We start from the raw sequence: 424834 nt of genomic DNA on the forward strand, positions 1-424834 counted from the left end.
TACTTTAGCAGACCATTATTCAATTTGCAGCGTGGAGTTTAACCCCATCAGCAAAGAGACCTACCCTTGGAAAATCTGGCCTGCCAAATAACAGCTAGGCATTATGCACAGCAGCAAAAAATTGGTTCCTTCTCCCAATTTGGAGTTATGACCAATTCAGCAGCAAATTGAGACACTCTTATGTTAGCTAGATCTCAATTTGGGAGCTCCTGTTATTGCAGGAAGATCGGAGTTGATATACCTGGTACTTTTTCTAATTAGAATATTAGGATTGTTATTGGTTGTGTTTTTCCTAGTGGAATTTTTGTTACTGCTGAGGGATGTAGGAGAGGGACATATGTAGGGAGGTGAAGAAGGGTGGAATGACTCCCCATTAAATTTATGGGTGACACCAAATGGGGAGAAATTGCAAACACCCCAGAAGATAGTTCAACAAGATCTGAACATGGGAAGCATGCATACTGGATGGGAGATATACTTCTGGGCAGCAGTGTGTATGGACAAGATCTTGGGGAACTTGTGGACTGTTGATGCAGTAGGGGGGAAAGGCTAATACTGTCTTGGACTTTATCAATAAAGGCATCACACCAAAATCACAAGATGTTATAGTCCCACTGTATACCACATTGGCCAGACCCCACTGGATACTGTGTGGAGTTCTGGAAGCCTTGTAGACAAAATTGATAGGGTTCAGAGGAGAGCAACGAGAATGATCTGGGACCTGGGGACCAAGCCTTTTGAGGACAGATTAAGGGACTTGGGGATGTTCAGCCTGGAGAAGAGGAGGGACACGATTGCTGCCTAAGTATTTGAAAAGCTGTCACTTGGAGGAGGGCAGGGAAAGGTTCCTGTTGGCAGCAGAAGACAGGATCTGCAATAATGGGTTTAAACTTCATGTAGAACAATACCAGCTAGCTAGCAGGAAACAAAACATCACAAAATAGTTCAGCAGTGGAATCAACTGCCTAAGATGGCAGTGAGCTCCCTCTCACTGGCAGTTTTCAAGCAGCTGCTGGACAGATGGCCTGTATGGCCCCTTCTAGAGCCTCTTGTGGCGCAGAGTGGTAAGGCAGCTGTCTGAAAGCTTTGCCCATGAGGCAGGGAGTTCAATCCCAGCAGGCAGCTCAAGGTTGACTCAGCCTTCCATCCTTCCGAGGTCGGTAAAATGAGTACCCAGCTTGCTGGGGGGTAAACGGTAATGACTGGGGAAGGCACTGGCAAACCACCCTGTATTGAGTCTGCCAAGAAAACGCTAGAGGGCGTCACCCCAAGGGTCAGACATGACTCGGTGCTTGCACAGGGGATACCTTTACCTTTTACCTTTTATGGCCCCTTCTAACTCTATAATTCTAACTTGAGATTAATAATAGGGAGGCCAGGCAGGGGGTGGGAATCCCAGTGACTGCGGGACAGAAGTGTGGTGGGAAGAGGTGGGTCAAACAAAGGAGTGAGAGATATAGAAATACTTGCACCTCTTCTAACCTCTGTCCCATCCTGAGGCATAATGGTAGAAGGGTTAGGAAAAACAACCTTTCTCCAACACTGGTGCTGTGTAATTCCAGATCCATAAGTAATAAAATCGCCAATCAACATGACTTCCTTGTAGGACAGGCCAAAGACCTGACATGTGTGATTGAAATCGGGTACAGGAGGACAAAATGGTTGCCCTGAGAACAACTGGCCCTGCCCAGATTCTTAGTCCACCAGTCCTGGACAAAAGGGGAGGGTAGCAATATTGGTCTACATTTTTTTTTTACCTTTCATGCATTCCCTGCCCCCAACGCCCTCAGATATGGTGTGGGACACAGTGGAGAGTTTGGTCATCTGCTTGGAATACCAGCCTTCTGTTGCACTGATAGATGCACTGACAAAATTCCTGGAGTTGGTGGCCCAGTGGATGCTGCAGTTCCATGAGTTTTTGATTTTGGGGAACTTCAGTGTCCATGTGGAAAAATCTAACTCCTAGCAAAATTTGGACCTAGTGTCAGCCTAGTGGTAAATGCTGGGACTCTCTCAATTTCTACTGGCCCCACACACCAGACCACACCCAATATTTGACCTTTGGGATGGGAATAAATATTGGTCTGGTCCTATCAATAAAGGTGCTATGGTTGGACCATTTTGCCCTAAATGATCAGATCAGTGCACTCCCTGCCCCCTGTATTGTTGGGGAGTGGGTTTTTGTTTGCCAAAGGATATTCATGGATTCATTGGATTCCTCTGGTGACTCAGTTGATCAGCTGGTTGAAGATTGGCACTGTTGACGTTATGAAGTCACTGGTGAAATTGCCCCCCAATGCCCTCTTCTGACCCAAAACAGCTCCTGGTACACACTGGAACTGCATAAGTGGAAATAGGAGTTGAGATGGCTAGAGTGAGTTTGGTGGAAAACTTGTGATTCAAGAACATAAGACAAACAAATTTAAAGTCCAATGGCTCCTTTAAGACCAACTAAGTTTTATTCAAGGTATGAGTTTTCTTGTGCACACATACTTCCTCACATGCAATGTCATGGAATGAAAGTAATCAGTTCATACTTATAGGCAAAGTGTGAGGGTAAATTAACATACAACATAATGAAAATGGTTAATAGATTCCAGAGATAAATAGGAAAAAAACAGCAATTTGGATTTGTGAGATTGAATTGCATGGGAAACAGCTTGGATTCAATAAATATATCTACATTAAGAGAATAATTGGTGACTAGATAATCAATTGCTGACAGTAGTTAGCTGAGACCATGCCCTTCGGCTTCCTGCATGGAGGCATCTTGGGGCATCATCTTCTTTGAAGTAGAGCATTTGGCTGTCTCTGTTTACAGACCAGATAAAAGCATATATACTATTCTAAAATGCACTGCATTATACTGGTCATAGTTACAATCTACTTGTTCAAATCAGTTATTCCAATAAACAGATAAATTAAAATACAGAGGACATTGGGCCTTTTTGAGGGATTGTTAAGAATGTATGTTAGCATATGTAGCCAGTTAAGAAACCAATATATCTTAGTTCACAGTACAATCTTCTTGCCTGAATCAATTATTCTAAATAAGAAATACATTAAAATACAGAGGGCATTGGGCCTTTCTGAGGGACTGTTAAGAATGCAGGTTAGCATATATAGTGAGTTAAGAAAATCAATGTCTCTGTTAAGTCCTGGGGATTCCATTGTTCTGAGTGTTGTAATAACTTGAATTTCAGCAATTTCCATTGTTAGCCAGCTGTTTTATTACAAAGAAACTTCAAGAATAAATCCTTATGAGATGGCAGTGGAGTCCACAAAGATTATGCAATCTTATTTTGGGCCACTTCACTCCTTACCAATGTGGACAAGGCACTAGCAGCTGTCCAGCTGACCATGTGTTCTCTAGACCAGTCATCCCCAACCTTTTTATCACCGGGGACCGGTCAATGCTTGACAATTTTACGGGAGGGGGTAGTCTTTTACTGAGGGACATCGCCGTCGCCTGAGCCCCTGCTCCACTTGATTTTCTGCTGGCACCCCTGACTTCCCCTCGCCCGCTGGGGGGTGCTGCCAGCAGCAGCTGTGCAGTGCCATGCCAAGGGGGAGCTCCAGCCATGGTGGCCTCTGGAAAGCACCAAAGGTGAGCCGACGGCAGAGTGGCAGGGCAGACTCCGAGGCAGCAGCCAGAGAGGAGGGCGATGAGGAGCTGTGGCCCAAGATCTACGGACCAGTACCGGTCCCCAGCCCGGGGGTTGGGGACCACTGTTCTAGACCAGGGGTAGTCAACCTGTGGTCCTCCAGATGTCCATGGACATCTGCTGGCAGAGGCTCATGGGAATTGTTGTCCATGGACATCTGGAGGACCACAGGTTGACTACCCCTCCTCTAGACCCAGGTTTCTCATGGCTGGTGAAAGCCAGCAGTGAGGAGATCCAGGACTCTCTGGGGAAATTATCAACTTGTCCCTAGTCTCAGGGACATTCCCAGATAAAAAAAGAGGCCATGGTCAGGCCAATTTTTTAAAAACTAGGGCTGGATCCTTCCGTCCCAGCTAATTACCACCTAAATATTGCATCTGGCATTCCTGGGTAAATTGGCTGAAGCTGAATCCAGCCAAGACAAAGGTCCTCTTTTTGGGCCAACATTTCAAGGCAGATGGTGAAGATCCCAGTTCTTGATGGGGCCCAACTAATACCTGTGACCTCTGCCAGGAGCCTGGCTGTGATTTTGGATTCCTCCTTGTCAATCAAGGCCCAAATAATGCATACTGCTAGCCTAGCATTTTCCCACCCACACCAGGCATGACAATTAGCACCTTACCTCTCAGCTCGTGACCTAGCCATGGTGATCTATGCAACGGTTACCTCTAGGTTAGACCTCTGCAACTCATTCTACACAAGGCTTCCCTTGAGACTGACCAGGAGATCTCAACTGGTTAAAAATTATTATTATTAGGATTTATAGTCCACCACTCCCCTAAGGCTTGTGGCGGGTAACAGCATATAAACCCCACAAAACATAAAAACACCCTAACACAATCATATCCAACCCAAAAATGCAGTGGCATGGATCCTCAGAGGGACTAAGTGGAGAGGGCACATGACACTGGTACTTGCCCAGCTACATTGGCTCCAGATTGGAGACTGGATCATATACAAGGTATTGGTGCTGATCTTGAAAGGTCTGAGACCATCATACCAGTGGAACCACCTCTCTCACTATGCTCCCCAAAGATCATTATACCCGCATATATTATGCAGTAAAATACTCAATTTAGGAAATTGCATAGGAGACAAACTCATTCCCTACAAATGATAGAGGCAACTCAAAGGCAATAACTGTGCAATCAGAAACATCTGACCCCATACAATTGCTTTTTATGAACAAGCAATGTTGGCATATAACAACAGCAATGATTCACATCTTATACTACATTTTCTGTGCATCTGCATCCAAATCTCAGCCAATTTAGCCCACCTTTCTCAAGAGTCAGGGTGGATTACACATAATTAGGGAAGTCTATATGGAGAAATAGGGGACAGTCATGCACTCCTGTGCATAGTAAGTGCATACTATATGCATACTTTTGCTGTAAAGCTCATATTTAAAACCTAAGAGAACACATTATACACTAAGATTTAACATGTTTATGTTTCACAAGATAGATTAAGACTCGTATTTGATTGTCCTCAGAACAGAAGCCTGGAATTAATTCTTCTTCCCCCTTTTTTCATGATGCTTGTGTGATTGTTAAATCTAAGATTACCTGGCTCCTTTTAGACTTTGATTCTGATATTGCTATTTAAGTGGTGAAGGTTTTTTTACAACTTTTCCCAGATAATGTAAGTTGATTGTAATTGTAATGTTCCAGTCCCTGTAGCTTTTTAGCAAAAGGAACATACTAATATGCTTAGGAGGATGTTATAGCAAAGGTTTATTTTGCTATTATTCCTACTGCAGTTGCTAAACTCCTCCCTCCCACATTTGGCCTAAGAAAATTATATGGAAATCACTTACGAAATAATTACATTTTAATGTGTACATATTTAAGTCAGATTCAAATGGGTAGCTGTGTTGGTCTGAAGTAGCACAATAAAATCAGAGTCCAGTAGCACCTTTAAGACCAACAAAGATTTATTCAGGGCATGAGCTTTCGAGTGCAAGAACTCTTCCTCAGAGTGCTTCTGAGGAAGAGTGCATGCACTCGAAAGCTCACGCCTGGAATAAATCTTTGTTGGTCTTAAAGGTGCTACTGGACTGTGATTATATTTAAGTCAGACTTTCTGATGTATACACAGCTGTGTAAAACTAAATTGCATGGGCCTTATTTGTTGCTTAACAGGTGAATCAGTAGTAACTTTTGCTAGTTCCTGAACTTGCTTTTAATAAGAATCTCCTGTTTCTGTAGGACAGAATTTGAGGGAATGTTTAGGGCTATGGTATGGAGAGAAGAATCACATTGTTCTTTAATATTCAAATGCGCATGAAAAGCAAAGTTTGCAAATAGGACTGTCTGAAATAGGACTGTGAGGGACTGAGCAAAAAAAGTCGATGAAGTTACTATACATTATAACATATTGGAAAGCTACTGGCCATAGCAGGGCAAGGCAGAGAGAAGACAGCATTGTAATCTTCCTAAAATTAGCTCACATAAGCAGGTCACTGAAGCATAAAAAATTTTAAATAATAGTTTTCTTTTTAGAAGTAGAACAGTGTAGGGATGGGAGACAATGAAAAAGGCAGCCACAGACGTATGAACTACCACCCAATGGAGTCCCCAGGAATAGGTGCAATTTAGAATCTACATTGAGCCTCGTGGCGCAGAGTGGTAAGGCAGCCGTCTGAAAGCTCTGCCCATGAGGTTGGGAGTTCGATCCCAGCAGCCGGCTCAAGGTCGACTCAGCCTTCCATCCTTCCGAGGTCGGTAAAATGAGTACCCAGCTTGCTGGGGGGTAAACGGTAATGACTGGGGAAGGCACTGGCAAACCACCCCGTATTGAGTCTGCCAAGAAAACGCTAGAGTGCGTCACCCCAGGGGTCAGACATGACTTGGTGCTTGCACAGGGGATACCTTTACCTTTACCTTAGAATCTACATTATTTTGAATTTTCCACTCAAAAATTAGCCATTTTAAAATGAAATTGTCCACCAGGACCCCGAACAGAATAGGAAAGGAAGCTGTGACCACATAGAGAACTCCTTATTACCATAAAATGAATACAGCAAATTAGTCAATTTTAATTAAAAGATTACAAAAGGTGTGCAAAACAACTTCCATGATTAAATACACATTTAAAAGCAACATGCAAACGGGCAAATATGAGTATAGGGTTAAGTTAAATGACATTCAAATACCTTGTAACTCTTTAATCTAAGGCTTCAATTAATTTTGAAGCATATGTGAATGTAAGGAAATGAAAGAAGTTTTCCAGTTGAGGGGGAGGGGTGATTCCAGCTTGAGTGTGCATATACCTGTTTCCAAAACACCTGAACTACAGTTGTATGTCTGAAGGATTTATCACTTATGATTCAAATAGCCACCAACTTTGTCCTGAACACACTAAGTTTGCAAAATGATAGTGATACCTTACAGGCTACAGCAAAAAAGAACAGTGTATTTACTGTGAGCCATTACAGACTACTTTGCTGTAGGCCTGCCACTGTACAGCATAAGTGCAAACACATTAAGGAACAAAAACAAAACATCTGGAATGGTTATATTATCTAAACATACTTACCTTACAGATCCACAGCCCCCACCATTGTCCACAGAGCTTACTTTCTACCCTGCAGAATGATTTAGGCCAACAGTGCTTAATGCCATTTGTAGGAAGTGTATTTTGGCACCTCTCACAAGATGTAGTAACATTAATACAAATAAGGGCTTGCACATTCTTTCTATTCCTGAGCAAGGGTAACCCAAAGGAAACTTGCTATGATTTCATTCTCTGTATTAGATGAGGGAGAAATAGACATTTGTAAAAGCAGAAACTGTTGATATAATTATTCCCAGCTGCCTGGCATGTCCTTCCTATTGCCCTTCCCTTTGGAGGGAATCGTGACACCAAAATCAGATTTTTAAAAATATCTTTCTGAGGAGGAAAAAATTATTAAAACCTCCCCTGCAGGCTGATGGCATAACATACAATACGCTTCACAAGTTAGTTACAGAGAGTGATGGAAACTTTAAGAAAACTGAAGAACAGCAGCAGCCAGAACATTTAAAGACAGTTGTTGACAGTATATGCTGTATTAGTCCTCTGCCTTGCAGCTGGCTCTGATTGTGTTGGTCTGGACTTCTTCAGATCATCTGTTTCATCTTGAGCAGCACTGCTGACTGCTGGGTAGTTAGAGGCTGTCTCTTCAGAGAGGAAAAGATTCAGGAGAAGAATACATTCATCTCTCTTCCTCTCCCCCCTCCTCACAGTATTTCTTTCTGTGCAGTCAGAGTTTATCATCAGTCATTTCTAGGAACTGAGCATAAACATCCCTGGAGCATTCTCCTTTTTGGTTGAATAAAAATTTGTAGTAGCTGCCATCTGCACAGATTGCTAGAAAAAAGAAAGATTCTTTTCAGGCTTGCAACATTATGCTTATGAGAGGTGTGCAAAACAATCAACACCAGTATTTTTCAGGTTCAGGTATAATGAATCCCAAAAATATCAGTATTTTCCAGTATTGGTATCGAATTCAGTAAATGTTCAACAATCCTGATTTTTTCCCCCCAGCTCCATGAAACCCCTTGGCAACCATTATAGCCAACAGTCCCCATAGCAGGGGTGTGCATTTGGATAATCTGAACTGAAAAAATTCATTCAGATTTTTCTTTCCACTATCTGAAATGGTCGAACCCAAAAATCTTGAAAATATCCCACTGAACAGCTTAAAGCCCTTTAAATGCCATCTCCAAGTTTAGAGTTCACACAGAAGGTATTTAAAGAAACTGCAATCCCTGTAAAGCCTTTTAACTTAGATTATCAGGTTTGGCCATTTTGGGTAAATAAAATTCATCCATCTGAAATAATGTCTTTTTTTGCCTCAGATTAACCAAATTCACACTCCTAATGTTTACATTTTTTTCTCCCAGAGCAGCTTTAATTATACAATTAAAGCAGCAAGGGAAGCTGCCATTACAAGGTACAAAATACTATTTTCTAGGAGACAATTATGTATAATATACATTAACAACAAAGAACAAGTAAAATTATTAGTACATTTAGATTAAATGCAGCTCAATTACCTTCACCCTCCCAAGTTTCAGACAGATCATAGGGGCTGATAATGATAATAGAATCTCAAGACAGGCTTGAGCATGACCACTGCCACTCTAAAGGTACAAATTGTGTGTATTTACCTGAAATTAAACTCCAATGACAAATTGAACTAGATCAAGTAAATAGGTTTGGAATTCTTTTAAAAGCTTACTTCTGCAGCCATAATTGCTTAATATCAGATTATGTTTTAGGAAGGGTTTTCTCTCAGAGTGCATACACAAAAATCTAGAATCTTACCTAGGACAGAATTTGGCTCGGTTCCAAAGGCACAGATACAAGGGGAACCAGAGGGAACCTGAAATTTGGAAAAACTCCATTTGGAGCTGAAGTATTTGGGCAGGAAACTGGCTGATGCTAGACTGGAAGAGAAAAAGAGAAGCAAAAAAATCATAACTATTGATTGTCTTCTAGCAGCAGCTAAGGCCACTTACAAAACTAATCTCATGGATAGACGCTAGATTTTCAGTCTCATGGACAGAAACTATTTTTAGAAATACTTATCTTAAAATCTGTGAAGACATAGCCATTAGGGATGGGCCTGAACAGACTTACAAGTTTAAAAGGGCCACAAATTTGGCTAGTTTGTGCCCCTTCAAATCCAGATTCAAAGAAGATGCCTCCCCTGTACATATCCCAGACCTTTTGGCCAGCTGAGTTTGGGCCACTTAAACCTAGCAGCTGAACAAGGCAGTCCACCCCTCTGCTGTTAGTTTTAAATGGCCCTGGGCCATTTAAACTGCCCATTTCACTCCCCCCCCTTTGGAAGGAAATTGAAACAATCCAGTACATTGAAAAGGCTTGCAGCTGACTCAGCCTGACAGATGAGAAGCCTGCTGCAAAAACCAAAAGAGAAAATGAAGGCAAGTTGGTGCATGAAATCCAAAACAAGAAGAAATGGACCCAATCGCCATTCCAAAAGTAATAAAGAATCTCTCAGTGATAAAGTCTAATATTGTTTAATGTTCCAAAATTCCAATTCGTCAAGCCAGAACGGGATCTAAATAATCTTCCCCCTTTTCAAAGCCATCTTCATGATTAACTTTCTTTACAATTTTACCAGTTCTAAGATCAATTCCTATAAGCAACTCTGTCTTGCTTAGATTAAGTTCCAATTTATTTACTCTTATCCAGTCATTTCCCTAACGTCAGGTAGTCATCTGGAGGTGAAACCATCTCAGTTGAGATTTCATTTCATTACAAAAAACACCTGAAGCTTTATCCAAAGTCCAACTGAATCTTAAAAACACCATTTTAAATTCTTCTTGTGTTTGTTGACTTTCATCCCACCCGACATCTTACCTTGACTGCTTGTTTCTTTTGGGATCCTCTGCAGCAAAGATGTGCACTGTGGCATGGTCACTTGACACACAGATGAGAGAAGCATCTTGGTTGAAGTTAATACTGATGGAGAAGTCAGAAATAAACTTGTTTATACAACCACTGTCATGGAGCAAGCAGCGTTACAGAGAACTTCCCATGTGTATATGGAACATTGCATCATACTTATCAAAAAAGGAAGCAGTTAAAGCATCAGCCATTTCCTAATGAAGCAGTAAAAAGAGAAAAGATGGACACCTTAAAAAAGAAACACACAGAAAAGGTATTCACATCTTTAAAAGAAATGTTTACTGCTTCTCAATGTATATAGAAGGAGAGAGAACATGTGGACTTAATTTCACATTAAAATGTCTCCCCAGCTTGACTGTAGGAATATAAACATTACAACATTTATCTAAATGGCAGTCAACTCCTTTCATTGTAAGAAAAACTGAACATACATTTCATGTATCGCTGACTAGTTTTAATGTAAACCGCCCTGAGCCTTCGGGGAGGGCGGTATATAAATCTAAATAAATAAATAAATAAATAAATATTTAGGAATCAAAGAATCTAACAACTGAAAAGAAAAGATCTGGGTTTTCAGTCTTGGCTCCCAAATCTGGAACATGTATCTGTTCAACGGGTCTATTTTATATCCCATACATTTCTTCACAAGACTATTTTCAAAAATTAGTCTTTAAGCTCTGCATTGCATTGGCCCATGCTCAACTTACTGAAAGTTTTTGCAAATGCAACATATTTGCTGAAATCCCAGAAAGGGCAAGCCTTATACTATTTAAGATTAACTGATGCGTTACAACTTAATTGGCTAGAAATGTGATCCCTATGTTATGTGATAGATGAGCAAAAAATATATTCAAATGCAAGAATCCACAACACTTATCTACAGAAATCCTGGTAATAGCAGCAAGAGTGTGTGCACTGGCCATCTTATTCCGTGTTAGGTCAAAGGCAAAATGTGGTGCCATGTATCCCTTAATTCCATTGACAAAACAATGCTTACCAGTAGATATTGGCAGCTTGAGACCCTCTGCGCAGCTCTTGGATTAAATGCCCTGATGATGTATCAAATATTCTTATAAGGGTTCCCTTGAAAAGCAATGTAAGATGCATGAAGAGTTTTTTTTCAAAATCACAATTAAATCTCCCAATAACAGTCAAAGCATAAGGATATATCTACTTGCTTAACCAGATACAGCTGTTCCAGATTATTTTATTATCACCTTATTTATTCATTTATTATATTTACATACCACCCTCCCCTCACAGCTCAGAGCAGTTTACAGAAAAATTGGAAACCATGGTACAACATGGTACCCTTGCTGCACGTGTTGTTCCTCCCATAGGTAATATTCTCTTGATTCCTGTCACGGCTTTAGAATGAAGCATTAGAATCCTAGAAATCCATATGGGTTGGGTCACTCATTATGATCTCCTCATGGCTATTTGAATGCAGCATGGCTCTGCTGGCCTTTCCAGCATCCTTGGGGGCCAGCTACAGAATGGCCCGAAGCCTTAGCCTCTCATAGTGTTCTGTTCATCATCCAAGGAGTTAGCAGTGTATACAAGTCCCTTTCTCCAATTTTATCCTAACAAACCTGTACCGTGGGTCTGAGAGAAAGTGAGCTGCTCAAGGTTACCGAGTAAGAGTTTCACAGCAGAGTAGGGATCTGAAGCTAAGACATTCTGACAGAAATCCAGCATTCCAGCCATTATATCACACTGTCTCTCTAAAGCAATGAAGGAGGAACAATAGAAATACAAGCACAACGTGCATATTTTCAGATACTTCTCTACTATCACAATTAGAAATCTGCTTAAAAAAAAATTAAAGCCAGGATTCTTAAGAATCTGCAAGAGAATGAGGTCTCCTAGTAGGAACAAAGATAAACAGATCCCACAGAAGCAGAATTAATCTTGAATGTATTGAGCCATTAAGAATGGCCACATACCTTTCTGGCCAAATGTGCAACATGATTATTTGCTTACTTTTTCTGATGCTGTGGCAATCCTTGTCCCTTGCAGGTTGAGAGCTATGCAGCTTAAGACTCCTTCATGAGCAGGTATATCTACAGGAGGTTTTTCTGTGTTTGCCAAATCCACAATCTGTACATGCCCAGTATGTGTTCCAGGGAATGCAAGCAGGGAATTATTACTGTTTGGACACAGTACACAGAGACCTAAAATACAATGGAAAGTAATGGACCAGCTCCTTTTACAATCACATCTCTACCCCATCCCTGTCAATAAGGTTATAACAAACAAGAGGCAAACAAGAATTCAGGCTTAAGACTAGCAGAAGCTGACCTATATCCTACAAGATCTACAGATGGTCCTGCCCTTTCATTTCCATTCAAGATTTCTAAGCATCACTACCTCCAGCTGGAATTTTACTCCTTATGGTCAGTGGCCATTCATGAAGAATACAGAGGACAAAGTGGTGGTCTTTAATATAGAAGAGAGAAATAGCTGAAATCACCCCTTCTCTGACATCAGCAGTGCCTTTGTTAAACTGTTAGCTCCCAGACTAACATATTAGTGGATTGAATGCCTGCAACCTCCAGCAATCTGTTAACCTGTTCGCCTTCCACCATCGGAAGCTGATATCAGGATATGATCCTCTATGTTAAGTACAAGTAAACTAGACAGACTCATCTACATGTGATGGAATTCATAATTAGCATTGCCATTATCCAACAGTAGACTTTTCAGAATCTAGGAATATCAGGAAGTCACAAGGCAATTGACCCCCTCAGCTCTGCTATTGCACCTAAGCAGAAAGCAGCATAACAGCCAGCTGGCAAAGTTACAAAGGATTACAAAGGATTCTCAAAATGTCAAGTAGCAATTATAGAAGTGGACAACATCAGCTCCTGTTATTTTTTTGTAATGAGACAATTTACCTTTTGGGTTGTAGCAGGTTTCAAAGACATGCAACTGGTGAGGATTGTGCGTGAATGTGAAAACTTTAATCATGGAGTCCAAAACTACTACAATTCTGAAAGAGAAAAAGGCAACAGTCCTACATGTTGATGTTACTGATTATCAATATACTCAGCTAAGTTTGATCCAGTATCAAGTACACATTTGTTTGCAATTTTGCCCCAAGGGTACAGCAACAAGACCACCTTCAGAACTAATTTATTTTAATCTGACAACAGCAGTCTGAATTTTCTCAACTGCACTCACCAATTTATCTAGAGACAAGTACAGCAGTAAATCAAGAATAGAAAAAAAACCCAAGTTTATTTTAGCCCACCACTTTCTAATCTCAAAAAGGGTCTAAAAATGTCTAAAACATAAGAGGGGTTTAAACCTTTACAATATGTAAGGGGAAGTTTAGTTGACTTGTGGTTCTTGTTTACCTAGAGCTTCCCAGGACTTGTTCAAGATTTGTGTATCCCTTACACTATGGAGAAGCTTAAGTTATTCTCATCATTGGATCTTGTAAGACTCCTAACAAAATAAATGTGCAAGACTTAGGTGAGGGGGAAGTATGAGAGGGAACATAAGAGTGTCCCCATTCCCTTTCAGGACAGCTTCCACAAAAAAGTAGAGGACGTGAAACAGCCCCACATAAATAAAATGGGCTCTCTGAAAATTAAACTGCACCAACTCACCTGTCTCTTCTAAGCTTAACTGCTTTGACTTCTGTGGAAAACTCTATTTCAATAACTGTCTTCTTTTTCAGATCATCCCAGATCATCACTGCAGTAGTGGAAATGACTTGATTAATTTTACACCAGCAACTGTCATTGCTTAAAGCACTTCTGGTGCTTGGACGACTAACTCCACAAGGAGCAACTGTAGCCCATAGTGTCCATTTTGCACAGGCTTGCTTAGAAAAATACAAGGGAGCAGCATATACAACCCAAGCCTGCATCCTCATTTTTTTATTCTCTTACAGCTAGTATTAAGCTTTTAATGCATTTAAATTTTCCCTGTCCAAATCTGAATTAATCCGTATCTAAATTCCTTCTTGTAAGGTGGTGTTCCCCAACCAACGGACAACGGCCCGGTACCGGGCCATGGAAGCCTCAGTACTGGGCTGCGGCGGGCGAGAGGGAGGCTCCAGTGCCAGCGCACCAACAGGCATGCCTCCCGCCCCGCGGTGCGTGCTCATTGCGCCCAGAGCAATCGCCGCCTCCCGGTGTAGTGAGCACTGCACTGCGGAGAGGCACCGGTGCCCACGCCTCCCCCCCAACGCGCCCGCTCTGCCGGGAGGCGGCCAATCACTCCCGGAGCAGTGAGCGAGCGCTGCACCACAGGGGGAGAGGGAGGCATGCCTGCTGGTTTGTGAGTGCCGGCACACTGACACCCGTGCCTCCCTCTCCCCCCCGGGTCCCCAGCCCGAAAAAGGGTGGGGACCACTGTTGTAAGGCACAGATGCTCTGATCTGGCTAGCCTGATCTTGTCAAATTTCAGAAGCTAATCATAGTATTTGGATTGGAGACTGCTAAGGAATACCAGGATCATCACATGTAGGCAGACACAACAAACCACCTCTGAATATGTCTTGCTTTGAAAAGCCTACAGGGTTGCCATAAGTCACCTGTGACTTGACAGCAAAAAAATGCATAGATGAGTCCATTCATTGTCCCAGAACCAGTAATTGCTACCTAGCAATGTATTGCTTCTGGAGAAGGCACAATATAATTCCTGCTTATCCGAGCATTCTGTTCATCCTTTGACAACCTGGAAAGATACCAGATGTCCTGAATACAAAGAAACTAGTTGGGAGATCCCAATCCAGCTAGGACTGATCAAGAAGAATTCCTCACTATCCTCCTCTAGAATTAAGGACACTTGGACTACATCTACAATCACCCTAGATATCACCTCTGCAGATAGGTTTATCCTCATAGTAGGGCTACCCACAGCTGACTTTTACATACATATGTACATATGCAATACAGGGAAAAGCAAATTTGATCTGTATCGGACAGTATTTTTTTTGGGGGGGGGGATACATTTTCTATGACGTGACAAGGGAAAGGCAACCAGTGCATCTAGGCTATACGGTATCTATGACTAAGGCAGCAGCTAAGTTTATTTTTGTTCAAATTAAGAGCAACATAAAGGTAAAGGTATCCCCTGTGCAAGCACTGGGTCACGTCTGACCCTTGGAGTGACGCCCTCTAGCATTTTCATGGCAGACTCAATACGGGGTGGTTTGCCAGTGCCTTCCCCAGTCATTACCGTTTACCCCCCAGCAAGCTGGGTACTCGTTTTACCGACCTCGGAAGGATGGAAGGCTGAGTCAACCTTGAGCCGGCTGCTGGGATCGAACTCCCAGCCTCATGGGCAGAGCTTTCAGACTGCATGTCTGCTGCCTTACCACTCTGTACCACAAGGGGCTCTGAAGAGCAACATAGTCTTGTGCAAAATATGCTTCTATAATCCTTACTACTCAATACTATACCTTTATTAGGTGGATATTTTGGCTTTTTTCCTCCACCAACTAAAGCTAAATAGTTGCACCGAAACAACATTTCAACATGGCCAACACCTCCCTCAAGAAATTCTAAGGAGAAAGAAAGGACATTTTTAGTTAAACAATCAATGGCAAGTTTTCCAAAGTGGATTCATGTTACAAATGCAAATGATATCAAGTCTATTTTTTTAACTTTTTATCTCCTCACCCAGCCTTGTTTCAAGATATAAGTTCACTTTCTAACAAGCAAAGACGTTTGCTCTAAGATCTTTAAGATACATGTTATGATCACAGTAATATGGGGCAGAAAAATAGGCGATTAATGGAAATAGCCAACAACCTCACCCCCCCACAATAGTTCATAAAGTTGCCATTCTGCACACACTAAGAGTGAGATCCAGTTAACTCAGCAGGATAGACTTACCTCCGAATAAATCTGCATTGAACGCCCCTCATATATGGATTGTAAAATATGAATATTAATTAGAGCAATCATGACTATAGAGGGATCACCTCACCTTGCTTCTCCTTCTCCTTGAGTGGATCTGCATTAAACACTCTAAATCCATTTTCCATCCCACATGCAAAGCATCCTAAATAAATTAAACAAAAAACAGATTACTATATCAGGTACATCTACTCTGTATTGATTTGTGCAGGTGTCTAGAAAATGTAACAATTAGTTAATTTAGTGAACTGGAATAGAAACAGAGATATTTTTTCACTTTTATATCACATTATTTTTCCTGGTTCACAGCACTACACCAAGGCTTATTCATTTGATTTTTACAACCTGGTACTGCTGACTAGGTCAAGGATGACGCATTCACTCACAAAAGTCATCATGTGAACTTCATAGAAGAAGATCTGAACACAACTCCCAAGTCTCTTTTTCAAAAGTGAAGGCTAAAAATTAAGGAGGCAGTCTAGCACCAGTGACATATACTTAGACTGCTTCCATACGAAATATCTTCAAGTGAAATATTAGTGCAGGACAATTTATGCTGAAGTAGAGGCTACTGTGAAGGAGAGGCTACATCCTATTTTACAATATTTTGTTAATCCCAAAACAGTAGATAAGAAAGCTGTTCTTGTTAACGCAATAAGTTTGGGCCATTTCGCTCATTATCCTTTAAGAGCACACCATCTAGATGGGTACTCTTCAGGGAGCCAAGACAGCATGTGCTTAACAAGAAGCAACAACCAATGCAGCAAATCTAGGTTTCCTTCTATAAAGATATTCATCATTTTGCAAGCCCATCTACATAACCAGTAAGGTACCACAATACATAGTATTGTGTTGAGCTACTTTTCCTAACAGATCAAATGGCAAACTGCTGCCCACTTTTACTAATTTAGAACCAATGGAGGTAAATTTCAAACTCAGTCCTATTACAACCACAATGCTGTAGAATGTCTAACACTAACTTCCTGTTGCTCTGCCCCCCTGCCCAAATGCAGTAACCCTGTTCAGGCATCTGTATGAAGGATCATACATAGAGGGCATTTTGTGTTACATCACCTGTGGAATGCTTTTTCTCCTGAGGCTCACATGGTGCCTCCCCTCTGATCTTTCCAGCATCATCAGATTTAAACACCTCTTGTTACCCAGACTTTTAATTAGGGGCTGTTATTTATAACTTACTTTTACAGTTTGCTTCTGCTGAGAAGCATTTGATGAGACTTGCTTTACAGCATTATGTTTTAGGTTGTTTTTATGCTCTTCTTGTTGTTCATTAATTGTTAAAGCTTTCATGGTGCTTGTGTTTTATTTTGCAAGCTGATTAACTTGCTCAAAAGTGGCATGGATGTCATCTAAGGAGCATAAATAATATATTTAAGAAAACTGGAGAATTTTAAAGCCACCTCTACTGGACACAGTAGAAGAATCTGCAGAATAGAATCATTCCACAGAAACAAAGCAAAAATGTGCAACCTTTAGGAAGTCTTAAAGTAGCAAGTGTGAAGACAAGGCAAGGGTCCCTTCAAGGCTGTGTTTTGGAAGCTGAGCCCTAGGTCCAGTTCTGATATCTCCTTTTTAAAATGAATGTTGGATAAAGGAAATGAGGGCAAGGTCTAGTAAGACAAACACATCCAACACCAAGAATCTCAATATGCACAGTTTGTTAAAGGCAAAGGAGGTAAAATGATAAGCACAAGGAAATATTTCATAGGCCAAGGAAAGATGCAGCCCACTTAGGAAAGAGCAATGCTTTGCCCAGAAATAGAGGTACATCAAGAGTGAAGGAGTACAACACACAGCAACGAATGGAACTAGAAACAGGACCAAACCATCACCGGTAGCAGGCAGAAAAGAGAACCAAGTCGCATCTTCACCCTTTAATACACTCTCCATCTCACCACATACTAAGGGGCCGAGGCAGCAAAGGGGAGGAAAGGCCGAGCTGGAGACCACAGTAGATAGCTTCCCGCAGCCTTTCCACTTGTAAAGCTGGGATGGGGCTTCCTCTCGCAACCTACAAGGCGGACTACGTGCCCCTAACCTTCGCCTCTTCCTACAAAGAAGTGGATCAACCTTGACGACAGAGTCAGGTTCCACGTCCCCCTCTTCCCGAGACAAGCGGGTGTGCGGGTGTTTGTGGCCCGGCAGGGGGGCGTGGAGAAAGCCAAGCCCTCTCAGAAGCCTCCTAGGAGGCGGAATTGCGGAGGTCGAGACTGACGCGTCGGGAGGAAAGGGAGACAGGGAAAGGGCCATGGCCAAGTCCGCAGGGCTCCTCCGCCTCCGTCCGCGGGCGGGCGGGCGGGCGGGCGGGCGACTAAATGGCCTCCAGAGCACCCCTCCCTCCTCTCACCGTGGTCCTGGTTGAAGCCGGCGAAGAGGAGCCCATTCCCGTGCGGGTTGGCCGGCAGCAGGTTCATGGCGCCGGACTAGGGAGCGGGCCGTGGCCGGAGGGGGGGGGGCTCCTTCACAACATCGGGGGAGGGTCAGCGGCCGGAGGGGGGCGGCAGCGCCACGATTGCTTCCGGACTAGACAGGCGCCAGCGCGAGCGCGGAGTACATCGAGCGGCTTTTTCAGGCTGCCCGACGAGCGCCGAACTCTCGATCGCCAGACAGACGTCCTCTCCCGGCCTCTTGACTCCCCACCTTCGATTACCGAACGCATCGGCCGGGCGAATGAGCGATGCCACCCTCGCCTGTGGCGAAGGAAGGCGCATTACGGCTCAAGGGCGCAACTACAGGCTTCGTGTTCATCCCGCTTTGGCAATCAGCAGCGGTCGAGAGCGAAGCATAGACGCTCTCAGTGGGTCACTGACTCTTTTGAGTGGATCTTGTTTTCAGCTGCACTCTGCGGATAATGCGATGCGCCTTTTCCAGGCAAAATGCGTCTTGTGGCTCCTCTTTGCACGTCATTGCCCCCACCCGCTTCTTGTTTGTACTATTAGCTATAACCCTGTATTAGGCCTGCTGGATGTAACGCTTGATACTTCTGGTAATGAGGGCTCTGAGCATTTATTATGCTTTAAATATCTCGGAAATTTTAGCTGTGCAAAATCCCGCACTTCGATTCCCATCGGAAGCTCGGTGTGGTATGCAGACTACATTTATGCAGTCCATTGGTTACTCATTAAGTTACTGGCTTTGAGGTACTGCTTATTCGCTGGCAGGGGCTCATGGGAATTGTAGTCCATGGACATATGGAGGGCCGCAGCTTGACTTCCCCTGCCCTACTGGACTCACTTATGTGCAGAATTACTTGTACAATATGCTTCACTGCAACTGTGTCGCTCAGCTGAGCAAAACCTTCATAAGGTGTTACTTAGGAAATCGGTAAGATCCACAGCTTCATGTACCTGAGCTTTCTGTGTTACACCTCCTAGCTGGTGGCATGGATGGCTGGACAATATCAGGAAAGCTCCCACACTCCTATTGCAGACTGGTGTGTAAAATTGAATTGTTCAGGAGAGCAGTGTATAAACTGAATAAGGCTATAGCTGATGTCTGTGGAATTTAAGGTAGTATTCCTTGTACATCTTGTGTTGTGTTTATTGCATTTTCTCCAGTTTTATTACATATTTCTCAGCATTATTCTTTAGTCTTGCTGTACAGTCTGTTTTTAGTGCAGTGTTCTAATTTTGTGGCTTGTATGTATGTTCTTACTATTATTGCCTTTTGCAAACTCAATCTGCTGCTTTGATGTTTTTTTAAAGTTTAGATTTATTTTAAACTAGGCTTCAAAGCCCGCTTGTAAGAGCGGGCTTTGAAAGGGGGGGCCGTGGTGGCACCCCCCTTCTCCCTCCCCGCCGACTCCTCAGCTTCCCTGCGGGCCTCAGAGCACGGCCACCACGTCGGCAATGTGCGGCCCCCACCTTGTTCACTCCTATTTCCTCCTCCTCCCACCATCTCTGTCACCCTGTCTCTGTCCCAGTACTTCTTTTTATCCTCCCTGTTAATCCCAGATCCACCTTTCCTCCTCCCCCCATTGGTTCCAGTCACTGGTTGTTTTGCCTTCCCTGCTCCCAGCTAGAAAAAAGTAAGGCGAAATATTTCAACAGATGGTTTATAAGGTTTTTAAGTGATTTATTTTTTAAATAATAGTGTCCTTTCCTGCTAAAACAAACGTTTAAATCACATTCTCACTGCTGCAGCAAATGCATTTGATGTCTTTGGCTTTTTCTCACTGTATCACTAGAATATCAGATACAAAAATTTAGATTTACCAGAAAAATAAGCATATAAACCACAGATTAATCCCTAGAAGTATTAAACAACATTGCGAAAACTTTATCAAATTTTTTTTACATTGATGGGACAAAATATTGTGCATGTTGCATATACACACACTGGTAGCTCAAAGTAGTGCTTCAAGATCACAGAGTAAACTACAAAAGCAGAATTAGATGTTCTACTGCAACAACACTAGAATTGTTTCACTGGTTGTATCTTACAATGTATACAATACATTGTAGATAAAACTCTGTCTGAATCTACAGACTCACACACATTCTTATCTAACTGCAAATAATATTTTGTGAGTTGATTTTAATTTAGCAATTAAAAATGAGTTACTTTTGCAATTCAATGTCATTGAAATCTCATTACCATCATAAATTACTCCCTTAAAAAACACAGTCTTCATGCACATCAAAAACTTATATATATATATATATATATATATATATATATATATATATATATATATATATATATAAATTTTATATATATATATAATATATATGTATATGTATAAAATCCAACAGAAAGTTTCACATCCCTTTGCTTACACTGATTGTGTCATACATCTGGAAGCAGCATCATTGAAAACAAACAGCTCCAAAATGATGTCTGTCTTTTGTTTTGATAGTGATCCAACTATTCAAGAAGAGTCCTTGTGTTAAAGGCTCCAGCCAAAACCATCCAGTGGCAGGTTTAGGAGATTTTACAGTTGTTTCTGGTGCAGTGTTTCAGAGGGCTCTGGGGTGGACGGATGATTTTGGCTTTTTTCAGGCTGTTCCTTTTGTTGTTGCTGGTTGTTAGGGAGTAGGAGCGACCATGCATCATCCTAGCATTCAGACCGTTGGCCATAGAGAATGATTTGAGATGGCTTCTTAAGGCAACAGGAAGTGGAAGTTTGTCAACAAGGTGCACAGGGGTGCATGAAACTATGGCACGGCAACAAAGATCTTGCAGACTCAGAACTTAAAAACAAGAAACAAAAAAAAAGAAGCATTAGATTAGACAAAACATGGTTTTGGACAGCCACAACGTGGTAGAGTATGCTACTATGAGCCTGCTATACTTCGGAAAATAACTCTTCACTCAGTCACTTTCACTGCTTCTGAAATTTCTATCTAACTGTACCACTAAGCCATCCCATAACTATAACCTGGCTTAAAAGACTAAAGATGCTATCTTTGAGTTTTGGGAAATTCAATCAGAAAATATGGTAGTATCAAATTGAAACTCTGGGAGGCTGAAGGTGCTTTTTTTGGACTCAGAACCCATTAAAGTATGCATCATTTTCCATATTACGTATCATAGTTGAGCAGCATATAACCTTTTCAACTCCTGTTCTCTGCTACCTCATATATTTCTGAATGCCCTGCAAGCCTTTGGGAAAAAAAAATTCTCATCCCTTCCATCTCCGAGAAAGAGAGATAGATACACATGCCCTGAGTTATGTCATTTGGATCCAACATTGGTATATTTAGTATATTTTCATCTGCCTTCCTCCAAGGAATTGACAGTGACACACATGCCCCTCACAGCCTCCATTTTATCCTCTCAGCAATACTGTGGATTATGTTAAGAAAAGACACACAGAGAGAGACTGATCTAAGGTAACCACTGAATTTCATGGCAAGTGGAAATCTGAATCTGGGTCTTCCTGGTCCCAGTTTAGTACTTTAAATCATTACACCACATACTCACTTGCTCACAAAAAACTCCTGAAAATTTTAATACTGACTCCCTGAAAACCAGAGTTCGTTTTAGGAACCTCTTAAACAAGGAACCTCATTTCAAGCAGAATTTAAAGCAAGCATCTGAAGTAAGTTTGCAAATCTTAATTAAGAGTCCTGGCATCATATTGATGTAAGGTTACACTATGGATAAAGTGGATAAAGGAAGGAAGGGAGAGTTTTATCAGTGCGCCAAAAAGTACCATATCAGTGCTGATTTGGGGACTTTGAAACCATACCTGAGCTGAATTACCCATCCTTGCACTTTAAATGATCCAAATCAGACTTATCTGCATTACAATTCAGTGGCAGTTTGGCCACTCCATTATAGCCTATGACAGCTGTCCCCAACCCCTGGTGCAGGGACTGGTACCGGTCCGTGGATCAGTTGGTACCGGGCCGCGGGTCCTCCTCATCCTCCTGCTGCCTTGGCGGCTGCCCTGCTACTCTGCTGATGGCTCACCTTTGGTGCTCTCCGGCGGCCACCATGGCTGGGGCTCCCCCTCGGCATGACATTGCGCAGCTGCTGCTGGCACTGCCCCCCAGTTGGTGGCAGGAAGTCAGGGTCGCCGGCAAGAAAGCAAGTGCAGCAGGGGCTCAGGCGGTGACGTCCCTCAGCAAAAGACTACCCCCCCCCCGACCTCAGTAAAATTGTCAAATGTTGACCAGTCCCCGGTGATAAAAAGGTTGGCACCACTGGCCTGTGACACCATTAAAGTCAATGGCAAATTTTGCCTTTTTGTTTATTCCATGGTTGGGGGGGGGTTGAAGTAGAGGCACCAAATTTGGAACATAGCTGCAGGAGCCTCTTCTCTGGTTTGGTCTTTTCCCCCATGATAGGAAACAATGTAGGTCAGATGGGGACACCCTATTTGTGTGTCCATAGAATTGGACCCCCTAGTCTAATCTTTGTGAAACTTGGGGGTTCTTTTGAGGAGAATTTCCTGCAGCTGTGCTGCAAATTTGGTGCCTCTATCTCAAACCACAGAATTCAAGAAAAAGCAAAATTCCCCATTGACTTTAATGGTGTCATAGGTTTCAATGGTACAGAATTCATTTGGCTAAATCTGAATAGTCTGAATCTGAATTGCTATACCAATACACTGATTCGGGTGACTTAGATTCTGCCAATTAAATTCGGCCTGAATCCAAAAAGTACTGACATTTTATTTGATGTACTTCCCTACTTGACAAATCATGGATTCCGGAGGCTAGCACATTATTTCCAAATGGTGGGGCAGAGGAATCCAACATAATCAGTATTCTATCTTAGTAAAAGACCTGTTCAGGTTAAAGGAAAAGAATTCCTGAGTAGAATTTTTTTCTTGAGGTGAAACTAAAAGCTTTAATTCTGACAAAATCCAGGATAAACGCATAGAGATAAATTAAAAAATGTGTATTGCTTACCTTTGTTTGGCCTCCACAGCCGGTCCATTCCATGTCTCATTAACACTATCCTTGCAAGTTCTGTAAAGGACTCAGTGATGTTGAAGTTACAGAGTGGGCTTACTTCAAAGAAAGTCATGCCTAGTCTTTCCGCATAGGCTTGTGCTTGCTCAGTAGATACCTGCCGTTTGAAGGCTAGGTGAAGGCGATTGCCAACTAGGATTTTAGGTACACCAGGAGCATGCTGAACAAAAGGGAGCAACAAATTAGGTTCCAAGTCCCTAGTTTAGTCCTTCATTTAGAAGTATTCGCTCTCGATTTGCCTCTATGTCTGTAGGCATTTAATTTGTTTATACACAGGAAACCATAGTACGATAACAAAAGGGGGGAATAATCAGTCTATCCACCCATTTATACTAAGGCAAGATTAGCATGGAGCAAAACCAGGGTGTTCATTGGGCTTGTGTCCCTCCTTTGTACACAACTTGGAAATCAATTCAACATTCAATTATACTTGAACCACAAACTGTTATATTCTCTTCACTCCAGCCCAAGATATACTAAATGATAAATGAGCAATGAAGCAGAACCAAGTAGAGATGTCAGTGGCATCTGCACTTTTAACTTCAAAGTGTCTCACAAACATGCCAGAATGGGCCAATGACCCCCTTCCCTAGGTAATAACCACCCATTTGTAAGCACAACTCCATTAAAAGGCTGTACAGGTACAACAAGGCTCAGAAACAAAGCACTTAACTGTGGCAAAATGTTTTAAGTAGACTGTATGCATTTCCAATTGGATCTTGCAGAGTTTTCATTTACTAATATTCTAGCCATTCTATCCCTACTTCAATGGCATCTGTTGCTGGTGAAGTAGAAGCAACAGATGCCCAGCAGCAAGAACCTAGTCAGTCATAATTAGCCTCCAAAAATCATACACACAAATACCACTTGGATTATTAGTTCAACATCCACAGAAATTTCTGGATGCCAATCAAATTCATCCTGCTTTTTAGGACCAAAACATCCTGCCAGGAAATATTATTGTGAATAGTTTGACTTAAAGTTTAGTCATTTTATATGGTATCATCATATGCATAATTCTAAGATGAACCTTACCTCATCTATCTCCTTTATCCATCGATCTATACCATCAAATGACCATCGATTAGTTATGTCATATACCAGTATAACACCCTGTGTAAATAAATAGATTAGCCTGGTGCACTCATATAAGGATACATTATATTATATTTGTTGTCCTGTAATATTTATTCTTCTTACTGGTTCAGTTAAGGATTTTTAGCATTCTAAGTTGACCCAAATATGGGGCAGAGACCTACAGACCAGGATTCCGCCCCCCAATAAATTATAGAGAACCAGAACACCCATACTGCACTGCTTTAATGCAGAAAGAATTGAATTTGTAGTTTTGCCAAAGATGTAGTCAGCACTCAACAAACTGTAGGCAGAATTTACAGAGTTCAATATTTTGTTGTTTTTTGTATTTCTTTGCATCACTTCAGACCGTAACAATGACATATTTCAGAGGAGGGAACATTATTCTTACCTGGGCCCCTCTTGAATAAGAACGAAATATGGTGCAGAATCTGCCTTGCCCAGATGTATCCCTGAAGAAGATCACAAAGAGTTAAAAGATACACAGTAAATTCTTCTCTGAATAAAGTGTATATATCAGGTAGCTTAATCAATACATGTCAGTGTCTTTCCCTTAATAGAGCTGACAACAGCAATCACAGTTAAATAGGGCAGAATTCTATTTCAGTTCTGCCCAGCTCGTTTTATATTGTTTTACACTGAGTATTGGCATTCCTCCACTTTCCTGAATAAGAAAAACAAAAACAAGTGTCCCTGAAGTTAGGCAGGTACTATGTTATTAAAGTTCCATATATTTTCCTATGAGGTTTCCTTAAAGCAACACCGATTGTTTACGTAGTTATCTCAATACTGCCTACTCTGAAATGCAGAGCTGTTTCAGAGCCTTATAAAACAACCCCCCCCCCAATCAGGAATATGTATATTGGAAATAATCATGCCAGTCATTATAACAGTATGAGGGCAAATTAATATTCTTAGAAAAATCAGAAATTCTCCATCGACCTGCTTGAAGTGTCTGTATAATTAAACCTGTTCAATGTGTTGAAAGTTTGAAATAACTGAAATAATAGGAGCACGTTACTCATTGAATGGCTTCATTATCCTGTATTAGGATTCTAAAACTGAATGAAAACCAATGCACAAGTTGTAATAGTAACCTCCTAGGATGCATCTTTTTTAGGAAGCATGTGGATTACAAACAGAAAGTGTTTGTATTTTCCATAGCAATTTAAATTAGTAATTCAATTTTAAAATCAATCTCCCCTTTTTTAAGTAAACATCACAAAGCAGCATAGTAACAATAACCTAAAACATGATTGAGAACAGAGCACAACTTTGAGAATGTCCTGAGGTTATATGAAAAAGAAACAACTGAACGTTGTTAAGAATTTTTAGAGTCCTTGGCTGATTCTGCACTTAGTATTTTTTCCATTATGGATACTGATGAATTCAGATTAATTTGAACTCGAGTCTTCCTCTATACTCCCCCCACCTCCCCAATTGAAACAGAAAGTGCTTTCCACCTGATTGGGGAACCTCAGAGCAGGCAGGGGAGCCAAACACAGCAGGAGTCTCTTTTTTTTTCTTGAACAAGGGGGAGGGGAGAGGATTGGAGACAGCAGAGGAGGGGGACATAAGAGGGAAATTCCTACTGAGAGAAATTAGGGCTTCTGGAGCGCAGTACCTTTAAGACAGGGAGGGAAGCCTTGCAAGGGGAACAAGTAAGTCTCTGAATTGATGCCCTGGCCAATCAGGGAAGACTAATTTGCTACGAGGCACGGAGAAGAAAGTTAATTAGCAAAAAACAGATATCTGCACACTTACTGATGGCGATTTTTCAAATATTGAGGCTTATATCCACTTCTGGATATCGCAGAGGAAAGGTAGGGTCACTCCAGATCAATCATGCATGTTGCAGAGGGAAAATTTAAAGCACCAAAAATCAAAATGGAAATAGAATTCAGTGCAGACAGCAGGGATTTATTCGAGATGGGAGTGGGTAAAAAGCCCTGTGCAGACTACATCCAGGTCAGCTTTTAAAAACCTAATAGCTTAACTAAGCCACACAGCTATAACCTTGAACCATTTTCAAAGCATAGGAGCGTAATCCAGAGAGACGCTTACCAGAGCTGCAGCTTTATTCTGCGGCCATCCAGGAGTATGGTTGTCGTCTTGTAATCTATACCTGCGGGGAGAAGGGGAGGAAGAATTCTAAAACAACATCATGTCTATTCTTCAATATGGGCTAATCCATATTAGTGGCTGCTGTTTAATTTCCCCATAAAAGCAAGTTTTCCATGAGAAAATCACACCACAGCAAAAAAAAAAAAAAATACTATGCTGGATTTTAATTAAGAAGTTTTAATTATGCTTTAGATGTAAGCTACCTCAGGCAGGTTCCATGACAGTATAAAAATTATCTAAATAAATATTATGCTATGCACTCCATTAACACCCAACAATTCTTGCAGACATAAATGCAGCATCACCCCTTCTTCTCTTTTGATGCATGCATATCAAGGAAATGTCTCCTGATTTCTCAGATAGCATCTTTTCTTTACCCCCATAAATGTTCACAGTAGTCCCTTCCGTCATCTTCCCCCTTTCTCTCTCTTATATGTGTGCTTTCATGTATATTCGCTCGCTCACTCACTGGTTAGGACAGAAGCTTTTGAAGTGGAAGAGAGTAAGAATGAGAGACTGCTTCCAATCGGCCCCCCCAAGCCTCCTTCCACAACCATCACTGCAGACTCACCCCACTGGGCCATCAGTAAGTGTTTACTTATTGTTCTCCCCAATGTTATATTGTTCATAATGTTGTTATTGTTATTATTCTATTATTATAAACTGAGTTATTTGTAATGTTCCTGTTTGATGTAAACCACCCTGAGCCTTCGGGGAGGGCGGTATATAAATATATATATAATAAATAAGATAGGATTAGGAGGCTGCAGATACTGCTCAAAGTCCACAGAAGGATGGGAGAAGTAACTGGCTACGGTCATTCAGGACCTCAAAAACCCCTCCTCCTGGCTAAAGGAGAAAACACACAATTGTCTCATTATATCATTTTGTAGATACTTCTAGGATTATGGTAACAATATTGCTGGAGCTAAATGACATGTTATCAATCTGCCTCATCAGACGTTATGGAGTAAACAAGTTGTTCTGGGCCTTCACCCTCAGTCCTGCATACAGTCACTCATGATCTGCAGGTTCTCCTTTATTTCTATCTGTGTGATGCACATGAAGAGGTTTTAGCTTTCCCTCTCCACTTCATTTTCATTATTTATCTTGGGAAATCCAAATGGACCAAATATTACATCCCTGTAAACACTGGTTGGGAAACCAGCTGAGAGGAGGGGACGCTCAAGCTTGTTTCCTACATGTGTCACAGTTATGATTCAGACATATGCACTCTGCCATCCCTAGAACACTTTTAAGTGACTGATGCAAACATTATAAACTTAATTATCTATGTGGTTCTTTTTAAAAAGATCACAAAATAGTACACAGCTTAGAGGCCGCTACTTCTTCAAAATTACCTTCTAAAACCATACAATACCTGCATGTTTTTATATATCTATCCTGTAGCTCCCTGACTAATACTAATACTGACTAAAAATAACTAATACTGAATTGAATACCATCAAGTCTTCCCCGGCCATTTGTTTATTAACATATATAGTGTATGTAAATGTTTCTGGCATTTTGCATCACATTCCAGTATCTTTCTGCAATAACTACCAGTTCGCATTCTTTCGTCTTTTAAAAAACACAACCATCCGTGAACAAGCACAGTCCTTAAGAAGAGGTGTCAGCTCCTCCGCCAGGCACTTGGTTGAGGTCGATCAGTAACACCGCTTCCAACTGCCCCCCCCTGAGTCTCCCATCACTGCAAACTCGCCCACGGACTGGGCCATAAGTAAGCATTGATTTATTGTTCTTCCTAACGTTCTATTGTTCATAATGTTATTGTTATTATTGCATTACTATAAACTGAGTTATTTGTATTGTTCTTGTTTGATGTAAGCCGTCGGAGAGGGTGGTATATAAATATATAATAAATAAATGCTCTTCAAAAACAGATGTTTTGTAGGTTTATATTTAACCTTGATCCATTTAACCTTGAGCAGGCTGCATTTAATTCAGTCTTTTAATATGGATTTCCTCAGCCTATGATAATTCTGCACAGTGTTAATTTGAGGTAGATTAGCTTATAACAAACACTGTGTGCAAAATTATCACATTTTCCTATTTCTGATGGATTCCAAAAGATGCTAAGCTTGTGTGGGAAGGAAATAACGGGGCTAAAAATAGCTCCAGATGCACAGTTTTTCTTTGACATATGTTGTCTTGAAAAAACAAACAAACATGCTACAATTTTTTCTCTTATACTACACATAGCTCTCTTCTAGTTTAAATTTTGGCAGTGTTTCAATGGTATCTGGGGTTTATTTCAATATTCATGGGAAGAGGTCTACATATGCTTTTTCAGTCTAAATCATGTAAACATAAGAAGCTAACTATTTGGCAGCTAGCAGGCAAGCATACACGTTGTTAACCCAAATGATTTAGCATAAAGCAACCCCCCCACTAAATATGGATATTTAAATAAGTATGTCACTAAAAGTTACCAAATGGTATTGTGTTCATAAAGTTTTTTGTCCTGGCAACTATCTAGCCACCATTAATTTCCAAGAAGAAGGTAGAAAGGCCTTAGTTCTGATCAGAAGGTGCCACGCAAGTTATGTCTGACAAATTGAGGCTTTCATAACTGCTGAGTACTTCAGTCATGAAGCTTGCGGCCTGCAAAAGAAACTAGGAAAATAATTTATTTGGTATCATAACCTAGCATTAGCCTGATGCTCTGGGTTAGCTAGCACAGTTCTGCTAGCTTGATTCTTCAGGTTAGCAAGTGCTGGTATCCAAGCACACAAACTTGGTATCCAAGTTTGGAGGAATGGAAAGGAACAGAACTTGGTGGACGGGAATGGGACATCACTTGGCCATTCTGCAGAATCAACAAGAGTGTGAAAAGCCTTCTTAAGGAAGAGTTCTAACAGCCTATTATTGCAATACTTGTCATAAAGCACGCTACTAGCTGTAAAGCCCTGAAATGCAGCAGGTGCTAGCATAGCTCTCGGGCGGGGTGGGGGAGAGGTCACAAGGAGGGCGAGCATTTAAAATGACGCAGCAGGCTGGGGGGAGGAGGAAAACCTTCTTCCTCCTGTCCCCCCCTGCCTGCCCTGTCACTTTGCAATAGTACCATTCTCGGGAATGGGCACCCAAGCACAGCTCCATTTTAAAATGACAGGGCAGGATGGAGGGGAGGAAGGAAGCCTCCTTCCTCCCTGCCAGCCTGCTCAGTCACTTTGTAATGGCCCCGGGAACGGGCTCCCGAACATGGTGCCATTTTAAAATGACAGGACAGGCTGGAGGGGAGGAAGGAGGCTTCCCAGCCCCCTGTTCCCACGCACGGTGCCATTTCAAAATGACAGGAAAGCCAGGGGGGAAGACCACCCCCCACTGGTTCCTGTTGGGCCAGGAAGCCCAAGGGGAAAGGAAAAGACCTCTTCCTCCCACGTCTTCCTGTTGGGCTGGGAAGCCCCCCCCCCCCGCCCCGTGGCTTCCCGTCGGGCTGTGAAGTCCAACAGGAATGGAGGCCCCTACCCCCAGGGCAATTACATGTGTCCTGGGGAGCATCCCAGGTAAACCGCCGGCAATGCCCACAGAGAGCCCCTGGCCAGCTGTGTGGGCAGAAAGTGGGCATGGCCTGTCCAAGGCAGGGCCCAATTGGGATGCTTAGCCCTTAGCGAGTTATTTTAACAGCAATCATACACTCAGCTTCCCCAAGCCACCACAAATATAGATATTTGCACAATTCCAAAGAGCACAACCAAACTGTACTGGCACAACAGAACCACGTTCTATGAACAGAGCTATCCTGTGGAAGTTAGAGGAAGACACTGAAAGCAACACAGCTACCCACAACGTTTTATGTAAACTGCCCTGAGCTTTATGGGAGGGTGGTATAGAAATTCAAGAAATAAATAAATAAGAGCAGTCTGAACCAGTGTGGTGAAGTGGTTAAAGAATAGCAAACTCTAATCTCCAGAGATGGGGTTTGATTTCTGACTCCTCTGCCATATGCACCCAGCTGAGTTGCCAACTTCCAGGTGGGAGTCCAGAGACCTTGAGGAATAACAGGGCCAGCTGGTTCTGGGAGTGGTGGCATATAAATCAAATAAATAAACGAACTGATATCCATGGAAGGAGGAGAACTGACCTGGAATAAAGGAAGACAGGCAGACAGTGATGAGGAAATGGATAGAGAGGAAGGAAAGACGGAGGGAGGGAAAGAAAGAGAAAGGGGGGGGAGAAAGATGAAGGAAGAGAAAGATAGAAAGGGGAGGGAGAGAGGGAGGGAGGGAGAAAGAAAGCGAGCGTACAAACACAGAAGAAAGGGAAGAGGGAGAAAAGTGCGAGAGAGAAAGAAAACAGTAAAAGACAGATAGAGAAAAGGGGAAGGAGAGATGGAGAGAGAAAGCAAGAGAAGAAGGAAGGAAAGAAGGAATGAAAGGGAGAAGGAGGGAGAGAAAGAAAAGTGTATCTGCAAATTGGCCGTTGTTGGGAGAGTACTCTCTCCCTATTGGTGGCACACCCCCCAGGCAGAGCCAATGAGTTTTCTGCACATGACTTGAACTTTATTATGGTTATGGTCATATAAAGAAAATATTTAGTTATCTAAATGCCCTCTTCATACTGTGAATTCACCCTTTCATGAAGCAGTAGCAAACCATTTTAAACTCAAGTTTTAAAAAAGGGCTAATGTCAAAATGACTTCAATAAAATTACTACCAAATAAGCTTGTTTAAAATCATAGTTTAAGTAACCATGGAATCAGAAATGGAATTTTTAAAAACACACCTCGCTCTTTAATTTTGAGTGGGAAGCACAGATATGGCCTGTATGGCCCCTTCCAACTCTATGATTCTGTGATTCTGTAATATGTTGGAAGAAATTACTACAAAACAATCATAGTATGTTTCCAATGTGGTTACTGACATATATTCATTTGGACATACCCAATTTTTGAACGAAGCTTTTAAATATCATGCAGAGATTTCATAATCTAAAGTCTTTTTCCTAGGAAAAATATTTTAGTCACTACCCCATTTTAAGCATGATTCACACCACATTATGAAATTCTTCCATGTTTGAGAATTATGCAAAGCAGGCATCAATAACAGATTGCAACACCCAACACAGCACAACAAATGAAATGCCAAGTAGGTGTTTAATTCATGCTGTAACTAGCAAAATAATTTTCTCATCAGAATTAACCTGCCCAAGCCTATGTGTTATGTTGCCATAAGCCCAGCCATTTTTACAACAGAAATTCATCAGTTCTTGGGTTCCCTATGTAAAAATAAAAGGAATTTATTTCCAGATATTCTCCTGTGCAGATGTCTGGAACTCTCTCCTTAAACCCTACACTGAATCATTTACAGGATTCATAATGGAAATAATCAGAGAATTAGACTTTGATTGAGGATCACCGAATTTAGATAACTGGGGAATTACTGTATACATTGTTTACACCCTCGTATGATAGTCATGCTAGATAGTTACCTACCTTCTGTACATGCTCTTGTCAGTGGTAGAATATTGGTTTGCAGCCATCATTGGTCTAGAGCAAGGTCATCTTAGAATAGAAGTGCAATCCTAAACACTTGCAGCCTTCTAAATGTAAGCCAGCAAGCTTAGAAGGATGATGGTGAATGTCAGTTGCAGGAGAAGGTGTGCATTATGAACTCACTGAGAATGAGGAGGAAATTTAAATTGTATATTTTCCAATTGTTTAGTTAAGGTTACCTGATAATGTGGCCAACTGTCCAAAAAGCTACTTTGCAAGGAAAACAGTAAGATAATTTTATGTGGATTATTGACATGAAAATATCTTTAGCAGCACCCTCCCAGGGGGAAATGCAATGGAAGTAGTGATGGAAGTGACAAGGCACAGCATGGTGACGAGGGACACAGCAAGCCTCCACTGCCGCCTACTTGCTGCAACAATCAGGTCTCTGCTGGTTCTCCTGACATTCTCATGGTAGAAGGAAAAGGGAGAGGAGCTCCACCGGCAACTTAACTCAAGGCAGGGGAGGAGGGACACCCGGACCTTTGCGTTCACCCCAGACACACACACACACACAGTTTTCACATAGATGTCACGTGAGAATTGGATCCTCATAACCTTTTTGTATATCCAGAGAAGCCAAACCTAATTTAAATTTAAATAACCTTGCATACAGCCTGCCATGAAAAACAAAAACACTAGGCTAAAATCTGTCTTTTCAGAACATGAATGAATTTCTTTGATTAACAAGTGTTCTAGAGTCCGTTGTGTTTTTTCGCACAACAGGCATTATTGCTAACTTTATATATATTCAATATAATTTGTTTCAAAGATGGTACAGTCACAAAAGTTGTTATTCTTTCTTATTTATATTTCAGTGCCAGTCTGTTTAGGTCACAGAAACAGCTTTGAAAGACTGAAAACTTTCTAATGTGTGTTCAGTAGTTAAGAGCAGCAGCCTCTAATATGGAGAACCAGGTTTGATTCCCCACTCCTCCTCCACATGGAGCCAATCTGTTGACCTTGGGCCAACCACAGTTCTCTCAGAGCTCTCTCAGCTTCAACTACCTCACAGGGTATCTACTGTAGGGAAAGGAAGGGTAGGAGACTGTAAGTCACTTTGAAACTCTTTCGTGTAGTAAAAAGTGGGGTACAGAAAACCAGTTCTCTTATCCTCTCTAGTAGTAATTTCCTGAATCTAAATGCTTCTAACATTATAATGTCTATTCACAAAGAGCCTCTCTTGTACATGAATATACATTCATTGCATAATGTAAGAATGAATATCCAAGTGTTTTTCTTTGGTTCCATACAGATATCTGGAAGCAGAAGATGTGATAATTTTCTGTTTGGACAAGATAGAGATACTTGCACACATCCATTTTCAAGTTACAAAACATATCCTTTGTATACAAGTTCATGAAAGCGTATTATGAGAAAGCCTTCAGGATCAAACACAATAAGAGATTTTCAATCCATTAAGACCTATTAACGCCATTTGATCTTTTGATTATCTTTGTGTTAAATTAACAAAAACAAACTATGTACCAGGAGAGAACTAAACTGCCTTTGAAGGGGTTGCACTGTTACAACATCCAGAGAATCATGCATAAGACATACTATAGATACAAATACAGAACCAGCCAAAAGAAATTAAGTAAATACTAAAACAAGCACAATACACTCAGGCCCACATTTTATCTTTGAAATGCAATGCAGCAAATAGCAACTTGAAGTCCCCCGTTTTGCTTTAAAAAATGTCACAAATCTCCATACCCTTCTCAGCCCCCACATGGAAGCCACCATTCTCTCATATTTCTCAAACAATATAGTTGTTTGGATCCAGTGATCTATCAAAAGAACTTTCCAGTATTCCCCTCTCAGAAAACCTTCTGCTTCTTCTGTCAGTGGAGCTTAACTGATGGAATAAGAGTAAGGGAATAATTTTGTCTCCTTCCCACTGTAGCCTTCTGACTTTCATGGCTATAAAGCTCATGAAAGTCCTACTACCTGTGGAATAAACTTTCCTTTGGTCAGGAGGAATGTAACTGTGGGGAAGGAAACATGGGAAAGATCTATCCTTGTTTCTATGGGCTACTGGATCCAACCAAGTGAAGCTTTTATCCGCTAAGAAGATTTATATCAGAAGTAGCTATGAAAACTACATTAGGACTGTACCTCCTTGATTCCATTCAGTTTATATGAGTTCCTAGGGCTGACCTATTATATCCCAGTAACCAATCAACATTTTCTGGTATTGCTCTGTGGTAATCTGCAAGCAGCAGCAACTATGAGATCTTGCCTTTGAAAGGGGGGGTAGCTGATTCCATCCCCATTTGCTGATGTGGGGAGCCCCTGCCACTAAAAAATGGAGAAGGCTCCATGTTTATGCTAGCCAGATGAGACAAAAAGGTCTCACCATCTGTCCTTGCAAAAGACTTGCAGACCTTCTGGAGTATGCTTGTGTATCCTTCAGGGACTCTGGACCCCAGTTTAAGAAACAGGGTCTGTCTTCTGTTGTCAAAATTCATATTCTAATTTGTGGTTGGCTTCTTTGACATTAAGGTTTCCAAATCTGCCTTGGGAAATTCCTGGAGATCAAAGTTTGGGAGAGGAAATCCAGCTCAGCCAGGATATGATGTCACGAAGACCTCCTTTTAAATCTTTCAAGTTCTCCACAGGAACTTAGTGGGTTCCCCATCTTATTTTGGACTTAGTTGTTTTAATGGGCTTTCCCTTTTAGAGGCTAGGTGCCAGGGGAGCAGAAACCTGGAGAATCTCATACAGACAACTGGGTGCAGCCATGAAAACCCAAAAGGGAAAGGGTGTGCTGGCATCACAAAGTGATTAAGTGTAATCTCCCCCCAGTTCAGAGTTCTCAATAACAAAAGACTTTTCAACACTGAAATATCCTGGCATAAGCCAGGGTGTCTGCCCAGCCATTACATTACCATGCCCAGTTCCTCTTTTTCCTTTTTTTTTTTTACTCAATTAATAAAGGTATTCAATAGGGATGCCAGTCCCCAGGTGAGACCTGGTGATCCCCTGGACTTACATCTTATCTTCAGGCAACAGAGATCAGTTTCCCTGGAGAAAATGGCTGTTTTTGGAGGGTGGACTCTATAGCCTTATATTCCACTGATTGTGGAATATAAGTGTGCCAAAAGACAGAAAGTGGTGGGGAGATGGAGGGAGAGCAGCAGAAGCATGGCAGGGGAGGGAAAGGACTGGAGGAGAGTTTCTAACTTTCAAGCCTCCTCTGCTGAAAGCAAGAGACATTTCCCAGCTGAACATGGCGTCTCCTCCTGAGGGCACATTTCTTTAAGTTTGAACAGCACTCCCACACACATTTAAAACCTTCTGTATCACTAATTATTTAACCAGTGTTCCAAGTTCAGCAAAAAATAGTAGGGCCACTAGACATATTACTCTCCACACCTCTCCACACCTATTACTACACACACCTCTGAAATTGACAAGATGAAACAACTAAGCAACTGTGGATTTTGTGCACAGGCGAAGGGGGAGAACCAGAGAGTAAGTGCTGCATGAAGAATCCCTACTTCCTATTTCAAAAAACACGCCCAGTGGATGTGGAAGCAGCATGAAACTGACCAATAAGGAAAGGCCAATTACATGGTACACACACAAAACATCACTTCCGTTTTTTCTTGATGGTTTGCAAAACATATACTGGGCTTACTTCTGCTTCTTTTCTTTTAAAAAAATGCTATTCTTTCTCTTGCTCCCAGGAGCTATCTTGGGGTGTCATGTAAAAACTGAGCCACTGTTATGGCAGGCAGACTCTCAGTCTGTCACAGGATGCAACCAGTGAAGTGACCTCAGTAAGCTCAGCATGTGCCAGGCAGGGAAGGCATCGCTGAGCACACATTGAAAGCAACCGCCTTTCCAATGGATGTGAAAGCAGAAGATAGAAAACATAGTGGGAGAGGGGGTATGAGCAGCAGAAGGGTGGTAGAAGAGGGAAAGGGATGGAAGAGTTCCTAACTTCAAAGCCTCCCCGCTGGAAGTAACAAGCACTTCCCACTCCTCTTGAATTTAAACAGCACTCACACATAAACTTAATTTTTTGACCAGCAATCCAAGGTCAGTAAAACAACAGTAGGATGACTAAACTAGGCCCATTCATTAAAAAAATTAAATGTATATGCAACAGTGCTTTATTACCGATGAAGGGAGGAGGAATCGTGGGAGGTGCAGAATGAGAAGAAAAACCTCAATGTGAGTACTGGAGGAGTGGTTGCCAAGGGATGGAAAAAACAGCAGAGGAGGTAAGTCAGTGGGATATTTAAGTTTTGGAACTATTGTTGCCTTGGGAGCAAAGCAAGGGGGGAAATCCACCAGGAAACAGTGATTAGAAAGTGAACTGAGTGCTGAAAGGAGGAAAAGCCATGTAGGATGGCAAATGAAACCTAACGGAAGTGCGTGGGGAAGTGCATGGTGAAAACAAGGGGAAATGGAGAATGAAAAATAACGATGGGAGAGGAAATCCAGCTCAGCCAGGAGAAAATGCAGGGAAACACCAGTGCTTAAAAGACATAGGAGAGAGGAGCAAGAGAATAAAGCCATTATTGTGGCAGCTGCTACTGAAATTATTTTAATTGGCACAGCCAACCACATCTCCAGTTGCCAATAAGAAGCCCTGCTGAACAACAGCCTCACCCGCTTTCTAAAAATTCTTTGTGGGCACCAGCAAACGTATTGTTAAATGGACAGAGTCTCACCTTGAACCAAACAGATCCAAGTTTAAAGGGCACTGAGCCATAAAGTTCTCTGGGGAATCTTAGGCCAGTCACAGTATCTCATGAGATTCAGTGTGGTGATGTGTTCAGAGTGTCAGGCTAGGACCTGAAAGACCCAGATTTGCATTACCACTCTGCTTGCTGGGTAACCTTGGGTTGGTCACAAATTCCCAGCCTAACCTACCTCATAGTATTGTTGTGAGGATAAAATGGAGCAAACAACAATCTAAGCTGCTTTGGGTCCCCACTGTGGAGAAAAGTAAGTACAAATGAGATAAACAAATTGTATCTTAGCCTAAACTATTTAAAATGTGGCTGTGAGGATAAAACAAGACAATTCCTATGTATACTGTATTGAACACCTCAAAAGAACAGTGTCATAGAAGTGTGATAAATAGCTTGTTTGGGATATACAAATTTAAAATTCCATCAAATTGAAAATGGGAAAGTGATAGCAGGAACTCTGTATTTGTATTAATGGTTAAATGTAAGGAAGGCAATATAGCATACACTCAGGTGAAAAAAATGCAGTTTAATTATGAAAGATATATATGACCTCAGTGAACTGAAAAGGAGGAGTACACTTTCTGTGAGAAGTGAATTTCTTCTTAACTCTCTCATGTATTACTTCAGAGCTAAACCTGAAAAACCTGTCAATGTAGCCTTAGCATTTCAGGATAATGTGCTGTTTTTACTCATCCCAGTAACGATCAAAAATTACCACATACTTTACACAGGTTCAGCAACAATTTATCCTTACAAAAAGAACTATAATATTTAGTTTAGATGACAGGGGAATGTGTTGTATAACTTGTGAATTTGTAGACCCCCAAGTCATATAACACTTCCATTTTGTCTCTAATCCACAGACATACCCAAACCATACTTCACATAACACTTCAAATTATTTCCCAGAGTCAAAAGCTCAATAGATTGGATCGTAGAACCCACTCATGAAATGTCATTTCCTGCTTCCCCTTCTAGCCAACCACACTACCTAAACTCTGCTTCTGTGGTTAATGGGACTATCAATAACAACCCTGGTATGATAATGGGAGCCTATAGTGAGAAGCAGCTAAAGTCACACCTCCTTGCACCAGTTGAAGTGCTTTTGTGCCAGTGGATATAGACAGTAGATTCCAACACACCATTCTCTCTGAAGGTAACAGACGGGAGCTCCTGCTTCTCTTTTTCCATTTTAGAAGTATTTGGCTAGTTATATACAACAATGGATAAGGGAGATAGGCACAGCTTTCAGAGGTTTTTTTAATTAATAAAATAGCAGGACATTGTTTATTAAGATAATGACATTTCTGTTTATAGTATTTGACCTGGGAGTTTGTTCACTCCTATATGAAAGTCATCAGTTCATGTTGCAATCATCAGGTGATGAACATTCCAAAATGGAACTTACAAGTTCAGTAATACACAGTAAGCTATTTGAAAGCATAGTTATATGTAATGCAAACAAGCACTGCTGCATGCAAACTCAAATCTGCATATAATAAAATCAGGACTTTACACCCTGACAAAATGCCAGCCCTCTGATTGGCCCTTGGCGGGAGCATGGGGCAGGGGCTCTGATCAGCCCTCACTGGGTGGGCTCTCCCTCCCCCAATTAGACCCAATAAGAGAGCTCCTCTGCCATCCAAAAGCACTGCCTCACTTTTTGTGCCTAAGGTGAACAAGTCACCACCAGGTGAGGCCAGGAGCTGGGGACGTCTGTTCAGGCACCCTCCACTATGCCCTACTACATGCTGGCCCAATTCTCTCTCCTTATTGCAGAGAGCCTTGCGATGGCCATCCAGCCTCATGCCATGCCGGCTGTCCACCACATGCTTCCAGCATGCCTTGCTGTGAGAAGTGCAGGACAGGCGACCAGCCCCGCTCAGTGCCAGCAGCTCCACTCTTCTCCAAGCCAAGAGAAACGGTGGGAAGTTAGGCACGTGCTCCATGCTGCCCCACTGATTTCATCCCGCCCCCATGCTGGGAAATATCAAGGGAGACAGAGCACGGCTCCAACACTCTTCCCCTTCCTCCCAGCCCAAAAATATAGTGGGAGTCCAAGCGCTGCTCCACTGCTCTTTCCCCCTATGCCAAGAAAACAAGTATGTGCTCCGCTGCCCTTCCCCCAGAAAGGTGCAAGACTCCAAGTACCCACTCCATACTAGCACTGCCACTGCCACTATTTCCCAATGCCAGGAAACTGAGTGTGTTCTGCTACTCTTCCCCTCCCCTTCCTCCCATCTCAGAAAGGCAGCAGGAGTCCAAGCACCCACTCCATGCTGCCCCTGCTGCTCTTCTCACCCCTGCATGCCGGAAAATGCATGTCATGAACTGTAGCAGCAGATTAAGCATGTGCTCATCATCAGCCTGGTGATTTTCTCCCCCTCCCCCACTCTCTCTGGCTTCCTAGATGTCACAACAGCTGGGGGATGCTGCAGCTGAAGAGCAAGATCGCTGTGGAGAAAGGGGGGCAAAATCACCAGCATCCAACTGTGGCCAGCTTGCTCTTCTTCTGGGAAACTCCTCTGGTCGTAGTTCTACTCTTCCATCTTGCTCTTTTCCTTGCAGCAACCTGAGTGCTGGGATGAGTGTACAAAGAATGCAGAGAAGTGATTGTGGGGAAGGATAGACTCTTCACCCTTGGCATGAGGCCCACAACAAAGGATACTTGTCCTTAAGTCACTCAGCTGTTTCAAGGTAAGAACCAACAACTGACCATAAGACCAACTGGGCAATAGCTTTGCTCACTTTCCTGAAACATGGGCTAGGAGCCATATAGAAGAGCAGTGCTCAGAAGAGTCACAGATAGCATGTCAAAGCGCCACATGTAGCTCCCAAAGCACCAAGTATTGCTTTGCTGACTTAAAGGAATAAAAAGTTCTTTCCTGCCATAGCTGTGCAAGAGGAAAATATACTACCTCCAAAACTAAGTGCAAAAAAAGTAAAATGAAACCATATATGTATGCAATACTTATTACAAATGATGCCATGAGCAATAAACAGGGCATTTGTGTAATCACATAAGTGAAATAATTTGAGACCCTGAGGGAAGATGGGAGCCTTCGGGGAGGGCGGTATATAAATATAATAAATAAAATAAATAAATTTCAGTAGTGGAGATGTGTGAGGGGGAGTCATAGACAGAATTTTTATTGGTTATCAAATAAAGTTGTGTATTTTAAGAGCATTTATTGTGGTTGCCCTTTTATTAAACAAAAAACACAAGATTGGAACTAAGGTATACCTAATAAATAATCTGTGATCTGAAGCATGTGGAGGGTGCTGCTCTTTTGAGTCTCAAAGTGACATCCCCTGTAACTATGTCCTACCCATCATGCTTTCCTATTTTAAGACATTTCACTATGCAAGAAATCAGGAAAAAGCAAATGCACATGGATTTTTTTGCCATTAAATTGTTTAGAAAGCCCTTGTGATGAAACAAAATGCCTTGTTTATTTATTATCAAGATTTTCTAAACTTGGTAACTGGAGGTTTCAGGCCCAACTATATCAGCCTGAAGAGCACCATCTGTTTTTCCCACCATTACTGGCAACTGAAAACAAGAAGCCTGGATGAGTGATGACATCCTTTCTTCAATAAGGTCCCTGCTTACCAAGAAGAAACTGACGTGACTTGACAGGCAGGACAGCCTCATGCCAATGTTTTTAATACCACCTCTTTTTCTGTCTTGCTTATATAATAATACATCCATAGATTAAACAGCAAATTAGTGGCTTAGAGCAGACATTATACTAGCCACCATCCATCAAACTGTTATTTGAAGAATCAGGAACGTGTCAGAGGAATGTGCTCCTTATGCCCATTCTTTCCTCCCCTCTTCCCAACTGATTGCTTGCCCCACATTTCTTCATTGGCTTTACTACAACTCTCCTGTGGTAGCCAAAATGACCAGTCTATGAAGAAGATAGTCAGAGAGGCCAGCATGTTCCCAGTCCTATACTAGAACATAGCCATGCAAACTATTTTCTCTTGAAACCTGTCTTTTAAAATATGCTGTTCTTAAATGACCAGGATAAATGTTTTCACTAGGCAACATATGTGATATGTATTTATTGTCATACTACAGGGAGCAAGTCGATTTCTGGAAATGCTGTATTTCACAAAAATCTCCACCCTGACTTTATCCTAGCCTAACACTCTTAAGGTGCCTATCATACAACAAGGAATGGGTACATTACAGATAATAATTACCACCTTCGCTTGGAATAAATAGCTATGATTACTTCAACACTTAATAACTTAGACATCACTCCGCACCGTCAAATACACTGGCAAATTAATTTTACTTCTGAAAGAAGCCTGGAATTAACAGCAAAACTAAAGGTGTGTTTACATTAAGACTTTATTCCAGGGATATTCCTAGAACTACATGCAGAGTTTGCACAAATACCAAAAGAAACTTTCAAGTGATGCTCTGCTTCTGGCTGTTGCAGAAAAATCACAGAGAGACCCAGTTCCCAGTACAGTCCAACATGATGTCTCAGCAAACATTCTTAGGAGTACTGGAGCCACTCCCAACAAATGTCAAGAGCAGGTGGGGTGACTGAAGGGCAGCCCTTTATCAGCCAGAAGCAGATGTGCAGTGCAATAATTTCCTAGGAGTTAGCCACACTGACTAGGTGTCAGTAAGATTCTGAGTAGAACTGCTTAGGATTTCTCTCAGTGCAGCCTTTTTCTGGGGCTGATGTTGGATGGAAAGTGCTCAATTTCATGCAGTTCCATGCAGCATCTCTTTACAGGCAACTTTGCAAGCTATATACCTGTAAGAGCCACATAAGAGTGTGAATAAAAGGAAGGGATAACTTTTGCCTTTCTCCCGGGAAGGGCAGAAGGTGTTTAAAAAATTAATGGGGTAATTTTAAGCATACTTAATGGGAAATTTTTCTTATTCAGTGGGAGTTAATTTCATACTCATATCTGGGTAGCAAAGGAGCAGTCTTGTTCTTACTGAAATAAAACGTCCAGTCTCTGTTACTTGTGATGGTGAAGCTATACCCTATAATAAATTAATTGAAAATTCAGAGGAAAGAAGTTTTTATTTTATTTTGAATTAAGTTAAAGATTTGCAAATGTTCAGATTTTCAGATCCATCAGACATGGTTTGGGCTTCTCATTCATTAACAGATTAAATGAAAGAAGAAACTAAAAATAAATGTTCCAGAGTTAATGCCAAAAATACCCATCCTATTCATATCAGTTCTTCAGAAACATTTGGTATTACAGTCCAGTGCTATACTTATTCTTGCCTGTTCTTTATTTATACAATGTATCAGGCAAATATCTTTTCACCTTTGCTTGGGGGGTGTTACAAATATCTCACTGTTCTAAACATTTTAGTAACTTGTAGGCTAAAAGGAAACACTACTAACAATAGTGTAGACTAAGGGCCATTCTGCACCTCTAAAAACATAGCATTAAGCAACCTCAATGGCTTAACGTTATTAAAAATCGTGTTCCCTGCCATTTCTCACCTCCTCACTCTCTCAGATTTTTCTCCCGCTTTCTGATGCTTCCTGGCACTCTGCACAGCTAATTAAAATGGCGCAGGAGAAGGACTCACTATACCCGTGAGTCTCCCCCTCCTGTCAAACATGGCAGGCAGCCAGCCAATCACCTTTCTCCCAGATTTAAAGGGCAAGCAATATTTTGTTAAGTAAAACTTCTCCATTGCTATGACTATGCATATAATCACAGATGCACAGTGCATAGTTTAATGCCACTCCATTTTGGAATTATGATACTTGAAGATCAAAGGAAGCAATTTTCACCCCCGATTTTTTTTGTTGGGGGGGAGGTTGAGAGGCATGCTTTGGATCAAGCAATGTGTGTTCACTCGTTGCTCCAGGCAGCTTGCTACAAAACAAACAAACAGAAAAGCCCAATTCCAGGGAGAAGGGAAAGGGAGGCGGGCACAAGGGTGAGTACTGCAGATGGAGATTACACTACTTCTGGCCATTTTGTTATGCTATTTCACTACTGGTTGCTGGTTGCTCTCCTCCCACATACACAACATAGTTGGGGGAATCCAGTTTTGTGGATTCCCCAACTAGCGTGTTAAAATGGAGAATGTAGCTGCCGGATTGCTGCTGGGATGCTGGATGCAGACATAATCGTTCATAATGCCAAAAATATGGCGTCTACGGAGGGTATTTATTTTCTGGGTGCGGAATGGCCCTAGGACTTTTTTTTCTTTATTTCTGGCAAGCTCTGAACAGTTCTACCATTATGTCTTATCCTCAGTCATGTTTGTAGCCTCAAATAAGAAACATCTACAAGATGTGTTTATTTGTGGTCATACAGTTCACATTTTAAAAATAGCATGGCACACAGCCTCTTGAAAGAATATTTAAGAACTCTTTACAATTTCCCCCCAAAACTCTGTTGTGTGAAAATGGCACTGAATGCAAAATCAAAATAATTATTTTGCTTTTCTCTTACAAGAATGTAAGTGCAGCAAGATGTCACATCTCCTCTTAAAAGATACATTTTCTCCTCTGATATGGATACCATTGATACAATCTAAAATAGAGTCCGCAACTCATTTTAATATTATTAGATTTAATCCAATTAACCAGCAAAGAGTAACTCCTTGGCTGCATTATATTGTTTATTTATTTATTTGTTGCATTTATATACCCTCCCTCCCCTGAGGCTCAGGGTGGTTTCTAATCTGCTATTCAATTAGGATGTCTAATGTGACTTTAAGAGGTCCAGTTAAAAATTTCAAGTACCTTAAACTGTGGTCTTCGTCTGTAGTTCTGCTGGGTATACAGACCAACATCTCACTGAATTCTAGATGAGTCCCCTTACAAGTATTCACTGTATCCCTCTAAGCATCGCTTTCCTAATCAATTTGAAAAGCTCATAAATGAAGAAATACACATTGTAATTGATAAAATGTATTCAAGGTGTGTATTGGAACATCACTAAAGGCAACACTGGAACAGAAAGATGTAAGTGTGAAAGATGAAAGTGAGATAAAGTTGGAGGTATCTATCTGGTTTATGTGAGAGAACTGATGTACCCATTACAACCCGTGTTATCTTCTGCTCCAGCTGGATACACAGGGTCTATATATATTGAACTTCCTGTCTCCCTTGATCTTATACACCACAATCATACATGTTTTCTTCAAATTAAAGGATCTCCTTTGGAGACTACAAGATTACCTTTTCCCAAAAACTCATGTGCAGTTCTTGCCAACCCCAGCATGCGTGGATGCACGTCCTTCTGTTCTTCTCATATGACATTTTTTATTCCATAAAAGGGTAATGAAATAAACTAAAGATTATGTGGACCTCTCACTCACTTCTTATATACTAGATCCCTGAATTTATGACGAGTCAATCTAACACAAACATGCACTTCTATGAATGCTGAAATAAAGGAAGGATACAAATCCAGGTTCTTATCACCAGTGTAAAAGGATCAACAAACAGGACCAGTGACATGCTTTATTTCCAAGCAAACATGTCAGCATTGGGAAGGTAAATTTTCTACTGTGGAAGGCCTGCCTTTTAACTGCCAATACATGGGAGGCGGTTGTGGTGACTCACTGAAGGCCATCCCACACATGCACAGAAGCACTGCTCCAAGCAATCTACAGGTACAATAAAGAGTGCAATCTATAGGAGCAATGAACAGTGAGTTTCAGGTTCTAGACACCGATGAGCCCTGCACCATCTGCTTAACTTACCCATATTGTAGCCATAGGGCGATTCTGTGGCTCCATTCTCCAGACTTGCTAGGATCTCCCCCTTGCCTACGTCGCTGTCCCCCACCAGCAAGAATTTCAGCAAGAAGTCATAAGCTTTCACAGGGCTGCCCACGTGGTTCATCCTCTTGCACCCTTTCGCCGCTTGCTTCTCGAAGGGCAATCAGCTCCCAGCGCCCATGGCGGACGCGGAATGACTAGACGGTACGCCAAGGGCTGGGGTCGAGGCAGAGCAGCGGGGAAACCCACGCAGCAGAGGCATGTTCAGCTGTGTCCGCTCCCGCGCAGCACGCCCCGGGGGGCAGTCGCTCTCACGACACTGGGGCTCGGCCGCGGAGAAGCCACCAAGGGGCGGGGGACTATGGCAAGGGGGCCCATCCTCGGCAGCAGCGTCGTGAGGCCGCCATGGGACGCGCGGCCCCGGTCTGCCTTGCCGTCGGCGCAGCGGCGCTCTCGAGACACGCCACGTGCAGCCCAGCAGCGGTGGTGAGGTGCCTGACACAAGGGGGGGGGGGCGGCTGCGCCAAGTGCCTCTGCTCAAGGGCGACGGAGGGTGAAGAGGGGCTGTCCTCGTCACGCGGTAGACGGCCTCCCCACCTCAGGTCGCCGCGCTCCTCGACTCCCCCGCGGGACAGCGGCGGCGGCGGCGGCACCTGCTAGCGCAGCCAAAGCACAACACCCCAGTGACAGCGTCGCTGACCAGCACCCACTCCTCTGCCCCTCGGAGCGCGGCTTCTGGAGCTCGGCCTACTCCGCCCTCTGCCATTGGACAGCCAGGATTCCGCCCTCTGCTGGCCCCCCTTTGCATTGGTCCAGCCGGACGCTCAAGCTCCGCCCCTCGTGATTGCTATTGGATAGGCGAACCTTCTCGCTGAGGGCTCCCACGGCTCGGTTGCTGGGGCAAGCTTGGTCTCGTTAGTGGTTGGCACGCTCGTCTATCACGTTGGCGCTGGGCGTGAGGGGCGGGGCGGCTGTGTTTACAGATCGGCGGCGGTGGAGGAGGAGGAGGAGTACGGTGTGCGTATTTGATGCGAGCGTGGTTTGTCCCTGTAGTGCGACACGAAGCCTCCGTCCCAGTCACCAGGCGATTACTTTGATTGCAACAGAATAACAAGGAGTCTAAAGATTATTAACTAATTTATAATGACATAACATTTTACGAATGGGAGCCCTCTTTGTCGTTGCAGATTAACACAGCTGCTTCATTGGACATCACAGTTTTTTGGTATGTCCACACAAGCATTAATTCCTAATTCTTAAAATTGTTTTGGTTGGTAGGCCATGAGCTGGACTGGGACAGTGGGATTGTAAACACAAGTATTTCCTTCTAAGTCAACGAACTGACGTTCTATACTGGGAGGGGTGCTACATAGGTAGACAATAAAGCACTATGCTGTTGTATCTCCAAAATTGGACAACATATCTCCAAAATGGACTGATACTGTGCCCTAGCCAGGAACCAGCATGGCAAGTGCACCAAGCAACTCCAATACAAACCAATTTGTCAGCAAGGAAGGCAGTGGATCCTGGAAGTATGAGAGAAGCCAGTTGGTGCTCTCAGCCACTGTAGCACTGGAATGCTTCCCCCCACCTCAGGACAGGTAGAAAGTTAAAACTATAGTACAGGCCATAGCTGCTCATAGAAAATAAAAGGCATTATGCCCCTTCTAAGGCTATCCTTGCCAACAAGCCCTGAGTAGTACAGGATGCAGACTACAGCCACAGCCAAATCATCCCACTCTCCAGTGGCAGCCAACACTCTCCCCTGCACCCATTTAGATTGTAACCCTGCACCCCACAGATGCACCATGAATGTAGGCCGGGACAACCTATCATTCAATAAGCAGTGCACACAGATGGAACTCTTGTCTCAGAGGTCTGTGACAGGCTTACTTAGAGTGCATGACATGACACTTTAGTGATGGGAGAGGCACAAAGAGGTCAGTTTGCACTGACACCCATGGGGAGAACAAAGATCATGCCATGTGGCTAACATCTTGTTTCAGAATGCTTGTGGCCAGGATTGGTGCCCATGACCCATACTCACCTCCAGCAGTGGAGCAGTCACCAGGATGTCTATGACTGGTGGGCCACAAGAGACAGCAATGGCAGGAACTGGAAACCAGAGCTCTCCCCTGACAAGCGGTTGGAACAACTGGTCAGATCAGTGCTCCACAGGAATAACTTTAGAAGTTATTGTATCTATGTAATTTGCTATCACTGCTCAAGTTTCTTTTTGGCATCTCTGCAGGTCACCACCCTATTAAATGGAAAGGTCATGAAGCATGACTAATACAGTTCCTAGCACTCTGCTTAGTCCCTATTTCCAGCCTAGCTCCTGGAGCATCCTGCCTCATGGAGTCTTCTGTCTGGCAAGTCCTCTGCACTTACATGGATGCTGTGTTAGGGGCAGCTCAGCCTGTCTCCCCATGGCCCCTTGCTGCAGCTCACAAAAGCACAGGAGCCATTCTAGACAAAGGGAGTTGACCACCTCAATTCTTGCGCCTCAGCACAACCTGCTGTTCAATAATGTTTGGGGTGTTCTACAGTTCTGTCCCCCTCTGTTTGTTTTTGAGCTGATAAGACTTGCTCTCCTTCCCTCCTTTTTGGATAAGACATGCTGTCCTCCCATCCCCTTCACTTGTCTGACAGGATAGCCTGTGACTCTTTTAATTTCACTGTTGGGTCATATTCTAAGCAATTATATATGTTTCAGGTGTCCTAAACTATTTTTTACAGTAAAAGATAACCATCGTCATCATCACTATTTGATATTATGAAACAATTCTCAATTGTAAGAACAATTGGTTAATGGAAATTTGTACTGAAAACTTTTCTTGGTAGTTTTAAATGTTGGCAGAGTGTGAATATGCAGAGATGTGCAGTACCAGGCTGCTTAAAGAATAACATTTTTATTTAGAAGAGAAACGGCTATGTATAGAAAGAGAGACATAGAAATCTAATTATCTAGCTAGCTGTTGTCTATAGTCATTCTGCTCAACAGCTGTTCTTAAGGCAAACAGGGAGGAAGAAGTGTACTAAAAAAAGCAGGAAGCCTTCGAAGAGCCAATAAGGACACTGGAGGAGGCCATTTAAAAATAATCAGTTGCTAATCTTACTATGCTAAAGCAACATAATTCAATCAGACTAAATAAAATATTTCAAGAACGAAAACTGTTCACACAGGATTTTATATTAGCTTTATTTTAACTTGTTTTAAAATAGAATGGATCAAATGCTATTTCTGTTGGGCAATATGAATGATTAAAGAATTACTAAAGGCACATGTACTATAGCATTTGCAGAGTACACTCATAATAGTTTTTTTATTATACATCCTCCAATATCGCAACCATTTTTTTTCTAATTTTATTTCATTTTAGTTCAAGGTGGTTCCTTACCTGTCAGTTTTATGGCTTCCTATCAGGAGGATAATAGTTTTTAGCTTTTAATTAATACTGCATCACATATATATGTATATACATGTACTATATACAGTTCACAAAACTTAGCTATACAATCTACCAATATATTCTTAATAAACAAATAAATAGGTAAGCATAGATTTTAATACGTACTTTCCTGAGATGGTAAATGCTGGTTTATAGAGTGGATTACATATATGTTAAGGACCTTAGAAATGAATTTTAATTTATATACTTATATTTTGTAGTCTCACAATCACTGAAGAAGACAGGGAAAACCCGGAACCCATTCTGATTGTGTTCAAATGAGAATTGACTACTAGAAGAATAAATGAATGTTTGATATGATTTTATATGCCCGTGGAATTCCATTTTGAATCATATCTGATATACAAGGAATTGACGGCTCTATTGGGACATATTAAGTTTGTAACCTGTTCTTTTGGAGCATTGGTCAGTTAAATCTTTTAAAATACAAGAACATTACACATCAGTAAAAATAACAACATCAGCATATAAACTGGTAATAGGTTGCTTCTTTAATAAACTATTGTTTAATGATTTTCAGAATTGTTTAGACAAAAGTCCCTTCATTGACAAATTTAAGTTTTGTTCAGCTATGATTCTAGTTTGAGAGGAAATTCCACACAAAGTAGCACACACAAGGCATGTGTGCTTTATTGCCCATTGTCTCAATTTTTTGTGGGGAGGCAACAAAAGGCTGAAAGAGACACTTCTGATACAGTGCAGGCACTCTTCAGACAGACAATCTATAACAATAATCAGACCTTGAGAACAATGTCATTAGATATCTTTTTTTTTACTTAACAGATATTTTTATTTTTTAGATATATACACAGAAAAGAAAAACAGCATTTAAATACAGTATATTCCCATCCCTCATCCACCCATAGTCACAGGTATCTCCTTCACTTCTCATCTCCTTCACTTCTCACTGTTACAAGATAACCGATGTAACAGTGCCATTGTTCTTGAAATTCTTCAATTGTTGAGTATAGAAGTATGTTTCACCATTTTTTATGTCAGTCACTTTATCAAGCCATAACAGATTAGTAGGTATATCCACAGACTTTGAAGTCTTGAAGCTCAGGAGAAGTAATTTTTTCACCTTTTTTGGCGAGGTGGGGGGATCTGAGAGGCATGCTTGTGCATCAACTATTGGGGGAAATTATGCATGGCTGCAGGCAGTTTGTTAAAGAAAAGCCCTGTTACTGGAAAAAGGGAGAGGGAGGTAGGCGGGCACTTAACACGGAGATCTCGCTACTTTGTTTGCTTTGGTTATGCACAGCTGTTTTGTGAGTGCTCGCTGGTTGCCTACACGCCTCAAAGAACCTTATGCTCTGCTACTACCAACTGCCTGGTGATCCCTGGCCTGAAGGAATCTCATTTGACTTCAACCAGGGCCAGAGCTTTTTCCATCCTGGCCCCCACCTGGTGGAATGAGCTCCTGGAGGAGCCCTGTTAGAGCTTAAACAGTTCCACAGGGCCTGCAAAAGGGAGCTCTTCCGCCAGGCATTTGGTTGAGGTCGACCTGAATTCAATTACCTTCCATTGGCACCTGAGCCTCCTCAAGCATTGATAGTTCTGGATCAAGTTCAAGGTCATTTGCAGTCTGGGACTGGTGTATCTGAGGAACTGCTTAAGTCCCTATGCCCCTCACAAAGCTCTCTGCTCTGCAAGTTTAAACCGGTTGATGTTCCCTGGCCCATGAGAGATATACCTGGCCTGAACCAGGGCCCAGGGCCTTTTCAGTCCTGGCCCTTATCTGGTAGAATGAGCTTCCAGAAGACCTGAGGACCCTGTTGGAGCTATCACAGTTCCTCAAGGCCTACAAAATGGAGTTCCACCAGCCTTTCAGTTGAGGCCAGGGCATAGAAAATATAGATGGCACCTCCTCCAAATGGTCGAATTGTTTTATGGGATTAACATCTGACACCCACAGAACTTGATCAGGCTATTGAGCCTCATAGTTGGGGGGGGGGGGCTTGAGGGTTTTTACCTTTTTTTTACTGTTTTATTTTGATTTTAATTTTGATGTGGTGGGTAACAAATCTTAACACCGCCACGGACTACATAAAACGGTAAGGCGTTCTGAGGCGGGATGTGTCCGGGATGAGGAAGGGTCCGGATTGGACCCTTCCTCAGGACAGACAATCGGAAGCGCCTGCCGATTGGTCCCTCCGATTCCCAGCCCCGAGCAACTGCGAGCCGCGCGAAGTGCCCCCAATGTGTCAGGCCGCCAGCCTGGCTGCCGGGGGCTCCATGACCTCATGGCCGCAGAAAAACACAAACCTCTGAGGAGCCACCGAAAGGGGGAAAAAAACAGCCGACAAGCGCCGACGAGCCGCGTCAGGAGCTGCCGAGGAGCACCCGTCCTCCGACGCATGCTCACAGCGCGGCTGCCGGGCCCTCCCTGCCCTCATCGCCGCGAAAAAACATACCTCCGAGGAGCCACCGAAAAGAAAAAAAACACCACCGACAAGTACGCGTGAGCACAGCGCGGCTGCCGGCCCCTCCCTGCCCTCATCGTCGCAGAAAGACACACCTCCCAGGAGCCACCAACAGAAAAAAAAAAAAAAAACACCGCCAACAAGCGCGCGTGTGCACAGCGCCCCTGCCCTCATTGCCGCAAAAAAACACACCTCCCAGGAGCCACCGACAGAAAGAAGAAAAACCACCACCGACAAGCGCGCATGGGCACAGCGCGGCTGACGGGCCCTCCCTGCCCTTATCGCCGCAGAAATACACACCCCTCCGAGGAGCCACCGAAAGAAAAAAAAAAACCCGCCAAGCGCTGCCGAGCCACCAAAGAGCACCCGTCAGGAGCCGCGGAACCGCCGGCAGCCTCCTCTAACAGGTAGCCTTCCGCCCCTCGCCTGCCCCCGTCTGCTAGCGCCCATTGTCTTTTTTATACAATGGGCTTTTTTACTAGTCAAATAATAAATACATAATGTAAATTAAGTAATGGATCTGTATGTTTAAATTACTGAGGGCAACATAAAGAAAGTGAATGCTGATTAAGGGATGCTGAGTGTTATTCTTGTGAAAAAAGGAGTCACATAGAAGGATTTGTCAGTCAAGGGCTAACTCCAGGAGACAAGGATAGGGGAGACAAGGTACCTGGCTTCAAATTGTCCATAACCTGGAGCTTTCCCTTTGGAAGAAGTACAAGCATTGTACTCTATTCAACATATTCATGCTGTCAAGGAACAACATCAAGCATTGATTGCCACTGTAGAGATAATTGGTGATATGGATTATATAGATTTGTGGAGCACAATTGAGTCATACATACTGCAATCTGGATTTTCAGATAGTTAGGTGGATAGGGAATTGGTTAGAGAACCGAACTCAAAAGAGTTGTTGTCAATGGTGTTTCATCAGACTGGGGAGAGGTGAGTAGCGGGGTACCTCAGGGCTCGGTGCTCGGCCCGGTACTTTTTAACATATTTATTAATGATCTAGATGAGGGGGTGGAGGGACTACTCATCAAGTTTGCAGATGACACCAAATTGGGAGGACTGGCAAATACTCCGGAAGATAGAGACAGAGTTCAACGAGATCTGAACACAATGGAAAAATGGGCAAATGAGAACAAGATGCAATTTAATAAAGATAAGTGTAAAGTTCTGCATCTGGGTCAGAAAAATGAAAAGCATGCCTACTGGATGGGGAATACGCTTCTAGGTAGCACTGTGTGTGAACGAGACCTTGGGGTACTTGTGGATTGTAAACTAAACATGAGCAGGCAGTGTGATGCAGCAGTAAAAAAAGGCAAATGCCATTTTGGGCTGTATCAACAGAGGCATCACATCAAAATCACAAGATGTCATAGTCCCATTGTATACGGCACTGGTCAGACCACACCTGGAGTACTGTGTGCAGGTCTGGAGGCCTCACTTTAAGAAGGACGTCGATAAAATTGAAAGGGTACAGAGGAGAGCGACGAAGATGATCTGGGGCCAAGGGACCAAGCCCTATGAAGATAGGTTGAGGGACTTGGGAATGTTCAGCCTGGAGAAAAGGAGGTTGAGAGGGGACATGATAGCCCTCTTTGAAAGGTTGTCACTTGGAGGAGGGCAGGATGCTGTTTCTGTTGGCTGCAGAGGAGAGGACACGCAGTAATGGGTTTAAACTTCAAGTACAACGATATAGGCTAGATATCAGGAAAAGATTTTTCACAGTCAGAGTAGTTCAGCAGTGGAATAGGCTGCCTAAGGAGGTGTTGAGCTCCCCCTCACTGGCAGTCTTCAAGCAAAGGTTGGATACACACTTTTCTTGGATGCTTTAGGGTGCTTAGGGCTAATCCTGCGTTGAGCAGGGGGTCGGACTAGATGGCCTTTATGGCCCCTTCCAACTCTATGATTCTGTGATTCTATACACTTTAGCTATAGTCTGTCCATGGTTCATTCTTAGGTCAGTCAGAGTGCATTTTAAGTTCATTAATGGCTGCTTCTTTATCTCTGAAGGTAACCTTGAATTTGTCAAAAGTGGAACATAGCAAGAGATTTATAGCACCTGAATGTAGTATCTCTCTCTATATAAAAAAGTATATGAAATAAGATATATTCATCGGTGATAGGTTAAACTGGGAGCCCTCTGCGTAACCTGACTGGTTAGAGGGACAGAAAGGGAGTGAGCTTCAGGATACCTCATGATGATGTATCAAGGTCTTAAAAATGAGCTGCACTGATGCAGACTTCAGAGAATGCACCAATTGGCTTTCTCTCCATGCTTGCAAACATGTATTTTAAATAAAACCTCTTGCTGCTTAGTTATCTTTGTTGTGGTCTTGTAAATTTTACACTGCATGGTCCATAACAATGGTCAGAAGTATGAAACAGAAATTGACTCTGGGGCCAGATCCACCAGCATAGAAAGCAACACATTTTGCCATCTTTTCCAGAACCATTCATCCAAATTACACAGATCAAAATGTCACCTTCATGGCTTTAATGGACAGGTTGTTCAAATCCTTGGGAGGTTGTAATGTAGATGTCTGTTATGGACCTGTCAGACATTACCCTTGCTAGTTAAAAAAAAGAGGGCTTGTAAAAGCCTGCTGGGTAGAAACTGGTGCACACTGGAAAAACTGCCATCTCAGTTCCCGTAAGTATTTACTGAGGCATTAGGAGCATACGAAGGTCTACCAGTGACTTTTCAAATGGACCCTACGATCACACCTATTTGTTTGAAGGCCCTGAATGTTTTCTCCTCTCTATGAAGGATTTGATTGGCATATTACACAAGGAGTTATAAAGCTAGCAACTCCAGCAACCTGGCCCACCCCTATTGTTCCTATCTTGAAACCGAAGAGCAGCACAGGTATTTGTGGGGATTATAAACGTACTGTAAATAAAGCACTTAAGGCCCATATTCAGTGTCTGCCATAAACCAGTTGTTATCTGTCCCAGCAGGACAAACTGTTTTTGCTAAACTGAACCCTGCTCAAGTCCATCAGCAACTGGGGAAAAAAAGAACAAATATTACAAAACGTCTGCAAAATAGGAATGTATGATTGGATGATCCACATAACCACGAACAGATTAAAAGTTGAAGAATACGATTTCTTCTCTCTTCCACTGAAGGATCCTGCAGCATTTAGCACAAGGCCGGAGGAAGGGGAGGAGAAATGGAACAGCTCCCTACGCCTGCAAAACCCAAATAACAGTCGCGTTGTCTCCTTTCAGGCGCTAGGCGACGTGCATTGCTTTTCATTGGCTGAGAATTCTCCGAATCGCGCCGAGGAGGCGGGATTGTGACTCTAACCGGCCAATCACATGGCGGTGCAGTGAGGAGGGCGGGCCGTTGTTCTGGTGGCCCGGTAGACCCCACTGAGTGACTGCTCCGCGTTCCCCGAGAGGATGGAGGCTGTTCTGCGGCGCGAGCTCGGCACCTCGGTGCTGAAGTCCACCGGCCACTCGGGGGGCGGTTGCATCAGTCGCGGCGAGAGCTTCCACACGGACCAGGGCCTCGTCTACGTGAAAATTAACTCCCGCGCTGAGGTGGGGGTGCGAGGGGAGAAGAGGGGGGAGGGACGGCTGGCTGGCTGGCTGGCAGGCAGGCAGGGTTTCCCCCCAGCAGAGATGGAGCACGGTGGGGCAAAGTCTGGCGGTTCCTTTAGGGTTGGGGAAAGGAGAGGAGCTTGGAGCGTGGGCATGCGCGCGACGTTACCGTGAGGCTGCGGTACGTTTATCTGGGATGAGGAGAACGGGCGGGGTGCGCGCATGTGGAACGGGAGAGTTTAGTGCCAGGCTTGCAGTCGTTTTCTTTATCAAATTGAAGTTTGAGTGCCCTGGTTAGAATTGGGAGTAGACTATCTTCCAGGGCTTACTTAAAATCAGGGCTCATCCATGCTGCACTTTGACCATGGTGAAAATGGTACTTTAGGTACCTTACAGTTGCCCCCCCCCCCCCGGGGTTGGGAAATACCTGGAGACTTTGGAGCTGGAGCTGGGAGGAGGCGGGATTTGGGCTGGGGAGGGACCTCAGTGGGGTATAATGCTACCCTCCAAAGCAGCCATTTTCTCCAGGTGAACTGATCTCTGGAGATGAGCTGTAAAACCGGGGCCTCCCTAGAGCCCACCCGGGGACTGGCATCCCTACCTGTGAGGTGGGTTAGGCTGAGAACATGACTGGCTCAAGGTTACCCAACAACCGTCCGTCTTCCAGATCCTAGGAGACTCATTCTTACCGTTATACTACGCTGGCTTGTACTTTCCCAGAGCAGAAATGACTACAAAGATTGTGTACTTTTACCAGGGCCTTCTGAATTCCTGAACTAATGATTTTTGCAATAATCATTCAGCTGATGTACAGAGAAAAAGTGATAAGTAGAGGGCTGGAATTTAATGTGATAAATGAGTGAGCTGACAGGACTTGACAGTTTGCCACATAAAGTCTGCTGTTTTCTGCCCTGTTCTGTATTGTCTGGATTTATGCTGAGAAGGCAGACTTGGCCAGAAAGTGGTTAGATACACAATGCTTGCAAGAATAGAAACTTCTGCAGCAACATTTATACATGTAGAGTACCAGCACCACATTGGGCTAGGATCTGAGAGACCCAGGTTGGAATCCTGATTCTGCTGTGGTAGCTTGCTGTTGATCTCGGGCCAGTCACACTTTCAGCCTAACCTACCTCACACCATTGTTGTGAGAATAAAACAGAGGAGAGGAGAACAATGAATTTGCTTCGCATCCTCATTGGGGGAAAAAGGTGTTATATGAATGAAGTAAATACAAATAAATGTATGTTCTGCTTGATTTATCTACTTCTCTGCTGCTAACATTGTTTTTCTTAATAAAATCAGAGTCCAGTAGCCCCTTTAAGACCAACAAAATTTATTCAGGGCGTGAGCTTTCGAGTGCAAGCACTCTTCGTCACACTATGAACTCCTTACATGACAGGGAATATATAGCAAAAATCAATTATGTTACATTCTTGTATACATCTGGCATATTCTGAGGCTGGGATAGCCTAGTCAATCAGCAAGTGGTAGTACCTTAGTTTGCCCTTTGCCTTTCTGCCCTTTGTTCATTTCAGAGCAGATTTAGTATGACAGGACCAATTACCATTTAACCTTTTTAACTTGTACGTGGTAAATACTATGTGAAGGAAAAAACATGTGATTTGAAAAATTGTAAGCAGCTTTTTGATTGCCAATGGTTCTCTTTGGCCTGATGTGCATAGCCTATGCTTGCTTGAGCATGTCAGATAGTGGGAGCTATACAGGGTTGGCCTTCGTTAATACTTTGATGGTAGACCACCCAGGGAGTTGCTTGTGTAGCTGCAGGCAATGACAGACCACCTCTGAATGTCTCTTGCTTTGAAAAACGGTTTGTTTGCTGTCAACTGATATCAAAAAAGGCTTCTCTTTTGAGGAAAATATCCATCTGTCTGCACACCCTAATTCTTATGTGAACAGAACAAACATATGGTCAACAAATGGCTGACATCATCATCTTTGATAACTAATACAGGCACTTTGGTTTCTTCTTGTGTTTTTGTAAATGACACTGAATTACAGGGGATTGATTGGCTGTTTTGAAAAAGAATTATCATTTGCTGTATTTGGTTGTGTGACACAGCCTACTGATGTAACAGAATTGAATTTTGCTATATATTCCCTGCCATGTAAGGAGTTCATAGTTGGACAAAGAGTGTTTGCACTCAAAAGCTCACACCCTGAATAAACCTTTGTTGGTCTTAAAGGTGCTTAAAGGTAAAGGTATCCCCTATGCAAACACCGAGTCATGTCTGACCCTTGGGATGACGGCCAAGTGTTTTCATGGCAGACTCAATACGGGGTGGTTTGCCAGTGCCTTCCCCAGTCATTACCGTTTACCCCCCAGCAAGCTGGGTACTTATTTTACCGACCTCAGAAGGATGGAAGGCTGAGTCAACCTTGAGCCAGCTGCTGGGATTGAACTCCCAGCCTCATGGGCAGAGCTTTCAGACTTACCACTCTGCGCCACAAAGAGGCTCTATCTTAAAGGTGCTACTGGACTTTAATTTTATTGACCTCATCACACTTATTGTTGCCTTTGATTTCTAACAGGATGCTAGCCCAACGGTCAACTAAGATGCCCAAGCTTTTTTCTCCAGAATTCTTAATTAGACTGGAGAATGAACAACAAAATTACAATGATGTTAATGGCTTGTTACACTACTTGATATTAAAGTGAGCTATAGATTTCAGTAATCTTTTAATTGGAGTATCAAGTCCATTTGACATAGTAATCATACTGAGAGCATTAACTAAGTCGGTCATTTTTTCCAATATAGGTTCTACTGAATGTCATGTTAATAAGTGTTCATTTTCATTTGTTTGGATTGTACAGTGTCATTCAGGTACCAGAGAAATGTTATGCCTCTGGAATTTTAGTCATGGGGGGCATGTCATGAATGCCAGGAGAAATTTTGTGTTTTGAAGTGTTTATAAGGTAATTTCCTTTTTAAATCTAATAGGCCAAAAGAATGTTTGATGGAGAAATGGCAAGTTTAACAGCTATCTTGCAAACACAAACAGTGAAAGTTCCTAAACCTATAAAAGTTATTGATGTGCCAGAGGGTGGGGCTATGTTTGTTATGGAGCATTTGGACATGCATAGTTTGAATAGGTAAGTTGATCATTTTTTGCTGTAAATTAATTGCTTGTTTAAAGAAGGAAATCAGTATAGACAACCATTTAAGTATTTTTGTGTAATACTGAATAGAATATAGAAAATCAGTTTTGACTATTACATTTCTGGTCATCTTTTGAAGTTTACATACTGTTGAACATTAATACAATTTTTCTTTTTTCCTTTCCTTGGAGATTTGTACAATTCATGGTATGCAGATACTTTGAAGGGAAAAGGTATATATGTAATTTTTGTCATGTAGCTGTTAGAATCCTTTGATAGGGAGAAAAATAGCACGTATGGTAGGAGTCCAGAAGTCTTATATTTTGAAGCGTTTATAAGAGTGTTTCTTTGTATATAAGTAATGCATATTACCACATTCTAAAAATAACTCAATTTTAGCGGTAATATTGATCTGCGATTTTATTGTGAATTACTCTGGTTTTAGTGAATTACTCTGGTGAATTACTCTGAACTTTCTTTGTAAATATGAACACAAATTTACTAAGTAAAGAGATCATTAATCTTGAAAAATAAGTTTAGCAAGTCTTTCTTGTATGACATTTTTGTAGCTACATTTTATACAAACAAGTACATTTAATCTTGCTGTTATATGTACTTCAGATGCATGGGTTAAGTTATTTTTGGCTAGTTTGTCATAAGTTGCCAATATACAAGGAAATGATAGTTGAGTTCTTTGCAGTTCCAGCTTCTAAGCATACTGACCTAGAATTTTAGAATAGAGTTGGAAGGGGCCCTACAGACCATCTACTCGAACCCCATGCTCAATGCAGGATCAGCCTAAAGGATACAGGATAAGTATTTGTGCAGCTGCTGTTTAAAGATCGCCAGGTGTGGCCTGACCAATGTGCTATACAGAGGGATTATGACATCTTGCGATTTTGATATGATGCTCCTGTTTATATAGCCTAAGACTTCATTTTTCTTTTTTACTGCTGCATCACATTGTCTGGTCATATTTAGTTTACAGTCCACAAGTACCCCAAGATCTCGTTCATATACACTGCTACCAAGAAGGGTATCTCCCATCCAGTAGGCATGCTTCTCATTTTTGTCACCCAGTGGTAGGACTCTGCATTTCTTGGTGAATTGCATTTTGTTCTCATTTGCTGACTTTTCCAGCATGTTCAGATCTCGTTGAACTCTAGTTCTGTCTTCTGGGGTACTTCTCCTTATTTGGTGTCATCTGCAAATTTTTTCAGTAGCCCCTCCACTCCCTCATCAAAATCATTGATAAAAATGTTGAAAAGTACCAGATCCAGTACTGAGCCCTGTGGCACCCCACTGCTCACCTCCCCCAATCTGCTGAAACACCATTGACAACTACTCTTTAGGTGCAGTTTTCTAACCAGCTTGCTATCTATCTAATCATCTGAAAATCTGGTCGACTTATCAGAACATTATTGGGAACCTTGTTATGGAGCCGGGGCCGGAGAGGGCGTCGGGGGGCTATCTCATCGATGGCAGCCAGCAGTCTGTCATGCCAGACCTTGTTCCCTGGACCAGGGAAGGCAAAACAGTCGCCCTGAAAGACCTAGCCCATGCTGGGTTCTCTGTCCTCCACCAGTCTCGGACAGCGGGGCGGGGAGGAGGGGTGGCAATCCTGACCCGAGAGGCTTTCTCTTCAGGGCCCTTCCTGCGCCGTCAATACCAGGCATTGAATGTGTCGGCCTCGGATGGGGATCAACCGAGAACGTGGCCATTTGGTTAGTGTACCGCGCGCCCAATGAACCACCAGATGCCCTGCCTGCCCTGCTAGAGGTGGTGGTGGCCTGGACGCTACAGTTTCCCAGTCTATTAGTCCTGGGGGACTTTAACGTCCATGCTGAGCTGCCGTCCTCTAGAACTGGGCAGGACCTAGTGTCAACCATGGCGACACTAGGGCTCTCGCAGTTTGTTGTTGGCCCCACCCACCAAGCAGGTCACATCCTGGATCTTATTTTCGGCATAGGTCTGAATGTGGATCTGGTCACGGCAACTGCCGCACCATGGTCAGACCACTATGCCCTGAAGGCTCGGCTATGGCCACCACTCCCACCTCAGTTGGGCGCCGAGGAAATTTTAGCTCGTCCGCGGAGACTTATGGATCCGATTGGATTCCTGAACGCTCTGCGGGAGCCAATGCCTCCTGGCACTTCTCTCAATGGCCTGGTCAGCGACTGGCATGACAGACTGCTGGCTGCCATTGATGAGATAGCCCCCCGACGCCCTCTCTGGCCACGTCTCAAGCGGGCCCCTTGGTACACCGAGGAGCTTCACAACAAGAAACAGGAACTGAGACGGCTAGAGCGAGTTTGGAGGAAGACTCGTGACGAAGCCTCGAGAACATCTTATAGAATGCAGATGAAGGCCTATGAGATGGCGGTGAAGTCAGTGAAACGCAATTTTTAATCGGCTACCATCGCATCCGCAGACTCATGCCCAGCTCAATTGTTTAAGGTAGTTCGGTCTCTTACTGCCCTGGCTGAAGGGCAACAAAACAGTAGCAAATTGGATATCAGCTGTGAGGCATTCGCAAGTCATTTTGCGGATAAAATCTCGACACTCTGCCATGACCTCCCTCCGACCTTAGATACAGAAAGTGAACTAGAGGCCCCTTGGCCGTCTTTGGAGAATACCTTGAGTAACTTCAGACGACTCACGCTGACCGAAGTGGACAGGATACTAGCAACAGCGAGGCCGACCACATGCCCACTAGACCTTTGCCCATCCTGGCTCCTAAGAACAGTGGACATGATAAAGGGCCCCCTCCGGGAGATAATCAATCTATCTCTCACAACGGGAGAATTCCCGGAGGGACTGAAAGAGGCTGTGGTACGCCCACTGCTGAAAAAAACATCCTTAGACCCGTGAGAGCCCAACAACTATCAACCCGTTTCGCATTTAGCGTTTCTGGGGAAGATGATTGAAAGGGCTGTCGCAAACCAACTAACAGACTACCTGGAAGAAGCTTCGGTCCTAGACCCATCCCAGTCAGGCTTCCAGCCTGGCCATGGGGTAGAGACAGCGCTAGTCGCCCTGACGGACGACCTCCGTCGCCAGTTGGACCGAAGCGGGTCGGCACTGCTGATATTACTAGACCTCTCAGCAGCGTTCGACACAGTCGATCATGAGCTTCTAGCTCGTCGCCTCACCGATGCCGGAATACGAGAGACAGCCCTCCAATGGCTGATCTCCTTCCTCCGGGATCGTGGACAGAGGGTTGCAATTGGAGACAAAACATCAGACCGTCGTCAACTTACTTGTGGAGTCCCACAAGGAGCAGTCCTCTCTCCTATCCTATTCAATATCTTTATGCGCCCTCTCGCACAACTGGTATGGAGGTTTGGGCTGGGTTGTCATCAATATGCCGATGACACCCAGCTCTTCCTCCTGATGGATGGCCGTCCTGACTCCCCCCCAGAAGCATTAGCCAGCTGCCTGGAAACAGTGACGAGATGGCTGAAGCAGAGTCATCTGAAGCTCAATCCTTCAAAGACGGAGGTCCTGTGGCTGGGTAGGAAGGGCCCATGTGAGGAAGCGCGCCTGCCTGCCCTGGATGGAGTACAGCTCTCTACGGCTGACTCCGCCAGGAACCTAGGCATGATTCTGGATACTTCCCTTACAATGGAAGCCCAGGTCACAAAGGTAGCGCGGCTGGCATTTTACCATCTCCGCCAAGCCAAACTACTAGCGCCCTACCTGGCCCCGAAACACCTAGCCACAGTGATCCATGCGACGGTCACCTCTAGACTGGACTTCTGTAACTCGCTCTACGCAGGCCTGCCCTTAGCCTTGACCCGGAAACTACAGCTGGTCCAAAACGCAGCGGCCAGGATCCACACAGCAACACCGTGGAGGTCCCACATCCGGCCCATTCTCCACCAACTGCATTGGCTGCAAGTTGAATTCCGGATCAGACTATAGGTTCTGGATCAGACTAAACCTTCAAGGCCATTTGTGGTCAGGGCCCAGTGTATCTGAGGGACCGCCTCCCTGCCTATGCCCCTAAAAGAGCTCTGCGCTCCACCGCCACCAACTGGCTAATGGTCCCTGGCCCTAAAGAAGTCCGCCTGGTCTCGACCAGGGCCAGAGCATTCTCTGTCCTGGCCCCCACCTGGTGGAACGAGCTCCCGGAGGAGATCAGGGCCCTGACGGCGCTTAAACAGTTCCGCATGGCCTGCAAAAAGGAGCTCCTCCGCCAGGCATTTGGTTGAGACCAGGCACAACCAACAGCAAATGAAGGGCCCCCGCTCCTCCCCCCCTCCCCCCTTCCTCCCAGAACTCCACCAGAGCGCTCTGGACGTGTTGTGGTATTGCACTGTTCCATCGTTATATTATTTTATTATATTGTTATAGTGTTACATTATTCTGTTATATGGTTACAACCACTGTTATTAATTACTGTATGTTTTAACGAAGACTGTTTCATGTATTGTTGACTAGTTTTAATGTAAACCGCCCTGAGCCTTCGGGGAGGGCGGTATATAAATCTAAATAAATAAATAATAAAAATAAAATAAAACCTTGTCAAAAACTTTACTGAAATCCAAGTAAACAACATCAACTGAGTTTCCATGACCTAGTAATTCTTCAATGGGTTTGTCTTGCAGGCCCTGCGGAAAGCCTTTGTGCACAGTTTATATTCCATGCTATAGAATTACAACTTAATGTAATATTTTGATTTGTTAGACATTCAGAAAAACTTGGAACGCAACTGGCAGATCTTCATCTTCACAACCAAAAAATTGGGGAGAAATTGAAGAAAAATGCAAGTACCATTGGTAATATGTGCAGTTATTGTTATTTCCTAAATCCAGCTAATTTAAGACTATAACTCATAAATTACTTGTTAATAGTTCTCTTTTGTTGAAACATCAAAACAAACCCCCAAAGAATGACTACCATGTGAGGTGAAAAACAATCCAGATAACAATCGTATTCTTACACTATATCATTAAAAAGGATCCACTTTACACATTGGTGTAAACATATGGTGACATATTCACACCAGTCTGGGTACTGAGTTACTCAGGATGAACTAAATTAAATAATTTCCATCATTTAAAAAGTTAATACTTTCTTTGCAGGATTAATTTAATACTGAACTACTATATAGAATATTATAATGATATAGAATCTTATAATTATAAGAAAATCATTAGTCTTTTATCGCTAAGTTTGTAAAGAAAGCAGGGAATATCACTTCAAACTGTTCCTTTTCTACTATGTATACAGACACAAATAACTTCAGAATCCACTGTGGAATTGTGTTTACCAGATATATAACATTCTTCCAAGGAACATATATTTCTTGTTTAAAGCAGAAACCAAATTTTCACAATACTGATTTGCTAGCACTTTTGTCAGTAATGAAATAATGTCTCCCTCTTGTCTGTGCTGTGCTGACTGGCTGGTGCTCTCTTTAATGATTTGTCCTTCCATGCCAGACCTGATTGCAACAGGAATGGGAGAGATCCTGGCTGATTAATAGAACATCTGTTTGGCAGGCATATGGTCCCAGGTTCAATCCTAACATTCCCTGATAAAAAGGTCAGTTAGGAAGTGATATAAAAGATCTCACCTTGAGATCTTGGATAGTTGCTGCCAGTTTTGAGTGGATACTCCTGAGTGTGATGCACCAGTGATCCAATTCAATATAAGTCAGTTTCATGACTTCTGTATTTAAATAAGCAGTGAAATAAAATTTAGAAAGTATAGCCCCAATCACATAAACTTGTAAGATGTTTGAAAACCCTAACATAGGTTGGTTATTTTTGATCCAAATATGTGTGTTGAGGAGCACAGATGGGAGAAAGGTGAACTTGTAATCCTATCATTTGCTCCTGCCTCTCCTTTCATTAATTATATTTAAAATAATCATTACGTTGCCTTTCTTCCTTACGGAGCTCAGAGCAGCTTATACAATATATATAATTAATAAAATACATAAATAAAATATTACATAAAATTGTTGTTGCTATGTGCGAAGTCATGTCCGACCCATTGCGACCCCATGGACAATGATCCTCCAGGCCTTCCTGTCTTCTACCATTCCCCAGAGTCCATTTAAGTTTGCACCAGTTGCTTCAGTGACTCCATCCAGCCACCTCATTCTCTGTCTTCCCCTTCTTCTCTTGCCCTCAATCGCTCCCAGCATTAGGCTCTTCTCCAGGGAGTCCTTTCTTCTCATGATGTGGCCAAAGTATTTCTACTTCTAAGGAGCAGTCAGGGCTGATCTCTTCTAGGACTGACCGGTTTGTTCGCCTTGCAGTCCAAGGGACTCGCAAGAGTCTTCTCCAGCACCAGAGTTCAAAAGCCTCAATTCTTTGACGCTCGGCCTTCCTTATGGTCCAACTTTCACAGCCATACATTGCAACTGGGAAGACCATAGCCTTGATTAGACGCACTTTTGTTGGCAGGATGATGTCTCTGCTTTTTAGGATGCTGTCTAGATTTGCCATAGCTTTCCTTCCTAGGAGCAAGGAGCAATTTCTTTGCTGCAGTTCCCATCTGCAGTGATCTTGGAGCCCAGAAAGATAAAATCTGTCACTATCTCCATTTCTTCCCCATCTATTTGCCAGGAATTGAGAGGGCCGGATGCCATGATCTTTGTTTTCTTGATGTTGAGTTTCAAGCCAACTTTTGCACTCTCCTCCTTCACCCGCATCAAGAGGCTCTTTAGTTCCGCTTCGCTTTCTGCCATTCGAGTGGTATCATCTGCATAGCTGAGGTTGTTTATATTTCTCCCTGCAATCTTGATCCCAATTTGTGATTCATCTAACCCCGCCTTTCTCATGATGTGCTCCGCATACAAGTTAAATAGGCAAGGCGACAGTATACAGCCTTTCCGAACTCCTTTCTCAATTTTGAACCAATCAGTGATTCCATGCCCAGTTCTCACTGTTGCTTCTTGTCCTGCATATAGGTTTCTCAAGAGACAGATAAGATGCTCTGGTATTCCCATCTCTTTAAGAACTTGCCATAATTTGTTGTGTTCCACGCAATCAAAGGCTTTAGCATAGTCAATGAAGCAGAAGTAAATGTTTTTCTGGAGCTCCCTAGTTTTCTCCATGATCCAGCGTATGTTGGCAATTTGATCTCTAGTTCCTCTGCCTATTCGAAATCCTGCCTATACTTCTGGAAGTTCTCGGTCTGCATATTGCTGGATCCTAGCTTGTAGGATTTTGAGCATAACTTTGCTAGCATGAGAAATGAGTGCAATGGTGTGGTAGTTTGAACATTCTTTGGCATTGCCCTTCTTTGGGATTGGAATGTAAACTGACCTTTTCCAATACTGTGGCCACTGTTGAGTTTTCTAAATTTGCTGGCATATTGAGTGTAGCACTTTTACTGCATCATCTTTTAAGATTTTGAATAGTTCAACTGGAATGTTGTCAGCTCCATTAGCTTTATGGTTGCTCAGACTTCCTAAGGCCCATTTGACTTCACATTCCAGGATGTCTGGCTCCAGGTCAGTGACTAACCCATCGTGGTTATCAGGGATGTTAAGCTCGCTCTTGTATAGTTATTCTGTATAATTTTGCCACCTTTTAAAAATCTCTTCTGCTTCTGTGAAGTCCCTACCATTTTGGTACTTTATCATACCCATCTTTGCATGAAACCTTCTCTTCATATCTCAAATTTTCTTGAAGAGATATCTGATCCTCCCTATACTATTGTTTTCTTCTATTTGTTTGCACTGTTCATTTAAGAAGGCATTCTTATCTCTTCTAGCTATTCTCTGGAATTCTGCATTCAATTGGGTGTATCTCTTTCTCCCTTGCCGTTCACTTCCCTTCTCTCCTCAGCTATTTGTAAAGCTTCCTCAGATAGCCATTTTGCTTTCTCGCATTTCTTTTTCTTTGGGATGGTTGCTATCTCTTGTACAATGTTGCGAACCTCCGTCCATAGTTCTTCAGGCACTCTGTCTATCAGATCTAATTCCTTAAATCTATTTGTCACCTCTACTGTATATTCATCAGGGATATAATTTAGTTCATACCTGAGTGGTCTAGTGCTTTTCCCTATTTTCTTCAATTTAAGCCTAAATTTTGCAACAAGAAGCTGATGGTCGGAACCACAATCAGCTCCTGGTCTTGGTTTTACTGACTGTATAGAACTTCTCCATCATTGGCTGCAGAGCACATAGTCAATCTGATTTCTGTGTTGACTGTCTGGTGTTATCCATGTGTAGAGTCGTCTCTTGGGTTGTTGGAAAAGAATGTCTGCTATGACCATTGTATTCTCTTGACAAAATTCTACCAGCCTGTGCCCTGCTTCATTTTGTACTCCAAGGCCAAACTTGCCTGTTATCCTGGTTATCTTTTGGCTTCCTACTTTAGCATTCCAATCCCCCGTGATGATAAGCACATCATTTTTTGGCGTTGCTTCTAGAAGGTGTTGTAGGGCTTCATAGAACTGGTCAATTTCATCCTCTTCAGCAGCCTTGGTTGGGGCATAGACCTGTATTACGGTGATGTTGAATGGTTTGCTTGGTATTCGAACTGAGATCATTCTGTCTTTTGGGAGATTTTATCCCAATACTGCTTTTCCTACTCTTTTATTGATTATGAAGTCTACTCAATTTCTTCTGCGAGATTCTTGCACACAGTAGTATACCTGATGGTCATCTGAATTAAAATCACCCATTCCTGTCCATTTGAGTTCACTGATTCCTAAAATGTCGATGTTCAGTGTTGTCATCTCTTGTTTGACCACGTCCAGCTTGCCTTGATTCATGGATCTGATGTTTCAGGTTCCTATGGAAGAAAAGTATTTATAGCATCGGACTGTCTTTTCGCCACCAGTTACCTCCACAACTGAGCGTCCTTTCGGCTTTGGCTGAATCGCTTCATTCATTCTGGTGCTACTCGTACTAGCCGTCTGCTCATCCCCAGTAGCATATTGGACACCTTCCAACCTGAGCGGCTCATCTTCCGGCATCATACTGTTTTGCCTTTTGATACTGTCCATTGGGTTTTCATGGCAAAGATACTGGAATGGTTTGCCATTTCATTATCCAGTGGATCACCTTTTGTCAGAGCTCTCAGCTATGACCTATCCGTCTTGGGTGGCCCTGCACGGCATAGCTCATAGCTTCACTAAGCTACGCAAGCCCCTTCGCCATGACAAGGCGGCGATCCTTGAAGGGGTTACATATGATAAAGTACAATAAAATATTACAGTTTTTTTACATCCTTCAAGGGTGGCTCTTTGTGTTTACTTGTGTATCTTTATCAAGTTGTTTTCACGTATCACAAGCAAATAGAAGTCCAGTGCAAATAGAAGCACCTTAAAGATTAATAACATTTATTCCAACTTAAGTTCTCTCATTAGACTGCCTGTTTGGACTTGATTACTAAGTGCAAGTCAGAGATTTCAAGGCAAAGACTTGATCGTGGTAATGACAGAATCTCAAACAGTCCTTATGTTGGATTTTTGAGTAAGCTGATTGCACTGTTTCCATTCTTTCTTCATTAGAGCTGCATTAGTTTGTTTTCAAGAGGGGTATTTATGTTTGAAATATAGTATGCAAAGTGACGAGGGCTTGAACCACCTCTGTGGGCCAGGTAATTTCTTTTTGCTCTTAAGCAAAGAAAAATTGAATATTTCTTTGCTCCTGATAACTCATACAATGTTCAGAATCATAGAGTTGGAAGGGGCCATACAGGCCATCTAGTCCAACCCCTTGCTCAACGCAGGATCAGCCCAAAGCATCCTAAAGCATCCAAGAAAAGTGTGTATCCAACCTTTGCTTGAAGACTGCCAGTGAGGGGGAGCTCAACACCTTCTTAGGCAGCCTATTCCACTGCTGAACTATTCTGACTGTGAAACATTTTTTTCCTGATATCTAGCCTATATCGTTGTACTTGTAGTTTAAACCCATTACTGCACATCCTTTCCCCTGCAGCCAACAGAAACAGCATCCTACCCTCCTCCAAGTGACAACCTTTCAGATACTTAAAGAGGGCTATCATGTCAATTCAAGGTTACCTTCAGAGATAAAGAAGCAGCCATTAATGAACTTAAAATGCACTCTGACTGACCTAAGAATGAACCATGGACAGACTATAGCTAAAGTGTATAGAATCATAGAAACATAGAGTTGGAAGGGGCCATAAAGGCCATCTAGTCCAAACACCTGCTCAACGCAGGATTAGCCCTAAGCATCCTAAAGCATCCAAGAAAAGTGTGTATCCAACCTTTGCTTGAAGACTTCCAGTGATATCTTTTCCTGATATCTAGCCTATATCGTTGTACTTGAAGTTTAAACCCATTACTGCGTGTCCTCTCCTCTGCAGCCAACAGAAACAGCATCCTGCCCTCCTCCAAGTGACAACCTTTCAAAGAGGGCTATCATGTCCCCTCTCAACCTCCTTTTCTCCAGGCTGAACATTCCCAAGTCCCTCAACCTATCTTCATAGGGCTTGGTCCCTTGGCCCCAGATCATCCTTGTCGCTCTCCTCTGTATCCTTTCAATTTTATCTACGTCCTCCTTGAAGTGAGGTCTCCAGACCTGCACACAATACTCCAGGTGTGGTCTGACCAGTGCCGTATACAATGGGACTATGACATCTTGTGATTTTGATGTGATGCCCCTGTTGATACAGCCCAAAATCGCATTTGCCTTTTTTACCACTGCATCGCACCGCCTGCTCATGTTTAGTTTACAATCCACAAGTACCCCAAGGTCTCGTTCACACACAGTATTACCTAGAAGCATATTCCCCATGCAGTAGGCATGCTTTTCATTTTTCTGACACAGATGCAGAACTTTACACTTACTTTATTAAGTTGCATCTTGTTCTCATTTGCCCATTTTTCCATTGTCTTCAGATCTTGTTTAACTCTGTCTCTATCTTCTGGAGTATTTGCCAGTCCTCCCAATTTGGTGTCATCTGCAAACTTGATGAGTAGTCCCTCTACCCCCTCATCTAGATCATTAATAAATATGTTAAAAAGTACCAGACCAAGCACTGATCCCCGAGGTACCCCGCTACTCACCTCCCTCCAGTCTGATGAAACACCATTGACAACAACTCTTTGAGCGCGGGTCTCTAACCAATTCCCTATCCACCTTACTAGCTGATAATCCAGATTGCAGTCCTTCAATTTATCCATCAGAACATCATGGGGAACCTTATCAAAAGCTTTACTAAAATCCAAGTAAACGACATCAACCGATTTCCCACCATCCAGCAAACCTGTTACTTGGTCAAAAAAGGAAACCAGGTTGGTCTGACAGGATCTGTTGAAGACAAATCCATGCTGACTTCCTTGGATCACCAATTGTCCTCCAGATGTTTGCAGGTCGCTCCTTTTAATATCTGCTCCATTATCTTCCCCACAACAGAGGTCAGACTCAGTGGTCTATAGTTTCCTGGGTCATCTTTCCACCCTTTTTTGAAGATCGGAATAATGTTTGCTCTCTTCCAGTCCTCCGGGATATTTCCAGTCCCTAAAGAGGCCCCGAAGATGATGGACAAGGGTTCTGCAAGCTCTCCGGAAAGTTCTTTGAGCACACTCAGGTGTATTTCATCCAGGCCAGGGGATTTGATCTCATCCAGTGCAGCTAAATGCCACTCGACAACCTCTCTGTCCATGTCAACCTGCAACCCAGACACTCTTCCTTGGATACTGCCATTTCTGCCTATTGCCTCCTTTTGCTCCTCACATAACTGAAAAATCTTTTATTGTTACAATGGGCTTCCCTGGCCAATCTTAGCTCACTCTCAGCTTTGGCCTTTCTGATGATTGATCTACAGTGACTAGTAACCTGTAGGTACTCTTCTTTAGAGCTCTGTCCTTCCCTCCATTTCCTGAACATTTCCCTTTTCTTTCTTAGTTCCTCTTGAAGTTCTCTGTTCATCCAATTAGGCTTCTTAGAGCTTCAGTATTTTCGTCTTTCTGGGATAGTCATGGATTGAGCATGCAATAGCCCCAATATGTTTCTACCTTAAATCTTTTTTCAGTTTTACCAACCACCTTGGAGGTTTGGAAAGCCAGTTTGGTGTAGTGGTTAGGAGTACCGATTTCTAATCTTGCAAGCCAAGTTTGATTCTGTGCTCTCCCACATGCAACCAACTAGGTGACCTTGGGTTCGCTGCAGCACTGATAAAGCTGTTCTGACTGAGCAGTAATATTGGGCTCTCTCAGCTTCACCTACCTCACAGGGTGTCTGTTGTGGGGAGAGAAAAGGGAAGGTGAATGTAAGCCACTTGGAGACTCCTTCGGGTAGAGAAATGTGGCATATAAAAACCAACTCTTCTTCTAGAGCGTATCTACTTGTAGATCAGTATGGAGACTCAGACCTGGCTTTGGAACCAAGACTATAATGGTCGCTTGGGTTGATGATCTCCATTTATATTGGATAAAGGCATGCCAGCCCTGTTAATCCGTCTGGATATGTCAGTAGCCTATGATACAGTAGACCACTTGGTTCTGATCAGCTGCCTTGCCTGCTTGTGGCTCATTGCCCTTAGCTGGTTCTCCTCATTTCTGCAGGAATGCTCCCAGAGGGTTGCTATTATGGAGGAGAGATCTCATCATAGACCTCTCGCCAATGTTATTTAACAGATACTTGTACCCTCTTGTTGAGACTCTCAGATTTGGAGTTATTTAAAGACTAGAGGCAAAGCCCATTGTATGTCTAAATACAGTGGGTGCTAGCCTTTCCCTGCAGGGAGCCCCGGCAGCTGTGCAGAGCGCGGCTGGTGGAGGTTCCCTCGGGCGTCAGGCCGCTGGCAAGAGAGCAACTGCGAGCCGCGCTCTGCGCGGCTCACAGTTGCTCCCTTGTCGGCAGGGCGGGGATCGGCCGGGCCAATTGGCAGGCGCTTCGTGCCTGCCAATTGGCCCGGCCGATGGTCTTTCCGGAGGAAGGGGCCAATCGGCACCCTTCCTCATCCCGGACAGAGCCCGCCCTAACTCTTCCCATAAAGCCCTTACGGCTTTATTTAGTCCGCGGTGCCCGTGGCACCGCAGGCTGTGTTAAGATATGGTGCAACCTGCTGATTTCTTGGTGGTTGCAGATAAAAGCAGTTATTATCGATTGAGTTTTAAAATAATAGCAATATAATGCTTTTTATTTTTAGTGTATTGTAGTCAAAGTCATCAATCACTCTTTCTAATTTTGCCAGGTAAAGTTGAACAGACAGATGTTCAGTTTGTAGAAAGGTTTGGATTCCATACGGTCACTTGTTGTGGATATCTTCCACAGGTAGGTTCTGTAGGTTTTTTCTATGCATTAATTACTATTCTGTGTTGGGAAGCTTGAAAAGTAAATAAGAACCTGAAAATTAAAAAAAACAAATTATAATAATGGCATTCAAAAGAGAATGTAACATTTATGCAGGAATAGATTTTAACAAGGGAGGCACTTCTGGGGCGGGGGAACAGGACAGCTATCCCATTCACCTGACCATTGCTTCCCCCACCCTGCGCTGGTCATTCCTTCTCTCTGTTTCTTTTTCTTTCAATTTCAGCTATGGCTACTGTCATGAGTCCTTCACCCCCACAGCTACTGACATTCCATTTCTCCATTTCTGTCTCCTTTTTTTCTCCTCAGTAGAGAGTCAAGAGGGCTTCAGAGGACTTAGAGTGGTATAACTCTGCTAAACATTAATTTACCACCTATTGTGTCTCCCCCCCCCCCCCCCATAGGTTCTGTCTTCAAGGTGCTGCTGTCCTGTAGACCAAAATAACAGCTTCTTAAAATTATTTTTTGCAGGTGAATGATTGGCAACAGGACTGGGTGACTTTCTTTGCCAGACAAAGAATTCAGACTCAGATGGACATGATTGAAAAGAATTCAGGAGACAGGGAGGCAAGAGAGCTTTGGGCACAGCTGCAGGTACTGATGATCCAAAGAAATTTTAGGATATGCTCACATTTCAAAAAATACAGTTTATTTCCATACCAGTATAGATTTGCTATTGGGTGGGAAGGTGGCATGATATAGCCTGATGTCATCGGATCTTGGAAGCTAAGCAGGGTCGGTCAGTCCAACAAGTAAAAGTAAGATAAGCTAACAAGCTGTTTAGTTTTTAAGCTCCTAATGAGCCTGATGGATATTTAGAAGTTGGAAATTAATAGGGCTTTTACAGCTGACCTGTTGGCATATTTGCCCTAGACCTTTAAACTGCTTTTGTTATTCCCTTTCTTTAGGAAATCCATGCAACTCTTGGCATGTGGGTAAGGGCTAGAGATCTATAATGGAGAATTCTTTGTTCTCTTCTGGAACTAAATAAACGTTCTGTAGCATAGATTCAAAAGGGTAGCTGTGTTGGTCTGAAGCTGCAGAACAAAATTTGAGTGCAGTGGCACCATTAAGACCAACAAAGTATAAACTTTAATGTGCAAGCAATTGTTCCACTGGACACAAACCTTCTCCTTATTGTATAGTATAGTTCATTTTGATAGTCCTCCCCAATAAATGTTGGTCTGGTGCCAGGAGTATTCTGAGATCATGCCATTGATATTCTAAGATGGGGATGACCGCCTTCTGAATTTTTATTGGCTACTGTGTTCCCTGAATCCCCTAAGTGTATTTTGCTGTGTAGCCCAATATTCTTCTGGATGATCAAGGAGGATAGCTGCTTTAGTTCAATCCTAAGCAGAATTTTGCACTCCAAAATTCATATGTGACTTTAGGAGTGCTCTGCTAGTGACTGAAAGGTGGGATTAAAATGTTTTAAAATAGTTCAATACATTTCTTGGGTGGCTGTGAATTAAGTCTTAACAACGAAGTGAACATTAAAAGATGGAATACAGATATAAGGAAAATTTTCTACTAATTTACTTTTTCCTTATATCTGTACTCTTATGATCCTTGTTCCATTGTCTGAGGAAGAGTGCATGCACTCAAAAGCTCACACTTTGAATAAATCTTTGTTGGTCTTAAAGTTGCTCTTGGACTCAAATTTTATTGTGCTACTTCAGACCAACATGGCTACCCACTTGAATCCAGCTTAATTTTTGAGATCAATAAGAGTTTTGCTTGCATCCCGTATGTAGGTTGGCCTGCCTATGCCCATCACATATGCTATCTTTACCTTGGATTTATATTGTTAGATATCTACTGTCTAAAATCCTTACAATTGTTGTTGTATGTACATCAAACTTTATGCCAATACAGGTTTTCTGAATCTACAGTCTAAAATCAGTTCTAATTCCTTCCTCCCCCTTCCAATAACTTTAATAACTCTTGCTTTTTTTCCCAGCTGAAGATACCCAGTTTGTTCGGTGATATGGAGATAGTCCCTGCTCTTCTGCATGGGGACCTGTGGGGAGGAAATGTGGCTGAGGATGATTCTGGCCCTGTTATCTTCGATCCGGCATCTTTCTACGGTCACTCTGAGTACGAGTTAGCAATCGCAGGGATGTTTGGTGGCTTTGGTGGTTCTTTTTATTCTGCCTACCACAATAAAATCCCCAAAGCGCCAGGTTTTGAGAAGCGGCTCAAGTTGTATCAACTGTTTCACTACATGAATCACTGGAATCACTTTGGAGGAGGGTACCGAGGCTCTTCTATAAATATAATGAGAAACTTGGTGAAATGACTTTCTGCTGTACTGTTACATCTCTCTGTTCAGAAAAAGATACAGTTCCTGCTATTTCAGCTGCACTGATATGCATCTGTTACAGTAGAGGCTGACCCTGCACCCTCTTCCCCCAGCTAAATTTCCTTTCTGTGTCTCAGGTCTGGTGATGCCTTATTGCAGTTTCTCAAAGCACTAACCAAGGAGGTAACCAGACTTTTGGGGAAGATGCTATTGGGGTATTGCTGAAGAAGTGCTAGTATGCTAGACTGGTAAAAATGATTTCTTGTATGACTAGTTTAAAATAATCTTTGCTGCTCACAACTCTTAAAATGAAGCAGCAAAAACCCTGGGCATATTACTAGCTGTGTCCAGGTGGGTTCCTTCAAAGGGAATTGATTGTTTCACTGAATGAAAAGATACCTATTCCTGATAGACATTTTTGGGATTGATCTTGTCATTATTCTTGACTGGATTACTCTCAGTCCTGCACCTATGACAGATACTAAAGGAAAGTAGTAGATCTGTTGTGTTTCATTAGAAAAATGTCCCAGTGGGATTTAATCCAGTGTAAGCGAGTACAGGATTACAGCCTAAATTCTCCGCAAAAATTCCTAAGTAAAGCTGTAGTAGAATTTCCCTCCAGCAGTTGGACTAGGTCTGGATCTTTTGCGTGTATCTTAATTTGGCCACTAGGCCAATGTATTTATATTTAAAGCTGCAAGCAACTGAACGGTATGAGAAAATGTTATTAAGAAAGGCCAGTTTCAAGCAAAGTCTAATAAAGAAGGTAATTTATCCACTTGAGTGGATGAGGACCATTTTCAACACTTGATGGACAGGCAGAGTGAGATTAAACACAATCTAGTCTACAAAAGTGCAGGATGAAACATTATAAACAGATCTAATTAGAAAGTTACAGAGGTATAGTTGAATTAACAGCTATTTAGGGTGAGACATGCCAAGATATTAGCACCTCTAGTGAGTAAAAAATCTGGTTTTGAATTTCTGATATTTGCAATAATCTATTTTTTGGGGATATGTGTTCTAAACGGCTATGTAATAAATATTTTTAGAATGTATTTTATGCTTAAACCAACTAGAAAAGCAATTTTGTTCTTTCAGGTATTAGTTTCTTCATCCTTTAACACAAGGTACGTTCAAAAGGCATGATACTTAGAATGCATGCTTATGCAGAATTCATTAAGCCTTCCACTGGTTTTCAGTTAACATTTCTGTAAAGTTTTGAATGTTGGGAAAACAGTATGAGTTAACTTCTAAACTTCAACAATGTGTTTGCTTTTTCCTGTCCTAAATTCAATACTAGTAGCACTGGCTGTTAACTGTGGATTTCACAGAAAGGTCAAGACTAGTTTAATCTTTTTGTGCTGCTTAAATAAACCCTTTGCCTGATAGCCTTTTCTGCTTGCTTTACTGGATTAGATTTTTGTATAGCCTGCCTTTCTCACTGAGACTCAAAGTGGGTTACAAACATAGAACAGCGCAATGAAGCAGCATAAAACATCCAATAAACTATACAGAATGAGAACAATTAAAACAAAAGTATGACACACAGTGCAACAATGCAGAGAGTAAATTTCACCAATACAAGGGCTGCTTTTTTTGTACCCAGATTTTAACTACCTGAAAGATCTCAAAGTGACTTCCAACTGTCTATCCTTCCTCTTCCCACAACTTGTGAGACTGAGAAAGCTCTGGGGGATCTGTGACTGGCCTAAGGTTACCCAGCTGGCTGCATCTGGCTGCAGGCTAATGTTATATCTTTAAATAGGACAGGGTCCTATTAAATAAAAGAGTAAGGCCACCTGGGGAGGAGTTAGGGCGGGCCCTGTCCAGGATAAAAACTCAGAGGGCCCAATCAGGAGCCGCGAAGCGGCTCCTGAATGGGCCCTCCGAGTGTCCATCCAGAGCCAAGCAGCCAATGGGGAGGCGCGCAAAGTGCCTTCCTATTGGCCCCTCACCAGGACAGACCAAAATTCCATTCACCCAGCCAAGTATGGCTGCCAGTCTGCTCCTGACCACCAAAGGGAGAGGAGGTCAGCAGGGCTGCCAAGGGGGATGAGAACAGAGGCTTGGACAGGCTGTGCCAGCCCTTTTCGCCCCAAGGCTGTCCTAACTGCCATGTCAAACTGTAACTTGCCTCAGAACCCTGACAGAGCTGGCAGGAGGCTGCAGAGTGCTCCCCCTCCCCCCTTTCAGGCCTGCTGTGAAGGAACCTCTGACAGGCCCTGACTGAGGGGAGGGAGGCCTTTCCAAGAGCAACGCAGGGGAGCCTGAGGGCCTTCCTTTTGAGGGGGGGGGCTTTCCCCTTCTGCCAAACAGTTACCTGACAGGGAGACCACAGAAAAGCCCCTTCTCACTTAAAATACTGCTCTGGCCGGGGGTTAGACACAGCCAAGCCATGTGTCTTTCTTCTTTGCAACTCTCTGCAGATTTGAGGTCACTGCACAGTGTTATTCTGCAGAGGAAGCTGGCTCTTTTGTCTCCTGTTTCATCTGCACAACAACCCTGTGCAGTAGGCCTCAAGTCTTTCAATTCAACAACAACCTGTGTGGGAAGCCTTAAATGTTTCTTCTCTACCACAACCCTGTCCAAAGTAGCCCTTTCTGGGGAGCTGATCTTTATACTCTGCAGGTGAGCTGTAATTCCAGGAGCTCTCCACACCTGTAGGTTGGCTACCCCTGTGTTGGAAATATTCCTGGAGGTTTGGAGGTGGGACTTCAGAATCGTACAATGCCTCAGAGTCCAGCCTTCAAATGAGCCATTTTTGCCTGCAGTTGGTAGGGAGTGGTGCAGGTGTGTCCCTCCTGGCCTATGGGTTATAGCCAGCCCTTATCAGCAACTGTTTGTATTCTGGGGCGCAGACAGGCAGACCAGCATCAGTCCTGTGAGTCTGGAAAGTGCAGGAAGATCTAAATAAATGTTTACAGCCTAAAACTAAATAGAGAACAAGTAAATGTCTAGAGACACATCGTAACTGAAATAGTAACTGGCATATAACCTTGGCCTGGCAAATTAAAAAACAGTATTAAAAACCTTACTAAGGTCAAGACTGCTGTGCACAGACAGTCTTCCTCTTAGGGTTGCCACCTTCCCTGTGAGGCTTGCTACCCCACCTCCCTCATGGGTAGTCTGCTATGGGGAGAGAAGGGGAAGACGATTGGAAAATGCTTTGAGACACCTGAGGCCTGCTGGGTTACTGCGGCCCATTCCCAGTTCTCTCACAACCCTACATACCTCACAGGTTGACTATTGTGGAGAGACAAATGGAAAAGGTGTTTGTAAACCGCTTTGAGACTCCTTTGGGTAGTAAGCAATAGGGTACAAAAATCCGTTCTTCTAAGGAGCAACCATGAAAGAAGCATGTGGGCACATAACATTTTACTAACAGTGAAAATATGGGAGACAGAAGGAACAGGGTGGACACCTGTGTACTGTGACTACCCTATGTGTATTAGGGCAGAGGGGCATTTCGCTGAATGTGGCCTAATTCACACAAGAAGGGAAATGACGCAGAACTGGGGGGAAATGGTTGCCATGTAATCTTCCCCTAAGAAGAGTCTCCAGTCTGATTTTCCCTTCACATATCTGAGGACATGGCTCTGGAAAGCTCATCTGTAACCACTAGGTCACAATTCCCAAAGGTCAGTCCTCTCCCACAATCAACGAACATTCCACACCACAGGTTCTTGACACCCATATCTCCACACCCATGGCCTCATTTGCCACCATGCCACCACAATCTCCCACACAACACACATGACAACCCCATTCCCTTACAGACTGGACAACTCCTCCCCTTCCTCTTCCCACTGCTAAGCTCTAGCGCCCGTTGTATTCTTGGAGACAACGGGCTTTGTCCCTAGTACATACAATAAACAGAGCAAATCTATTGAATCTAAAATAGTTCTCCTGAACCACTCTATTTTACTATAATCCTGTTTCCTTTAAAAATGCCCTCCTGAACATTTGTCTTTCACAAAAAAGTGTGGTGATGGGGAATTGGCCACTTGGCTTAAATGGGGCTCCTCAGCCAGGAAATCAACAACAGAACACAAAAACATGTCATTTTAACTACAGTAGTTTATTTGTGATCAGTCACAGGAGTTTCTCATCTAGAGATGAGCACCAGCTGGGAAAATGCAGTTTGTTTTAGTTCATGAGATGCATAATTAAAAAACCGTGAGCCATCACAAACTTACTACCTATCTTCCAAGTTTTGTGACCATTGGATTTTGGGAATCTGAGTTATGGCCACCCAAAGAAGGTGCCCTGGGAAAGTGCTTTCTGAGGCAAAAACAGGTGTGTAGTCAGGAGGTTTGTGAGTATATAGAATGTAAAAGTAAAGGTATCCCCTGTGCAAGCACCGGGTCATGTCTGACCCTTGGGGTGACGCCCTCTAGCGTTTTCATGGCAGACTCAATATGGGGTGGTTTGCCAGTGCCTTCCCCAGTCATTACCGTTTACCCCCCAGCAAGCTGGGTACTCATTTTACCGACCTCAGAAGGATGGAAGGCTGAGTCAACCTTGAGCCGGCTGCTGGGATCAAACTCCCAGCCTCATGGGCAGAGCTTTCAGACTGCATGTCTGCTGCCTTACCACTCTGTGCCACAAGAGGCTATTATATAGAATGTATTGTATGTAAACTAGGGACATCAGTCTCATAGATCTCCATCTGACTCTACCTATCCTCTGAAGTTTGGTAAGGATTCGTTTACAGAATCTGAATTACGCCCCCCCCTCCCCAAATCACATGCCTGACAGTCCTGCTGCTATTGACTCCAGCAAACCACGGACAACCACAGTGATGCTTCTCCACGGTTGGACTCTTTGAGGCAACTTGTAGTTAATGAAATTAGTATCATTTGGATACTTAATGGCAGTACACAGATTTTCTTGTGTTGAAAACACCATATGGAAAACACCACCACGATCCATGCAATGGTCACTTCTAGGCTAGACTTTATTATTAATTAACTAGTAAATAAGCCCGCTGCCCCCAAAATGCAGCGGGCGCTAGCGGGCCTGGGGAGTTCGGCGGCATGGCTCTCTGGGGCCAGGGGCGGACCGAAGGGTGGGTGTGGGACGATCAGTGAGGCGGGGAGAGTGGTGGCCGGGGGCCCATGAGGTGCAGCCTACCTGGATCTCTGGAGCGGGGCCTGCAGCATGGAGGCTGTGAGTGGAGGCGGGCGGCATGGAGGGCAGGAGGCAGGTGCTGGCGGGAGGCTTGATTGTGCGGCGAGGCCAGCGGCGCTGCGGGCGGCGATGTAAAGAGGCGCTCCGGGGTTGCTTCGAGCTGGGAGGTGGCTGGGGCGGGGCTGCGGCCGCGGCTTCCGGGAGAAGTGCGACTGGGTGCTTTGGGCAGCGTGCGCAGCCTACCTGGATCTCTGGAGCGGGGCCTGCAGCGTGGAGGCTGTGAGTGGAGGCGGGCGGCATGGAGGGCAGGAGCCGGGTGCTGGCGGGAGGCTTGATTGTGCGGCGGGGCCAGCGGCGCGGCGGGCGACGATGTAAAGAGGCGCTCCGGGGTTGCTTCGGGCTGGGAGGTGGCTGGGGCGGGACTGTAGCCGCGGCTCCTGGGAGAAGAGCGACTGGGTGCTTTTGGCGCTGGTCTTGGAGATCGAGCCGCTGGTCTTCACCGCTGGTCTTGGAGATCGAGCCGAGGCATCCTCCATTGGGCGGTGGTGGCTGGGCGGGCTCGACTCAGGCGCCTCCGGGCTCGACTAAAGCGGCGGGTAGGGAGTCCCCGGCAGCCGCGCTCCGCGCGACTGCCGGGGGCTCCCTCAGGGGGTGGCCTTACGCGGCGAGAGGCGCTTCGCGCCTCTCACCGCGTCAGGCCGGGAGCAACTGCGAGCCGCGCGGGAATCGGAGGGACCAATCGGCAGGCGCTTTGCGCCTGCCGATTGGTCCCTCCGATTGTCTGTCATGAGGACGGGTCCAATCTGGACCCTTCCTCATCCCGGACTCATCCCGCCCCAGGACCCCTTACTGTTTTATTTAGTCCGTGGCGCCCGCGGCGCCACGGGCGGTGTTAAGATGTGGAATATCTTCTGGCGCGCCTCCTCAAATGCTCAGGAGCACTCCAGAAGAGTCCAAGGCAGCTGAGGAGGCCGAGGCAGCAACCCACCCCTCTACTGCCGGAGGACCAGCTAGCAGCTATGCTGCACCTGGGGGTCCTGCCAGGAGTTGCGTCACAGCCTGCGGTAGAAGCTGTGCTGCCTCCTAGGCCAAGGGAGAGGCCGCCCCGCTCTAGGGGCCCAGCTAGCACTTGAGCCAGGAGTGGGAGCTGAGGCAGTGGTGAGGCAGCCCAAGGGGGAGGGGGGAGGGAAGGGTGTGTGTGTTAGGGAGGTAGGTAGGTAGGTTGGGAAACTAACAGGTAAGGGGAGAAACGGGAGGGGGGAAAGGGAATTTCTGTGTGTCTCTGTGTATCTTTGCTTGGGAGGGGTGACCCAGACTGCAGATAGCTTTTAAAGATCAAAAACACAACCTTAAACCTGATCCAGAACACCACTGGCAACCAGTGCAGCTGCCTCAGTACAGGCTGTAGGTGGGCCCTCCAAGATGTTCTTGTGAGGACCCGATCTGCTGCATTCTGGACCAGCTACAATTTCTGGGTCAAGGATAAGGGAAGGCCTGTGTAGAGCAAGTTACAGAAATCAAGCCTGCGATTGATGCATGGATCACTGTGCTCTGGGGACAGATAGGGTGCTAGTAGCCTTGCCTGGCATAGGTGAAAAACTCCACCTTGAGTGACCTGCACTTCCATTGATGGGGTTTCAAAGGTCACATCCAAATTTCTGGCCTCAGGCAAGATCTTGAGTTGCACCCCAGCCAGACTGGGAAGGCGTGCTTCCTGATTTGTCCTTTTCCTTCCTAACCACAGGACCTCCGTCTTGGAGGGGTTGAGTTTCAGGAGACTGCTCCAGCTACCCAGCTATGGTTTCCAAACATCTGGCAAATGTTTTGGGGGTGGTGGAGACTGGGTGGTTGTCCTTCAGGACATAGAGGTGGGTGCCCTCTGCATATTGGTGACATCCCAGCCCAAATCTCCGAGCCAGCTGGGCTGGAAGGCACACATAGACGTTAAAAAGTGTGGGGGAGAGAATTGCCCTCTGCAGGACCCTACAAGGGAGTCAAAAGGACATCTCTTTCCCCACTGCAACCCTCTGTGTCCAGTTCTGGAGAAAGGAGATCAGTCATTGAAGGGCTGTCCCATGTATCCCCACACCATTGAGGTGGTGGGCTAACAACTTGTGGTCAACCACGTCAAATGCAGCCGACAGATCTAACAACATGAGAATAGCCGACCCCCCCCCGCTGGTATTGAACATCATCTGTCAGGGCGACTAACATTGTCTCCACCCTGTGGCCATGACTAGTATGATTGAGCGCCAAAGTTTTCTCCAGGAATGCCCGGAGCTGATCCACAGCAGCCCTTTCAATAATCTTACCCAGAAATGCAAGATGCAAGATGGGGCAGTAACTGGATGGGTCCTCTGGATCAAGCAATGATTTCTTCAGTAAGGGACAAACCAATGCCTCCTTCAGCACCTCTGGGAACTCCAGACAACAAGGAGAGGTTGACAATGTTCCCAAGAGGGCCTTCTATCCGCTGGTCACCCGGTTTGAGTAACCAAGATGCACAAGGATCAAGGGGGCATGTGGTTGCTCTTACTGAGCCTAGCAACTTGTCCACTTTGGAACTGCAAGAAGGGCTACTCTTGAATGTGCTCTGGAAACGCTAACTGTTCCAGAATGCAACAGTTCACCCTTACTGAAACCCAGTGGAGATCACATATTACGTCTGTGCTTTCCACATTGGAGACCAGAACAGGTTTAGTTTTGATTCTTACTTTCAAATCCCTAAACAGTCTGGGACCCTTGTATCTATGGGGTGACCTCTTCTGCTATGTTCCACAAAGAGTGTCGAGATCAAGTGAGCAAAAACTTGCTTGGTATTCCTGGCCCCAAAATGGTAAAATGGACCTTGGGCCAGGAGTATGTTTGTTCAGATGTCTTTTGGAAGTGTCTGTACTAGCAGTGCAACTTCTCCACAACAGGCCTTTCAGCTACTACCAACATTAGCCTCGTGCACATTTGCCCTTACTCTGAGACATTTGTATATGAATTGTGTTCATGATGGAAAACTGAGGGATACAATCAAAAACTTACAATGTTAAATTGAAAGGAGGCCTTGTTGATAATCTGTGGGTTATGGATTCTCCCCAACTCAATGTGTGGGCGACCAGTGCAAAACAAACAGAACCGTGTATCATAAAGATCGCCATGCAACGTTTTTTCCCTGTTTCTACGTTGTACTTTGCCCCGCATATAATAGTGATGAAACAGGAAGCAAGTGCTGCCAGTAATTATTGGTATGTGAAGGCTAGCCTGATCCCGTCAGATTCAGGACACAGCAAGGGTTAACCCTTCGACGAGAAGTATTTCGACGAGAAACCACCAAGCAAGAGGCAGGCAATGAGGAAACACCTTGAAAACCCTGTGGAGATGCAATAAGACGGCTGCGACTTGAGTGCAAACAGCAACAAAAAGTACTATCGAGATAATTGAATACCGGAAGCGTTCCTCCAGAAGGTTTGGGGATCTGGGCGGTAGAGGGCCACAACTTCCGGGTTAGTTTTTTTTTTCAAAATATGGGCAGGGCTCCGCCACATGATGATGGCCAAGAAGGCTGGTTCCACTATTGGCCACCGCGTGTCACGTGACATCACACTCTCTTTGTGCTCATTGGCTCCTGGGAGCTCGACCGTCGCATGCGGCCAGGGCAAAGCGAGGATTGGTCCGGCAGAAGCCCTGCGCGTTCCAGCGTGCCGATCTAGTGTCTCCTGGCTGGGGCCGCTCGTCACTTCGGAGTGCGGCGCCTGGATGTGGAGGTGGTGGCAGACGCTGCGGGCGCCGGTTAGAGCCATGTCTGGCGGGGAAGCCGGGCCCGGGCTCGTGCCCCGCCGCCAGCGCCCTCCTAAAGACGCGCTGCGCCACCTGCGCTCGCGAGAGAAACGCCTGGGTGCCGCGGGGGGCTCCGGGCCCAACGGGCCTCGCACCGTCTTCGTGCAAGTGGTGGCGGCTGGCACGCGGGACGCGGGGGCCGCACTCCATGTCTTTTCTGAGTACAACCGGTCAGTGGGGTCCTTTCGCATTGGCGTGTTCGTGGGCGGGGTAGAGCGGGGTGAACAAACGGTGGCTCACCAGAAGTCCATGGACTACAGTTAGTTACTTAAGCCCCTGCCAATAGGCTTTCATGGTAACTGTAGGCCATGGACGTCTGGAGAGCCACAGTTAGGCCCCCGCCACAGCGGGTTATGAAAGAAAGGTCTTGGGTTTGTTAGGGCTTGGATGGAAGGCCTCTTGGGAAACCCTGTCTTATTTGCCCTGGTTTCCATGTTGAAAGAGAAATCGGATAAAAAGGAGTAGGAAAAACACTTTAATGTTTTTTATTTTAGATTTCTGGGCTTGTAACACATAATATTAATATCATCTTAAAATATAAAACAATTTAAAATCCATTTCTATACTGATTCTGTTTCTTCAGCCCCTAGTTCTGGTGAACCACATGCTTTTCTTCCCTCCATTGTTCAAGTGGTGCTGTATGCTTATGACTGTTTCTGCTGTGATGCTTCATTCTCTGCACTTGGCCTCTGCTGACATGGGGTTTCTTGTTATGATATCACTTTTGATAAGGTTGTCATGCCTTGAAAGAGCAGGGATTCCCAACAATGGGTCCACTGGAGCTTTGAAAGGGGTCTGAGGAAATTCTGAAGTGCTGTGATATGGAGGGGTGTGTGTGCTGGGCTGTCTCCTTCTCTTCTTTCCAGCCTATATGAAGTAGAGCCTACATAATAGGAGTAAAGGAGGGGGCAGGAACAAAAGGAGGTCTAAGGGTATCCCCAAGCTCAATGGCAAGCAAACGTTTCTAGCTTTACTGCTAAGTTCCTGCAGTTCTATGTCTAACTGCGTTTAATTAAATTAAATGCAGTCTTTTCAGATATTAGATACAAGGAGTCTAAAGATATCCCTATAGATTTAATTTTTCCCTCAATGTGTCCTAACCAACTAGATGACTCATGTTCAGATAGCATGAGGGAAATTAGACTATTGGGGTCAGATCTAAAATGAATGTGAAGCTAGAACTTGATTGTTAACAACCATGCTCTGGTTTCCAATAGTCTTTGGCTGGTTTCTAGACATAGGACTGCGTAAGAGACATAGTTCGGGGTCCCAAGGATTTTACGAAGGAAGACAGATTGGAGACTTTCGCCTGCTTGGTTAAAAGCGTTGATCCAAATAGGGATGCCATAGAACAGTTGGGCACTTAGTTTCCCATTGAATACTTTGAGGGCTGCTGGCACCTACTGGTTACCACTGGTGTAGAAGAAAAGTGTAATTGCCAGGGCACTAGTTTTTGCAGATGTGATTGTATATTTCCTCTGTGTAGCCCAATTTGCATTATGGTGAAAAAATATTGATCATAAAATATTTCATTTCAGGTATCTTTTTAATTGTGGAGAAGGAGTACAACGCCTTATGCAAGAGCACAAGTAAGCTGGATTTTTCTTTTTTTGGGGGGGGAGGGGTGCTTCAAGAAAACCAGCTTCTGATACAATCTGATTCCATAGTACTGTTTTGTTTCCTCAGGTTGAAGGTGGCTCGACTAGACAATATCTTCCTTACCAGAATGAACTGGGCCAATGTTGGTGGTCTATCTGGTGAGTTCATTCAGCAACTCTAGTAAAGGTAAAGTTATCCCCTGTGCAAGCACTGGGTCATGTCTGACCCTTGGGGTGACGCCCTCCAGCGTTTTCATGGCATACTCAATCCGGGGTGGTTTGCCAGTGCCTTCCCCAGTCATTACCGTTTACCCCCCAGCAAGCTGGGTACTCAGCAACTCTACTCTTGTCTTAATTTGAAAGGTTTAAATTTTCCCAGTAAAATGGGGATCTAGCAATCTATAGCATATACAGGGGTAGTTTCATGCAAACATACTTAATACTAATTGTTTGAACTACATTTGGGGTTCTGTTTCTATCGTGAAATGTACAAGTTGATATTTAAATTTCTTATTGAAACGTACTTCTTGTTGAAAGATTCAATGTAATGCTGTCTGTCCAAAGTCATTTATTGTTAAAGGGAAGAAAATTAAGGACGTTTTCAAAAAACAGGGAGTTCTAGGGCACACTAAACATTGAAGCCCTTTTTATAGGCAAACATTTATAGAGTAGAGGCCATTTTTTCTCCTGACACCCACACATCCTAACCAAAAGCTGCTGCTTGGCTGCTGTCACCCCCCCCCCTTTTGATCTGATCAACTGCAAGTACCCAGAGTACAATGTTCTCAAACTTTGGTTGATGTTGACTGTTTCATGACCATTATGCTTTTTGTTCATACTCTTGCAAATGTTTCAATGTATTGGTTCTATTGTTCCATGTACACCGCTCCAAGATGCCACAGTGAAGGGTGGCATATAAATCAAAGGAATAAATGAATATAAATAAATAAGAGCCCATTGCTTGAACATTGCTTTCTGGGTACTGCTCACCATTTGTATTCACAGTTGCAGCTGCCTCCTAGTGGCCTAAGTGGAGAAAATAATTTCCCTTAGATCTAGCTTCCCATTATTATTTACCTGTGTTTATTTTTTTAAGCAAACTCTTACGATGGCTGCAAGCTTTATCAGAGTGAGGTTGAGAAAAGCCCTTGTCAGCCACAAAATGATGCTAAATTCATGAACCAAGTAGTTTATGACCCCTCCCCCCAGCACAGGGAGCCATCAAGCTCAGCTGAAGGCCTGTGATAGAGCTGAGGTAAATCAGTGGGCTTCAAGGGGGAACAGGGAATTGAACTCCATTCAGATTCCAGTGCTCTATCTATTATACCGCAACTTCTCCTTTTAATTTGTTTATATAGTCTGTTTTACTTATCTCTCTTTGTGAAGAATTCAAAAGACAAGCCAAAGAGCCAGTGGTCCAAAAGAAGAGGAATACTTTCTTGTTCAGGTCAAAAAATTTCCAACACGTTTCGCAGTAAAACTTCTCCAGGGGAATCTGCAATTGTATAGTTATAGGACTTGAGTTCCCATAGGCTATTTGCTTATTTTCCCCTGCAGTTGGTACAGCCCTTCCATTTGGAGACTTAAAAATGTCAGCGGCTTTTATCCTTAAGGTGGACACGTATTCATTAAATTTGTCCTTTCCCCTCTCTTCTGCAGTAGCAAGTGAGTAGGTATTGTTTTTCATGACTGTTCAGGCTGTTCTAAAAATTGAAGGTGAAAGCTGTTTTCAAAGTGGAAATTTTGGTTGTTTTTTCTTCTTCCAGGAATGATTCTTACCTTGAAAGAAACAGGGGTTCCAAAGTGTGTGCTTTCTGGGCCACCACAACTGGTGAGTGGCTGTCTTTCTTCTGTACTCATTGATGTAACTGTTCTGCTAGGCAGAATGAAATGTCATTAATTGGTAGTGAACAATACTAATTAGTGCTGTCCCTGCAATCCTTTGATTCTGTTTTCAGGGCTAGATTCTCATAGTGGATGTTCTACTTGTGAGCAAATCTACAAAGCTTAATCCAGCCGTTACCCTTTGGACATCTCTTATGTCTCACAATAGTAGTATTCGGCAGGGATGTTTATTTATTTATTTTATTTATATCCCGCCACCCAGGACAAGTGGATTACATGATACATGTTTGGGAGTTGGGGACAGGAATGTTTGAGTTTCTTTGGCATTGTGCCTTCTGATAAGGAAGGGCAGATCCAAGGAGGTAAGGGTTATTTCTGTGTTCATGAAGGACTGTTTCCTCTCTAATATCTACATCTTGATCTGTGAAGACGGCTTTTTGATGTGGTCTAGTCTCCTTTCAGTCCTGCCCTGTCCTTTGAAGTGGCTTTATAGGCAACGTGTTTGGCTGTCATGTGATAAGAAGCAGATGAAGTGTGTCTTAGTGAGCTCAAAGAGTGGATGAGAATAACCTGTGCTATGTAGTATTGTGACATGATGACTAATGGCAGTGTATCTCCTATACCTCTCTTTCAGGAAAAGTACCTGGAGGCAATCAAAGTATTTTCTGGACCACTAAAAGGAATAGAATTAGGTAGGAGCTGCACTTCTGTATTTATTATCAGCAGTAGCTAAGGATTGTGCTGAAGTTTTATTCATGAGGTCTGCACTTCATATTTGCTGCTGTTCATCACGCATTTATCTGTGGCAACTTATTTCATGGTTGCTGGCCATGTTCACACTTCTTGTAGCGGCATCTGCCAAAAAACCAGCAGAGAAGCCTTGAAGTGTGTGGAGTTTTTTATTGATGGGTTTACTGGAAGTTTTAACCAAGCCTACCATGTTCTTGTTCAGTTCCAATGTTAATTGTTTAGAAAGATGTACTTGATGGGCCATTCTAAATATTTTTTGTTTGATCTGTTTTCTTTCCAGCTGTGCGACCCCATTCTGATCCAGCATATGAGGATGAAACGATGATTGTCTATCAAGTTCCCTTGGTAGGTGAGTAAAGGGGTACTGATTGTAACAATTTATTTTATCTATTCAATTTATATATTGTCCTTCACTGTGATGTCTCAGGGCATTGTACATAGAGCCAGTAAAACAGAATGTACATTAAATTACAATTGAGAACAGGACATACGGTAATCATCATTTCAGTTAATAGGCAACATCAACATAACTTAGAACCATGAGCAACTGCAACAATTAAGAAGGTGGAGACTGTGAGCTTGGGACAACAATAGCATTATTTTGTTGGGAGCCAGAAATGAAGTTTGTCTTCAAGCAACATACTAACTGCTGTCAAATGTTTTACATCTGCATACAGATGTTCACAAACTGACAAAGAAACATGAGCAAAGTTAAGCAAAGAAGTTATTGGTGGTTTAAGCAGCCTTCCTTGGAAAGGAATATGATTAGTATGTGTTTCTTCTACATATTTTTTTCTTGTCTATATTCCCTGAAATAGGAAGGAAGCCCATAAACGACCCAGTGGAACTTAAATGCTCTGAATCAACATCCCCAGCAGATGGGACTGACCAGATGCATAACTCAGGACCAGCATCTCCCTCTAGGGAGCAGCAGTACCAAAGGGATGACAGGAGTAAAACATCCTCCGATACAGTGGGTGAGGGAGCTTTGCTTTTCGGTGAAGTCCCAAATAAAGGTTCGGGAGTCCAGCATGGAAGTACACATGGTTTGGTAGAGCATTGGCAATGTATGGGTTAGGAGTTAGCGCAAAGTGTATAAATGGAGTTTGGCTCCATTTATCAGTCTTTTTAAACCAAGCTTCAGTGGTGAGTTGCCTTATGAAGAATTTGGGAGGTTTGTCATAGCTAATATCAAATGAGACTAGGGTCCTTCTTTTCATTATCATTTTCAGAGGGGAGCAAAGTAAGTGGATTGTTTGAATTTTGGTAAGATGATATCAACAGAATATTATGGCATCCTGATTAGCATGTTGATGTGTTTTTTCTGGTGCTTCTGATTTTAGAGTTGCACAAACAACCTCAGTCTGAAATCATTTATGCCTTGTTTTTATGTTCATTTGTTTTAAGTTGGTCGCAGTCAAGTTGGCCAGAGGGATCCATCTCTAGTTGTTGCATTTATTTGTAAGGTAAGAGTTTCCCTTAAGAATAAGGCTTTGCAATTGTTGTAATGCTTCGGTTTTACAAACAAAATCAGTGGTTTCTTCCTTGAGAGTTATAATTTGCTAATAAAGTCAGGCTTCCCGGCTAATGCTTTTGTTTCCTGGCTAACGCTACTGTTTCAATAGACCTAAAGAATTGAGGATGCATGTTTATTGTACGCTGTGCAGCTGCTATCCCTGTCTTCCTATACTTTCTTGTTCAAAGAAATACAAGGCTGCAGTATTTAGTCTGTTTTTAAGAACACCATGTTTGAATCGCACCAAAACTAAACATGTTGAAAAATACCTGAGAGATGAGCTTGTGCGTATGCCTGGCTTTCCTGGAAACTTCTTGTGAAGATCACTTAAATTATTCCCTGAACTTTAACTGAGGTAACAAGATCATTAGTAGTTCCCCAAAAGGTGTTATTTCTTTGAAATATTATACACTTAGTTGCTTATGAGTGTGTCTGAAACATGACTTTCTGTTGGGAGGATCTTTAGATGCATTTTCAGTATTTTTGTCTTCATCCAGTAGTTCAAGTTCAGTTGGTTGAAACACATTTTGGAGACATGTGGCATTGGGGGAATTTGTTGGATGCAATGTCACCTTCATACCCTTTCAAGTAATTTAAAACATTGCTAGGAAGAAGTGATGAAATGAACCCTTGTATACCCACAGCTCCATCGAAAGACAGGGAACTTTCTGGTGCTTAAAGCAAGGGACCTTGGCTTGCCTGTGTAAGTACAGAATATTTTCCTGCATTCTTTTGCATACAAGAGCATCCCATGCATTTACAGCTGGTTGTTTTTTAAATAATCTCTTCCAGGGGCACAGCAGCAATTGCTCCGATCATTGCAGCAGTAAAGGAGGGAAAGAGTGTCATGTTTGAAGGCAAAGAGGTATTTTAAAAATAAAAACACATGAGCCCAGAGTGACTCAACCTTTGTTCTACTAAAACCATATACATTCTGTTCCATCCCAATTAAGTTTCACAGGGAATTGTTTAATCAGAGGTATCTGATTGTATTTCTAGCTTTTAGACACGACATTGTGAATACAACCAAGCAGGACTTATAATTGACTAGAGGCAAAGCCCGTTGTATCCAGGAATACAAGGGCATGGGGTTGAATGTGTGTCTTGTGTGGGGGGGTTGTGGTGGCGTGGTGACAAATGAGGGTATGGGTGTGGAGATATGGGTGTCAAGAACCTGTGGTTTGGAATGTTCATTGAGTATGGGAGAGGACTGACCTTTGGGAATTGCAGCTTGTGGTTACAGATGAGCTTTCCAGAGCCATGTCTTTAGATATGTGAAGGAGAAATCAGACTGGAGACTCTTCTTAGGGGGAAATTACATGGCAACCAATTCCTCCCAGTTCTGCATTCAATATCATTTCCCTTCTTGTCCCCCTGCCCTAATCCACATGGGATAGTCGCAGTAAACAGGTGTCTACCCTGCTTCTTCTGTCTCCATTTTTTACTGTTGATAAAATGTTATGTGGCCAAATGCTTCTTTCACGGCTGCTCCTAAGAAGAAGAGCTGGATTTTTGTACCCTGCTGTTTACTACCCAAAGGAATCTCAAAATGATTTACAAAAACCTGTTCCCTTTGTCTCCCCACAATAGACAACCTGTGAGGGATGTGGGGCTGTGAGAGGTCTGAGAGAACTGGGAATGGGCTGCAGTTACCCAGCAGGCTTCAGGTGTCTCAAAGCAGTTTCCAATAGCCTTCCCTTCCTCTCCCCATAGCAGACTCTCCGTGAGGGTGGTGGGGTAGAGAGCCTCACTTGGAAGATGGCAACCCTAAGAGGAGGTCCCTCTGAGCAGTCTTGACCTTAGTCAGGTTTATGCACAACTAGGTAGTGTGGAATTCCAGAAGATGAATCTACACCAATCTGGCAACCTTACCTCCTCTTTGCAATGCTTTCTTGACCTATGTAAATATGTCAGGGAGGTGCTTGGTAGCTGTGGGGGCATTATACACTTTGAGGCCCCACTTTCAGACTTCAAAGAATATGTTCAGACCAGGGACAGCCAATCTTCAGGTGGGGCCTGGAATTACTGCTCATCTCCAGACTATACAGACCAGCTCTGCAGGCAAAAATGGCTACTTTGGAGGGGTGACTGTGTAGCATTGTATCCCCCTGAGGTTTAGGGAAGCCAGCCTCCAGGTGGGGCCCGAGAAGCCCCTGGAAATATAGCTCATCTCTAGACAGTTAGGCTGAAGGGAAAGCTCTCCTCCCTCTCATGCACCCCTTCAAAAGGAATGCACATGGCCCCAGAATCCACTTGGTTGTGTGGCTGGTGATTTTGCCCTTCTGAAGCCTGAGGCAACTGCAGTCCCTGTTGCTGTCTGCAAGGGCAAGTCGTTGCCTAATAAAGGTGGATCACCTAGTTTTCCCCAAAGTCTCACTGTCTACTTTCCTGTAAAGCTAAATACACTTGAAATTTTGGGCCACTTTTGTCTTGAGTTCATAGGAGTGTTTATTTACCAGGCCAAGCTTGAAAACAGTCACTTTAGAGAAGGGGCTTTTCTGTGGCCTCCCTGTCAGCCAACTGTTTGGCAGAAGGGGAAAGCTCCCCCCTTTAAAAGGAAGGCCCTCAGGCTCCCCTGCATTGCTCTCTGAAGGAAAATGCCTCTCTCCCCTCAGTCAGGGCCTGTCAGAGGCTCCTTCCCAGCAGGCCTGAAGTTTGTGTGTGGGGGGAGGGGAGCACAATCTCCAGCCTCCTGCCAGCTCTGTTAGGGTTCTGAGGCAATTTGCAGTTGGACATGACAGGGCAGCCTTGGGGGCAGCCTGTCCAAGCCTCTGTTCTTATTCCCCTTGGCAGCCCTACTGACCTCCTCTCCCTGTGGTGGTCAGGGGCAGACTGGCAGCCATGTCTCCAGATTTTCCCTGGCTGGGCTGGGTGGGTGGGTTGGGAGGTGCTTTGCGCATCCTGACTGGACGGAACTCTTGTCTGTCCTGGTGAGGGCCCAATCGGATTGGCTCCTTGACCCCTGGCTGCACATGCCTCCGGATTGGCCCCTTGGCCCCAGACGGACAAGCGGAGGGACCAATTGGAAGGTGCTTTCCGATTGGCCTCTCCGCTTGTCAGTCTGGGGCCAAGGAGCCAATTGTTGCCCCCCCCCCATCACGGACTGAGCCCACCCCAACATCCCTTAGCCTTTTATTTATACTACGGAACTTACAGATAAGTATGAAGAAGCAACACTTGAAGTGTTTTTGTTTGTTTTCATTCCACTCTGTCAGTGGGAATCTCTGAATTACTGAAGTTGTGATGGGTATTGATCTAGAAAATGGAAAAATGTGTTTCAGAAAAAGGAGAAAGCCAGTATTCCCCTTAAGTATACAAGCTTGACTGATAACTGTTCTGAAAGAACTGACAACCAAAGCACGATAAATTAATGAGTTTAGCAAAAGCTGTATGTTACCTGTAATAGTTTTAAGTCTTACTGAGTATCCTTATTTCCCCTCTCCCAGATAACAAATATACATTATTTTTTTCCCTGACATCTCAAATGAAATAACGTAGAAGGCCACTTGGTTTCAGTGTGTCACCTAAGGCTGGAGTAGAAACTACTGTACATGCTATTGTGGATGGACAAGCTATTTATATACTGCGGGGACATATTATAAACATGTCCCAACAATAGTATACAAGTTCCTAAGCAAAACATTTGAATTTGAATCTCATAGAATATCCATTAAATAGACATTCTGTGAGATTCAGACTGTCACAGTATCAATGGAAGCTGTTCCCAGAAACCACAGATCTTCAACCAGTTTCTCACATAAATGGGCCGTGAGACACTATAGTCTCTTCCTAAAGTGTTCACTGTGATACTCAGGTTTTTCCATAAAAGACAGGCTTTGAGACTTCCAAATTCTCTGAAGAAAGATTTTGTACATGCAGTGGGGTAGGCTAAAAATCCAGTCTCCCAATTATTCACTGATTTACCCTGTTTACACTCAAGTGAAAGACCTGGACAGTTTGTTGGGACAAGTTCTCTCTCACCTCATACTCTGGAGGCAAAACCCTGTGTCGTCTGAACTCACAGTGTAAGAGATTTTTTTCCTGCTACTTCCCCTGCCCATCTGGCTTCTTCAGCCATCCGTGGGCCTTGATTGTCTGTTAGCTGTTCTGCATGTGTGAGATTGGTGCTGGACTTCGCCCATCCATCACAACTTTCTGTGCCGTTGCAGATCTTGGCGGAAGAACTGTGCACCCCTGCAGACCCAGGTGCAGTCTTCATTGTTCTGGAGTGTCCTCATGAAGGCTTTGTCGATGCAGTCTGTGAAAATGCTGCCTTGCGTAGGTATGGCTGAGATGGGGGCATCTGTCTTCATAGTCAAGATTTGGATGGGGTTAACTATAGCATTTACTGCCACCCTTGTGCTGGGAGCATGTGTCTTCCATGATGTGGACTGGACCTGGGACAGTGACCATTCGTATTGAAGTTTTCATATTGGCCCAATGTTAGTAAGTATGGAACATACAGAAATAGCAAGGCTGAAGGAGTGGAGAAACCTTGAGGGGGGGGATATATTATGTAGCTGTAGACAGCCATTTTCACTTTTGCTTAAAAGCAGGTGACAATAATACTTCATTGTTGCGTGGCTTTGAATTGTGATATTGTGAAAATTAGGAACAGAGGTTGTCAGACACCATTATTTTTAAGGTTAGCCTTGCATTCTAGGGACCATATAGAGCTATGAAATGTTTGGATATCCAGGCATTAGATTTACTTATTTATTTGATTGTTATATTGTCCTCTCAGCTAATCAGCTCAGGGCAGTGTAGATCACTTCATAAATACATCAGATAAAAGTATTAAAACAACATTAAAACTAAATTTGAAATTAACTTAATCAACAGTTTAAAAATAATACTACATCAATAGTACTGGGTTTTAAGCGCCTGTAGTTCACCTGGAACTAGACTACAATCTATGACGGGTAGTCAAACTGCGGCCCTCCAGATGTCCATGGACGACAGTTCCCATGAGCCCCTGCCAGCGTTCACTGGGAATTGTAGCCCATGGATATCTGGAGGGCCACAGTTTGACTACCCCTGAAAGGGGTCTTTTAGAGGAAGGGAGGGTCCAGTAGGGGGCCAGGACAGAAAATATCTTACTCATGTTGAGGCCAGACATACTTCCTTATGGCCAGGGATAACCATTGGTTGGTGTTTGCACAGTGGAGGGCTCTTGGGGCGGGGGGGGGTATAGATAGAATGGCGGTGCCCAGACTGCGAATGGCCTTGTGGTGAGTACCAGTACCTTAAACGTGGAGAGAGCATGAATGGATGTATTAGAACAGATGCTTTATAGCTGCTTGAGTTAAGTAGGGGAAGGGCTTAGGAATGTTACTTTCTTAGAACTCTCAACTCGGTACTGGCCATCTGGAAAGAACAAAAGAAACCTCTCCTCTGTATTTCTGTCCTGTTAAATAACACTGACATAATGGTGCAAGAAGGGAGCCTAATCTAGATTTTTAGTGGCATGCAGTTATAAGTGTTTGACATAACTAGGCATGGGGTAGTGAGATAGGAAGCCACCAGCACATCCAGGATCCTATCGTTCCCATTAGTTGTGTGCCTGCTCTCCTTTCCAGTTGCCTCATTCCTCTCAAGGGCATGAATGGCTGCTACACAATCTCAGGATGATGTACTTATACGTTCAATACTTTGTTGCAGGTATCAAGAAGGGAAACAGGAGAATCCTGTGGCTTTGGTCATCCACATAACCCCAGAGCCTGTGTTACAGGACAGTCGGTACAAACAGTGGCTAGAAAGGTTTGTGCCTTGGTGGAATTTGCATTGAATGTAACATTCTGTTGACAAGTCATCTTCCCTGTTACCTAGCTCTAATTGCCAAGTTGGTTCAGAGTAAGGTGACCAGATTGTCCCACTTTTGGAGGGACATCTGGGGACCACCTGGCAAATTGTACTTATGTTGAAATTAAAAATATATATATTACAATATTATTTTTGCGTTCTATGCATTCTATGAAAATTTCTGTTGCTCCATATAGGCCAAATTTTTAATCAGGAACCCCCCTGGTCAAGGGTGTCCCACTTTACCAATGTTAAAATCTGGTCACCTTAAGGCATGTGCAGGATTTCCTCATCATGTATTAACTTGGTATCAGTGCTGAAGTGACTGATTGAAGAATAATGGCCACATTTAGCATCCATCTAACACTTTTTGAATGTTGAATGTGCTTCTCATACATTATCTCAGTGATCACAACTCCCATATACATTAAGTCAGCGCTTTTGCAGATGGGGGGAGGGCAAACTGGGAAAAGTGAGTCACTGGTCATGTAGTAAGTGCAGGAATGCAGTAAGTGAGGGCCTTGCCAGCCACTGCATTGCAATTTCCCTGCTTTGCATACTGAAAGTCCTACAAATTAGATACTGTTACCTGCATGATTGGAACCTTTCATATCTGTATATGACACTCATCAATGTCTGTTCTTTTTTCTTCCTAGCATAGTTGTTAGGGTTACCAGTTGTGTGTTAGGAAATTTCTGGAAATTTGACGGTAGAGCCCCAAAAGGGGAGGGACCTCAGTGGAGTATAATGCCACAAAATCTGCCCTCTAAACCAGTCATTTCCTCCAGAAGAACTGATTGTTGTAATCTCTGAAGATCAGTTATAATTCTGGGAGATCTTTAGGTCTCATCTGGAAAATATGCAACTCTAATAATTGTGTCGTTCACTGTGCAAATGTTCATTAACCCAGCTCAAAGGAGAGATTAAAAAACAGCAATAGTTTGTTGGGGAACAAGCCACCTCTGCCCTAAAAAATAAACCTTATCAAAAGCTTTACTAAAATCCAAGTAAACGATATCAACCGAATTTCCACGATCCAGCAAACCTATTACTTGGTCAAAAAAGGAAACTAGGTTGGTCTGACAGGACCTGTTGGAGACAAATCCATGCTGACTTCCTTGGATCACCAAATTGTCCTCCAGATGTTTGCAGATCGCTCCCTTTAATATCTGCTCCATTATCTTACCCACAACAGAGGTCAGACTCACTGGTCTGTAGTTTCCCGGGTCATCCTTCCTCCCTTTTTTGAAGATCAGAATAACGTTTGCTTAAGATCTTTTTATTTGATCTTTTAATCTTTTTATCTGATTAAGATCTTTTTATTTAATCTGGCATACACTAGTTCTCAGCATTTGTGTTTGTAATGGAATTTTTATAATTTTAATTCCTTCAATGTTTTATGTTCAGCATATTTTGGACCCTCATTGGGTGGAAAGACAGTATTAAAATGTTTTCAATAAATAGGGAGTGGATCATGCAACCAAAATATGTTGAAAGCAGTAGGAACAATGGCTGCTCTTTTAAAATAGCGTGTCTCACAAAGCTCTGGCTTAATCCTTATATAAATTGTCTGACACTAACATCAGGTTTTGAATTAAATCAGATACTCATCGTTGCTTCTTGTTCCACCAGGTTTGGGCCTGATACTCAGCATTTAATTCTCAATGAGAACTCACACTCAGTACACAATCTCCGCAGCCACAAAATCCAAACCCAGCTCAACCTCATCCATCCAGAGATCTTCCCGTTACTCTCCAACTACCAGAGCAAGGTAAAAGTCTTGGGCTGTGTGGAAGGCATACCTTTCTCACTAGGTATGACAGCATTTCTAATGTTCTTCTTCCATCTTGTCCTTCCATCAGCAAGAAGCAGCCACGTTCAGTGTGCCTGTTACACGAGGGGAATGCCTCCTCAAGTTCCAGCTGAGGCCCAAGCTAGAGTGGCAGAGGTTAGTGGTTTCCTAAATTATATATTAATTTTTTTAGTAAAGGTGGAGTGTGGTATGATCCTTTTAAAAAATGTAATAGCATCTGGTGTGAAGAAGCAGATGTTACCTCAGGGAATAGAATCCTACCATTTCATTCAGTCTTTGCCTGTGTGCTACGAGGCACTTTAAATGAGCACCCTCTGCCTCTGAAGAGCATCTCACTGTAGAGCAGGGGTAGCTAAACCGTGGCTCTCCAGATGGCCATGGACATCTGGAAAGCCACAGATTGGCTAACCACTCTCAAGAAACAGGTGGTCATTGAGAGAATACAACAGTAGGATCCAACCCAAGGATAACTTCTTTTTTCTCCTTTGTCTTCCTCGTGATTTCTAGTTTGACACAATGTAGTATGTGATATGCACAGTTATGTGCATGGCTGATGGATCGGGGATGAATATACATGTCCTGTGTTAAACTAGATGTTACAAAATACAGGGGGAGGGAGAATGCAGATACGAAGGCCTGGTGGTTCTGTGTCTTGAGGCCTCCTCCGTCCCTCATCATTGCTTGTAATCTCAAATGATGGGCTCCTTTCAAGACTCTTCTCAACAGAGCTGCAAATTGATGGTTTGGCATCAGATGGTTCTGTGAGGAAATGATTGGGTGAGGGGTCTGTGTGGCACATGAAAATGTGGGCCAGAGTGTGTATATGTGAATAGTTAGACGAGAACCGTGTTTTGAGCTGTACTGTTTGCTGATGTGTTGACTTCTACAGGATTGTCTGTGGAGTAGCTGGTGTACTTGGGTGAAAGGAATGAATACTTTTGGGTTGGTGTTTTTCCTCAAGAGAAGGAGCAATATGGGGGTTGCAAAAAATGCTTTCTCCTGATAAATAAAAATGATTGTATATTGCCTCCATCCTGACTTTTCATTCTTCCAGAGAGGCTGTTACGGCTTGCAATTCTGCTGAGTTTATAGCTGAAGCCATGACGCTTCCTGACTTCCAGGAGAGTGTGCAGAAGTGCAGAGAGAGCTTACAAGGCCAGCTGGCATCATCAGGTGAATAAACTGCCTGTCTTATACTTGAAGAAGAAAAAAGTCTCAAGCTGGCGATGGTGAAATGATTTATTCCAATGAAAAGAATGTTCAAAACAATTACAAAATGGATTTCTAGGTTTCTTCCTAGGTTTTTGATATTTTCAAGTTATATTCTAAATATAAATATATAACATATAAATATATCTCCATGCTATGTCTTAATTCACTATAAGGATCAAAATTGCAAAAATGAAAATAGAAATACCTCAATATTGTTAATATACTTGAAGAAGGCAGTGAAAACAAGTATGGAGGGAGATTGTGTCTTTCATTCACAACTAGAAATTAAGCCCACTGTAGATAAAGTCCAGGGTCCCACCTGGCAGTAATTGTCCCTGTGGTGGTCAGGTGCTGAGCAGTCAGAGGCACAGAGGCAAGGCCTCAGAATTGTAAAGGAAAGCTGGAAGCTCTGACCCCCTTAGGCCCATTATGCACAGGCCATAATGCCCGCGCTGGCGGTGGCAATGCTTCAGGGAAAATCCCTGATAATGCTTGCCGCCAGCGCGGGCGCGTCCCAGCCCATGGCTACGGAAGGCCCACGTTAAGCAAACGCGGGAACTTCCGCAGCTTCCTGGGTACGCCGGGAGCCGGCAGGGGCTGAGGCGGGCCGGTGCTCTGCATAATCGCCAGTGCTGGGTCTTTCGGCCCGCCCAGCCCCAACCTGCAGGGTCCTTTCAGGGACTTCGCACGCCTCCTCGGGGCTCCGTGGAGCCGCAGAGCTGGCAGGGGTGACCTCCTGCCCCCACCAGTGCGTGTGGAGGGGGCCTGGCCCCCCACACCTCCAGGCCCCCCCACCTCCCCCCCGCCGTTTTGCTTGTCTCGGCCGGCAGCAATCCGGCCCTCCTGGCCCCGCTGGGACAGCCCAGAATGCTCCGCCCCCGTGCATACATGGGGAATAGTGGGGCATCGTGCCCCACCGCAACAGCACAGCGGCAGCGGGGGGTAGCTGCCGCCGTGCATAAAAAGTCAAAGTGGGCAATTTCATATAAAGGTTAGTGGTGGCAGTGGTTAACCTAGAGAGAGAAACACAAGCCTTTCCAGGAATTGGGAGCCCTTTGAAGTGGGCCCATTCTGCCACACAAACCAAATTAATTATCTTATTTCAGTTTGAATCTCTAGTCTGTTTTTATGTCCCCCACCCTTGTTTAGTAAGGCTTTGTTTAATCTCAATAAATGGTGATAGTGCAGAACTCTTTGCAAGTATTCAAGAGCCTTTTCTGTTTGTTCTAGGAAGTACGGATCAGTATCCACAAGTTATATTTTTAGGAACTGGATCTGCAATCCCGATGAAAATACGGAATGTGAGCTCAACGTTGATAAATGTCAGGTATATACTAGCCAGTGGTGTGGTGTCTGTGGGTGGGTCAAGGAAATAGTATTTGGGGGAGAGAAAGGATCTTGGGTTTCTAACAAGCATTTTTGTCACATTCCTTAATGTAGAGTGTCTTACTGGGTTTATATGTTGTTTGCCAGGGCAGAAAGGTGCTGCATAGAAGTGCTCATCAAACATTTTGCAGTCTCTTGTTTTGCAGTCTCTTTTGTAACATTGGCCTTTCGTCAAGAAATGGATGTGTCTGTTGTAGGTGCCTAGCAGAGTATTATATGCGCGGCCCAATCTTGTCTTGGAAACTGACCTCCTTTGTCTTCTCACATAAGTAGTGGCAAAGCTCTTTGGCCTATAACAAATAATTCACAATCAGTTAATCTAGAATGGCATTCTAATTCTCTTCCATATTCACAAAGAGATCAAATGAGTTGTGTAGATCTTTTAGCTTTTTCTTTTGACATAACATAATGAGAGTCAAGATGCATTTTATCACTGCTATAAACTCTGCAAAATGTAGTTGTTTCCTGCTTGGGTAAAATAAGCCTGCATACTGCCGCTGGTACTTATAATATGAACTTGCATCTGCTTCTCTTGCTAGTGCCACTCAGTCTCTGATTTTGGATTGTGGGGAAGGAACATTTGGTCAGCTTTGCCGCCATTATGGAGATGACGTTGACCGAATCCTGTGTAACATTGCGGCTGTGTTTGTATCGCATATACATGCAGATCACCATACAGTGAGTATTGTATTGGGGTGCGCATTCTCCACCATTTTACATTATGTCCATATCCTCATAAAAGTGTCTTTTATATCATGATTCTTCATTTCTTTTCAACAAAGGAATTGTATATAGACATAATGCAAAAAAAAAGTTTAAATATTTGTATGCTGCTCTTCTTTTTAATGGTCACCTAAGTAACATTCAATCTCCCCCCATTTTATCTTCACAACAAGAAGCTTGTGATAAAGGTCAGGCTTAAGAATGTTTGACTCGCTATAGTTATCCAAAGAGCTTCTGTGGCAGAGTGGGGGTTTGACACTGGGCCTCCCAGATCCTAGTCAGACACTCTAAACAGGATTAGCCAAACTGTGGCCCTTCAGATGTTCATGAACTACAGTTACTGTGAGTCTTTGCCAGAATGGCCCATTAGCAGGGAAAGGCTCATGGTAATTGTAGTTCATGGGCATCTGGAGGGCCACAGTTTTGCCACCCCTGCTCTAAGCACTCCAGTGCAGTGGCTGCAATGGTTATGGGAATGAGTCAGGAGGATCTTTGAACTCATGTGTTTTCCCTCATCACTTTGTGGGTAGCGATCTAGTGAGCTGCTTCTGCCATGTGCTAGGGTTTATCACTCCAGATATCTTGGCAAACAACAGTTCACAGAAGTGTTTCCTTTTACCTATTGTCTGGAAGGGGAGGGAGGAGCATGTGAGCCGTACAGTTGTCTCATTGCATCTAAAGCATACTCATGTCGCACTATATAGCCAGTTCTTCATTGTGAGAAATCTATCATGAAAAACCCATAAGACTGTTGCTTAAAAGTGCTGATCTATCTGAAATGGTACCTGATAGCAAGAAACAACACTATTGTTACTTTTGTTTTTTAAGTAAAGGCATCCACGGGCTCCTGTCATTTTTCTCCTTTTCTTTGTACAGTCCTTGTCATTCTGGAAGTATACTGTATGGCAGCGGTCCCCAACCTTTTCCAGGTTGGGGACTGCTTCCGGGGGTGGGGGAGAACTGGCACCCCGGGCACAGCACCACTGCGCAAATGCGCATGCACAGAGCTGCGTTTGCACCCACTGGCATGCCAGCGGCTGCACCTGCCTCCCCCCCCCTGCAGCGAGAAGCTTGCCGGGCCGCAAGCGAAGCGGCTGAGTGAGCTTCTCGCTGCAGGGCGTGGTGTGGGGAGAGGCATGTGTGGCTGGCGGCGGCCCGGTACTGAGACCTTTGCGGACCGGGGGTTGGGGACCACTGCTGTATGTCAGCCTTTTTTAACTTCTTCCATAGAAGAACCGAGTGATTGGGAGCCAATGTGGCAGAAATGCCAGATGAGCCCTGGGGAAACTTGGGTTCAAATCTCATTCTGTTGCAAAGGTCACAGGCAGAGAAGTCACATAATCTCGTAGAGCTGTTTTTGGTTTTTTGGGTGGGGTACCCTGCTTTTTAGTACCCGAAGGTAGCCTAGCTTACCTCCCAGTGATGTTGTGTGGATCAACGCATGAGGTGAGACCCAGGTTCCTGAATATATAACAAAGAGTAGTAAAAAAAATTAATGGAAAACATGTCTAATAACACTATGTGAAAAAGCTGCTATGCTCATGTCATTCTTAGAGTTGTTTAAGGAGAGGAATAAAGAATTGGCTGCTGTCTTTCTCATTAGCTGTCCTTTTGTTCATAGGGCTTATTGAGTATCTTGTTGCAGAGACATCGTGCATTTGTAAGTACTGCTTTACAGGAAAGAATTGTTGGGTTGTGGCGATTTCAGCAGATCAGCAGTATTGTGTACTAGGGTTGCTTAACTCTGTTGCTTAATTTCTGTTGCTTAACTCTGCTGTTGTGTCCTGTTGTCTTTTCTGCTCTCAGATGTCCCAGGGTCGGCCCTACAGGCCACTGTTTCTGGTTGCTCCTACACTTCTCATGACGTGGTTACATCAGTACGATGACCATTGCCAAGAAATCCTAGGGCACATGAAGTGAGTTGGTACGGCCATATATTTCAGTTAAGTGTGAAGAACTGAAGTATCCTTTTCTGTTACCTATAGCTGCCCCCTTTTTATTGCAGTAGCAGAAACACAGTTACTGTTCTTGTCACAAATTGCTCAAGCATCTCTTCTGGCCTCTGAGGAATCTTTCCCATCTCTCTTATGGGGGTCCTTAAACACATTGACTTGTTCATTCAAGACTGGGCCCAACAGTTTAAGTTTGCCTTCTCCTCAAGATCCAAGAGTAGCTGCAACACTTTGGAGCAGCCTAAGGAAGAACGGCAGCCTCTAATCCGGAGTGCTGGGTTTGATTCCCTACTCCTCCACATGCAGCCAGCTGAGTCACCTTGGGCCACACAGTTCATTTACTCAGCCTCACCTTCCTCACAGAGTGTCAGTGGTGGGGAGACAAAGGGTAGGCGATTGTGAAAAGCAGGGTATGAAAACCAACTCTTCTTATAATCATTATAAAACTGTCACTCCATCCAGAAATATAGGCCTGCTTGTGTGGCACCCTTACAGGTCTTCAAAGCACATTTTTCCTTGGAGAAAGTGACATTATTATTACAAATTTGCTGTGAGGGACAAGTAATCTAGAGGGAAGTGTTGAAACAATTTTTGTAGCTTATTCAGTTGTTGGGCCTTGTCTTCCCCTAGCTTAAATAGTCTGAGGACTGTACCTTGAAATTGTCAGCTGTTCATTATGGAATTCAGAAAGTGCTTAAGACCATCTCTGCATACAGGATTGTCTTCATTCTACATAAGTATCTAACAACCTGGATCATCAGCATTGCATTATGTCTATGCCATTGCTGGATGTTCCAGATAATAAAATGTAGTAGCATGGCAATGCTCTGTATTCCATATCATGACTTGTTCTAGTCTCTACAGGGATGGGCAAAGATTCACAGACAAGGTCTCCTGTGAGCTGCTGCAATGGTTAGTCCCTGAGAAAGAATCACTTGCCATGTGGAGGTTCTAACAACCTCTGCTATTTGTGTACTGTGTTCAAATGATTTTGAGCTTCAAAAAATTGATAAATTTGGTCAAAATAATTCATGGCTGACAACTCTTGTGCATTAACTTGGTTGCTGCAATTTGCTTGAAGGTTTGCTGCATAGAGACTAAGGGCGCCATTCTGCTTTGGCCTGTAATTGAATAAAAGATTGTGTAGAAGAAAGCCCTGAAAAGTTTAATTCAATTTAGGAATGTATTTTGGACAATAGGTTAAATGGCAGTTGTGCTAGATGGTAGGGTGTGTGCGTTATTTGACCAAATTTTACTCTGTGGAATTGTTCAAAGTTAATAAACATTAAAGAAATCCTGCACAGTGTAAATGTTTGTATAGAATTCTGGCAAAACCAGAACTCTTTTTATAATTATGGCTTAATTGTAGCATCTCTTCATTTTTTTGTAGTATGATTCCTGCTCGGTTTTTAAAGGAAGGCTGCAATATCCTTAAACCTAAAGCAGAGACATTCATTTGTTCACTTGTGGAGAAATACGACTTTGCAAAGGTAGGTGGATATGGGCTAAGAGCAGAAGAAACACTTGAAGGGGGAATGCCAATAATTTAACATGTTATGGTCTTCAGTTTCAGACATGTGAAGTCAGGCATTGTAAAAATGCCTTTGCATGTTCAATGGTCCACAAATCTGGATGGAAAATTGTCTATTCTGGTGACACAATGCCATGTGAAGCTTTAGTTGAAATGGGTAAGTTTTGTGTTGTATTGTTGCTGGGGGGGGGATGTGTGGAGAGGAATCAGAAAGGGAAGAGAACCTGGAGTAGTTTGGTAAGAAGCAAGGATAATGTTCATGTGAGAGAGGCAGTTATTACCTTTGTCTTTCAGGAGACCATTTTTTAATGCTACCGTGCACATAGCTAGGCTGCTCTTTTACCTACCTTTCTGTAGTGTATCCATTGTAAGGAATTTGTATCTGTAGCTCTAATAATGCCCGGTTTGTGCAGATGAAGCACTGGGTAAAGCTTGCCCTGATTGGCCCTCAATGGGAGACTTGCATCCAATGGGAGAGGGCATTCCCTCATTGAGGGCCAATCATGGGCCATCCCCGTCCTCCACCTCTTCCATGCTTCCAGGCACCTGGCAGAGAGGAAGAAGAGCAGGCAGAAAGTTAAGCCAGGGAGGGGTGGAGGGAAGGCTGTTCAGCTGGGCCGCCATGTTCCTAGGCTTCCCAGGTCATCAGAGAGCAGGGAAGGCCAGCTGGCTGTGCTTTGTGATGCTGCATGTGCAGCACTGGCCTTGGTAGCCCAGCTTTTGTGGCTGGGGCACCATATTACCAAGCCTGCCTGCTGGGGAGCAGAAAAGTCTGGCTGCCCGCCCCCTGATAGCCCAGCTCCCATGTCTGGACTGCTGTACTCCCAGGCCTCCTGTCCACCGGGAAGCGAGGAAGGTCGGTTGGCCATGCTGTGTGGTGCTGCACAAGCCTGGGCAGCCTGGCTCACTGGCTGGACCAACCTCTGCTGGAGCCCTCTGCCCACCAGCTCTTTCTAGAGCCCGTTTTAAACATTGGCTGTGATGCTAGTGTTTGACGAAAACCAAGAAATGTCCCTTTGAATAATGATATGCATTTGCTTGGAAAATTCCTAACTTGCCTATTCCTCCAGTATGTTGACTGTGTTGCCTTGCGCAGGGAAAGATGCTTCTCTGTTGATTCATGAAGCTACGCTGGAGGATGGCTTGGAAGAGGAAGCTATAGAGAAGACACACAGGTAAAAGCTTCTAGCAGTTGTCAAGTATGGGCACTTTCTCTTAGCATACAAATAGAAGGAAGCCAAAATCTCTGTTTCTCTCAAGTCTTTCATTTAATGAGCAACATTATAGTATGATTAGCACTGAAGGGACTCAAAGATTTAGTTCACAGGAACAATAATGTTCAGGTTACTAAAGAAGAGGATCTGGAGATCCTGGTGCATGATCTTTGGGGTAGCGCACTTTGAAATATACCTGCTTCTTTCATGACCTCAAACTCCTTTGCAGCATCATAGTTCTTAGGCATTCTGTGTATGTTTTCTTCATGAGTTCAGATACACCAAACTTGAATCCAGCTATAATTCTGAAAAGATAGATATTGCTATGAGGTGTTTTCTTGGTTGGCCTGCCAGGCGTCTTGTCTGTGGTTGATAACTTCCCCTCACACAGCAAAGGCTGTTTGCAGAAATAACCCTGAGACCTTCCTCAAAAGTTGACTCTTGAATTCTGCTGGCATTAAAGAACATCTAGAAACAAAGTCTTTCTTGCTTAAAATTCTGGCATATGACTCCATCTTTTTTGGCTGCCCTCACCCAGATGGCCATGAGTAGCCTGGCATCGCACCGCAGAGGCTAAGCAAGGTTGGCCCTGGTTAGTGTTTGAATGGGACCAAGGCATTCCAGAATTGCTATGCTGAGGCAGGCAATGGCAAACCACTTGTCTCCAGCCTTGAAAACCCTGTGGGGTTGCCATCAGTCAGCTACAACTTTACAGGGCTTTACACACACATATCTCTTTGACCAAGCCAAGGTTCCAAGTCCATCTAGCTGAAGAAATGCTTTCATTCACTAGAGTATTTTATTTTAAGAACAAAATACATCTTTTGATTTTAAAATGGTGAGTACATGGGATTAAAAGGTACATGGGATTAAAAAAGAAAACATATAAACTAGCAGAACCTATTTGTAAAAATAATAAAATAGATACTTTTTGTACTATTTTGGTTTGTGAGTGGAAAACTCCAGGCTTTATTAATCTAATTTAAAAGTTCGGTCAGTCTCACCTGTGAATGGCTCAGCCATATGGGTTGTGTTTGATTCAATACCATCTCTGTATGCCTCAGATTGGTTACATACCATCTTCCAGGATTTCATTTTCTTTTAAAAGGAGACTTTTAAAATTGCCATATCTGAGGGGAAGAGCCTGAGGGATTCAAAAGAATTCTGTTTTCAGTTTGAAATCGAATATTTATGTTGATTTCTTATAAACTGGCTTTGTTTTCCTAGTGGGTTAGGGGCAGGAATTCTGGCTTCTAGAGGACCCAAATGCGTTTTCTTGTCTACTTGACACAGGATATTTCAGTTCATGTTACAATAGCAGTTGTTATGCATACATTTTGGAGGAAGATATTGGGCTCACAAACAGCATCTTGATTTTTACTAGGGAGACCTGCAAGGACTTGCCGGGGGGGGGACTGATTTCTCCCTCTTTCACTATTTCTTTTTCCCTTCTGTGAAAAGCCCCCATAACCTCTCCAGTTTTCCTGCTTCCTTCTCTTCTTCCCACACACCATCCTACCTATATCTACTTCCTAGTTTTCGGTTTTCCCTCCTTCCCTACCCCTGTCAGCCTTTGTATGGAAGACTATGACTCAGCTGCATGATGGGGAATCCATAAATACTTGCAGAAAGGCACCTCGCTTTCCTCTGTATCCTCTTCCAACACTATTTCTTGTATGGTAGCCAGTCACTTGGTGGTTGCTGCTGGACTTTGCTCTGATTAGTCCTTCCTCAAAGATCAAAACAGGCCTTGAAAAAGGGTCTTATCATTTTAGTCTGTTTTTTACTGATAGAGACCAGGTTTGAAGACTATGTGGTTGCCCAGCAACAGCTCTGGAGGGCATTCATTTCTTTAAAATACAGGCATGCATCAATTATTAACCTCCATTTAAAGTTTTTAGATATTTCTGCAAACCTGGGGCATTTCTTAGGTTTGCAGAAAGACCTCCCTTTTCTGTTCATTGCTCTAGTCTCCAGTTTAGGTATCCACAGATTTGGCCATGTTGAGGATTATTGGTGATGTCCTTTTGTACCTATTTAGCGGTTTATTTTGTCCAGTGCCATAACTATTGTTGCACCTATTTTATAGCACTACCTCCCAGGCAATTGAAGTTGGAATGAAGATGAATGCCGAATTCATCATGCTTAATCACTTCAGCCAGCGCTATGCTAAAATTCCTCTCTTCAGCGAGGATTTCAGTGAAAAAGTTGGGATTGCATTTGATCACATGCAGGTGAGTTGAGATTTGAACTTTCAGATAGAAGCTCCAGATTTTCAAGAGGTCAGTCATCTGGGGCAGAATTTCCACCAGAGCTTTCTAAGATAGGCTTTGGGCCAACTGCAAGGCATTAGTGGCAGAGGATTGGATGGCAAGGGTGACATAGTTTTTTTTCCTCCTGATAATGTAGAATTCATAAGATGCTAGTAACTGGGACTGAATACACTTGTTTCATTTATACATTGCATAGCTATCTCTGCAAACTCCTTAGCATGCTTTGCATGTGCTTTAGCAGGAAAGTGCTTGATGCTGATCACATCGCTTAAAAGAAACAAAGTCATGGTACTACACTGCAGCAGTCCAGGAATAAATGGCGCTTTGGATTGGACTGACTTCTCACTTCATGTGAAAAAAGGGAGTGAAATATTTGTCCAGTACTCAAAAGACTGACAATACCTGTGAGCTGTCAGGTTTTTTAAAATCCTGCTCTTCCTCTTAGAGCAATACCAAAAGTTTCCTCTTCTCCAGTTTATTCTTAAAATAACCCTGTTGAATGAGAGTAACTGTTCCAAAGTCACCCTGTAATTGTCCTGGCAGACTGGAAATATGAAGTGTGTTTCCACATACCTAATTGGGCATGCTAGCCACTGCAGCACTGGGTTTCAGACATGCAGTATACACTTGTGCTCTATTCCAAGAATGTGTGTGGACTAATATGCTGTGGAGGGAAGATGCTGCACCATCACTCCTAATGGTAATATGGGTATTTCTTTCTTCAGGTGAATTTTGGTGATTTTGCAGCTATTCCAAAGCTGATCCTGCCACTGAAAGCCTTGTTTGCAGATGAGATTGAGGAGATGGAAGAGCGAAGGGAGAAACGAGAGCTGCGGCTTCTTAAAGAGGCAGTAAACGCCTCTGTAACCCAGACTGCCAAAACAAAACTAGAACATAGAGCGGACCTTCATGGAGCACCAAACAAAAAACTTAAAACTGTCAACTGAGCAAAGCAGCAAATGGCTGCCTTTGTGCCTTTCTTGCTGGGTTGTGAGTGATTTACACATGGCACAGGGATGTGTACTGAAGATTTCAGGAGGTGGCATCAGCATATTTCAGCTCTGTCTGCTTGCGGGGCCCCCTGGAAAATTACCCAAGCTGCTTCTACAGGTGGAATGTCTGTTGACCTTAATTCCACAGCTCTCAAGATGTGCTTCCCGGTTATGGTGCCTAGAAACAAGGTCCATCCTTGCTGCTCATCTGCCTGTTTGCTGAAATTAAAAAAAAAAAAATCTGACACAAATGATGAGTAATAAGGTTTAAACCAGGGGAAATGCAGACGCTTTAACGAGAGGAATGAATCTTCTCCATAAAAGAATACCAATCTCCCAGATTATTTCTGAAATGCATTTTAGGAGACAAGTCCTTCAAAGTAAAAGAGAATGTATTGTGTTTTCACTATGCATGCCTCTAGAAAAAATGTGGAAATATCTTGGATTAATCTTGCAGTACTCCTCGGTATTTTGATATTTGCAGTGTAATGCTGTAGGTCAGAGGTGGCCAAACTGGCTCTTGTCCATGGACTACATGGATGTCCATGGACTACAATTGCCATGAACCTGTGCCAACTGGTGGGAGCTCATGGTAATTGTAGTCTGGAAAGCCCTGTTATACGTGTTCCTTGCTGGTATTTTTATTTGTTTTTTAAATTCAGGGAACCAGAACATAGAAATTAAGTGTAGCTTTGTCAAACTGCACATCAGTTCATTTACTACAAGATTTTGCATTCGGTGATTAGCAGCATAATTAACCTCTTGGTTATCATCTTGAAGGCACAAGATATAGCAGTTTTGCTATAGCTAAGTAGGTTTTGGTCTGCTTAGTGTTTGGAGGCGAGACTTATGGAGACCTCCATGTACACCTGCTTGAGCTCCATGGTGGAAGAAAAATGGGATATAAGTGTAATAACCTGCATTTCCTGCTGTGTTAATTAAAAAGAGTTAATTTAGTTTTCTGTTGCACTCTTTCAATCTCAATTGATAGTCAAGGTTTAGAGACATTTTAGTAGCTCTATTTACTATTACTGTGTTTTCCAAAAGCATAACAGGTTCCTTGAATCAGTTAAAAACAAACACCCTGACCAGGCTTCTATCTTAAAACAACAACAAAAAACATACTTAATGGCTGACTTGGGATGAACAGTTTTTTTTCTCCTTGTTTTTTTGGGTTGGGGCTATTGCACTCAAAGGTTTTAGGATTCCTGAAAATATCTGAATCCCAGTACCAGTAAGGTATTTGGATCTGGGATTTGTTTAGGGAAATTCTGAGTATTTTGGGGTCTAATAGATCTGAATTGAAAAACAGAAGAAAAAAATTTGCAAAGCTACAAAAATAAATGCTGAGAGGTAGCTGAGCTTGGGGCTCTCTTGGGCGGTCTCTTCAAACCGGACTACCCAAAAGAGCTTGCAAAGGAGCCAGTCCTCTGAGTAAGTTCTTACAGGCTCTGCTGGGCAGCCTGCTTTAAATGAGTCTGTCCAATGGGCAAGGAGCCAATCCTGTGGGGAGAACTCTCCCCTCGGCTTTTCTGGGGCTTGCTTTGGCAGTTTGGTTGAATATTACAAACAGCCCCCTGGGTATTTTGCAGGCTGTCTTTTGTACCTTGTTTAAAGGGACTGCAGAAGAAAACCTCTTAACAGCTGAATGGTGCCAAGAATGCTCTAGTCCCTCAGCTGTTATACAGGTTTGCTGATAATATATCTGGGATTATTTTTCTCCAAAAAAAATCTCATACATTTGGAAGGCCAAAAAATAACAGTGAAGTGTTTGGGGGGTATATTTTCTGTTTGCGTATACCCAAATACACACTTCGAAAAGAGACAGAGGTCAAAGGCATATCCTCAAGCACTGTTCAAGGTGTTCCATGGAAGGAGTTGTGCAGATGGTAAGGGGCAGTTAGTTGTAGGGGAGAGCATGGATGCATGAAACAGCAGTATCACCAGAATAACTAGGAAAGGGTAAAAGAAAGATGAGGAAGGATGTAGAGAAGAAAGAGTGGAAAGATTTTTTTAAACTTGAAACTAGGTCGAATAAAACCGATGAGGGCATCAAACCACAGAAACAGTTGCATTTTTTAAAAAGTTTGTGCTGAAATGTGGGATATGATCCTTGTTCTCTTTGAAATAATGGAAAGGTTACAATAGTGTAAATTCTTTGATCAAATTCTAAATTTAGTAGACAGATACATGTTATAACTAGCAGTTGGGGACTGGTAGAGGGTTGCCTTACCTTATTAAGTCTAGTTAGGAAAGTTCAATTTCCTATAGCAAAAGATCTGAGTGTCTTTTCTTTTACTCTCTCCCTAGTCACTCTGTTGCTACTTCTGTTTCATCCATGTCCTCCCACGCAATTCCCCCGTTCACCCAGGCTACTTCATGCTATTGTTAAGGTATAGAAGCGACCTAAGAGTGCAGTAAAGTGAAGTGGAACCAGGGCTAGACTAGATAAGCCATTGAGTATCTGTCATTGAAATGGAAATTTAACAGTGAAGTTCAAAATTGGCTGGATGAAAGGGGGGTAGTGCCCTGTGCACCATAGGTCTGTAGAAGAGCAAAATCAGCTATTGCATAGTGGTGGGGAAGAGATGATGCTCAGTTTCATTCCTGCAGGCCTGGGCTCACAAGGCCAGTTCCTTCATAATGCACAGCTGCTGTTTAGTAGAAGTCAAGGATTTGGCTTCTTTTGGCTCCTTTTCAGAAATGTGTTTGTTTTTATACTATGAGGTATTAGTTTCAGATTAAGCATATTGAAAGAGAAGTCCAAAAAGAAATATTACAAAAATTGATTCAATCTTCAGTTACATTTCTAACCTAATACAAATTTCAGACTATTTATTCATGTAATCTACACAGAAGTGCCAGTGATCTTGATATTCTTCAGGTCTCCTGTTTAATAAGCTCATCAGCTTAGCCATTTTACAGTTCTCAAAGACTGTTGAGCCAATATGTTACTTTAGGTAATTCCTTTTCAGAAATGTGTTGAGTTGAGCCACAAGATAGAGGCTGCTCTTCCTGGGGAAGCTAGTGGTGGTAGTAGTTCTGTTGCTCATTTATATAATTAAAATTAAATGGCCCAAATGTGTAAACACTTTAAAATAAACTTGTGAACGCTTACACTTTGTAGTGTAAAGGAAGAATAAGAATTGGTTCTCATATGCCGCTTTTCTCTACCCGAAGGAGTCTCAAAGCGGCTTACAGTTGCCTTCCCTTTCCTCTCTCCACATCAGAAACCCTGTGAGGTAGGTGAGGGTGAGAGAGTCCTGATATTACTGCTTGGTCAGAACAGCTTTATCAGTGTTGTGGCAAGCCCAAGGTCATCGAGCTGGCTGCATGTGGGGGAGCAGGAAATCAAACCCAGCTCACCAGATTAGAAGTCCGCACTCCTAACCACTATAAGCTGGCTCAAGCCTAAAGGATGACTGGTTTTCAAGCACACCTGGAATAGCTTCCCCCCAACTGCCATTTCCACATGCAACAATATAAAGTAGTGGAATAATGAAGCCAAGGATCCCTTGATGTTCATATTTTGAAATGCTCCCTACATGGGGTGGACAATACCTGGTGGTTTGGGAGTGGTGGAACCTCAGTGGGATGTAAGGCCAGAGGCCATCCTCCAAAGCAATGATTTTCTCCAGGGGAAGTGAGCTCTGAAGGTCACTTGTAATTCCGGGCCCCACTGAGAAGATAGCAACCCTATCCCCTATGCTTCAAAACTCCCTTCCCATTGGTAACTAGAACAGCCAAGGACTTGAGGTGTCACTCTGGTCTCATGCAACCCAACATTCAAAGGGGGATTCCACCACCTCTCGCCATGTGCAAACTGTGCTCCTAGTAGGGAGTCTGCTACTCATCATAATGCAGGTGACTACACAACTATAACGTCTTGTTTTGTGTTAACCTCAAATGAAATTTTAGCACTTTTAACGTTTGGGGGTAAGCGTGTCTAAAAGAACCTCACCCCCCCCCACCCCCATGTATGAAGGTAAAATATTGTACGCCTGTTTCCAAAACGCGAGAGTAAGTTGGGCGCCAACCTTGTACGTGCTGGATTGCTTCGCTGAAAGGCGGAGGAAGCCGCGGGGCTGCATGTCACCGAGGGAAACACAGAGGCCGCGCCCCAGCCAATCGCTCCGTCGGCAGCCGAGCGGCCGCGTCCCGCCCTCGCGGGCTCAGGCAGTCGACACGGCGTCCTCCGTCCCCAAAGCAACGGCGCCTCCGCCCCAAACACTGGCCCGAGGACGCGTGAGCGGGCAGCATGGCCGGCGAGGAGCAGGATCCGGACCAAGAGAGCCCCCCGGAGTCGGACCCCCGCGCGCGGCTGCTGGGGGAGCGCGTGGCGCGCAGCCTGAAGGTGGAAGCCGACCGCTGGGAGCGGGGCGCGGCGAGCCCTGAAGCGCGGCAGCTGTTGCGCGCCTTCCTGGAGGGCGACCCCGCCGAGCGGCTGCTCTTCGTCACTCTGGGCTCCACGGGCCAGTTGGCGCTGGTCGAGCAGCTCCCTCTGGCGGCCGCCGCCCGCCGCTCTAAGGGGGTGTTCCTCTTGCGCACTGCTCCGGGGCCCTTGGGTTGCCCGCCGGACCCGGGGCACCTGCTGTGCGGGGACCTGGCCCCTGCGCCCCTGGACCACCTCGCCACCCTCGTGGAGGAGGTAGGGCCGTCCGCAGATCTGGGCCAGGGGCAGTCTGGGTTGCAACTGTGGTAGAGGCCGGGGGAGGGGGTGGTCGCCTTTTTCTCCTGGCAAGGATATTGCGCTTGCAGCAGGCAAACAGCCCCCAACTCCACCCTGGTTCTGGATGAAGTCCAGTTTCCATTGTATTTAGATTTAATATGCATATATTTTATCCCCCCTTTCCTCCAGGAGCTCAGGGCCGCAAATACAGTTCTCTGCATCTTCATGCTGTCCTTGCAGTGACAATCCTGTGCGGTAGATTAATTTGAGAGACCTTGAATTACCCACCGCCATCTAGGGAGCTTCCCTTGCAGAATGGAGATTTGAACCTGAGTTTCCCAGATAGTCGCCTGATGTTGTAACCCCTACACCAAGTTGATAATGCCTATCCTTGATTAGCTCCCACACAACTAGTGGGGGGTGGTGTGGTGGTGGTGTCTGCAAACATCTTCAGAAGTATATAAAACAAGGCTAAGGGGCGGATTATACGTTAGGCTGGATTTCCTGAGGCGTAATTTGACTTTAACAAACTAGGGAGGCTGTTTTACTGTTCTGCTCCCCACTGCACTGCACCCAGTCAAAACCTCCCTTCTTCTCAGCCACTTTATGCTATTGATGACAATGGTGTGTGAGTGAGTGTGAAGGTAAATGTTCTTGTTGCTCCTGTAATCTTTATTTTTTGCTGGGGAAACAGCATAGGCGAATGATTAAACACCCCTTTCACCATCCCCAAACAAATAATCCCCAACTGGCCTTCCTTGCAGGGCCAGATACACAGCTCCAACTATGGAGCTCTAATGACATGGACAATTTGACCTTGAGGAGGAAGGAACAATGCCAGGTGGGCAGACAGCCAGAAAGCACCTGGAACCTCTTTCATTCTATCCCAACCTTGCCAGCCAGAACAGAATAATCTGCTCTGTTTTATAGCCCAACTATCATCTGTTCTCCAAGCATATCAGCTCCTTGTGTCGGCTGAGCCAGTTTCAGAGTGGAGCATTGCTCATGTCTTCTTTCATCCCCAGCTGATTTACACTTTCTGTATAGATAAAGACACAGCAGCTGGTGAGCAGGGACCGATGCCCTGAAGAGAATAACATCTGCATTCTTGCAATGCTTATAAAATAATTTTCTGCACATGGTAAGGGGAAATTTGGTTGTAGCTATCTACCTTTTGGAGTAGTGGTTAGGAGTGCGGATTTATAATCTGGTGAGCCGGGTTTGATTCCCTGCTCCCGCACATGCAGCCAGCTGGGTTGGGCTCGCCACAGCACTGATAAAGTTGTTCTGACCGAGCAGTGATATCAGGGCTCTCTCAGCCTCACCCACCTCACAGGGTGTCTGTTGTGGGGAGAGGAAAGGGAAGGCGACTGTAAGCCACTTTGAGACTCCTTTGGGTAGAGGAAAGTGGCATATAAGAACTAACTCTTCTTCTTCTTATATAACTTGTTTGCTGGCAGTATAGTAAAACAAAATAACTTTAAGAAGTGGTAATTCGTTTTCCTTCTTCAGAAAGTTGCTGAGGAACAGGAATGCAAAACCTAAAACCACAAACAAGGAAATGCAGGGTAATCCCAGTCACTTTGCATGATCATCAGTAGATGGGGAGGATCCATGTCTCTATGACAGGGCACATTCTTTGCTTGTGTAAGAATGTATGTTGAATTTCTCCACCTGTCAGGATTGTAGACACCACCCCCTCTAGTAAAACTCCCTCAGATAGCTGGGAACATTTCCATGCCTCAGACCGTGGAAAGCTACTGCCAACCAGAACAGAGGCTGCAGAGGAGAGGACACCCAGTAATGGGTTTAAACTACAAGTACAACGATATAGGCTAGATATCAGGAAAAAGATTTTCACAGTCAGAGTAGTTCAGCAGTGGAATAGGCTGCCTGAGGTGGTGGGCTCCCCCTCACTGGCAGTCTTCAAGCAAAGGTTGGATACACACTTTTCTTGGATGCTTTAGGATGCTTTGGGCTGATCCTGCGTTGAGCAGGGGGTTGGACTAGATGGCCTGTATGGCCCCTTCTAACTCTATGGTTCTATGATTCTACGATTCTATGAGAACAGACAGCAGCGCTGGTTTTAAATGGGTGAATCGTCTGACTTTTTATGACCGCTTTAAAGGTAAAGGTAAAGGTATCCCCTGTGCAAGCACCGGGTCATGTCTGACCCTTGGGGTGACGCCCTCTAGCGTTTTCATGGCAGACTCAATACAGGGTGGTTTGCCAGTGCCTTCCCCAGTCATTACCGTTTACCCCCCAGCAAGCTGGGTACTCATTTTACCGACCTCGGAAGGATGGAAGGCTGAGTCAACCTTGAGCCGGCTGCTGGGATCAAACTCCCAACCTCATGGGCAGACAGCTTCAGATAGCATGTCGCTGCCTTACCACTCTGCGCCACAAGAGGCTCTTGACCGCTTTACATATTCCTATTTCTATTATTTGCCTCTCCAAATCAATTTTTATTTGGCACTTTCCTTGCTATCCTGTCTCTACATAGGAAGGGAGGCAAGGAGGCTAATTACAAGTAGTGACAATACCAGAGGAGGAGGAGGAGGGGTTGGCACTGTCTCCTTGTCTGGAGAAGCTGATGGGTAGGAAGTGAAGGGCTTGCCCTACTGATGCAAGTGATATCAGGCTTGGGGGATGAAAAGACGAAGTCATAGCACCACTTGGCATTGACTCAAGGAGCAGAGACCAAGCAACTCCCCCATCCCATCTCTGCTTGTTAGTTTCCCACTCCAACTGGGAAATGAAATAAGATGCCTTATTTGCTTCTTCTGCCTCTTTCCTGTCTCACCTGGATCAAGCTTCTGGTAAGCAGAGGGAGGGGAAGTGGAGAAAAAGGGCTCCTTGGGGAGAACACTGACATTCCCTAGAGCAGCCTTACCATTGAGAAACCCCAGAAGTAGGGATTGTGTGCAGAATATGGTTGGGAAGCATAGCTGTGTATACATGTACCTGGGGTCCCTCCCCTTCCAGGTCCATCACTGGCCATTTTGGAAGGGAGGGGTGGATCAACATGACTGTATATGGTCATATCACCTAATAAGTTTTTAACAAATAAAAAAATTAATTGGGGAAACTGTTCCAGGGCTGTCAAGAAACCACAGGGTGTCACATAAACTCAAGAATTTCCCCCATCCACACATCCTCTGTAGGATAGTTTCATATTTATGCAGTTGCTTTGCACAGTTTCCCTTGAGGGGCCACTGATGCTTACAATCAATGGGGCCCTCCCCTTCCCAACCCCCAACTCCGTCGTTGGCCATCTTGGGAAGGGTGGATGGGTCGACATGACCATATATGATCATATCACCTGATAAATGTTTAACAAATTTTAAATATATATAATATATATTAACTCCCACCCATTTTGGAAATCCTTCTCAACCACAAACCCTGGTTGAGAAAGCCTGGTGTAAAGAACTATCATGTTACAGCAGATTCATGGCAACCCTGTAGGAATTATAAAGTGAGTGAGTAAGCAGAGGTGATTTGACCCATGAGGTTTTCAAGGCAAAAGATGTTCAGAGGTGATTTGCCATTGGCTGCCTCTGCATCATGATCCTGGTATTCTGTAGTGGTCTCCCATCCCAATACTGACCAGAGCTGACTGTGCTTAGCTTCTGAGAACTGATTAGATCAGGCTAGCTTGGGCTACCTGGGTCATAGCTACCTTTCCCAAAAGCATGCTATGCTACATGGTGGTAATAGGGCTTGGGGATTCCATTGCAAGAATTATAAGTTCTTCTCACTGTAACCTAAAATGCATTATTAAGTTGTTGGTAAAAACAGTAACAGAATTTGTAACTTTAAAAAAGAACCAGATCTTGAACAGAAGAAAAGTGGTGATGTGTATGTGGGAACTGAGATAGAACGCTTAGTCTTCTGTTCTTAGTGGGTCAAGGTCTTGCTTCCTGATCAACCTACCTACCCAATTGAACTTGCATTTTGTCACAAAGATGACTTGAAGTACTTCTGCAGCTTGGTATTAAGAGCAGTGGCCTTTAATCTGAAGAGCTAGGTTTGATTCCCCATTCCTCCACATGTAGCCAGCTGGGAGACCTTGTGCCAGTCACAGTTCCTCTCAGAGCCCTCAGCCTCACCTATCTGTTGTGCGGAGAGGAAGGGATGACAGAATCACAGAATCATAGAGTTGGAAGGGACTTCCAGGGTCATCTAATCTAACCCCTGCACAATGCATGAAATTCACCACTACCTGCCCACCCTCAGTGATCCCAATTCCTTGTGCCGATGATGCTCCCCCCTAAAAAATCCTAGAATCCCTGGTCAGTCTGGTCTGGAGGAAATTTGCCTTCTGACCTCAATGTGGTGATCAGTGATTGTCATCCACTTTGAGTCTCGTTCAGGTAGTAAAATGGGGTACACAACCCAGCTCTTCTAAATTCTCAAATATCCTATTTGAGGTAGCAATTCATGGAATGATGGATTAATGTTCTCCCTTAACATTGAATCAGAAATTAATAGAGGACTCTCTATAAAGTGCTTCTTCCAGCCAAGTCCTGCTGTGATTGAATACGACCTGCTTAAATTGAGAGTCAGGCAAGCCAGAGATTGTGAAACTTTCTCTTCTGCTTCTTTTTTTTTAAGTTAATTAATATAACTCCAGTGGTTACTTTTCTAGGTCGTGGCGCCACTCTTGGCAAATCAGCAGAACCATCATGGCTGGCCGCATGTTGTGTCTCAGGACGTCATCCGACATATCTGCAGCCTGGAAAATAGCATTTTCGTGGTTGTTGGTCAAGTAAAAGGCAAAACTTTACTGCCTCTCCCTGCTGGCACTGAAAGGAATAAATATATAGATTTTGACAATGAGAAAAGGTGAGGGTTTTTTTAATGGTATTGAATTAAATCTGTGTATTCCTTTGAATTATTGGCTTTATCCTATAAAACAGTTAATTAATCAACTAATCATTTATTCAGGGGTGGCCAAACTGTGGCTCTCCAGATTCCATGGACTACAGTTCCCATGAGCCCCTGCCAGCAGCATGGGAATTGTATTCTATGGACATCTGGATAGCTACAGTTTGGCCATCTCTGATTTATTGCATTGTAATGTTTTTAAACGTATTAAATATCTTTTTATATGATGTGGTATATTTTAATTATACAGCAGCCCATATAAAACTATACCATGTCTTTAATAAGTAAAAACACATTTTTATTCAGTGCTCCAAATGCCATTTTGTTCTCTTTTCAGTTATTTGATACACAGTAGAAACTATTTTTGAACTTTTTCTTCCTGGCCAAGGTTTTCTTCACACATAAGCCTGGGGTCTCTCATGGACCCACCAATGCCTTTCTAGAAATCTACTCAATGTTTTTAGAATGTGGCTTGAGCCCAACAGGGCTTCTTAGTTGTTGTGCAGATTAAAAGCTATTCTGTAACAGAGCTTCTGCTTTAAATATTGAAGAGTTACTGTGAGCTAAGGTTAGCTCTTCCAGGGAGCTAAGGTCAGCATAGCCTTGCTCCCTGACATTTTGTGTTTGGCTTTGTTTCCTGTGGCAGTCAATCTGTAGCTGTCTCCATCTTCTGCAGAAACCATTTTATTAATGGGTCTGTCACTTTTTGTCACAATTCCAAAGGTGCTTGCAGGTTGAAAAGAGTTGGGGACCCTGGCATAAACAGTTTTGATGGCCAGTGTAGCTGATGGTGTGATACTAAATCCATTTTTCTTGGGTGACTTATTTAACGTATCTTCACAAGTATCAAGGATGGTTTAGGTTGATTCTGTGTTGAGCAGGGGTTTGGACTACATGGCCTGTATGACCCCTTCTAGAGCCAGTTTGGTGTAGTGGTTAGGAGTGCGGACTTCTAATCTGGCATGCCGGGTTCGATTCTGCACTCCCCCACATGCAACCAGCTGGGTGACCTTGGGCTCGCCACGGCACTGATAAAACTGTTCTGACCGGGCAGTGATATCAGGGCTCTCTCAGCCCCACCCACCTCACAGGGTGTCTGTTTTGGGGAGAGGAATGGGAAGGCGACTGTAAGCCGCTTTGAGCCTCCTTCGGGTAGGGAAAAGCGGCATATAAGAACCAACTCTTCTTCTTCTTCTTCTTCTAGCTTTCCGGTTCTGTTCTGTTCTATCTTTTTATCCCTCTGTCCTCTTCCATGCTATCATCCTAACAATCTGTCTTTAAATTGGTATAACAGCCCCTCCCGGATACTGGCTTGGGGCGGTTTTCAACATATAAAGGTAAAGTTAAAGGTATCCCCTGTGCAAGCACTGAGTTATGTCTGACCCTTGGGGTGACGCCCTCCAGCGTTTTCTTGGCAGACTCAATACAGGGTGGTACAACATATAGGTTTACAATAAAACATTAACAATTAAAACAAGCAGTTAAAACAATTAACAGTTAAAATGAAGTGCTGATAAAATGCTTAGGAATCTGGTCTATTCTATTGCAAAGAAAAATGTTAACATGGGTGATATTGCATATGAAAAAAAAGTGCTCTAGGTCAATAATAGTGGAATCTAAAACGAAGAAATGTCTCTGGCAAGTCCAGCTTTAATGGAGATAGAACTTCAGATTATAATTTTACAGATCTGCCTACTTATCCAGTACCCTCAAATGGGAGACAAAATTAAACTGATGACATTTTTTGCTTTCTGCAGCCTTGAGCTGGTGGATAAATCTATTGTGCATGCTATTGAGTCAGCCGTTATTGAATGGAGCTACCAGATACAGAAAGTTCTGAAGAGAGAGTCATCAGAGCCACTTTTGGAAGGGCAAGATCCCAATCCAAAGGTGGAGCTAGAGTTTTGGAAAAGCAGGTAAGTGGCACTGTACTGCAATATTGATCTTGCTCCAAGTAGAACGGAAGGGTCATTTCTGTTGACTGGACTGGACCAAAGGTGTCTGCTTGCTTATGGGGAAAAATTAGCCAGGGAAATAGAATCTAAACTGTTGAATTATAGAGTACCATATATTCTGGTTGGCACAAAAATTATCTTTTGTTCTTGGGTAGGATCCCATAGAAGGTTTCTGCTAATGAAAAGAGTGGTGATTTATACTGATTTTCCCCTCATGCTGCTTCTGGAGGGTGGAAGTCCCCTGTTCCCCAGAAACTGCATTTCAGGGGGGGTGCTTTGGGGATGGGGAGATGAGAGATCAGACAACAATCTTTCCATCATCAGAGATGTTTGATGAGATCCCAGCCTGTGGCTTTGCTGCAAGAATGTTGCCCGTTGCATTGGAATGGAATCCTTTTTTCCCTCATAATTTCGTCTTGGTTTTGCTATAGATATGAGGACCTGCAGTGCATTTACAACCAGCTGAAAGCGAGGCAGGTTTTGACGATGGTGGAGTTGCTAGACAGAGTGCAGAGCACCTACTTCCCTGCCTTCAGGTCAATGTTCAGGGATGTAGAAGCAGGTGAGATTTTTAAAGTTCATGTCAGAGTGTCTGAGAATGGATCCCCATCCCTCAGGGGACTGCCCTTCAGAGTGACTTGGTAGCTCCAGCTTGTGCAAGTTGTGGCTGCTTCTCTCTTGGGTGGCATGGGAGGCTGCAGCTCCTTATGCCCATCTTAAAATAACCACATTGACTTTAGATGTGTTTCCAGTCTAATTACAGTGTGTTGGTGGCCTGCATTATTATGGAAGTATGTCTTCTTCCAGGGAGCTAAGGTCAGCATATAACAGTCTCCCTTCCTCTGTTTTATTCTCACAGCAGTTCAGTGTGGTAGGTTAGGGAGAAAATGAATGACTGACCCGATGTCACCCAGTGAGAGTGAACCTGAGGCTCACAGATCCTAGTGCAACACACGAACTGCCACACCACGATGGCTCTCAGTGACTTAGTAGCTAGAAAGTTAAAGGACCACGTTTTCCTAGATGGGCTCATGCACTGTCTCAATATGGTGTAGTGGTAAAGAGCAGTGGACTTTAATCTGGAGAGCCTGGTTTGATACCCCACTCCTCTACATCTTGGTCTAGTCACAGTTCTCTGAAAGCTGTTCTCACAGAGCACTTCTCTTAGAGCTCTCTCAAACCCACCTACCCCACAGTGTGTCTGTTGCGGGGAGAGGAAAGGAAAAGTTTTCGTAAGCCACTTTGGGACCCCTTCAGATAGTGAAAAGTGGGGTATAAAAAACAGTTCTTCCTCTTTTTCTTCTTTCCTCAGGTCAGTTCATTTGTTGATGGATCCCTCTGACCACAGGTGGGGAATTCCTCAGGGAGACTGAGAATCTTTTCAGCTGCGGCTCTCTAGAGGGCTCCCTGCTGGAGTCCCTAAGGCCTCTTCCGCGTTTATTTTCATAAGACAATGGAAAACTGTGTTTTCTCAGGACGCTTCAGGAAGAACATGCTGCTACTGCTGCATGGAGACTTGGAACAGCTGTGGAGTGATTGTGGCTACAGCAATCTGTTGTCTATTTTACAGTATATTTTCTGTTGATGACATTTTAAGTAATGCTGCCATTAGCCTGATTAAAGGTCCAGATGTTTTAAACAAATAAATAGTAAACATTGCCTGGTTGGTTGCCTGAATGGCAGCTATATCCGTTCCTGAAGAATTAGTGGGAATTTGTGGCAGAAAGACTACAGGATGAAGGAAGAATAGCTGCAGTGGATTGCAAACCAAATCCAGGTAGATTCCATTCATGAAATCCGTGTATAATAGCCAGACATTTTCCACCTTGCAAGGGATTTAATCTCCAATAAATAGCACATGTTCAAAGCATGCACGTAGCTTTTCCAAAGGCAATGAAGAACAACAGAAATCACACATTTGCACTTACACTTACAAATAGAAAGCTATACCATTTTTTAATTAAAAAGATTAATTGTATCCTTTGGTTTCCTGAAGAAAATATCAAAGTTCCATTAATTTTTCATTTTCAGCCTTTTTCCCTGTCACATGTCATTTAAGCCAAAGGAAGCTTCTGTGTATCCAGCATTTTAATTTCAAATGCATTCTTTTGGAAGAAAGCCCCATTGAATTAAGTAGCATTTATTTGTAAGTGAGTATACGTGAAACTATACCTTAAGGCCCCAGGATTTCTTAACTGAAGTTTTTTTCTTTGCTTTCAAAAATCACAGCATTGGTTGAAGCCCAGGACATCAACCTGCATCTAAAGCCCCTCGAGCGCCCTCTAGAAGAAATCGAGAATGTGGAATTTAACGAGGTGAAGCCGCTGCTGGACCAAATGCTTCATGTGGTGTGCTTTATCTGGGCAACATCAAAATATTACAGCACACCTGCAAGGATAATTGTGCTGCTTCAAGAAATCTGCAGCCTCCTTATCCGGCAGGTAAGCCATGCTGTGGTTCTGCCCCTTGCCCCACAGTCATTCTTTGAAAATTGAGAAAATTTTCTGCTCATGATCCACCAGCGGCCTTCCAATATGAGGCTGCAAAATAGCAAATTGGATTCTGCAATTTAGAGTGTGCTCTCTGTCAGTGAAAACTTCTCTGAGGCTTCATCCCAAGGCATTCCTCAGCCCTGGCAGGTGTCTGTACCTGCCATTGCTGTTGCTCCAATGCAGCAGACATGGGTGAATCTTCTGCTGACATCACTTGACAGATTAAGGTGAACTTGAAGTAGAAATGCTGTACCTAAGGAATAATCAGAGAGAAGCCCTGTTTCCCTGCAGCTCCCGCCTGCCAAGTTTGGAAAGTTTTTTTGTGGAATGAAGGTCCATTTGTTTTTCAAACATATTTATGGAGTTATTTAGTGAAATAGGCTTGGGCATAATTTGTGCAGGGGCTACAGAACTGCTCAAACATTGTTACTTACTTATTATAACATTTTAAATTGCCTCTCTTCTAAGGAGTACAGTGTGGCACACATGACAACCTATATTCACAACCCCTTTGTAAGGCAAGCTAAGCTGAGGGATACTGATACTCCTGTGATCACTCATCAGTGTGCTTCAAGGCTGAGGGGCTTTACGCACCGGGATCTTTGTAGCAAATTGGTCACTGAATGAAAAATCACCATTTAAAATAGTGGAATTCGTCGTTATGCATATCTGCCTTTGTAGTGGAATCCAGTTGCGTTTTGTAGCGTTTCCCACAGGCTTCCGGTCTCGGCAGAAATCGCTAGAAAGGAAGCGCTATTGCCGAGCTCGTCCCGCCCCTGGCCGTCAAGCAGCCAATGGGCAGCCGTTAGCATGCTCCCAAACAGCCCCTTTCCCTTTAAGAAAGGTTTTTTAAAAAAAAAAACAGACCCATTGCAACGAATCTGTGTTAATTCGTTGCAACGGAGAGACCCATCCAGCTGCCTGGTGTGTTTGAGCTGTCGTTTGATCGTTGCCACGCTCCCTCCGAGTGAAAAAAAAAATCCCCCCCCCTCTCACGGGCCCGATTTTCGGCTGAATGAATGTGTAAAAAATAAAGGGAAAATACATCAGCAAACGGGCTTCTATGTTCTTTGTGCTTAGTGACTGAAGGGGAGGGACTGAAGCCGGGGAAGCCTCTAAATTGAAAGAGGCTCGCTGGTGCGTTTATCCCTGCTCGCTCGGAGAAAAAAAAATGGCGATCGCTTCGCCGGAAGATCAGAGAAGAGAGCCAGGGGGAGGGACTTTGTAGAAACCGCAACAATGTTAACGCACAGGTCTTTTTCGCTAGTGTTGCAGATTGGTTGCAGGAGTGTATCGCTTTCCGGAGGGTGAATCCACTTTTGGGGATTTCCCTGAAAGCGCTACAAGGAAGCGCTTTTTGCAGATTGGTTTCAGGTGTGTGGCAGATTGTTGACGACGTTGTGCATAACAGCAAATCAGTAGCGTTTTCAATTGGCAACCATTGTGCTATTTTGAAGGCGTGCAAAAAGCCCCTGAGTAACGGATTGGAAGCCAGTTTTCCTTCATTAGTATCCAGCAGTTTCTTCTCTACGTCAATGGCTCATGGAAATTATAGTGGCGATGGAAGTACAGATTGTACTTGCATTAGAAAATTGCTTTTTCATAAACCCAATATTGATGTGTTTTTTTAGTTTACTGGGAAAGTTTATTTGGTAGGAAGTTAAAAAGCCACAACCCACCCTCCTAAAGAGGCAGAGGTTACTTTTCCTTATCTTATATGTTGAATGGCTGAGTATTTGTCTCTCTGTGTACATAAGTGGTCTATGTTTCCTATCCCCCTGTTATGTTGAATACCAAATCTGATGAATCAGTGATGTTTTACAAATAAATAGACAATTTAAGAAACCCAAGGTCAAGTGGTGAGTGGTAAAATGATGTCTTTGTATCATTTTCTTTCTTTCATTAAGTGCTGTTTTGCTACTTTGCCCATCTAGGCCAGAAGTTATCTCAATCCAGAAGACCTGCTGAAAGGGGAAACAGAAGAAAGTTTGGGTAAAGTGCAGAATACTTCTGATATTTTCAACTGTTTCAAGCAGACCTTTGAAGAACGAAGAGAAAATCTTAGCACTTATTTTCAGCCAGGCCAAGAAGTGAAGCAGTGGGATTTCCCCTCCTTAATGGTTTTTGCAGGATTGGATAACTTTCTAGAAAGACTAAATGTGGTAAACGTAAGTATCAGGTCATGAAATATGATGAAGGATAACTTGTGCAGAAAAAGGTGTCCAATGGACGTTTCTGAAAGTCATTCCAGTTGCAGGCGTGTTCACTTTGCCATTTGGTTTTAGGGCTTAGACATCAGATTTGTGAGTGCTCCAAGGAGCCATTACATTGTGGCATCTAGAGTATCATATAAACAGCACATTCCTAGACAGGGTTACATCCTTCTATTGAAGTCGGTGGGTTTAGAAGAGTTTAACTCTGTTTAGGACTGGTTGGACTGAGAAGACCCTGCTTACCCATGAATTCCATGGGTGTGCTTGAACATATTGTTCAACCTTTTCTACCTCTCAAAATTGGTGTGATGGTAAAATGGGTGCAAACCTCATGTTCTAAGCTACAAGGAAAGGCAAAGACAGACGTAGTAGATAAATAACCTTAATGTTTAAAGCCCTTGCTAATTTTATAGCCACACTGCTCTTGAATTCCCAAGCCATTTCTTCACTATGGCAGTTTTCTGCTGCAGAGCTGCTGGGATTTCTGAGCAAGTATTAGCAGTGACTCCTTTGATGGGGTAGGCTTTCTCATCCTTCATGTTATCTTCTAGTGATACTGAAGGTGTCTTGATATAATGGAACTGGGTGCAGATTAAAAGATCCCGCTGGCTGTGTGGTGCAGTGCGTATTTATAGGGCATGCCTCCCACAGTTAATCAGGATCTGCTTTGTTCTTACAACAGCGTTCCTTCTGTGTTTTTCACTTTGACTGCTTAAGCACAAAACAATTCCCCAGACACAGCTTCTTTTCTTGGAAATAGCATTGCTCTCTCCCAGCTCAGGTATTAATCCTTAAAAATGGAAGAACTTTCATAGAATTGTAGAATTATATTGTTGGGAGGGGCCGTACAGACCATCTAGTCCAACCTTCTGCTCAATGCGGGATCAGCCTGAAGCATCCAGGATAAGTATATGTCCGGTGACTCTTCTCATGATATAACCAAAGTACAATAGTCTCAATTTAGACATTGTAGCTTCTAGGGAAGAGTTCTAGATTGATCTGATCTAAAACTGCCTTATTTGTCTCTTTGGCAGTCCATAGTACCCTTACGGTTCTCCCTCAACACTACATTTCAAAACTTTCTTTTATGTCCAGCTTTTCACACCCGTACATAGTAGTGGGGAATATTATAGTATGTATTATCTTGATCTTGGTTGCCAGTGTCACATCCTGACACTTAAGGATCTTTTCTGGCTTGTTCATGGTTGTCTCCCCTGTTTCAATCTTGCTCTGTTTTAAACAACAGAATATGGCCATAAATCTCATTAGAGTTTGCTATTAATAGTAAAATAAATGTTGGACTGTATAAATCTTTAAAAAAATAAAAAACCTCCATATATTAAGCAGTAAACAATAAGGTTTTTTTGAAGGAGTAAAAAATCCAGCATGTTCACTATATATTTGTGTCCCAAAAATGCACTGGCTGGATTGGAGTGTGAAGTCAGGTATGTTTTACCTGCACCAAAACAAAGGTGGGGTGGTGGTGAGGAAATACTGTGTTGGTGCCATACTCGGTGTAACATGTGCCTTGTTTTGGTTGCCAGCGTGGCGTGTTGGTTAAATAGCGGCAGACTCTAATCTGGAGAGCTGGGTTTGCTTCCCCACTCCTCCACATGCAACCAGCTGGGTGAACTTGGGTTAGTCATAGTTTTCTGAGAGCTATTCTTGCACAGCAGTTTTCTTAGAGCTCTCTCAGCCCCTCCTACCTCACAGGATGACTGTTGTGGGGGGAGGAAGGGGAAGGTCTTTGTAAGCCAGTTTGGGACTTCTTTGGGTAGTGAGAAGCAGGTATTAAAAAAAAAATCATCTCCTGCTTCTTCTCTGAAGTATGTAAAGATAACTATGCTGAACCAATTATTCCCTTGATCTGCCACATAGAGTTGATGGCACTCAGTAAAGTTGTATGGAGCACAACTGCAGAGACATGGGTATGATACACTGAATTGGTACATTTGGATTGTTACAAAAACTCACTCTTGATTTGAGACAGGCATGCCACATTGTGGGGTATTCCGAGTCTGCCTTTCAAAAGAACATGAATCTCACTGTAGTTAAGAATTCCTGCTCAGTGGATAAAGATGTCCTTAGGATAAGCATCTTGTATGGCATCTGCTGCTTATTACCATTTTGTTTAGAAGAGTCTTTTTTTCCCTTTTGCAAAATTTTCCTTTCCTTAGGTTAAGCAGTTGCAATTCTTCTGGAATATGTCTCCCCCTCTGGATTATTCCTAGATAACAGTAACAGTCCCTCCACACCTGTCCTTGATGAAGGGAATAGTCTTTAGTGTGATGTGCCCAGCATGGAGTCTGTATTCTTTAAGTCTTTTATTGGGATTGCTTGTCAGCAGGGAGTGTCCCACTGTGCAATGTGCATATGTATATGAATATGCAAATGCTTACAGAGAGATTTCTGAAATTGTTTCACATATTTCCACATTGTTTTTGGTTCTCAGAAGTTCACATCTGTTCCTGACTCAAGGCAGTAGAGGCCTAATACTGACTACCGGGATGTGCTCCAGTCCAGCTGAAAAATAGCTTCAATTAAAATATTTTGGTCTCTGTCTCAGCGGACAGAATTCTAGTAGAATACAAAGTAGTATTGATTGGAAGTTCCTGCGTTTTTATACACCCCTTTAATTAACCTTGTGGAAAACACAGCAATCATCAATGCCTTTTAAAACCAGTATTGATATTTGCTTCCTAAGAAGCCTTATTGGAAAACTAAATTATTGCTGCCAATACAGCTTCTGACATAATAAGAGAAATGTCAACAGAGGTGTTAACCATTATGCCTCATAATAAGAAGAACTATGTGGCTGATAAAAGAAAGTGGTAGCTGCTCTTGCATAACAGAGCAATTTCTCCTTTACCTTACACATGTACTTAGTCCTGATCCAGAACAGGCCAAGAATGACAGCTGTACAAACTGTGTGTTTAATTTCTTTTGTTTCCAGGTAGTACTAAATAAATATTGATTTAATCTGTATCTATATACATTTAAATCAGATCCTTGTATATTCACATGCACACACATATATGTACAACTGAATTAAGTGCAGATATAATGACAGAGGCATACATATATGTGTGAGTACATAGATTCACATGGCTGCTCATTAATATGTAAAATGTAGGGGGGGGGTTCTGTAAAACGAGTTAATGAAGAATTGTAAACCCTATTTCCCCCCTCCTTACTCCCATGTAGCTTTTTTGTTGAAGCCTAAATCTGGTATCAGAGCTGGATCTGAGCTAGAGAACAGTGAAGTAAGGGGAGGGAGCAACTTTTAGCTCCTGTCTGTCTGGTGCTCCATTTACAGAAAAAATGTGACATGTACATGGACACACATATGAATAAATATATGCGTATGGGCCTTCATATCCACTTTGGCTTTAAGCATAGCTTAACAATAACTTGTTTGAAATGGATATCTACATTTAAGTGTACCTCTAGTAAAAACAAACTAAATCTATAGTTGTCTGCATGATCAGGTTTATTCTAACAGTCGACGATGTGCCTTAGGACTCAGGTTCTTTATAGTTTAAAAACTGCATATTTCTTGAGAAGCTCATGAACATGATCTCCTTGCGCTGGGAAATCACTGTACAGTCTAGTTGTAGTATGTTCTAGCTGTTGGAAAATGATGCCCTGATCTATCTGGATATTATGTGTGAATTGACCTTGTCAATAGGACCTTCTGATGACTGCTTTGGACATAGAGAAACTGGAGAAACTGGAATTCAGTGGCATAAAAGGGAAATTTCTGAGTCAGCAAGTCCTAAGCATGTATGAAGAATTCCAAGAGGTCTATAAAATATTTTCAGATCGTACATATGACTGTCTGGATATGGCCAATATGGTAGGTGTCATGGGTGTAATTAGAATTAATAGAATTTAATTCAGTATGTTTCTATCACTAGAAGGTTTCAGAAGAAAGTAGGTTGGATCCCATGATCCATCTGCGGAAGATGCTGATGGATGTGCATGTTCCCCAGCTGTACATTTTAATCCCAGGGAAGCTGATTCGTAAGGTCCCAGGACCTATGTGAATTAATAGCCAGTGCCCACAGGTTTCAGAGAGAAAAGGAAAGGGGGCTAGATTGCCCTCCTGCCTGTTGTGTCAGCAGAGCTGATGTTTGTGGGAGAAAGAAGAGGGGGCAGTTTTGTTCCCTTTCCCCTTCTCCATATAGTTCTGCTGCTGTTCATCTGGGTCCTGTTTCTCCAGAAATTGTGTCACTGGGGGAGGGGTGGGGGTCTCTGGAAAGATACCTGGACCTTGCCTCCACGGTTCAAGGGATCTGATTCAGTTGTGGTAAAATCTGTTCTCTCAATGGCAATACTGATTCATATGACCATTTCCTGGTTCCTTTAGGAGTTTGAAGATGATGTGTATAACTTTAAAGAAAAAGTGGAAGATATGGACCGGAGGCTGGGGGCCATTTTTGGACAGGCTTTTGATGATGCAGCTAGTTTGGAGCATGCATTCAAGGTTTGCATTGTACTGCTGTAATATGCAGGAATTATGAGTTGTTTTTCTATTTGTAAACTCTTAATTCTATTACAAAAGTAGTATCTGTGTATGGTTTTTTATACTGAATACAAGAAGCTGTCTTTTTCTGGGTCATGGCATTGGTCTGTCACTCAGTGTTATCTGTTCTGAGATGTGAAGTTTCTCCAAGGTCACAGGCAGAGTCTTCCACAACACCTATAGTCTGATCTTTTTTTGAACAGGAGATGTTGGGGACTGTTCCTGAGACCTTCTGCATGGAAGGAAGGTTCTCTGCCACTGAGCCATGGCCCCATCCCATTTACTGTTAATTCAGTTAAGCTCTTATACCTTTACACATCCTTCATCATTTGAATTGCACTTTGAATTAATTACTATAGGCAGGGATGTGCCTGTTACCTGGGTAAGTGTTCTGTGAAGGAACAGATTGAAAAGCTATTCCCTGTTCCTTCTGAATGAGGTCAGATGGCCATTTTGGGAGGGGTGGCCAACATCATATATGGTCATATCACTTGATAAATGTTTAACAGAGTTTATATTATATAATTAATTAACTCCCACCCATTCAGGAAACTCTTCCAGGCCTTCACAAAACCCTGCCTGCCGTAGACCCTTTAGTTGGGGCTACTCTCCATTGTCCTCGGGAGCCCTTTGGTGAAAGCTTTGTTCATCATGGCTTTTGTGCTTTCAGAGAGCTGCCCAAAATGGAAGAGACCCTTCTTCTTCATGTCCAGAGTCATTATAACCCCCACCCCCCTTTGAGATGGCCTTCCTGTCCTGAAGGAATTTTCCTTCTTTCCTTTTAGTGTTCTCAGCTCTACAGTTGCATATTAACTGGGGATTGGGTAATAGGGAATTAGCATGATTAAGAGCTTAAGTGCTCTGTGGTGACAGCTTCTATCTCCCCCCCTTCTGCCAATGTTAATTCTGCAGCAGAGCTCCTATCTATGCACGGAGAGCAGACCCAACAATTCAATCATTCAGGCGAATTCTTGGGTAGAGAGTGTTTTCCCACATGTACTGTGGACCCTAGTAGGCTCAAAGGTGGGATATAAATGTAGTGTAGTCTCCAAAAAAAAATCTTATCCTTAAGCAAATTTATAGTTCATGGTCTGTTGCCAACTCTTCTCTGTGGTGTTTCTTATAAAAAGAGACAGACGTTGGATTTTCTGTTTAGGGGCTGAACTTGAGGCAGAACACTAAAATATTGGGGAATGAAGATCAAACTTAAACTTAAATGTGCTACTGGCAGACAAGAAGAGTCTGAGTTTGTTACACTGTAGATGTCCAGGGTTTTATTTAATTTGTGCATGCAACAGCTGCACTACTGCTCCAAGTGTGACTTTAGCAAGCCAGTACAACCTCAGTGTGGGTGGCACATCTCTGGCATGCTCACATTGGATCCATAGCAGTGGAAACTCCTCTTTTAAGCAAGATGAGTGCCTGTATTGTTAAATGGATAGCTTCTTCTTGCTTGCCAATGAGAGATGTTGCACAGCAAGTTGGAAAGAAAAGAATTTAAAAAAAGAATCAAGTTTTTCTAAAAGCTCAGTGATTGCTTATGTGTATTTGGGGAGGGGAAAGAATACCAGCATACTCCCTTTTGAGGAACGTCCTGAAATAAATGTACATTTAGGTCATTCTATTAATGTGTCCATGATGAATAGGTTGCTGGCTCTTATTGACTAAGGCACAATATGAAATAATGGATGTTTCCTATTTCCCCTCTCCTATGTGGTAGCTGATAGACATATTTGGAAGCCTTTTGGAGCGGCCATTGATAGCAGCAGATGCCTCTGCCAAATACCATCTTCTGATAAAAATATTTGATAGAAACTTGGATGATGCTAAATGGATCTACCGGGAACATATTCAGGAGGAAGAAGAACTAGGTAAATATCATCAGCTTAAAGGAGTTTAGCATTTGGTCAGCAGAATGTTCCAGGAACAGCTTTGAAGCCAATGAGATTTGTCAGAGATTTGACTCTCCAAAGCTCACAACCTCAAAATCTTCATCTTCTGGATTCTATTCTGGCTGTTCTTCTGCAGAATAATGCTGCTATTCCTTGAAACTTTAAAAGGCCAGGAAATGCAAAATGATTCTAAGAAGCATTTAGAACTGTCTGAATTTTAGAATTCCCCTCTTTGGTATTTTCGTTCTGCCTTGTAGATTGAAAAAGGTAAAAGTAAATTCAGTTATAAAATAATATTATTGCAATATCAGGTGATTCATTTAAGTTTCAGTCAGCAGCTAATGGAAATATAATTTTGGGAGGCAGCCACCCCCTGGACTTTTGCTCTGTGTCCCCATGGAGGTAGGGCAGGACATTTGAGGACTAGGGTACTTGAACACTAGAGTAATCAGTTTTTTAGACTCTTTTGGTAATAATGATAACAGTGGCTCACTGTTCTCTGCTCTTCTACGTAACTGCTCAAGAGTCTGACTATGGAAGGGAGAGGGGAAACCACAGATTAATTTCCTCTTCAAGTTTGAGCCTTGGTGTAATTTGAAGCAGTTGAACCACTGGAGAGTGATTGAACGAACTTCTCTTTTTGGCTCACACAATGCTTTCCATTCTTTAATCAATTTCCCTGTCCATAACACAGTAGAATATCAAGCAGAAGTCTAGGCCAGAGCTCTTCTCTGTCAGGCTTTCCATATGCAATGGAATTGTTTTGGTTTTCATGGAGGAGCATTTAGACATGTGGTCTTCCACTCGTGGGATGAATTGGAACAATGTTGAAAGTCTGCAGTTGCACATTTAGATTGGTGATTATATACCATGTAATCTTACTAGATCAATCTCTTATTTTATTGGTCAACAAACTGACTTGTAGTCCCCACCTCAGATTGAATTTGTTCTTCAGGCTACCCACCTGTACACAGGAATATGCCGTTAGTTGCTGGAGGAATTCGCTGGGCAAGGGAACTGAGAGATCGGATCCAGATTCCATTTAGTAACTTCACAAATCTCACCCTTCTGTGAGTATCTTTACTGCATGTGTCATTCTATATAATGACGGTTTCCTCCTATGTATTGGCTTGTTGTGTTGTTTGCAGCGTTAACAGAAATTTAGAATCTAAAAATTAAGTGAAGAAAGTCTCTTCAGCGGTATCTTCCTTCAGAAACAACTTCTTTGCTTGGTCTAATCACACATTCTGATATGTGTCATTGTAATGGAGCTATCCAAGATGCAAGAAGACTGCCCATGTGCAATGGATTGCCTACAGAACTAGAAGCAGGCGCTGCAAGATGTTTTCAGGGGATAAAACTGGGATATTTTCAGTGTTCCTATGACTTCTGGACAGTCCAGAGAAAGACCTGCCTTGGCAGTTGCTGAGATTTAACTCGGTATTTCACAGTATCTAAATGATTATGCCTAAATAAATAATTTAATAATGGTTGGCAGCATCAGGTCTACATGTTTTTACTGTACTCGGATGTCCATTATGCAATTATAGGCAATTACATGAAAACCAGAATTTTGACTTCTTGCAATATCTTGCTGGTTGCTTGGACTACATCTTAACCTGGCTTTAGTAATATACACTTGGGTCAATGCTTACTGATTTACTTTAACTTGCAGTACATGTGGTCTGCCTTTAAAAATTGTTCAGGAATTTCAGTTAGTCCAGATTGTAACAAATGTTCCGATTATATAGCCATGAAGTCATATAGCACTGGCCTGTACCTTTTCATTATACCAACATGGAGACTCATGGAGACTTCCTCTTAAGGCAGAAATTCTTCCAGTGCTAGATGCTATGACCCAACCCCCCCCCCCAAAAAAAGCAAGGCTCATCATGCCCCTCCCTCTTAACCTTTCAGATATTTGGTGCACAAGTGTTTGTGTGGGGGTCCCAAATCTTGTTGAGCCCATGGGCATTCTTCTGTTTTGAGAACAGTTAGCGGGTCCTACTACAAAAGTGTTTTCAAAGTGTGTGTGCACATGCACAAGCATGCCCAGTTAAACACGAAATGGCTGCCTTTTGGTCACAAAATATTCGAATATTTTAAACCAAGCATCTTCCCATGATTCAAGCAGCTGTTTCAACAATGCTGATGCCTTCCTTGTTCTTCTGAAGCATGTCTTCTTATTCCAGCGAAGCAACAGATGTTGACTTTATTGTTTTATTATTTATTATTATTCACTGCTGATTTTGTCACTTTTGTATTATGCTGCTTTTCTGCTGGTTCTGTGAATTCCTGCAGTTTTTTTTAAACTGATGGTTATTACTGTTTTAATACTGTTTTAGGCTCCTGCTGGCTGCTTGGTCTTAACTGTACTTGGTTTTTTTAAAGTTTATTTCATTTTCTATTATTTGTTATTTTCTATTGTCAAAAGTTGCCTTGAGTATTCCTTGTGAGAGGAAACGGAACTGTACATTTTCTAAGTAAAAAAAACATTGCTTACTCTGTTCTTCTTTGTTGACAGTAGCTTGGATTCTGCTGAGGGCAAAAAAATGATACAAAAATATGAAGAATTGATGCAGCTGCTTGAAAAGTAAGCCTGTTTTCTCAAGATTTTTGGGAGAACTAGAGCTGGGGATATGAACCCAGATCTTAGCCATTGCCTCTCTGCAGTTTTAGCAGAATCTCTGGGTCAGCATGTTGGACTAGGATCAGAGACACTCAAGTTCAAATCCTCCATTAACTGTAAAACACAGCTTAACCTACCTCAGAGGGCTGTTATGAGGATAAAATGGAAATGGGGGGAATGATGTGTGCAGCCTGAACTCCTTGGAGGAGGCAGGGACTAAAGTAGTTAGATGATCATAAAATATTATGCCCGCATACTGAAAAAAATCACTAAATGTGGCTATGTGACCGTCTCCATAATATTGCTTACCTGATCACACCAATTTGTTGTTGTTATGTGCGAAGTCGTGTCCGACCCATCGCGACCCCATGGACAATGATCCTCCAGGCCTTCCTGTCCTCTACCATTCCCCGAAGTCCATTCACCAATAGTTGAAACAATAAAATAGTTTCAGTCATTGAAACTTTCTTCTTTGTGTGCTGCTTCTAGCCTAGTTATTTTCAGCTCATTAAGTTTCCAGGAGAAGCTGCAGTAGAGCTGCTGGACTCAGCTACAGTAGCACCTTACCGGCCAAGAAGGTTTGTAGGGTATAAACTTTTAAGAGTCGATGCTCCCTTCATTGGTCATATATATTTACCTTTATGTTCCATTACAGCACATTGCAGATGTTCAAATTTGGGCTATTTGTATCCTACAAGTAACACATTCCTGCTGATTAGGGTCTCCAAACAATTTGTGTCTGAACACTTCAGCTTTTGTTTTGGGTATGCAGCTTGTTCATAGGAAAAATGTTATTTATCGTTTAAAGGGAGAAGAAGAAGAAGAATTGGTTCTTATATGGGAGTTTATCTATATGAATATTTCATGTTGGTGCCTGACATTCAGTTTTCATTGTCACAATGGCCTTCACTGGCAGCAAGCATAGGAACCTGAAAGCATATTCTCATGTTACAAGTTTTCCTTCTATACACAATTCCCATGACAAAAATATTCCTCATGTTACCAATTTTACTTCTATACACCATTCCCCTGAAAAAAATACTACAGTTTTTGCAATTTGTGAAGCATGTATACCTGCTTCTAGCCACAAGGCATATGCAGATATGCTAAACTTTCCTGGATTTTTCACATGCCCATGTGGACAGGTTTATCCACACAAATGCAAAGCTTTGTTTTTGTAAGCTTTTCTTGTGTGGTTGAACTTGTGGTCTAACCTTAATGGTTTCTGCTTCATATAAGCAGCTGGCTGACGAGAGTAGTACCCACATGGCTCAGATTTTCAGCTACATTTGTACCAATGAATAAGATAGCCAGTCTTCAGTTGGGCCCTGGTAGCTGCACTCCATCCAGGTTGCTTAGGCACGCTTGCTTCATATTTTCACAAAACTGGACAGTAGTGTAGTGCAGTGGTCCCCAACCTTTTTATCACCGGGGACCAGTCAACGCTTGACAATTTTACTGAGGCCCGGGGGGGGGGGTAGTCTTTTGCTGAGGGACACCGCCGCTGACAGAGCCCCTGCTCCGCTTTCCCACTGATGCTCCTGACTTCCCACCGTCCACTAGGGGGCACTGCCAGCAGCAGCTGTGCAGTGTCATGCCAAGGGGGAGCCCCAGCCATGGCAGCCACCGGAGAGCACCAAAGGTGAGCTGGCGGCAGAGTGGCAGGGCAGCCCCTGAGGCAGCAGCTGGGGAGGAGGACAAGGAGGAGCCACGGCCCGGTACCGACTGATCCACGGACTGGTACTGGGCCCCGGACCGGGGGTTGGGGACCACTGGTGTAGTGTAATGATTATTCAGCATAGCTTCCTCTAATTGCAGGTTTTTCTAGGCAGATATAAAAAATCCCAGATATTTTAAAAATAACCTATTCTGGTATTTAACTGATCTTACATAAAGGAGGGGATTTCTTAACATGTAGAATACAGTCCCTTATGGAACAGGTTTGTTTTCTCCCAGTGGGAACAGTAGTCCATTTACTTCCATTACCCCCCAAAGATTTAGGATTCTCTTGTATTGCATTTCAGCAGCCATTAGCTTATCTATTGCTGCTGTAACTTTCCCTGAAGCTCCTCCTGGCCTGTGGTTCCATAGTTTCTCTTGAAACTTGCCATTCTCTAATGCTTTCATGGAAATATTAAAGTCTAAGAAAAAACACTAAATGTGTCTTAAATGGCTCCTAGCTATTTACTGGAGCTTGCTGAATACCTAAGCTTCTAATTCATTGTAGTAGAATGGTTACATCAGCTTGGTGCAGTGGTTAAGAGCATTGGCCTCTAATCTGGAGAACTGGGTTTGATTCTCCACTCCTCTGCAGGCATCCAGCTGGGCGACCTGGGGCCAGTCACAGTTCTTTCAGAGCTCTCTCAGCCCCACCTGCCTCATAGTGTGTCTTTTGTGGGAAGAGGCAGGGAAGGCAAGCGTAAGCCGCGTTGAGTTTCCTTCAGGTAATGAAAAATGGGGTACAAAAAAACAGATCTTCTTTCTTATTCTTCTCCTCCTCCATCATTGTTATCTTTGTCATCTTCTATGCATTTCAGTGAGGCATTAAATTCTAATGACCTCTGATGGGAGTCTTTGGTCAGTCATGTCTCAACAAAGAACACTCTTGGAGAGGGGCAGGATCCAGATGGACCTGCTGCCACATCTGGGGTGGTATTGCAGGAGGAGGACCTTAACTTCTCTTGGAATGGAGAAGATATGACAGCCTTGTCAGAGTATTGCAAGGCATGAATAATACAATGCTTTTAAGATCTGCAGTTTATCTTTCTTTAGCTTTGCCTGCAGCATACCTTGAAAATCTGTTCCAGTTAGATATTTAGGCATACATCTAGTCTGTCATGATTGTTGTGGTCTTCTGATAGATACCAAGAGAAGCTTTATAAGGAATGGCTCCAGACCGTGTATGAAAAATCACAATATAATCTCACACAACCACTTATCCAGCGAAATCCAGAGAGTAAACTGATTGCAGTCAATTTTAACCCTCAGGTAAGATATTTTCTGTCTTTCAGTTTTTCTTTTCTTTTTTGCAAACTTTGGAAATGCTAAGTTTGAAAACACTGCTCCAAGAAAGGAAATTGCTAATAAGTTTGAGTGTGTTGTTTTCCAGCTGGTGTCTGTTCTAAGGGAAGTGAGTTACCTTGGGGTAGATCAGAATGGAAGAATTCCAGAGATAGCAGCAGACATCTATTCTTCCAAGGAATCCTTCCGGCAGCTGGTAGCCAACCTGGAGTTGATGGTGACTTGGTACAACAAGATTCTGTGTACAGTTCTGGAAGTGGAGTACCCCCTAATACAGGATCAGCTGGAAAATATTGATGTCCAGTTGAGAGAAGCAGAACAGACCCTGAACTGGAAAACAGAAGGTGAGGTTTGCCTCAGGAAGAGGTTCCATGATACGGAGAAAGATTAACAGGTACAGAAAAACCAACAAAGAAAATCTGTTCTGTGTCCTGAAGCATACATAGCAGATTAATATTTCATAAGTACATTCTTCTTCCCCGTATTCTTCAGAAAGTTCAATGGTCCTAGGTATCCCTGAGTATTTCATGTAGATTGACTCCTTCCTTTATTTGTTGTACATGAAAGTTTTCAAAATGGGAAATATTGCTCTTCCCCTTTTTGATATATATAAAATTAAATTTAGGCACAAGTAATAGCCTCAGTTCAGAATGTAATAATAATATAATCTTAAACCGCTCCGCGGGAGTGGTATAAATAAAACAGTAAGGTGGAGGGCCCTGTCCGGGATGAGGAAGGGTAGCCATTGGCCCCTTCCCCCGGCATGGCAAGCGGAGGGCCCAATCGGCAGGTGCAAAGCGCCTGCCAATTGGGCCCTCTGCTTGCCGTTCCACCCCCAAGGGGCCAATCAACCCCTTGGCACCGAGCTGACGAGTCAGGAGGCGCACAGCGCCTCCCAACCCCTTCCCATACCGCTGCCTTCCACGCACTCCGCCATTGCTGACCGCCGCTCCAGCTGCCATCGGCCGCCTCCACATGCCTTCCCGCCTCCCCCTTCAAAGCCCGCTCTTCAGAGCGGCCTTACCACTGGGTTTTGAAACCAACCTACCAAGATTCTTCCTGTTGTTATTACTTGAGCGGTGACAAGCAAGCGGGTTAGGTACCCGCGGGTGCCGCACATCCATGGTGCATCGGCTCCATTTGAGAAACAACTCTGCTCGGCCCCCGCGTGCCTTCCAGGTCCGCTTTGAAGTCTCTCCCCGTTTCCGAGAGCCAGCCAGGTTGCTTCAAAATCTGCTCTGGCAAATGCTGCCCCCCCTCCCCCCCGCTTAAAAGCCATCTCTCTTGCCTCATGTAGGACTCAAGAACTCCACTTGCAAGACCGGGAAGCTGCCGGTTGTTGCTTTTTTCCCCCTTCACCTCTCCTGGCGCGCGCTGGGAGCTGTACTTTTCAGGCTCCCAGAAGAGGCAAACGGGCTGCTAATGAGGAGGTGGGGACTTCACGGCTTCACGTGAGGAGGCAGAGATTTAACCCCCCCCCCCAAACAAACATACAATGACTTAAAGAAATCATTAACAGGGAAGCTGCGGGTTGTTGTTTCTTTTTTTCTCTGTCTGGGAACTGTCACTTGCAGGCTCCCAGGAGAAGCACACGGGCTGCTAATTAGTAAGCAGGGGCTTCCAGCCTGCGCCTGAGAAGGCAGAGAAGGCTCTCCTGTGCCAAGTCTTCATCTCCTGGGACATTCCCTAGAAAAGCCTGGAGGATTTTTGCCTGTAGCTTTCCGGGCCTCTTGTGGCGCAGAGTGGTAAGGCAGCCGTCTGAAAGCTTTGCCCATGAGGCTGGGAGTTCAATCCCAGCAGCCGGCTCAAGGTTGACTCAGCCTTCCATCCTTCCGAGGTCGGTAAAATGAGTACCCAGCTTGCCGGGGGGTAAACGGTAATGACTGGGAAAGGCACTGGCAAACCACCCCGTATTGAGTCTGCCATGAAAACGCTGGAGGGCGTCACCCCAAGGGTCAGACATGACTCGGTGCTTGCACAGGGGATACCTTTACCTTTCCGGGCTGCACTTCTCCAGATGCATACAAGACAGTAGGTTCTGTTCCAGCCTAACACCCCCCCCCAAGTCTCCAGAGAAGCCACCCACATCCACTCCTCAGAGCCTTTGCCAGCCTGCCACCTTCTGTATTGCTGCGGCCAGGAGGGGGAGGGAGGCAGCCCTGGCTGTGCTTCTGGCCCAGGAGGTAAGGATTCTTTTCCCCCTTCCTTTCTTCCTCCCTTCCTTCTATCCATCCAGACCTCCCTTTGTCTCCGTTCTCCCTCCCTTCCACCCATTTCTCTTCTGCCTTTCTTTCTCCCATTGCTTCATCTCCTTTCTCCCCTTCTCTCTCTCTTTCTCCCCTTCTCTCTCTCTCTCTCTCTTTCTCCCCTTCTCTCTCTCTCTCTCCCTTTCTCTATGCCTGCCTGCCTGCCTGCCTCCCGTGTTCTCGCCACTGCATCTTTCTCCTCCCTTCCTCCCTTCCTTCACACCCAGGACTTCTAAGCCAAACACTCACCCATCACACCATGCTAGCGCCCGTTGTATTTCAGCGTACAACGGGTTTCAGTTCCTAGTATATTATATTATGATATGATATGATATACTTACATTATTGCCAAAGATAGACTATTATTGACCATGCCCAAATGTGTTTTGGCCAATTAGCCTTCCTCAGTGGTCAAACAATGTTGTTACAATACATTACAATAATGCATTCATTTTTTAAAGCTTAGTGAAAGCAAAGTGAAATAGTTTTATAGTCAATATCCATGACCTAAGGCAGAGATATAAATCAGAGGCCTCAGTTTAGATAACTTGCTGCCTTAGTCAGATATACTTCCTTTTAATAATGGTTCAATTGTGTACCTCTCTCTTTTGGTAAACAAACAAATGAACATACTATTACACTACTATTGCCTCCAGGCTGCATATTCAAGCTCATCCTTTTGGGGAGTAAGATCTTAGAATCTTAAGAATTTTTTAAAAACAAGGAAATTAGTAAAAATTAAATGTTACCACATGCCAAGAGAGGTAGAATCTTCTCTCACCTGATTTTGTGATGTTAAAGGCACCATCCAGTCAGTTTGTGATCATCAGATCTTAGAAGCTAAGCAGAATCAGTACTTGGATGGGAGACCACCAAGAATGGCTTTGCAGATATAGGCAATTGCAAATGACATCTGCTTCTCACTTACCTTGAAAGCCCCTTGTTGGAGTTATCAGATTTTCCATATTTGCAACTTGCTGGCACATGGCTCATGTTTCCCAGTAGCTCAGAATTATGGCTTGAGTGCTGGAAACATGCCATTTCCCTACAATGAATGCATTTGCTGGGCAAATGCTATCTGTAACAACAAACAATGCATTTTTTAGCCTATGGGGTGGATAAATCTCTTCTGACTCATTCTCAATTATTATTGAAAGGCCTTTGGGATCGCATTTCACCAGTGGTTAACAGTGTTCGGGATCTTGAACAAAGAATCCAGAAAACCAAAGACAACATTGAGGAAATTCAAAATATCATGAGATCTTGGGTCTTTCCAGTTTTTGAAAGAAAAGATGGGAAAAGAGAATCTCTGCTGTACTTAGATGATCGACATGAACGATTGGACAAGCACTACCAGGTCATCACAGACTCAGGGCGTAAGATTCATTTGCTGATCAAGGTAATGTGAGTTGTAGTGGAAGGATTGCTAGGAGATGCCCTTTGTAATCCTTTTCCCTTCATAGTAGAACTGATCCAAAGTGGCTAATATGAAACAGATTAAATAACACCATTCAACTAGAGTATTTATGTATGCTGTCATTTTGGCATACGTCTGTGTTCAATAGCATAACTGAAACACTGAACTAGAAGTTTAGACGCTGTCTTTGTTTTGCAGCATGTGTGCACATGCATATACGTTGTGAAAAATCACATATATAAATTAACACTTCTGTCACTACACAGAAAAGGATACTAATGATGCTTTGATGCAGTTCTTTTTATGTTTTCTTGATGGCCTGGAAAAAATTTGCCATTTTCTAAGATCAGTTAAAGAACAAGAAGCCTGTTCAGTTCACAGTCACAAATGTAATGCATCATGGGGTGTGAGAGAGAAGCAGCTGGGAAGGTGTTTGAGTGTCACATGGCTTACTTGCAGCAGGCTGTGTGATTCTGGACACTGCAGTGCTGTTCTAGTCCGCAGGGGTCTATATAGGTATAGCCATTCTTCAAAGCTGTGAAATCTTCCTGGACTAGGCGGCTTGCAAGCTTACTGAGATTTTAAAGCTAGATAGGAACAAACTCCCCAAATATATTTCTGTGTTGAATCAAGCAAAGAAGAGCAGCCAGCTCTAGCATTCAATGTTTAATTAGGGTATCTACCTGTTGACTGACCTGGAGGGATTCCATGTTTCTTCTCCGGAAAGGGCAGCAACCTCGTGAGGAGAGCCTGACCCCCAAGACCTAAATCATGAATGTTCACAAGAGTCCAGTCTTGTCGTACAATTTAAACTGCCTATCAGCTGTATGTCACTTTAAAGCTTTGACCTGAAAAATGTGAAGTGTTTCTGTTGGGACTGCATTTGGATATAATGGCAAGCCATGAGATGTAATGAAAAACTGTGGTTTGTCATAAAAAGACTGAGTCATGGAAGTCCATGTATTGGATCCTGCTGGGGCCTTTCCAACAATTTCTAAGTGCAGAGTTTGAAAGTCTCAACTTTCCCTCTTGCTGCCCCAAACTGTCCCTTCAGAAGCAGCATTTCTGGGGGAAGACAGAACTGTAGAGAGAGGTGGGAGGTGAGAAGGTCATGTTTCATAGAAGCAATGGATCCAAGCTGTATGTTCCTTAAAACATGGTTTAATTATGGTTTGTAGGCAAAGAAACAAACCAAAGTTCTTGAGCTGTGCACAGAAGAAACCTGAGGACTTCCAAAGCTCATTCTGATAAACACAATGGTTTGTTGCTACCTCTGAATGTGGCCTCTCACTCATTGCCAAAGCCAGCACTAAAGTTGTCTTCAGTTTGGGTCCAGTCTCTGAAATAAAGCATACAAGATGATCAAAGAATTATTGGTCCAAGTGTATCAGGAATACTCACAGAGCCAAGTTTGAGTGCATATTTAAGATCCAAGTTTCGATCCCTCTGTTAGAAAAGACTAACAGAAAAGCATTTCCCTCTGGTAGCAAGGCTGGGACAGACATCTGCCTAACAACTTGCAGAACTGCTGCCTGTCAGAGCAAGCACTATAGGGCTAGATGGATCAATGATCTGACACAATATAAGGATACTACAAGTTTTTATCCTCAGCCTGCAATTACTCCTTTATAATGAATGACTTTGACAGAGTAATTAGAGAGAGGACCTCTGCGTTTGTTTAAGTCTTACAACGAAATCCTAGGCAAGTCTATTCAAAAGAAAGTCCCATTGTGATTAATGGTATTTACTCTCAGGAAAGTGTGCAAGAGGATTACAGCCTTAGTCTCCCTGATACAACATGCCTCCATTTTGTTTCTACCCTTTCTTGGAGAGACCCTATTCTGCAAGTTTGCATATAGAATTCCCTGAGAATTCTTATTTAGTCTTTCTGGGTAACATTAGGTAATCAAAGTTTGATGATATATTGGCTTACTTCTGAAGCCCACTTCCTCAAATCCACGCAGAGCTATCCCCTGGTTACAGCTACACGGAGGAAATGTTACACCAACTAATAAGGCCATCGGATCTTTTGTTAGTGCTTGAGCATGTTCCCGTCACCTGCTTTTGTTTCTGGCTTTTTGTGTTTAGGAAAACCTGAGACTCTTTGGAGCAGATCCAGTTTCGGATGTTTGGAAAGCTTATTTGGAACATGTGGATGAAACTGTCCTAGATGGGTTCTTTCATGCCATTGAATGTTCACTGAAGTATCTTTTGGAAAACACGGGTAACTAGTTGTCGGTGACCTTGTTCACCATTAACTGAGATATTCTTTAAATCTATTTGTAGTAATTTTCCATTGTTACTGTGTTTATGGTAAGCAGGATGGAAGTGAGGGCGTGTACAGTAAAAACTTTATCTCTAACTTGGACCCATTTTTGGGGTGTCACTGAATGGTGGTGGCAAGCAGATGTGGCTGATAAAAATGGCTCACATTCTTCTGCCAACTGTTTTCCTTTTATTTTATTTATTTATTTCTTCTCAAGCTAGTCATCTTGGGGCAGTGGACAATCTTAAGATATACATAAACAAAATTATGTGACAATAACACCATTCATCAATAAATAAGCATTAAAATAATTTAAAACTTCATTCAAATCACAACCAAATTGAATATAACCACGTTTGGAAGGGGCGAAGGAGAGAGGGAAGGCGTCACATAAAGGGGGGTCCTGCCAGATCATATTGGTGGGTTTCTGCTGGCCTCAATCCTAGGTTTAGCAAACATGAGATATTTAAGTTATAAAGGTACATTTCTCTCTTGGAGTTAAGGACTGTACTTTAAATTATATGGTACTCATTAGCTGATTTTCACTGGATTGGTAGTCTATGATGGAATATGCACATAGGCAAATTCCATAATCAGCAAAGTGCTCAAAAGACTTAAGCAAACAACAGAAGTTATTGGTTGCATTAAGTCAGTGGTTCTAAACCTGGGGGATGGGACCCCTTTGGGGGTCGAATGACCCTTTCACAGGGGTCGAGTCAGGGCAAGCAGCTGGGCCGGGGGGCGCCATCCACACAACAGCCTTCTGAGGTAGAACGAGAGAGAGTGTTCGTCTGTCTGGAGCACTGAAAAAGAGCGAGATCGGCATGGTGGGACAAGAGGCAGAACTGAACTGAGAAACTTCGGAAGAAAACCAATTTATATACAATCATGAACAATGGATCTTTACGCCATTGGTCAGTTTCGTTTTAATTTCTGTGAAAGAACACTTACATAATTTTATGGTTGGGGGTTGCCACAACATGAGGAACTGTATTAAAGGGTCGCGGCATTAGGAAGGTTGAGAACTACCGCATTAAGTGTATTAAGTCAACAAAACAACAATCAGGCACAGATAGTGCTTCTTCAATGTAATATAACTACTTTATTCAAGGAAATACATTTCTAGACATATTAAAGACAGAGTCCGACCTAATTTAGGTAGCCTGAGTGGGAAGAGATGCAAAATGTCTGCAAATATGGAGTGTGAGATATGTAAGAGGAGGAGGAGGAAGCCCATAAGCCCCTGGGAGCATAAGGCTAACTTCAAAGGGATAGCGATAAAAGATCAAAAACAGGAAGTTTAGAGACCGGACTTGACTAGCCTAAACTAATCATAGACCCCTTTGAAGGTCTAGAAACTCAGAAAGAGCATAATTTCCTCCTCTTCTAACAGTCTAAACCCTAATTGTATCCTCTCTGTTTTACAGATTCTAAGGCGGGCCTTGCTCCCTTTTTCAAAGTGCAACTGGATTTATTAATTCCTGATATGGTGTTTCATCCCTCTTTGGATGCTGCTGCCAGTGACGGTTTCTATGATATTTTTGAGGGTCTTGTCAATGATGTTTTCCGGATTTCCTCTCTGGTGCCCAGATTGGCTGACAACAGCCCATTCCTCCATTATCAGGTTTTTCTCTTGATCAACCTTTACTCTCTTGCACATTTACATTCCTGCTAACCAGCGCTACCTATATTTCTGTCTTCTCCAGGATGACATGGAGGAAATGTCAGATCTTGCTGATATGCGACACACCCTAATGGAACGTATCCAGAAGATGATATCTGTCTGTTGTGACTACCGCAACTCCTTTGACCACTACACTTACCTCTATGTGGATGACAGAAAGGAATTCATGCGGCATTTTCTGTTGTATAGTCATGTCCTCACCACAGAGGAAATAGAGGCACATGCCGAGGATGGGGTACCGGAGACCCCTCCTACTTTGCAGCAGTTCAAAGAGCAAATAGACTCCTATGAGAAGATCTATGATGAAGTAAGCCACTTGGAGCCTATCAGAATATTTGATGGCTGGATGAAAGTTGATTCTCGACCATTCAAAGCATCTCTTCTGGGTATAATAAAAAAGTGGAGCTTTATGTTCAAGCAGCATCTCATTGATCATGTGACTCACAGGTATCACTGTTTTCTGTTGAAGTGCTTCTATGGTCTTGAGGATATATGTGAGACAGTTTTATGATCTGAAGCTTGGGTATGGACCAGCTCATCTGGCTTCAATTCTACCTTCCCTTCCTTGTGTTGCTTGCTGCATATCATTTCTGCCATCCTCCCTTGGAGGTGTCCTGTTTGCATTTTGACCTTTGAACAGGCCTTTGGTTAAAGCATTTGTGGTTCAAGACCAAATTTCATGTGTATTTAAATGTAAGCTGTACACAGGAAATAGTAATATTGGTGTGCCCCAGGCATCTTCTCTGGAGTAGCATCTTCAGTTCTGGGCAGCATCCATCAATACTGTTAGTGACAAGGTGGAAGATTTCAGGTGAGGGCTACAAAGATGACACTGGGTCAGGAACACATGTGTTTAGCAAAAAGAAAAGATTAAAAGCAAGGTGGATATGTTGACAGTTTTCAGATATTTATGATCTCTGTAGGGGAGGAAAACAGTCTGCAGAGGATAGAAGAAGCAGTAGTTTCATCTGCAGGGCAGGTGAGGTTTAGGTTAAATGTCAGAAAGAATTTCTAAATAGCATAAATAGTTCAGCCTCAGAGCAAGTAAACTCTGTAGCTTGTAACTTTCATAAGAACTTCAAGAGCTTTGGCAAAAAGAGTCGGACAAGCATATGTTGCTGAATAGAATATAGAAAAATCCTGCTTTGGGCAGGAAGTCTGACATACATACATCATTCTCTTCCAACTTTAAAAACATTTTTAAATGTTATGTATTTGTTGCTTTGAAAAAAAACTGAAAACAGGATAACATAAAGAGATCAAGTCTACCATTCTGTGAAAATGTAACGGGACAATCAAAGTGGATGCATCTCTAAGAAAAGATCTTTGATATCCAGAGTTACACTTGTAATTTTTTTTAAAATAGTGATCTCTTAGTAGTTTGTATTTTAAGTGCCATCAGGTAGCTTCCAATTTATGGCAACCCTGTGAATTAATGTCCTCCAAAAAATCCTATAATTAACAGCCTTGCTCATATCTTGCATCCTGAGGATTCTTTTCCTGCTGCCTTCAACTTTTCCTAGCATTATTGTCTTTGCCAGTGGCTCTTTCAATTTTTTCAAAATGTGACCAAAGTATGATAGCCTCAGTTTAATTATTTTAACTTCTTAGGAGAGTTCAGAATTGATTTGATCTAGAACCCACTTATTCATCTTTTTAGCAGTTCACAGCATGTGTAAAAGTCTTCTCCAACACCACATTTAAATGATCTCTTAGCAGTAGATGAATGCATTTTTATTTTTTAGTTTTGCAGACATTGACTTTGCATCCATAAATACAGCATTTCCCTCATTTTGCTCATGCTGAAACTAGGGAAATGCTGCAGAATATTTCCAGTAGCTGTCCAGAAGAGTTAAGGGCTGCACACATACTGACAGTTACGAGGGATGAAATCTTCTCATTAAACATTTATTTATTTATTTGATTTATAACCTGCAAATTCTTCTCAACAAAGGACTCAAGGCAGTTCACAAGATATACAACATAGCATTAACACACAAAATATAAAATAAGGCTGATAAATATAAATAAATGTAATAAAACAGATTCTAATTAAAATTCAGCTAGCCATCAGGTCTGGAACAAATCTGGACAGCCAACCTGGTCACCCATTCTCTTAGTTAATTCAGTGCTGCACAAAACAAAAGCAGATTTGCGTGCCCTATAGAACTTAAGATAGGGAAGTAAGTTAGAAGTGACTTTTAGTTTCAATTGATTGTGGGCTTTAAAATAAAGAAGGAAGAGTACTTCCCAAACTGGAAGTATTTAAAAGAATTCTTGCTTATCCATTTAAGATATGCAATCAGTCCTTTGTAAGATGCATATGAACAGTCCTGAGAACAATGCAGGTAAATTAACTGGTAATTCCCCTCCCCTTCCTCCTTTCCTGATGTTGCCTAATCCTTTGAAATTTGGTAGTCCTGCTGGCTCAGACTCATGCTTCGTTTAGTCCAGCATCCTAGTTTCACATAATAGTCAACCAAGGCCAAGAAGGGCCTTCCCTAGTGTTGCCTCATAGCATTGGTATTTAAAGGTTTCTGCTTCTGAATGTAATTTTAGTCATCCTGGTTCCATGAAATCAGGTCCTATTCTCCTTAGAATTGTTGGTAGGTTGGGTTGCTAGGCAGTGCCTGGCAACTGGCAGGAGGTTTATGGTGGGGGGAACAGCATAATGAGAGAACAATTAAGAAGAAAAATAAGGTTTTATCTACTTACAGGAAGTTCTTACCATACTGTTCTTGGTCATTACTAGAGCTTAATATGACTTTGTTCTGGGCACAGAGAGTCAAAATTTTAATTTAAATCACTTAAATTGTTCTTTGGTATGAGAAACGGACGTAGAGTGATATGGTTCCCCACTAAGTTTGGAAGGAAATTAAAATATATTATTAATTTATTATTATTTTCTGAAGAACATACGAGGAGCACTGCTGAACCACCAGAGTCCCATTTTGGCTTCCACAGTGGTCAGCTGGATGCTTTCAGGAAGCCCACAAGCAAAGAATGAATGACATCACCCCTGCTGTCCCCCCCCCCCCGTTCCATTATTAAATGTTTCTTCCATTAATTCATCTAACCTTCTTTTAGACCAAAAGAGAGGTCACACGGAATTGTCAAGCAGTGTTAAATTACTGCTTGGAGATATACAGTAGGTTATGATTTAAAATTGCATACAGAAGTGATTTTACATTCCTCACTTGTTCCACATGGCTGGGTGATCTGAAATTTCTGTGATTTGTTGTACACAGTTTTTATGAAGGAATCAGAAGATATCATGGTCAACCCATTGCATCCCAGTGTTTTCTATGTGGTGTTCCCATCTTTTTAATTTTAATTTTAGAGTATTTTTTCCTTCACAAAGATGTAGATGTAGATAGTATCAGTCATCCACATCAGAACTGATCAAATGTGGCTATTGTTCATTGATTTAAAGGAACCAGAATTAGGGCCTCCCCCTCTTTTTAAATCCTCGTTGCCTGTTTTAATGTAGCTTCCAGTTCTCTATAACACTAAATTTAGTTTGTAATTAAAAAAAAATCCTGGGAGTAAGCCATGTTAAACAAAATGGAACTTACTTCTAAGTAGATTTGCTTAGGATTGCGCCCATAATTTCTTCTGGTTCACTCATGATGCCTGAATGGATTCTGAATCAGATTTGTTTCTTCAGAAGGGGGAAAATTTTAATTACTGTAACTGCAAAGTATGTTAATTCTTTAAAAGAAAACATTATTTTATGATTATCCTTTCAAAACCTGAGTGATTATGATAATACAAATAAAAAATACTAAATGCTTGTTATTGCTGCCTTTTAAAAAGGCATATTTAAAATCTCCTCCCTACCACATGAACACCAAGAGTGAGCAGGAAGTAATTCAGCATGGATCAGCAGAAGCAGCTGTGAAGTAAGGGCATGGTTAGACAATACATTTAACATGAGTTATGAAATCCCAACATAATTTGTGTTTAATATGTAACCTAGGACTCTCCTTAAAAATGCTGGTGGAGTGGGGAAATTGTCTCATGAACATGGTACGGCAGTAGGAGGGGCTTCATCATTCCCTCCCTTCTACCTCAAGTGCTTTTGTTAACAGAAAAGTGATGTGGAGGCCAACTGTCTCATGGCCAGGTACATGGAACAGCCCACCCCTACAACCCTTTTCTGCTAGCAGAAGTGTCTGAGGTAGAAGGGCGGGAACGATGAAGCCCCTCCTACTGCCATGCCATGTTTGGTTGATTATTTGCTACCACCTCCACTTTTAAAAATATGAATCCTGGATCACATGGTAAATGCAACCCAAGTCATGTTTAACATATTGTCTAATCAGACTTTATATTTAAAGTGATAATGGTGAGGAGAAGATGGATTCTTGCAGAGTGCTTATTACTTTCAAGTGAACGTTTTTTGCAAGGTCTTGGTTTTAGGAATGGGCATTACCAGATTTTTAATGATCCTGTAATGTTATATTAAATGTATGGGATCTCATTCTGCTTGCAGCTTAATGAGAAGAAAAAAACAAAGAGACCCCTCTCCAGTTCCAAAATGTCAAACTGACCCAAGAGGACACCAAAGGAGCTTTGTTTTGCATCCATGTAGCCATTTCTACCAATTCAGTTCACTTTCCACCCAGGGTCAATTCACACATTTTCCACACATTGTAGTCAAGAAGAGTACCCTTGCATTGTTTGGCATATGCTAGAAAAGTGTTGAATGCAATGTAGGTTGATCTGTGCAGGGCCTCCAGCATATACCCAGCTCATAATTCACCTTCCATTTATCATGTCATTGCTTAACCCACTTTTGGGCATCTTTACATTGGCATGATAAATGTGGTTTAAGTATTGTGTTCAGCATTCATATGACTGATTCAGCACATGCTGAGGATTAACCTATTTTTAAAATATGCCCCTTTGGTCATATGAATTGGGCCATAACTTCGGCTTCATTAACAACAATAATATCTCAGTAATCCTCAATACTAATCCATGTGCATTATCTCAGTAATCCTCAATAATAATCCAGCAATACATTATTGTCATCCCTAATTTACAGATGGGGTCAGAGGTTGATACATAGTGACTTGCCTAAAACTAGCTGCTGAATTTATGATTGAGGATCTTAATATATTGACAGCATTTTCTGAGTCGCTATAGTCTAGCAACAAGTGCCCACTATTGACATACCATAAACCTGCTTACTAGATTTAGTGAGTCACTGGTGGATCTTGATAAATTTGGGGAGGTTTGAGCTAGAATTGCAATTCTTTCATTTTTCAATGAAAATACAGGAATCTTGTATAATTTCACCTTAATTATGTATCTGTTGTGTATTTATGCTTTGGGATACATAGTGACCCTAATCCAGAGTGTATGTGAAGGTCTCTGGTTTATTGCCCATGAAATCTGAAGTAGAAAAAAGAATGTCAGGCTAATTACAATACTGACATTGTGCTAAAGAAATCAGGAAAAAACAGGAAATCTCTAAAGTCCCATAATAGGATTTTAAATATCAACCTTTGGTTAAAGTTTTAGCGTGTGAAACTTCGGGACTCACATTACTAGTAAAAATTATCTTGTTTATGCCAATTAAAGGTGACTGAGACTGAAAAATTATCTTGTAAAAGTAGAAAGATAAATACATTATGAAATACACATATGTTCATCAGAGGAATGTTTCAGCTTACTATTTAGCATAAATGTGCATTTTAAAACATAAATTCACAGAAGTTAAAATTAAACTAAAATTAACATGGTGAATCATGAATATTGGCAACATAAAGACACATTCCAAAATTATTTTTTTAACAAGAGGAGAATGTTGTTAATTGTATTGGGAAAATTGCTTTTCCAATTCTATTTTAACACATAGGCATAAGATTGGGATGCATGGTTAGACTTTTAATAGTTCTCTCTGCCTTTTTGCATTTGGATGCTTTTCTTGATAGAATCCCTGGTGTGGCCAAGTTGGAGCCCCTGTGGCCATGACAGGTGGTCATGACCAGAAATTATTTTCACACATTGCTTCTTCCATGTGCTGCCTTTCAGGTTGATAGAGACAGCCAATAATGATAATTCTCAAAAAATGTTGTTCCTGTTCTTTTTTCAGTTTGGCTGACCTTGAAAAGTTTGTAGAAATTGCTGAGAGAGGTTTGAGCAAAGATGTGGAGAAAGGAGATTATGAAAGCTTGGTGGCAGTTATGGGTCATCTGATGGCTGTGAAAGAGAGACAGACCAGCACCAACGAGATGTTTGAGCCCTTGAAACAAACAATTGAACTGCTGAAGATCTATGAGCAAGAATTGCCAGGGGAAGTCTACAAGCAGCTGGAGGTGGGTGGATACATGTGACTGGTAGGCACATTTTAGGACAGATTGCAAACTTAAAAAAACAGTCCTCTGAGAATATTGTCAGCCTCAAAACACATGCTTATTAGGATGCAGTGCTTTTAGGAAGGTTGCTTTGATACTTGGAGGATACAAAAGATTATCAGAAGTGCAAGATAAATTCCACAGTTTAAAGTTTCAGGGATTTTGTTCCTCTGTATTTAGATGAAATGAATGATAAGGTAACACATAATCCTGTAACATTGGCAAAGCTATGGGATGTATGGGCATATTAAATGTTTGCATAGGATACTACTGAGAGCTTCATTTAAGACACTGACAATTTTCTAAAGGAAGAACAGGATGTAGATGTAAAATACAGTATGTTTACCTTTTCTAGCCTGGGATCACAATACTTGAAAGATAGAATCATAGAATCAAAGAGTTGGAAGGGGCCATACAGGCCATCTAGTCCAACCCCCTGCTCAACGCAGGATTAGCCCTAAGCATCCTAAAGCATCCAAGAAAAGTGTGTATCCAACCTTTGCTTGAAGACTGCCAGTGAGGGGGTGCTCACCACCTCCTTAGGCAGCCTGCTGAAATACTCTGACTGTGAAAATTTTTTTCCTATATCGTTGTACTTGAAGTTTAAACCCATTACTGCGTGTCCTCTCCTCTGCAGCTAACGGAAACAGCATCCTGCCCTCCTCCAAGTGACAACCTTTCAAATACTTAAAGAGGGCTATCATGTCCCCTCTCAACCTCCTTTTCTCCAGGCTGAACATTCCCAAGTCCCTCAACCTATCTTCATAGGGCTTGGTCCCTTGGCCCCAGATCATCTTAGTCGCTCTCCTCTGTACCCTTTCAATTTTATCTACGTCCTTCTTGAAGTGAGGCCTCCAGAACTGCACACAGTACTCCAGGTGTGGTCTGACCAGTGCCATATACAATGGGACTATGATATCTTGTGATTTTGATGTGATGCCCCTGTTGATACAGCCCAAAATGGCATTTGCCTTTTTTACCACTGCATCACACTGCCTGCTCATGTTTAGTTTACAATCCACAAGTACCCCCAAGGTCTCGTTCACACACAGGGGCTTTTCGCACGCCTTCAAAATCGCACAATGGTTGCCAATTGAAAACGCTACTGATTTGCCGTTATGCACAACGTCGTTGACAATCTGCCACACACCTGAAAACGATCTGCAAAAAGCGCTTCCTTGTAGCGCTTTCAGGGAAATCCCCAAAAGTGGATTCACCCTCCGGAAAGCGATACACTCCTGCAACCAATCTGCAACACTAGCGAAAAAGACCTGTGCGTTAACATTGTTGCGGTTTCTACAAAGTCCCTCCCCCTGGTTCTCTCCTCTGATCTTCCGGCGAAGCGATCGCCATTTTTTTTTCTCCGAGCGAGCGGGGATAAACGCACCAGCGAGCCTCTGTTTAGAGGCTTCCCGGGCTTCAGTCCCTCCCCTTCAGTCACTAAGCACAAACAAGAGAAGCCCGTTTGCTGATGTATTTTCCCTTTATTTTTTACACATTCATTCAGCCGAAAATCGGGCCCGTGAGAGGGGGGGGGGTTTCACTCGGAGGGAGCGTGGCAACGAATAAATGACAACTCAAACACACCAGGCAGCTGGATGGGGCTCTCCGTTGCAACGAATCAACACAGATTCGTTGCAATGGGTCTGTTTTTTTTTTTTTTAAACTTTCTTAAAGGGAAAGGGGCTGTTTGGAAGCATGCTAACGGCTGCCCATTGGATTTTCAGCCGAAAATCGCGCCCGTGAGAGGGGGGGGATTTTTTTTTTTCACTCGGAGGGAGCGTGGCAACGAATAAATGACAGCTCAAACACACCAGGCAGCTGGATGGGTCTCTCCGTTGCAACGAATCAACACAGATTCGTTGCAATGGGTCTGGTTTTTTTTAAAAAAAACTTTCTAAAAGGGAAAGGGGCTGTTTGGGAGCATGCTAACGGCTGCCCATTGGCTGCTTGACGGCCAGGGGCGGGATGAGCTTGGCAAGAGCGCTTCCTTTCGAGACCGGAAGCCTGTGGGAAACGCTACAAAACGCAACTGGATTCCACTACAAAGGCAGGTATGCATAACGACGAATTCCACCATTTTAAATGGCGATTTTTCATTCAGCAACCAATTTGCTACAAAGATCCCGGTGCGAAAAGCCCCACAGTGTTACCTAGAAGCGTATCCCCCATCCAGTAGGCATGCTTTTCATTTTTCTGACCCAGATGCAGAACTTTACACTTATCTTTATTAAATTGCATCTTGTTCTCATTTGCTCATTTTTCCATTGTGTTCAGATCTCGTTGAACTCTGTCTCTATCTTACGGAGTATTTGCCTGTCCTCCCAATTTGGTGTCATCTGCAAACTTGATGAGTAGTCCCTCCACCTCCTCATCTAGATCATTAATAAATATGTTAAAAAGTACCAGGCTGAGCACCGAGCCCTGAGGTACCCCGCTACTCACCTCTCTCCAGTCTGATGAAACACCATTGACAACAACTCTTTGAGTGCGGTTCTCTAACCAATTCCCTATCCACCTAACTATCTGAAAATCCAGATTGCAGTCCTTTAAGTGGTGTTGCCCTTCTGAGCAACAGAATGCTCACTCTGCACACTCATTGGAGGGCAAGAGAGGAGCCTCTGAGCCATGAAAGAGAAGTCAATCTCTTTCCTGACCCAGGAGTTCAGCAGATTGGTAGAATACAACTTGTAGGGCACAAATGCATCTGCCAAAGCCAGGCTCATGCTCCTTAAATTCCCCAGAGTGGGCCAAGTGCCTTCCTGATGGCCTCCATTTCCATGGAAATCTGAGGAATGGTCATGTTGGAATCTTGCCCAGAAGGGGAAGTGGGCAGAGGAGCGGTGGAGCTGTTTTCCACCTTCTCTTCTACTAGAGACAGAATGTTCCATCTTGTCTGCAAACCTGCCAAGACAGCTCATCTCTCCCGTTAGACAAAACTGCCTTTTATGTGTGGCTGCACATGTTGTCAGTATGTAGATCACCTGCTGATTTTCTACATGGGATGTGATGACCCCTTGCAGCCCCTGCACCAGTGCATATGCTGCTGGAAGAATATCTGCATGTCCTATGTGTGTCCAGAAAGGCAGCCAACTTGTCCTGAAGCAATAGGATCAAGGAAAGGATAAGACCTGGATTTGCCATTTTAGACAAGAGCACCTTGGTGAACTCCCTAAACAGCCTAAGGATGTCTGGGAGTCAAACATCTTCTGTTGTTGAGTGGTCTCCCACTCCTGTTTATTTTAACTTAATTTTTAGGTTCTGAAGAAAATTTTTGGTTAAGGTTTAATAATTTAGTTTATCTCCTCTACCCTATGATTTATGTCAGTGGTGGTGGTAGATGGAGGGATAATATCTAATGAGAAAATGCTGGTTGACAAGAGTTGGTACTGTCAGTAACATGTCCTAGTAACATAGCCTGTTATCGTACTCTGGTATGGATGTGCACTGAACACATGGGAGGATAGGCTTGTGGCTGAATGTGGAAATTACTTTCTGCTAGAATCTTATTTTTGCTTTGCTTTGTCTTGTTTTGCTTCCAGGAACTGCCTGAAAAATGGAACAATGTGAAGAAGCTGGCAATAACTGTGAAGCAGCATGTGGCTCCATTGCAAGCAAATGAAGTGACAGTTCTTCGCAAGAAGTGTGCTGTGTTTGATGTGGAGCAGCACAAATTCAGAGAGCGATTTCATAAAGAGGCACCATTCAGGTTGGGGCAGATCACTGTCCTGAAGCTGTGAAAGTGTGGAGGGCTTGTATACTTATCTTTGGAGGCGTTTACTTTTCTGCTTGGCTACCAAGGGGTGAATTACATGAATGTAATTCTGGTTCTTTTAAAGAGTATTTTTGTAAAAAAAATACTGATGTTGAGGCTGTGATTTAGAGATGGATAGGACTGTGGACCCCTTAATGCTTCCCTCCTGCTGAAGATAGCTCTCCTTTCACCCATCTGGGTATTTTTGTTATACTTCATTTAGTTCTACTTTTTTCTTGGTGAAATCTACGGTGTACCTTCTCCACGAAGGGGAGAGGGATGCAGTAAACAATTATCAGTGCCAAACAGTGAAAAATCACTGGGTCAAGCCTTCTGAATTTAGTTCAATTAATTTTGGATTCTTTACTAAATTTTAGCCCCTTTTGTATGCCTGTTTTGTTCCTGGCTAGCTGTCATTCTAAGGTCCAGTGTTCAGAAATGTGGTCAAAGATTTATTTCTTTAAAATTAGTTTGAACTTCTGCATGTGGAGAACAGAAATCAGTGATTAAGGAATAACATGGAGGAGAGGAAATATTTTGTCTCTAATTTCCTTTCACTCTAGTTTTGTATATGGGCTTGTCTCTTCTTCGGTTTTTTCATACCTTCGCACTTTGTTAGGAGATCCAATGCATACATGGGCAGTTTTGCATCTCTAGTAGATGATTTTGCACTTATATCCACATGATTAAAATTTATGTCATAGGTTTGATGCTGCAAATCCCTACCAAATGTTGGATGTGTCCCATACTGAACTCAAGCAGATGGAAATTACCATGGCTTCAATTTATGAATCAGCTGACTTGTTCGAAGTCAGTGTTCCAGAATACAAACAACTTAAGCAATGCCGAAAGGAAGTGTGCATTCTTAAAGAACTTTGGGATATGATCTCCATAGTAAACTCCAGCATGAATGACTGGGAGACTACAACATGGAAAGATATTAATGTAGAAAATATGGAGCTGGAGTGCAAAAAATTTGCCAAAGACATTCGGAACCTGGATAAAGAAATGAGGGCTTGGGATGCTTTCTCAGGGTTGGACAACAGAGTAAAAAACATCCTGACATCTCTCAGGGCAGTGTCAGAACTGCAGAATTCTGCCATCCGAGAGAGACATTGGAACCAGTTGATGCAGGCAACAGGTGTGCAGTTCACAATGGATGCAGACACAACTTTGGCAGACCTGCTCAAACTCAACCTGCACAATTTTGAGGACGAGGTCCGGAGCATTGTGGACAAAGCTGTTAAAGAGATGAGCATGGAGAAGGTTGTGAAAGAGCTGAAGACCATTTGGGCCAGCATGGAATTCCAGTATGAGCCTCATCCACGCACAAATATCCCTCTACTGAAATCTGATGAGGAGCTTATTGAAACTTTGGAAGACAATCAAGTTCAGCTTCAAAATCTGATGACATCAAAGTATATTGCTTTCTTCTTAGAGGAAGTGTCTTTTTGGCAGAGGAAGCTGTCAACAGCGGATTCTGTCATTTCCATCTGGTTTGAGGTTCAACGGACTTGGTCTCATTTGGAAAGTATATTCATTGGCTCAGAAGATATCCGGTCACAGCTTCCTGAGGTAAATATTCATATAGCAATACGTTTTATAACTTATTCAAGATAATTCAAATACTTTGGCCACCTCATGAAAAGGAAGGACTCCCTGGAGAAGAGCCTAATGCTGGGAGCGATCGAGGGCAAAAGAAGAAGCGGACGACAGAGAATGAGGTGGCTGGATGGAGTAACTGAAGCAGTAGGTGCAAACTTAAATGGACTCCGGGGAATGGTAGAGGACAGGAAGGCCTGGAGGATCATTGTCCATGGGGGCGCAATGGGTCGGACACGACTTTGCACCTAACAACAACAACAACAAGATAATTCAAGGCAATTCATGACAAAGGCAACAATCTTTTAATTCTAGAAATGTATACTAGGCTGTTGCTGTTAATTTAGTTAGGGAACACTGTGTGGTTAAACTGGGTTAATATGTATCTTGGCTTGCAGGTTATTCCAGGTATTATAGTTTTGTGATGATGATAGAAAGACTAGAGATGTCTTAGCAGAAAGGTTTTAACACTTCTACAAAAGACACTTCCCTGGACTCTTTCAACAAAGCTGGATCAGTATAGATAAAAATGTCATGGATCCATTGGGTCAGGAAATGTAGCATATTTGCCTGTTTAGCAAAATAAGTTTGGGGCCCATCTGATTTTCATATACATATGAATACTAGCCTGAAAGCCCATTGCATCCAGGAATGCAGTGGGATCTAGTGAAGGGCCTCAATGGAGGGGGCTGCTGCCAGCCTAAATGGTCCTGGAGCTTTATTGGGCGCGTCTGGATTGACCCGTGCGGGCTGAAGCACAGTCTGGACACCGGGCATGTCCCTGCACAGCGCTCCGCCGACAAGGGCTTTTTGTAAATATTAATCTATTTCTCAGAAGTACAGGCTTGAGATTGAAATTTTCAGAACCTTTGAGCAACCTTTTGAAGGAATTCATTACCACAGTGAGAACTAACATAATATGTACCTGCAGAAAGAGGCTACAAATTAGGATTGAAACTCAAGTCAGTGATCAGGGGCATGTAAGATGCTCTTCTTTTGGAACAGACCTGCATTATTTCGTTAGTCCCCTTATCCTGCAACTGTTTTAGCATTAATAATTGTTTTGAGAAGTGCTCATCTGTTTCTTTAGGTGCCTAGTTAATGTATGCCATGGTGTACTTGTAGGGCTTTCTGAGCAATTAGTAGGACTCTTGCCATTTCGTTTGTAGGATTCAAAGCGTTTTGAAGGAATTGATGTTGACTTTAAAGAGCTGGCATATGATGCTGAAAAGACCCCAAATGTAGTGGAAGCAACCAACAAGCCGGATCTTTATGAGCAACTGGAAAATATCCTGAACAGGTTAGTACTATATCTATTTAGTTACTAGCAGTAAAGCCCAGTGCATCCAGGAATGCACCAGGCATTAGAACTGGGGAGGCTGCCCTGACCACACCGGGCTGGGAGGTGGCAGTGAACTTGGTGCAGCACCAGCACTGTTCCGTGGGCCAGGCAGAGGTGGGTGGGGAGGTGGCACACAGGGCTCCAGCTGTCTTGGCCTCGTACCTCTTTTGGGACTGGACTGGGCTGGGAGGCATCAGTGCCTCCGGTATGGAGCCAGCCCTGCTCCCGAGGCAATGGGGAGGTGGCATGGCCCTGCGCAGGACCAGGTGGGAGGCGGTAGCGGCCCCGCTCTTGAGGCTCTCCTCATGGCCCTCCCTCCCTCCCAGTTCCTCCTCCCTGCTGCACTCAGGCCCCCACATCACAGCCATGAAGCAGGTTCACTCCCCCAACTCCTGCCCGCCAGCTGTCTCCCCTCCTGGCCCGTGCAGCCACCTGAGTGTGCAGCTTGCAGGTGGGCGCAGGCCATGTGCGGACGAGCAGGTGATAGCGAGGACTGGCATTGTGGGGTCATCCTCCTAAGACCTCCCTGCTGCATCCCGGTGTTGCCTGGCCCAGCCTGCAGCGCTCCCCCACCCCTGTGGTCCAGGCCACCGGCTGGCTGCCCTCTTGGCCGGTGCAGCCACCCAAGTCGACGGCTTGCTGGCAGATGCAGGCCACATGCGGGTGGGTGGGTGGGTGGGCAGGCGGCAGTGAGACCTGTCATAGTGAGGACACCTTTCCCCCCAGGCACTCCTCCTCACATTGGCACTGATGTCAGGGCCTGTTCCCCCTTCCCCACTTGATCCGGACTACCAGCTGGCTGCCCCAGGTCTTTCTCCCTGCATCACCTACCCCTCTTGTCACCTGTCCCCCCACAGCACAGATGCTCGGGCTCACTCCCCTGCCTCCCGGCTTCCAGCCTACACAGCTGATCAAGTCAGTGGCTTGCAGGCAGATGCAGGCCACGTGCGAGCTGGCAGACAATGGCGAGGGCTGGCGTCTCAGTGTTGCCTGGCGCTCCCATGTGGAGCCGATGCCCAGGTTCATTCCCCTGCCCCCCTGCTCCTGGCCAGCTGTCCGCATCCCCTGCTCCCAGCCAGCTGGATGCAGCCCCCCACTCCTGGCCAGCTGGCTGATCTCCTGGCCCATGCAGCCGCCCTGGTTTGTGGCTTGCAGGCAAGCACAGGCAGGCTGGCAGCAGCAAGGTCTGGCACTGTGGGGTCCCCCTCTCCCTTGCTCTCCTCCCTGAGTCACTTGCCTTCCAATGGCACCAATGCCCGGGCTTGCTCCCCCACCCCTGGCTAGCTGGCCACTCCCCTGGCGGTTCCCAGGTGGGCGCCGGCCAGGTGTGGGTGGGCAAATGGTGGTGAGGCCTGGCATTGCGGGGTCCTTCTCCCCTGGTCCTCCTTCCCGTGCCCCCTGCCCCTCTGTGGCACTGGGGAATCCAGTTCTACATTGCTGGCATACATTTCAAATATTTAAAAAGTATTAGTAAAAATATGACATGTGCATGAAACCAAATAATGGTTAGGGAATGTACATGCTGGAGAGCAGAGTTTAGTTGTGACTTTGTTCCTGAATGGTGGAAAATGCCCATATCCAAAGTGAATGCCCTATTACATCAATTGCTTCAACAGAGCTGAGATCCTACAGCTCATGCCATTTCAGGATTAGACTAAATGATGTCTTTTGTACAAGCAGATTTAGGTGAGCTTTTTGTTGTGGGGGCAGCATAGTGGTAATGCCTATTTAAAATTTCCCACAGCTTCGAAAGCTATCTTATCAGATTTTCCTTTGTAGCCATTTAGGAGAGCTTTTATGTTACTCTGATTCCATCAAATGACTTATTTTGTATGGTAGAAACAACACTTTTCTTTAATCATGTGCTTGTGGAGAAGGTTTAATGGGAATTTACAGCATTATTTGTTAATGTGTCCCAAAAGCCCTGAGATCAAAATACCTAGTTCAGCTATTGTATGGAAAATACCAGTGGTCATTTCGGTCAAAGACTGAAATCTGTTATTGAGAAAATAATTCTTTCTTTACTTATTGTGCTATAAAAGAATGTCAAAAGTTTATATCTGAGCATGCAGCTGACTTATTAATAATCTGATTTCTCTGCTTTTATAAATGCATTATTCTAATAGTCCTATGCAGAGTTTTCCCGTCTGATTCATTTTAATGAGCTTAGACTGAGATAACTCTCCACAGTATTGCACTATAAGGCTCTAAATTAGGGGTGGCCAAACTGCGGCTCTCCAGATGTCCATGGACTACAATTACCATGAGCCCCTGCCAACAAAGTTGGCCAAACTGTGGCTCTCTAGGTATCCATGGCCTACTGCTCTAGCTCTTAACATACATATTAAGTTTGGCCAGCTCTGCTCTGCTCTAGCTTATAACATACAAGTTCATAATTATAATGCATTCTCTGTATTGTATTGTGAATTCATTGTAAAATAAATAAAAAAATAGATTTTGTTTACTTGTTGGTTTTATCATTCAGACATTTCCATTTTGTCATAAGTCATAACCTTTTGTTTAGATTATTATCATAATACCTAGATTTCATGTTGTGTTTTTAGTATCCAAAGTGCTTCAGTGCAATAATCCTGAAAAGCAGGCCAGTGCTATCATCTCTAGATTGTAAATGGACGATGAAACTGAGAGAGGACAGATTGATTGCCCAAGGCCACCTAGTGAGTTCGTGACAGAGGCAAATTTTGAACTGGTGACCTGGATCTTTGTCCTGTCTCTTATCCACTATGAACCTTCCTCTCCCAGTTGTAAACTGATTTTGATAGCTACTGTAGCAGCTATCAAAAAGCTGCCATGGCTGTCAAAAAGTTCCAAAGGAGTGGTTCAGTAAGGGAAAGCTGAGTCATGCTTGGAAAGTATATTATGTTTGTTTTTCTCAGATTTTCTGGTTCTGTCTGTGGTCTGTATATATGCTGTTCTGTGTTTGATTTTGTCAGATTGTCTATGTGTGAAAAAGCCTTGGCAGAGTACTTGGACACCAAGCGGCTGGCGTTCCCTCGATTTTACTTTATTTCCTCTGCTGACTTACTGGATATTCTTTCAAATGGCACCAACCCACAGTTGGTAAGTCACCTCAGTTTCTTTCCCACTGTTTTGTCACAGCTGCAGCATGCACCATAAATCTCCACTAGATGGCAGCCTGTACATCCCATGCTTCTGTCTTCATGGTGCTCTATTAAGCTTTGTCAGCATATAATTTTCACCGAAGGGATAGGTGAATGCTTGCAGGTTAAGTTTTTCCTTTAAGTGCTGGGCACCAAGATACAGCAGTTTGGATATCTCCTGGCTATCTGTAGGCTCTCCTAATCCTCACACTGATTGGGGTTAGTCCAGGTTGGGTTAGCAGGATCCATAGCTCTCATTGCAGCCTCTCCCCCACCCCACTGCTTCTGATGTGCCTTCCTAAGCTTCATTCAGTTTAGTGTTGCTGGAGTACTGCTGGGAAGCTTTTGGCTTGAAAAACCCTAAGGATTTACAGAGATTGGATTGGAATTGGAATTGATTACTAATTTTGGTGTGCCTCAGAAATCAAGGGACCTTTTAAAAGGAACCCAGTTCTTCCAATTTCCCCCCTTCCATTTCCAGCTTCTGTTGGCAGAGATCCTGATTCTAAAATAGGCTATTTAGGAGTCAAAAATAGTAGGCAAGTTCCATTTACGTATGCATGAGGGGCACATGTAACTTTTTCAAGGGCATCCTTGGACATTTTGCATGCCAGACAAACCCGAGTGATGCTTTTTTCCTGGGTCTTTAATTTATTCCACTGTTGTGAACAGCTGGTGACAGCTGCCTCTGCCACTGCTGTCTGTCCTTTCTTCCTCTATCCACATATTTTTTAAACCAAGCCCATACATGCATTGCTAAAAATATCAAACATGTGCTGATGGGTTTTAGGATTTCCAGTGATACAGTCCATTGTTTCTACTACAATTGGGGGCTGCCAAAGCAAACAAGTTAGATTAGGTCTGATTGCTTTCCAGTGTGAACATGCTTACATCTTCACAGTCTGCCACTTGAGATGGGGGAGTCTAGAGTCAAATTTCTTGAAATCGGATGAAAGTTTTCCTAATTTCATTGAGGAATCGGAGATGTTCATGTAGGTTGGAGTCCCCAAAGTGTTCCTGGTCTTCCACGAGGTGATTCTCTCCCTGTATATGCTGTATGGAGGGCCACCCTGGTGTTGTGTTCAGGATGGCAGCTTTTAATCTGGAGAACTGGGTTTGATTCTCCATGTCTTCTCCATATGCAGCTAGGTGGGTGACCTTGGCCTAGTAACAGTTCTTTCAGAGCTCTCTCAGCTTCACATGTCTGACAGGGTGTCTGTTGTGGGGAGAGGAGGGGTAGGTGATTGTAAGCCGTTATGAGAGTAGGGTACAAAAACCCAGCTCATCATCTTCTTTCTCCTCAGTTTCCTCTTCTTCCTCCTCTAACCCTCCTCTCTCACCTACCCCCTCTGCAAACTCTATAAAGAGAGAGTTGGAATTTGATTTTGTAAGTATCAACAAGTATTGCCTATTGGGATGTATCTTTTCAGCAAAACCACTTGATGTCTGTCAAAAGTGCCCTGTGCTTGCTGAAAAAGATGGAGCAGAGTGAAATATAACTAGACTTTTGTGCCTATCCATAGGAGGCTGTGTACTTCTATTGATAAACCACTCCTGTTCTGATTCTAGGGGATCCTCATGATTTGTGGCTGGTAGATTAATGTGAGTGTTATGTAATAATTCATGTTTACACCGGGAAAGTGTGGTTTCCTTCAGCACAGAAGTTTGTTAGTTACCCATTGGGCTCAGAGACCTTCACATTTGATCAATGCCAGACACACAGGGGAAGACACAAGGAACACAGAGAAAAATATTGCTTTGAAAGGTTTCCTGGTATGATGGAATTCTTTGAGCTGTATCTGTTAGTCCTATTTAAAGTGATCTGCAATAAAATCAAAATAAATGTCAAGTGGAATCAAATGTAGATAAACTTGTGGCCTTTCCATTGTTGTCTCTGAGCTCAGTTTGCTGATTCCAGGAGGAGGATTAAATGCATAACAATTTTATCAGTGGGGCCAGTATTGAACTTGCAATGATTTAAGTGCTATTGAAGGCTTTAGGGGATCTGTTGGTGGGGAATGAGAATGTTTTATATACAGTTTGTCAAATGGAAGGAAGGATGTTTTGTATATAAAAGGAGCTTTTCTCAGGACTGCAGTGCACTGCTTCTGTAAGCTGCTGAATTCCAATTATGGCTCCCAGCCATTTCAGAGAATTTAGTTCTCTAAACTGAAAATAATGGACATGAAATATAAGCTGTCTTTGGCTTTCACTCTGGTCCTATGGTACAGCTCTGCTGGTGCTGGCATTCTCCTATGGCATCGCTGGGAACCCTTCCTTCAAAAACCAGCCTGGGAAAGTTGTATTTACTTCCTGTTGCTCAGACCTAATTATTTTTTGCAGGTCCAGCGCCATCTTGCAAAACTCTTTGACAATATGGCCAAAATGAAATTCCAGTTGGATCCTGATCAACATCCAACCAAGCTGACCTTAGGGATGTATAGCAAAGAGGACGAGTATGTTAGTTTCAGCGAACCATGTGACTGCAGTGGTCAGGTAAGATAATGTCAGCAAATGAGAACTACAGCGATGTTTTTTAAAAAAAACCTTTACTTCATGGGAGTGTTTCATATGGACGAGGATAAAAAGGTGATAGAAGCAAGTGATGGATGCTAGTAACAGAACATCTGGCTCTGATATGCCATACTGCATGACCACAAGTTTAAAGCAAATAAATTAAAAGTTCCATCTTTCTTAGGTTTCTTCCATGTGTTAATGATTCCCCTTTTGCTGTCACTATATTTGAATCAGTAAAGTGGCCTCTGCACAGAGATTGTCTCCACGCTTTCCCATCGTGCCTGCTGTCCCCACCCCTAAGAAGGTTTTCTGCTATAGCAATATAGATACTGCCAACAGTAACAACTGGCTTTATTTTATCCATTTATTGTATGGCATGTGTGTAGAGTAGTCAGGAGATCCTGCGATTGTAGGATTGTCTGGCAGCCAGGCCACAGAAGTTCAGAAGTGGTTTGCCCTTTCCTGGCTCTGCATCACAACCCTAATTTCCTTGGAGGTCTCCCATCCAAATACTAACCCAGGGTGACTCTGCTTAGCTTCTGAGATCTGATGGGACTGGGTGTGCCTGGACTAGCCAGGTCAGGGCATAAGAACAGAAAAAAGTCTGATGGTGGGAGGAGATTGGAATGGGAGTGTACAGGGGGGAAAGAGGGAGATCATGGGGATGGATAAAGGCAAGGAAGTACCCAGATCTGTGCCTTCCCATCCCCATGAATCCCAAACCTGCTTTGAGCACAGTCTTCCTTGGAAGATCGTACCAATGTAGGATTTGGAAATTACACATCAAAGCTGGGAAAGACCTAGAAGTGACTGCACAATGATGTCACGTGAAAGCCAACAAAAGCGTGCTATTCCCCATACGTATGTAGTCTTGTGCAATAGTTGGGGTTAGAAGAAGATGAAAAGGCTTTTCCACGACAGGAATTAAGATAGCTCAATGGCATACTTATGTGTTTGCCTCATCTCTTTACCTCTTCCTATCACATGCATAGTTCAGTCAAAAGGTTGGAAGTTTGGTAGGTCTCTAAGGGCTCTAGTTTTCTGTTGCATCTGAGTTCAGGCACTCAAGCTACTGGAGCCCTTATCCCAGCCACAGACTGGGATTCTAGACCTCTGCTTAATCCTGGTTCAGAATTCTGAGGGGTGGGAACATGCTCCTGTTTGCCCAGGTGCTCTCATTTGAATATCAAGGCATATTGGATTCAAGTGGGTAGTTGTGTTGGTTTGAAGCAGCAGAACAAAGTTTGAGTCCAGGGTCACCTTTAAGACCAATGAAGTATTGTCCAAGGGTTTGCTTCACTTTGTGTCAGACCAGAAGGGATCAGGAAGGTCTGAGGAGAAAGAGCATGACATTAAGCCATGTTTGTGTCCTTCATAGTCAAACATCTGTTGGCTTCTGAGTGACTGATGCATTTTTATTGGATTGTACCTTTTTGCACTGAAGATAGTCTAAAGATACCCTTAAATATTTGAATACACCCTTCAGTCCATAGAACAAAGTGAAAACAGAGATAAGGATATAGTCCTATGTATACCTCTGAATACACATGTATGGGATTGCAGTCTAAACCCCACAATCACTTCTTAACAGCCATCTTTCCCCAAGGTTATGTTAGACAGTTACTTCTCTGGCAGCAAGTAAGGGTCATCCCCAATTGGACAAATCTCATTAGCTACTGTCTAGATAATCAAGATTTTCACCTTCCAGTTCTAAACTGGATGTTATTTGTTGTTCGCCCAATTTCGAGTAAAGTGATACAGGGACAGAGATTTCATGCCGTGAATTTTATGTTAATGAGCCATCTCAAAAGCGCTGTGGTAATTTCAAACAGTGCTGCTCCCCCCCCCCCCAAATTTGCCTTGTGGTCTTTTTCGGACTTTTTTCAAAACTTTCCAAGTTGAACGCTATAGCACTGAGCCCAGTGGAGTCAAGGCATCTCAGTGGTGCTGCTATAGCATTAAAGTGCTCTTGGTTAAGTGCTATAGTGTTTGACTTAAAATGTAAAAAATAAATCACAGGAAAATTGCATGACAAAAAAGAATGGGGAAAAAAGTGGCACTGTAGGAAACACTATGGACATTTTAAACAGCACACCACAGTGAACTCAGAAGCACAATGTAAAGGTATAAAATGGAGATAAGAAATTTCCCTCAAAAGCAGCTCAGCCAAGCTTTGCCAAACCAATGCAAGCAAGCTTGTATGAACAAGTAAATAAATCCCGCTAGCAGCCAGTTACTAAAATGGGTCTGTCTAAAATGACAGAAAAAATCCATTAGCAACCATTTCCTCAAGCAGAATACAAAGGCGGTTTGTAAATGGCCATAGTCTTAGTAGCTATAGGCAGCAAAATTCTATTGTATTTTTATAGAGGCAGCAGGACACAGGTCCAGGGAGAACACTGGAAATAGTAACGAGCCAGCGTGGGATAGTAGTTAAAGAGTGGCAGAATCTAATCTGGAGAACTGGGTTTAATTCCCCATTCCTCTACATGCAGCCAGCTGGGTGATCTTGGCTTAGTCTCGGTTTTCTTAGAGTTGTTCTTGCAGAGCAGTTCTCTTAGAGTTGTCTCAGCACCACCTACCTCACAGGGTGTCTGTTGTGGGGAGGGAAGGGGAAACGTGTTTGTAAACCATTTTGGGACTTCTTTGGGTAGTGAAAAGCGGGGTATAAAAAACAGCTCTTCTTCTAAATGTCTGGATTCTTTTTCTCCTGCAGGTGGAGAGCTGGTTGAATTCTGTGCTGGACCATATGAGGGCTACTGTGAGGCATGAAATGACAGAGGCAGTGCAGGCTTATGAGGAAAAGGCAAGGGAACAGTGGCTTTTCGACTACCCTGCACAGGTATCTCTTGAAATAGCATCCTATTTCTTCTTCGATGATCTACTGTGTATGGGGGTGGGATGGTGGTCATACTGGGAGGAAATCCTGATTATCCTCTTGTCCTGAGCAGCTGCCATCTCTTACACTTGGCTAGTCTTCAAGTGAACAATGAGCAGCTGTCATTCTCTGTTTGTATGAGTCTTCTTTCTAAGAGGTGGTGATTGTGTGTCATAGCTTCTTGTGGCTGTTACTGTCAGTGATTTTACATTGTATCCCACTGAAGTCCCTGTCCTCCCCAGACTCCATCCCCAAATTTCCCAGACTTTTCAGACCTGGATAGAATTGTGTAATCATAGACTCATAAGAGTCTAAAGGGACCATACAGGCCATCTAGTTCCTGCTCAGTGCAAGATAGAATCATAGAATCATAGAGTAATAGAGTTGGAAGGGACCTCATGGATCATCTAGTCCAATCTCCTGCAATATGCAGGACACTCACATCCCAATCTACTGTAACCTGCCACCCCTTTGCCTTTACAGAATCAGCCTCTCCATCAGATGGCTATCTAGCTTCTGTTAAAAAATTTCCAAAGATGGAGAACCCACCACCTCCCGAGGAAGGCTGTTCCACTGAGAAACCACTCTATCAGGAACTTCTTCTGGATGTTTAGATGGAATTTATTTTGAATTAATTTCATCCCATTCATTCTGGTCTGTCCCTCTGGGGCAAGAGAGAACAATTCTGCTCCATCCTCCACATGGCACCCTTTTAAATACTTGAAGATGGTTATTAGATCCCCTCTCAGTTGTCTCCTCTCTAGGCTAAACAGACCAAGCTTCCCCAACCTTTCTTCATATGTTTTGATCTCCAAACCCCTCACCATCTGTGTTGCCCTCCTCTGGACACGTTCCAATTTGTCAGCATCCCTCTTCAATTGCGGTGCCCAAAACTGAACACAGTACTCCAAGTGAGGCTGAACCAGAGCAGAGTAAAGCGGTACCATCACCTCCCGTGATCTGGACACGATACTCCGTTTGATACAGCCCAAAATCCCATTCGCCTTTTTAGCCACTGAGTCACACTGCTGACTCATGTTCAATGTATGGTCTACTAAGACTCCTAGATCCTTTTCGCACATGCTACTGCCAAGACTACTCTTCACCATCTTATATTGGTGTATTTGGTTTTTCCTACCTAAATGCAGAACTTTACATTTGTCCCTATTGAACTTCATTTTATTCAGTTTAGCCCACTTCTCGAGCCTATCAAGATTATCCTGTATTCTGTTGCTGTCTTCAGTTGAGTTTGCTACCCTTCCCAGTTTAGTATCATCTGCAAATATAATAAGTATTCCCTCTAATCCCACATCCAAATCATTTAGAAATATGTTGAACAACACAGGCCCCAGGACAGATCCTTGGGGTACTCCACTTGTCATTCTTTTCCAAGAAGATGCTGAACCATTAACCTGTACCCTCTGGGTACGATTGTCAACCAGTTATTGATCCACCTGACAGAATTAGGATCCATACCACATTTTACCAACTTGTGAACAAGAATATCATGTGGAACCTTATCAAAAGCATTACTAAAATCCAGATAAACTATGCCCACAGCATTCCCCTGATCCAGCAAGGTAGTCACTTTCTCAAAAAAAGAGATAAGGTTGGTCTGACATGACTTGTTCTTGCAAAACCTGTGCTGAGTCTTAGAAATCACAGCTTTCAGTTCCAGCTGCTCAAGGACCGAGCGTTTGATTATTTCTTCCAAAATTTTGCCAAAATTTTGCCAGTCAAGCTGACAGGTCGATAATTACTCGGATCCTCCTTTTTCCCTTTCTTGAAGATGGGGACAACATTTGCCCGCCTCCAATCGTCTGGCACCTCACCTGTTCTCCAAGAAGTGCCAAAAATAATGGACAGAGGTTCAGAGGTTACATCTGCAAGTTCTTTTAGTACCCTTGGATGCAGTTCATCTGGCCCAGAAGACTTTGTTTCATTTAAAGAAACTAGGTGTTTCTGGACTGCTCCAACAGTGATCCTAGGCCACTATTCCCATCCCCCGTGTTGTGTTACGTTTTTGCCACTTTGATCATGATTTCCCTCACAAGAGAAGACCGAGGAGAAATAGGAGTTAAGCAGTTCAGCCCTCTCCACATCATCTGTTATAATTTCACTTTTTCGTCCTCGTAGTGGTCCTATGGTGTCCCTATTCTTTTTCCTGCTTGAAATATAACTAAAGAAGCCTTTTTTGTTATGTTTAGCATTTCTTGCTAGCTAAAGCTCATATAAAGCTCATATTGAGCTTTAGCTTTTCTAACTCTCCCCCTACAATTGTTGGTTATTTGTTTATACTCATCCTTGGTAATAAGGCCTTCCTTCCATTTCCTAAGTGACTTTTTTTTTATTCCTCAAATCTTTTGACAGCTGCTTATGGAGCCAACTTGGCTTCCTTAGGCTCCTTCCATCTTTTCTTCTCAAGGGAATTGCTTGTGATTGATCCTTCAGTATTTCACTTTTAAGAAACTCCCAGCCCTATTGGACTCCCATCTCTTTAAGTCTTTCTGACCACGGGAGTCTACGCAACATACCTTTAAGTCTGTGAAAATCAGCTTTCCTGAAGTCCTATATGTAAAGGTTTTCTGTTTCCCACAATTGAAAATTCCAAAAGCACATGGTCACTGCTACCAAGTGTGCCCACTACTTCCACCTCATCTACCAGTTCTTCCCTGTTGATGAGAATCAAGTCTAAAATAGCAGAGCCCCTGGTTCCCCTCTCTACTTTCTGGGAAATGAAGCTGTTGGCAAGACAAGTTAAGAATTTAACGGAGTTTGCATTTTTAGCAGAGTTGGTCTTACAACAGATATCTGGGTAATTAAAGTCACCCATGACCACTGTTTCCCCTTTTTTTTGAAAAGTGTGTAATTTTGTCTAGGAGTATCTAATTCAAGTCCTCTGACTGGCTTGGTGGTCTATAGCAGACACCCACAATAATGCCACTCTCATTTCCTACTCCTTTTATATTTACCCAAATACACTCAACTGAACTTTCATGCTCTGGTACCTGTATTTCTTCACAAGTATAAAGATTCCTAACATATATTGTTACACCTCCTCCCTTCTTTTCTTGTCTGTCCCTTCTGAATAGATTGTACCCCTCAATTTTAGTATTCAGTCTAAAGTGTCCATGATAAGTATCAGCCCAGCTGTTGTTTGAAGACCACCAGTGAGGGGGAGTCCACTAGTACCTTACATAGCCTATTCCACTGCTCTTCCCACTGCTATCTAGTTGGTATTGTTTTACGTGTAGTTTAAATACATTACTGCAGGTCCCATCCTCTGCTGCCAACAGGAACTGTTCCCTGCTTTCCTCCAAGTGACCTTTTAAATACCTAAGAAAGCAGTCATGTCCCTGCTGCAAGGGGGAATTGCTAACCCTAATTCTGCTTGTAGGTTCACACAGCAGAGATGGGTGTGTTCTAAACAACATCCATTTATTAGGAAGGTGATACAAATGTGAAAGCAACTGGTTTCAGGACCGCTCAACCTTATGAATGAATGATCAAAATGAATGATCAAGGCCGCCTCCCCATGAGACTTACCCAAAACACACAAATATCAGAGGGGGAAAGCCAAGATTGTTCCATTGTAATATATACAATAAATGCAGCACCCTTAAGAAGCTTCTGGAAAATGTAACTTCTGTTATCTGAACAGAATTTTAGTACTTTGGATTCATGGTAGACATTCTTTAGCCTTGCTGTGGGGGTAACTCCTCAGTTGTATATCTTAGAGCAGGGGTAGTCAACCTGTGGTCTTCCAAATGTTCATGGACTACAATTCCCATGAGCTCTTGCCAGCGTTTGCTGGCAGGGGCTCATGGGAATTGTAGTCCATGAACATCTGAAGGACCGCAGGTTGACTACCCCTGTCTTAGAGCATCGGCACGTTGGGTGAAGAAACCTAGAAGTAAAGTTTTAGCAAAGCTTCACAGTTCTTTTCCTAATAAATATTGGCTGCATTTTAATAGATCTTGAAACAGATCAGTGCTGTGAGCATTCGGTTGCCGGTGCGTAAAGATTATCAGATGGTTTCACAGCTTGGAGGGTTTTTGTTTTGTTTTATTTTATTAGAAGCTTTGAAGAATGACTTTTCATTTTCTTCTTTTTGAAATATATGGTGAGCCTAGGTTGTTTTTTTCCAATCTGGAAAGCCAACTTTGATTTAGATTATGGAAACAGGGAAAATTGGGGCAGGGGCAGTACCCCCCCCAAGTTTTTACTGAAATATGGGAAATATGGGAAATATTTCAGTTTTTACTGAAATATGGGAAATATTTCAGCTTTGGACACATTTGCATAGCTCTATAGCTCTGGCCTTCTTAGGTATCTTCATTTATAAATAACTAAACTCTCCTGATGATTTATTTCACACGGCAGTATTTGTTAACCTCCCTTTTCTATTCCTTGACATTTAAGCAGCAATAACTCTGCATTGTGTGCTACTTACTCACATTTTTTATGGCTTCTCATAGATTACCTGACACAGGTGGCAAGGGGGGTGGGGAGTTGTTGGCATTAGCAATGTTTAAATCTCAGCTTCTTATTTTATGCCTGGACTGCTTGATCTTTTGAGACCATAATCCAGTGGCAGGAGTGTTCTTTGAGGCTTCTTTTTTCATTGGGGTAATTCCAATTTATATTTCTACTTTCCTCATGGTTAATTTCAGTAGGATGTTTGTCATGTCTTACGAACATTTGCCCATTGTACTGGCATGAACTGATTATCTCAATCACATTGGACAGGGATTGATTACAGGGACTGGAATCAGGAAAAACTTCTGAAAAATCTTTGAGTATATTTGGTGGTGTCAGGGTCCCCAAGCCCTGACTTCCCCAGAGTCCATCAACCACATGGTCTCATCTGGGTATACTCACCTGCCAGCCACCACAACAGAACCAGAAGATGCCACAGATACACAAACTTTGTTTTAGGAGGAAGCACTTTGTACATGACCTCTCGTGGCTCAGAAAATGGTTTGTTCTTGCTGACCGTGCAAAAGATGCTGAGGTTTTCTTCTTTAAACTTTCCAAGGTTGCACTGACCAGCACCCAGATTTGGTGGACCACAGAGGTTGGCATTGCCTTTTCCCGTTTAGAGGAAGGCTATGAGAATGCCATGAAAGAGTATTACAAGAAGCAGGTGACCCAGCTGAATACCCTCATCACCATGCTCATTGGACATCTCTCAAAGGGTGACAGGCAGAAAATCATGACCATCTGTACCATTGATGTACATGCTCGAGATGTGGTAGCCAAGATGATTGCCCAAAAGGTTTGTTGTATTATTAATTTATAAATTCGCTTTATAGGCTGCCCATTCCACAATGGGCTCAGGGCGGCTAATAGTAACAAGTAGAATCTTTAGATTTAAAAGATGAACTCAGCAGTCTATAGGTGACTTGCTTAAAGAGGGTGAGTGGGGTAGGCTAGGAGGCTAATGATGGAAGGCACCTCCTGTTAACCATAAGCTTGGTGAAATAATTCACTTTTACAGGCCCTGCAGAACTGTAATAAGTCTCTCAGGGCCTGGATCTCTGCTGGCCGACTGTTCCATCAGGTTGGGGCAACATGCATTAAATAAGTAAATAAGTAACAGTGCCTGTTTAGCTACATATTTTATATTATATGCTTCCTGTATGTAACGCTCCAATATGATAACTGTGTGTAACTCTATCATATATGATAAATAAATAAATAGTAACAGCACCCCCCCCCCCCAACTGCTATTCTCACAATAATTGTGAAAAGAGAGTTGGGAGAAATTCTTAGAGGAGAATGTTGGGAGAAATTGCAGTCTTTGACTTTGGGATTGTTTTCATGGGAAACTTTTTTTGTGATTTTGTTTTTGGGCTCTGCTTTTGAAGGTGGACAATGCACAAGTATTCCTTTGGCTGTCACAACTCCGGCACAGGTGGGCAGATGAGGAGAAACACTGTTATGCAAACATTTGTGATGCTCAGTTCCTCTATTCCTACGAATATCTTGGGAACACACCACGCCTGGTCATCACCCCTCTGACAGACAGGTAGATGCCTGGAAACCTTTCCATGGATGTATTTATTTTATTTATAGATCGATTTATATACCATCCCTCTTGGACTTGCCCTTGTGGGGGCAGTAAACAATAGGTCAGACATTTGACAATAAAAGCAATAATAAAAACAATAATCAGCAAAATATAAAATCATAAGAGCCTCGTGTGGCACAGAGTGGTAAGGCAGCAGACATGCTGTCTGCAGCTCTGACAATGAGGCTGGGAGTTCAATCCCAGCAGCTGGCTCAAGGTTGACTCTGCCTTCCATCCTTCCGAGGTCGGTAAAATGAGTACCCAGCTTGCTGGGGGGTAAACGGTAATGACTGGGGAAGGCACTGGCAAACCACCCCGTGTTGAGTCTGCCATGAAAACGCTAGAGGGCGTCACGCCAAGGGTCAGACATGACCCGGTGCTTGCACAGGGGATACCTTTACCTTTACCTTTAACTTTACCTTTTAATAAAATCATAATTAAAGCTGCTGTCAGCATCAACATAAATAATTATTAGCATTGATCTTAAAATAAGAAGCGCTGAGTGACACTTAAGCCACTTACCAAAGATTACCTCATTATTGGGTGTGAAGCAGAGTTTCTGGCCAATATTTACTTTTCTTCCTTCTCCCTCTTGGAACATGGAAGATGCTACATCACTCTCACTCAGTCTCTGCACCTGACTATGAGCGGGGCTCCTGCAGGGCCAGCTGGGACTGGAAAGACCGAGACCACCAAGGATCTGGGCCGAGCTCTAGGCATCATGGTGTATGTGTTCAACTGTTCAGAGCAAATGGACTACAAGGTAATTGTCCAGATCCTCTTTAGAATGAATATCTGTTTGGACAGATCTAGGCAGGAAGAAATGGAGCTAACTTCTCCAAGGTCTTCTAACTTCTCCTATGGCAATTTTCCCGTTCTGCCTCATGTTGGAAAAGGTAACTGTTTCTTTTAAGACATAACAAATTACTATGGGACTGGCTGCAAATCTAAACATACACATTTATGCACAAACTCCTAACTTGTTGGTTCAGAAAATGTTTTATGGTTCATTTTGATTTTGATAAATTGTTTACTGATATCTTTCTCATTTATTTTCGTTTCCATCCCCTTTTGAGGCAGTTTTTCAGCACCAATGAGATCTGCCCACTAGTATGGAAGTGTTCCCGGACAGCGTGGACTGCTGTTCATGATAATTAATCATTCTCTTCAGGCTAGATTGATTGTCCATACACCCTTTTCTTTGCTCGTTCAAGTAATAGTTAATTACTATGGTGAGAGAAAAGTGGCTATTGACTTATCAAGTTCACTTCTTCGATTTTAAGGTTGCCCCCAAACCTCTAAAATGTTTTCAGGATCCAAAAATGGAATTATGACTTTGTGAGGGAGTTATTTTAAGCACATTGGCCAAGAGAGTAAACTGCCTTAGCTTCTTTCAGAACACTGGAGTCAGCACCTGCTGCGGGAAACCAAGTTATCCTCCTGCAGTGCTCCTCTGATTCACTTGTGATCCTATCCCATTGCTTGGGAATCACTGCTATCTACTGTACAGCTAGATGGTTCTTTGTCTTCTCATTTGATATAAGAGAACAACTACAGCATTTTTCATTCATCTGATGTGGCTGAGAGCTGACCCAGGAAGCCAGGCAGCCAGTAGACCGGCACCAATAATCTCTAAACAAGAATGTTCTGCATATATAATGAAAGTGAACAAAGTAAATCTGTTTGTCGTTGCTGTCATTTTCATTCTGCTGCTGGTCCCTTTGCTCTTTAACTAGTGCCTGCAGTGCTCCTCAAATTGCTTATGAGACTGGAAATGAGTGGTACACGTTTTACTGAAACACATTCAGGGGGTAATTGCACTATCATGTCTTTCTGTTGCAGTCTTGTGGGAACATTTACAAAGGTCTTTCTCAGACTGGCGCTTGGGGCTGTTTTGATGAGTTTAACAGAATATCTGTTGAGGTTCTGTCAGTGGTGGCTGTACAGGTAAGTAACAAGCCCTGTTATATATATATATATTTAATAATAAGGATCGAGGGAGCTACACCTCAGTGATGTGGTTCTCTCCACAAAGTACTGTGATATACTAGTGGAAGAGGCTTGCATGAGGCTGTTGGTTTTAGTGCTGATTACGGTTATGTAATTTGGAAATGTAAATGAGCCTCGTTATGAACACAGTTATCTTTTAACTCCAGTGTGTTCAAGTGATTGACAGATGGGTCAGGGGCAAAGGATTCCTTATAACAATTTTGTTTAGTTCTGTATGTACCACATTTGTACAATTAACACCTAGGGTGCCAAAAACTGTTGTATAGGTGAGAACTGACATTCATAGCCTAGTTGCATTGAAAGGTCAGACAATGAAGGTTTAAAAAAATACACCCATGTTTGCATTTTTGGTAACATTCATTGTATTTAAAGTGCTCAACCGTTTCCTAGCTCTGTCATGCTTTCTGTTGGGGTTAGCGGTACAAAGATAGCTTTTGTTCAGTTGTTTTTTTGGCAAGTTATTAAGTTGAATCTGCAGGCTGTAGAATCTAGGGGCCAATTTAGCCAGCAAGCTTGGTACTGTGCTGTGGGAATATACACCAGAAACAGAGACCATACAGCACGCATTCTCCTTTCGAGAAGTCTTCAGATATGGCATATGTTAAAGTAGTGTTTGGACCAAATTCACAGGGTAATTTCTGACATGGCAGAGCCTTCACAGATTTACTTTTTGAATGTGGTTGTAATTTGTACAAATGTTCTGTCATTCTGACATTTCCCAGGTCACCTCACATGTCAGAGATTTTTTAAGACAGATGCAGCTGTACCAAACAGTTTTTGCCTAATTTTGCCAGACTGATTCGCCATCCAAGCCCTTGAGGTTCTGGTACCATCATTGGGACTCAGTCTGCTTCAGATGTGTCCAGCCACATACAATCTTTGTCTTTCTCTGCCTGTCCTCTCTTTGTTTCTTCCCACACTCATGTCATGTTCCCACTGACCAATAAACCAGACTTGGCATAGCAGCAAAAGGTGGCTTATTGAAAGAGTGAGATAGAATACATGAGTCTTCTTGTTGAAATTGATTTGCTAGCTACATACAGATCAAAATGTTTCCCAATCTCCCCACTCCCCTGTGACCCTTGATTTAGAAAAGGTGGGTTTACAACTGCCCCAGCCACACTCAGGAGTTACTTTCAGCACCCAAGACTGAGCTGCAGATAACCGCCAGTCCCCCCCCCCGCTCCGTCTTCTGGACTATTTTGTTAACATAACTCTACCAATCAGTCTACACAGCTGTTCAAAGACATGGAATACAGGAGATAACACTGATGAGCAAGAGAATGTATTTAGTCACAGGTCAGAGCAGTGAAACCCTGTCCCTATGGAAAGTATGGCTGGATACTACAAAAGCAGATCCTGGCAACTAACATCTTCATAGGTAGATGTTACAGTTTTTGGGCACTCTTGCCCAAAAGAGTTGCCTGCCCATTTTAAGAGCTAACAGACCCAGCACAAGAAAGTTTACTGCTGCAGTCAGGTCCATCATCTTCCCACCACTGTGTGTGGCTAAGAGCTGTCAGCACCACTGAAGAATTCTACAGGGGATAGAGGTGTGGGTCAACGAAGGGATGGATGGCCTTCAGCCCATCTTGCACTGCCAGAGGGAAGGTGAACCTGCTTAGTGGCGGAAGGTATGGAATCAATGGGTGCCTGTCACCTTCCCCAGCTTGTGTATTGCCTGCATCTGAGAAACTCACCATCCCAGGAGGTGGAGAAGAGAGTTGGGGAGGTGATGGAATGTTGCCTCCCATCCAGCCTGTACAGCTGTAGTCTAGGACTCAGGAGGAAGGAGAATTTGGCAACACAGTAGTTAAACATCTTCCTTGGTGGCAAACAGCAGCATGGCAAGGCAGGGGCACGGAGACAGGCATGAACATTGCCTCCTCCTGGACTACCACCAACCTCAAGATCAGGTTTCCTAAACATCTTCTTGGCTTGGATATGCAGTGGATGGGCCTTGGAGAACTTGTAACTAAGGCTACAAACTAAGGTAAGATCTGTCAGAGCATTTGCAGAATTTGTCTCTGCTTATGATTTAATCATAATTTAAGCTGTTGTGTCAGTTAGCTTCTCCTAGTGCTGGCTGGCACAGTGGACAGGGGATGTGTGCCAAAAGCCAGTGGCACTGATGTAATTCTTATACAGAAAGTCTGTTGCATGGGCCAAGATGACTGTGGAGAAAATGTTTATGTGAATCTGTGCAGTGATAGTTGGTGAATGATGAGCTTGGTATTATGCATTAACCAGTACAGAGCACAAAAGGGAATGGGGAATAGGAAAGCTTGGACTAGGAGTCTCTGGTCGATTCAATCTTTCATGATTCTTTCTCCATAAGTGTCTCTCTTTCTTGAGTCTCTCTCCATTAATTAGGCCTCTGAAATAGAATAAGCAATGTCACTATAAAATCATCACCATGCTTCTGGTTACCATTTAGAATGTAAATATGGAAATTACTATCTGGATTTCTCTCTTTTGAAGTGTGACTGTCTTGGAAATGTCTTGCAATCACACTTAATTGATTGTATTTGGAGATGGCCCATTAATACTGTGCTTAAGCCAATGAAATGGTGGTGATGGTCCTCTTCTGCTCTTCAAAAACATTAATGACAGCCAGCACTCCAGATATAATAGTCAGGCAATAAATCCGTGGTCCAGAGGTATGAGACGCACAGCGGGATGAAGCAGGCAAGCATAATGTTAGTTAGTAAAGGGAAACGTGTTAGTGGATGCATTGCAGTTGCCATTAAACATTCAAGACAGCCGCTCATAAAACCTCACTTAACTTTCAGGTCAATTAAAATGATATCTTAGATAACTAGTGTATGTGGATATAACATTGTAGGCCCAAAGCAGTGGGTGTTTTGTTTAATAGGCTTTATAGCGAGACTATGTGCCTCTGATGTCGAATATGCAAAGCTATCGCACAGTGGGGTAGGCGCGTGCTAGCAGGAAACATTTGCATTTCTTTTCTGTGGCTGCCCAAAGGTTGTCTTGGTTTGGGATGTGACCTGATGAGCTTCTGCATTGCTTCTCTCATGAACGCGTGCTGAGTTGCTGAGTTTCATCGTTGGGTTTTCTAGTGATGTGTTAGAACAGCAATCAAGTTCTGGCAATCATGGTGCAGGGTTCTTCGGTCTGGATTTTACACTGAAGCAGCCACATGAGCAGTTGCTGAAATCACAGTTAGGCAGAGGCATTGAAGCATATTAAGCTGTTTGTGTGAAGTGGCTCCCCGCATGGTTAATGTGGGAAGCGACTCTACAACATGACTGTAACTATACCAGTACATCCTCACCCCACACACCCTTTTGCAGTTGGTGCTGAATTCAATACATCCTCTCACACTCAGGGGTTGTCAGTGCTGAACTGATAACAATTTTAACTAGCTTCAGATGAACAGAATCCATGCCATATATTTTCCGTATGGAAGAGGAAACTAGATTGCTTGTACAGTTGTGAATTTTGTTAAATTTTTGGTAGGTTGCTAATTTAAAAAAATTAAAATGGACACTGTATATGGATGGAACCATGACCTGATTGGGTCTAGTGCTGTTTAACTTATTTGTAATTAGCCTGGAGTCAGTGATGAGTAGAGTGGTAGCTAAATGTGCAGATGACACCAGGCTATTCAGAATGACACCAGGTTATTTTGTCCTCGTTAAGGACAAAAATGTGAGCATTCACACCTTTAGCAGCTTTCTGTAAATTCATGATATTTTCCTGTAGTGCTGCATTACCTGGCTTGAACACATCTTTCACTAGAAACACTAAAAAATGAGACCTCGTGCACATGTGCCATGTAGACCTTTTACCTCCACTTGCAGTTCTGTGGAAGCTACAGTTTCCCTTCAGGATCTGCACATCTTTAAAGTTATTACTTTTGGCTCTTGATGTGGTCAAATGTCCAGGACACCTACGATCAAGGACACTTTTGAGCTGAAAACCCTGATAAAATTGGTTCACCTGATGTTTTCTAGTAAAGTTGTATTAACTATTACATGTGTCAAAAAACTACTTCACTGGTACTATTTTGGGCAGGTGTTTACAATCACAAGATGCAATTGGTGATTGTAGCAGTTTATGGAATAGTTTTGTCCAGTTTCTCTTGAATTTTTTAGACTCCATCTGACCTGCCAGCCATAACACTAGTTTCATCATAGCACTGTACTAGGAGCTGCTCAGGATTAAACTCACAGTCAGTCAGAACTTGAAGCAGAAGATCAGATATATAGCCCCTTTCTGCATGCACAGCTTGCTTCTGATTATCACTTAATTGAAGCTACTATCTCTTTAATTTGTATCCTGTTTGCATTCTGTTCCTGTATTCTGCATATTTCTTCTTTCACCCATGTTTCTCCTCCAATTGCAGAGTATTACTCTGTATAAAGGTAAAGGTATCCCCTGTGCAAGCACCGAGTCATGTCTGACCCTTGGGGTGACGCCCTCTAGCGTTTTCATGGCAGACTCAATACAGGATGGTTTGCCAGTGCCTTCCCCAGTCATTACCGTTTATGGGTACTCATTTTACCAACCTCAGAAGGATTGAACTCCCAGCCTCATGGGCAGACAGCTTCAGACAGCATTTCTGCTACCTTACCACCCTGCGCCACAAGAGGCTCATCATTACTCTGTATACTAATGACAAAAATAGGTTTCTGAGTATTTTCCTTTTTTCCCTTTTGTTCCACTGGTTGTTCTCTGCTCATTGGTCAGTTTCAAGTAGGGGGTACATTCTGAAATTGCAAGAAGAGATTCTTAAACCTTGTTTCACTTCTGGATATCCATCTTTCTAGAAGTTTTCCCTGCCTTCATCTTGTGCAAGCTTAAGCATTTTAATAATATAAATAAGCCCCCTCCCAAGTTTTGTAAGAATCATTAGGGTCAGAACTATAGACAATCCTTTCTTGTGGATCCCCAATTCCTCCAGTTTTGTTTGATGATACAGCCCTTTTAAAAACATGAGCTTTTCAAAGGCAAAAAATCAACATTGGCACAGCCAATTCTGGGGGGGGGGGGATATTTAACCACCAGAGCTAGGTAAGAACTCATAATGTTCTGATCCTCAAACTAATGTCTTACTGATTGAACTATACTGACTAGGTTTGTTGGCTCAGTTTATGCCAAATGCACACCCCTACTAGTGGTGCATAGGTATAGAAGTTTACCTATGGCATTTTTGTCTCTGGTTTAGGAGAATAAAAGTACAATTGTCCCCCTTTGTGTTTAGTGTTAGTTTTTAGTGTACAGACATGCATCTGCTCATCTCCAGTAAAGATCTTAGTTTATTTTCAGCAGTGCCATTCTGTTCAGGCGTAAAGCCCACTGAATTCCTATGCAGGATACCTTCCTCTGCCACGGTGGTTTGTGTATGATGTGATATAAACTCACCATCATTATCCATCTATAGCATCTGAGGTTTTCTTCCAAACTTGTTAGAAAGCATAGCGACATATCTCTTGAGGAATTTGTGAACGTCACTCTCTTGCCTCAACAGAAATAATCCAGAAAGGTTAAAAGATACTGTTTCTGTCATTTGATCACTATGAATTCATTCTAATGGCTTGCTAGTATGTTTCTTGGTTCTGGGTTGAAATTGAAGGCCTGACTGATTCTGTTCTTATGTCACTGATGGCACCTTTTGGTGAGGGTTTTGTTCTGATGGTCTGTTTTTGGATTATAATGTTCTAGGCATCTGTGCCATGGTTCCAGGCTCACTTCATCTTTCCTTTCATGTGCCAGGTGTACCTATTCACCTGCAAGATTCATTTTATTTCCTTTTTTGGTTACATTGTGCATATACAACATTATCTGTTTATAGCTTGGATGCTGTTCCTGTGCATCTTACAAAAACTTCCATTAGCTGATGGCTCTCTATAGTCCTTTGCAAAGTGGCCCCTTTTGTGGGTTTTCTTCCTTTCTCTGGGTGAGACTTGCTCTTTGAAGAAATGTAACTTGGTCTATTTGATTATTCAAATTCAATAAGCCATTTTGAGCAAATCCCCCCCCCCCTGTTTTTTTTTTGTCTGATTGCAGGTTTGGCTCTTTCTTTTGGCTTTGACTCTATACACTCACAAATACAGGGGAAAATCCCTAAAGTCCCAAGCATAAAATTTGCCTTTTGTTAATCACTTGGATTAAAGCTATGGATTGCTAGTTTTTCAAACACCAGCATCAGCTGTCTGTATATCACAATTCTCTCTGTTATGTAACCTTGTTGACTGTCAGTCAGTCAGCTCCCTTCAAAGAGGAGGATGGTGTAGAGATGCCTCCTTGCTTAAGAGGAGATAGACGGAGCATAAGAGAAGGGTCTCAGCTAATAGCTCTCAGCATTCCACAATTAAAGATACATACGCCTCCTATTTTGGCATAGTTATTTCCTTGACTATGTTTTTGCTTAGAATTGAACCTAAACAAGTGGAAATTTTATAAGCTAAGTTTGTTATCCCTGTTTGATGCTTGAATCTCTTTAACATTTTCTTTATGCTGTATGTTAATTTAAAGCTCACACTTTACCTAAACGTATGGACCAATAATTCCCATTTTATTGTAACTGAAGAAGTATGCATGCACACGAAAGCTTATGCCCTGAATAAAACTTGGTTGGTCTTAAAAGTGCCACTGGGCTCAAGCTTTGTTCTGTTGCTTCAGACCAACACAGTGCCCACTTTATATTTATGAAATATACTGAGCTAGTTTGTTGCAAGGTGATTGGGATTCCTATGAATGAATGAGTGCAACTCATTTTTCTCCTATTTTCAGGTAAAGAGCATCCAGGATGGCATACGAGACAAAAAGCAGAATTTTAATTTTCTTGGCGAAGACATTAAATTAGTTCCATCTGTTGGTATTTTTATAACAATGAATCCAGGTTATGCCGGTCGTACAGAACTGCCTGAGAATTTGAAAGCTCTTTTCAGGTAAATCAGGGATTCTGTTTCTGACTGCAGAATATGATGCTTCTGACCACAGAGGATCTTTGCATGTTAAAATGTCTGCCTCATTTATCCTGATAGCAGCCCTTGTCCATAGTGGTCGTTGTTGCTATCATTTTAGACAAGGGAAACTGAGACTGAAATATTGTAACTTGCCTGTTGTCCTTCATTAAGTGGGCCTGGGAAAATGGACCTGGCCCAGTGGTGCAGACTGCCAGAAGGTACCATAGCTATATGTTTTACCTCCGTTTTACCTTGACAAGGGCAAGAGTTTAGCCCTATGCTTAATCTTTTGATTTATGGTTAAAGGTGTTTAGTTTTTGGCTGACCTGGAATCTTCAGGCTCTGTGAAATATATAATATTGTGTAGTTTCTGTATTTTAAATAAATGCCAAAACTGTACAGGCATGCAGGACTTTTCTCTGTGGATTTTGGATAATGTCTGTTTCTTTGACCGCAGTGATCTTCCTGAAGCCAGGAGAGAGAAGCTTTAATACAGCTAGGAGAATGATTCAGAAAATCCCATTGAAGTCATATTATTCATGTTTGAATGTTTAATCTCAGTGAGACTGCAGAGCTAGTATAATTCACAGTATTGGAGATTAGTCGGCTTTTTGCCCTTCCGGAAGCCTTAAGACACTGTTGGAAATCATCTGCTGTCATAGCAGTGCTGCAATATTCTTATACCTTTGTTTTAAGGAGCAGAAATGTCATTTTTCTTCTCTGAACTTTTCTTCTAGGCCATGTGCAATGGTTGTGCCAGACTTTGAATTGATCTGCGAAATTATGTTGGTGGCAGAAGGATTCATAGAAGCCAGGTTGTTAGCAAGGAAATTCATCACCCTTTACCAGTTATGCAAAGAGCTGCTGTCCAAGCAGGTAAGTCATTTTGGTCAGTTGCATAATATCAAATAACAGCAAACACTGTGGACAGTCCTGTGAATACTTCAAATGGCATATCTTCCATACAGCTATATCATATACACAAAGGCATCTTAGCATGTGAAGTCCAGACAGTTGTCCTTTTTTGACAACTTTATTTCCCAATAGATTACTTTCTTTGAGCAGAGGTGTAAGGGAAAGGGAAGGGAGACTGTATGAGAACTGGTGTTCTGGGAACTGTTTTTTTCACTGCCTCCCTTGCTCTGAACTAAGTACTTCCTGCTTATGGAGACTGAGTGAGGTATAAAAAAACATCTCTTCTTCCTTGGGGCCCAGGCAGCATTTCGTACTTCAGTAGTTGGTTTGCAATCTAAATACAAATGGGCTATTTTTATTCTTCTCCCCTAGGACCACTATGACTGGGGGTTACGTGCAATTAAGTCAGTGCTGGTTGTTGCTGGTTCTCTCAAGCGAGGTGACCCGGACCGTCCTGAAGACCAGGTGTTAATGCGCTCTCTCCGAGATTTCAACATCCCAAAGATTGTGACAGATGACATGCCAGTGTTCATGGGTCTAATTGGGGACCTCTTTCCTGCTCTGGATGTCCCAAGAAAACGAGACCTCAGTTTTGAATCTTTTGTGAAACAAGCCGTGCTGGAGCTTAAGCTGCAACCAGAGGACAACTTTGTGCTCAAAGTAAGGGTACAACTTGCCATTCAATCCAGCCTTCAAAGTCTAGGCAGGGTTCTGATGTTTACTTATCTTGAAATAGTCTGGGATTTAATGGGATTTGTGTACATTCTCCAGTACATTCTCTTTTTGTTTTGTTTATCCTTCTCCCCTATTTTCTACTGAATGTTGCGTCTTTTGGTTTTCCTGTACAAAATATATGCCATTTTGGGACCTTCTGTTTTGCAACAGTGTCTAGTCACTTACTGCCAACTTTATTCAGGACATTTTTTACCATTCCACAGAGCAGAAGGAACCAGAATTTCCCACTGCAGCTAGTATTTTCTATGTGATAATCCCAGTGCATACTTGGGTTTACTGCTACATCTGAAGAAGAGGATCAGCACTTTAGCCCTTGGCTTGTACTCAACCCCGTTTCATACTCTTAAATTATTTTGTTCAAATCCAATAGTTATTTATTAATTATTATATTTATTTATCCCTAATTTATGGATTAACCGTTGCAAATTCTGTTACAAGTACCCATCAGTCATTTTGTAGGAACCACAATAATTGGGGTTACGAGTGCAGAAAAGTATTTCCATTGCTATAACATGAAAAGTGCAATGCTGGGAGAAATCAAAACCCTGAGCCAGATAAAGGGCGCAATCCTCAGCAGTTCTGATAAAAAATAAGGTCATTATGTTTAATTGATCGTACTCCCAGGAAAGTGTTCTTGGGATTGCAGACATGGATGTATTTGTTGACAAAGTAAATGATTAAAATGTGGAAATGTAGTATTATTTTAAGGTAATAAGGTCCAGGAGCAATGGGAAACTTGCCAGGTTTAAGGGACATTGCAAAATGTTAACCCACATCCATAGAATATCCTGTGAGGACTGGTACCTGTAATAGAAACATACAGCTGAAAGGGATCCCAGCAGTCATCTAGTCCAATCCCCTGCAGGAAATTCACAGCTCTCCGAATCCCTCATTGACCCCTGCTGAATACCACAAGGAAGGCAAAAACTTGTAGGATCCCTGGGCCAATCTGCCATGGAAGAAAATGACTTCTTGACTCCAAAGTGGTTACTGGTATTATCCTGACTCATCTTTTCATCCCCTCTCTCTTTTAATCTGCCTAAATTCCTAATGAGTGATACAGTTAGCATTGCTGTCAAATGACCATCTAGGTCTTGCTTAAAGAGCTCCAATGAAGGAGAACTCACCACCTCCCATGGAGGCTTGTTTCATTGAGAAACTGCTCTAACTGTCAGGAAGTTTTTCCTATTGTTTAGCCAAAAGCTCTTTGATTTAATTTCAACCCATTGGTTCTGATCTAACCTTCTAGGGCAACACAAAACAACTATGCTCCATCCTCTGTATGACAGCCCTTCAAATACTTGAAGACAGTTATCATATCACCTCTCCCTTGTCTCCTCTCTAGGGTAAACATACCCAGCTCCTCAGCCTATCCTCATAGGACTTGGACTTTAGACCCCTCACCATCATTGTTGCTCTCCTCTGTACATGTTCCAGTTTATCATCATCCTTCTTAAACTGTAGTGCCCAAAACGGAATACAGTCCTCCCAAGTGAGATCCAACCAGAATCAAGTGATATGTATCAAGTGTATGACCTACTAACATCTCTAGATCCTTATTGTGTGTGCTGCTGCCAAGCCAAGTCTACACCATTGTTAAAATTTATACCAAAATGTATACATTTATCTCTGTTGAAATTCTTTTTGTTAGTTTTAGCCCAGTTTTCCAGCCTGTCAAGATCATCCTGAATCTTGATTCTGTCTTCAGCTATATGTGCTATCCCTCCAAATTTAGATTGTATGCATATTTAATAAGCATCCTCTCTGTTCCTTCATCCAAATCATTTATAAAGGTGTTGAACAACACAGGGGCCAGAACAGATCCCAGAGGCACTACACTTGACCCTCCTTCCCATGAGGATATGGAACCATTAACTAGCACTTTTGGTGTCATCTATTAACTAGTTCCAAATCCATCTAACAGTAGTAGGATCCAAATTATATTACCAACTTGTCAACAAGAAGATCACATGGAATCTTATCAAAAGCCTTGCTGAAATCAAGATAAACTCCGTCCACAGCATTCCCCTGATCCAACAAAGTAGTAACTCTCTCAAAAAAGCTTAGGCTGACATTACTTGTGTCATGTCAGACAGGCAAGCCCTATTTGTTGTAATTTCCACACTAAAAATATAGACATGAACACTGATTAGGCAGGATATAGGATAGATTACGCAAGCTATTTGTGGTTCAATCAGGTACAAATCACATGGGACAATCAGATCTCAAGGGAATAATCAGTCTAACCTTTGTATCTCAGTTTACATGAATTAGAGCTTATGTGAATTTAAATGCATTTTTACCTTCAGTAAGGTTGATGCTAGTTCAATAAAGGCATCTCTCTATTCAGCTCAACTATTTGCCCTGAGGTATGGCTATTTGTATTTCATGTTAAAACGAATGATTTTTTAAAATCAGGCATTGACAGGAGATCATGCTGATTCATTGTGGAAATTAAGACTTTAGCCTTACACATTCCTTCTGTTATGGGAGTAGTATATATGCTTACTAAAAGAGGACATTAGGTGCTTGGTCTTGTCCATAATGTGACAACCAGTTTTTTGGGGGATGTTCCTGCAGGTGGTACAACTTGAGGAACTGCTGGCCGTTCGCCACTCTGTTTTTGTGGTGGGCAATGCTGGCACGGGCAAGTCCCAGGTGCTGAGATCCTTGAACAAGACCTACCACATCATGAAGCGGCGGCCTGTTTGGACTGACCTCAACCCAAAAGCAGTCACCAATGATGAACTCTTTGGCATCATCAACCCTGCCACAAGAGAGTGGAAGGATGGTAAGAACACTTTTACATCTTTGAAAACCCAATAAAGAGAGGATTTTTAAAATTAAACTTTCCGACTGCCCAAAATGTTTGCTTTGAGAGTTCATCATAAGCATGAGGGCTTTTTTCCTCATCACTTTGGGAGCTTTTCTAGTGTTTTCTTTTGTACTTCTCTGACGTTTTCTGCTTTTTTTAATTAGATGAGGCTTTCATGGAAACTAATAACTCCGTGGGCCTCTGGTGTGCTGTGCAGTAGGGCTGCTATTGTTTCTGCACACTTTCCTCATCTGCACTTCCATGCAGGCTTCTCCAGAGTCTCTTTTATCTTTTTAATTTCCTTGCATGTGTTAACTGCCTCTTCCCATCCCACACTCCCAATCATTCAGCTTCTTCAAAAGACAAACGTCTTTACTTGGGAGTTGCGTAGTACCCTTCCAGGGCTAAAATGGGGTTTCTGAAATGTGACTGTGAGCAGATGTAGCCTTTGTGATTGGGGAGAAGGGTGGAATGGCCACAGAATATTCCGTCAGCTCATGAGGTGAGAAGAAGGGAGTCTGCTTCAGCCTGCCACTGGAAGCTGTATTTGCTGTCAGAGTATGTTGCCTGGTCACCTCTGTGGTTCAGTAGGGTGATGAGGTTAGCTGTGGGATGTGAACTCTTTGGTCACCTCATAATACAACCTTGTTCTGGCACCCTCCTTGCATTGTGAGATTTCTAAACATTGGTATTTCAGCACCTAGCAAGCTATGGTGGTGGAAACATACTGTGAGCCGCTCACATATTAACTATAGAAATGGCTTTGCATTGTAGAGTTGAAACTTATGTACATAACATTTAATATGTGCCTGCTTGTACTGGAACATATACACTAATCTCTATGTACGTGTATATGTACTCTAAAAATGTATATGTTGCCTCTCTGAAGACTTCCTCAAGGCAGCTCACATAGTAAAACCAATTGCAATAAAAATAATAAGCAAATAAAATTATCAATATTAAAATATGCTGCAAGGCCATTCCAGCTGATTTTAGTTATCAAACAAGTTCTTGTGGAAATGCATGGCCTGCTAAACACTCTGGTCTCAGACCGTCTTGGCCTTCATACAGAATAACCAGCCTCTTGAATTATGCTTAGAACCAAATCAGGAATCAAAAGCAAGTCAAGTGAGATATGTTCCCTATAAGTTATACTGAAAAGTAGCTTCCTGATGCATTAGGCACAAAGTGTTTTCAAAGACAGGCCTACACAAAGCACATTATAGCAGTCACACCTGGATTTGATCAGAACATGAGAAACTGGAAGATTATACCTCTTAAGGAAGGGATGCAGCTAATACACCAATTGAAGCTCCTTGAAAGTCCTATGTACCACAAAGAAACTTATGCTGACCCCTCCCCCATCTATAGACAAGGGTCTTATAGCACTGTAAACTCCAAACCTATTCATCACTCTATCCAGAACAAACTAGCTGTGTGTGCCTTGGTTGGACTGAACAGCAAATGCCTCAGTTTCATCTGGACTGAGCTTCAGTTTATTGATCCTCATCAATTTCAATACTGTCCTTATTTCCCCATTATTTGAAGTGGCACACCAGAGAGTTGGCTTTTTTATCCTGAATAGTTCCCAGCAGCATTAAGCGGTTTGGGATTAAATTTCAATGAGATCACATTTATTCATTACTTTCTGAAAAAAGATTCCAATCATATCCTGTTGTTTTTGTAATTATCAGATGTAAGTAGTTGCATTTAATCTTTGCCTTGCTTGTTTGTGTGCAACCTGAACAAATTCCTTGGAAGTTATTAAAGAGAGCCTTGGGGGCCCTTGGAGAATCCCATTGACTACCTGTGATCTGTTCAGGATTGTTCTCATCGATCATGCGAGACTTGGCCAATATTATACACGATGGCCCCAAATGGATTGTGCTGGATGGTGATATTGATCCGATGTGGATTGAGTCTCTCAATACTGTCATGGATGATAATAAGGTAAAATGCAGACACAAAGACAGTGTATGTTTCTTCAGTATGTAGAGCTCTGCTCTTCACTAAAGTGTACAAATTAAGCCTTGTAAACTGAAAGAATCCAGTGGAAGGCTTCATAACAGGCATTTATTGAAGAAACAGAATTCCTCCACCATCACGAGTTCAGGGACAAAAGAGGGCCAGAAAATTATACCAAGAAAACATGAGCTTTTCTGAGTTCTGGGAGCTCATGTTGACACATGGAATACTTTTGCAGCCAGTTTTATTATTATAATTATTATATTTTTAAAAAGCAGTTTCCTGAATAGGAAATACTTCTTATACGTAATTGCATTTGTTGGATAATATCATTTGCCATGATGGCTCAAGCTAGCCTGATCTTGGAAGTTATGCAGGGTTGGTCTTAGTTGGATGGGAGACCAGCAAGGAGGTGCAGGGCAGCTATGCAGAGGCAAGCAATGGCACATCTCTGAGATTTTGGTGGTGCGTAGAAGGATCACAGATAAAGGAAGTTAATGTCATTGTCATTTCCAGTGTTCTTCTTTCTGTTTCTGGCCTGACCCCATTCTCCCTCTTGCAGGTGCTGACACTAGCAAGCAATGAAAGGATCCCTCTCAACCCTACCATGAGGCTGCTGTTTGAGATCAGTCACCTGCGGACTGCCACCCCAGCCACTGTCTCCAGAGCAGGTAGGTGGTAGAAAGAAAGAGAAAGAACACTGCATTTCCTTTGCCTTGGAAGAAAGTGAGCAAAGTTATCTTCCAAGGAGCCTTTTGCAACTTGTCATTTGTGAATTTCTGATTTTAGATATACCTCTCAAGACCCTTCTCAGCTTCCATGCTTGTCTATAGTAGGCTATAGTGAATGCAGGGGTAATGTCATTACATCCTTGTGATGTTGACTTTTGCAAAACGCTTTTGCATAGCATGTTTTGCCCAGAGAAGCATGATTATTCACACAGTGGCATCTAAAGGATATGAGCACATTTTCATCCACACATTCCTATCTATTTTCACATTACATTAAGATTTCTTGCTTCTGGTATAGGGATTCAGGTTTTTCAACAACCTGAGAGTCCAAAGACAATGGAGGGAGCTGCTGCCTTTATTGCACATAGCATAAAAAAGTAAGAGGGACAGCATTGTGTAAGGCATCTATTGTCTCAAATACAGAACTTGAGGAACTGAGCCCCAATGCCTTATTGGGACTGCACATGCGCAGGCCTGCCAACCAGAACATTCCTAGCTAAAAAGCTCCACAAGAGGGTGCCTGCATCTCCGACTGAGTATGGGCAAATTTTTCTGCCAGTTAGGTCACCTGCTGTGATTAGTGAACATCCCTACTTGTTGCTGACCCCTCTTTGGATTTTCTTGATAGCGCATCTGTGGTGTGATCAGACAGAACTTCTTACATAGAGGCTGAACCCTCTGTTCTGTTACCTCAGAATAGTATGGAGATGGCCTCTGAACCATCCCTGGACAATGCAGTCTCTGATCCAGCCTTCACATCTCTGGGCGAAGACTATAAGATGTACAGAGAACAACTATTGTACATGGATTTAGAGCTAGATGTCTCAACTTCAGATTCCAGATCAAAGAATAAGATTCTCTGTCTATTCCAGCAAGCCTATGGTCATAACTCTTCCCATTATTCAGAGCTTTGAGGACTTCAGATTTCCTATCTGAAATAAGCCAGCTTCGGCCCATCCAACTCCTTAAAAGATTGACAGTTTATACCGGATTAAGCCTGATTCTGGCAAGTAACTTTCTGTACATCTGTCTGCGGATTCTTCAGTCATAGAGGACATGCAGCTAAAGAGAAAATTTGGTCAACACTCATCCCCTGTTGATAGGGAGAGCAGGAGATTAGACACAATTGACACAGTTTCAAAATATTCAACTACCAAGCTGTTATTAGAGCTCATCAGTTGTGTCTCTGGGAAAGCCTGTCAAAGTATATTGAATTATTATAGGAGGACCAATGCGGTCTAGTCTGAATTAACCAGAATGAGACCATAAGAACATCTAAACAAGGAATTAATGCAGGCAGACATGGCGTTGAAGTGGTTGCTTGGTCCATGGCATCTGTGATAGTTCTCCGCTGCCATTCCTGGCTTGGAAAAATGTCCCTTCCATTTGAGTAAGATATGCCTATTTGAGAAGACCTCTTTGTTTGTACACTCTACTGACAATCCGTGGGATTAACCAAATGCATGATGGTCATGGGCGCCCAGCTTAGACTCCAGGGCTTGACTATATACCCATATTTAGATGATTGGCTCTTTGTGGCTAAGTCACTTAAGGAGTTGACAGGCCATATCCATTTTTCCCTCTTTACCTGTGATTGCCTGGGATTGGCTGCTAACTGGGAGAAATCATATCTGGTCCCAACCAAGAGGGTGGAGTTCATTGGAGCCCTGCTCAGCTCTCAGTTCGGCAGAGCATTTCTACCATCTAATAGGCTATGCCCTTTGAAGCTCTTGGTCTGTTACATAGGGTGGAACTGATGGCAACCTGTACAAACTATACGTGTACTGGGATTTTGACTGTGGCTGTTATTTCCCATGCTAGATGGCACATGAGAGACCTACAGCCCTGGTTTGTGAAGAGGTTTAATCCATTCACTCATGGACTCCATCACCATTTTTACATTCCATGAGTGGTTATCGGTTCCTTAGACTGGTGGTTTCTTAGACTGGTGGTTAGTCCAGGATAATCTAATGAAAGGGGTTCCCTTCAGTTCATGGAGCCCAGATATAGTCCATACTACTGATGCTTCCCTTGAGATTTGGGGGGTGCATTGCGGGGATGCCTCTGCCCAGGGATTACCGTCTCCTGCAGAAGCAACCATGCATAGCAACCTCCTGGAAATTTATGCACTTTGTTTAGCCTTAACTGCATTTGCAGATCTTCTACGGAATCGGAACATCCTTCTTCAGACCAACAACACCTCAGCCATGTTTTATAGTAACAAACAGGAGGGGCACCACCTCCCTCAGGCTGTGTCATGCAGCATTGAGTGTTTGACAGGTGTTGCTTCAGCTCCCAGCAGATTTAAAGGCAATTCATATAGCTGGTTCTATGACAAACTGAACTATATCTTTACTCAGACTTATGAATAGTCACTGAGCAACCTGTTCTTATATGACCTTCTCTCCCCTCAAGTATATCTATACACCAGACGGGTTTACGAGGGCCCCAGAATTCTGCTTCCCAGGTGAGATGGATCCAAGCTCCTGATGAGACACATTCCAGTTAACCTGGATGGGGTACCCTTTTCTTTGTGTTCCCTCCATTCCCACTAATCCGGTTTTAGCAAAGGTAGTGGCAGATGGGACAGATGTGATCTTAAATACCCATTATTCGCTATGTAAACCTTGGTTTTTGAGACTGTTGTCTTTAGTGAACTTCATCCAAATCCCACAGGATCCAACTCTTCTTACAGTCAGATCTATGAGGTACCCAGAACTTGGATGCCTCCACCTTACGGCATGGAGGATTCATTCAATGGTGCCATCTCCCGGGACATAAGAGAGGTCCTTCTCCAGTCTCGCAAACCATCAAGTAGATGTAGCTATCATTTTAAATGGGATCATTTTGGGTAGTGGTGTGCAGAGCATGCCTTATGCCCCTTTACCTCCCCCTTACCTCATGTGTTATAATACCTTTGGGAGTTGGCTAGTTCAGGCCTATCCATCAGTTTTGTTAGGACTCATTTAGCTGCAATAGCAGCCACCGTGTGGAGGTGCAAGGAGTATCAGTCTTTGCACATAAGCTTTCAAAACATTTTTGAAGGATTCAACTAATATATTTCCTCCTCCTCACCCTCTCCCCCAGTCGCCCAATGTTCCCTGGAGATAGTCTTTCAGGCCTTAATCAAATCTCCCATTGAAGCCTTAGTGTCCATTTCTTTGGCTCTCTTGTCCATGAAGACAGTCTTTCTGGTGAGCTTTCAGCAAGGAGAGTGGGGGAACTAGCCTCCTTTTGGGTGGACCCTATGTTTCTGAAGGTCTTTCCATCTCAACTATAGTACTCTATTCTGATTTGGAGTTCCTACCCAAGATGGTCTCTAAATTTCCTCTCTTCTTTTTTCCTGAACCCCCAATCCCAGGGAGAAAGAGCACTTACACACCTTTGATATAAGAAGAACCATTCTTTATTATCCAAACAGAACTAGGTCTTTGAGAAAATCTTTCTCCTTTTTCATCTCTTACTGGGGTCCCTGCAAGGGACAATGGGCCTCATCCCAATCCATATCCAGATGGATGTTGATAACCATGTGGAATGCTTATAGGGCTTCATCATTGTTCTGCCCTTTAGGACTGAGGGCTCACTCCTTGAGGGCGCAGGCATCTTCAGCCACTTTCCTGAGAGACATCCTGCTGGGACCTGGTCAAGAGAAAGCATTATGCTGTGAATTTGAAGGCCAGAGCTGATGCACGTTTGGGGATGGCTGTTTGGCGCTCCTTGTTTTTTTGAGGACTCACTGTTTTTCTAAGGTATTTCAGCTCACTAAGGTCCCAATGTGGGGATGCACAACAAGATGTGGGGATGCACAACAAGACGGATGATGAAAACAAAGTTGCTTACCTGTAACTGTTGTTCATTGATGCCTTGTGTGCAGACACACATTCCCTCCTGCCTGCCTTGCTGAGCCTTTTAGAATGTTACTGAAATTTCAACTCAGTGGCGACAAGAACTGAAGAGGGTGTGTGCTCGGCCCTGTAGCCAGGTGACCCGACCGGTGGGAAAATTCGCATGCATGTTTGGAGGGGCAGGCGTTCTCTCTTGTGGAGGGTCTACAGGCGGGGCATAGAGGACAAAGCCTCCTTCTGTTGCCCCCGAGCAACTGGTATCTAAAGAGATGCTGCCCCTGATGAATGACGTTCTATTTAGTGATCATGGCCAACAGACAGAACAATCTTCCATGGATTTATCTACATTCAAAGATAGCTAAGTTAGTGGTCTTCACTGCATCCAGTAAATTCCATACTTATTGTCTGAGTAAAGAAGTCCCTCTAAGAGCTGTTTGTTGTGCTGGTCTTCACCCCTTTCCTGACAGTGACTGTGCCTCTTCTTACTTTGCTGATCTGCTTCTATTCCCCATAAGGTTGGTTTAGCTTGACCGTGTCCTAGTGGACTCCAATTAGGGTTGCCAGTCTCCAGCCTGGAGGTCTCCTGGAATTGTCACTGTCCCTAGAGGAAGTGGAAGCTTTGGAGGGTGGACTTTATGAGCATTATATCTTTCGGAAGTCCTTTCCCTCCTCAAATCCCACCTTACTTAGGCTGTATCCTCAAATACAGATGAATTTCCCAACCCAGAATTGACAACATTGATACTTTGCCAGGAGAATGGCAGATGACAATTTTGCTTGTTTTTTTTTTTTTAACTGGATAATAAAAAATGCTTTAGGGCCAAGAGAAATCATGCATGAAAGGGAAAGGCCCAGGTGCTGTTTTAAATGAAACGTGCCTGAAAGGGAAAGACACATGAACTAATTCCCCACCCATAATTCAGCTATGGAGAAAGGAACAACTTAATTAATTAATTAATTAATTTTATTTATTATATTTATTATATTTATATACCGCCCTCCCCGGAGGCTCAGGTCAGTTTACATTGAACTTATGAACCATACATGAAACAATCTGCACTAATAATCATACAATAATATTAACAACAGTGGTTGTAACAGCACAACAATACAATATAAAGCACAACAATGCAACAGTGCAATGGCACAACAGGTCCAGAACGCTCCGGTGGAATTCTGGGGTGGGGGGAGCAGGGGCCCTTAATTCGCTGTTGGTTATGTCTGGTCTCAACGAAGTGCCTGGTGGAAGAGCTCCTTTTTGCAGGCCCTGCAGAACTGTTTAAGCTCCGTCAGGGCCCTGATCTCCTCTGGGAGCTCATTCCACCAGGTGGGGGTCAGGACAGAAAATGCTCTGGCCCTGGTTGAGGCCAGGCGAACTTCATTAGGACCAGGGACCATTAGCCGGTTGGTGGCGGTGGAGCGCAGAGCTCTTTTGGGGGCATAGGCAGGGAGGCGGTCCCTTAGGTTCACTGGGCCCTGACCGCGAATGCCTTGAAGGTTTAGTCTGATCCAGAACCTATAGTCTGATCCGGAATTCAACTGGCAGCCATTGCAGTTGGTGGAGAATGGGCCGGATGTGGGACCTCCACGGTGTTGCTGTGAGGATCCTGGCCGCTGCGTTTTGGATCAGCGGTAGTTTCCGGGTCAAGGCTAAGGGCAGGCCTGCATAGAGCGAGTTACTGAAGTCCAGTCTAGAGGTGACCGTCGCATGGATCACTGTGGCTAGGTATTCTGGGGCCAGGTAGGGCGCTAGTAGTTTGGCTTGGTGGAGATGGTAAAATGCCAGCTGCGCTACCTTTGTGATCTGGGCTTCCATTGTAAGAGAAGCACCCAGAATCACACCTAGGTTCCTGGCGGAGTCAGCCATAGAGAGCTGTACACCATCCAGGACAGGGAGGTGTGCTTCCTCACAGGGGCCCGTCCTACCCAGCCACAGGACCTCCGTCTTTGAAGGATTGAGCTTCATGCAACTCTGCTTCAGCCATCTCTTCACTGCTTCCAGGCAGCTGGCTAATGCTTCTGGGGGGAGTCAGGGCGGCCATCCATCAGGAGGAAGAGCTGGGTGTTATCTGCATATTGATGGCAACCCAGCCCAAACTTCCGTACCAGCTGTGCGAGAGGGCGCATGAAGATGTTGAATAGGATAGGAGAGAGGACCGCTCCTTGTGGGACTCCACAAGTAAGTTGCCGGCGGTCTGACGTTTTCTCTCCTATTACAACCCTCTATCCACGATCCCGGAGGAAGGAGATCATCCATTGGAGGGCTGTCTCTTTGTAGCTAACTCTGATATTCTTAATTGCCAGGGATCCTTTACATCAACCCAGCTGATCTGGGCTGGAATCCTCCTGCAAGCAGTTGGATTGACAAGCGAGAAATCCAGTCCGAGAGAGCTAACTTGACCATTTTGTTTGACAAGTATTTGCCGGTTTGTCTGGACACTCTTAGAACCAGGTATTGTGAGATACAGCTCAGAGGAAATGTGCACAATCAAAAACTGACATTATTTGTTTAGTCTGGATGTATTCCACATAGGTCTTTGATAATTTGTGTTAAACCCCAGTTGTTTGCAAGCATTTCCTCCTCCTATGTTGTGTTCTCCAACTTCCCTATGTGGCTGCTTATCTGAGTTAAAAGATGTTCAGAATTGTCCAGTGGAACTGGAGAACTTTCCCCTCTTCCTATCTCACAGAGTGAGTTAAGATTGTCTGCCTTCAAGGGACCTTTCATTATAGGTATCTAAACTGCTCTGAGGTCTTTGGAAAATGTTTAAGCTATATGTGTAACAAGTAAGCTGTGTTTTGTCACTAGGCTTTTCTAGTGCTGTTAGATGTTTACATGTGTTATACTGACACAATGACAGAAGAAGCCTTACAACACAAGTTTCCTATACAGAATGCAGGGGCTGTTTCTGTAATAAAGTTGTGGAGCTATTGTGTCATCTGTGGCCAGCTGATTATTTGTACATATCACCCTGCACAGGAGTCTGTTTGGCACAGTCTAACAAAACAATGTTTAAAAAATAACCTTTGTGGTTTCATGCCAAAAGTTTCCTCCTTCACGGGAGGAACATATGTATAATAACAGGCCATAGAATGAGGCCAACACATGCAGGTTTTCAGGTACTTTTCTTGTGTCTACTACACACCCAGTGGGCAAGAGAATAGATGCTCATGGCAGCAGTTAGCAAATAGTAGAAGAATTCCGGAAGTCCAGCATTCTTGCAAAGTTGAATGATCCTTGACTGGCTTTTCTAAATCATGATTATTATTTTTTTAAATGTGTTTTGGCCCGCAGGTTCATGACAGAGTATGGGGTTGTAAGTGAGCTAAATTTGGAAAGGAAGAAGTTTTTTGCAGCTTTGCAACAAGTGTCAGACAGTATCTAGCAAAGGGGAAAGGACATCCTGATACCTTGTGTATTCTTTATGTGGAGCTTTCAGTATGAGCAGTAGATGATTCCAAGACGAGTATGCTTTGCAAAGCCAGCCTTTGCAATAACTATAATTATTTTGTAGCAAACCGCTGGGCTTTTCCGGCTTCACATGTCTGTAAATGTAGCCAAAGCCCATGTAAAATATGAGATGAAAGGGCTTATTTTATTACTCTGTTATTTGACCACTTCTGAACTCATTGCGTTTGTGGCAAATCAGTGCCCTTAGCAAGGCTTCTATTTCACTTCTTTCAAGAGGATCAAAGTTTTAAAAAGGCTCAAACTTATGATTACAGTTATTACTTGGCAGTGTGCTGGTGGTATTTTATTCGTCTCTGCAGTAGTGGATAAGAAAGATATACACAATGAAAGTTAAAAAAAAAGTTAAATGTTCAGAAAGAGGATTTATATGCCTATCTTCTCATATTGTTAAACAGTAGTCATGCTAAATCCAATTAAACTTCATACATTTTCAATTCTCCCATTATAGATTTAAGAAGATTATTCCAGTTCCCGAGCAGAGCATGGTTCAGATGTTGTGTTACCTACTTGAATGCCTCCTGACCAAGGAAAATACCCCTCCCGACTGCCCCAGAGAACTCTATGAACTTTATTTTGTTTTTGCTGCTGTCTGGGCCTTTGGTGGTGCTTTGTTCCAAGACCAAGTAAGAAGATATCTGCTGGCAGCAATGCTAATTAATTTAGTCCTGTTTTTAACGTACCAACTGTGATGAGAAACCTGTGCCCCCCCCTGAAGAACTCCTGAGCAGACCTTCCCCCAATACAAGCACTCAAAATGGTCCCATGCTATAACAGGGACATATTTTACAACTGATCTGTGCCATGTGGTAGGAATAAAGAAGTGAGATTTGGCCCCTAATTGGATGGGGTGAATTGGGGCCAGGAAGAATCCACCCTGTGGGAGAAATCCCTTTGTGAAAGAAGAGTCCTGAAGTCATTTGGAGGCTAGTCTTATTGAAACTCTCTTAGTTCTCTGAGGTTTCCTCAGAATTTTTGTTGTTGTTGCAGCAGGAACTTTCAAATACCCTCCCAAATTTTTTTTAGTCTGCTCTAGATCTGGAGTCCTAATATGTGTCCCTAAGAAATAACTGCATTGTAATCTGCTTCTAAACTTACTAGTGGGAACAGCAAGATTTCCTTGTGTGATTTTCATAGTTTCTATAAAAGGAAGGCCCTGAAAAATTATGATGAGTTTGTTTGGCACATATCCTCTGTCTTTCTCAAATGACAAGAGCGGGGTAGGCAAGTGCCATGCTTTTGAGGTCTTGTGTGCTGATTACCACTTTACGATTAGAGAAATCCAGGGGTTTTCATTAGCTATCATTGCAATGAATCTAGTGTGAAAAAAATCTGTCTCACTTGTAAATACATAGTTTATGTGAGATCTGAAAAGCTACCAACTTCTGTCTGCAACCAACAACCAGGAGCCAGGAAACCAGAGCCATTCTCAAAGTGAATGGATAGATTCCAGTAAATTTCAGTAACCAGATGGCATGAGTTTTACTACCCAGGCACAATCTCTTCTCTTAGCAGAGACACAGGACATAGCAGGTATCAGTGCTGCCACTATACAACTTGGCAGGTGCTGGCTCAGGTTGTAGAGCTGCTTTAGGGCTTCTCAGTTGATACTGGATTAGTCAACCACTGCGTACGAACTGCATTACACATCATAGGTGTTCCTTTTTTTCTCATCTCTCCAGCTATAGAATAGTTACCAAACTCTCTTGGCTTATTGATATATATATATATATATATATATGGAAGTTGATTGGGTGAAAGTCTTGAATACTTCCAAAATGTCAACCTTAGCTAAAATCTCAAATATCTCTAAAAAACAATCTGGGGAAAAATTGGAGGTGCTTAACTAGATTTTTAATGTGTTGTCTGCTTTTGAGCCACAGTCGCTATCATATTTGAAGTAGCAGCTCGAGAGAGCTGTTTCAAGAATGAAGGAGGAGAAGAAGGGTTGTTGGCTTTCCATTTATATAAATCTATGGCCTCCAAAACTCTCTTTCCTTCACTGATATTCTTGTCTTCAAAACAGGTCTTTATGAACACAGGGGAACCGAGTTTTATTTCTTATAACTTTTGATTGGTGCCATAGCAGGAGGGAGGACAAGGAGGCTTCCTTTTCCATTTTTAATTCTGCATCTTAATTAGTTTTATTATTCAATTACTTATTTAATCCTGTTTTTCACCTCTGTTGTTTTGTCATTAATATAGCATTTCATATAATTAATGCAGGCCTGGAGGCTCTTTCCTCATTCATTTCCTTTGTTTGTGATGACAGGCCTTGGTAATGATCAGTGTTTCTGTTGCTACATGGTTTGCTTGTGAGAGGAATATGTTGTAAAGAGAAGGGTTTCAGGATTTTATGTTTTTCACAGCTAATTCCTAAGACTCAGGTTGCCCTGTTAGATGAAACGAGGTGGCATGTCCTCTTTGCTTCTGTTGGTTAACTTTTTTGTTAGTGATGATGTTCTGATGAATAAATTGAAGGACTGCAATCTGGATTTTCAGATAGGTGGGTAGGGAATTGGTTAGAGAACCGCACTCAAAGAGTTGTTTTCAATGGTGTTTCATCAGACTGGAGGGGTGAGTAGCGGGGTACCTCAGGGCTCGGTGCTCGGCCCGGTACTTTTTAACATATTTATTAATGATCTAGATGAGGGGGTGGAGGGAATACTCATCAAGTTTGCAGATGACACCACATTGGGAGGACTGGCAAATACTCCAGAAGATAGAGACAGAGTTCAATAAGATCAGAACACAATGGAAAAATGGGCAAATGAGAACAAGATGCAATTTAATAAAGATAAGTATAAAGTTCTGCATCTGGGTCAGAAAAATGAAAAACATACCTACTGGATGGGGGAGACGCTTCTAGGTAACACTGTGTGTGAACGAGACCTTGGGGTACTTGTGGATTGTAAACTAAACATGAGTGGGCAGTGTGATGCAGCGGTAAAAAAGGCAAATGCCATTTTGGGCTGTATCAACAGGGGCATCACATCAAAATCACAAGATATCATAGTCCCATTGCATACGGCACTGGTCAGGCCACACCTGGAGTATTGTGTGCAGTTCTGGAGGCCTCACTTCAAGAAGGACGCAGATAAAATTGAAAGGGTACAGAGGAGAGTGATGAGGATGATCTGGGGCCAAGGGACCAAGCCCTATGAAGATAGGTTGAGGGACTTGGGAATGTTCAGCCTGGAGAAAAGGAGGTTGAGAAGGGGACATGATAGCCCTCTTTAAGTATTTGAAAGGTTGTCACTTGGAGGAGGGCAGGATGCTGTTCCCATTGGCTGCAGAGGAAAGGACATGCAGTAACAGGTTTAAACTACAACGATATAGGCTAGATATCAGGAAAAAGTTTTTCACAGTCCGAGTAGTTCAGCAGTGGAATAGGCTGCCTAAGGAGGTGGTGAGCTCCCCCTCACTGGCAGTCTTCAAGCAAAGGCTGGATACACACTTTTCTTGGATGCTTTAGGATGCTTTGGGCTGATCCTGCGTTGAGCGGGGGGTTTGACTAGATGGCCTGTATGGCCCCTTCCAACTCTATGATTCTATGATTCCCCTAAGCAAAACTAATTGCAGACATGCAAAGAACACTCAGTTTGTTATTTTTATTAATGTCCATGTGTCCTGTTGTGTGTATGTGTGTGTGTTTAGAAGATTTTGAGAATCCTTTGCATTTGCAGTTTACTTTTTGGAGATTGACTGGTGTAGATTCAACCATCCTTCAAGTAGTCTTCCCCTACTATTTGAACTACTGTCAAATAGATATAAATTGGAGGAAGACTCCTTACACTGGGTAAAGATTTCACACTTGAGTCAAAAGGAAAAGTAGGAGGAAGCATGTTAATAAATAAAAATCTTTCACAAAGGCGTGGAAGGATTAGGGATAGAATCCACCCTACTGTGTCTTGGCTCTGTTTATTTTTTCCTGTTCTTCATAATTTAACATTTTAATTAAAACACATGAAATTTATCATACTGACTTATTTCACTTTTTCTGATTTTTGTACTCATCCACAGTTTTGTTAGGTATAAGGTAAAGGTAAAGGTATCCCCTGTGCAAGCACCAGGTCATGTCTGACCCTTGGGGTGACGCCCTCCAGCGTTTTCATGGCAGACTCAATACGGGGTGGTTTGCCAGTGCCTTCCCCAGTCATCACCGTTTTACCCCCCAGCAAGCTGGGTACTCATTTTACCGACCTCGGAAGGATGGAAGGCTGAGTCAACCTTGAGCCGGCTGCTGGGACTGAACTCCCAACCTCATGGGCAAAGCTTTCAGACGGCTGCCTTACCACTCTGTGCCACAAGAGGCTCTTTTGTCAGGTATAGTTTTCAGTAAAAGTTTCAGTAAATGAAGTAACCATTTGACTTAGTCATGCCCACCATAAAAGACTTTGTACCTCACACTGCCTTTGAGAAGTCAAAAAGATTATTTTCCTTCCAGTTCATGTGGAAGGTTCTTTAGTTATTCTTTTCATCATTTTGTTAAAGCTGTTTCTGCATCTTCTTTCTGTGAATTTGTTCAAGACTTTTAAGTCTTGACTGTCACTGTGTCTTGTGGTAGTGTAAAGAAAAAGGTGACGCCTGTCTCAAACTAAGAGCAAAGTCATCGGCTACATAGTCCATATGGTCACAATGTGCACCTAGGTAAGAGGCACACCTGGTTACCATGCTGGTAACTCCGTACTATGGTCCATGAGGGCCCCATTTAGATTGGCTACTGCAGTTGAACCAAGTGCGCTGGGTTCTGGTCCAATAAGAAGTTGCTACCTTGTAAACTGAGCGTTAACAGAGCTGGTAGCCACCTGCTCTTACTTCCTTCCTACTTCTATCTTTTGTGATAGCCAGGTTGGGAAAGTGCCAGTGTTAGAATCATAGAACCATAGAATCATAGAGTTGGAAGGGGCCATACAGGCCATCTAGTCCAACCCCCTGCTCAACGCAGAATCAGCCCAAAGCATCCAAGAAAAGTGTGTATCCAACCTTTGCTTGAAGACTGCCAGTGAGGGGGAGCTCACCACCTCCTTAGGCAGCCTATTCCACTGCTGAACTACTCTGACTGTGAAATTTTTTTTCCTGATATCTAGCCTATATCGTTGTACTTGAAGTTTAAACCCATTACTGCGTGTCCTCTCCTCTGCAGCCAACAGAAACAGCATCCTGCCCTCCTCCAAGTGACAACCTTTCAAATACTTGAAGAGTTCTATCATGTTCCCTCTCAACCTCCTTTCCTCCGGACTGAACATTCCCAAGTCCCTCAACCTATCTTCATAGGGCTTGGTCCCTTGGCCCCAGATCATCCTCGTCACTCTACTCTGTTGGGACTAGGGGTGGTATCTGGTGTGGCCACGGCCACCTCTGGTGACTCTTGCCCCTTTGGTCAGTTACCTAGGTCTGTCTAATGGGCTGTCTGGGCCTGCATCTAAATTCCCCAGTGGATCAGGAAAATTATTGGGGGGGGGGAATTAAGCACTCCCTTCCCAGTTACTGTAGTTCTGATTCAACTTGGGTCGACATAGGTCTGGAAATGTTCAGATATCCATCTATTGACAGTAAAAATGTCCAGCAAATGGACTGTATAATGTATGGACTGGTTACGGTTGCCAGCTCTTGGAAGCTCCTGTGGGGTGGCATCATATGGAGATGATCACATGTTACCAGGACACTCTAACATTCTATCATTTATTTGTTTGCCCCAGTTTTTCCCACTGATGCACTAGGCAGCAGGGAGGGGGAGTCCATGTATGTGTGTGGGAGGTCTGTAACTTAGTCTCCTTTGAACTGGCCGTAGAATTTAATATCATCTGATATACATGCAAGAGTCTGGAAAGCATGCAAACTGGTTTTGATGGAGATAGTTTACTCTGGCCTTTGTCTCCATTGTGCCATAATCATAGATGTACAACATCTGAATATGAAGGCTGAGTGTTTTGATCCTAACTTTATTTGATTGTGGCATGATAGACCTAATATTTAACAATATACCTATCCCAGTGCTACATTATCTCCTTGAAAATGTGATGGTTAATATTAATCAAAGATCATGGAATCAACTGGGTTATGGAGTCATCTGGGCTTGCTTTATTCAATAATAGACTAACTTTTAAGGCACTGGCCTCTAGGTTCCCAGGGAAGAGTGTGCAAATAGACCACACTTTAATTGAGTTATAAAAATGCTATTATGTGGAATAGAAAAAGAGGTAAAATGTAACCTTATTCAATACAGTACAAACTCATAAGGTAAGCAACAGAAAAATAACAAAAGTTGCCTTACAGCAGTGGTTTTCAACTTTCCTAATGCTGCGAACTTTTAATACAGTTCCTCAGGTTGTGGTGACCCCAACCGTACAATTATGCAAATGTTCTTTCACAGAAACTAAACTGAAACTGACCGATAGTGTGAAGATCCATTGTTCACAATTGTATATAAATCCCCCCCCCCCAGGGTTTCTCAGTTCAGTTCTGTCTCTTGTCCCACCATGCCGATCTCACTCTTTTCCACTGCTCCAACAGACGAACTCTCTATCTTGATCTACCCAGCAAGGCTGTTGTGTAGACAATGCCCCCCCGGCCAAGCTGCTTGCCCTGCCACAACCCCTGTGAAAGGGTCGTTAGACCCCCAAAGGGGTCCCGACACCCAGGCCTTACAGCCTGGTAACTACTTACTCTTGAGTCAGGAAGTACAATCTTCAGCCTCCTAGATACAAATCAGCTTCTCTGCTGTCATTGTCTCCTGCTCAATTCTTAGCATTGAGTGTGTGAATTCCAAGGTAGCATCTAATTCTCTCTAGCCTAACCCCACGCTTTTAACCCTTTGGGCCTACATGATCAGGCGATAATTCAGAACCAGTCAGGGGCCTTTTCCTGAGGGAAATTTCCAGAGTATGACTTCACCTTTTCACTCATTCCCCCCTTCTAATCCAAATTCACAGGTTTCACCCAAGAACAATCTTCCAGGATGCAAATTGGCTTTAGAGCGATAATAAAGTCACTCTAGACCCAAGTGTTAATTGCAGACAGCTGGGCACTTCACACAGCAGTCAGTAATTCTTAAAGAAAAAGGGAATCTTTCAAGATGCCTTGCCTGACACCAACATTTTAACATTGAACTATCTTTAATGAGGCCCAATTATTTTCTTGGAAATCACAGTGTGTTTAAAGTCCAATAAGTTGTGTGAGTTTCTCTGGCCTTCTTGCCTTACAATATAGGTGGATAATGTGAGGACTGGACTGGCTATTATGTCTATCAGGATATTTCATTTGGAGGAGGGCAGGATGCTGTTCCCTTTGGCTGCAGAGGGCTGCTTTCTACCCAGGGACTGGGTAGGAAGATTACTTCTTCCTTTCCTCCCTTGGGGGTGGGGCCTAGAGGGTGTGTCCCCCCAGGGCCATTTTTCCTTCACAGGCTGCCCTTGGATAAAGCCATACTTATTAGTAAATCAGTTTTGGTCATAGAGAGTGCATAAGCTTTTGAGCTTTGTAGAGCTTATTTGTTAAGCAGAAAAAGAAACAAAGGGGAATTCTCACCTTATGCACATTGTAAGATTAGTATACAGTATTTAGAATTGTGATTAATTGAAGAGGGTAACATCTTAATCACAGTCTCTTTACAAACCAAATGACTGATGATAGATGTTTAGCTGAAAGGTTTGTATGTGTATATGTGTAGTGCCAATGGGGGAACTCAGTTCAGAAGTCATGTGAAATTATGGTTTAATTAAAGTAACGATGGTTATTGTGATCATCTGAACATGGGCCATTCTGCCACCTATGGTTACTTAGGGAGCATCAAACCAGGATCTGAAACCAAAATTTGAAGCTGATTAACCACAGCTAATCAACTACAAGGTGGAGTGGGACTCATGGGAAAGGAAAAAAATTCTTTAATTTGCTGCCAGCTTTGATTCACTCCCACACACTAGTTCTGGGTTCCTCCCTCTGCCTCCCAGTTTTCCTTTGCCCTACCACCATTCTCCTAACTTCTTTCAGTTCATTTTCACCAGTGTTCATGTGCCATTTTGGGTTGCAGTCCCAAATCCCATTTTAAAAAATATCTCTTTTGATATTGATGTTACTTATTATTATAAGCTTTCTTGAACCATCAGAAATGCAGGGGTATAAATATTTTAATAAATACATATCTCTTTTTGATTTTTAACTCCCAAGATCAGTTTTTAGACTGTTCTTTAAACTTGTGGTTTCTCCCACAAACCCTAAATCATAACTGTATAGAGGGAAGCATGGTATAGCCTGATCTTGTCAGGTTTTGGAAACTAAGTACTTGGAAGGGAGACAGCCAAGGAAGACTACAGAGGAATGCAATGGCAAACCACCTCTGCTTTTCACTTTCAATGAAAGTCCCCTGCTGGGATCACCATAACTCTTCCGTGACTTGATGGAACTTCATACACAAATCATAGCTGTGGATGGTTCAGCTGGGCAAATTTCCTTGCCCTTAAGGCTTTCCTTACCCTTGGCTTTTAGTTATAGGGATTGTTTTATGTGATGTGTGAATTTATACATCCTGGCTTGTCCCTCAGTGCTATCTGTGTCACAATGCAGGCTACAATTAAGAATGGAAGTCTCTAATCTTGAGAACTGGGTTTGATTTCCCACTTCTCCATATTCGCTATTCGTGGCCTAGGCCCCGCTCCGCTTGTCTCCTTATGCTCTGCAGGTTTGCCTTGTGCTCTGCAGGTTTAAATCTATTTGTTGTCCCTGGTCCCCGGGAGGCACACTTTTTTGGTCCTGGCCCCGACCTGGTGGAATGACAGAACTATCAAAGTTATGCAGGGCCTGCAAGACGGAACTCTTCCACCAGGCTAGGAAGATCAGGTCCCTCCCTGTATAGGCCTTGTGTTGGTCATCTGGGCAGGAGTTGCCCCAGAGATCGTGTGTGTGTGGGGGTGGGCTCTGTGTGGCTGTGGCCAGGTGTGTGTGTGTGGGGGGGGAGAGGGGAGGCTTTTAGAGGGGATTTTGCTACCAGTTTGTAGAGGGTTGTAACTTTGTAATTGTATTTTATGTGGTTTTAATCTTCTGTAAACCACCACGAGCTGGCAGGGTCTAGGAATGGCGATAAGTAAGCAAACAAGCAAGCAAATAAATAAGAAAGACCTTGGGGTTGTCACTATTCTCTCAGAGCTCTCTCAGCCCCACCTACCTCACAGGGTGTCTGTTGTATGGAGAGGAACGGACGGCAATTGTAAGCTGTTTTGAGATGCCTTTGGACAGTAAAAAGAGGGATACAGAAAATCAGTTATGTGGGAGAGGTAGTGGAAGGAGCAAAGACAGTGAAACCAGAGTTTGTTTGTTTATTTTTCATTTTTTCAATTTTGAGGAAAATAATAACTTTGAATGATTGTCTTTAAGTCCTGGTTCACAAAGTCATCAGAATCAAACTATGGCTTTACATTATATCAGAACTGCGCCAGAGGGAGCTTGATACCAAATCCTGCAAAGATGTACAAGTGAAACTCCTGTACATCATCATCATTTTGTACATCATCATCATGGTATGTTTATGTGACTATCATGTGTAGACACCCTTTGCAGGTTGTTACAAGAAACAGAAGTACTGGCGCTTCTGTTCAGTACATTGCATTTGGGATTCAGCACTGTATTGCATTATACTCGACATTTGCATTTTTCAGAGGACAGAGATATAGAAGGGAAGCGTTCCCTCTTAGTTGATAGCAGGTTTCTTGTTTTATTTTTCTTCAGAATAATTACTCTGTGTAAGCACACTCACAGTTTAAAGCACTACTTGTTTTCATCTCAGAATCACTGTCTGGATGCCTGATTAATTGCAGGTGTGACATCATCTGATAGTCTTACATATTCTAGTATGAAATAATAGAATGATAGAACTTTTGTTAAATCTTTCTGGAGCAAATCTGTTTTCTCTGAACTTATTATTAGAGATAGATTCTCACTGAGAGGCAGGGATCAGGTGTCTTGAATTAAATAGACTAACAGAGCAAGTTTCTGTCATTAGTGTTGCAGCTATGGAGTTTATTAGAAAGTTATGTTCAGTTGCCTCATCACTTGATAAATTGGGTTCTTTTACTGTATCAAACACTTTTCTATACATACATCTGATAAATGACTGTTGCTTACTGGGAGAACCATTGTTCTTTAGGGATGTACACTGAGGTATATTCTCTTATGATTTCCTAGGAGTTTTCCAGGTCCCCTTGTGTGTTTCTGCTCCCTCAGGGCCAATAGTGTGTGGTAGAATCACTGAGTGCACCCATGTTTGCTTCAGGAGTGTTTTGGCCTCCTGATAAGACAAACTTTCCTTCTGTGATGTTGCTTTTGACACTGAACTCCATGTTTTTTCCTTGGCTTCTCTGTAAATGTCAGAGCTAAGGATATGAGATGCTGTAGTCTGAATAAGAACAAGCAAAGATCTGGTGAAAAATGATCCAATATAAAATCTGTTTATTGCTCACCATAGAAATTGCCCTTAGTCCTGACCTTTTGCTGCTGAAATGTCAGAATAAACAATATGAATGCCTTCCCTCTAAGGCAGGCTGGTAGGTGGACAGCAAGGTCCCTCTCTAAAAAGCAGAAATAGTGGCGGAAGCATTAAAATCAGCAAGCTTCCATTACACAAGGAGCAGAAATTTATCATCACTTTGGCTGTGTCGGTTGCTTGACTTTCTCCAGTTTGCCATTATTCTAGTGTGAGAGCAAAGCCATCTTCTTCTGCCTTGTCTTCTCTCTTACTGTCTTGCTGCTCATTCTGGGCTCCCGTTTTTTTTTTTTTTCGTTTCTGGTCCTCTGATGTGTGGGTGATAGTGAGGCAGACTATGTGAACCTTCAGTGTGGTTTCAGTGTCTTTTTAAAGTTTAATATTCATTTTTCAGTGCATTAAGATTTACAGATTACAATTCTCAGTGATTTAAGAGGATTATAAACAAATTAATCTACATATTGTATATACAGTTCAGTGAGATGTTAATGAAATTATACGTTACGTTTAAAAGAGTCAGTGAGATAAGGTGACTATAAATACAAGCCTCAGATATGCAGATGATACCACTCTAATGGCAGAAAGTGAAGAGGAACTAAAGAGCCTGTTGATGCGGGTGAAGGAGGAGAGTGCAAAAGTTGGCTTGAAACTCAACATCAAGAAAACAAAGATCATGGCATCCGGCCCTCTCAATTCCTGGCAAATAGATGGGGAAGAAATGGAGATAGTGACAGATTTTATTTTCCTGGGCTCCAAGATCACTGCAGATGGGGACTGCAGCAAAGAAATTAAAAGACGCTTGCTCCTGGGGAGGAAAGCTATGGCAAATCTAGACAGCATCCTAAAAAGCAGAGACATCACCCTGCCAACAAAAGTGCGTTTAGTCAAGGCTATGGTATTCCCAGTTGCAATGTATGGCTGCGAAAGTTGGACCATAAGGAAGGCCGAGCGTCAAAGAATTGAGGCTTTTGAACTCTGGTGCTGGAGAAGACTCTTGCGAGTCCCTTGGACTGCAAGGCGAACAAACCGGTCAGTCCTAGAGGAGATCAACCCTGACTGCTCCTTAGAAGGCCAGATCCTGAAGATGAAACTCAAATACTTTGGCCACCTCATGAGAAGGAAAGACTCCCTGGAGAAGAGCCTAATGCTGGGAGCGATCGAGGGCAAAAGAAGAAGGGGACGACAGAGAATGAGGTGGCTGGATGGAGTCACTGAAGCAGTAGGTGCAAACTTAAATGGACTCCGGGGAATGGTAGAGGACAGGAAGGCCTGGAGGATCATTGTCCATGGGGTCGCGATGGGTCGGACACGACTTCGCACATAACAACAACAACAACAAATACAAGCCGAATAATAGTTTGAGCAATATAAACTCCTAAGATTCATTAACTCTCTGAATCATGCTAAAAGTAGTGCAATTATTATTCGGAGAGAGGAAATAATCACTGTACTATCTTTAGAATGATTCAGAGAGTTAATTAATCCAAGAATTTACACACATTGCTCAAATTCTTATTTAGCTTGTATTTATAATCTTTTTAATAAGACCAAAACTAATCTTGATGATGAAAAAGTAGTTGATGAAGAAAGAGGGGACTTACACTAGCAATAATTTCCCATGGATGAACTTCCAACCATATTAGTTAGTCATTGTTAATTTAAAAATAAAGGCTTTGTAGCACCTTAAAAAAGCATTACATTAATGTTATTGTATCAATGGTGCATTTGAAGAATACCTGTTGAATTCACTACTTTTGGAACCAATGCAAAAATATTACTGGCATCTAGATTCTGATGTGACAGTTCTATTAGCTCCTGGGCAGGCACAAGCTTTCAGAACTCTTTGATAGACTCAGGGTGTGCCAAGAGAATCCCAGGAGCATTTACAAAGCAAGTCTGAAGCTGGTGCAGGTCAGTTGTCATTTTCTCTCTATAAAAAAAATCACTGCTCCCCAGTGGAAATTGGATAACCTCAGAGAAATGAACTTGTGGCCTCATCTGACTTGCTGTATTGGAAAAATGTCTACAGCCAATAAATCTGGTGAAAGAATCCATACAGAATTCAGAGAGAGTTGGAGGCTGGGTAAGCAGCTGTGCTGAGTTCAGTGTGTTTCATTCATTGACCTACAATATGAGTTGAGACCACAGGTGTAAGTGGATCTCTTGTGGCAGCATTTCTGGGAAGTTGGGGGTGGGGAATAGGAGAAATACTGTTACCTACACAGCCTGAGGACTATTCCACACATTAATATTGACGGTTTGATGACTGCTGCATCAGGTGACTCCTGTGTGCATGAGCGAGATGTCATAGATTGGTAATTAAAGTATGAAATTTCCTAAGTCGCCTTAGACACCAGGCTTTTCTGTGTGATCAATTAATCAAGAGCTGACTAATCAAGTCCTGAGAGGAGTGATACACATGCATGTGTAAATCAAAGATAGATCTGCCAGTCCTAATTTATTTTCCTTGAACTATTTCTATTCCATCTTCTCCGTCCAAAGAGTACTCAAGATGGCTTACCATTTGAGAAGGCTGAGCACCTTTGATTAAACACAAAAACATCAATAAAGTAATGTATGCAATAAGTATCCTCTACCAAACAAGCACACATGTGTGCACATACACACAGAGTTAAGCTAAACAAAAAAACAAGACCCAGGGCCATTCCGCACAAAGGGCAATGTGGCTAAATCTGTACGCTATTGAAAAGTGCTGCAGGCAAAAGCGGCAGATCGCCATTCCTAGCAAGAAAAGGCTCTCTCACTAGCGCTGTTCTCGTAACACACAAGTTTCTGGTCTCGCCGAAATCGCAATAGAGGAGGCAATATTTTTCCACGCTTCCTCCTGCCCCTTAACAGCCAATTAACTGTTGTGTTCGTGTTTCCCTTTAAGAACTCATTTTTAAAAACCCGTAAACACCCGTAGCAACGCATATTTGTTCCTTCAATGTATCAGAAAGACCTTTTCCACAGGCGTAGGAGCTGGTGCTTCATTGTTTACAAGGCTCCTCAAGTTAAAAAAAAAAATCCCCCCCCCCATGGGTGAGATTTGTGGCCGAAATTATGGGCAGTGTCAAACAAGGGGCTGTATTGTGCTTGGGAACTTTAAAGACACTTGCAGTAGGGAGCTTTGTTTAACTTTTAATCACTTCTCTGGAGGAACATTAGCCGGAGAAGCCTCTGAGAAGCCTCACTCGTTCATTGCTTTCCCCGTCTAAGGAAAAAAAAATGGCGATCACTTCGCCAGAAGTTCGGCGGCGAGAGCAGGGGAGGGACTTTCTTTCTACCGCTACATTGAGAACGCACATGTCTTTAGCTGGCTTGTTGCAGCTTGTGCGCAGAAGTGTAGCAGTTTTCTCAGGGGGAATCCACTTTTCTGGATTTCCCGGAAAGCGCTACAACGAAGCGCTTTTTGCGGGAGTGTTGCAGGAGTGTTGCAGATTGGGTGTGACGTCAAGCAGAACCTTGAATTAGTAGCGTTTACCAAAGGTAAGACTTCTGCTACATTAAAGTCGTCTCCAGACAACAAATAGATTTTACTTTCTCTTGGTTGCTACTGGGTATGGAGCCCGGGGGTTGATTCCACTGAATAAAACAGAAAATGGGTGATCATAGTCAAGGGAACCCACTAGATTAGGGGTTGCAAACTTTGGCTCTCCAGATGTCCATGGACTACAATTATCATGAGCTCTGTCAATTAGCCATGTTGGCAGGGGCTCATAGTAATTGTTGTCCATGGACATCTAGAGAGCCACAGTTTAGCTACCCCTGCACTAGATGTTAGAAACAGCTGCCTCCCAGGTGACTCTCATGCTCTCATCCCACTAGATATCCTGGCAGTAGTTCTCCTTTAAGGCTCAACACACATTATGATGTCCCTCCCTCTCTCCATGCACTGTGGTCCTGATCTAACAGTCCCTGAATTCCTGGGACTTGAGTTGCCAGCATCAAACTCCCAGTGCTGTTGGAAAATCTTTGTGATGGCTACGAGGGACTTGGAAATGTACGGATTAGTCCTCAGGTCTGAGCAGGCAGGGGAGAAGGCTGAACAGCAAACTCAGCATCTAATAGAAAAGTTCTTCCCTGGTAGAAGCCTAACCCTTTATGCTGGTGAGCCTGCCTAAAATATATCATTGCTTCCTCTTCAGTGCCAGCAATACATTTTAACTACGCACTCTCTATGAATGTGCTATTTGATGACACATTAAATTCTAGGATAATGCATTGGCCAATGAGAACGGGACAAGCAATGGCACTTCCACAACTCCTTGAATAGCCAGTTGGTGCATTAATCCCACAAAGAAGTCAGTTGGTACCCCTCTTGAAAGAGCTCTACACACTGTGAAGGGTATATAGAAAACTGTATCCTTTTCTTGCATCCAGGCCATTTATTGGTGAACTCAAATTATGGTTTTAAAAGCTGCTTTAATAAATAATGGTAACTGTGAGAAATAATCTGGAGGAAAAGTAGTTTGATTTGCAGTGCTGAAGTATCTAACAGAAATGTTGCATCCAACCTCCTGCTGTGCATGTCAGGGTCAAAGATACATGACAGCAACTTGGAAGCCTGCAGGGATTGATGGAGACAGACTTTGCCTAGTGTGATGGGAGCCTCCTGCTTTCTTTAGCCAATCAATTTGTTTGTCTAATTGAATCTACAAGTATAATTATATCTGATAGATCTAACCGTAGCCTGCTCCCATGATGGATAATTATTTGTTTAGAAACATAAGGGTTCTAAGATAACACTGGGGAAAATGGAAACAAAAAATCTTTATGAAAGAAAAATATTTTTCTTACAGAATCTGATGTTATGGAAGGGTTTCCTCTGGAACAGTCAACATGGGAACTTAGAGTGTTGGTGGTAAAATCCTGAGCAAATAATTTCTTGCTGTTTAGGCAGGTGACTTCAGTGAGAAACACTTAGCCAGTTTACACCGTTGTCTGCGTATTAACCCATTTCCTCAACATTTCACTTGGCAGCTTGTAGACTACAGAGTCGAGTTCAGTAAATGGTGGGTGACGGAGTTCAAAACAATCAAGTTTCCTTCCCAAGGAACTGTCTTTGACTTTTACATTGACCCAGAAACAAAGAAGTTTGAGCCTTGGTCCAGGCTGATCCCAAGATTTGAATTTGATCCAGAAATGCCATTACAGGTAAGCGGCTGCCTTATATCTGTACATAAAATAAACAAGGGTGTCGAGTAGACATTTGTGAACATATTATCTATGTTAATTTGTATTTTTGCACTGAAGTGAGACAGCAAATGTATTATATGAGTAATGCTTTCCCTCGCAGCCTTGCAAGTAATTGTTTAGCAGGGACACGCAGCCTTCCTGTGCTCCAGTTGTCTGCACTTCTGCTGTTCCCCACTTCTCTGTTGCCCCATTATTTTTGTGCCACATGCCACTCCGCTTCTCTTTTCTTGCCTGGGCTACGATGACTGAAAAGCGAGGAGTTATTGTTCGCATAAAGAAATGTGCTGGATCTTCCCCTTCTGCATGAAAACTTGATGGATGGCTCTGTCCAACAGTCTTAAATTGCAGGACATTGAATCTTCATCTCACACAGTGTACATTACTAACTTCCACAGCCACAGAGAAAGGGGGGAACTGAGGCCACAGAACACTCTAAACAGCTTTCTGACAGCATCAGCTTCATTGCAAGGAAGTCATGTATGTGTGTGATGGAGGGAGAGAGAATTTGGAGCATTCTGACAATCTGGGTTTTGGAGTGGAAGTAATAAGCACCCCAATTAAAACAGAGATTTGGGTTTTAATGCTAATCTTTGCATTAAGTGAGGCATCTTTTCTAGGATTGACAGGTCTAAATAACTCCTTGTCATGTCTGTTTGTTTATTTCCTTTTGATTGAAACTTAGAAGTCTGAACAACATTTTAGGCAATAGAAGGCAAAGTTTGCTTGGCAACCCCCCCCCCCCCTAGATTCCATCCTTTGGCATCTGGGGGTCTTAGCTGAACTTATTGTTTCTGTGAGTGGGATGATTGTCTTTCCCTAGTGATGTGTAGAAGCATATAATGGTGCAATCTATAAAGAGTAACCTATAAAGATCTGGCGCCATCTATAAAGAGTAGCCTAACATTATTATGGCAGAAAACAGCACTGCATAATTCTTTACTTCTGAAGGGATTAATAATATGTAATACACATATTTACTGAAAACATGTACCTAATGTAATGCAGGTAATCTTAGGAAAGCCCAGTATATAATGCAGGGTGGCTGCCTTTAGAATCCTGTTCCCATTAAGTATACTCCTCCAACTTTTGTGCTCTGCTTAGCTCATTTACTGCCAGCCACATTGTTTGCATCCTGTGACAAAACTTTGCTCTCATTTTTTTTTCTGGGTCAGGACGCTCCCAGTTCACAAGGGATAGTAGCAAAACAAGCATTTGTTTATTTCGATGTTATTGGATATACTTTGTATGGCTTTATTGCTGTCTAGGGTAATGGGATTATTAAAGTCTCAAAACGAGGTCACATGAACAAAATGTTTGGGAATTACTGCTTCCCACAAATTCCTGGGCAAAGATAATATGTACATGACCCAGATTAGAGAGAGCTTCTTGTGCCAGGACAGGGCATGCATAACTCCTAGGGCCCTGCCCTGGTCTGAGTTTGGGCTATGGCTCAACCCATTAACTGAAGACAAATGCTACTGGTGCAGTTCAGTGAAGCATAGTGGAGGTGTTTCAAAGCATTTCTTGTCCCGGAACACTTTGAAAGGGGATTTGCTTTGCTTAGGAAAGTTAGCTTTGCTTAGGAAAGTATTTGCTGCTTTGTAGTCCTATCCATGAATTGATGCTTGGGCTACCAAATCACCTTGTCTTTTCATGAGACTATTGGTGAACTTTAGCTGTTTGTGTATTACCAAGGTCTGTGACTTCATATATTGCATGTAGTTTGAAACATACACACACACACACGGAAGTGTATTCGTGCCTTTTAAGCATCAGCTGCATTCAGCATCCTCATTATAGTTAGCCAAGAGAGAGGTAGGGCTTGGCCTAATGTCACTCAGTGCCTTCTATCAACTATTGTTTTGTTTTCCTATGTGTAATTGCCTAGGAGTTTTACAGAGGTCATTATTTCTTTTTATTCTCTGCTCAGGCATGCTTGGTACACACCAGCGAAACCATCCGGGTGCGCTACTTCATGGAGCATCTCTTGGAAAAGTGCAGGCCAGTCATGCTGGTGGGAAATGCAGGCACAGGGAAGTCTGTGATTGTAGGAGAGAAGCTATCCCTGCTGGATTCTGAGCAATACATGGTGAAGAATGTCCCTTTTAATTACTACACCACATCTGCCATGCTGCAAGGTAAATCAGGCAAAATGACAGGGATGAAACTAAACTTAAAAGGCAATTGGTAAAGTATAGCTCCATGTATTTAGGAACTAAATTGTACTCAAAATATTAATATACCCCAATCAAAAGGGATCAGTAGAGATTCATGAATGTCCAGAGTGGCTTAATGGAACGGTCATTTTTTTTAAAGCATTTACCTTGAATTAAGACCCGGTATATGGAAACATAACAATTACAATTCATAAAGAAGATTGCATCATATCAAGTGGAAGCAGAATTCAGATGTAAAGGAGAGAATAAATTCTGGCAAATTAAAAGGTCATAGTATAAGTAAAATGAGAAAATCTTGTAGCAGCTAGCTAAGAAGGTTAAATAAAAATCATTTAAAACAATGCTTGAAACAGGAAAAATCAGTTTTGCTATTGAACCATTATGTTTGAAGCCTTAAGAAATATTCATGGCTAGTAGTACATTTTGGTCTTTTATATACTGACTAGTAAAATAAGCCCATTGTATAAAGGATACAATGGGCGCTAGGAGGTGGGGGCCAGAGCGAGGGACGGAAGGCGACCTTAAAAAGGAGGCGGGCGGCGGCTCCTCGGCGGCTCCTCAGTGGGTTGGGCTCCTCGGCGCGCTCGGCTGCGGCGGCTCGTCAGCGGCAGCTCCACGGTTCTTGAAAGCTGCTCGTCGTCGTGGCTCCTTCTCGGCGGGGCGTGGCGCTGGGAGGCGAGTTAATGCGGCGGCAGAGCGAGTCCTCGGCGTCGCGGCAAAGGTCCCTCCGCCAATCGCGGGCCGGCCACGGCCGTTCGCTGGGCGGGCGGCGCCGGCGATCGCGGCGCCGCTTCCTCGAGTAATGGAGGCTCTTCCGGTGCCCCGAATCACGGCACCGGCGTCGATGCCGTTGGCGCTGTTTCCGGTGCAGGTCAGCTGGGTTGGTCAGCTGGGTTGTTTATTTCTGGCAGGGGCTTTCTTTATTTTATTTTATATTTATTTTATTTCCTTTGTTAACTGGCAGGGGCTTCCTTTATTTCTGTGGCAACGGCCTGACGCGGCGAGAGGCGCTTTGCGCCTCTCACCGCGTCAGGCCGCCGGGCAGGGAACCCCCAGCAGCCGCGCTCCGCGCGACTGCTGGGGGTTCCCTCGGGCGACAGCCTGACGTGTCAGGGCGGGAGCCACTGGCAGGGGCTTCCTTTATTTTATTTTATTTCCTTTGTAAACTGGCAGGGGCTTCCTTTATTTCTGTGGCAGCGGCCTGATGCGGCGAGAGGCGCTTTGCGCTTCGCGCTGCGTCAGGCCGCCGGGCAGGGAATCCCGAGCAGCCGCGCTCCGCGCGACTGCTGGGGGTTCCCTCGGGCGACAGCCTGACGCGGCGAGAGGCGCTTCGCGCCTCTCGCGGCGTCAGGGCGGGAGCCACTGGCAGGGGCTTCCTGTATTTTATTTTATTTTTATTATTTTATTTCCTTTGTAAACTGGCAGGGGCTTCCTTTATTTCTGTGGCAGCGGCCTGATGCGGCGAGAGGCGCTTTGCGCTTCGCGCCGCGTCAGGCCGCCGGGCAGGGAATCCCGAGCAGCCGCGCTCCGCGCGACTGCTGGGGGTTCCCTCGGGCGACAGCCTGATGCGGCGAGAGGCGCTTTGCGCCTCTCGCGGCGTCAGGGCGGGAGCCACTGGCAGGGGCTTCCTGTATTTTATTTTATTTTTATTATTTTATTTCCTTTGTTAACTGGCAGGGGTTTCCTTTATTTCTGTGGCAGCGGCCTGACGCGGCGAGAGGCGCTTCGCGCCTCTCGCCGTGTCAGGCCGGGAGCAACTGGCAGGGGCTTCCTCATGCGGCGGGCTGGCGCAGCGAGAGGCGCTTCGCGCCTCTCGCCGCATCAGGCTGGGAGCAACTGCGAGCCGCGCTGCGCGCGGCTCGCAGTTGCTGGGAATCAGAGGGACCAATTGGTCCCTCTGATTGTCTGTCATGAGGAAGGGTCCAATCCGGACCCTTCCTCATCCCGGACACATCCCGCCCCAGGAGGGCTTACTGCTTTATTTAGTCTGTGGCGCCCGCGGCGCCACGGGCGGTGTACAGATGTTTTCCTTCACTTTCACCATATATTCCTGTTGGATTTTTTCCATTCTGCATGTCACCTCAGTTTAATTTTCTGTTTCTTTCTTCTTCAGCAGGAGAAGCCCTCCAAACTGGTCAGGTCACACCTCCAATCACTCCAGGCAGGGCTTATGCAAATTTGTATGCCTTCCAGGACTGAAGCAGGCTGTCCCCTCCCGTTTCATTAGCCCTGTGCTCCAGCAGGAACTTCATAGCCAGGCATACTAGCCTCAGAGGCTAGCATGGCGATTTTCCACCTGAAAAAAAGACAACTCTGGTTGTGAATCCAGAGACAAAAACTAAAGAAAATAATGTTGAGTCAGCTGAGGTGTGGGAGGTGCCAAAGGAATAGCCAGAAACGCACATATTGGGTTGTCCTAAGCAGCCCTCCTCTTCGATGCTATAGAAGAAAAAAAGTCTCAAGCTGGCAATGGTGAAGTGATTTAATCTTCAAAATATCAAAATGTTCAAAAAAATTTCAAAACGGATCACCAGGTATATTCTGTTTTCGCTTCTTTTATCAGTGAATTCTCAATATTGTAATCCCAATCTTCTCTAATAATGTTTGTTGGAAATAATATTTTAGGAAATAACTTAATCTCTTATAGTTACTTGGGTATATAATTCAATCCCAAACTGGTCGCATAAATTCAAATTTGTAGGGGTCTACTCATATTAACATCACTGTATGTATTTCCTCTATAGCGGGGTTGGGTTAATTAAAAAAAAAGAACCTGCCCTGTTTAGTTGGGTTATGTAACCAGTTTAGAGGACTTACCTCACTGAAGGAGAACGAGCCGCTGGCTTATCTGAAAGGTTCTTTTCTTCAGTGGGGCGAAGTACTCTAACATTTTGCCCACTGCAGAAGGATATTGTTGCATATCAGAGTTGTGTTGGAAGGTTGAAGTTACTACGTTAAAATGTTTGTTGAAGAAATTATTACAGAGGTTGAATTGTTCAATTGGTGAGCGCCTTTTTTTTGAGCTTGGCTGTACTATGCCTGGAGGGGTCAGCCCGCTTTGGTCCTGGAAGGCATACAAATTTGCATAAGCCCTGCCTGGAGCAATTGGCGGTTTGATCTGATCGATTTGGAGAACTGTGCCCCACTGAGCAAGCCTTCAGGTAATCCAACAACTCGTTCTGTATGCATTTGCTCCCTTCATTACTCAGTTTATTTTCCATTTGCTGTTGCTCTTTGTTTTTTTGAGAGTGCTGTTGCAACAGTTTTTCCTCTTTCTTTGCTCACATGTTGAAGATAATTCAGAAGCATAATGATTTCTCCTCCTCTCTATGTCCTTTTTACTGTCCCTCAGAGGTCATTCCTTCATTACCCACATTGTGCAGTATGGTAGGTTTTGCCTTATTGGTCAGCTTTGGGCAAGGTGTTATTTTGAAATTGTAAGGGGAGATGTTGGGTAGCCATCTTGCTGAATGTTTGATGCTTTCCCCCTCTTTAGTATTGCTAGGCATTTAAAGTTTTATTTATTTTTTAAATACAAGCTGAGCTGAAGTCTGTTGACCTATATTGCATCATTAACGTACCCCTTGTCCCACAATAGTGCTGGAGGGAGCCCCCCACCCAATGGTGCAATGATGGGACTTCACTCAAGCTCGGTTATGAGTGTGCCTAGCAGCAATGAAAGGGGAAGAAGCAAGATGGCTACCTGACCATAAATACATCTGGAAGAATCATAATTTCAAAAAACATGCCCTGGTTAAAACTGACCAATAAGGAAAGACCAAACAAAAAAGAAAGGAAGAAAAAAAAGTGCTGTGACAGAATCCCCTTTTTCTCATTGGAGTGCAGAACACATATTTCATGAATCCCAAGAGGAACTTGGATTGAAAATAATGTGCAGAGTACAGGCACAGGATTCGGATTAATGGAATACTGATTTGAATTCTCTGATAATTGAAATCAAGCTGTGAGTGCAGAAAGGGCCTTTGTTTTAGAAAGAAGCAGACAACAGTCTTTAACAACCCTCCCTAAAATATAATAAATAAATAAATAAATAAAAACTGTATGAAGTTATTTGCAAAGAATGGATAATGTTTTTTGGTTGCTTTAAGTAGTTCACTAATGTTGGAGACTTTTCAGCATTGTCAAAAAGATCTCTGTGTGCAAAGGGAGTGATTTTTGCCAGTTACCTGTCCCATAACACCCCCCCCCCCCGCCATGATACCTTTGGAAGTTTCTCATTCCAGTGAAGCTGTATTTTGGGAGACATGAACTACAGCAACAGGAAAGAGCAGGAGGAGTCTTGGTAATTGAGACAGTTACTCTGGGTAGGATGGTCCCCGATGTCCTTCCCTAACCAAGGGAGAAGGAAGAAGAACCAGTGGAGGCTGGAACTGCCTACTCTGGACTTGGTTAGGTGGGTGGTAGCTGGGTGCCTTGGCTGCGACATGCAAATCCACCAATTTCCTCTCTAAGGCTTAGGCTGGTGGGCAGGAGCAGACTGCTCAGTGGTTGCTTGCTCAGAGGTTAGTGACCATAACTCTGGGGCCGCATTGTAGACCTCAGAGTCACTAAGACCACCTCATGGAAGAGATGAAGTGAGTTCTTCTGTGCATGGACATTTTAGACAGGATCCAGTCCAATAGAGTGAAATCAATGGATCACTCAAGTCAGTAGGCAGCTTTTCAACTGCCCTTTCAATGCATTTGGAGATTCATTTGAGTAGTGTTGCCATTGCTTTAGCTTCTGGCTGCTGGAGATGCCATTTTCATCTATGTCACTGGAAGATGTGTATAAAGGTAAAGGTAAAGGTATCCCCTGTGCAAGCACCGAGTCATGTCTGACCCTTGGGGTGACGCCCTCCAGCGTTTTCATGGCAGACTCAATACGGGGTGGTTTGCCAGTGCCTTCCCCAGTCATTACCGTTTACCCCCCAGCAAGCTGGGTACTCATTTTACCGACCTCGGAAGGATGGAAGGCTGAGTCAACCTTGAGCTGGCTGCTGGGATTGAACTCCCAGCCTTATGGGCAAAGCTTTCAGACGGCTGCCTTACCACTCTGCGCCACAAGAGGCTCTGGAAGATGTGTATATCTGTGCTAAATCAGAAACAGTTTCTCTTGACCTCTTCACATGCATCATTACTGTTGTCACTACAATGCCTCCAAACCATGCAGGTGCTGCTTCACTCAGTGAGTTATGCAAGCCTGTGTTAAAGGGATCCAAGTCATTAATTCCTTTCCTCTTTCTCCATCCCTGCAGACCAGCAGCTTGGCTGGTAGGCAGGAGGGGGAGGAATGGAACCATCATCCCAACCAATAGCTGCCTGGAATACTTCCTAGTACAATTTAAGTTTTAAGCAGAGAACTGTCAGCTACCCCCCCCCCCCATTCTACTAATGGGGGTCCAAAGTCCACTAAAAATGAGAGTATCTTGTTTGCCGAAGGACAGCACTATTCAGCAAGTTAATCCAATAATTCCTTGTTTGGGGGTTTTGAGATGTGACGTGGTAATGCTACATTGTGTTCCATTGACAAGTACAGATGGTTTTTGAATATGCATATCTGGTTTTTTCTAATTGAAGAAAAGGGAAGGTCCAACATAGTCAGACTCAAAATTTTTAACATGGCTTGGATTTCTCAAATGAAAAGATGGTTTGCTTTTCTGGTGGTAATCACACTGACAGCATAATGGTTGAACGGAGCCTCAACTGGTGAGGGCTTTTTTGGGGCTTTTTGTTTACAGCAGATTTGTTTGGCTGTAACTGAAAATGCTAGTTAAATATTTACGAGTACGAAAAGCAGCGTATGTGAACATGGGAACACCAGTAATTCATAACTTTTGCAACAACGGATTAAATAGTTCTAGCTAGAAATATGATGTTTTTGGCAGATTGTTCTTGTCACTTTTGTACTCCTAAATGATGGCAGGAAAAAATCTGGATATAGTTCAATAGATTTCATAGATGTTGGAAGTAAACAAAGAGCCTTGATAATAGGATATCCTTGTGTGAAATGACCTTAGGGGTCTTGTTAGGATCACTATGAGTATTACTCATAGTATTACTACTGTCTGTTGTGGTATATTGAAATGTTACTTATGTGCTTGTTTACATATTTTATTTACATCCAACCTTGCCAACTGGGGACACAGTGCCTTTATTAATGACATGTTTATTTATTATTTCAGACACTTAAATCCTGCTGCCCTTCCCACCCTTCAAAGCTTTCTGGGGTGGCATAAAAACAATTAATAGTAAGCATCGACATCTAAAGCATCTAAAAAACCATTATAACAATAGCAACAAAAATCATCACCCAAAAGCCATGCAGGAAAATATTTTATTATCCAACATCTCATCGTTTAATAAAATTCATCATCAAATGAATATCCAATTCGAAGGCCTTCTGAAATAGAGCTATTATGCAGGCCGTCATAACATCCAGACAGCAGGCTCCCTTTCTGGGAAGGGTTAACACAATTTTTGAAGTCCTCAATTAGGGAAGAAGGAGACTGAATAGTCCTTTTGGGAGGTACAGCAAGGAAGAGTAATGCATCTGGAACAAGGCTGACATATTATGGTAATAACTAGAATTTAAACCCGCTATGGCTGTCAGACAGCGGGCGCTAGAGGTTTTATGTGAGTTGGAAGCAAATTAACTCCCCTGAGGTTGTATTGCTGGGCGGGGGATTGTTGGGGAGGGGGATGGGCGCGGGAGGGTTCCCCTGGCCTGGGAAGCACGGGCGCTGCGTCAGTGATGGGCCTGCCGTGCTCCCTGAGGCCGCAGGAGGGCGGGGGATCGTCGGGGAGGGGGGGTTCCTCCGCCCGGGAAGCATGGCCACCATGTCAGCAACACGTCTGGTGTGCTCCCCGGGGCCGCAGGAGGGTGGGGAATTGTTGAGGAGGGGGATGGGGCGGGAGGGTTCCCGCGGCCTGTGAAGCACAGGCAACACGTCCGTGATGCGTCGTGCATGGTCCCAGGGCTATGGGAAGGGTCCCGGGGCCGGCCACCTTGCAGGCGCGTCCGCGCGGGCCTTGGAGGGCCGAGTCCCAATTGGAAGGCTCCCCCGGCCAGCCTGTGACCAACCTTGTAGTTGGGCAGCTGCGTAATGGCGGCAGGTGCCCCAAGGGAGCCGAGGTGGGGGGGCGGGGCGGGAGGCACTGTGCGCCTCCCAACTCCTCAGTCCGTGGGCAAAGGGCCAATGGGCCCCCTTTCCCATCATGGACACGGCCCACTCCTACCCCCTTACCCTTTTTTTTATACGGATGTTCCTATTCTGTATAGGGGAGGGGAAAACACTCAAGCCTGAGGCTTCCTCCTGATCTCACCATACATAAAGTTTCTAAGGGACATGTGAGAAAATATATCTGAAATGGTCCACAGTTTCCTGCAACATTTGAATGTTCCTGCCATGATTACTTATTTATTTATTTACTAATATCAAAGCCCATTTTAAAAGCTCTTTTCCGTTGGAACATTTTAAAAATGGGCTTTGAAAGGGGCGGCAAACTGGAGGGTGTGAGAGGGTGGCTGCGGCTTCCTTTGGGCTGCAAAGCGGGCTAAAGGGAGTGGAAAGCTCCCTCCCTGCCGGCAGTGACAGGGCTTTGCGGCCCACAGAGAAGCTGCAAACTCCCCCCCCCCAGCTCCCTCCCAGCAGGAGCGTACCTGCAGGCCTCAAAGCCCTGTCGCTGCCTCTCTCCTCGTGGGCGACAATGGAGGCTGCAGCCACAAGACTGCTAGCAGGCAAGAAGGGAGGGTGGGAGCTGGAGGGGGAGGCCAATCAGGGTGGACCTGGATGGAAAGGGCCCTGGACAGTCTCCTCCCAGGAGGCTGTTTCTCAAATATATAAGGGAGCGAAATAGTGTTAAGGATGCTTTGCTTTATATGACTACATTTATATATTACATAATCGTTTAAAACCATTAAAAACACAATTAAAACAGTTAAGTAATCATTCCAGTTACATTGCCAGTTTTTATGAATCTTGCCTTCTGCTTCACTTCTCCTATTCCTCTGTGTGTGTGTGTGTGTGTGTGTGTGTATGGGGGGGGGGAGAGTTAGTAAGGGGCCATTCTTGATGCTGTATCCAGTTCATTTCATTGTCCCCAACCAAATGCCTGATGGAAGAGCTCTGTCTTTCAGGCCCTTCAGAACTGAGCACGCTCCTGCAGGTCCCGAGAAGGCCCAGACCTTGATTGAGACCAAACATATGTCTCGAGGGCCAGTTGGGTAGAGTACCAATGACGTGATGTGGATGGCTGAGGTTAGCTGGATTTCATCAGATCTCAAAAGCTAAGCTGGGCCAGCTCCGGTTAGTAAATGTATAACAAATCTCCAAGGAAGTTCAGAGTTGCTACACAGAGGCAGGCAATGGCGAATTATCTCTGTTTGTTTCTTGCCTTGGAAACCCTATGGGGTTTGCCATAGGTCAGCTGTGTCTTGATGGCACTTTCCACCACAGTATTAATAGCGCAGACCATCCTGATGTTCACAGCTCAGAAGCTAAGGAGCTGGTACTTGGATGGGAGACCACCAAGGAAGACTGTGCAGAGAAAGGCAATGGGAAATCACCTCTGCTCATCTCTTGCCTTGAGTTGGATCTTTCATTTGGTTGTCACATTTTCCTTTAGAGTACTGTCTGGTGAATATGACTGGAGGAGGGACAAGCAAATGTCATTCATGCTCATTAATCCCAGAAACCTATGTTTGTTTGTCTTTTGGGTAAAGCTGGTCATCATTAGAGACAGAGAAAAGGGGTCTTCTTAAAATAAGAGCACATATTTATTTTAGGCAGCTCTCTTCCATTGAAACTGCTGTTGGCAGAGCTGCATGAAAACTGGTGGCTTATAGGAGAGTTCAGAGCGAGGACAGTCCCTTTTGGTGTTTCTGACTAGGAGGATAAAAAAACCCAACAACATTGCACATATTTATTTTGGTACCAGAGGGGAAAGCCACTTCTTGCTGTCGAGATTTATAGAGACAGATGGAGGCAAACTTTTCATATTTACTTGGACTGTGAACAATGACTTTAGACTGGGGCAGGGAATTGGAATAAGCTCTCCGTTGTGTGCCTAAGTGTGAGCATGTGCTTGAGATGCTACTATTATTGGTAGTGTGCTCTGGACATGATTTATATTCTCTGCGCCTTGGTTTACGCTGCTAATTTTCTAGATTTACTTGGTTCTGTTTCACAGTTTATCATTTGGCAGCTCATTCTAACAGTTTGTCAGTTTCACTCTTTGAAATGTAACAGGAAGCAGAGTTCTGAGGGACTTGGCAGAGAACTGCAGAGACAAGATGCAGTTGTTCGGCTTCAGTTGGTGCTTTAGGGAAGGAAAAGATTCCTCTGACTTGCCAACTGCACTGCTCACTTATTGTGCTACAGTGCTGATTTACAGGAAGCAGGATGTGGCACCGGCAGATCAGAATTGGTCTGCATTCTAATGGTAATCAGCGGGACCCCAGTGGATCTGGTTGCTGGTGGTCACTTCCCTTTTGTGTGGGTCAGAACTGCAATGGTGGAAAACAAGTAAAATAGACAAGTGTAGTCATATTGAGGTGTGAGCACACTGAGATAATTGTTCTGTGTGCCAGATATAGCCCTCAAGTCAAAATGCCCTAAAGAAATAGTGGCTGAACAAATATCTAGTACTCTCTTGCCCACAGGAACAGATTTTTGTGAGGAATATACGTTGGGATAGTAAGTGCCACATGGAGCCCCTGGTTCAGTTCTGGATGGCATGAATGAGAAGACCCTGTGTGACCAGCAGGTGCTTTATGTTCCTACAAAATGTTTTGTGCCCTGTATGGTCAGGTTGTTTAACAGGTTTTCAGATGCAATTAGTTGTAGAACATAATGCGCTTAATCCAGGAAAGATCCCGCAAAAGGCCATTGAGACATCTAAATCCCATTTCAAACTGTTCAGTGAGGCTTCTTCATGTGGCAAATTCACCTACATAGAATTCCACAGAAACTCGTGTCTCAGCCCCAGGGAAGTGCAGCAGGTGCCTAATAACTGTCAGACTCGGTGACTGTTTATTCCAGTGTAATTGGGATCTAACTATTCCTCTGCCAGAGACATGTGGCCTTTGATATGATTGTGAGAAGCATTCTCAAATTAAAATGCTGCTTTTACGAATGTGTCATTTGATCTCTCAGTAATTGCATTTCATTTTGATATATCTTTTGCATACTTGTTAAATCCCTAAAAGGGGTATTTTCTGTCTTAATTAAACTATAATTAAATGCTTATTTGAGAGACAGTATCACACTTCCTGATTTTTCAGATTCCAGGAGGGAGTTTGTTGAAAGAATGAGATTCTGCATTGACAGAAGTGTTATCTTTCATGCAGCACTTCAGGTTTTTTTGTGCCACAAATTGTCAGAAGACGAGAACTCAGATGGACCCTTTGCAATGGATGCTAAATACAAAACAAGAAGCGTTTTTGATAACCTTAAATTTGTAATCCATGTAGTGAAAAAAAAAAGATACATCTAGTTTTAATTGCTGGGCTTTGTGAATATTAATATGGCAATTATAAATTGCAATATGTAGATGTTTAAAAACATTTTATTCTTACAGGTTTTCTGCCACAATGACAAAATTATATTAAGAGTTGGTATTTTGCAATGCAAATTTTGAAGTTTCTATCTTTTGATTTATGTAAGATGCCGCCAGTGGTCTGGATTGTGTGATTTCTACAAATGCAAAGAGAGGTGACAATCTTAGGCAATTCCCCTCCGGTATGGCAGCCCACATAAAATAACTATAGGGGAACGGGAAGTATTCCACATAAAAGGCGGATTGCCAAAAATTGCCCTTCTCCTTGCTCCATGGGAATTTATGCAGGATCCATGCAAGCTTATTATTTTATTTTTAAAGATTTATTTATATTTATAGCCCACCCCTCTTGATCCAGTCATCTAGGGCAGTAGTCCCCAACCCCCGGTCTGGGGACCGGTCCTGGTCTGTGAATCAGTTGGTACCGGGCCACGGCTCCTCCTCGTCCTCCTCCCCAGCTGCTGCCTCAGGGGCTGCCCTGCCACTCTGCTGCCAGCTCACCTTTGGTGCTCTCCAGTGGCTGCCATGGCTGGGGCTCCCCCTCAGAGTGGCACTGTGCAGCTGCTGCTGGCAGTGCCACCCAGTGGGCAGTGGGAAGTCAGGGGTGCCGGCGGGAAAGCAAGTGGAGCAGGGGCTCAGACAGCAGCGGCAACGTCCCTCGGCAAAAGACTACCCCCCCTCCGGCCTCAGTAAAATTGTCAAGTGTTGACCGGTCCCTGGTGATAAATAGTTGGGGACCACTGATCTAGGGGCAGGCTACATCATATAACAATAACAATATCTGATAAAATCATACAATAAATATCCATTTAAAATTCTATGAAATACAATCTATAAATATATTCAATTTTAGTTAAACTAGCAGCTCACAATTCTTCAGAGCTGTCTGTCTGATGAATCCTTCCTATGGAGAAAAGATGCCATGCCAGCAGGGGAGGTCCACTTGATGTTTAGATTTTCCATATGTGCTGGCTCAACCATAAGACTGATGGAAAAGTTCCATCTTGCAGGCCCTGTGAAACGGTGCTAGTTCTCTCAGGGCCCTGATGTGAAAAAATGCCAGCTTTGCTACTGTCGTGACTTGAGCCTCCAATGAAAAGAAGGTATCAAAAATCATGCCCATATTCCTGGCAATATGTGCAGTTGTCAGTCACACCCTGTTCAGGAGAGGGAGACGTGCTTCCTTTTCTGGACCTTTCCTCCCTAGCCACAGGACTTCCATCTTTGAAGGGTTCAGCTTCAGTTGACTACCCTTGAGCCACCTCAGCATGGCATCAAAACATCCATTCAGTGAGTCTGGAGGGGTATCAGGTCAGTTGTACATTGGGAGATAGAGCTGGGTGTCGTTCACATATTGGTGGCACCTTAGCCCATAACTCCAGATCTGCTGGGCAAGAAGGAGCATAAAAGATGTTAAATAATGTTTGGGTAAGAACCCCTCTTTTGCCCCCCCCATTGGAGTTGGCAGATATACAATTGATTCTCCCTGATTGCAACCCTTCTTTCGTGACCATGGAGAAAGGAGGTAACTCACTGGTGAGCTGTCCCCCACATCTCTGCGTTGACAAGGCAGCGAGCAGGTAGTTTGTGGTCTACAATGTGAAATGCTGCTGTAAGATATAATAATACAAGTAGCACTGGCCTGCCCTGTTACAGCTTTCTCTGGATGTCATCTGTCAGGGTGACCCGAGCTATCTCCACACCATGGCCGAGATGGAAACCAGTTTGTAAATGTTGGAGACTTAGGTTTGTGAATCAGCAAACCGATACATACATCCACTTCCTGTTCTGTGCACCCAGAACAAGTGATAACTGCACCATCATTCATACATTTCAAAGAACATGCTTTCTTTGACGTATATACTAATATGTTGGAAGAAATTTCTAAATAGTGACATGCCTTTTAGAGTTGACAACTTGTGTAAGTGAAGTTGTTCAACTGGGTGATTTTTCTCTTCTTAAAACTCTGAATTGCCTGTGACACCTTTTCTTTAACTTCAAGCAGCTTTCTTTTTGATTTGTTTGTGTGTGTGATTTGGCACTCCAAGTCATTAATTGCGAGAAGCTGGTGTTGTACAACTTCCATCTCAACATCAAGCAAACTGTGCCTTTTGGTAACACTATTTCAGTTTGATGAATGCTGTACAACTTAGGTGAATTTTTCATCTAGCTCAGCTTTCTTAGTAACTGGCTGTGTACAGTATTTGTTCAGTCTCCCATGCTTTCAGTTGACTTGTTTTAAATTTGAATAGTCTGGCTACAGCCTCAGATAGATTGTCCCTGATCATCTGGGTAATTAATGAGAACAGATGTTCGGATATCGCATAATCTAACTCAGTCTTCTTTTTACTAAAGAAATAGCATTGAATTCCAAGCCTTTAAAAGAGAGAGCTTGACAATCCTGATCTACATCTTCCAGGATTCAATAAAATGACTTGTCAATCCACTGAATGGCTTCTTTTTTCTGACAGGCCAAAATTTTGTTTGAAAGCCAAGGAAAATAAGATCAATATCTTGGATGAGTAATAGTCTTCAGTATAGAATCATTACATCCCTGAAAAGTACAGCAGTCGTGCCTGAAAATGTTTTATTGCCTAATTGTACATAAGCTATTCATCCCAAGATTATAAAAAAGTTGTTTATCCACAGATGACTTATACTGACTCCTTAGGATTTTCAAGGCAAGAGGTATTTGCCAGTGCCTGTCTCTGTATAGCAACCTTAGAGGGTGGTCTCCCATCCAGTACTAACAAGGTCTGACCCTATGTAGCTTCCGAGATCTGACAAGATTGGCCTGGGCTCTCAAGGTCAGGTCATCCTACTATATGGCCTGCCTCTTTATTTGCAGCTCCATTTTCTAGCTGCAATCTGAGAGACATGCATGAATTTATTCACATATTTATTTTAGGTATGCATGCCAGGGAGTTCAGATTAGCTGACATTCCTGTTGAGTGTCAAATTTTGCTGCCATCAAAAGGTGGAAATAGATGTGATCCTGCAAACAAGAATGGAACTGAATGCTGGAAGAGAATGGAGCAAATGACTGGTGGGCTCTCTTTAAACAAGAGCTGTTGCAGGCTCAAACCATGACTATTCCAGCAAGATGGAAACATGGGATCCAAGAAGCCTATTTGGATGAACAGAGAACTTCGGAAGGAGCTAAGGGGAATAAAGAAATGTTCAGGAAATGAAGGACAGATCACTAAAGAAGAGTATCTGAAGGTTACTAGGCACTGCAGGTCAGCTATTAGAGAAGCCAAAGCTGAAAGTGAGTTCAGACTAGCCAGGGAAGTCCACTGTAACAAGAAAAGCTTTTTCAGATATGTGAGGAGCAAACATAAGGTAAACAAGGCAATAGACCGCTGTTGGGTGAAGATGGAGAAACTCTGACAGAGGACTGAGATAAAGCAGGAAGTCTCAATACCTATTTTGCCTCTGTGTTTTCCCAGAAAAATATGGAAACATCTAGGGATGGTAGTAGGCAAGGTATAGTGTCTGGGTCTTTTTCGACCATGAAGAAAGGAGGTAACTAACTCCATGGTTGGAGACATCACCCTGCCAACTAAAGTGCGTCTAGTCAAGGCTATGGTCTTCCCAGTTGCAATGTATGGCAGTGAAAGTTGGACCATAAGGAAGGCTGAGCATCAAAGAATTGAGGCTTTTGAACTTTGGTGTTGGAGAAGACTCTTGTGAGTCCCTTGGACTGCAAGGCGAACAAACCGGTTAGTCCTAGAGGAGATCAGCCCTGACTGCTCCTTAGAAGGCCAGATCCTGAAGATGAAACTCAAATACTTTGGCCACCTCAAGAGAAGGAAGGACTCCCTGGAGAAGAGCCTAATGCTGGGAGCGACTGAGGGCAAAAGAAGAAGGGGACGACAGAGAATGAGGTGGCTGGATGGAGTCACTGAAGCAGTCGGTGTGAGCTTAAATGGACTCCGGGGCATGGTAGAGGACAGGAAAGCCTGGAGGATCATTGTCCATGGGGTCGTGATGGGTCGGACACGACTTCTCACCTAACAACAACAACAACAACAAAAACAGACTGGGTGGCAGGTTAACATGGACAGAGAGGTGGTCGAGAGGCACCTGGCTGCACTAGATGAGTTCAAATCCCCTGGGATGGATGATGTGCACCTAAGAGTGCTCAAAGAACTTTCTGGAGAGCTTGTAGAACCCTTGTCCATCATCTTTAGGACCTCTTGGAGGACTGGAGAGGTGCCAGAAGTCTGGAGGGGAGCAAATGTTATCCCAATCTTTAAAAATGGGAGGAGAGATGACCCAGGAAACTACAGGCCAGTAAGTCTGACCTCAGTTGCAGAAAAAATAATGGAGAAGATTTTAAAGGGGACAATTTGCAATAATCAACATGGATTTCTCTCCAATAGGTCCTGCCAGACAAACCTGGTTTCCTTCTTTAACTGAGTGACGGGCTTATTAGATCGTGGAAACAGTGGATGTTATTTACTTAGATTTCAGTAAGGCCAATGGTACGCTCTCCCCGCCGCTTTCACAGCACAAGGCTGGAGGGAGCAGCAAGAGGCATCCGGTGGTTCCTCCCACTGGTGGTGAGGAGGTGGTGAATGAACCCTTTGTGGGCTCCCAGTCCCTAGGCCAAACCCTTCATGGCCCCTGTCCATCTGCCTCCCTGTGGTGCGAGGAGTGCCACTGGCGGGGTAGGGAGGAACACTTCCAGTTCCCAGCCCTGCACAGTCAGAGCTGCTGCGTGGGGGTGGGGATGCAGGCAGCTCCCAGCCTCCTGTGCCAAGACCTGGCAACGGGGGGGGGGCACTGCCACCTCCTCCCAACCTCTTGCATCAAAAGCAGGCAGCGGGGGGGGGGGGGTTGCTGCTGTCTCCCAATCTCCCATCCTCAGCACAGGGAGAGCAGAGGATGGCGTGGTGGTGCCCACTTTAAAAGCGGGCCTCCCTGCCACCAGTGCTTGCCATGGGAATGTGGGGAGAGGGGGGGGGAGGACACCATGGCTTCTGAGGGGACCCTACCGGCATCTAGCCTGCTTTTAAAGCGTGCTTTACCCCTAGTAATTACTAAATGTTTCCACTTCCTCTCTACATTGTTGCTTGCTGCAGCGGGATGAGGAAATATGCATGTGATGATCAATGTGAAGGGCAAAGGGATGCAGAGTTTGTTTTTAGTAACATGCTCAAGATTATGATCCATCAAAGTCTGCCATTGGATGTGATATGGACCTTGGCATTCATATACTGGGATTTACTTGATGCATGAAAAATTTGGTGGAAGTCTCAAATTCTTGCCAGCCCCTTTGTGGTGATGGGTGGTGGTTTCTGTGAAAGAACAATAGAAGAATATTTTTTTGTATGTAATTGTTGTTTGATAGCTCTAATGACAGCTTGCCTTTTGTAAGTATATTGTCCTGGCTGCCAGTGGAAATACCTCCAAGTATAATGAAGATGCATTAAGGCTGAAATTTTCCCTGCCCCTCTGGCTACAACCAAACATCCTGTCCTCCAATCCAGCGATCCAAAGTATCAGAAGGGGGAAGTCCTAGTCCTCTGTATTATGTATATAACATAAAGTCATTGTCACCAGAATGGTTATACGCATTCCCTTTTAATCTTTTCCTTTCCTAGTCATATTCTTATCTTTACTGCCTCCTCTTCTAAACTTCCAGGTTGGGCAACACAGTCTTGTTTCCAAGTGTCGTCCAGCTTTCAGCCACATCACATTCTACATTTAAATCTTACAAACATTAGTTTTCCTCGGTGGTAACTGCTAAAACTCTTCAGCTATTGTAACCTTTTGATTGGTCTTTCTTTTTCTTAATGTTTCTTTTCTGTAGTGATGGGTAATGACTGACTGCTCACCCAACTTATTATGGATGTACTTTGCTGCAGGTGTCAGCTTGTTTCTAGCTCTCTTGCAGTATGAAGTTCCCTAAGTGATCAGTCTTGTAACAATGGAATGAAGATTATGACTTCTAATGTTCTGTGCCTTTGTTCCTCTCAGCTGTTCTTGAGAAGCCACTAGATAAGAAGGCTGGAAGGAACTATGGTCCACCTGGCACCAAGAAACTCATCTATTTCATTGACGATATGAATATGCCTGAAGTAGACAGTTATGGGACAGTTCAGCCTCACACATTGATCCGTCAGCATCTGGACTATGGTCACTGGTAAGCCTCTCATTTCCGAAGCCCATGAGAAACCTTTGTCCACTTAATCCACCACTGTAGGATCACACGCCATCCAGCTCTCCTTGCCCCATTGGTAGTATGATAGAATGTGAGACTCTTAATCCAGTGGTACTTTGACATCTCTCCAGCTAAAAATTCTTTCTTTGTTAGATTTCCTCTTGACTGCACCCAGCCTTGTTAAAGGGAACTTGCACTTCATTGCTGTAGGGTTGATTACAGGAGTCCCTGCCGCATAGCTACAGAAGCAGACCTGCTGTTAATCTTTTTTAAAGTGATTTGCTTTATTGTCCAGAGGTTGACCCTTTGATAAAGTTCTCCTTCCATTCCCTCCAACAGCATAATGATAATATTGGTCACCAATGGCCTGGTGTTGAGTGTGACACAGATGTCATATGGGTCAGCACTGTGTGTTGTTTTTCTTTATAAAGAACTGCACGGGCATGAAAACTTTCAATCACTGTGAAAAAAGGTCTGGTTGTTACCTATTTATCAAGATTAGACACACAAACTTGACATGTGACCACTTTATCATTGGGCTAGTTAAACTTTTCCTGCCAGGTGCCACTGATTTTACCTCATTTTTCAGAAGGAACATGGTAGGGAGCAGAACAAGGTCTCCATCCCTACACCGTTGCCATCATGGAGCAGTGTACAGTTAATAGCATCTTAAGTGCCTCTGCACAACTTATGATGAGCATGAATATCAGTGCACCATGGTGGCTTGAGCAGTGCTGTACCAAGATCCCAATGCATTCAGTGTAAATCCTTGTAATGGAAATAGGAAGCTCTACCTTAAAGCAAGTCCGTGGTGCGCAAGATATTACACAAACATATGTGAATTCTAAACTTATCCCTCAAACTGCACAGTCTGTGCTAGAATGTTAATTGAAAACAGCTGGGATGCAGCAGGTGTCTGAAACCTATCAGCCCTACTCCTTGAGACTTGGCATTGTCCAGCAGGCACGCTGCTGTTTGTTTGTCACTAATAGGCTATGATTAGGATGATGTATTCTTTTTATTCTCCTTCTGGCAAAGGTATGACAGGAACAAGCTGTCCCTGAAGGAAATCATGAATGTACAGTACGTGTCGTGCATGAATCCCACGGCAGGCAGCTTCACTATCAACCCACGCTTGCAGGTATTGCTTGTTCACCTGGCTAGGAGAAGAATTTTACATCAAGTCCTTGGAAGCATTAATAATGTGAGGCAAACCGATGTGGAGTGTACATGAAGCAAACTTTGCAAATCTGAAAATTCTGGTAGAAAACCAATCCAGGATTTGCTGCAAAAAAGGAAGCTGAAGATGGAGTGTGAACAGAAAGGGTGCGTGCATGTGCGTGTGCATGCAAGCGTGTGTGTGTTTAGAAATAACTGAAAGCAGACAACTGTGTCATTTGTTATGTTTCCAGTTTAGAGGAAAAGAGGCACCAGTGGAAGAAATGACAACCAAGCTTATCTTGTCTTTGTCACATGCAATTGGGATCCAGTTGGGTTTGTTTTTTCTCTTGCAGCGCCACTTCAGTGTGTTTGCCCTTTCATTTCCCGGGTCGGATGCTCTATCCACCATCTATAGCACCATCCTAACACAGCACCTAAAGCGGGGGAACTTCTCTGGGGCTTTACAGAAATCATCACAGCAGTTAATAAATCTGGCGCTTGCCCTTCACTTGAAAGTGACTGCAACTTTCCTGCCAACAGCTATCAAATTTCATTACAATTTCAACCTAAGGGACTTCTCCAATGTCTTCCAAGTGAGTAGCTTTTCCATTTGGGTGCTCATTGTTCCTTCCTGTCAGTGGGTGTTTCCCCTAAGTAAATCAAGCTTTGAAATTAAAGGGAATGATACTGAAGTGTCATGGCATGGCATGGCGTGGCATGAAAGGAAAATGGCAGAATCCACTGGAAAATAGCTGAGATTTTCTACCCTGATATCTGTACAGTTGCGATGTCATTGAGGAGCACGTTTAGAAATAATCAACAATAAATGGGTTTGTCTCCCCAGAAGCCCTGATTTCTGATTGTCTTTCCGCTTAGTTACATTAAGTGCCTCTTGTTTTCATGCTGGCTGGAAGATAATGCTAAAATTGGTTTGCGTCTATAACTTTCCATTTTGTAATTGGTTCAGTGTTAGACACCAGAAGCACCTTTTAACCTCTAATGTTGATGCAAATGGAGACATGTTTGGAGTATTGGCCCTTTGACACCCCTTTTAATCCAGCTCAGGAAGTCAAGTGGTTCACTGTTGAACAGCTTTGAATATCAAGGCTGTTGGAAGACTGATTTTAGAGCTGCTATTTTCTAGTTGCTTGTTCACAGTTTAAGGATGTTTTACACAAAATGCATACCAATTCAAGCCCCTGATAGTTAACCTGCAGCACTCGTTGCATCTCAGTAATTTGATTTGCCATGCTAAGATGAGTAACCTGAATTTTCATTGTGCTCTATCCCAGGGATTCACTCACTCCTGATGTCTTCACATTTATTTCTCCATCTGCATCTGTATATAATTAATGGTAGCCCCAACTCATTTCCTGTATCAAAAGACATTTCCAGTTTTATTTTTTAAAGGTCTGTGCAGATTGTTTAGCATTTTTGCTGAGCAATGGAGTTCTGAATGATGGCTTGTGTTGGTGGAGTCTGCTGCTTCAGTTTCTTCCACCACTTGAAATAATTTTCTTTGAGAAAACACACACAGGCTAGGTTTGTTTAGTAGACAGGTTACAAATGACTAGGCAAAAGTAACCACTGACAGTACAGAGAAAATGTGCATGATGGAGTTTCCTTTTGTACACTCGATATGTGAGTGTTTCTTTGCAAAGAGACCGAATTTGATATCTTGCTTACCTCCCATTGAACTCTGCACCAGTCCTATGGACTACTATGGGATTTATCCAGGTACAACCCAGGACAAATCTGCAATATCCATGCTTGCTTCTAGCAGTAATAATAATAAAGAAATGACCAAGTTTTAAATGATGGTTTATGTGGTTGCTTTTGTATCCTGTGACTTATTGTTCAGCCCTAACCTGGATTGGCCATGGTTAGTATTTGGATGGCAGAGCACCAAGGAAGCTCAGGGCGGCTGCACAGAGGCAGGCCATGGCGACCCCCTCTGTTCATCTCTTGCCTTGAAAACCCCACAGGCTTGCCATAGGTCAGCTGCAGCTTGATGGCTGATCCACCACCAACACCACTTATTGTAGTTGTTTTGATTTCTGATGGAAAGGACATAAATATTTTGAATAAATGAGAAACCAGTTGTGCTGCCGCATTAGAGAAGGCCTTATTCTGAGTGCACATGCAATGAAACTCACATGGATGTGGAATTCTCAAAAGAGCCTTCTGCCCAGTTTGATGTGGGTGGAGTGCGGACTTCTAATCTGGCGAGCCAGGTTCGATTCTTCACTCTCCCACATGCAGCCAGCTGGGTTACCTTGGGCTTGCCACAGCATTGATAAAGCTTTTCTGACCAAGCAGTGATATCAGGGCTCTCTCAGCCTCACCCACCCCACAGGGTGTCTGTTGTGGGGAGAGGAAAGGGAAGGCGAATGTAAGCCACTTTGAGCCTCCTTTGGGTAGAGAAAAGCGGCATATAAGAACCAACTCTCTTCTTCTTCTTCTTCTTCTTCTTCTTCTTCTTCTTCTTCTTCTTCTTCTTCTTCTTCTTCTTCTTCTTCTTCTGTCTTGACAAAGATGACAACTGAAGTGGGTGAAGGCTGTGCCTGAAGCAGTGAGCCTGTGCTGCATAAGACTTTAAGGATCAAAGCCCGTGTAATATGGGCTGTATACTTAATAACTGGGTGATTATTTAAGTCACAGGAGCTTTGCCCAGCCAAGACTGGCCCTGTGTCATGACAAGCTGTGATTTAAAACAAATAAATGGGCTGAAATGGGGTGAAAATGGAAATAAGAATGGAGGCTTCCAGCCCCACTAAAGCAAAAAACCTCAGTGTTATTTGGGCTCTTGCCATGCTTCAAAGCAGCATGGGGAACTGTAGAAGACATTTCTTGCTGTGCTTAATTAGCATATTAGCCCACTCTTTGCCAACACTGTGTTGTTCCCCAGACTGATTATTATCCCACATAGTAAATTGTTGTTCAGGTTTACCCTCTAATGAAACCTTCTCCTAGCGGCAAGTATATTTCAATCAGCTTCTACCAGAGGGTTGGGCATTGAGCTCCTGTTACTTGAGAAGAAGTACTGCTGAATTTTAAAATCTGTAGAAGCTTCAGTAGGTGTAAGTGATGTTGCACTCCTGGAAACCCACCTTTTATCTGACTGACAAGCCAGTTTGTGGAGGGTGAATAGGTGTTTAATGGACAAATAGTGGCTTGGCTGTATTGTGTCAAAAATATGGTGACACCGTGAAGTACGCTGACACTGAAAAACTGGTTAAGTAGAACAAGAAGTAAAATATCACTCATGAAAGAGTAGGAAAAATGAAAATGGTGAAAACAATAGAAGGCTGCCACTGCTCAGGCTTTTTTCTGGCAGAATTCCTTCAGGATGCATGACAAGTACATGATTTTGGCCTGAACCAAAACAGAATTATGCCACATCTCAACAGGAGCCCCCCAGTCAGTGTCAGCATTAATGATGGATGTTTACTAGCTATCTCAGATATGATGGCACTTGGGCCGAGGAAGCAATTATCATGCACTGATATCATTAGAGGATGCATCGCTGGGTGACTGTGGGTTGTTTCTGAATGGGGACACCTCACAGGCTGCTGTGGGTTGCTCCTTACTTGAAAGGAAAACAATAGGAAGGCTACAAAGACCATTTTGCTCTCCCAAAGTATTTTCATAGCTGTGCAATGCAAATTGCTATCCAAGCTTCAAGTCTGAGGTTTAGATGTACATTTCAGATGATGTACTTTGTCCTCAAAATCAGTCTTTGAATTTTGAAGGAGAAATATTGCTCAAAACACTGAAATCTGAACAGGCAGTCTTACAGTTTGCATCTGACTTGGTTGTGGGTTTTGAGAGTTAAATCTATTTTAACTCTAGCTTCTGTTTTTTTAACCACAGTAACGGAGGCTGTTCTCTTCTATTGCCGTTCTGTGCCAGCTCCTCTATAATTTATGATTGTCTGAACCTTAACAGGAATAATGGGATTTTGACCATTTTGTTGAGGGCATGAAAGGTTACATATTGGATGATAAGATTTGTTTGTAATAAAAAATCTTATCTGTGGGAAGAAACAAAGGTGCTGCAGTTAGAAAAGCTTCCTGGTTTCCTTGAGTACTTATGCTAGCCAGGATGTAACAAGCCAAAGCCTTAGCCTTATGCCATGTGATATTATAGGAAAGAACAGAATGCCTCTGAAATGTATAGAATCAGAGTTGGAAGGGGCCATACAGGCCATCTAGTCCAACCCCCTGCTCAACGTAGGATCAGCCCTAAGCATCCTAAAGTATATTAAGTTCTTTTTCTTATCTGCTGAGCAGCCATAACTAGGATTACCAGGCATAGCCTGGTAGCTGGCTGGAGATTGGGAGAGGTGAGTACTTATTGTAGGTGGGGGGTGGGCTACACCTTGGAGGGATGACCTCCGTCGCCAGCTGGATAGAGGCGGGTCAGCCATGCTGGTTCTTTTGGACCTGACAGTGGCTTTTGACATTGCGGACCATGAACTGCTGGTCCACTGCCTCGCCGGCACGGGAATAGGAAACACAGCTCGGCGCTGGATACACTCCTTTCTCCAGAACCGGACCCAGAGGGTGGCAGTGGGGGATGAGTTCTCATGTCCCTATAGACTTCCTTGTGGGGTCCCTCAGGGGGCGGTTCTCTCCCCCACACTGTTCTTTATGCGCCCTCTGGCACAGCTGGTGCGGTGCTTTGGACTGGGTTGCCATCAGTACGCTGATGACACCCAGCTCTATCTCCTTATGGACGGCTGCCCTGACTCTCCCCCGGAACCATTTGCCAGATGTTTGGAAGCGGTAACTGAATGGTTCGAGCAGAGTCGCCTGAAACTCTTTGCCTGCAAGACGGAGGTCCTGTGGCTGGGAAGTAGGGGCGGGATCAGGAAGCGCATTTACCCACCCTGGCAGTAGCGCAACTTACCATCGTGCCCCAGGCCAGGAATTTGGGTGTGACCATTGATGTCTCCTTGACTATGGAGGCACAGGTCAAAAGAGTAGCAGGTCAGGCATTTTTCCATCTTTGCCAGGCTCAGCTACTAGTGCCCTACCTGTCCCCTGATCACCTGGCCACAGTGATCCATGCGATGGTCACCTCCAGAATAGATTACTGTAACTCACTCTACACGGGCCTACCCTTGTCCCTGGTCCGAAAACTTCAGCTAGTGCAAAATGCAGATGCTTGCGTCCTCACTGGCTCTCCTTGGAGGGCCCATATCAAGCCATAGCCAGTGCTGAGGCAGCTGCATTGGCTGCCGATTGCTGCCCGGATCCAGTTCAAGGTTTGGGTTTTAACCTTCAAGGCTTTACGTGGGTTTGGACCCATATACTTGCGGGGCTGCCTATTGCCCTCTTTCCCCCGCAGGACTTTACGCTCTGCGGGGCAAAACCTACTGGTCATGCCCGGCCCCATGGAAGTGCACCTAGCTTCAATCAGGGCTAGGGCTTTCTCTATCCTGGCCCCTACCTGGTGGAATGAGCTCCTGGGTGAGCTGCAGGATTTGACAACATTCCGCAGAGCTGGCAAAACGGAGCTCTTCCACCGGGTCAATGGTGGGGGCTGGGGTCAGTGGAGGAGATCTATTGCCCCCCTGGGGCCTATAGGGGCCCATAGGGGCCCATAGTGGACATCAATTGTGCTCCATTCTCATCGCCTTTGAGTGTAGGGGTGGGAGTGGGTTGGTTTTGCCTGCCATGTTGTGTGATTTTAGAGTCTTTTAATGGGAATTTTTAATGGGTTTTAAGACTGCTGTTACCCGCCATGAGCCTGCTGGGGAGTGGCGGGATATAAATTGAATAACAATAACAATAACAATTTATATTTTGTAAAAGTATTAAAAGCCAAACTTTTAAACCTGGGTAAGCTGGGAGAAGCAAGGCACTTTCATTTGCCTTTGAGTGTATCTTATAATTCCTGAATCAGCTATCGCAGTGGTCCCCAACCTTTTTATCACTGGGGACCACTCAACACCGGGGACCACTCAACGCCTTTTACTGAGGCCCAGTGTGTGTGGGGGGGTAGTTTACTCCTCTACTCTCAACCACTGCCCTAACGCTCTCTGATTGCTATGGTAATGTTTAAACATCCCTTCAAAATAAGATACAGACATGCCACAACAATGAAGTGTGTTGTAAAGGGCTGGGGGGGATGAAGTAAAGGGCCGGGGGGGGGGAGAAGGCATCCTTTGGGGCCCACCTCCAATTAGTTGAAGGACCACATGTGGTCCGCAGCCCTCAGGTTGGGGATCGCTAAGCTATCAGATGTATTTAAATGTGTATTTAAATGGGTGTCCTTAAACTCAGGTGGGTTCCTTAAACATTTATTAGGCTGCGGACTGGTGGGGGGGAGGGCGATTTGGCTGCCACGTATGCGCGGCAGCCCACGCGCAAATGCGCATGAGTGGCAGGTCCATGCATGCGTGTTTGCGCTATATGTGGCCGCAAACGCGCATATGCGGCTCTTCCACGCACGCACGCATGCACAACAGGTCAGTGCACGTGCGTTTGTGCCATGCGTGGCCGCAGACGCGCATGCGCGGACCTGCCATGCATGCGTGAAAGTGCAACATGTGCGCATTTGCGGCTGTGCATGGTGCACATGCCCATGCACGGACCTGCCACGCATGCGCATTTGCACTGGCGGCTGTGTTTCTCGCTTCCCCCCCTCCCGCAAAAAGAAGCCTCCCGGGCCGCAAGCTTGCGGCCTGGGAAGTTTCTCACAGCGGGGGGGGGGGGCGGGGACAGTGAGCCGCGGCCCGGTGCCGGGGCCTTCGTGGCCCGGCACCGGGCTGAGACCCAATGGTTGGGGACCACCACTTAAACCCATAGTTATTGTTGGAACTTTGAAAGAGAGATCTTCCTGAGTATTTTAAAAAATTGTTGTAAACACACCACAATTATCTGACAGTAATTAATATTTTCTCAAGACAGCATCTGCCTTATTAAAGTACTTTTTGTTTTTAGTTAGTATAACCAAGGTGTTTTTTTTCTCCTGCAATTGGGTGGGAAACTGCAAGGATACGAATGAGTAGATTTCAGGAAAGACTGAATTCCAGGCTGTGGGGTGACCCACATTTCTTTCTGCTTGATCATGACTTTAATCTCGAAAATCTAGAATGAACATTCTTCCTGGTTGATCTCTCTGAAAAGCAAATTTTACATCATAGTTGTAATCCTGTGCCTAAATCTTTCTTGAGATTTACTGATAACAAAGGCTATATCTGTGGAAACACAAAGTAGAAACTCCACTCAGTGTTTTTATTCCTTTTATTTGGTGGAAGGCATAGGGCTTTGCAGTAGGACATTCTCTTTGTGCCAGCATATCCTAGCTCCTCCTTATGAGAACACTATTTTGCCTTCTCATTGTGTTCCCATTTGCATCTTGTCCCTGAACAGGCAACTAGATTTGCTGCTGAACTGAAATACAAACTCAGCTATTTAAGAGACAGTTGATGCTTTAGTCTGAGCTAAACAGCAAACACAAATATTTCATCAGGATTTATTATTTCTTAACATGATCAGGTCACCATTTGTACTTGCAATAAGAGTGATCTAAGGATAGACCCCTCACGTACATATTGTGCATATTTTGGAGTTTAGAGGTCACCTATTATTCATTAGTTGGTTTGTGCGATTATTCATGGGTGCACTTGTACCCACAACACAGAGCCAGAAGTGAGAAGAGGAATTCCAAGATAGTTTGTTCCATGCAAATGGTGTGACACAGCATGAACTCAGAGAAACCCAGAGAAAACTGACTGGCCTCGCCCATTTGGTAGCTCTTTTGGAATGGCACTCTTCCACCAAATCCATGTTTGAGGCCAGGATAAATGGAGGAAAAATGCCCCCCCCTCCTGTTTCCATCTCATGTCTCTCCCCGGTTATGCTGGCTACTCTCTGCACCATAGTTTCTGGACAGTTTTGAATAGAATGGCCAAGGGAGCTATGGTGGAAATGGAACAGTTATGTATTAGTTTTAAAATGTTTTATTTTAAAGGATATTTTAATTGTAAATTTCTGCTGTAAGTTGCCCTGAGCCTGCTTGTGATGAGGCACGGCCAATAAAGCAGAATAATAATGACAAAGTTTAGCAGCAGCCTATTCTTTGGATCCTGTATCTTGGCCCCACAGCTCAATCTGTAGATTTGCTCTGGAAGCCAAATAAAGTGTGCGTCGATTTCACCTCTGTTCCTTTTCAGGGTATTCTGTTTTCAACCCCTGAATGTCTGAAGAGTCCCCAGGACTTAGTTAAGCTGTACCTGCATGAATCCAGTCGTGTTTATCGGGATAAGATGGTTGATGAGAAGGACTTAAATCTCTTTGATAAAATGCAAGCGGAGACTGTGAAGAAGTGTTGTGAGGTAAGTGACATAGGTACCATTCAGTTACTTTCTGAGGCCAGAGTTCTAGTTCTCATAGTTGGGGATCAGCACCACCATTCCACATGCTACTAATAACAGGGATGCTCCTGCTATTATGTGCTGCCTGCTTCCTGGAATGATGAAAAGTCCCAGGGCTGTGCTCCCAGATTCCCTTTTCTCTATATGAAAAGAGTATTGGAGATTTTATGGTATCATTGTAGTACTTGCTTTATTTACAAATATATGGGTGGAGTGTATGGAAAGAAGCACTCCTACAGGGCACCGATATCAATCAAATCCCCATAGAGAGGATCCAAAGACATCCATCATTCAGTCAACTGTCTGGTGATTGTTTCTGTCCTAGACCTGTTAATTTTTTTCACAGTACAGTCTTCCCAAAAAAAGAAAATGAGGGAGAGCTGTGCAAACTCGCTCTCTCTGTGTATGAGGATCCATGTTGAGTGTCCATGTATATCATTATAACTCAGGGACATGAGAGGTTAAAGCTACAAGCTACTCTTCTTCCAGAGGACAAAGTTTTTGGACTGAGTAGGTACTTACACCGAACAATGGAGTTGGTATGCAGATGTGTCAGACTAACAAAGTTCATTACACAGAAATACAGAAAGAAAAAGATGAACTACACTGAGAGATTGGATTAAATGCTTCCCCGTCTGGAAATGGATTTGAGGGAAGACTTAATGGAAAGAATCTGCTGATCAACATCATAAGAACGTATGAAGAGCCCTCCTGAATCACACCAGTGGGCCATCTAGTTCAGCAGCTTGTTTTACACACCCTTGAGCCAGGAGACTGCAGTGACTTGAAGCTGCTGTTTTTGTTTGTTTTTGTTTTTATTTGCTGGGTTTGGATGGGGCTACAGCTCTGTGTGTTTCATGTCTGTGCTTCCTCATTAGGAAATTGAGGACACTCTGGAACAGACAAAGAAGATGAATGTGTTTTGCCACTTTGCAAAAGGAGTAGGGGAGCCCAAGTACATGCCTGTCCAGAGCTGGGAATCCTTGAACCAACTCTTAGGCGAAGCCTTGGAGAATCACAATGAGGTCAATGCTGCCATGAACCTGGTGCTGTTTGAAGATGCCATGTGCCATGTGTAAGGGGAATTCTGTACTTCTGGAACACTTGAGAGCTTGTGTATTGGTATTGTATAATGTCATGTCTGCAAATATACTTTAAAATGATAGAGGAATGGATGGCCAGGGCCTCTGAAAAACAGTCCCTGCCTTTTCTGTTTGCACAACGTGTTTTGAAATTATTATTTTGACTCCATTTTCTAATTGTAAAAAGCAAGATTCCCTATCTAATGAAGGCAACAGTGGTCATTATAATAAATCCTCATAAAGTAGGTTAGGAAACCATTAAAGAAAAGCCGTTGTAGGAGGATGTTTTAACACTTTGCTGCATCTCAATAGATATGTCATTATCTCTACAGGCCGAACTGTGGAAATGACAGGTTGAGAAATCCACCTGCTTAGATCTTGCATTGTACCTTTGCATCCTGACTCCCTTCTCTGAAATGCTCTTCCACCTCCTGACTGGGATATAAAGGCTGGGGATCTCCATTCCTACTTGTATCTGAGGAAGGGGTCTTTGTCTTTGAAGGCTTATACCCTGAAAATCTTGTTGGCCTCTTAGGTGCCACTGGCATATTATATATATGTTTGTGTGTGTGGGGAGGAAGGGATCCAATCTTTCTCCAGGGAGCCCTCTTTCAGCCTAAGAAGCCTTCCTCCACCTTAAAAGGGTTTTCTATTTCACGAAGGTCCTTTGGGCAGGAGGACTCCTTTACACTTTGCTCAGAGGAGCGGTAGGACAGGGGCAGGAATCCACCCTGCTAGTCATATGGGGGTGTAAATGTATATTCTCACATATGTCTGTTTCTAAAATGTGGCAACAGGTTTCCAGCTTTGTTTTAGTTTTGCTTAGAAGCAATGGCTGTCTCAAAAGAGTGTGTGCTTCAGAGCACTAGATCCCCCCCCCCCAGCCCCTGCCTCATGTTCCCAGCTGTCACAAAATGATACTTGTTTCATTAGAAAATGGCGGGAGGAGCAGCCTGACTGTTTCTGCAACTCCAGGCAACAAATGCAATCACTGTCACAAAAGGGAACAATGCCTACAACCCTTAGTTCTCGCCGCTGTTCCTTTGTGTTACGGGGAGTGCGGCATCCTTTCAATTCCCACACCAGAGGGCCTTGGTATTTAATACAGTCATAGTGCTGCTGCACGCCACGGTGCTTTTATTCCATTCAGTTAGTAACAAGCATTTTATCTTCAGTGGTTTTGTGCAGACCAGGCTACGCTGCAGTCTGGGTTTTTCAGTGCTTTTAAAAACCGGGCACCTGCAGTGACTTTGTGTGCTGTAAGGCAGGCACCGCAGCTGGCAGCTTCTTTTACACATGTTCTTTGCATTAGTGCCCACAACTACCAGAAGTACTGGGTTTTTTTTTTCCTGATTGCAATCTGATTCCAGCATCAAGGTAAGGATCCATCTTTCCTTCTGAACGGTCAAGAGCTGCATTTAACATTTGATTCCTACAAAACCTTTGCAGCTCATCTTTCAACCCAGGCCAATGAGGATGCCTGCCCATACTGAATGTGTTCTCAATTAATAGGTTTTGTCCTAATCATTTTGCTACAAGCGGAAGTTGCAGTCTGTCCATATAGCCCTACAGAAAATGAATTTGCTCCAGGCTTGTAGCCAGTTTCTGCTTGTAGCCAACAATGGAACACATTTGCATGAACGGCTCCTTGTAGATACATTTGATTCATATAGAAAAAAGTTCTCCCCAGACTGAAAAACAAGAGTAGCAAAGGGGATAATTTGATTTGACCTCTGCTATTTATTTGGGCCCCTATGATGCCTAGGAAGCCCTCCACATGAGTTTGCAAGTCTGTTAAGTTCATCAGGTTATGTAAGGTTACTTATTGTTTAGTTTAGTGCAGAGACCTCAGCATTGCCAACCTCAAGATAATTTCAGATTGGTAGCCATATTAGTTGGTAGCAGTAGAACAAAATTTGAGTCTGGTTGCTCCTTAAAGACCAACATTTTCAAGCGTATAAGCTTTTGTGAGACAAAACTCACTTATCACTTTTATATCCTGGAAAATGCTCTTGGTTTGTAAATTGCTATTGGACTCAGATTTTGTTCAACCTCATGGTGGGTATTAGAGTTATCCTGAAATTACACCTAATCTCCAGATTGCAGAGATCATTCCACTTGGAGGAAATGGCTGCTTCAAAGGAGAGAGTCTCTGTCACACTAAACTTCTTCCCCTCCCCAAACTCCACCCTGCCCAAGCACTGCCCCCAAATCTCAGGAATTTTACAGGTCACAGTTGTCATCCTTAGACTCAGGAGATGATTTATCTTTGCCTAAGGAGACCCATCCCTGCACATTGTTCAGAATCAGGAACAATTTTCGTTTACTCTGGATTTTGTTTCTGCTTCTGTCTGGGCTTTGTTTCTGTGTAATTTCTCTGAATTACTTTGTATGCAGGAAATCAGATTTCAAGGGTGTCATGCGCATAAGAACTGCAGGGCTATTGAATGCAAGGGATGATTTTCTTGGAGATCTTTTCTGAAATCTTAGTCACAGTGAAGTATAAAAATGGAGGCAAGAAAACAAAAGTCCCTCAAGGCTAGAATGACTGCATAAGTCACATCACACTAACAATGTACCACCCCAGTGAGCTCACTGTCTTCAGGCCTATGGTATTTTAATAGAGGCTTAATTGGATATTATTTACCAGATGTTATTTACTTCCATGCCATAACAAGCTTCTGCTGTCCGTTTCATTTCTGCCCAGAAATGTACTATGAAAAAGAACATTTTTCTCCAGGCTTGTTGGCAACTCTGTGTCCGACCCATCGCGACCCCATGGACAATGATCCTCCAAGGCCTTCCTGTCCTCTACCATTCCCCGGAGTCCATTTAAGCTCACACCGACTGCTTCAGTGATTCTATCCAGCCACCTCATTCTCTGTCGTCCCCTTCTTCTTTTGCCCTCAGTCGCTCCCAGCATTAGGCTCTTCTCCAGGGAGTCCTTCCTTCTCATGAGGTGGCCAAAGTATTTGAGTTTCATCTTCAGGATCTGGCCTGTTAAGGAGCAGTCAGGGCTGATCTCCTCTAGGACTGACTGGTTTGTTTGCCTTGCAAGAGTCTCGCAAGAGTCTTCTCCAGCACCAGAGTTCAAAAGCCTCAATTCTTTGGCGCTTGGCCTTCCTTACAGTCCAAATTTCACAGCCATACATTGCAACTGAAAAGACCATTGCCTTGACTAGACACACTTTTGTTGGCAGGATGATGTCTCTGCTTTTTAGGATGCTGTCTAGATTTGCCATAGCTTTCCTCCCCAGGTGCAAGCGTCTTTTAATTTCTTTGCTGCAGTCCCCATCTGCAGTGATCTTGGAGCCCAGGAAGATAAAATCTGTAACTACCTCCATTTCTTCCCCATCTATTTGCCAGGAACTGAGAATTTGAGTCCAAAGGCACCTTTAAGACCAACAAAGATTTATTCAAGGTGTGAGCTTTCATGTGCATGTACACTTCCTCAGACAATGAAATAGGGATCATAAGGATACAGATATAAGGAGAAAGTAAATTAGTTGAAAATTAGTAAATGGCATCATAGTGTCCAAAATATGCGGTATAATTCCTTGCTAGAAAAGCATACCAGTACTCTGGGTTGAATTGTCATTCACAAAAACTTTGGGGTAATAAAAATGTCAAGGTTAGTTATTAATGGTAGATACTTTCCCAATTGTGAAAAGAAGTAATTAAAAGCCCCATCTGTTTCCATCCAAGGATCGGGGCATCCCCTCAAATGACAAGCTGTGCTGAGTTTGTTATCCTGTCCTGAGAACAGAGCTAGATTCTAAATAGCATTGTATACTTACTTACATCACATAACAGTCTCATTGTCCCAAATAAAATAAAAGAAGAAGGGAATGTAAGGAATGTGGATATAAGTGTTGAATGAAGTGGTTATGGGTGAGAACAAAATGGCACAGTTTGGTGGCTGAGTCGGCTGTGGTATTTATTTTATTTATTTGGATTTTTATACCGCCCTTCCCTATTACTCTGGGCAGTTGTTAGAAATTGTATTCCTTATGGTTTATAATCCATCTTTGTTTGGGTTGTTGGTATACCGGGATTCCACATCCACGGTGGCTAAAGTGGTGTTCTCTGGCAGGTTGTTCAAAGATTGTATTTTCCTCAGAAAGTCTGTGGTGTTGTAAACATAACTAGGAGCGCTAATGGCATAGGGTCTTAGAACAGAGTCCATTTAACCAGATGCCCCATGGTGGTAGTGTTTATGTCTGAGACAGTGGGGCGCTCTGGGTTGCCAGGTGGGTAGAAGATAAAAAGTACCTTGTTGAGGTTCCTTTGGTTTGTCTGAAATGATTTCTTCCTGAATGTGCAGGGGTATTTCCTTGATAATTTTGTGTAATTCTTTTTTGTATTCTTGTGTGGGGACTGAATGTAGTTTTTTGTAAAAGGTGGCATTTGAGAATTGTCTTTGAGCCTCCTGGATATAGTCTGATCTATTCATAATGACAACATCTCCTCTTTTGTCTGCCTCTTTAATTATTATATCTGGATTGTCTGCTGTGTGTGATGTTGTTTGTGGCAGAAGCATTCTGTGTAAAGGTCCAGTGTGGCATTGCAACCAAGTGGGTAGAAATGTCCAGTTTAGAATCTCCTTGAGCAACTTATGTTTGTAGTACAGAACATTGATCAGATGCTTGAGGAGTTTCTTGGAGAATATGATTCAGTTATTTTCTGCATAGTGCTTAGAATAAGTAGATTGCAGCAGATTCTTAATCCTCAGTCCTTTAAGTATAATGTTCAGATATTTGCATTTAATAAGAAAGGAAATATCATTCTGTACCTGTGCAAGGTTCTTTGTGGTGCCTTACATAAAGATAGATTCAAGTGGGTAGCCGTGTTGGTCTAAAATAGCACAACAAAATTTGTGTCCAGTAGTGCCTTTAAGACGAATAAAGATTTAATCAAGGTGTGAACCCAGTACTCTGGGTTCAGTTGTCACTCACCGTTGGGGCAATAAAAATGTCAACTTTAATTATTAATGGCAGACACTATCCCAGTTATGAAAATAAGTAATTAAAAGCCCTATCCATCTCCACCCAATGTTTTTGTGAACAGAAATTGAACCCAGGGTACTGATTTGCTTTTCTTGCAAATAATTATCATACTGCATATTTTGGATGTTATGATGCCATTGATTAATTTGCTACTAATTTGAGCTTCAGGTGACTGTGCTTGAGCCATCTCCTGCTTCCAGGCAGCTGGCTAATGCTTCTGGCAGAGAGTCAGAGTCCATCAGGAAAAGCTAGGTGACCTCAGCATATTGGTGACAACCCAGCCCGAACCTCCACGCCAGTTGACCAAGAGGGTGCATAAAGATATTGAATAAGATTGGAGAGAGAATAGGTCCCTGAGGGGACTCCACATGCAAGCTGGTGACAGCTTGAGGAGCTCTCTCCTATTGCTACCCTCTGTCAATGATCCCAGAGAAAGGAGATCAGCCACTGAAGGGCAGTCCCTTTGATCCAGGCATCGGTGAGGCAGTGAGCTAAAAGCTCATGATTAACTGTGTTGAATGTTGCTGAAAGGTCTACCAGTATCAGCAGCGGCGACCCACCCCGGTCTAACTAGTGATGGACGTCATCTGGCTCGTGGCAGCTTCCAGCTTTATTTATAAAACATACATAATAAATAGAATTTTACATATATTAAAACCATATCAAAAATAGTCATACCATTACTACCAGCTATATAGCCCAACTGTTTCATTCAAGAGTGTTTAGTTTTCAGGGGGGATATCTATATAGAGGGAGCCCAAAGGTTGTTTAACTAGAGTAGTCTTGCTGTTCATTGGCCCCAAACAAATGCCAGTTAGAAGAGCTCCATCTTACAGGCCCTGTGAAACTAACCCAGTTCCGTCAGGGCCCTTAGTTCTTCCGGGAGCTTATTCTACCAGATTGGGACCTAGCTCCTTATATAGGAGTTAAATATACCCACTTCAGAGTCTTAACAGGTGTACTGCAGAGGAAAAACAATTCCTAAGAAGCAACTGTGTACCTTTCCATTTAGTTGCCGCATCAGCCGTATCCTGGAATCTCCCAGAGGAAATGCATTGCTGGTTGGTGTGGGAGGAAGCGGTAAGCAGAGCCTGACAAGATTAGCAGCTTTCATCAGCTCACTGGAGGTTTTCCAGATCACCTTGAGAAAAGGCTATGGGATTCCTGACCTGAAGGTGAGAAAATCATAAAGCCGAGATTAAACGGGTTGTAGCCTCTTAGCCTATACTTTGAGTGAGACTTGTAATTCCTTGATTCTTTAATGTATTTCCATTATTACTTCCAGAAACACACCAAGTGTTTACAGTGAATTTTCTTCCATTTTTCTTAGTTTACACGAGATTAAAGGCCATTTATGCACTCAACTTTCCTTTCACTTTTGCATTCCCCTCAGGTGTATTTTCCTCTTCTGCATGCCAACTGGGTTTACTTCTCAGGTGGGTGGGGCTTTTGTTTTGCTTCTGTATGGCTTTACCTCCATTCAGGATTCAGTTCATTTCCATTTGCTGAATGTCCATTTCTTTTAAAAGTTCCCCCCATTTTGGGCTTCCTAGGTGAAGGGAATTCACAAGCAGAACAACTCCATCAGATTCCCACCCCCACCCCCTGCCATGCTTCCACCACTGACATTGTGCCACAGTCTATGCTTATTGGTCAGTTTCAGGCATGGGGTGTCTTCTGAAATTCTAAGGAGAGATTCTTAAAGCTTCTTTCACTTCTGGGCTTCCAGTTTAGTAGACAGTTTTCTCTGCCTTCATCTTGTCTAAGCTCCAGTAATAATTAAGTATTTTATTTTTTCATAAGCCTCCCTTAAGTCTTGTGAGAATTGGAGTCAAGTGTTAGTGTCAGAACTACAGACAAGACTTTCTTGTACATCCCCTCCAGCCACTCCCCTTTTCTTCCTCCCAACATATGCATCACACAGTGTGTGTGTGTATGTGTGTGTGTGGGGGGGGAGTTAGAAAAACACTCTGAAGGGCTGCTGTCTGCTCTACCCCCCTCCCATCCTGTCAATTTATTTCTTTTACAAGTTAGTTTTTTAAAAACAATACTGCATTGCATTTGTGTTTTTTTTAAATCAGAAAAAACCTTTGTGTCTTGTTTATATGCTTTATAAGCTGTATAGCATAAATATTTGCCTGAAGAGCCAAATGTTATTGGTTCAAACTTGCCTGTGGGTGTTTATTTTCCCCCTCATGCAGAATTCACCATGACAATTAAGTTTATTTGAATTCTTGCTTTTAAAAACGTGGTACAGCCATTTGAAAAACATGAGCTTTTCAGAAGCAAAAAAAGAGAGAACAATTGTTATGGCAAATGCTATGTGGGGGGGGGGGGGGAAATAGCCACCAACACGTAGGCTTGCCCTGACAACATTCTAATCTTCAGCCTTTCTTTACAAATGTAGCTGGCTTGACCGTCTTAATTATGCATCATATGGAGACAGGCACTCGTGCACCTATAAAATCCAGCCCTCTTCCATCAAATGGGCCCATGGAAGAAATAGTGGCTACTGAAATTCAACACATGCTGAAGGGGGGGGGGTAATTAAGGAGTCTGGTTATTGTGCCAAAGGAGAAGCAATCAGAGAATACTCCCACTGAATACTGGTTTTGTGGGGATTTCAGGAAACAGCAAACTAACTGATGTAGCCCCCTTTCCCATTCCTGGAGTAGAGAGTCTGATGGAGGACTTGGCGGGGACTGCATGCATCAGCACTATTAATTTAGCACCTGGTTATTGGCACACTCCTCTTAGCCCTGAGGCCTTGGATAAAACAGCTTTTATGTTGCCCGTGGGACACTGCTAGTTTGTCAAGGTGCCACTCAATTTGAATGGGGCCAGCAAGACTTTTCAAAGGGTAATGGATCAAATACTTTTAAGTTTTGCAGCTTCTTATCAGTTTGATATTGCTATTTATAGCTCAACTTGGGAAGAGCATCTAGAGCATGTGCAGAAGGTTTTGCAAAGAATCCAACTGTTATGAGAAGAAGAAGAAGAAGAAGAGTTGGTTCTTATATGCCGCTTTTCCCTACCCGAAGGAGGCTCAAAGCGGCTTACAGTCGCCTTCCCATTCCTCCCCCCACAACAGACACCCTGTGGGGTGGGTGAGGCTGAGAGAGCACTGATATCACTGCCCGGTCAGAACAGTTTTATCAGTGCCGTGGCGAGCCCAAGGTCACCCAGCTGGTTGCATGTGGGGGAGCGCAGAATCGAACCTGGCATGCCAGATTACAAGTCCGCACTCCTAACCACTACACCAAACTGGCTCAGACCAGTGGGGACTCTTCAGGACACAGGCAGGGCTCCAACAGGAGGGGTTGGCTGCTCAGAGAGAAACATGTCAGCCTGACAGCCTGCCCTGACCAAGCCCACTGGTGGAGCAGGCTCCTCAGGATCTTGAGCTGGAAGTGCCAGGAGAAGCTATCCAGAGCAGCTACCAGCCCTGTTCGAGACCAGCTGGAATTCAACAGACTGACAGCTCCCCCAAGACAGCTGTGGGTCATCGCAGAAGGTGTCTTTGTGTCAAATTAAAGGTTAAAAGTTGCTGTGTATGTTTATTACCCTGGCAGTGATGACTCGTTGGGAATGAGTCTTTCCAGGATGAGGTCCCAAGGCAACTGGGATGATGATTTAGGCACAGCTGAGAACAGAGGCTTGTGTGCTTAGCTATGACTGCTGACACCCACCTCACCTGACTCCTGCCAGGTTACCTACTTGCAGGACTCCTCAGACGTCTGACCCAGTTCAGACCTGGACCACACTTTCTGTCCTCTGTTTGCCTGCTTGCATAGAACATCCCAGTGTTGCTAACTGTTAAATTCATATTCTAAAATCTGTTCTAATAAACTTTACACATATTTTTACAAAATCTGTTTCTTGTTGTGCACACCAGACCTGGGAACCCATAGAGTTCACGTCTGGACTCCTTGACACTATTGCTCGGGTCTTGCAAACTGAGCGCCATGGCATCCTTTATTCAGTCCATCTCATGTTGGGTTTTCTGGTGCCCTCAACTTTTCCTACCATTATTGTCTTTCCCAGGGACTTCTGTTTTCTCATAATTTTCTCACGTTTCATGTAAACCGCCCAGAGCTGTAAAGAATGGGTGGTATAAAAATCCAAATAAATAAATAAACAAATAAACAAATAAATAAATAAAGCTCCAGCTTTCATCCCCATGCATATTAATAGGCATGAATTATATTAATCTTGGTAATTAGAACTATACTGTTTCAGAATGCTGCATATTAGCAGTGGGGGCAAGGTTGCTTGTTTAAAAGCCAGAGATTTTCTGCATGTTGCAAGTTAGCCCATCACAGATATGGGACTACCTCAGAATACATAGGCTGGACAACATTTTTTTTTTGAAAACCTGATATACTAAGCTTTTTACACACAGGGAGTCTTTCGTGTCTGGTCCCCCCCCCCCCCCCCCAAGTAAGCCATCCTGCACATACATTTTAAGACGGTCTGAATTCAGGTCAAGTCTGCCATGTGCAGAAGGGAAGGGTGTTTAATTGTTCTATTTTTGTAATGTGAACCCTCATCCCTGCTAGTTGCTCCATGAATGGAACAGACATCACTCATATAGTGCCTATATCTATCCTCACCCTAGGTCAAACAGTAGCTCTGGTTGTGTTTTGATTATTGTTTGTATGTCTTTGTATAAACAACTTTTTGCTGTTTTAATGTGTGTTTTTGTGGCAGAGTATGTTTAAAATGGGTTCAAAATAAAATTTTATTATTTATGTTTTAATTTGTTGGCTGCCTTGGTGGCCCTTGTGAAGGCAGAAAGATGGGATATAGATTTTGGATATAAAATAAATAGTGTGTGATTTATATCAGGAAAATGACTTGAGGTTGTGGGGATGGGAAGATTGCTATAAACCACTTTTTAAAACAATGCAGGAAATCTATTCACATGTCTCCAGCAATCATGATTATTTTAGCCCAATGAAGTTCATGAACGTTCAAAAAGAGAACTGGCCTCCATTAGTAATATGCTGTTCCATCAGAAATGGTTTGCAAAGAGATTGAAGTGATTCAGATGATAATGATGAGCTTTGGCATTCTACTTCTTGGAGGAGAATCTGTGGCTGTTCTTAATATAGCCCCGAGTGCTGCTCTGCACTCAATAATAAACAATTGTATCAGCAATTTGCTTAGGAATGTACATACTTTGACTCTGGAGAGATACCAGCATGTTTGGCTGGATGTTGGATTGTCAAAATGGCTGCTTAAATATAACTTCATTTCCCTTCTTGCACCTATAGGCAGACCTGGCAGCACAGTACATTGCAGCAGGAATGAAGAATGTGGGTACTGTCTTTCTCATGACAGATGCTCAAGTGGCTGATGAGAGATTTTTAGTGCTGGTAAATGATTTGCTAGCTTCAGGTATGGTTCATGGCCTAATATGCAATGTTCCTTGGCCCCTGGTTTTATATAGATGATAGATATTTGACATTTTTATTTGCTGTTTTTATTTTAAATGTGTGCATTTCTTAAGTATGGTTGGAAATGGATAGCTATCTTGAGGACCTGCAGTCAGAAGTAGGAAGGGATCCTATACATGGAGTCAAGGAATAAATAAGCACAGGCACAGAAGCCAATGTGGTGAGCAGAAAAGAGCAATGTAATAGGTAACAGAAGATCTTCAGGCTCCACTCCTTTAAAGGTGGCACAAGAGGGTCCTGACAGCAAAAGTAATTTTAAATAGAAACCCATTGAGAGTAGAACAAAAGTCTCTCTCAACAGAAGGCAGATCTAGCCACTCAACCACTATAAACAGAGAAGAGTAAGCAAAAGAATGACTTGAACAGAGGCATTCAGAATCTCCTAGGGTCTATGGGCAGGTATGGCAGCCTCATTGTTGGCTTGGCTATAAACATTATTACTGAAGGGACTTTCTGTATAATCATCGATTTTTGGACCATTTTAGCATAAAAGTGTTCTAAGGGAATTGGCTGAGAAAAAATATGTACATATCTGAAACAACATAGCCTGGCACATTTATGTCCCATGGTGCTTTTTGTGTTCCTTTAGTAATGATGAGAAAGTTCTCTAAGAGTGAGATATTCTGGAATCTTTCCTATTACCACTGCATAGCCTTGTTTCTTTTGCAACGTATGGCTGTGAAATCTGGACCATAAGGAAGGCCGTGCATCAAAGAATTGAGGCTTTTGAACTCTGGTGCTGGAGAAGACTCTTGCGAGTCCCTTGGACTGCAAGGCGAACAAACCGGTCAGTCCTAGAGGAGATCAGCCCTGACTGCTCTTTAGAAGGCCAGGTCCTGAAGATGAAATTGAAATACTTTGGACACCTCATGAGAAGTAAGGACTCCCTGGAGAAGAGCCTAATGCTGGGACTGATTGAGGGCAAAAGAAGAAGGGGACGACAGAGAATGAGGTGGCTGGATGGAGTCACTGAAGCAGTCGGTGCAAGCTTAAATGGACTCCGGGGAATGGTAGAGGACAGGAAGGCCTGGAGGATCATTGTCCATGGGGTCGCGATGGGTCGGACACGACTTCGCACCTAACAACAACAACAAACCTTGTTTCTTATGATGAAACTATCCTAGTGATGATTTTTTTAGGAAATTTATATGCCACTTATCCAGAGACCTGCTTATGACAGCATATGAGAGAAAAACAATACCACAAAACCATCAATATCATAAAACCATCAAGTTTCAGTATTAAAAATCAATTAAAAGCAAGGCAAGAACATACCCCCCCCCCCCAATCACCACTGAGCTTCCTCAAAATATCCATAAAATACTATATAATGCCATGCTCATAATGGCTGGAAATATTATTTTTGTTTCTAGGAGAAATTCCTGATCTTTTCCCAGATGATGAAGTTGAAAATATCATCAGTAATGTGAGGAATGAAGTCAAAGCCCAAGGACTGATGGACACCAGGGAGGCCTGCTGGAAATTCTTCATTGATCGAGTTAGACGACAGCTCAAGGTAGGATCTTAGTCCCCAAGAATCAGATCTCCCAATGCTAATAGCTGTATTTGGGAAAGTAAAATGCCTTATTTTTCTGATAGCTGTTTCTGATGCCAGACTTTCTGCAGTATTTTTCTTAGTATACAGTTTCTCTCAGGCAGGTGAAATATTGCAATTTGAGTGCTGAGAGGATGTGATATCCTTGCAAGAGAAATTCTACCTTGAGGGACATGTCCAGATTCTGTGCAACATAGGAATAACAACTGAACATTTATAAGTTATGATATGGCAAGGCTGCTAGATTACATGTCTATGGATGTACACTGTTGGAGAGTATTATCAGCCAGCTTCCAGTCTGGCAAAACCATACTTCTCCCTGACTTTGTCTGGTGATGTGTTCTCCTTTCCTTCAGGTTGCTCTTTGCTTTTCCCCTGTGGGAAATAAGTTGAGAGTTCGCAGTCGGAAGTTCCCAGCCATTGTGAACTGCACAGCGATAGACTGGTTCCATGAATGGCCTCGAGAGGCTCTGGAGTCTGTCAGCTTGCGCTTCTTGCAAGGAACAGAAAATATTGAGGTGAGCATCTAAATAAGGGCTCATTCACATTACTTTTCCTGATAAATGGTTCAGTTCCACGTTGGAATGCTATGGACTTTGTATGTATGAATGGCACCCTGGAAGGAAGGAAGGAAGGAAGGAAGGAAGGAAGGAAGGAAGGAAGGAAGGAAGGAAGGAAGGAAGGAAGGAAGGAAGGAGATATAATATAGCTTAACCTCATCAGACCTCAGAAGATTAGCATGGTCAGTACTTGGAAGAGAGTCCATCAAGAAAGACTCTGCAGAGGGAGGCAATGACAAACAAACTCTGCTTCTCACTTGTCTTGAAAGCCCCTTGCCAGGGCTGCATTGTGGTGGCACTTCTCACACTCATGGACACAGATATGTGCACACGGACATGCGCGCACACACACACACACGGGTATGCACAGATGTGGTACCTAGGGTATTTTTTAGGCTGAATTGAGGAACTGCTACATTTTGAGGAGCTCTCTAGTTCATGTATACAGATTCTTGACAGTCCTGCTGGCATGTCACCTTGGTCTGCCAGGCTGGATTTTGACCTCATCTATGAGACTGTCAGCATGTCAAATCATCTCCTGGTATTATTCCAGGCTTGCAAGGCTAGGAATTGGTATCAGCTCAAGATCTTTCAAGTTAAGGCAATAGTTTCAGTGTTAAGTTCCTTGAGCTCACTCAACCACATGGGGAATGTTGGACTTAATGTTCAGGCAGATGTGTAACAGCTGCCAGATTCCTTTACAGTTTCTGATGCTTAAAAATGTTCTGAAAAGAGAGTTACCTGTTACAAACCTCCGGAAGCTGATACTAGAGTTGTGATATTGACTTTTGAAATATGTGATTCATTCATGCACTGAAAACATTTCTATAAGCACCCATTTCTCCCAAGCAACTGGAATCTAAGGCAGCAGAAGTGGAAAGGAAATCCATAAGCATCCTCAAATAAGCCATGGATTATGTTGCAATGTCAGAATTGATCCTCTGCTTTAACTGTCCCATTTGCTATGTGCAGTAATTCAAGAATCTTTTCAAGAATGTGTCTTGATAGAATGTCTGTTGTAACATGTACACCTCAAGTCACTTGAACATACCCCCTCCCCCCCACTTCTAGGATTTGCATAATTAGTTTTAGACAGAAATTAGTAGCTGGGGCCGAACTGCATTTTATGATTCATGTGGATCAAAACAAGGGGAAAGAAAACTCACTGGAGACACTGTCTGCTGACTGTTGATAGTGGCACAAGGTTGGATGGGAACTGAACACACATCCGTTCAATTTAATGCTGTGGTTAAAAAAAATTAACGGATATGCATTTATGTACATGAGAAGTTAGACATCTGTAGATCATTCACAATCCGGCACACAGTTAAGTCCATTAAAAATTATGTGCTTGCTTAACTGTGTGCAGCCTCACTCTTTTATTGGCATTGACTATTTTTGCAAGCAGAAATTAGTTTACTGTGGGGCTGCTTTTTTTCTACAAAAGAACATTTTGTTCTGGATGACTAGTCAGGCCTGATTCAGATACAGGCATGCACTTAAGAACCTCTAGGCATCTAGTTGGCTTTCCTATATCAGGTAATCTAATTCCTGGGAAGAAGTACACCTCAGCAACATTTTAGGTTTGTTGCAAGCATAGTACAATTTAATCCATGTTTCCATTTTAATCCTTTATTAAACCATAACTATTCAATTTTTAACATTGTCTAACTCAACAGAAAATTATTGTCTTTTGCTACCGTACAGATAATTAAAAGAGAGCAATTACATGAGTCCATATAAGTATGTTATCCAAAGATAAGCTGGTCACAAGCAAAGATTCTCTTTTAAAAAGAAGCTCCCAATCATTTCAGCTTCCCATATTTATAAGCTTTTAAAATCTCCTAACAATAGTTGGCTGTCCCACTTGATAAGCGTGTACATTCTTGGCTAATTATCTCATAACTTCAAATACCACACCAAGTTATCTGTTCTTGAAATATATTAAAATTATTAGTCCATGCTTGCTGCTTTTTATCATGACAAAATCTATTTTAAAATAGTGATTACATATTTGTCATACATATGAATGAATATCTGTTGACTCTCAGTCAGTACACCTCATCTTTGAACTAAATCTTCTGTAAAGATGGACATTCTTGCTATTCTGAAATATTTCTGCACCTGGGCCTCAACATATAATATCTATTGATCTGGGTAAGATGGCTTATAAACTACACAAGTCCATATAATTGTGCTACGTCTTTGTTCCCTTTGTTCTGTTCTCAGTCTTTAAATACCCTTTTGGTGTGTCAGTGGAGAAGCTATAGCAGCTCTGTCTCTGGTTTGCAGAAACGTTTTCCAGGACCTTTTTAGTCAAGTCCAGCTTGGTGTAGTACCTAAGAGTGGCGGACTCTAATCTGGAGAACCAGGCTTGATTCCTCAGTGCACCATATGTAGCCAGTTGGGTGACCTTAGATCTGTCACAGGGCTGTTCTTACAGAGCAGTGCTCTCAGAGTTCTCTCAGCCCCACTACCTCACAAGGTGGCTTTTGGGGGGAGAGGAGGGGTAGTCAATTCTAAACTGCTTTGAGACTCCTTGAGTAGTTAAAAATAGGATACAAAAACCAGCTTCTTCAATTGTTCACCTATAAAGGTAAAGGTATCCCCTGTGCAAGCACCGAGTCATATGTGACCCTTGGGGTGACGCCCTCTAGCATTTTCTTGGCAGACTCAGGGTGGTTTGCCATTCCCTTCCCCAGTCATTACTGTTTACCCCCCAACAAGCTGGGTACTCATTTTACTGACCTCGGAAGGATGGAAGGCTGAGTCAACCTTGAGCCAGCTGATGGGATCGAACTCCCAGCCTCATGGGCAGAGCTTCAGACAGCATGTCAGCTGCTTTACCACTCTGTGCCACAGGAGGATCTTTGTTCCCCTATATCCTTGCCCATATCCATGACAATGTAGTTTCTGTACATCACATTTTTGCTCATTTACATAACATTTTAACAAACACGGAATCCTTATTTATGTAATGTTGAAAGTGCCTGTTTGATTAGAAGAATACTTTTAAAACATGGGGAAAAAACAACTGTGTCACCATCAAAGCGAAAGCAAGATAGCTGTTTTAAGGAGATACTTAGGCTCAGAGGCTGAACGCCAAAGGATGTGTACTGCCACTCAGTCTATTACCTTTCCTCCCAGTATCCTTTCTTCACATCAGAGGGGAAAGCAGGCCTCAACCTCTCCTTCTCCTCAAAGCAATCATTGTGTGGAAGGATTTGTTGCCTTCTGGGTTTGCAGAAGGAAGTAAACTGCACTTGTCCCTCAGCCTTTCACTCACCTTTCAGAAGGGCTAGAACCTGTATGCTCCCCTCTGTGGTTGCATATGCCACGTCTAGCCAGAGTTGGTTTTGGGGTGTTGAGTGGAATCAGGGAATAATTTTTCTTGGGAGTCTACTATTGGTGGAAACCATCTCATAATCCGTCCCCCTGTTCCAGTTTTGGATCACTGTGCCCCCAGATCTGCTTTGCTAATATATATATATATTTTAAAAAGATTTTCATTTTTATTTTCCAGGATTAAAGATAATGAAATACAGGCAATCTACATTGTTAGTACAGAAGAAAAAAGGTTATGCTCTTCATTTGATACATTTAGTTCCCCATTTCAATCCCCTTTTAAAATATTTAAAGATAATACAATGCAAGTAATCTACATTATTGATACAGAAAGAAAGGATTATGCTCTTCGTTTGATACACTTGATACCCCGTTTCAATCCCCTTTTAGGTAAATCAGATAAGGGCCCCATTGTTCTTGAAAACCCTCTTCTCTTCATTTAAGATTATAAGACTCCACATGGCTACAATATTATGGACTTTTACCCAAAGCTTATAAACTTTTTCACATTTCCACCACATTTAAAAAGAGAAGTCTACTTTGTTACCATCGTTTCAACATTTGTTTGCATAGTTTTTAACAATTTTAGCAATCATAAACAATTTATACTTAGCGTAGTCTTAGAGCCATCCACATTTCCACTAGGGAAAAGAAAAAAGGAAAAAATAAAAGCCTACTTAGTTGTACGGAAAGAAAAAGGAAAAAAATATATATATAGGTTGTTAAGTTATAAAGGTGTACATTATTGATACCAAAAATGATAAAATAGAGTCTTCATTAGTTAGTAAAATAAAGTCTTCGTTAGTTACATTTACACCTCCTCAGTTAGGTGCCTCCTTTTAGTTATGCTTTAAGTTTGAGCTAAGAGTCACTACAGAGATATGTTAAATAATTCAAATTCAGCTAACATAGGAAATCTAAGACCCCACACTTACATGGTAGTATAAACCCATTCCATTAAGTGTCTCCTTTTAATTAAGCTTTAATTTTGGGCTGGTAGACACTACGAAGTTAGATTTGATAATACAGATTCAGCTTACTTAGAAGATCTTAGACCCCAGATTAACTTCTTAACTAGTTATATTGCCTATATGGCTACGGAAAAAAAGAAAAAGGAGGAAAAGAATTTCAACCACTGTGTCTTATTTCCGTTCCCCAAGCTTCTTAAGGGGGTCTCATATCGAGGCTTGTTGCATCTTGTTGTTCCCATTGACTTATGTTCTGTCCAGTTGGCCTTTGGCTTAGAAAGTGCAGTTGTAATCTTTCCCTCGGAGTATACATCGGTGAATCTTGAAGCAGTTGTACCTCCTGGGCTCCAATATCAGTACAGTTTTTTTTTCCAAGAAGCTCCTTTCAATCGATTACTTTCACTGCAGATCCATATATCTTTTTATTGGTTCTTGTGTACTGTTGCTTTGGAGTGGCTGTATGTCTTCTTAGGTAGGGTGTCCTTATCTAGGCTGCAAAGCTCCGACATCCCCTTTTCCATCTCCATAGTTTCAAGTTTCTCTTCTGCTGGTAGTTTTCCACCTTGTTTAGAGCTATCATCAGCCACTGTTGTTGATTCGTCATTCTTGTTAGAGACTTCTTCCTTGCCGCCTTTGAACTCCTTGAGCATATTTTTAAGCAAGCCATCTGTAAATACTTTCAGGTCTTGAGTTTGTATCTCTAATAAGTAAGCAAAGTTTTTTAGCATAGACATGTAGGCTTGAAATTTTCTTAGTCTTAGGCAATTTTGCAAATAACCAGTAGAGGTCCTACGGAGTCCTAACGAAAAGCAACAGTCTGTTATGGTATTGAACTCAGTAAAGCAGCATAGTAGAGCAATGTCTTGTACTGGAACAGAATTCTCACGAGATCTTCCCACCCACGGCTCTTATCTCTTATCTCCGAAAACCAAAACAAATGCAGTAAGAGCTATTACTAATTAGTTTGAGTTGATTTAAGTCCTTCTTCTTCTTAGAAAAGAGAATTAGCCTGCCTCATATCAAGGTGGCTTCAAGCAGAGCCAGAAACGGGAGAAACGGGAGAAACGGAGGAACGGAAAAATACTTGCGTCTTGGAATTTAGCAGATGTCCTCCCCTCAGTTCACAGCATTCGTTTGCAGTAAATCGTAGTAGAGGAACGAAGTAGCTTCACTTACACTCTATCTTGCTTAGATTAAAGAAAGCAGCTTTCCGCGCCGAGAGTTTGTTCCAGGGGAGAAGGTGCCGGGGGAAACCCCCACTCACTGTTTATAGGCTCGATCTGATGTCTGCCAGTTGTTTTCACTCCGGAGTTATAATGAGTCGAAAGTCTTGCAGGGAAGTATCCAATTAGCTTTGTAGATTAAAATAAGAGCTTTGTAGATTGCAGAGTTGAAAGAAAAGAAAAAAGTTTTATAATGGCGGACGGCACTTACTGGACCCTGTGCACACTGAGCTTGCGTTCCATGGAAAATTAATTTCCCTGCGGAACAGAGAGGCCCCAGAGATTCACAAGGAATTCCTGAGTAGATGGTGGGTGAGTTAGCGTACCCAAAACCCGGTTCTGTCAATCACAGCAGCAATTGACCCTCAGTGGAACAGGAGCTCGAAGTATTCGAGCTATCCAAGTGCCATGTCTCCGCCCACTCGCTAATATATATGTAGACAGTCAGCTGAAGCCAAACTTATTTTGGTACAACCTCGTCTCATTTCAAGCTAGAATGAAAAAAAGCCAAATACATTCTTGAGGAGGGTAAATCTTGAATGGCAGGATGTCATGTACTTTATTTTGTTGTAATGCGGGTATAATGCCTTGAGTTGACTGAATTCAAGGGCACTTGGCTAAGCTGCTTAATTGCTTTCCTCGAGAGAGATTTCCCCTCTTCTCTTTTATTTTAAGGCTCCAGTGAAAGAATCTATAAGTAAGTTCATGGCTTACGTGCACACCAGTGTGAATGGGATGTCCCGTTCTTACCTGAGTAATGAACGTCGCTATAACTACACTACTCCTAAGTCATTCTTGGAGCAAATCAAACTGTATCAGAATTTGCTGCTTAAAAAGAGGAAAGAGCTGACAGCAAAGATGGAGCGGCTGGAAAACGGTCTGCAGAAACTCAGCAGCACCTCTGCCCAGGTAAGCGAGGCCAGGAATTGTAGAAAACAAGACAAACATAATCTGGAAGCAGAAAACAAACATGCTTCTTCTCTCACACAGTATTGTACAGGCATGAGAGTGTGTATGAATTAAACAACCACCAGTGCAGGGCGAGTTGTGTGGCACTCTTCTGACTAACATTAAGCCAGTCTCATGGAAAAGACTATGTCATTGGTTTTTTTATATTCTCTCTCTCTCTGGCTAAGATCAATACAACATCCAAGGGATGTAATGGTCCAAAAAAGTATGTAACCTAAGGGGCTGTGAGAGAGTGATCTTTCTTCAGGCAGTTTTCCCTGTCTCTATTCTCATTCATTCAGTCATTCAAAACATTTGTATGCTGCCTTTCCATCCAGTACCGTAGAGCATGGGTCCTCAACCCCCAGACTGCAGCGAGGGGAGGGAAAGAGGCAGGCGCGGCCGCCGGCACGCCAGTGACGCAAACGCGCACAGGCGGAGCTGCCGCACATGTCCGTTTGCGCCCCCTGCTGGCAAAAATGCGCATGCGCAGCAACTCTGTGCATGTGCGTTAGCGCCACCTGGTGGTGAAAACGTGCATGCGCGGCAACTGCGTATGTGCATTTACGCGCAGCTGCGGCAGTCAGGCCGCCGGCTCTCCCCCACCCCCAGAAGCGGTCCCCAACCACAAGAAGGTTGGAGACCGCTACCGTCGAGATTGGTCTCCTGGCCTCCCCTGTTGTTTATACAGAAGTGAATTGGGCTGACTCAGACACTAGAGATGTGCTTGAATATAGGTTGGAGTCAGGTCCTGCTCTACTTCAAATTGTTCCTTTCACTCTAGCGATGGATATATTCCAGAAAGAAGATACTACAAGCTTTTCCATGACTACTTCATGTTCTTCCAAGGAAATAGACTGCAGAGTTTTGAGTATAACAGCACCTCCTTCTAAACAGCTGGTGTGTGTGGGTGTGAGAGAGACTTAGAGCGCCACATGCTGAGGGCAAACTGCCAAAGAACAGTTCTCCAGTAAATGTGTGCCTTGTACCAGTGGAGGGCAGATTTGATGTTTTTAGGAGCTACTTATTTTTTCCAAGTGTCTTGGGAGTTCCCAGTCACAAAATGGCAGCTTGGTGGGTAGAGTTAGTCGCAAAATGCCAGGTTGTATAAAATTATTGCATTTCAGAGTAGGTCACTTGTGAGGAATCCTTTCCGCTGCTGTTTTCTAAAAGCAAATACTGTTCCAAGCTTTAACTTGCTCTGAAGGGGTGCCTCTATATTTCTGTCTGTGTACATGTGTCTGTATATCCTTCTTGAAAAAGAAAATAGCAGCTTTGATGTAAGGGGGAAGGGAACACCACGTCTGAGAAAGCCTTTCTCAAGTTGCCAATTATCTAGAATCATAGAGTCATAGAGTTGGAAGGGGCCATACAGGCCATGTAGTCCAACCCCCTGCTCAACGCAGGATCAGCCCAAAGCATCCTAAAGCATCCAAGAAAAGTGTGTATCCAGCCTTTGCTTGAAGACTGCCAGTGAGGGGGAGCTCACCACCTCCTTAGGCAGCCTAGATCAATGGTAAATGTGCATGAGACAGGAGGAAGGGGGAAGGAGGATGGAAAAGGGTACTTTTCTTTGCCCGCTTATGGCAAAGGTGCATGTACAGCTAAACCTCCTTCTCCTTTGCACAAAGTGGGAACAGAAACTGCTGCACTAGCTTTAAAGGGAAAGATAAGAAAGTCATTACAGCAGCATGCTAATGGCTCTTTACCTCAGCTCCCTCTGATAAATGAGTCTTTGGAAATAGGGCATATAAACTTAATTATACATTTTAAAAATGAAATCCATCCAGTTTTTGGAGTTTGTCATTGCTTTGTTTTCCCACAGGGAGCATGTTATTTGTATTGGTGAATGCTGGGAAATGTAGTCCTGCCTCTCCAAGTGCCTTTTATCTAGCTAGGTTTTATGCGTCTCACCCTCCCTTTTTTCATTGGGTCATGTCACACTTTTTTCATGCTTCTTGCCCGTTTTTTTTTTTGAGGGGGGGAAGTTTCTAAAACCTCTGAAGCAGGGGGAAAGATCCCAAACTGGAGGATTCTCCAGATCCCCATGGAGACTGTCAACCCTATATGGAGCAGGCATTCATCAGCAGGTATTAATCACAAGGTTATAGATTCAGCACTGTGTCTGGGGCAATAATGCTCTGTATTCTTGATCCTTGGGGGGCAACAGTGGGAGGGCTTCAGGAGTTCTGGCATCCCTGATGGATCTCCTGATGGCGTCCAGGTTTTGGCCACTGTGTGACACTGTGTTGTACTGGATGGGCCATCTTAATTTCACTAATGCATACATTAGCATCATCATCATCATCATCACCATCACCATCATCATCATTATTTTAAAACTAGTAATCAAGCCCGCTGTATGACCAATACAGCGGGCGCTAGGTACTTACAGTCTTGTGGGTCGGCGTCATGACGGTGGGGGCTCCCTCGGGCAGCTGGGCCTCCCCCAGGCGGCGGTCTGTCGTCGTCGTCTCTCTCTGGCAGCGGCCTGACGCGGCGAGAGGCACTTCACGCCTCTCACCGCGTCAGGCTGCCGGGCAGGGAGCCCCCGGCAGCCGCGCTCCGCGCGACTGCCGGGGGCTCCCTTGGGCGGCGGCCTGACACGGCGAGAGGCGCTTTGCGCCTCCGACGCATCAGGCCAGCAGCAAAGGAGCAACTGCAAGCCGCGCGGTGCGCGGCTCGCAATTGCTGGGCTGGGAATCGGAGGGACCAATCGGCAGGCGCTGTGCGCCTGCCGATTGGTCCCTTCGATTGTCCGGAGGAAGGGTCCAATCCGGACCCTTCCTCATCCCGGACACATCCCACCCCAGAACCCCTTATCCTTTTATTTAGTCCGCGGCGCCCACGGCGCTGCGGGCAGTGTTAAGATGGCAACCAGCAAACGAGTGGGAGGGAGGGTGAAAAAGGAGAGGAGAGAGTGTGGGGCAGAAGGGGAAAATGTGGATGGGGCATTTTGCACATGGACTGAAAAATGACTCTGAGACAGCTTGAAAATAACATCCCTGTAAAAATGCCCCTAAAACCATGGAGAAAAACAGAAATCAAATTGAGCACTAACCAGAGGAAAACAATTGCAAAAACAAAAATAAAAATTGAGGGGTTTTATGATATGCACCGACAAAAGCCATTGTTGTAGAATAGCCCTCTGTTTAAAATAGCTGTTTCCCCTCCTCCCCAGCAGATCTTTAAGAACTATAGTGTTTCTACTGTAAACAGTTGTTTATTTCATGATGAAAACTTGAATTTTTCATGACACGTTGTCCTTCCAGTGAATGTAGGGAAATAGCCTTCTGACCTTGAGGAAATGTTTATAAATCTGCAACAGCTTAAGCTAGGTTAATTACATTTATTTCTTTCCTATTGAGTTGGAAATGGAGCAAAATGGTGTTTTTACACAAAGTGGAGAAATGAGCTGCATCTTTCCTGTCTGAGTGCCTGAAATGTAGTAAAATGTAGTAAAAGCATCAGAGCTTTTGAAAGAGCACAGTAGATGACGGGTATTGTAGTAGAGATTGGCAGCCAGAGGCTTGTAGGCCAAGTTTCTTTTAGTTTCCGGGATTTATTTATTTATTTATATTAATTATTTGATTTTTATCCTACTACTCCTGCAAGTGGTTCATGGTGGGTAACAAAGATCGCCCATAAACCAACCCATAAAACTCCAGCATGCCTGGTGTCTAAAACCCTCCCTCCTCTCTCCCATACATCTTGTGGGTAGTAAAGAATGGCCCAGTGTCCTCGCCTGCCTGGGAACGGACCCCTGATTTTACCCACCCTGGCGTCAACCAAAGACCTGGTGGAAGAACGCAGTTTTGCAGGCCCTGCAGAACTGTGGCAGCTCGGTCAGGGCCCTCAGCTCTCCAGGAAACTCATTCTGCCAAGTCAGGGCCAAGACTGAAAAGGCCCTGGCTCTGGTTGAGGTCATTCGAACTTCACTTGGGCCAGGGATCTCTACCAGATTAACTCTCGCAAAGTGAAGAGCAGTGCAGGGAGCATAAGGAGGCAGATGGTCCATCAAATAGGTAGGGCCCACATGGTTGATTGCCTTAAAGGTCAAGACAAAGTAAGAAAGGGGAGGAGTTCATAGTCCAGAGCTCTGCAACTTGGAATAAAGACAATACAACCAGTCCTGAAGAGGATAAGGAGATTGACCACAATAGGGAGCCTCTGCAGGCAGTTCGGAAAAAGACTGAACGGCGAAGGGCGAGACAGTTCTCGGGGCCTTTGGAGCTCCAGAATAGATTTCAGGCCCTTGCAGAGGAGGTGCAAGGGTCAACAAGGGAAGAGGTCCCAAAACAAACTCTAAGACAAAGGGAAGAGGCCACAAGGACAGAAGGAAATGGAGTTGAGAAGAAAAAAAAAAGGAGAGTACTGGTAATTGGAGACTCCCTGCTAAGAGGAATGGATCGCCATGTGGCTGGGCCCGACCCCCTAACCCGAGAGGTGTGTTGCTTGCCAGGGGCGAAAATTAAAGATGTTTCAGAAAGGCTGCCCAAACTCCTCAAATCTACGGATCGCTACCCATTTGTGATGGTCCATGTGGGAATGAATGACATGACCCTGAATACCATCGCTCCTATTAAAAAAGACTATCAAGATCTGGGGAGGAAGCTCAAGCAAATGGGGGCACAAGTGGTATTCTCTTCAATCTTGCCTGTCAAGGGAAGAGGAATGCGTCAGGAGAGGAAGATAATGGAGGTGAATCACTGGATGCGTAGTTGGTGCCGGCAGGAGAGATTTGGTTTCTGGGACCATGGGATAGGCTTTCTTGAGGAAGGCCTACTAGCACCTGATGGACTGCACTTATCGAAACTGGGGAAGAATGTGTTTGGCAGGAACCTGGGGAGATTCATCAGGAGAGCTTTAAACTAAAGCCACTAGGGGAAGGAGACGATCAACATAGGGAGTGTATGGAAGGAAAACGATCGGAGGCAGCCCAACCGGCAAGGCCAGCTCATAGGGAACCAAAAGTAAAAGGATTCAGATGTCTTTATACTAACGCCCGAAGCATGGGCAATAAAAAGGAAGAGCTGGAACTTCTCATGCTGATGGAAAGGTATGATCTAGTAGGCATCACAGAAACCTGGTGGAATGATTCTCATGACTGGAATGTAATGGTGGATGGATATGAACTGTTCAGAAAAAACAGAATAGATCGCAGAGGTGGAGGAGTGGCACTGTATGTGAGGAAAGGGCTTACCTGTCAGGAAATTCTAGTGAAGGAGAGCATATCTACAGTGGAAAGCATCTGGGTGAAAATAAGCGAGGGGAAAACAAACAGTGTGGTGGTTGGTGTCTGCTACCGACCGCCTGACCAACGAGAGGATGTGGATGCTGCACTTTGTGAGCAGCTTGAGAAAATATCCAAGCGGCAGGACCTTGTCATCATGGGTGACTTCAATTTCCCAGATGTGTGTTGGGAAACAAACTCTGCGAAGCGTCCTCAGTCATGCAACTTTCTGACCTGCCTGGCTGACAATTTCATTTATCAAATGGTAGATGAACCCACAAGAGGTTCAGCCATACTGGACTTAATACTGACCAACAGGCAAGAGTTGGTGGATGAGGTGAAGGAGGTGGGGACCCTAGGGGAAAGTGACCATGTCCTCATAGAATTCCTTTTGAGATGGGGAGCCAAGGAAGCTTGTAGCCAGACGCGGATGTTGGATTTTCGTAGGGCAAACTTTAATAAACTCAGAGACATGATGAGTGTCATACCATGGACGAGAATGCTGGAAGGGAAGGGAGCATGTGAAGGGTGGGCGCTACTCAAACAGGAGCTATTGCATGCTCAGTCAATGACTATCCCAGAAAGACGAAAACACTGCAGGAGCTCTAAGAAGCCTATTTGGATGAACAGAGAACTTCAAGAGGAACTAAGAAAGAAAAGGAAAATGTTCAGGAAATGGAGGGAAGGACAGAGCTCTAAAGAAGAGTACCTACAGATTACTAGGCACTGTAGATCAATCATAAGAAAGGCCAAAGCTGAGAGTGAGCTAAGATTGGCCAGGGAAGCCCATTGTAACAAGAAAAGATTTTTCAGTTATGTGAGGAGCAAACGTAAAGTAAAGGAGGCAATAGGCCCACTGTTGGGTGCGGATGGACAAAGTCTAACGGAAGATGCAGAGAAAGCAGAAAGGCTTAGTGCCTATTTTACATCTGTTTTTTCCCACAGCTCAAAGTGTTTAGGCACATCTAGAGATGGCCATAGCCAAAGGACAGTGTCTGGGTGGCAGGTTAACATGGATAGAGAGGTTGTCGAGAGGCATTTAGCTGCACTGGATGAGTTCAAATCCCCTGGTCCGGATGAAATGCACCCGAGAGTACTCAAAGAACTTTCCAGAGAACTTGCACAGCCCTTGTCCATCATCTTCGGAACCTCTTTAAGGACTGGAGATGTCCCGGAGGACTGGAAGAGAGCAAATGTTATTCCGATCTTCAAAAAAGGGAGGAAGGATGACCCGGGAAACTACAGACCAGTGAGTCTGACCTCTGTTGTGGGGAAGATAATGGAGCAGATATTAAAGGGAGTGATCTGCAAACATCTGGAGGACAATTTGGTGATCCAAGGAAGTCAGCATGGATTTGTCTCCAACAGGTCCTGCCAGACCAACCTGGTTTCCTTTTTTGACCAAGTAACATGTTTGCTGGATCGGGGAAATTCGGTTGATGTCATTTACTTGGATTTTAGTAAAGCTTTTGACAAGGTTCCCCATGATGTTCTGATGGATAAATTGAAGGACTGCAATCTGGATTTTCAGATAGTCAGGTGGATAGGGAATTGGTTAGAGAACCGTACTCAAAGAGTTGTTGTCAATGGTGTTTCATCAGACTGGAGAGAGTTGAGTAGTGGGGTACCTCAGGGCTCGGTGCTCGGCCCGGTACTTTTTAACATATTTATTAATGATCTAGATGAGGGGGTGGAGGGACTACTCATCAAGTTTGCAGATGACACCAAATTGGGAGGACTGGCAAATACTCCGGAAGATAGAGACAGAGTTCAACGAGATCTGAACACAATGGAAAAATGGGCAAATGAGAACAAGATGCAATTTAATAAAGATAAGTGTAAAGTTCTGCATCTGGGTCAGAAAAATGAAAAGCATGCCTACTGGATGGGGGATACGCTTCTAGGTAGCACTGTGTGTGAACGAGACCTTGGGGTACTTGTGGATTGTAAACTAAACATGAGCAGGCAGTGTGATGCAGCGGTAAAAAAGGCAAATGCCATTTTGGGCTGTATCAACAGAGGCATCACATCAAAATCACAAGATGTCATAGTCCCATTGTATACGGCACTGGTCAGACCACACCTGGAGTACTGTGTGCAGTTCTGGAGGCCTCACTTCAAGAAGGACGTCGATAAAATTGAAATGGTTCAGAGGAGAGCGACGAAGATGATCTGGGGCCAAGGGACCAAGCCCTATGAAGATAGGTTGAGGGACTTGGGAATGTTCAGCCTGGAGAAAAGGAGGTTGAGAGAGGACATGATAGCCCTCTTTAAGTATTTGAAAGGTTGTCACTTGGAGGAGGGCAGGATGCTGTTTCTGCTGGCTGCAGAGGAGAGGACACGCAGTAATGGGTTTAAAGTACAAGTACAACGATTTAGGCTAGATATCAGGAAAAGGTTTTTCACAGTCAGAGTAGTTCAGCAGTGGAATAGGCTGCCTAAGGAGGTGGTGAGCTCCCCCTCACTGGAAGTCTTCAAGCAAAGGTTGGATACACACTTTTCTTGGATGCTTTAGGATGCTTAGGGCTAATCCTGCATTGAGCAGGGGGGTCGGACTAGATGGCCTGTATGGTCCCTTCCAACTCTATGATTCTATGATTCTATGACCAAAACCTTATCTGCCATCTTCCTGCCCAGCCACAGGACCTCTGTCTTGGAGGGGTTGAGTTTCAGGTGACTGCTCCAACAATCCAGCCACAGCTTCCAAACATCTGACGCATGTATCGTGTGTGTGTGTGTGTGTGTGTGTGTGTGTGTGTGTGTGTGAGAGAGAGAGGGGGGGGCGGAGTCCAGGCAGCCATCCATGTGGGGATAGAGCTGGATGTCTTCTGCATATTGGTGACAACCCAGCCCATAACTCTGGGCCATCTGGATAACAGAGCGCATAAAGATGCAGGGGAGAGTATCGCCCCCTACAGAACTCCAAAAGGGAGATGATAGGGGCGCGACAGTTCTTCCCCGACTGCACCTTCTGGTGAAAGGAATGCAGCCACTAAAGAGTTGTCTTCCGAATCCCAGCCCTGGTGAGGTGGTGGGCCAATAACTTGTGGTTGACCATGTCAAACATGGCTGACAGATTGAGCATCACAAATATGGCTGAACCATCCTGATCCAGCTGGTGCCGGAGGTCATCCATCAAGGCAAACAGCACTGTCTCCACCCTGTACCCAGGGCAGAAGCCTGACTGATATGGGTCGAGTGCCAAAGTTTCCATCAAGTATGCTAGGAGCTGGTCCGCAGCAGCCCTTTCAACTACCTTGCCCAGAAACGCAAGGTGTGTGACCAGGTGGTATCTGACTGGGTCCCACAGATCCAGGGATTGCTTTTTAAGTAAGACAGACTGCCTCCCCCTTCAACGCCTCTGGTAAGTCCATGGAAGGCAGGGAATTCTTATGACCTAGAAGTCAGAAAGATGTGGAGAAAGTAGCTTTTGTGGTTGCTTATCCTGACTGTAAGTGACTTCAAGGAACATGGGTTGATGGAGTGATTTACCATCCTTCCTGCTTGCTTTGTGCTTCCTTCCAGAACTAATTGCTTGCCAGGATTGTATGAGCTCAGAACTAGTCACTTGGGTTGTTTTTAAAGGTTGCTCTTACTTCTTTGGAAAATGTGAAGATACAACTGGGGTGGCTGTGGTGTGGGTGGCAGAATTTCAGTAGCTCTTAGAAAAGAAGCCTGGGTTTTCTTTTCTTTTTTAATGGCCATTCTTTTTTGCAGTTCTTGTCAGAATAACCTTTCTCAGCTTTTTTACCATTCAGAAACCCCTGTAACATTCTTCAGGCTTTGAGAAACCCCAGAAGTGGTGTGATCATGCAGGATATGGATGGAAAGTGTAGTTGTGTCCATGCCCACCTGGGACCTCCTTCCCACCCCCTCCAAGCTCATCATTGGTCATTTTGGGGGGAGGGGAGTGTCTACATGACCATATGTTGTCATATCACCTGATAAATATTTAACTATTAAAAATATATTAAAAATTAACTCCCACCCATTCAGGAAACCCTTCCAGAGCCATCAAGAAACTCCAGGGTTTCATGAAACCCTGATTGAGAAACTTTGTATCAGAAGATCAAGAAGGTGCACCAGAGGGATCAATCCCAAGTTGATTTCCTTTGAGGTCTTATCTGCCAGTTACTCATTGAATATAACAACTGAATACCTTCTTCCTCAGGTGGAGTGTTGCTCTATCTTGAGCACTTGGAACTTCTCTTTTGTAACCTTAGGCCATTGTTTGGTTTGCCTCTTAACTGTTGCATCTTCAAAAGCAGTTTTTTTTTTTAAATCCCTTGGTTAGAGGGCTGTAGTGTTCTAGAAATGTAGGAGGTTTCCCTACATATAGAAGGAATTTAGGAGGAAGGAGAAGCTTTTTTTTGGTCAAGCCACTTATTTTTAGAGCCCTTGAAAAGCTGATGGTATTCCACTTGTCTTCCCGTGTCTGAGGTAATCGTTTAGTATTACTTTTGTTCAAAATGCATCAGTGAATTCCAGACTTCGGTTTCTCCTGCTGTAGCAATTAATTGGTGGCCTTTCTGATGTTGCATACTTAGTCCCAAAGCCTAGTACAGACAACTGGATTAAGAAGGCCTGCTGGGAACCTACAGGGCAAACTCTCTGTTCTTTCAGTGCTCTTTGTGTGCGTGTATGCATGTGTGTGCAGGATTTTTCCTTTGGTCAAAAAGTGCTTAGACTGCTTTGTTCTTCCCATCAGTAACTGCAAATCCATCCTGGGATTCTTTCAAATAGATATATCCTCCTGTTTCTCATTACAGATGGAAACATCACATTTGATTTGTTAAGGCTTGGAAGTTTGGAGTACTTATGCCACCAAAGTCTTGACTGATCTCTTGTCCTTGCCTGCATGGTATATAAAGGAAGGAGCATGCCAACATCATAGAATCATAGAGTTGGAAGGGGCCACACAGGCCATCTAGTCCAACCCCCTGCTCAACGCAGGATCAGCCCAAAGCTTCCTAAAGCATCCAAGAAAAGTGTGCATCCAACCTTTGCTTGAAGACTGCCAGTGAGGGGGAGCTCACCACCTCCTTAGGCAGCCTATTCCACTGCTGAACTACTCTGCCTGTGAAAATGTTTTTCCTGATATCTAGCCTATATCGTTGTACTTGTACTTTAAACCCATTATTGTATGGCCTTTCCTCTGCAGCCAACGGAAACATCATCCTGCCCTCCTCTAAGTGACAACCTTTCAAATACTTAAAGAGGGCTATCATGTCCCCTCTCAACCTCCTTTTCTCCAGGCTGAACATTCCCAAATCCCTCAACCTATCTTCATAGGGCTTGTCCCAGATCATCCTCATCACTCTCCTCTGTACTCTTTCAATTTTATCCACGTCCTTCTTGAAGTGAGGCCTCCAGAACTGCACACAGTACTCCAGGTGTGGTCTGACCAGTGCCGTATACAATGGGACTATGACATCTTGTGATTTGATGTGATGCCCTTGTTGATACAGCTCAGAATGGCATTCGCCTCACTGGGTGGTCATTATCACTATCATCCTTTAAATTTTTTCCCCATGCCATCAATTGTTTTTTGTGCTTGTTGTATCCTCATTGTTTTTACTGCCCAGTTTCTGGGGAATCAGTGCAGACTTTGGAAGATATTTGCTTTTTTTTGTGCTCCTTGTTGCAACATTTGATGATACAGTTTTTTAAAAAGCAGATTGACAAAGTCTGTTGACTGCTCTTTTGATGGGTATTTTGATGCTTTTATTTGTTGTTAATTTATTGTTCCTATAGTTTCAGTTAATCTTTGTTGTAAGCTGACTCCCTGCCTTTATTTTTTCTGCACGCAGCACTGAAATCCTTTAATTTTTGCACTGGGGATTCTACCATATGCCTCCTCTCCAATCCTGCCTTCAAGTCAATACCAGCAAGGAATTAAACCTCGCATAGCTCCTTTCAAATCCCCCTCCATCATTTAAATTTTAGTCTCATATTTCCCTAAGTTTGTAATCCCCCTAAATTTAAAACAACAAGGTAAAAAGTAATAAATGGAGCTTGTACACCAATGAAGGCGGGAGGATGGTGGAAGGTGCAGAGTGGGAAGAACAACTGATGTGGACAGGGGAGTGACCTTCGAGTGACAGTAAATGGTGGGGGAAATCTGAGGGAGTCAGCATGATTCTGAATTACCTTCAGCTTGGAAATGAAACAAGGGGAAAATTGCCACAAAAACGCTCTCAGAAAACTCAGGGAAATAGTAACCAGAAAGTGAACTGAGCACTGAAGGGAGGAAAACCAATGCAAACCAATAAAGAAAATCCACTGTAAAGATTGCTTCAGAGCCCTGGAGGAGAGGTGGGGCTTTTCAGGGATGATTGCCACCATGCTGACACTGTTTCTGCTCATTTTCACTGCTGGAATCTTCACCACAGAACCATCAAGGCCTAGCAACCCTATATAGAGAGCACCCTCCAAAGCTCTTTCTTCTAAGGGGAACTGATATAGTCTGATTCCAGGAAGACACCAGACTCTGGTGGTTGCCAGCTTCCAAGTGGTGCCTGGAGATCTGAGATTACAACTGATCTCCTGGTGACAAATAGCAGTTCAGGAAGGTGGACTCTATGGTTTTATACCCTGTTGAAGTCAAAACTCTGCCCTTCTCAAGCTCCACTTTCAAAATCTCCAGGTATTTCCCAGCCAAGAGCTGGCAACCCTGAAGCCCCACCCACAGGTTGGCAACTCTACATGAGTCCCAACCTGCATGTTGTTTTGTCTTGCTAGCATACTCTAAGGCACAAGGCAGATATGTGGATAGATAACTAAGAAAACTGCACCCAAAGAGTCCTTGTCAATGGTATTTCATTGGATTGGATGGAGGTGAGCAGTGGGATGCCATATGGCTCACTACTGGGTCTGGTACTTTTCAAAATTTTAATCAATGATTTGGATTAAATTTGCAGATGACACCAAATTGGGAGGCACCCCAGGAGACAGAGATAGAGTTCAATGAGATCCGAACATACTTTCAAAGTGGGCAAATGAGAACAAGATGCAATTCAATAATGATAAATGCAAAGTTTACATTTGGGTGACAAAAAAAGAAGCATGCATACTGGATGGGAGATACACTTTTGGGTAGCACTGTGTGAACGAGATATTAAGGTACTTATGGACTGTAAGCTGAATATGAGCAGACAGTGTGATGCAGCAGTAAAGGCGAATGCAGTCTTGAGCTTTATCAACAGAGGTATCACATCGAAATCGCAAGATGCCATAGTCCCTCTGTATACTATAATGGTCAGACCCCACCTGAAGTACTGTGTGCAGTTCTGGAGGCTTTACTTCAAAATTTCCAGACAAAATTGAGAGGATGCAGAGGAGAGTGACGAGGATGATCTGGGACCTGGGGACTAAGCCCTATGAGAAAAGGCTAAGGGATTTGGGAATGTTCAACCTGAAGAAGAGGACCTTGAGAGGGGGCCACGATTTAAGTATTTGAAAGGTGGTCACTTAGAGCAGTGCAGGGAAAAGTTCCTGTTGGCAGCAGAGGATAGGAACCTCAGTAATGAGTTTAAACTATGTGTAGAACGGTACCGGCTAGATATCAGGAAAATTTTCTTCACAGAGTAGCTCAGCAGTGGAATGACTGCCTAAGGAGGTGGTGAACTCCTCACTGGCAGTCTTTAAGCAGCGGCTGGACAGATACATATCATGGATGCTTTAGACTGATCCTGCATTGAGAAGGGGTTGTGGCTCATTTCAATGCAAACATGTATCACAGTAACTGTTAGCTTTCCTAAAATAGGAGAAGCCAGCTCCTAATGTTAATGTTCATTAGTAGTGAGAGAGAAGGAGCATTTACACTTTCCTTCCTGTTGTTTCCCCAGTCCAGATTACTCCCAAACCCCCAATTCACCCCCCTCGTCATGGTTCCAAATATATATAAGGGGAAATGTGCATTTGAAACTATATGGGGGAAAGGAAAGCCATTCAAGAAAGGATATTTGTATTTATGTATGTATTTATTTATTTAATTTTATTTTCTTAGGTTTCTATACCACCCACCCATAAAGCTCAGGGAAATAGTGGGCAGTGAAAAGCCTACATAACCCTCCTGCTCACTTTCCCATCTCCAGTTTCCCCTATTTAACAGGGCCTTCCACATATCATTGCACTCTTTTACATTGTTCATCTACTTTGGGCCTAAATGGTGAAATTTCAGTTTGCTTTTGGTGGGTGATGAAACTAGTTGTGCTTAAAGAAGTTTTTCCTTCCCTTGTCAGAGGAACTTGTATATGTGTGTGTGTTAAGTTTCTTATAATTAACTAGAATTAAAGCCCGTTGTAGCTGATACAATGGGCACTAGCATGGGGGGGGGGGAGGGAGCGGAAATAGCAAAGAGAAAGGAGGTAGAAAGATAGAGAGAAAGAGGATAGAAAAGACAAAGAAAGAGAGAGAAAAGAAGAGAGAGAGGGGAAAAAGGTGTCAGCCAGGAATATAAGTAGAAGAAAAGAAACTAAGTACGATAGAGAGATAGAAAGGACAGAGAGAAATGAAGAGAGGGAGAAGAAGACTGAGAGAGAATTACTGAGAGAGAGAATGAAAGAGAGAGAAATTAAGAGAGGGACAGGAAGTACAGGAAGAGAGGGGAAGAAAGAGGGAGAGAAAAAGAGAGATAGAAAGGAAAAGTTAAAAAGTGATAGAAAGAGGGAGAGAAATGGTGAGAGAGGGATAGAGAGAAAGACAGAGAAATAGGAGAGAGGACCTTCCCGGCCCTGAGGAAGCACAGTCTTCCCCTCCCCACCCCTCACCCTTTCTAGTGGGCCAGGAAGGCCCTCTGTGGGGGGAGCGCAGCCTCCATCTCCTCCCCGCCTCCGTTCGCAAGGGCCATTTACCCATTGCTCTGTGAGTGGCTAGGGGCAAATTGGCAGTGATGCCACCTGGCCAGACTGGGTGGATGTGCCCTGTCTGGACTTTGGCCCAACCGGCAGGTGCTGCATCCCTCCTGATTGGGCCAAAGTCCTCGGTGTGTGGGGCCTGTCTGATGTTTGGGCCAAAAGGCACTTTGCACCTCCCAATTGGGTCAAGCCTCAAACACTTACTCTCTGCCCACCTACCCCTTAGCTTTTTATTTTAACAGCACAAGATGTTCCAGATGGCAATCTAGTTTTAGGGACCATTATTTTGCTTTGTTTCATTTCCCCTTTATCCTATGCATTCTGATGTGGCTTTTTTTCAGATGTAACCTGGGTTCTTAATATCCTGCGTGACTTTTGTTTTTCAGTTCCTACTTTGTTGATATGATGTCTTTAGCCTTCCATTACTGTATTGTACTTTTAGTCTTTGTTCAAGGTTTTTGAAATAAGGTCTTGTCTGGAAATTCTTTGGTGTTTCACAATGAGCCTGTTGGATTTTGCTTACAACCTTTCCTTTTATGTGGCTGTTGTAAGCCTTGTGCAGAGCAGCCAGGTCAATCCCTTCGTTGCCTCATCAGAGGACTTAAAACTGATAAACTTTCAATTCATAAATGTATTCATTCAGCACACAATTACTTATTGCAGGTGAAGGTTATAAACCAGATCTGAAATCAGCAAAGCTCCTGCTTCAATTTTCTCAAATCTCCAAAGATTTTTAAATGAACAAGAAATGTTGCCGCTGAGTTTTGCTGACTGAAGTGCTTATGCACCCCCAGCAAGCAAAGCGTAATTTTGCCTCCCCCAGCAGAACAACAGGGAATGAAAATGGATTAGCTGTTCAGCAAAAGGAATATACAAAGGGCAGGGCTCCACTTGGAGCTTACACAAAATGCCTGCCACTTACTTGAGGCGATTATAGGCTGTATAAAATCTGTGCTGAAAATGGCATGGAATCCCAGACCAATTAAATGCCTGCCCTTCCCCATTGGCAGAGAATGTACCCTGCGGCTGTAGGGTTTACTCTTCTAGGATAAATGGAAAGATACTTTGTTCCAGGTAGTGCTGTCTTTTTCTTTCTTTTTTTTTTGGGGGGGGGGGAGTTGGTAAATTGCTTGTACTTGGTGTACCAGAGATCTGAAGTTATTTTCAGCTCTGAAACTAGAAAGTTTCCAAAGAGACTGTTTTGTGTATTCAGCTACCATTTTGTGCCCTGTGCTTGCTATTACACAGTGGCACCATATAGATAGAGTTCAGGGAAGAACTGTATATGGCAGGTATGTGGCAAGGTGGAATGCTTGTCTTTGAGAAAGGAATCCCTAAGCTGCCTGGCCATAAGCATCTTTTCTTGTAATAGGGTCTCTTTAACTTATAACTATTATAAAGTAGTAGTTGTGTGATGAGTGTTTTCAGCTTAGGGTAAGGCAAGGAAAAGTCATCTCAATTGTGCTTTTATATTATATTGTCTTTTGGAATGGTGAAACCAGGCTCAGGTTTGAAGAAAGACATTCTTGTCCCTAAACAGTGTAATCCTAAAGTTCTTGAGCATGCTTGGATGTATTAGATGCTGTTGCTATGCACATGCTCTATATTGCCATACAGAATCAAATTACCGAGTTTGCCAGCAAATGGTAAGCAATAGTTTATTTCTTTCATTGTACCCTACCTTTCTGCCCAGTGGGATCTGAAGCAGAGCATATCATTCTCCTTTCCTCCATTATATCCTCTTAACAACCCTGTGAGGTAAGTTAATGCTGAGAATGTGTAACTGGCCCAAGGTCACCAACAAGCTTCCATGGCGGAGTGGGGATTCGAATCTTAGTTTTCTTGATGCTTTAGTCAGTATACCACACTGACTCTAACAGTATATCCTAGTAGCGCAGCAGCTTTTCTTCCTGCATAGAGATGTTCTTCTGGGACAAGAAGGAGGCGGCAGGAGCTACTAGAACAGGGAAACTGCCTTGTAAAAGCCCTTATGATGCCGCCTGGAAGTATCACACAAGCCTGTTCCTGTGCGGAAACCACTCCAACAAAGATCTTTAAGATAAATGGCAGGCTGTCTGGGTAGAAGAATGGAGGAAACATCTGCTCTGCCAAATAATGCAAGTTTTCCCATGAGGATCATCGGCCAGGACAACTAGTGCAGTCTCCACTCCATGGTTGGGACGGAAGATGGATTGGAATGGGTCCAGGATCAATGCATCATCCAAGTATGCTGGCAATTGGTCCACGACTGTCTACTCAACCACCTTCCCAGGAATGGAAGGTTCGACACAGGGTGGTAGTTGGCTGAACCTTGTGGATCCAAAGATGACTTTTTCAATAGAGGATGAACCACTGCCTCTTTCAGATTGTCCAGGAAGGTCTCTGTAGACAGGGACCAGTTTATTATTTCCCAGAGCAATTCTCCTGCCTTCTCACTGCCCTTTTTCAGGAGCCACAAGGGGCAGATATATAATAGGGAGGTGGTAGGTCTCACTGATGCTAGCAACTTGTCAGACAGACAGATACATTTATTTTGGTCAATGTCAACTTTCTGCAATGTCAACTTTCTGCAAGGCATCTGAAACTGTCAAAACTCCCCTCCAACGATGACCAGGGAGCCTCCAGCTCCTTTACTGTATTAAATGTTGGGGGAAGTTTGAGTCCAAGTGTTGAGAGTTTATCTGCAAAATGGCTCACAAAAGCCTCACAGGTAATCTCCAGTTGGCTATTAGTTGGGTGCTCTTCATGGAGGGTGATAAGGGGTTGAATTACCCTACATAATTGAGCCGGGTGAGAGCTAGCAGATGCAATGGGATCAGCATAAAACTCCTGTTTAGCTGTTCTCACCTCTATCCCATAGGCTTTCAGAAGCATCCTATAAAATGTTCTCGAGGCTTCGTTATACATTCCTCAGAAGCCATTAAGGCTTTTAATGTTAAAATAATTTCTCAGGTCTTGTTTTGGGCAGGCATTTGTAGTCTCTGGATTATATACTCCTTCAGTTCTTGTGCTGGATGGCAGGAGTGCACCGCACTTGTTTGAGACTAGGGCTTGAATTACTGCTTCTAATTGAGGCTGAAGGTCCTTTTCCCCGTATCCGAAGCCCAAGGGGAGTTTATGCAGGAAGACAAATTTTGTAGGAAGTCTATTTCAGAAGTGCTTGGGAGAGGTGAGTTTCTTGCTCAGGGATAATGTTCAGGGATTATGGTTAGCAGGAAGCACTGACATTGATAAAGACAAGGGTAATTGACCTTGGCCAATATGGGAAAGGCATGTATGCACCACTTCTGCACTAGGGATCCCCTCCCTCTATGACCTCTATTTGAAACATCTTACAATCCCTAGCCAGAGGTGTGCTTTTATGCTTGCCGGATTGAATGTTCTGCCAACACCAGAATTGAGAGGACAATTTGCTGAAATCCCATTTTCAGACAGCTTCTGTGGCTGTGTATCTGGTGCAATGGGGGAATATAGACTACCTTTTGTCATTTTGTGATTAATGGCCTCTTTCAATTACCCCTATTCTGTCCTGATATCAGCTTCCTGTTGAGTCCTGGGTGGTATCTGTGTTGTGATCCAGAAATAACTCAATCTCTTGCAAAATATTTGACAACAGTAATCTCCTTAAAATGCTGCTGAAATTAGGGTTAATCTGCTGACTTTATGAGAAATTGTAGAAGTCTACTGTTACATTTTATTCAGTGTGATTTAGACTTTTATGGGACACATATATTTTATTGTTCTGTATTTTGCCTTTCTGCAGTGTTTCGTAATGCTGGTTTTGTTCCTTTCGCCTGTTGTGATATATTGGTTTTATGCTCAAGACCTTGGGTCATACAAGCTTAATAATAAACAAAAGGCAAAAGCAGGAGTCCCTGGCACGGTATCTATTGGCACAATGCTGCCTGAAGACACCTTTCTTGGTGCCAACCAAGTGTTTTTGGGAAGTGTGCTGGGGCAAGTGGGTTTTTTTGAGTTTCTGATGTTTATAATGCTGACAGTAGCTTTATATAAAGTCCTTCTCCTGTGCAAATAGCAAAGTGATATTCTAAAAACACAGTGGGACTTCCTTCTGACTGAACATAATAGGGCAGCTCAGCTAATATGCTTACTGTACTTAACTGAAATTTTTATTGGAGTCATCAGATTTTTCTAGTTGAGCTTATTTTAGAATTGAAGTGGTGTCTGGGATCACTTGACACTCTGGACCATTTGGCATGACTTTCCCCCCTTTTTACCCGGGAGACTTGGAGAAACAAGCCCCAAGGGGGGGGGCAGCACATGTCCAATGGGGCTGGGTGGGTCTTGCACCAGCCCAGCATGATGACTGGGGAGGGGGGGAGAACTGAGCAAGGAGTAGGAGGGAATTAGGGAAGGACAAATCCCATTGGTTAAAAAGGGGTGGAGTAAAATTCAAGCTTCCAAAATGGCCCAGGAGGAAGGAGGTTAGAAGGTTTGCTGACCAGCCATGGGAATGGAGTGTCTTTCTTTATCCGTTGCGTCACTTATGAGGCCTAGAAAAGCAATCACCAATACGTGTGAAATCACAGGGCAGGGCAGGCACATGATATGCCTCACAGGTAAAATATGATAATAACGTCACTGCACCAAAGTTCATTTTTTCAAGAATCATTTGTGTTCCTATTGAAATCTGGCCAGAATATTTCTCTTATTGTATGTATTTCATGGGCAACGACTTTTCTTCAGCCCTTAAGCATCAATAGTTGTTGATACAAGAAACAGTGCATATTGAATATGGCTGGGTTAATGTAAATGGACAGATAGGAGAATAAACTTTTCCTTTTGCACATGTATTCCAATGACGAGTTCTACTGCCAGATGAGTGTCTTACTAGCTCAATATGTTGTTTTGTGTGTATGAATGGAAGTATTTTTAAACAATATATTAAGTTTAAAAGGTATCCTGTTAAACAGAGCTTCTATCTAAAATGCTGAAGAGCTACTATCAGAATTATGCATAACCTGGCATTTTGCGGTTGGCTTTGCTTCCCACGGCAGCCATTTTACAATTACACCCATCACCCTCTGTCAGAATTCCAGAAGTGCTGATAAGTTCAAGAAGATTGGGGGCCATTGCAAGAAAGTAATAGTATTCTGATTGAACGAAGTGAAATAGTAGATCTGCACTTTTCAGCATACTACAATTTAGTTTCCTAAACCCCTGAATGGATTATCACTTTTAGTCATTGTCTGTACTTTTTATAGGGATCATTGACTATTGTGTAATCTATTGAGGTTTTATCCTACTCCCTTCCTGCATATTCCTTTTTCAAATACCTCTGTAAGTGTCTCATAATTCTAATTCCATCTCTCTTATCTGGGTTTTCTATTTTCCTTGCTCTAGGTGGATGACCTAAAGGCAAAGTTGGCAGCCCAAGAGGTGGAGCTGAAACAAAAAAATGAGGATGCAGACAAGCTGATCCAGGTGGTGGGCATAGAGACAGAGAAAGTGAGCAAGGAGAAGGCCATTGCTGATGATGAGGAACAGAAGGTGGCTTTAATTACCCAAGAGGTCCAACAGAAGCAGAAAGACTGTGAGGAGGACCTGGCAAAAGCGGAACCTGCACTTGCTGCTGCCCAGGAAGCTCTTAACACACTTAACAGGGTACAGGCCACCTACTGTGAAGTAATTTTTAACATTAATGTTGTGATTCTATGCACTATTACCCAAGAGTTTGCCCTACTGAACACAGAAGTAAGTAGGCATGCCTTGGGTTGTACTGCATAGCTCTCTTGAATGCATTTCTGTGGTTAACATGGGAAAAGCACCTCACTTGTTGGTCAGACACAGTCTCATAACAATGACCAAACTCAGTGCAGAAAAAATTTCTTTCCTTGATGCTCTTCTGATATTATTCTTATACATGGTTTAAAATAACCCTCTGAAATGGAAACATTATGTGAGAATTGGTTGCGTTCACATAGTTATGCCAGAGCCATATCACTAAAGAAGACTCAATAGAAGATCTATGATGCAGCTCTGGAAGTCATTAGGGAAATGTTCCTATTTGTTGGATGTTCCCATATGTGTTCACTTGTGGAAACACTTTAAATAAATAAATCTGGCTGCATCCACACAGTGGTATGAGGTACTAGAGGCCCAGTCCAGCCCACTATCCATCCAACCTCCATGTCAACATCCTTAAATTACGTAAGATTTACCCTTACCTCCTTCACAGATATGCTGAAGGGCAATACCTCCGCCATTGCAATATGGGAAGTATCTATGTGTCTCAGGGTTTTCCTCAGGGCTAAACTCTGAGACAGACAACCTGATTAGGATTTATCATACCAATCACAAGTGGTCCAACCCAAATATCTCAGGGAGGTTTTGAGAGTTACCCCCTCCCCCCGTAGACCATTTTGCTACCCATGAGACAAAGAAGGCTCCGGAATTTTGTCCCCTTGTGGTTAATACAGATCGGGCTAGCACGGCGCCATCTTCAGTCGTCTCCTGAAGAGACTATTGAATGTATTTTCTCCTATCCCTCACTGCCACTGGTGCTTGCACAGCTGATGAAGCCCCTGTTTGAGCCGTTGGCCATGTACCCATTGGTATTACTTTCCAGAAAAGTCTTTCTGGTAGCAATTACTTCAGCCAGGAGAGTGAATGAATTAGCAGTCCTCAGAGTGAATTCCCTGTTTCTGAAAGGTTTTAAGGAGAGGGTTATACTTCATTCCGGCTTGGACTTCCTTCTAAATTTTACCTGGCACAGAAGATTGTGTTGTCTATGTTTTTTGTGTTCCTGGGTTCTAAAGCTGAGAAGTCCTTGCATATGCTAAATGTTAAACAGACACTGCTTTATTATATTGATATGTCTAGGCCTTTTCAGATTGATAAGACCCTCTTTGTATGTTACTGGGCTCTAAGAAGGGGAAGGCTGATTCTTTCCAGTCTCTTTCCAGGTGGGTGTTAGCTACTATCCATTCTTGCTATGAGGTGGCTGGGAAACTGTCTGCTGGAAGTGACAGTGTACTCAACCAGTGTACAGGATTCCTTGGCTAGCTTCCACAGGGCTGTCCTGATCAGGGACATTTACAAAGCTGCAACATGGTCAATGGAAGACATTTTTGTGAAACATTACATGTTGGACCTGCAGGCAAGGAAGGATGCAGGTGTGGGCAAATCAGTTCTCCAGTCTTGTTTTCAGTGAGAACATCACTCCACCTCCTTTGGTAAGCAGCTTGCTAATGGTCCCAATGTGGAGCTTCATCAAAGATGGGAGATGAAAACAGAGTTGCCCTTACCTGTAACTATTGCTCATCAACTTCATCTGTGCAGACATACATTCCCTCCCTCCTGCCCCACTGTGATCTCTCACATAGTTGGTCATCTTCCTGTGTGGCGGTTTGTGGAGGTCTTGCAGGAACTGAAGGAAGGGGGCACCTGCTTCTGGAGCACATGATGGCTTGGGTGGCTCCAGAATGGCAGAGGTACCCCTGCAGTACTTATTTAAAGCTGGAAAAGTTTATTCCAAGGCCAGCTTGCGCATGTACAATCCTAATGTGTTTCTACACAGAAGACATAGATTAACAACAGTTACAGGCATGTGCAACTCTGTTTTCTAACTTAGTCACTTCACTTTCCTCTTCCCAAGCCTAATCCCTGAAACGTCCCTTCTCTTACCCAGCTAAACCACACTATAACATCATAGCATGGAAAGGAACAGAGAAAAACTCATTAAATGATTAAAGGAGGCAAGGGCACCATTTTGAAGGTATTAGTTTTGCTTTTCCTCTCTGTAGTGGTTATGGGCAGGTGTGTCCACAGCCTCTCCACAATATTCGCTTTGAGCCAAACTAAAGCAGGTTTAATTTAAATCTGGTTCAAAGGGGAAAGCCCTGTCTAGGGACACCATGTGTCCTGCACAGAATGAGTATAACATCATGTGGGTGTTCTCCTTTAATGTGAGCCCTTTCTGCTTTCCATATGAGTAAAAATCCAGATGTGGAAATCACCTCTGGTTAATACTGGGCTGGAAGATGCCATTTGTGGTGGTCCCAGCATACCAAGAGAATTCTTGGATCACTATGCTAATATACCTAAATGTGTTCAGGTGTTGAATTTTTCATTGTTTTTCATTGTGAATAGGCTAAATGAGGAAAATGCAAATTCTTAAAATCAAACAAAAGCAGGTAGCTGTTTTCAAATTGATTTTGTTCTTATGAATGTCACTGTGTGAGATGGCAGGAGCTGTGTGTCTGGAAATAAAATTCTAGCAAAACAGGAAAATGTTTGGATGTCAACTGTGGTTTCATGTTGAAACTATATAACATCTAATTAAGGCAAGATTAATGGGAAGCCTGAAGTTTCCCTGGAGACTGAGGCCAGGCAGCATTTACAGAATATTAGAAGCTACATCCTCCTCCTTACCTGCATCAGAGAGCTTAGCCCATCTGTTGACATGAATAATAGTATCTATTTGTGTTTTTATTAATAAGGAGTTTTAGCCAGTAATGCAGATATATTTACATTGTGCTTTCATGTGGAACAGCTGTAGAGGAAGCAATCAGGATAGCTGATGGGTAGAAAAAAATGAGAAAGGCAGGGAGGGGAAATATTGATGAATGTCAAAACAGATGTTTTTGTTTTTGTATTTCAATCATGCTGCTGTCTAATATGTGTTGGTCATAAATAGCTCAATTAAAAAATGCCATAAATGCAAAATATATCTTCATTAATGCCCTGATACACAAGAGTGTCCATCAGATAGTGAATTTTATTTTTCATGAGACTCAGCTGTTGCATGCTGTCTATCTAATCTTTGAAACAGCCTCTTTTAAAGTATGAAGTATAGGGATAGGCATGAACCTAAAAACCTGGTTAAGGGCAACCCCTGAACTAAACTGAGCCAAAAGGCCCCCACACAAATTTAGCTGGTCAACTGAGTTCAGTTCCCCCACTCTCCCACTGTGGCTGGGAGAAAAAAAGGAGGGGGGAAATAGCCCATGAGGGCCAAAGCAGGTGTCACAGTTATGCTCAGATTTGCATTTTAGGTGGTTACATCTCCTGATACTCTCAGAAAACCCTGTGATGAGTATCATGCCCAAATGCCCCCTTGTTCCTAGATGGGTCAGGTCGAACTCTCATATGATGTCCAGCCTTCATCAGCCAAATTTTGTCATTACTATGGTGCTATCTTGAGATTGTGTTATGAGAAGTCTGTTTGTGAAACGTCTTGTCATATTCATTTGTGGCTGACTCACCAACAAGGGCCCAAACTATCAACACATTAGACTTGTGGTTGGCTAAATGCCAGCCCCACTCAGCACTACTTCCGTGAAAACCACATAGCCAGACATCCAGTTTACAAGGTTCTGCTCAGCAATGGCTTTGGTGCCACAATTGTTGTTATGATTTGGACTCTGTTTGCCTTCATCCCTTTCAATACAAAGGAGTGAAAAAAAACATCAACATAATAACCATCCAGGATGTGTTCCTGGACTTTATGAGGGAGGTGAATTCCTAGAGGGGGGAATCTTCAAAATAGCTACAGGCCACAGAAGCCCTGTTTGCATTTTGTCGGTCAGACCCCCTTACCATGCTTGGGTCAGCATTACCACCCTATGCCTTAATGCCAACATGGATAAGCTTGGGATGTAGGCACCGTTAACCTAATAACCCCCCCCCCACATGTGCAGAATCCTCTTCAGAGGATGAATCACCTGAGTCAGTGCTGCTGCATATTCTCCCACTACCTTCCAAGACTCATGATGCTTCTTGCTCCTCTTCTTGCAGGGGGAGGTGGCTCCATGAGGTGTCATCCGTGGAGTCGCAAGATGAAATAGATTATGCCAGGGAATGGTCTCTCTTCCCCCTGCCTGACTTTCTAGGGGTGGAGGAAGGCTCAGGGGCTGTATCACTTCACCCTAATGGAAAATGTTCAGATTGCCACTCCAACGTTTGGGCAATCCCAGAAAGAACAACTGAATTGTCTGGCACTGAAGTTGCTATTGGCTACAGGCCTAGTGGGCCTCTGTGCCATTGTGGACTGTTGAGCCGGGCTCTTGACCTGTACTGGTGTTTGGAAGCATTTAAAAAATTTTTTGGGAAGCAGCAGGTATTATGCTACATTTTTTTTTTTTTGCGAAGCCACTTTTGAATGGCACTGAGCTGGAGCCTGCATTGCCCCTGGTTCCAATTTTTTGGTGAGCCATGGCTTAATGGTTTGAGGGTCCACCTTAAATAAATTACTTAGACAGACATTATAATCTGCTTAACCTAATAAATCACAGACACAATCTTAATCAATGGCTAGTTCTAATTAATCTATATTGATTACACATGTCTGAAAAACTAAATAGCCTAACCTAAACTATATTCTATTTAAATATGACCTCAACAGCCAGTAAACATGACCATTTATTTGTAGCACTTTCCCTAGAGGTTAAAAACTAGAGGTTGTATGGAAAAGATGGAATAAAACCTAACCTAAACATAATATCCAGAAAAAAGAGCTTTGCTAATACCAGTGAGGTGACTAGCAAAAATCTCTCCCTTTTTTCTTTTTTGAAAAAATATAAATTTAGCAACCAACAATGGAGATGCTGTAGCTAAAACAACAAAATAGACACTAAATAAACTCAGCAATCCTCCTTACCTGCCAGTCAAATGACAACCAGCATAATCCCCAAGGGGTAGAGCTTATTTGCTTTACTGCTCTCCTTTCCTTTACTATCTCTCTTTCTCTCTGTTTAAAAAAAATTGGCACACAATGCAAAAAAAGGTGATGCAGAAACAAACTTTCCCTTCCGACTAAGCCCAGCCAACCTGTAGGGTTCTCTGTGTTTGTGCTGACTAAGGTTTCAGTGACCGGGGCACACCCTTCTGGCCTTTGTCCAAGTGCAGCAGATGAGAATACTGCATGATCACCTCCTGATGTTTAACTGTCCAACATTAGACAAAAGGGACTTGCGGCTAACATGATGTAGTTACCGTGAGAGTTTAACCTTTGAACATTAATGGCTAACCATGTATCAGCCTACAGCTGCACAAAAAGGCAGCATTGTATAACTAAACACATGCACTGTGATGATTTGGATGTTTCATTAAAAATCTGGCCTCTTAGAGACAGGGGGTCGGAGTCGGCTGGATCAGCTCACCAAGTGAGCCAAATGCAGCTCGTGAATCAACAGGCTACTGCCCAATCCATGCTGCCTTCTAACCCACCACTCTGCTAAATCAGTTAAAGAAACAAAACAAAACTGGGAGAAAGTGCAGATGCTGGCTTGCCCTCACAAGACAAAACAAAAAACTTCCATGCACAGAGCAGAACTCTGTGGATGCCTTACGTTCATTGCAGGAAAGCACATGGTCATAATGCTGGGACTTCCTTGTACTAGAACGAGCTGAAGAGCACTGGAGAAATGAGGAGGAGGCTGAGAGGAGAGCGGACATGGCCCATGTGTCAGATCTCATTCCCAGGAATGTTTCCTTACCAGCAAGGCTGCAGCTACCGTTGTGATTGGGCACTTGGCCTTCAGGACCCTCAGGGCTGCAGCTAGAGCTCTGAATCTGACCAGCCATGCCTGCTTGCACTCATCTCCCAGCCCAGGATACAAATTCAGTCTCTGATAAGTCAGGTTTGCTAATTCTCCGAATTAGAGTCTGCCACTTAGCCATTATACCATGCAGCCTCAGACAACACATACTTAAAGAGGGGAGGAGACATGCCTAGTGGTGATTTTGAACCTCTTCCCAAGAAACTCCTCAGCTAATTTGTCTAAATACATAATTAGCTAATAGCGTTGTTAGCAGATGGCTAGTTGATATTAGTGTTTTTTTTTCTCCCAGGTATTTTCATCTTTATTTCCTATAGTTCCATATTGCTTTTCCTTGGAAAGCAAAGTGGCTTATGATTAAACAAGCCAATTAAAGCCTACGAGAAGCCTTACATAATTGACCCTGCAGCTGAGTGTGTGACTAAATAATAGAACAAATTTTGAGTCCAGTGGCACCTTTAAGACCAATGAAGTTTTATTCAAGGTGTGTGGGCACACTTCCTCAGGTACAGTGTATCTAAATTTGTTCTGCTGCTTCAGACCAACAGGGCTACCCACTGGACTGAATAGTAGTTAGATTCCTTCAGCACTGACCCATTGTTTCATTGTGTGCTGATGTACATCAAAACTGGAACACCCACCCAGGGGGCGGGATTTGTCTGCTCCCTTTTATTTCCATCTTCCATCAGCAGTAAAGACTTCTTGGTTTCTTCAGAGATCTCCTCTTCATTATCAATGTCCTAATTGCTGTTTTTATTCTTTGTATATTGATTGGTTTAATGATGTATGGGTTTTTTTGGGGAGGGATTTTAATGGTTTTAATGGGAGGGGGGAAGTTGATTAGCCGATCTTGCCATGCTAGTTAGTTAACTAACAATGTTAAAACTGTAGTTGTTGTTTTAATGGATTTTAATAGGGTTTTAAGATGTTGTAACCTGCCACGAGCCGCAAGGGAGTGGCGGGGAATAAATCGAATGATGATGATGATGATGATGATGATGATGATAATAATAATAAAATGTTGTATGCCACCCTGAGATGACTGACTCAAGAGGGGCAGCCTTACATGTAAATATAAAATAAAAATGTTTTAATTTGTTAGCTACCTTGGCCCTTCTTATAGCAGAAAGGTGGGATTTACATTTTGCAAAATAACACCTGACCAGATGATGATGAATGAGACTGCTTTGCCATACCTCCAAATGCAGAATATGTTCTTCATATTCCTATAGGCTGTGTTGAGTGGATCTGCCCATGGAGCTTGCTCTTCATAAAGCTCTCGATGCCATATCAGCCGCAGATACATGAGCATTCCTCTCCAAAGGCCTGCTCTCTAAGGGGGAACTGCTGAGCCTTGCTGCTGCTACTACTGTGGGTGGCTGCATCTGGCAAACTCTCCTTCAAGTGTTATACCATTCCTAGAATAATTCAGAACCCAAAGCACAGCACAGAACTGTCTTTGTGGCCTTAAAACAGATGTCATTGTTCCTAACTAGGAAATAAATGAAAGCATTTCCACTCCAGGTAGACTTTGCTGTCAGACAAATCATTCAAGTCTTTGTTCCAGAATGGCATTGCCAGAAGGGTTTAGCTGAAGGGTAACATGTTGCTACTTTGCAGCTGTAACCCTTTTCTCCCAGCCACCCACGCACACTAGTATTCCTGATATAGGACTTCAGCCTAACAATGCTCAAGCTGTTCTCCGTGTGGGACTTGCCACATTCACAGATAACAGAAGAAGCATCATTTCTCAGAGTGACTCAAAGCAAATCAGAACAGAGCATTTTTGCATTAGGAAACAGCTTTCAGAGTTTGCTTGGTTTTATGAAGATTTGTCTGAACCTCCTGTGGTTCTGTGGAAATGGCCAAATGCTCCTTTCCACTGGAAGGTCTGAATTTGCAGAGAGGCCTCTCACAGTACCTGCCAAACCCAAAGCAGAGCCCATGAACAAGAGCAGATTTATCTGTCTTGGCGTGTCTAAGTGGGAGGCATGGCTCTTATTCTTGCTTCCTCACATTGCTTCCATTCAGTATAGAACCTGTTTGCTGAGATCATGCCTGGACAGCAGCTTTCCCCATGGCTGGTTTCATGCTGCAGGACTCAGAGAAGATGATGAAACAAGTCAAAAGTTGCAATTATTAAATGTTTAATAAATAATTCCTGTTTGCATTAAGAAGTATATTACAAAATTCCCCACATATTCGGATACTTTTCCTCGTGAATTTTTACAACAGATTTGGCCCAAATACTAGGTGTTTTATTATCTACTCCCAAGTGGTGTCATTTAAGGAGGAGAGGCTATGGCTCAGTTGTAGAGCATCTACTGAGTTTGCAGAAAGTCCAAGGTTCAATCCATGTGCTCTCCAGTTAAAGAATCTGGCATTACTTGATGTGAAAGACCTCTGCCTGAGATCCACCTCCAGTATGAGTACATAATACTGACCGTGATGAACCAATGGTCTCTGTGATTATGTGTTCGGTTTTATCCTTTCAAGTCTGCAGGTCAGGTTCTTCCCTAGGCTGCAGTCTTGATCCACTTCTGGGTTCCACATGCCAGTTATTTAAAGGGCAAGAACCCCAACTGGGATCTCCGTACATAGAATTCTCAGTATCACATATGCTTTGGTCCATAATACCACCTTTTTGCTTTGCTACTCTCATATTCTCTAGCATTTGGTATGTCCCCTTCCTTTGGTTAATGTATCACTCTGTCAGAAGAATTTCCTAGCAAAATGGCTGTTTCCTGGTTGACTTATGTGGTACCTATGCTTTGGCAAGCCTGCGAATCAGGTGCAGAGCAGTCTCTATAGGCTTTTGGGTTGATTATGTAAATATACAAGAGACTACCAGAGCAGGAATCCCTGGTGTGGATCACAGCTTGCTGTCTCAAGGTTGTCACATTTCTGGATGTCAGCATGATGCACACATTTCCTCTCAGTTAGATGTGACAGATCCTTGGCAGGATTGTTCCTGTGGCATAAAGCCAACCCTTCTGCGTGCTAATATCCCTTGCAAAAATCTCTGTGCTCTGGAGGTTGTCTACTGTAGCAAACTATGCCATCAGTCCTATGGTGAGTGGATGAAATTTGGCTTCAAGAATAATATTCTGCTTGATAGAGGAATCTTATACTGAGTATTTCTACCTCAGACTGCTAAAACATTGTTTTGAAGAAATGAATGTAAAAGTAAACAATTTCTGCTTTCCTGTTTGGATTTTGTTTGTGTGTGGGTCAGAAGAAGACTTCAGTGCTATGTAAAGAGTTCCTGTCTTCCATGGAGACTGTGTTTCTCAGGGATAAATAGGGTGTTATGTAATGATTTGATAGCACAGATTGGCCATCATGGGCTATCAACACTCTCTACACCTGAGTTCTGCTGCCACAACTTTGTTCCTTTGAGGGTGTGGCTTGATGAGTTCACCACAGGGATTCCTCTTAGGGGTAGGGCTCTTGAAAATACAGGAGGGAACAGCAGATCCTTCCTCTGCCACTGAGGAAGGCTAATTGTCTTTTTGCTCTTTTGTGCTATATGATTGTACATGTTTTTTTAATTGTAATTGTTGGATTTATATGTGATATATTAAATCAGATTTTTGCAGTATTGTGTATTAGAAATACTCTATGTTTGTAGGGCACGTAGCAGACTTTTTTGGACTTGGTGTGTGTGTGTGTTCTTTTTATTCAATAAATACCTATGTTGGGTTTTATAGAAAATTTCCCCCCACTTAATAATGAATGGCTATTCAGTGAAATCGACCCCTGCTACCAGATTAAACAGGGTTTCCATGTCATCAGGGTCACCAACTGGCTTTCTGCTGATGAGATTTGGTTCCCCTTATGGAAGCAATCACTGTATAATAAGTGTGGAGGAGCCCACTGCCCTCTGCAGTATTTCATGAATCCACTCTGAGTTAAATTTGATAGGAATTTATAAGCCATTTATTCTTACCTGAATTCTCCAATTAATAATCCTATTTGGATCGCATGATGGCCCTGTCCACTATCCTTCCACAGAGGCAAGATTTCCCCTCCATTTTTCTTTTGCTTTCTGACTGACCAGCCCTCATATTCTGTTTTATTCTTTCTTGAAGAACTTTGGCTGTCCCACCCTGCCACAGTATAATATTTTGGCTATTTGCTCAGCCCAAGAACTGGAAGAGAGGACTGGGAGTACCTTTGAACTTAAATGGCTCTCTAGGTGATTTTATATTCAAAATTAAAATATTTTATTTAACATAGAGAGGAAAGGTCAGGTGAAATTAGGGGTTAACATTTCTGAGGTAAATCAATATAGATAATTCTGAGATAAAATCAATACATGCACATACTTTAGTTCTTATATTTTAGTCTAATGAGAATTTCTGAAGTTATTCATGGTGATTTAAATCTTTAAGTTGAGAGGCTTTAATTCCAGTGTTTTCCCCGAAGATTTCAGTACACTTTTCTGTTTCTTTTGATTTCTAGAAGGTTGATACACTCTTTCCATTGCCCAAACCCGTTCACTTAAATTACTTGTCTTGAGTTTTTAACAGACTTTTTAGGTTTCTGCAGGTAGTTTCTAACCACACCAGATCAGGGATCTCTGTACTTTTCAGAGCTAACACCCTGTTTGACGGAGTAAGAAAATTCTCTTCTCACTAGAAGGTCTATCCCCTTTCTTTGGCCAGAAGACTTTGGACGTCTTCACCTACTTCCCAGACTTCCTTGCCAACTTTCCCTCAGTTCTCCTGTCTGTGATAAATTGCTCTCAGTCAGGGATGAATTCTGAAACTGTCAGTACTTGACTCTTCTCAGCTACGGCTGAAATCAGAATGAATTCTCCTCAGCATCCAGTTCTAAAGTCTCTCTCTGCTCATCAAGGCTCTTTATTTCTGTGAAGAATTAACCCTTCACAGTCCTTTAGCTGTTTGTACATGCTTCTAAGCTTTTAAAAATGCAATCCATTACAGATCCCCTCTGCAAGTCTGGATGTACATTGTTGATTTCCAGGCATTCTGATCTTTCTGTTGTTGTTCTTTTTCATCTCAGATAAATCTGTAATCTAATTGTGCATTTTTAATGGCCTGAGAGTTGGTTGAAATGCTGAAGGCACACAACCAGCTCGCATCTAACAAGCCAGCAAAGGCCCCTATGCCACTAGAGGGATTAATTGCTTTACGTTGGATGAGTCATAATATTTAAAATTCGTAGTGCTGCTTCTGGCTTCAATGCTCCTCTCTCAGATTGAGAACTCTGGAGTCTGATTCTATTACCAGCAAAGTAAAAAGAAAATCCATTTATTTTCATCTAACAAACTTGTTTTATTTTCCTTTTCAGACCAATCTGACAGAACTGAGGTCATTTGGATCACCTCCTTCTGCTGTCAGCAATGTCACTGCTGCTGTGATGGTGCTCATGGCTCCTGGTGGGAAGGTCCCTAAGGACAGAAGTTGGAAAGCAGCCAAGGTGGCCATGTCAAAGGTGGATGGCTTCTTGGACTCCTTGATCAACTTCAACAAAGAGAACATACATGAGAACTGCCTTCGAGCCTTGCAGCCCTACCTACAGGATCAGCAGTTCAACCCTGAGTTTGTGACCTCCAAGTCCTATGCAGCTGCTGGCCTCTGCTCCTGGGTCATCAACATTGTCCGCTTCTATGAAGTGTATTGTGATGTGGAGCCCAAACGTCAGGCCCTTAGCAAAGCAAATGCTGAACTGGCTGCTGCTCAAGAAAAGCTGGCTAGCATAAAGGCCAAGATTGTGGTAAGAACAAAGCAGTCTATGACTCAGTTCACAGATCACAGATTAATATTGTCAGTGATGCATTGGGCAGTACCAAACTTGTGCCATCAGATGGACATTACTCTAACGAGTTCCATAAAGTCAGGTCCCTGTGTTATCCAATAAAAAAGTATCAAGTTTTATCAAAATAATTGGAGGAAATCGCCCACATATCTGCCTGGCGGTATCTAAGCAGATGGTTCTTATTTTCATCTATGCAGTGGGGAGGGTTGTAGCTTTTTGTGTGTGCTGAAGCTCTGATTGTTCATCTGAGTTGCAAAAAGATTAATTTTAAAAGTTGTTGACACAAACAGGTTAAAATCAGCTGTGGCATTAATCCCTCAGAGCAGGCAATATTCTGGCAATAGTTTGGGTCTTCTACTCAGCATCCGGCCCTCTCAATTCCTGGCAAATAGCCACCTCATGAGAAGGAAGGACTCCCTGGAGAAGAGCCTAATGCTGGGAGCGATTGAAGGCAAAAGAAGAAGGGGATGTCAGAGAATGAGGTGGCTGGATGGAGTCACTGAAGCAGTAGGTGCAAAATTGAATGGACTCCGGGGAATGGTAGAGGACAGGAAGGCCTGGAGGATCATTGTCCATGGGGTTGCGATGGGTCGGACACGACTTCGCACCTAACAACAACAACTCAGTGATGGTAACTAGGAGGTGGATGGGTGGGGCCATGGAATAGATAGATAATATTTAGCTTTGGCCCCAACCAAAAGGCTGGCAGAAGAGCTCTGTTTTACAAGCCCTGTGGAACTGTGCTAGTTCTGACAGGGCTCGGATGTGTTCTGGGAGCTAATTTCACCAGATAGAAGAGTCACAGTTGCACGACACCTACGTATTCAGGTTACCTACTGTACATTTGAGCCTGCTCCCTGACTATGGAATCAAGAATCAGTTCTGAGTAACTGGACATTGTAAACTGGACAGTGACTAATTCTTTTGTTTGGATTTTAGTCTGGTCAAGTGCCATAAAATATGGCAGAAATATATAGGCAGGATAATAAATTTTGGGGCACCAGTTCTTTTGTGGACATTTGTTCACTGTTGTGGACATTTATTTACTAAGGCACTATATGTTTTTTAATTTGTATGCGGAGCACATCATGAGAAAGGTGGGGCTAGATGAGTCACAAATTGGGATTAAGATTGCAGGAAGAAATATCAACAACTTCAGATATATGCAGATAATACCACTCGAATGGCAGAAAGCGAAGAGGAACTAAAGAGCTTCTTGATGCGGGTGAAGAAGGAGAGTGCAAAAGTTGGCTTGAAACTCAACATCAAGAAAACGAAGATCATGGCATCCGGCCCTCTCAATTCCTGTCAAATAGATGGGGAAGAAATGGAGGTAGTGACAGATTTTATTTTCCTGGGCTCCAAGATCACTGCAGATGGGGACTGCAGCAAAAAAATTAAAAGACGCTTGCTCCTGGGGAGGAAAGCTATGGCAAATCTAGACAGCATCCTAAAAAGCAGAGACATCACCCTGCCAGCAAAAGTGCGTCTAGTCAAGGCTATGGTCTTCCTAATTTGCAATGTATGGCTGTGAAAGTTGGACCATAAGGAATGTCGAGCGTCAAAGAATTGAGGCTTTTGAACTCTGGCACTGGAGAAGACTCTTGCGACTCCCTTGGACTGCAAGGCGAACAAACTGGTCAGTCATAGAGGAGATCATCCCTGCCTGCTCTTTAGAAGGCCAGATCCTGAAGATGAAACTCAAATACTTTGGCCACCTCATGAGAAAGAAGGACTCCCTGGAGAACAGCCTAATGCTGGGAGTAATTGAGGGCAAAAGAAGAAGGGGACGACAGAGAATGAGGTGGCTGGATGGAGTCACCGAAGCAGTCGATGCGAGCTTAAATGGACTCCGGGGAATGGTAGAGGACAGGAAGGCCTGGAGGGTCATTGCCCATGGGGTCACAATGGGTTGGACACAACTTCGCAACTAACAACAACAACATATATTTTAGAAACTGTGGTCCCATCTGTATATTACTTCCATGAATTCTGACAACTCGCTCCTGTGAAATTTTCCACTTGCCATTCCCTTGTTTTATGCAATGTATCACTTTTACTAAGGGTTTCTGTAATTCTATGCCTAAATTTTATTACTGAATTTGTTATAATATTTGTTATTTTAATATTTGGGTAAAATCACACATTAATTATTTCATCTTACAGTTAGTGTATCAATAATAATGCACACTAATAATAATTAATATTCATGAATTTGGAGATTCTCACCATTTTATATTGCATCAGTTTCATAAACTCTCAGGGAATGGTCTGAAAGAATTCTTTCTACTTCCTCACCAATATGTCACCGTGTATTGCAACCGAGAATTGGTGTTGCTGGGAAACTTTGCCAAGCTTTTAATTGGGAAAGTCTTCAGTTCTCTACTGCATAATGTTTCTTCGACAGTTTATTACCAAGGGGCCAATGTAAGGCTTTCTTGGGCTATTAGAATTCCATTGGGAAATGATGAGAAAGGTGGTGACAATGGAGAGTTCACCAAATCATTTCTGTTCTTTATTTCCAGATTGTTTTTATGGGAAAGTATTAATAGCCAAGGAGTTTATTTTAAGAAGAGAATTTGCACATAATTTTGTCTCTTGTTTTCCAAAGTGATACAGAGACAGGATGCATTAAAATAAATTTCATTTCCATGGATTTATGAAGAGTGATATGCATTATAGGATTCATTGTATGTTTTGTCAGCTTTAGTGCCTTTAACAACTGCATGGCAGGCAGAAATTCTACAAAAGTAATTTACAATAAAGTCTAAAGTTGTTGAGCTTCTTTGTACCTCTTAAAGGCATAGAGCTTCAGGAAAAGACAACTCTAGAACATTAATTTGTTTAAAATATATGCTTTTGTGTAGGTTGATGTAGTGATTAAGAATGGCAGCTTCTAATCTGGTGAGCTGGGTTTGACTTCCCGCTCCTCCACATGCAGCCAGAAGGATGACCCTGGGCTAGTCACAGTCTGTTACTACAGATAGTTCTGTTCTTATAGAGCAGTTCTGTCAGAGCTCTCTCAGCCTCACCCACCTCATAGGGTGTCTTGTGGGGAGAGGAAGGGGAGGCTCCTTCGGTCAGTGAAAAGCGGGGTCTAAAAACCAACTCTTTTTCTTCTTCTTTCCATACTCTGCCTTGGAAGGTGGGTTATAAAATTCCTTGATGAGTCCCTCATCCAGGTATTGATCAGATCCATACCAGCTTAGCTTCAGCAAGGATGCTATTTCATATGCCTTCCACATATACAATCGTGCAGAATATGGTTGAGAAGCATAGCTGTGTACACACCCACCCAGGGCCCCTCTCCATCCCATCCCCTCCAGGCCCATCATTGGCCTTTGGGGGAGTCAACATGGCCATTTATGGTCATATCACCCAATAAATGTTTAACAAATGTAAAACATATTTTAAAAATTAACAGGGACATCAAGAAACTGGTTGAGAAAGCGCGCACTAGGTATACAACCTTTCCACATTAGTGGATAAAACAGTTTAGAATAAAATAAAAGTGGGGAACAACTAAATCAACCTTGTGGTTTTCTAAATGATATATAAGATAAAGATACATGTCCATCCTTTTAGAAAGAGAGGAAGGAAATTGATTTACAGTCATTTTTAATATTATAGCTATAGAATGAAATCATAAGCAGTATTGAAATTTAAACAGACAGTGCTTTGTATTCTGCACAGATATTTGATCAAGGGACTCCATATGCCACTAAAGAATAATCTTTTCATGCTCAGGTTTATTTCTGGTGTATTGTTCAAGCAATGTTAAAATGATTTAGAAGCACTTAGCTTTAAGCTGTTTGTGCTGGATGCAGATAAAAATCAATTGTTAACTTCAGTTCTTTTGTCAGAGAAGTAAAATATCCCAGTAACTTTGTGAACAGTCAGCTTTTGTTTTACAATGAAGTTGGAAAAAATATGATCAGATGTGGATAGTAATGGCATGGCCATCACAAAATCAGCCGCTAGATCGCTAAAGCACAGCTAAAAGGGGCGCTTTTGCATGCTCTAATCAAACCCATCAAAATAACAGCCCTGGATAGCTATCACACAGCCTCTCCTCAGCTTGATAAACAATATAGATAAATAAGAAAGCATTGCACCTGGAAACAGCAATCTCAAGGGCAAGAAACTGGTCTAGCAAGGAGGCAGTTTCTCTGTCTCTCTCTGCTCTAGAATTTTTGGGTAGATTCTTGCAGTGAGAATGCAGGTAGGGTAAGCAAATGCAGAGGAAGAAAGGGCAACTGCATATTTAGCAATGGGGGAGTTCCAGTAGAGGCAGTGTTGTCTGACAAGCTGATCCTGCCCAAATTCACAGCTCTGCACCTGGCTGGTGAAAGATAGACCTGCATATGTTGCCTTATAGATGAATAATAAATGTGGGGGAAATACCTGAGGAAAGCAGACAGTCAATAGGGTAAACTTCATTAACAGTAGAAATAAATTTGGAAACGACTGAAGATGGCGCTGTACTAGCTGGGCTTCTGTCTGGCTCTTAAGCCATGCTGAGGGTCAGGAGCAACCGCACCTGGCAGACCTGAGCAGATACGCAGATCTTGCTCGCCGGTCGCCCCAGGTACCGGGAACGGCATCCTGAGGGTCCTATAGATCCGTGGAGACTGAGTTCTCCGGATCGCTGCGGCATGTGCTCAAGGTCATGATGGCGCCCTTGTCGTAAATAACTTTCTAAGCCTGAAACGACTAGCTGACCCTACATTCTTCCCAGATCATCTTTTACCAGACTGACAGGAGCTGAAGTCTACAACAGTAAAGACTGTGAGTTTTCTGGCTTTTCCTTCTCTTTCCCCACAAGCTCTTCCCCCCCCCCTCCTCAACCAATTTACAAGTGAATTCGTTCGTCTAGTGGGAGGCTCCCAGCTAATTATACTCACTAATCAAACAAAGAGAGAGCTTAAAGAAAAGAGAGACTTTAAAGTTTTGTTGGAGAAAGTTCAGTGGGGGACGCTGACTTGATACGGAGATCGACAAACTGATAATTTTGGATCGCTCGTGCTCCCGTGAGACCTCACGAGACTTTCTGTTTATAGTTTGTGACTGCCTAGAACTATGGAAAAATTAACTAAGGCACAGCTTTTCCATTTGTTATGCGAAGGGAACTCAAAGATACTGAAAGCAGTCAATAAGGTGGAAAAGGAAATCCGAAAGACTAAGAAAGAGCTTTTAGACAGAACCGACGATTTGGAAAAAACAGCTGATGAAAACACAACTCAGCCAACAATACTTCAAACGAGAATTCAATGTCTGGAAGTTAATCAACATGAGGGGGAGAGAGCTAAGGACGTAAAAATCAAAAGCACCTTGGAAGAACTTGGGAAAACAGATTTAAGGAAGGAAAGCACAGAAAACCTGGAAGTCTATTTAGAGCAGGAAGTGATTTGGATCAACAAAATAAATAGAGTCTATTCAAAGGCGATAGCACGCAGGAAGCTATCAGGAGATATCTCTGTGCAACCAGAGGAAGAGATCCGGATTGATAAAGTATACAGAGCCTACTTAAAGTGGACTGCAAGCAAGAATCAAGCAAGAGACTTCTTTGGCCCTGACAGAAGGACAACCAGAAATACTCTATGTAGGAATCATCAGGCATTACTATGGAAAAAAATACAATTTCATTTTCTGCGACCACCTGAAGGATGTGATGAACAGTGGAGCATTCTCCTGGTTTCCTGTGGGAAAGACAGCAGCAGTAACTTTTAGGTCAGGACCAATATATGAAGGGAACTGACTTTATATTATCTAAGACAATAATAGAATATATTCTTATAATAGATTATACTCTCATATGTATCAACAATTACTCTGCTAAGAAAGATGGTAATAACTGCTAGATCAGGATCAATATGTGATGGGAACTGAATATGTATGCCAATATGTATGCTAAAAGAGGATGGCAAACTATACTTCATATGTATTAACAAGACAGCAGCAGTAACTCTTAGGTCAGGGCCAATATATGAAGGGGACCGACCTTATATCACTTAAGATAATAATAGAATATATTCTTATAACAGATCATACTCTCATATGTATTAACAATCATTTCGCTAAGAAAGATGGTAAAAACTTCTAGATTAGGATTAAGATGTGATGGGAACTGAATATGTATGTTAAAAGAGGATGGCAAACTATATCAGCTGGTCGCTTTTTTTCTCTTTTACTTTTCTGTAAATGCTTCGTATAATAATAAATAATAAAATTATTTAAAAAAACAGTAGAAATAAATTTGTTGGATGGACAGAGAACCTGAGGAAAACTGGGTGCTCTGCTAGAACTACTTAATGGACCACATATGCTCTTCTAATTAGGGCTGCCAACTACAGCTTGGAAATTTCTGGAAATTTGGAAGTTGTACCTAGGAAGGATAGAGTTTGGGGAGGGGACATAGTGGGGAAGTGATACCATAGAGTCTAGCCATTTTCTCCAAGGAAAACCAGTTTTAATTTTGAGAGTACTCTAGACCCCAGCTGGAGGTTGGCAGCCATTGCAAATGCAGCTACCAGCTCTATGGGAGAGTACACTTGATTGCATGGACATTCCCTATCGAATTGGCATGGTCCTAATTACTGGAAACGGATTCACAAGGCTTGTGCCTTTAAGAGGTCAGAATGGGTGATCTGAATATTTCTCAGAGCAATTAGATTAATAATTTTTTGTTCTGTGTGGGTCCCTCAGAAACAGAAGCCGCTTCCTTCTGACTGAGGCTGTCCCCAGGGCAGGATTGTGTTAGTGAATAAACTCAAACTGCATTACTTCGAGTTGTTTTGTTTCTCCCAAGATTTTCTTCTTTTTCACACTGCAGCACCTTAATGAAAACTTGGCAGTGCTCACAGCCAGATTTGAGAAGGCCACAGCAGAGAAGCTGAAATGCCAGGAAGAAGCTGAAGCCACTGCAAAAACTATTTCCCTTGCAAATCGACTGGTAAGATCCACTCAATGCAGTGCTGCGTGCTTGAAGAGCAAACAGTGGATGTACCTTGTGAAGTCTTTTAGTCTGCTTACTGCTGTGTGTGTAGAACTGTGTCTAAAATGTGTCTAAATCAAGGGAGTTTGTACAGCTCCACTTCTAAATTGGAGTTGCCAACTCTGGCTTGGGAAGTTCTGGGAGATTTGGGGGTAGTGCCTGAAAAGGTGCAGTCTGAGGATAGAGAGGAGCTCAAAAGGGATATGATTTCATAGAGATCAACCTCCGACATTCCCTTTTTGTCCCTGGGAACTGATCTCTGTAGCCTGGAGATCAGATGTAATTCCAGAACTCACCCAATCTGGAGGTTCACAATCCTATTATATTTATTTAAAACACTTATTATCTACCTTGTGGAACTGAAGGTGACTTACATACACTATAAATAAAACAACAATCCTAAAAAATGCAAAGTAGACCAAATTTAAAATTTCAACTAGGGGCCATTAAGCACACATTGGATAATGCATTTCTATGTACTTTAGATTATCCTGTTTCATGCAGGAAAATTCAGCTGCAAAAGCACATTGAAAAGGCATTATCCAATATTTGCATAACAGGCATAGGACTGCCAATAATTTAAGAAACTAAATTAGTCAAATTTATTTATTTATTTTATGTACGTTATTTATTTATATTTATAGTCTCCCTTTCTCACTTGGACTCAAAGGCAGTTCTAAATAAAACTTTCAGCTGCTTTCTAAAAACTGAAAGTAAGGGAGGCAGACACCTCCCTAAAGAAGTTGTTCCATAATTGGGGGGCCACGGATAGCTGGGATTCACTTGAGTGGGTTCTTTAAACCAGATTGCCGAAATCTCTCTGCAGGCTTGGGTGGGGCTCTGTCAAGCATCCTGGTTTAGACCAGGCTACCCAACAGAGCTGATCAAGCAGCCAGATCTGTTGGGCAAGTTCTCCCCACGTGGTCTGCTTGGCGGCTCGATTTAAACTGGACAGCTCAACAGAGCCCACCAAGGAGCTGATTCTGCAGAAAGAACTCCCTCCCCGCAGGCTGTGCAGCCCATTTAGATCAGATTGCCCAACAGAGCCTGCTGATTCTGCAAGCAGAGTTCTCCATGACAGTTCTGCTGAGCAGCCCGGTTTTGCCAGTAACTCCCAAATATATTTGGAATTTGGGGGGCAGGGGGGGATTTTTCTGGCACTCCCAAAAAATCCCAGATACATTTGGGAAGCTGAAATATACTTGAAAATGATGGATAAGGTGTGTTTTGGGTATATTTTCAGTTTAGGTAAATTCAAATACACACCCCTAGTCAGTATGGATAAGAAATTAAAGATTGGTAGAAGCCTGAGCCTGGGTAAAGGGGAATACCCTGCTGGTAGAGGACATGGAGGTTTGTTTAGACTTTAATATTTAATGTTTGCCTTAGCATATTGTTTTTATAATGTTGCTACCCGCTTTGATTCCTGAGATGCTTAGAAGAAAGGCAGGCATATACATAGCTGAAATAAATAAATAAAATTGTTAGTACACATCAAAAAATTGGCACAAACACACATAAAATGAGCACAGCAGCCTTTGAGTGCTTATGATACATCTAATCAGACCAGTGAACTATCCGTACATACAAGCTAAGACAAATAGACAACTGCTTTATAACTGTACAGCAGCAATTTCCCCAAAATACCACTCTCATATTCAGTCATTCATATCTGACAGCAGATAATAAGCAGGCATTCACTGACTACAGCTGCCGGGAAAAGAAACCTTTAATTTCAGCTTTTAATGAGCATTATTGCTCTTTATCTTTCTAATAAGGCTCTATTAGGTGTGCAGTTCCATAGTGTTGCATTGTGCAAAAAAACCTGCCTTGGCTGCTCAACAGGAAACTAAAAGTAAGGGCTGTTGGTTGCTTGGGGTTAGAATATCTCAACTGTGTGGGTCAGTTTCCTAGAGTTTAGCAACACAAAGAGTCATTAGAGCAGAGATGAGATCCTTAACTCTTCTGAACTCGCAATCGTCTTTGAAATAATAGTCTGTTGGCTACTGTCTTTGGAATTCTGACATAGGTTGGTGGGCATAACTACAAAATAGCTGTCTCAGAAGGCAGAGCCAAATGCAAAATATCAGGGAGTGAGGTTATGCACAACTCTCATAGTACCTCGTCAGTATTTTAAAATGAATGTATTGTTTTTTTTTAAACATCTTCAGACATTCAGTAAAAATTCTGCTGCCAAAACAATCTCTAAAATATCTGCACATCCGATCAGATTTCCAGTGCCAGTCAGAAGCTCCGATGGGCAAAAGCCCCATCCGATCTTGCCTACTTTATTAAAATGCTTGGTGGGTGCCAGGAAAGGTTGATTGGGCACCTCAATAGTAAGTGTTAGAGCTTCAGTCCTTCACCTCCCTCCCTGCAGAATCCCTTAACTACAGTAGCACTAATCCAGAGTAAGTGATGTCAGGATTACACTTTATACACTACAATCTGCAAACTCTTTATAGAGCAGAGTTTCATTGCCTCTATTGGAACCAAGACAGCTTAAGTGTGCGAGCTTAAATGGTTTATGGAATTCATTTATCGAATTCACTTAAGAGCATCCCACAAACATTATTTCTAAACAATTCCAAGATATTTAAGCAGAAGGAATAATTAGTTGTGCACTGGAGCTACTTGCTATTGAAGAGGAATTTCTTTCTTGTGCAGCTTTAAATAGTCTGATGGCTAATTTGAAATGAAAATGAACATAGACTTTCAACATTCAGCCTAATTAAAAAGTAGAAAATAAAATTTCATACAGATAAATACCACATCCTAGAATAATTAAGTTGCAGACATGAGGCAACTTTCCCATCATGCTTTCCAACACAAACTTTCGACCATTCTGCATTTTTGCCAGCAAGGGGAGCTAGTAATTTCCACAATCAGTTTTGGCTTTATTTACAAAGGAATGAGAGTTAAGCTTTGAGGCTGTTACCAGAGTCACTCATAGAGAAGCCAATTAAAAAGTGAAAGAAGGAAAAGAGCAATAACAACTAATTAACATGGAGGGTGATCTCTTAATTAAGATGAAATGGGTAAAATGAAAGATTTTGTATTGTAGCCCAGATGTGGGACATTTTTCAACCTTAGGCTTTCTATTTTTAAGCCTGACTTGCCTTGCCTGACACCTGTGTCATTTATGCACTTTTTTTTTTACTAATTTGGTAAAAATGAGGGTGTTTATACCTCAAGCATAGCAGAAAATCAGAGACTTTATTCTGCAGCTTCCCCCAATGCACATGGAGACCTGAAAGCCAAGTCCCAGCATGAGAATCCTGTGGTTGGCAGAAGGGAAAATCTGGAGATGAAAACTGGGTTTATTTTTGAGAATCATATGATTTGGAATGTAAAATCTTAGGCATCCACATAATTTTCTCCCCTATGAAAAAAAGTTCAGCCCGCCTTTGTAGCCTTAAGAATACCCTGAAACATCATATACCCAACCCATAATCTGATAAATGCAAGGAAGTTGTCTTAAACTAAGCCCTTAGTTCAGGATTCGCCAGTCTGACTAGCAGAATCTCCCCAAGATCTCAAGCAGAGAGAAATTCCAGAAGGTGGTACTCATGCTGTGGCTCATGGAGAGCCACATTCCTAGTTCTCAGAAACTGAATAGACACATGACTATTGTATGCCCTTCATGCCAACACACACACATTCTCTCTTATGCTTCAAAGCCCATTCCTAAGAACAGGCCTTGAAAGTGTCCCCTCCCCTGGCCCCCAGACAGGCAGCTTAAGGTGGCCTTGGGCAGCAGCTCACAGCCAAATCAAGTGGGGCGGGCAGGGGCTGTTAGCATGGCCAAGACAGAGCTTCTTAGCAGGCAGTGAGCAGGCAGGCCCAGCCTAGCAGGGCAGGAAGCCCTTGTGAGCAAGCCCTCCGCCATGACCCTTTGCCCAGGGCCCTCTCACCTGCTGCTGGCTCCAGGCACTGAGGTGTCTGTGAGCAAAGAGGCTAGAGTCCAGGGATGGAGGGCAGGGGCAGCAGGGGCAGGGCCAATCAGGGCAAAGCTGGCTGCACCCTGATTGGCCCTATTCCAACTTGGACAGCTGGACACGTCCTACCCCCTAGCTGTTTCATATATAGAGGAACAATAATGGATAAGGATATAACTATATAAGGTAAAGGTATCCCCTGTGCAAGCACCGAGTCATGTCTGACGCTTGGGGTGACACCCTCTAGCGTTTTCATGGCAAACTCAATACAGGGTGGTTTGCCATTCCCTTCCCCAGTCATTACCGTTTTACCCCTCAGCAACCTGGGTACTCATTTTACCGACCTCGGAAGGATGGAAGGCTGAGTCAACCTTGAGCCGGCTGCTGGGATCGAACTCCCAACCTCATGGTTAGAGCTTCAGACAGCATGTTGGCTGCCTTACCACCCTGGGCCACAAGAGGCCTATAACTATATATGTGACTATATATTTTTTAAACTATTGGATTACTTCTTGGAATATAAGATTGTCTCTCTCCACTACTGCTGAACCTTAGCCAGCACTAGTGTGTGAGGTATGAGGGGAAGCTTCCCTCTCTGTCTGCCCATTTTCACCTCAGCATGAGGCTGAGCAAGAGAGTGAGATTGCCAAGATACCCAGAGGAGAGCAGCTAGCACTGGAGAAAGGAAGGTAGAACAACCAGCACAGCCCCACTATGGCTAGCTTGTTCTTAGCTTGGGTGATTTTGCTGCAGTGTTCTTACTCCTCTCTTTTACACAGTCAACTTGTTCTCCTCCTGGCAGTTGCCTGGATGCTGGGATGAAAGTATAAAGGCAGTGTGTTGGAGGTAACAGACCCTTGACTTGCATTCCTGGGATGAGACCCACTACTCAGGGAAGCTCACAACTAGCCTGGCTGTTTTAAAGTTGGAACCTAGGAGCATGTATCAAGAAAATTTCACTACAGTTCCTGGGATTTGGGAGGCAAAAATTTACCATGGTTGCTTGTCTGCCGGACCATTTAACTGCCCTATAACAACAAGAGAGATGTCAAATGGGGACATTATCATGGCATCCTTACTGTTTAGCTTTTATATCAATGATCTGGTGCCTTACTTGGACAAGCCTGAGTTTCATCCCCCCAAAATAGCAGACATAGGGCCATTCAGCACCCGATAAACATAGTGAAATGCTTACCTTATGAAGATGCCATATTTTTGGTGTTTTGCATGATATTGTCAACATCGAGCATTCAAGCAGCAAACTGGTAGTCATATCCTCCATTTTAAAGTGCTAGCTGGGAAATCGCATAAAGTGGATTCCCCAGCCTAAAAAGCGCGAGCTACAGGAGAGCAACCAGCAAGCCACATGCTAAGGAAATGTATGGAGGTTAAGTAGCCCTGTCTCTGCCTCCAATGTCCCGCCCTTGCACCCAACTCCCTCTCCCTTCTCCCAAGGAATAGGTGTTCAGTTGTACAGGCAAAGCAAAAAACAAACAAACAGAAAAACAAAAAAGTAGCACTTTTAGCATCATTTCAAACTGTGCCAAGATGGAAAGGATAGAATCTAAAATTTTAAGACTTAGTTTCCAAGCCCCTTCTTGTGTTTTCTAATGCTGCTATTTGGCTGGAAGCTGGCATGACTACTGTGAAAGCTAAGATGTGGACTAGTTTTTTCCCCTAAAGGTCTTACACCCTTGATCCTCTAAGACAGTGGTTCTCAGTCTTCCTAATGCTGCGATCCTTTAATACAGTTCCTCATATTGTGGTGACCCCCTACCATAAAATTATGCAAGTGTTCTTTCACAGAAATTAAACCGAAACTGACCAATGGCATTGTTCATGTTCATGATTGTATGTAAACTGTTTTTTTTCTGGGTTTCTCAGTTCAGTTCTGCCTCTTGTCCCACCATGCTGATCTCACTCTTTTCTGCTGCTCCAGACAGACAAGTGCTCTATCTCGATCTACCCCACAAGGCTGTTGTGTAGATGGCCAAAATGCTTGCCCTCTGTGACCCTTATGAAAGGGTCGTTTGACCCCAAAGAGGTCCTGACCCCTAGGTTGAAAGCCACTGCTTTAGAATAATTATGTCTCTCCCTGGCTGAGATATGTGAGGAGTAAATTAGGATACTATGGCCTCTTGCAAAATCTTCTCCTGTCTATGTCTTATGGGCAGACCGAAATACTGGTCAAACAAAGAATCCATGATTTCGAAAGACAACATGATTTAATTAAAATCAAAAAGGTACTGTTTGATGCAACCACCCTGACTAAGGATTTGATGGTGTCTTATCATATACATCTTGATAACTCCCAATTGTCAAGGTTTGGTCTTCACGTATGTGAAATAATAGCAAACTCTGAGCTTGTACAGAGTGTTTTGCTTCCATATTATAGTCTCAGTCTGCCTTCTACACACTGGGCATATGATATGTGATATTCTGTATATTAATTTCTCTTGACCAAAATAGAGACAGATTTATATCAACAGTGAATAAGCTTTCAATCTGCTACATGCACACTCTATGAATTTCACGTCCTTTTAGTTCTGCTGCCAGGTTAGGACCATTCTACATTTTCGGTCTCTAGTGGATAGTGACTCCTCCCTCCCTCCCTTTCCTTTCTTCCCATCTGAAAAACTTTGCCCAATTCTACTGGTTCAATAATTCCCAGCTCAAGCTGTCACTATGTATAACTGAACTTCTCCACGGAAAGAAAATTCATAAGGAGAAGCAACATGGAATCTACCTGTCTGGCCTTCCAGTTTTCAGATGACTGTACTGACAGTCTGTGTGATCCCTCTTGAGTCCCACAGGGGAAGGAGGACTATCATTAATGTAAATGAATAAATAAATAAGAGGACTGCTTTGCTCTCTGGCTAAAAGAATCCCTGCCAGTATAGTAGCAGTTTAGGAGATCATAATGTTAAATATCTTGTTGACAGCATTTTCTACTTCCAGATAAGTCAGTCGCAATTTTAGCTGTTAGCATATTGTTTTTATATTTTTTGCTTAAAAATGCATAACCAGCAAATTAGTTAAATTTGTTGCTGATATTCTCATAATTTGTTTCTTATAAATAAAATTGTTTTTCTCTTGTTGATAGATACATTTTGCCCATAAAATTTTACACTGTAGAGGTGGCCTTGTACTCGGGAACTCCTCCTTTTTTCTCCCCCCCCCCAAACATGAGCAGTTGAGAGAGAAATTTAAATTCTGATTGCATGTTTTTGGCTTGACATTGAGAGCAGGTGTTATGAGAGACATGAGGCTGCTGTCATTTTGCTATATTACTTAAATAATAAGTATTTAAGTAATATAGCAAAATAAGTAATATAAGTTTTTTAAACCCTTGTTCTTCTCCGCTATGCAACTTACATTTGCAAGTTCTTGTCCATCTTTTTGTGTCAGGAGCCTCTTCCCTGTGACATTATATCTTACTTTCCTAATTTGTGATAATCAGTAATTTCTGCGGTGGTGGTAGCTGTTCTGTATTAAGCAGCAGTATAAAACATTAGCTTAATCACTGCATTTGGACCCAATGTTATTTCCACTGGGTGGGGTTGGGGAGGAGGAAATTGCTCCTAAACCTAGCATGACTTGCACTTGTTTTCCAAACTTGTTTTCCCAAACCAAGATGCAAAAATGAAATCAGGTTATTCTTCTTTGCTGTGTCACCCATCTCCCATGGAAATTATGTGAACTAAACCTGGCTAGGGAGGTGTAGACGGTTGCCAAGGGAGGTGTGAGCTCTAGCTGTACCTGCTAATGTGTGCCTTAGCTGGAGAAGCAGATATCTCTCTCATTCCCAAGTGCAATTTTTTGGAAGCAAAATATTTTCTTGAGTGGAAAACTATCTGAAACCAGAATTTATTCCCTGAAATTTTGCTTTGTCCTTTTGGTCACTCCAAATGTATGAATTCCTGTTAGGATATATAGTGGGTGTGAGGTGCAGCTAGCACTCAAACAACTAGATATTGTGTTCTGATAGCCATTTTTCTGGTGATCGTTTTAGGTTGGTGGCCTTGCCTCTGAAAATGTGAGATGGGCTGAATCTGTGAAAAACTTCAGGATTCAAGAGAGTGCCTTGTGTGGAGATGTCTTACTGATAACAGCCTTTGTCTCCTACTTGGGTTACTTCACTAAGAAGTACAGGCAGGATCTGATGGATACTGTTTGGAAACCATACTTGCACCAGCTGAAGGTGAGCACCAATAGTTAACACTCTTGCAGGTTCATTGCACTGAAGCTTGAGAAACTTGGAGAGGTCATGGCTCAGTAATAGAACACATGCTTTGCATGCAGTTGTTACGAGATCAAGTCCTGGGGGCTCAGCTGAAGGGATACCATGTACTAGAATATAATATGTACTAGGAGAGCCTTTTATCATTCTAGAGTCTTCGTATTTTCTGTCAACTTGTTTCTCTATTTTGGCTATGTAAGGTAGGTGGAAAGAAAAAAGGAGTCAAATTATAATATTATAAAGGGCTGACAAGAGCAGGAAGGCTGTTCTTCCTATTGGTAAGGGTTGATTATCTGTTTCCACTCTGAAGTTCCCTTGGTTTTATTTTGCATATGACCTGGAGGTATTTTGCACAGAGCCAAATAAAACAGTTAAAAAAACAACCAGTTTAGACCGCTGTATTATACTACAATCGTTGTTCTGCATTGAATATAGTCTGTTGAAAAACTATGCTGCAATGCTTTCTGCATGGAACAATTCATAGCCCTGCCCCCTGTAGTTTTGCCAGTGACATGTTTTGTTCTCTAATGCAGTCACTAATCTGCATAACCACGGAGCTTCTGTGCATGACTAATAGAGAGCCTGAAGCAGGCAGGAGAGAAATTAATAGGTGAAAAGCTTCTTTCAGAAACAACGCTTAAAAGACTGCTGATGAGGCAGTTCACCATGCAGAGCAAAATCAGTTTTGCGGAGTAAATTCACTCTCCTGTGCAGAGATCAGAAAAACCACGATGTATTTAGTGAGCTTTCGTCAGCTTTTCCATCATGCAGAAGGGGCCGTGGTTTCTGGGCAGATGTCCTGTTTTCATCCCATTCTGCACTGTATTTACCCCCTTCAGGAGTGAAGATGCATTCCCTTCCAGTTTTCCCCGTGTTGTTTGAAAGTTGTATTGAGACGCTCCTCCCCTCCCATTTCTTTGGAGCCTGGGTGATTTTTAAAAATAGTTTTTAAAGGAGAATTGTTCACTTGTTTTTCTCCACCCCGCTCTTCATCAATCCATGGGAGAACAGCCAGTCCCTTGCTCTGTGCTGCCTACAGGAACACCAGTTGTGTACCTCCCACAAGTTCCAGTACACTATTTCACCAGCAGGGAGTGCAGAAGGGAGCCAGAAAAACTGAACTGAGGGTACCTGCACTACCTGAGGGTACCTGCACTAACTGGTGGCATAGTAGTCAGGGTGACAGGCTGATGTTAAAGACCTTAATGGTTTGAATCCCAGGCATGCCCCTAACATTTTTACACTTTTTAATTTCACTGCTCAGTGCTTAGTACTGAATACTCACTGAAAGGGTTGTGGTTTTGAGGATCTGAGAATCAGCAGCTCCAGACTACAATGATTTACCCCAGCCATCAGTGGGGAGAGGAGGGGCTGCTGCTTTTTGGATATCACCAGGAGAATCAGGAGATAGAAACAGGGAAGTTAGGCCCCTCCTTGGAATAAAGTGCCATGGAACCCCAATCCCCTGCCATGTAATGCTGAGTAGTCAGAGCCCAGGGATATTACTGGAGCGTGGACACTTTTCATCTGGCCGAAGTCGTCTGCAAAGCCTTTTGAGCTACACTGCTATCACAGCTTGGGCGAAGAGAGGTGGTGGAGGGAATGAGCTCTAACCCTCCCCCCTGAAAGGCTTTCTCCTGCTGACAGTCAGTTGGTGGAGAGATCTCCCTACAGGATGAGGTGTTTGGAATTCAGGTACATGTGGCAGTGCACACTCGTGGAAAATCTCTGCAATTACTAACAAAACAACCAGTGAGTGTTGAGTAACCATGGGGAAGCACATACCCCCAACCCCCAAACACTCTAGTTTATCCAGTTTCTATGCTTTTTCATATTTTGCAGCAGAATTTTTTTTGTTTGGTACGCACCCGCCTTCCCTCCCCCCCCCAATCCCAACAGAGTAACATAACACATGCAGAACTGGGATGGGAACTGATTTAAAAGAGTACATGGCTTGACTACTCAGATAACACAAAGAAAAAGGTGAGTGCATATTCAACCAAGTCAGAGCCAAAACAATATACATCAAAAAGTAAAAACTTATTTTTGGTTTTTAGTAGCGAATGCTAGAGAATACATACAGATACTTTAATTTTTTTAAGAATTCTGTTATTTTTATTTTAGATAATATTTTGAGTCAAAAAAGTTAGATCTCTGGCAGGCAAATGGGTGATGTCCTGATAGAAAAGTCCCCTTAATGTCTCTAATTACTAAATAAACCAGGGTAAATTAGAAGGTAGTTGAAATCATGAAAAAAAATTCACGTAATACCTTTTATTGAGGCTAACCCAAATGACAAAACATTGTGCAAGCATTCCAGTTATTCAGAGGTATTCATTAGGCACATGTTACAAAAATTAAAAAATGAAGAAGAAAAAAGTAAAATTTCCAGCTCCAGATTAACAGCCTGTCAATTCAGCCTTTGATGCTGTATGCTGGCAGGTTCACAATATCTAGTCTGATTGCTGTAATAGTTAGATTACAGCATTTCCATTCTGGGAAGAAGAACCAAACAATGGAGTGTCATCTCATTTGGGAAAAACAAACAAACAAAACATAGCCAGATGCAGCCCAGGAGCATTTGCTTCAAAAACAGGAGGACATGAAACAAACTACTGAAATGGCTGCCAGACATTTAAAACTAAGGACTTCATGTGTCTGCTCATCAGCTGTTGGATTTAAATGGCTGGCAGTCCTTTCACTGGTCTGTTTTGCTTCTCTCCATTTCACTTCCCCCTGCTCCTAGCTTTCATTTCTGATGAATTATGCCACAGACAGCCAGAGCTTCCAGCGCAAGAATGCAGGTGGCGGGGGGGGGGGGAGATTGTGGGTTTCTGGGAATTGCATGGAACAGGATGTTCCTCTTCCTTTGGTGTTGCACCTCCTGTGATTGTCTCTGAGGAGTCATGCCTGTCATGGACAGATGGGCAAACAGATCCTTTTGTGATTATAGATTCTTGTTATGTACTGGAGTATTATGTTCATCTGCAACTATTTTCATTTGCTTCTACTTTATTATTTTAATGGCTGAAATGTTAAGCAACAAGAGATTATGGCAGTGGGGATCACATATTATTTCAGTGAGAAATAATGTTTTCATTGAAAATGTCTGTTGTAACCTTAGAGGTTCCAGCCTCCCCCCCCCCAAATATTCTGGTTTAGCTCAGCTGGCTCCAAGGTGGCCTGAGATGTATGTGTCCTCTTTGTAGAACTGCTAACATTGCCCTGCAGCACCGTAACAGACCTGTGAATGTGTTAATTAGATTTTGCAAAAGTACAAGGTATAATCTGATCCTGTTCTATCAAACTGTCAGTTTACACTGCTCCAGGCCTCATTCTTTGAGGTTTCTGTGTCATCAGTTGGTTTGTATAGAACCAGGCATAATGGAACATTGAAACAAAACTGGAGTGGGAGGTAGATTAAAGCTGCACCTAGCCTATCAGATAATCTGCTGGAGCCATGGACTGTGATAAAATTGTGAAATGTTAGGTAGTGCCTCTGTTTCTAGCATTTTTAAGGATATTGCTAATAATCTAGATTAAAATTTGAAAATACAAATGAAGCAGTTTCTTTTCAAAGCAGCAATCTTTTCAAAGTGGACACAAATAAAGCTTTTAAATGTTATAATGTCATTTTGAAGTCCTATTCCTTTCAAAATAATAATGATATGAGGGTGACAGCATCTGGGACCTCTTTAGTTTCATCTAAGTGGTATCCATTATGGACACAGCCAGAAGCCCACCATGTTCCTGTCAAAGGAAGAGGTATGTGTGATCTTTGAGTGCAGAATACAGCACCAATTATGGTTGGTTAAAAAAGAAAAGAAAAGAAAATGAAAGTTGTAGATTAAGATATATTAGAGAGGTGGATGTGATGTGAGAATAACCAGTATTTGAAGGAACTAGCAGGTACAGGTAACTGGATTCTTAGAGATACATTATAGAAAGGGAAATGTTAGAAGGGAACAGTTGCCAGTAATGCAAGGGTAAAACCATGAACAGATTTATATCAGTGCACTAAAGCAATCGAGAGCCTCTTGTGGCGCAGGGTGGTAAGACAGCAGAAATGCTGTTTCAAGCTGTCTGCCCATGAGGGTGGGAGTTCAGTCCCAGCAGCCAGCTCAAGGTTGACTCAGCAATTTCATCCTTCCGAGGTTAATAAAATGAGTACCCAGCTTGCTGAGGGCTAAATGGTAATGACTGGGGAAGGCACTGGCAAACCACCCCGTATTGAGTCTGCCGTGAAAACGCTAGAGGGCATCACCCCAAGGGTCAGGCATGACCCGGTGCTTGCACAGGGGATACTTTTACCTTACTAAAGCAATCATGCAGGATGTTTTTGTGTATATTTCTTAATGTGAGACTATTTCCTACTGAAGGACTCACAACAACCAGTATTTGTGCTGTGGAAATATTATGGGCTTTTAGTCAACACAAATGGGAGCCCACAAGGACTAGCAGGAGATATCTCATTTCCACTTTCCCCACTACTTCTACCTTCCGTTTCCTGAAAGTCCAATAGCCTTCCCCCCCTTTCCTGCTTCTTTCTCTCTTAGGGCTGTCAACCTGGAGATATCTTGGAATCACTAGGGATCTCCCAACTACTGACCTCCTGATTCATCTAGTCCAACCCCCTGCACTATGCAGGACACTCACAACCCTATCGCTCATTCACTGTAACCTGCCACCCCCTTAAGCCTTCACAGGATCAGCCTCTCCGTCAGATGGCTATCCAGCCTCTATTTAAAAATTTTCGAAGAAGGAGAACCCACCACCACCCAAGGAAGCCTATTCCACTGAAAAACCGCTCTGTCAGGAACTTCTTCTGGATGTTTAGATTACATTTCTTTTGAATTAATTTCATCCCATTGGTTCTGGTCCTTCCCTCTGGAGCGAGAGAGAACAACTCTGCTCCATCCTCTATATGGCAGCCTTTTAAATACTTAGATGGTTATCAGATCCCCTCTCAGTCGTCTCCTTTCCAGGCTAAACAGACCAAGCTCCCCCAACCTTTTCTCATATGTCTTGGTCTCCAAACCCCTCACCATCTTTGTTGCCCTCCACTGGACATGCTCCAGCTTGTCTACATCCCTCTTCAATTGGGGTGCCCAAAACTGAACACAGTATTTCAAGTGAACCAGAGCATTGTTGGTTAAATATCATTGGTCACCAAGTGAGCTTCCACAACAAGATGGGATTTCAAACCTGGATCTCCTCGACCCAATGCAGTTCTAACCACTATACCACACTGGATTTCATAAAGTGGCTTCTGTTGAACCGAGTCAAGCAAGTTGGGTGGTATCAAGTCACCAAGAGTTTGCTTTCAGGCCTTGATTTTTCATGCTCCAGGTGGGACCTGCAGAATTACAGCTGTACTCCAGATAACAGAGATTTGCCCCACTGGAGAAAATGACTGCTTTTGAGGGTGGATTCTATGGCATTACATCTGGCTGAGGCCTTTCCACTTCCCAAACCTTGCCCTCCACAACAAAACCTTCAGGAATTTCCTAACCTGTAGCTGGCAATCCTAGTCAGGCTTGGCTCCAAGAAGTCCTCCCTCAAAGACCAAAAAAGTCTTCCCACCCCACCTTTTACTGACAGAACCAAGTTTTAAGAACATAAGAATATAATAGGAGTCCTGCTGGATCAGCCCATTTGATCTAGTCTAACATCCTGTCTTACACATTGGTCAACCAGTTCCTCTGGACAGCCAATAATGGGGCATAGAGGCCAAGGCCTTCCTAACCTTGGGATTGCTTCCTAACCTTGGGATTATTAAGAGGGTTAGTGCCTCTGAATATGGAGATTCCCCTTAATCACCATGGGTAGTAGTCATTGATAGATATCCTCCATTAATATATCTAATCCTCTTTTAAAGCTGTATATTCTAAATGCTGTGAATATTGCAGTTGCCTAGCAACAGCCGCCGAGGGAATCTGTTGCTTAAAGCTACAGGTATAATTTGCAGGGTGTTTTAACATCCCCCCCCACCCGTATTTTTTATTTCATATTTTCCTGCAAACCTGGGTCATGTTTGTAGAAAAATCTGTCTTGTCCATTCACAGCTCTAGTTACCGGATTAAATAGTCAAAAGATCTGTCGGACCACTATTAATAAAGTATATTCTCGTTATGCAAGTGGATTTTCTCTTATTGACCTTTTGTTGATCTCTTGTTCTGAATGCTGCAATAATTTGGCTCTTTAATTAGAGCCAACTTAAGACCCAAAAGATTATGCTTACTATCCTTGAAAGCCTTTCTATTTAGTTGTGTTAAGATAAGGTGACCAGATTGTCCCACTTTTGGAGGGACGTCTGGGAGTACCTGGCAAATTGTAAAGGTATCCCCTGTGCAAGCACCGAGTCATGTCTGACCCTTGGGGTGACGCCCTCTAGCCTTTCCATGGTAGACTCAATACGGGGTGGTTTGCCAGTGCCTTCCCCAGTCATTACCGTTTACCCCCCAGAAAGCAAGCTGGGTACTCATTTCACCGACCTCGGAAGGATGGAAGGCTGAGTCAACCTTGAGCTGGCTGCTGGGATTGAACTCCCAGAGCTTGAGACTGCATGTCTGCTGCCTTACCACTCTGCACCACAAGAGGCTCCTGTGGCAAACTGTACTTATGTTGAAGTTAAAAAATATATATTACAATACTATTTTTGCATTCTATGCGTTCTATGAACCTTTTTGTTGCTCCATATAGACCAAATTTTTAATCAAGAACCCCCGGTCAATGGTGTCCCGCTTTACCAATGTTAAAATTTGGTCATCTTACGTTAAGATCTCAGAGTCAGGAATATATAAGCTGTAGCTAGTAAAAAGAGTATAGGAATCACAACCCATCCTGGCATTACTGTTCCCTCTTAATATGAGGAATGCTGATGGGACCTCTAAGTATAACTCACAGCCCTTCCAATAGGTCTCTGTCTGTGATTTAGCTCTTCCTGGGGGACAAAGTAACAAGGACGTAGCATGCATCTTGAAACAAAATAGCCACAGCCATAGATGACTGCCCATAATTTGGCAGAGCTTCTGATTTAACCATTAATTGAATGGACACTAAAATAGCCAAGCCTCCTTTGGGTCTCCCATGGAAAGCGGGTTTCTCTGGGAGGTCAAAAGTTTTATAGCTAGAGATATGGTGGAAGCAAAAGTCAAGTCTCCTGCAATAGCCTCCTTGCCAGCTGGACTGAGGCAGTTTGGCCATTCTCATGCTTTGAGATCTGTTCGCCACATTTGATGTGGTCAACCACAAATTATTGGCCCACTGCCTCACTGGGACCAGAATTAGGGGGACTGCACTCGTCTCCTTTCTCCAGAATTGGACAGAGAGGATCACCGTGGGACCTGTCAGACCCCTGTGGGCTCCCTTATCGGGTGCTAGAGGGGGCGATACTCTCCCCCACGCTTTTTAACATATGCGCCCTCTAGCCCAGCTGGTCTGGGGCTATGGGCTGGGTTGTCAACAATATGTGGATAACACCCAGCTCTACCTCCTAATAGACAGCTGGCCAGACTCCCCCCTGGATACATTCGCCAGTTGTTTGGAAGCAGTAGCTGGATGGCTCATCTGAAACTCAGCCCCTCCAAGACGGAGGTCCTGTGGCTGGGTAGAAGAGGACAGGATCAGAAAGTGTGACTTCCTTTCCTGTATTGTGTTTTTCCATCTGCACTGGGTGCAGCTACTAGCACCCTATCTGGCCTCCAACCACCTGACCACAGTGTTTCATGCAACGGTCACTTCCACATCAGACTACTGTTACTACTGTAACTTGCTCTACACGGGCCTGCCCTTGGCTTTGACCCGGAAACTGCAGCTGGTACAAAATGCGGTTGCAAAGGTCCTCACCAGAACACCGTGCAGGACCCATATTCAGCCGGGGCTCAGACAACTGGACTGGTTACCAGTCTGCTTCCAGGTCAAGTTCAAGGTATTGGTACTGACCTTTAAGGCTATACGTGGCTTGGGTACTACTTATTTGAGGGACCGCTTGGTTGCTTATGCCCCCTAAAAGGGGCATAAGGGGCTCTGCGGATATGAATTTATGGTTGTCCTGGGCCCCTGAGACGTCTACCTGGCCTCAACCAGGGCCAGGACCCTTTCTGTCCTGGCCTCAACCTGGTGGAATGAGCTCCCAGAAGAGCTGGGGGCCCTGCCGGAGTTACCAGCTTTCTGCAGGGGCTGCAAGATGGAGCTCTTCCGCTAGGTATATGGTTGAGGCCTGGGCAGGGTCTCAGCATTACCATTAGAGGATCCCCCAAATAGGTTAGGTCTGGTTCCCTGCTCCCATTGGAAGAGAACTTGGCCCTTGGGCTGAACGGGGGATAGGGGGCGGGACAATAGAATCCTCTAGAGAAGTGATTGCCGTCTGTTTTGATTGTGACAAGGGGTGTTTTTATGGGTTTTTATGGAAATCATTGTTTTATAATTGTAAACCACTGTGAGACCTTCGGAGAGCAGTGGTATAAAAATTGATAAATGAATAAATAAATAGATATCGAATTAAGTGAGAAAACTAAGAACTTCAGGGTCACTACTGGCCTATCCCCTGGTGTTCCATGACAGAAATAAGGTTCTGCATGCCTACTTTCTCACCCCCCAAGCTTGACTTGTCTAGTCAATCCCAGGTGATCAGACCTAATCGTCCCTCTAGGTCAGAATTTACCCAGCCATTCTTTACAGGTAATGATGTCTTACTGCTTTTCATAAAGGTTGCTTTTGCTGCAGGATTCCAATGGGCAGAGATTTTCCTTTAAAGTTATTAAACTTTTCATGTTGAAGGGGTGAAGGTTGCTGACTCCTGCCATAAGGCCATACTGTTAAATAATAGAAATGATAACTGAAATACAGTTTGTCTATGCATGGAATATGGAAGTGTTTGCAAATTGTCTCTCCCTGTCCTAGGTTGCCATCCCCGTGACTCCTTCTCTAGACCCTCTGGTGATGCTGACTGATGACGCTGACATAGCAACCTGGCAGAATGAAGGGCTACCAGCTGATCGCATGTCTACTGAAAATGCTACCATACTCACCAACTGTGAACGCTGGCCACTCATGGTTGACCCCCAACTCCAGGGCATCAAGTGGATCAAAACCAAGTATGGTGAACATCTCCGAGTGACTCGAATTGGCCAGAAGGGGTGAGCAAACATAGTATGCAAAACTGCAATGAAAAATGTATGTCTTTGATTGTAGTGTCAAGTTTGATGTATATCTGGCTTCAAACTAAAAGACTGTGGGAACCCATTACATTTGCAGGAGAGCTCTCCAATTTGGCAGTTATAGAACTTTTGTGTATTAACCTGCCTTTTTCATTACCAAGATTATAGAGATTTCTGATTAAATGGGGAGGAGCCGTGCAGAACTTGGCTTGATTACCATAGAAACCTCACTGAAACTGTGAATGTACCGAGGAGGAGGAGAATAAAAAGGCTTGGCTCCACTCTGGGTGCCAGCTGGCTGTGCGTCACTCTGCAGTTTTCAGTGCTGAGGATTTAATTCCTGTTCTATTGGTACATCTGTAATACTTGGCCAGGACTCAGGCCTGCAATGGGACAGGGGCAATATCAGACATCCTCAAAGAGAAAAGGTCTTTTGAGGAAAACGAAAGGGGACCTCTTGTCACATCTTGCTCAGAGGGCTGCTTTCATTCCCCCTTTTGCTGAGGATTTCAAAAGGGATTCAAGAAGCTCCCAAAGGGACAAGAAGCTGTTTTATTTTCTGTCCTAGCTATCTTTCTGAGGAGAAGGCCAAGACAAGCTGAATTCTCACAACTTCTGATGGCAATCAAATACAATGATTTCACATTCCCTATGTTTGTTGGTTCTGTACTTCCAATAACATCTTTACATTGTTAATTAATGTGTGTTTGGCTCTGGGCTTCTAGTAAGGTATAGTGTAGGCCATTCCCTGCTTACATAGGTCTGCAGGGGCTGGGCTAAGTACTAACTTGCTTGCAGTTTTCTTGTGGTAGTTGATTAACCACATCCTTAAAGTAATATCCTACCATACTGTCTTAGAAACAGGAGCGCTGAGACAAGAGAGACAAATGGCAACAAAACAAAGCAAATTTCAGTAGATGCAGGTTCTGGTGAAGGCATATACTTTAAATCAGACCTGCCTCTCTATTCTAATGTGTATTTCAATAATTATATTGAATCAAGAAATTGGATTTCAAGTATCAGAGCATGTCATTCTCAATTGCCTGTGTAACCTTTTCTGTGTAAAAGCATGATTTGGTGCTGTGTTATGGAAAGGCATTTAATGAATATGAGAAAATGGTGCAGTTAGAAGCATATTCACAAAGGACTTTTCATGGAAGCAAGCAAGTACTATCTTATGGGGTAATCAGATACATAGGGATAAAAATTTCACATTTATGTAGAACAGAGAATTTTGGTAGGTTTAGTTTTGTATTCAGATGTGAGAAAAACATCCCCATTTCTATACAGCCATTCGGCACATCACAACATTGTCTAATTTACTTATATTTACTCTTTTGAATCTGCATAGCAAGGCAGTTCAGTGGTCCTTCTTCAATGCACAAAGTTGTACTGTTCTTTTACAGGCTTATAACCTTGGCTGCAGGAGCCCCAAGGAAGCAAGTAAGTTAAAATGAACTTATACAGTATAAAAATATAAATATAGGGCTTGTTATAATCTAGAAAGTGAAGTTCCAACTAATATGTGTTATATATAAGAATGTCTAATATGGATCCCACATTTTGAAATATTGTTCAAAGACTACCGCTGTCAGTAATGTCCAACTCTCATTCAAAGTGCATTCTCAAGCAGGAAAATGTAGGCTCCATATGAGACATTCTTATATACAAATTGTATTAGTTGAAGCATTACTTTTTAGATTTTTTTTTTACCACGTAACAAGCCCTTACGTTATGTTTTTATACTGTGTAAGTGCATTTTAACTTACTTGACCACTGAGGAAGACCCTTAGGGGTCAAAACGCATCTGGTCTTTGTTCCTCATATGTTCCATGTGTTATTGTTGGTTGTATTACATGGTATGTATAACTAAGATTTGATAAAAAGTTTTTAACTTTTATTATGTGTGCGTAATTATAATAAATATTTGAATTTTAAACAAAATTTTTGCAGTTCAACCTTTAGGTTCCTAATTTACTTCAGCCAGCTTGGTGTAGTGGTTAGGAGCACCAGCTTCTAATCTGGACAGCCAGGTTTGATTCCCTGCTCCTCCATATGCAGCAACTGTGTGACCTTGGGCTCTCCACAGTACTAATAAAGGTGTTCTGACTGAGCAGGGCTCTCTCAACCTCACATGGTGTATTTTATGGGGAGAGGAAAGGGAAGGTGATTGTAAGACATTTTGAGACTCCTGGTAATGAAAATCAGCATATAAGAACCAATGTTTTTTCCTCCTCCTCCTCCTCCAACTCTGCTTCATTTATACCCTGCTTTTTCTCCAATGGAGACCCAAAGCACCTTAAACCATTATCCTCCCCTTCATTTTCTCCTTACAACAACCCTGTGAGGTAGGTTAGGCTGAGAGTGTGTGGCTGACCATCATCCAGTGAGCTTCCATGGCAGAGTAGGAGTTTGAACCTGCATCTTGCAGATTGACACACTAAGTACTGTCTCAAGCTAGTTCTTGTTCTATCCAGTGAAAGGCCACGAATTCTATGCTGTAACAGTCATTGCTGCTTTTGTTTGTGTCTTGTCACCTTAATTGCTCTTTCCTAGATATCTGGACATGATAGAACAGGCTCTTGCTGCTGGTGAAGTTGTTCTCATTGAAAACTTGGAAGAATCTGTTGACCCAGTCCTAGGTCCATTACTTGGTCGAGAGACCATCAAAAAAGGAAGGTAAGCTCAGGGTAGATCTCTTCTGAGATCATCATCTTCCGGATGATGATTCAATACAAGCATTTTCTGGTTGCATCCTGCTGTTCTCCTCTGTTTCTGTGCATGTCCAATTGCATGTGAACTTTCTAAGACACTGAAGAAGCTTTTCTCCAAGTCCCATCTTAGGAGAAATCATATCCTGTAGTAGTGCTCCTAAGAAATGGCACTTAAGCAATTAAGGAGATCTGGAAAATGTTTCATTATAGCGTTTTTGGTAATTTGTTAAGATTTCTTTAAGCAAGCTTTTCCCACTGTCATGATTACATACTACATATGTGTAGTTTTGGTGGAGAACATAAAAGTACTTTTAAGGGATAGCGTTGCTAACCACTAGCTAGCAACTGTTTGGAGTCTGGATGGGTTGGGACATGGGGTTGCCATCAGCAATGGTGTGACATTGCTTCTGGGGAAAACTCAGGGCCATTCTGCACCCGGAAAATATAGTGAGATACTTACCTTTTGCAGATGGCATATTTCTGGTGTTTCAAATTATGTCATCAGAATCCAGCCTTCCAGCAGCAAACCAGTAGCTACATCCTCTATTTTAAAGTGTTAGTTGGGGAATCCACAAAACTGGATTCCCCCAACTATGTAGCGCTAGGAGCCAGCAAGCCACATGCTAAGACAACAGGGAGGAGGGGGAGAGAGTTTTAGGGAAAGGTGATAATTACCAATTTTGAAGAGGTCCACAGAAGCAGCTTGAGGAGCAGCAAAACAACAGATTTTTGTGAAGAAAAAGACTTACACATACTGCTGGGAAGTAGGGTATTCCACATACTGAGCAAAATGAATCCTTGAGCAGGTGACACAATGCTCGAAAAACTGTAATTTAACGGGCTTTCCTGAAGTGAACAATGGTGTGGGAGAGGTTTGATGATCCTGGCAGTAACCCCAGAAAAGGAGGACAAAGGAGGACCAAGCAGGAAGGGCTAGTGTGTTAGGTAAATAGAATTAAGCATTATTATAATGCTGCCTAATTAAGGTAAATGGGTGCAGGGGAAATAAAGTTGGGTGGTGATGAAGTTTATGGGTTTTGTGAGACACATTGTCTTAAATTATGCATCTCTTTGGGTAATGGAAGAGGCTATAAACAGTCAGCCTCTCTGACTCACACTTCAAAAATACTTGCCTGGTTTGCTCTTGACTGGCATCCATTTTGTTTCATTTTGGGGCAAGCAGTGTCCTGCATTTATGAACTTTGGGGCGAAGCATGGAGAAGAGACTATGCCTTAGTGAGATATAAACTACCATCTGTGAGAGCAGGGGTCTGACTGCTAATATGGGGACTTGGCTGAGTGCTAGAGCATCACTGGCAATGCTGATTTCCCCCAATTTATCTCCTTGTTTATCTCACCATTCCTACCTGAGCAGGTTAAAGGTTCTGGTAATACGCGGTCAGGGTCCAATGTACCTGAGGGACCATCTCCCTGTCTATGCCCCCCAAGGAACCCTATGCTCCGCTACCACCGATCGGCTAATGATCCCTGGCCCTAAAGAAGCCCACCTGGCCTCGACCAGGGCCAGGGCATTTTCTATCTTGGCCCCCACCTGGTGGAACGAGCTCTCAGAGGAGATCAGGGCTGTGATGGAGCTAAAACAGTTCTACGGGGCCTGCAAAAAGGAGCTCTTCCACCAGGCATTTAGTTGAGGCCAGGCAGAACCAACAACATCTGCAGGGCCCCTGCCTCCCCCCCCCCCCCAAAAAAAAATCCCTCAAGGTATTCTGCTCCTGGAATTGTTTGTATTATTACTATTTAATGTTGTTCTGTTACCCTGTTATCATCAGTTAGTAATATTAATGTTATAGTGATTTATATGTATGGTTCTTTGTATTGTTCTCAGTTCCATGTAAATCACCCTGAGCCTTTGGGGAAGGCGGTATATAAATGTGATAAATGAAATGAAATGAAATGAATGAATGAATGAATGAATGAATGAATGAATATCATTGAGGTGATGGGAGATTTCCTGTTAGCATCAGGAAACTGGCAACATTACTTCATCATTGATCATCTGTGCGGTCCCACATGGGGACTGCACATGAGCAGACCTGCCATTGGATAGGTCTTTACAGCTAAAAGCCTCCAGGGAGCACTGTGCACCAGGGCCTTTTGAACTTCTTGCTTGAACATCTTTGGCAGAACTTTCTATGAAAGTGTTTTCTTAATAGCTGTTACCTCAGCCAGGAGAGTGAGTGAGCTAGCAGCTCTTCAGATGTATCCCGTTTTTGAAGTTCTTTCCTGAAACGATAATCCTTTACCCTATTTAATCCATGATATTGTTTTTCCTGTATTATGCCCTGCACTGAGTTCTGAGAATGAACACTTGTTGAATTCTTTAGATATTAGGAGGGCAGTATTATTTTACCTGAAGACACCCCTGAGGTTTTGCAGGGACAGAGACCTGTTTGTTTTAGTGGCCCTAAGAAGGAAGCATCACCACCTGTCCCGATGGATTGACAGGACCATTAGGGAGTGTTATAACAGCGGTCTGCAACTTTTTTAACATTGCGGCCCGTTGCCAAGGGGTGGAGGGAGAGGGTGATCCAGGGTCCGCGCATGAGTGGCAGCCCCGCGCAAATGCGGGGTAGCAAACGCGCATGCGCGGTGGCTCTGTGCATGCGTGTAACTGCAGCGTGTGCGCGTTTGCGCCAGCCGCGTGCCTGTGGCCACACTTCCCTCTCCCCCCCCCCCTCCTGCAGCCAGAAGCTTGCCGGGCCGCAAGCTAATCGGCTGCTTCGGGGGGGCGGGGAGAGGGACCAGTGGTTGGAGACAATTGTGTTATAATATAGCCAGATTGCCAAGCCCATAGAACAGTCATGTCCATTTCACTAGACCAATGGCTTCTCCAACAGCTTTCCTGGATGGAGTACCTTTGACAGAGATCTGCAGAGCTGCCACCTGGTCACTGGCAGACGCATTTGTAGATCATTATTTATTTAGTTTGAGATGTGTTATAAATGGTCACCTTTGGATCTGCAGGCAAGATGTGAGGCTCCAGTAGCCAAGGCAGTTTTTAATTGGTTGTTCAAGTGAGTAGCATGCTAAAATCCCCATGTGGGACTGCACAGAAGATTGATAAAGAAAACCACATTGCACTTACCTGTAACTCTTGTTCATTGAGTATCTTCTGCACAGGCACATATGCCCTCCGTCCTGCCCTGCTGCATGCTCTTGCTTTGGAGACACTAGAGGTACCGAGGGTTAGGGCACTGCTGTGCAGGAGCACATGGTCCCTGGGTAGGAACAAGCTTCTGGATCCAGCATTCACAGCCCTCTGGAGGCTTTTAACTGTGAAGACCTATCCAATGGCAGGCCTGCTCATACACAGACCCCAGTGTGCCTGCACAGAAGATACTCGATGAGCAATAGTTACAGGTCCTCCTTTTCTGGGGTCACTGCTGTTGGTTTAATGACAAATGGTAATCTGTATCCATTAATATGTAAGATGATGGGAGCTTTTCAGATCCCTGTCAAGACGGCATTGGCACCACACGTGAAGTGGCTCATGAAAGCGCTACTGAGGTGATCACTCAGATAAACTGGATCTTTGCATACTGCATTACTTGAAATGTTGCATTGTTTAATTCTAAGGTATACCTCATGGTATTGATTGGCATTTATTTCATGGTGGTATCATATTCCTTTACAGACATAGTTTCAGAGAAATTTGACACAAAGTCAAGTAGCTTACTGTAATGGTGATCTAGAATGATCCTTTCCTGCAAATTCATGTTTCTTTTGGGGAATTTAATTACTTGCTTTACATTGACATTAAGTAGTACAATATAAAGACGTCTCATGTTTCATATAGATACATTAAAATTGGAGACAAGGAATGTGAATACAACCATAGTTTCCGCCTAATACTTCATACAAAGCTAGCAAACCCCCATTACCAACCAGAAATGCAAGCTCAGTGCACTCTCATCAACTTTACTGTGACTCAAGATGGCCTAGAAGACCAACTTTTAGCAGCAGTTGTCAGTATGGAAAGACCTGACCTAGAAGAACTGAAGGTAAGATCCAGAGCTGAATGGCTGAACCTTCTGATTGAACCTCCATGTGTTTCTCCATAATACTCAGTACCAAGTCTGGGAATTTATGAAATATTTAAAGAAAATTTTCATCTGTGAGCTCAGGCATTGTGAAATTAGTAGGGTTCCCAGAGAGAAATGCTTGATGTATTTGTACTTTTTCTGCCATTGGTAGGAAGAATTGCTCTTTTCAGGATACTAATTATTTCAGTAGACTGAGTTTAACTCAGGTGCAGGCTAAATAGCAGCCTTTTCTGTCTAAGGCAGGGGTTCTCAGCATGTGACCCACTAGAGCCATATTGTGTGGCTATGAGGCTGGGGGAGGAATGCACCAGCATGGTGGCATTCTGCCCCTGGAAATTTCATTCTGCGTCCTTATTCTAGGACATGACAGAAACTTTCATTTCCCCTTGGGGAGAAGGAGTCAGAATGATTCCTGTCAGCTGTTCTCTGGGCAGAGAGGCTGTGTTCTGACCTCCCATATTCTAGTTGCAAGCCCTTGGGATCTAATGGAGAAATTTCCCATGGTGGTTCAGATCAGACTGAATATGCTGCCTTAGATGTTCATAGATGGAATATGCTGCTGTGAAGGGTAGTGGAGCCTCCTTTGTTGGAAGTTTTTAGGAGGAGATTGGATGAGCAACTGTCAGCAGTGTGTTTTTTAAGTCCCTGAGAAAGTGGGGTGCTGGACTGGATGACCCTTTATGGTATCTTCCAGCTCTGTGTGATTCTGCTTTTCAGCTCAGCGAATAACTGACAGATGGCCATAATGGAGCCAACCAGGTAATGACACATAGCACAGTCAGGTGATCTTATATTAGGGTCCATGTAACCTGATTGTGCACTGCTGGTCTCAGGGTTAATTAACATGTTACTGCTGGCCCCTGGAAGTCCCTTTCTGTAGACTCCTCTGTGACTCCTGCTTCACTCAATGGCTGTTAATATATAGAGCAATAGAGCAACTTACTATTATATATTGACCAGCCTCAAGGGTACAATCCACAAGTCAAATTGGTTTTAATTGTTGTGAAGCATATGCTCAAATAGTCATGGATCACAGGCTCAATTCACTGTTGAATAGATACAGCAGCAGCAGGAGATAATGAGGGGATTAGTTATCAGGTTGCTTGAAATACAGTGTTGTGCTACAAAAGCATCCATCTTAGGCTCTATGTACTACTGCATGAGGACTAAAATAATGGATGTATAATTTCCATCTCCCCCAGTCTTTTGTACATTTCATGAATGAAATGCCTCTTTGAACCAAAACTTGATGAAAAACATTGACCCACTTTGTTAATGGTTCAGATTACATATGTATCTGTCAAAGTTATAAAATGTATATATCATTTTAATATTGCAAATTATCTGTATTTCTGGGACAAGTTGAAATCTGCAGTTGGTATACACTTGTGTGTGTTTCTGTGTGTTTGGGAGTAGGGGTGTGCATTTTGCTTAATATGAGCTGAAAAAAATATCTGAAAAACATCCCCAAGCTAGGGAGAGGAGATCACAATCAAAAGGGTTCTCAGCTGAGTTGCTAAGCCTGTCTCTCTGTCTGCTTGGTGTGAGCAGAGAGATGGAATAGTTCAGAGCTTTGAGTCTACCTAATACCCCCAAACCCCAGCAGGGGAGAGGAATCACAATCAAAATGTGGGTCCCTAGCCAAGGAACTCAGTAGCTAAGTGCCTGGGTGATTTATAGCCCTGAGTCTACCTACCCCCAAACACCAATCAGGAAAGAATGTGTTCTGATAGTCTGCTTTTAACAAGTCCCCTACATCCCTATGTAACTGCAAACAGCTGACTGAGGTGATGGTGCTGAGCATATATATATTATTCTGATCCCATAGAACAGAATGGGAGTTGTGTTATTGGCAGCCAGCACTGCCTGTTAAGCTTTGGAGGACTCCTATTGGTGTTTCCAAGGCTGGAGCTTTCTACCCCTCATGTTGGCTTGGAGTTTTGTAAGCAGTTTAATTTAGCAGAGACAGTCTGTTTTGAAATGTATCCATTTACAACTGCCACAAACAGCACCAAAGTTTGTCAAATGTTAATGTCGGGCTCCCTTTCATGAACATTGCTTCACAAACCATGAACTGGCCAAAATTCATGAAGAACTTTAGTTCATGAGCCATTTAGTTCATGAGCCTAGTCTGGATTGGCAGCAAAATTTTCTTTTAAAATGGGATAGCTTTTCCATTCTAGTACTCCAATTTGGGAACTTAGAAAGCCATTAGTCTATGGCAGGCTTTCTCAACCATGGATTCATGAAACCATGGGTTTTTTCGATGGCCGTAAAAAGGTTTTCCAAATGGGTGGGAGTTAAATAATTTTTAATATATATTTTATTTGTTAAACATCTAGCGGGTGATGTGACCATATATGGTCATGTCGACTCCCCTTCCTAAATGGCCAGTGATGGGCCTGGAGGAGGAGGAGGAGAGGGAAGGAGTCACAGATGGGCATGTACACAGCTATGCTTCCCAACCATATTCTGCATGACTGTGCCAGTTCTGGGGTTTCTTGAAGCCTGAAGAATGTTTAAGGAGTTTCTCAGTGGTAAAAAAGTTGAGAAAGGCTGGCCTAGGGTTTCAGACTTCCAGCCTAAGCCTCTCAGCCATTACCGAGTCAGACAAAAATTCTATTAAAACTGCAATAATCCAAGAGAACTGCTGTAACCTTAGAGACAGATTGACAAGAGTGTTTTCTACATATACCCATAATTTCAAAAAGTTTGATAAAAGTTAAAACTACAAAACTACAAAAAGTAACTTCTAAAGGTGTTATGTTAAATACATGTCTTTACTAGGCAAAGAGAAACAAACTGAATTAAGTAGCTGAGAGAAAAATCATTGGATGTGTATAAGAAACATGCTGTTTGGTCGAATAAATTCCCAGAGTACCATCTTTAAGTAACTGAGCCTATGGTTTTCTAGTTCCATATGGTTTTTCTGCCTACAGACTTAACAAGCAACCCAAGGAAACTTTTTTTTAAGTGATGATTTCTTTTTTAAAAATGACTAGAACAACCTTTTTAAAAAAAGAATAAAATATGCTTAACTAAAAGAGATCTTTGATTAAGCATACAATTACTAATCTGTGTATTTAAAACAAGGTCCAGATTTTGACATACTATTAATCTTTCCATTAGCAAATATCTAGGGTTTTTCTGCATAGCATAAATTTAGCATCACGCTTACCTGGTAAAGATGCTATATTCCGGCCGCTCCACACGACATCATCAATCTTCCCGTGTCTTGCCAGCAGACTGCTTGCTATATCCACCATTTTAAAGCGCGAGTTGGTGAATCCCCAAAAGTGCAATGCATATGCAATTTTGACCTTTGTTTGGGTTGGAGCTGAAGTGGCAACTCTGCTCTTCACTGCTGGGTGTCCTGAACTCTGACTCATCTGTCTTTTGCAGCTTTGGAAGTGAGACGCTGCTGTGTGTGACCCGGTTCAAACCTTGCCTCAATCATGAGAGCTCACTAGGTGGCCTTAGGCAAGCCAACATCGCTCAGCCTCATCTTGCACATGTGATACAGAAATGAAAATACTGACCTAGATACTGCATTACTGTAAAGATTACTGGAACTGTTTATGGAAAGGGTTTTAAATACCCACACTCACCAGAGTAATATTATTTAATGTTATATGCACTGTATATGTAACTTTCCTTCTCGATGCAAAGGAAAGGATATCTAGCAAGCTACGTGTTTAAGAGAATGTGAAAATGACGGCATTGTTGATATTTAATTTGTTAAAATGCTATACTTCAACTGTTTGCAGTCTGATCTCACAAAGCAGCAGAATGGATTCAAAATAACTTTGAAAACTTTGGAGGACAATTTGCTATCCCGCCTCTCCTCTGCCTCAGGAAATTTCCTAGGAGACACAGCTTTAGTTGAAAATCTGGAAGTCACCAAACAGACAGCTGCAGAAATTGAAGAAAAGGTAGTACAACTGGGGCAGGTGGGGGGAGGGAAATGTGCTTATGAGATGATTTGACTTTTTAAAAATTCATCCTTGTTTTTAAGTTTGGAGACTAGAAATCACTCTAAAGCCACATGTTCTTTTATGTCAGCCAGATTTGAACAGCTTTTTTTCAGTGTGTGCATTAAATGGGCAATTTAAAGCAAAGTACAAAGTACAAATAAATAGATGTAAAGACCATAAAGCTTCAGCTCTATAACAAGAGGCTTTAAACCGTTCCAGTTTAAAACCCAGGCCTTTTATTCAACTTCTGTTAATTCAGCATACATTACATTTACTAAATTAAACTTGAATTTTTAACAGAGGCTGCATGACAGGATACACTGAAATTTATGTGGGCCAAATTAAATTGGCAGGAATTCAACAGTTTGGTACTAGTGCTGCTCCCCTGGGTAAAAATTGGCTTTTAAAATTATCTGCCTTGACAGTCATCTGACATATACTTTTCCTTGCAGATACTGGCTGCATTTTTCATGTGCAAAAAAAATTGTATTGCAGTAGGAGCCTGCACTGTGTTTTCCCATGAACTACAGCTGCTTGTCTGGCTGAGAGCTGTCACCTATGTTGGCTGTAAGAGTTAATACACAGGTTCATATATTTCTTGTCCTGTGTCATAACTTTGTAAGGCAGCCTTCAAACATCAAAGCCAACTCAGAAACTCTGGTTAGTGTAGAATGCTGCAGCTTAGTTATTATCTGGAGCTATGCAGTTCATGTGTATTCTACCCATTCTGCAGTCATTCTGCTGTCAGTCCATTAGCTAATGGGTTCACTTCAAAGTACTGGCCAACACATACAAAGCCCTTCTTGGCCTTGGACCCTTATATCTGTAGGACTGCCTCTTCTCCTGTTCCTCACCATGTCAACTTTTGGTCATTTGAAAGAGGTGTCACACTGCAAATGGGCTAGATCAAGAACTAGTAACTACTGTAGTGACCCGCTCTCTATGGAATAGCCAGCATATAAACTGCATAAAACAGGAAGGCCTGGAGGATCATTGTCCATGGGGTCGCGATGGGTCGGACACGACTTTGTACCTAATAACAACAACAAAACTGCATAAAACACAACTGTTCAGGAAGTTCTTGTAAAGGCAAACAGGGATGCATTTATAAAGAATGATTCAGGAAGACATTTCAGTAGAAGGCACGGGACTGTGGACTGTAATACAAATATGTATTGTCTGTTGCTGTATATTTTTATCTTGCTTCCATTATACCCTATTTCTGCTGTGGCAATGCCACTTTTGCACTGTTTAATATATCATGTGGAGTACTTCTTCTTTGATTCAGATATCTGCAATTGTATTCCTATGCTGATTTACATTAAGTAATCCACCTTGAACCTCAGTTAGAAAAGTGGAATACTAATAGTGAATGAATGAATGGATGAATGAATGAATGAATGAATGAATGAATGAATGAAAATATGGCCAGAGGACAACATAGGTGTTTTTAACAAGACACAACAGTGTTATTGATGTTGGGGCTTCCCCATTCACATGTAAAACAATTGCTGAGTAAGCCAACTCTGGCTTAGGAGATTCCTGAAGATTTCAGGGCAGTGCCTGGAGAGGGCAAAAAGCTCAGCCAAGATGTAGTTGCATCTACCCTCCAAAATGCCATTTCCTCCATGAGACCTGATTTCAAGAGATTAATAATGCCAGAGGAGCTCTAAGTCACATCTGGAGGCTGGTAATCCTAGACTAGAGCCAGAAACTTAACCTTGACTCCCAGGCTTCATGTGCTGAAGTTATTTGCTCCGGTCAGTCCTCCCTGTTTCCAGCTTGGAAGGATCAGCTGTGTGTTTCTCTGGTTGTCTAACTTACTTGATCTGTGAACAGGAAGAGACATGGATAGAGAAGTGCATCTTCCACTGTCACATATCCTTTAACCCTAATTTGCAGAGCCTTGTAGAACATGGTGTCTTGATGAACAGGTGGGAAGTGAGATGACTCTTAAACTTCTGCCCTCTGTTCCCAGCTATGCTCGGAGGAGTCATGAGGGGCACATTACACAGAGTTAATCTAAAGTAAGACAGTCAGCTGTGGCTGTACCATTCCTATGCAAACAAACAAAATTAGCATAGGCAAAAATCAGCTGTTTCACAGCTTCATAGCTGGTTTTGCTTTGCCTTTCTTTTCCTTCAGGTCCAGGAGTCCAAGGTGACAGAAACAAAGATTAATGAGGCAAGGGAGCATTACCGTCCTGCGGCAGCCCGGGCTTCCCTGCTGTACTTCATCATGAATGACCTCAATAGCATCCATCCTATGTACCAGTTTTCCCTGAAGGTATACCATTTATGTTTGGATTTTTTTAAAGTGATGGGTGGGTCTCATACTCTCCACAGCAGGCTTCCTCAATGGCCTTGGAAAGGTTTCCTGAATGGGTGGGAGTTAATTAATTTTTGATATATTTTTAAAATGTTAAACATTTATTGTGATATGACCATATATGAACATGTTGACCCACCTCAAACCCCCAAAATGGCCAGTGATGGGCCTGAAGGGGGTTGGAAGGGGGGCCCCTGGGTGGGTGTGTAACAGCTATACTATCCAAAACCATATTCTGCAGGATCACTCCACTTCTGGGGTTTCTTGAAACCTATAGACTGTTTCATGGGTTTCTCAGTGGTAAAAAAGTTAAGGAAAGCTGCTCCACAGGATGTTTTTAATTGCTCTAAATATTAATGAGAAAGATCCAATGACTTCATGTTCATAGGATAACCTCCTTTCTTTCTAAGCGCAGTAGTGGCTGGATTCATCTCCTTACACCCTGTATTCTTCTCCTTATTTTAAGTAGCATTCTTACTAGAATATGGCCCTGCATTGCATAGACAGCTGCCTCCTTCCTGCCCCCTGCCCTCCATCTCCCAAAAGCCAAGATTGGTGGGGAAGGCCACTGGGGGTGGGTGGCCTGCCTCTTTCCCACCCTCCCCACACCTTCCAAAGTCCAGGCTGCTTGGGGAAGATCATAGGGGATTGACAACACCCCCCCAAGGAGGACCAGAGTTTGGGAGTGAGGTGTCTGCACGTAACTTTAACTTTATAATGCTTAGTGAGGTGATAGTGATAGTAATGATGATATGGTCATGTCAATCTGTTCTCCCCCTCCCCAAATAGTAAATGATGGGCCTGGAGGAGGGGGGGAAGGAGAGGCTTTTGGTGAGTGTATATATAACTATGGTTTCCAGCCATATTCTGCACAGTCATGCCACTTCTGGGGTTTCTCAATGCCTGAAGAATGTTTCAAGGATTTCTCAATGGTAAAAAAGTTGAGAAAGGCTGGGTGAGAGTGTTGAAACTAGGGCTAGGGAGCCATGAAACACACTGACCTTTGATTTGTCTTTCTTTCAACTTAATCTACCTTAACATTTGTCAAGATGAAAGATGGGGTAGGGAACCATATTACTGTGTATGCAGACAGTCTACCCAAGAGCTGCAATATGCAAATAGAGAGATTCTAATTGACCAGTGAGCGTCTTGTATTAGGACTCTATTATGGACAAATCAGCTCCCTCCATTAAGTGCCAATCAGGTTCCTTGGTGGGCCAGCTCAAATGTATATAACTTCCATATTTGCTGTTCAGTGTTCTAGTTGGTGTTGGTGTTGAACAAAGAGCTGTTGGATTTGAAGAAACTGTTTTGTTTCTTACTGATCCCACAGACTTAAGATTAGTGATGAAGGTGAGATCACTGTGCCCAGAGCCCTACCTGCCCAGGAGGGACTGTCTGGCCAAGCGCACAGCTTACTCTGCCTCTGAGGTGAGTCTCTGTGGTACCTTTTGGACAATGGGACCGCCACTATCCTGCCATCTTTAACATGTTGCAGCATCTCCCCAGAGAGACTAGACCTAGCCTCATTGACTTCACTCGGTGCCCCTACCACCACAGAAACTGACCGCGTTCCACATTCCTTCTGATTGACTATGGCACCACCTCAGAGAGACCGGGCTCAGTCACTGCTGAAATCACAGAGGCACCTTTCATACCAGGGGCTGCCTGATTGGCTGGAGTATTGAACCTTAATGGAGCTATCTGATTGGCCCATATCAGAGTCCTAATACAAGACACTCACTTGTCACATTAGAATCTCTCTATTTGCATACTGCAGCTCTTGAGTAGACAGTCTGCATACGCAGTAATGTGGTTCCATACCCCATCTTTCATCTTCACAAATGTTAAGGTAGATTCAGTTGAAAGAAAGACAAATCCAAGGTCATTCAGTGTGTTTCAGGGCTCCCTAGCCCCAGTCTCAACACTCTCACCCAGCCTGGGAGCAAGCTGTTATTTCAATTACCGTATATACTTGCATGTAAGCCGAGGAGGACCTTTTCAGTGTGAATACTGTGCTAAAAAAATTCGGCTTATACACAAGTATATACAGTATTTAACATGTTGTGTGTAGCTCCTCCCGCTCATGATGGGTTTACCTGCTTAAGGAAATTACTAGTTACAGAATGTGAGGACTGATGGCTCCAGTGATGTCAGCGGCTACCGGGACAGGCTGCATTCCCCCAGGGGAGTTCTTGCAATGGCATCCCAGTTGGGAATCCCTGAAATGGGCTGCTGAAAAATTGGAACCCAAGGAAATTAGTAAGTCTGGCTGAAGGGCTAGAATAATAACTAATATCTGAAGCTCACTTCATTTCCTAGGAATGTCTATTTTAAGGGATGAAAAATCCTTAAAAAAAAAAGAAAACAATGAATGGATATTGTTGCTACTTCCTGCAAACTTTTCACTTTCATGGGTGGGTATTGACATTTTATGCCCATAAGCTTCTTTCATATATTGGGATGTGATCAGTACCAACAAGGGGAGAAAAGAAACAAACTGAGATCTGTTGCAATGTCTCCAAAGTCATTCCCCTCTCCCTTCTCTCTGTCCCATAGGCATTCAGTGTGGTCTTCCAGAAAGCTGTCGAAAGAGCTGCTGTGAATGAAAACCTCAAAGAACGAGTCGCCAACCTTATTGACAGCATTACTTTCTCTGTGTTCCAGTACACAACTCGAGGGCTGTTTGAATGTGACAAACTGACTTACATAGCACAGGTCACTTTCCAGGTATAGCAACTGACCACTTAGTAAAATCCTAGCTAGCTCCTGTGCTGTATCCAAATTCTCCCCACTGCGTTGTTGAATTCATCACATACAGGAAGGGAAGTCTCAGTTTTTGAGTGACTAGAGAACTGATGTGCAATCACTGATTAGATAGCATTTTGTACATTTATTTGAATATTTATATTTTTTATTTCTATGCTGTATCTTTAGAGACCTGCTCAAGGCAGCTTACAATGAAAAACACAATAAAAAAACAAGGCATTACAGACAAGCCATAAAAACAAGCCACAACATAATCAGCTTATAAACACTCATACAACAGAAGCAGGCTATTAAGAAAATGAACAACGAAACAAAATCAGATTCCAGTGGCACCTTTAAGACCAACCAAGATTTATTCAAGTCGTGAGCTTTCAAGTGCAAGCATTCTTCCTCAGACTTAGTCTTGCTTGCACTCGAAAGCTCACGCCCTGAATAAATCTTGGTTGATCTTAAAGGTGATACTGGACTCTGATTTTGTTTTGTAGTGCTGCTTCAGACCAAAATGGCTACCCACTTGAATTTATTAGAAAGATGATAAGATAACCACCCCTAGCACATCACAAAATATATAGATAAGAAGATATGTTTGGGCTTGATGCCTCAAAGAAAGCAAAGTAGGCACCAGGCAAGCCTCAAGGGGAAAGTGTTCGAAAGGCTAGATGCCATTATAAAAATTGCCCTGTCTGTAGTCACCATTTGCCTCACCTTAAAAATGTTGGCAAACTGGACTTGAGAGGCAGATCTTAACTGGTGGGCTGGATAATGCAGGAGGAGAAGATGCTTCAGGTACCCTGATCTCAAGCTCTTTAGGGCCTTAAATATGAGAACTAGCACTTTGAATTGGGCCCAGAAATGAATAATGAGCTCAGATCTTTCAGCATAGGGGTGATATGATCTCTATAACCAGCCTCTGACAGTAGAATGGCTGCTGTGTTTTAGACCAACTGAAGTTTCCAAATTTTTCACAGGCAGCCCCACATAGAATATGTTACAGTAATCTAACTTGGATGTGATCAAAGTATCTCATCTCTGAAAGTGGCTTCTAAAGTTCAGCCAATTCTAATACAATGCCAGCATTAAAACCAATACAATTTCAATAAAATGGAGGTGAGATCATGAACCAATTTCCAGGTGCCATGCTCCATAATGGCAATCAAAACAGTAGTTCATAAAAATGCCCTATGAAAAAAGGCAGCTTTATACAGCTTTACTCTTTAGGTAGACCATTTCAAAAATTGTGCTTTACCTGTGCATTGAAGTTGAACAATCAGTGCAAAGCGTGCGTCAGTCTAGCACTGTATCACCCCCGCTCACAATATTCTAGAGGGGCTTGATTGCTCTTGAGACACTTGTGTAAGCCCTTGTCTGTTCCCCAGTACTGAGATAATTATCACGACCTTCTGCAGCATCATCTGGATTTATCATTGCAGATACTTCTAATGAATAAAGAAATTAACACCATGGAACTTGATTTCCTGCTCCGATATCCAGCCCAGCCAGGAGTCACGAGTCCAGTGGAGTTTTTGTCTAATCAGTCATGGGGTGGCATCAAGGTACCTTTCTAACTCAGAAGTATTATATGTCAGAATCAAGCCCGGCTCGCCAAATTAGATGTCCGCACTCCTAACCACTACACCAAGCTGTTTTGGTTATAACTGTATAAGGGAAATTCTCATTGTGCTATGCAGTCAGGTAAAGCATAAAGTACAGTATTTATTAAAATATAAGGCTAGGTTTTGTGTTCTTTAAGTACAGTAATATGGATATTACAAACAAAAATTTCAAGTAGCCAAAAGCTATTGCATGTCAATTAAAATATCACAAAGTGCTTTGAATTCCTTACAATTCTTCCCAGAATGGATGTTAAGCAAAACAAAAAACAAACTATGGTGTGTGTGTGTGTGTGTGTGTGAGAGAGAGAGAGAGAGGGAAGGCTTTTTGTTTTCAGATAGCAACAGTTTTGCGTTGGAGCAAGGAAAGCACTATGCTGACTCAGTGAAGTAAAAGCCAGCCATTAATCAGAACTGCCATTGGCACTAGTTGGAAAGCAGTTCATGCAGCTCAAAAGCAGATGAAAAGTAGTAGTTCTTACATCAACATAGCTAGAGATTAATTTTAGCTAGTATTCAGTGAAGCTAAATTGGGGAGTGTCAACTATTGGGTTTCATTTGGGAAAATCCTCTATTAGGTGATAGATATTCCTTCAATGGTAGGCTCCCCTTCTAGGACAGCTAAATTCAAATTCTTCAAATGTGATGAATATTGAAAGTAGACATGCTGATTCATTAAAGAAAATGCTCAAGCAGTGCATCAGTACCTGTATAAAAACCAATTAAGGCATTAGAAATTAATGAGCAAGCTTTGCAAGTTAATCAGAGCTTTTCTTTAGGAGGGATATTAAGCAGTGCCCCAGATACAAACAGTCCTGCCAAAGCTGGGTGAGTGGGAATAAAATATGTTGCTTGGCATGACTAAAAACCTGAACAGTGTCATCCTAAGAGTCTTAAGGTGGAGGTGAGGAGGTGTTGTGCACACTTAAGCACACTTTGTACCTTTCTATGTCCGTTGAAATCAGTGGACTTAAAAGGATATATCTCCATGGGATGGCACTGTCAATTAGGTTCAGTTAGGCAGTGCCGACTGCAAACAGATCCCAACCGATGAAACCGAGTTCAGTTTGCACAAAAGGGTAGAACCATCACAGTTCCTTCTTTAAAAATATGAAATCCAGAAATTGATCAGATGTTAATCCAGCACTATATACATTAAAAGTGATTAATACTTCCAAAGACTCCTATTGGTGGGATCTCCCCTCCATAGGGCCAATTGCCGCTCTTGCTCAGGATTCCACTCTCCTCCCTTCAGGACTTCTGTGAAGGAAGCCTCTAGGAGATAACCGGAATAACAGGCAAGTTTGGCCTTGGAGTACAAAATGAAGCAGGCCACAGGCTGGTAGAATTTTGTCAAGAGAATACAATGGTCATAGCAAACACTCTTTTCCAACAACCCAAGAGACAACTCTACACATGGACATCACCAGACGGTCAACACAGAAATCAGATTGACTATGTGCTCTGCAGCCAAAGATGGAAAAGTTCTATACAGGCAATAAAAACAAGACCAGGAGCTGATTGTGGTTCAGATCATGAGCTTCTTGTTGCAAAATTTAGGCTTAAATTGAAGAAAGTAGGGAAAAGCACTAGGCCACTCAGGTATGAACTAAATTATATCCCCGACGAATATACAGTAGAGGTGACAAATAGATTTAAGGAATTAGATCTGATAGACAGAATGCCTGAAGAACTATGGACGGAGGTTTGCAACATTGTACAAAAGGTAGCAACTAAAAGCATCCCAAAGAAAAAGAAATGCAAGAAATCAAAAGGGCTGTCTGAGGAAGCTTTACAAATAGCTAAGGAGAGAGGGGAAGTGAAAGGCAAGGGAGAAAGAGAAAGATACACCCAATTGAATGCAAAATTCCAGAGAAAAGCTAGAAGAGATAAGAATGCCTTCTTAAATGAACAGTGCAAACAAATAGAAGAAAACAATAGAATGGGGAGGACCAGAGATCTTTTCAAGAAAATTGGAGATATAAAGAGAACGTTTCATGAAAAGATGGGTATGATAAGGGACCAAAATGGTAGGGCCCTCACAGAAGCAGAAGAGATTAAGAAAAGGTGGCAAAATTATACAGAGAAACTATACAAGAGTGAGCTTAACATCCCTGATAACCACGATGGGGTAGTTACTGACCTGGAGCCAGACATCCTAGAATGTGAAGTCAAATGGGCCTTAGGAAGTCTGAGCAACAATAAAGCTAGTGGTGGTGACAGCATTCCAGTTGAACTATTCAAAATCTTAAAAGACGATACAGTAAAAGTGCTACACTCAATATGCCAGCAAATTTGGAAAACTCAACAATGGCCACAGGATTGGAAAAGGTCAGTTTACATTCCTAAAGAAGGGCAATGCCAAAGAATGTTCAAACTACTGCACTATTGCACTCATTTCTCATGCTAGCAAAGTTATGCTCAAAATCCTACAAGCTAGGCTCCAGCAATATGTGGACCGAGAACTTCCAGAAGTACAGGCAGGATTTCGAAGAGGCAGAAGAACTAGAGATCAAATTGCCAACATATGCTGGATCATGGAAAAAGCTAGGGAGTTCCAGAAGAACATCTACTATGCTAAAGCATAGATTGTGTGGAGCACAACAAATTGTGGCAAGTTCTTAAAGAGATGGGAATACCAGAGCATCTTATTTGTCTCTTGAGAAACCTATATGGAGGTCAAGAAGCAACAGTGAGAATCGAGCATGGAATCACTGATTGATTCAAAATTGAGAAAGGAGTCTGGCAAGGCTGTATACTGTCGCCTTGCCTATTTAACTTGTATGCGGAGCACATCATGAGAAAGGTGGGGTTAGAGGAGTCACAAATTGGAATCAAGATTGCAGGAAGAAATATCAACAACCTCAGATATGCAGATGATACCACTCTAATGGCAGAAAGTGAAGAGGAACTAAAGAGCCTAAAGAGCCTGTTGATGCGGGTGGAGGAGGAGAGTGCAAAAGTTGGCTTGAAACAACATCAAGAAAACAAAGATCATGGCATCCGGCCCTCACAATTCCTGGAAAATAGATGGGGAAGAAATGGAGATAGTGACAGATTTTATTTTTCTGGGCTCCAAGATCACTGTAGATGGGGACTGCAGCAAAGAAATAAAAAGAGCTTATTGTGGGGAGGAAAGCTTGCTCCTGGGGAGGAGAGCTATGGAAAATCTAGACAGCATCCTAAAAAGCAAAGAAATCACCCTGCCAACAAAAGTGTGTTTAGTCAAGGCTATGGTATTCCCAGTTGCAATGTATGGCTGTGAAAGTTGGACCATAAGGAAGGCCAAGTGTCAAAGAATTCAGGCTTTTGAACTCTGGTGCTAGAGAAGACTCTAGCGATTCTATTGGACTGCAAGGCGAACAAACTGGTCAGTCCTAGAGGAGATCAGACCTGACTGCTCCTTAGAAGGCCAGATCCTGAAGATGAAACTCAAATACTTGGGCCACCTCATGAGAAGGAAGGACTCATTGGAGAAGAGCCTAATGCTGGGAGCGACTGAGGGCAAAAGAAGAAGGGGACAACAGAGAATGAGGTGGCTGGCTGGAGTAACTGAAGCAGTAGGTGCAAACTTAAATGGACTCCGGGGAATGGTAGAGGACAGGAAGGCCTGGAGGATCATTGTCCATGGGGTCACGATGGGTCGGACACGACTTCTCACCTAACAACGACTCCCATAAGGGCTTGGATGTAGGGGGAAACTGCCTGTACTAAACTGTCAGCTCCAGAATATATTCTTGTAAATTATTGAGCCTCTTTTAAAAAAGATTAAACATTGTTATTATTATTAATATTATTATTTGAATTTTTATTTTTTCAATTTTTATTATTTCAAATTTTATTTCCAGCCACTCTCAAGACCAGCTCATGGCGGGTTACAATCATACACAATTAAAAACCCCAATAAAACCCCATTAAAATTAAAAAGGGACATAAAAATTATATTATGCAGATGACACCGAGCTCTTCTTCCTGATGGATGACTCCCCCGATTCCCCCCCAGAAACCTTAGCCAGATGCCTGGAAGAAGTGATGAAATGGCTCAAGCAGAATCGTCTGCAGCTCAACCCTTCAAAGACAGAGGTCCTGTGGCTGAGTAAGAAGGGACCAAGCAAGGAAGCGTGCCTATCCAAGCTGGACGGAGTACGTCTAACAGTAGCCCAACCTGGGGGTGATCCTTGATGCCTCCCTCTCCATGGAGGTGCAGGTCACAAGAATAGCGCGGTAGGCCTTCTACCACCTATACAAAGCCAAGCTACTAATGCCCTGCGTGGCACCAGAGCACCTAGCCACAATGCCAGAGCACCTAACCACATGCAATGGTCCCCTCTAGGCTGGACCTCTGCAACTCGCTCTATGCAGGCCTACTTTTATCCTTGATCTGGAAACTTCAATTGGTACAGAACGCTGTGGCCATGATTCTCACCAATACACCGTAGAGATCTCACATGTGTCCTATACTTCAACAAGTCAACTGGCTCCCAATTGAATTCCAGATCAGGCTTAAGATTTTAGTTCTTACCTTCAAGGCCATATGCAATCTGGGCCCAGTGCACCTAAGAGACTGTCTCTCCACCTATACCCCCAAAAGAGCATTATACTCTGCCACCACCAACTGGCTAGTGATCCCTGGCTCCAAAGAAGCACGTCGGTCGTCAACAAGGGCCCAAGCTTTTTCTGTCCTGGCTCCCACCTGGTGGAACGAGCTCCCTGAAGAGATCAGGGCCCTGCCCGAACTCCCACAATTCTGCAGGGCCTGCAAAAGGGAGCTTCTTCACCAGGCATTTGCCTGAGACTGTCCACAAGTCCCCCTCAGACATCCCCTCCATGGCCTGAACCAGTCTGACCACTCTAAGGGCCTTAGCTAAATTCCTGTTCCTGTTATATTGTTGTTTAAGATCACTGATTAATGTTGTTGTATTTGTTTATGTTACATACTAATTCGTTCCATGTATCCCCACATGATATTGTATGTAAACCGCCCTGAGCCATTATAGAAATCAAATCAAATCAATCAGTCAGGTAGGGGCCAGGACTGAAAAGGCCCTGGCCTTAGTTGAAGCCAGGCAAGCTTCCCTGGGGCCAGGAATTACCAACAAATTAGTAACCATGGAGCGCAAAGCTCTGCAGGGGGGCATAGGATGGCAGTCCCTCAGATATGTGGGTCAGTGCTTTGGACAGGGAAGGATTTTTTAAAATTAAAATAAGGTAGATTCAAGAAATTTGGGTTTTGAATGGTATTGTGAACATTAAAATATAATACTGAGATTATCCTAAAATAGGAATATTTCAGATATCTTTCAAGTGGAACATTTCAGAGGGAGGTGGTTAAATCAACAAATGATCTTTACAGTTATAACAATAAAATTAAACAGGACCCCAGGGCTCTGTAGAAATGCCTCCTTTAACAATAGTATCAGCTAACACTTTTGCAGTAGTCACCAGAATAGGATAATACAGAACCTAACAAATCACAACAATGATCCATGAAGGCCAAATTGGTTTCCTCTCTGGAAAAAGAGCCACTGATGGCATCTTTACAAAAGACTTCCATCCACATGTGCAAAAATAAAAAGGAAAATATTATCCTGCTTCATCAGCTTCAGAAAAGTGTTTGACTCAGTCTGACAACTTGGGGTTGAACTTTAAATTGTTACAAAATGGAATTGGTGGGGGGAAAATGGTCTCATCAAAACAATGCTCCAATCCATCAAATACAGTATATGAAATGGTAACAAAGATAATCAAACAAGAAGTGTAAAATAGGGAACTGCCCTCAGAATAACTCTCTTCAAGCCATACATCAATGCTGTTCTGAAACTGTTGGGACAGTAATTAGATTTGAGATGATGCCTAAATAACTTGCAACTTGACAGTGCATTCTTTGCCCATTACCTGTTCCTACTATCATTCATACAGGTGAACATATGGGAAATTTGCAACTCATTTGCAGTACAGGACCAGGACTGAAATGAGAATCATGAAAAGCCATGTCAAACAGTGTTCTGTTATAACAAATAAGGCTGTGCCATGACCATTTAGTTGTGCATTCTAATAGGATACCATATGCAGCCTGCTTGAGATAACTGATGGGAGGCCTCTTTGGATGTAAATTCTCCTTCCTTTATTTGCATCTCCCTCCAGTGAGGCAAATCTTGCAAACTCAAATCTTGTCTTAAAAACAATCCATGGAGGGTATGTTTGGAGGGATGGCTTACTAGGTACAGAGAGACATTTTGCCATTGAATGTCCCTCAAGATAAAGAAATGTACAACTATTGTATTGCAAAATACACTACTGTTACATCATCAGATTATGTAGTTTCTGATTTTTAATACAAATGGAGTTGAGAAATTGACCTCAGAACAGACGTGAGAGAGGGCAGACTTGACATGATGGTGTGGAAACTATAACTACTGGCTCAAGAATGGACAACTGTGAGTAAGAAGTGCAACACATATCTAGACCCTAGTTGCAACAGCTGGACATCTGAGAAAGGATGATACTTGCCCCCTTTTACCCCATAATCTCGAGACAAGTCAAAGTCATTCTCCTCTTTATTCTTGCCTATACATTTGAATTAAAGTAAGAAATTATCTGCAGAAAAGAGGATGTCTGCATTGTGTATGGGCCTTGAGTTCCTGCCAAGTTGTCACTGTGATTCTGGTTGGATGAATTCAGTCTGCCTTGCTGAAAGCTTAAGGTTGTTCTGTTTATAAAAATGACTGAAATAGCCCTGCTCATCCTTCTTTAATAAAGGCCTTTTAAGAGCAAACAACGCCTAGTCCATTAATCTTTAGTTCAGCAGAGATTATTCTAGATATTTCAACAACCCCACCTTTATTTTTAACCCTTGTGGAAGCAGGTTAAAAACAATTCATGTAAGTTACGCAGTACAAATTTGTTCAGTGCTCAAGCACATAAAGCTACACGCACAAACACATTTTTACCTTACAGTTAGATTCTAGGTACAGTGTGGTAGGAAGAGTTTCTTCTCAGCTGACAAGATCCTTAAGATCTTGTGAGGTCTTGTTACCAAGTTAGAATGTGTAAGGAGTGTCTGCGGCATTTTTTTTTTGTTTAAGGACCTTCCTATATCTCCCCCTTTGTTAGCATTCATAAGAAATGTTTGCCTTCCCTTCTGACTTATATTTCAACTTTTTATATTTCAAATTTGAAAACGTCAACTGCACCTCTCCCTTGAGCACCTTCCCCCATTTAAATTCTTGTGCCTATCCTACCCTGGACCATGCAGGGAATCTTAATTTAGTTTTTATTTTATAAAGCAGCAACAACAACTTGGATGTTTGCAATGTATGGCCAAGAGCTTTATATACAAGTCCCCCAGTAAGAATCTCTCTTAAGCAATAAATTCACCCTCTAATGAAACAGACAAACAAACCAAAAAGTGCTCCAGGCAGGTTTGTTAGTTGTTGTTAAAATTAAAGTGCAACAGCTAAGTCAGCCTTATCACTGAGAGCTCTCTGGAGCTTTCAGTCCCCAATCCTTCTTGGAATAAATAATAGGTGTAGTGATGGGGCTCTGAGAATACTCTCCACATTCTAATTTAAGGTAAATATGTTCAGAATACACACTTTCCTGGTTCAGTGCAGGGCAGGCAGTACAAGGCATGAGTGCACAACTTGGGTAGTTGACATGGGCTGGATGGGTCCTTGACTGGAGTAGCATCAGGCTCCACCTCATGACGTCATCAGAACAAAGTACAGCAGTGCTTCTAAACATGGAGATAAAACTACTTTTGAGGGTTGTTTTAAGGTTTACCGACAGAATGTGTACAAAGTGCTTTGCGTATTTGAATTGAGGTGTATAAATAGATTATTGTGGCTACTCTTCTCAGGGTTCTGAATGCATGAGGCTGCTTTCGATTGAGTATCATCCCCTTTAACTGGCAGTGGTTCTCCAGGATCTCAGGCTGAAGTCTTCTTCATCATCTACTGGTGGTGGAATGTGCCATCAGGTCTCAGGTGACTTGCAAGTGGCCCTGTAGGATTTTCACGGCAAGAGATGATCAGAGGTGGTTTACCATTGCATGCCTCTGTGTTGTGATCTAATATTCCATGGAAGTCTGCCATCCAAACTACTAGCCAGGGCTGACCCTGCTTAACTTCTGAGATCTGATGATATGGGGCTAGCCTGAGCTGCTACTTGATCTTTTAAAGCAGAGATCCAAGCAACTGAACCTGGGCCCTTTTGTATGCCAACCTGATGCTCTACCACAGAGTTAAAGCATTTATACTGAATCCATTGGTTAAAAGGTAGTTGAATTATTAATTACATTTATTATTGAAATGCCAATTCTTTTTTTTCCAATTTGGCTTCTTTCTGTGAAGTTTTCTTCTCTGAATGTAATTATCTCACACCAGATGAGAAGATCTTTTTACTATAAGTTGAGAATACACCTGCCTACTTTAGATTATTCCCCTCTACCCTCCCCCAACATCCCAATCACTCTCCATCTTCTCTGTCTGAAGAGGAAGAATTTTCATTATGTAAATATGAAAAAGTAACTGAAAAGGCATTGTTTAATAAATGTGGTGTTGTATAATGAGCTCTAAGTAGTGGATTCAGTTTTCAAGGGATAGAACGGCTGCAGAGACAAAGCTGCATATTAATGCTGTATTTATAATTTTACAGAATGCAGATGATATGATTGTACATGTGGCTAAGGGATAAAGAAGTAATTCATGTATTTCGCAATGAAGAAAAACTAGTATTCCTCGACAAAAGGATAGAAGATCCTTTTTTTCTCTCATTCAGTGTACTCTGTAGCTTCATAAAGTTCCCATTCTTGATCAAGACTGATTTAGATACAATCTGTCACAGATACGCAGTACACATTAAATTTTGCTAATGCTGTCACAGTCTTTTGATCAAGACAGTCTGATAGGATAGGCTCACAGTTTACTTTTAAACTTAATGTCTCAGATTCATCCTCATGGAAATCTTGCCACACTTTGCTCCATCAAAGAAAAACTGGAACTGACGGCCCAGGGCCATCAGTGAGGAGAGTAGTTGGAGGCCAGGAAACAAACAAACATAGAAAATGTTGGAAGCTGAATATTACTGAATGGTTGGGAAGAAGGCCTCATACTGTTTCTTCCAGTATTTCCCCACAGCTGAGACAATCTTTTCCATAATAAGACATGGTTCAGAAGAATTCAGGAGCATGCAGTAACTGAAGCTTTGATTTTCAAAACCCATATGCTTAATACTATAATGTCTATCCTGAATTCCTGTTTACACAGTCATTCAACCATATACAGGTACTTAGGCTCTATAAGGCTTTCTCACAATTTTCTTTCTTGTTAGCCCTTCAGTTTCTTCTCAGTTCCAGCTTCCCATTCCTCAGACATCTGTTTCCTCCTGTGGCTACTATTTTTTTCTCCACTGTATACTCAGCCTCATCCTCTACCCCAGACTTTCTCAACCTTTTTATTGTTGAGAAACCCCTGAACCATTCTTCAGGCTTTGAGAAACCCTGGAAGTGATGTCAGCAGGCCACACCTTCCTGCTATGCCACCAGGAATCACATTGTACCAGAAGTGGCATTACCCAGACATTCCCACCGGATGTGACGTTACCAGGCCAGCAAGGATTTATTTGGTCTTGGCCCCTTCCCTTCCCACCACCTCCAGGCCCATCATGGCCATTTTGGGAGGCGGGGCAGATCAACATGACCATATATGGTCATATCACCCAATAATTATTTTTAATTTAAAAAGTATATTAAAAATAATTAATTCCCACCCAATCAGAGAAACCCATCAGGGCCATATGTCCTTGTGCATTTCTAGATTGGCTGCTGATTCTTGAGTAATTGCAAGGCAAACACCTTAGGAACTCAGTGACGGAGATCACTGACTTTTACTCAGTTCCTGCCTCTGTAGTAAAGTATCTAAAGAGATACTTGAATACTGAGACAGACTGCAGCTTCTAAACATGAAGTTAAAAACACTGAATATTTTTACAGACTAATTGCAATTTAGAGAAAGCCTGCTCTAACCACTAAGAATTTTGCCCTTCTTCCTTGGCTTTCTGAATCTCAGGGGCCTTTCCTTTTCCTACTCAGATTTCCAGATGGGAGCTGTCCCCTCAGCTCTTGATTCCTCAAGAGTGGCATAAACAGAACTGTCAATTATATCATTAAGTGCCTAGTGTTGCCAGCTTTATTTCCATCGTAGCTGTGAGCTACTTTTCCTCAAAAGTCTTTGTGAATATTTTTGTTCATTATGTTGGTTTTCTTTCATTGTCCAATATCTCACATTAAAAATGGCAGAATGTTTTTCTGCTCCCTAGAAAAAAATTGATGAATTGGGGCCAATATTTTACTTATGAGCAGATTTTCTTCTTGAATGGCTTTCCAAGTGGATGGATACTATAAGAATGAACAAGTGGAAAGGTTGCTATTCATTTGGACCACAACCAATCAATCACTGATGACTTACAGCACAATCCTAGGAATATTTTCCTTAGAGTAATTCTAATTGAATAGAGTATAGTAGAATTTTGAGTAGACCTGCTTGGGATTGCTCTCAATAATAGTGGGCAATAGGTTTCAGTTGGAGAAAGTGAGGGAAGATGGGTATTTGTCTAAATACCTCTTTTGTTCCTGTAAAGAGAACAGTCATTAACAATTAAAAACCTTTATAGATGTCAGGTCTTCATTAGGCAGCAGCCCTTGTCAACCTTTCCAGAATTCACTAAGAGCTTTCTTGTGTTAGCTTTGCAGAGTAATACTTACCCATTGCTATGTGACAGCTCTGGTGATCTTGAATGGGGACCTGACCACATCTTTATAGCATCAGATCAATTAATGATTCTCTAGACAGCTTACCTTTTGATTATAAAAAAAAAACACAGTTGGAGAATAAGCTAGGTTATGATTGGCAGGGGGAACTGAGTGGGCTCGTCAAATTCTCTAATACTAATAAGGGTGATTAAAATATAGATCTTGCATGACATAATGATTGAAGTTTTACATACCCATCATAGCTTATTTTTACCTTCATTAGACTTGTGCTCATGAGCTGAATAATTCAGTTAATGAGGCCAAACAAGAAGCCACCTCTAGCAAATGAATACTACAAAGCAAAGCATACTCTGAAAGAACATGGCAAATAATTCACATTTTATACTGGCCTTTCCATTTACTAGCCTAACCCACACCCCTCCAGAAATATTTCCTACTAGTAAAAAAAGCCCATTTGTAAAAATGGGCTTTGAAAGGGGAGTATGGGCAAGGGAGACAGGCGGGCACAGGAAGCCACCCATCCCGATCAATGAGAGGCACCCTGGGGGGAGTGGTCTGGGCGGGCCTGGTAAGGAAGGGTAGGCGAAAGGCGGCAGCGACTGACCTGGCAGGGACCCTGGGTGCTGAGGCCGGCGCGGCAGGCGGGCAAGTCGCGATTGCAGGCGGGCAAGTCTCGGCGTCGGGTGTGGTCCGGTGTCCATGGCGGGCCTGGGGGAGGCAGTAGCGAGGCTGAGGGGTGGTGGGCAGCGAGGCGACGGGGAGGGCGGCGCGGTAGCGGGATGGCGCGCGTGCGTGTTAGAGGGGTGGGGCAGGGCTGCGTTGGGGAAGGGAACCAGGCATGCGCCGGAGTCCGCGCATGCCTGGTTCAGTCTAGTGCTGTGGCGGCGGCCGTGAAGGACGCGCGGCCTAGCCACAGCAGAAAAGGCAGAAAAGGGCGTTGGAGGGGCAGGAGGAAGGTAAGGACGGGCGGAGCGAGTGTGTTTCGGCCGGGGAAAGGGACGGGCGGGGTGGGGGTGGGAAAGGCGGGGATGGCTTACCTTTGAAAGGGCTGTAGCGACGGCGGGCAGCTCCTTGGGCGTGTTGTTCGCGGCGGGCGGGTCCTTCGGCGGGCAGCTCTTTCGCGGCGTGCGGCTCCGGAGGCTCCTTTGCGGCGGGCAGGGTGTCTTGTTCGCGGCGGTTCTCTCCCCGTTTTTTTTTTTTGTTTTGAGTCTGGGAGTCCCCCTGCGGCGGGGCGAGCGGCGGTTCTCGCGGTTTTTTTTTTCTTTGAGTCCGGGAGTTCCCCCAGGCGGCGGTCGGAGCGGCGCGTCTCTGGTTGTGTTTTTTTTGGTGTCCGGGAGTCCCCCTGCGGCGGGCCGAGCGGCGGGTCTCTCCCCGGTTTTTTTTTTTTTGAGTCTTGGAGTCCCCCAGGCGGCGGTCGGAGCGGCGCGTCCGTTTTAATTTTTTTTTTTTGGAGTCCGGGAGTCCCACTGCGGCGGGCCGAGCGGCGGTTCTCTCCCCTTTTTTTTTTTTTTTTTGAGTCTGGGAGTCCCCCAGCGGCGGGCTGAGCGGCGGTTCTCGCTGTTTTTTTTTTCTTTGTGTCCGGGATTCCCCCAGGCCGCGGCCCGAGCGGCGGGTCTTTTTTTTTCTTCAAGGCATCGGTGGGTTCCCCCAGGCGGCGGCCTGACGCGGCGGGAGGCGCTTCGCGCCTCTCGCCGCGTCAGGCCGCCGGACAGGGAGCCCCCGGCAGCCGCGCTCCGCGCGACTTCCGGGGGCTCCCTCAGGCGGCGGCCTGACGCGGCAAGAGGCGCTTCGCGCCTCTCGCCGCGTCAGGCCGCCGGGGGCTCCATCAGGCGGTGGCCTGACGCGGCGAGAGGCGCTTCGCGCCTCTCGCCGCGTCAGGCCGGGAGCAACTGCGAGCCGCGCTGCGCGCGGCTCGCAGTTCCTGGGGCTGGGAATCGGAGGGACCAATCGGCAGGCGCTTCGCGCCTGCCGATTGGTCCCTCCGATTGTCTGTCATGAGGAAGGGTCCAATCTGGACCCTTCCTCATCCCGGACTCATCCCGCCCCAGGACCCCTTACTGCTTTATTTAGTCCGTGGCGCCCGCGGCGCCACGGGCGGTTTACAGATTTTGAGCTCAAGGACTTTTACTGGCTTGAACCCAGTGGATGCATCGTGCTCTCTTGGCATTCGATACTCCCACATGCCCTTGTGCACTTCTAGATTGGTTGCTGTTGCTTGAGTAGCTGCAAGGCAAACACCATAGGAAGTCAGTGAGGGAGATCAGAGACTTTCAGTTCCTCCCTCTGATACTTGAATGCTGAGACAGACTGCGGCTTCTAAACACAAAGTTAAAAATACTGAATATTATTACAGACTGATTGCAATTTATGAACACCTAGGTTTCAAGTACTGGATATTTAAGCTGATGAGTATTTAATCAGCAGTTGTTTCCCCAGATACATTTGTACAGAATATATTGATTCAGAAGTAGCATAAATAAGCCAGTACAGTGGATCTGAACATCCACTAATAGAATTATGTGGATTATTTTACTTATTTCATTTATTTGGAACATTTTTCTGTCTCCTCTCAAGATCCTGCCCAACTTCTTTTATGTGCCAGGGAAAACATTTCTGTTTCATCCAAACACCTAAAAGAAAGAAACATAGATGCTGGTGAGCCTCAAGGAGAAGGCCATTCTACTACTGAAAATGCCATGTCTCTGGTAGCTACCTGCCTCATTTCTTAACTGGTGGGCTGGATAGTATGGGAAGAAGCAGCCTTTCAAGCACCCTAGTCCCAATCCATTTAGGGCTTTAAAGGCAAGAACCAGAATTTTGAATGGTGCCTGGAAAGAAATGGGCAATCTTTACTTTAGACATTTATTCTGGTCATTGAGTACCATAGACCAGCATAAGAAAATGAGGTACATTGAAGATCAAAAATTAAAAGCAGGCTTTAATGCAATAATATAAAACATGGAATAAGAATGTAGACAAACAAGCAACTATTCTGAAATATTGAGCTCTCAAGATCATTTAGCACAAATTATTCTAGTATGAATTTCCATTGCAGCTGCACAAAACCTGGCAACATTATATGTTGTAGCACAGTTTGTGAGCAGCAAGGAAGTATAAGATTGTTCTGAGCGCCATGGAAAAGGCAATGGTAAAATGAAGCTGATATATATGTTCTTAAAATATTGACATTGAAAAAATATGTTCCATTGTTTCTATATGTCCAGAACCACAGGGGCATTTCCTTTTAGAGTAAGATATTTTCCTATATCTTCCTTCAAGTACTGCTGAGAGGAGGACATTACAACAAGCTAAAGTGTGTTGTTGTTGTTGTTATTAGATACGAAGTTGTGACCAACCCATCGTGACCCCATGGACAATGATCCTCCAGGACATCCTGTCCTTTACCATTCCCATTTAAGTTTGCACCTACTGCTTCAGTGACTCCATCCAGCCACCTCATTCTCTGTCGTCCCCTTCTTCTTTTGCCCTCGATCGCTCCCAGCATTAGGCTCTTCTCCAGGGAGTCCTTCCTTCTCATGAGGTGGCCAAAGTATTTCAGTTTCATCTTCAGGATCTGGCCTTCTAAGGAGCAGTCAGGGCTGATCTCCTCTAGGACAGACCGGTTTGATCACCTTGCAGTCCAAGGGACTCGCAAGAGTCTTCTCCAGTTCAAAAGCCTCAATTCTTTGACGCTCGACCTTCCTTATGGTCCAACTTTCACAGCCATACATTGCAACTGGGAATACCATAGCCTTGACTAAATGCACTTTTGTTGGCAGGGTGATGTCTCTGCTTTTTAGGATGCTGTCTAGATTTGCCATAGCTTTCCTCCCCAGGAGCAAGCGTCTTTTAAATTCTTTGCTGCAGTCCCCATCTGCAGTGATCTTGGAGCCCAGGAAAATAAAATCTGTCACTACCTCCATTTCTTCCCCATCTATTTCCCAGGAATTGAGAGGGCTGGATATAATTCCATTGTCATGGCTTCTTTGCAGGCACACATGAACAATGGTTACAGATAAGTGTAACTCTATTTTCATCAATGGGTTGCTTTCATGTGTGCTTGCACAGAAGACCATAAGTGGAACCCTGTTTTAGATTCCAGATGCTTTGCCTGAATAACAACTATAAGGACTGAGTATGGTATACCTGAAAAACCTGTTATGAACCTAGAAATTGTATTAAGAAGAATCAGTTCTAGAATATGTAACTGCAAATAAGAGAGGAGCATGAGACTGTTTAGGTGGCTATGTATTCTGTGCTCTACCACTTTTCAGACTCTGCATTAGTGGCCTATTTCTCCCCTTTGAAGAAGGGTGAGATCAGACCTTCATTATATTTGCTTGACTGTGTTTGCTTCTATTCTGTGCTGCACCCCCTGCTCATCACTGCATCAGCAGCCTTCTATATTAGAATACACAACATGTTGTCACTGCTTAGCCATTGTCTGCTTCCATACCTTTATTCAATTTGAGCCTTTGTCTGAATCCATTCTAAATGTACTACCTTTTAATACCGTCTTGAATGAGTGCTCTACAGCTGTGATTGAGTGCTGTACAAGTGAATTTCCAGGATTCACTTGTAACCGCAGTGTTAACAAGCCGATGACCCATGTTATGGAGGGATCCTTTCCACCTTGTCTCATTGCCCTGTACTTCCTCTCCCTGCATTTGTGCAAATGACAGGAAGTGTGGTGCCCTTGTTTAGTACAGGTGCAAATATAGTAGCCAAATAAGGCTGCTCCCCAGAGTGTCTGTACCTGACTGAAGTGGCTTTATAACCCAGCTAATGGTCCTTGACTTTCAGACTAAAGACCATTGCTGTAGCAGAGATATTTCTTCAGTTTATCCAAGATTCTAGAAGAATTTGCAGACTAATGCATTGCCTGTCTTCCATTGAACTGGTTTGAGAGCATCTGGGAAACAGAAGCTATATGCTTGAATGGATCTGAAGATGATAAACTGTCTGATGCTGATTAGATGTCATTAAGGGTCAAGATTTGGTATCTAATATTTCTCAAGGTTATAGCTCATAGATATACTGGTAACTGATGAAGCAGGGTAGCAGAGGAAGAAGGTACCAGCTCTGGGGGTATAGTTTGAGTAACGGCTCCTCCACTAATAAAGTTAATACCTTTTAAAAAATCAGGCACAAAAAGATAATGTTGGATATGAAACTGCAGACTTGGCAGCTTTTTGGCAGCTAGTTGCCCCCGGAGCCCTTATGCAAGGTTGTACCAGTGGGGCTCCAGTCTCTAAATAATGGCTACTCCCTTTCCAGGCTCTGTCATCCATGGAACAATTTCACAATTTGGATCGGGACATTGAGGGTTCTGCCAAAAGATGGAAGAAGTATGTGGAGTCTGAATGTCCTGAAAAGGAAAAGTTTCCACAGGAATGGAAGAACAAGTCAGCATTGCAGAAACTGTGTATTATGAGAGCCATACGACCTGACCGTATGACATATGCTGTCCGGTAAGTTTTGTTCACAGGATGGTTGATCTGTGCCTTGTCCATTAAAACAAAAAATGGAAGTTGAGAACAGAATGTCCAAGATATACAAAATGAGTCATTGAACAAGTGATTGTATGTCTTCATCCTACACACTCATATTTCTGGCTGAGAATGAATCATTCTTAATTCTAGCATACAATCCCACCCTCCCTGGCTTTCCACTTAATCAGAACAGACTCGATCAGTGATGTCCATTTAACCTCAGCCACTCTCAGCACTGATTGCTGTGCCATCCTGTCTCTCTTCTATAAATAACATCTTGTTGTAACTGAAGAAGTATACATGCACATGGAAACGTATACCCCAAATTAAACTTCATTGGTTTTAAAGGTGCCACTGGATTCAAACTTTGTTTTGTCTCCACTTGTTGTTCAGGCATCAACCTTTTGATAATCATTCTTAAATCTCCAAGAATGTTAATCTGCAGCCCAAACAATAGCATATACCACAATACTCTGCCTAGTCTTTAAAGTGCAACAAGACTCATGGCTGTCATCCATAATTTGCATCAAATGAGCGGGGGGGGAAGAGCACCGATAGGCATTCATTGTAACTGCCTGATTGGCATGCACACAACAGGATCTCTCACAATGGAAGAATTCCCGGTGGGACTGAAAGAGGCAGTGGTACGTCCACTACTGAAACGAACATCTTTAGACCTGTGAGAGCCTGATAACTACCAACCCATCTCACACCTAGGGCCATTCCGCACGGGTTAAAAGTAGCAGAAGGCTTGCATATGGTAAACGCTACTAATTTGACATTCCGCATGACATCGCACACAATCTGCAACATTCCTGCAACAGTTCCGCAAAAAACGATTCGTTGTAGCGCTTCTAGGGAAATCGGGAAAAGTAGATTCACCCTGCGGAAAGCGCTACACTCTTGCGAACAATCTGCAACACTAGCGAAAAAGACACGTGCGTTCTCATTGTAGTTCTTCCAACAAAGTCCCTCCCCCTGGCTCTCTCATCTGAGCTTCCGACGAAGCGATCACCATTTTTTTTTCTTCGGAGCGAGCAGGGAAAGCAACGAACCAGCGAGGCTTGATTCACCCAGCGAGGCTTCTCTGGCTACAGTCCCTCCACAGAAGCGCTTTAAAGCTCCCCTGAGTCCTCAAGCACAACACAGCCCCCTGTTTGCCAGTTACCTTTAATTTTGGCCAAAAATTGCGCCTGTGTGGGGGGGGGATTTTTTTTCACTCGGGGGAGCGTGGTAATGATGACTCACCAGCTCACACGCCAGCTAGATGGGTCTCTACATTGCAAGGAATCAAGGCATATTCGTTGCAATGTGTGTTTGTGTGTGTGTTTTTAAACCTGTGCTTAAAGGGAAAGGGGCTTTTCGGGAGCATGATAACAACCGCCCATTGGCTGTTCGTTTGATTGACGGCCAGGGGCGGGAACAAGCACAGAAAAAAATCGCTTCCTTTCTAGCGATTCCTGCGAGACCGGAAACCTGTGGGGAACTAATGAAACGCTACTGGATTCCACTAGAAATGCAGGTATGCTGAACACCGAGATTCCACTATTTAAAATAGTGTTTCTGCTTTGTGAAACCAAATGGCAACATTGCGGAAAGGGCCCCAGTGTTTCTGGGGAAGATGGTACAAACCAATTAACGGCATTCTTGGAAGAAACTTCAGTCTTAGATCCATCCCAGTCAGGTTTCCGGCCTGGCCATGGGGCCAGCACTAGTCGCCCTGACGGATGACCGCCGTGGCCAGTTGGACCGAGATGGGTCAGCGCTGCTGATATTAGTAGACCTCTCAGCAGCATTCAACACAGTTGACCATGAGCTTCTACCTCGATGCCTCATTGATGCTGGAATATGAGGGACATCACTTCAATGGCTGATCTCCTTCCTCCGGGGTCGTGGACAGAGGGTTTCAATAGGAGAGTAAACATCAAACCGCCAACAACTTTACTTGTGGAGTCCCACACGGAGTGGTTCTCTCTCCTATCCGATTCAACATCTTTATGCGCCCTCTTTCACAACTGATACGGAAGTTTGGGCTGGCTTGTCATCACACACCGCTGGGTGTAAGTTATCTTGACCTCTTTCCATGTCCCTCTGTAGTAGGGAGGGATGGGTTTTTCTGCCATGTTTGTAATTTTTATGTCTTTTAATGGGGGGTTAATTTGGGTTTTTATACTGGACATTGTAACTCGCCATGAGCCGGCTTCAGAGTTGGTGGGAAATAAATCGAATAATAATGATAATGATAATGATAATGATAATGATAATGATAATGATACGCAGATAACACCTGTGGCTGTGTAGGAAGAGCCCATGTGAGGAAGCACGTCTGCTCACTCTGGATGCTGTGCAGCTCTTTACGGCTCACTCTGCCAGAAACCTGGGCAGGATTCTGGGTGCTTCCCTCATAATGGGAGCCCAGGTCACAAAAGTAGCATGGCTGGCTTTTACCATCTCTGCCAAGCCAAGCTACGAGCGTCCTACCTGGCCCCAGAACACCTAGCCACAGTGATCTATGTGACGTTCATCTCTAGACTAGATTTCTGTAACTCGCTCTATGCAGGCCTGCCCTTAGCCTTGACCCAGAAACTACAGCTGGTCCAATACACAGCAGCCAGGATCCTCACAACAACACCATGGAGGTCCCACATCTGGGCCATTCTTCCCCAACTACAGTGGTTGCCAGTTGAATTCTGGATTAGGCTAAATTACCTTTAAGGCTATATGTGATCAGAGCCCAGTGTACCTGAGGGACTGCCTCCCTGCCTATGCCCCTGAAAGAGCTCTACGCTCTGCCACCACCAACCAGCTAATGATCCTTGGCCCTAAAGAAGTCCACCTGGCCTCGACCAGGGCCAGAGCATTCTCTGTCTTGGCCCCCACTTGGTGGAATGAGCTCCCAGAGGAGATCAGGGCCCTGACGGAGCTAAAACAGTTCTGCAAGGTCTGCAAAAATGGAGCTATTCAACCAGGCATTTGGTTGAGACCATATGTAATGTAACCAACAACATCAGCAGGGCCTCTGCTCCCTTCCTCCCAGAAATCCATCAATGCATTCTGCTCCTGGACCTGTTGCACTGTTACCATTGTTACAATCATCAGTTAATAGTATTAATGTTATGGTTATCCATATGTAATGGATTGTTTTCTATGTTTTATGTAACGGCCCTGAGCCTCCAGGGAGGGCGGTATATAAATATAATAAATAAATAAGTACATTTTTGTCTATTATTTAAATTACATCCAGGGAAAGAAAGTTTGCTTAAGGAAAGATATGTGCTTGCCATTTTGACTGGCCCAACTTTTAATCTCACTGGTTCTTGCCTGTTACATTAGCATTAGGTGAAAGTGACTTTATTAACTGTGCCTTATTTCTCTTTGAAAGAAAGCTGTATACATTTTCTGTCTTTGGTGCAGTCCTACACTGGGGACTGCACATGTGCAGTAAAGACTAGAAAGTGTGCCCATCTCCTTGGCTCATGCCCAGAGCATGGCTGCTGAAACCGCACTAAGAATGAGGGGTCAAAGTGGTCTTGTTTTTCCACTTGTCCCTTGCCTGTCTCCTTGCCTGTATTTTTTCCTGACTATGTTTCCTCAGCAGAAAAAGCATTGCAGGGGTTGGATATAAAAAAGAACTTTATTATACTATCTTCACTGCACAAAGCTGGTTCAAAAATATAGCTGCACTGAATTTATAGGTGAATCAAAAAGGGATAAATTATGACTAGTAAATGCCTAAATCCCTTGGGTGTTTTAGAACTTTATTATAACTCTTAGGAAATGGCTGCCTTCCACCAACTAAAAGCTCTGCAAGTCCTAACTTTTTGTGGGGGGGAAAAACCCTCACTGATAATTTCTTTAAATCACAATTCTTGGATATAGAAGTTCATGGGTTTATTTTCGGACTGTTGTTTTTAATAAATTATACTTCATAAAGTTTGAAAATGGTGTTTTGGGGCATTATATGCAAGTACCGTTTGAGAGTCCTTTCAGACAGAAAAAGTGGTATATACATATTGAAAAGTAATAATAAATATTTGGGTTGTATGCTGGTTTATTGTCTGTTTCTCTGTTTGAAAAAAGCATAAGTCCTTTTAGGTATTCTTTAAGGAAATTGTTTTATATCTTCTTGTTAGAAGTTATTGTTGTACAGAAAATCATATCTGTATAAAAAAAAAGGAAAGAAAAGAAAAAAAAAGAGAGGAAAAATAGGCTTCCTCTCCAAGGAAAACAAAAGCTGTTGGTGATTTCATAAGTAACATCCTTATACATTCTAGCACACCTGCCCCCACCAAGTTTAAGAATAAACCATTCTAGCAGAAACAAACTCCATTCTGCCATTTCAATTAGTAAATAGTTTATGCCTGTTAATTTCTCAAAGACCAAACTAAAAGGGATGTCTTGTAGCATCTATTCTTGCAAGAACTAAATAATGTTTAGTTGATGAGGGTTGTTAAGGTAGTTATAACTTATTTACAGTGCAATTCTAAACAGAGTTACAGCCTTCTAAGCCTATTGACTTCAGTGAATGTAGAAGAGTGCAACTCTGCTTAGGATTCCACAGCTAGTGAAACAGATTGAGTAAAATTAAACTTCAGGCAGGCTTAAAAGAATAGTACTGGTATTTCAAGGAAAGCAAAAGGTCTCTTGCTCTATTAGGGCCCTGTTCTTTGTATTTTTACAGGACAATCCTACATGAAATTAGTCCTGTCAGAGCTCATTGATTTCAAAGGGCTTAGACTGGAACAATTCTGCATAGGATTGCTCTGTTGTCTATTGGCTGACATTTGATAATGTCCCAGAGCCTGAAAGTTCTGATTTAACTTTTAACAGCTAGATGATTCCTTTAGAAAAATATAGCTGTAGACATGTGTAATAGAATCACAGCATTACGAATAATTGGATTCTTCTAGTCCAACCTTGAGAGAGGGTATCTGATATCCAGCATATCCCTTACAGGTGGCTTATCCAGCTTTACCTGAAAGTCTCCAATAGAACAGATTTTATATTGTCTTTCCAATCCTTGCATATTTGGACAAATAAATACATATCACCCTTTGTAAGGGCTGGTGTAAAGTTTTGGTAGTGTATTCTGTATAAGACCAAATTCCAGGTACATGTTTTGGATTTGTCTGAATCCATCACAGATTTGGGATGGGACTCCCAGAATCTGCAGTCTTCCATCTGATCCCAGAAGATCCACTAAGACCTGCAGTTGTTATTTGCCTTGGCCAGAGCCTCTAGACTTCAGTGTAAGTTGATGAGCTTGTTAACAAATGCCAAATACCTAGAAGAACCTGTGGCTAGTTGGTACAAGTGGGCAATTTCTGTTGCCTTCTCAAATGTCTGGAAGGATATGGGTGGCTAATTTGTTCTTTGAATGCAAAATCTGTACAGATGCATAAAATGGCTTTACTCATGCATGTAATAGTGAAATCTGCATTGCATAATAGTCATGTAGTGATTTTTTTTTGAGGGGGAGTCCATTGATTTGGTATAAGAGCTTTATATTGGGAAAATCAATCACTAGCTACATTTTATCTTTAAATGTGTTTGATCAAATTCCCAAGCTTGTTTATTTTATTTGGAGGAGTTAATAAAAGATCAGTTGTAATTTCAGTGAAAGCAGCTAAAATGTTTTAAAAGGGTGCTTGCTTCCATGAGTTTCTTCCTGCCACTGACCAGCATACATGCCTCTAGATCAGTGGTTCCCAAACTTTTTTGGGCTGCCACCACCTGAGATCGTAGACTACATTCCTACTTTCCTTCCCGCTAACACATATGAACACACTCTTCCTTCCTGATGTTGTCTACTGCAAATTCAAAACAGTATATTGCCTACACTTGGTTGTTGTGCAGCAGCCATATTTTAGTCTGGAAAAAAAAATATAATTTCTTTTTAAAAGTCATTTGTAAAAGCAACTTTGGGTCCTCATTAGGGAGAAAGATAGATGGGGAAAGAGAAAAAGAGAGCTGGAAGCAAGCAATGGAAAATCTCATGGCCAGGAGCAAACAGGAGAAAGCTTTTCCAGCCTCTCAAAGATGGCAACTTTTGGGGAAGGGGTGCCAAGGGGGTTAAGAAATTCCTGGAGATCCGGGGTGGGGCCTGAAAAGAACAGAGTCTGGGGAGGGAAGGAGCTCAACAGTAATATAATCCCATCCAGCCCACCTTCTGAAGCTGTAGTTTTCTTCAGGAAATTATGCAGGGTTGGCCTTGGTCAGCACTGGGATGGGAGACCAAGGAAGTCAAAGGTCACTACTGCTCAGAGGCAGGCAAAGGCAAGCCACCTTGGAATGTCTGTTGCTAGGAAAATGCAGCCACAGCAGGAAAAGTCAGATTGCGGCTCCCCATTGCTGCAAAATTCCTCACCACCCACTACTGCTCTCCAATTTTTCACTGCCTCCTACTGCCCCAAAATTCCTCACTGCCCACTCACTTGGGGAACCCTACTCTTGATCATGGCTAATCAGAGTTACTGCATCTTAGTTACTAACCTGTTCATAATTTTTTTTACCCCCAGTTATTGAGGGTCTAATATTCTGTGGTATTATAATTTTTGTGAAGAGTCCTTTATTCCCAATTAATCAAAAGATTTAATGATTATACATTATTGTGGATTGTGGATAGTGGTATTAGTAAATGATAGTAATATTGATGCTATTAGCATAGTAATATTATGGCTCTGATTAACACCATAAATATTAAATTTCTTGGGAGAGTCAACCCGTACTCTAGTCTCAAATGTGTTTTTCCTCCAGTAAATTAGTAAATTGGACAATGTTATAGTAAGGCTTGAGGGTCTAAATAACTTACCCCTCATACAAAAAGAGGTGACACTGTAGTCTTGTTTACATATTAACAATCAGTGCAAGCACATCCTGAATGTATGTGTATAGATCTGTTTTTAAGAAAGAGCCAAAATTCACCCAAAACATGGGAACAAGTACCTGGATAAATGTACTCAGCATACTTTGGAGCAGTGGTCCCCAACCTTTTTATCACCGGAGACCACTCAACGCTTGAGAATTTTACTGAGGCCTGGGGAGGGGGGGGTGTAGTTTACTCTCTTCTCCTCTCGACCACTGTCCTAACACTCTCTGACTCTGGTCGCTATGGTAATGTTTAAACATCCTTTCAAAATAAGATTCAGATATGCCACAAAAATGAATATAAAGAACATTTTATTTTCAAGGAAATTTTAACTCATGACAATGACAAATCAATGGGAACCCTGAGCTTGTTTCTCTGCAATGAGACAGTTCCATCTGGGAGTGATGGGAGACAATGACACCTGAAGTGTGTTACTTATGTCCAGTCAACTCCGTTGTTTTGTTTTGGTTGCTGTCACTGCAGAAAACCCCGCTTCACACAGATATGATGTTGGAAATGGCAACAGGGCTTTCAGCAAGGGGAGGGGTGCCTCTCTCAACTCCCTTCCAGCCACACTCCGGGACTGCAGAGACATTGGAAAGTGGAGAGTCGAAGCCCTGCCCTCTCCAGCTGCCTCCCCCAGCCCCGCGCCACCTACCCGCCTGCCTGCCCTTCCTGACGAAAACTCACCCAACAAATTTGCTGCTGCTGTTTTTGTATTAGCTGCCGCCGGCTGCTCCCCTCGCTCTCTCCTGCTCCTGTTCCTGTATCGGGAATGAGCTCACTTCCCCAGTTTGCCTGCTTTCTTCCGAACTCTCTGAGCCTCAGCTGCTCCAAGCCACCAGTGCACGCCTTGCCAGAGATGCAGGGAGGCAGAGAAGCCCAGGCAACCGCTAAGCGCTGGGACTTCTGGGGGCGGGGAAACCGAGGCAGGGCTTGAGCTCAGGGAGGCGCGGTGGCTGGGGCGGGGGAGGGAGGCACAGGCGTCGGCATGCCAGCGGGCACAGGCGCGGAGCTCTGCGCCTGCACGTGTGCGCTTGCTGGCTCGTTGATGAGGTAAAGGGCCAAGAGGGGGGGAGAGAAGACGTCCTTCGCGGCCCACCTCCAATTAGTCGACGGACCACATGTGGTCCGTGACCCACAGGTTGAGGATCGCTACTATAGGATACTCACTGGACACTGGAAGAGCATCAGATCCTGTCCCTGCCCTCATTCTTCACAGTCTGTGAATCATTCCTTATCTATTCTGTATTATATAGTAATGTGGAGTGTGAATACAGAAGAGACATTAGGCTTATTCTTTTAGCAATGATGAAGGAACAATTTGTTGGCGATATTATTTGAAGATGAAAATTGAGTTCATAGATAGAGTTACAGAGTTCGATGTACTATTCTTTGTTTTCATTCCATGTGAACCACACTGAGCCTTAGGAGAAGGCGGTATACAAATGTAACTAATAAAATAAAATAAAAAGTATTTATGTAATGACTTGAGTTTTATGGATTTTAATTGTAAATTGCCACAAGCCAGCAGGGCTGGGAATGGGGATTAATAAATGCTAGTATAAACAAACAAATAAACAAAGCACTTTAGATTGGTTTGATTTAAATTAGATTTTTAAAGTATAAATATATTGCACAGAGTTGATCTGACTGTTTTCGGAATAACTAATCTTCAATAATTTCTTCTAACAGAGATTTTGTGGAAGAGAAGCTGGGGAGTAAATATGTGGTAGGAAGATCTCTGGATTTTGCAACATCATTTGAGGAATCAGGTCCTGCAACCCCCATGTTTTTTATCCTCTCACCTGGAGTTGACCCCCTGAAGGATGTAGAGAAGCATGGTAAATACATTGTGTGAGACAAAAAACAAAAACAAAAAACAAAAGGTAGCCCAGGATGCTACACTATTGTTTCACAAGAAGCTTTTGTTTACTTTTGCCAGCACATAGGTTATAAATGTGATGAGCAGGGATTTTCATTGCAACACAGATTTTTGAAAGTGTCCTACATGCAGGCCTCTGTTCAGTCCCCTGTATTTGTAAATAACAAGCATGAACTTTGCACCTTTTTCATTTTTCTTGTATCTGAACTTCTTGCAGCATGCATTTTGCTGTTTTACTCAGTGCCTCCATAATTGAAGTTTGTGAGTCAAACTCCATGTGATGTTCAGTTTCAGATACAAGAAGCTGAAATCTGGACCAGAACGTTATGCAGGGGGCAGAGGAAGTGGAGCGTCCCAACCTCCTCTCTTCCTCTTCCCAGGTGCCTGAAAACGGCATGAAGGAGGAAGAAGACAGGGATGGGGAAGACCTGCAATTGACCCTCAGTGGGGGAGTAACATTGCACAATATCATATAATTAAATGTTAATATATGAAATACATTAAAACAACATTTTAAAACCCCACTTTCAGAGCATACTGTTCCCACAGTCCCTGTGGCCTTGAGTCCGCTGGAAACTATGAGGAATAGTTCTGTTTTACAGTCTTGTGGGAACGTCAGGAGGGTAGAAGCCCTCGTGATCTCTCTCCCAGGAAGTTGTTCTGCAAGCAGGGAGCAGCCATTGAAAAGCCCAAGCCCATGCCCATGCCCAAGATATTACAGAGCATGTCCTCAGTGGAGGGGAACCAGCCAGCAAGTTCGTCTGGGGAGAGAGAAGCTGTCACAAGGGAGCCTGAGGGGAGAGACAGTCCTTTCATTTCAGTACCATGTTGATAATATGAGTATTATAATTCTTGTAGTATCCCTAATGTTATCTGTCTCATTCATTCAGCTAGCAACTTGAGCACCTTTGGAAGAATCAGTTTCTGCATGTAACTGAAATTATGCCCTGGGTGTTTGCATATACAAATGAAAACTACAAGCTTTCGGACAGGTTTACATCATGATTCCTTGCTTTATGCTTGAGAATGCTTTTGGGCTCATACCTATTTAATCTAGATAACATCACAGGGTCCATACTTCAAGGGTTGACAGAAGGGTTTTTTATTCAGCTACAAATGAGACATTTATCTCCTGTCATTTCAGTCTCAAGGTCCTGATGCATACTTGATAGGGCCCCTTTTGCCTGTATGCATCGGCGGCATGTGTGGGTGGTGTTCTCCTGCCCTGATCATCTTGGTAGTTCACATAGAGACTTCTAAATAGGGGCTCATCATAGCATCTTACCATCTGTGCAGAATTATCACTTGCCTAGCTTTGTAGTTTAGCTACAATTTACCAGTCTTTCTAGATTTGGTAGGGGATTATGTTCACGGTGCACAGAGACTGAATTCGCCTGCTTTTGCATGCACCTAGTGAATCAAAAGCCAATCCAGACTTTGAAGATCTGATAGAAACAGCATTACACCCTAATTTCTGCACATTAACACACTCAGGTACCATAAAAGAGATCACAGCAATATCTGTGCTCCCGCTGCTATGTGAGATGTTCTGACTAACTTCTGAAAATGTTTGTTTTGCATTTCAGGGAAGAAGCTTGGCTACACATTTAATAACAGGAATTTCCATAATGTCTCACTTGGGCAAGGCCAGGAAGTAGTGGCGGAACAGGCCTTAGACCTGGCTGCAGCAGAAGGACACTGGGTTATCCTGCAGGTAATGTTTGTTTTGAAGAAAGCTGCTGGTGATCTCTGAGTCTCCTACTGCAGGAAGTGGTTAAATCAGCCTTGATTGACAGCTAATTATGCAACATGCCAAGGTGGCCTCATACCTGAAAATTTATTTTCAAGAGCCATCTTATCCAAAAGCAAGACTACTCTAGAAGAGGAGCCTGCAGCTATTGCAAGCCCTTTAACCCCTAGACAGTAACTTAGCACCCACTAAAGAGCAAGCACATGATAATATGGTCACATGACAGGCTGCTATACAGGACTATAGACAACAAGCCAAGAAAGTAGAGAGAGGAAACACAAACCAAATAACAGGAGGTGCGCTGCAGTGTAGATTATTCAAAACGTCAGAGCCATAGAGAAATCCTTTGTACTAATTCATTTATTTCATTAATTTTGACCCTGCCTTCCTCCTCAATGGGGACCCAGAATGGCTTACATGAATCTCCTCTCTTCCATTTGATCCTCACAGCAACCCTGTGAGGTAGGTTAAGCTGAGAGAGTATGACTAACTCAAAGTCACTCAGCAGGTTTCCTTGGTGTGGATGGGTCCTTCAGATACTAGTCCTACACTCGTAATCCCTAAACCAGTGGTCCCCAACCTTTATTAGGCTGGGGACCAGCAGGGCATTGGGTCGCGCCCGCAGGGACCGCGCCCGCGCGGGCCACGCCCATGCTTCGGGCCGCGCCCGCAGGCCGCACCCGCTGATCGGGCCGCGCCCGCGAGCCGCGCCCGGCCGCACCCGCGAGCCGCGCCCGGCCCCGCCCGCGGGCCGCACCCGCGGATCGGGCCGAGCGGGCGCGGCCTGCACGGGCGCGGCCCGGCCCTGATTCCCTCTCCCCGCCCTCCCGCAGTAAGTAGCTTCCCGGGCCGCAAGCTTGCAACCTGGGAAGTTTTTTACTGCGGGGGGGGGGCGGGGAGAGGGAGCCGCGGCCCGGCGCCATGGCCTTTGCGGCCCGGCGCCGGGCCGCGGCCCGCAGGTTGGGGACCACTGCCCTAAACTACACTGGCTATCAGCAGCTGAGCAGACTCATCTTGGAATTTGGCCATTCCTCTCAGCATGTGCACAAATAAAAGCAGTGTGGTGCCCTTCCTGTGTGGTGGCTGCAAAATAATAATATATGTAAACTTTATACGGGCTTGTGTTCCAACAAGGAGGGATCTCCAATCCACCAGAATGCCGTGTTGCATAGATTGAAGATGATTGCCCTGGAGCAATTACTCTAACAAGCTTAATTATAATTCTTGAGATCATATTGTAGGTCTGGTTTGACCCCTGTCCTCTGTCATTGGTGATCAACTGAAGGGCCCTGATGCCAACTGCAGGGAGCATGAACTTTTGCTATTCCTTGTGATGTGGGACAGATCACCTCATTTCACTGGTAGCTTTCCCCCTAGGTCCACTGTTTCCTGATTTAGTTTGACGGTCTGTAAATTCTGACCCATGTGCTCTCATCTGAGGGAGTCAGTTGGCAACTCCCCAGTGCCTCATTTCCCCATCGGCAAAGTGTGGATGATTGAATCACTCGAACATTTTCTAAGCTGTGTTTCCCTTCCAGCTGAGTGGGCTCAGCTGAGATGGCAAATGAGATGGAAAGGTGTATATATATATTTCTCTTCTTGGTTGTCAGACCGCCATCCCTTCTTCTCCTCTCTTCCCCCACCCCCGGATGGTCTGCTCACCTGCCGCTCAGCCATTCCCTTCCACAATTGTCTAGGACTCCTGCCCTCCCCGAGCACTTTTTAAGTGGTGCAGTGCTGCCTTCACACTGCCAGTTGCGCCTCCATTCCACCTGTGTTGCTGCTGTGCCGCCTCCACGTCGCCCGTACCTTGGATTTTTTGAGGGCGCTTTCCCTTACGTGGCAACGCATATGTATAGCAATGAATATGCATGACCACATGTAAATTTCAATTAAAAAAGAAAAAGGCTAGACCAAAAACCTCTGATTGGTTGCCTCCATTGACTGACAGGCCGAGGAGTGGTGAGTGAAAGAGCGCGCTGCTCTCTCTTTTGCTTTTTGCGCAGCATGTGAGGAGGGGAAAAGGTGAGGCTCCATGGCAGGAAGGCTTTAAAGTGTGGAGGGGAGAAATAACATGATGTAATATCCTGCTGTTGCAGGTAAGAGGCATCGCTCGATTTGACCCTCTGTGCAGAAATGGCCTAACTGTTTGCTTCTCAGGGTACGAGGGCAAGAACTGCCCCAGAAACTGGAACACCTCATACAGAAATAGCAGCAAGACTGCCTCTTTTCTTCTTTCCTTAGGTGTCCCCCATAAAGCAGTGGCTGCATAATTGCAATTTCTCCTTGTTCCTGTCATTGCCCTTCCTCCTAGACTTCTCTGTGCAACAGGATGACCAGTAAACCAGTGAATAAATAGTGCTCAAGAACACTATTCCCCCCGCCACATGGATCAGCCTGTGTTCCTACTTACTGTGGTGTCAAATTGATCTGTATTCTGCCACCTCTCTATTCAATTTTTATATTAACTCAAAGATTAAAAGTGTATCTGACCCCAGCTTTTACCACCCCAAATTGGCCTCCAGACCATTTTCAGTGCTACTTTATGTAGCTGGCACAGTACTGTTCTCTCAAACCAATGTAGACTTAAGGCATATGCTGAGGACTCTTGGGTTGTATTGTGATACTGATCTCTTTACTGTTAACCGAAGCCAGTCAAAATCATTGCCATTTACCAGAAGAAGATCTAGGCATCGATGGATGATCATTTGGAATGCCACTGAGCAAGTGATATGTTTTAAATTCTTCTGGATCTATGATGCTTAAATCAAGAATGTGGTTAGAATCATAGAGTTGGAAGGGGCCACACAGGACATCTAGTCCAGCCTTCTGCTCAGTGCAGGATCAACCACCCTAAAGCATCCATGGTAAGTACTGGAAATGCCCAGAGAAGTGCCTCTGATGTGAAAAAGAAATCTAGACAAGAGGAGGCCAATATTCCCCTTCAGTTCTTTATGTCTTTGGGGCCAAGGTTATTACACATTTGCTGTATGAGGTCCAGTTATGTACATATGTCAACCACAGACCCCTTGAAATCATTCCAACTGAATTTCTGAGAGCCATACTTGTGGTCCACTGCTGTGTTCCTATGCAATTTTGTATCTAGGTTTATTTTCTCTGGAAGCTCGTGCATGGATACAGAGGATCGGTTATTGACTGAAGCTTGTTTTCTTTCTTGTGGGTCTTGCAACTTTAACACTAACAGACCCCTTTCAATCAAAATGGAAAAGGTCCCTTTCAGATAAATTACACTCCATTGGATAGTCTCCTAGCAACTTCATAGATTTGGGTATTCCGAAAATAAACCTGAAATTAATTAAAAGCTTAGAGATTCTCCCCACATATACTCACGTTCTGTGCGGACCATAAGGGAAATGTTTCGTTGTGTGAGGTGGGCTATTCTTACATCATTCATTTGTATGACTGAATGGAAGTAGTCATTAAAAAAAAATCCTGGCCATCAATCTGTTTTGCACGAGACTCAGAAGGCATTCCATCTAGATCTTCTCTAAGACCTAAGAACATTTACCCTGTGACTGCGGTGATCAGAACATGAATTTGGGTACAGCTGTCTTTTCACCACTGGTTGCCACTTTTTATGTGGGGTCTAATGAGACTGCCTGATGTTGATGCTGCATTTATACCCTGAGCTATATTTCCTGTTCTTCCTGAACTCCTGATGTCAGAGACACCACTGTTGTAACTGCTGGCAAGTGCTGTAACTACTTGGGGGCTAGAATCCATTATCACCTGGAAGAGTTCAAGCGCTAACCATCCCTAATTTAACCACCATCTTTATCCATTAGTCAGAATGTCACCACCTTCACTCAGTGATTGACTTAATTGAATCCCTGAAGGGCTTTTCATTTTCATACATTGTTGCTTCAGTGAGCCGGGTTCATGCACTAAATTAAATAACAATGAACTGCTCAACCACAGCAAGGCACTGATCAAAGCTTGGCAGAGATTTCCTTTTTACATGTTAAATAATTGGATGACATGATAGACACTTCGGGATTGGAGAGGAAAGAGCTTTTTCACAAACCAACCAAGACACCTTTTTTGTGTGCCATAATATGGGAACTGGCAAAGTAACCCTCATTAATTGGTTGTCTGCATGCCCAATTTCCTTACCATCATACACTCCAAAAATCTTATTTTTGAGCTCCACTAAGCAGTGTAGTGAACCTGCTTTTAAGAATGAGTTCTATATAAAGCCATGCTGCAATGGCCATTTTAGGTTAGAAAATTGGTGTATGAGTTGACGATAAGTGAGGTAATGCCCCTTAATTATCATTTTTTTTTTCACATTTACATATCACCATCCCCAAAGGCTTAGGGTGGTTTACATGGAACTGAAGAAACTATAAATGAAACGTTACATATAACTAATTATAACATTAATATTATTGACTGATAATAACAAAGTAACTGTATAACATTAAACAATAATAATACAACAGGTCCAGGTGTCTTGGTGGATTTCCGGGGGCGGGAGAGGGAGAGGGGGGCAGGGGCCCTGATGATGTTGTTGATTGATTGTGCCTGGCCTCAGCCGAATGGCTGGTGGAGGAGCTCCCTTTTGCAGGCTCTGCGGAACTGTTTTAGCTCCGTCAGGGCCCTGATCTCATCTGGGAGCTCATTCCACCAGGTGGGGGCCAGGACAGAGAAGGCTCTGGCCCTGGTCGAAGCCAGGTGGACTTCTTTAGGGCCAGGGACCATCAGCTGGTTGGTGGTGGCAGAGCGTAGAGCTCTTTCAGGGGCATAGGCAGGAATGTGGTTCCTCAGGTACACTAGGCCCTGACCGCGTATGGCCTTGAAGGTAATTACCAGAATCTTTAGCCTGATTAGCCTTAGGAATGATAGTAATAATAAAATTAAAAACCGGTGTGGTTCACTGTCCCAAGGCATCCAATTGTAAGGGAGCAGTGTAGAAATCACATAATAAATAAAATACATAAAATAAATAAACCTGCCCTGCCCCAAAGGCTCAGGGCTCAGGGAGCAATATATAAAAACAATGATAAAATGATAATAATTGATATTTTAAAACATTTTGTTTTCCATGTTGGTTCAAAACTGCTTTCTAATTTTCCATTGAGGGCGGTACCAATGTTGAATATGGTGAAACTTGGCTGGTGTTTTGGGCAGGGAGACCAGAATTCCAGTGTCATTTCTGGCCTTAACTGTAGGCCTGGTAGAACAGCTGTTTTAGATTGTTCCCTCCAGAAAGTGCCTTGTATGATTTCCCAGAAAAATTAATGAAAGAAACAAAGGGTGTCCAATTAAAAAAAAATAAAACACTCTGCCAAACCCCTTTTTCTTCTTTGGGTTGGTAAGAGAATTACTAAAAGATTTGCTTATCTGTTTGAAAGTCAAGGCAAGTAGCTGTTTACATTAACAATGCATTTCTAAGGAAAGCTACCCCTTCTAAGCCCGTTGATTTCCATAGGTTGAAGTATTTACTGTAAATATATTAGATATGATTCTTAGATGCTGCACACCTGTAACTGGGACTGGCAGGGGCTCATGGTAAATGTAGTCAATGGATATCTGGAGAGCCACAGTTTGGCCACCCCTGCCCCTGGCTTCCGCTGCCCTAAAGAAAAATGGCTGTTTTGGAGGGTAGATTCTGAAACACTCCACAAAGCATTGTCCTCTCCAAGTTCCTGGCTTACTAAGTTAAGCAGTTAAACATCACACTACTTTTTAAAAAGTTAATATCTGTTGCATGGGGCTTGGATTTGAACTAGGGCTGTGTGTGTAGGGGAACTTTTGCTACCTCTATGTGGTTTTGCTAATAAATAACAATCCTCTCATGAGGTAATTAGTCCTAAAGGAAGAAGGCTTTTAACATCCTTTTAGGTTGTTTATAGTATGTACAAACTAGGGAAAAAATTAAACCCTTTCTCCACTCCCTGCAGTCCAAATTGAAATCAGGTCTCCATGTTGCTGACATTAGCATTTGTAAAAACATTATGAAGATCATTTCATGGATCTTCCAGAGCCTTGTCCCTTTGATAGTTCATTCTAAGACCTCTTCCACTGTTTCTCACCTTTCCACAATGAGTCTTTGTTCCAGCTTGGCTTCTTAATTGCATCCATTTTCCCTCACTAGTGGTTAGAAAAAAGAACAGGAAACAACTTGAAGAATAAAACTTCAACAGTGCGTAAGAGAGGGGAAATACCAGTGCAGTTGAGAAGCCAAGCTGGAGCAAAACCCAGAGCGAAATACCCTGGGCCTTTTCGCACGGGGATCTTTGTTGCAAATTGTTTGCGGAATGAAAAATCGCCATTTAAAATAGTGGAATTCGTCGTTTTGCACACCTGGCTTTGTAGTGGAATCAGTTGCGTTTTTTAGCGTTTCCCACAGGCTTCCGGTCTCGGCAGAAATCGCTAGAAAGGAAGCGCTATTGCCAAGCTCGTCCCGCCCCTGGCCGTCAAGCAGCCAATGGGCAGCCGTTAGCATGCTCCCAAACAGCCCCTTTCCCTTTAAGAAAGGTTTTTAAAAAAAAAAACAGACCCATAGCAACGAATCTGTGTAGATTCTTTGCTACGGAGAGACCCATCCAGCTGCCTAATGTGAGCTGTCGTTTGATTGTATGATCGTTTGCACGCTGGCTCGAGTGATAAAAAAAAATTCCCCCCCCCCCCTTCTCACGGGCTCGATTTTCGGCTGAATTTATGTGTAAAAAATAAAGGGACTTTATTCCAGCAAACGGGCTTTTAAGTGGTTTGTGCTTAGTGACTAAAGGTGAAGGAATGAAGCCAGGGAAGCCTCTAAACAGAAAGAGGCTCGCCGGTGCGTTTATCCCCGCTCGCTCCGAGAAAAAAAAATGGCGATCGCTTCGCCGGAAGTTTGGAGAAGAGAGCCAGGGGGAGGGGCTTTGAAGAACCAGCAACAATGGTAACGCACAGGTCTTTAGCGCTAGTGTTGCAGATTGGTTGCAGGAGTGTATCGCTATCCGGAGGGTGAATCCACTTTTCTGGATTTCCCTGAAAGCGCTAAAACGAAGCGCTTATTGCTGATCGGTTTCAGGAGTGTTGCAGATTGTCTACGACGTCGTGGGTAATGCCAAATTAGTAGCGTTTTCAATTAGCAACCATTGTGCTATTTTTAAGCCGTGGGAAATGGCCCCCTGTTATCGCTGACTGACGTTGTGTATAGTATAGTGAGGAAGCTTTAAGCAAGATGTTCCTGAGAGGTCATAAAAGGCTTCATAAGTTACTCTCTTTATATTGCGCTGCCTATTCGCAGCTGGTCTGCTTCCAACTTTGTGACACAGTATAGTCAAATGGTCCTGGAAAAGTATATGTGTATAAATTATGGAAGATAACTCCATGTTATGTTTACTGTGTATGTCTGCTGACTGGAGTGGGAGGGAATCTGTGATGAAGTAAATTGCTAGTTTGTACGGTACTATTTCCGGGAGTTACCATAGCAACTCTTACGTCTTCATGATACATGGTTTACTTTGTGAGATCCACAGACTTAAAGATACTTGGAAATCTGTTTTGTAAAAGCAAAATTTGGACACCTACGCATATTATTGTGCACATTGCATGCATTTGTGTTATCCGTCTTTGGACTCCTTCCCAGTCATTTACGTATGCACCCTCACTCCTTTGAATGCTATATACAATCTGCTTCTCTGACAGGAGCCATATACACGTCACACCTTCACCCACATTTCTGGTACTGAACACATGGCAGTTTAATTTTTTAAAAAATAAATAAATAAAAGGGTATGTGGGTCAATGTGTGTGCATTTTATGGAATTTTTCAAAGTACAAAACTGAGAAAGCTCTGGAGGTCTTAATGGATAACACAGCAGCTAGGAAAGCTGGCACTGATCTAAAACTGTCAAATGCTTCTTTGGGGTGCTTTGAATTTGGGAGAAGGCTTTGCTACCATTATGTTCTGCACTTTTCTAGCCTGAGATGAAGTACCATGCATCCTAAGAGAAGGCTAAAATCAGAGGGGGCCTTGTTAAGTGAGGAGGAAAAGGCTATGATAAGCAAAGTGACTGCACATCATTCTTCATGAGGGCCATGAGCCTACAGGCTGGATTTGGTTTGATGTGGGACTTCTCTGTTGCTGGCTGTGGACAGGGCAAAGAACCTTGTGTACTCATGGAACACCATCCATCATTGCTGGCAGTCTGTATGCCTGTCTCTATAGGCAAGAGAGCAGGAGGAATTCTACAAAATGTTTTATTTTAACAACAAATAATGGACTAGTGGGACCAGTTGTTAAGGCAAAACCTTATCACTCCCAAGTTTTGAAAACTGGTTAGAGAAGCATCCATTGAGTCCACTTACCTTTTTGGTTGTGCTACTTGCATTACTTGAATGGATAGGGATAGGACAAATGTAGCCCTGAAATGCAATTTGTACTTAAAGCTATCCTCTCTGACCTCTGAGCTATTCAATGTTTTGGTCAGTGTCACCTTTTCTGCAATCATTTCTATAACAGACAGATAAGGGATAATCTCTTGTAAACATAAAGCTCAACCTTTATGCTGTTTCCAGTTTAATGGCAAAAGTTGCTTTAGTGGCATGGTGAGAAGCTTTACAATAACTTTGTCAGGTTGCAAAAAGTCTTTTGATGCACAAGGCTAGTGGGAATCCAGACCAAATTAATCATGTCTCACCAAGACAACAAAATCAAAAGATCTTTGAGCAACTCAGTGCCCTGGGGAGGAAAACAGCAACTATTGCCATGTCATCATGGTGAAGGTTGTATTGGAGGCCCAAGATTACAACCAAAACTTTCACATTTCTAAATGATGTGGATGTCACCCCATTATTTAGGGTGCCTGCTGTGTTCTGTCAAATTTCATTCTTAAAATGTTTCCAGCCTTCTACTTGAAGCTGCTTTTTTCATTCCTGTTTTTATTATTGCACGACCCACAGCACCAATGTGCCTCTCCTGCAGGGTTCTGTGGAATATTCATGCTGTTCTGAAGCCTTGATTAATGTGAGAAAGAGCCTGATGCACCATTGGATATTCAGCATTCTTTCCAGTCTGCTTTGGAAAGATGTTCTTTTCATTGTTCCTGTTGTAGTTGTCATTGATGGATCAAATGCACACCATTGAGACCATTGTGAGAAACCAGTTGTATAAATAGGCCGTACATTCAACGGGTGTACATGGTAAAGCAATTACTTTTGCATTATTGGATGCATTGAGCTTGGCATGATAAAACACATGTGCATTGAAAAAAAGGGGCTCAAGGCCCATAGTGAAGAAGTCACATGAGTATATTAAACTGTTGCAGCAAACCCAAAAGGAGTTCTCTGGCACACTCAAAACAAAAACAAAAGATACCATAAGAGTAGCTGTGCTGGATCAGACCAATACTCTATCTAGTCCAGCATCTTCTTTCAGACAGAAGTGAACCAGATAGTCCTGGAAGGCCTACAACCAGGACATGGAAGCCAAAGGCTCTGTCCTTTGTTGCCACCCAGCACTGGTATGCAGAAGTTTATTGTCTCTGCACATGGAGGCTCTGTTAAGTTTTCACTAATGAAATGATCTTCCATGAATTTGCCTGATTCCCCGTTTTGAAAGCAATTAAACTGGTGGCCATACCTATATCTTCTGGCAGTGGATTCCTCAGGCTGGTTACTCATTTGGTGAGGAAACACCATACTGATTGTGGGAAAAGTTATGAGTTAGAGAAGAGGGGTCGATTTCATCAGATGCATGAAGTACATTCTCAGCTGACAGATACACGAGGCAATGAAATGCAGTGAACTGTGCCTATTGAGAAATGTCAGGGATTGTGACATTTCTAGAGTGACTCATTTTGATTTTGTGCTGCTTTCTCAAGGCTGTCTGAAGGCTGAATTCTGACCTGGACTTCTAGATTTTGATGGAATCATTTGTGCCTTGTATACATTTGAATTCTTCATAAAACTGTCATGGCCTGCATAATTGGCATTATGTTGCCTATTGACCCAGCTGTTTAGATTTTTCCCCAATATGCTCATGTATACATATTATATATGTCAACTTGGACTGTGCATTCAGCTAAACTGAGCCAAAAAATACCCCCAAAATACTTTTATTCAGGAATATTATTGTTGTTGTTGTTGTTATTATTTATATTTATTATTATTAATTATATTTTTATCCTGCCACTCCCACGAAGGGTCGTGGCAGCTAACAATAAGCAGTATACAGCTGTACAGATCTACTGGGGTCACATGGAGCTCTCAGTTCCTGTTGCCCCAGCTTATCCTCTCAGGCTACATGTGGAAGTGAGAGACCTCACCTCTGCTTGTAAGTCACATTGACAACTTCTGCTGTGGAACAGTTTAAATCCTGCCACAGCAGAGGCCCTCTGAGCAGGGAGGTCTCTCTTCATTACATGCAGATCCTGGAAACATCATGGGCATTTCTGCACAGTGATCAAGATGGCGAGATGCCTGCAACCTGCCATAGCATGATATTAAATCACGCTCCCCTCCATTCTTCAAAGCATTCCTGCTGTGTCTTCCCCTTCACACATGCTGTGCACACAGCAAACGAGAGAGTGATGTGCTATTTCACTCACCGCTCCTCGGCCTGTCAGTCAATGGGGCCAACCAATCGGTGGTTTGTTGGTCTTGCCCCCTTTTATTTTTACTTGAGACTTACACATAGAAATGCGTATTCAGTTCTATAAAAATGCATTGCTACATTATTTAAAGCCCCCCCCCCCAAAAAAAAACATGGCCGGCTAGCAGAGGGCAGGGTGAGGGAGGCAGATCCCTCCCATAATTTAAAATGGCCAAAAGGCGAGCTCCCAGCCATGCCCCAGCCACACACACACAATCGATCCAGGCAGATTAATCAGGGGTGGTTCACACACACACACCACATCACTCCCGCCCTGCCTCCTTCACTGAGCAGGAAATGGAGGGGGGAGGGTAGGAGCAAGGGCAGGACATTGCAGTGCTGACCATCATGCGTTTCACCCTCCATACATTCCTTCTGCTGGTTGCCTGCTGGTTTTCCACTGGTGGATTGCATGTTTTAGGATGGCAAATCCCCTTTTTGAGATTCCCAAAGTTGCATTTTAAAATGGAGGATGTAGCGAGCCGGCTGCTGCCCAGATGTTGGGTGTAAGCAATGTCATTTGGAGGGGCTAGAAAATGTCGCCTACATCCAGCAAACATTAAACTACATTTATTGCATGCAGAAATGCCCCTTCTCTTGAGACGCAGTTTAAACCATGCCACAGGAGAAGTCAACCAGCTCCAGGGTCGGGCTGGCTTAAAAAAAATCAGTTGTGTTCTTCTTGATTCTATTGGACCTCCTAAAATTTGGGATTTCTGAAAAAATCTTGGTCCAAATACTATACCAGTACTTGGACCTGTGATTTTTAGGACCAAACTGGGAAAAATTCTTGTGTTTTTTTTTTCTTAGGATCCACTTGAGGTATTTAAGTCCATGAAAGTTTGACATAATAATTAGGCTTTTAAAAATATGCATTTCTAAAAGCGATAGTTCAGTCTATATCTCAAAGCCAGTACATAATCATCCATTTTTCTTTTGGAAGTGCAAGATCTTTAAAGACCTACACACATCAAAGCCCTGCCAAGATAAGAATGTCTCCTTACCTCACAATGATTCTCTCTTACACAAAAGACCCTGATTATCTAACGGATGGTTCTGTTTGTGGCTTAAAGCTATCATTCTGATCTTTGGTTCCTGATAACTACACCTTGCTGAAGATGTAAAATTTATTTTTTTCCAACTCTGCTGTCACTGTTGTGAGATCTCTGTATTTGTTTAAGGCATGACTCTGTTGGAAGTTAGATTTTATTCCAAACACATCTGGAAAGGAGCCCTGCTTCAGAAGACCCCTGCTTCCTGTGATGTCAAAATCTCTTCAAAAGGCCAGAAAATACATGAAAAGCGATAATCAACATGTCTTTGTGTCCAATTGCTCCCTTGCCACTTGGCATCAGTGTTGCTTTCTTGAGACTGAATTTCTGCCTGCATGCTTGAATAATCTGTGGCTTCATTTAGCAATTTCCATGGAATTGCCAAGTCTAGATGTAATGTTTAATTAGCATGCATTTTCAGGGTTTTTATGTATGTATGTATGTATGTATGTATGTATGTATGTATGTATGTATGTATGTATGTATTTATTTATTTATTTATTTACTGTGCTCACTTTTGTGCTTTTATTCTGCTTTCTTACTAAATTTTGTTTATTGAAGTACTTCGCGCTTTACCTGGGTGTCTCTGTGCTACTTTCTAACTCTTCTAATAACTGGCTTGTACAAATGAGCAGCACATTTTCTTCAGATGGCTGTTACCATGAGGAGAAATTTTAGCATGAACCAGACTTTTAACCAGTAGAATACACAGTGATTTCTAAGATCATAGCTTCCCCTCTTCAAGTGAATGCCTTCAACCCCATTCCCGTCTTGAGTAGCGAGATAAGGAATCAAAGATGGGAGATCTGTGGACAGATCTGTCCAGAACGTTTAAAAAGGTAACCTACAGCTTATGGGTGTATGTGTCTAAATTTGGACTGGGTCTGTGTCACATGGGTTAAGGGAGAAGATATTTAACCCTTCTACCTGTATGATCCCCCTTCAAGGATCGCTGCCTTGTTGTGGCAAGGGGGCTTGCGTAGCTCAGTGAAGCTATGAGCTATGCCGTGCAGGGCCACCCAAGACGGACAGGTCATAGCTGAGAGCTCTGACAAAAGGTGATCCACTGGAGAAGGCAATGGCAAACCACTCCAGTATCTTTGCCATGAAAACTCTATGGACAGTTCCAATAGGCATAACGATATGACGCCGGAAGATGAGCCCCTCAGGTCGGAAGGTGTCCAATATGCTACTGGGGATGAGCAGACGGCTAGTACGAGTAGCGCCAGAATGAATGAAGCGGCTGGGCCAAAGCCGAAAGGACGCTCAGTTGTGGAAGTAACTGGTGGCGAAAAGACAGTCCGATGCTGTAAAGATTTTTATTCCATAGGAACCTGGAATGTCAGATCCATGAATCAAGGCAAGCTGGACGTGGTCAAACAAGAAATGACAAGACTGAACATCAACATTTTAGGAATCAGTGAACTAAAATGGACAGGAATGGGTGAATTTAATTCAGATGACCATCAGGTATACTACTGTGGACAAGAATCTCGCAGAAGAAATGGAGTAGCCTTCATAATCAATAAGAGAGTAGGAAAAGCAGTCTTGGGATACAATCCCCAAAATTACAGAATGATCTCAGTTCGAATCCAAGGCAAACCATTCAACATCACAGTGATCCAGGTCTATGCCCCAACCACTGCTGCTGAAGAGGATGAAGTTGATCAGTTCTATGAAGCCCTACAACACCTTATAGAAGCAACGCCAAAAAATGATGTGCTTATCATCATGGGGGATTGGAATGCTAAAGTAGGAAGCCAAAAGATAACTGGGATAACAGGCAAGTTTGGCCTTGGAGTACAAAATGAAGCAGGGCACAGGCTGGTAGAATTTTGTCAAGAGAATACAATGGTCATAGCAAACACTCTTTTCCAACAACCCAAGAGACGACTCTACACATGGACATCACCAGACGGTCAACACAGAAATCAGATTGACTATGTACTCTGCAGCCAAAGATGGAAAAGTTCTATACAGGCAATAAAAACAAGACCAGGAGCTGATTGTGGTTCAGATCATGAGCTTCTTGTTGCAAAATTTAGGCTTAAATTGAAGAAAGTAGGGAAAAGCACTAGGCCACTCAGGTACGAACTAAATCATATCCCCGACGAATATACAGTAGAGGTGACAAATAGATTTAAGGAATTAGATCTGATAGACAGAGTGCCTGAAGAACTATGGACGGAGGTTCGCGACATTGTACAAGAGGTAGCAACTAAAACCATCCCAAAGAAAAAGAAATGCAAGAAATCAAAATGGCTGTCTGAGGAAGCTTTACAAATAGCTAAGGAGAGAAGGGAAGTGAAAGGCAAGGGAGAAAGAGAAAGATACACCCAATTGAATGCAGAATTCCAGAGAAAAGCTAGAAGAGATAAGAATGCCTTCTTAAATGAACAGTGCAAACAAATAGAAGAAAACAATAGAATGGGGAGGACCAGAGATCTTTTCAAGAAAATTGGAGATATGAAGAGAACGTTTCATGAAAAGTTGGGTATGATAAGGGACCAAAATGGTAGGGACCTCACAGAAGCAGAAGAGATTAAACAAAGGTGGCAAAATTATACAGAAGAACTATACAAGAGCGAGCTTAACATCCCTGATGACCACGGTGGGGTAGTTACTGACCTGGAGCCAGACATCCTGGAATGTGAAGTCAAATGGGCCTTAGGAAGTCTGAGCAATAATAAAGCTAGTGGTGGTGACAGCATTCCAGTTGAACTATTCAAAATCTTAAAGGACTATGCAGTAAAAGTGCTACACTCAATATGCCAGCAAATTTGGAAAACTCAGCAATGGCCACAGGATTGGAAAAGGTCAGTTTACATTCCAATCCCAAAGAAGGGCAATGCCAAAGAATGTTCAAACTACCGCACCATTGCACTCATTTCTCATGCTAGCAAAGTTATGCTCAAAATCCTACAAGCTAGGCTCCAGCAATATGTGGACCGAGAACTTCCAGAAGTACAGGCAGGATTTCGAAGAGGTAGAGGAACTAGAGATCAAATTGCCAACATACGCTGGATCATGGAAAAAGCTAGGGAGTTCCAGAAGAACGTCTACTTCTGCTTCATTGACTATGCTAAAGCCTTTGATTGTGTGGAGCACAACAAATTGTGGCAGGTTCTTAAAGAGATGGGAATACCAGAGCATCTTATTTGTCTCTTGAGAAATTTATATGCAGGTCAAGAAGCAACAGTGAGAACTGAACATGGAATCACGGATTGGTTCAAAATTGAGAAAGGAGTTCGGCAAGGCTGTATACTGTCGCCTTGCGTATTTAACTTGTATGCGGAGCACATCATGAGAAAGGCGGGATTAGAGGAGTCACAAATTGGGATCAAGATTGCAGGGAGAAATATCAACAACCTCAGATATGCAGATGATGCCACTCTAATGGCAGAAAGTGAAGAGGAACTAAAGAGCCTGTTGATGCGGGTGAAGGAGGAGAGTGCAAAAGTTGGCTTGAAACTCAACATCAAGAAAACAAAGATCATGGCAGCCGGCCCTCTCAATTCCCGGCAAATAGATGGGGAAGAAATGGAGATAGTGGCAGATTTTATTTTCCTCGGCTCCAAGATCACTGCAGATGGGGACTGCAGCAAAGAAATTAAAAGACGCTTGCTCCTAGGGAGGAAAGCTATGGCAAATCTAGACAGCATCCTAAAAAGCAGAGACATCACCCTACCAACAAAAGTGCGTTTAGTCAAGGCTATGGTATTCCCACCCCCTTCAAGGATCGCTGCCTTGTTGTGGCAAGGGGGCTTGCGTAGTTCAGTGAAGCTATGAGCTATACCGTGCAGGGCCACCCAAGACGGACAGGTCATAGCTGAGAGCTCTGACAAAAGGTGATCCACTGGAGAAGGAAATGGCAAACCACTCCAGTATCTTTGCCATGAAAACTCTATGGACAGTTCCAATAGGCATAACGATATGACGCTGGAAGATGAGCCCCTCAGGTCGGAAGGTGTCCAATATGCTACTGGGGATGAGCAGACGGCTAGTACGAGTAGCGCCAGAATGAATGAAGCGGCTGGGCCAAAGCCGAAAGGACGCTCAGTTGTGGAAGTAACTGGTGGCGAAAAGACAGTCCGATGCTGTAAAGATTTTTATTCCATAGGAACCTGGAACGTCAGATCCATGAATCAAGGCAAGCTGGACGTGGTTAAACAAGAAATGAGAAGACTGAACATCGACATTTTAGGAATCAGTGAACTAAAATGGACAGGAATGGGTGAATTTAATTCAGATGACCATCAGGTATACTACTGTGGACAAGAATCTCGCAGAAGAAATGGAGTAGCCTTCATAATCAATAAGAGAGTAGGAAAAGCAGTCTTGGGATACAATCCCCAAAATGACAGAATGATCTCAGTTCGAATCCAAGGCAAACCATTCAACATCACAGTGATCCAGGTCTACGCCCCAACCACTGCTGCTGAAGAGGATGAAGTTGATCAGTTCTATGAAGCCCTACAACACCTTATAGAAGCAACGCCCAAAAATGATGTGCTTATCATCATGGGGGATTGGAATGCTAAAGTAGGAAGCCAAAAGATAACCGGGATAACAGGCAAGTTCGGCCTTGGAGTACAAAATGAAGCAGGGCACAGGCTGGTAGAATTTTGTCAAGAGAATACAATGGTCATAGCAAACACTCTTTTCCAGCAACCCAAGAGACGACTCTACACATGGACATCACCAGACGGTCAACACAGAAATCAGATTGACTATGTGCTCTGCAGCCAAAGATGGAAAAGTTCTATCCAGTCAATAAAAACAAGACCAGGAGCTGATTGTGGTTCAGATCATGAGCTTCTTGTTGCAAAATTTAGGCTTAAATTGAAGAAAGTAGGGAAAAGCACTAGGCCACTCAGGTATGAACTAAATCATATCCCCGACGAATACACAGTGGAGGTGACAAATAGTTTTAAGGAATTAGATCTGATAGACAGAGTGCCTGAAGAACTATGGACGGAGGTTCGCAACATTGTACAAGAGGTAGCAACTAAAACCATCCCAAAGAAAAAGAAATGCAAGAAATCAAAATGGCTGTCTGAGGAAGCTTTACAAATAGCTAAGGAGAGAAGGGAAGTGAAAGGCAAGGGAGAAAGAGAAAGATACACCCAATTGAATGCAGAATTCCAGAGAAAAGCTAGAAGAGATAAGAATGCCTTCTTAAATGAACAGTGCAAACAAATAGAAGAAAACAATAGAATGGGGAGGACCAGAGATCTTTTCAAGAAAATTGGAGATATGAAGAGAACGTTTCATGCAAAGGTGGGTATGATAAGGGACCAAAATGGTAGGGACCTCACAGAAGCAGAAGAGATTAAACAAAGGTGGCAAAATTATACAGAAGAACTATACAAGAGCGAGCTTAACATCCCTGATGACCACAATGGGGTAGTTACTGACCTGGAGCCAGACATCCTGGAATGTGAAGTCAAATGGGCCTTAGGAAGTCTGAGCAACAATAAAGCTAGTGGTAGTGACAGCATTCCAGTTGAACTATTCAAAATCTTAAAGGATGATGCAGTAAAAGTGCTACACTCAATATGCCAGCAAATTTGGAAAACTCAACAATGGCCACAGGATTGGAAAAGGTCAGTTTACATTCCAATCCCAAAGAAGGGCAATGCCAAAGAATGTTCAAACTACCGCACCATTGCACTCATTTCTCATGCTAGCAAAGTTATGCTCAAAATCCTACAAGCTAGGCTCCAGCAATATGTGGACCGAGAACTTCCAGAAGTACAGGCAGGATTTCGAAGAGGCAGAGGAACTAGAGATCAAATTGCCAACATACGCTGGATCATGGAGAAAGCTAGGGAGTACCAGAAGAACGTCTACTTCTGCTTCATTGACTATGCTAAAGCCTTTGATTGTGTGGAGCACAACAAATTGTGGCAAGTTCTTAAAGAGATGGGAATACCAGAGCATCTTATTTGTCTCTTGAGAAATTTATATGCAGGTCAAGAAGCAACAGTGAGAACTGAACATGGAATCACTGACTGGTTCAAAATTGAGAAAGGAGTTCGGCAAGGCTGTATACTGTCGCCTTGCCTATTTAACTTGTATGCAGAGCACATCATGAGAAATGCGGGATTAGAGGAGTCACAAATTGGGATCAAGATTGCAGGGAGAAATATCAACAACCTCAGATATGCAGATGATACCACTCTAATGGCAGAAAGTGAAGAGGAACTAAAGAGCCTGTTGATGCGGGTGAAGGAGGAGAGTGCAAAAGCTGGCTTGAAACTCAACATCAAGAAAACAAAGATCATGGCATCCGGCCCTCTCAATTCCTGGCAAATAGAAGGGGAAGAAATGGAGATAGTGACAGATTTTATTTTCCTGGGCTCCAAGATCACTGCAGAAGGGGACTGCAGCAAAGAAATTAAAAGACGCTTGCTCCTGGGGAGGAAAGCTATGGCAAATCTAGACAGCATCCTAAAAAGCAGAGACATCACCCTGCCAACAAAAGTGCGTTTAGTCAAGGCTATGGTCTTCCCAGTTGCAATGTATGGCTGCGAAAGTTGGACCATAAGGAAGGCCGAGCGTCAAAGAATTGAGGCTTTTGAACTCTGGTGCTGGAGAAGACTCTTGCGAGTCCCTTGGACTGCAAGGCGAACAAACCGGTCAGTCCTAGAGGAGATCAGCCCTGACTGCTCTTTAGAAGGCCAGATCCTGAAGATGAAACTCAAATATTTTGGCCACCTCGTGAGAAGGAAGGACTCCCTGGAGAAGAGCCTAATGCTGGGAGCGATCGAGGGCAAAAGAAGAAGGGGACGACAGAGAATGAGGTGGCTGGATGGAGTCACTGAAGCAGTAGGTGCAAACTTAAATGGACTCCGGGGAATGGTAGAGGACAGGAAGGCCTGGAGGATCATTGTCCATGGGGTCGCGATGGGTCGGACACGACTTCGCACATAACAACAACAACAAATGGTATTCCCAGTTGCAATGTATGGCTGCGAAAGTTGGACCATAAGGAAGGCCGAGCGTCAAAGAATTGAGGCTTTTGAACTCTGGTGCTGGAGAAGACTCTTGCGAGTCCCTTGGACTGCAAGGCGAACAAACCGGTCAGTCCTAGAGGAGATAAGGCCGGACTGCTCCTTAGAAGGCCAGATCCTGAAGATGAAACTCAAATACTTTGGCCACCTCATGAGAAGGAAGGACTCCCTGGAGAAGAGCCTAATGCTGGGAGTGATCGAGGGCAAAAGAAGAAGGGGACGACAGAGAATGAGGTGTATGGATGGAGTCACTGAAGCAGTAGGTGCAAACTTAAAAGGACTCCAGGGAATGGTAGAGGAGAGGAAGGCCTGGAGGATCATTGTCCATGGGGTCGCGATGGGTCGGACACGACTTCGCACATAACAACAACAACAAACCTGTATGATTTTACTGATCAAAATTCTTATTGCTGGGGTGGGGGAGAGGGACCTACCTTATCTGCACCTGTCTTGTTTTCATGTCCAGGACCAATAACAGCAAGGGAGGAGCTGATGTTTGACCAGCAAATCTGCACTGCATAGGAAAAGACAATCCTCCCTTCCTTGTGCTGTTGCTTCAGTCTGAACCAGGGGGACCTATAATGGCTGCAGTCTACCTTGTGAAAAGATAGGGGGCCAAGAATCGATAGGCATCTTCTTATTTGGCCTTAAGAGTTCTCACACTACTGTGCCAAGAGTATGATCGTGTAGAAATAAAATAATGACTAAAGTAGCAGGAAAAAATACTGAAATGAATACAAAATCAATTTTTAAAAGAAAATTGCCAGTGCATTTCTTTTATTTCTTTCTGGGGAATCTTCTCCTTTTAGATATCAAAAAGCTAGAGATAGCTCCTCTGTCTTATCAGAACAAGGCGAAGTATGTGTTTATTTGTTAAACACTGGTCTCTAAATAAGATCAGATAAACATATTGAGAATGTTTTGTTAATTGGCAGTAATAATAATGAATTACCTGCAGTAATAATGATGAATATACATCCAGCCAAAGTAAAATGTGTCATAAGAACTTGGGGTTTTGCCCCGTTTGCTAGATTTTTAAGACTAGGAGGGCAGCAAGTGCTCCGTATGAGGACTATTTGAGAGCTGGTTTCCTTTATTCCTGTATATTAACATGGCAATCAAATTCAGACTTACTCCATTCTCAGTTCATTGATGTCAATGTACTTGGATGTACTACATAAGATCCAGAAGGGTATGAAGAAATTCCACTAGAACAATCCTAACCCCATGACTGTTGCAAAAGGGAAAAAAAAACATGGCCATGGAAGCTGATTTGGTATGTCAATTTTATTATTTAAGAACAAACAGAGAAAAATCAGATATAGGTTCAAGTCCAGTAAAGCAATGGCTTCTTAGCATGATTGTAAAATACTATTTCTTTAAAGTCTTAAAGACACAGCTTGGATAGATATCTTGCTGAGCTATTAGGACAGCAGTTATCCTACCCCAGGGCAGGGGGTTATGCTTGACAGCCCATGAAATCCCTGCTGATTCTGTGGCCCTTCTGATTCTGTGGATCTAAAAAAAAGACTTTCCCCCCCGAATTTCTTGAATGACAGCTGAATATGATGGGGAAAAAACTGGTGTCACACACAAAATATTACATAGTTCTGCTATTAACAGCCAAAACCCTATGCTTGCATTAGAGCTTGTATGGTTCAGTTGTTACAATGTCAGACTAGGATCTGGGAGTCCCAGTTTCAAATCTTTACTCTGCTGTGGAAGTTTGTTGAGTCACCATGGGCCAGTCACACACTCTGAGGGTTGTAGTGAGACGAAATGGAAGAAAGAACAATGGAAGACTTTTTGCCCATTCCCCTTTGGTAAATAATGAAATAAAGTAATAAAGCTGCTGCCTGGAACACCATTATGCTATCTCTCTCAGTTCCTTCAGCTTCCCCACCATCAAAACCCATCTTGGCATAGCCCCTTAAGTTCTGTTTCCCTTCTTAATTGATGCCGAAGTATAGAAAATGGAACATATATTCATCGTCTGTTTATCTCTGCCTTCCTTTTCCTCCCATTGTGTCGTCTTTCTGTCAGACGTTTAGATGGTCAGCTTCTTGAAGTAGGGCATGTTGTACTATATGAAGCCTCATGCAGGTTGATAGTGCTATATGAATCATAATCTCAGTTCCAATTGGAAGAAGAGGTTTTGGAATGTAACTGGATCCCTTGGTTGATGTCTGATATTAAGTCTGTATTGTTACTCTAGGATTGACTACAATTCCTGTTTCTGTCTTGGAGGTTTTCTAGTATCTTTTCAACTTCAGCCCCTTAATCTTTTCACAGTCTATGCAAATCTAAGTATACCAGCTGGGCAATTAGTAGTACCAGGCTGCCGATACCAGCCATCACCATTTCTGCATGGAGACATTAAACTTGTGTTGCTGCCTGCTTGCAAACATACGTTTAGACGATATGCGTTTGCAAGCTTCCTGACAGGAGACCCCTCCTGTATTTTCCCACTGTCTCGTCATGGCTTTTTGCCTCCCGACGAGGCAGCAAGGGAGAACAACCCGTATTTCTCCCTTTATTCTTTGGCTTGTCAATACTGCAAGCCACTAATCCTAACACAGCACGTTTCAGGGATTCAACCCCCCCCCCACCCAAAAAATCTCAATATTAATTTTAAAAAACCCCACAGCACTTTCACATTGTTATGCGGCAGTGCCACAATACAAGAGCATTTTTTAAAAAATTAACAATTCAGCATTGCTATGGAGAAATGCCATAACAATAAAGAATTATCCTGCTTTTGAGGATTCTTGGTGTTTTGGTCTCTATTTACATTTGGTAGATTTGTGAGATGATGGCCATGGTAACTGCACTCCAGTGAGTTATTTTATGTGGACATTATGGCTTAAAAATGTGGAGCACGAACACCTAGCTGGTTATTTGGAGAGGGCTGCTTCATCACACACACACACAAACACACACACACAAACACCCTTTCCCTGTTAAAGCCCTAATGCCAGAAAACATAAACGGGGATGTGTCTTGACTTCCCAGTCCTAAAACAGATGAGGACAATGAACATAACATTTTAGTTGAACTTGGAGAATGTAGCTTTGCAGTCCCACAGCAATGAGGACTGGGCCATTAAAAAAATTACTGTGAGCAGGAAACGGAAAGGGGAGGGCAGGTGCGAGGGCAGGACAATGCTGGCGAGACTGTTGCACATTTCTACCTCCACATGGGCTTGCCCCTGCTTGTTCCCTGATGTGAAGTGCGATAAGGAGTAGCAAATCCAGTTTTGGCGATTCCCCTCAGCATGAGGCAAATCTGGCTAAAACTTGCATCAGCCCCTGCACAGATTTGGGGTGCTGACGATATCATGTGGAAGCAGCACTAATACCCATGAGCAATGAGAGGCTCTCCAGGGGCAAATTCCTCATGCAGAAATGATCCATATTTCTCCTTCATTTTACAGCAGTTGGAGGGATACTCCAAAGTTAAGATTTTAGAAGGCTTTTCATGAAATCTTTGAATAAGAGTGTAGCCATCAGCACAATAGAATAATCTGGAGGTGCAGGGCCATGGCTCAATGGGAGAGTAATTGCTTGGTATGCAGAAGGGTCCTGGGTTCAATTCTTGGCATCTCCAGCTAAAAGGGTCAGGTTGTAAGCAATGCCTGACGGAAGGAGATATTGTATAGCCTGATCTTGTCAGCTCTTGGAAGCTAAGCAGGGTTGGTGCTTGAATGGAAGACCACAAGAGGAAGATTTTGCAGAGGAAGGTAATGGCAAGCCACCACTGCTTCTCACATCTTGAAAGCCCCTAGCTGGGGCTGCCATGAGTTGGCTGTGATTTGACGGCACCTTATACACACACTGTAAGTGATGTGAAATACCCTGGAGAGCTGCTGCCACAGCTTGCCTGTCCGAAAAGCCAACTCTGACCTAGATGGACCAATGATCTGATTCAGTAGAAGACAGTTAAAATGTTTGTGTGTGTGTCTTAATTACTGGATTGTTAGTCAAGGCATCAACACTGGGAATCTGAAAAAACCTCAGTGGAACAGGATGTGAAATGTGATTTTCTAGTAACAAGCTCAGATTTCAAGGGTGAATTGTTTGATTGAAAATTATCAAGCAATTTTATTTCAGCTGCCTATGGAACTTTGTTTTGTCTGGGGGAAATAATGTTAGTTCAGCAGCAGTACATTATTCTAACAAACAGAATACCATCATCCTTAAGAAAACAAACACTCTGAGCTGTTTCCTTAATTGCTAGTTATTTGTCTTGATTATTTTGCATTTCAAAGTGTATAAAAAAATCTGCATCCTTTTATGTGCGGGTAATGTCTGTGGAAGAGAATTATAATGTTGAGAGCTATTAAACAAGGTGCTTGCTCTTGACGCTAGAGTGAGTGGAGCGCTTTCTGCCTCCTAGAAGGTGCTCACAGTGGCTGCTGGCTGCTGCAGTAGAAACCACCTGCTGAACCCTGTTTTCTCCTGCTAGAACATCCACCTGGTGGCCAAGTGGCTGAGTTCTCTGGAGAAGAAGCTAGAGGAGCACAGCGAAGGCAGTCATCTGGAATTCCGTGTCTTTGTTAGCGCAGAACCTGCATCTTCGCCAGAGGGCCACATCATACCTCAGGGGATCCTGGAGAACTCCATCAAAATCACTAATGAGCCTCCAACAGGAATGCATGCCAATCTCCACAAGGCTCTGGACAACTTCAACCAGGTATTGGTCCAACACAGGAAAATGTTCAGTGCTTCACAGCAGTCATGAATAAGATCAAACTAGTTAACATCCAGGATATTCCTGTTCCCAGCGACACATACATGCATAGCTTTGTGGACTTCCACTGACTTCTGTGGGTGGTGGGTGAATGGCTTTATACAAACTGTGATGCTAGTAGAAGCTGTGACACCCATTGACACCTTTCCTGGTGCCCACCAAGCATTGTTAGAAAGGGTCCCCATGGAGCTTTTACCCAGCAGGGCTTCTTAGTGACCACTGGAGATCTGGTCAACCAAGCAGATTAAAGTTGGGGTGTTTCAATGGCAGTTGCCACTACAAGCCTGCAACTAGGCTTCTCCTGTGTGTGTAATTCCACCTTCTGCAGCACCCGTGTTATGACTGGCTCTGCCTTATTTGACAGCCATTTTGTGACTCAGCCCAGCACCCTGTGTCAGAATTCCAAAGGTGCCACAGTTGGGGATCATGATACGCCAAAGCCACTTTAGTACAAAGCGACTGTTGTGTTGCTGTCCCTATTTGGAATAGCAGTCCGTACCCCAGAGCTCTTCTAGTTAGAGCTTGTGCCTCTAGGAACTGGAGAACGAAGTACAATATGGTTGCAGCAACTCCCTTCGTGCATACTGTTGGAAATCATGCCCATGCCTTCTATTTGGGATACCACATTTTGCTGCTTTTGGGGGAGTGGGGGAGGAAACCTCATGCAAGCCACTGTGGTGTTCTCTACCAGCTGCATAACTTGGATGGGAATGAGTTCTCTGTGTTGACCTATCTGGATCAGGAGATTCAGTTCCTTGGTGGAAAGCTGTGTTGCTTTGCCTTTACAACATTCTCTAGAATAAGAGCTGGAGCCACTGAGCAAGTGCAGTTGGGTGAAAGTTAACCTTTTTATTTTCATCCATTGTCATTGATCCCAGATTCCAGGAAAGGGGAGAGGGAAACCTTAAATATTTCCTTCGCTTACCGCAGCCAGATCACAATTAATGTACTCCAACTGTTGTATTTTTACAAAATTGTCTGTTATCTTTCAAGTCCTGCTATGGGTGGGAGCAGTCATGTGATACCTCATTTGACAGCCTTGAGCTACTGTTCCCACTCATGGAAGACTAGTTTAAATGCAATTTCTGGAATAGAGTGACAAACAGTTTATTACAGTGTTCATTTGATATAACAAGTGTGGCTTGCTATTGCATCAACACCACATTGGTGTTTCACTCTTGCAGCTAGAGAACAGAAATAAGAGGAGAGCATATTTGGCCCAGAACTTTGTCTCAGGCCTTTGTCTCATTTTTGCATCCAGTAATCTAGAATTCTTGGGGCAGATTCTCAGAACTCTGACTGATGGCACTCTTTACAGGGCCTACATGTCTGAATAATGGCTTCTGGCTGATTCCCAATCTCTACTATTCTGCATTCATTCTGTTATGAAGAGAGAGAGTGGCCACAACTCTAGTCTATGGCCAGAGGCTTGAATCCATTATTTTAAAAGCAATGGGAATGGTTGGGCTGGAAAGATTTGGAAAAGTCCACGGGGTCCTGTGACTAACCTTATCCAAAACACCACTATTGTAGATTACCCTGCACAGTACAGGAAGATGTGTATGTATTGCACCAGGCAATTAGTAGAATGCAGGACTAGCCAAAATGCACTGTGCCAGAAGTGCTTGTAAAGGATCAAAAGTCATAGCAGGTGACATGATCCTTGCTAATCTACACAGACCCAAGGAGCAAGCTTCCAAATGACATCCTAATGTACATATTCAGAGCAATTAAAAAAAACATACTTATGTTAGTAGTAACTCTCAAAGTAGAGAAATGTACTGGACTGCAGAATAAATAAGCAAGCAGTTAATTTTTATTGTCTTATAATTTCTCATCAACAAACCTCACCTAACGAAAACTCTTTTTGACTCTAGATATGGCAACTCATTTGATTATCTAGAGCATGTAGTGTTTGGTTATTTGTAATATTTTAGGCTCAGCTGAGAGTGAAATATTATGCTCATCTTATGTATCCCATGTTTGTCTTACAGGACACCCTGGAGATGTGTACCCGTGAGAATGAGTTTAAGAGCATCCTTTTTGCCCTTTGCTACTTCCATGCTGTGGTGGCAGAAAGGCGCAAGTTTGGACCCCAAGGATGGAATCGTTTGTACCCCTTCAATACGGGAGATCTCACCATTTCAGTCAATGTTCTGTACAATTACTTGGAGGCCAGTTCAAAGGTGAGTCAAATTGAACACATAAATGAGATGCGTCATGTGTACCATCACATACACATGAACACATGAAGCTGCCTTTTACTGAATCAAACCCTTAGTCCATCAAGGTTGGGATTGTATGCAGTTCTCCAAAGCCTCAGGTTTCTGACACTAGAGTTGAACCTGGGACCTTCCACAAGCCATGGAGATATTCCACCACCCTCTCATACAAAATCATGCATGTTTGTTTCTGGTTTCTGGTTATACGTTAGATGGCTCTGATTCTGATAGCTTTACAATAGTCCACTTTTCCCTCCACCCCATTCTATTATGGTAGTTCTTGGAAATACCGGGTTCTGTAAACACACATTTCTGGCCTGTCTGTGTCTCCACCATGACAGTCCTATAAAAATATTTGGGAATGTTTAACTGCCAAAATAGATGCATTCACTGCAGGGAACCGGGGCTAGTGAAGGCTGGGAGACTTGTTCTAAGTAATAATATTCTCACCTTACATATACCCACACAGTCTGTTCAGCAGTCTGGACTTTTCCTAGATTCTCCTGTGTGCAGTATGCTACATAATGATCAGTTTCTTAGGAAGAAAATGAACTGGTGATGAAAGCATTCACTGAGGCTTATACTTGAAGAGCCCAAAGTGTGAGACTGCTGCTAGGAAGCAGCACCTTTTCTAATCTGCCCACACCTACATTGCTGTTGTTTTTAGGTCCCCTATGATGACTTGCGGTACCTTTTTGGGGAGATCATGTATGGAGGACATATCACAGATGACTGGGACAGGCGCCTGTGTAAGACCTACCTGGAAGAATTCATCAAGCCTGAAATGCTAGAGGGAGAATTCTTACTGGCTCCAGGATTCCCCCTCCCTGGGAACATAGACTACAATGGCTATCACCTGGTAATCCTCTTGTTGCCATTTTATTTATTTGTTTGTTTGTTTGTTTGTTTATTTACTATATTTATATACCGCCCTCTCCGGGGGCTCAGGGCGGTTTACATAATAACATAACAATACATGGAATGGTTAAGGATAGCCTTTTCATTTGCTATCAGCCTTTAGAGGAAATAATTAGAAAAGCAGATTTCCAAGTCATATTTGTTGCTTTTTTTCTGGTGAGGGGTTCTCAGTTTAAAGATAATGACACTTTTAGTCAGTTCATGCATGAACAGGAGAAGCATTTTTGCTTCTCAGATGAGACCAGGCCTAATAGAAAATTATATCTGCTTGTTCAAAGCAAACTTTAACACCCTTTGCTGATGACAGATGATAGAGGGATTCATTAGTCTTACTATTATTGATCTTTATTAATACTTTATATATCAACTTTTCTTGGGTGTGCCTGCGAATACCTTTTAATCTATATCTGTTTACTGCAATATTTTCAGTTTGCAGGGAGGGGGTAAAATATGGAGAATGACAATAGTAACTTTTTTGAAAAAGGCAAACAGAATCATACAATCATAGAATTATAGAATTGGAAGGGATCTCATGGGTCATCTAGTCTACCCCCCACTATGCAGGACACTGACATCCCAATTGCTCATCTACTGTAACCTGCCACCCCTTTGCCTTCACAGAATCAGCCTCTCCATCAGATGGCTATCTAGCCTCTGTTTAAAAATTTCCAAAGATGGAGAACCCACCACCTCCCAAGGAAGACTGTTCCACTGAGAAACAGCTCTGTCAGGAACTTCTTCCGGATGTTTAGATGGAATTTCTTTTGAAAGAGAGCCAGTTTGGTGTAGTGGTTAGGAGTGCGGACTTCTAATCTGGCATGCCGGGTTCAATTCTGCGCTCCCCCACATGCAACCAGCTGGGTGACCTTGGGCTCGAAGTGGCACTGATAAAACTGTTCTGACCGAGCAGGAATATCAGGGCTCTCTCAGCCTCACCCACCCCACAGGGTGTCTGTTGTGGGGAGAGGAATGGGAAGGCTTTGAGCCTCCTTCGGGTAGGGAAAAGCGGCATATAAGAACCAACTCTTCTTCTTCTTCTTGAATTAATTTCATCCCATTCGTTCTAGTCTGTCCCTCTGGGGCAAGAGAGAACAATTCTGCTCCATCCTCCATATGACACCCTTTTAAATACTTGATGGTTATCAGATCCCCTCTCAGTCGTCTCCTCTCCAGGCTAAACAGACCAAGCTCCCCCAATCTTTTTTTCACATACATGACCACTCATCAGACTATGGTATATTTTGTAGACTTGATTGTACCAAATCAAGTCAAGAAATGGACCCCTTTCTGAAATAAGGGCCAAGCATATGAACTTGGGCTTGGTTTTGGGCTTGGTTGGTGTTGCTGATCCATTATCTTAATGCTGTTTGGTTTCCTAGAGGCTCTGAAGCTTGCATCCCTTTTGACAGAATTGTGTGTGGTGTCTGTTATTTTACTGAGTGTAGATTTGGTTTTCCTGCCCAGTATATAGATGAAGCCTTGCCTGCTGAGTCTCCATATCTTTATGGCCTCCACCCCAATGCAGAAATTGGCTTCTTGACCCAAACTTCAGAAAAACTGTTCCGGACCCTTTTGGAGCTGCAGCCTCGGAACACCAACTTAGGAGAGGGTGCCGGGACCACCCGGGAAGAGAAGGTGAGTGAGGGGATCACACAGGAGCCTTTACCAACAGCCTGGATGTATCTTTGCACCATTTTAGCCCATCATAGGTATTGCTATCTATTCATGAATATTTAGCACTATGTGGGCAGAAGACAACACTACTGATCTGCAATACAAAGTCCTGGAGCTCTGACATAGTTATTGTCTTGTGTGGTCCAATTGGCCCCAGAGTTCTACTGTCTTTCAGTATCAATAATAATGCTGGTATATGGTGCTTGTGATACCGAAAGACCAATTAATTGTATGTACACGTTGGGTGCTGATGAGCACAAACAGGACGGTAGAGAGGTTACATACTTATTTTCTTGCACACTTGGGCAGAGAGCTGAGCAAGACTGCAACACTTCTCTCTTCTGTGGACAGATGAGGACCCACAGGGCCTGGATCGTCTTCACTCTGAATTGTGTGTGTGTGTGTGTGTGGGGGGGGGGGGTTCTGGTTATACTGAAAAAATGATCTAAACAAAAAAGGCCATCTGAACTTTAAAGGAACTTCCTAGCAGTCATTTTTCTTCTTTCTCCTCTTGGTTAACTTGTTTCTTAAACCATTGTCCCATGATATAAACTTCTAAGCTGGCAAAAACAATCTGTGCTAGTTATTTTTCTATCAAAGGTAGCCTTTACTTCATTTTAGGCTCTATTCAGTGCCTATGAACGTGCAGGAAGGTCAGTGTAAAAAAAAAATGAAGTTGAGTGACCTTTCTTTGTTCAGGAGATTGAGAATCTGTCCCATTATTTGATGCTTTTTGTACTCAAAGGGTAGAATTAAATGGCTAAAACCTATCTTGGGTAAAATTACTTCTTGTATGCCCTAGTCTTCTGAGCAGTGCAAGAAATGCTTACATGAGGTGTTTTTTACTGCTAAGAATGCAATCAGAATTTAGCCAAAGTTATGAGCATGCATAGTGGCACTCAATATGAGTTTACTGATGGAACTCTATATTGATGCAAAATGGCAGTGTGATCAAGTATGCTTGCATTTTAAAAGGGGGCATGTGACTTGTCTCTCTGATGTCTAACTTTCCTTGTTGATCTTTCAGGCTAATGGTTACACTTGATTATATCTTTGCCCTCTAACCCAGTCTAAGCTTATTTCATGAGATCTTGGAGCCTAAGATCTTGGCTCTCTTCCTCCGAAGTGGACAAGTTGCTGGGATCGGTCAGGGCAACCACTTGCCTCCTTGACCCCTGTCCTTCCTGGCTCATCAAAGGAGGTGGCCAGAGGATAGGAGGCCAACTCAGGGACATTATCAACTGCTCCCTGGGTTCTGGGGAGTTGAGGCTGAAGGAGGCAGTGGTTCACCCTCTCCTGAAAAAACCAACGGTGGACCCATGGGATCCTGCCAGCTACCGCCCAGTATCGCACTTAGCATTCCTGGGCAAGGTGTTGGAAAGGGCTGCGGCGGACCAGCTCCTGGCTTTCTTGGAGGAAACTTCGGCACTCGATCCATATCAGTCTGGCTTCCGTCCTGGCCATGGGGTGGAGACAGTGCTGGTCGTCCTGCTGGATGACCTCCATCGCCAGCTGGATAGAGGCGGGTCAGCCATGCTGATCCTCTTAGACCTGTCGGCGGCCTTTGACATCGTGGATCATGAAATATTGGTCCACCGCCTCGCTGGCACGGGGATAAGAGGCACAGCCTTGCGCTGGATACGCTCCTTTCTCCAGAACCGGACCCAGAGGGTTGCAGTGGGAGATGAGTTCTCGCGTCCTTACAGACTCCCTTGTGGGGTGCCTCAGGGTGCGGTTCTCTCCCCCACTTTGTTCAACATCTGGTGGAATGAGCTCCCAGGTGAGCTGCAGGCCCTGCAGGATTTGTCAGCATTCCGCAGGGCCTGTAAAACGGAGCTCTTCCGCCAGGTTTATGGTTGAGGCTGGGGTCTGCAAGGTAGAGTGTTGCCCCCCCGGGGGGGGGTCTGAAGTATACATCATCTCCCACATTCTCGTATCGCCTTAGCAGGTGGGAGTAGATCGTGATTGGCTGCCGCCATGTTATGATTTTTAATGTCTTTTAATGGGGTTTTAATTGGAATTTTTAAGACAATTGTTACCCGCCACAAGCCTACCCAGGGAGTGGCGGGAAATAAATCTAATAATAATAATAAGAAGAAGAAGAAGAAGAAGAGAGGAGGAGGAGGAGGAGGAGGAGGAGGAGTCAGCCCTGATTAGTACTACTTCCGAGTAGACATGTTTAGGAATGCTTCTTAAATATGTCAAATGACTCTTAAATCCCAGGTATTAGTTCAAATTGGTGTGTGCGTGGGAGAAGAATTTATTTTCTAATAATTTCTAATCTAAGCAGTTTCCCATTGGAGTTTATCTTAAAGGGCTTTCGGTGTTGTTGTTGTTGAATTTAGGTCAGTTACATAGTAATTAGATTAAAATATTTACCCATTGGTTTCTGAATATTGTGGCTTTTAATATTAGGTTCGTGCCCATGTATTTTTTTATAAAGGGACCGATAATTGTTTTGAATAAATTTATTTTTATTGTTTTAACTAATTTATTTATTTTATGTATTTACTTTGAAATTTTTATGCTGCCCTTCACCAAAGGCTCAGCCACCTTGATGAAGGCAGAAAAGCAGAATATAAATTGTGTAAAATAAAGACACAAATGAAGGGGAATAAGGACATTGTTGATACATCATGACATATAGTCTGGTTGAGGCTATTAGGTCCTGTAAGAATGTTGCCTGAGTGTATATGGAGGTGAAGTCAACTTATTATTTTACTGCATGGTCTGGTCCCTGACTTTGCATTTGGTAAGTTGTCCATTATTGTTGGTGAGAAGCTGTTTTAGGTTAGGGGGCTGCAAGGAAATTTCTGCCATCTTTGACATAAAATTATAATTATCCAGAAAGAGTTGTAGATCACTTATGATGTAAAAGACTGGCTTGAGGTTGAAAATGTGTATGATAACCAATAGTGCTTTCTCTTTTGGCCATGTCTTGTGGTAGATTATTTCTAGGTACCAGTCTTATTTCATCAAAGTGTTGCCTTACTGCATTGGATAGGTAACAATGATCCCAAGAATGCCTGTTATAAATTCTTCAGGTGTAAGTCCATGTCCCAGAAATCTAACCAAATATAATGTTGTAGTTGACCACAGACAATGTATTGAGTGGTAGTTTGAAATATTTAACTACTAGCGACAAAGCCTCGGCAGGTGTTTTGCGGGGCGGGGGGGGAGCACTGACGGGACTCTGCCCCTCTCCCTGCTGCCTCGGGCAAGACCTGGCATAGCCATGGCCAGAGCTGCTCAGGGGGCTGGGAACACTGGCAGGGACTGGTTCACCCTCCCCCCTGGCAGCACCTTCAAGGCCTGGCAAGGCCGTAGTCGTGGCTTTTTTGGGTGGGGGCAGAGGCTAAGGAGGGCGAGTGTTCATGGGAGCTCCCTCCCCCCAACCCCACTCCCACTCCCACCACCCGCAGTCCCATGCCCTCCACTCTCCCTCCCAGCTCCTGCTTCCCAGGCTGGCGCTTCTTCCATAAGGAAGAAGTTGGATAGGGATATGGCATGGGGCGGGGCATCCTTCCTGATTGGCTGTTCGTTGGATGGACAGCCTACCTGATTGGTAGATAATGAGTCCCAATTCCTCCCAGCAACTGCTTACTGGTTTATTTAGACATTCGGATGTTTTGTGGTTGGTAGCTTTTCAGTATAAGTATTTATGTGTCATCAAATAGTGATGCCAGTGTCTAGAAAATATAAGTTCCCTTTTGCTTTCCTTGAAACTCTTCTGATGTCTCACCAGAGGAGGATGAAGAAAAAATGGGCTACACCCAGCAATGTGCCAGCAGAACAAAAAAAGGGGGAAATTTCAAGTGATAAATGACTGTTTTATTATCATAAAAGCCTATATCCATTTTGCTGTGTAGGATTCCTCAGGGGGATCTATTAATACATAATAAAACATAAGAATTATTACAAAGTATTACAATACTATTAATTTAAAAGTCATGAATAAAATAACTTTCATCCTAACCATTGGCTCTATAAATAAAAGAGAAACAGGCTCCAGGGTGGAGCCTGTCTGGGTCTGTCTGGGCCTGGAATATGGGCCAATCTGGCTGCCCAGCAAAACCGGGCTACCCTGGATTGGGCCGGCCTCTAGAGTGCTGGCCCCCACCACCCAGCCACACAGTCTCTTTTTAAAACAGGATTTGGACTTTTTCATTGTGGTGGTATGATTTATATTGACCCCCCCCTGAGTGACATTTGTGGGTTCATGTCCCCCTCCCCATGAAATGCTGTATTAAAGAAGCTCCCATTGTTCTGTGAATTAAGGTACTCCTATGTTTAGTTTTTTGAGTCTTTAATTTTTTAGAGGTTTTCCCGACATATTACAAGAACATCTGATGGCATATATAACCATATCTAAATAGTATGAGGTATAGTTGTTTTAAATATATACTTTTTTAAAGCAAAGGGACTAACAAAACCTTTCAAATTTTGAGTTAGGTTATAACATTTGCAGTGTCCACATCTAAAATTGCCATTGGGAAATCTGTTCTTGGAATGGTTTGTTGTAAGTTCATGGGAACAAAGGTATTGCTGGGAACCAATTTCTCGTTTAAATCATATGTTCTTTTAAAAGAGCAAGAGTTGGGTTTTTTAAAATCACAAAGTGGATCATATAGCATATTCTAGTTTTTATAGATATTCTTTTTTCACTTTATACTGATGTAATTAGGACAAACAGACTGTAATTCTCTCACTTTGACTTACTTTTGTTATTATGCAATAAATCTTCCCTTCTACAAACTGTAACTTTATCATACGTGATTTGTAAGACATGTCTGGGTAACCCTTGGTGCAAGATTTTGTTTTAGGGTTCTTGCCTTCCTTTGACAAACTTCAATATTTGTGCAATTCATTCTAACTCTCAAGTATTGACTTTATAGTAAGTTCTTTTTTTATGTGAGCTGGATGAAAGCTATCAAAACTTTAAAAGGAAGTTCTATCTGTAGTTATTTATATATATATATAGTTGTCCATAGCTGATTGACTTAATCATGACCTCCGAAAAATGATATGTATGTCAAATCTGATAGTCTTATACTGAATGTCAAGCCACCTATGGAATTGTTGCAAATGAATAGATTAACTGCTAGAGTCTCTGTCTTGTTCTGGATAGTTGCTATGTCTTCTACTGACAATATTTCTTTTCCTTTTGCTGGAGAATATTCCTATGCTGAAGGGTTGAGGGGAGTCTTGTTCCAAAAATGAAGATGATGACAATGCTGAAGTGGCTCTGAGACCGAAGGCATTTTTTAAAAAGACAATAAACAGCTGAGTCTTGCCCTTAGTTCCCCTTTTTCTGAGACATCTAATTTTATGCCACCAAGTCCAGAGCCAGTTACTATCCAAGCTTTTGAAAATAACATACTTAAGGACCTTGAGCAATTTGAGAAGCAGAACAAACCTGCTCAGTCCAGTTGAATGATCGTGAAAAGCATTGGAAGAGGGCCAAACCATCATAACGAAGCTGATAAGGGAGGACGTATAGTGATACAAATAGGAAGGAATATAAAGCAGAATATAAAGGAAGGAATATAAAGCAGAATATAAAGCAGAACCCCTTTGGTCATCATCTCATGGAAAAAGAAAATGAGCCCACTAATTTCATTTTTGGGGTCTCTATAAATCATACTGCCACAATGCAAAAGTCCTGATAACAAAAAGAGATTGAGGGGATTTGAAGGTAGCAGACCTCATGGGTTAAATTCTAATCTGGGACCTCACTTTACTCAGCTAACTTCTGTATAAAAAAATCACCACAGCATTCTCCACTAGTAAAAGAATTTAGTTACTTTTGGATAGGGCCAGAATGAGATGAATTCTCATATCCATGGTTCCTCTGTATATTTATGAAATGCCCCTGTGGGAGGACCATGTCCGGGGTTTCTGCGCTTGAATACGGGCCAATCAGGGTGCGGCCAGCACCCTGATTGGGCTGCCCCCTATGCTTGCCGCCCTCACTAGCAGCCTCCCTCACAGGGTGCCTATTATGGGGAGAGGAAGGTGATTTTAAACTGCTTAGAGACACCTGAGTCCTGGTGGGTGACTATGAGCCATTCCCAGTTCTCTCAGTGCTCACACCCACCTCTCTCACAAGGTGTTTGTTATGGGGAGATAAAGGGAAGGCAATTTTTAAACTGCTTAGAGACACTTGAGGCCTGCTGGGTGACTGCGGCCCACTCCCAGTTTTCTCAGAGCTCTCTCTACCCCACCTCTCTCACAGGGAGTCTGCTATGGGGAGTGGAAGGGGAGCGATTTTAAACTACTTTGAGACACCTGAGGCCTGCTGGGTGACTGTGGGCTATTCCCAGTTCTCACAGAGCTTTCAGCCCCACCTCTCTCTCAGGATGTCTGTTATAGGGAGAGAAAGAGAAGGCAATTAGAAAGTCTTTTAAGACACCTGAGGCCTGCTGGGTCACTGCGGCCCATTCCCAGTTCTCTCAGACCTCTCACAGCCCCACAGCCCTCACAGATTGTCTATTGTGGGGATTCTAGAGAGCAAATATGGGCTTTCAGCCGCAGCAGGAAAATATTGCTAAAGACAAGGTTCAATGGCAAAGTCAGTATGCATATTGCCTTTCCCAGTACCCCCCCCCCCTTTCACTTGTTATTTTGTGCACCAAAATGCATCTTCAAAGCAGAAGCAAAGTGACAGCAGTTCAAGAGTTAGACACCTAAATGTTACAGAGTGACAATACCATTCACTGTTTCTGCACTACACAGACTTAGGAATAAAGTCACAGACCCTAAATGCACATACAGGTGTCCCAAGACACATGTACATTTAGCAGTGGGGAATTACTTGTGAGAGGTTTGGTAGTGTAGCATTAAAGTGATTACACCCATTAGAACTAAAGGCAGACAACAGATAGTTATCTGTTCCATATAATATATTTCTGGTAAAGGCTTGGAGGAGGAGCGTGTCTCACAGCTTAAGTGCCACTCAGTGCTTAACACCCACTCAGGGCGGCTGCCCCACCCCTGAGTGCTTCCTACTCCAACCAGCTTGCCTGTCTGTCCAGCGGCCAACCAGTCACCTTCCATCCCCCACCCCTGACTACCCCTCCTCCTTCCACTTCCCTCCGAGGCTTGGAGGTTGCAGATCCCTGCTGCTTAAGAGCTGCCCCTGCTTGTGACTTTCCTAACAGCTGCCTACAGCCTTTCCAGGTCCTCCCCCTCCAGAGAGGGGGCCATCTGTAGCGTTCTTCCTCCCCACTCCTCCAATCTAGTGCCTGTTGTATTCTTGAATGCAATGGGCTTGGGCCCTAGTGGTAAAATAATAATCTTTATTGGAAGGAAAATAACAAAAAGAAATAAGCAAGAATATATCAAGCACGCTAGCATTCGAGCGGATTGGAAAATAAAGGGGGAAGAGAGTTGCAGTAGGTATCTTGATGGTGCCATGCTGGGAGCGAGTGTTAATGGGTCTACACAATTGGGAACCATCATGTCAATGGGTTTATCTGTGGAGGTGGGGTGAGCGATTTCCTCTGGCAGATTGGCCAAGAGTGAGTCATAAGTGTGAGGCAAATGAAATTACCTAAGAGTCCCTAGGTAAACACAGTTCTGCTGGTCACTGAATCAGCAATACAATGGGGTGAGGTGGGGTGGGGTGAGGTGAGGTGGGGTGGGGTGGGTGGGGGGAATGGAGCGCTTTTTCAGGGTGCAACTGTCATGTCAAATCTGTGGCTGAAAAAAAGATGGAGTGTGGCCCAGCAGGGTCTTGGTAGACTAACAGAGCTAACCTTAGAAACAAGCCTAGACTATTGAGGGGTGCCGCTGGTTATTGGGGACAGTATGCCATACTGTAGGGCATGATCCTGCCATATGTAACAAGGGGGCAACATGACACTCTCCATGGTAATGATTGAAATCAGACCCATACATAGCTGTGAAGGTCAGAACTCCTAGATTACACCTGTCAACTGGTCCTAGGAACATACCTGGGGAAAGTAGTTGGGCACCAACTGAGGATATTTTCTAAGGGGCAAAGATAACTATGCTTCCATATTTAAGTGCCAGGGAATTTGAAGATAGGATGTTTTCTTGTCTTATATGCAGTAGTCTGAGAGAGTTCACTTTAAAATTCCATTTAAAATAATTTCCTGCATTTGTCAATAACATGAGTAAAATTGCTCATGAATGGTGCAATATGGCATGCTCTTCTGTTTGATTTTACTTTTATAGCCTCATCCATCTCACTGAAGTAGCCCAACCTTACAATGAGGCACAGGGGAGAATCAGAAGGAAAGGAAAGAGTGAACTCCTGCGTAATGTGTGGCCATTTCTAAATCATCTCTACAAAATGAGCCAGTTTCAAAGCTTATAGGTATTTAGGTAGTAATAATCCTTTTGGTGACTTGGCTCAGCTCATCTATATCCTGTCAGACATAAGTTGATCTTTCTCAATGCAGCCATGACTAATGGATTCTCTCTTCTGGCTTCGGCAAGTGGCCCTTAGAAACCCTCCATTGCCTCCTTTTGCCATGCAGGTGAAAGCACTGCTGGATGACATCCTGGAGAAGCTGACTGGTGAGTTTAACATTCCAGAGCTGATGGCCAAGGTGGAAGAGAGGACGCCATACATTGTTGTTGCATTCCAGGAGTGTGAGCGAATGAATCTCCTGACAAGTGAGATCTCCCGGTCGCTGAGGGAGCTGGACTTGGGGCTAAAGGTAGGGTGACTGTTTGTTGTGTATCTCTGAAGCTTTTCATATGTAGTTTATTGGGATGGGGAGGTATCCCAGTTGTGGATTGTGAAATGCCAGTAGACCATCAGTGATCTCTACGTGACTAAGCTCATATATATTTCTATATAGGGGTGGCAAGCAGCCTGGGAGCAAATGCTCTATTCCTGTGCTGCTTGCTTCTGTTGCCACCCCCCCCCTCCTCTTTGCCTTCATTCCACTGGTGCAAAAGTTCCAATGCAGTGACCATTGTGATTGTTCCCAGCAATTACGGTGCAAAGCACAACTGATTGCCAGGTTCTAGACCTGAGACCTCATAGCAATTGGTTTGATACTTAGCCTGTTCCCTTTCTTTCTGTCAGTCATACACAGTCCACCCAACCCTCTATTTTTTCTTAAGATTCTTTTTTCTTTTCTTTTTTTGCTGAGGTTAGCCCCCTTCTCAAAACAGTGCTACTGTTGGGGTAGAGGCGTACAAGCCTGAAGACGTTAAACCAATTCATGTCACCGACAAATTGTGGCATATTTTTGGTGTTTGAATAAAGCTGGGGAAAAAAGAAACACAAAAACAAATACTGCTGTAAATACAGAAATACAGCAAAGTATATCCCAATGAATATTTGGTGCTAAAATATATACAGAAATATAATTCAATACTCGGTAGCACCAAAAGAGCACCCAAAGTTCCATAATGACCCTGCAGTCCTCTATGGGAATTGTAGTCCATGAACATCTGGAGGACCACACGTTGACTACCCGTGCTCTAGGCTATTTGTCATTTAAATCAGCAATATAGAGGTAAGCAAGGAGGGAATTGTGCAATTAATTTTCAGTTGTTTAACACTTATTTTCTTATGCCTCTCTTATGACTTAAAACATAAGTTATAAATGAAGATATATTTTAATGTAGTGTGGTATTTTTTAAAATTTCTGCTATAAGCTGCCTGAGAACCTTACATTGACTACATGCATGGGATAAAATGGCTCAAATAAAGACTTTAATCCACAGCACGCTTTTTAAAATGAGACATCAGTACTCATCTATATTCTGTTTTAAACGGATTTGTTTTGTAACACATGCTGTTTTTGCCTGACATTTTTACAGGGTGAATTAACTATGACCAGTGATATGGAGTCCCTACAAAATGCCATCTTCTTAGACACAGTGCCTGAGTCATGGACCAGAAGGGCTTATCCTTCCATGGCTGGTCTCTGTGGCTGGTTTGCTGACCTTCTCAGTCGTATCAAGGAGCTAGAGACCTGGACTGGGGACTTCATGCTACCGTCTGTGGTGTGGTTGGCAGGCTTCTTCAACCCGCAGTCTTTCCTGACAGCCATAATGCAGTCCATGGCCAGAAAGAATGAGTGGCCTCTGGACAAAATGACCCTACAGTGTGATGTGACCAAAAAAAATCGTGAGGATTTTACCAGCCCACCACGGGAAGGAGCATACGTTCATGGCTTGTTCATGGAGGGAGCACGTTGGGATACACAGGTAATATAAGCATTGAGGGGCGGTCATTAGAAGGTTAGATAGTATGGCTTACAAGCAAAAGCCATAGGTCATTTAACTGTGCAGATTTGGTTTCCTTGCTTAATTTATTTACATTTCCATGGCTGTCAGCCTTGGAATTAAAAGACTTATTGGCTCAAGTCTCTCAACAGATGTATCCAAATCAATGATTTCCTTTTATTTCCTACCTTGGCAGTTTCAAAGTACCAGAGGTCAGAACAATTGCATTGACCCATTATGCACAGGCCAGGATGCCTGCGCTGGTGGTGTCAGGGCATCGGGGAAAATCCCCGATTATGCAAGCCCCTGCCACCAGCGCAGGCAGGGCTGGGCCCAGGGCCATGGAAGGCCTGCATTATGGGAACACGGGAACTTCCGCGGTTTCCTGGATACTGCAGGTGCCTGCAGGGGCTGGGGCAGGCCGGCACTGTGCATAATTGCCAGCGCTGGGCCTTTCGGCCCACCCGGCCTCGACTTATGGTGTCCCTGTAGGACCATTGCACGCCCCTGAGGACTCCAAGCAGCCACGGAGCCGGCAGGGGCATCCCCCTGCCCCCGCCATAGCATGTGGAGGGGGCCAGGCCCCCCCATTCCTCCCAGCCCCTCCCCACTCCCCCCCCCCCAGCCCCACTTACCCTGCCCAGCAGCGTCCCAGGCTTCCTGGCCCCAGTGCACAGCAAGTTTGCGTGTGCTACCTTAGGGCAGCCCCGTACGTTGCATCCCCGTGCGTACATGGGGAACGGCAGGGCATCCTGCCCTGCCACAATGGTATGACAGCCACCCGACATAGCAGCCGCCATGCATAGTGGGTCATTGGTAGATTTCCTGACCTTGAATGAGCCAAGATTGAGTGGCTGGAGCATCTGAGGAGATAGTGAGGCCACCATGTATACTAAAATAATTGGTCCTGGAGCGATTGGCTCTGAGGAGTGTACCTCTCATCTTACTCTGTTTTTCTAAGGAAAAAAAGCATATGCGAAGAGTGCATACCTGACCATACCTGGACCTTTGTTACAACTACACTTATCTAGCTATGGAAGGGAAAATACTAGATGGCAATTTTTATCTGAGTAGGATTCCAGAAGGCATGCTGAAAACCCCTCTCATTAGGATGGCTTCTTTAGGCTGTTTGCATTTTTTGCCATTTGTGCTGCATTCAGAAATGTATTCCCCGTGGGCAGCTCTAATTAGGTACATTGTGAAGCTGCTCACCCTAGTGTTTCTTGAGAGCCACCTGGCTGACAGCTAGTAATGGGCCCAGTTTCTCAGTCAACCTGTTCCTTCCTCTGCACCCAGACATAAATGATACTTTAGTTTAAAACTGAGAGTTAGACTTCAGGGGAGGGCTGTAGTTGAGTGGAAGAAGATCTGTTTGGAATGCAGAAACCCCCAGGTTCAATCCCTGACATCTCCAGTTTAAAGGACCAGGTAACAGATCATGTGAAAGACCACTTTCTGAGACTCCAGAGGCTTACTGTCACTCTGAGTAGACTATACTGACTGTGATTGTCCGGTGATCTGATTCAACATAAGTCTGTTTTGTGTGCCTATGCAATCACTCATGGTTCATTTTGTTCTACTGTTTTTTGTGCAATTTCCCCTTGTTTATCCTTTGGGGACAAACAAATCCTGAAACATAGAAAGGCTGGAATTGCATGGAATTAGCAAAGAGCCAAGACTGTTCGGTGTCAGAAAAATCCACCCCCAAGAGCAAAACTAAAAAACAAAAAGACTACACAAAAGCAAAGCTCCAAACCTCATTTTTGTGGGGATGTTAGAAAGGAAGAACGTGTAAATATTTAACTTCATGTGGTGTAACAAATGCCTGGATGAGGAACATTGTGGGATGTTTGTCCAAGTAAGTATAAGAGACTGATGGTTAGTGCCTGTTGAATGTGAAAATAACTAAATTAGAGGTGAAGCATGAACTGGAATGGGGCATCATCTGAGATGTAGATTGCACAAGATGTTCATGCGATATTTAGGGCAGAGCTACACTATCTGTTTTTTTAATTATCCCATTTTTAAATATAAAACAATACCTCTTTCCAGCAAGAAACACAGCTCAGCCAATTTTCCATTATAATCTATGTAGGATATTCCAATCCTATCTAGTCTGCTAAATACAAAATTATATGTATGCGTTTGACCACACGGAGGACTTCTGTTTATTTATTTACTTACTAAATTTACACCCCCCTTTCTTCCCAATGTTTATTTATTTACTTACTAAATTTACACCCCCCTTTCTTCCCAATGTGGACCCAGTGGCTTACTTCAATCTTCACACCTTCATTTTATCCACACAACAATCTTGTGAGGTAGGTTAGGCTGAGGGAGTGTGACTGGCTCAAGTTCACTAAGTGAGTTTCCGTGGCAGCCTGGCAGAGTGGGGAGTCTGACCTGGGTCTCCTGGGACTTAGTCTGACACTATACCACATGGGCTGTCTTTAGTGGGTGGAATCATGATCTGAAAGCTTTTGGCATCTCAGGTAAGAGTGTCAGTACCAGTTTCCCAATCAGTCCCTGAAAGTGCTTCTTTCTGTACTACTAACTGCTAGGCAAGAATACTGGTATTGTAGGCCCAGGGCTTATTTAGGGGAGGTCTTCCAGAGAAACACAAAACACACCAGACAACAACTTTTGGAATAAAAAACAGGCCATAGCATTTGTTGATTATAGTCCAAGGGGCATTGGCAAAGCATGTGGTAGATCCTGGAAAATGAGCAACCAGCCTTCCACTCAATAAACGTCCTACAATTTGCCTGCTGGGGAAAATATGAGCGGTTGCCCATGAGTGGTACCATTTTCCACCTAGGCCTTGCCTAGGCATACAGTATTTTAGCTCAACCCCCCCCCCCCAGACCCCTTAAAATCAATAGGAGGGGGCTGTTGGACCCCCAGCCAGTGCAGTTTAAATTGCCCACTAGAGGATGCCTGTCATTGTGATGCAGAGCCCACTCAAACCTCCCTGTGCTTGATTGGCCCAGCTCTTGGAGGATGTGGGGCTGGCCAGTGCAGTCTCCCATGGTACCTGCCTTTTCATGCAATTTACCAAGGGTGGAGAAGCCTCCAGTTGACCTCCCTCAAGCCTCTGTTTGCAATGCAGCCCTTTGGAAGTGAGTCTCGGCTGCTTTTCCCTTTCTGTGCCTGTGCATTCATTTTTTCCCCAGTAGAAAAGGGGAGAAAATACATTCCTGTGCTATTCAAATAGACCCATTGATTCTGTCCTATAGCTCAGTGTGCTATTCTTGTGAGTACGCATCTGGGTGACAATATGAAGAATTAATAACTCAGCCATATGCATTCTATTTTTCTGGGCTGCATATCCACTAGAAATTAATCCTTTGGTAAGAACATGAGCTCTGAAGTTCACAGTAATCGCTTTGGGGAGCTATTCTTCTTTGCAAAAAGAAATTTCACTTTAAGGTGACAGCTCTAGCCAACAACAGCAATTCCCCTATTGCCCTGTATGCAGATGACTGTACTATATTTATGGATGTATTCATATTACTATGTGGGTGGCTTACATTTATGGACCCATCTATAACAGCCACCTACTTAACAAATGAAAACCAAACAGATTTTACAAGGCCAAAATTCTCTGCTAGTATAAATTTGCTGAAGGCAGATGAATTGTATGTAGTAAGAACCTGGCTTCTTACCATAGGAAAGAAACAATTAGTCCTACACAGTAGAAAGTACTGTTGTTGTTGTTAGGTGTGAAGTCGTGTCCGACCCATCGCGACCCCATGGACAATGGGAGTAGAAAGTATAGCCGAACAGAATTCTGTCACACATTGATTGTTCCATTTGGGCTCCTTTCTTCTCATATCGCTTTGTCTTCTGCTATTGGCATATATATATATATATACTAGAAATTAAGCCCGCTGTAGGCTGAATACAGCAGGTGCTAGGTGTTAGATGCTGGGGTCGCGAGTGGGGGAGACTCACCGGTGCCATGCTGGGAGGGAGCGTGAGTGGAACCTGTGGCGCGTCGGGGCAAGTGCGGCGATCCAGGAGGCTTGCGGCCATGTGCTGTGTCTGGCAGCGTAGTGGGGCAGCTGTGAGGAGGTCGGCGGCATGGGGGGGTGAGCCCGCCATCTTTGGGGGAGCGACGGGGTCCAGCGGGCGCACACCGATGTGGGAGCGCGCAAGCAGCGAGCACTGGTTGTTGCCGTCACCGCGGATCGTCTGGGCGGTGGAGCGGCTCGGCGTGGGAGAGGCTGGACGGGGAGTGGTCCGTTCGCGTTCCAGGCATGGCAGATTGGGTCGGTGGCGGAGCGGAGGCGTCCATGTGTCTCCACCGTCCGTGTGTGTCGGCGCGGCTGCGGCACTACAGGCGGAAGCTGTGGGCGGAGGCATTGGTCGGCATCCGTCAATGTAGCATGGCGCAGCCAGGGGGGTGCAGGTGCGGAGCTTGGGCCGGAGGCCTTCAGCCGCGGCAGTCTTGCCGGGTCGAGGCGTGGCCTTAACGGTTGCAGGGAAGGCCGCGAGATGGGGGGGAAGCGGCTCGGCGTGTTCCTGGAGGGGCCAGCGTTCGGCGAGGCAGCAGGGTGGCGGGGCCATGGCGAGGGGAGTCTTTGTTCGTCAAGGCCGCGGGGAGTTGAAATGGGGAGGGAAGGGCGATGGTTCGTCGGCGGGAAAGGAGCAGGGCGGCCACGTCTTCGACGCGGCAGCCCTGCTATTTTCTCGGCAGCGAACCATATGGGGACGGAGTGTGGGTGCGGAGTCCAGGGCGGGCCAAGTGGCCAGTAGGGAGGCACGCTATGTGCGCCTCCCAATTGGCTACTTGGCCCCTGAGCGGCTCTCGGAGAGGGCCAATCAGGAGCCGCTTCGTGGCTCCTGATTGACCCTCTCCGAGTTTTTATCCCGTACTGGCCCCGCCCTAACTCCTCCCCAACAGCCCTTACTCCTTTATTTAATCCACTCCGCAGGAGCGGATTAAAGATATTTGGAGGCTAGTTGGTTTGTGGAAGTGAAATAACTGCCTACACCAATGGCATTATGATGGGAAAGAGATCTCCCTCTTCCTGGACAGGCATCTGCTTTTACATGGTGTCATAAATAACACATACCAGTGCTTCTGAAGGAGACAAAAGATCATGTCCCCTGAACCATTCTTCTCCCTACACATATGCATGGATGTTCACCATCAATAGTCTGTGCAGTTCCACATGGGGATTGCACATGAGCAGGCCAGCCATCAGATAGGTCTTTATAGCTAAAATCCTCCAGGGGGTGCTGTTCACCAGAGCCATAAGCTTGTTCCTGCTCAAGGACCCCATGCTTCTGTGCAGCAGCATCCCCACTTTCAGTTCCTCTTTTGCCACTGAAGGAGATGGTTGTGGGTTTTTTTTTTACAGTTGTGTCACAGAGGAATTGGTCCAGATATGCTGAAGCAATATTTGCTTCTTGGTTCATTCCATGGCTCATCAGTCCCTTTTCAAACAATGCTGCCAATGTGGGGTAAAGATTACGCAAATATGACCTCTGTTCTGCTTGGGTGAAGTCATTGTCTTCACCTGTAAGGCCTGCCAACACTTCACCACTAAAACTCAGGTGGGGGGGGGGGATAGGGCATCAAAACTTAAAGCAGCACCTCCTGGATCTGTGCCTCAGCAGATCCAGTCTCAATTTCATTCCCCTCTGCCTCCTTGTGCCTCATTGGAGCCACCAGTCAAAAATGTTAAAGGCAAGGACAAGGAGAACTGCAAATCAGCTTCCCATCAGAGTGCTGCCATCAGTACTCCCGAACCTATGCCAACCTTGCAAGAGAGACAAGATCCCTATCCGTTTCTATCTCAGGTGGGGACAAGGACATGGGCTAACCAGCTGCTTGGGTTCTGGAGAAAATGGCCATGGATGTGTTCTCAGCCCCAACTATTATGTGGTGTCCTTTAGACCCATACATGATATCTCCAGGATATATGGAAGAATGGAATGGCAATTTCTCAGGCTCCAGGATATGAGTTTGTATTATTACCCTTATTGGGTGCCATTGCACTCACCCTCAGCGATGATTGTGCACAGGCCATGATCTCTTATACATGTAGTGATGGGATAAGAGACAGGTATTGATTCCCACAGATCCAACACAACAATGCATCTAAGCCCAGATGAGAGGGTAGGCAAGCCATCTCCAGGGTCTCCCACTGAGGGTCTCCGAATATTTGGAGAGCAGAAGATTTGTTGTCTCTTGTAACAGAAGTCATCACCTTGGAACACAAATCAAAAGATAAGCTACTGAGTCACCTCTACTCAGAGTCCCCTGGTATTATTGTATTCTTGGTGTTGGAGGACCTTGAGGACCTTAAACAGGAAAGTGGCAAAAGACTGCTTCTCCAATATACCTCAAGAAGAATAAAATATTTTATAGGATCAAAAATGAACCATTTAACAACCTGAGTCATCCTTCACTGTCTTCCTTGGTTATGTAGGAGATGCAGCCGAATGGTCACCAGGGCTACCACCCCTCTCCCACATACACAGAGGAAAGAACGCTGGATGTCCTGGGTTGGAAACTATATTCCCTAGCAGCATTACGTTGAAAAATAACTATGAGACCATTAAAGCTAGTCTAGTTACCAGCTCTTCTTAAGTCTATCCCCCCCCCTTTTTTTCTTTACTCCTAATCGTAGAATCATAGAATCATAGAGTTGGAAGGGGCCATACAGGCCATCTAGTCCAACCCCCTGCTCAATGCAGGATCAGCCCAAATCATCCTAAAGCATCCAAGAAAACTGTGTATCCAACCTTTGCTTGAAGACTGCCAGTGAGGGGGAGCTCACCACCTCCTTAGGCAGCCTATTCCACTGCTGAAATACTCTGACTGTGATTTCCCCCCCCCCCTGATATCTAGCCTATATTGTTGTACTTGTAGTTTAAACCCATTACTGTGTGTCCTTTCCTCTGCAGCCAATGGGAACAGCATCCTGCCCTCCTCCAAGTGACAATCTTTCAAATACGTAAAGAGGGCTATCATGCCCCCTCTCAACCTCCTTTTCTCCAGGCTGAACATTCCCTAGTCCCTCAACCTATCTTCATAGGGCTTGGTCCCTTGGCCCCAGATCATCCTCATTGCTCTCTTCTGTACCCTTTCAATTTTATCTATGTCCTTCTTGAAGTGAGGCCTCCAGAACTGCACACAGTACTCCAGGCGTGGTCTGACCAGTGCCGTATACAATGGGACTATGACATCTTGTAATTTTGATGTGATGCCCCTGTTGATACAGCCCAAAATGGTATTTGCCTTTTTTACCATTGCATCACACTGCCTGCTCATGTTTAGTTTACAATCCACAAGTACCCCAAGGTCTCGTTCACACACAGTGTTACCTAGAAGCGTATCCCCCATCCAGTAGGCATGCTTTTCGTTTTTCTGACCCAGATGCAGAACTTTACATTTATCTTTATTAAATTCCATCTTGTTCTCATTTGCCCATTTTGATACCCATCTAAGAGTATCCTTAATGGATAAGGGTGTTATCATGGAGATTGTGAAGCCTTGAGTATCTGAGGGTTTCTTCTCCTGTATGTTCCTGTTAAATAAGAAAGATGAGGGGAGTTGGGCCCATTTTAGACCACAGAAGTTTTAACGTTTTTCTTCATGTTGCTAAATTCTGTAGTGTCCATTCCTTCAATTTTCCAATTATTAAAATTTAATTGTTAGTTTATGTTTATTGATTTGAAGGATGTCTATTTTCATATTTCATTCCACCTTCAACATTGCAAATTCCTATATTTTTTGTGTGGGGAGAAAAATTTTCAATACACTGTACTACCCTTTGGTTTAGCCACTGCACTCAGTGTACTTTTGAGTTGTTTAGCCCCAGTGATTGTCTCCCTTCATATGTGAGGATACCATATATTCCATTAACCAGATGATCGGTTGCTGCTGGCAGATTCCATGGACTGATTGTTGAGTCATTTCATTCTTGTCCTAGAAACCCGTCAAAACCTTGTGAATAAATCATGATTAATCACACTCCAGAGGGTACAATTTATTGGGGTCATGCTGGATTCCTTTGTGGGAAAAGGTTTTCTACATCCAGGAAGGATAGAGGCCATCTTAGCCTTAGTAAGACAGTTCGGATCTCACCAGCTCCAATTGTTTTGGAAAATTCTGCACCTAATGGAATATATGGCCTCTACTACAGCATACAGAATATATGGCCTCTACTCCTGTCTCTGGCTAGGTTACAAATGTGACCCTTGCAGCTCTGGTCTCTGTCTTGTTATAAAGCTGGAGTTCATTCCCTACGGCATAGATTTCCTATTCCCAGACCTGTCATTTGTTCTTTATTATGGTGGCTTTCTTTGGATAATTTATCTTGGAGAATTTCCTTTGAGTTCCATGAGATCATCCTTGCCATGGATACTTTGCTTTTGGGTCCACTGTGAAGATTTGTTGACTTGAGGTACTTGATTAGAAAATGAGAAGCTGCTACATATTTATATTTTAGAACTGCGAGCAGTTCATTACACTCTTAGTTGTTTTCAGATATCCTTCAGAACTGACCCATCCTTGGCCAAACATACAGTAAAGTTACAGTGTTTTGTTTAAACAAGCAAGGGAGTACAGGTTCCAAAGGTTTATGTAGGGAGGCTACCTTAGCATAGAACATGACACTAAAGATCAATGTTTCCATTCGAGCCATTCACATCTCTGGGAGATTTAACATGGAAGCTGACAGGTTGAGCAGGATTGGCACTCTGTCTCATAAATGGTCAGTTAAGGGCACTTACCTGGAACTGATTTTTACCCTGGAGGAGAGGGTCCAGATGTTGATCTTTTTGCAACAAGAGAAACCAAGAAGGCTGTGTAGTTTTGATCCCATGCAGGAGTAGGCAGTGTTTCCCTAGGGGATGCATTTCAGCTGCTTTGGTACCAAGCCCTTTTTCATGCATTCCCTCTGTTCCAGTTCCTTATCAAGGATATAGAGAAAGCTAGGAAGGAGAGATCAAGCATGATCCTGGTAGCATCCTTGTGATCTGGCCAAATATAGTTTCCAGTCCTTATGGACATCTCCTGGGATCCTGCCAAATGACTCAGATTTAATCAGCATCAATCAGGTGTTTCATCATGATCTGGACCGCCTCAGCCTGAGAGCTTGGAGACGTCAGATATGGGTCTAATATTTTTGCAGGAGGTTAATGATGTCGTCCTGCAATCAAGCAAACCTAACAGTAGGAAATCCTATATGTATAAGTGTAGGCAGTTCTCTCTCTGGTGTAGAGAGGAGGACGTGTTCCTGTTGTAAGCCATATTTGATTATTTATTGTACCTGAAAACTAAGGGCTGGCATTTTCCTCTTTGAAGATACAGCTAGCTGTTATTTCTTCCTTTCACAAGGGGATTGAGGGAGGATCACGTTTTGCCCATTGTTTGCCAAAGAGGTTTCTTAAAGGACTGGGTAATCTTTATCTTTATTTTATTTATTTATTTTTGGATTTGTATACCACCGCTCTAACTCCCCCCCCCCCTGTCCAGCTGTGGTCAAGGAGCTCTTTCATTAGGAGTGAGGGTCCTGGTCTTGTCTGCCCCAGGATCCTTTAATGCCCCAATGGGCATTAATGCTCGAGCCTTTTGTACCCCTTGCTATGTGTTCCTTGGCAGAACTTACTATGAAGGTGTGTTTCTTAGTGGCTGTTACTTCAGCCAGAAGGATGACTTAGTTAGCAGCTCTTCAGAGACCCTCTATTTTTGAAGTTTTTTCCTGAGAGGGTAATCCTTTGACCTAGTCTGAGGTTTCTTCCTAAGGCAGTTTCCAGGTTCCATGTATCCCAAGATAATATTTTGCCTGTTTTCTTTGCTTTATTGAGCTCTGAAAAAGAATGCTTGTTGCTTTCTTTAGATGTTAGAAATATGTTATTATTTTATCTCAAGAGAACTGTGGAGTATCACAGGGATAGAGCCCTGTTTGTGTGGTTTAATGGCTCTAAGAAACGTAGGAGAGCATCTTCTTAGACCTTGTCCCGATGGACTGTCAGGGCTATTAGGAAGTGTTATCTTTGGATCAGGTTAACATGCCATTTAAACATTCACACCCATCCATTATAACAATGGCTTCTTCGGCAGCTTTTAGCAGACATGTTTTTGTATTGCTATGCTTTGGAACTGTTAAGAGATTGTCCTCCTATATAGAGGTTTCCAGTTGAAAACAAATTGAGTATGTATTCATGTCATTTGTTAAGTATATTTTTGTTATACAGTTACTGATTATTTTTTGAATGATCAATAATTATACTTTTGTATGTTTTTAAGAATTTGATGCCCCTTGATAAATCTACACAGCGAAACATGTTGGGATTGATTAAAAATTCTGCTTATTAAAGAATTAACTCATGATTGGAGATCCCCTGGAAGTCTGTTTTTTATATTGGAATAATTTGATGTACCATGTTGGGGTCCCAGTGCCTTATTGCTTATTCCTTGTTTGGACTTTCACTGAGTCCCACCCCTCCTATTTCATTCTTGTTCAACTGAGGAGAGCATACCACAAACAAATATACTTAACAAACCACATCATCTAGAATCTCCATGTTGGACTTCACAGAATATTGAAGATGAAAACAAAGTTGTACTTCCCTGTAATTATTGTTCACTGACTATCTTCAGGCACACATACTCTCCTTCCTGCCATGCTGCATGCTCTTACTTTGACGGTGCTAGAGGCATTGAATGTTGGGGTGCTGTTTTGCAGGAGCACATGGTCCCTTGGTGGAAACAAATTTTGGGCTCCAACATGCAGTACCCCGTGTAGGATTTTAGCTTTAAAGACTTATCTAATGTCAGGCCCCACATATGCCTGACTCAGAAGAAAAAAGGAAATCATGAGTCACAATGATATAGTAGTCTTCTCTATGTTTATAGGTGAAAAGGTCATAACATAAAGTCTAAATGGTCAAACATATGATCAGACATAAAGAGTCAACCAAAACGGGATCCTAGGTTAAGTAACCCGCTTTCTGTTTTAACTTCGTCAGTGGTTGCTCTTCCAATATACTGTCACAGCAGTAGTCGTAGTATCACATTGGCAAAATGCTCATAATCGTCTGGGGATTTCATAAAGTGTCCCAATGCCTGAACAGAAGATACTTGATGAAAAATAGTTACATGGAAGTGCAACTTTCCCCCCACATATTGTGTTATGCTATGTACATAACAATGGGTTACGAATGTATGGATTATATAAGTACATGCTCTGAGCTGCTTTTTATACAGTTTGCTGCTGAATATGTTGTGTCATATGTATTTTTCCTAGTAAGGTTGCCAGCTCTAGGTTGAGAAATACCTGAAGGTTCGGGAGGATTTGAGCCTAGGGGGAGTGGGGTTTGGAAGGAGAGGGACCTCAGCAGGGTACAAGGCCATACAGTCCACCTTTCAAAGCAGCCATTTTCTCAAGGAGGACTGGTACTGGAGATCAGTTGTAATCCCAGGAGATAGCCAGCTACTATCTGGAGGTTAGCAACCCTAATTTACTGTCATGTAATGTGTAAAGCACCTGCACGAAGCATGTTGCAGAGCAGGAACAAATACTGACTCAATGCTCAGAGTATTTATAAAGAGATAAATATAGAGTGGTTTTTAGAGGAGCAGAAATTCAGTTCCTAGAAGCTATATAAGGTCCTTAGTTTATGGCAGAACTCTATACATTATGAATTTAATACAATGACAATATTTGTTTTCTTGTTGGAAAGCTGGAGAATAAGTTCTGTTGTTTTGAAGGGTGAAAGGCAGGAAATGAGAAGGCAATTTGGAGCAGTGAAATGATGGAGAAGGGAGGGCTTAACCTTTTCCCTCACCTGCTAGTTTACCACTAAAAACTGGCAGCTACAGCAGATTTCTTTCTCTCAAGGGTTTCAGACATGTTTGCAAGAGTAAACATGTGTTTATTCTTTCAGGAGGGAAAGTGATCAAAGATGGGTGGTGTGATTTTCAGCAGAAGAGTGAAAATTAGTAAAGCATCCACAGCCCTGCCATCTCAGCTACAAATTGTCCTGTCTCTAAGATGTTTCTCTCTTTTTAAAGAAGACTCCCACATAATTTCACATAGTATGTAGTTGTGTCCTTAAAGCCAACTTTAACATCTGTTTCAAGATGCATTGAAGAACCCTGTGATGGCAGTGTGATAGTGACCCACTTATTTGAGATCATCTTTCTACCTGTTCAATTTACCACTAATGCACAGAAGATGGAATGTTGAACAGTTTTGGGGAAAACATACCATTTATGCTCATTCTATTCTCATCTGTTGCGGAACATCTGCTTGGCAAAATATCCCTGATGATAAACCAGAAGGTGTAACAGGTATAGTTTTGGTCCTGGATTAAGGAGTCCCACCTTGACATCTCACAGAATTCCTCTAAGGACAAAATGGGAACAAGTCCATGTCTACCACCTTGAATTTGTTGGAGGAAGAATAGGAATATGTATAGAATAATTTAAGGAACTTCCATACAGCATTCTTTCAGTTCCAATAAACTTAGCCCAGAAAGAATGCTTGTTTGCATACATACTCAGCAACTATACACCAAATAAGCAACAAAAGTGGTTATTTCCAAGTCAGAGCTTCTTTTGATCAGCTGTGAGATAAACATGCAAATAAAAACATGAATTAATGCCATGGAGGGAACTGAGAAAGATTGAAAACGTTGTCAGCCTAAAAATAGAGGGGCATATTTCATGGAAAATTGATTTCCTTTGTTTCTTTCAAACAAGCTACCTGCTCAGAAAACACTTTGAAAAATTAAGGACATTCTGCAAGTTGAAATAAGTTGCCATTCTCCAGTTCCCCAAAGAGATGTTGTTGAAAGGATTATTTCATGTTTACCCATTGCTTTAGAAAACGTAAACTCTGCAGGCACTATCTATTAGGAGAATTACCTTAATATAACAGTGTACATATTGTTCCAAAGATCAGGGTTGCGTATTATAGTCTGTGCATGTCAGAATAAAAAAGATTTTCCTAGAGGCACATACAGAGATCAGAAATTGTATCTTATATGCCTTCTTTGTTATAAAATATATGGCTGGATATGGATGTTGTGTCTAATCTATGGTTAATTTGTACTAAGAGTTTAACCTTTCTAATGCTTGCAGTTTTTCTCTCTATTCACTGCTTATTTTTGGTTCCTTGTACCTCCTCCTCTCTTTTGACCATTCTTAGCCCCTCTAGAGGCAGAGAGTTTGATGTTTAGGCAGTGAATGCATTTTTTTTGGGAACACGATATTTAGTGGGACAGTGGAGTGTTTTATTTTATCCACTGGAGTTAATACTATTCACTTATGTAGATTTCAGTAACTTCAAGGCTACATAATCACATTGTTTTACATTCTACCTATTTGTTCTGCTGTAGCATTCCACCACATTCAGCTGCATACAGAATTAGCAGCAGAGGCATTATACACTTGTAAATAATGTGCTGGTGCCGTCAAATAGTAAAGTGTAGCCCAGTCTCATCAGATCAGAAGCTAAGCAGGGTTGGTACTTGGATAGGAGATGAAGAAGGAAGACTGCTGAGTAAAGCAATGGCAAACCATCTCTGTTTAATCACTCGCCTTGATTACTGCTTTCCATAAATCTTGAGAGAGAGAGAGAGAGAGAGAGAGAGAGAGAGAGAGAGAGAGAGAGAGAGAGAGAGAGAGAGAATGTGCCATTGAAACCCTTCACTTCCTGGATTATCCTGTCCACGTGGTGATTAGGGGGTGGTCTGACCACAGCTCATTAACATCAGTGGTAGTTTTTCTCCATTACTTTTGTGCCACAACACTGCATCACTAGATCCAGTCTCACTATCGCCTGTCAGTTAGCATTGGGGTTGAGTTTCCAAGTAATAAGGCTCAAATTCCCAAACAATGAATGGTTTTTAGCTCTCCGAGGGACAATGTATGTGGCCCCATAAGTTTGTAGTGAAGGCTATGCTGCCTGCTCTGCTCACAAGTCAAACCCACTTCCAGCAGTCTACCAGTCAGCCTACTTTTGGCAGTTTTACAGCAGGGGTTTGAGCTGAGCTCAGCGTGCAGAGAAGCAATTGTACAAATGCCATGTGTGAAGGAAACTGCATAAATCCACTGAACCCACGTTCTCAATGATGCAAGTTGATCATTTGAACTGATGCTTGGTAACTGAGTAACTCATCTGGAAAAACTTCACGGTCTTGATCAGTCAGCTTGGATATTAGTCTGACAGAATCAACTGCTCCGGGGGGTCTAGGAGAAATGTAGGTCAGGGAACAGGCAAATAACAGATAATGGGATACAGTATATTCTACAAAGGCAATAGACAGAGGCATGTGGGTGCATCAGGAACAATACAAGACATGGAGACTTTGATAATCTTACATTTCCTCGCTATCCTCCACAGACAGGTTTAATCGCTGATGCCCGCCTGAAGGACCTCACTCCATCGATGCCGATTATTTTCATCAGAGCCATCCCTGTTGATAAGCAAGACAACCGCAACGTGTACCCTTGCCCTGTGTATAAAACCCGCCAACGAGGACCAACCTATGTCTGGACCTTTAACCTCAAGACTAAAGAGAAACCATCCAAGTGGGTTTTAGCAGGAGTGGCACTCCTACTGCAGATTTAGACTCCAACTCAAATGCACTTTTCCTAATAGACTGGACCCAAGAAAAGGCCACTGTGTCTTCTTTTGGAAATATTTCACAAATTGAATTAACCCCGAGATTGGGTCACATGAGCCCTGTTCACATCCCATGTACCTTGTGCATTTGATTTTTCTTTATGGGTGTGTTGAGTAATTATTGTGTTATATTCAGTGTATGCATACTAAACATGATTTTAGTATAGATTCCTGGTTAACATGCACTGGCTGTTTTTATAAATAGATGTAAGTATGTACATGCAGGACATACATATGTTCACTGTAACATGTGAGGAGGGCTATGATGAATACATCATCATATTGCAGCTGTGGCTCAGTGGTAGAGCATCTGCTTGGCATGCAAAAGGTTCCAGGTTCAATCCCCAGTATCTCCACTTAAAGGATGTAGTAGGCAGTTACTTGTGATTATTTATGAATGAGCCATCAAAGATTCACTGGTGCAAAAAATCAAAACGTCTTCCATATTACCATTCATCTCAGTCACAGGGTTTGCCAATGAAATCAGTTTACAAATTCATCAAAAGCTGACGAATCAAAAGCATGTGTGAATCAGTCTCAAGGATGAGCTTGTTTGCTTTGTTTCTTCCTTTTCTTTTGTGGCCTACCCATGGCAATCTATTCTATAACTTTCAGGTGGAAGAAGAACTCAGCTCCTGGTTCAGGTATTTTATGTTAGAGTTTGACAGTTTACTTGATTGTAATGTGTTGCTTTATTGGTTAATTGTAAGCTACCTTGGGAACCAAGTTGGAATAAAGGCAGAATAGAATTTTAAAATAAATAAAATAAGCCACTGAATATTTAAGTGCAGTTTCAAATAGTTCCGGATCCCTTAAATATGGAGTTATGTTTGTAAGCAAACTTCACCATGGACAATGAAAAGATATATCGTGCTGGCTTTTTCTTATGGGAAAGGATGAAGTCATCCTGAGTTATTGTCCTGAAATAATGTAACCAACTTAAAACAAGATTGATTTAAAGAGGTTGCTAAGTATTGAAGTTTTTGTGGGGAAATGGTGACTGGTGATGATCCTCAATTCTACAAATGACAGTACTTTTACTTCAATAGAGTTGAGCCATTTATCTATTTATTTATTACATTTAAACTGTAGAATCAAATACAGGATTGTCCCCTGCACACAGAGAAAGGGTTAATTCTACCTCAGCTGTCTATGAAAAATGCTTATCTTGCCAGACAAAGCCATTTAAAGATTTGCTCTAATGTCATACAACATCTTGAGGCATAAAGGAGCCAAGTCTGACACCTTCTTTCACAGATTGTTCATTTTTACATAAGATTTACACTCTAGGAACACTGAGAAGAAGTGAATTTTTGCAAACAAGACAAACTGGTAATAAGGAAAGGCAAAATAATAGTACTTGTGCAATATTGTCATTAAAAGCCTTCTTTCCCTGGCTATTTTATTCCATCTCCTGGATGTATACATGACATGTATGGAAGGGCATAGAAGTCAAAGATCTCATTTATATAACACATTCATGTTTAGACCTAGTTTTGCTCTGCAAAGTGGTTCATGGCCATAAGATGGCAAACAGAATCAGCATAAAAACTAGAAAATCACAGCACTCATTAACAACAATGCTTTTGTGGTGTAGCTGATATAAACAGCATCCAAAAGACACACTAATATTTGTATTTAAGACTGATTTTTTTTTGTTCCCACTAATCTGAGCAGAGACTTAAACAATTTGAAAATAATTGTAAAGCAAATAGGGAATATCTGCTGTAAATGAATATTTTGAAACTCAGGGCAATTCCACAAAAATGACGCTACTCTGGGGCGCTGCTAGTACATTGCAGAGGAGCAGCATGCACCAACGCTCCCTGCATCCCCATTAGGGACACAGTTCAGCAGTGGATGCTGTGCACCCTGGATTTCGACATCCACATGGACATAGACCCAGAGAAAGTTCCACTGCGTGGGGGGTGGCAGGTTGCGCAAAGGTTGGATTACATTAGAACGCAATCCTACTGTCTGGAAAAACAAAACAAAAATGTCCCAATTGGCCCTGCAGTGCCATGAAGTGCTGTGGAGCAGAGTGTGGCATTTTTTGTCCCCTCTGGACCTCCACTGGGCTAGGCCCCATTGGCCCCTGGAGCGCTTTAGGGAATTCGGAAAATATCCGTGTTCCCTTAAAGTAAGGTGATCAGACATCTCGATTTTGGCAGGACTGTCCCGATATTTAAGACTTCGTCCCGCGTCCCGTGGCATTTTCAAAAAGTCCCGCCCAGATTTGGGGAAGATTGTTGGACCAGGGGGCTGGAGTTCGAAGGAGATGGGGGAATGGTAAAAGGCTGGCTCAAGCAGGACGCAAGAGGACAGGAGGGAGGCACCACGTGCGCAGGTCCTGCTCTCTTCGTCAAGGACGTTGTGGAAGCGGCTTGCTCCCTGCGGCGTCCAGGAGCTGCTTGAGGTGTGCTGGGAGGGCTGGGGGCCTAGCGCAGCTCTCAAAACAATGGCCTGTTTGATGGATGCCGGGAGAGTAGCGGGACGGGCTCCGTAGACCTGTGGCTCGTTGGGCATGCTACCCTCCCACCTATGGGCTTACCGTGGGTAGAGGGGGGATTCATCCTCCTTGCGCAGAAGTCCTGCATCGAGCTCGGGGCCCATCTAGTCTTTCATCAGCTCGCCTGTCAGGTCAGTCCAGGTCAGTCCACATGCGGCGGCCACCTGCCTCCCAGCAGACTTGCTCCTTCCTGCTGCTCGTGTGAGTGCAGAGGGCTGGGATCGGGATTAATTGGTGCAGCAGAAAAAATCATTTGTGCGGGTCTGATCTTCTTCCCGACTGGCTAGCTGGCTGGCTGGCAGGTGGTGACTGAGGGAGGCAAGCATTATTGTCATGCCGTGGTGGTGGCGGCAGCAGCAGGGAACGTGCCCATTGTGCGGGGGCACCCTTATCTCTTGCTCACAATGGACTGCAGCTTTTGCTGGGTTGGTGCCTCCTCCTCCCCACCTTCGCAGCTCTTCCGCTTGTACATCATGGATCAGCAGCTGGCCTCATTGGGGGATCCTTCCCACTTGCTGGGCAGGGCTCCAAGGAACAGTGCAGCTTTTGCTGGATTTGTCCCCCCACCCCACCTATGTGTCTCTTCCGCTTGTACAGCATGTATGTGCAGCTGACCTCTTTGGGGGATCCTTCCCACTTGCTGGGCTTGGGGGAGGTGGGGACATGGAGATACAGTGTTTTCCACTTTCAGATTGCTCCCCCCCCCAATTCAATTTGATCTCAGAATCAGAGAGTCGGAAGGGACCTCCAGGGCCATCTAGTCCAACCCCCTGCAGTAGGCAGGAACTCGCTACAACCTGGTCAACCATGGTTTCTCCAATTTCATGCCCACGTGATCCCTCCAACAAATATGCAGGATCAAGTCTGCAGGAAAGGGGGCTTTTGCATAGTGGCAGATCTATTGCTTGTCCAGCATGTACACATTTAATTTTTTTTAACATCAGCATTAATTTCACACTGTGCAATAGTGTGAGATTAATGCTGAATTAATCAACTACTTGATTTTTAAGGGATTTAAACTCCCCCCCCCCCGGTCAATAATGTCCCAATTTACCAATGTTAAAATCTGGTCACCTTACCTTAAAGCAGCCTAAGGAGCACCAGGCCTGGGAGGGGGCCGGCCTGGTGGTGACATCATGTGGGAATGGGGATTAGCCCTGCCCTCCCAGCCTTTCTCACCTGTGTAACTTCTTAGTGCAAGCTTGTTCCAGTGACCCTGCTACCAGCTTTGCCTGTCATCTGAGTGCCTCTAGAGATTCAAATTCCATCCTCTCCAGTTTCATCTGAATGATCAATATGTTGTGGTTTATCATGAATGCTGTGAGAAATTCAGTATTGAAGAATACATCTTCAGATGATTACCAAAGTGGACCTAAGGCAGCCAGTGCCATTTGCCATTTGCAGCAGCCTTCTGGGCAATGTTTTAGTTAAAACAGTGGCCTCTACAACACTGTTCCAAAATATAAAGGAATTCAGGTTTTCTAAGGAGGGGTGGTCATTGTTGCTAATTCCTGCTCCCATTGTGGGCCCCCTCTTTGCCCCCATGCTGTTCCTCCAGATTCTGGTGTCTGTGGTCTTTAGTGGGAGGGGAGAATCAACAGTAAGTGCTATTATACTGCTAGTTAGCAGGATGGGTAAACAAAACAGATTTTGAAGACTTTGACAAGTGGTGATTCAAAGTGATGTCTTGAATTGCTGGCCCTTATCCGATTGTTGGCAAAGACATTGTGTTTGCGCAAGTATAAATCACATGGTATGAACGATGCACATCAGTCAAAAGACTTCTGTGTTATGTTTGCACTTGTGTATATCCATAGTGTGCTCCCTAAACTTCAGTCCACAACTGAAATTATTGGTGGTATTATTGCTGTTTTGGCATCAGAACTGAATCATGAGTAGTGCGTCTACTTGGACATTTAATGATGCAGCAGTTCTTTGTCCCATCCTTGGGCACACGCATACTTCATCTTAAAAGCAATGTTTGTGATAAGTAATCTCTGAACACAATCTTTGAAAGAAGGAACAACTTGGAGGGAGGAATTAAAAAAATAACTTTGGAATGACATTTTAAAATCTATTTACCCCAAGAAATGGTCATAACCATCCCTACCTTTTCATTCTTTTCATTGATATTGTACCAACAAAGAGAGGAAGTACAATCAGAGATGGGCCAACAGAAAGTTGTAGCCAATTAAACCAAATGAATATATGATATACTTTATAATTTTCTGCTCTAAGCTTTAATGGAAATTATAGTTAAAAAACTGATAATAAAAGAAACTCATTTGTGGCATATGCTGGCACAGTGCCATGTGGGCTTAATGGCAGGAGTCCTTCCCACCCCAGTTCACTGCTAGTTAAACAGAAATGACAGGCGGCCTTCACTTTTCTGTTTGTCCCTGATAAGCATTCTATACACTGCATGGCATGCTATGTAAGACTGCAGCATTATGAATCTCCTGGAATTTTAATTAACAAGAACTGAGTATTAAAAGCCAACTCTAGCTTAATGGGTGTGAACAGTTCCAGACAGTCAAGCTTCCAAAAATGCACCCATGTTAAAGATTCAGCAGAACAGCACAATATAGCTATCTGATATAGATCAGAAATTCAAGAAAATCAACAGACCCACCATACAAATGGAATTCAGGATGTTTAGATGCAAGATGACAAACAAGATGCAGAGGAATGGTCAGATTTTAAAATGAATGTGCCTTAGGAGAAAGCAAGATACCGGGCGTGAAAGTGACAGACAGGCACATTATTAGATGTATAGGATCACTGATGCAGTCATAAAATATTCCAGGATTCCAAGACAAGGCATTTAGGTATATCTGGTATAATTACAGACCTTCCTTTCTCTCTAGATCTTCTCCCTGTGATTATTCTTACTGCAAACAAAACCCCCATACCTTTGCTTTATTGTTTTAATTTTGTTCCTTTTCTTTTCCATTCCACTTTATACATTCTGAAGAGTTAGACCAGCAGAAGCCTGTTGAAATCAGCAGGTTTAAACTGGAACAGCTCTATTTAGGATTGCATTGTACATTCAGTTTGAAGCACTGATATTAGACAGGTTTATAATTATGTTCAATACGAATATGATTTCGGGCTACATAGGAGTGGCTACATGGAGACACAGAGTGGGGCACAGCGAAGAGGTTGCCAAGCTAGGGTTTACTTCCCATGCCAGCATAAGTGGGTAAAAATTGGGACTTTTTAAAAACGCCACAGGACACGGGACAAATTTTTAAAAATTGGAACAGTCCCATCAAAAGCGGGATGTCTGGTCACCTTAGGCTTCTGTCACAACAGTGCTAGTTTTATTCTCTCATCCCTCTTTTCCCGAGACTCCACCTGTAGGTTGCAACCATATCCCTAATGCCTCACGTAATTGTTGTCTTGTTAAGGAACATAAATGAGGAAAATACAACTCAGTTTGTGGTTTTTGGCATGCCCCTTCATAAACCACAAATTGTCATGAACTTTTAACTGCCTCATAAACTGGTTCAGTTTGTGAGGCAATAGAATGGAGCCCTGCATGCTAGAGACACAAAAATCACAGGGGATCTCTGACTGACTATCATCTATGTCTCCTCCAAGTTTGGCAAGGATTAGATTTACAAAGTCTGAATTATGCCCCCCACAAAGAAGGTGCCTCCAGGAAAGTGTTTTACAGGTAGCCATTTTCCCAGAAAACACTTTCCTGGGGTCACCTATTAGGAGGTCTGTAATTCAAACCCCATAAATCGAAAACTTACCAAACTTGAAGGACAGGTAGAAGAAGAGAGTTACCCAGAGATTTGCTGGGAGTTTGGTTTCTCAGATTGCACACAGATTGTGACTTCGATGTCGCTAGTTTGCACAGGATCCATTCTGTACATTCCTGAACCTGCACTTGTCAAAATGACAGGCTGCCATTTTGACAGGCACAGGTTCAAGAGTGAATAGAACGGATCCTGTGCAAACTAGCAACATCGAAGTCACAGAAGACCGCCCATGGGTGCTTCTCTGCATGCTCTCCAAGTTGTTGCTTTGAAGTTTTGTAAACTTATTGATTGAGAGGAGACAGTCTGTCTGGAAATGTATCTAGAAGTTGAGCTGTTCAATAAAATAATGTAAAAATGGTAATTATTTATTATAGTGCACAATTAAAAACCACCTCCTATGGCATATGCCTAGGCTCACCACTCTTCACTATTATATAATTCTGTGCTGAGAGTGTATCTCATGTGCGTCCAAAAAGTCTAAAATTTACATATATTGGTTGAAGCCATAATTTGCAGATCCCACTCAGCTACACTTTATAATGAGTTTAGACATTTTATATAGAGTGTATTGTTACAATTCTGACCACTGAGGAAGACCCAGTAGGGTCGAAACACATTTGGTCTTGTGTGCTGTTAGTTCTGTATAGTTTTTATGTAGTTTTTATTCTGTTTTTAATTGTGCACTATAATAAATAATTACCATTTTACATGATTTTATTGTACAGCTCAACTTCTGAGTTCCTACCTGAAAAGGTTGGGTTGTGTTCCTTTTTTGGTTTTGGAAATGTATCCACTCAAGAAGTGGTACAAACCTCCATGAACAGCTTAGAAGTGCGTGGAAAGTTCAGGTCAGTTGTCCTGCTACAAACCTGACTTTGCAAACCGTGAACCAACCAAAATTTGTCACAAACTTTAGTTCATGAGCCAGTTGCTGCCCATCCCTATTAAGCAATAAGTAAGCTAGACCTGTCAAATCACCATGCATAGACAGATATATACCAGTCACACACAGGAAAAACTGTCTGGAAGCCAGGTCTGCCTTGCTCCAAGCAAATGAATATCCATGACTTCTAAAGTCATGTGATGTGCAACACTGCATCAAGTGGAAGTATAGCAGAATTAAATAATGTGGAGAGTGGGTTCTTCAGGGACAAATGAAATTTATTTCTTAATTTTATATCTGGCACTAGAACAGGATGTATTTTCAATCCAAGCTCAGTGATGGATAAATAGTATACATCATTTATAGATGATTTGTACCACAAAACTCAACTGTGGGCATGTTTCCTACTGTGCAAGGGCAGCTGCAGCATTTTTATCTTCAAATCGGCTCTTAAGATGCATACAGTTCATTTATTATGAGAGGTTTATTAAATACCTCTAATTGGCTAGAGAATGAAGTAAAAACATTTCCTGAACATGTGATACCTTTTGTGGAGCTCTCAGCAAGACCTCAGTGGTCAATCATGTGATGGTTCTAGTCAACTGTTGTGATCTTGGTGTGGATCTTGTCACCTGGGTAATTTTTACCCAATAAGGTACTATTAAATCTTTCCTCTCTGTATCAGCGTTGCTTTACTGGTGGTGCCCTAGGATACAATACCTACTAGTCTAAGTATCTGCAATAAGGGAATACTAGAACAATATTTGTTTCTAGTAAATGACCATGCATACAGGAAAAGAGTTTACAGACACTGATAGTTGACTGATAACCTGCTTGAAAGGTGGCTGCTGGGATAAAAAGAGATTTTGATGGTGGTTGTAAAAGGACCCTTCTCCCCAAAGTATTCAAAGTTTGAGATGTATGTGCACAAGTGCGTCCTGGGCCTGCCAGGTAGCATATTCTACTCCCATTGGGAAAAAAAAACAACATTTGTGCTGATGACTGAAGGAGGAAAGCAAGCTGCTCATTCACAAACAATGCCTAACAATCATTTGTGTGTCTCACAGTATATGCTGGCACTGGTGACTGTCATTGAGTTGGGGCCTTTACCTCCCAAAGATGCATTGTCTTTGACTCCAAAGATGGCTTTTCTTCAGGGATTTGATTTCTAAGCAATTATTTCCTAAATAATTTAATTCTTTATGTAATGTAAAAAAAAAAAAAATACAGGTTTGTAATTTAGTGTCACCTGGATTTGCAGATTAATTTACTTTGGCTGTTTTTTATACCCCACTTTGTACTACCCCAAAACAGCTAACAATCATCTTCCTTTCCTCTCCCCACAACAGACACCCTGTGAGGTAGGTGGGGCTGAGAGAATGCTGTGTGAACAGCTCTAACCAAACTGAATATCTCAAGGTCACCTAGCAGGCTTCATAGTGGAGGAGTGGGGAATCAAACCCGATTCTCCAGATTAGAGTCCACTTCTCTTTAGCCACAACACCATGCTGGTATATCTGTTCCAATGCAAAGATCATACAGCTGATGCTTCAAGTTGTTGACATATCAAATATTTGTTTTGTGGAAGTCATATGTTCCCATACTCGTTGGCAATACTTTCAGAGTTTTCAGTAGGTCCATTATTAGTAATGTCACCCTCCTACACTGAAACACTTCTGTGTAGTTTTTGACTGTTGACATATGTTTAGTTAAAGGAAAATACTATATCAAGGAGTCCTTATGGAGCCTGATGGAGACCTGGGAGATGTGCCATTGAATTTTTGTTCTCCCTCTATTAATATTCAAGAGATTGTGCTGTCTCCCCCCCCCCCCTTATAAGAAACAGCAATCTTTTTCAGGCGTTTGGCTCCCCATCAGAAAATGTGGGTGGAATCTGGGTGTTGTTATTGTGCACTTTTGCTGTGCTCTGTGTACTTAATGAGCTCTGTAATTAATTACAGTAATAAGATTATTGGTAAGAAGTGGCAGATTTAGAGATGGATGATTAGATAATTAGAGATAAATTGCTGTTTGTGGGGCCTTATTGAATATGTACTGCAGATTGTCTGGCTTTGAAGAGATAATTGAGTCACTGACTAATAAGGGTTTGGCAGCAGCCCTGACTACAGCACCAGCCACCTGGGCAAAAAAGACCTGGGAGAGTACTGAGTAAGTGATAACTTTACTTTTAACTAACAATGGCGAGAAAAAGCCACAGTGTCTTCGGGGAATCCTGTCCCCACTGTCATGTTGGGTCATATCCTAGAATGCACATTTGGTTCATGAGGGCATTGATTGATTGATTGATTGATTGATTGATTGATTGATTGATTGATTGATTGATTAGTGAGGGCTCACCTTTACATTGTGTGAACTAGGAATGGGTCCTATAACACTCCTCAGGATTTGCCATATTGTGGTGAGAGCTTTCTGTTAGTAGGTGGGCCATCACTGATTCCTCACTGAATAACACCAGTTAAGTTTTCAGGTTACGGTAGGGTTTCCTGGTGTAAGATTGCTTCCGTAAACTTGCATACACTTGCAAACGGATGTTACAGGAAACTGAAGTATGGAACAAATTTAGCACATGACCATCTTACTACTGCTGTAATTCATCTCGAATTCATCTCAAATGCCTTAGCTTTCAGTTCTCTGCTGTTGTTCTTAGGAACTGCTTCTTCTAGACCAGGGGTGGCCAATCTGTGGCTCTCCAGATGTCCATGGACTACAATTCCCCTGAGCCCCTGGTAATTGAAGGTCACGACATCTGGAGAATCAGAGTTCGGCAACCCTTGTTCCAGATACTTTCTTATGGAAAACTGACTATTTCAGTAATTTACACCTTTCATTGTTTAGAAAACACTAATATGTTTTCACTGTTCCACTTAGTAGAATCCAGCCCTAAATTGGGAGTGCTATCACGTAAAATATCTTCTGGTTTACTATGTCTTTTGAATACAGATTTACAGTGATTTACTGATGTAATTGTGATGCTGTGAAGCAAAATTATTTCCACATAGGTTGAAAAAAAAGTAGTATTTCCTTTTAAATTCAAACAAGTCTAATTACAACTTTGACTATAATCTTTTGGGGATTTTCTGAGGAAATGTAAACTCTATCTGGTTGTTATTTCTGAAGCTTGACATCTGGTATATTACTTACCAAATCTATAATTTGAACACTCATGCTTAGCCAATAAACAGCTTTTCTAGTCCTTCTATTGCATATTTAAGTTCCCAGATGGCTCCTATAATTGATATTCAGTAGCTAGTTTCCTTAAGTCTTACTGAACTATCATACTATTATTTAAAAAAAAATGAATCCATCGTGTACACTCAATTCCCCTCTATCATTCCAGTAAGCACATATGCCTTCTGAAACTTCCACTCTTCTGTCTGATGAGCTGTCCACATTACTATTTTTAAAATTAGCAAAACTAAAATTTGCATTGGCTGTGAGAAATTCCTTCCATTTTGGTTCTGAAATTGAAAAATAAAACATTGTGAGGTACCATAACATCTGCTTCCTCAAACATTTTGTGCTCTGGATAGAACAGCAGCCACTGTTAATGCTTTGCTTTCCCTTTGCTGCCAGTAGATGACATTTCTGTAGCAGTAGGAGCCATATTTGCATTCCTGGACAAAGACTTTCTGAACATTGTATCCAGTTCTTTTTATGTTCAGTTTCAACAATCACTGCTATGTATGTATTCATTTATCCAATTTATATGCCACCCTTCCCTGAGGGCTTCCCCTTTTCTGTAGATTAATTCACTAAAATCTTGAGCATCTTAATATTGTTGCTGGTTTCTCCTTTTAGTGACTAGTGAAGTCTCCCAAATTTGATTTGGTCTAGGACTGTAGTTACAAACTAAAGCAAAGGTTGCTTGGGGAAAAATGTTCCCCTCCCCAACATAAACTGACTCGGAATTTCCTATCCCAGTTCATGAGCTTCCAACCAGTCCTCCACTAGCCCACCAACCATCTTGTGTATCTGGTGGGCGCTGATACTCTAGAAGCCCCCCCCCCCCCTGCAAAGAGTAGAATCTCTGTAGATGATTTGTCAGGCACATTTCAAAGTTAGCAATGTGTTCCAAAGTGACTTCCTATTTTTCCTCTTCTTTTTCTGACTTTCTTCTATCCCCACCCCCTGCACAGAATGCAGCTAGAAGCTCTGGGACATATTGTTTTCGAATAATGTTTGACTATACTCAGGCATCCTGGGAAAACTACAAGTGATCTTAGCAGCCAGCCAGCCACCTAGTCACTGAAATGGCAAAAGCCAACTGAATGAATGGGAGGAGGGACCGATTCCACAGAGAGGCATTAAACTTGCATCCATCCTGCTTGCATATGTGTTTTTGGAAGCCACGCTTATGCAAGCTTCCTGATGGGAGACCCCTCCTGCATTTTTCCTCTACCTCATTGTGGCTTTTTGCCTCCCAACAAGGTGGCAAAGGAAAACAAAGTGAACTTCTCCCCCTGCTCCTAGGCTTGCCAGTCACTGCAAGCCACCAATCCCAGCACAGCAATTGTTTCGAAAACTCAAACTTCCTTCCCCCTGAGCCCTGAAATTATTATTTTTTTAAAGGCACTTCCGCAGTGCTATCCCGCAACACAAAAGCGTTTTTAAAAAATTCAACACTTATGTGTTGCTATAGAAAAATTCCACAGCAATAAAGCATTCCCTCCCTTTTTCGGGCATTCTTGCTGCTATGGCCTCTATTTATGTTCGGGTAGATTTGTCAGAAGCTGGACGTGGTAACTGGACCCTGATAAGTGATTGTGTGTGAACAGTAAGTCTTAAAAACAAAGAGCATGGACACCCAGCTGATCTGGAGAAGGCTGCTTTATCACATCCCCCCTCCCCCCCGTTAAAACCCAAATGCCAGAAAACACAAACGGGGATGTGTCTTGGCTGCCCAGTCACAAAACCGCCAAGGACAATTAACAGAATATTTTATTTAACTTAGGGAATGTTGCTTTGTGGTCCCATAGCAACATAGACTGCGCCATTTAAAAAAAATTCTAAAGCAGTAAATGGAGAGGGGAGGGTGGGTGTGAAGGCAGAAAAAACACTGCAGAGACTTTTGCATGTTTATCCCTCCACACAGGCTTGCCCCTGGTTGCTCCCCAATGTGAAGCACAGCAAGAAGTGGCAAATCCAGTTTTGGTGATTTCCCTGGTTGCAAAGTAAATCTGCCCCAAACTCACACCAGCCCCTGCACGGCTTCGGGTTGCTGCCAACGTCATGTGGAAGCAGCACCAAAACCTGCCAGCAACAAGAGGCTGCCAGCAACAAGGGGCAAATTCCTTGTGTGGAACTGGTGGCAGAATTGTCTCAAATTAAAACCAGAGGTTGTTAATGTTAGGCCTTGTACTGAAGGTGAGCATTATGAATTGCCAAGATTTGCATTCCAAGCCAAGAAATCACAAACTCTGGCAATTTGTGTATAATTCTGTTGGGCAGCTGCTGGTCCTGTGCTTGGAAACATGCAGTAGGTGAGCTTTTCTGTAAAGCCTGGTCTTGTAAATTTGGCATCTACTGCAATTGTTTCTCAATCCACATTGTAAAAATTCAACATAATTTTCTTTAAAGTGACTTCTTTAGCTGCAGGAATGCTATTTCATGAATTGGCTTCCAGTTAATACTCAGCCTCTTTAACCAATAATTGTCAAAAATGGTGTTGCGACATTTTTGCTAGATAGATGGCTTTTAACATTTTTTTGCATATCAGCCTTGTTTTTTTGACTAGACATTTCAACTGCCTCTGCATCAGACTTTGAATCTCAGTTGATTAAGAAAATTCCTTAGTATTTTAATTCTCCCATTTCAAAGTCACATTTCTCTTTATGCGACTCTTACCTTGAAACCTATTTTGAATCTGTTTGCTTCAGCCTTTTGTTATGTTCCTGCTTGGTATTTCCCCAGCCATTTTATTTTATTTTATTTTATTTTATTTTATTTTATTTTATTTTATTTTATTTTATTTTATTTTATTTTATTTTATTTTATTTGACTTATATGCTGCCACTCCTAGCCAGGTAGTCCACAGAGGCTCTTTCCTCATATATCTCATCTATAAACATGTGGCACCATGCAACGTCTGTTGGGGCCACCTTTAATGGCTATCTTTGTGGAAGTGCATTTGTGTATTTATGAAACTTCTATAATCTAGCTCAATTTTCCAAAACCCATTAATGGCATCAAGGATAAATAGTTCTGCTTCTACCAACTGGTGCTTTCTTTACTACAGACAACTGTGTTTTCATACAATTACTTTGTTCATATTTCTTAGTCCCAACAAATTTGTTCTTTTTATCTGCCATGGCAACTGTTGGATTAATCATCTGTGTAGGTTCGTTTGCCTCACTGTCAATTTTTCTGTATGATTTGCTTCATTCTGAACTCTATCCATTAGAGACACATGACCCTCCCAAGGTGCATCAATAGCAAGGGTAAAGGTAAAGGTAAAGGTATCCCCTGTGCAAGCACCGGGTCATGTCTGACCCTTGGGGTGACGCCCTCTAGCGTTTTCATGGCAGACTCAATATGGGGTGGTTTGCCAGTGCCTTCCCCAGCCATTACCGTTTACCCCCCAGCAAGCTGGGTATTCATTTTACCGACCTCAGAAGGATGGAAGGCTGAGTCAACTTTGAGCCTGCTGCTGGGACTGAACTCCCAGTCTCATGGGCAGAGCTTCAGACTGCATGCCTGCTGCCTTACCACTCTGCGCCACAAGAGGCTCTGATAGCAAGGGTACTTGTAGGTATATAATTATGGACTATTAGCTTGTGGCACTCTTATCAGTTTTTCTTCTATGATTATTTGTAAGAACTTCCACACAACACTCATCTTCCACAAATGTGGAAGTCAGTATATTTCTAAAGGAATTGTGTGGGTTTTAATCAATTTCTAACTATATATGTATCTTTCCCTTGAGTTTCTTTCTCTCTATATTTTATACCCATTAGTAAAATGCTTGTACTTGCCGCATTCTTTGTCCCATAAAGTAGGCAGAAATTTATGCCATGACTTTGGTTCTTTGGCGTGTCCTTAGAACTGTGTTAGGGACTTTTGATAA

The 424834-nt window shown here is 43.2% G+C and overlaps 5 protein-coding genes and 2 long non-coding RNA genes across 11 annotated transcripts; 3 read left to right on the forward strand and 4 right to left on the reverse strand.

Moving 5' to 3' along the window:
• Positions 1–6681: 6681 nt before the first annotated feature.
• Positions 6682–18576, reverse strand: WDR45B (WD repeat domain 45B). Of its 2 annotated transcripts, none has more exons than XM_077327456.1 (10): positions 18330–18576; positions 16035–16109; positions 15505–15606; positions 13703–13790; positions 12986–13080; positions 12072–12262; positions 11086–11171; positions 10041–10142; positions 8979–9100; positions 6682–8018 (listed from the first exon to the last, which is right to left on the reverse strand). In XM_077327456.1, the coding sequence occupies exons 1-10, from the start codon at positions 18394–18396 to the stop codon at positions 7912–7914; spliced, it is 1035 nt and encodes a 344-aa protein (XP_077183571.1). In that variant the 5' UTR covers positions 18397–18576; the 3' UTR covers positions 6682–7911. The 2 variants fall into 2 exon arrangements, with proteins under 2 accessions (XP_077183571.1, XP_077183572.1); XM_077327457.1 differs by lacking the exon at positions 18330–18576 and adding an exon at positions 17885–18097.
• Positions 18577–20032: 1456 nt separating this feature from the next.
• RAB40B (RAB40B, member RAS oncogene family) lies at positions 20033–45301 on the reverse strand. 2 transcript variants are annotated; one of them, XR_013229354.1, is made up of 7 exons: positions 44567–45301; positions 26566–26626; positions 24893–24953; positions 24442–24519; positions 23344–23566; positions 20761–21174; positions 20033–20164 (listed from the first exon to the last, which is right to left on the reverse strand). XR_013229354.1 is itself a non-coding variant. In XM_077327458.1 (6 exons), the coding sequence occupies exons 1-6, from the start codon at positions 44706–44708 to the stop codon at positions 20906–20908; spliced, it is 834 nt and encodes a 277-aa protein (XP_077183573.1). In that variant the 5' UTR covers positions 44709–45300; the 3' UTR covers positions 20033–20905. The 2 variants fall into 2 exon arrangements, 1 of the variants encoding a protein (XP_077183573.1); XM_077327458.1 differs by having other exon boundaries at positions 20033–21174; positions 44567–45300.
• An 8520-nt stretch (positions 45302–53821) lies between these two features.
• Positions 53822–74107, forward strand: FN3KRP (fructosamine 3 kinase related protein). Its single transcript, XM_077327459.1, has 6 exons — positions 53822–54035; positions 56999–57150; positions 61846–61937; positions 70293–70372; positions 70883–71005; positions 72375–74107. Exons 1-6 carry the CDS (start codon positions 53895–53897, stop codon positions 72711–72713), a joined length of 927 nt encoding a protein of 308 aa, XP_077183574.1. The 5' UTR covers positions 53822–53894; the 3' UTR covers positions 72714–74107.
• Positions 74108–81368: 7261 nt separating this feature from the next.
• On the forward strand, positions 81369–107240 carry ELAC2 (elaC ribonuclease Z 2). Of its 2 annotated transcripts, none has more exons than XM_077327462.1 (24): positions 81369–81847; positions 83216–83266; positions 83364–83434; positions 85042–85106; positions 85755–85812; positions 86151–86219; positions 86689–86847; positions 87278–87336; positions 88031–88089; positions 88179–88251; positions 91556–91668; positions 93048–93146; positions 94821–94959; positions 95051–95136; positions 96056–96174; positions 97444–97540; positions 98139–98277; positions 99944–99982; positions 100129–100238; positions 101665–101764; positions 101842–101962; positions 102902–102980; positions 105109–105253; positions 106018–107240. In XM_077327462.1, the coding sequence occupies exons 1-24, from the start codon at positions 81384–81386 to the stop codon at positions 106237–106239; spliced, it is 2736 nt and encodes a 911-aa protein (XP_077183577.1). In that variant the 5' UTR covers positions 81369–81383; the 3' UTR covers positions 106240–107240. The 2 variants fall into 2 exon arrangements, with proteins under 2 accessions (XP_077183577.1, XP_077183578.1); XM_077327463.1 differs by having other exon boundaries at positions 81594–81847; positions 83345–83434.
• LOC143832689 (uncharacterized) lies at positions 103051–110525 on the reverse strand. Its single transcript, XR_013229356.1, has 3 exons — positions 110322–110525; positions 104024–104163; positions 103051–103324 (listed from the first exon to the last, which is right to left on the reverse strand). It is a non-coding gene; the product is annotated as an uncharacterized LOC143832689 (long non-coding RNA).
• A 17-nt stretch (positions 110526–110542) lies between these two features.
• Positions 110543–413810, forward strand: DNAH9 (dynein axonemal heavy chain 9). Of its 2 annotated transcripts, none has more exons than XM_077327460.1 (69): positions 110543–110932; positions 115605–115801; positions 117601–117759; positions 118230–118360; positions 120028–120239; positions 122225–122458; positions 126192–126359; positions 126873–126989; positions 128749–128899; positions 129876–129990; positions 131445–131513; positions 134411–134537; positions 134659–134914; positions 137974–138215; positions 140322–140457; positions 141927–142123; positions 142206–142630; positions 148287–148509; positions 152091–152257; positions 153007–153877; positions 155074–155204; positions 158201–158327; positions 160712–160864; positions 163602–163727; positions 168802–169041; positions 169634–169794; positions 170443–170599; positions 171679–171783; positions 178609–178766; positions 179522–179660; positions 180072–180359; positions 183015–183225; positions 185072–185199; positions 185777–185885; positions 192095–192242; positions 193711–193885; positions 208720–208893; positions 210866–211073; positions 227657–227822; positions 228879–228981; positions 229355–229594; positions 237187–237348; positions 238266–238462; positions 244488–244650; positions 248752–248875; positions 250308–250450; positions 250846–251007; positions 257261–257494; positions 276989–277249; positions 288463–288888; positions 295763–295882; positions 303875–304063; positions 313007–313242; positions 315820–315942; positions 319795–319999; positions 323809–323973; positions 326161–326301; positions 328903–329073; positions 330543–330665; positions 346771–346964; positions 355549–355697; positions 357325–357452; positions 380627–380854; positions 382906–383097; positions 383801–383992; positions 385516–385686; positions 394230–394412; positions 395530–395919; positions 410307–413810. In XM_077327460.1, the coding sequence occupies exons 1-69, from the start codon at positions 110543–110545 to the stop codon at positions 410532–410534; spliced, it is 13434 nt and encodes a 4477-aa protein (XP_077183575.1). In that variant the 3' UTR covers positions 410535–413810. The 2 variants fall into 2 exon arrangements, with proteins under 2 accessions (XP_077183575.1, XP_077183576.1); XM_077327461.1 differs by having other exon boundaries at positions 131448–131513.
• LOC143832690 (uncharacterized) lies at positions 306362–323481 on the reverse strand. Its single transcript, XR_013229357.1, has 3 exons — positions 323220–323481; positions 313135–313265; positions 306362–306597 (listed from the first exon to the last, which is right to left on the reverse strand). It is a non-coding gene; the product is annotated as an uncharacterized LOC143832690 (long non-coding RNA).
• Positions 413811–424834: the final 11024 nt, after the last annotated feature.

Source organism: Paroedura picta, chromosome 3 (genome assembly GCF_049243985.1).
Source record: "Paroedura picta isolate Pp20150507F chromosome 3, Ppicta_v3.0, whole genome shotgun sequence".
In the NCBI taxonomy this organism is placed as follows: Eukaryota; Metazoa; Chordata; class Lepidosauria; order Squamata; family Gekkonidae; genus Paroedura; species Paroedura picta.

Excerpts from the sequence above, each read along its gene's own strand:
- WDR45B (XM_077327456.1), bottom strand. The coding sequence starts at position 18,396 with ATGAACCTGCTGCCGGCCAACCCGCACGGGAATGGGCTCCTCTTCGCC. Across the intron at positions 16,110-18,329 it reads CGGCTTCAACCAGGACCACG|GATGCTTTGCATGTGGGATG; the intron begins GTGAGAGGAGGG and ends TAATTTATTTAG. Across the intron at positions 15,607-16,034 it reads CAAGGAGAAGGAGAAGCAAG|AATTTCTTGAGGGAGGTGTT; the intron begins GTGAGGTGATCC and ends CTTTCTCCTTAG.
- RAB40B (XM_077327458.1), bottom strand. The coding sequence starts at position 44,708 with ATGAACCACGTGGGCAGCCCTGTGAAAGCTTATGACTTCTTGCTGAAA. Across the intron at positions 24,954-26,565 it reads AGAATAAAGCTGCAGCTCTG|GGATACATCTGGGCAAGGCA; the intron begins GTAAGCGTCTCT and ends GATCTTCTTCAG. Across the intron at positions 24,520-24,892 it reads CTTATTCAAGAGGGGCCCAG|GGTGTTATACTGGTATATGA; the intron begins GTAAGAATAATG and ends TTATTTACACAG.
- FN3KRP (XM_077327459.1), top strand. The coding sequence starts at position 53,895 with ATGGAGGCTGTTCTGCGGCGCGAGCTCGGCACCTCGGTGCTGAAGTCC. Across the intron at positions 54,036-56,998 it reads AAATTAACTCCCGCGCTGAG|GCCAAAAGAATGTTTGATGG; the intron begins GTGGGGGTGCGA and ends TAAATCTAATAG. Across the intron at positions 70,373-70,882 it reads GTTGTGGATATCTTCCACAG|GTGAATGATTGGCAACAGGA; the intron begins GTAGGTTCTGTA and ends TATTTTTTGCAG.
- ELAC2 (XM_077327462.1), top strand. The coding sequence starts at position 81,384 with ATGATGATGGCCAAGAAGGCTGGTTCCACTATTGGCCACCGCGTGTCA. Across the intron at positions 91,669-93,047 it reads GAAAATGCTGCCTTGCGTAG|GTATCAAGAAGGGAAACAGG; the intron begins GTATGGCTGAGA and ends ACTTTGTTGCAG. Across the intron at positions 99,983-100,128 it reads TGCAGAGACATCGTGCATTT|ATGTCCCAGGGTCGGCCCTA; the intron begins GTAAGTACTGCT and ends TTCTGCTCTCAG.
- DNAH9 (XM_077327460.1), top strand. The coding sequence starts at position 110,543 with ATGGCCGGCGAGGAGCAGGATCCGGACCAAGAGAGCCCCCCGGAGTCG. Across the intron at positions 117,760-118,229 it reads CTAGAGTTTTGGAAAAGCAG|ATATGAGGACCTGCAGTGCA; the intron begins GTAAGTGGCACT and ends GTTTTGCTATAG. Across the intron at positions 142,124-142,205 it reads GCCCATTCCTCCATTATCAG|GATGACATGGAGGAAATGTC; the intron begins GTTTTTCTCTTG and ends TGTCTTCTCCAG.